The sequence below is a fragment of the Felis catus genome, chromosome E3 (assembly GCF_018350175.1).
Source record: "Felis catus isolate Fca126 chromosome E3, F.catus_Fca126_mat1.0, whole genome shotgun sequence".
NCBI classification, from domain to species: domain Eukaryota; kingdom Metazoa; phylum Chordata; class Mammalia; order Carnivora; family Felidae; genus Felis; species Felis catus.
The window spans coordinates 37467073-37944578 of NC_058383.1; the positions used below are offsets into that span (position 1 = coordinate 37467073).

The 477506-nt window shown below is 49.7% G+C and overlaps 8 protein-coding genes, 4 long non-coding RNA genes, 1 other non-coding gene and 1 pseudogene across 46 annotated transcripts; 8 read left to right on the forward strand and 6 right to left on the reverse strand.

Moving 5' to 3' along the window:
- Positions 1-1143: 1143 nt before the first annotated feature.
- On the reverse strand, positions 1144-31044 carry DNAJA3 (DnaJ heat shock protein family (Hsp40) member A3). 4 transcript variants are annotated; one of them, XM_006942386.5, is made up of 12 exons: positions 30799-31043; positions 24784-24917; positions 20170-20253; positions 19241-19435; positions 18035-18187; positions 15036-15183; positions 13922-13986; positions 11841-11969; positions 11187-11302; positions 9810-9907; positions 3024-3140; positions 2244-2369 (listed from the first exon to the last, which is right to left on the reverse strand). In XM_006942386.5, the coding sequence occupies exons 1-11, from the start codon at positions 31007-31009 to the stop codon at positions 3037-3039; spliced, it is 1437 nt and encodes a 478-aa protein (XP_006942448.3). In that variant the 5' UTR covers positions 31010-31043; the 3' UTR covers positions 2244-2369; positions 3024-3036. The 4 variants fall into 4 exon arrangements, 3 of the variants coding, with proteins under 3 accessions (XP_006942449.3, XP_023102131.2, XP_006942448.3); XM_006942387.5 differs by lacking the exon at positions 3024-3140 and having other exon boundaries at positions 1144-2369; positions 30799-31042; XR_002738824.2 differs by lacking the exons at positions 11187-11302; positions 11841-11969 and having other exon boundaries at positions 30799-31044.
- A 10580-nt stretch (positions 31045-41624) lies between these two features.
- LOC101093982 (coronin-7) lies at positions 41625-98440 on the forward strand. Of its 2 annotated transcripts, XM_023246553.2 has the most exons (28): positions 41625-41790; positions 44362-44458; positions 45334-45408; positions 49110-49180; positions 49623-49806; positions 52444-52520; positions 63608-63658; positions 69575-69661; positions 70109-70191; positions 90329-90383; positions 90760-90817; positions 90936-91081; positions 91164-91256; positions 91413-91544; positions 92002-92128; positions 92345-92520; positions 93033-93141; positions 93250-93336; positions 93417-93559; positions 93637-93741; positions 93821-93906; positions 94652-94793; positions 94888-94977; positions 95812-95928; positions 96438-96573; positions 96994-97085; positions 97615-97701; positions 97814-98440. In XM_023246553.2, the coding sequence occupies exons 1-28, from the start codon at positions 41731-41733 to the stop codon at positions 97817-97819; spliced, it is 2772 nt and encodes a 923-aa protein (XP_023102321.1). In that variant the 5' UTR covers positions 41625-41730; the 3' UTR covers positions 97820-98440. The 2 variants fall into 2 exon arrangements, with proteins under 2 accessions (XP_023102321.1, XP_044904113.1); XM_045048178.1 differs by lacking the exons at positions 49110-49180; positions 49623-49806.
- On the reverse strand, positions 74579-85834 carry VASN (vasorin). The gene is made up of 2 exons (XM_023246554.2): positions 85677-85834; positions 74579-77250 (listed from the first exon to the last, which is right to left on the reverse strand). The coding sequence occupies exon 2, from the start codon at positions 77238-77240 to the stop codon at positions 75207-75209; it is 2034 nt and encodes a 677-aa protein (XP_023102322.2). The 5' UTR covers positions 77241-77250; positions 85677-85834; the 3' UTR covers positions 74579-75206.
- Positions 98441-100532: 2092 nt separating the features above from the next.
- PAM16 (presequence translocase associated motor 16) lies at positions 100533-108149 on the forward strand. 2 transcript variants are annotated; one of them, XM_006942388.5, is made up of 5 exons: positions 100533-100689; positions 105991-106075; positions 106927-107063; positions 107459-107524; positions 107993-108149. In XM_006942388.5, the coding sequence occupies exons 1-5, from the start codon at positions 100687-100689 to the stop codon at positions 108077-108079; spliced, it is 378 nt and encodes a 125-aa protein (XP_006942450.3). In that variant the 5' UTR covers positions 100533-100686; the 3' UTR covers positions 108080-108149. The 2 variants fall into 2 exon arrangements, with proteins under 2 accessions (XP_006942450.3, XP_019676590.3); XM_019821031.3 differs by lacking the exon at positions 100533-100689 and adding an exon at positions 102864-102917.
- A 677-nt stretch (positions 108150-108826) lies between these two features.
- Positions 108827-129874, reverse strand: GLIS2 (GLIS family zinc finger 2). Of its 9 annotated transcripts, none has more exons than XM_023246555.2 (8): positions 129800-129874; positions 114725-114967; positions 113746-113918; positions 113035-113211; positions 112821-112954; positions 112598-112719; positions 111755-111955; positions 108827-111625 (listed from the first exon to the last, which is right to left on the reverse strand). In XM_023246555.2, the coding sequence occupies exons 2-8, from the start codon at positions 114894-114896 to the stop codon at positions 110826-110828; spliced, it is 1779 nt and encodes a 592-aa protein (XP_023102323.1). In that variant the 5' UTR covers positions 114897-114967; positions 129800-129874; the 3' UTR covers positions 108827-110825. The 9 variants fall into 9 exon arrangements, with proteins under 9 accessions (XP_023102323.1, XP_019676584.2, XP_019676587.1 ...); XM_019821025.3 differs by lacking the exon at positions 129800-129874 and adding an exon at positions 118562-118803 and having other exon boundaries at positions 111755-111952; XM_019821028.3 differs by lacking the exon at positions 129800-129874 and adding an exon at positions 118562-118803.
- Positions 117745-129869, forward strand: LOC123382650. The gene is made up of 3 exons (XR_006591326.1): positions 117745-117882; positions 121762-121890; positions 123767-129869. It is a non-coding gene; the product is annotated as an uncharacterized LOC123382650 (long non-coding RNA).
- A 604-nt stretch (positions 129875-130478) lies between the features above and the next one.
- Positions 130479-133307, forward strand: LOC102902121. Of its 3 annotated transcripts, XR_002738876.2 has the most exons (3): positions 130479-131472; positions 132142-132180; positions 132854-133307. It is a non-coding gene; the product is annotated as an uncharacterized LOC102902121 (long non-coding RNA). The 3 variants fall into 3 exon arrangements; XR_006591170.1 differs by having other exon boundaries at positions 132142-133307; XR_006591171.1 differs by lacking the exon at positions 132142-132180.
- Positions 133308-142187: 8880 nt separating this feature from the next.
- Positions 142188-169889, forward strand: TFAP4 (transcription factor AP-4). Of its 5 annotated transcripts, none has more exons than XM_019821034.3 (7): positions 142188-142430; positions 165476-165641; positions 165759-165857; positions 166274-166444; positions 167052-167192; positions 167754-167906; positions 168817-169889. In XM_019821034.3, the coding sequence occupies exons 1-7, from the start codon at positions 142336-142338 to the stop codon at positions 169009-169011; spliced, it is 1020 nt and encodes a 339-aa protein (XP_019676593.1). In that variant the 5' UTR covers positions 142188-142335; the 3' UTR covers positions 169012-169889. The 5 variants fall into 5 exon arrangements, with proteins under 5 accessions (XP_019676593.1, XP_044903618.1, XP_006942452.1 ...); XM_045047683.1 differs by lacking the exon at positions 142188-142430 and adding an exon at positions 157370-157817; XM_006942390.5 differs by lacking the exon at positions 142188-142430 and adding an exon at positions 157654-157876.
- Positions 169890-172110: 2221 nt separating this feature from the next.
- SRL (sarcalumenin) lies at positions 172111-219271 on the forward strand. Of its 6 annotated transcripts, none has more exons than XM_006942393.5 (7): positions 182099-182389; positions 206100-207170; positions 208778-208876; positions 209655-209750; positions 213697-213813; positions 214538-214771; positions 215992-219271. In XM_006942393.5, the coding sequence occupies exons 1-7, from the start codon at positions 182329-182331 to the stop codon at positions 216801-216803; spliced, it is 2490 nt and encodes an 829-aa protein (XP_006942455.3). In that variant the 5' UTR covers positions 182099-182328; the 3' UTR covers positions 216804-219271. The 6 variants fall into 6 exon arrangements, with proteins under 6 accessions (XP_019676594.1, XP_006942455.3, XP_006942454.3 ...); XM_006942392.5 differs by having other exon boundaries at positions 182100-182389; positions 208775-208876; XM_023246219.2 differs by lacking the exon at positions 182099-182389 and adding an exon at positions 204951-204969 and having other exon boundaries at positions 208775-208876.
- LOC123382509 lies at positions 210581-213697 on the reverse strand. Its single transcript, XR_006590970.1, has 3 exons — positions 212868-213697; positions 212207-212304; positions 210581-212009 (listed from the first exon to the last, which is right to left on the reverse strand). It is a non-coding gene; the product is annotated as an uncharacterized LOC123382509 (long non-coding RNA).
- A 5681-nt stretch (positions 219272-224952) lies between the features above and the next one.
- ADCY9 (adenylate cyclase 9) lies at positions 224953-395994 on the forward strand. 10 transcript variants are annotated; one of them, XM_045047979.1, is made up of 18 exons: positions 224963-225238; positions 226660-226900; positions 227848-228145; positions 232598-232735; positions 248693-248770; positions 250978-251121; positions 253832-253910; positions 261244-262064; positions 273504-275239; positions 359425-359615; positions 370942-371046; positions 371963-372180; positions 376678-376780; positions 377706-377914; positions 381737-381896; positions 382798-382946; positions 386475-386516; positions 391553-395994. In XM_045047979.1, exons 9-18 carry the CDS (start codon positions 273547-273549, stop codon positions 392739-392741), a joined length of 4059 nt encoding a protein of 1352 aa, XP_044903914.1. In that variant the 5' UTR covers positions 224963-225238; positions 226660-226900; positions 227848-228145; positions 232598-232735; positions 248693-248770; positions 250978-251121; positions 253832-253910; positions 261244-262064; positions 273504-273546; the 3' UTR covers positions 392742-395994. The 10 variants fall into 10 exon arrangements, with proteins under 10 accessions (XP_044903909.1, XP_044903914.1, XP_044903911.1 ...); XM_045047974.1 differs by lacking the exon at positions 248693-248770 and having other exon boundaries at positions 224953-225238; XM_045047976.1 differs by lacking the exon at positions 248693-248770 and having other exon boundaries at positions 226643-226900.
- LOC111558296 lies at positions 277639-277802 on the forward strand. Its single transcript, XR_002739022.1, has one exon. It is a non-coding gene; the product is annotated as a U1 spliceosomal RNA (small nuclear RNA).
- Positions 395995-396206: 212 nt separating the features above from the next.
- LOC109495323 lies at positions 396207-410837 on the reverse strand. The gene is made up of 2 exons (XR_002150710.2): positions 410452-410837; positions 396207-397023 (listed from the first exon to the last, which is right to left on the reverse strand). It is a non-coding gene; the product is annotated as an uncharacterized LOC109495323 (long non-coding RNA).
- An 18564-nt stretch (positions 410838-429401) lies between these two features.
- LOC109495044 lies at positions 429402-429920 on the reverse strand (annotated as a pseudogene).
- Between the last annotated feature and the right edge of the window lie 47586 nt (positions 429921-477506).

Sequence of the window (477506 nt, forward strand, 5' to 3'; positions counted from 1 at the left end):
CACACGTGACCGTGCCTTCCCCCATCCTCCCTACCCACCTACCTTTCCACTCCTCTCAATCCCCAAAGGCTCAGGGGCAGAGTTACTTTTTCATATTTTTGAGGGCCTCATCTCACGTTCCAGCCTCAACTCAGAGGCTGCAAAGTCTGGAGACCAACGCCTCGAGACCCTCCTGTGGGAAGAAGCCCAATCTGAGTCTTGAGTGGGACTTGATTGGGCAGGCGTTGCACTGCCCCCTTCCGGCCAGCAGGGGAAGGACGGCCTGGTGCAGCAGGGATGGTGTCTGGCCAGCAAGAAAACCACCTTTCTCTTTCAAAGTCTCCCTCCAGACTTGTGCTTTCAAAAGACAGGGCATGAATGGGATTTGGCTAGACTTCTCCAGGAAGAAAACTTAAGCTGTCATGAGGCACTGCCCAGGTCCCACCGCTGGACCTGGGATCTAGGACCGTGCCGGGCCCATTCTGGTGAAGGGAGAAGCATCTGATGCTGGCACGAAGTCACCGTGCAGCCTCTTTGTGCCCACAAGGTCTTCCCCAACGTCTTCACCCGGCCCAGCAAGTGCTCTCACACCTCATGTGCACAGCCTGGAACCCTGGGATGGGTCTGAGCTATGTGCTCAGGGTCACTGCAGCTGTGCAGCCATCAGGGCTTCTGTGGGACAGCCTCTGCTGGGAGCCCAAACCAGTTAAACTACAATCAGCAAAAACTTCAATGCAAAACAACAACAACAACAACAACAACATTCCTCTGAAAATAATGGAGGAGAAAAAAAAAATCTAGTGAGGAAGACAGTGACATGCAGGGCCCCAAGTAGGCCAACACTGCACATCTTCTCGTGGCCCCCAAAGAAAGTTACACGCCGAGAATTCCAGAACATTCAATCAAATAAGCATAGTCTCATGGAAAGCCCCCCCCCCCCCCCCCCGCACTGGGATCTTGGAGGGTCAGCGTTTGTCAGAGCACCATGTGGCCATCATGGCGCGTGTGCTCTTGGGCTGGAGTGACTCAGTGGATGGGAGCGGCCCCAGGAAGGCCAGAGGTAACGCGGGATGGCCCCCATGTGTAGACGAACATCAGCAACCCCACTGCTGAGCCCCCTGTGAAAAGCAGTTTGAACTCTTTCAAATAAGAATATGACCACAATTTAGGCTTTAAATAACTTTTTGCAGTAATCTTATTTACATGGATACAGAATCATTTTACATTCTTAGATCACAGTAATAGATGCTTTATTTTGTAAATTATGAAGGAAAACAAAAAGGAAACTATTTGTAAGCCTTCTCCATTAGCCTGTCTTACCAGTGGGAGGATCTGGAAGCATGTGGAGCCCGCACACCCTACAAGCTGAGACTGGGGACAGTGTGTTTTGCTCTGGCTGGACGGTGAAACCTTCAACCTCTCAGACTGTGCTTTCCTTTTCTGAACAAACATATTTATAGAGACAACAGCAGTTCTCAGCACTGAGTAGTTTACACACACTTCTAAAAACCGATGTCAGCAATGTGAGTGGTGAGAACCAAGCCACTGGCAGGCAGAGGGGCAGGCCTCTGGGGTGACAGGCTGTTAGTCGGCCCTGGGCTGTAGCTGTGACCATCTGGGGTTGAGCAGAAGGGCAAGAGTCCCCCTTAACGCCTGCCCCAGGACAACAGAACTCAACAGTCAGGGATGAGAAGCCACCCCACACAGGGTGGAAGGAAGGACTATCCGTCCTGATAAAGATCTCGGCCCATATGGTCAGGAATGACATCTTTGGGGACCCCCTTGGTACGTGCGTCCCCAGGCCCCAAGGCGCCTACTTCCAGCTGTTTGGGATCTTTGGGACATAAACTCCGACAAGAGCACAGGGTGTCCTGGCTGAGGGGTGGAGGACACTGTGGGGCGTGCAAGCTCCAGGTTCCTCAAAAAGACAATCTGGCAGAAAAGACTCATTCCAGAAGCTCCCGGAGGTTTGCTGAGAGGGAAATTAATCACTTCATGACTCAGTGCAGCTTAAGGCTTCATTTTTAAGCTGTAAGCATGGCCTTTAATTCTTTAACTAATATCTCCACCACTTTTGATTCCAAATTAGAGTTTTAGCTCTGCAAGAAATGTCCAGTTGTTTTACTCTGCCTGAGCTAGAAGAGGCCAAGTTACCTACCCATGGACAGGAAACTTCCACCATCCCTTATGGGTGCCACGCCCTACTGCCCAGGGGCTGTCCCCTATGACTAGTCCGTGGAGAGGTGTGTTGTCACATGGTTTTGCTGTCGCCAAGGTGGTCCAGGGCCTCTGCAGGCAAGGGCGCAGTGTTGCTGTTCCGGAATCCTTCCAGGGCCCTGGCCACACGGAGGGGCTGCTGCTCCCGGCCTAGTTCCCAGTGGACCGTTTTCCTGAGCCAAGACACAAATGGTCACAGTTCACTAGCACTGCAGGAAGAAGACGCCCTGCGGGTGAGCTTCTGTCATCCTTGGGAAGGAGCTGCACGAGGAGTCCCAGGCACCAGGGACCAGAACAAGAGAAGAGTGAGTCCCGAGACACCACAGTGAGCGAGCACAACTTGTGGCAGCCCCCTGAGGTTTACACGGCCCTGCGGCTCCCAGGCAGGGAACATGACTCCACAGGAGGCCGGGGGGTGAGGGGGGTCTGAGTTCTAGGCCTGGCTCTGCTGTGACTTGCCCTCTGTGACTGTGGGCAGCCTGGTTCCCACCAGTGTGGTACGCGGCCCCCCTGGAAGCTGGTGGAAGGAGGACTGTGAGGCAGCCCCCCGTGCAACCTCTGCAGAAGTGGACATGGCAGAAGGCCGGCCGCTGCAGTCTGGTTCCACCCAGCACCGCCGGCCAACGCCACCACCCTGCCCTGATTCAGGCCTCTCCACGGGCCGGGAGGCCTGGCTCTGAGTGAAGCCAGATACGCCACACTTACACTGGCAACCCTTCCAAGCCTGGGAGCAGGGAGACGGGGGTATGATATTGGTTAAGGTGAAGGAAAACAGAGTTAGTGCACAGAGGGAAACAAAGGGGGAAGAAACCTCGGGGTTTTCCTACCTCGGCTGGGATATCAGGAGGTAAACATTTTCTTAAGTTTGGAAAGGAATCCCTCCTTGTCCTCCCCAGCCTCAGGCCTAGCCTTGCCTCCTGCGGAGCTATCCATGGTCCTGCCACCTGGGCACAAACAGCAGAAAGAACTGGGGTCAAGGGAGCCACCTCCAGGAGTCCCATCCCTGGCCCCGCCTACCCACACTGGCCACCCAGGGGCTTGCCACTCAAGAAGCCAACAAGCACCACCCCGAGAGGGGAGGGGGTGGCTCCCAGGTCAGCCAACGTGGCCTCGCCTGTTAGATGACTGAAGCAGAAGGGCCGCTCAGTGCTTTATTTAGTGTATCCCAACTGCTCCTCAAGTCACTGACCCACAACAGGGAAACAAGACAGAGAGAAGGACAGTGACCAGCTAACTCCACCTGAACAACTGTAACAACTGCCAAGTGCCACATGCCTTCCAGGTCAGGCCACGCAGATCCCACAGTAGCTCACTCAATCCTTTACACACAAATTTCACACATTAAAAAACAAAACAACAACAACAGAAACCACAAAAGCACAGAGAGAGTTATATTAGATAGTTTGCCCAAGGTCTCAGAGCCGGTAGGTGGTGGGGAGAATGGAGTTCAAACACAAGCAGCGAGGGCCAGAGCCCAAAATCCTAACAACCAAGTCACTGACTCCAAGCAGGTGAAGAACACGTACCAAGACCAAATGACCAGCTTCCACGCTCCGTACGTGTGCACCTGGGGTCTCTGGGACACCCAGGGAAGGGACTCGCTGCCTTGTGGAATCCCACGACACGTGCACTTCTTCCCTGTAACAACAGCAGTTGGGCACCCTATGCGTCCCTGGGCAAACTCCCCGTCAAGGGCATGTGACCCTACATGCCCTAGAAACAGGGAAGCTACTTGCATTTTTTCAGGGCCCAAGCTGAGATTATGGAGATCAACTCTGCTACATAAATCTGTCCTTTTCAAGATCTGCCAACCACTAGGCAGGCAGGACAAGCTTCTGCCATGAGCTCCTGTACTCAGCACAGGGCACGTTTCTAACATGCTAGGTTGTATATGCCAAGTACAGTGCATAGCGCAGTAAAAAAGGATCACGGTTCCCAAGATCTCAGTCTAAAATGCCATCATTAGTGAGGGGCGCCTGGGTGGCTCAGTCAGTTAAGCGTCCAACTTCAGCTCAAGTCATGATCTCACGGTCTGTGGATTCAAGCCCCACATCGGGCTCTGTGCTGACAGCTCAGAACCTAGAACCTGCTTGGGATTGTGTGTCTCCCTCTCTTTCTGCTCCTCTCCCCCCCGCACTCTCTCTCAAAAATAAATAAACATTTTTTTTTTTAATTGAAAAAAGAAAAAAGATGCCTTCATCAGTAAGAGGCCCAAAGCTCTGGGCACCAGGCTCCAAGCAGGGGTGGGTGGAGTCGCCCCTGGGTACAGCACCCTGGGCAGTCTCGTGGACCTGGCATGCTCTCAGAGCTCAGAAACGTCTTCAGAGAGAGCAATAGCCCCAAACAAGGATATGCTAACCAAGGTGTGAGCTATCACCAAAGTCAAGGTGGCTGAGTGATCCCCGACTCCCAGGGTTCCCCAGCAGAGGACCCCAGGCACTGCAGAGTCACCAGAGCAGATCCCCGTGAGAGGTACCCACCGCCACAGGTTGCAAGGCCATGTGTGCCTTCCCTTAGTCCCTCACATCCCCCGTTCTGACGTGATGGCTTAAGTAACAAAGAGCCTCCTCATACAAAGCAACCCGCAAACCAGAAATTTCCCATCACTCCTGGGCCTCCCTGGACACAGGAGAGGAGAGCACGGACTGATTTTATCGTGCCCTTGCTCTGGGAATGGCAGACCTTTGTGCGTGCGCATGCGTCACTATGAGTTAGAGCTGACGGAGCTTTTAACGTGTGCCACGTACTGTGTCAAATGCTTTACCTACGTGATCTCATTTAATCACGTAAGAACCCTATGAAATACAGGCTGCTATCATTTCCAACTTACAGATGGTAAAGCTGAGGCCTGGAGAGCTGAAGTAATTTTCCCAAGCCTTTACAGATGATAAGGGCAGGGGCGCCTGAGTGGCGCAGTCGGTTAAGCGTCCGACTTCGGCCAGGTCACGATCTCGCGGTCTGTGGGTTCGAGCCCCGCGTCGGGCTCTGGGCTGATGGCTCAGAGCCTGGAGCCTGTTTCCGATTCTGTGTCTCCCTCTCTCTCTGCCCCTCCCCTGTTCACGCTTTGTCTCTCTCTGTCCCAAAAATAAATAAATGTTGAAAAAAAAAAAAAAAAAAAAACAGATGATAAGGGCAGAGTGGGGCCTTGCCTCGTCCGTTGCCAAGCTGTTAACTACGAGTCACACAGGGCACAGAAACTCAGACTGCCGTCACCCTCCTCCCCACAACTCTGCTGTCATCATCATCCAGAAGGTGGGAAACGGTGATGCCCCCATGGCTACAGGTATGTGAGCCACAGTGGCCAAAGGCCCCAGAATAAGCAACCAGTTAACAGGTTAATGATTCACAACAACAAAAATAAAACAACAAAATGCAAACATGCCAGATCACCCCCTACCACCAGGAACTCAGGTCTTATCTCTATTTTAAATCTGGATAAAAGGACTCCTTCAGGAATAAGGTTTACTGGCAGGGACATCAAAGGCTATAAGCGCTAAATTTAAAATTCTGAACCAAATGTCAGGATAAACTACACACATAGATGACAAAGTCTATATACACACTGTTTTTCTAACCTAGGACAGGAGGAGGGATGTGTCCTTACGGATGTCGCGGACACTCAGATGCCTTCTGGTCTCAGGACAGGATACAAACAAAGGCACTGTGCTTCTAAAGCTTCTTTAAATACAGCCAGCATGTCACTTGTGCCTTTAGAATAAAGAGGAAATGCCCACTCCAGCTGAATGGGCACTACATGACCATTTCTAGTCTACACCTTCAGAAGGTGACCACACCCAGAGGGGCTGCTCAGCCAACACAGAGGTCCAGCCTGAGGCCACAGGTCTCTTCTCTCCTGGGGAAGAGCTTGTACTCCCATCTCTCAGAGTATCTCCCAGCGACATGAGAAAAACGAATTCAAATAAACTCAGTCAACATTTCCTGTGAACCAGCCCCGTGCCAGGTGCCATGGCAAGTGTTGGGGGATTCAAAGAAGAAACACGCCAACTTATTAGGCAGGGATTGCAAGTTAGAGCTGCCTGAGAGCTGTTTATACTGTGATCCCAGGGGAAGAGTAACAATCATCCCAGGAATATGGGCCACCTTTTTGGGCCAAAATGTTTTTTTCCATCGGCACAAGCTTCTCTTAAGAGAAGGGTTCAGCACGTATCTGGGACTCAATGCTTGCTGTCTTCTCCCGTTATCTATAAGCTGGATGACGGCACGGACTCTGTCTCTCTGTGTGTCATCTCTTAGCACGTAACAAATGCTAAAGGAACGTATGTTTGAAGAAACAGAGACCGAGAGGACTCCAGGACCTGACTTCTGGGGACCGGGGCCGCCCTGCAGGTGGAGGTGCAAGTCTATACACACAGCCTGACTCCCTGAGCCGCTACACACACAGGCTGAGCCAGCAAAGTACCTCTCGTTCTACTAAAATTTTGTCTTTTCCTTCATCTTCCTCCTGCCAGCACCCTGTGTGAAGGTCAACGCTGCCAACTCTGTCGGAGAGGAGAAACGGCAGGTGGGATTCCCAGACAGTGAGCTCTGGAACTGCTTTCTACATCTCCAGGTAAATGTATGTGTACTGTCACCAAGAGTTAACGAGGACCAAGAAGCACAAACCCTGAGCCACACTGTTTCTAACTCAGTCTTGCAATAATAGACTTTGCCAACTCCCTGTGTCTTCTATGCTCAGCCCTGAGTACTGAGAGTCCCTGAGTGCACGGTGTCTTTCTGGACTTTCTGATTCACAGAATGGGGAAGAAGCAAGGGTCAGCTGTTAAGGTTTTCACCAGCTGTACTAGGGACCAAAAATAAGCAAGGGATATTAAATTCCCCAAACCTTTTGGGTCAGTTTCCTATGTAATTATATCTACTCCAAATGCCCTTCAGGTGCCCTTTTCCCTAATGAAAGTATAGACGCCCAGAAATCAGTTTGTACCTGACAGCTCCTATCAGGTTCTGAGGGCTCCCTGACTCACGTGTATTTGGAGGCTACTAAAAAAGTGATCTGAGGGGCTCCTGGGTGGCTCAGTCGGTGAGCGTCCGACTTCGGCTCAGGTCATGATCTCATGGTCCGTGAGTTCGAGCCCCGTATCGGGCTCTGTGCTGACAGCTCAGAGCCTGGAGCCTGCTTCAGATTCTGTGTCTCCCTCTCTCTCTGCCCCTCCCCTGCTCATAGTCTGTCTCTGTCTCAAAAAAAAAAAAAAAAAAAGTGATCTGAGTAACACTTTATTCCACGAAGCAATGATACCTGAACATAACTGTTTCTTTTTTTTATTAAAAATTTTTTTTAACGTTTATTTATTTTTGAGACAGAGAGAGACAGAGCATGAACGGGGGAGGGTCAGAGAGAGAGGGAGACACAGAATGTGAAACAGGCTCCAGGCTCCAAGCTGTCAGCACAGAGCCTGACGCGGGGCTTGAACTCACGGACCGTGAGATCATGACCTGAGCCGAAGTCGGCCGCTTAACCGACTGAGCCACCCAGGCGCCCCTGAACATAACTGTTTCTAACATAACTTCAGTTTAAGTTTTGTTAAATGCTTGAAATAAGAGATTCAGACTCTACTTAAATAAATATGACCCACTGTTAGTGAGGTTGTCAGGAAATGAGAATTATAAGTACAGTCATATTTTCACACGCAGGTTGCAAAAATAACTGTCGTCACAGTATAATGAAATTTAACCATGTCTGGGCAGCATTCTTTGAAGCCAATTCTAAGATTCTTAAATGCTATTTAAAAAATTATGTCCAGGGCCCCTGGGCGGCTCAGTGGGTTAAGTGTCTGACTTCGGCTCAGGTCATGATCTTGCAGTTTGTGAGTTTGAGATCTTGCAGTTTGTGAGTTGGGCTCTGTGCTGACGGCTTAGAGCCTAGAGCCTGCTTCAGATTCTGTGTCTCCTCCTCTCTCTGCTCCTCCCCCACCTACACTCGGCCTCTCTCTCTCTCTCTCTCTCTCTCTCAAAAATAAACATTAAAAAAAAAATTACATCTGGGAGCCAAATTTCCCATGAGAACACAGCTCTGAAATGACAATGAAAGTGAGTAGGGAAAAAATAATTTGGCGTACTACGTCACTTTACAACAACTTTTCAGAAATGCGCTCAATTCATGCATCAAAGTTAAACTATGCTCAACAAAATTATGTCAATAAAAATTTAAAGGGAAGAAGTGACAAAGTGTCTGGCACACCAGAGGTTCCCAATAAATCCAGGCTGAATGAGGGCGGGGAACTAGCTATGAGGACAAGGAACCACAGAAGTCACGAGGGTTCAAAGGATACCCATAAGCTGACTGTATGATCCACTCTCAAGTTAAACTACCAGAAAAGAGTTTAACAAAAACACCAATGTTCTAATCTAGTGAACAAGGCCCGCGTCACGACTCACAGGGCCGACCTCAAGTTCTCCCGTGGTTGGGAGAGGAGGAAAATCTCCCCTGCCAGGTGACTAGGAACATTTGCAATTCAGGAAGCACAACTACAATTACGTGGAACGGCTCTTTCCACTTTTCAGTACAAGGGCTGTAACAAGAGTGTAAGAAATCCTGGTACCAAACCTTTCCATGTTTGGTCAGGCTCCCGACAGGCTTTGTGGTGGCTGCTTTGTCACAGACGACTTGGCCCCCTGGACTCCACAGAAGCCCAGCAAGTCCATGCAAAGGCAGTTGCTGCTGGGACCTCCAGCCCTAGGCTCCAAGACCAGCCCTCCCTCCCTGGAAACCCACCCCTGGCTGCCATCACCTGCTCTGAGGGACCACACACTCTCCAGTGCCGTTCGGGCTCTGAGGACACGGGGGACATCCACCGCCTGCCCCGAGTGACCACACACTCCCTAGTGCCATTCAGGCTCTGAGGACAAGGGAGGGGCATCCAGGACCCACACAAGCAGAATGATATAAGGGGGGAACACCTGTGCAGCTGAGGCCAGTTCACCATGCAGCTCGCCCCATCCCGGGCCGAGTCCCCACCAGCGGAGGACCATCATCTCCTCCGCAGGGCCCCCACCTCCCACGGGAAGAGGCGCTGCAACAGAGGCGGCCATCACCACAGCCTGTGCCTGCCAGCATTTTGGTATCAAATAGCTAGTATTTAAAAACACTCTATAGATACAGCCTGACATCCGAGCTCAGGGTAAACGCAGCATTTGTTCGCTGCTGGACGAACTCAAAGTTAGACCTGCTGTGCACAGGCAGGTTTGCGCTCAGTCGACTGGCTTTTTTACGGGTTTGGTAGCTGTCACTTACAACACACTCTGAAATCTTGGGGAGGCATTCTGGGTCAGGGTTGCATAAAGCCTTCCAATCTGTCTCCTCCTTAAGCTGTTACAAGGAATCTCATGTGGGGATGTGCCCAAGGTCACAGGGCAAGCGGCAGAACCACGGATAGAACTCAGAACAGCTCTCGTAGACACACAGCTGCCCTCCAGCAGGAGGCGAGCTGACACTCTCTGACCTCTGCACACACGGGGCAAGTTAGAGTGGCCAGCAGGAGGCTGTTCCTGGCTCCCAGCGACCCTCTGTCATGCTCCCCGCAAGGGCAGACCCCAACGTGTTTCTGAACCATGCACCCTCCAAGGACTGAGAGGCCTTCCACGTGTTGCCACCTTACCCGTGCTTGTATTGGTGACACCATTCACCGTCCCCTCCACGTCGGTCTCGTCCTCGGCGTAGCTCAGGATCAGGCTCTGCTGCCGGCTTGTGAGTCTCCTGTGGAGCAAATTGAGTGTTTCCTCTGGGCAACCCTTTAAATGATGGGCTGGGCCGGTTTCCACGTAAGCATGTGGAAAATGTGGGGACACAATAAGGCAGAGGCACACACCCCAAACCTAAGAGCCACCCCCTCAAAGCTTCAATAAAGAAAACCTGAATTACACTGATCATGGTGAGCACTGCATAACATATCAAACTGTTGAATCTTTATGTTGTACAGAATACAACATATGTTGTACACCTGAAACTAATATAACACTGTAAGTCGATTATACTTTGATAATAAAAATGTTTAATTCTTTGTTTATTTAGTTTGAGAGAGAGCACACATGTGCATGCATGTACAAAAGGACAGAGAGAGAGGGAAAGAGAGAGCCCTGACAAGGACCTTGATCTCATGAACTGTGAGATCATGACGTGAGTCAAAATCAAGAGTTGGATAGTTAACTGACTGAGCTACCCAAGCACCGTGATAAAAAAAAAAAACAAAAAAACAAAAAAACAAAAATCTCTTAAAATACCTTAAGTTGAGGGAGGAGGGGCTCCTATAAGTGTCGTATGTAGAAAGTTAACTAATTAAAAGGAGCACCAGGGGGCACCTAGGTGGTTCAGTAGATTAAGCGTCTGACTTCCGTTCAGGTCATAATCTCATGGTTCATGGGTTCGAGCCCCACGTTGGGCTCTCTGCTGTCTGCGCGAGCCCACTTCAGATCCTCTGTCCCCTTCTCTCTGCCACTCCCCTGCTCATTCTCTCTCTCTCTCTCTCTCTCAAAATAAAAAAAAACTTTTAATTAAAAAAAAAGTAGTGCCAGAAATTTCGCTCACCCTCCCCAACAGGGTGAGCCATGCCTATCCTGGATGCCACAGCACTCGACTCAAACCTTTCTCCCAAAGAACGGAGACGTCATGTGCTATGATCCAGTTACAGATTCGTGTCTCCCACGAGACCCCCAGTGCCCTGAGAGCAATAATGATAAAACCAACAACAGCAGCCATGGCTAAGTGTTCCTTAGGTATTATTCAGTTTTCCAGCAACTAATGAGGGTGGCCTTATTATGCCCACTTTGCAGATGGAGAACCTGGGCAGGACACATCTGACTGTAAGGTAGAAATAACTGGCACAAGCCTCAGTGCTTACGGCAGCGGACCCACAACGGGCCGGGCGGTCTGGCTCGGAATAAGGCCTGGCAGGTAAAAAGCCCTCAAAACCGGGTCCTGCTGGGTGGGGAAAATGCAGAGATTGGGCGGACCTCACCATGGTTACGTGGGCACGCACTTTGGAACTCTTATCTTGATGTGAATGTAGTGATCTCCATAGCCGTAGCTGTTAATCCGGGGGATACCTTTCCCACTCATCCGAATCTTCTGGTCTGTCTGAATCCCAGGGGGAATCTATAAAGCAAAGAAATCTGTGGTTTTCCTTGGTCTACAGTTGCTCAAATGGAAACATTTCACTACACTAAGACTCACTCCTTGGAAAGAACTCCCATTCAGGTTTCCAGACATCCACATGGAAGCTGGCTAAACCGGGGTCCACCTGGAGCAGAGCCCAAAACAAGCATGTGGGGGCAGGCAGTTCGGGAAGCTGAGCCCACAGCAGGAGTGAGGGAGCACAGAGCGTGTGACCTGGGAGGGGGCAAAGCCAACACAGGGTCACAGTGCGGGGGCTGCTCCCTGGTGCCAGCAGAGGCGTGGATGTGACCCAGGACCTGCCTTCACTGGTGATTCCTTCATCAGGGTCTACAGTCTGTGATTCACACCCAAGGAATGGCCTAACATTCCTCTACTTCCCCCAGACCCCATCACTGAGTCTCCAACAGGCTGCTCGGCCACAGGTTCTAGCCACTTCTCAGCCGGTTCACAGAGGGGGAAAAAAAAAAAAAAATAGCAACGAAGGACAAGAGTGGCCAACACGTTCTCGGCCTCTTACCGTCACGTTAATTGTCTCGTACAGGCCTTGCGCTCTGGCTGTCCCCCCAAGAAGAGCCTGAGCTATGGAAATAAAGAGGTCGGAGTGGATGTCTGCACCGTCCCTCCGGAACACGGGGCTTTTCTGCACCTACGGTCCAAGCAGGAGAGATGTGGTCATGCGTGCAGAAGTCCTTCTCGAGACTGGACAACAGCCCATCTCAGCAGCCTGGGCACAGAGTCTGGCGTGCGCTACGCTGCTTCTTTGCTGAAGAGCACAATATCAAGGGAGAGGATGTACTTTCGCCAAAGCAGAACATGACCCCAGGCTCCGGGAGTTACAGGTCAGATTCATTTCTACATAGCGACACAAGAGTGTCGGTCTCAGATCAAGCCGTCCCAATGGGGCAAATTAAAAAAAGTAAAATTGGCTTATTAAACATTAAAAAAAAAAAAAAAAAAGCTTACTCCACTGGCAGGTATAAGGAAACAGAGATTAGTACATCTACAAAGGCACAGTTTATTTTCCAGACAGTCATCTGGTACAAACCACCTTCAAGACAGACAGGCAGCAGTGGAATGATTCTGATGCACAAGCACTACTTTTGGGGCCTCAAAGACACTTCTTGCCTTGCAGTGATTTCCCCTCTCTCTGTTCTTGTCTATTATCAGGTGGGAGCAGGGTCTGAAACCCCCACCAAGCCCACTGGAGAGCCTGGCTGACAGCTGGCTGCCTTTGTCTTTGATTCCTCGTCTAGCACTTCACGCTTTACAGTATTTTTATCTGTGTTTTAAATTACAAAATATTTCACACACGCATGAACAGGAAAAGTAGGGGCGCCTAGATGGCTCAGTAGGTTAAGCGTCAGACTTTAGCTCAGGTCATGATCTTGCAGTTCGTGGGTTTGAGACCCGTGTCGGGCTCTGTGCTGACAGCTCAGAGCCTGGAGCCTGCCTGGGATTCTGTGTCTCACGATGGACACATCCTCTCTCTGCCCCTCCCCCACTGGTATTCTGTCCCTCTCTCAAAAATAAATAAAACACTAAGAAAAAATTTTTTGAACAGGCAAAGTAAATTACATCACACACGCAGAACGCCCACAACCCAGTGGAGGTAATAAAACATCGCGATGCAGTGAAGCCCCTGGCTCCTCCCCCTCCAGAGTGGCCCCATGCTGAATGTAGCAGTCTCATTCCCACATACGTACATGTCCCCAAATAATATGTAGCACCCTCTCACGTGCTTTAAAAGTGTTTATAGACAGTCTCCCTCCCTGCATCCTCTCGCAATCTGCTTTCTTTCCCTCAAAGTAACTGAGAAGTCTCAGTTGTGCTGAATGTATGGCTCTGGTTTCTTCCCGTGGCTGCTCTGAGGCACTCTGGCCACAGCACGGTTCTCTCATTCACTCTCTTATCCGAGGGCAGCAGACTGTCGTCAGTGTCTTGCTATTATGAGTGAGGGTGTCTTGCACACAGCCTGTGCCTTCCCCTGCTGCACTCACATGGCTTTCCTGGGGCACCCGGCAGAAATGTGGGGACAAGAACTGTATCTCCTTTACCATCTCCTGTCTCAGAAACCAGGTCTGTCTCTGCACACAGTAGGTAAAACTGCACCTTTGGCCCTTACCACCCCCACGAACAATTTGATACATAAATTTAAAATCACAAGGAGGGGGGGTCTGGGTGGCTCAGTCAGTTGAGCATCCAACTCTTGGTTTCGGCTCAGGTCATGATCTCATGGCTTCGTGGGATCAAGCCCCGCATCAGGCGCCCTGTGCTGGCAGTGCAAAGCCTGCTTGGGATTCTCTCTCCCTGTCTCTCTGCCCCTCTCCCACTTGTGTGGTCTCTGTCTCTCTCAAAATAAGTAAATTTTTAAAACAATCACAAAGAGATGCATTCTATATTTTTATGTGTCCTATGTTTTCCGACTTACAAAAATCTTGAGGAAACCGTTCTGTCCAAACGTAGCACAAAGGCTTGACATGATACATGTTTCATAACCCCACCGAGGTGGCCACTGTTTCCCTTAGACACGCCCCCATGAGCGCCCACCTCCCTGCAAAAGGGCAAGGGCCCAAGAAGCTGTGCGAGCAGAGCACCCACCCTGAATGTGATGAAAATTTCTCTTTTTCCGACAGGCATCCGCACCGTCTGGCCATCTTCGACTCCTGTAAGAACAAAAGTTCAAAAGGGAACATTTATTTGGGGACCTCCCATGGAGGTTCCTGTCCTAAATCCATTTACAAACCACTGACTTCCTTACCCATTCCTATTAATGAGGAACAACACAACTATCCACAGTACCTCCAATGGGTGTAACTTCTCAAAGGAGCAAGTACAGCAAGTGATACCCAAACAAGAGCGCCTTCTATTCGTTTATACAAGTTCCCTGGACACCTACTTGCTCCTACCAGGTCCGTGTAGCACGTCGGTGAGTTTAGAATTTAGTAGGGGAGACAGCTATCGCCCAAATAACAACACTAACAAGTGCATCATTACAAATAGAAATGTGTTCGTAGAAGCAAGGACAAAGGACATCTAAGGAACAGGGAGAGTTCCAGAAGCTGCTCTAGGGAGGCAACACTCAAGCTAGCAGCTCTGGGAGAAGAGTTAACCCGCTGAGAAAAGAAGGTGCAAAGTGAGCTTCAGACACAGGGAGTGACATATGGCAAGGCTCTGTCTAGAGGCATTATGGCCCGTTCGAAGAGCTGGCATGAACATCAGGAAGGCCGCAGGGCAGGCAACAAGAGGAGAGACTGCAGAGGCCAGAAGGGGCTGAGACAGGTAGCATTTCTCACCCCAGGAGTCACTGCACAGGCTTCAGGACAAGTGACACGATCAGACTGCCCTGCAGAAAGTCCATCCTGGGAACAAGACCCAGCTGGCGAGAGCAGTCACAGGCGGCCCCTGGGGGCTAGGAGGAAGGGGTAGTGGTGCAGACAGGGCTGGCCACAGTGACAATGCTGGCCTCATTGAACGAAGGTAGAGGAGCTCCACAGGGGAGTAGAGCGGGTGTGTCAGGTACCTTCTGCCCACGCGGCATGCAAGGGTAGATTTTAAGGACAACTAGTACAGAGAGGAAAACGCAAGGAGATTCCAGTTCCCCCTCCAATCTGGGCTCCAGATCCTTCACCACAGCTTTTACAACAGCCCAATCACAGGGAAACAAAGGCCCCAGCTGTCCCAGCCCCGGTACGTGGAGGAGCCCAGGACCCACCGGCAGGCACAGGGATCACCACTTTCTTCTTCTGCTTGGCCTGTCCGGCTCCTCTGCATATGACACAGGGAGTCGTGATGATGGAGCCTCGGCCACCACACCTCCGACACGTGGAGCGCATCACAAAGGGGCCTGTATTTATGGTTTCCTGATAAAGAGACGAAAAGGACGGAACCCTTAAGTACACAGGTAAACTCTAATGGCCAAGCCTCTGGGAACACAATGCACGGCAGAGAAATGTTTCATCAAAGACTCGTGTTCTGTGTGAACACGCACTAAAACATACTGCCTAAGAACACAGGGACCCAGACCTTTCTCCCAAAGGATGCAGACGTCATGCAAGATGATGCAGTCACAGACTTGTGGAAAACACTCTGGCAGCTATGAGAACTGTGTGTGCATCTGTGGGGCTGTGCCCTACAGACCACACTCGTGCAACAGCGTACGTCCCTTGCAGCCTGGGTGGCCACCAGGAGTGAGCTGCCTGAAAAATCATGGTGTAACCACATTAACAGAACACTGCACATGGGTGAGAAATGCTTTCTGAGATCAGAGTTGTAAAAACCGAAGCAAACGCTGCAGCACCATGTACAGAGTGCTACCTTGGGTTACTGGAACCTCCATACAGATGGCTTGAAATGTGCGTGTCCGTCTAAAGCAGGATACACAAGAAGGTCACTAGAGCTGTGCCTCTAAGGAGGATGCCTGGAACAATTAGGGGGTGGGGCTTGGGGAGGAACACTTAACTTTTCACTGTACTTTCGTTTTTTCCTTCAGAATTCTGTACCGTGTGCAAATACAAACACGTACATTTTTAAACATGATAAATTTTAAATTAGAGACATTTTAAATGTAAGGATTATTTGTCCCAGCAATTCCACCTTTGGAGGTCTGTGTCACAGAAAGTAGAGGCATCAGATGGAAGGCCATATGTGTAGAGGGTTTTCCTGTAGCACTGAAACCTAAGTATTAAGTTGGAAAATGCGATCTGCATGCATCAGCCTGGAGGAATGGGCATGATACATCAAAGACCAAAGCAAGTTGCACAACAAAGAGTATGTGTAATATACTCTCATTAGAAAGTTTTTGCTTTAAAAAGAAATTTTTTTGTATGGAGACAGAGACTGAGTTGTGGAAAGAACACCTCAAGTTATGAACTTGGGAGTCCAGGCAAGGGGCGATTACTGACGTTTTCTTTATGTATTCCTCCGACTGTTGTGTCAGAACAAGTACTTTTCGATAATTTACAAAACAGGCAGGGGGACGCCTAGGTGGCTCAGTCAAGTGAATATCTGACTTGATTTTGGCTCAGGTCATGATCCCAGGGTCGTCCTATGGAGCCCTTGTTGGGCTCTGTGCTGAGTATGGAGCCTGCTTGGGATTCTCTCTCTCCCTCTGTCCATCTGCCCACTCGTGCACGCACTCTCCCGCCCTCTCTCCCCCTTCCCACTTTCTAAAAAAAACAAAACAAAATGAACAAACAGTGCAAAGAAGTTAGGTTAAACAAAAAAAGTAACCACTTTCTACCCAGTGAGGAGCTGGGGGTAGTGGCCACAGACCACAAGGCCCCGCCAGCTGTGGGAGGGGCTGGGGGCCAAGAGGCCCCTGAAGGATGGGGGTACGCAGGGAGGATGGGGGAGAGGACACTCGGTGGGGGGGGGGGGGACAGAATGAGCAGGACCACACCAGCAACAGGGGCTGCCTGCCTCCTTACTCCTGGGGCACCAGTGGTGGAGGCCGGGGGAAGATAGGGAGAACCCAGCCCCCCTCTTTCTTCCCACATGGCCCTCAGGAACAGGGCAGTAGTGGCCTCAGGGACCAGACTAGCTGCTCTGGGTGGTCAGGTTTCTCTTTTGTTTTCTCAGCAATCGCTGTTGTAATCAGAGGGGCACTGTTCTCTTTAAAAGGTAACTGCTCAGCTCCCAGAGGTTTCAGGAACGCTTATAGAGAGGCAGTACACCCCATTTTTCAGTCTCCTACAATCAATGCGGTGATCTGGAGTTCAGAAGTCAGTACGTGCCTCACCACAACTTCCTCATTAACCTCAAAGGGAAAATTAACAACTTTACAGTGAAGAATCCTGGTGGGCACTATCTTAACTAACTACTCATGATCCAATGTCACGTCATCACTAATGGGACAAACTGACACCTCACGACTCCTGACGTGATCCACTGTCAAGGGCACTACCCCTCTGTGGCGTTTCACCAAAAATGTGTGATCTGAATCTGGTCATGAGAAAATATCAGATGAACCCCAAATAAAGGGCATTCTACAAAACAGCTGGCCTGTAATCCTAAAAAATGTCAAGGTCATAAAGAAAAAGAAAGGCCGAGAAACCGTTCCCAGATTAAAGGAGACAAAAGATATGACAACCAAACACTATGCAAAATCCCAGCATGGATCCTGGATCAGGAAAAAAAGGACATTGTAAGGACAAGTGAATACATGAGAATGAGTACAGAAAATGGTATTCTAGCAACATTAAATTTCCTGATAGTGACAACTGTGCTGTGGTTGCATAAAAGAACATTCTTGTTCCTTGAAAATACACAACAGATATGACAGTGCAAGTGGGACAGAATGTTAACAACTGGTGAATCTGGGTAAGGAATAAGGGAGTGGCTCTTTATACTGTTCTGTATGTTTGTATTATATAAAAACTTACCAAAAGAAAAAAATGATTACACTTCAAGCAAAATTTAAACCCCCCGCCCCCCAGCAACGGTTTCAAATTACCAAAATTTTCAGGGAAGTGTATTTTCAGGGAAGACAGCACAGGATCACTGACCAAGACAGAGTACTCTTGGGAAAAGAAAGATCTAGATAAAACAGTCCCACCTAGTCACGGACACTCAAAAGCACCAAGCACTGCCAGATAACTCTCCAAGGCTATCCACAGGAGCGTAGAAAAAGAGCCAGCAAGGGGTGTGGGGGGGGCCAGAGGCGAGGGATCCCAGGCCGGGGCGGGGGGGGGGGGGGCTCTGCCACACTCTCACCATGCCGGAGCCGCCGCAGTAATGGCAGTTCTGCATCTTGGTGCCAGGCTCGTTCCCCTTGCCGTCACACCGCTCGCAGGTATCAGTGATGTTCACGGTGAACTCCTTGTTGACCCCCTTGGCAGCCTGATTAAACGTCAGCTCCATGATGTACTAAAGAAGTCAGAGGGCAGCCTGTCATCTTTGGTTAATTACCAAAGTGATCCTCCACTTTGAAAGTAAAGGAGGGCAATGGTCAGCGGTTTTCATTCACGTTACCTCTTCTTTTAAACTGGGCTTTATTCTTTACGATGGTTTTACACGTTTATAAAATTGAGAGGGAGGTATCAGGATCTCCCCCTGCCCCCACACATGCACAGCCCCCACCAGGGTCAGCATCTGTCCCCGGGACGTCCATTTTTTATCAAGGATGAACCCACATGGACACATCAGAGTCCCCCAAAGCTCGTCTTCCACTTTAGGGCCCACCCTTGGTGGTGTATTTCCTAAGGGCCCGAACAAATGTATGACACGGGTGTGTCGTTACAAAATCATAAAGGACTTTCACTAAATGTGAAATTTCACCAAAAATCCTCCATGCCCCACCTGTTCATCTCTTCACCCAGCTACTTATTTTTTAACTCACCTGTCCTCTAACAAGTAGGAATGGATGGGACTCGACTGACTCTGCCCTACATCTCAGGATTTTCAAGAGGGAATGCTTGTTTGAAGTGAAAATGTACTTTTCAACAAACTGTTCACAGATAATATTTGTACATAGTCCTTATAGACAGCTCGAATGATCCCCAAACATAATTTAAGTCATAAAACATGCTCCCTCTCTCAGCTCTGATAACATCTTATTAGGAATAAATATGCAAGAGGTAGAATTGGTGTTGTGTCTCCGTTCCGGCACCGAGCTCTTCTACAATAATGCAGCAAGCTCCAGACAAAATGCACCCGAATCATGGACCCTCAAAGCCTTCGCCTCAGGCTGCCTGATTAAGCAATCATACAGCTAAAAAGGATTACCTACATGGTTTTTCTTAAATATGGGAATTATTTCCTACCAAAATGGCTGCCTCCAGATCATTCCATTGAAGATGCTTTGGGGTTTTTTTGTGTTTTTTCTGTTGTTGTTTTTTTTTTTGAGAAAAAGACACATAAAATGTTTGCCTCACAATGAGCGGCTAAAATGTGAATGATTCTTTAAAACAAGGAGCCTACCTCCTGAGGCTGACTGAACACACTCTGGAAATCCCCAAAAGAAGAGGATGAGAATTCCCCGAAGATCTTCCTGAAGAGCTCCTCGGGGTCGACAGTGGGGCCCCCTTTCCAGTAGCTCTGTCCGGAGGCGCCGGCGTCCGAGCCCGCAGAGCCGTAGGTGTCATACTGTCTCCTCTTCACTTCGTCACTCAGCACCTACCGGAAAAGGCCCAGCGGTCAGGCGCCACCAGGTCTCCCGAGCCCCAGGACACGGCACAAGTTCACACCGTGTGTACAGGTAAGGGTGCTGGATCAGCATTACATTTCCTGCTTTTGACAAGTGTACTGTGGTTAACGTAAAAGAATGTTCTTGGTCTTAGAAAATTCACACTCGAGTACTGAAGAATAAAGAGATACGGCGTCTGTGACGTACTCTCAGATGGCTGGGGGATGTGCACACTCATACAGCAGGTACACGATACTCTACGTATCGTGAGTCCCTACAGACCCTCTAAGTCTGGGAAGGTCGCTCTGGAACGGCTCAGCAGCCCGCCACAGTGTGCACTTCATCCCTCTGACTACATTTCAAGTTCCTCACGGGCGGCCTCCTACTTTTACAATACGCACCATCCCACTAGACAGAGATGCCCTAAGGAGGGGGGTCAACAAATAAGTGTGGAATTAATTAATCCAACCAGGAGCTCCCAGACCCGGCTATAAATCAGATGACCTGGGAGCTCTGTTAATACAGATTATCAGACCGTTTCCTACTGAGATTCCAAGTGAGATCTAGCAGGAGACCTGGGAATCTTTTCTTCAAGGAGGTAATCTGGTATGGGGACAGTCTTCACAACAGACCTTATGACATGTCAGGTTACCCTGGGCAGCACACTGTGATGTACCCACACAGCTGAATGACAGTAACTGCACACACAGGTACGTCGCATTACCTCATAGGCTTCTGCCAGCTGGGAGAACTTCTCCTTGGCTTTGGGATCATCCTTGTTTGTGTCTGGGTGGTATTTCTTGGCCAGCTAAGGGAGAAAACCATAAATTACAATGGACACATGATGATTACTAACACTGGACCTCAAATAACAGTCATAATCTCACCTCCCTTACAGCATTGGTCTGTTTTGAGATTTTGCAACCAACAGCAATTTTTTTTTTAACGTATGTTTGTTTGTTTATTTTTTGAGAGACAGAAAAAGACAGCGTGCAAGGGTGGGGTGGGGAAGGGCAGAGAGAGAGGGAGACACAGAATCTGAAGCAGGCTCGAGGCTCTGAGCTGTCAGCACAGAGCCTGACGTGGGGCTTGAACTCACGAACTGTGAGATCATGACCTGAGCCAAAGTCAGACGCTTAACCGACTGAGCCACCCAGGAGCCCCATCAACCAACAGCAATTCTTAAAACAAGGCCTAAGACTTTAAAATAAACCATCTCTTGCAGCAACTGGGTTACTCAGTCAGTTAAGTGTCTGACCAACTCTTGGTTTTGGCTCAGGTCATGATCTCACGCTCTGTGAGATCGAGTCCTGCATCGGGCTCTGCGTTGGCAGCATGGGACGTGCTTGGGATCCTCTCTCCTCTCTCTCTGTCCCTCCCCCCAACCACATTCGCTCATGCTCGCTCCCTGTCAAAATAAATAAATAAATATTTAAAAAATGTCTTTAAAAAATAAAATAAATAAAAGTAAAATAAAATAAACCGTCTCTTCAAATCTGACACATATACACATTTTTTAACCACAACAAATCTCTGCCAAAAAGAACAAATGCTTTAGAACTTGGGCACCTTTGTGAAAGCAGTGGAAAACAGTGTGTCTGATGTACCATCAACTATGTAAAAAGAGAAGAAAATAACTGGATACGTAGATGTATCTGCTGTACAAGTTATTTCGGAAAACATATAGCAAGCCAGTAACATTGGTTGCAAAAGGAGGGATGTAAGAGAACAGGAGGGAGACTTTCTACCGAATATACTCTTTTGTATTTGCTTAATTCTGAACAAAGGAAACGTACTGCCTCTTCACAACACTAGTTTAAATATTAAAAAAGAGTAAAATCTCACTAGGCTGTCCGCAGCTGAGCCGAGCCACTCTAAAACTACGGTTACCCTCCAGGCACTCTGAGCAGTGCTGTGCTTTGCAGGTGGCTCACTGTTGGCTCACTGTTTGCTGCGGCTGCTGACCCCTTCCAAGTCTGGGTCACTACAGGTCCCTCACGTGAGGGAAGGAGGCACACGGAATCCAACCGCGGACCGGAGAAGCCATGTGGCTCGGACGCCACGCCACCAGCAGCTGGCTGCGGTTAGGGTGCAGGAAGTTAAGTGCACAGCCTCCGGGTCAGAGAGTCCGGATCCACTGTCTGTAGCCCTGAGACCCCAGACAGAATGTCACTAAGCACAACTTCCTCGTCTGTCAAATGACGATAACGGTACCTACTCCACAGGGTTGTGGCTGGGATGAGATGAGACACCACATATTCTAAAATGAACACAGGGCACGGCCCACGGCGACATCAGCCATTATTAGGACACAGAAGGGAGCAGAGGATGTAGTCAGGAGGTGGGGGCATCTGGCAGGAATTTCAAATTTTCAACGACAAGCCAAAAAATCACTGATACTGAGTAACAGTATACCCCAAATCACCAGGATGACCACCGGAAAATACAGCACTGAGGCAGAGAGCCTCAGAGCTTACACACGAGATACCACGTCCATGGCTTAGGTGAAAAGAAAGAAAGGAGATGTCACATGCAAATAGTGCATTTGAGCCAAGACAAGATGAAACGGTGTCATGGCTCATAATGCCAAACGAGGATGCAAAGGAGTTCAAATTCAGAAAAGTACAAGGAGACATCACAGGGCTGTATGGGCCAGGCCGACTCCCAAAGACCCATGCTGGAGACACAAGTACAATGACCACAACATGGAACAGTCGGATTTTAGACAAACATGATCACATGAGATTAATATGGCTTGAAAGGGAGTTGAGCATATTTTAACACAATTTTTAAACATCCATCACAATTAAGAAAAGAAAAAAAAAAAAAAAAAGGAGGGGTGTCAGGACATTACCCACATCTGAGAAACATGATGGGATTATTTTCTGTGATGGGGAACTCACTTCTACCCAAGGTGGGTTGTATCATGATGGACAGCCTTCACTGTTAGAAAGCTCTTCATCAGAATAAGCCTAACCACCCCTGCTTTTGGTTACATGGGTGACTTTAATCCTCTTCAACAAAACAGCCCAGCAAATAACTGAGGCTGGATATCATGATCCCAGAGAGTCCTTTCTTTATGCTAAGAGCCAGACAAACAGCTCTCGATCTTCCACAGGAGCAAAAGAAGAAATACGCCAAGCCTGCAAAAGAAAGCCTGCAAAGAAAAGAACTGCAAAGAAAGAACTGGTCATGTGCCATGCAACTCTGGTTTCCGGGAGGAATGAGGATGGTGGCAGGTGGCCAGAAACATCCACCCACTCCCCAAAGGCAGGCCGACAGAAGGAAGGCAGCGCCAGCCATCAAGAATGAAAAGAGCCATCAGCGGAAAGGCAGAGTACGGCTCCCCTGGCATCTCTGAGCTCAGTCCTGCTTCCGGAGACGCTGGTCCTCACAGCAGCTCGTGGGAGCACACCAGAGGCTGCGTGCTAAGCCCCGGATCAGGGTCTCAGGGCACAGCCAGGACATCACGGTGGGCCACAAAGGCTGGTCCCAAAAGCCACGGCAAGAAACAATGGTGTACTCATGAGATTAGCTTAAGGAAAAGAGAGGCCTTTTTGCAGTATTTTAGTCTCATGTGTGACACATAGTGACTTACGGGGCCTTGGGCGTAGGTCACAACCTCTCCAAGCCTCTGCCATGAGGATGAAATGACGCAATACACACAAAGCTTTCATCAAGTCCTGACCCCAGAAATTGCGTTGTAAAGACTACTTTAAAAATGTCGTTTTAAATTGCACAGTTTTACCTCATCTTTTTACTTCCACACCTAAAAACTTGAATGGCTCCCTACTCTCTTAAATTAAGTTTCTAGGGGCGCCTGGGTGGTGCAGTCGGTTAAGCGTCCAACTTCAGCCAGGTCACGATCTCGCGGTCCGTGAGTTCGAGCCCCGCGTCAGGCTCTGGGCTGACGGCTCAGAGCCTGGAGCCTGTTTCCGATTCTGTGTCTCCCTCTCTCTCTGCCCCTCCCCCGTTCATGCTCTGTCTCTCTCTGTCCCAAAAATAAATAAACGTTGAAAAAAAAATTTTTTTTTAATTAAGTTTCTAGGGGCGCCTGGGTGGCTCAGTCAACTAAGTGTCCAACTTCAGCTCAGGTCACGATCTCGCAGTTTGTGGGTTCAAGCCCCGCGTCGGGCTCTGTGCTGACAGCTCAGAGCCTGGAGCCTGTTTCGGATTCTGTGTCTCCCTCTCTCTGACCCTCCCCTGTTCATGCTCTCTCTGTCTCAAAAATAAATAAACGTTAAAAAAAAATTTTTTTTTTTAAATTAAGTTTCTAGTGCTTGCAGAGGGACTCACGTGTTCCCTTGTGGTCCCGGCCTCCATCTTTTCACTGCTCTCCCACCCTTACGTCAGGTACCTTACCTTCCAGTTCAAAGAGGAGAGACATGATATTCACTGTTCCCAAGCCAGGGTCTCTGTTTCCTAACCCCGTGCCTTTGCTCATTCCATTACAACATAAGTCTACTCAAAACCTATACCTGGGGTTCACAGCAGCACTACTCATAACAGCCAAAAAAAAAAAAGTGGAAACGATCCAAATGTCCAAATGGATAAATAAAAATGTAGCCTATCCACTCATTACTCAACCACTGAAAGGAATGAAGAACCGATACATGCCACAGCGTTGATGAAGCTTCTTTCCAGAGTGAAAGAGGCCATCACAAAAGTTCACACGATGTACGGCTTCACTTCTATGAAATGCCCAGAACAGGCAAATCCACAGAAACAGAAAACAGGTTAGTAATTGCAAAGGCAGAGGAAAGAGGAAACTGGGGAGTGAATGCTGATGGTATGGGGTTTTTTAAGCAGTTGAAAATGTACTGATTGTGGGGATGGTTGTAAAGCCTCTATGAATACATTAAAAACCAGTGAATTGTACGCTTTGAAAAAACATAAGGGAAGGGATTAGCTATCCAAGCCATGGCTGTTAGGTCTGGTCTTGATCAGTATCAGTTCACAAATATTAGGTTCAAAGTTTTTGCTGTCCTCCCCCGCCCCCACACACAAAGGAAAACAAAATTAAAAAAAAAAATCAAGAATCTTGTAGTGAATTTTCATACAAGTTACAAGGCACAGAGTAATTTTAAATACGAAAACAGCTTTGGAAAAAGATTTTTAAAGATTTTTAAAAATTTTGGGTTCTGCCTCTTTTTCTGAAGTGTTAACCAGCGGGACACTATGCACCTGAGGGACAGTCCAGCAAAGCCCATCACCTCATTCTACACTGTGAGCCACATGTCACCTACACGTATGGGCATACACGCTGCACTGGTGAGCAGACTAGACTGACAGCATCCCTTCTACAGTCTTGTTCCTAAAATCTGGCTTCCATACAGACCTGGTAATACGCTTTCTTGATCTCCTTCTGGCTGGCATTTCGGGGCACTCCTAGTATCTGGTAATAATCCTCTTTGGCCAAAGGGGAGCTCGTGTGGAAGGATGCAGTACGAACAAAAGGGTAACTTTTTACTCCTAAAAAAGAAAAAAAAAGGAAAGACAATCATTCTGGGAATGTGCTCAACAAAAGGAAGCTGTGAGTAAACACCCAGCCAGGTTACACCTGTGAAGGAACAGAGGTCACAGCTTAGGGTCAGCTTTCCCCCCAAGCCTGTTGGAGACCAAACTCACTGCACTTCAAAGATGGCCAAGGCCACTGTGTACAATGAACATAAAATGAAGAGTACTGGGCAGGGCTAATTCTGCTGGATCACGACACAATGAGGTCGTACCCTCATGTCTGCACCCCGGATGGGGGCTACACCGGGGGGGATGACTAGAAAGGGACCTAGCCCCACTGTCACACTACCTGAGCACCTGCCATGTGCCACGTACCTTCATATGCTGTCTTCCTTAATGCTTAACAATTCTCCAGGTTCTTTGCCTCCACCATACAACCTTGGGGATGTGGTTCTGGGGTGGTTCTCAGAGTGTGGTCCCTGGACCAGCAGCATCATCAGCTTGTTGGAACTATCCATTTTCGGGCCCCATCCCTGACCTGAATCAGAGACTCTGGAGGTGTGGTCCAGCAGGCTGTGTTTAATAAGCCCTCCAGGTGACAATTCTGCCACATGCTCAATGTGAGAACCAAAGAACTAAAGAAACGGCACTCAGGGTGCTGGGTGGCTCAGTCGGTTGAGCAGCCGACTTTTTTTTTTAATTAAAAAAAATTTTTTTTTCTTTCAACGTTTATTTATTTTTGAGACAGAGCATGAGACAAAGCTCTGAGCTGAGCTGTCAGCACAGAGCCAGACATGGGGCTCGACCCGCGAACCACAAGATCATGACCTGAGCCGAAGTTGGATGCTTACCCCCTGAGCCACCCAGGTGCCCTATTTTTTTTTAACGTTTATTTATTTTTGAGAAAGAGAGACAGAGTGTGAATGGGGGAGGGACAGACAGAGGGAGACAAAGAATCTGAAGCAGGATCCAGGTCTGAGCTGTCAGCACAGAACCTGATGTGGGGCTCGAACTCACGAACCACGAGATCATGACCTGAGCCGAAGTCGGACGCTTAACTGACTGAGACACCCTGAGAGGCTGACTCTTTATTTTGGCTGGGGTCATCATCCCAGAGTCATGGGATCAAGCTCTACATCGGCTCTGTGATGAGTGTAGAGCTGGCTTGGGATTCTCTTTCTCCCTCTGCCCCTCTTCCCCACTCGCACTCTCTCTCTGAAAGAAAAGAAAAGAAAAGAAAAGAAAAGAAAAGAAAAGAAAAGAAAAGAAAAGAAAAGAAAAGAAAAGAAAAGAAAAGAAAAGAAAAGAAAAGAAAGAAAGAAAGAAAGAAAGAAAGAAAGAAAGAAAGAAGAAAAATGGTTCTCAGTGTTTAAGGACACAGATCTAAGAGAATCTGATAAAAGTGCTGCCCCTCTCCTAAAAAAAAAAAAAAAAAAAGAAATACACCTAAATAGACACACGGGGTTAAAAGGCCCTATGCCTGAAACTAACTAACAGCTAACTGGGGTCAAGGCCCAAGGCAGAGAGCCACATGCCCTGCCCCCCTTCATGCCTCTGGCATCAGCAGTAGGAGGAACGTCCACTGGCGGACACATCCACTCAACTGCCCTCTGTGCACAGAGCAGAGAACTAACTTGGACTGGTCTGTCACCAAGTGAAGCAGGGGGAGCTGCCCCACAACTTGAGCCCTGCCTAACCTCCAACCAATTCCGTGACAACTGAAGACACGGGGCTGGGAGTGGAAGGGAGCCAAGTAAGAAAGAGCATGAAGATCACGACAGCTCCAGGTTTCTAAGACGAACTTCAGCCTACAGAGAAGGTTCTGGATGCACCATTCATTCATTCATTCAGTAAACACTCACTGAACATGTACTACTTGCCAGGCACTGTAGTTCTGTGCTGGGAATAGGCAGCAGACCATTCAGACACCGCCTTCCTAGAGCTTACATTATTCAATATATTAATACTGTAGTGGCAGGGAGGATACAATGTGAAGACAAGACCAAAGCCAGCGCCCTCAAGGAGCTTACAGTCCACATGGGAGCGTGGGAGACAGTGTACAAAGAAACAGTACACAAGGACATGCACAGTGAGAACACACATAGGGTCACCTAACCAGGGTTTCTCAACCTCACAATGTTGAGGATGGTATTGGATTCCTCTTGGTGAAGGGGCTTTCCTATTGTTATGGGCTATGTCTCTTAATTCATACATTGAGGCTCTAATCCCCAGTGCCTCAGAATGTGACTGTTATTTCGAGGTAGGATCCTAATTTTAAGTTTTCATTTATTTAAGTAATCTCTACACCCAACGTGGGGCTAGAACTCACAATCCTGAGATCAAGAGTCTCATGCTCTTCTGACTGAGCCAGCCAGGTGCCCCTGGAGGTAGGATGTGTAACAACTCTGCCAAAACATTGATCTTGGACTTCTAGTCTCTAGAAATGTGAGGATAAATGTGGTTCTCTCTTATGGCATCCCTGGCAAACTAAACTACTTATATGTCAAAGGATGTTCAGCAGCACCAACAACTTATAAGTAGTACACTCTACTGCCCCTCTACCCCTGTCACAAGAGAGCAACTCAATGTCTCCAGATATTGCCAAATGTCCTTTGCAGGGGAAAATCATCCCCAGTTGAGAAGCACTGACAACCCAACTGAAAAAGTTCAGGAAAGGCCTTTTAAGGCAGCTGCTGTTAAACTGTAGAAATTAGCTAGGCTAAGGAAAGGTTTGAATCTGCCCAGAATTACACCTGTAGTCCTTATGTCATTTGCAACAGATTCCCCTTATATTTTCAAAAGTGCCTCATTTGGCTGCTAAGTCATAGATCATCTTTGGTTCACATGAAAGTTCACATGCACCTAATAACTGCATGATGTAACTTGTATACATTTTATACAAGTAGAGATGTGGTTAGAGATAATGATGCTGATTAATGAGGCCTAGGAATATGGCAAAGGGCCTTTGAGCTATCCTAAGGAGTCAAGGTTTTATCCTGAGGGCAACAGGGAGTCACTGCAAGTGTTAAACAGGGAAGGGAACGCCTTTGCATGAGAAAGAGCTCTCAAAAACAACCCACAACTGGAGGACTGGGAGACTACTTAAAATTAATCTGAGCACAAAACACAACCAGGAGTGTTGAGGGATATCCAGGAAAGGGGCCAAGGTAACCAGACAGGAGGACGAGTAGGAAAGAGTCAGAATGATGAGAAATCAGAAGCAGCAAGTCAATCTCGACCTTCAGTATCCCCATACTGTTTCCTGTCCCGCACCCTAGACCCCCCAGAACACAAGGAGCAGACAGCGTGGAATCAGTGGGAGTTAGGCGACCACAGAGGTCTTTCTTTGGTCAGATTTGAGAGAAACAGAGCTAGCGGCCTAGTGCTCCTATACTCAGTCCCTCTTCACTCAGGAGTGAGGGGCTGCCCTGGTCCTGTCAGCCCCCACCACCCCCAGGCTCCTTCCAATCCAGGAAGAGACTGGTAGTGGCAGCTCCAAGAACGTGAGCAGAGACCTTGGACTCAAGAAACACTGGGATGTAACAACGTAACGTGCAAAAACTGCATGCAAATAAAGACACATCACATTTAACTATTACAAATTTGATGACTTTTGACATTATCCAAAAAGCACCAATGGTTAACAATAATTAAAGTTCATTTGGGGCGCCTGGGTGGCTCAGTCGGTTGAACAGCCGACTTCGGCTCAGGTCACGATCTCGCGGTTTGTGAGTTCGAGCCCCGCGTCGGGCTCTGTGCTGACAGCTTGGAGACTGGAGCCTGCTTCGGATTCTGTGTCTCCCTCCCTCTCTGCCCCTACCCCACTCACACTCTGTCTCTCTCTCCTTCAAAAATAAATAAACATTTAAAAAATTAAAAAAAATAATTAAAGTCCATTTAATGGACAAACTTTCCCCCAAGAACAATGTCTTGCCCTTTTTAGAACCCAGAATAGGATCAGCCTCCAAGTCACTCCAAGAATGACTAACCCAGAGTCAAATAACTACATTTTTTTCTGCCCTGGGAGAAAAGTTGTAATTAAAGTGTTGTTTTATGCCCTCTAATTGTATTACTAGATTTGAGAGAAGATCAAAGACCCATGTTTGGGAGCTGAGTTGATGACTTTAGATGTAATAACAAGAGTGTGTCTTGAAGGATGTCATCTCTCAAAAATATTCATCATGTGATACAAAACATGCCCATTCTGGGCTATGTGCTGATTGCGGTTCCTTAGTAAGGGTCCCCCAAAGGCTCAGTACTCGGTGTCTGCCTATCTCTCTCATATATACACAATCAACAAAAATGCTCCCCAAACTTGTACAAATGTACTATGAACAGAAATAGCTTAATAATTACCTAAGGAATAAATGAACAAAAAGATGCAGCCAAATTCTATTTAAAACAACACTGACATTAGAAAAAGTTAGCAAAACTTGAAACTTACCACTTTTGCTCATACTGAGAAATACAACATGACATCGCTCCGAATAACCCTGAAGAAACCTGAACAGACTACTGCTCTATCCGTGAGGAAATATTGGTGGCAAGAGCAGAATTAAAAAATGGGATCACTTGACCAAAACCTCATCCAATCTCTCTGTTCTCTGCTGTATCCCCAGTAACTAGAATAGTGGCCAGCATATGGCAGACTCTCGATAAATACCTGAGTCAATGAACAAATTTTCACAGTTAAGGAAACAGGGGTTCAAAAAGATTAAATAACTCACCCAGGTCCCCCCCCCACACACACACACACACACTGGTAGAGGTGAGTTTGTTCACTTTACAAAAGAATAACGATTACTGATGCTTTAATGACTCCCTTATTACACAAGCATTACAAAATTGCACCCCAACAGGCAATTTATCTTGTGTGGGTTATCTTGTCAGGGCCTGTTAATTAATTACCTTTGTAAATATATAGATAAATATCACTTGCACAAATTGTAGGGAACACAACCAATAAGACAATTCAGACACATGGTTGGTTATTCAGTGTTTCCTCCTTCCTCCTAACAGAAGTCATCCAACACAGAGCAGAAGAACCATCACAGACAAGCACCTAAAGGCTTAATACATATCACTTCTGTATCGCCTCCATCAATTAAGAAAGCTGGTTTTGAATGAGGGCTCTACCATCTTTTCACTTTGTCACTTTCTACAAGTCGTTTAATATCTAGACTTAAGCTTCTTTGTCTATAAAATGTAATAGCATCTATCACATGGAAATGACCCATGCCGGGTACACAGAAAAGCGCTCGATAAATGTTAGTTTGTATTTTTATTACAGTTGCCAATTTAAGAACTTATAAAAGACTACTAAGTGTATCCTTCAATTAAAACCACGTGACGGAAAGAGCGTAAGCTATTAAAGGACAACTCTACTCTTTTAGCTTTATGACCTTGGGCGGGTCAATTCTTCTTGCTAGAACCTCAGTTTCTCGTTCTTTAAAATGGGGATGACGACTCCATTCTTGCAGGGTTGTTACCACCAAGTGAGATGGGGCACAAAGTACCTAGCACCATAACAGGTGCTCACCGAATGGCCGTTACCTCCTCCTTTCCGGCTATAAGGTGAAAGGAGGAGACGGGATCGGAATAGGGTAAGGGAGCAGTGGCAGGCTGGAAAGAGGCTTCTAGAAATGTTGATAAAGAAGAGAAGACTGTAGGCCTACGGAACATTTCACTACTGCCGCCGAGGGCTCCATGCAACTCTCCCTGGTTTACCATTTCTCGGTAGCCATCTGGGCCTCTCTGCCTCCTGTTCGCCGGTCTCTCCAACCAATTCTGCATACAGGTCAGAAGATACCGTCCACCCCGCTACCCCCGTAGCCGAATCGAGTCAGTCCCTTCTGGGCCTTAGAGCCCCTACTCGGGCGCTGAAGCCTGCCCTCACCTTTGAAGCTGACACCAGTTCTCAATGTCAGCAGCGCCCCGGAGCCTCGAGCTCTCAGGGAAGGCGAGAATGCAGTGACGTTCAGCTTGTGGCCCAGTGAAGCCCCCACCACGTCCCCCCTGGGCGGCCGGGCTCCTCTCCCCGCTGTAGCCGGCAGCCGCGGGGACCCCACAGCCGCCAGCAACCAGCGCATGGGGCACCGCGCCGCCATCTTGGCCCAGGGACACTGCGCCTGCGCCACCCGGCTCAAGGCGGTGTCGCGAAGACAGCTCGCCGGCGCTGCGATGGCGCTTCCGGAGGCGGGGCCCGCGCGTGCGCACACGCACAAGCGCAATCGTTGCGCATGCGCAGCAGCACCCAATGCGATTTTTCTGGCGGCCAACACCGAAATGAGGCTTCCTCTGAGGAGTGCAACTAGGTATGCGTGCCGTGAAGGACCTCGTCATTCTGTGATGGATGGCCAATATTGTACCTTATCTATGTAGAGACGTGGTTGAGTGTGTTCGGGTATAACTGGTCTCAGGATCCCCGCGAAGGCCCGGACTACATATCCCGGCGTGCAATGCAGCCGTCAGTCGCGCAGTCCCAGCATGCAGTGCGCGGTCTTTTTCCCCCTGACCTGATGCTGTAAGTGTTGCGTGAGTGTTGCTCACTTTGTGTCAGCGTTAGCTCGTGGGGGCCTCTGCCCTACTTCCAAAGCGTAGCCTCAAGCTCACTTTCTCTCTAGCTGATTCTCCTCGGGGCTGACTTTGATCACTCGGTTCTGTCCTGAGCGTGTTAAGGCTCCTGCAAACCTGTGATGAACTTGCCAGTCGCCAAGGGAGAGCCGAGCCCCGCACAAACGAATTTAATAAACGTGGTGAGCACCTACTGTGTTTCACGCACGTTGTAGAGTACTGGGGATACAACGGTGAATGACATGCCATCCCTGCTCCGGGGGAGCAAACTCTGAATCGAGAGAGACCGGCTCCTTAGCAACTGACATAACGTGATCAGTGCTGTTGTAGATATAAACCGTGTTAGAGACACGGAAGTGAGGGGTTTCTGGAACAAGTTGCGGAGACTAGAGTGTAAGGGAAGACATCTGAGAGGTAACATTCCAGTTGGACTTTGATGAAAAGTGCGTCAGATAGAGGTGGAGGGGAGAAGTATTCCAAGCAGCAGACACTTCAAAAGCAGATGTCTCAGAGGTGTGAAAGTGATTGCCCTGTTTGCCTAAACCCTAAATTTAGGGTGTGTGACTGGAGATGAGGCTGGAATCTGGCCCAGTAAGCGTTACTAAGGAGTTTCAGCTTACACACCCCCGACCACCACCCCAAACAATAAGAAGGAAACCTGAGGATTCACTGATGCGTTTAAGATGAAGTGTGCTCTGGGGCGCCTGGGTGGCTCAGTCGGTTAAGCGTCCGACATCGCTCAGGTCATGATCTCGCGGTCTGTGGGTTCGAGCCCCGCGTCGGGATCTGTGCTGACAGCTCAGAGCCTGGAGCCCATTTCGGATTCTGTGTCTCCCTCTTTCGGCCCCTCCCCTGTTCATGCTCTGTCTCTCTCTGTCTCAAAAATAAATAAACATTAAAAAAATTAAAAAAAAAAAAAGATGAAGTGTGCTCTTTGCCACTTCTACCCATTGTACCCAAATTTTTGTGGATGTGGATGTTAATCTGCATAGATAGCCATAGCTTTCATTGATCAAATTCTCCACAGGCTCTGAGATTCAAAAAGGTTTAAAAACCACTGGTGTAGTGAAAAAGTTACAAGGCTATTGTAAAATATAAGGAGAAGTTGAGAGTTTGGGCTAGGGAAGCTAGCAGTGAGGCCTTTTAGAGAAGGCAAAGCTTGTCATGAAGTGAGAAGTGGAGAAACGAGTTCATTGAATATATTCAATCGATACTTAAATATTTTCAGCATAGTGATTAAGAATATGGGCCTTGGGGGTGCCCTGCATGTGGCACTTGATCTCTGGGTCGTGAGTTCGAACCACACATTGGGTGTAGAGTTTGCTTAAATAAACTTCTAAAAAAAAAAAAAAAGAGGGGTGCCTGGGTGGTGCAGTTGGTTAAACGTCTGACTCTCAGTCTTGTCTCAGGTTATGATCTCACGGTTCATGAGTTCAAGCTCTGCATTGGGCTCTGCGCTGATGGTACAGAGCCTTCTTGGGATTCTGTCTCTCCTTTCTGCCCCTACCTCCCTTGTGTGCACGCACTCGCTCATGTGCTCTCTTCTCTCTCTCTCTCTCTCTCTCTCTCTCAAAATAAGTAAATGAACTTAAATTTTAAAATTAAAAAAAAAAAAAAAGATTATGGGCCCTGGAGTCAGATTGCCAGGGACTGAATCCCAGCCCTGCCACTTACTGGCTGTGTATCGTTGGACAACTTAGTTTACCTCTCTGTGTCTCAGTTGCCTTTCGGTAAAATGGGGACATATTGGTAACTACCTCAAAGGACCATCTGAGGAATGAGTTGAGATAGTCCTTGTGAAGGCTTCATACAGTATTCGGCATATAGTAAGTACTCAGTACATGTTAGTTGTATGTACTAGGCTCTGTGGTAAGCACTGAGAATACCAAGCAGGATTCAGGCACTTTTACTTACCAACAGGGAGCCCAAAACCTAGGGGGAAAGAGTGGGGGAGGGTTTTGGTTGAGAAGTACAACTTTCAGGAATAAAGTTCCTGACAGCAAGAGGCAAAGAGACTTGCATTTACCACGTCAGAGGGAGTTAGGAACCAGAGAAGAGCTCACTAATATGAAAGCTTTTGTCAGCTTTGTAACTTCCTCATATCTTTGGTATTTTAGTTTTCCCCCCATCTATTTCCGCATATTTCTGATTGCTGGGGAGCCCACATGCCCTCTCAGGAAGCGGAGAACCCCAAGGAAATGGAGTGGGTGCTGGTGGCTACCCAAGGAGAGGAAGACAGGTTTTTGGGAGGCCTCCAGAAAGACTCCCTGATGAGAGCAGCCTAGGTCTGTACGAGGTCCCCTTCACTGCTAGTCACTATAGAGAAGCCGGAGATGATACAGTTAGTAAACATGGGTAAGTTACAAGCCTCTGGAAATCTTCACAACAGAGGTCCTTGGTCCATGGTACCTGGATCACCTTGATTTGATAGTTGTTGGGGGCCAGTGAATAAGCAAGCGTCTTTATGTTCCCCCACCGCTAAGCTGAAAAACCCAGGAAAGAAGCTGGTTTGGGGAGAAAGATGGTGAGTCACTGTTGTTTGGACGTGTCATGTTTGAAATGTCTGTGGGACCGATTTCAGGTACTTGGTGGCTATGGAGAGATCTGAAAACTTCAGCTGTGTTAAGAACATTCTCTTTCCAGGGGTGCCTGGGTGGCTCAGTCGGTTAAGCGTCTGACTTCGGCTCAGGTCGTGATCCCACAGTTTGTGAATTTGAGCCCCGCATTGGGCTCTGTGCTGTTAGTTCAGAGCCTGGAGCTTGCTTTGGATTCTGTGTCTCCCTCTCTCTCTGCCCCTACCCACTCATGCTCTGTCTCTCAAAAAATGAATAAACCTGAAAAACAATTTTTTTAAGAACATTCTCTTTTCAGTTCACAAAGAACTTTGTCATATTTTCTATTTTGATCACAATCCTTTGAGGTAAGGCAAAGACTAATATTCCCACGTTTAGATATGGACTCCTCCCCCACCCCCGCATCTCTGCGCAACCCCGCCCCCCAGCCCTGCCCAAACAAAAACATCCACACACAACAAAACAAACTCTGAAAGATGAGGAACTCATCCAAGGTCACAGAGCCAGTGTATAGGTGAGCCAAGATCTACACTCAGGCCCCTAACAAAACCTGGAGCTCTTCCCTTTAAACAATGCACCTTCTTGTCACTGTGATCAATAACTCTGGTTGAAAAGCCCTTACTACACCTGGTTGGCTCAGTCGGTTGAGTGGCCGACTTCGGCTCAGGTCACGATCTCGCACTCTGTGAGTTCGAGCCCCGTGTGGGGCTCTGTGCTGACGGCTCGGAGCCTGGAGCCTGTTATGGATTCTGTGTCTCCTTCTCTCTCTGACCCTCCCCCGTTCATGCTCTGTCTCTCCCTGTCTCAAAAATAAATAAACGTTAAAAAAAATTTTTTTTTTTAAAGAAAAGCCCTTACTAGTTTACAATGTACTTTCTCATGCTGAATCTCCTCTGCTTCTCACAACAAAAGCGGGGCAGGGGGAGTATTTATTACCACCCCACCTACAGAATGTTTCACTGCCTTCCAAGGACTTCAGCTGTTAAAGGACACAAAATGACCCATCCTAGGCTTGTTGCCAAAAACTAGAATGAGCACACGGGCGGGCCACGCCTCCCCATGGCCCCCAGGCAGAGTGTGTCATGTGTCCATCACCCACCCACCCCCCTTCTCCAGTCTAAAGCCAAAGCCATAGCTTTGAGGAGAAACAAATGCTACTTGCAAAAGGCGCACAAGACTCACTCCCCCTCTGCACTTGTCGCTACACTGTCCCACTGGGCTCTTTGCCACTCTCCTGAGGCAGTGAGATCAGTGAGAGCTAGTAGGGAGTTTGAAGTATGGTCTAGTCGGTGATTTCCTGCAGACTCTGACTATCCAAACCACAATGGGACTAGAGTGCATGGCTACCCCATGAGCTGGCTGCTCTCCTCCCCTGGTGAGTGAGGGTCCCTTCCAGGGAAGACAGAAGGGCCTGAGCCAGTCTCTTAGGAGGCAACAAGAGGCAGCTGTTTCTCTAGTTGTAGCATTTCCTTTCCTCTCCAAGAGGATACGGGACAATTCCAAGGAGGTGTGGAATGTGTAACCCAGATGTGTAACCCTGCATGAATGACATCCGTGTGGGTGCAGTTTCCTTACAGAGCAACAAAATAATCGAGGTGCAGTGTCACACTGGGATGGGGGATGGGGCGTCCTCGCCTTGATCACCTGGGTGTTCCCCAGTGGGACCTCCATGCCGATAATTTCCTAAACGACCTTTTAAATAAACCGCAGGTGTCTGTGGCTCGCAGCTAAATATTATTCTGCCCAAATGAGGCTTAAACTTAATGTTTCATAAACCTGAAAAGTGAAAGGGGCCCTTTTAATGTTTGTTTATTTTTGAGAGAGAGAGAGAGAGTGGGAGCAGGGGAGGGGCAAAAAGAGACAGAGACACAGAATCCAAAGCAGACTCCAGACACTTAAGCTGTCAGCACAGAGCCCGTTGTGGGGCTTGAAGACAGGAGCCACGAGATCATGATGTGAGCCGAAGTCGGTTCCTTAATGGACTGAGCCACCTCCGTGCTCCTGAAAGGGACTCTTTTAAAGGAAACAAACAAACAAAGATCACAGACACGGAGAATATAGCTCCAGATCCTCTGGCAATCAGTGGACTCCAATGTGAAAAACATCACCTTAGCAAATGACAGTCTTTTCTATGAAAATGCCCTTTGGTTGTAAATTATCACCACAAAAGTCAAATTTTGTGTCTGTCAAAATATTTCACATGTCGCTGTAAAAAATCAGATCACTAGGTATAGTAAAACTTCAGAGCTCCAAGAATACATGGGTGCACCTCCATTTGAGACACAACGAAATAATAATGCAGGTTGCGCTGTCTCTCTGGGATGGGATATGGAGTGTTTTTCCCAATTTTTGTGATGTATTTTGCACATTGAAAACATTTCAATGCGCTCACACTGTCTCCCTCTCTCTCAAAAGTAAATAAACATTTTTTTAAATTAAAAAATAAATAAGAAAATAAAAACATTTTTTGGGAGGGTGGGGGGGCACCTGGGTGGCTCAGTTAAGTGTCCGATTCAGCTCAGGTCATGATCTCACAGTTCGTGAGTTTGAGCCCCACATCGGGCTCTGCACTAACAGCTTAGAGCCTGGAACCTGCTTCAGATTCTGTGTCTCCCTCTTTCTCTGCTCCTCCCCCACTCGCTAGCTTTCTCTCTCTCTCTCTCTCTCTCTCTCTCTCTCTCTCTCTCTCTCCCTCTCTCTCCCTCTCCCTCTCAAAAATAAATAGACATTTAAAAATTTTTTCTTGTTTTTCTGAAGTTTTATTTATTTAAGTAATCTCTAAATCCCAGGTGGGGCTCGAACTCATGACTCCAAGATCAAGTGTCACACACTCTTTCAACTGAGCTGGTCAGGTACCCCCAACATGCATCTTAATAAACAGTCATTTCAGGGGCAGATAACTAGATCTAAGAATTTGTTTGCACTGAATCTGGCCTCATCTATCCTCTTGCAAAAATTTTGATTTTTAATTCAAAATTTTGATTTTGATTCACCACCATCCATTGAAACTCTACACTCATAAACAACAAACTCCCCATTCCCTCCTCTCCCCAGGCCCCTGGCAACCACCATTCGACTTTCTGTCTCTATGATTTTATTTATTTATTTATTTATTTATTTATTTATTTATTTATTTATTTATTTATTTAAATTTTCATCCAAACTGGTTAACATATAGTGCAACAATGATTTCAGGAGTAGATTCCTTAGTGCCCCTTACCCATTTAGCCCATCCCCCCTCCCGTAACCCTCAGTTTGTTCTCCCTATTTATGAGTCTCTTCTGTTTTGTCCCCCTCCCTGTTTTTATATTATTTTTGTTTCCCTTCCCTTACGTTCATCTGTTTTGTCTCTTTTTTTTTTTTTAATTTTTTTCAACGTTTTTATTTATTTTTACAGAGAGAGACAGAGCATGAACGGGGGAGGGGCAGAGAGAGAGGGAGACACAGAATCGGAAACAGGCTCCAGGCTCTGAGCCATCAGCCCAGAGCCTGACGCGGGGCTCGAACTCCCGGACCGCGAGATCGTGACCTGGCTGAAGTCGGACGCCTAACCGACTACGCCACCCAGGCGCCCCTCTGTTTTGTCTCTTAAAGTCCTCATATGAGTGACGTCCTATGATTTTTGTCTTTCTCTGACTTATTTCACTTAGCATAATACCCTCCAGTTCCATCCACGTAGTTACAAATGGCAAGATTTCATTCTTTTTGATTGCCGAGTAATACTCCATCATATATATATATACCACATTTTCTTAAAAAAATTTTTTTTAATGTTTATTTATTTTTGAGAGAGACAGAGACAGAATGCGAGTGGGTTAGGGGCAGAGAGAGAGGGAGACACAGAATCCGAAGCAGGCTCGAGTCTCTGAGTTGTCAGCACAGAGCCCAACGCGGTGTTGAACTCATGAACTGTGAGATCATGACCTGAGCCGAAGTCGGACGCTCAACCGACTGAGCCACCCAGATGCCCCTATACCACATTTTCTTTATCCATTCATCCATCGATGGACATTTGGGCTCTTTCCATACTTTGGCTATTGTTGATAGTGCTGCTATAAACATTGGGATGCATGTGTCCCTTTGAAACAGCGCACCTATATCTTTTGGATAAATACCTAGTAGTGCAATTGCTGGGTCATAGGGCAGTTCTATTTTTAGTTTTCTGAGGAACCTCCATACTGTTTCCCAGAGTGGCTGCACCAGCTTGCATTCCCATCTGTCTCTGTGATTTTGTCTAGTCTAACTACCTCATATAAGTGGAATCATACACTATTTGTCCTTTTGTAACGGGCTTATTTCACTTAGCATAATGTTATTAAGGTTCATCCATGTTATAGCATGTGTCAGAATTTTCTTCATTTTTAAAGCTGAATAAAATTATATTATATGTATATACCACATTTTGCTTATCCATTCATGTATCAACATACACTTGGATTGCTTCCATGTTTTAGCTTTTGTGAATAATGCTGCTATGAATGTGGTTGTACAAATGTGTTTTTTCTGACCCTGCTTTCATGTATTTTGGGTATATACCCAGAGGTGGAATTGTTGGATCATACGATAATTCTATTTTTATTTTTTTGAGGAACCACCACACTCTTTTCCACAGTGGCTGTACCATTTTACATTCCCATCAACACACTGTGGATTCCCAACAGCACAAATGTTCTGATTACTCTACATCCTTGAAAACCCTTGTTATTTTCTAGGGTTTTTTGTTTGTTGGTAGTAGCATCATCCTATTGGGTGTGAAGTGGTATCTCATAGTGGTTTTGAGTCGTTTATTTATTTATTTGAGAGAGAGAGAGTGGGGGAGAGGGGGAGAAGGACAGAGAGACAGAATGCCAAGCAGGCTTCACGCTGATCCCAGGATCATGACCTGAGCTGAAAGCAAGAATCACTCAATTGACTGAGCCACCCAGGCGCCCTCATGATAGTTTTTTTTTAACTGTTTATTTTCAGAGAGAGGGAGAGAGAGTGCACAAGCAAGGAAGGGGCAGGGAGAGAGGGATAGAGGATCTGCAGTGGGCTCTGCCATGACAGCAGACCAGGACCTGAGCCAAAATTGGATGCTCAACTGACTGAGCCACCCAGGCACCCTGATAAACAGATTTTTAAATTTTTCATGATTTTTTCTTTTTTGCCTAGAGCTTTTGGTGTCATATCCAAAAAAAAACCAAAAATCATTGTCAAATCCAGTGTTGTGAAGCTTTTGCCTTGTGTTTTCCTCTAAGATTTTTATAGTTTTAGATCTATAGTTGATTTACATTTGAACTACAATGCATAATGTCTGAATGTCCCCTCCCAGGAGACTATAAAGCAAATTATGCTGATGCAAAAAGAGATTACTGCATACCATAGATTTAAACAATCTACATTAGCAGATCATATTAAGCTGTTAATAATTGTAATTCTAAAATCAATATCCGGTATGGAGGAACCTCAAAAAAATGTAAGTACTATATGATCCCACAACCTCACTTCTGGGTATATATCCCAATGAATTGAAAGCAGGGCTTTAAAGAGATATTTGCACATCTATGTTCAGCGCAGCATTATTCACTACAGCCAAGAGGAGGGAGAACGCAAATGGCTGTTGCTGGATAAACAAAATGTGGTATATTAATGATATATATTCTGTGGTAAATACAGTGGTGTAATAATCAGACTCAAAAAGAAAAATCCTAAAAAATAATAATGATTCGAAAAGGGGGGTGGGGAATTGCCTGGCTGGCTCAGTCGGTAGAGCACATGACTCTTGTGTGGGTTTTTTTTTTTTCTTTAAGTTTATATTCTTTTTTTGTTTGTTTATTTTGAGAGAGAGGAAGAGAGTGTGTGTGCACATGCATGCACAGACAGGGTAGGGGCAGAGGGAGAGGAGAGACAGAGAATTCCAAGCAGGCTCTTCAATGTAAGCACAGAGCCCAATGTGGGGTCCGATCTCATGAACCTTGAGATCATGACCAGAGCCGAAATCAGGAGTCACTCAAGAGACACTTAAGCAACTGAACTGCCCAGGTGCCAGGAGCATGTGACTCTTGATCTCATTCATGGTTGTGAGTTCATGCCTCACACTGGGTGTAGAGATTACTTAAAAATAAAAAATAATAATAATAAAAAAAAGATAAAGTCAAACTAATAGAAAGTAGAATGGTGGTTACCAGGGACTGGTGGGAAAGAAATGAAGGGCTGTTGTTTGACGGATATAGAGTCTCAGGATTGCACAATAAGGTTGTGCACAACAGTGTGAATGTCCCTAACACTACTGAACTATACAGTCAAAAATAGTAAATTTTATATGTTGTTTTTCACCACAATTTTAAGAAAAAGAAGCAATATTGGCAGTAATTGAACACCATAGCCATCCCAAGACTGCACTGCTGGTGCCTTTTCCAAAGCTGCTGCAATTCCAGAGTCTGAAGAGTAGCAGCCTTGGGAAAGCTGTACTTCAGCAGCAGCCGGACTGCTTAGAATTCCAAATTCCAGGCCTCCCTCAACTGCACTGGCATCCTATTTTTAGTATATGGAGATCAAAGTCGCTCTTTAACTTCCTTGGTAGGATACAGGGAAGTAGCCTTTTAGTCCTCATAGTTTACCTGTAAACACGGTAAAAAGGAACTTGCATTTGTGGGGTCCATTGGTGCCCTCCACCAGGCCAAACCTTCAGAATCACCCTGTAGGCCTGTAACTCCAGCTAGGCGGCTAGGCCGTTCTCTAACATGGGCTTAGGAAAGGTTATTTTCGCGGCAATCATTCACATTCCTCAGATCAAAGTCCCTTTTCCAGACACGCCTGAGCAGGTGTTCTGTCTGTTAGCAAGCAGAAAGCGTGTTCTGGAATCATGGACTCGATTTTCAAAGCGCAAACAAATGCTTGTGGAATGAATGGCCCCAGGTGGAATGAAGCTTGTTCTCTTTTCTTCCTGAATGACCCGGCGACTAAGCAAGCCGCCGGTGGGGTGCATGTGCTATTAAAGGTATTCCCCATTTCCCTCATCTTTCTCCCTTTGGGTTTATTTGTAAATCATACATTGATTTCCTTGCAGGGGTCAGTCCTGCCCCATCGCGCCCTGCAGCCAAGACGTGCCCTAACTGCTGGGACGCTGAAGGCCCCAGCCCGGCCTTCAAGTCCACCTGGCCTAGAGAGGGCCCCGCGGCTGGGATATGCCTCAGACCCGGGTTCCCGTTCCTCCCCCAACTGCCACTCGTTAGCTGTGTGACCGCGGCCAGCGCCAGCTCTGTCCTGAGCACGGTCCCAGTATCCGAAATGGAGCTGGTCCACATCTGCCCCCTCTCCGCCCCGGCCGCGCCCCGCATACCGCGGAGCCTCCCGTGACAAACCCCTGACTGCAAAACCTGGACGCAGCCCCCCGCCTGGGAGCACGCCCCGCAGAGCCGGGGACGGTCAGACCCGCACGCGGCACGTGACCTTCTCGCCCGCGCAGCTAGCCCGCCGGCATCGGGGCGTGGCCTCACAGGACAGCTCTGCGGCGATTGGTCGGGGGCGGGGCCAGGCGGGCCGGAGCGGGCTGTGATTGGCCGGGGGCGTTCCAGGGCGTGGCCGCGAGAGGGGTGGCCGCGGGCGGGGCCGGAGGCGGCGGGAGTCACGGCTGGCTGTCCGTGCACCTGAGAGCCGACGCCCGGGTCTTCGAAGCTGCGCCCGCCGCCTTCCCCGTCGCCATGAGCCGCTTCAAGGTGTCCAAGTTCCGGCACATGGAGGCCCGGCCGTCCCGACGCGAGGTGAGCCCTGCCCGCAGGACCCGCGCCCCTGCCTCTGCCCCTCCCCCTCCCCAGACCCGCGCGGGGACCCCCGAGCCCTCCTGCCCCGGGGCGCCCCCTTCAGGCCTGGGCCCGGCGTCCGGGTTGTTCCGTCGCACCCGGAGGGCAGAGTCCGGCGCTGCCTGACCCGGTCTCTCTCTCTCTCCTCTCGAGAGACCCGCGGTTCGCCTGCTCCCCCGCCTCGCCCTGGGACCCCCAACTGGTGTAACCAGCCCGACCCGGCGGAGGCCTGAGGCCTGCGAGGCTGCCTGCCTTCTCCGCTTCCGGTCGGCCTCACTGGGGAGCCGCGGCCGGGCGCTGCTGGCACCAGCTCCTCCCTGCCGCCCCGATCGGCCCTGCCCGGGGCTGGGGTGTGGAAGGGATGCCTCTCTCTCCCCTGGCCTCCGCGAGTCCGGGTGTGTCAGCTGAAGAACAGGAGCCCCTCAGACAGAGGCGCGCCCCTCCCTCGGGCTTCCGCCGGCGCTTCCTTCTCTCGTGGCTGGCGCAAGAGCAGCTCTTCTCTTACTGGGGTGATGCTGCCAGGGGCTGGGTGGGGTCTGGGGAGGCCCAAGGAGGTGGAGCCCAGAGGAAGAGCTGAACCAGGTGTTAGGGGGCGTCTCAGACCCCCGGAAGGGCAGCCGGCCTGATGAGAGGTATGCTTTAGAGATGATACCAGTCCTGGTCTGCTGCTCCCAATGTTATTTGGAAGGCTTAGGAACTGACCTCTAGTAACCCCATCAGGAGCAAAAGCACAGCAGGGTAGCCTGGGGCAGAAGCCCAGTTTTCATCCTCTGGACGATATTTCCTCTGTACTTCCCCTCTGCTCCTGAAACCACCACTGTGAACACGACCGCACTTTCCTTCCTCTGTACTGCCTACACCCCTGTGAGGGAGACAGCCAGCAAGCAGACAGGCCTTCAAGGGCTCTGCAAGTTGTAGTAAGTGCCCTGAAGAACACAGGAGCTAAATGGCCACGTGGAGGTCATTCTCAGTACAGTGGTCAGGGTCAGCTGCAGGGAGGAGGTGACATTTAAGCTGAGACCAGAAGGGTGAGAAGCAGCCAGATACAAGAAAAGTAGGGTGGAAAAGAGCCTAGCAGAGGAATGGAAGGTGAGCCCCGGGTGGATGGGGGGCAGTGTTGGGGAAGCAGGGTGTGTCACATGAGTCCAGAGCCGTCCTGCAGAGCTCAAGGACCACAGGAAGAAGTTGGATGGTTTTCTTTAAAAAAAAAAAAAAGCTTTTAAAAACGTTTATTTGTTTTTGAGAGAGGCAGAACACAGGTGGGGGAGGGGCAGAGAGAGGGAGACACAGAATCTGAAGCAGGCTTCAGGCTCTGAGCTGTCAGTCCCCAGCCTGACGCGGGGCTCGAACCCACGAACCGTGAGATCATGGCCTGAGCCAAAGTCAGATGCTTAACCGACTGAGCCACCCAGGCCCCCCCAGTTGGGTGTTTTCTGAGTGCGGTTGGGAGCCATTAAAAGGTTGAAAGTGGAGAGCATTGGGTAGAGATTGGCTCAGATTTGCATTAATACCGTCTTTCTGAGTGCCATCAGCGCTCCTTGAAAGGGTCTCGAGTATACTTGATGGGCCTTGGGGCTTGTCCCAGGTGGGCCTTAGTCCAGCAATGTAAACAGTCAAGCATGGGACCAGGGATTACAGAGAAAGCTTTAAACACTTTAGGTTAGGGAGAGGGGAGGACAGGTGATCTGTTCTCCTTTTCAGAGATATTCCCCATCACTCTGAACAGTAAACATGAATCAGGAGGAAAAAATAATGCAAGAAGGTAATGTTCTACCCACGGCAGGTGAACACTGAAATAGAAACTTGCACAATGGGCGTGGTTTCCGGCATGCTGTGGGTGGGTGGGCTGGAAAACAAGGCCGCTCGGGTGTCAGGAAGCAGGCAGGGGTGTTGTACAGTGCTCTGATACCAACAGAGAAAACATGTGGGCCTTGTTGGCCTTAGTTTCAGAAAAAGTGCTCCTCTGCCCCCCGTTTGTGGGGGTGTTAACATTATCATCTTTTCGTGGAGGTGCATTGCTCACCTTTCTATGAGACTTTGTGGAGAGGCCTTGGTTCTTCCCCTTTCTGAGCTTGAGTGTTATCTCCTGGGGCTCGTAGGAGACACCCCCTGTACTTGGTGGAGGCCTTTAGCAGTGCCCTGGAGGAAGTTGAGTCTATCTTCTGTCTTAGGTGCTCACTTCTGCTTTCTCTGCTTCTCTCTCTCCCTTTTAACAGAAACAGTCCCCTGACCACACACACTGTTCAGTTGGCTTCTTGACTTCATTTAGCCTGAGGTCACTTCTGACAGCCTTCTCACCCTTATTAGAGATTTGATTTAATAGACAAAATTGTTCCCTCCATGACTTAGGTTATTATTTCAGGAACATTTGGAGTATTCTAAGGGAGTGCGTGAATGGGGACAGGGTTGGATCTAAAGGAATGCATTTCTAGTGGTGCAGCTTTAAGGTCGAGTTCCCTGCATTATAACCCACCCCCTGCTTTAGTTACGATCAGAGGCCTGTCCATCACAATTCTTATTCTTTATTTTCAGGCCTGGATCGGTGACATTCGAGCAGGAACCACACCCTCGTGTGGGCACCATATCAAATCCAGCTGCCACTTGATTGCGTTTAACTCTGACCGTCCAGGTGGGAAGGTGGACATAGATTCATACATTGTCATCCTAATTAGGATGGGGCAGAAGGGCAGACTCATTTCAGGTTGGAGGCTTAGGGGATCCTCATGGGGCTCAGAGGTCAGCACCATGAAGGGCCTTAGACCCCTACAAACTGGTCAAGTGCAGTAATCAGATTGATTTTGATTAGGGCACGTGTGTATACTTTGTATGAACTACACTGGCTGTGGGTTTGTTTTTGTTTGTTTGTTTGTTTTCCCCCTGGCTGTGGTTTTTAAGAGATTGGCCAGGAAGACACCGAGGGGACTGTCCCCTTTGTTTTCAGCTGATCCCCATATGCAGCCCCCTCCTCATCTGGGGGCCTGAGAATGGCTCAGGTCAGTAAGAACACCAAGATTTGAAAAGCTCCCTATGTCACTCGGGACTTTTTTGTTGCTAGCGTTAACTCAGACCTCAAACTGACAAAAATCGGGTACCTCTTTAGCTCATATAAGTAAAAGGTCCAGAGGCTTCTCTAGAGTCTCACATATGCCATTGGCCGTGACCTGTGTCCTGTCTTTCGGCCCCGGTGCCCTTGAGTGATAGCTTCTTTCTCAGGTAAAGCTGGGAAAAGGGGCAACCGGTGGCCCAAAGCTGGCCTCGTATGACCCACAATGCTAAAAAGACCACCTTTTCCCCAGTGTCTTCTGTACATCTGATGTCACAGAAGGTTCTTGTAGGGGGTAAGAACCTAACTTTGGACTGTGTCCAGAGGGTTATGATCTTATGATTGGGGGAGGCTCTGGGAAGGTCTAAGGCTGAGCTTTGGGTCTCATGTCCTCTGGGAGCCCTGGGCAGCAGACAGTTCCCATCAGGCCTGATGTCGGATCCTCCATGTGTGTTTGACAGGTGTGCTGGGTATTGTGCCTCTGGATGGCCAAGGAGAGGACAAGAGACAGGTGGCCCACCTGGGCTGCCATTCAGGTGAGTGGAAACTGGACCCAGGAGGTCTGGAACTTGCTCCTCCCTCCCTGGGTGCAGGGACTCCTACGGTCCCATGGGTTCCCAGTCCCTCTTGCTGTCTTCACTGTGCATTTGTGCAGAGGGTGTCCATATTGGAAGGCTGGGTCCTGGCTGGGAATTCCACTTGGGTGGAGAGAAGGGAAGCTGAGTGCTGCAGGTGGTTAAGCTGAGAAAGGGGGTTATGCACTGGCCAGCCCAGGCTCCAGGCTGATGCTGGCTCCCAGTCACTGTAGAGGACTCAACCCTGTGGAGTTCTTAGCCCCTTGTGCTCTCCTGGAACCCAGGAGGCCACCCCTCACCACCAGCCATCCTCCCCAGCAGGGCTGCTTGGGGCCCTTCAGGGAGGGGTCTGGCTGGGCTTCAGGGCTGCAGACAGGCCCTCACAAAGAGAGCTTTTGTCTGCTGCAGCTGCTTCTGGGGGCGCCCGGCAGCCCGCCTGGCAGTCCGCCCACTCCAAGAGAACGGCTTGCTCTCCCCGGACTGCGGCAGCCCTGGCCCAGCTGCCTCCTCTGTCCCTCTGCAGCTGCGGCGGAGGCTGTGGGCCAGTCCCTCTGGCTTGCTGGCGTTCCTGGCCGCCTGGCCGGTGACCTCGGCTGACAGAATGGGGCTGACCCTGGCTCCCCAGTCTGAGTGTGCAGCTCAGCATAGGGGTCCAGACGATGATGACAGCAGCTAACAGAGTGACGGTGGCCAAGATGGGTCAGGAGCCGTCTGTGCACTAAGAACCTCGTCCATGTTTTCTCATCTAATTCTTTCTTAAAGCTCTTTACAACTTTACTGAGGTATCATTTATATTCCATTGATATTACTTGTTTTCAGTTAATAGTGTGATTACTTTTATTAAAGTTACAGAGGTAGGGGCGCCTGGGTGGCTTGGTCAGTTAAGCGTCCGACTTCGGCTCAGGTCATGATCTCACGGTCCGTGAGTTCAAGCCCCGCGTCGGGCTCTGTGCTGACAGCTCAGAGCCTGGAGCCTGTTTCAGATTCTGTGTCTACCTCTCTCTCTCTACTCCTCCCCTGTTCATGTTCTATCTCTCTGTCTCAAAAATAAATAAACATTAAAAAATAATAATAAAAAAATAAAGTTACAGAGGTAGGTATCTGTAACCCAGTGTTAGGACGTTTCCGCAAAGGGTCCTCGTGCCCCTTTGCAGTTACTTCATTTCCACCTCTGGTGCCAGTGGATCCTCTTCCTGCCCCTGCTGCCAGGGTCTTGGAGCTCCCTCCGCTGCCCAGCCAGCTGCTGTCTTTGTAAATAGTCTTGTGAGGACGTGGTCACGCCTCTTCATTGACATTCAGCCTGTGACTGCTTTCTCCCAGCAACTACACAATTGAGTAGTTGTGACAGAGACCGTCTGGCCCTCAAACCCTGAGATAGTTACTGCCTCCCCCTTTGCAGAAGACGTTTGCCAGCTTTTGCTCTACAGCGCAGCCTTTTCTGGACACTTGACATAAATGGAATTACACCACACGTAGTCTTTAAAATCTGGCCTCTTTCACTGAGTTTCGTGATTTGAGGTTCGTCTGTGTTGTAACACGTGGAAGAAGTCTGCTTTCTCATCCACTCTTATACCTTTTTGAAGTAGATTTTTAACCGTTTTTTAGCTAAGAAAACTGAGGCTTGAAGAGATCGGGAACCTGCCAACACCGGCACCGCGGTTGGCTGAGCCAGACTCGGAACCGGGTCTTGTGAGACCCCTGTGTGCTTGGTGCACTTGACCCATGGGGAGCTGCTGGTGTCTGTAGGTTGTAAGGCCCCGTTACTGGGAGGGCTTTGAGGAGAAGCTGGACCAAGCCTCTTCTGAGGGCTGGTAGCCTCACCACGGCCTCAGCTGTTGACCTTGCTGGCACACTGCTCCCGGGATAACTTTGGCTCCTGAGAACCTGCTTTGGAGACAGTGGCACACTCTGTCCTCTTAGGTGCGGTGGTGGGGGGCAGTGCGGTGGGCTGGCCTCTGGCTGCCTCCCTGCCTTTGGGGGTGCCTTCTGCCTCCTGGCTCAAGGCCAAGCGGCCTTCCAGCCCAGCTGCCCAGGAGAGCAGACGGTTGGGAAGCGCTGAGAGAATAGTCCTGCGTTCTGGGCCTTGGGGCGGCCGGGTGCTTGCTCCGATTTGGGAGAGGCAGTGCGGTGGTATGCTGAGGATGTAGGTTCTGAAACCAAACTGCCCGCACAACCACCAGCCTGGCCCTTTCTTAGCTGTGTAATTCTGGGCTGGTTACTTAACCTTTCTGTCCCCATGCTCCGCTTGGGGATGATGCCACAGTGCCATCCCGAGGGGTGGTTGTGAGGATTCGGTGAGGTAAATGCACGTACGGAACACTGGCCTGTCAGCTCAGCTGTGCACTCAGGTCGACCCGGTCGCTGCTTCTCGTCCCCTTGGGAATGCCAGGTGGCTCTCGCTGGCCACTGCCCTGTCCAGTGTGGAGCCCACAAGCAGGGTGGCAGTGTTCCAGGAGTCTGGGCCAGGGCTGTCCCACGGGGTTCCTGTCTTCACTGCTCCTTGTCTTTGTCTCTTTCGGCCGGGGTGCCCGGAGTCTGGCTCTGGCCTGAGAGGAAAGCATACCTGCTTGACCCCACTGGGGCGGCAGGCAGCAGGGAAAGTCACCATGCGCCTTGCTCTGGTGATGCAAGCCTGGCCATCATGCTCACACCCCCTGCTGGTTTCGGGAACTGTGGGTTTCCTCTCTGCGCTGTGGCTCACTCTGCGTGCCCCTATCTCCCTCTCCTGGCCTTCCGGAGCTGAGCAGTTCAGGTTCTTAGATTGCAAAGAACTGAGGCCAGCTCCAACTTGTTTTAGCCAAAAAGGGATTTGGAGGAAAGCTTCCAGAACTGAAAGCCTGGGGAGCTTCCAGAGCTGAAGGAGCAGCTGGATGTACAGGCCTTAGGAGGGTCCTGGCTAGGACCTGACGGCTCCTTCCCAGCTGGCTGCCCTCCCCCCAAGGCTAGTCCCTGAGGCACCCTGTCACCAGACCTCACTTCCTGGTTTAATTGCCTTATGAGAGCAGCTGGCTGCTCAGGCTCGGGTCAGGTGCCCTCAAGCCAAGTGTCAGCCCCGGTGGGACCTGAGGAGCAGAGAGCTCCTAGCCTAGGCCCGTCATCCAGGCCCCGCCTCCCAGATGTTCTAACCTGTTCTGGTCCTTCATATTCCCCAGGGCTCCCCGTGCCTCCTCCACGAAGCTGTCCTGACCCCCGACCTTGGGGTCCCCCTGCGTGCTCAGTCCATGTTTTGCCACGTCTGCAGAGACGTGTGAGGTGGTGAGGGTGTCCTAGGGCTGGGTGGCAACTGTCTGGTTTGTGAATACCTCGTGGGCCCAGAGCAGGGCTGGTACTCGCATTCGTTCACACGTTGATGTGTTGAACCCCGCATTGCATTCTGGGTTTTGAGCAAAGGCAGGTGCTCAGTAGTTTGAGGAGCTTTGTGTCTGTCATCCTGCTAGCTTCCTGACGCAGGGCTTTGCCCGTTCTGGGGCATGTATATCACAGGCAGGGGGTTCCAGAAGTGCCTTTCCTTGTGGGCTTTCAGCCCGCCACCGTGTGGGCAGAGGTGTCCCCTGTGAAACCCTAGGCTGCGGTTCTCTGCCTTGGGGAGACATCACATCGGGCTGGAAACAAAGTTCTGGTGAGTTCTCATGAGGCCCATGTCAGTCGTTGCTCTCCCACAGACCTGGTCACGGACTTGGATTTCTCTCCCTTTGACGACTTTCTTCTGGCCACGGGTTCAGCCGACAGGACGGTGAGTGGAGCTGCTGGACAAGTTGCTCAATGCGCCTCCCCCTCCCCTCAAGGGCCCTCAGACCCTCCACAGGCCTCCAGGGCTGGGCTAGCCCAAATTCTCAGTTCCTTGATCTACACCAGCTCCCGTGAGCTTCTGTGTGCTTGCTGGGAGCTGTGGCCCTGACTTGCCATTCCGCTGCTTGGCTGCCTAAGGAGAGCAGGGCTGGGGTGGTGTGGGACATTGAGGAGACAGAGCAGAGCCCCACTCCGTGGCTCCTGTCTCCCCCACCCCCGCCTCTAATTACACCCTATGATCCTGGGCTGGATTACCCTGGCTTTCCTAACACAGGATACACAGCCTCTATGTCCAGGTACAACCCCTGGGGTTGGGGGCAGCCCTGGGCAAGACCAGCTGGAGGCTCTCCCCAGCTCTGGGCTCACCGACCTGCTGTTTCCCGTAGGTGAAGCTGTGGCGACTACCGGCCCCTGGCCAGGCGCTGCCCTCGGTGCCGGGGCTCGTGCTGGGCCCTGAGGGCGTCCAGGTGGAGGTACTGCAGTTCCACCCCACCGTGGACGGTGTCCTGGTGAGTGCGGCGGGCACCGCCGTGAAGGTCTGGGATGTAACCAAGCAGCAGGCCCTCACAGGTACGGGCCGCGCTGGCCTTGCCCACCCTGGGCGGCTCCCTGGCTGGACGGCACTCCGTTGCTTTATGTTTTTGCTAACGTGAATTTTAAAATCTGTGTTAAAGTTTCATGTGTACGTGGTTTGAAAGGTGGTAAGATTCCGGCAGACGTATTACACATGCTCCATCCGTCCCCACTTCCTGTAGGCATCTGTTTTCATTTCATGTAGCTGTTTTTCTTCCATATGTCTAAATAACTTCCTCATACTGTTATTTCTCGAACTGTATGTCACTTCGATTTTGAAAACAAACGTCTGGCTGCTTCTCTGCCAGGCGGGGATTTTGCTCTCTTACAGCCCCTTCCCCCACGCTTCTCTCGATTTCACGACCTAGCCTGTCTTAGTCCATCCCGAGTCCAGCTGCTCTAACACACCACCACAGCCGGGGTGCTCATTTCTCGTGGTTCTGGAGGCTGGACGTCCAAGATCTGGGTGCCGGCAGGTTCCGTGTTTGGTGAGAACCCACTTCCTGGGTCACAGATGGTCGTCCTGGTGGTGTGTCCTCACGTGGTGGAAGGGACGAGGACACTCTCAGGGCCCCTTTCTTAGGGGTACTAATCCGGTTTGGGAGGCTTCACCCTTGTGACCTAATCACCTCTTTCAAGCCCTGCCTCCAAACACAGCGGGAGTTAGGCTTCAACTCGTAGGGCGATACAAACATTCAGACTACGCGTAGATGATGACAGTCTAGAGCCCGATTGCTCAGTGAATGGTTATGACCCTGCACTGTGACCCCCACGGAGCCCTGGCATTCTCTGGTGATGCCACTGAGTCGTTTCTGCCGAGGCCCTGACACGCTCATCTCCTTTTTAGGGAAAAGATGCGAGGCTCAATGAGTTAAAGGACAGCCTTGCCTTCTAGAACTGTGCAGGGTGACCAGGGCGGGACACCAAGGTGGTGTCCCCATCTCTGGGGCTGGGACCCAGGGGCCAACCAAGGGCCACCAGTAGCATAAACTACTCACAGAGAGCTCCTGGTACAGTCAAGGAGACCAGCTTAACCTTTGGAGCAGAGGTGAAGGTTACCAGGCAGGATGTCACTAGGGGGTCACCCAGCTGTAACTGCTGCGTCTCAGGTCCTCTCGTGCTGCCACTGTGCTGAGGGCCTTGCATGTTGCAGATGAGGTTAAACAACTTGACCAAGAACAAGGAGCAAGTGGGTGGCAGGGCTGGGATTGATCTCGGGGCAGTAAGCCCTGGCATAGTGGTCCTCTGCTGCTGCAGAACAAGTGATCACAAAACCTAGGGGGTTAAAACAATTAGGAGCATCTGTTTATGTCACAGTTTCTGAGGGTCCAAGATTTGAGAGCTGCTTAGCCGGGTGGTTCTGGCTAAGGGTCTCTTACGAGGCTACAGTTGAGACACTGGCTTCATCATCTGAAGATGTGACTGGGGCAGGAGACTCAGCTTCTCAGAGGGTTCATGGACATGGTGCTGGCTATGAGCAGGTTGCCTCAGTCCTTGCCATGGGGTCTGTCCCCGGGCCGCCTGAGTGCCCCCACAGCATGGCGGCTGGCTGCCCCTGGTGGACGGTCTGGGTCTCTCTCCTTGCGTCCATAGCCTCAGGTGTCCCTTGGCTTGTACGTGGCGTCTTCTCCGTGTCTTCGCATCGTCTTTCCTCTGTGCACAACCAATTCTGTGTCCACATTTCCCTTTTCATGAGGACCAGTCATACAGGACTAGGGTCCACCGTAATGATACCAGCTTAACTTGATCTGCAAAGACCCCGTTTGCAGATAAAGTTATAGCGCAGGTGTTGAGGGTTAGGATGTCAGCATCCTTGTTTTTTTTTTAAGTTTATTTTTAAGTAACGTCTGCACCCCACAGGGGCTTGAACTCATGACTCCCAAGATCCAGAGTCACATGCTCTTTCAATATTGCCAGCCAGACGTCCCAGCATCTTTTCGTGAGGGAGACAATTCAACCTATAATAGGAGGAGCATCAAAAAATTTGTGGATGTATTTCAAAAAAAATTTTTTAACGTTTATTTATTTTTGAGAGAGAGGGAGAGGGTGGAGGAGGGGCAGAGAGGTAGACACAGAATCTGAAGCAGGCTTCGGGTTCTGAGCTGTCAGCACAGAGCCTAATGTGGGGCTCGAACTCATGAACCGCAAGATCATGGCCTGAGCCGAAGTTGGATGCTTAACTGACTGAGCCCCTATGCCTATGTGGACATATTTCAAAACTGTCACACTGGGGAAGGAGCAGGGGTGGCCCAAGCAGAGTCCAAGGTGGGAATGTGGCTCAGCCACAGGGTGGTGTCACTTAGGTGGGGTGTGTTGGTGAGTGACTGAAAGTAACCCTGGGTGGGAAGTGAGAGCCCATCTGAGGAGCAGGGAGCCTCAGAAGGTTTTTGAGTGCAAGCGTGGCCTGCTGAGGGCAGGGCTAAAGGGAGAAGTCCCGGGTGCAGTGCAGCGTGTCTGGGAGGACATGCACCTCGTGCTCTTCCCGCAGGAGAGGGGCCCTTGCAGCTCCGGCCTGCGCCCTGGGAAGTTATCCCCAGCCAGGTCCTCCTGCACCCGCTTCCCTGGTGCTCCCATTGCCCAGGGCAGGGTGGGGAGACACTAGATGCCCTCCTGACCTTGGCTGCTTCTCTACAGAGCTGGCGGCCCATGGGGACCTGGTGCAGGGTGCTGTCTGGAGCCGGGATGGAGCCCTGGTGGGCACGACGTGCAAGGTAAGCAGCTGGACAGTGAGACTTGGCTCCGTGGGGGGGCCGGGGGGACCAAGGGCTTCTCTGAAAGAGAAAATGTGGGGTCTGCATACCTGGGAGATCCTCTTTCCAAAATTCTTTTCTCTGCCTTCTTGGAAGACGCATTTTCCAGGTGGGTTTTTGTTTTTGTTTTTGTTTTTTTGGTGTCAAGTTTTATTTCCCATTTGGTTCATTAGACAGTAAGTTCCAGGTGTTGGCCTGTGCTCTGCAGTCATCGGGGCGCTAGCCCCCAAGCAGCCCCTGCTGGAGGGCAAGGTGGTTGTGCAGCAGGGCGTGGTTCGCTTGCTCCGTCTCCGCTGGTGCACGCCCCTTCCCAGGGACAGTGAGGTGGGGCCTCCCTCGCTGAGGAGGAGGGGACAGGCGTTCCAGGCAGAAGCACCAGCTGGACAGGGTTCTGGATTGGAGCTGTGACCTCCCCCTGCAATGAGAAGCCCTCTCTGCCCTGATTTGCATGCCCTTAGCTCTTCACAGAGTGAGGTCGAGAGGGAGGGAAGGAGGAGAGTGGCAGGAGATAGTCACCACCGGGAGTTTTTACTTTATGGTTACCAGAGGAGCGTAGTTTGTGCCTGTTTTACAAATTTGGGACAGGAGTGGAAAAGTAAAAAAAAATCACCTGTAATCCTCCCCCCCCAGGAGCGATGTCTGTCACCATCTTGACATCTTTCTCTCTGAACTTTTCTGAGGCATGTTTTCCTGTATGTGTTGAGATCGCACTCTCCACGTTACTCTACCCTGTGTTTTACGTTCTGTGTAATATGTATGTTTTCCAGTTCATCAGTAATTGAATGAACATCGCAGAAAATATTCTATCATTCAGATTTACGAGTTCACTTGAGTTATGCTATTACAAGTTGTAACATCTGAATATATTTGTATACAGATCTTTTGGGGAGTTTTGTTTTTTGTTTGCAATGTGACTTTCTTAAAAAAAAATTTTAAGATTATTTATTCATTTTGAGAGACTGTGTGCACACACATTAGGGAAGGGCAGAGAGATGGAATAAGAGAGAATCCAAAGTAGGCTCTGCACTGTTAACACAGAGCCCAACGTGGGGCTCGAACCCACGATCCGTGAGATCATGACCTGAGCCGAAACCAAGAGTTGGACGCCTAGCCGACTGAGCCATCCAGGTGCCCCTCAACATAACTTTAAAAAAATTTTTTTTAACGTCTATTTATTTTTGAGAAAGAGAGAGAGAGAGAGAGAGATAGTGTGCGCGCATGAACCAGGAAGAGGCAGAGAGAGAGAGAGAGAGGGAGACACAGAATCCAAGGCAGGCTCCGGGCTCTGAGCTATCAGCACAGAGCCTGATACGGGGCTTGAACTCACGAACCGTGAGAGCCAAAGTCAGACGCTTAACCAACTGAGCCACCCAGGCGCCCCTCCATGTGACTTTCTTAGCTTAGAAAGCTTAGGGGCCGGCAAACTTCTGTAAAGGACCAGATAGTACATACTTTGGGTTTTGCAGGCCACACTGTCTCTGTCGGTGCCATTTTGTAACAAGGAAGCGGCTACAGACAAATGTAAATGGTGGGCATGTCCACGTTCTAGTAAAACTGTATCTGCAGAATCAGATCTCGGGTTGTGGGTTGGATTTGGCTGACTTGGCCTGAGGGCCTTAGCTCCCTCTCCCCCCACCCGCCACCCCGGGTCTAGATTTTTACCAGGGACATTGCTGGCTTGGAGGTTGTGAAGGTTTGTCAGCTGGTTGGTAGATTTTCCCTAGTTGTCTTCCAGAGGAGTAATGCCAGCCTCCTGGGGCTGTGTGTGGAGGTTGTGGTTCCAGCCTGGGCTTTGGGAGGGGACTTGGGTGTCTGTTCTGCCCTCTGAACCTGCTGCTCTGCCGCTTCTCATCCGAAACGTGGGGCAGCAGGAGCCCCGGTCCCGCAGGCGGAAGCCCTGCCGCTGGGCCCCTGCCCTTCTCTGGCCTTAGAGCTCCTCCAGTGGGTGCCTGAAGGGCTCAGATCTGCAGCTGTGACAGAGGATAGTGGGAAGGTGCCTTGGCTTCCCCAGTAGCAGAGCGGCCCTGAGCGGATGAGGGCAGCATCCTCACGGGAGGTGCAGGTGTGGTCTCCGCCAGTATGAATGTTCTGATGTTAACGGCCCTCGCCCGGACCGGCCTGCCTGGGGTATGGCTGTGGGGCTCAGGGCAAGCCGGGGCCACCTCTCTTAGGGCTCTCTCTGGCCACAAGGCTGGATGGCTTCCTGGTGAGGGGTTCCCGCCAGTGTCCACCCATGGCCTGCAGGTGTGACTTGGATGGTCCTTCACTTAAGAGCTGCGGCCCACAAGGCCAGTCCAGGCTGCAGCCTGGAGGGAGGTGGCTTCTCTCGGTCTTGCATCCACTGCCCCGTGTCAGCTCCAGGCCCCCAGCCCAGTTGCAGGTAGGATGTCTGAGCTTCAGGTGTCTAGAGGCTTGACATGGGTCACTTCCTGTGGAGCAGTCAGAGAGACCCCCCTCCTCTCCACAGAGCTCACAGCCCAGCACGGTGGTTTCTGGTTTCTGTGAGGCTACAAAGAGTTGGGTTAGGATGCAGGCTTGTCTCCCAGGGCACCTGCCGTGTGAGGAGGCAGCCAGGTGAGGAGTGCCAGCAAAAGGAGCTGCGGGCGACCGCCGGCGAAGGGAGGCCGGTGGGGCGAGGGCGAGTATGAGGCCAGCTGAACTGGGGATGGGACTGGGTGACCGAGGGCAGGGAGGAGGGCCTAGAGCGTGGGAAGGAGCGTGTCAGCTCTGGGGAGTTAGCAGAGGGTTTACTGAGGAAGTGTGCAGCTGTCCAGGCACTCCTCCCCAGGGGTCTGAGCCCCATTTGCCTTCCAGTTTGAATGGTGGGGTGGGGGGGGTGAAAAGTGACCCGGTCGCAGAATGCCCCTCTGTGTCCTGCCACCTCTTGTCGGCGTGATGAGTCAGCTTCCTATAGGCTGTTGTCTCCTGAGGATGAGTGAGTGTGATGAGGCCACAGCTCGGTCCGATGGAACTCTCCTGCGCCTCTCGACCCAGGAGCCTGAGATTGTGGAGTAGGAACCACTGGTTCCCCACATGGGTGGCTGGAGTAGAGCCCTCCCCCACGCCCACCTCTGCTTTCCTGGACCTGGGTGCTCTACCTGTGGGGACACAGCACCTGACATTGTCGCGTCTGGGTGCAGCATCCTGGAGGGGACGCTGTCCTACAGGGTGTGATCTCCACTCCGAGCTGTCAGTGGTGGCTGGAGGCCACCGCGGTCCTGAGTTTGCTGCTGCCCTCTCCTGTCAAGGGGTACCCTCAGGATCCTGGTCGGGGGTCTGAAATGCCAAAACCTTTGGGAAATGGTCCTGGGGAGGGGCCACCCCCATGACTGAAGGTCAGGAGGAGGTGTCCGTGGGTTGGTCCTGAGCATGTGGGGGAGCCAGTGAGGGGCCCGCCCTCCGCAGGAGGGAGCTCTGCTCAGACAGGGGTTGCAGGCTGGGCTCTAGGTTTATGCACAGGACTGCCTGATTTGGGTACAGCGTGGGGGACACTCTGCTTCCTCTCGGGGCTTCCCCCTCTCCACACCATCTCCTGCTGGCTGTCTGGTTCTGCCTCCCAGGACCCCTGATTTTACCGCAGAAGCCCCTTCCTGTTCTCTTCCCAGCTCCTCCAGCTGAGGGAAATGCAGCCAACCACTAGGGGGCGTGTCGGCCTCACGGATGGGCAGGCAAGCTGCTATCCCGCTCCACGTGGTCCAGTTGTGTCTGTGAGCCCAGTGAGGACATACACCTTGGCCACCCAGGGCCACCCCCTCTGCCGTGGCCCAGCAGGCCAGGCCAGCCTCCAGTGCCCAGTCTGACCCCTGGTGTGGATCCAGTGTTGAACCCCCTGCATTTGGTGGCCCAGCTGCCTTTGGGGAGCACCCATGCGGCAAGAATTGGGACTCTGACCTGTGAGACGTGTTGCTATCACTTGTCCTCGTCCTACCCGGGGCTTAGGGGTTTGCCCAGGTCACAGAGCCCGTAAGTGCTGGAGTTGGCATCCAAACCCAGGCCATCTGTCTCTCCACATGGCTCCTGGTGGGAGTGGCCCCTGTTGCCAGGAGACTTTCTCTCTCTCTCTCTTTTTGAAGTTTATTTATTGGAGTGCCTGGGTGGCTCAGTCTGATGGGCATCTGACTTCAGCTCAAGTCGTGATCTCATGGTCACAAGGCTCATGCGTTCAAGTCCTGTGTCAGGCGCACTGCTGTCAGCAGAGAGCCTGCCTCTGATCCTCTGTTCCCTTCTCTCTCTCTGCCCCTCCCTGGCTCACGATCTCTGTCTCTGTCTCAAAAATAAATAAACATTTAAAAGTAAATAAATAAAATTTATTTACTCATTCTGAGAGAGACAGAGAATACAAGAGGGGGAAGGGCAGAGAGAGAGAATCCCAAGCAGGCTCCTCACTGTCAGCCCAGAGCCCAACGCGGGGCTCAAACCCACCATCCATGAGATCACGACCTGAGTCATGAGTCAAGAGTTGGACACTTAAATGCCTGAGCCAGCCAGGCTCCCCAAAGAGGCATTCTCTCTTGCCCATAGTCTCTCAAGATCCTCTGTCTCTCGCTGTCTCTCCCTGTCGTCTGTCTCTCGCTGCCCTGTTTCTCCTCGACCTCTGGTTGTCCTCTGTCCCTCTGTCTCTCTGTCTCTCTCTGTTCTCTCCCTGTTCTCTGTCTCTGTCAGTCTGTGCCTCTCTCCATCTGTCTCCATCGTTCGCTCTTCTCTCGGCCTGTTTCTGTCCTGTGCACCTCTAGACAGCGTCCTCCTGAACTCAAGGCTGTGGGTGGTGCCGCACAGCACGGCTGATCCTGGGGCCGGGCCTGGTTCCCGCATGGCACGTAGCAAGTGCTCTGTGAACTGCGGCTGGGAAGACTTTGACAGGAGTGACCCAAGGACCCTGGGACCCTGCCAGCATGTCAGGAAGTCCTGGGCCTGGCCCTCTCTGTTGTTCACTTGTCCACTTGTCCAGCACTCACCCGCTGCCCCCTCCATTCCCACCGTCTGGTCTCCTGGCATGACCTTGTCTTCCCCTTCATGTCACGTGTCAGCAGGTTCCTGTTTCCACATTTTTGTTCATGCATTTCCACCTCCTTTGAATACCTTTCCCTTCCCAGTGCAAGCTCTGCCTGTCCTTCAAGGTTCATCTCAGCACCCAAGTGGGAACCAGGCAGAAACTGAGCAGCTAGTACGTGGTACCTGGGGTTCTCATGTCCCTCCTCCCTGTCTGGTCTCGCGTTGGTTGGGGTGGTGCATTTGCTGTAGGTAAACCGCTGTTGCTGCATGAACTGAAGGTCACAGTTTACACGAGGGCTCACTCTGGATGATGCATTGTAGGGGTCTTGACGAACGCACGACATCACGTGCCCACCGTGACAGCATTGTGCAGAATAGCTTCGCCACCCTAAAGTGCCCTGTGCTTCACCCATTCACCATCCCCCTCCAAACTGATGGCAACCACTGATTCTTTTGCTGTCTCTCAAATGTTATTTGCCTTTTCGCGGATGTCATGTAGTTGAAATCATACAACACACAGCCTTTCCAGATTGGCTTCTTTCCCTTAGTCAGGTGCACTCGTGGGCCCTCCATGGCTTTTTGTGGACCAAGAGCTACTTCATTATGGTGGTAAAAAACACATCATAAAATTTGCCATCTTAACCATTAAAAAATTTGTTAACACTTACTTTTGAGAGAGAGAGCACACGTGTACATGAACACGTGTAAGTTGGGGAAAGGCAGAGAGAGGGAGACAGAGGATCCGAGGCAGGCTCCATGCTGTCAATGCAGAACCCACCGTGGGGCTCAAACCCACGAACCGTGAGATCATAACCTAAGCTGAAATCAAGAGTTGGCCACTTAGCCGACGAGCCACCTAGGCGTCCCTTGAGCATTTTTTAAATATTCGGTAATGTTAAGTTTATTTACATTGTTATGAAACAGGTCTCCTGAACCAAAACTCTATACCCATTAAACAACAACGTCCCTTTGCCCCCTCTCCCCGCTAGCCCTCAGTAACCGCCATTCTGTTCCCCGTGTGTGATTTGAGCTACCTTAAATACCTCGTGTAAGTGAATCATAGACGATTTGTCCTTTTGTGGCTGGCCTACTTCATTTACCCTAATGTCCTGGAAGTTCATCTGTGTTGTGCTATGTGACAGGATGTCCTTCTTCAGGCTGAATACCATCCCATCGTATGTGGGGACCACATTGTGTTTATCCGCTCATCTGTCAGTGGGCTCTTGGGCTGCCTCCACCTCTTGGCTGTTGTGAATAATGCTGCAGTGAGTGCTGTGAATAATAATGTGAATAACGAACATGGCACCCTCTTGGTGACCCTCTTCCCGGTTCTCTCAGTATACGCTAAGAAGTGGAATTGTTGGATCATAAGGTAATTCTGTTTTTACTTTTTTGAGGAGCTGCAGCTCTCTTTTCCACAGCGGCCACACTGTCTTATGTTCCCACCGACAGTGCACAAGGCTCCCAGCTTTTGCACTTCCTCCCCGGCCCTGGGTCTTTGATAGTAGCCATCCTAATGGATGTGAGGTGGTGTGTGGTTTTAGTCCTCATTTCCCTGATGATTAGTGATGGTGAACATCTTTTCATATATTTGTTTGCCATTTGTGTATCTTCGAAGAAATATCTGTTCAAATCCTTTGCCCCTTTTTTACACCATGTTTACTTTTGAGAGAGGGAGAGAGAGAGAGAGCAAGCGCACATGCGGGAGGGGCAGAGAGAGAGGGGGACAGAAGTGTCCGAAGCAGGCTCCGCAGCAAGCCCGAGGCGAGGCTCCAACTCACGAACTGTGAGATCATGACCTGAGTCAAAGTCAGATGCTCACCTGACTGAGCCACCCAGGTGCCTTTGCCCATTTTTTGCATACAGGTATTTGATTTTGTTGTTGTTGTAGGAGTTCTTCATGTATATTTTTTTAAGTTTATTTAGTTATTTATTTTGAGAGAGAGGGAGTGCGAGTGGGGGAGGATTAGAAAAAGGGGGAGAACCTCAAGCAGGCTTCGCGCTATCGGCACAGAGCCCATGTGGGGCTCGAACTCGTGAAACCGTGAGGTCATGAACTGAGCGGAAACCAAGAGTCAGACAGGCGCCCCTTCAATATATTATTTTTTTTAAATTTTTTTTTAACGTTTATTTATTTTTGAGACAGAGAGAGACAGAGCATGAACAGGGGAGGGGCAGAGAGAGAGGGAGACCCTGAATCTGAAACGGGCTCCAGGCTCTGAGCTGTCAGCACAGAGCCCGACACGGGGCTCAAACTCACAGACTGTGAGATCATGACCTGAGCCGAAGTCGGACGCTCAACCGACTGAGCCACCCAGGCACCCCAATATATTCTTGATATTAACCCCTTACCAGATCTGTGATTTGCAAACATTTTCTCCCATCCCTTAGGGCAACCTGTCTTTTGACTCTGTTGGTTGTGTCCTTTGAAGAACAGAAGTTTGATGCAGTCCTGTTTGTCTGCTGTTGGCTTTGGTTCCCTGTGCTTTTAGTGTCCTATGCAAAGAGTCATTACCAAATCCGATGTCATGAAGCTTTTCCCCTACGTTTGCTTCTGGGAGTTTTATGGTTTGGCTTCTTCCTTCTTTTCTTTATCACGGAATAGTATTCCATTGTACAAATGTGCCGCAGTTCATCTGTTCACCTGTTGAGGGACCTGTTGATTGCTTCCATTTTTTTTTGCAACTTTTAAAAGTGCCGTGAACGTTTATACCAGCATACATTCGGATAAATTCTTAGGAGTGTAATCGCCGGATCATACAGTTAAGAGTTATCTGTAGCTTTGTAAGAAACTACCAGACTGCCTTCTAAAGTGGCTATTACGTTTGCATTCCCATCAGCAATGAGTAAGAGTTTCTGTTGCTCCCTAATCTCTCCAGCATTTGGTGTTGTCATTTTGTAAAAAAAAATTTGGCCATTCTAATAGGTGTGTGGTGGTAACTTGTTTTAGTTTGTAATTCCCTAATGAGACATGATGTGAAACAGGTTTTCCTGTATTCATTGTTCATCGTGTGTATCTTTTCTGATGAGGTGTTTGTTTAGGTCTTTTGCCCATTTGTTCCTTTGGGTTATTTTCTTATTTTTAAATAGAATCTTACTTTTTTTAATTTTTCTAATGTTTTAAGTGTTGTGTATTTGGGATACAAGTCCTCTCTCAGATAGGTGCTTTGCAGGTAGTTTCAGCCTGTGGCTTGTCTTTCCTTTTTCTTTTTCTTTTTTTTTTTTTTTTAATTTTTTTTTTCAACGTTTTTATTTATTTTTGGGACAGAGAGAGACAGAGCATGAACGGGGGAGGGGCAGAGAGAGAGGGAGACACAGAATCGGAAACAGGCTCCAGGCTCTGAGCCATCAGCCCAGAGCCCGACGCAGGGCTCGAACTCACGGACCGCGAGATCGTGACCTGGCTGAAGTCGGACGCTTAACCGACTGCACCACCCAGGCGCCCCATTGTCTTTCCTTTTTCTCATCAGTGTCTCTATAGACCAGAAGTTTATGATTTTAATGAAACCCAGTTTTTTATTTTTTTGGTCACGTTGTATAGATGCAACACCGACACTTTTGATATTGTATCTAAAACTTCATTGCCAAATCCAAAGTCACCTAGATTTTTCTCCTGTGTTATCTTCTAGAGCTTTTGTAAGTTTGCATTTCACATGTAGGTCTGTGATCCATTTTGAGTTGGTTTTTGTAAAAGATGTAAAGTCTGTGTCTAGATTCACCTTTTCACATGTGAATGTGCACTTGTCCCAGTGCTGTTTGTTGAAAAGACTGTCTTTTCTCAATTGTGTTGCCTTCAGTCCTTTGTCAGAAATCAGTTGACTGTATTTGTGTGTGTTTGGCTTTTGGCTTTGTCCAGCAAAGCCGAGGATGACAGCAGAAAGGATTACTCAAGACTCCGAGCAAGAGGTGAGAGGGAGGCTAGGGGAAGTCTTCCTGCACCCCTCCCAACTCCCCGGCTCCCACATTTATCAGGCATAACCATAGGGAAAACATTGTGCAGTATGCCAGTGGCTGCGGGCAAAAAAAACAAAAACAAAAAAACAAAAACAAGAAGAAACAAGACAACAAAAAAACAAGAAAGCAGGCAAAAAAACAACAACATGGCATTCCAAAGACTACAAAAGAGCAGATGCTGAAAGCAAGGTGGAGAATAAGATAAGATACCCCGTTGATAACAGGGTCTAGGGAATTCCCGAGCCCAGGCAGGACCCACCCCCTGTATACAGATTAACTAGATACATGTCTGCTGTTTTCAGCAAGGCCAGAAAGTACTGTTCTGCTTTGCAATGCATTCCCTTTAATCTCCTTAACCAGGACATAGCTATTTGATTCCCCACATTTGTGGGGGTCTGTTTCTGGGCCTTCCATTCTGTTCCTTTGATCTATTTGTCTATCCTTCTGCCAGTACCACATTGTCTGATTAATGTAGCTTTAAAGTTGGGTACTATTGGTCCTACTCACTTGGTCTCCTTCAGTATTGCCTGGGCCATTCTGAATCTTATGCCTGTTCATATAAACTGTAGAATCAGTTTGTCGATAAGCACAACATAAGTTGCTGGAATTTTTACTGGGATTTCATTGAATCTGTAGATCAAGTTGGGAAGAGCTGACGTCTTGACGGTATTGAGTCTTCCTGTCCATGAATGTGGAATATTTTTCCGTTTATTTAATTCTTTGATTCCTTTCATTAGAGTTTTGTAGTATCCTTCCCATAAATCTGGTGTGTATTTTGTTAGACGTATAGCTATGTGTCTCATATTTTTTGATGCTGATGTGAATGGTATTATGTTTTTAATTACAAATTCCAGTTTATTGCTGCTTCATTGTTTTTCAAAATATGAAAATATGAATCCATGCTGATTGAAACAAAGTGAAACTGTGCTAAGATGGAAAAAAAAGTAAAAGCTACTTACCCTCCGCCTTCCCCCTCCCCAGCACCCAGCCTTAATGCACAGCCCACACTGTTTAAGACCTTTCTCCTTGCTTAGCCAGCTCGCAAAAGTTACAGGAATGTGGTCAGATATGGATTTTTGTTTATTTTTACCACAGCAGAATCACACCACGTATGTTATTCTGCACCTTCTTTGTAATGCTTAATAGTTTGTCATGGCCAAGGCGTTAAGTAGGCAGGGAATGCAGGTTCTACTCCTTCTCTTCTCCGGTTCTTTATGCATGGATGTTTGTGGGCTTTTAAAGGGTTTTTTAATGTTTAGTTATTTATTTTGAGAGAGAGAGCGTGCACACGTGCACACGTGGTACACAGAGGGAGGAGCAGAGAGAGAGGGAGACAGAATTCCAAGCAGGCTCTAAAGTCAGTGCAGGGCCTGATGCGGGGCTTGATCTCATGACTGTGAGGTCATGACCCGAGCCGAAATCAAGAGTTGGACACTTAACTGACTGAGCCACCCAGGTGCCCCGCTATGCACGTACCTTTGTACACACAGATCAATTATTCTACAGGAATAAAGTCCTTATTATAAGGGTATGGTACTTTATTACAATACACATACATATCTTTTGATCTACTCCCATCTCCACCCTTAGGTAACCTGAGTCAGTAACTGGATGCTGAGTGATGGTTAGGATGTGTCAGCTCACTGTCCTGGTTAGACACCAAGTTCTTTAAGTGTAGAAATGACATCATCTTTTACACCTCTCTGGGCTGGGCTGGGTACAGGGCAAAACATTTGCCAGCTGGTAGCCTAGAATTTGGTTTAGTTTCTTTATGAGGGGGTCGTGGTGATAGGACTGTTTCATAAGATGTTTGGAAGCACGGAGAGAGATCATGTGTGTTAGCGGGCCTGGTACATACTAGGTGCTCAGGAAATGTGAATTCTCACTGAGTTCCCTATTGTGGGTGACTGGGGCAGGAAAGGGGACCTGCCCCCTGCAGTGAGAAGAAGGAACCAGGCTGGGGAGGTCTCCCCTGGTGCGTGATGCCAGCTCTGTGTACTAGGGTGTGGGACCATGACAGCCTGTGGGTGGAGGGGACATCCGGCCCCTGAGGACGCTGCCTGTCCTAAGTGTGCTCTATTTACTCCTCTCTGCTTTCCCAGGACAAGCAGCTGAGGATCTTCGACCCTAGAGCGAAGCCCGGGGCCTCCCAGGTGAGTTGTGGGGGCAGGGGGCTGGGTTGAGGCCCTAGTGGCTCCAACAGGTGCCGCCGGGACAGGCTCTGCCTCTTGGCAGAGATTCTGCCACACCCCACGCCCCTGGCCAAGGCCTTGTGAGTGTGAAGGGGTCACCTGGGAGGTGGGCTCCTGCTGCTGGCAGCTCTTTCCGGGAGGCATGTTCTGAGTCCTGGGAATACCTGGCTTTGATCACAGGGTGCGGTGCAGCCAGGCCGTCCACAGGCATTCAGTGGAGGCATCCTGTGGCTTTAGGAAGCTAATTTCAGAATCCAGCTTCCTCTCCTCCTTTGAGACCCCCATCCCCCCTACCTTTCCTGGCACAGTTGGCAGAAGCCAGCCTCAGAGGAGCCAGAAAGACACAGCTGCCCACCTCGTACCTGTCCAGTCTCACAGCCAGTGGACTCTCACTCTGCTCCTTTGGGTCTGTGGGATCTAGGCACTGAGCATGTTTGGTTTGTGTTTGTGATGGTGCTTGGGGTGCATGTGGCCCTTTGAGTGCTGAGCGGGGGTCTGGGTTCTGGGTTCATGCTATAGCCAGTGAGCCACTGGGGAATCATTCATTCATTCGTACATTCATTCATTTGACATTGGCTCAGTGTCGGGCACGTGATGAAGGGGGCCTGTCACCTGGGCTATGGGAAGCCATTCGAGTTTTAAGCCGAAAGTGAGGTGAGCAGATTTACATTTTAAAAAAATATTTACTTATTTTTGAGACAGAGCATGCGCACACACAGGGGAGGGACAGAGAGGGGGAGACGGAGGATCTGAAGCAGGCTCCACGCTGACAGCAGAGAGCCCCATGTGGGGTTCGAGCCTACGAACTGTGAGATCATGACCTGAGCCAAAGTCAGACGCTCAACTGACTGAGTGCACCCAGGTGCCCTGCTCAGATTTACATTAAAAAAATTTTTTTCTAGGGGCTCCTGGCTGGCTCAGTCGGTTGAGCGTCTGACCTTGGCTCAGGTCATGATTTCACGGTTCGTGGGTTAGAGTCCCACATCAGGCTCACTGCTGTCAGCCTGCCAGCTCAGAGCCCGTTTCGGATCCTCTTTCCCTCTCTCTCTGGCCCTCCCCCGCCTTGCACTCTCCCCCAAATAAATAAATATTGAAAAAGAAAAAGTATTTTTTAGAAGTTGAAGAGGCTTCTTTCCTGAGGAAGGTAAAGATCAGGGCCCTGCTGACAGCTCAGGGGAAGAGCTCCGCAGCAAAGCCCCAGGCCCATCACAGATACCCTTTCCCCATCCCTAGGACTTGTTCCCTACCAGGGGTAGAGGGCACTTTGTCAGCCTACACCTGACCAGCAGTAGCCAGGGATGACAGGGCTTTCCTCCCCCACCCCCACCCTGCACCCGTAGCACGTGTGTGTGCACGCGCACACACGGAATCCCCTTCAGGTAGGCCATAGCAGCTTTTGGCCCCAGACGGCCCAGTCTGTTCCATTTCTGACTGGCTGAAGACCGGACGGAGGTCCCGTCCTGACAGGTGAGCCAAGCCAGGCAGGAGTGGTTTTAGCCCACTCCCCACTCCACTCCCCAGCGGCCCTGCTTCCCAGGGAAGTTGGCTTATGGTTTGTGGCCCTGTGGCTGGCAGGGCAGCAGAGTCTCAGAGCAGTGCAGGTATGATCAGGGGGCTTCGCTGGAGCTTTCTGTGCTCAGAAAGGGGGGTCCCAGGGCACTGTGCGTAGTACCCCCGTTCCTGCCCTGACTGGGCATTGAAGGGCCAGCTCCCCCAGCCTGAACATTTTCTTCCTTCCCTGCCTCCTCCGCCAGCAAAGGGGGGTGGGGGACCATGATGGTGCCGAGGTGGAGACAGAGTGGCTGCCGTCCAAAGGGCTCCAAGTTCCTAGAAGAGGGGGGAGAGGATCTCGTTCTGGAGGAAGCCCCCCTGAATGGGGCTTCGGGGCCAGGGAGACCTGGGAAGAGCGTGGGTGGCTCCTGCCCCCTCGCAGCTGCTGGGCTGGTGCCTGTGCTCCGCCGCTGGTGCGCTGGTGCGGGGGCAGTAGGGCCTGGAACGCTGCCCTCCTCATGGCCCTGCCCCCCACTTCCGCCCAGGGCATCTGGCCCACACCTGGCTTCTATTAGGAAAACCGCTGCTGGCGGCCAGGGTCGGTGTGAGCTGAGGGGCCAGCTCAGGGGAGAGGCCTTTGGGGAGCTCCTTCTTTGGAGATCCTCCTTCCCCACTAGAAGGGGGGCTTTGTTGGGGGAGTCACGGGAGGATGCGCTGCCCTCCCTGCCCCGTTGGCTGTCACCGTAGCATGGAGGCTGGTGGGGAGCCCTGGGGGGGTCCACCTCCTGCTGCCTCTTTGGGCCCTGTGTGACCTGAGTTTGAGTCAGGGGATGCTTGGGCAGCTGTCTCCTGTTCACATCCCCTACTTCATTTCTAGATTCCATTTATCATACTCCGGGCCCTTGGCACACACAGTCTTTTTTCACCCTCATGATTGCCCTGTAAAGTTGGCCCATTGGTCATTTCTGTCCCAGGGTCACAGCTGGGTGGCCCAGGCAGGCTCCGTCTGACACCAAAGCCTGTTCACGGTGCCAGAGCCCAGTGTGGGGGGGGGGGGGGTGGAGGGGTGGGAGGGCAGGCCCTGAAGCCATGGGCATGCCAGGGAAGTAGCTTGCAGCAAAGCGAGTGTCCAGGGAGTTGTGAGGCTTTAGCACCCTCACCAGGGTTAGGACTGGCCTGGAGTGAGCCCTCTGACCTCTGGCGTGGCCTGGTGGCCCTGTGCCTTTTGTGTGCATCAGGCAGGTCCTGGGGCCAGCATCTGGAACCCAGGACTGAGCCTGGCCGGGAGGGAGAATAGGTGGGTGGTGGGGGTCTTACACCAGTGAAGGTCCCCTGGCCCTGAGGAAGGACCCCAGGAGCCCAGGGCTGCTCCTCCAGCTGCCCTGCCCCACACAGGAAGTGTTGCCATGGTGACAGAGAGGTGGGATTTGGCCGTATGGCGGCTGGAATGCTGCTATGTGCCTGTTCCTGGTGCCCCTGTGCTGGCCAGTCAGCCCCTCCTGTTCTCTCCTTGGGGCCAGGTGTGGGGGAAACACGAGGGGACTGTGGGGCTTCTCCCTAAGCAGGATGCCCTGCTGCCTCATCCCCTGTGGCTTGCAGGCTGGGAATTACCTCCTGCGGTTCCCCTCAGAGCCTCCTGGGACAGTGCTGGGGCTGCAGGGCTCGCAGGCTGCCTGGGGTCCAGCTACAGCCTCCCCCCTGCCCCAGAGAATGACAGTCTGGGGATCTGAGAGAGGGCTCCTCCTCCCTGGTCCCACTGAGGTCAGGGAAGAAGAACTTGCCATTTGTGAAAATAAAAATTACTGTAGTAATCTGGAGATAGGGATGGAGGGGTGGGTGGCCACCCTTCTCCCGCCCATGGGGCTTCCTGTGGCCCCTGGGCACACAGAGCCAGGTGTGCCCACAGTGGGCACACTGGGCTCTGTCTAAGCTCTTACCTGGTCTCCGCTTCCTTGGTGCCTTCAGTGTTCTCAGAGACCAGTGCCCTGCTCAGAGACCGTCACCACCCCGTGGACATCCTGAGTCCCTTCTGGTCCCCGCTCTGCCTTCCAGCTGCTCAATTCTTCTCACCGCAGGTCCCTCTCACGCAGACCTAGAATAGTAACCTGGCCCACGGGGGGCAGGAGGCTCAGGTAGCTGACAGCTGTCTTGCTGGGTGACTGGATGCAGGTGGCTGCTTCTCCCTGAGCCTCTGGTTTCTCCATGTGTGAAATAGGAAGGTGGGAGACGGGCCAAGTTATGTTCCATCCCCAGCCTGTGCCTCTGACGTGCACGCCCTGCAGGCTCAAGGGCGCCCCTCTCTCCCTCGCCCTGTACCCCCTGCATCTTCACTGGCCTCTGCCCTCCCTGGCCCAGACTCTTCACAGGTGCCAGTTCCCCTGCCTGGTTCACGCCTTCTGATCCTTCCCGTCTTATCTCCTATGTTACTTTAAAATCTTTTTTGTTTTTAAGTTTATTTATTTTGAGAGAGTGCGAGAGTATGTGCGCGAGCAGGGGAGGGGCAGAGAGAGAGGGAGAGAAAGAATCCCAAGCAGGCTCCGCACCACCAGTGCGGAGCCTGACGCAGGGCTCAAACCCATGAACTATGAGATCACGATCTGAGCCAAGATCAAGAGTCGGACGCTCAACCAACTGAGCCACCCAGGCGCCCCATCTGTTACCATGTTTTTAAAAAACATGCCTATTGGATGTGTATCAGACACAGCCCTGAGTGTTCGCCAGTGTTGACACTTCCCACAACAGCCCTCCAAAGGAGGACCCAATACAGTGCTCAGTACTCTTTCTACAGTTGAGGAAACAGGCACAGAGACGTTGGGTAACTCATGCTGGGAAGACATGCTTAGTGTGGCCGGGCAGGTTTTCACCCAGGCAGTGACTCCAAAGTTTGTGCCCACAGCCTTCCCTTTGCTCCTTCCTGGCACTTACAACAACGTGTAGTGACATAGGTATTTCTGTTTGGTTCGCCTCTATCTCCCGACTTGTATATTCTGTGAGTTTGGGGACCCTTTCTGTTTTGACCGTGTCCCCAGCGCCCAGTGGAGTATGCAGTTTGAACACTCCACTCGTATTATGAAAGAACAAATGAATGAGCAGCCTGGTCTCCTCCATGTGACCATCCACCTGAGAACCAGCCAGCTCCTTGCATGGTACTTGGCCTGGGGAGGCCTCGAATGTCTGTCGAATGAATGAATGAATGATGCATGATGCTTTGCTGGCCATCTGTTTTGCTGCTTACACGGGATATTTGTACACTAATGAGAGGGAGGGCCCATGTGACACTTCTCACCGACTCTGGGGTGTGAGGGCAAGGCTGATCTTGCCCTGGCCCCACAGCCCCCTCGTGTGGAGAGGGGTGTGGGGCCCTGGTTCTCAGGCACCAGCCCCGACTTCCTGTGCTGGCTGCTGGGTGGGAAGGGAGCAGTGAGAAAAGCCCCTTAAACAACACGGGCGTTCCAGGGTCTCCCACGCTGGGGTCCGCCTCCGCAGGCTGGGGAGGGGGCACTGGGCCAGCTCCTCCCAGGCCACCTCCCTTCTCTCATTCATTCCCAAGGAGATCGTGGGAAGCTTGGAGGAAGCTGGCCACAGTTTGGGGTGAGCTATTTTTGGTAACAGGGTCTTTGGTCTCAGGCTCCAGGGGCCGAGGTGACTGGGAGGGAGCTGTTTGCATTTCCTCTGGCCCCTTCTGCTCCTCCCTGCCTGGGCCCAGGAGACAGGGCTGCCTGGGGTGTGAACTTGCCTCTCCTCCCTGGGCCCAGGAAGCCTTCCTGCTGGCAGCTCCAGCACCGCGGGAGGGCGAGGAGGAGCACTTCTGTGCGTTCTCCGCTCTCCGGGGACCATTCCCTAGAGCCTGGCATCAGGCCCTCTCCCCAGCCCCTGGCACTCAGGAGGCAGCTCGGATGCTTGCTATCCCTTGATCTGTAGTAGGCCGGCTCTTGCATGTAGTGTCATTTGGTGCTCAGACAGCCCTGGGAAGTAGGCAGCCCAGGCAACACGCCCCATTCACAAGTGAGAAAAATGAGGTTCTGAGAGAGCACAGGGCTCCCCAGAGGCTGGGGTTGGTGACCGGCAACTGAGTGCCTCCCAGTCTAGGAACCTGCAAGGACAAGGATGTGCCTGGCACCGTCACTGTGGCAGGACAGCCCAACAGTCCCCTTTGGAGGAGGGAGACTGAGCCCAAGCTTGGTGACCGGGTGGCCCTCTGGGTGCAGAGCTTTCCTCAGCCAAGGTGAGGCTGGGGTCCATCCTGTAGTGATACAGTCTTCCCTGTCCCCAGCTAGCCTCTTGGGGTCACCATCCTGGCCCTTCATGCCCTCTGTAGGGCTCTCCAGCAGGTGTCCCCCCTGCAGGAGGACCTGGTGGCTCAGCACCATCTTTTGTGTCCTCCAGAGCACAGAGGCCCACAAGAACAGCAAGGATGGCTGGCTGGTGTGGACGGGCACCCGGGAGCACCTTGTGTCCAGTGGATTCAACCAGGTAGGGCTTCTCCCAGATGGGCGGGGTACCCACACCAAGAGGGTAGGAGTGAAGCCCAGGGGGAGGTGGGGGACGGCTAGCCAGCTCTAGGCTTGTCCATATACGGCCCTGTGTGCAGCTGGGTCTCAGAGCCCCAGGGGACCTCCAGCTGCTGAAAACTGGCAGATTCCATTTGCAATAGCTAAGCCTGACCCTGGGAACCGTGGCAGCCCCCCCCAAGGGACCACAGTCCGTGGAGGGAACCGCCCCTTGTCCCTTGTCACCTAAGGGTTCTTAAAGGGGCCGGACATGCAAACCCAAACCCTCCCTCCCTGCCATGACTCACCCCCCACCGCCACCCTCCAAGCTCTGCTCTGGGGCAGGTGCCCTGGTGTCAAGGCTGTTTCCTCAGGCATTGGGTTCCCGGGGATGGGCCCCTCTGAGCCCCTCTTGGCTCCCTCCCTGCAGATGCGTGAGCGTGAAGTGAAGCTCTGGGACACCCGGCACTTCTCCAGCGCCCTCACCTCCATCACCCTGGACACCTCACCCGGGTAGGAGCAGCTGGCATGTTGGGATGGATTGGTGGGGAGGGTCAAGGGCTAGATGGTGTCTTAAGTCCAGGTCTGTAATGGACACCATTGGGGAGGGTTCCAAATGTGCCCTGGCAAGGCCCCCTGCGGAGTGGAGGGGCCCAGTCCAGCTGGAACAGGCCTCACCTGGTTCAGGTCTTGTCAGTGAGGGGCTGAGCACCAAAGCGGTCACGGTGCCTGAGCTGGGCTGTGGGGTCGCCTGTTGACCCCATCTCACGTGGACCCTAGCCACAGAGTGGGCCCTTGGCCGTGCAGGCCTCAGCCTGAGGGCTCATGTTGGCGTGTTTTGGCATTTGGGGGAAGGACTGTGACCCGGCAGACACATGGGTGGGAGACATGGACATGCCCTTGATTTTGCTATGGCTGTTTTGGTGATGCCGAGGGTCGAAGAGACCAAAGCTTTGATAGGGTGGACGTGGTGGGGAGGTGGGGGGGACATTCGGGCTGCAGGCTTGCAGGCTTTGTGGAAGCTCCTTAGCCCGGGCCACACGCCTGTCTCTGGTGGTTTTGGGGGGTGAGTGAGGGGGTGGGTGCGCCTGGGTGGCTTGGGACTGCAAGTGCGCCTCATCTTTCCATCCTCATGGCAGTGTGTGCAGGTTTGTGGGGTGCCGTGGGTCCAGGCCAAGCCAGTTCCATGCACGGGGGCCTAGGCTCACTGTGGCTTAGGCACAGGAGGCTCTCAGATATGATTGCCTGTCACAGTGAGGAAACAAGGCGTAGGAGAGTGGGGGACCAGTCTGGCTGGGGTAGGAGGAGGCAGGGGCCCGGTTCCCTTTCAGAAGCCTCAGCCCTGCTCTCCCATGACTCTTGGAGGGGCTTGCTGCTCCCCAGGCAGAGATCTGTGAAGGTCATAGCCAGGAGAAGGTCTTGGTCCCTTGGCTATCTATCCAGCCCCTTCCTCTTCCACTCATGACTGGGGAGACTGAGTCACAGAAGGGGGTGGTGACCTGTCCAAGCTCCAGGTGTGGCATGGACGTGTTTGGGAGTGGGGAAGTCTGATGCCATAAGAACTCTTGCCAAGTCACCCCCCACCTGAGAGCTCCCAGGGAAGGGGTAACAGCGGCAGTGACCCTCCACTCCCACCCCCCTCTTAAAACCCAGGAAGAGGCTGGGGAGCTGGTGAGGCCCATTTTGCAGATGGGGAAGGCAAGGCTGAGTGAGATCCAGTGCCTTGGAACCACACAGTGCAAGGCCTCTTCCTACTCTGGGCCCTGGGGTCCTGGTGACTGCCCCCCTGCGCTGGAAGAATAAGAGCACCCAGGCCCTGAGGCTGCATTGGTGTCTTAGCCCCCATGCCTCCCCGGGCCAGATATCTCCTTCCCTACAGGGCTCCCCAGCAGGAGGGAGCTGGACCAGCCAGGAAAAGGGACCCAGCACTAGCCATCACGTCCTCCTCCACCCACCACTTCCTGCCTTCTAGGCTCCACCCCTGGCTCCTGATGGGTCCCCCTCCCCCGCAGAGCAGCCCCCGCCCCTCCCCAGCATTGCCCCTGGAGGAGTTAACGATGCCCAGACCCCACGGTGCCACTGGCCAAGGCTGACCCTGTAATTACAGCGGTTAAGAATAGCTTCGCAGGGCCAGCAAGGCCTGGAATTTCTCAAATCACTCCCAGATGGGTGGCCAGGCCAGTGTCCCGCCCCCTCCTTCCCCCCACTCCTGGCCCCTGCCCTGCCAGGCCACACCCTTGGCAGAGGAGTGGGGACTCTCCGGCCCTCCGTGAAGCTGGTGGACCAGGGTAGTGGTAGCACATGCCCTGCCCCCTCAGGCTCCCTGGAGGGTTAGGCCTGCTGAGTGACTGGGACTGAAGATGTCCAGGGTGTCAAATGTGGGGATAGCCGTGGATTTCCAGTATACCCGCCCTCCTCTCTCCCACTCTCAGTTTCTTTTACAGCTTTTCCATCTCAATCTGAGCAACGCAGTGTGTGTTCTTATAGGAGCTAGAGGGGGCCAGGGCTCAGGCACTCACCTCTCCCGGTCATCTCTTAGGAAGAGCCCAGGGTCCCCCCGCCTCCCAGGGGCCCCTGTCACAGCCCCCACCATCACGTGTGGAGCATACCTCATCAAGAGTAGGGGAAGAGCAGGACATCAGGGGCCTATGTGTGAAGCCAGGCTCAAGCAGCAGGTCCCTCAGATGTGCCAGGGGCTGTGTTCAGTGCAGGGTGAAGGTGGGAAGGTAGGCAGCAGGGCCTGGCACTGAAGGAGCAGCTCACATTGTAGACTGGGAGATGTAAAAATGCCGCCTGCCTCAGTCCAGTGCTTCTGGATGGCGGAGTGGTCAGCTGTACCCATCGTCAGCCACAGGCAGGTGGGGATGTCTCTCCTCCGGTTACTTCAGAGGCAGCGGAGGCCAGAGAAGTCGATCCTCTGTTGAGAACACCCCAGCAGCCAGGCTGTCCAGGGTGGAGGCTGGGGTTCAGTTTCTGCTGCTTCCCACTGCGGAGCTTCTGCTGTTCACAGTGGCCCTGCCCCTCTCCTGGACGCCCACGTGGCTGGCCACCCCATCCTGGGCCAGGGAGCCCGTGGTGGGATCCTATCCCCGCCTGCGGTGAGCAAGCTGCCAGCTCACCTCTCCCAGGCTGTGGTTCTCTTCTGGAGAGGATTTGCTGGGCATTAGTGGGAGCGTGTGTAGCCCGTATGGCACAGGGCCTGTGGCAGCAAAAACCCAGCAGTCAGAATTGGCGTTTCCCTTCATCTGTCCCTGGACCCTGCCCCAGAGCCGTGGGCATTGTCCTGGGTAAGGGTTGTATCTTGGCTTGGTCTCCCACTCTGCCCCTGCCCCACCCCTTCATCCCCTAGCTCCTGATCTGCTGGGATACCCCAAATCCCTTTTTTGGGAGGGCTGGAGTAAGCGTTAAGCCCCTTTCTTTAGGTCCCGCCTCCCCCCCTCCCCCCCCGGCTCCCCCCCCCCCCCCCGCCATCCCACTAGGCCAGGTTTGGCTTTGCAGTGAAAACATTTATTCAGCAGCCACGCTGTGTTCAGCAGCGGCCCGTGGGCCCACAATGGCCCCTTTGACAGGGCTGCCGAGGGGGAGGGCAGGCCTTGCCATACTGCTCCCCTAATGGGACCCAGGCTCACAGGAAATCCACCTGGGCTGCCGCCGCTGCCTCAGGAAGAAGGGGCCCCACCCAGGCTCACTGCCACCATCCTCTGCTGCCCGACACGACCCACCGCCCACCTCCTCCCTTCCCATGCCAGAACCCTCAGCAGCCACTAATTGAATCCAGAGCCTCGCGTGGCTGGGCCTGACTCGGCGCTGACATCAACGCCCTGAGCCACAGGGCCTGCTCCCCAGACCTGACTGGGCTGCCTCCTTCCAGCCAGGGTGAGGCTGGTGAGGCCCAGGGGCCATGACCCACAGAGGAGACACAGGCACGGGGCTTCGGGGAGGCTCGCTCAGCAGTCACAGCACCTCTCTGAGGCCTCAGGGCCCACTTTGCCTCCTGTCCCACGGTCATGAGAGAAGGTGCTATGTATCTGTCCCTGTTCCCAAGCTTCCAGCACCCAGTCTGGGCCAGAACTGCACTCTACATCCTTGGCCCTGCCCCCACACAGCCTGCGGCTTTCCTGGAAAACACTCCCACTTCCGGGGTTTCTGGAAAGCCTGGGCACATCCCAAATGCAGAGAGTAAAGGGGCATCACAGGGCTACCAGGCCTTCACAAGCCAGGCTCAGACCTTTTGTCCTGTCCCTGGGCCACCTGCCCCAAACAGCCCTGGCTGGGTCCCTTCACAATCACCAGAGGATTCCTGCCTTTCAGGATCCATGCTGCCCCTCCAAGGTGCCTTTCTGCAGCTGGAACAGGAGGCCGGGAGCAAGCTTTCCCAGCCCGAGCCCATGCGGAAGGGCATCAGGACTGCAGGCAGGGCTGGGCTGTGTGTTGTGCCAGGCCCCGGACACAGGCTCCTGCTGCAGTAGGCACACTCCCTCCGCAGAGGAAGGTAGGCGGTGAACTTCCTGTCAGGCCCTTCCCTGAGGAGGAGCCCTTGCAGACCCTCTCGGTCTTTCGGTCTTTATCTGCTACGAGCCCTCCCCAGCTTCACAGGGGCAGTACAGTTCCTGCTGGCTGACCACTGGGCCTGGGCAAGGTAAGGCTGCCCTCATGTTCCTCTTCTTCAAGGTTAGGAGCTGCCCAGCTCCTGTCTGGCTCCGGCCTGCATCCCAGTCTCAACAAGAGACTGAATCAGGCACCCCAGCTGAGGCTGGGCAGACACAGCCCAGGGCAGGATCCCGGGAGGGCAGGCCACCCTGGCATAGTCCTCAGCGGCAGCCCTCCCACCCTGGGGGTTCTGGCCTCCCGCTTACTTCCACACCCACCCAGGTACCCTGGGCCATGCCAGAGAAACACACTCATTTCATCTTTTATTTTTCTTACAAAAGGCCTTCATATCATTGTTTGTCTTACAAAAACCAAAGTCCTTGTCTCTGAGTTTGAAAAACATTTTCCCAGAATAAGTGGGAAAGAATCTCTTATAAATATATTTTTAAAAACCAAAGCAAAACATGTTCCTAAGCGTCTGTCTTTCCAGTTTCTTTTGTTCCTTTGCTCCTTGGGGCCGAGGCTGGGCCACATGCCCCATCCCCAGCCTTTCTCTCCCTCTGCTGTCTTTCTGGGGGCTTCCTTCACTGGCCCCCAGGATCTCCTGGGAGGGGGGCCTGGCAGCCCTGGGCCTGTGTTACCAGCACACGGCAGGGCCCGCCGCACCCTTCCCCAGGGAAGGTGCACGTTGCAGAGAACCGGGCAGATGCCGTCCTCGTAGGCACTCAGGCATAGCGCCACCTTAGAGGTGGTCACCTGCGTCCCAGGATCTCACAGATGAGGAGACTGAGGGGCAGGATCTTGCTGTGGTCACACAGCCCTCACCTTGATGTGTCCTCTTTGTAGGGATCCGAGAACTTCCTTGGTCTGGCAGCAGGAGGGTGCTGGCGGGTCCAGCAGGGCTGAGAGCCTGGCCTGGCAGCCTGTCGCTTCCGGGCTTAGATGTAGGGCTTAGTGGGGAGGGGCCCCTGGGGGCTGGCCCCCGGGTAGCCCATGAGAGGCACCTCACACTCTGGCCCACTGGGTGGAGCTTCCCCACCGCCCTCAGTCGCCTTGGGGCCTGGCTCCAAGGGGGCCTTCACCCCCTCCAGCTCCAGGGGCCCAGTCCCTGGCCCCACCTGTCCTTTGCCGTGAGTGGCAGCCGCTGCCGTCCGTCCCCGCCGCACACAGTAGGCTGCCCCCACGGCAGCCAGTGCGGCTAGGAGCACTGCAGCCAGGGCGGGAGCGATGAGGAGCGGCAGGTTGCCCTCCCGGGCCTGGGTGACAGGGGCATGGTTGGAGCGGACGGCTGGGGGTGTGCGGGCCTCCCCACAGGCCTCTTCGCCCTCGGGCACCCGCCCGGCCCCCAGAAGCCTGACGCAGATGGAGTAGGTGGCGTTGGGCCGCAGCTGGGTGACTGTGTACTCAGCAAGCGAAGCAGGCAGCCGCAGCGTCACCGGCCGCTTGTCGGGGCCTGACAGGTTACGGTAAGTGAGGCGGAGGCTCCTGAGCTGCGCGGTGCTGCCCTGCAGGTAGCGCTGCAGCCCCACACGCAGGGAGGTGGGGCTCGCTGGCTCGATGCCAAGGGGCAGGGGCTGCGGCGGCTCCGGCGTGGCCGGGGCGGGGCTGGGCTGGGGCCCCTGCCTCACCCGGCTCTCGCAGTAGAGGCCTGTGAAGAGCTCAGGGCACAGGCACTCCAGGTGGCCGTGCACTCCCAGGTGACAGGTGCCCCCGTTGAGGCAGATGGACGCTGGGCAGTCCTGGGGCCTCGGGGGAGCTCCCAGAGTGGGTGGGGCGGCAGGCGGCAGGCTGGGGGCCTCCGTGGCAGGCTGTGTGGGGCTGAGCCAGGTGGGAGCTGGACTGGAAGGTGAGAGAGTTGGCCCCCAAGCCATGGGCTTTGTGGTGGGTGCCGTGGCCGTGGTGGTGGTGGCTGGGCAGCCAAAGTCAGCATATTCAAGGTCTAGGAGCAGCCGGCCAGCGTTCTTGGGTGGGAAGTGGCAGCGTGTCTCCTCCGGGCTGGCCAGTGCCACGCGGCTCTCCCGCACCCAAGGGCCAAACCAGCTCAGGGGACACACGCAGTTGAAGGGGTTGCGGGCGGCCGCCAGGAGCCGCAGGCGGGGGAAGAGGGTAGAGAGCTCGTGTGGGAGCGCCTGCAGGCTCAGGTTGCTCAGGTCCAGCTCTTGCAGGGCCACCAGGCCGGCCAGGCTCTCGGGCCGCAGCTGGGCAATGCGGGTGTTACCGGCCAGCCGCAGGCGCGTCAGCCCCCGGAGGCCCCGGACGGCCGGCGGGACTCGCTCCAGCTGGTTGTCGGACACATCCAGGTCGTGGAGGTTGCGTAAGCGGCCAAAGAGCCCCTCGTCCAGCCGCCGCAGTCCCAGGCCGGCCAGCCTCAGTGCCTCCACGTTGACAGTGTCCAAGGTGCCAGGCTCCAGGGCCGGGAGGCTGTTGTGACTGAGGTCGAGCAGCAGCAGGCGCGGCAGGTGCAGCGGGGGCAGGGCCCGCAGCTCGTTGTCCTGCAGCTTGAGCTCCAGGAGGCTGTCTAGTGTGTCAAAGGCTCCGGGCTGGATGTGGCGGATGCGGTTCTTGCCCAGGTAGAGGCGCTCTAGGCGCCGCAGGCCGCGGAAGGTCTCGTTGGTGATCTCGCGCAGCCTGTTGGCAGTCAGGTCCAGGTTGCTGAGGTTGGCGAGTGGTTGGAAGACCCCGCCGGGCAGGCTGGCGAGCTGGTTCTGTGACAGGTCTAGGAGCTGCAGCCCTGGCAGGCTGGCAAAGCTGCCTGCATCGAGTGTGGTGATGCCGTTCTCGAAGACGTAAAGGCTTGCCGTGTCAGGGGGCACGTCCCGGGGCACTGTGGTTCCCTGGCGGGCGGCACAGAAGACCGTCTGCGGCTGGTTGCACTGGCAGCCTGTCGGGCAGCACTGCACTCTGGGGACTGGGGCCAGCAGCAGCAGCAGCAGTGGCGGCAGCATTGGGGGCAGAGGGATTCTGGGGTACATCTTCTGGGTCCTGGGAGCAGAGAAGTGGTAGAGACAGGAGACCATGAGTCAGGGACCCAGGGGACAGCCACGCCAGGAAGGACCAAGAAGGGAATTCCCAGCCCCCTTCGTCACTCCCTGCCCCCAAATCTGACAGCACACAGTAGTTATGAGTCAGGTCCCCAGTGCCCCGGCCTCGTTCCTGCCCCGGCCCCATCAGTCTCTCACTGAGTGACTTTGAGCAGTCACATGACTTCGTTAGGCTATCAGTTGCTACTTCCTGCGCTGTCACCAGGGTTTAGTGGGCTGATGTGTGCACAGGGAGGCTGGCCCCCAAACACTCAGTGATCATGAAAATCCCCTTCTCCTTAACCCCAGCCCTCTTGCCTCTGCGGCTCAGGGAGAACACGTGGTCAGAAAGCATCAGGCTCTGTGCCCTCCCTGCAGTTCCAGCCCCACCCCTCCTCCCCCCCTCGCCTCTGCTGAGGTGGACAGGCCAGGAGGGAGCGTGGTGGGTCCTAGAGCGGCAGCCCCTCCCCACAGCGTCTGGGAGAGAAGGGGCGGGCAGCCAGCGCGTAAGCAGAGAAGCTGACTGCCCCGCGCCGCTGGCCCCTGCCGCCACGCTCTGTGTCCTCCAAGTGAGAGAGACTGCGGCGGGAAGACTTCACACGGAAACTATGGGATCGGTGTTTTTCCACTTATGAAGTCAGACCTGCCCCATATGGGAGCTGAGGGCCCGCCAGGACTTGGCCAGGGTGGGGGACGCTCCTTGGGGAGGGGGCAGAGGAGGGCCTAAGCCCTTGGCAGGTGTCCCCTGGTCTTCAGATCTCTCATCTCTGAGGTGTGATGACAGATCTAGAGGTGGGGGTCCTGGCCTCCCCAGACTGACCCGGGGCAGGTGGAGGGACACTGGTTGCGGGGTGGCCCCAGAAGCAGGGCTGGGCCTAGAAACATTCTGCAGATTGGTTTGTCTGCTGTTTCTTGGGGTGTGCTCTGGCCAGAGCACTGAGAATGAGGAGCGGCAGGCAGCTCTTCCCCTTGTTGGCACACTGAGCATTTATGGTCCCCTCGCGTGGCACCCCCAGCAGCCACAGCAGGTGGAAACTACTCTCATTGCTCCCAGATGGCAGGAGAGAGGGAGGCTCCAGGAGGTGCAGTGATTTGCCGTCCCACTGCCGGGAAATCTGAGCCGGAGCCCAGGTCCTTAACCACGTCCAGGTGCAGCTAGGCCTGCAGTCCGTGATGGTCCTGCCCTCCTGATGTGGGGCCCAGTCCTGCCCGGGGAGGGGTGGGGGGGGGTGCTCCCTCTGCTGTTCTGGGCCCCAGCTCGTAGTTGGAACTGCTCAAGACAGAATGGGGCCACAGCACGGGCCCCCCTTCACTCAGGCTCCTGTGAGGAGCCCAGGGGCCACCCTAGCAGCAGTCCCCACTCTCTGGGCCCCTAGAGTCCCTGAGAGGCCAGCACTCCTCCCCTCCAGGCGCCTTCTGCTCACACAAGGGCCTTTTGTGCTGGGCCTCAGCCTCCCCTTCCCCCATGCCTGCCAGCCATCAGGCCATGGCAGGTAACGTGCCCCCCACCCCAATCCAGCCTGTGTTCTGCCCCGCTGCCCTCCGTCGGGCTCCTCCCCCAGGAACATGGGCTCCAGCAATGTGAGGCAGAAGAGGGGGGGCAGGTGGTCCCAGGACAGACTAGACAAGTCACTGGGGAGACCAGCTCTAGGTAAAGGCCTGTTACCCAGGTTGGGCCCGCCCAGGCCCGGCCTGCCTGCAGGGTCCCCTGTGCCAGGGAAGAGGGGCCATCGGCCTCTGCCCCCCTAGTTAACACCGATGACCACCTTTCACAGGCCAGCCAGGGAGGCCTTCCTCGACCTCCAGCTGGTGCCCCTTCCCTGGCTATCTAAGGTCCTGGCTCTACCATCCCCACCCCGAGGGGAGACCCTGCCTGCTCCCGTGTGTCCCAGAGCATGCCTAGCTCACCTTTGCCAAGTAAGTGCTGGGGCAGGGCCTTGTGCTGAACCTCAGATGACGCTTGGACCAGAACCTGGAAGGCTTTGTGCCCCTGCTGGCCCTGCCGGCACCGTCCCGAGGGGGCTGCGTGCACCGCACCCAGCCTCCTCCCCGGAGTGGACCCGTTCCACCCTCACTGACTCAGAAGGCAGTGGGTGTGGCCTGGCCTCCAGATGTGGGCTGTGTGCGACCCCCACCCCCCACATCCACGTGTGGGGTGAGCCGCTTCCCCCTGAATCAGCCCTCCCCGTGGGGCCGGCAGGGTCAGGAAGGGAGCAGCCAGGCTCCAGGATGGGAGGGGACCCTACACGTGGCCACCCCTGTGGCTTCAGCTCCCTCTGGGTTTTGTATAAGGTCGTAGTTAAGAGCTCATGCTCCAGTCAGGCAACCTGGGCCAGGGGCATCCCAGCCATGAGGCCATAGACTGCGTTTTTCTCTCAGAGCCTCTGTTTCTCCGCTGTCTGCCCAGGCGTTTCAGGCAGCACCTCCTACGACTGGAAGCGCTTAAACACAGAGCAGCCGGGCGTGGCCCCTGGGGGCCTGGGGTGCATGCTGGAGGGTGTTCCCCAGTCTACACAGAGGAGGCATCAGCCTGGGCTCTGGGCTTCACTCCAGAGTCTGTTGGCCCTTTAATCAATAAAGTCATCACGGGGGAGGGAGGCAGAGACGCTCGCTGTAGGTCCGTCTAGCCATAGAGCGGCAATCTGGCCGAGTTGGTGGGGAGCAGGGGCTGGGTCACAAGAGCAATTGGCATCTTGGGCTGGGAAGACCCCAGCAGGCAGCAGCTAGGATGTAGAGCCCTGCTCCACCTGCCCAGTGAGGAGTCAGCATGGGGGCTTTGGGAAATGGGAAGGTGGGTGCTGGCGGCTCTGGGGGCTCCGCCGTGGGCTGTCCTGGCACCAAGAGGAGACCACAGAGTCCCCAGAAGGGACCCAGAAGGTGAAGACTGACCATGGAGGGGGTGGGCAGTAGAGCTACAGGAGATAGAGACCTGAGTGTAGGCCCAAGTTCAGCCCCTAAGTAGCTTCCCAAGTCCCTGTTCACTTCTGGGCCTCATTTTCACCCCAGCCCTGCCTCACTCTCTGGAGTTGTTCTGAGCACCCAGAGTTGTAGTTGTGTGTTGTTCTGTTTGTTTTTAAATGGGGAAGTTCTTTTAACAAGTTCTGGGAGTGATTCTGCCTGTCTGGGCTCGTTCTGGTGTGTGTGTGCTTTGGGGGTGGGGTCTCTCATGGGAGGTCACGGCTTTCCTGGCCATTACAATTCCTGCAGCTCTGAAGGACCAGGGGCCTGGGCTTTGATATCTGATCTGCTGACCCAAGGCAGGGAGGTAGGACCTTTCCCTCTGCAGAGGGTGAGGGGAGACTTTTGGAGGCAGCCCTGAGGCTTTGGGGGGTGGGGTGGGAGGAGGGCAAAGGGTCCAGGTCTCTTCTCTTAAACCTGGACTCTGCAGACTTGCCTTGACCTGGCCCCACCGTGGTGTGATGGGAAGAGGCAGGAAACAGAGGCCCAGGCTCTTGCTGCTGGCCTTGCTGCCCTCCAGGGGACAGTTGCTGGGATGGGGCTTTAAGGTCCCACTGTCCGCAGTCCCAGCCTGGCTGTATGAGAGCCTGGCCATGGCCCTTTACTTCCCTTCCCATCTGTGAAGGCGGGGAGTTGGGAGGGGTCCTGGTTATAGCGCCTCATTGTCAGGGCTGTTTAGTTTGTTCTTGGAGCGCATGCTAAGTGCTCAGTAAACATTTGTTACTGAAGGTGTTACCCATAAAACCTGAGCCCTGCCTTCTGCACATACAGGGTGAGGATGCCATGGTGTGAGGGGGGTTTTGTGCCACTTTCAGCACAGACAGGAGGTCCCTTGGGTCCAGGGGAGGCTTCCATGCAGAGGCTGCCCTCTGTCCTCCACCCTTGGGTGTGGGAGAGTAGGAATTGGAGAAAGCCGACTGATGAGAGGGGTGTATTTAGTTCTGGCAGTGGGTGGGGGAATGAGCTGACCTTTGGCCAGCCCCCCTTCAGCCTATGACCTGGAGGTGGGGAAAGGGAGCAGAGGGAGGAGCTCTCAAGGGGATCCTGGTGCCCCCACCCACCTGTGAGTGTAGGGGACACCTGGAGGCACCCACTCACACACAGGCACTGGGTCAGGCAGGGACTGGTGAGTGGGTGGAACCCAGGCATTTGTGTGACCACATCAGACCTTAGGCTGCTCATCTCACTGCTCCTGGGGAAGGCCACAAGGCTGGTGAGGGAATAGGGTTGGACAGATGAACAGATGAGGCCAGCACAGCCCCTTCCTGTGCCAGACACTGCAGAGTGGGCGCAGGGGTCAGGTGCTGCAGGTCTGACCCTGAGACCCTGAGACTCTGGGCCTCTGGCTCCCAGTGCTTCCCGCCCCCCCCCCCCCAGGCTAAGTACTGCTGGCCAGGCTTGGCAGCAGCCCAGCCCAGGAGTCTGCCAACCCCCCAGGCAGGCGGGGACCATGCCGGCGGCCAGGACGGCTGGCTCCGGTTTCGCTGACGTGTCTGAGGAGGCTCAGAGCCTGGGCTGGGTCCGCCTATCTCCCCATCCCTGGGGCACAGCAAAGCCGAGAGGTCAGAATCTCTGTCCTAGGCCCTCAGGGGAAGGGGCTGAGGTGGGGCTGGGGGCCTCAGTCAGACCCTGTGATGAAGCTGGGAGTCCGTACTAGTCTCCGTCTCTCTGCCTTACTCTGTGTACCTCCCCAGCCAGCTCTGCTCATTCTACAGATGAGGCCCAGACACCACTTCATGACCCCATCCAGTTTCCTTCCCTTTCTGGGTTTCTGTTTCCCACCTATAACCCAGAGGTTTCTCAACCCCAGCTGCACATGAGAATCATCTGGGAAGCTTTGGAAAGTTCCTGATGCCCTCTGCCACCACCACTACCACCCCTACCCCTAACCTGGGGCAATTAAATGAGAACTTCTGGGATAAGGCCCCAGCAGAGTTGTGTAGGAGAGGCTCCTTGGGTGAGTCGCCCCTACAGACATTGGGGCAGAAGGTTGCAAAGGGGGACAGTCTGGGTGTCAGTCTTCTCTCCCTGTCTGGGGAGGGGTGTGGATCCCCAACAAATGTGGCAGGTGTGGCTGGCTGGCAGCGCTAGAAGAGCAGGAGCTGGGCCCTCCTCCCCACTGCCCCCACTCCTCCAGGGCAGGAGCTGCCTGGCCCCAAGTGGCTGCCTTCTTCGGCACCATGGATGACTTGGCAGCTACCAGACCTGTCAGCCCAGGGCTGGGAGACCAGTGACTAAAGCCATTCTGCTCAAGTGGGCCCTCAGGGCGGCGAGATATGTCATTTCAGTCAGGAGAGGTGCCACTCTGTTGGGAGAGGACACCTGCTGCCCCAGAAGCTATTTGGTGGCTGCAGCCCAACTAGAAATGGGCCAGTCCAGATGCTACCATCCGCACACGCAGGTGTGATGCCATGGGGGCTGGGCCCAGTCAGATGCAGGGCTGCCTTGCTGCCCTGTCCCCACCCAGGGCCAAGCATTCATCAAGGAAGGCCCTAACCCTGCAATTAACCCTGAATTTGCCAGAGGAAGACCTTAGTCACCAAGGGAGGTCACCAGCCCAAGCCAGCTGGGCCCAGGTTGTCTGGGGCCTAGGCAGGGACTGAGAAGTAAGTGGCCCTAGAGGGGTCTTGCCCTTCTCATTTGCCGTGCCCAGGGTACTCAGTTTCCCTGTGGCAGAAATGGCCTTTTCTGGGGTCCACGAGTGGCTCAGGGGAGCCACAACCCGGTCCCCTGTGCCTGGGTCTCTCAATTCTTACTGCTGCCCGTCCAGGCCCAGGGCCAGTAGGGGCCCCAGTGACTGCCCCAGCCCCAGCCCCTTCTCAATGCAAGCCAGTTCTCTCCTCCCTCTTTAATTAAATCTCTCAGGCAGCCGCGGAGGAATGTCAGAGCCTTATTGCATTCCCCTGGAGGAGACTGGTTGGGGGACCATCCCCAACCTGGAGAACTGGCCCCTTGCCTGCCTCTACCCTCCAAAACCAAGGTGGCTCAAGGAAGCCTGCTTCAGCCTCCTCATACCCAGAGAGGCTGGAATGAGGAAAAGTGGGGGAGGCTCAAGGGCCTGGCCGGCCAGGCGGACCAGCCAGCTGAGGGAAAGCAATCCGGCTGACTCTGGAATGTGGAAACCGATAAAAGGAAGAAGGCTGAGCCCCTGTCCGCCTGTGGTGCACTCAGACTCCCGCAGCACCCTTGCCCGCCCCCAAACACAGCCCTGTTCAGTCACGCGCGCGCAGACACATGCCCACGCCAGACACACGCCCATTGGGCTGTGCTCTGACACACACACACGCGCGCGCGCGCGCGCACACACACACACACACACACACACACACACACCCTCCCCCTTCTCCAAGAAATCTTGCAAATTCCACAGCAGTGAGGGGAGCTGGTTTTCTTGGCAGTGCAGAGCCTTGGGCTCCCTGGCTCAGGGAGGGACTCTTAAGGGGAGCTGAGGGGGGCTTATAGGAGGGGTCACTAACCGGGTTAGGTGGCACTGTTGCCCTTTCCAAGAGCTCAGAGCCTGCCAATGGTCAGGGATGCTTCTGTGGGACAGACTCACCCTAGCCTTCTCTCTGGTCCCAAAGGGGCTGGCTGGCTGGCCTGCTGAGGTGGGAGCTGCCTCCTGGGCCCACCTGAGACACCATTTTCCTTTTCCCAGGAGCTACCCAGCTCAGGGATGGGGTTCACTTATAAGACCCCATGGGGACTCAACTATCTTTACGTGGGACTTGTTCCAGCCCCCCCCCCCCAAGGCATTAGTAGGGGTGTCAGGAATGGGAGTCAAGAGACTGTGGACCCGTCTTCTGCCCAGGGCATCTCCATGCCTGCCGGAGGAGGCTTCCTAAGGAGAGCACGGGTCTGGCTTTTTGTGTTCAGTCCCTCCTCCCCCATTTCCAGAGTGTGGAGAAAGCAAATGCCCTGGGACAGCAACCCCCCACTGACCCCATCTGACCCTCTGGACCCACAGGTCCCAGGGTAGCTGTTTCAGTCTGCAACTGGGGGAGGTGGGCACAGGCAGTGCCCAGGCCCCCAGCCTGGCACGTGTGTGCTCATCCCCCCTCCCTGGGCCAGATAATGGTCTGGAGGGAATCCAGCTGGGCTGCTCATTACCAGAGCCCTCTTCCTGCCTCTGACACTCTGTTTACAGAAGCTCTGGGGGCTGAGTCCCCTGGGAGAAGACAGCCAGCCCAGGGGACTGCTCTCCCATCCCCCCACCCGCCTGCTTTATCCCTTTTGGGCCTTGCCAACAGCTGGGCCCATGCTGGACTTCGCTACCCTCTGAGTCAGTTCAAATGGACCGCACTTGGAGGGCACCCACCTAGCTACCCTTCTATGCTCCCAACACTCAAAGTCCAGCTGACTGGGAAGGAGCCTTTAAATTTTAGTACAGTTACCCAGCCCCAGAAGCTTTAGACCTGGAGAAGAGGGCTCTGCGTCCTGGTGCCTCTTCCAGAACCTCACCTGCCCTTGCCAAAAGGCAAGCGGGGGGGACACTGGGACCCTCAGGGCCATTTCCTCCTTCCCACCTTTCAGACTCCACCCCTGGGCCCCAGCAGGAGAGGCAGTCAGTGACCCTGGTGTGGTAATCTTTAACGAATGGGGGCAAGGCAGAATGGTTGGCACCAATTGCCTGGCCTGCCAGTGACCACAGGGGACCTCAGCAGCCCTCAGGCCCCAGAGCTGCCAGCCCAGGGACACAAAGGACTAAGCTGGCTCCAGGCCATTGGGTTCATAGCCCAAGCAGAGCCCTGTCCATGGCAGAGGCAGAGACAGAACACCCTAATATCTGGAAAATGAAGGGCCTGAGCCAGCCAAGGTCTGTCCCTCGTGCCCCATGGGGCGTCAAATACCTCGTAGCCACCCCCGACTCCTCCTCAGGGTTGCATGCCTATTGGCCCCCTGCTCTGCCCTGGGTGACAAGGGTCCTCAATACCCAGGCGGCCGATCTGCCCAGATCTGCACAGGGGCACGGAGGGCTCCAGGCCCAGAACCAGAGTGTCCCACTCCAGGAGGTAAAAGTAACCCAAGACTATGGCTTGGCTATCCCCTCAAAGGGGTTTGATTCATAAAACTGGTCATGCCGGAGGGCCCAGCCGTGGGAGGAGGAAGCGAGGGAGGGGGTGTTTATTTTGTCTGCTCGCAGCCCTGCCGGCTACTGGCCCGTGAGCCTGGTGCGCGCGCGCGGGTGCGCGCGCGGCCGTGGGGTTGTCCGGGACTACAGGAGGAGGGGTCGACTCGGGCGCGGGCAGGGGGTGCACGGGGCCCGCCCGCCCTGCGCCCGGGTGATCGTGCCGGGCTGGGGTCCAGGTGTCGGTCCTGAGTGCGTGTGCGCGCGATAGGGGGGGTTCGCGCGCGTGATCGGCGCGTTGCACAGCCCGCCCCCTAGCGCCCCCCCGTCTCCGCCCGCAGCGCCCCAGCCCGGCAGACACTCACCGGGCGGCGGCGGCAGCGGGAGCCGGGCGGGGTGGGCCGGCCGGCCTGGAAGCGTCCTCGGTTCCAGGGTCCCGAGGCAGCAGCGTCGGTGTCTCCCCGCCCGGGGTTTGGGCTGCGGAGTCGGCTGGCTAGGAGGCGGGTCGCTCTTTAAGGGCCGGGGGCGGGGCCGCTCCCCATGGGGCGGGGCGAGGCGGGGCCGACAGAGACCCGCCTCCTCTCTCCGCTGAAGGGGTCGTTCCGCCGAGCAACCTTATACTCCACCTCCTGACCGAGGGAATCAGGAGTCCCGCGCTCCAGTCTGGTCTGCCACTAGTTCGCCATACAACCCTGGGCGGGCCCCTGTTTTTCGTGTGAAAAAAGAAGAGAATATCGAGGCCAAGAGTCCCAAACCTGGATGCCTGTGACACAACAGGCAGGTGATATAAGGGTAATACAAACTTGAGGAGCTGACCCCAGAGTTTGTGGGGACCTGGAGAGGCCGGAGTGGGTGGGTGAGGGTTGGTGTAAGGGCTCAACCCCTATGACCTGCCCCAGTCTGTGAGAGTTGCAGGTTTTTCAAGAGAAACTGGGAATCTGTTTTTTGGTTTTTTTCTTGGTTGTTTTTTTTTTTTTTTTTTTTTTTTTGAGGTGAAATCTGTCAATGTGTTATTGTTGGTAGCTAATCCCAATTTCAAAAACTTTTGGGCAGGCCACAGAGAGCCCTCTGAGAGCCTCTTAAATACAATCTCTAATGCCAAATCTGAGTTCGGGGGTGCTTTTAGCCATGAGGGCTTTCAGGGAGGGGTGAGCATCCCTGGACCACATTCTCCACATTTTAGATGAAGGGACTGAGACACAGGAAGGGAAGTGACCGTCTGCCAAGGCCCCACTTTTACCATTGTGCTGGACGGGGTGGGATGAACTGGGAGGTTGGGCCTCACACTCAGTGAGTGGGGCCTGGGTGCAGCTGATGGTGGCCCTTGACAGGCAGGAGGGGTGGGTGCCAGGGACTGGACTAGTCCAGAAAAACTCCCTGCCTTGGAGTATTCCAGGAAAATTCTCTGCCCTCTTGCTCCATGTTTGTGGTCCGAATCATGCCTCAGAGCCTTTGGGGACCAGCTCAGCTGCCAGCTTCCAGAACGCCTTGGGGTACCCGCCATCCCCTCCAGCCTGGCCTGTATTGCATGCTTGTCTTGGTATGGAGATGTGGGGCATGACTTGTGAACCTCTGCTCCTGGGCCAGTGCTGGATCTCTGGTGTGTTTCATTTGGCTCGTTTGGAACTTTTTAAAACTTTGAAGCCATTGCCAACATTGAAAAATCCGGTGGTTTCACATCAAAACGGGACTTCCCAGCTTGCCCTTCAGTAGGAACTCTGGGCCAGGGCCGAGGAGTAGCTGCCCCCTCTGATGGAAGCCGAGGCTCACTGGCCACCCCCGTCCCCACAACTCCCAGGTGTCTTCCACCAGGAGCACTCCACCCGCTCACATTCCTGAAGCATTTGAGTTTGCAGTGGGTACTGTGTGGCTTCAGTGAGATGGCCCTGTGTTCCCTAGAGCCCTCAGGAGGGTCCACAGATGCCCCTGGGGGGTGGTGCTGCAACCTAACCCTCCCTAAGGAACAGGACTTTGTGACAGGCCCCCAAGCTTCTCACCTCCCTGTCCGGTTGTTGCTGATGGAGAGAGCCCACACACCTGCCTAAAGGGTGCATCCCTTACCCCAGTGCTGGGCCTGGGCTTACACATGCCATGCGACTACTCATGCAGAGGTTCACAGGCAGCTTCCAGGAGACCCCCTCCCCAGTTTTTCCATTCTCCCTTCATATGGCATCAAGGTACCCCTCCCCTTGCCCCGCTTAGAACCTGGTTCTAAGGGAGTGTGGGGCTAGGCTTGGTCCAAGGGGGTCTCGGCTGCCCAGCCTGGGTGACACGGGCAGATCCAGGAGATCTGGACTACTTTGGACCAGTGGTGATGCCAGGATATCTAGGTTGGTGGGTCTGAAGGGGAGAGATGCGCTGCCAGGGAGAGCCGGAGAACTCTTAAAGCAGCTTTTCCTGGCAGGCAGTACTTCCTGTGCTAATTGCGGGAATATTAGGAAAGCTGATGAGATTATCAGGCACCAACCTCTCCCTCATGTGACCTGGTATCTGCATCTTCTGGGACTTGGGCCTGGAAGTAGGGGCCCACTCTAGGCTGTAGACCTTCTATGACTTTGGGTCTGGGGCAGACCCCTGGACCTGGGCCAGAGCCCTTTCCAGTGGCCAGCCCAGATGCCAGCCCTGCCCCATACCGTGACAGCGGGAGAGGTGCCAGCTCTTACCACCTTTGGTGGCCCTCTGCCAGGCCGGAACTATGTTCTGCATTCCAGACCCAGACCTGGCTTGGATCTCTTCACAAGGCCAGGGGTCAGGCCCGTGCCAGCTGTTGGCCAACCCTTGGGGCTGGGTGCCATGACCCCATTTCCTGCCCTGTGCCCGTGGACGGCTCTGCCTGAGGCAAGGAAGACTGGCCTGACCTGTTGGGGGAGCCAGCCCTGCCCTCCTTGACTTCCTGCCCCCGCGCCCCCCAGCACCTGAGTCAGTGGGCCGGCCCGTTGGGGCTGACGGGGTGAGGGTGCAGGGAGGCCAGATGGAGCATCTCGAGGAGGTCGGTGTGGAGCACGGATGAGCCGTCTGTGCCACTCACAGGCCCGTTCCCCAGTTCCTGCTAAGGTGACAGGGGCGGGGTGCCTCAGGAGTCCCTCCGTCCCAATTGCTCTCTGACGGTGCCTGGAGCCCATCATTCTCATTTCTGCCCTCTCCTGTCCATCTCCACGTGGTGGTCTCTGTCCTGTCCCCCTTCGCTTGAGACATGCCATCAGCTTCTTGTTGCTTGTCCATTGGAGGGAGGCAAGATTCCCCTCCTCAGGTACCAGGCCGCGTTCTGTCTGGCCCCAACCCACCCCATCCTGAGGCTCAGCCCCTCACCATCACTGCCCAAGCCACCAGCCACATCGTCCTTTGCCCTGTTCCTCACACCGTGAAGACCGTGCATCTGCCTACCACACCTGCAGGGCCTTTGCACATGCTGCTCTTTCTACTTGGAACCCTCCCCACTTGGTTGATTCCTCCTTACCCTTTGGGGCATAAGGAACACCCCCCTCCCCTGTGGCCAGGGTCTGGTATCCCGGCTCCCTGCTGGCTGTCCTCAGGGAACTTTGCCTTCACATGTTTTGTGTGTTGGGGGGGAGAGGGAGCTGCATCTGCCTCTCAGGCCAAGCTATGAGCAACTTGAGGACAGAGGTGGGGTCTTTTGCACTCACTTCTGGTCACACCTGCAGGCTGAGCCAAGGGCTGGGCATGGATAATTTGACAAGGGAATGAATGGGAATGGATGAGTGAGTGAATGAATGAAAGTCTTGCTGGGGCTGCTGAAGGGACTTGCTTCCATCCCCACTGGAGCCAGCATCAGCATGGAGGGCCATCCTAGGTCACACACCCACCTTGTCCCCCTGCCCACCTGCTCCCCCACAGAGAAGGCAATAGACCAGGTCAAGAAAGACAGTTCTGAGCCCGGCTCACCCTACCGGCTCAAGGTAATTAGAGCCCTTGTTACTCACAGGTGGCCAGCCCAGAGCACTCCAGGAAGCCGTGGAGACACCCACGGCCCCACCCAGTTTCCCAGCCCACTCTGTGGGTCCCAGCAGGGTGGGGAGGGGGGGTGGGCAGCTGGCCAGAAGGGGACAGACGGGTGGGGTGGGAGAGCTTTGTTGCCTGGGTGAGGGTTGGATGCAGCTGCCACAGCTGGTGACCTCTGACCACTGGAACCGTGATGAGGAAGGGGCTCTGTCTGAGGGTGAGTGGCAGCATTGGAGTGAGAGTCCAGGCCTTCGGGTCCAGGGACATGAAACTAAAACCAAGAGAAGAAACAAATGGATGAAGGCACCTGTCAGAGTTCTCTTGGACAGTGACAGCCCATTGCCACAAAGTGGCAGGGACGCTGGGGTGTATATTCCCAGCCACTGCCCCCCGAAGCAGAGCCCCACCTCAGGAACAGAGTGGGGACAGCAGGGATGCACTGTGGTGAAGGAGGCCCTGCTCCCAGCCCCTGGCTTAGGCTTGGGCACAGGGGCTCGAAGTCATGCCAAGGGAGGTTCTGAGTCTCTAAGATGTCATCAGGAGCCTGGGATAACTGAGGAGGTGGCCCCCAAACCTTTGTGCAGGCCTGGTGCGCCCAGGCCAACTGCACTGGGCAGGGTGTAGGTAGTCCCCGGTTCTAGCACGCCTACTCCTTTTCCCTGGGAACTCTGGCCTGATGCCCAGGTTGGCCAAGGTGGGACCAGAGACAGAACGTATGTGGTGAGCCAGGGATGGAGCTTGGGACTGAGGTGTGGAAAGAGGGGCCTGCTCTCTTATGCCCAGGGTCCATACAAGTCCTGGGATGAAAAGGGTGGGCAGATGGAGGGTGGGCAGGGCAGGAAGGTCTTGGACATGGGGATGTGCTTGGCCTGTAGTCAGCACAAGGAGAGAAGAGTAGCCGGGACAGGCTAGATGCAGCTAGAGGGACCGTCTCAATCCTAGCCAGTGGGGTGTGTGGCCTGAGCCCCTGTCTGGGGTCATGAGGGCCCCCCCCCCCGCCAGCCGCCCCTCAGGCACAGTGGCTGGCCGCATCCTGCCTACCAGCCCTCTCTCTTAGGTCTCTGATGCCCCTCCTGGACCCAGACACCGGGCTCCTGGTCCTGGCAGGAAAGGTAAGTGAGAAGCTGGAGTGCCCACCCACATCAGCCCCCAGGGCGGCCAGGCCAGGCCCCAACCTTCGACCTAGCTGGCCTGCTGGGAGATAGCAGGATGCCCTCCACCTCTGCCAGGCTGAGTGGCCTTCAGGTTGGCGTGACCGTAATTCCCAAGAATGTCAGCTTTGTGGACAAGGCCAACAATCAAGCAGTGTTAGCTCACAGCGGGCGTTCTGTAAGCCCCGAAGCCGCCCTGTTCTTACTCCGTGTGCAGTGAAGTCTACCGAGGAACTCAGCCCAGAGCGCGGGGGTGGGAGCCGGTGTCTGATCTGGAGCACATGCGAGGCCACCAGGGTGCGGGTGGTGAGTGGCGCTCAGTCTGGGCTCCTTTCAGGGTGATAGTCAGTTGTATTGCTACGAGGTGACCCCGCAGCAGCCAGCGCTGAGCCCAGGTAAGCCCTGTTCCCTCCTCCCCGTCCCCCTGCCTTCCCTCCCCCACCTCCCTGACTCTCTTCCCATGCTCCCCACCCCCGCATCTCCCCACCTGTCTTCCCATGCTGTCCCCCACAGTGACGCAGTGCCTCCTTGAGAGTGTGCTGAGGGGCGCGGCTCTTGTGCCCCGGCGGGCGCTGGCTGTCATGGGCTGTGAGGTGCTCCGTGTCCTGCAGCTGAGCGACACGGCCATCGTGCCTGTCAGCTACCACGTGCCTCGCAAGGTGAGGGGGACCTGGGTGAGGGGCTGGGAAGGTCTAGGGGGCCTAGACCTGACTGGCCACGTACGTCCCCATCTGCCAACAGGCTGTGGAGTTCCATGAGGACCTGTTCCCGGACACCGCAGGCTGCATCCCTGCCTCCGACCCCCATGCCTGGTGGGTGGGGAGCAACCAGCAGGTAGGGGCCCTCACCCTTGCCCTCCAGCTTGGCTGGCCACTCCCAGCCTCCACCTGCCCCACGCATGACCCCACAGTCCAGCTGTATGAACTCAGCTGCCCTGTGTCTCCCTCCTTGTCCCTATCCCCTGCCTGGGACACCACGTTCTTCTCTCAGGTGCAGAAGGTTAGCCTCCACCCAGCTCGGCGGCCCCACCTCAGCTTCACTTCCTGCCTGGTGCCCCCTGCGGAGCCCTCCCCGGACCAGGCCCAGCCTGCAGACACTCCTGCGGGTGATGCGGATCCCAGCGTGAGTGCCAGGGCGGTCTTCCTTTCCTCTCCATCCTGCCACCATCCTGGTGCCTAAGTCAAAGCTGCCAAGTGTGTTCGCCTGCCTGAGGGTCTCTGAGCCTTTTGTAGTCATCATCAAGCATAACAGAGACAGAAACATGTGAAGCACAAACAAAGAACTTCATGCTGTTCTCCAAATTGAGCAAACCCTTAAAAAGCCAGACTTTCACAGAAAAATCTAGGTTTCTGGTTTCTCTTGAAGTACTGGCAGATGTTAACCATACGGGGCCTGCCTGTTCTCCTACCAAGCCAGGAGTTGGCAGCTGCCACCCACTGTCCCCACCGTCTGAAGTTTAGCTTGCCCTGCATGTCCCATAGCTTGGGAGGTGGGGCCCAGAGTGATGACCCCAGTGCCCCTTTCTCTCTGGCCAAGAAACTGGGGGCCTGCTGGCTGACCCAGGGTGTTTCTCCCCCAGGAGGGCTTCTCTTCCCCTCTCAGCTCGCTGACCTCCCCCTCCACACCCTCCAGCCTGGGGCCCTCGCTCTCTAGCACCAGTGGTATCGGCACCAGCCCCAGCCAGAGATCCCTACAGAGCCTGCTGGGTAAGTGCATCAGGGCAGGAGCTAACCCAGTCTACATCTGCTCCCCTCCTGGTGGGGTCACCTGTCCTTGTGGGATGGAGTAAGTCTGCAGTAAGAGGGCAGCCTCGATGTTCTCTGGAGGCCTGGGCACAGGTCATGCACCCTCCTGCTGTGATGTGAACAGGCAGGCCGGTGGGCAGGGCATTCTCATGTGGCTCCATCCCTGCCGCCTGCCAGGCCCCAGTTCCAAGTTCCGCCATGCTCAGGGCACCGTCCTGCACCGAGACAGCCACATCACCAACCTCAAGGGGCTCAACCTCACCACGCCTGGCGAGAGCGATGGGTTCTGTGCCAACCGGCTTCGTGTGGCTGTGCCCTTGCTCAGCAGTGGCGGGCAGGTGGCTGTGCTCGAGGTGAGAGACCCCACTCACATGGTGCCCTCCCAGGGCCCTGCAAGAAGTTAAGGGCCTTGGGTACCCACACCAGCTCATACTCTCTGAGCACACACTATGTGCCAAGCACCTGCCAGCATCCCCTTTGATCTTCCCAGCTGTCCTGCGGGGATACCACTCTTATCCCCATTTTACAGATGGATGAAAGCAGTGAGGCACAGAGAGGCTTAGTGACCTGTCAGGTCACACAGCTGTGTAAGTGGTGGAGCTGGGATTCGAACCCAGGCTGCCTGAGCCCCAAGCCTGAGCTCTTTCCACCACTCCACGCTGTCCCCCTCGCTTTCCGGGACACAAAGTTGGCGCTTGGGGCTCAGAGCACAAGGCGGCTGAGGCAGAGAGCTTGGGCCACCCGGCAGTGGGGCATCAGCTGCAGAAGGTGGGGGGCCCAGGCGTGCTGCTTGCCCTGCAGACCCTGGGGACCGAGCTCTCCTGCCTGTTACTGATGGGCCTGCGGGTGGGGTTATCTCCCACAGCTGCGGAAGCCTGGCCGCCTGCCCGACACAGCACTGCCCACTATGCAGAATGGCGCAGCTGTGACTGATCTGGCCTGGGACCCCTTTGACCCCTACCGCCTCGCTGTGGGTAAGGAGGCTCGTCGCTAGGCTCAAGGGAGGGCCCAGGGGTGTGAATGAGGGTAGGGGGAGCCCAGAGGTCTTGGGCACAGCAGTGATGAGCCAGCACTCTCTTCAGGTGGGGAGGATGCCAGGATCCGACTGTGGCGGGTGCCCCCAGAGGGCCTGGAGGAGGTGCTCACGACACCTGAGGCCGTGCTCACAGGTCAGGTGGGCCAGGGTGGGGGCTGGGAGACAGGCAGTGGCTCCTGAGGAACTCAGCATTACTCCCTGCCTCACCCCCAGGCCACACAGAGAAGATCTACTCTCTGCGCTTCCACCCGCTGGCAGCCGATGTGCTGGCCTCCTCTTCCTATGACCTGACCATTCGGATCTGGGACCTTAAGGCCAGAGCTGAGCGGCTGAGGCTGCAGGGCCATCGGGACCAGGTAGGACATCTGTGGGAGCAGGCGCCCAGCCACAGGCTGAGAGGCCGCCTCTCACATCCATCCACATCTGCCTCCAGATCTTCGGCCTGGCCTGGAGTCCCGACGGACAGCATCTGGCCACTGTCTGCAAGGATGGGCACCTGCGGGTCTATGAGCCCCGGGGTGGCCCTGAGCCCCTGCAGGTGAGCAAGAGGCAATGAGGGCAGCCTTCAGACCTGACTGAGGGTCCGCTGCTGGCCCTCATGTGCTGTATCCCAACAGGAAGGCCCAGGGCCTGAGGGGGCCCGTGGAGCCCGCATTGTCTGGGTGTGTGACGGTCACTGTCTGCTGGTGTCCGGCTTTGACAGGTGAGGACTCAGGACTACCATCCCCACCCCCAGACTTAAGCAGCTAATTGTGTCCTTTTTCCCCAGACACACATACACATGTTAGGCATCAGAAGCTGTTCCTGCTACTCACTTATTGGGTGCATGGATGGATGGATGGGTTGGTGGGTAGGTTAGTGGATGGATGGGAGGGAGGGAGACCCAGAGGGATGAGAGCCATACCTACTGCCTGGAGCCCATGCCTGGCATGGACCGGGTGAAAAGCATGAAACAACCAAGCCTAGTGGAGAGGCCCGAGGGAGAGTATTTGGCACATTGGAGGAGGGATCAGGGAGGGCCTCCTAAGGTAGATGTCATCTGAACTGAGTCACAAAGGAGCTAGTAGCCAGAAATCCAGAGGAGAGGGCATTCAAGTGTGGGTGGAAAGGCTAGGAGGCTGACCAGCCTGGCTGGAGCAGAGAATGACAAGCAGAATATGGGGAGAGAAGTACAGACAGCAGGCCACAGTGGCCATGAGACCCATGCTGGTGGAGGATCGGAGAACAGCAGAGGGAGCATTAGTAGGGGACGAGGCCAGCAGGTTAGGCCACTGTTGCGGGAGACCGGAGACAGTAGTTCTGAGACCTGGGTCAGGAAAGAGAAGGGACAGAGGCACTCCTCAGGTGTCGAAGCCTGACAGGATCAGGGTCCTTGCTAGAGTCCTTTCCCTGACTCAGGTCCCTGCAGCTCTAAGGACCTGCTTCTGCTCCTGGGGTCTCCCTTGCAGCCGAAGTGAGCGCCAGCTACTCCTGTACCCCGCCAAGGCTGTGGCCGGTGGCCCTTTGGCAGTGCTGGGGCTGGATGTGGCTCCCTCAACCCTGCTTCCCAGCTATGACCCGGACACCAGCCTGGTGCTACTCACGGGCAAGGTGGGCTGGAGCGTGCAGGCGGGGGTGGTGGGCAGGTGAAAGGTGGGGAGAAAGGCAGCTTTAGCTGGCTGCCTCACTCTTGCCACCCACCCAGGGCGACACCCGTGTGTTCCTATACGAGCTGCTCCCAGAGGCTCCTTTCTTCCTGGAGTGCAATAGCTTCACATCGCCTGACCCCCACAAGGTGAGCCTGTGCGCCCTCCCTGGTCCTCCTGGTGGGTGCGACACGGGGCTCCCCTGCCCTCTCCTGGCCAGATGGGGAAGTGCAGGGGCCTGTCGGGTCAGCAGGTCACTGGGCCAGGGTGTGCCCAGCAGCTGTCAGGAGCTGGTTGTTAAACTCCACCATTATTAGAAATTAAACTATAAAACCTTAAGTTAAATGAACCTACAAGTAAATTACATTGAAAACCTAGGCAGTAAACATTCAATGTATCACTTCTTAATTATTTTACCTGATTTTATGGTTTTTTTGTGCCGTCGAGGCTACTTACACCTGTGGGCTCTGCCAGTGGATAGACTAGATGCTGCTACCACACATGTGTTCCCCATTCTGCATTCAACAAGTCATGTTGGTGGTGAGAAATCACCATGGTGGGTTCTTACAACATGGAAATAGGCTAGTCAGAGCTACAAAACGGCATTTTTCCTCCAGAGAGCTACTTGTTAAAGATTTTTTAAAAATGTTTTTTATTTATTTTGAAAGAGAGAGAGAGTGTGTGTGTGTGTGTGTGTGAGTGGGAGAGGGGCAGAGAGAGAATCCTAAGCAGGCCCCGCACTGTGTGCTCAGAGCCCGATACCAGGGCTCGAACCAATGAACTGTGAGATTGTGACCTGAGCCGAGATCAAGAGTTGGAAGCTTACTGACTGAGCCCCCCAGGCGCCCCTCCAGAGAGCTAGTTGTTAAGCATCTGCTAGCATGCTCCCATTCAGGGATGGGCCTTGGTTCTGGTGGTCCTAAGTAGGGGTGTTGGCAGTCTCTGGGGGTGCAGGTGTCCACTCAGATCCCCCTGCTCTCCAGGGTTTCGTCCTCTTGCCCAAGACAGAGTGTGACGTCCAGGAAGTAGAGTTTGCCCGATGCCTGCGGCTTCGCCAGACCTCCCTGGAGCCCGTTGCCTTCCGTCTACCCCGAGTCAGGGTGAGGTTGGGGGCCTGACACCCCAACACCTAGTCCTCCTTCCCAGTACCTGTAATTTTTCTTTTAATCTTTGTATACATCTATTTATTTTTGGAGAGAGAGAGAATACGTGAGCAGGGGAGGGACAGAGAGAGAGAGAGTCACAGAATTCAAAGCAGGCTCCAGGCTCTAAGCTGTCAGCACAGAGTCCAACGCAGGGCTTGAACTCACGAACCGTGAGATCATGACCGGAGCTGAAGTCAGACACTTAACTGACTGAGCCACCCAGGCGCCTCCCCACCCCCACCAGTCCCCATAAAAGGGGCTTTGGGGCCCGACTGGCCCTGTCACCAAACTATCCCACTCACTGCTCTTTGGGGTGCCGGTTCCCTTATTCTGCTGAGATTCTGAAACTGGCAGAAACCCCAGAGTGGGCCCCGGATCTTACCTTACCCCCTTCCGAAGGGATGCTGATGCACCTTGGGCCTCTGGTAGGTGCCCCAGGGTAGCCCCTTTGTTCTTCCCTACAGAAAGAGTTCTTCCAGGATGATGTGTTCCCAGACACGGCCATGAGCTGGGAGCCGGTGCTCAGTGCGAAGGCCTGGCTGGGAGGTGCTAATGGGCAGCCCCGGCTGATCAGCCTACAGCCCCCTGGCATGACCCCAGGTAGGCTGAGGAGCTGGGGGGGTGGCAAGTAGGAAGCAGGGAAGTGAGTGGTGGCGGGGGGAGGGCTGGAGAAGGGATCGAAAGGTCAAGTCCAAAATTCCTCCCCCCCCATCTCCCTGTCACACAGAAACCTCTGATGTTTCCAAGGATGGGGTGTTTGCATTTCCAGGCTCATACTCTGAGCCTTTCGAGGGCAGGGCCCAGGGTTTGTGTTTCCATCACAGTTCCCACCCCTGATGTGCGCACATACGCTACATGGTGCCCACGGCAGCCTTGTGAGCAGAGGGTGGGGCAGCTGTTATTACCCTCTCTGGGGTCTCCGCCACAGGATTCCCTAGGGAATGGTACCAAAGGGTTGGGCAAGGAGTCCTCACCGAGGGGATTCTCTGATGTCTGATGCCTGTCCCTGCCCTACCCCAGTGAGCCAGGCACCCCGTGAAGCCCCTGCCCGTCGGGCCCCGTCCTCAGCACTGTACCTGGAAGAGAAGTCAGATGAGCAAAAGAAGGAAGAGGTAGGTAGGCATGGGAGGGGGTTGACCAGTATGGCGCACACAGAGTCCTGGCCGTACCTAATGACTGCCCTTCGGTTGTCTGTCCAACCCAGGCTGGGACAGGAGCCAGGGTCACACACCTCTCTCGATTGGGCAGCTTACTGGGGGAGACCTTCCAGAGCCCTGAAGTGGACCCATGGGGCACGGGACTCAGGAATCCAGGGAAGGGCAGAAGGAGGCCCCCCTCTGGCCTGGCCCATCCTAAACAGAGCCAAGGGTTTGGGACCCAAGTGCATTTGGGGCCCTGGTGCACATCTGAGCATCTGAGGCAGTGTGCAGACTCCAGTGCTGCGTGGCACAGAGTCTGTCTCTGGCTCCCTAATATTGGTCGAAGTGTATTTTTTTGTGAAAACCATCCCCTTTGTCAGGGCTCTGATGAACATGGCTCTTTCACACCCTTGACCGGGTTCAAACTGTGAAGTCCTGTGTTCCTGGGCTTAGCGGTCCTATTCTATTCCCTTGCCACCTCTTCTTCTGTCCACTCTTCTAGCTGCTCAGTGCCATGGTGGCAAAGCTGGGGAACCGCGAGGACCCGCTCCCTCAGGACTCCTTTGAAGGTGTGGACGAGGATGAGTGGGTGAGTAGATGAGAGGGCCCTGGCATCCCCTCCGTCCGTCCCTCACCCTGCAGCCTGCGACACCCCCCTTCTCAGACCTCTCAACTCCCTCCGACTTGGTTTATCTCCCCAGGACTAGACTGCCCACCAGCCACCTCTGGCCTCACCTGCTGCCGCCACCTCCCAGAACCACCTGATGCGCCCGCTGCGCACCTCCGGTCTCCCCCTCAAACTGGAAGATGCCTCGTGGCCCTGGCACACCTCCTCCCCAAAGCCCTGACTTCCTTTGGGCCTTGGGCACTTCCAAGGCCTCTAGGTCCCGCTGCAACTCCCATGGATTGTCTGCACCTCTGCTTTCCCTGGGACTGGCTGCTTCTCCTCAGCTGCCTGCTAGCATGTGGAGCCAGGGGCATGGGAGCGCGGTGGGCTGGGAGTGCTGAGGGGTTAGTAGACGTCCCTGGGCTGGTCCCAGCCTGGGCTGGCTTTGCCCAGCACCTTCACTTAGCGCGGGCAACATCCCATCTTGCCTGCTGCCCCCACTTCCAGGTAAGAGCCTTGGGGGCTGGCCCCCTGCCAGGCCGTTTGGCACAGCACCAGCCTCATGGGCCAGGGACCAGTTGCCCTCCTCCCCAGGTTTGAAACCAGGAGAAGGGGGACATCACGGAGCTGATGGCCCAGTTAAGGGCGGGGTGTGAGCCCCTCAGGGACTGGCCTGAATATACCCTGGATGTTTTCAGCAATTAAACTTTTCTGAGCTGGCTACCTCTTGTGCTGCTGTGGTCTCTTGCTGACTGCGAGAGTTCGGGGACAGGAGTATGGGTGAAGGCGGTTTGGCCCTGGGTTCCCCCTTGTTCCAGGCCTCACTTTGCTCCTCAGGCCTTTTCAGCTGCTATGAGTTGGTTCATTCACCCAACACATAGATACCCAACAGTGGTCTGGATGGTAGATACGGTAAGGGACAGGAGAAACCAGGCCTCTCAAGGCACATGTCATTGTCCTCCTGTGCAGGGGAGCCAGACTGTGTGCAAGTAAGCAAACTGTGAAGAGAGACATAAAGAAGACAAATTAGAGGCACCTGGCTGGTGTAGTTGGTAAAGTGTGCGACTCCTAACCTCGGGGTTGCGTGTTTGAGCCCCACGTTGCGCATAGAGATTACTTAACCACAAATATATACATAAGGAAGACAAATTATGTGAAGCAGAGCAGCAGAGATACAGACGAAGCAGGGTGTTCAGTCTGAGAGGTGACCTTTATGCTGAGAGCTGAGACCTGAAGGTCAGTGAGCCACAGAGCCATGAGTATGTTTCAGACGAAAGTCAGGTGGCCACAGCACTGAGGGAAGAAAGAATTTGAAGAGTTGGAGGAAAGGAAAGGGCAGTGGTCCGGGACATAGCACAAGGCAGTCTGACTTAACGTTCATTGAACAACCATGTGTTGGGTACCTTCCATGTGCCAGCCACCCTTCTGGGTGCTGAAGTTCAAGAGTGGGGAAAAGAGAAAAGTCCTGCCCACCAGGGATACACATTCTAGTTGCAGGTACAAGTTATAAACAATAAACATAAAGTACATGAATTATGCCTGGGTGGCTCAATTGGTTAACCGGCTAACTTCAGCTCAGGTTGTGATCTCACAGTTGCTGAGTTCAAGCCTCAAGGCCAGCTCTGTGCTGCCAGCTCAGAGCCTGAAGCCTGCTTGGGATTCTGTGTCTCCCTCTCTGCCCCTCTCCCACTCCTGTTCTCTCTCTCTCTCTCTCTCTCTCTCTCTCTCTCTCTCCCTCTCTCAAAAATTAAAAAAAACAATTTTTTTTTTAAAGATGATTAAGAACTTCCGGGAAAAAAAATAGAGGGGACCAAGAATGGTACTTTAAGTCAGACACAAAAAGCCACATATAGTTGGATTGTCTTTCCAGGAGATGTTCAGAACAGACAAATCCATAGGGACGGAACAAAGATTAGTGGTGGCCAGGCGCAGGGGGATGGGGCAGGGGCATTGGTTACTAATGCGCAGGAATTTTTTTGAGGGGTTGATGAAAATGTTGTGGTGTCCTTGTGGTGATGGTTGCACAACTCTGTGACTATACTAAAAAGCACTGAATTGTGCACTTTAAAATGGTGAATTGGATGGTGTGTGGATTTTATTTCAATAAAGCTGTTATTGGGGCGCCTGGGTGGCGCAGTCGGTTAAGCGTCCGACTTCAGCCAGGTCACGATCTCGCGGTCCATGAGTTCGAGCCCCGCGTCGGGCTCTGGGCTGATGGCTCAGAGCCTGGAGCCTGCTTCCGATTCTGTGTCTCCCTCTCTCTCTGCCCCTCCCCCGTTCATGCTCTGTCTCTCTCGGTCCCAAAAATAAATAAACGTTGAAAAAAAAAATTAAAAAAAAAAAAAGCTGTTACTATAAAATAATGCAGGACAAGGTTCAGCGTTGGTAGGGGATCGGGGTGTGCCTTGTTGAGAAGATGACACTTGAGCAAGAACTTGAAGGAGGGGGCAGTGAGAGGTCCTTCCCAGAGTAGAGGGACCCTAGCATGAAACTTATTTTGAAGTTTCCTGTTTTCTTATATATTTGTGAGACTTTGGCATCCAACTCCTTATGTTCGTGGGGTGTCGTATGTTTATTGCATATCTTTTAGTACCAAATATTTTGGCAAAATCAAGGGAAGAAATTGCTCCGCATTTGACAGATGTATTTATTCTGTGGCATCTGGCACAGCGGGTAAGGGCGAAGGGCCGGGGCGAGGGCCAGGGTGAGTCCTGGGACCGCCCATCGCCCGCCCATCGCCCGTCCCCGGTAGTCTTGCGAACCGGAGCTCGGGGCCGACTCCGCCTCTGGTTCCGCCTACGGATTACGTCAAGGCACACCCCGCCTTCCGGAGGGCACAGTACGCATGCTTTGTGCGGCGTCACGCACGCGCTCTCTCCCTTGACCTGTGACCCGCCGGCCGCCCTTGAGCTGGGGGCCGCGGGGCCAGGAAGCAGCAGCTCACGACCCCGAGTCAGAGCGGCCACCATGGTGAGGCCCGAGATGGGCGCTGCCCGGGGGCGGGGGGGCCGTCTCGGAGCCGGGTCAGGGGCGGCGAGCTGCGGCCGGGCTGCGGGAGCCGCGCGCCGCCTCGTGCCGGACGGGAAGCGGGGTCCGGGGGCGTCGTACCGGGAGGACCGCTACGGGCGCTGGCGGCCTCCGGGCGACGGAGAGTCGTTTGGCCGGAAAGCAGGGAGGGCCTGGCCGGCCGCAAAATGCCCAGCAAGTGCGGTCGTGGGCTCCAGCCCATGAGCGCACAGCCCCAGCGGGAGGCTAGGGCCGACCCGGGAGCCCCGTCTTGGCCCCGCAGGTAGTTGGTGGTGTCGCCCTATTATTGTTCCCCTTTCGCAGCTGACCAACGCTCTCCGAGACTTTGCCAAGGAAGTGGCAGAGCTAGGGCTTGAACCAGGCCCCTCGACACCGAAAACTGAGCGTTTCTGCGGTACCATTGGCACTTGGAGCCAATCCACAGACCTGGGCCACACTGGCTGCGACGGGTGCACCTGGAGACCCTATAAAAATGCATGGTCCTGAGCTCTGCCCTCGGAGGTTCTGTCAGTTCCCCAAGGGATTGAGGCAGTCAGTTTGGGGAACCATTTCTTACTATTAAGGATAAGGAAGCGGCTTGCAAGTGCCAGGCCCTGAGCTGAGGCTTTACGTGGGTTCTCTCGTGTAATGCTTATGAAGTTCGTACTGTCATTGTCCGCATTTCACAGCTAAGGAACCTGAATTTCAGAGTTTGATTCGTCTAGGGTCATTCATGCAGCAGTGTCTGGTTTTGAGCCCGGTTACTGCCATTTTTTGAGGACCCACAACGAACGGTTGAACTGGGTCCTTCTCATTTGTGCGTGTAACTTTGAGCCACCCTCAAGAGCAAAGTAAAAGGTTGCTCTGGGGGAGTTTGTATCCTAAAGGAGGAATCAGGCAGGTCTGTGAACTAGAACAGCATATTAGTAGGAAAAGATCGTGCTGTGGGAGGACAGACATGGTAGGAGCCTGGGAAGGTTTCACTTGGGGGGATGGGGGCAACGTGTTTAGTGTTTTATTTATTTTGAGAGAGAGGAGACAGAGCATATGAGTGGGGGGGGGTGCAGAGAATCTCAAGCAGGCTCCACACTGCCAACACAAAGCCCCGCATGGGGCTCGAACCCACGAACCATGAGATCATGACCTGAGCCAGAGTCCAGAGCCAGACGCTTAACCAGCTGAGCCACCCAGCGCCCCAGGCTGTGTTAAGTTTTGCAGGATGTTGGGTTTTGACTATCACGGCAATAGGATATTCAAAGTTAATGGCTCTCTTTTTTGGGGAGGGGTGGTGAAAATGTTCTGGAACTAGTAGTAGTCGTCCATGCATTTTAGTGTATTTACAGAGCTACACGAATACTCTAAAAAGCACTGAACACTTGACAAGAGTGATTTGTATGGTGTGTGAATTGCGAGCTGCAGACATTGGGGTAAAGAAGTCAGAGAGCTTGATCTCGAAGTAGGTGCGGAGAGAGGTGAGGGGAGAGAAGACCAGAGAAGTTGTCTGTAGCCAAAGCTGAGAACGCCTGACTGAAAAGTGGACTGGATTTGCCGGCAGTGGCAATGGCAGAATTGTGTGTGTCTTGGGGGATAGCTGAAGCCCTCCAGCAGAGGAAGTGGTAGGCGTTTGGAAACCCCGTCTGGGGGCATGGCATTGTTGCCGAAGGTGACCTGTTTAAGTGCCACGTTGATTCACATACCAGTGGGCTGCTGTGCCGGCCATAGGCGGGGACCCCAGGCGTAGATGTTCCTGACTGCCCTCCTGCTTAGTTGTGATGCCAGCAGCTGTTTGCGGGGGCTCTGGGTGAACAGAGCCCCCCTCCTATCTCAGTGGATCCTTGAGAAGGGAGTGAGTCTCAGTGAAAGTCTCTGCCCGCCAGCCCAAGAACCTGGAACTGGGCTTTGAAGGGAACATTGCACATCGGTCTGTCTGAAAGCCAGGTCCCTCCTTGATGCACTTAACATGAGATAAGCCACATTCCCGAGTGTCCCCAGATGCTTTCCTGTGGCCTTCTGCCCCACCTGCAGAGCTTTGGTCCTTCACTGGGCTGTGTTCCTCAGATGAGAAAATGTATGTGTCCTCCACAGTGGGTTCCAGGCTTGGCGACCTGTGGCTCTGATCTCTGCAGCTTACCCTGAAGTTTGGCCTCAGTCGGATGCCATGGCAGCTGGTTGGTCTTCAGGCCCAAGTGTCAGTGAGTGGACTCTGGGATGTTTTAGGACTTTCTAGAAGAAACCTCACCCAGTGGCAGTCTTCTCCACCTCTTGTAGCTGGCAGAACTGTGAGCACATCTGACCCACAGCTGGCACTGGGTACTGAATAGGTGGATGAGAAACTTGGCTGTACTGCCTGGTCTCTAGACCACTGAGCACCAAGCAGGGTCTGGTCCAGAAGCAAGGTAGCTGCTGGGCTGCTGTGAACCTGCCACTGACTGTCCGCTTGGTTTTATGTGGATTGCCTCCTGAGGACCTTGCAGCCCCCCTATAAGGAGGGTATTGTTCTCCCCATGTTGCAGATAAGAGAATTGAGGTTCAGAGAGGTTGAGTAATTGGCCCAGGACCACACAGCTAGCAAGAAGACAAGCTGGGAGCCAGATTAGAGCTGCAAAGCAGCCCTCTCTCTCTTCTTCCATGCTGCTTTCCAGCTCCTTAGGAGTGTAGGCTGGCTTTTTGCAGCCTTTTCCTGTGAGGAATTAGTGGATCTATCAAATGAGTTGCCTTTTTGGGAAAAGCTTTGTTACTCCATAATGTCTGACCATTGTCAGGTTTTGTGAAACAGTGTATAATAAATGGAAACCAACATTTATTGAGTACCTATTGTATCAACAGGCTCCGTGCCAGGCAATTTACAAGCATTATCTCATTAAATCCCTGTGACAGCCCTATTTTGTCCCCATTTTACAGGTGAGAAAACTGAGGCTAAGGGGACCTGAGAACACGTTAGGAGCACACAGCTGGGGTTTGTACACGGGTGATCCCAAAGCTTGCCTGTATGAGCGCACATCATCCCCTGGAGATGCCCCCCACACGAACCTTGGTAGCCTCAGTGGACCAACCAGGCAGCTCCCTTGGTCAGTCAGGGTACCCTCTGAAACTAGAGGCTATCCCCACCTTTGCTGCAGCCATGGAGCTCTGGCAGCAGGAACGACAGGGACACCATGCCACTGTGGTTTGAAGCCTGCAGGGGTGGCTAGGGGGGCTGCCCAGTTACACTCTGAGTTTCTAAGGTTCGTTATTGAGCAACAGCCACCATCCCCGGCAGAGAAGTAAGTTGAAGGGTAGTGATGGGTGGAGCAGTGGCCTTGCCCCTAGGCGTGTGGCAGCAGGTGAAGGTGTGGTCTGAGGCCGAAGGGTGTGTAAGCCGTCACCTACTGGCCTGTCAGCCTCACTGTACCTCAGACAGGGCCAGCCGTCTATCTGGGAACCTCCAGTCCCACTTGGGAAGGGCTTTGGGCCTGGACGGAGAAGTTGGGAGGCTTCCCTCCCTCCAGTGCACACAGTATTGGTCTCGACTCCTCCTTGCACGCAGCCCCGCCCCTCCCTTTGATCCCTGGACAGAGCCTTCACTGAGCTTTGCTTTCTGGTGTGAAATAACAGGGCTTATGAAATTTCCATTTATGTGTGAAATCCAAACCCACTTCCATTTTTTAATTCCTGCTAATGTCCCAGAACCAACATCCCGCCCTGCCCATAAGGGCAAGTCCACTGGAAGCCGCACAAAGCCAATTCTGGAATCCAGATTCCCCTGGCATCTCACAAGCCCCTCTTTGGCCTCTGGGTTGAGTCCTTGGTCCTTGTCAGGTTGCTGAGTTGCCCTCCCTGCAGGATCCTCTGTGAGGTGGGCAGCCTGAGGATGCCATGGCAGAGAGTACCAATGTCAGGGTTTCCTGCCCACGTTCCCCTTGAGTACTAGCCGTGTCCTTGGGCTCGTCATTAAACCCTGCTGTGCCTTGGTGGCTTGAGGTCTTGGGTTAAATGGCACAGTGCCTGGCACCCAGGCTCAGTTGATACTTGCCGACTGATAGAACATCTAACTACCGACAAGTGCAAGAAAGAGTAAGGGAAACCACGGGCATGTGCCCCCTGAGCAGTGTCGGCCTGCAGTGAGCCCTGTCTGGGCCCTCTGCCCGCCCTCATTTGTACCATCGCACACACCGGTCATTTCCGGTGTGCTGTCTGTATCGTCTTTTCTCCATAAGGGCTGTACGTTTTCCCATCCCGGCCACCTTCTTAGTCTTCTCTCCAATGACCTTACAAGTCCCCTATGCTCTTGGCTGCTCCCGGGACGGCCTTTACACTTTTCTCCTGGTGGGCTCGCCCTGGTTCCTCTGCCTAGAAAGCCCCAGTATTCCCATTGTGATCCTCCCTGCCCTCGAAATCCAGCCCAGTAGAAATCTCATCTTTTTCCAGTGTCTCCATCTCATTCCTGAGGTTTCCTTCCATTGCCTTTCTATACTTCTGGTCATGCTTAATGAGGCTCTGTGTGCCCCTGTGGTGTGTTGAATCACGCGGTCTGGGAGTACAAAACCACCATGCTGTGCCCTGTAGAGGCTCCCCCTGCCAGGCCAGGCCAGGCCAGGCCAGGCGGTGTACGGGAACTCTGAGGGCACCGCAGGGTTCCGTGTGTCCTTGTGCTAAGCCAAGCTTAGCCGACTGTGCTGGTGTTTGAACCAGTGGAGGAACCGGTGACCAGTCCTGTTTTCCCTCACCAGTTAGTAGTCTTAAATGCCTCCCTAGTGGGCTTTTTGCTGCTGAAAGGTGGAGCCTCTTTTTCTCTTTTGTTGTGTTGATTGCAACCTTCGTGAATAGTCTTGGGAGAATTGGGGTGGCTCCAGGCTCCCTGAGTTTCCTGCTGGTAGAACAAAGGTTGGGACCTCCAGTCTCAGAAGCACTGGGTGAGTTAGTGGCAGTGGCTGGTCTGGGACCAGCCCCTGGTTCTGGCTCCAGGCCATAGTGTTCCTTTGGAAGCTTCTGTGCCCTGCAGCCCCTTTGTTTTAGCTGTTCTGTCCTCGGGTCTGAAGGCCAAGGGAGGGTCCCACTTGCCTCTGGGAACACCGGCAGGTCCACCCCAGCCAGCTCTCCAAAGAGCATCTGAAGCCACCCAAAGCAGAAGCCTTTTATCAAGGTAATTTGGATTAAGTTGCCTGAGGCTGCTGCCCTGGACTTCATTACCTCAGATCTCCAGAAGCCTTGCCACTCAGCAGCCATTTCCAGGGTCCCATCTCTGGAAAATGCAACCTGCTAACCAGGTACCTGCTTTGCCCACAGGCTAAATACCTGGCCCAGATCATTGTGATGGGGGTGCAGGTGGTGGGCAGGGCCTTTGCCCGAGCCCTGCGGCAGGAGTTTGCAGGTAAGTTTGAGCCCCAGTCTTCCCCTTGGGCTGGGAGCTCCTGCCCAGGTGAGATTTTCCTCTTGTGTATGGCCCCTCACCGTGGGTCCATTGTGATGCAAGGACCCTCTTCTGGCTGAGGTTCTGGCCGTCTGGGGCATTTCGTGGGGGTGGGGGTGGGGGTATTCTTGGACTTCCCGACATTCTCGTGAGAGGGAAAGCTGGTTGACTTGAACATTAAGGCAGGAATGGGCAAACTGGTTCACCTGACCACCTGTTTTTATAAGTAAAGTTTTATTGGAACACAGCCATACCCTCTGGCTACTTTCAAGATTCGAGCAGTTGCAAACCCAGATTTTAATTGGTGCGCAGAGCCTAAAATATTTATTCTTTGATCCTTTAAGAAAAAGTTTAGTGGACCCTGATTCTAGGGTCATTGAAAGGGAAGAGGTCACCTGAGCCACCTGCTTTGCTGGCCTAGGTAACTGATGGGCAGCCAAGTCTCAACTGAGCTATTCCTGCCTCTTCATACCTGTGTGGCTTCGCTCTGCTTCCCACTGTAGCCTAAAGCTCCCTAACTTGCTGTGCACTGGGGATGACAGGGCAGGGGAGAGGAGAGGAATAGAACCATCTTGTGGTCTAGGTTGGGGACCAGACCCTGCCCCTGTCCTTCAGTGGAGTAAATCTGTCCTCACTTCACCGTCCCCCACCGCCCACCCCCCAAAAAAAGCCATTCCTGGAGAAGAGATGTACCCTGTCCCTTGTGTGTGTCTTCTCCCGTGCCACCTGGCAGGCTGAGCTGCCCACTCGGAAGGCCCAAGGGGAACCTCTGGGCTGCTGAGGGCTGAGCACTCACCCATGTGTCTACATAGCCAGCCGGGCAGCAGCTGACGCTCGGGGACGTGCTGGACACCAGTCTGCAGCTGCCTCCAACCTGTCCGGCCTCAGCCTCCAGGAGGCACAGCAGATTCTCAATGTCTCCAAGCTGAGCCCCGAGGAGATCCAGAAGGTGAGGCCACTAGGCTGGCTCTGAGACAGGTCTTGCCTCAGAAGACCAGAAAGGGGGGGATCGGGCGGGAGGAGTCAGGCTACAAGGGTCTTCCAGAGTGAATGTGGCCTGGTAGAAAGGAGCAGGTGCTTGGACCCCTGAGTTACGGCAGCCGCTGTCACTCATTTGTTTTTAGGCCCAAAGCAGGCAGTGGCCGGGACAGAGCAGTTGGTGGTGGTAGACAAGCCCCTTCCCTCTGTGGGCACCTGTCCACCTCTCTGTCCCCCAGCAGTCACATGGGCATGCGGGGCGGCAGGGTTGAACCCTTTGGCTTTCCTTCTTTGTCATTTCCTAGCTCCCCCTGCCTCTGTAACCCAGAGCCTGCACACCCTCTCACCGTCTCCCCTCCCCTGCAGAACTACGAACACCTATTCAAGGTGAACGACAAATCCGTGGGTGGCTCCTTCTACCTGCAGTCCAAGGTGAGTGCTCTTTGATGCTGGGAGGGGACAAGTCCAGGGCCCTTCTCACTGGGGGGGGGTCCCTCATTCTCAGGCCCTTCAGAGCTTGGCAGGCAGGCAGGTGTGCCGGGCAGTCCCTGGTGTCCCAGCCTCAGGGAGGCCTCCCCTAGGCTGCCACTCCCTCTGGCTGCCTCAGCTCCCTGGGGCCCAGCCAGTTGGGCTGAAATGTCTGGGCCCTGTGTCACTCTGACAGTGGCCCTCCCAGCAGCCATGGCTGTGAGGGAACAGGACCACTGGCTGGTGAAGAGCAGGGTGTGCCCGGGCCCTGTCCCCCTGGGAATGCTGGGCACCCGTAAAGGAGGCACTTGTGTTTCCCAGGCTGTTGGCTCAGACATGCCCAGGGCTCTGCAGGGACTCGAAGCTGGAAGGACTGCGAAGGGCAGAGGCCCATCCCACTCACTGCCCTGCCTGATTCTAACTCCCTTCCAGGTGGTCCGAGCCAGGGAGCGCCTGCAGGAGGAGCTCAGAATCCAGGCCCAGGAGGACAGAGAGAAGGAGCAGATGCCCAAAACGTGACCACTTAGCCCCTCCTGCACCCTGCCCACCACCTCTAATTTATAGCTCGGTAATAAATGTCTTTTCCGCATTTCTCAGTGCACACATCCACATTCCAGAAGGCAGACTGCTCTTCCTGCCAGCAGGGAGGGGGGAAGCCAGTAGTACCGCATCCCTGTTAACATGACTTTGACACCCCACAGGGCTGGGGTGGGTGAGGTTGGCAAGAAGCCAGCCCAGCCCTGCCCTGCCTGCTGAGCTGTCACGTACTGGACAGGGCCACTCCTGCCCTCACAGCTCCAGTGCCAGGCCCCTCCTGCGATGAGCATCCCCACCCTCAGGCCTGCCCTTGCCCTTCCCACCGGGTCCAGAGCCCCAGGCCCACGGCTCAGTCACAGGCAACCTCTCCCTGAGCTGGGTTTGACTCTAGCATCTCTGGAATCTGGGTGGAATGCTCCAGTACAGGGAGAGAGAGAAGCCTTTGCCATACTCTCAATGGACGAGTTGTGTCTTCCCAGAACTAAGGCTCTTATCAGGGTCACAGCAGGTGGTGGTAGGACCAGGCCCTGTGTCATCTAGAATCTTCCATGTCTGCTCCCTCAGCACCTGCCCCCTCTGGCTGCTCCCTCCCCGAGGCACCCACAGGGTGGGAAGGAAGCCCCAGAACAGGGCTTCTGGGTGCTGCGTTCTGGGGGTGGGTGACCCAAACCAGGCACAGGATGGTTCCCAGGCAGGGTGGCTCAGCTCGTGGCACGCCAAAACAGAAACTGTCTTTGCAACTCAATTTTATTGTTTCTTTATAAACTTCCTCTCACATGGAGGAATATATTGTTATAGTCATTAGCTTATCTCTTTTTTTTTTTTTAAACTCTATGCTAACAGCAATGGAGCCAAGAGGAGGAAAAACATAAGCTACGATAGAAAGGCACTTAGAACCTGTTAAAATACTGATATCCTGGAATGTGCAACAACAAACCCACAACAACAACACGTACACCAGCCCTTTCGAGCCTGGTCTGTCACCGAGTCACATGCTGAGCTAATGTCACCTTCCAGTGCCCTGTTCCTCTGCTCCCTGGGCTTGAGTCTCAAACCCCTCACCCCCAACTGGGGATTTAAGGCCTGGGTCCTGGGTGGGGCCCGAAGAAAGGAGACCAGCTCCCTCCTGCTTTGCTCACAGCCCCTTCAAGGGGCAGAGCCAGCACTGCGAGGCCCTGTCAGGGCAGGCCGGGTCAGGGTGACCCCTCTAGGACAGAAGGGCAGTCCAGGAAAGGGTGGGGTCTGCAGGCTTGCTAACCACCCCGCTGCTGGCCTGCAGCTCCCAGTCCTACAGCAGGGGAATGGAGTGCTTGGTCATGTGGCCAAGGACCGGGCAGGCCTTGGAGCCAGAAGTCCTGACTGCCAGGCCAGCACCTCCCAGGTGGCACCAGGCCACCTCCAGGGAGGAACAGCAGGGGCTCAGGGTGGGGAAAGCATATGTGCTGCGGCCCCAAGGCCTGCTAGGGTCGGGCTGTGGGCTGTAGCGTATGGAGCACCAGCATCCTTAGCTTATTCTGGCCCATGCCAGTGAAAGTGGGGGGCGGGGGGGTACCTCTAGGACAGAGGCTCAGTTGGGAGGAGCCAAAGCCAAAGGAAACAATCATGTTTTAAATCCAGGCACCTTCCTCCAGCTTCCCCTCCCCAGGCACAGAGTTGGGGCCCTCCCATGGCCATCCCGGTTCGCTTTACCACCCCCAAGCCCGGGGCTTTCTGTCCATGGCCTCTGGAAAGGTCCCATGCCCAGCACTGGCCTGGAGCCCTACCCCTCCTGTGTGCTGGCTGTGACTTGGCACCCCCAGAATTGGGGCTGTGTCCTAGCCTGGGGTTGTCCCCAGCCAGCCTCCCATCTCCTGACACCCTGCAAGCTTCCATGGTCCCTTGTGCGGAGTGGCACTGCCCTGGGCCAATCCTGGTCCCACTTGCCCCCTGAGCCAAGCAAGGGCCCAAGGTCCTGGCATCTCTCTTCCTCGCTTAGGGCTTTGCTCCCCACATCCCCAGTGCTCCCTGAAAGGAGAGGGAGAAGGCCCAGTAGTGAAGGGGCAGGTGAGTGGTCAATGGGCCCCTCACTTGGGAGAGTGTCCAGCCTGGACAAGGGGCTGACCCTCCATGCTGGCTCTTTTCTGGACAGGCTAGTGGTGAGGGGCAGCTGGCAGAGCGGGCCTCCCTCTCGGAGTTTGGAGGCGCCTTGTCATAGGTTTAAGGTGGCTTTTTCCTGTGGCTTTGCCTGCGTCTGTCTTGCTCTCCCTCTGGAGGGTGGGCCAGAGGGAAAGGGGTCCAAGAAGCCCCCAGAGCAGGGGCCCAGAGAGGCTAGGCAGGATGGGAACATGGCTGGCGGGTGGTCATGGCAGGGAGGGGGCAGGTGACCTACCCAGGCTGGTGACTGGATGAGAGAGGTCCTGGATGAGGGAGGATGGTGGAGGGCCAGGGCATCTGAGGACTAGGTGAAGGAGAGGGCTGGAGGTAAGCGAGGCCTCAGCACCCAGGAGCACAGCTCTCCCTGGCTAGCAGGACAAGCTTCCCCTCCGGAGCCTGGGACACCACCAGTTACCTTCTAGCACCATCCTTGCTGCCCAGCTTGTCTGGGGCTGGGTCTGCCTGGGGGACACAGCCAACCAGGCCCCAGGGGCAGGAGGACATTATTGCTATTTCGCAGAAGAGTTTCCGTTCGTCGGGGGCAGGGGGCTGGGAGCTCCTAGCTGGGCCGCAGGTAGCTGTCCACCAGGCGGGTTCAGTTCACCACAGCCGGCTTGAGCAGCACGGAGCCTGGAGGGATGACCACCCAGCCCGGAGCGAGTGCCTCTGGGCTGCTGGCCGCCGAGCTGACGCCCGTGGACAGGTCCAGCACGGTGCCCGGCAGCAGGGGGAGTCCGTCAGGGCTCGGCCGGGAGCGGCTGTTCTCAGTCCTCTCGAGGGGTGTCTTGCGGCCCTCCACGCCCAGAGACCTGGCTGGCCCTGCCACGCGCCCCTTCTCCCCCTCGGCCTTGCCGCCAGCGGAGCCAGCGAGGAGGGAGACCACAGGCAGGCCCAGTCCACCAGCCCCAAAGGGTGAGGGCAGCAGCGGGTTCTTGGCCAGATTGAGGGGCAAGACGGGGCCCGGCAGCCCGGGGCCCATGCCCCCTGCACCCCCACCACCCCCGCTATTGCCACACGCCAGGGCGCTGAGGTCAAGGGGGCCGGGGGCCAGGGGCAGGGGCAGGCCAGGCAGGCCGGGGCCTCCAAAAAGGGCAGCAGGGTTGGGGATGATGATCTGGGCTCCGCTGACATAGGGGCCGCCATCGGGGGTGGGCAGCGGTGGCTTGGGGGGCGGGCGCAGTTGCAGGAGCTCTTGCTGCTCATGAGACACGAAGTGGCCGTGGGCCTTGATGTGCTTGCGCAGCGAGCTGGGGTCCGTGTAGCGCTTGTGGCAGCCGGGCATCTTGCAGTAGTAGGGCTTGTCCACGTAGTGGGTGCGCGTATGCTTGAAGCGGTCGCTCGAGTTGGAGTAGCGCTTGTTGCAGCCCTCGTAGGGACACACGTAGGGCTTCTCACCTGCAGGGCAGTGCCGGCATGAGGGGCCTCTCCCCAGCCCAGCCTCCGCACTCCCCCCCCCTCCCCCCGGCCCCAGAGAGCTCCCGGAGAGTGGGGACTCTCTGACGTGGGCGGTGGCGTCCCTGGCACCTGGCACGAGATCTCTTCCCAGCTGGGGGCAGCAGGGCACAGGCGCTGAGCAGCCGGCCTGGTCCCTGGTCACACCCCAGCCCTGCCTGTGGCCTGGTGGTGTGCCCTCGGCCTCGGTCCCGTGCTTCAAATTGTGGGTGACAGCGACCACCTCCACCGGCAGGACCACACATTTGCTTCCACACTTCCAGGAAGACCCTGCTGGGACGTGGCCCACCGTGAGCGCTGCAGGAAAGCTCACCGGGCTGTGTTCCGGCTCTGGCTCCGGAAAACGCCTCCACATTTACTAAACGTCGGTCGGGGAGCCACTTCTAGGCTCTGAGCCCTTGCAGTGTGGCCGGCCCCAACCAAGCTGTGCTGTGAGCGTAAAACACACGGGGTTGGGGGGGAGGGAATACACACCAGATTGTGATTCCACAGACTTCGTGCAAAATCTAATGTCTCATTGACAGTCTTTTAATATATCGGGTTTGAGAAAATACGTCATTGCAATTCATTTCTTTCCTTTGTACTTTGTGTAATGCGGCAATGAGGATGGGTTTTTTTGGTGGTTGGGAAATTTAAAGTGAGGTATGTGGGCGTGTCACCAGGCTGGCCCCACCGTGTGCTTGGGCAGAGCCAGGAGGAGGCACGCGCCGCCTCACAAAGCCTCACAAACATCGGTGCTGAGTGCCTCTGAGTGCGGCGCCTGGAGATGTGTCTGTGCCCCAAGGGCGGATGCAGAGGGGACCCGCGGGAGAGGCTTCGCCCAGGAGTGGCACTCGCAAAGCGACAACTGCACAGTGAGATGCGTCCCTCCCCCCTGGACTGCCCCGGGGCCGGCCCTCCAGCCCAGCCGCTCACCCGTGTGCGACCGGTTGTGGATCTTCAGGTTCTCCAGGCGCGAGAAGCTCTTGCTGCAGGTGGGGCAGCGGTGCGGCTTCTCGTTGGTGTGCGTGCGGATGTGGATGAGCATCTTGTACCTGCTCCAGGGAGGGCACGGTGCGGGGGGGGAGGGGGGAACCTCGACTCAGTTCGCGGGACTCCGGAGCCCCTCTCCCCCGGCCCCCCTCTCGCCCTCCCTCACCTGGCGTTGAAGCCGCGGCCGTGGCGGGCACAGCCCTCCCAGTGACAGCAGTACCCTGCGTCCTTCTCGGGCTTGACGTGGTAGTCGTTGACGTGATCCACCAGGTCCTGCAGGAGCTCGAAGAGCTGGTTACACTGCGGGGCCGGGGAAGGTTCTGAGTCTACGCGGGGCTGTGCACACTGACCCCGGTCTTCCTGGCCACCCCCCCACTCACCTTGGCCCAGCGACACACCAGCTGCTTGGGCAGGGGCAGCTCTGGTGAGAGGCACTTGTCCTTGGGGGCGGTGAGGAAGGAGGAAGCAGGCAGGTGCAGGGCCCCCCCGGAGCCCAGAGGCAGGAAGAACTGGAACGAACTGGGGACGCCATCCAGATAGCGCAGCGGCTGGAAGTCCTAGGGGGAGAGGGGAGAGACAGAGCTGGTCAGCGCGCCCTGCTGGGCCAGCAGGTCCCCACCACCCCTGTCTCCTGTGGCGGGTTGTGTCCCCCGTGAGGACATGTCCCAGTCCCAACCCCCTGTACCTTGGGTGTGACCTTAGTTGGAAATAGGGTCTTTGCAGATGCAGTCAAGGTCATACTGGATTGGGGGGCACTAAATCCAGTGACTGACGTCTTCATAAGAGAAAGGGGGATTTGAACACAGAGACACAACAGAGGGAAGAAGGCAAGGTGACACCAGAGGCAGAGATTGGAGTGACACAGCTACAAGGCAGGGAACGCCGGGAGCCAAGAGAAGCTGGAAAGAAGCGAGGAAGGATTCTTGCCAGAGCCTTGGGAGAGAGCACAGCCCTGTCGAGATCTCGATTTCAGACTTTAGTTTCCACAACTGTGACAGAATAATACATTTACGTTGTTCTAAACCACCCAGTTTGTGGTCCCTTCCAGGAAACCAATACACCTCTTTCCAGAGCCCTTATGCCCTCCTCACCGGGGCGGTGGGCACTGCAGGCAGGTCCCCATTGCCCTGGCGCTCAGGGGACAGCGAGCTGCTGCCATTGGGGGAATCCAGCCCAGATGGCGGTGACAAGCTGAGGTCCACCAGAGGGGCAGCCGAAAACCGTCCCTCTACCTTCTCGGGGAACTTGGGGTTCAGCAGGAAGCCTAAGAGAGAAACACTGTTCAGAGGTGCTGGGGCTGAGGGTCCTGTGAGTCTCCCACCACGACCCTGGAAGCAGATCCACCCTCACACCCCTGGACCACCCTGGGACCCCACGCATCTAGCAGCAGGCTGCGCACCTGACCAATGTGGCCCGCGTCACCATGAGAGTTCAGACATCGGTCAAGATAAAGAGTGGAAAGTACCCATTGAACAGGAACTTGAGGCCAGACCCCTGACTTCCTGTCATACTGGTAGGTAGGGACCTTTCGGACTTTTCCTGGGCCCCTTCCTGATTCACTGCTCCCTTCTGGAACACCAGGCATTGGGGCCAGGATGCCTCCAGAGCCTTACAGCTCACATGTGTAGGTCGGGTTTTCAGGGTTCAGTGGAGGCAGAGTGGGAGTCCTGAGCCCCAAGCACCCCCAGAGAAGATCTTGCTGGGCTCGGTCTCCAATCTCTACTGACCTGACCTCAGAGCCCAGGAGTTGGGTCACAGGGCCTTGTCACTACTTGTGAATCCCCTGCCCCCTGCCCCCCCACCCCCCTTACCGGCCCCTCTGTGTCCTCCCGGAGGCCTAGTTTGAATCCTGGCTCTGCTGTGCCAGCTTCATGAACTGGGCAGGTCATTTGCCTCCCCCTGGGGACAATGTCACTTCCAGAGACAAACTGCTAAGGATAAATGGACAGAGCTCTAGGCTGAAAGCTGCTAGGGGCTGTGGACATCCTGGTGGGCACACCCTAGATATTCTTCCCACTGCCACGGCTTCACTGGGACCCGAGACCTCCCTGCCTACCGGGGGTGCTGTACCTGAGGGCGGGGAGCCTGGAGAGCCTGGGGTGGGGCTGTCGTCCACCAGGCCGAGCTCCCTGTGCAGAGCTCGGTGCCGGACTGCACTCAGCGCCCTCTCACGCTTTTCTCTCGCCGCCCGGAGCTTGGTGATGCTCAGCTTCAGGTCGAGCGGCTCGTCCAAGGAGTGCATGGTGATGGGGGGCTGGGTAGGAGATGGCTGCAGGCAGCGGGGGGATCCCAAGCTGGTTTTCAGGCAGGAACCTGGGAGAGGACAGGAGCTGTGTTGTGAGACTGTGACCTCAGGCTTCTCCTCGGGCTGCACCCGTTGAAGCCCACAGGGGACGGAGCATGGATGTCCCGCAGTGTGAAGGCCATCTCCCTGGGAAGGGAGGCCCTCTGAGTGGCTCTGGTCCAGGCAGAAGGAGAGCCAACCACCTACGGACAGCTTCCATGTCCGCTGCCCTCAGGTCTTTTCTGGAGGCAAAGCTCAGAGAGTCCATTCAGCCATGAAACTGAGTTTTAGAGACACTGCCTCAGGTCACAGAGCTAGAAAGTGGCAGAACTACCAGGTTCCAGGCCAGATCTCCCTGGAAACGGCCAGCCATGTCCCAAAGGTTATTTCTGACCGAGGGAAAAGTGCTCGGGATCACATGACCGGTTTGAGCCTGAAGACCCAGAACCAGACCAGAAGAGCAACAAGTATCTTCCAAGGCAGCCGGGAGTGGTCCCTTAGCTACCAGTTGCCAAGGGCCCGCTGTGCTGGGCCCAGGCAGCTGTGACCACCTGCAAGGGAAGGAGGCTGAGAGTGTGTCTCGGGCAAGCTGCAAAACCTGGCCCAAAGGATGGGGGTGCAGACAGGTGGCCTTGCCTCCCAGGTGAGGTCCAGAGAGGTGCCCATGGGCCTGGGACCCAGAGGGCTCTGGGCCGCCACCAGGGGGCAGCTGGGGACTGTGATCCAGGCAGGCTAGCCAGGGACAGGGTTTGGAGGGAAGTGGACCAGCGCTGGTGATTAATAATAATAATTATTATTAATATTATTAATTATTATATTATTATATTATTTTATATATTATTATATTATATATTATATTATTAATATTATTATTAATTATTATATATACATACACACACACATATACGCACACACACACTTTTTCAGTGGCGATGATATTCTTTTATTGTAAGTTCTCATGCTGTTATTTTCACTACTTCCTTACAAATTCTCAATGGTGTCATTTTCTTCACGTACAAATGACAGGAGAGCAAGATCAACTCTCTATTCCAAACTCAACCTTTTTCCAGGGGCAACCTTTCGCATGTGGTCAAAAGTGTTTCCTTGCATTTGTTCATTGAGAGGATCACACCCTGAAAATCTATCTGCTGAACAAGCTAACACTGTGAGACACTCTACATCATTCACCAAATCCACGTTTGCATAATTCAACACAGGACATCCCTGTAACCACCACATGGTAAATGACCGTATATTTCAGTGTCTGTCAGTCTCTGCCTGGGAATCGGAGTGGCCCACACATGTGCAGACCTGCTTGATGCAGCAGGAAGGAGGAGGGCAGCCCCCACGTCCCCACTCATCCTTTTTCCAGGCCAGGCACCTCAGCAACTTAAAACAGTTTTCTCTGTTTTCATGTGTCTGCACTGACATGCTCCACGTCTGCCAAGACCCTCCAAACACACAGGGAACAAGGCAGCCCCCTCCCTCGATTAGGACCCTCTGCTTCTAGGACATCCCAAGACCCCACCAGCACATGGCTGATAGCAGAGCTCACGGAAGGGCAGCTGCACTTGGTGGTGGGGCCCCAACTGTGACTTGACTTGTCCCAGTTAAACTGCATCAGGTGGGAGCAGTCAGATCTGTCTGGATTTGCCCCCCAGGCCATGTAGGGCCAGGGACTCCCAGTGATGCAAGCAGGGCTGGCATCAGGCTGCCACCCTGTCCTTTAGGAGTCCCAGACCCAAAGTGGGCAGGTGGGTGAGTGACAGTGATGGATGGATCTGGGCCCCTTCCACTCTCCCTCTGGCTGGACAGGGAGCTGCCCTCTGCCTGACCCCCCTCCCCCAGTTATGTCTGTCTGTGTGTCTGCCTGTCCCTCCACCTGTTTATTTTTAGACACAGGCCCAGTCCAACCTCCCTGAAGCTCCTCTGTGCTGGGAGCCTGGAAGGGGAGGAAGGAAGTAAATATTTATGCTGATTAAGAATTCAGGAGCCAGGAAGGGCTGGTGGCCTGGTCCTTCAGCTGGCCTAGGGCCACAGGCCTCCCCACAGCCTCTGTCTCCATCCCCCACCACCAACTGGACCTTCTGGAGAAGGGGACCATGAGGGCAGGATGGTTTGGAAACTGGGAACTCAAACTGACACTTCCATTGGTAACCCTGCCCAGGTAACATCCTTTGGCACCTGCCCTACTGGCTTCTGCCCCAGGCCAGAAGGGGTCCAGGGAGGGTCCCTAACCTGTGGGTCCCGCAGTGACCTGCGGGAGTCACTGCCTCAACCTAGAACTGGGGAGGGCCCTTAGAGGAGCCTGTTTCCCACAGCCGGGCAAGCACAGCACCCAAGATGGGAGTGGGGACTCCAGCAGCCCCCTTAATCAGCAGGCTCAGTCCCCAGAGAACCACCTCCTGCGTGCACGCGCACGCGCGCGCGCGCACACACACACACACACACACACACACACACACACACACACACACACTTCCTGCCACTGGGTTCTGCCCCCGGAGGCAGGGGTTCATCTGGATGGAAGCCAGAACCCAGCCCAGAAGCCCAGCCCCCCACTCCTGGGGAAGGAGCGAAAAGCCACCCCACAAGCCCACACTTCCCAGCACACCCAGCCCCAGGCTGGCCCCACCCAGAATTTTCCTCCGAAAGGTGGTCCCACACCAAGGGGAAGACCCCCATGAACGGTCTTCCGTCCTGACCTTGATCAGCCTCAAGGTGTCCCCTGCCACTTCCCACCCCCAGCTTGCAGGGGCCATTTCTGAACTGGGGCTCTGCTCTTTGTTCCGGGGCTGCGTGGAGTGGGGAAGGTGAGAGCCAGGGTGGCACGCTCCCGGGATTCTGAGGCGGTCGGCATGGCCTGGAACCCTGGGGGCTGGCGCTGTGATCACCTCCGGAGGCCAGCCACGCCAGCACCCGATTCGACGCTCTGGACAACCAGGTGGGCTGGGGAAGCGGGCCCCCGACCCGTTTCCCAGAGGCGGCCAGGGACGCTCCGAGGGGTGACGTGCCCGGCTCGGAGGGAGCAGGCGAGTTGCGGAACCAGTGGCGGAGCCCGGAGCCCGCAACAGCGGGGCAGCGACGCGGCGTCCGGGCTGCCGGGAGCGACCCCCTCCCCGCGGGCGGGCGGGCAGAGAGGCGGCGCCGAGGTGGTCGCGCTGCCGGGCGCCGCGCCGCTGCTCCAGCTGCGCAAGGAACTAATTAGAGCCCAGGGAGCTGGAGGAAGCGGGGCGGCGCGGGGACCACCGGGGCGGCGGGGCGGGCGCGGGACCCCGGCCGGCCTCCCCGCGGGGCGGGGGTCACCCCGAGGGTGGGCCGCGCGGGACCCCCCGGGGCCCGGGCCCCGCCCGCCGCGCCCGCCCCGCCTGCCCGGCCCAGACAATGGCCGCTATTGTGCGCCCGCCGGCCGCCGCGCGCAGACGGCCCCCAGCTGCAGCGCCAGGCGAGCGCCCCCGCCCGGCCCGGCCTACCTGGCGGCCGAGCCCACCCGCGGCGGGCGGGGCGAGCGCGGGGCGCGGGGTGGGGGGGGTGGGAAACGGACTCCACCAGGGAGCTGTGGCCTGGGGTGGGACGCACGCTGGTTGGGAGTGGGGGGCGGTCAACATCCGTCCAACACCTACCATGTGTCAGGCACCGGCTGTCCATGGATTCTTGGAACCCTCTAAAACCCCTACTGGGAGTAGATGCCCACGACGACCATGGGGAAACTGAGGCTCGAGCTCACCAGGCTCGGGAGTGGGCTGGACTCTGCTGTGGATAAAGCCCCTCCTTCCCTCCTTGGAGGAGGGCGGCTGGTTGGCCGGGAGCTTGGAGGGGTGCCTGTGTGGGTGGAGGGGATAGCTAGGCATACCCACCCTGAGAAGCTCTCAGGGGCTCCTTGCCGAAGCGAGAGAGAGAGAGAGAGAGAGAGAGAGAGAGAGAGAGAGAGAGAGAGAGAGAGAGAGAGAGGTCAGAACTCTCTGTACGATGGGGGCTCTCCCTGCCCACGCCACAGCAGCCTGGGGCCATGTAAGAGTTACCCCTTATTCCCAAGGCAGTCCTGAAACTGCCCTTTGGTCAACCATGCCCATCTAGCTAGAGTTTAGGGACAAGGGTCCAAGATGCACCTCTCAAAAGTCCAGTGGCTTTCTTGATATCTCATGTAAAGGGGAAGTAAGTCCCTCCCCCCCCCCCCCCACCACCACTTGCTCCATGGGTTCCCTGGTGTTCAGTGACTGGGTCATCACTATCAACATGCTGTTCATATAAATGGGGAAACTGAGGGCTGGAGGGGGAAGCGAGCCCACTGCAAGCCATGAGCGAATATTACATTACAACAGGACCAACAGCCAGCTGTTGGTGGTGAGGCAAAAAGCCAGCACCTGTTAAAGCAGGTGCTGGTCATCTCTATTTTACGGATGCAAAACCTGAAACTCAGATTAAGTGACCTGTCCAAGGTCACACAGCTTGTCGGTGGAAGGACTGGCTTTCTAGCCCAGGTGAGTCCAGAAGCCCATGTTCACTACTGGCCCCTCCTGTGCTCACTGGGGGAAGGGAGGCGGGGGAAGGCAAAGGTGCTCCAGCTGGGCACACCCTCCCTGCCCAGGGGTTTGTGGGAGCTAGGTACAGAGCCTAGGAGGGGCAGCAGCAGTGGGTGGGCGTTGGAGGGGCCAACTCTGGTGGGGGGGTGGTGCACAGGGAGGCTTGGAGAGCTGAGGGCAGATATGCTGCCAAACCAAACGCCCCACATTCCTGGGAACTGCTCCGGCTCCCTCCCTGCTCTGGCCAAGAGCTCCACCCTCCTGGCAGCCCGGCAGCAGGGGCTGGGGGCAGGGGCAGAGCCCATGTCTCAGCACCCCCCCTTCCTGACCAGGCAGCAGAGCACGCTCCAAGTACGGGTCAGACCACCTGGGTCTCCAACTTGGCTCTGCTACTTCCTGCCCATGTGTCTTAGGGCAAGTCACTTCCCCATCTGAGCTTCATTGTCCCCACCTCTGAAATGGGATGACAGTAATAGTAATAAGACACCCCTCACTGGGTTTTGGGTAATGATGCACACATCCTATAATTTCTTAATGTCTCCCATTATTATGTAATAATCATCAGTTAAAACAGTGCTGGGCACATAGTAGGTACTTGATCAGACTTGTTGAATGAACTGTCACCATCGCTGAAACCTCCAAGCTTTGGCTGGTCTGGAGCTGTGAGGACAGCTGAGTGGGGATCATGATCATCTCCGCTGTACCCAGAGACACCAGAGTCTCACTCTCACCTGGGCCCACATGGCCTTCATTTTACGGTGCAACTAAACAAGCTTGTGCCTCTCAGAAAGCTTCAGGCCTCTGCTGTCCTGTGGAGTGGCCACAGCTGACCCTAGCCACCTTCCAGAGCCTGACTGCATCAGAGACAGAGGGAGGCCCTGGAGAGGCAGTGTGCGGTCCAGGAAGGAGCAGGCCTCCTCCCGGGACCCAGGGGAGGGGCTTATCCTGAGGCCTCTAGCAGCAGGCCCCAGGAGAGGGGCCAGGGCAGGCAGTACTTCCTGGAAGAGCAAGGGGGTTGCCCTCCCTGGGAACCTCACTCAGCAGGCAGGCCCCTACCCCACCCAAGGTGGGCCCTCAGCCAGCCCCCTCCATCACCCCCCCCCAGACTCCCCTGGGTGGGCAGACCCCACCCAGGTGGGAGTGCAAGTGCCCCAAGTGACCCCGCCAGGGATGAGGTCTCTGCCCTCAGCTCTGGGGGCCTCAAGAAAGCCCTCAGCTGGGCAGCACCTGAACAGGAGTGTGTGCCAGGATCCTCACTCCGGCATGTTTAGATAGTGCTACCCAGAGCCAGGCTAGCTGGTCCCAGTCCCCTGAGCTCCCACCCCTGCTGTGGGGCCTCAGATGTGTCCCTGCTGCCCCCTCTGAGCCTTGGGTGGAAACATAGGTACAGTATAAGGTGCCCAGCTCACTAGGGAAGGTGGGGACTCGGGACGCCCCGCAGGGAGAGCCTGGCCCAGCACTTGGTACACGGGAGGTGCCAGCAACCAGTAGCCCTGAAGATTCTTGTTCCTGGCTCTGGGCTGGGGGTGCCCCATGCAATCATTTGGCCTGCCAAGCTCACCCAGATAGTTCAGGCAGTGCTGAAGCTGGAAGGCTCACAGCTGGCTCCCCCACCCGCAACGCCCCTCACCAGTCCTGGCTTCCCAGAAGATGCACTTCCTTCCCCAGTGCCACCAGGCTGGGGGGTTAAGGAGGAGCAACTCCCACACGGGCCCGGCCCACATGTGCACACTCACACAGATGTGCTGGCCTGCCCAGCTGCGAGAGCCAGCCTGGCACACAGGCCCCCCAGGCCTAGTGGCTTCTAGGCCCCCATCTCACAGCCTCCACCCCCTACTGCCCGCCCGCCTGCAGCCACCTTTGCACAACTATGTCTGGTATTTTCCTGTCTGCCCAGCTTGCGGGGTAAGGGGGGGGGGGTGCCTGGGGCTATGAGCACTGCCTGCACCTGGGCCTCAGCCAGGGGCGAGCCCGCCAAGCAGCCCCCACACCAGCCTCCGGGGTTGGGAAGGGAAGGGCTGGGCCCAGGCTGCCCAAATCCCTGGGAGGGGCTGGCATGGGGCTGGGGGAGCCAGACAGGGACACACACCCTTTGAGGCCTAGGCAGGAGGAGGCCAGGCCCTGCTAGGCAGCACTGCCACTCATGGTGGACAGGCAGGGCTGGGCACCCCGCCAGAACCCTCTGGGGCCAGGAAAGGCAACGGCCAGTGTCCCATAGGACATGGACGGGCACCCAGTGCACCCGGACATACAGGCATATGCATGCGTGTCACACCTGTGCTCTAACACCGTACACACAGGACATAGCACGGGACCGGCGTCAGGGGCTGGGACCCAGGAGTGAGGAGGAGCAGCGGGGATGAGGCCCAGTCCCCAAAGGGAAGGAAACCCTGCACTTCCCCAACTGAGTCTGGCTGCAAGACAACCCAGTGAGTACCTCCCGAGTCTGGGGGGCGGGGGGTGGGGGTGGGGTTCCTGCCCACGGCCCATCCCTCCCGCTACCCTGGGATGAGCACCAGGTCCACTGAACAGCACCTGCCAGCTGCGGGCAGAGGCGGGCAAGGCGGGCAAGGCGGGCAAGGCGAGCTGGACTTTGGCCCTTCCCTCCCTCCGCCTCATTTACCCCATCGCTCAGTTACGCATTCCAACACCAGGCCCTCCACCCAACTCAGTTCTGGGGCCCACAGGTGAGCGAGGATGAAGGGCGCCCCGACCTCAGTGGGGGCAGGCTTGGGGTGGGCTGCTCCCGAGAAGAGGGGATGTGGGGCGAAGTGCTGGGGCAGACGGAGCGTCACATCCTAACTTGTTTTGTTTTTAAGTTTATTCATTTATTTCTGAGAGAGAGAGTGCGAGTGAACACAAGCAGGGTAGCGACAGAGAGAGAGAGAGAGAAAGAAAGAGAGCGCCACAGAATCCAAAGCAGGCTTCAGGCTCTGAGCTGTCAGCAGAGCCCGACACAGGGCTCAATCTCATGAACCATGAGATCACGCCCCGGGCCAAAGTTGGGCGCCCAACAAACGGAGCCACCCAGGGGCTCTCTAACTTGTTCTGAGAGCCAGACAGGCCAGTCTGCCGCCCGCTCACCATCTCCATACACCCTCCCGGCCCTGCAATTTGGCTGTTACCCTTCCCATTTCCCAGAGAGGGAGGTGGAGGCTTTGAGAGCTTCAGTCATCTGCTGAGGTCACAGAGCTTATAAGGAGCACATCTTGGGGTTCACTTACAGGCCCCAAAGCCCACACGCTTTCTGGGCCCCATGCTGCAGAGGCCTGGGGGGTGGCACTGGCTGACCTTCAGCAAACCTGCCTCACCCAGAAGAGGGGGCCCAAGAGGGAGGCTGGGCCAGGACCTGGAGGGCACCGGGGAGCCACAGAGTGTTCCACACAGAAAGTGCCCTCTTTCTTTCCAGCCCAGAGGCTCCTGTCCCCAGGCTCTTCCCTGCAGCACCTCCTTCTTCAGGATTCCCTTTCTCCCACGAGCTCGATGCTTGCTCACCTCTTGGGTGCCAGGTTCTGGTGACAACCTTCCACATTCGCATATTCTCCTCCAGCTACCCGCCCCCTCCTGCCCCTTCCTGCAGCAAGTCTTTCCTGATTCACCGTGGCCAACCTCAGACTCTTGCAGCTGTACATGGGCTGTTCTTCCAGGTGCCGGACAGCTGAGCAGAGGACCTACTTCTGTCCCCAGGCTGCTGAGGGAAATGTTCCAGCCCTGTAGCGGCCCTGTGCTGCCTGCCACATTCATCTGGGGTCCAAGTCCTCACTAATGCCACAATGTCACCAGCTTTTTTTTTTTTTTTAAGTTTATTTTTTTTTGAGAGAGAGAGAAAGGGAGCGTGAGTTAGGGAAGGGGCAGAGAAAGAGGGAGAGAGAGAATCCCAAGCAGGCTCCTCACTGATAGAGGGGGCTTGAACTTACGAACCACGAGAACATGACCTGTGCTGAAGTCGGATGCTCAACTGACTGAGCCACTCAGACGCCCCAGTGTGAACGGTACTTGAGCACACCTTGGGTGCCTGGCCCACACACAGAGTGTCATATGCGCTGCCCCCGACCTTTGGCCCCAGGCACTTACCCCTGCACCTGTCATTCAGAGCCTCATTCCAAGAAGGGAGTCCTAGAGCAGGTGACGGCCTCATGGAACAGACAGACCACTGTACTTCTTCCCACGGCCCCCACACCGAGCTCACTCCTTCCACCATCGGGAACGGGGCAGGGATACAAAGTGCTGGGGGTGCAGAGCCAGAAAACAGGCCTGCCCCACTCTGATGTGGGCAAGGCTCTGAGCCTCAGTTTCCCCACCCAGGAAGGGAGAGGGCTGGCCTAAGTGAACTGGAGCCCCAGCACCCTAAGCACTCCCTGAACAGCACCAACACACCTGCCCTCTGCTTTTCCTGAACACCTGGCACTCAGTGACCGTCTCCTGAGTGAATGACTCCATTTGTGGTGCCCACCAGCCAGGTGAGGTGGGTACGTATGGAGGGGCTGAGGCTCAAAGCAGGAAGTGGCTGGCCCAAGGTCAAGGTGAGGGGCAGGGCCTGGGCCTTGACACAGAAGGTTCCTTCTCCCTGTCCAGGGCAAAGGACCCGGGAGCAGACCTGGACAAGGACGGGGTACCAGCAGTGCCCTGGTTCGGCTGGGATGACTGGAAGGGCCTAGCTCCCCCAGCTTCTCTGCTGCCACTTCCACCCGGTGCCCGCATAGAACCCACCCCAGAGCTGCCTTCGAGCAGGCCCAGCAGGGGCCCTGCGCTGAACTCTGGACTCCTCCCCACTCCTTCCTCCCTGCCACCGCTGCCCCCGCCCCTCCCCACTTGTTCACTCTGGGCAGCCGAGCAAGTCCAGAAGCTGGGGGGTCTTCAAACCCAAAGGGAAACATCCACTGAGTAGGGGCCTCCCGGGCCTGGCCTCCTTTGAGCCCATGTCCGCTCCTAGGACCATGCAGGGTGACCACTAGGTATCCTGAGGTGGTGCTGCGGGCCTGGCCTGAAAGAGGGTGGGGCTGGCAGGCAGACAGAACTGGGGGTGGGGGGGACTTTAGAACAGACAGGACAATGGAGGGCCCCACAGCCTAGGGGGAGGAGGACATCACAGCTCAGGGGCAGTCAGCCCGCAAGTGTGGGGATGGGGGTTGGGGGGCTCTGGATGCAGGAGGCAGTAGCCCAGGGGAGAAATGGCTCAGGCAGGCTGGGACTTGCCAGCCAGACCCAGATGGACGATGGGGAGAAGGGAGGGAAGAGGCTTCCTCCGGACGCAGCTGCCCCCACGTCATGCCCTCATGCCCCTGCAGGGGATGGGGGTGGGGGTGGACAGGAGTGGAGCTGAGGGGATTCCCTGGTTGAACCGGCATGTCAGGGGCCAGGGCCTGACGGTCTTAGGCTCTAGTCCCCCTCTGTCCCTCCCTGACCCCAAGTGACCCCAGGCCAAGCCCTCAAATCTCTGAGTTTCAGTCCCCCCCACACACACATCCAGCCCCCACTGGCAGCCTCCTCACTCCCAGGGTCCCAGCGGGGCACTAGCCTGTGAGTGCATTTGTGCAAAGGAGACAAGACCCTCCTGTCAGCTGGGCAGGATTGTTTTCCCAGGGCTGACTCAGGCAGCTCAGCAGTCTCCTGGGGCCTCTGTAGCCTCCCACCCGCCCTTGGCCATGACTGGAGGAGGGGGCCAGGGGCCGGGTCAGTCCCCTCCCCAGACAGCCATCTGCCAAGGCGGGAGTACGTGTACACACACATGTCACATGCTCCATAGTGGGGCCCTCCCTGTGGCGAGTACTACCTGGCTTCCCAGGCATTGAAGACAAAGGGCCTGAGGAAGCCCCTGCCTCTCCCCTCACCCCCACTGGAAGATTCTCAGGCCATCAGCCCATCCCCCACCAGGGGCATCTGGAGCAGATGGGAAGTCCTCCCCCCACCCCAACACTGGAATCACTTCACATCCCTGTGCCCCCCAGGCTCCTCCCAGCCTGACCACCAGTTAACCAGAACCTTCCATCCCATCTGGGAGGGGGGAGAAGGAGCAGAAGGCCAGAGCTCCCGCCCCTCAAGATGCCCAGAGCCAAAGCTTCCGCCCTGCCTAGCCTGAGGGAGCTTAGAGAGAAGCATCCTAGCCAGCATGGGAGGTCAGGCCTCCAAGGCTCCCCCAGGACCAGCTGTTTGGAGGACCCCACCCCGGGAGGGTCCCATAGCACCAGAGCTGGAATGGGAAGAAGGGCCGGGGACCCCTATGGACCTGGGCCAGACCTCACCTGCCCCGTAGAGCGGTCTGCAGCTAAGGCCAGAAGGGTGCCCGGGAAAGGGTGGAGTCTTGGGGCCCATTGTCCACAGCTGCTGGGGCCAGCTTCGGCTCCCCTCGAGAGCAGGGTCCCCTCTCATCTCAGGCTGGGAAACCGGCCACAAGATAGCCCTCCCCCAGCCATGGCAGACCTGGGAACTCGGGCCCAGAGGCCCACTGGCCCTTGTCCATCCTCAGCTCAGTCCCTTCATTTGTGAAATAGTGAGCACAGGATCCTCCTCACAAGATTAATGCAACTTCAGGTGACAGACGTCAACACCTGCAAAGTTCGCTGGGCCACTGGAGGCACTGTGCTGATTTTTTCAGGGAGTTGCTCCCCCTGTGAAGTTCTATCCCCCATCCACTTCACCAATCCCACCCCCACCTCCCCAGGGACCGAAGCTGGCATATTTTTATTAGTTGCAGTGACAGCAGGGGTTTCGAGGGCGGAGTTGGAACCCAGAGAGAAACCTGGGACTTTTCTAGGCTGAGGCCTTACATAGGAACCCCTAGCAGCACATCCTTTCCTGCTCTGGCATCAAAGCTTCAACCACAGCCAGTCAGCAGAGCACTAGAGATCCTAGGAGACGTTGAAAATGCTGAGTCCCTGCCCCTATCTCCACCTGAATCAGAATTCACCAGGGTGATGCTGGAGCCACTGGGGCAGATGTGTCCCAAGGGCCTTGCAAAAGCTGTGGTCCCCCACACCCAGGCTAGGTGGCAGGCTGGGGAAAGGCTATGTGTCCCATCTCAGAGAGGTGAAATCCAGACATATGTCCGGGCCGCCCATTTCTATGACCCTTTCACAAGGGAAGCAACCAGGCACGTAGGATCTGCATCTTTCTGGCTGGCCCTTAGGTGCCCCCTCAGCCGCCAGGAACACTCCCCACCTCTGGGTTAAGGTGGGGGGACCACCTGGCACCTTCCACGGGTCACCCTCTGGCCTCAGTCATCTGTGTGAAATATAAAATGACAATAATAACCCTGAATGGAGGAAGGGGTTGAACAATAATCCTGAATAGAGGGAGGCTTCTCAGCAGCCTCGGAAAAAGCAGGGCCCCTATTCCACCCGGCCCAGGGCCTCTCCACTGCAAGCCCAGTTCCCCACTCGGGTGAGGGGCCTCCACAGTCTCCCCCTGGGACACAACCTGGAGAGGCATCCGGTGCGGCAGAGGAGAGGCGAGGGCAGCCATCTTGTCCCCTCAAACCCCAATGTGCCTCCCAGCACCAGGGCCCCACCCCAAATGCCTCCCAAAGAGCTTAACTGCAGGCCCCAGCCCCAACATCTGGTCCCCCAGCCACAGCTGTCGCCACCCTCCCTCATCCTGGGATTGCCCCAAACTCTGCCCGGCACCCCGTCCCCACCCCCTCGCCCAAGTGGGAAATTCGGATTCCAGGCAAGTCAGGGTAGCTGAAAATGCACATGGGAAAATGTCGTCAGGAAAACACATTCTTCCTTCTATACCGCGGTTCAGACCCTGGGAGGATTAGGTGGCAGAAGACACTCCCACCGCCTGGGGCCAAGGCCAGGCCAGGGAAGGAGGGGAGAGAGTGGGGGCCGCAAGGTGTGGCTGAGAGGGGTCTAGGCTCCCCAACAGGCCCTGAGGAGGGGCCCTGGCAGAGCTCTGTCTTCCTGCAGGCCAGTGTGCCCTCCAAGGGCACTCCCAGCAAGGGGAGCCCAGGCTGAAAGCATTGCTGTGGCTACCCGTTTGCAGCTGGCTTTTGAGAAACAACAAAAGCTTTGGGGGGACGCGGTTCACACGATTGTTTGAAATGAGGTTTTTGGATGTCTGTGGCATCCAGTTATTCATACTGGCTCCACCCACGGATAATTGAGAGTTGGCTTTTGTTGGCCTGACCCCCCTTCTCAGTCCCCGCCCCCCCCACCAAGTCTTCTCAGGGACTCCAGCTCGGGAAGCTCACCTTGTCTGACCTCTTTCTTGGTTTTGCAGATGAGGAAACTGAGACCCAGAAAGGGGAGGAGCAGGCCCAAGGACCCCAGGGAGTTGGTGGCCTGGCCAAAACTCAAATCCAGGACATCAGATTCCCAGGCCAGGGGCTTTTCCCACTCATCCTCCAGGCTGTGGCCTGGCTCCAGCGAATCCCCCAAAGCCACTGACTCCAAAAGCAGTGGTGCCTGGAAGTGGGGTGACTCACTGTCTGGCTTTCTGGGGCACCCCCTCCCCATCAGTGAGGGAGGGACTGGCAGGTGTCCCTGTTTAGAGAGCCAGAAGCAGGGAGAGGCCCCCCCAGGGGACCTGGGCCAGGGTCACCCAGGGGCCGAAGAGCCCCAGCTGGAGGGATTTAACACCAAAGGTCAAAGGTCACAGACAGGGAAGGGCGGGCAGGCACTAAGGGTCAGAGGGTCAGCGCTAATGGCAGCTCCGGAAAGGAGGGGGAGGGTAAGGAGCTAAGGAAAACAGGGCTGCTTCCAAGGGGTCCCCAACCCCCATAAACTGTGCCCCAACCCCCTGGCATCTGCCTCTGCTTGGCTGGTTGCAGAGAGGGCCAAAGACAGCTCTGGTGGGGGGTTGTAAAATGGGCTGGGCTGGAGCTTGGAGAGGGGTGTCCTGGGAAGGGCTCCCCAGGTGCAGCCCCTCCCCCAGAGTGGGCCAGGGCCAGCTGGGAGGCCCAGCCCAGACCCAGAGGGGAGAAGGAGGAGCAGAGGGGGAAGGCTCCGAGGTCACGGGGAGGGATGGAGGGATGTGTGGGTTGGGCTGGAACAGCTGTGGCACTGTGGCACAGGGAGTAGGGCTGGGTGGGTGGGCAGACTTGAGGGGCCAGTCTCCCCTTCCCTGCGTTTGGGAGCTGAGGAAGGCCGGGGGGGGGGGGGAGCACAGAATGTCTCCTAGCTGCTTTCTAGCTTCAGCGAAGCCCCACCTTTCCTCCAGGATGCCAGGACCAGGCGTGTGAGACCCTCAGGATGGCTGCCTCTAAAGACCACAGCTCAGCCCCTGTCCCTGGACTAAACCAAGAGCCACGATGAGAGCCCAGGCCTTGGCCAGGTCCTGGGCTTCCCTGGCTGCCCCCTTGGTGTCAAGCGTTCCCTTCAGAGCCAAGATCCCAGGCTGTGATGGCCGGGGGCCCAGGGCTCCTCCCAGGATCTCTTCCCGCTTCCCAAGCCCCAGGGCAGGGCCAGGATCCCTGCAACCATCACCGCCTGGGGGTGGCCAGGCCAGGCGGGCCCTCCTGGCCCCGGGGACAGGCGGCGTGCTGCCCTGCTGTGGCCTGAGTACCCGACTGGCCAGGGCAGAGTGCCAGGGGCTCCAGGTGCCAGCTTGGATTCCAGCCCCACTCCAGGGGGCCTGCGGGGAAGCAGGGTGCCGGCATCTCCCTCCCTCGGGATGCACCTGCCTCACCCCTCCCCCACTCCCTTCAGACCCTCCTTCAGGCCGGCTGGATACCCCTGCCCTCATCACTTTGCCAGGCTCTTCTGCTTCCCCCTGGGCGGCGGTGGATGAAAAAGTGCCATACAGGACTGCAGTGTCCCAGTCCTGACGCGGCAGTACCCCCTGTCCTGACCCCCAGGGACGCCTTCCTTCCCCTGCCCCCCCAGGAAGGGCCGGGGCTGGCCAGGGGCAGCAGGGGGGAGACTTTCCGGGACAAGGGAGGAGACACCTTTCAAACCCCGTCCTAGAAACAGCCCCAGCGCAGCCGTGGGAAGGGGCGGCTGCCCGGCTGCCCCAGACAACTTCGTGCCCAGGCTCCGGGGGCCCCCTCTCACCCCGCAGCGCGCCCCCACCGCGGCCGCCCAACTTCCCCGCCGAAGTTTGCTCCCGCCCCGGGCCCGGCCGAGGCTCGGCCCGGCCTCCGGACGGAGGGAGGGAGGGAGGGAGGAGAAAGACGGAGAGACGGAGGGACGGGGCCGGGGAGCCGGCGAGGGAGGGAGCGCGCGAGCGAGGGAGCGAGCGCAGGGGCCCCGGCGAGGGCTCACAATGGCCCGGGGCGAGGCGCCGACGCGGGAGGAGGAGGCGACCCTCGGGTCCCGCAGCCCCCCGCAGCCCCCGCGCGACAGCCCAGCCCCCCCGCCCAGTCCCATCCCCACCGCGCGACGCCGCGGGGCTTCCTACCTCGGCGGCGGGGGCGGTCGGGCTCCCGGCTGCGGGCTCCGGCGGTCTGGGGGCGGCGGGGGAGCGAGCGGGGGAGGGGCCGGGGCGGGCGGGGGCCGGGGCGCGAGGCTCACGCGGCGCGGGCTCCCCTGGCACGGCCGCCCGGCGCCCGGCCGCTCCGCCACATCTGCAGCTCGGGCAGGGAAGGTGGCCGCGGCGGCCGGGCCGTGCGGGGATGTCTTAGAGAGGGAGGGAGGAGGGAGGAGGGAGGCGGCGGGGAGGAGGGCCCGGCGAGCCGCGGAGGAGGGGGGAGGAGGAGGGGCGCGGGGGGCGGCCTCGCTCCCTCCTCCCTCCCCCGCTGGTTCCCTCGCGCCCGCCCTCCCAGCAAACCCCTTTCGCCGCCGCGGCCCCAGGCCCGGGGCGCCAGCTGCCAGGCGGGGCGTGCGCGTCTGGGGGAGGGGGCGGACGGGAGCCGGCGCTGGGCCGGGGGAGGGGAGGTAGGGCGGCGGGGCCGCGGGGAGCGGGCACCGGGAGGGAGGGGGCGGCGGGCCGCGGCCGAGCGACGCGCGTCCTCCTCGGCCCCATCCCCGAGTCACCCCCCCCCGCAGCCCCGCCCCCGGCCCGAGGGCAGCGCTGGGACACGGCCCGGAGGTGGCCTGGGGGTGGCGCGGGGCGGGGGGGTGGGGGTGGGAGGGATGTCCCGCCCTCGGGGAAGCCCGGGGAGGGGGCGGGCGCGCTGATGACCGGAGGGAGGGCGTGCGGGCCCAGAGGAAAAGCCCCGAAGACCGGGAAGATGGAGGAGGTCGCTGCGGCCGAGGGGGCGGGGGCCCCTAGCCTCCCTCCCGCGGGGTCACCTTGGCCCAGGCCCCCCGCGGCCACGGGCGGCGGGGAGGGCGGCAGGAATGCCTCTCCGCAGGCCCTGATTTCTCCGCCCAGCCCAGTTCCAGGAACGCGCGGGCAGCGCCCGGCAGGCAGAGGCCCCGGCTTCGGATTCGGGGAGGCGCAAGCCAGGGTTCGAGGCCGGGATGAGCCCCTCCCTCCCGTCCCTCGTCGGGCTGGTCCCCGCCTTGCCCTCGGCCTCAGTTTCCCACCCGGTAGAATTAGGACGAGGTCGGGCCGGGAACAGTCCTGGCTTCCGCTCGGCCCCAGTCTTGGTCCCAGCATTTGGGACAACCTGCATCCCCAGCCTGAGCGCCGCGGGGGGTCCTTGCTCGCTCTGGGACCTGCCGCGTCCAGCGCGGCGCCCGCGGTTAGGACGCGCGGTGGGAGTGGATGCCGGCGAGTGCGAAAGCCCGGCACCCGCACCCGCCTAAGCTGTTTCTCCCTCCTGATGTTGAACCCAGGCTCTGAGTTCCTGAATGTGTCTTGTTTGGGCCAATCTGGAGCCCCCGCCCAGTTATCTTCCTGCTGCTCTACTGTCAGGTGGCAAATCTTGGTTCAAAAACAGTCCTCCTGCTATTGGCCAGCCTTACCGCTTCACAGTTGGCCTTGAGGAGCCCAAGAGACGAAAAGCATCCTCTATAGGTGAGGCATCTAACTCCGGGTGTCATTACGCCTTCGTTCGTGTATTTGATGCTGCTGTCTCCTGCCACAGCCCGAGTCCGGTGGGTCTTGATCACGCAACATCCTCAGCTCTTGGTACAGAGCTTGGCACCTAGTAGGTGCTCAAGACGTGTTGCACGGATGGTCATAGGGTAGGTGCTCATTATATATTAAGCGAATGTACATATAGTAGGTGCTCATGACTGTTGCGTAAAGGGACACAGCTGGTGCTCTTAAACTTTTGCATGGACACATGGTAGATGCTTATTATATTTTAGGCAAATGGATACACAGTTGATGCTTATGACGGTTGCATAAATGGACACATAATAGGTACTCACGATTTATGTAGATAGACACAGAGTAGGTGCTCATGAACTGTTGGGTAATACATGAAAGGCCGAAGAGTGGCGATTTAGAGGTGACCTCCTCTGCCCCCACCCCACCCCACCCCACCCCGATTTCCCTCGTGTGGATAATGTGGAGCGAGACCGGGTTAAACATTAGCTGGCAGATGGGCCTGGGGGCAGGCCAGCTTTGGGACCTAGCACCTTTCAGGAGGGGGCTGTTAAGGGCCGACTCTCGCGGTCCGCGGATCAGCGGGTGCGTGGAGAGGGGTGGAGGCTGAGGGCCACAGAGCGCCCCCTCCCGGCGCGCCGGGGATCGCGACTATGCCGCCCGCAGGGCGGCCTTGCATCCCGGGGCAAAGTGTTGTTCGACCTCGAAGGGAGGGGGAGGATGCGGGGGGGGGGGGGGGGGGGGGCGGGGGGCGGGGCGAGAGTGAAGACAAGAGTGACCACCTCAGCTGTCCTTGCCCTCAGGGGTCTTACAATCCAGTAGGACCTGAATCCAATGACCAGGTAAGTCCGATGACCTCTGCACCTTGAGGGGCACTTGACCGTAAGAAACCTTCACCCTGGGAGGGCCTTTCTCAATGTTTTTCTACACACACTAGTTTTCATGGACAAGCAGGTTGCTCGCAGTTGGAACTCTGAGCTGGGATTTCCCACCTTGCTCCTTTCTAAGGTTGTTTTGGAGATTAAATGAGGTACATTCTTAACACATATTAGCCATCACTACCTAGTGTCCACAATTGCAGGACCCAGATGGAGTCCCTTTAGCTGCCAATAACCCCCTAAATTTGGCTTTTGCAAATCCCACAAGAGTGAAGAACTATATAATATGGGTGGGGCTGAACCGACCCAGAAACCCCCAGTTCTCAGCCAGAAGAGTTTTTTTCTCTGTACTGGATGGCTCACTTTTATTATATTCACTGTAACCCTGGGGGTGTGTCCTATTATTATTCCCATTTTATAGAGAAGGAAACTGAGGCACAGAGAAGTAACTGGGCCAAGGTCTTAGAAGCATGTGAGAGACATGGTCCAGATTGCAGTCTCAGCTGAGCTGATTCCAAAGCTTGTGTTATAACACACTATCTCCCTGGGGCATCAGAAAAGTTATGGGGTGGGGGTGCAGGACATCTGAGAGGGCCAGGCTCTGGAAGGATTTTTTGTGGGGGTTGTGCTTTTCCAGGAGGCAGCGCCTGCTATAGCAGTCACACCAAGCTTGGCTTCCTCCTTCTTAGTGAAAGGTGGGTAAGAGGGGATGTCCTCCCCCCCTCCTATCACCCTGGGCTTCCTCCCTCTAAGAGTCCTTGTTCTGAGCAACCATCCTTTGCTACCTGTTCCCCTCTCCTGTGTTATGGACCGTCACCCCTGCTAGTACTAAACCAGAAGTTCCCCAACTTACAGCAAGAAGGCAGCCATCTGCAAGCCAGGAAGAGTGTCCTCACCAGGAACTGAATCTGCCAGCACTTTGATCTTGGACTTCAGCCTCCAGAACTGTTGGAAATAATGTGTGTTGTTTAAGCTACTCCATCTATGTTATTTTGTTATAGTAGTCTGAGCTAGGATAATTGCTGAAAGATATATTTGGGGGGCTGAATCTGGTCCCTTAAACTTTCAACAATAAACATTTATTGAACATCTCCGAGGTTCCCATTCATTCAACAGATGCTTATTAAGCTCCTATTATGTGTTTATTCGTCCACATTTACTGAGGGCCTACATTGTGCATTGGGCTAGGTATGCCTATCCATGTCTTCAAGGAAATCTCTCAGTCTGGTGGGGACCCCTTACCTATCAGTATCCAGAGGGGACACAGCTCACTCATTCACACACATGCACACTGCAAGAAGGGTGTCCTGCACAACATAGGTGCTTAAATGACCTCAATGAAAACACATGCTAGATTCAGCGTTTTACACCACTGTGCTTATGCACAGTTCCTGTCTTTCCAGAGCCTGTAATTTATTCAAGGAGCTGAAAGTAAATAATACAAGACAACAACATAAAGAAGTGAGCCCTATGACCTACGCTGTAGCTGGAGGAGAGACCACAGGAACCAGGATGGATGAATGGCAGCAAACCCCAAACTCCGGCCCTTGACCTTAGGTTAGCCAAGCTGGATCTCTCTGAACCTTAGTTTCCCTATCTGTGAAATTGGTGATCCTCATGCCTATTATGGGACAGCGTGAGCCTCAGTGCAGAGGGCACTGCTTGGTGGGATGAAAAGAGTGCAACAAATAGCTACCATTGTTATCAATGAAGCCTGCAACCACTGTGAGTGGGGGCCCAGGCGAAGGATAGAGTGATGGAGGGGGTGAGATCAGGGTGACTTATTAACCTTGAGCTGGGGCCTGGTGAGCTCTCTCCCGTTGGCGCTGGCTTGCTGCGCCTGCAGGGCTGGGGCTGACTGTGGGTGGGGTGTTTATTCTGGGAAGCAGCCCGGGCTGCTCCTCACACCCTGCTCCAGCAAGAAAAGAGGGCTTCGAGTCAGAACTGAGTCCTGTGCTGGGCCTGGCATGTATGAGCCAGCCCACCTGTCCAGATGGCCCAGGGCTGAGAATGTCCAGGAGGCCCAGCCTCAAGGGCCAGCTGGGTGTTTCAGATTTAGGACACACTGTCCCCACAGGACTCACCAGACCCCCACGAATCCAGTTCTAGATGGCCTGAAATGCTCAGCTTTTGGCGTTCTGGAGGCTGAGCCCTGGATGCCAGTGTGGAAGTGAGGGTCCTGGGCTGGGGTGTAAGGGTGAGTGAGGTGGCATTGGAGGTGGGCGGTGGGGGTATCCCTGCTGGCTTCTCAGCCCCTAGAAGAGCTGCTGAGCTACTTCATCATGCAGGTTCATGGACATTCACCTATGCAGTCCTGGTACTCAGCAGGGTCCATGTTTGGCTGAATATTCTGCCATCACCCTCTTGAAGTTCTTAATCATTTTGGAGTACAGGGCCTGGAATTTTCATTTTGCACTGGGTCTGGCAAATTGTGTAGCCTGTCCTGGCTTCATGCTTTGGTTTCCTCCAGTAGTAGCTTCTCCCTCAAACGGGGCATTCAGGTGCACCCCTCAGCCACCCCCAGCCAGCCATGAGTGCTTTAGGTAAACCCAGTTCCTAAAAAGTGGTGGGGGACAAGCTTCTGCCCCTCGAACCCAACAGTACGAACCTTTCCGAAAAAGCTCAAGGCCAGCAGTGTGATAGTGGGTAAGTCACTCTTTTCCGAGCTTTTGGGCATGATAATATAAAAAGCACAGTGCCTGCAACAAAACGAGCACTCAATAAAGTATAACTATTATTTTGTTTTAAAAATGAGGATTATTACAAGAGCTAAATTGGAGGAAGGGAGAAAGGGAAGGGTCAGCCCATCCCTATGGACCTGCCCCAGGAAGGAGGAGCCGCCCCTCCCCTGGCCCCGCCCTCCTTGCTTTCCGAGGGTGGAGACCCCCCGCCCAGGGCAAAGACGAGGGGGCGGAGGAGCGGGAGCGACACATTTTTGAGTTGTGACCAAGTGGAAACTCCCTCCCGGAGGCGGAAGCCGGGGGCGCCCCACTGGGGCCGGAGCCTCCGCCGGGGAGGGATCGGCGGCCCGGGGGCGGGGCGCCGCTGGGACACGGGACACGCCCCTCGCCTGTCTTTATGAATATGAATGAGCCGGCTCGGGCGAGCGGAAGTGCGAGGCGGCTCCGGTCCAGTGGCCCCGCCCCCGCCGTGGCCCCGCGCCCTGGGGGCGTGGTCTGCCCAATGACGCCCCGCCCTCCGCCCCGCGCGGGGCCTCCTTCCGGCCGGCGCGCCCGGGATGTGACCTCGCGGGCGCGCGCCGGAGCCACCTTGGGGGAGGTGCCCGCGCGCCCCCCGCAAAGGTAGGGCCACCCTTTGTCCTCCGCGCCGCCCCCGGGAGCCCGCGTTCCGCAGCCAGCTGAGGCCGGCGGCCCCCCGGGCGCTGCTCCTCTGGCCTGGGCTGGGCTTGACTGCCCCCCAGGGCGGGGTCGGCCCCAGGGCTAGGCTCCCTGGGTAGGACTCCTTCATTCACTCCTGGCGCTCGCCCCCTGGGTGGGCCGTACTGCGAAAGCCCTGCCCTCAGAGGGCTTACGTTCCAGGGCGAGAGAGGCCAGCGGGGTGACTCAGTAGGATGTCCAGTATGTCCGAGAGAGTGTTAAGGCGAGGATGAACAACGAACAACGTGGGGGGGGGACCGCGTCAACCAGACGACTAGGCAGGAGAAGCTAGGGAACAAACCTATGCCAGGGGTTTTGAGGAGCCCCAGGGCACTGAGGCCTGTGTGGCTGGAGTGGAGAGAAGGGAGAACAAAAAGGGTGGAAGAATGATAAAATAGCTCAGGTGTGGAACGGGTAGCGGGCAAAGCGCTAGGTGCTTTATGCATATAATTTCCTTCATTCCTCGGGACAACCGGGACCTGGACAGTACTATTATGTGAGAGGAAATGAGGTTTAGGAAGGTTAAATAACTTGCCCAAGGTCACACAGCATTGGAGCCCAAGGAAATTTAGGTCATTGCCTGAAACACACCCAGGAGACCCAGGGTGGGGTGACCTTGCCCAACACAGGTCCTCTATGCCGGACCTCAGTTTCCTCCCAGAGTCCTAAACGGAAATGGGGATGACTGACCTGGAATGAAGGATGGGCAGGCAGGGCCGGCTTTGCCAGCAGTTGGCCCTAAAAGCCAGCCTGCTGTAATGTATACCCAGCAATTGGGGCTCTGAAACCCAGCCTCAAATCAGTGCACAGGACAAGGGTGTAGTGGGCGCCTCCGAGCACATCTGGGAAGCACTTATCACCCCTACAGGCTCTGGAGCAGGTACAAGTGGCTTCAGAGAGGGAGGGTGGAAGGCTGAGAGCCTGGGGTGGGGGGGTGGGGGGGGCGGGAAGGGGGCAGTATGGCCCAGTGCTCCGATCAGTAACAAAGGCAGTGCCTGCGGTGCCAGGCAGGCAGGCCAAGTGTATTCACCAGCGACTGCAGACCACCAGAATCACTCAAACCTCCCTGTGAGCCTGCAGCAATGAAAACGTACGCATGAAACCCACCCAAGTCTGCCCTGGCAAGCGGATTCCCTGACCACTGCCCGTGGCGGGGAGGGTGGGGGGAGGGCCTCAGGGTTGCCAATCTGAGTTCTCTACGAACTGCTTTCTCTGCTGTGGGAAGGGGGGGAAATGTGGAAAAAGGAGGTAGGTCTGCCTGTGCCTCTGATTCCAGGAAGGCATGTGGGTTTCTACTGGGGGCAGGGATGGCGAATCATGCAATTTACTCCTTCGGCTGGACACACCTTCCAGTCTTGGCCCTGGGGCTGTGGCGTGAAATGTAGGCCTGAGGTTAGGAGTGGGTCCCAACCCTCTGTGTCCAAGCCTCGGGTCACCAGTCAGTCAGAAGTCCTGATGGTATGGGTCCACAGGGGGACTTACTCTTAGGTGCATTTCGTAGAGGAGAAAGAGGCTCCGAGAGGTTAAGTGATTTGCCTGAGAGTGCACAGCTATAAAGTAGCCAAAGATGGGACTGTTGGACTCCCGAATCCTGTGCCTCAGGGAGCCGATTCATCCCCACAGAGGGGATATACTTTACTTTTGGCTTGGAGAACACCCCCCCCCCCCCGCCACACACACACACACACACACACATATTCTGTGGGGATCGTGACCAAAGGGGACAGAGACGCTTTGAGCTCTTCTTTCCTCTCTGCTCTGCAGTCCTTCGGCCTTGTCCCCAGGCCTTTGTGTCTAGGCCGGATGAGTCGGTCCTTTCTCAGGAGGGACTGGTGTAGGTGCGGCCAGAGACACCTTAGCGGACGCCTGGCAGGGCCATCCAGCTGGGGCTTCCTCCCCGTCAAGTCTGGGGCTTTGGTTTTGGAGCTGGGCCTATCAGGCGCATGAGTCCACCTGGGCACCTGGGACCCATCTGCGTGCCCTGGCCTTGAACTAAGGGGGCAGCTGGAGTTACGGCCACTGACCAGGTGGGCTGCAAGTGTGAGGGTGCCCAGGTGGAGGGAGATAGGTCTGAGACTCATGGTGATAGCATGCCAGGACATGTGAGCAGGTCCCCTCAAGTAACCCCCAGGGACAGGGGCTCCCTGTGCGTTGTTTCCTATTGAGCTGGTCCTCCCCTCCCTGCGGACTGTGCTTCTCTGCAGTATTCTGAGTCTTAGAGCCCCAGCAGGTTCCCAAACTTAACCAGCTGACCCACTAAGTCTGAGGCAGAGCCCAGGGGTCTGCATGTTTAACAGGCTCCCAAATGGTTGTGATGCATGTGGTCCTCTAACTTGGCCTGGACCTCCCAGCCGGGCAGCCATGAGAAACCCCTTCCCTTCCAGCGCTTTCTAGCAGAGCGGAGCCTGGTGTGGGCTGGATTCCATGACTGGATTTAAACGCATCCTAGTCTCCGTTGGAGCGCTGTCATCAGCACAGCTTCTCCCCTGTTTACAATAAATGATGGCTTCTCAAGCGATAGCCCTGTCTCCAGCCCTCCCCTGCCAAGTTTCCCCGAAGAGCCGAGCCGTCCGCCCTACGTCACCCACTTTCTTCTGAGCTCCCTGTCCTGAGCTTCCCTCAGGCAGTTCTTTGCACAGAGACCTCTGAGCTGCTTCTCTACCAGCCCCAGGTTGTGCCTACCTCCTCAGCCCTCTGGGCTCTATACTGGCTTCCAGTCTGCCTGTGGTATTCCCTAAGCTTCCGTCCTTGGACCTCCTTTGCTAGACGTGTGTCAAAGAGGCATAGCCAGGGGAACACCCGTCTCTATTCAGGACAATCCCCAGTGTTTCTACTCAGTCTCTGGGGTGTGCCAGGCTGATTTTTCTATGGACTGACCTGAGGTTTCCCCTAGGCTAGCCCACTGAGCTTTTCCAAATAGACTCTGATTTGAGGGGAATCTGGCCACACCTTCATCCTAAGGTGGTCTGGCTGGTGTGGGTTCTACATGGCTCCTTCCCAAAGCAGCACACCCTAATAGGGGAAAAACTACCTGCCGTTTTAAAAAAAAAAAATATTTGTTTATTAATTTTTGAGAGAGAGAGGGAGGGAGGGGGGCAGGCAGAGAAAGAGGGAGACAGACAATCCCAAGCAGGCTCCACGCTGTCAGTGCAGAGCCTGATGCGGGCTTGAGGCCACACACCGTGAGATCATGAGCTGAGCTGAAATCAAGAATCAGAATCGGACACTTAACCACCTGAGCCACCCAGGTGCCCCAGCACCTGCCTTTTTATTTTTTTTTGCCATCAAAAAAAAAATGTTTATTTTTGAGAGAGAAAGAGAGCATCAGCGAAGGAGGGCAGAGAGAGAGGGGGCAGAGGATCTGAAGCAATCTCGGAGCTGACTGCAGAGAGCCCGATGTGTGGCTCCAACTCACGAACTCAAGATCATGACCTGAGACACCCAAGCGCCCTAGCACCTGCCATTTTTAAGGGAGCCATCCAGTAGCCAGGCTTTCCTGCTGGGAACTTCTGACTTCTGTATGCTTTTCATGATAAAAGGATTAGTACCCTCTCATCTTCCTGACCATGCCATCTACCTGGTACCCCAGGCACTGGTCTCTTTGCACCTCTGTCTCCCATGTCTACTTTTTTTAAAAGTTTTTTTTCTTAACATTTATTTATTTTTGAGAGGCAGAGAGAGACAGAGCATGAGCAGGTGAGGGGCAGAGAGAGAGGGAGATGCAGAATCCGAAGCAGGCTCCAGTCTCGGAGCTGTCAGCACAGAGCCCGACACAGGGCTCGAACTCAGGAACCTCGAGATCATGACCTGAGCCGAAGTTGGACACTTAACCGACTGAGCCACCCAGGTGCCCCTCTAACTACTTTTTAAAACTATTTTATTTACTTATTCTTCCTTCTTCCTTCCTTCCTTCCTTCCTTCCTTCCTTCCTTCCTTCCTTCCTTCCTTCCTTCCTTCCTTTTCTTTCTAAATGTTTATTTTTGAGAGAAACAGAGGATGAGCAGGGGCAGAGAGAGAGGAAGATACAGAATCCAAAGCAGGCTCCAGGCTCTGAGCTGTCAGCACAGAGCCCAATGCAGGAGAGCTCAGATTTTAGTGAGGTACAGATAGATGTGTAGGGCCTCCTGTCAGAACTTGCCTGAGGACCGCTTTCCTCCCTGTCTGCCCTGGGGGCACACACCGGGACCCCCCTCTCTCCTCTCCCCTGTTTCTTGTACTTGAAACCTCAAGTGGTAGACGTTGGCTGAACTGGGCTGGCTATAGGTTTGACCCTTACGAGAAGGGAGGTGGATCAAACAGGACCTGATGTAGGGTTTGAAGGGACTGGGTTACTCAGGGGTTGGGGCAGCATGAGTATGGAAGGAAAGGGAGAGCTCAGGGCACCGCAGGGCAGGTTTTAGGGAACTGTAAGTCAAACCTACAGCGAGATACCACTTTCCACCCCCCAGGATGGCTATAACAAAAGAGGAACGATAGTTAAGTATTGGGGAGGATAGGGAGGAATCGGAGCCCTCACACACTGCTGGTGGCAATGTCAAATGGTGCAGCCACTTTAAAACAGTTTGGCAGCAGGGAGCCTGGGTGATTCAGTCAGCTAAGCATCCAACTTCAGCTCAGGTCGTGATCTCAGGGTTCAGTTCGTTAGTTCCAGCCCCACATCAGGCTCTGTGATGTCAGTGCGGAGCCTGCTGGGGATTCTCTCTTCCTTTCTCTCTGCCTCACCCCACTTGTGCTCTCTCTCCCTCTCAAAATAAATAAATAAACTTAAAAAAAAAAAAGTCTGGCAGCAACTCAACATAGAGATACCACTTGACCCAGAAATTGCACTCCTAAGTATCTACCCAAGAGCAATGAAAACATATGTCCATGCAAAAACGTGTAGAGGTATTCACAGCAGCATTACAACAGCCAAAAGTGGAAACAACCCAAATGTCCATCAACTGATGAATGGGTAAATAAAACATGGTCCGGCGCATCTGGGTGGCTCAGTTCAGCGTCTGACTTCAGCTCAGGTCATGATCTCGTGGTTCCTGGGTTTGTGCCTCACATTCGGCCCTCTGCTATCAGTGCAGAGCCTGCTTCACACTCTCTGTTCCCCTCTCTCTGTCTCTCTGCCCCTCCCCCGTTACCGCACGAGTGCTCTCTCAAAAAAAAAAGTAAATAAATAAACATTAAAAAAAAACCAACCACGTGGTCCATCCATACAGTAGAGTATTATCAGCCATAAAAAGAACAGAAGCACTGGCACCTGTTCCATCACCGATGAACCTTGAAAGCATAAGTGCAAGAAGCCAGACACAAAGGGCCACATACTGTGATTCTGTTGACAGGAAACACCCAGCATAGGCAAATCCACAGAGGCAGAAAGCACACTAGCAGGTGCTGGGGACTGGGGGTGTGGTGATGGACAGTAAATGCTAGTGGGTGCCAGGTGTCTTTTTGGGGTGTTCTAAATTGTTTGTTCTAAATTGATTGTGCACAACTGGAAGCCGTTGACTTGTATACTTAAATTTTTTTTTAACATTTATTTTTGAGAGACAGAGCATGAATGGGGGAGGGACAGAGAGAGAGAGGGAGACATAGAATCAGAAGCAGGATCCAGGCTCTGAGCTGTTAGCACAGAGCCGGAAAAGGGGCTCGAACCCACGAATACTTGTATACTTTATACTTTGTATACTTTAAAACGGTAAATTGCATGATATGTGAATGCTATCTCAACAAAGCTCTAATTAAAGCAATAGAGGCGGACCTCCCCATATTCATTCTGATAGAAACCTGAGGAAGCGACCTCAAGAGCTTGGTGAGTGGGGGCACCTGGGTGGCTCAGTCAGTTAAGCGCCTGGCTCTTGGTTTTGGCTCAGGCCATGATCTCATGGTGCTTGAGTTCGAGCCCCGCTTCAGGTAACACAGTTGGCAATGTGGAGTCTTCTTGGGACTCACTCTCTCCCTCTCTTTCTCTGTCCCTTCCTTGCTCTTGTATGGTCTCTCTCTCAAAATAAATAAAATAAACAAAAAGAACTTGCCGAGTGCTAGGAGTTCTCTGGTCCACAATGCTGTAGTTCTCGTGAAACGATCACTGAGAAGTGCTTTGGAGAGGACGTTTCAGACCTCTGCTTATGAGTCACCCCTGAGAGAGGCCCCCACCCCAATACCCTCCCTCTGTCACTTGTCATCTTTTGCAGCCCTTCTGTCTTTCCTTTATAGTTCTTCCCACCCTTGGAATTGTTTTCTGTATGTGGACCCGATTTTGTCTGACTCGGGCTGAGTTCCACGACACCAGGGGCTTGTCCACATCTTGTTCATTCCCATAGTAGGTGCTCAGATACTTGCCGAATGGATGAAGCCATGACTGCCGCTAACAGCTGGGGGAGGTCTGGGCTGGTCAGTGCTCGCTGCAGGAGAGAGAGTCAGCAGAGCAGATCAGGGTGTCTCCCAGCCCCAGTGGCTTTCTTTTTCTCTCTGTTGCAGTTCCAGGAGAATGTCTCTGGAAAGGAAGCCCAAGGCCTGGTCTGGCTGGGAAGAGGCGAAAGGGGAGGGGAGCAGGAGTGGGGGCCGGGCGGGCGGGCGGGCCTGGGGAGGAAGTCTGCAGCCCCAGGCTGCTGAGGGTGTGGCGTCTGTGTTTGCACCTTTGGAATGCAGCTGATTCACTCTGGGGGGAGCCTTGTGCAGCCACTGCTGCCGCCTTGGAGCTGACATCTGGCGGCTGAATTCCAGGAGGAGAGAGACAGATTCCTACAAGCAGATGCCAACTCTGAAGGTCAAACTAAGCTATGGAGCTGCTTTAGGAGGAGGCCCAGAGAGTCCAACACGGCCCCACCCCAGGATTCTGGGAGAGAGGTGAGGCCCCATCCCCAGCTGAGACCCGGGCCCTGAACTACCAGATCCTCTGTGGAACAGCCTGGGGCAGGGAAGCCTGAGGTCTGCAGTCAGAGCTGGGTTCAAAGACCAGTTACTTAACAGCTCGTATAACTGCAGAAGCCAAGGGCCTTAGCTGGTCCAGTGCTCAGCAACAGCACCGGGACACTGGCTCGCCTCCCCTGGCCCAGTGTCCTCTGTGTTGCTCTGCTTTCCGGCCAGTGCTTCCTGAAGCCTGAGAACTCCCAGCCTGCCTCTCCCTGGGGCTCCTGCAAAGTCTGGAGACTCCGGGTCGCAGCTCACCCCAGATGCTGATTGGACAAGCCTGGCTCAGGAGCTTGCCCCGGGATAGGGCCAACACCCCTAGAATCACATGGAGAAAGTGGGAGTGAGGGGTCCCCCAAAGGAGCCAATGCCAGGCGCTGGGCAGAAACTGCACACACGCCCACCCTGCTAAGCTCCCTCTATAGGACCGGCTTCTGGGGCACTGTGCTCAGCTTTCTGTCTTTTACCTACTGGGTGTCTCCCTGGCTAGGTTCCTTAGGCTCTCAGAAGCTCATTTTTTTCGTCTTTGAAATCTCATAGGATTCTTTTAAAGATTGAAGGAGACAGTGCGTGCAAATCCCTTGACACCTTCCTGGCCCAGAGGAGGGGCCGAGGCTAACTGGTTCCCTTTATCTTCCCTGTGTGTCGGTTCTCTGTGATTCCATCTAGATCTCTGTGGTCTGAAAGGGTAGTGTGTGTGTGTATGTGTGTGTATGCACGTGTGTGTGCATGTGCGCACAGTAGGCCTGGCCTTTTCTCTTCTCCAAGGCGTTTGTATTGTTTGGCTTCTCCCCAGAGAGGGTTGGAGACTACACAAGGACAGAGGATGGAGGCAAGAGGGACTGGAGAGGGGTGGCAGGAGGAAGGGAGAAGCCTGTGGGCTGAGACCTGCGTCTGGAGTCCCCTCTGCATGCCCTCAGCTCTGGCTGTGGCTGGAGGAAGGGCCCAGTCTCTAAGGAGTAGCTGCCTTCGTCCCTCCTGTGCCACATTATCAGTGTGTCTGGTCATTTGACACTGGGCGTGAGGGGTCCTGCCCTGAACTAGAGTTGCTGATCTTGTATGGTCTCTCTCCTGCAACCCTGGAACCTGGGGCCAAGTGTCTGACTTGGTCTCAGCTCATGATCTCACGGCTTGTGTGTTTGAGCCCCATGTTGGGCTCTGTGCTGATGGCTCAGAGCCTGGAGCCTGCTTCGGATTCCGTGTCTCCCTCTCTCTCTCTCTCTCTGCCCCTTCCCCACTCGTGCTCTGTCCCTCTGTGTCTCTCCAGAGTGAATAAACATTAAAAAAAATTAAAAAAAAAAAAAAAAAAAGAGAGAGAAGAGGAAGCCTCGTGCCCAGAGTAGTTCAAGCCTCTTGGACACTTGAGGAGAAATCTGGAGCTTCTGGGAGGGCACAGAACAGACCTCCTGTAAACTCTGCACCTGCTTGTGACCTGAAGTAAAGCACTTCCCATCACCTGCATGGGGCGTGCAGAGTACTAGAAGGGCTGTGTCCCCCTAAGCTTGGCACCCTCCACCCCTGCGAGCCCTCCTCAGTGTCACACCTCTGAGCCTGCACAAGTCCACGTGTGCCCTTGTCCCCACTGAACAACTCAAGTCCTCCAAGTTGTGGCCTGTTTACTTCCTCTTAGGGAAGAAGCGTTTCCTGCCAGCCTCGTGCCCGTGGGTTATTCTCATTTTCACAGCCACGTGTTCAGGGCCTCTGCGTAGAGCTGACATGGCAGTCGGTGGCTGCTACCACTGGTGACTCGTCCATGACCCGTGCGCCCTAAATCTGCTGAGAGCATTCTGCCCAGTTCCCTGCTGGGTGTTGAGCATTTAAAAATATGTTCATCCTGTCTCTTTCATTATGGGACAGACTCTCAGAATTTGAAGGACAAAGTAACGAGAACTGCATTTTCTGAGCTCTTACCAAGTGCTTTAAAAAAAATTGGGATGTAATTCACATACCATAAAAGTCACCTTTTTATTTTTTCATTTTTCCCTTTTTTTTTTAACACTTATTATTTTTGAGAGGCAAACAGGGCATGAGTGGAGGAAGGGCAGAGAGAGAGGGAGACACAGAATCTGAAGCAGGCTCCAGGCTCCGAGCTGTCAGCACAGAGCCCCAAAGCAGGGCTCGAACCCACCAACCGTGAGATTATGACCTGAGCCGAAGTCAGACGCTTAACCGACTGAGCCATCCAGGTGCCCCAAAACTCACCCTTTCAAAGTGTATAATTCAGTGGATTTTAGTATGTTCACAGAGTTGTGAACATCAGCACAATCTAATTCCAGAAAATTTTCATCATCCCCAGAAGAAACCCCTGTAGGTTCACCAGTTGCAACAAGCAGACCGCTCATGTGGACCGCTCATGTGGGTGTTGAGGATAGGGGAGGCTGTGCATGTGTGGGGGCAGCGGGTGTGTGGGAAATCTCTGTACCTTCTGCTCAGTATGGTTTATGAGCTTAAACCTGCCATAAAAAAAAAAAATAGAATAGAACAAAACAAAGCCAAAAGGAAACCCTGAGTCCACTAGCAGGGCCTCTGCCTCCTCCCTCCCCCCACCCCTGGCGACCACCAGCCTGCTTTCGGTCTCTGTTCTGGGCATCTCCTGTAAATGGAAGCATACCATCATGACCTTTGGTGTCTGGCTTCTGCCACTGAGCGCCACGTCTTTGAGGTTCATCCACATTGTAGCAGGTGTCTCTATCCCATTCCTTTTTATGGCCAAATAATATTCCATTGTGCAGCTGGATCAGAAGTTGTTTATCCCTTCCTCCATCCGTGGACACTTGGGTTGTTTCTACCTTTTGTGAACAATCCCGCAATGCTTTTGTGAAGGAGAAGGCTTTCAAACTAAGTGCTTTTTGAGGAACACCTCATTTAATCCTCATAGAAACCCTGAATGTCAGTGCTGGTATGTTCCGCCTCCGGATGAGGCTGCCAAGGTTCCGAGAGGTGAGTCAAGGTCACACAGCTGGAAGCCCTGGGATTCTCCCGCTCCTGGTCAGCAGGATCCCGTGATGCCTGCGAGGTGTTTCTGTTCAGTTTTAGCGGAGCCTTGCTGAGGACTGCCCCTCAGTAAATGCTGCTGACTCTTCAGGGGCCCTGCAAACCTCAAGCCGCACAGCACTCTGTGATCTGTTCACCTGCTCTGGGGACGCACCCGGGGGTTATGGGAGGTCCCGACTCCCCCAGATTCATCCATAGATCTGGGACCAGGCATTTCCCCTGCCTCCTCTGGATGCTGCTCTCAGCATCAGTCCTTGCTTTCCTGGGGGTCCCGGGGCTGCCTTTCTTGGATTTAGCACATAGGCCCGTGTTCACCTGCTGGTGAACTTTGCTTTTCCCACCTTCCCCTGTGGCACGGAGGTAAGTGTGCCAGTCAGGCAAGCCCAGGTTCAAGTCTGCTCTGGCATTCTGACTGTGTGGCTTTGGGCAACTTTCTTTTTTTTTTTTTTAAATGTTTATTTGTTTTTGAGAGAGAGAGAGTGTGAGTGGGGAAGTGGGGGAGGGACAGAGAGAGAGAGGGAGACACAGAATCCGAAGCAGGCTCCAGGCTCTGAGCTGCCAGCACAGAGCCCGACGTGGGGCTCGAACCCACAAACTGCAAAATTACGGCCTGAGCCAAAGCTAGACGCTTAACTGACTGAGCCACCCCGGGCACCCCTTTGGGCAACTTTCTTCACTTGTCTGAGCCTGTGCTCGTTGGTAGTGGTGGATACTACCCATGGACTTAGTGATACGGTGGATGAGGACTGACCAAGGGAAGGGAGATGAGGCACTCCCTCTGTAGCCAGCACCTCACACACTCGTGGGAAGGGACAGTCTCCTCTTGGTCCTCACTGCACAGGCAGGCTGGCAGCCAGCCCAGGGAGTGGACAGGGAGCTTTGTGTGTCTCCTTGCCCCTGGAGCTGTGGGAGGCTCCTGTGACTGAGTTCTGCTCAAGGAGGGGGATGTCAAGGCCGGGCCTCCGAGGTCAGGACCCCGCCGAACCTTCCCGTTTGCCCGTCTGCCCTCTGCCCGGCTCCCCGCCCGCTGCTCTGGCAAAAGCTGCACCGCAGGGCCCAGTGCGTTCTCTGCTGGTTGCCTGGGTACGGTCCTCAGCCCCTTCCCCAGAGCTGCAGCACAGACCTGCTGCCCCCTGGCCCGAGGGCTTGGATACCGGCCATGACTGTGGACCACCCTAAGTGGTGGCCCACGGCATGAGGCAGGAAGGGCAACGTACTGAGGGGATGTGCGCCAAGGACGAGAGGACATCCTCTGGCCTGGCCGCAAGAGTGGAGCCTCAGGGTCCTGCCAGGGAAACCCTCTCTTCTCACTGCTGTTGTGGCTCAGCCTTTCAGCCTTTCCTGGCCCTGCCCCTCTCCTCCTGCTTCTCACATAGCAGCTTCTGAGTTACTGGCACCACCCTGTGCTGCTGCTTTTGCTGCTGCTGAGGCCACTGCACCAGACGGAAGTTAACCCCAGGTGTGCTGGTGCTGGCAGCCACGGCCAGCGATGAACAGCAGGGGCTCACTGGCCGGAGGTGCTGGAGGAGGAGACCAGCTGCTTTGCTCCAGCCTGGTTCCCCTTCTGGAGTGTTCATCTCTTCTCCTTCCTCTCTGTCTGCCCAAATTTGAATCCAAAGCCTGTCCTGACCCCTGGGAGTTGTTTCTTCCTTTGGCTGTCTGGGCAGTGACAGTCGATCACAGAAGGTGGCTTCTTTCTCACCGTGTACTTGACCTTGTCATTTGACGCAGATCACGTTTTCTCCCTCGCAGCCCCATATCCTTCACCACACCCAGGTAGGCTCCTCTCTTGCACCTGGCCTTATCTGGCCAGGTGAGCTCTCGAGTCCTGAGGCCACTGGGAAAAACCATCCTTGAGGCTGGAGCATGGGCGGTCGTGAGGGGTCTGAGGGAGCCAGGCGCTGGGTCTGACCATCTGGGATGATCCTGGGCAAGTTCCTAGGCTATCACGGGACTTCAGGTGCCATAGTGAGGACCAGACAGAATGGGGGTAAAGCCGCCAGAGCAGCAGCTGCCACAGGGGCACCGGCCACTGATGCACACATACACACACGTGTGCCTCTCCACACGCTGGGCTCTGAGCCCACCCTTCCCCGGGGAGAGCTGCTCCTGCAGCCCACCCAGGTCTGCCTTGTCACCAGAGCAGGCCTCTGTCCATCCCCTGGCTTGGCCCAGCCCAGCCCATCCTTTTCTATCCTCACATGGGACTTGAAATCCTGCTTTCTGTCCCCCACCTCTGTCCACTCCTTCGGATGAGAGCTGGCTGCCCAGAGGGATGCTGGATACACTCCCCGAGCTCAACAGCATCCTCATTTGTCCACTTCCTGTGCCCTATGCTGTGTACCTTTTCCTTGAACCCCAAATACTCCTTCCTGGATTTTTGTGTGCCTCTGCTCAGCCTTTCCCCTCTTGGTTGACTTGCTCTCCTTTTAATGTTGTCCAGAGGCCCCGAGGGCCCCGTCCCCATTTCCCCCTGAACTCCCCAGTGGGAAGGGCCCAGGCTAGGTGTAAGGTCCCACATTTCCCAGGGGGAGGGGAGGAGTCCCTAACAGAGTGGGGGTGGGGGGTGGGTGTGAAATTTCCCCATGTAGTGTGAGGGAATGAGCTGGGTGCTGACCGGGTCCAGGACAGGGCGCACTGATGGAGGGAGAGCGGGGGTGAGGGCAGGAGCCCGCTCCAGTGCGCTGAAGTGTCAGGCCTCGAGACACCAGGAACCAGACCGGAGGTGGGGATAGGGGTGCATGCCAGAGATGGGCTTCGGCCCCAGCCCCCTTCAAGGGCTTGCTTATGAATCAGATTTAGCTGGAGAAAGAAAGCAGGCATTGGGAGGCCAGGGCCTCAAGGCACATAGACAAGCCTGGAGCCCCCTGGGTCTGCAGAGCCTTGGGGGTGTGGGGAGGCCGGTAGTCTGCCCCTCCCCCCCAGTACCTACCTTGTATTCCGCCAGGCTTGCACACAAAGAGTCGTGTGGGCCGGGCGCCCCCTAGTGGTTGGGGGACTCTAGCCTCGTTGACCTGGAGATCTCCCTGTCTAGGCTAGTAAAGGAGACCAGGGCATTGGGGAGATACTGGGCTTTGCTCCAAACCCCAGGAGGGCCGTCTGACTCTTACTCGGCCTTCCTGGGAGCATTCAGGATCTTCTCTGTGGCAGGGGCATTTTGCTTCTAAGGAGCCCATCCCTGCTTTCAACAGCTGGCATCTACCCCCCACCTCCTCGCCCAGCACGCCAGGGCTCAAAAGGCCATCTGGTGCATTCCCCAGCTCCTGGGCGTATTTGTGTAGAGGAAGAAGCCTCGAATTAGGGTTGGGACCTTAGGTTTCTGTTTGAGTTCATCTGCAGTTCTCTAGATATCCTTAGACAAGTCCCTCAACATTCTCGGAGCACCTCGCTGGTGTTCCCCACTCTGTGGTAGCAGACCCCCAGGGACATTTGCCCTTGGACCCTCCCCTCCCATTGAGCGTGGGCGGAGCCTGTGCTGACGGTGTAACTCCCATGATTAGCTCATGTTGTATGGCACTGTTGACCCTGAGATAGATTAGTCACGAACCCCTTATTATTTTTATTACAAAAGTCTTTTTTTATGTTTATTTTTGAGAGAGAGAGAGTGATGGAGGGTGAGCAGGGGAGGGGCGGAGAGCAAGGGCAATACAGAATCCAAAGCAGGCCCCAGGCTCGGATCAGGAGCCCTTTAAAAGCAGAGATTTTGGGGCGCCTGGGTGGCTCAGTCGGTTGAGCTTCCGACTTTAGCTCAGGTCATGATCTCCAGGTTGGTGAGCTCATTCCCCCCGTCGTGCTCCCTGCTGTCAGCACAGAGCTCGCTTCTGATCCTCTGTCCTCGTGTCCCCTGCTTGTGCTCTCTCTCTCAAAAATAAATACATAAAACATTTCATTTTTTTTTTTTAGTATTTATTTATTTTTGAGAGAGAGAGAGTCAGAGACAGTATGAGTGGGGGAGGGGCAGAGAGAGAGAGAGGGAGACACAGAATCTGAAGCAGGCTCCAGGCTCTGAGCTGCCAGCACCGAGCCTGACGTGGGGATTGATCTCACGTTTCCTGAGATCATTACCTGAGCTGAAGTCGGTTGCTTAACTGACTGAGCCACCCAGGCACCTCAAATAAATAAAACATTTAAAAGCAGAGACTTTTCTCTCCGCTGCCTGTAGAAGACAAAATTAGAGATTCAAAGTGAGAGACGGGTCGTCATGAGAGACAGCTTCTGTTGCTCAGCCATCTGAGCTGAGGGGCCACAGGGCAAGACCTGAAGGGATGGCTTCTAGGAGCTGAGGCCGGTCACCAGCCAACAGCCAGCAAGACATCGGGGACTTCAGTCCTATAGCTGAGAGAAATGGAATTGCACCAACAGCCGGTGAGCCTGGAGGAGGACCAGAGCCCCAGATGAGATCGTAGCCTCATATCACCTGCATTTCAGCTGGTGAGACCCTAAGCTGAGAGCCCAGTCATGCCTTACCTGGCCATCTGACCTCTTGAACTGAGCGATGATAAGTGGGTGCTCTTTAAGCCAATACGTTTGTGGAAGCTTGTTACACAGCAGAAGGAAACGAACACATCCTCGGTCCAAAGAGAAGAGGAGAATTCCAGACACAGGCAGGATAAAAATTTAAAAATGAGAAAAATCTGGGGCGCCTGGGTGGCTCATTCAGTTAACAGTCTGATTCTTGGTTGCAGCTCAGGTCATGATCTCACGGTTCGGGATTTCAAGCCCGAGTCAGGCTCCAGCTGGCAGCCTGGAGCCTGCTTGGGATTCTCTCTCTCCCCTCCTCTCTCTCTGCCCCTCCCCCGCTCACTTTCTCTGTCTCTCAAAATAAATAAATAAACTTAAAAAAAAAAAGGCAAAAATCTATCATACCCCCCCGCCCCCGCCCACAGGTGCTATGTGGGGTTCAAACCTGCAACAGCCGTCCTGCTGGCTGCGGTGCACATCCCACATCCCTCACGCAAGCTTCCAGCCAGCCTGGGATGAGAGGAGACAGAGCAGTGTTTGCTGTGACCAGGGCTATGCTGGTGGCACTGTCAGCAGCCAGATCCCGCTGTGGCTGAAGAAAGGCACTCTGAAAACCCACCGCGGGGGCGGAGGCGGGGGCGGGGTGTGATTTCTGGAACTCCCTGGACTTGTGGGCATCTTTAGGGTCTGTCTGAATAACAGCTGTATTAGATAGAATTCACATACCATATAGTCCACCCATCTCAAGTGTACGATGGGGTGGTTTTTAGTGTATTCACGGAATTGTGCAACCATGACCGCGATCAGTTTTAGAGCATTTTCATTACCCCGAAAGGAAATCCCCCTGTACCCTTTAGCAGTCACTCCCCCTTTCCCCCTGACTCCCCCTTATTCCTTGTCTCTTGTCTCTTTTCTGTCTCTATGGATTTGCCTGTCCTAGGCATTACATACAAACGGAATCCTATGCTCTGGAGCCTTTTGTTTCTGCTTCTTTCAACTCCGCATGATGTCAAGATTCATCCATGCTGTAGTATGTATCTGTACTTCACTCCTTTTGTTTGTTACCTTTATTGAGATATAATTCACATACCCTACAACTCACCCATTTAAAGTGTACAGTTCAGGGGCATCTGGGTGGCTCTGTTGGTCGAGTGTCCACCTTTGGCTCAGGGCGTGATCTCACAGTTCATGAGTTTGAGCCCCGCATCGGGTTTTCTGCTGTCAGCGTGGAGCCTGCTTCGGATCCTCTGTCTCCCTCTCTCGCTGCCCCTCCCCCCCTCAAAAGTGAATAAACAGTAAAAAAATACAGTGTACAATTCAGTGGTGAGCACACTATAACATATAGAGTTGTCCAGTCACTATGTTGTGTACCTGAAACTAATGTAACATTGTGTGTCAACTATACTTCAGTAAAAAATAAGTGTACAATACACTGGTTTCTAGTGTAGTCAAAGAATTTGTGCAACCATCTAGAATGTTCCATTCTAGAACATTTCATCTTCCCCAAAAGAAATCCTGTTAACTATTAGCAGGCATTCCCCATTTCCTCCTCCTCCCAGCCCCTGGCAACCTTTCATCTACCTGCTGTTTCTGTGGATTTGCCTATCCTGGATGTTTCACTTAATGGAATCATACACTCTGTGTCCTTTTGTGACAGCTTTCTCTCACTGAGCATCATGTTTTCAAGGTTCATCCATGTGGTACCACGTATTGGTACTTCATTCCTTTTCATGGCTGACTAATACTCTTCTGGATGGACAGACCACACTTTTTGTATTCTGTTGCTGACTCATTCACCCCTTCCACCTGGAATTTGGGGGTGGGGCTGGGGGAAGGGGAGCAGTGGGAGAGGGAGGGAGCTCGGTGGGCTCATGTTTGATAACATAGAAGGAGGGCCAGTGTTCTGAGTTGTCCTAGGCCATACTGCACTCACGGCTCTTTGCTCCAGGTCAAGCGGGCCCCCTCCCCATGCCTGCTTTCCAGAGCACTATGTGCCCAGGGTCTGCAGCCAGAGTTCGGCTGCAGGTGGGACAGCTGTCTGTGAGCTCTGCAGATGATGGTCTGCATTTCTAACACAAATCATCCACTAAGCAGTTATTTGATTCCAGTCTTTACAGAGACCCCCCCCTTAAATTTTTTTTTAATGTTTATTTTTGAGAGAGAGAGAGAGAGAGAGAGAGAGAGCGCATGAGCAGGGAAGGGGCAGAGAGAGAGGGAGACACAAAATCTGAAGCAGTCTCCAGGCTCTGAGCTGTCAGCACAGAGCCTGACGCGGGGCTGGAGCTGGTGAACCATGAGATCCTGATGGGAGCGGGAGCCGAAGTTGGATGCTTAACCAACTGAGCCACCCAGGCGCCCTGACACCCCGCCCCTTTTAAAGGGCAAGTGGTCTGCAGGCTGATGGTCATACCACCTGATCCTATGTGAAGGCATCTACTGTAAAGCACAGCAAAGAACCTTCCAATACACTTGTTCCTTTTCACCTGTGGCAGATTTTAGCAGGAAGGGAGAAAGAGCTCGAGGTCCTCTGTCCCTCCCCTGCACGTCACCACCAAACCTGGTCATTCTCACAGGTCCAGCTCAGATGCCTCTGGCTACTGCTGCCCGTGGCAACCTGGCATCAGTGATAACGGCAACTACCACTTATTAATGCTACGACGTGCCGTGTGTATCCCAGACTTCTTGCAATAGCCTGTAAGCTAGGTGCTGTTACAGCCTCTTTTACAGATGAGTAGAACGCAGATTCTGAACCACACCATACGGCTTCTGGCCCTTTCTGGAATCCTATCATCCAAAAAGCAGGGAGTGTGGGTAGACAGAGAAGGGGTCCAAGGACTTTGGCTGTGGGGGTGTCCCAGCTGCCAAGCAAAAAAGAACTTCACGAAGGTCACATACAATGAAGACAGAAAACAGCTCCTGGGAGGGGGCACCAGTGACTTCAGCAAGAGTGGTTTTTCCAGACAGAGTAAGGAGAGAAGGGGAGAGGGAACGGAACGGAACACCCACTTCAGGGAGTTTTGCTGTAAAGAACAGCAGGGAGAGAGCGGTAGCCTGGTAGGGGTGGAGGGTTGTGGGTGTTTTGTTTTGCTTTGTTTTTTAAATGGGAATCACACAGCTTGTTCTCAGTGATGGAAACGGTCCAATAGAGGGCACACGGTGAGGACTGTAGGAGAGCTGCGGGGGAGACGTCTGCAAAGCATCCTCCTGGAGGGGTTCTCCATGCACGGACGGGGCGCGGACCTTCTTCCAGACAGGGGCCGGGGACCGGATGGCAGGTTACAGGTGCAGATAGGAAGGCAGAAGCAGCAATAGGAGCGTGTGGGGCTTCTCTTCAAGTCGGATCCTTGTTCTCAGAGCAACAGGACCTGAAGTCCTGAAGCTGAGCGAGAGGAGGTGGGGAGGTGATGACGGTCTTGAAAGAGAAGGTGGGGGGAAGAAGAGACCTGGGTGATAGAAGGCTCCACTGGGGGGTTTGAAAATAAGATCAGTCAGCTAGGTTGTGGGATTTCCTTTTCTCAAGGGTGTTTGGCTGAAGCGAAGGGGGTGGGGTGGGGAGCAGGGCAGGCGGGTTAGGCGCGCAAGGGAAGGAATGGATTAAGGGGCTGTGAATTCTAAACTGGATAAGGAGGGAAGTGAGACCATAAAGGGGCAACGCATCGGCAGGGTCTATGGGTCAAGCAAACTATAGCCCACGGGTCAAATCTAGCCCACTGACCATTTTTCTCTTTTATTTTTAAAATTATTTTTTAAATGTTTACTTATTTTGAGAGAGAGAGAGAGAGAGAGAGAGAGAGCGAGAGCACAAGCAGGGGAGAGGCAGAGAGAGAATCCCAAGCAGGCTCTGCACTGTCAGCATGAAGTCCGATGTGAGGCTCGATCTCACAAACTGTGAGATCATGACCTGAGCAGAAACCAAGAGTCAGAAATTTAACCAACTGAGCCACCCAGGTGTCCCCATTTTCTCTTTTATTATGGTAAAAGGTATATAGTATAAAGTTGGCCATTTCCACTGTTTTCTTTTTTATTATTTTTTGTAAAATCTTAATTCCTATTAAGAGCCTCTATTCTCTTTTGTTTCTTTTTAAATATTTATTTATTTATTGGGGTGGGGGAGCCCATGGGGGAGGACAGAGAAAGAGGAGACAGAGAATCCAAAACGGGCTCAGAGCTCACAGCAGAGAACCTGATATGGGGCTCGAATTCAGGAACCATGAGATCATGACTTGAACCAAAGTCAGATGCTCAACCAACTGAGCCACCCGTATGCCTCCCCCTGCCACCATTTTAAAGTGTACAATTCAGTGGCAACAATTATGTTCCCAGTGTTGTGCAACTATCAATACCATTTCCAAAATTTTCCATCACCCCAAACAGAAACATACTCCTTGAGCAAGAACTCCCCCATTTCCTCCCCACCCCCAGCCACCTCACAACCCCCCTCAGGAACCTCTGATCCACTTTTTGTCTCTGTGAATTTACCTATCCTAGGTACTTCATGGTAGTGTAATCATACAATATGTGATCTCTTGTATTCTGGCTTAAAAGAAAAAACATTTATTTTTATTTATTTATTTTGAGAGTGAGAGAGAGCGAAAGCAGGAGGGGCAGAGAGAGGGAGGGAGAGAATCCCAAGCAGGCTCTGCACTGTCAGTGCAGAGCCCGATGCGGGGCTCGAACCCTTCAACTGTGAGATCATGACCTGAGCCGAAATCAAGAGTCAGACGCTTAACTGAATGAGCCACCCAGGCACCCCTGGCTTATATTTTTTTAAGTTTATTTATTTATTTTGAGAGAGAGAGAGAGAGAGAGACAGAGAGCACGAGTAGAGGAGAGGCAGAGAGAGAATCCCAGGCCGGATTTGCACTGTCAATGCAGAATCCAACTCGGGGTCCGAATCCAGGAACCATGAGATCATGACCTGAGCCGAAGTTGGACACTTAACCGGCTGAACCACCCAGTCACCCCAATCCTGGCTTATTTTACTTTTCAAGGTTCATCGATGCTGTAGTACATTTCAGCACTTCATTCCTTTTTAACGCTAAATAATATGCCATTGTACAGATAGACCACATTTGCTTATGGTCTCTCGTCAGTTGCGGGACCACAGGGGGTGTTCATCTTTAGTTACTGTGAATAACGCTGCTGTGAACACTTGTATGTGATTACCTGTTTGAGTCCCTGTTTTCATTCTTTTGGGTACATAACTGGGAGTGGAAATGCTGGGCCATATCACAACCTCTGCCAGGGTTTGTATGGCCCCTGAACTAAGAATGGTATGGTCCCCCCCAAGATGTTCACATCCTAAGCGGTGGAAGCTGTGAATAAGTTACCTTACGTGGCCAAAGGGGCCTTGAAGAAGATACAACTGAGGTAAGGATCTTGAGATGGGGAAATTGTTCTAGACTATCTGGGTGGGCTCAAGGTCATCATAAAGGTCAGAGTCTGAGAAGGAAATGTAATAGAAACGAAGGTTGCAGTGACCTCCTGGTGGGGGGGGGGGGGCTCCACCAGCCAAGAAACGTGGGCAACTTCTAGAAGCTGGAAAAGATAAGGAAAGGAGTCTCCCCTAGAACTTTCAGAAGGAAGGAGCCTTGTTGACGCCATGATTTTAGCCAAATATAACCCGTTTGGACTACTGACCTCCAGAGAATAAATTTGTTTCGGTTTAAGCCCCAAACTCTGTGTTAATTTGTTACAGTAGCCATGGGAAACCATTACAAATAACTTTTAAATGCCCTTTACAGAAGAAGTTTGCCCACCTGGAGACTCAGGTAGAGGCTCTAAGGAATTTTGTAGAGGGCACAGGGGACCCCGTTTGGGAGTCCTGGGAATGGGGGACAGCCTGGAGTTTGAGGGCTTGTGTCACTTCGGAAAAGAGGGCTAAGTGTTGGGAGGGAGTTAGAGTGGGGTGGTGGGGGCAGCAGATGAGCCCCCAGCAGGCAGTTTTGGCACCTTTGGCAGAAATGGCCAGGCCAGTCTGAGTGACAGCTACCAGGCTCCACCAAGGCAGTTCTGTAAGAGAGGGGCAAGGGGTAAACAAACACACTTCTCCCAGCTCTCATTCATTCATTCATTCATTCATCCACTGAGGCAGCACAGACTGCTCCGTGTGTAGTTATGTGGCCCTGTATCCTATGTTGCCTCCCAGGAAGTCATCATTTCCTGAGCACATTTCCTGTCCCCACAGGCTTTCCAGGGACTGTGATGTTAAGTGGTCTGGGATCTGTACTTAGAGAAACTGCCCAACAGGTTGCTGCAAGGATCAGAAAACATGCAAGCAAAAATCTACAAGGTGCTCGTGAAATCTAATAATAATAATAATAATAATAATAATAATTCCCAAAATAACTGTAACTTATTATTAGTAGCAATATTTTAATTAGGAGGCGCGATTTGGGCGGAACCTTGAAGGCGGATGGGATTGGGAAAGGCGGTGGGCAGGAGGGAGGACATTCCAAGGCAGGCGTGGTCTTCCTGAGCCCGGGGCCAACCCTCCAGGAGCCAGGGCAGGGGACTTGGGAGGGGGGGGGGCGGAAGCAGGCCACCACCGCGTCCCTCCCTCCCCGCCCTGGGCCATCACCCGTAGTAAGAGCGCACCCTGGCGGAGGAGCAGGTCCCGTACTAATTTAGCCATGAATGAGAGGCGGCAGCCCTCCATCTGCGTCTGTCCAGCCTCCCCGCGGAGGGGGAAAGGGGGTGGGGTGGAGTGGGTAATAGGGGGATACCCGGCAGCAGCCACCAGACCTCCGGGCCGCGCTGGCAGCCTGCTCCCGTGGCCGCTGCCGTCCTGGCCCGCCTCCACCCTTCTTTCCCCACCGGGGCCCCCGTTTCGTAAGGCAGCCTCAGGATCTGAGGCGCCCGACGCGCCCCCCTTTGCTCTCTCCACCCCGGCTCCGGGATTCCCAGGCTCCAGAGCCCGGGCTAGGCGGCCAACTGGGCAGGCAGGGAGGGAGGGGGCTGGCCGGCCTCCGAAGTCGGCCCCAAGTTACATGTGGGAAGAGGTGGCTGTGACGCAAGTTTCCAGGGGGCCCTGGGCTCTGAGGGAGCGCGCCAGAGCGGCTCCTCTCCGTGCAGCTGCAACCGTGAAAAAGAAAAAGCCCCGAGCAGCACCCCAAGCCGCCTTGCCACGGCGCGCGGGGTCCAGCTGCGCGCCCTCTGCCCCCCCAGGGCCACCGAGCGCCGAGACCCTGCATCGGCCAGTCCCCGCCGGACCCCTGGCGCACGGGCTAGGCTCCCTCGCGGTGGCTGGCCCCTTTTTCTTCTTTCTTTTTTTTTTTTTTTTTTGCAACGCTTGCCAACCTGTCAGCTGATGGACCTCATCACCCATAGTGGCGCATGTAGCTCGGCCGCAGCTCGCTCCATTCACGCCGCGCCCCCCCCAGCCGGCCCCCGGCCCCCGGCTACCGGTGCCGGGGGGTAGGCTCGCAGACTTTGGCCGCAACCAGCCCCCGGGGGCCCGCGCCCCTCTCGCCCGGGCCTCGCGCCGCCCGGGGGGCGCTGCAAATAGTCCTTTGTTTACATGCAATTCCTTACTCCGCGGAAGGAGGCCGGGGGAGTGCTGAGTTTTCACCAGCTGTTTCCCGCCTTGAAACAGACATCTGATCAGCTGCAAACACACACACACATACACACGCCCGGGGAGGCAGGCCGGAGAGACCTCCCTCCCGCCCCTCCCGCCCGCCTCCCTCCCCTCGCCGCCGCCGCCGCCGCCGCCGCCAGCATCTGGGACCGGCCGTTTCTGCACCTCCGTCCGGCGCTGCCCTTTGATTCGGATTTCCATCTTGCATTCTCCGGCGGACCGCGGGACCCGGCTCGTGCAGAGGAGGGGGGCCGATCGCTATGGAGTATTTCATGGTGCCCACTCAGAAGGTGCCCTCTTTGCAACATTTCAGGAAAACAGAGAAAGAAGTGATAGGAGGGCTCTGTAGGTGTGTACTCCTCCTCCCCCCCACCCCCTTCCCATGATTGCAGCCCCTGGCCAGCCCGCCTGGGCTGGCGCGCGTGTGCGCACGCATGGCCCGCGCTGCCGACCCCGCTCGCCTTTCTTAGCCTCCGGGGCGGCTACAGCCCCGCGAGCTGGGCTTGCGCCGCCGGGGGACCCTCGTCCCCGGGAACGTGGGGGCCCCGAGCGGCCCTGGTCACTTTTGTCCGCTGCAGGCGGGCGAGTCGCGACGTTTGTAAATTGCAAACAGACCCACGTGGTTCTGCAGCAGTCCCGGCCATGCTTGGTGCTGGTGGCTTTTCCCCCCGCGCTTCCTCCTCCCCCCTCCCGCGGCGGCTTCCTTCCTCTCCCTCCTTCTTCGCTGTCTCTGGGTGCCTCCCTCCAAGGGGGCTTGGGGTGCGCGGGCCGCGCGTGGGGCTGCTGCGCGGTCTGCTACAATGCAGCCACGCCGTGGCTCTGGGAGCGGCGGGGGGGGGGGGATCGGGGAGCCGGGTGGTGTGTTTGCTGGGAGCAGGGCTGCGGCGGGGTCGGGGGGCGTGCTCGAGTAGGGGCGCGGGGATGGGTGGGACCCTAGAGGCCGGCGCTGCCGGCCGGGGGCGCCGCGGACTCGGGCACGTTAGCGGCCGCTCGCTCGCTTGCCGCCCGCGCCCGGGCGCTGTTTACTAGCGAGGCCTGGACGTGACTCTGCAGCCCTCTTGGAGTAGGCGGACCTCGGCGCGCCGCCTCGCGGGAGCTGTAGTTCCCCGAGCCCCGCCGGCGCGGCATTGTGGGAGATGTAGGCGCGCCGGGGCCACGCTTTCCTCGCACAAAGCTCGGCTCCCGCGAGCTGGATGGGCCCGGCAGGCCCGGTGGAGGCGCCTTTTGAGGAGGGGGCATCAGAGGCTGACCTTGGCCTCACAAGGCTGCTGCCTTCCATCCGCCGATCTCGGCTGCAAACTTTCCCATCCACACCCCTTTCCCCCCCACACCCCCACCCCTAGTCAGAAACCGAAACCGTTCAGTCTCCCAGCCGTGTGGGTGTGTGATTCCAGGTCCTCGGCCCTCCCCAGGAGCCACTTCCCAAGTTTGGTCCGGGTTGTTCCAGGTCCACCCTTTACCAAAGGGTGATGGGTGCGTGTGCCACTCGCATTCCATTTCCCTGGACACTGGTTAAAATGCACATGTCCGGAACTCTGATGGCCAGGAGAAGGGCTTGGGCGTCTGCACTGAGCACTGCCTGCGGGACACGGCAGTACAGCGGCTGGGGCTCTCCTGTGTGCCCAAGTGTGGGACCTGCAGCCCCTGTATGGCCTTGCTGCTCCGGGAGCGAAATGGCTCCCTAGGGCTGGGGCCACGTGCTTTGCCGCCCTGGGCAGGCTGGGCGGGGATTGAGGGAGGAGGAGCCGAGGGCGGTGTGGCCCAGGCTGGTGGACACCAGGGGCTGCAGAAATGAGGTTGGGGACGGTTGCTGCTCATGTATACACGCACCCCACCCGCCTCAGGGTTTCTACCTTAACAATTCTCAAGTTCAGGGTGGTGGGCAGCCAGAGGGGTGGCCCTTCCAGAAGGTCTACCTGGAGGACCTAGCTGTAATAATAAGAAAAAAAAAATTCTGCTGCTCTTAATATGTTCTAGGGATTCGTTTTGCTGGATTTTTCTCATTGGATTTTCACAATCTTCCTCCTGAGTTTGGCAGCCTTGTGATTGCTGTGTGGCATGAGGACACAAGCTTGAGAAGCAAACAGTTACAGCAAGTGGTGGGGCTGGAACTTGAACCCTGATCCCGGAGACCCGTTCTGACCGGGAAGGGCTGGGCACTGGGGAGGTGGGGTTGAGCTGCTCCAGATGCTGTTTGGGCCTTAGTTGAATCCTCTCTTGGCCTCCTAGGACTCTGGTTTCACTCTGTCCCTGTCCCAAGCCCCCCTTTAGGGGAGTCCAGCAGTCCCCAGGGGCCAAGTGCCATGAGCCTGCCTATCTGTGAGACGGTTGTAAGCCCATGTGCTGGGTGTGGAGTTGGGGCCTCTGGGTTTGTTCGTTTTCAGAAGGAGCTGTGGGGTGAGGTGGGATCAAGTGTGTGGGTGGGGCGGGACCTTTTGGTTGTGTGGACTGGCTTCTCAAGCTGGTGGACTTTGTTCCATTCCTCGGTGCCTGAAGGGCCCCCTGTCTCTCGCATCCTTCTCCCAGATCTACTGGAGGGGGCCGTACTGCACAGTGAGTCCCCGTGTCTCCCCCATCCCCGCATCCCCTTCATATCTGCTCCTGCCCAAACTGTGTGGTCTTGGACTTGTGTCGTCTCAATGCTCTCTGCTTCTTTAAAATAGAGCACCTGTAAAGGTTAGTTGTGTGTGTGGAAAACACCTGGTATGTGTTCAGATGACACTCACACTCTTGGAAGCAGAAGCATTGTGGTCTTAGAGTGTTCACCTACTGCCCTTGGTGGGGGTGGTGGGGGTGGGAGACCAGTTCCCAGAAGGAGTTAGAGAGCAGCTAGGGGCTTTGGAGTGTGTGCTGGGTCCTTGATCCGTTTTTTGTTTTGTTTTGTTTTATGTTTATTTTTGAGAGAGAGTGCACGGTAGGGGCAGAGAGAGAGGGGGACAAAAGATAGGCAGCAGACAGCCTGATGCGGGGCTCGAACTCATACCGTGAGATCATGACCTGAATCAAAGTCGGAAGCTTAACTAACCGAGCCACCCAGGTGCCCCCTTGATCTGGTTTTTATGAGGTACTTACTCCGTGCTAGGAACCAAAACTGGCCCTGTCCTAAGAGCTCAGTCTCCTAGTGCTAAAGAGTTGTATCAGTCCCCTAAGAGAGAGCTTGGGTTCTCCTGGAGTCCTGGGTACAAACTTCGGAAAAACAAATCATCCTCTTTTTCTCAGTATCTCTCTTTTTTCTTCCTCCCTCCCTCTCTCTTTTAATAACCTAAGCTTGTTTGCTTATTTATTTATTTACTTACTTACTTACTTACTTACTTACTTATTTATTTATTTTAGTAATCCCTGCTGGGCTGGAACTCACGACCCCCAAGATTAAGAGTCACACGCTCTACCTGTGTCTTTAATTTAAATTAATTTAATTTACTTAATTAAATTTAAGTTAATTTAATTAACTAATTAAATTAATCTTTAATTTTTTAAATTAAATTATTTATTTACTTAGAGAGAGAGAGAGAGAGCAGGGGAGGGGCAGAGAGAGAGAGGGAGACAGAGAATCCCAAGGAGGCTCTGTGCAGAACCTGCTGCAGGGCTCGATCCCTTGAACTGAGATCATGACCTGGGCCAAAATCCAGCGGATGCTCAATAGACTGAGCCACTCAGGTGCCCCTTGTCTGTGTCTTTAGATTTCACCCTGATCCTGTGAAGTGAGGCAATGTTTCCCCATTTCACAGGTGGGGAAACTGAGGCTTTGAAAGATGAAGTAGCTAAGCATGGGGTTCCACAGCTAGTAAGTGGCAGGGGTGGTTTGTACTTGAACACAGTTCAGGGAGCTCCGTCTGAGGAGGGGAGGTGAGGGATGAGGTGTTTCTGATGGGAACAGCCTAGACAGGGTTTGTTCTGGGACCAAGGGTAGGGGTGGCAGGCTGGTCAGAGTGTGGTGTATGGATTCAAGCAGCGGGGCTAGGTGAAGGCCCTGGGTTGCTTCAGTACCTGCTGCAGAGGACAAGTGACTTGGACATCCTTGCTGAGGGTCACCTTCTTTCCTGCCTTCCTTTTGGGGTATGGGAGAAATCCCGCGTGGGCTTTCCCACCTCACACTGTAGTCACTGAGTGGCAGGCGTGTGAGTGACTTTGGGCAGTGTAAAATGAGAGTTCTCAGTGGCTAATCTGAGGCTGGAGGCCAGGCATGGGGGCATAGGGGGATGGGAGCTACATGCTTTTGGGCTGGGCAGAAAGGACAGGTACAGGTCAGGATCCTGTCTTGAAGAGTAGCTCCCCGGATGCCCGGTGGCTCATTCGGTCGGTGTCCGATTTTGGCTCAGGTCATGATCTCGCAGTTCACAAGTGCAAGCCCGGTGTCAGGCTCTGTGCTGACAGCCTGGAGCCTGCTGCGTATTCTGTGGCTCCTTCTCTCTCTGCTCCTCCCTAGCTCACGTTCTGTCTCTCTCAAATAAATAAAAACATAAAAAAAAAAAAAAAAAGTGTGCTCCCTTCCCCATAACTTCTGATTGGTATGCTGGTGTTATTCCCAGGGGGCTGTTTGAGGGTACTCTGGTACCGTGGTGGCAATCTTGGCACCCAGGGCTGGTACCCAAACTTTTCTTGGCCATTGGCTGCCCAGCTCCAGGAGACTGGCTGTCAGAGGGCAGTCTGGGAGGGCGAGAAGCAAGAGAACCTGGGTGTCAGTGGACAAGGCTAACTTCACTGCTCACCTCGGAGTCTGAAGTTGATGTGGAGGGGACAGAGGACCTTACAATTCCTGTAAATCATGTTTACGTGTGCAAAACTTAGAAAGAAATGTGAGAAACTTTCAGGCATTTGCAGAAAAGCCCACTTTATCTAGTACAGTATCTGTGGGATTAGCCGTCCATTATTGGAATCGCTGGTTGGTCAGCAGTCAGGACCCCTGGTTGGCCAGCACTCCCACCAGTCAGAACTCCGGGTTTGCCATGATTCCACCAATCAGAATCCCGGATTAGTCAACATTCCACCAATCAGAAACCCTGGTTAGTCCACGTTCTATTAAAGAAACTGTCAGCTGATACTTCTGGGGCTATTTAGGTGAGTTACCCGGGAGGGTCTTGGTGGCAACCCAAGTCCTCACAAAAAACTGCAGCTTTGGGGTGAAATCTGTTTTCTGGGACTTAAGGGTGTGCTAGGTTAGCCAGCAGCTGGTTCCTGAACCAGGAAGCTGGGCTGATGGACTGGGCAAAAGGGAAAGAATGGATAGAACATTGGGAAGAACCAGGATGAACAAGCCTCTGCTCCCTGCCTGGGTCCTTCATTCTCCTTTGGTCTCCCCGGCTCCTGGGCATCCTGGGGAGAAGGAAGGAGCTGAGGGTCTGCTCCCCAGGGCAGAGGTTTTCATGGGCAGATGAGCTGACTGGTTGGGGAAGGTGGGGCTGAACTCTGGTTTCTGGGGGGATTGGGAGGACAGTTGATGGGACCTGGCTGGGAGGCAGTGGGGGCTGGAAAGTGCAGCTGCACCCTGCTCTGCCTGATCTTTCATGGGCAGGTCACTTCTGTGCCTGTCCCACTGTTTGTCAGGAGGGTCAGGGGCACACTATCTGCTGAGGCTATACACAGGGCTCTGGTAAGCAGTGGGGCCATTTGTGAGCCATCAGTAGTAGAGGGTGCCATCAGCAGGTGAGGGGAGCCGAGCTTTGGCTTGGCATCCGCAGGTGCCTGTTAAGCCCTGGTCTGGCTGTCTGACCTTGGGCTCTTCCCTTCCTCAGACCTTGGACTCCTCATTGCAACACAGTTACCCAGCTGGGTGTCTATGGGAGTCAGATGGGAATAATGTAAATGTTCTGCATGATGGTTGTGCATACCCCATGCTTTGTCCTTTCTACAGGGTCAACTGTCATCTGTCTGGGTGTCTGGCTTTGTGGGACGGTGCAGAGCCCACTCTGTCCTGTGGGTAAGAGCAGGGCTCTGGGATCAGGGTTCAAGTCCCAGCCCCACCACTTGCTGGAACTGTTCCCTTCCCAAGTCTATGTCCTCAACCCACACAGGAATCATAAGGCCACTGGACTCAGGAAGATTGTGACAACTCAATGAGAAAATTCCAGCAAATTGAGTCAGCATAGAACTCAAGACTTTTTTTTTTTTTTTTTTAAAGTAAGCTGTATGTCTAACATGGGGCTCAAACTCACAACCCCAAGAGTCACATGTTCTACCGAGCCAGCCAGGCTCCCCATTCCACCTCTGTAATCCACCCACTACAGAGGGTCTCGAGGACACTTCCAGACCAGGGGAGCCTGGACTGGGTTCTAACACCCCCAAGGGACAGGCAAGCCACTGCATATCAGGTCTCTGACCTGTATCCTCTCCATTGCTGTCTCCAGCCACCCCGTCCACCTGTCCACTTCCACTGTAGGGGCAGGGAAACTGGGAGAAGTGAGGTGCCCCTGGCCCAGAAGTCAGGACCCAGATGACTGGCAGTCTTACTCTAAAACTCTGTCCCATCTCACTCTGCGTCCTAAGTCTCATCTGTAAAGAAAGGGTTGTGGACCCCTTTCCCAGCATCGATATTCCATAGGCCCTGTGAGGAAGCTGCACCCTGAAGGAGGGGGCCCAGGGAGGCCTTGAGGGTGCTGGTGGAGGAGAGGGCTTGTCTGTGGGCCCCCAGCTGCAACTGATGTGGAGCCTGCTCTTAGCCCACCCTCCATGGACTACCCTCTCTGTCAGGAGAGGAGGCCAAGGCCCAGGATGGGGCAAAGACAAGTCCAGGGTCCTGCAGGCCTGCAGTGGGACAGCTGAGGTGGGCCAGGGGCGGGCAGGAAAAGCCTTGCCTCCCTCCAGCTGTTGCAGACTCGTTCTCCTGGCTTTCTGAGTAAATTTCTTTCTGTCTGGGAGTGGGCATGGGGGCTTGGGCACCTCTTGGAGCTCAGGGTTCCCATCAATGGAACAAGGCTGCCTGCGGTTCTTTCCCCATTCCTCCAGAACCAGGGGGGTGAGCTCTCTTGGCCCAGGCCTGGACCAGGTCACCCCAGGAGGGCCCCTCAGGAAGAAGCCAGGGCTGTGGCTTTGGGTGGGGCCGGTGGCCTCTGCTGGGAGCCCAGCATCTGGAAGCCATCAGGCCAGGGGCTGGGGGAGTTTCAGAAGAGGGCCGGGAAAGGGGGGAATGCCTCCTCCAGGCCACACACAGGCCCACCCCTCGGGAGCAGTGGCGTTGGGCCCACAGGCCCCGCTGCCGTCTTTGCCTCCTGCCAATGCCTCTGGGCCCATAGCCTCTCCCCCTTCCGCTGGCTGCCTTCTCTCTCACCCCACTGGCTGCTGCTCCTGTAAGATGCAATCACATAATATGCAATAACATTGCCCACTGCGTGCTGGGAGCCTTGCTCCTCTGGCACAGGGCCTGCCTCTTGGGGTGGGTGGGTTTGGGGGAGAAGTGTCTCCAGGGGTGGTGGGCCTGGCGTCCCCTTCTTGGAGTGAGTGGTTCCTGTCTCAGTTTTGAAGTCTTAGCGTGGGGTGTCTGGGGCCGGGCTGGGGACTGGCAGATGAGTGTGTGGCTGGAAATATGACTGTGGGGATGGGGAACCATCTTCCTCAGTCCTCAAGCCTGCAGTGCTGCAGGAGGGGGTCCAGGTGCACAGTAAGACACTCAGAGGTGGCCCAGGGACAGGTGTCTCCAACTGCTCTTGGGACCACCTGCATCAGAATCACAGAGATTCTTGTTAACCATTCAGGCTTCCGGGCCGCACCCACAGCTGCCACACACGGGGCCGGGACCTGGGGCTGAGTGCGTCCCAGGACGTACAACTCCATCACCCTCCTGATCGGCTGGGGGCAGAGGCATCTGACAGATCTGGCGTCTTCTGCAGTGGAGGGATGAAAGTTACACTGGAGTTACACTGGGCCCTCTGGAGATGAATTGTGAAGACAGGGTCCCCTGGGGGCAGGGCACGGAGGGCACCCGGCCTGAGCACGTCTGTGTCCTTCCCTGCAGCCTTGCCAACATTCCACTGACCCCTGAGACGCAGCGGGACCAGGAGCGGCGGATTCGGCGGGAGATCGCCAACAGCAACGAGCGGAGGCGCATGCAGAGCATCAACGCGGGCTTCCAGTCCCTCAAGACCCTCATCCCCCACACAGACGGAGAGAAGCTCAGCAAGGTGGGCTGGGGCCCGGAAGGCTTCCTGGAGGAAGTGGTTGGCTCAGGCGGGGAGAAGAAAGCGAGCTCTGGCAGACGTTGCCTGCCGGGGTCCCTGACTTGTCCCTCCCACCCTCAGGCAGCCATTCTCCAGCAGACGGCGGAGTACATCTTCTCCCTGGAGCAGGAGAAGACCAGGCTCCTGCAGCAGAACACACAGCTCAAGCGCTTTATCCAGGTAGCGCCCCGCGGAGGCCGCCTGCTACCTCAGTGCCCTGCCCCCCTCCTGACTCCGTTTCCCTGGTGTGGGCGCGTCCCGGCTCAGCGGTGGCTTGGGACTCCCATGTGGCTGCGGGTCGACTCTTCCCCACCGACCTGCCTACTTGAGGCATTTGCCTTGCTGCCTGGGCCTCAGTTTACCCATCGGTCAAGTGCAGTGGGCTGGGCTCTGGAAGGAACCAGGTGATTTCTAGAATCACCTTTCTGGCCTTTGTTGGATTTGCAGAATGGGGTTCCCTGGGGCCGGCGTAAGCGCCCCTGGGCTTGACAGCCTTGGGGGGCTGTGAAGGAGCCCCCTGACTCCCCTGTTGGTGGTGGTGGTGTCAGTAGTATGTGGGTGTCACGGCGCACTCACTGGCCCCTTGGGGTCTCCAGGAGCTGAGCGGCTCATCCCCCAAGCGGCGGCGGGCAGAGGACAAGGATGAGGGCATCGGCTCGCCGGACATCTGGGAAGACGAGAAGGCAGAGGATCTGCGTCGGGAGATGATCGAGCTCCGGCAGCAGCTGGACAAGGAGCGCTCGGTGCGCATGATGCTGGAGGAGCAGGTGAGGCTCTTGGGTGGACCCGGCTTCGCATGGGGGGCTCAGTGGGAAGCAAAGCAGACAGGTCCCTGCCCTCGGGGGGGGGGGGGTCACTGTCTGCATGGGGTTGAGGGACATGCGTCAGAGGCTCTCACGGGGCTGGAATAAAACACGGCTGCAGTAAAGGCCGCGTGCCAACGATGGGCACCAGGGAGGGGGATTGGGCCGGTTCCAGAGAGGCTGCTTCACGGCTTCTCCGTGCAAGTGACTGGAGCCAAGGTGGGGAGGTCGAGTCTCACAGTTAACCACGCAGAGAGAGGAGAAGGGTGCACCACGCAGCACAGCAGGGGCCGGGGCCTCGAGGTGGGAGGGATCAGGGCATGAGGGAGGCCATGGCTGGAGAGGAGATGAGTCACGGCGGGTCTGGCAGGCTGTGCTAAGGACTTTGGTCTCTACCCCGAGGGTGGACCAGCTTCATGTGAAGGTTTGCAGCGGGAGCGAACGGCCTCTTGGCGAAGGGCAGAGCTTGGGGAGGCTGACCGCAGCAGTCCCACGGGCCCTGCACAGAGGCTGGGGGGCGCTGGGAGTGTGGTCTGGGACCCGTCCCCCCAGCCTGTTGCTCTGCCCCCAGGTGCGCTCGCTGGAGGCCCACATGTACCCAGAAAAGCTCAAGGTGATTGCACAGCAGGTGCAGCTGCAGCAGCAGCAGGAGCAGGTGCGGCTGCTGCACCAGGAGAAACTGGAGCGGGAACAGCAGCACCTGCGGACCCAGGTGAGCAGGCGGCATCTGCGAGGGGCTCTGCGCCTCAGTGGGACATCAGTGCCTCTGGGGCCCCGCCTCCCTGGGTGCCCAGTGTCCTGCACACATTATTGCATTGAGTCCTCCTAGCAGCCCTTCGAGGCCTGAGCTTTTATTCTCCCCGCTTTACTGATGGCAAAACTGAGGCACAGAAAGGTTAAATTCCATGCCCACTCACGACCCTCAATGACGTGGCTCTCTGAACGCAGAGTCCACGCTCCTGCCCACCACTGTCCTTGTTAGATGTTGACGTGCTTGCCTGGCGCTGAAGAGGGAAGGGGCCACAGGATCTCAGATGACCGGAAGCCCCTCTCTGCACTGCCTTTTCCTCATTTCTTAAAATAAGAGGGGTGGGCCACACACTGGCTGGCCCCTTGGGAGTGAAGGAGTTCAGAGGTGGTGGCGGTTGGCAGAGGCTGTGTCTAGGCAGCGGGCAGAGTGTTTGGGGGCCTTCCCGTGCTCTCCGTGAGGGTCCTCAGGGAAAGGGCAGTTCCTGGAACCTTTGGAAAAAGACTGAGGGCCTCTGTCTTGCAGCTGCTGCCCCCCCCGGCCCCTACCCACCACCCCACAGTGATCGTGCCGGCACCACCCCCTCCCTCCCACCACATCAACGTCGTCACCATGGGCCCCTCCTCGGTCATCAACTCTGTTTCCACGTCCCGGCAAAATCTGGACACCATCGTGCAGGTACCTGGGCTTAAGGGGGAGGCAACATGTCGGGGGAGCGGGGGTGGGGGCGCGAGATGTGTGAGAGCCACAGGCTGTAGGGGATCGAGACGGGGCTTGAATACAGCAGGAAGAAGGGTTGGCAGCTGAATGTCTCCATTCCCTAGTTTCCCTTTCTGTGTCTGCCGTGGGAGGTGGCTCTGGAGAAGGTTTGGGGCAGAGAGGGGGACAACATGGCCTGGAAGACCCTGTCTCTTCCTCCTTGGGGTTTGCTGAAAGGGTTCTTTGCTCCCGAGCCCCCTAGTGTCAAGTTCCTGCATCTAGGTCTTGGTTGGCTCCAGAGTCTCCTCTCAGCTCCGTCTGCCAGGACGTGGGATAGGATGCAGGTGGCAGTGGCTGGGTGGGGGACACTTACGCCTCCTGCACAGATGATTGGCACTGTGGGTCAGGCCTGAAGTCTCTGCTGTGCCCCACTCAGGGTGGCATCCCTTGGGAGAACCCAACAGCATCCCAAAGAAAGAAAAACAATGAAACAAACAAACAAAAAAGCCCAAATGAAAAAAAAGCGCATCAACCCCTGCAACTTTACTTGCACATAAATGCAGCAAATTGAAGAATAAAGTTAATAACAGAGACCTCCCATAAGTGAACAGGCAGACTTTGAAATGTATAAATGAGAGATGCATGTGACTTCCAGGCGGTCCTGAACTGTGATCTCCAAGGCGTTTTGCAGCTCAGCAGAGGAGTTCCAAATGTTTGTTTCCCCCGTATTCTGGCAGGCCGGCCACTGTCTTGCCAGGCTTATTTCTGGATATTTCTGTGTGTGTGTGTGTATGTATGTGTGTGTGTGTGTGGGGGAGGGGGGCATAGTGGCTGTCCCAGTGTCCCCAGCCACCCTCATCGCAGCCTGCCACCTCCCCCCGCCCACCAGGCGATCCAGCACATCGAGGGCACCCAGGAAAGGCAGGAGCAGGAGGAGGAACAGCGACGAGCCGTCATCGTGAAGCCAGGCCGCAGCTGCCCGGAGGCCCACGCCTCTGACACTGCCTCCGATTCGGAGGCCTCGGACAGCGACGCCATGGACCAGAGCCGGGAGGAGCCAGCAGGGAATGGGGGGCTTCCCTGACCACCCCCCAGCCCTCCTCTCCCCTCTTGGAGCTGGAGGGGGCCGGGGGGCAGCTACAGGGAGCAAACGCAGGTGAACGAGTGAGGAATTTTTACAAAATTACAACGTCATTTGGGTCTCTTTTATGACCTCTTTTTCAATACTGTAAATCGACCTTTGAGTGAAGCCACCCGACCTGAGGTCCCCGGGGGCTGGGGTGGCAGGGGCATGTTGAGCACCGGGACACCTGGGGCTGGGCCTCGCCCCGGAGGCTGGGGGAAGCTGACACAGGTGCCTGGCCTCTCTCCGCCAAAAAGCATTTTTTCATTTAAACATGTTTTTAAGAACAGGGAAAAATCAAACAAAACCCCAAGGTATGCTGCCCTCCCCAGAGCCAGCCCTAGACCGGCAGTTTCTGACTCCTTCCCTCCTCTTTTTGTTTTTTTCCTTTCTCCTTTAAGCACTTACATGGGTTGGGGGTCTGGCTGGGTCGGAGCTCTCTGGGGACCCCGGGGGTCTACGTTGCTTCTCGGTTGGGGTTTGCTGCTGCCCTTCTCCCCTCCCCTCCCGGCCTCGGCTCAGCTCGAGGATTTCCCCACCACCACCCAGCCCCACCCCTCCCTCCAGGTTTCCCATCTTCCACCCCAAAAATGTCTTTGTCTCTCTCTTTTTGTTGTTTGTTGTTGGTTCCTTTTGGTTTTGGTTTTTTATCTTTTTGTTTTGTTTTTGTTTTGTTTTTGTTTTGTTTTTTTTATTTTTGTTTTTTTTTTTTTAAACAATTTTGAGGTCTTTGTGTTCAAGGAGAAGCTATTATATTTTGTTAAGAAAGTGGGGGGAAAAACCAAGAGGCCACCGTGCCTTTATAAAGAAACAAAATAAAGTTTGTACTTTGTTTTTTAGATTCTGTGTCTGTGGGGTGTGTGCTGTCCTGAGGAGCCAGGAAAGGCTTCCCAGACTAGAGTATGGGGTGCTCTGGGGGCCCACAAGAGGGGCCTGGATGTGGCTGAGCAGTGACTTTCCCCAGCTGGAGTGTGGTGTTGTAATGAGATATCAGGGCCCCCAGACTCCCTGGAATGATTCCTGGGATTGTCCAAAGATGGGAGATGATGTTGGGAGTGGGAGGGGTGGCTCCTGGCTCCTTGGTGGGGGGCAAGGAGAGAAGGAACCACCAAGCCACAGCTTCCTATCTCTTAGAGAAAGGACACAGGATGTTCAGGGGTCCTGGTAGTCCCTGGGCTTTGCCACTTCCTCATCTTGCGTAACCTCCCTGAACCTCAGTCTCTCCACCTATAGAAAGGAAGTCAGTTCCCCCTTGGGCGAGCTAGTTGATCTTTGGGCATCAGGTTCTTCATCTGAAGTTGGAAATTAACTGGCACAGGGGCATTTCGTCTTATTGGATAGGGAGGTAGACTTTTAACTTTTTTTTTTTTTTTTTAAATCTTGTGAGAGAGAGATCAAGAGCAGGGAAAGGACAGAAAGAGGGGGAGGGAGAGAGAGAGAGAGAGAGAGAATCCCAAGCAGGCTTTGCACCATCTTTGCAGAGCCTGACACGGGGCTTGACCTCACAAACCCTGACCTGAGCCGAAGCTAAGAGTTGGACACTTAACCTTCTGAGCCGCCTAGGTGCCCTGGACCTATAACTCTCTTAATCCTCTGTGGCCAGAGCCAGCTTTACAAAGTGTCCCTCTTGGCTTGCTTTTCTTCATGCGCATATTGTGACAGGTATGTGGGCACTGAGGCCAGAGCAGAATAGTGAGTTCACATCCTCGTCCCCACAGTGAATGCTTCTAGACATTGAATAGAAGGTAGGCAGGAGGCTGAATTTTTTTTTTTTTAGAAATTGTAATTTTTTGTTGAAATTCACATAACTTAAAATTAAGTATTTTAAAGTGAACAATTCAGAGGCATTTAGTATATTCACATTGTTGTACAACCGCCACCTCTGTTCACTTCCAAAACATTTCTATCACTCCGAAATGAATTCCTTATCCCCTAATGGGTCTCTCCCCATTCCTCCCTCCTCTCATCCCTTGGCAAACACCAATCATCTGCTTTCTGTTTTTAGTGTTAAAAAAAAATTTTTTTTTAACATTTATTTTTGAGAGAGAGAGACAGAGCGTGAGCAGGAGGGGAGGGGCAGAGAGAGAGGGTGACTCGGAATCCGAAGCAGGCTCCAGGCTCTGAGCTGTCAGCACAGTGCCTAGCCCCGGGCTCCAACCCGCAAAGTGTGAGATCATGACCTGAACCAAGTCAGATGCTTAACCAACCGATCCACCCAGGCGCCCCTCTGTTTTTAGTGTTTTAAAAAATGAAGGTGTAATTTCCATTTGGTGAAATTCACTTTTTAGTTTTTGGTTGTGTGAGTTTTGATAAATACATACAGTTGTGGAACCATCACCCCAATCAAGGTATTAGTTTCCTCCTCACTGTTCCCCATTGTCCCTTTGTGTAGTCCAGACCCCGGCAACCACATTGATCTGTTCCTATGTATGGTTTTGCCTTTTCTAAAATGTCATATAATTGGGATCATACAACGTTTAGCCTTTTGAATCCAGCTTCCTTCAGTTAGCATTCTAACTGTAATTTTCTCTTTGGGGGTCTATCTGGCTTAATTCACAAAGTTATATTAAAATGCGTGTCTGAAGGGAGGGGCTTAGCTAGGATCTGAGTGGGGACGGCCCTTTTCCAAGGCCAGTCGAGCTACCCTTTTCTCTGCCAGGTGCAAAGCGCGCTGGACGGGTTCCGTCCTGCTCCTAAGACGATCAATAGAGGGCGCCGTGGGCCCAGAACGCGAGGCCCAGCGAGGGCGGAGGCTCCGCCTCTTTCCGGTGCCCGCGGGTCTGCTCAGCTCCTATAGGCCAGAGGAGGCACTTGGGGGCGGGGCCGGAAAGTCCCCTCGTCTGACCCGCAGTGGCGCGCCCCTAGACTCCAGGCGAGCTCCCCAGCAGGCGGCGGAAGTCAGGGGCGCGGACGCGGCCCCGCCCCTTCCCGGACTAGTCCCCCGCCCCCACCCCGGCGCGCATGCTCTTTGGCGCTTCAGTTGGCCTTGCGCGGGCTCCGGCCCGCCTGTTCCTCTGGTCCCGCCTCTGATCCCGCCCCCGCGCGCTCTCACGCACGCCTCGTACGCAAACGCCGCAAACGTGCGGCTTCCGCGTGTTCCCCGCTCGGAGGCGCTCGCCCACTTAATCCTGCGCCCGCCTGCGCCGAGGACGCGCCCTGCGGAAGAGGCCGCAGTGAAAAGAACAGGTGACGTTTATTTTAAGCCACAGTATCCGCAACATTGTGATTTCAGGTGATGAATGTAAGAAGCTACGCACAAAATACCTCAATCTTTTCTTCCTGCCATGTTTGGAAACCTTGTATGCATCCTGCCCTGACCGCATCTACGTAGGGATGGCCATGGTCCCGAGGCTAGCAGCCACGCATGGGGCAGCTACAGGGCCCAGGGCCAGCAGCCACGCGTAGGGAAACGACAGGGTCCAGGGTCAGCAACTACATGTAGGGTGGCTCTGGTCCAGGGTAAGCAGCCACGTGTGGTTTAGAAACAGGGTCCAGGGTCAGCAGCCACGTGTTGTGTGGCTCCGGTCCAGGTGGCCACCCACCTGCGGGCCAGGCCTGGTGGTCTGGAAGGGCATGGTGTCCTGCAGGCTTTGTGCATACTGGCCTGGGAGGAGGGATAAGCGAATATGTGGCAATGGGTTGGTGTAGGACTTCCAAGTCCTGCTAAGAAGCTTGGATTTTATTTCTTGTGAGGGGTTGGGCATCTAGGAAGGACATGATCAAGGCCATGTTCAACAAAACCTCTTTTTTTTTTTTTAAAGTTTATTTATTTATTTATTTTTGAGAAGAGCACAAGCAGGAGAGGGGTAGAGTGAGAGGGAATAAAACAGAATCTGAAGTAGGTCCCAGGCTCTGAGCTGTCAGTAGACAGCTCTGATGCAGGGCTCGAACCCACAAACGGTGAGATCATACCTGAGCCGAAGTGGGTTGCTTAACCGACTGAGCCACCCAGGCTCCCCAACAGAACCTCTTTACTGAAATATTGCATGATACATACTCAGAAGTGTAGCTTACGTGTTTAGCTCCGTGAATTTTCACAAACTCAATATATATCCATGTACCCAGCACCCCACCCAAGCTCTCAAGTGGTTTATTTTTTCTAAACTTTCAAAACAATTGTGGAAATAATTAGAGGTACAGGGAGGTGGTACTGTGTACCCTTCCCTGGACCTCCACCAGTGGTAACATCTTGGATTCCTTAAGTACAACACCAAAACCAGGTAATTGTGATTGGTGCAGTGCACTAGGCTTACTCGGATTTTACTGGTTTTACGTGCTTACGTTTATGTACGTGTGTATGTAGTTACGCATCATTTTGCACCAGCCATGTGTGAGTTGCTCTTCATCCTTACCAGCAATCGATATTGTCAGAACATTATGACGTATGGGGCATCTGGGTGGCTCAATTGGTGAAGCATCTGACTCTTGATTTAGACTCAGGTCATGATCTCATGGTTCACGAGTTCAGTCCCTAGGTTGGGCTCTGTGCTGACAGCTTGGAGCTGTCTTGGGATTCTCTCTCTCCCTCTTGCTCTGCCTCTCCCCTGTATGCAAGCATGTGCACTGGTTCTCAAAATAAACAAACCTAAAAAACATAATGACACATATTCAGCCATTCTGGTAGGTGTAGAGTGAAACCTCCACTGTTGTAATTTCTATCACTATGGACTAGTTTTGCCTATTAATTTAATTTATTTATTAAAAAAGTTTTTTTAATGTTTATTTTTGAGAGAGAGAGAGAGCATGAATGAGGGAGGGGCAGAGAGAGAGGGAGACACAGAATCCGAAGCAGGCTCCCGGCTCTGAGCTGTCAGCACAGAGCCCGATGGGGGGCTCGAACCCACAAGACTGCGAGATCACGACCTACACCGAGGTCGGATGCTCTGAGCCACCCAGGTACCCCTAATTTTTTTTCATGTTTATTTATTTATTTTGCGAGGGAGAACGGGGGAGGGGCAGAGAGCATGGGGGAGAGGCAGAGAGCATGGGGGAGAGGCAGAGAGCTTGGGGGAGAGAGGATCCTAAGCAGGCTCTGTGCTGAAAGCCCAACACAGGGCTCCATCTCATCCAGGAGATCATGACCTGAGCCTTAATCAAGAGTCGGATGCTTAACCGACTGAGGCACCCAGGTGCCCCTAGTTTTGCCTATTTTAGATCTTCATGAAAATCATATAGTACTTATGCTCTTCTTATCTGGCTTTTTCTGCTCAACACAGTGTCTCTAAGGTTCATTTATGTTTTTGTGTGTATCAGCAGTTTATTGACTTTTATGGCCAACTGTATTCCCTGGTGTGAATATACCACAGTTGATTTAGGCATTTGCCCAGCAGCAGACTTACAGGTTGTTTCCAGCCTACAGCTATCATGAATATGTTTTAGAATATACTGTCCTCCAAAATAGATTGTGCCAATTTCCCCTTCTCCTCTATGAGTGGGAGCTGGGAAAGTGGCAGTGGAGGAGAAAATACATCCTGAGCACGTACCATTGACCCTCTGTGGTGGTGGCTTCTTCGGGAAGGGACTGGGCATTCTTGGTTCCTGGTGGCCTCCCCTGGCCTATTTTAAGCGTTTCTGTTGGGAAAAACCTCATGGAAACGCTTGTCTGCTCTGATGTACTCAAGGATCAGTGCATTTTACGGCATCCTTCTTAAGAAAACCCTCGGAAGAAATTCCTGTGGAGGCTCAGTAGCAGAAATAACTTCATTTCTCCTGAGCCATTGGTTTGTTCTTATTTTAAGGACACCGTGAATTGGCAACTGATCAAGTTACACACATGCGAGGTCCTTACATATCAAGTGCCATTTGCTTTTGTATCAGCCTTAAGAATCGCTCCATTTTGCGCGCTGGCCTCTGTGTAGTTTTCAGTCCTTGCTTTCCTGTTATACTTTATGAATACCTGGGAGCCACGTTTATGCTTTTCTGTCGCGGGTGGGGTGTAATGAATCAGTCACTTAACGCCATGACTCGGGGGCATCTTTGGCAGAGGAGCAGTTGCCCTGGCTCTGGGTGGTGTTGGAAGGGTTGTCTAGCAGAAGTGGGAGCCTTCCTGTGACCTCAGCCTCCTTGGCTGTTGATGAACTGGCCTCATACTGGCTTCAGACAAGCATGTAAAGCACCAGCAAACCCTCCAGCTGCCTCTGAAGCTGGCTGCCGTGTCATCCTTTGCCCCAGATTTTGTTGGCTCTGGCTCCACCTTGTCCCACCCGAGCCCTTCCCAATGTCCCTTCTTACCCCGCTGCCTGTGTGCTTTCTTGGATGCTGCTGACCTTGTCGTGTCTGTCGTTTTCATTCTCTCTTGAGTTTTGCTCCCTGTCCCCTTGCCCTACAAGTCCTTGGCTGGGAGTAGAGTTAGTATCACCCCTGCCTTGGTCCCCTCTCTTCTCTGGCCCTGCCATATTCCAAGTTTCTTGTGTTGATGGACAGGAGCGTGTGCTGACCAGGAGGAGGGGGTAGGACCGGGGGCTGCGGCTCCTAAATGCAGCAGCTGTAGAAAGGAATGTGCTCCCCAAACCCACTCTCCCCCTGCCACACCCTGGGTGCTGTAAAGGAGCTGGGAGTGACAGCTGCAGAGCTTCCTTGAGTTAGGGGGCCTAAGTCACAGGTTCCCCCGCGGGGCCGCCTGTTTTAGCGGATAGCTTCAGGATCAGATTAAGGAGGAGGCAGGAAAGTGACTGGAAGAAGGCTGCAGGTGCTGCACACGTCTCAGAGATCAGCTCTCTCATTGCGTCTCGCCCTGTGGCAGATAAAGAGGATGTTCCGAAAATCCCAAGAGAGAATTGATGAAAATCTCCTGTGCTCCTATTGAGAGAAGAATGTATTGGTAGGGCTGGGCAGGCACTGAAGGTCAATGGGGGGCTGCTGGTTTGAGATCAGGGGAGAGGCATTCTCCATTCTCCAGGGAATCCTCATGGTGCCTGTCCCTGGCCTTCAGCAGGAAGGTGGGGTGGCAGGTGTGGTGACCTGGAGCACTCTGGCTGGTTCTGGGCCTCACATCGTATTCAAAAGAGCGGAACTAGCACTCTCTGGTAGTGAGTTCCCTGTACCTGGAGGTGTTCAGTCGGAGGCTGGATAGAGTTTTTTGTGGAGGGGATTCCTGTAATGGATGGGAATTTGGGTCCTTCTAAGGATAAATGGGAAAATATGGTGCAGGTTGCTTTCTGCACTGTGTTAGCACTGAGTATGGAGCAGATCCAGATGCAGAGGCCTGCCTGGTAGGGTCCGACCCCGTTTTCTCAGTCCCTCAAGGAACTGTTGAGGTACGGATTGACCTAGGAAAAAAATCAGTGGCCAAAGAGGGACCAAACTGCAGGGACTATGTGAGGCTGAGGACCCTTAGGCAGAGGCTCTGGCAGCTTCTGTCCAAAGAACGAGCTGGGGAGAGGGCCAGGCCTTGCTCTGTGCAGACAGCGGCAGCCCCGGAGGGTGGGTGATGTGGGGTGAAGCCGGTGTGGAGCTCTTACAGGGCAAAGTGAGGTCTCTTTAAGAATTATGACCTGGTATGGGAATGCAAGCTGGTGCAGCTACTTTGGAAAACAGTGTGGAGGTTCCTCAAAAACCTAAAAATAGTACTACCCTATGACCCAGCAATTGCACTACTAGGCATTTATCCATGAGATACAGGTGTGCTGTTTCGAAGGGACACATGCACCCCCATGTTTATGGCAGCACTGTCAACAACCAAAGTATGGAAAGAGCCCAAATGTACATCGATGGATGAATGGATAGAAAAGATGTGGTATATTTATACGATGGAGTATTACTCGGCAATCAAAAAGAGTGGTATCTTGCCATTTGCAACTACGTGGATGGAACTGGAGGGTATTATGCTAAGTGAAATTAGAGAAAGACAAAAATCATATGACTTCACTCCTATGAGGACTTTAAGAGACAAAACAGATGAACATAAGGGAAGGGAAACAAAAATAATATCAAAACCGGGAGGGGGACAAAACAGAAGAGACTCATAAATATGGAGAACAAACATAGGGTTACTGGAGGGGTTGTGGGAGGGGGGATGGGCTAAATGGGTAAGGGGCATCAAGGAATCTTCTCCTGAAATCATTGTTGCACTATATGCTAATTTGGATATAAATTTTTAAAAATAAAAAATAAAATAATAAAAAAAAGAATTATGACCTGGGAGGGGCACCTGGGTGGCTTAGTGGTTTAAGTCCGACTTTGGCTCAGGTCATGATCTCGCGGTTTGTGTTTCGTGGTTCGAGCTCTGCATTGAGCTCTGTGTTGATAGCTCAGAGTCTGGATCCAGATTCGGATTCTGAGACTCTGTGTCTCCCCCTCTCTGCCCCTCCTCCACTTGCGCTCTGTCTCTGTCTGTCTCTCAAAAATAAATAAACATTAAAAAAGTTAAAAAAAAAAAAAGAATTATGACCTGGGAGTTTCTCTTCAATTGAGTCTACCCTCCTTTTTAATCTCTCACTTTCCAAACAGGGTGCCTTTTACTTTGATGTTTAAAAATTGTGGTTAAAATTTACCATTTTAATCCTTTTTGATTTTTAATTCAGTGGTATGAAGCACATTCACAGTGTGGTGCAACCATCAGCACTGTTCTTCTCCAGGATGTTTTCATTATTCTAAATAGAAACTCTGTATCCATTAAACTCTAACACCCCCCCCCCCATGCTCCCTTCCCTCCACCCCTGGCACCCACCATCTACTTTGACTTTTTTTTTTTTTTTAGTCTTTTTGACTTTTCTAGATGCCTCATATAAGTGCATTCATGCAATATCTATCTCTTATGAACTGACTTGTGTCCCCCCAAAATTCATGTTGAATTCCTAACTCCTAGTATCTCAGAATGTGACTGTACTTGGACACAGGGTCTTTACAGAGGTGATTACGGTAAAATGAGGTCACACGGGTGCGCCCTGGTCCAAGGTGATTGGTGTCCATACAAGAAGAGGAGATTAGGACACAGATGACACAGACCAAGAGATGACCATATGAGAAGGACACAGTGAGGAGACGCAGTGGCTCCACAAAGCCAAGGAGAGAGGCCTCAGAAGAAATCATACCTGCCGGCACCTTGATCTTGGACTTCCAGCCTCCAGAACTATGAGAAATAAATTTCTGCTGTTTAAGCTGCCCGGTCTGCAGCGTTTTGTTATGATGGCCTCAGCAAACAAATACATTGCCCTTTTGTGACTGGCTTATTTCATTTAGCATTAGCATTTCGGACGCTCATCCGTGTTGTCGCGTGTATTAGAATTCTTTTTTTTTATAAATTTTTTTTAACCTTTATTTTTGAGACAGAGAGACAGAGCATGAACGGGGGAGGGGCAGAGAGAGAGGGAGACACAGAATCGGAAGCAGGCTCCTGGCTCCGAGTGATCAGCCCAGAGCCCGACGCGGGGCTCGAACTCACGGACCGCGAGATCGTGACCTGAGCTGAAGTTGGACGCTTAACCGACTGAGCCATCCAGGCGCCCCTAGAATTTCATTTTTTATGGCTGAATAATATCCCACTGTAGGGATAGACCACATTTGGTTCATGTGTTCATCTGCTGATGGACGCTTGGGTTGTTTATTGTGCTGCTGTGAACATGTCTCTGCAAGGATCTGTTGGAGTCCAAATGGGGTGTCCTTAAATCACATGCAGTGAGCCCTTTATACAGTGCGTGGCTCACATTTTCCCTTCCAGCCTGGTCTGGAGTCTGGCCCTTCAGCCTGTGTCTCCCTGTTCTCCCCCACAACCCTCCACCACCTTTCACCAACACACCAATTCCTCTCTTCCCCTGATGGCATTCACTCCGATCGATGGGAGAAGTTGTGGCTCTGTGAGTCAGGCACGTCCGGGTTCACATTCAGTCCACTCCGCTCTTAGGAGGTGATGTTGAACAAGTTACTGCAGCAGTCTGAGCCTCAGCCTTCTCATTGTGGCATGGTGGTGGCATACCCACTTCTCGTGACAGGTGAAGCGCCTGGCCCAGAGCAGGGGCATCATTGACTTTGACTTCCTTTTCTCTCCCAGGTCCCAGTACTGCCCCCTCCCTTCACGGTTGACCGAAGGCTCAGTGCTGGTGTGTTAGTCAGGGTTCTCCCAAGAAACAGAGCCAGTAGGATGTATGTGTATAGAGAGAGGTCGAGGGGACCGGAAGGTCGGAAATCCACAGGGATACCTGGTGGCTGGAAATTCTCGCAAGAGTGAATGTTGCAGTCTTGGGTCAGAAAGCAGTCAGAGGCAGCATTCCTTACTGTTCCAGGGTGGGGAGCTGAGTCTTTTCTCTTAAGGCCTTCCACTGATTGGATGAGGCCCATCACATTATGGAGGGTGATCTGCTTGACTCAGAGTCTACAGATTTTAATATTAAGTGCATTTAAAAAATACCTGCACAGCAACATTCAGACTGATACTTTTCAACTAGGCACCATAACCTAGCCTAGTTAACGCATAAAATTGACCATTGCAGTTGGTACCTTGTCAGTTTTCTTTAGATTGGCCTAAAGATTCAGTGTAATCCCTATTAAAATCCGAGAAGGCCTTTAAATAGCAATTTGCAGGCTGATTGCAAAATTCATACAGATGTGTAAAGGAACTACAATAGCTAAAGCAACTTTTAAAAGATCTAAGTTGAGGGAGTCACACTACCGCATTTCATGACTGATTTGGAAGCCACAGTGGAAGGACAGACACGTAGATCAGCAGGACAGAATATAGTTCAGAAATGGCTTTAAACACATACCGTCAACTGATTTTCAACATGAGGTGCGAAGGCAGTTGAGTGGGGGAAGGGTGGTCTCTTGCAGTGCTGCTGGAACCGCTGGATGTCCACATGTGAAAATCCTAACTTCAGTTTTTACCTGGCAACCTATTGAAAATTACACAAAGTGGATCACAGGTCTAAATGTAAAACCCAAAATTGTTACATTTCTAGGAGAAAACAGGAAAACAGCTTGGGGACCTTGGGTTAGGCAGAGTTCTTTGAATTTGATGAAAATTAGGAATTTCTGCTTTTTGAAAGATACCTCAGTGCATGAAAAGACAAGATGCCAATGGAGACAATTCTTACAGATTACGTATCGGATGAAGGGCTTGTATTCAGCGTATGTATATAAAAAAAAAAACCATCAAAGCTCAATAGAAGGAAACAACCCGTCAAAAATAGTTGAAAGTTTTGAACAGGCTCTGCACCAAAAACACACAAAAGAAGTGGATCACAAAAACACACATGGAAACGTGCTTAGTATCATCAGTCATGGGCACCTGGGTGGCTCAGTCGGTTAAGCATCCCACTTTGGTTTAGGTTATGATCTCCCGGCTCGTGAGTTTGAGCCCCACATCGGGCACTGTGCTGACAGCTTAGAGCCTGGAGCCTGCTTCAAATTCTGTGTCTCCCCCTCTTTCAGTCCCTCCCCAACTCACCCCTGCCTCTCCCTCTCGCTCTCAAAAAATAAACATTAAAAAATTAAATATCAGGGGCGCCTGGGTGGCGCAGTCGGTTAAGCGTCCGACTTCAGCCAGGTCACGATCTCGCGGTCCGGGAGTTCGAGCCCCGCGTCGGGCTCTGGGCTGATGGCTCGGAGCCTGGAGCCTGTTTCCGATTCTGTGTCTCCCTCTCTCTCTGCCTCTCCCCCGTTCATGCTCTGTCTCTCTCTGTCCCAAAAATAAATAAACGTTGAAAAAAAAATTTTAAAAAAAAATAAAATAAAAAAAATTAAATATCAGTCATTAGGAAAATGCAAATTGAAACTACAATAAGATATCACTGCACACCTACAAGAATGACTAAAATGTGAAAGACTGACCCTACCCAGGATCAGCAAGGATGTGGAGGAACTGGTGGCAGAAATGTAAAATGGCACAGTCACCTTAGGAAAAAGTTAAACGGACCCCCCACCATGTGATCCAGCCACTCCCCTTCTGGGTATTTACTGGAGAGAAACGAAAGTGAACGTTGGTAAGTGGAATTGTATACAGATGTTCCCGGCAGCTCGATCAGTAATAGCACAAACTTGGGGACGACCCAGTGTCTGTCACGAGGAGAATGGATAGCAAATTGTGGCCAGTGCATACAGTGAAGTACTGTCCGGAATACAAAGGAATGAACTATCGATACACAACTGCAACGTGAGCACATCTCAAAGTAAGTATGCTGAGGGAAAGAAGCCGGATAAAAAACACATACGATGTGGTTCCATTTACATCCACAAATACAAACTAATGTATAGTGAAGAGAGCAGCTCAGGAGCTGCTGGGGAGGGGGCTGGAGGGGGGAGGCATGAAGAAAATTGGGCAGTGAGGAATCTGGTCACTATTTTGATTGTGGTGATACACATATGTCAAAATGGATCAGATTTGAATAGCATTCTGTGCTGCAGGTGGATTAGACCCCAGCGAAGCTGTGTTAAATGTAAAGCCCATAGAAGAATGGCCAGTTGACTTCAGTTCCTCTCCTCCGTGACCGACTGCCATCCTCACAGTGACACCCTCCCTCCAGCCTGACAAGCCAGTGTCTGCATTCCCTCAGCTTCAGAGAACTGGTTCTTAGGGGCTGTCATGTGCCATTAGGAAAACTGCGTCAAACATCACATTGCAGACACGACAGAAGGTTCTGGAACCCCCATGTTACTGGAAATGGATCTCTGTTCACTGTGTTACATCATAGCACGGGACATGTCTCCTAGCTTCCCCTTTGTCCTTCCGAGGCATCAGCGTTCTGTGTTTTCCAGAAGCCTGAGAAGGTTAAGCTTCTAGCCATCTACCTCAAAGGTCAGACGTCACAGGTTTCCTTAAGCAGCTATTGTGGCTTCACCCTCCTGACCGACCTGTGGGGGCGGGGGTGGGGGTGGGTGGGGGTGGGAACGGCCGAAATGTCTGTCAGTGGCTGTCAAATAGAATCTCTCTCGCTTTGCCCTGTGGCTCCTTCATTCAGAAAACTGAGGCAGGTCAAGGTCAGTGACTTGGCCCAGACTTTAGATCAAGTTAGCACAGATGCTGAAAAGGCTCGGGTTCCTAACCCCTAGACCTAACCCAAGGGATGCCCCACTTTTTCTCTACCACCCCTGCCCTGTGACCCATGTCACGTGACCCCAGGGCCGCTGGGGGGAGAGAATCCGGTCCGGGCTCTGCCTTCCGGGGCCTGACAGCAGGCACAGCAGTGGTGGAGCCAGCCTCTGCATGGCCTGTCAGGGTCTGCGCGGCTTCCCCATCACGTCCACCCAGTTGCCCTAGTGACTGTGTGACCCTTTCTCCCCCACCCGGCGCTGCCACCAGCCCTATAAATAGAGGCGAGGAGCAGCTGGGCTCTCTTGGCAGTCACCATGAGGGCGCTGGTCCTGCTCTGCTGCTTTGTGGCATCGCTCCTGCTCCCAGGACAAACAGGTATGACCCTTACCCCTGTCAGCCAGGCCAGATCACGACCCCCATGTGCCCTGAGGTCTTATGTTTACTGAAGGGGGGAGGGGGGAGAGGCTCGAGCGGTAGATGGTGAGGCCTCAGTGGTTCCTGGGGTTGATGGCAAACATGGACTCCTGGCATCGTCTCCATTCCTTTCTCCCTGGGGCCCAGGAGGAAATGGTACAGAGAACCTGAGAGACGTCGGGGGCTCCATGGGAGGCCAGAGAAAGTGGGAGCAGTGAACTGAGAGGTGCAGGCAGGCATGAGGCCTGAGCCAAGGGCTGGGAGCCAGAGGACAGGTCTGGCCAGTAGATGTTGGGGAAGAGGACCCCAAAAGTCAAGACTAGAGGACTCTTCTAGATGGGCGAAAAGAACCCGGTCTTGGAGCTGGAGGGGCCCCTGGAGGTCTGAGTTGGCTTGACCCTCCCCCCCCCGGTGGGGATTGGGCAGGGGCTGGCTTTGCATGACTGAACATCGGGCACAGTGCACAGAGTTGGGGGTTGTCTGGGGAACAGCAGGGTAGAAAGGGGGTTGGTTGGGAACAGGTTGGAGATGGAGTTGGGGATTGGAGCCAGAGTTTGGGAGAGGAGCAGGACCCCCTGCAGGGTATCCCTGGCCTGGGCTGGGGGCTCCACTGGAAGGGGGCTGGGGCATGTGTGCACGGTCTCCCTTTGATATCTCAGCACTTTGTGTGGCAGAGGCGGTGGCTCAGGTTACAGCGTGGGGGTTATTTCTAGGCAAGGAGGGACACCAGATCATTTGTCACCTCTCTCTTCCTGAGACTTCTGCGGCTGGGTCTCGCTTGGTGGTGCTTTGGGGGTGATCTGGGGACCCCCTGGCGTCTGGGTCTCCTGCTTTGTCTTTTCATGAGTGGCCTTCTTCATCTGCACCGGGGACCACAGGGCCAGAGCCCCAGCCGCTCGGGTCTTTGAGATTCTGTGTGTCGAGGTCCTCGACCCAGCCAGGAGGGCAGGTAGCAGGCAGGAGCAGAAGCTGTTCCCTCAGGGGGTTAGGGACCTAGGTGGGGGGATTCAGCCTTGCGAACGCACCGCTGGGCCCTGCCCTTGTCTGCCCTTGAGTTAATTTGGGCCTTGCAGCGCTGCTGTGGCTGGAGCGGTGAGGATTCCAAGCGGCTGTCAGGTGGCTAAGTATGGAAACAGCCGTGTAATTGGATCCTGAGCCCCAAGCCACTGCTGCCCTCTCCCCTTCACAGCCCCTGCCCTGCTCCGCCCAGCCCCAGCTGCCGCCTTGCTTCCACACAGCAGGCCCGGGGACTCTTAGCCTTTTAGGGACATCCTTCATCTTTCCTCCCAACAAGGGAACTGGACATCTAGAACGTTCCATAAGGCCTGCCTGGGGATCTTGCTGTGGGGGAAAGGAGGCAGGCAGGCATTTTGTGCGAAGATCCTCTCTGTGCATGCTCCTTCCTTCCTGGACTCTGCAGTGTGGTCCAGTCCTGGCTTCCAGGGAGGGTTTGTCCACCATGTGCAGGGTCCCCTTTCTCCTCACTCCTGCTCACCACTTGGGCTGTGGGCTCTTCTCCTGGGGGGTGAATTTTATCACTCTACCAGCTGTAGATTACCGCAAAGGCAGCTGTCTCCTGTACCCGCTAGGAGGTTCCAGCCGTAAGGGTGGCTTCTCCCTGCCACCATGATGACAGTCCTTCCTACTGGTTGATTTCCCACTGGAATTGTGCCACGAAGTAAATGCCACCTTGCCCAAAGGCAGCAGCTTTGCTCCTGAACTTCCCACCCTATTACTGGACCCTCATTTCCATCCCGCTGCTGGCTGGATGGCAGGCTGACCTTCTGTCTAATCCAGCTTCCTGCTCCCCGGGGATGGAGGGGGCCCTACAGAGCCGTGCTTTCGTCTCTTGTTCCCATGTTGCCCCTGTGGTCCTCTGGACCGAGGCAGCCTCTTCTTGTTCCCTAGCAAGGGACCAAGTACCTCTCCTGATGCTAGGACGCAGCCAGAACTGCCGTGGCCCCATCACCAGACACCTTGTAAGTCTCCACCCCCTGACCCATGGCCTCTAGGCATTTTGACCATTGGGGTCCTCCTCTTTGTCTTGGGGACTTGGCCTGGTCACAGGCCTGCTCAAGGACAGGGGAAAGCAGCCTCGAGTATTGTTGAGGTAAGAGAGCGAAAGCTGGAGGAACCAGAGATGTGTACAAGGTCAGGCAGTGAATTAGGGACAGACAGTCTCACCCCCTCCTCCAAGAGTGGGGTGGTGGGGGGTGGCCAGTGCTGAGAGAGCATTTGGGTTCAAGCTGCTGGCGTCTGTTAGGCTGGGTTTGGGACTTATTTGCTTCCTGCTGCCTGCATGATGCAGAGGTTGGGGTAGATGGGGATTCTGAGTCCGTTCCTTCCTCCAGCCTAGCCCTGGTTTGGCCTGCTTGCGGCCTGCTCTGGCCTCCACCCTGCTGTCCCAATAATGAGAAGTTGGTGCACGCTGGGGCTGACCCACCCCTCTGTGAGAGATGAGGGTCTGTCAGGAACCCCTTTGTGGCCCCTCCTCACCCACCCTAGGCTGGCTATTTCCAGAAAGAGGCTGTGTTCATGTTCCCTCAACAGGGCAGCCCAGCTGCTGCGATCTGCACCTTGGGGAGGGGTCATGAGCTCAGGGGTTTTGGGGAGAGGACAGAAGCCTTTGCAGTGCCCCCCGCAAGGTGTGATTCGTGGCTCGGCGCAGCCAGACGAGCCCACAGGGAGAAACTAGTCTGCCCCTTCCCACATCGAGTCTCCAAAGCACTCACTGGGATTTGCTAATGGTTGTGCACACCTTGCTTAGTGGCCTGTGGAACTAGAGTTTGGGAAATGCTGTTTTTGACCCTCGCCTGGGTGTGGCAATAAAAGAGAGCTGGTTCAAGGCAGGTCTGAGCTGGAGTTCAGGTGTCCTTGCTCCCCCGGAAGGGGGTCCAGATGAGGCCAGCTGCATCCATCTGGCAGTTTGGTGCTCACTTAAGTGTGGTGGGTTGGGAAGGAGCCTAATCCCTACAGACACAGGAGGAAGATGGCTGTTGCTCTCTGACAGGGTCCCAGGGCCAAGGACAGGGTCTAGGTGCTGTGGCTCCTGGTCTGGAACGAGGGTACAGCCGGGAGAGTGGGCAGGGGTGGGGTCTGCTACTGTGGGGTGCTGGGCTTAGCTCTCTCCAGGACACCTTTCCTGCTCCAAATCCCAATCCAGACCCACTCACAGCACAACCCCTTATGTTTAAATGCTGCCTGGGTGCAAAGCCTTTTCATTCAAACACCTCACCACATCTCACTGTGTACTAATCATCCCAGATTTATCAGGTACCTCCTGTTGTTTAGGTATGGTACTGGGGGAGTTCACATGGGCGTTTTGTCCTTGGCATGCTTACAATCCGGTACAGGAGATAGGGTGTCTTCTGCCTTGTGGCCACAGACACATACACACACACACACATGCGCGTGTGTGGGCCACACGTGAGTGTCATGAGGGAGGCACAGGTAAAGTGAGGTAGGGTGGAAGTGCCTGGGGAGATAGTTTTTAACTGAGTGGGTCAGGAACTGTTTACAGATGAGGGAATGTTTGAGATGCGCCTGGAAGAAAGTAGCATCGAGATGTGGAGTGACGGAAGGAAGAAGATTCTACTTTAAGGGAGCAGGATAAGCAAACTCATGCTGTCAGGAGAGGTCGGGGCTCTGGGGAGAACTGGGCAAGGATAAGGGCAGGCAGAGCAAAGTGGGGGTCACGGGGAAGGTCCTTGGAAGCCTGGATGGGGCCTCTGAAGGGCCATGTGTGGTCGGCTGATGAGGAGGGGTTTGCTCTGCAGATGGTGGGTAACCTTTGAGGGCTTTGGAAGCATCCGTCCAGCAGGTGTTTGGAGGGAGGGGGAGGACGAGGGAGGCTGACTAGAGGACCTTGTCAGAAATGCCAGTTGGAGTGGGTGTGAGCTCCGCAAGGCAGTTTGGGGGGGTGGGCAGAGAGGAGGGCCAGACCCAGCAGGTAGCTGCGGTGAAGTCCACTGGACCCCAGCGAGTCAGGGCCAGAAGGAGGCTTTGAGGGTCTAGTGTGGGTCACTGGTGGTGTGATCTTGCCAGAAAAATGAATGAATGAATGAATGAATGAATGAATGACCAGGAACATTAAAGAACAGATTTTAAAGGCTCAGTTTGGGTCATTATGAATTTGAGGTGCCAGGGAGACATCTGGGTGGAGATCCTGGATGTTGGAGGATCGGAAGTCAGGTCTAGAGGTCCGGACATGAGATTCTTTTGGGTGAAGATGAGGCTGTTGCAGAGAGAGAAAAAGAAAAGATACGGGGATGGTCGTTGGGCAGTGCCACATTTGGGCAGTGAGTGGATTTCAGGAAAAGGGGAAGAGACCTGGGAAGAGGCAGTGACCTGGATGGAAGCCAAGGGAAGGGAACATTCTGTGGTTTTTGTTTTTTGTCTTTTTAAATTTTTTAACATTCATTTTTGAGAGACAGAGACAGAGCACAAGCAAGGGTGGGGCAGAGTGAGAGGGAGGCACAGAATCCGAAGCAGGCTCCAGGCTCTGAGCTGGCAGCACAAAGCCTGATGCGGGGCTCGAACCCATGAACTGTTAGATCATGACCTGAGCAGAAGTTGGACGCTCAACCGACTGAACCACCCAGGCACCCTGGGAAGGGCGCATTCTAGAAAGGCGGTCGGAGGGATGAAATGCCAAAGAGATGCCGGGGAAGATGAGGCGTTAGCTTTGATACCCTGAGGTCACAGGCAGAGCACGAGGGCCTTACGTGCATCTAGTGAAGGCGCAGAGGCAACACATTTGGACAGTGGGCTCAGGAGGGATAGAGACGTGAGAGTAAGTGGGCAGGGGGTTTATGGATGTAGCAAATTTCCTTTTCAACGCTAGGAAGACGAAGTGTGTTTATGGGCCAATGGCAAGGGTCCTAGGAGAGACAAGGACTGACAGACACAAGGTGAAGAGGAAGTGACCAAGCTGCCAGACGTGCAGGAAGGGTGGGATAGGTCTTAGGAGACACGCCATAGCACTGTGGAGACCTCAGAGGGACACTGCACATTCCAGGCAAACTCAGGAGCCAGCCAGGGAGCTAATATAGGGTGTAGGGATCCTGGCCTACACTACGATTGCCATGGAGGGCCTGGAGGGTCACCGGGTCGGGGGAAGGAACCAGACAGATGTTCCAAGAACCCATGAGGTGGAAAGGGAGGCCCATTGCCCCAAGTTGCATGGGATGGAACAGCAGGGCCGAAACCAGAGCCTGGTCCGTGGTGCTGAAGGAACACCCACCAGGCAGAGCCCGGAGACGAAATCAGTGACCCAACCTTTTTGTGTCAGTGAAAGTTGGTGAACGAGCCCCCTCAAGCCAGATGCTGTGGAGAATAGGGCAGAGTCTGATCCCCAGCTCCACCATGTAAGGTGTACATTCAGCAAATGTCCCCTGGGCCTGCAATGGGAAAAGCTCTGTATTTGGATTCCATCAGGATCTGTGACTTAGCGGGAGCTGGCTGGGAGGCACGCGGTGAGTTCCTCGGATGTCGGCCTCGGTTCTCATTCTTCTTGTGGAACAGAGACAGTCCCAGGCTCAGGTTTCCTCTGGGGTTTTTTCCTGGCTGGGAGGACTTGGCCGCGCCCATTGGCGGGGCTCATCTTGGGATCGGGGAAGTCCTGTCCCATTTGGTTTCAGCCCCATCCTTCTGCAGCCCTGAAGGTGGTTTTGTTCAGAGTCAAGGTCCCAGGCAGAGACATGCCTGCACTTGTCAGTTCCCTATCCTCCCTCACAGAGGGCTCCACGGCCGCCTTTCCTGAGCTGCCTGGTCTTAGGAGGGGGGGCTTGGGCTGCAGAAGCAGTCCCTGCTGTTAGGACGTCAGCCGTTCACTCCCCCCTAGCCAGGGCCTGCAGCAGCCAGCTGTACAGAGAGCAGGCCACCCTTCCCAGCCGCTCTGGGGTGGGTGTGCCCAGGGGCCTGATCCTGAAGAATCACCACCATGAGACTGTGGTTCCGGCAGCCAGCTCCTGCCTGGCACCACCCCAGAGGCCTGTTTTCCCTGGGACTACCTCATCAGAACCACACGAAGACATAGTCTCCATGGCTCTGTCCGCTCCGAATCCTGGTCCCCAGAAGGATTTCGAGTAGAACGCTGGCTTAGCTGGGGCGGGCTCCCTGGCTTCACTGCAAGAATGTTATGCAGTGAGAAAAGGCTTTTCTCCTTCGACACTTTGGGGGACCCTCCCCCCAGGGGTCCTTGTCCTTCACCACCTTGGCAGGACCCTCTTGTCCTCTGTCACTCAGAGCGCTAAAGGGCAAAGAGCAGGTGTGGGTTGTGTGGCCAGCTCTGGGGAAGAGAAGGGCCCGGCGCAGAGTCAGAAAGGGGAGACGGGCCTTCCCTGGGGAGCCCGCCCTGTGTTGGGAACAGAATGGATTCATGATTAGGGGCAAGGAGCAGTGTATGGTCAGCAAGTGATGTAAGAATGCAACTGCCTTATAATCTGGGTACTTGCCCAGAGAATACAAAGTGTGCTAATTCAAAGGGATACGTGCACCCCTGTGTTTATAGCAGCACTGTTAATACGATAGCCAAATTATGGCAGCAGCCCGAGTGTCCCTTGATAGATGGATAAAGACGATGTGGTACACACACGCACACGCACACGCACACACACAGTGGAATGTCAGTCATAAAAAAGAATGAAATCTTGCCATTTGCAACCACACAGATAGATCTAGAGAGTATAACGCTAAGCGAAACAAGTCAGAGAAAGACAAATACCATGTGATCTCGCTCATATATGGAATTTAAGAAACAAACAAGCAAAGGGAAAAGATAGAGACAAAGCAAGAAACACACTCTTCACTACAGAGAAAACACTGATGGACACTAGAGGCAGGGGATAAGGGGATGGGGGAAATACAGGGTAGGGATTAAACCGTGCGGTTGTGATGGGCACTGGGTGTTGTATGGAAGTGTGGAATCACTCTCTTCTGCACCTGAATCTAATATTACACTGTCTGTTAACTAACTGGAATTAAAATTAAAAAATTAAAACAAAACAGAAAACAGAGGTGCCTGGGTGGCTTAGTTGGTTAAGTGTCCAACTCTTAGTTTCTGCTCAGGTCGTGATCTCTTGGTTCATGGATTTGAGACTCAAGTCGGCTCCAAGCTGCCAGTCAGGAGCCTACTTAGGATTAGCGCGCGCTCTCTCTCTCTCTCCCTCTCTCCCTCTCTCCCTCTCTCCCTGTCTCTCTCTCTCTCTCTCTCTCTCTCTCTCTCTCTCTCTCTCTCCCCACCCCTCCCCCACTCTCTCTTACTTTCTCATTCTTTGTCTCTTTTGAAATAAACGAACATAAAAAAGACAGGCGAGATATGAGGTGCAACACAGATCCGGACACGGCGGCAACCGAGAGGGGGCAGGACTGGAGAGAGGCAGGAAAGGGGGTGATGATGGGGACCCCTCTCTGAAAAACCAGCTTTCTGGCCCCAACGCCAGGCTGTGTTCACCACGAGGTCCTGGTCAGCCACACTGCTCGGACAGGAACAGGCTGTGTCTCTGCCCCAGGAGCTGACTTCTATTTGGGGAGATGACACACACCGAGAGAAAATGTAACTAACACCCGGGCAGCTGTAGTTGGAGTTCAGAAGAGGGCTGGAAGGTCGGCCTCACGGAGAGGCAGGGTTTCAGCTGCACTGGGAGGAAGGGGGACAGTCGCTGGACTGTCAGCTCCAAGAGGGCACGGGCTTCATGTTTGGTTAATTTGTTCACCGCTGAGTCACCAGTGCCTAGCCTGGCGCTTGGTTCACAGAAAGCCCTTAATGTCTGATGAATGAGGGGGTGGTTTGTGCAGGCAGAGGAGGAAGAGCATCTGGAGGTGGTGATCAGAACCAGGAATGGAGATGCTGGGGGCATTGTACTGGCAGGGGTAGCGATGAGCCCAGCTCTGGCTCGGGTGTGGGGCTCCTATTGGTGGGATCAGACCCCCCTGATGGGCGAAGGGCCTGGAACACTGAGCCAGGTGGCTCTCCCTGGGCCCTTGGCATACTGCAGCCCCTCTCCTTCTCCTTCTCAGATATTTTTGGATCCTTCTAGAGCAGGGACTGCATTCTGAGCTCAAACAGGTGCAGGCAAAGTCTGGCCTGGAGTTCTGAGCCCGCAGGAAGTGGGTTGTGTTGGGAGCTCAGGCCAGGGGAGAGCCCTGGGGTTTGGGAGCCCCCTCCCCCCCGCCTTTCCACCAGCTCACCGCCAAAACTGCGGCCCCTGGTCCTCCTCCAAGTGGCCATTTGGTTAGGACTCGGCCAGCCCAGTTGTTTCCCATAGAAGTTTCCCTAGGTGGCAATAGTTAAAGACTTGACAAAGCCATTGCCTTGAAAATGACCTCTCTGTCCTACGGTTCCCCAACTGCCTGTTCTGTGCACCTGCACCTTCCAGAGAGGCTTCTGGCCACTTCGTTGGTCTTTTTTTTTTTTTTGCCCTCCCACCCCCGCCCCCGTGTTCCCTCCTACCCTTTATTTCAAGTGTCAGGTAGTAGAAGATCATTTATTTCTCTAGCTTATTTCAGGGGGTCAGGACACCAGGAAGGGGTCTGGAAAAATTGGAGAAGGGTCACAGCACTTGCTGTGGCCTGGGGAGCCCCTCCTGGCCTCAGGAATGAGCCTGGGTACAGGCTGTGAGGGGAGTTGAAGCCCGGTGGCAAATCTACCTTTCTCCTGTCTTCTGCCTCAGTTTCCCTCCTGAATTGGTAGTTAGACCAGCAGCCTCTTCACCGGGAGCCCTGTCACCTGAGGCTGCCCACATTGCGAGCAGAGCAGCCTGCCGGGGGTGGGGCACACAGCGACCATAGGGCCGAGCAAACACTGGCTTTGTCACAAATTTGCCACCAAGCCCCTTACCATTTTGCACCTGTTTGCCCATAAAACAAGATAATTATACTTGCCCTATTTACAGCATGGGGTTGTGATGTGACTAAAATTAAAAAAAGGCTATCAGATGCTTAAAATGTTTTTTTGATATTAGATACTTTTTAAGGTTAAAAGGACTGTGACAGTAATTACAGGCTATCGCTGCTGTCCCTGGTCCTCTGGCTTGACACCTGCCACCGGTTTCCTCAAATATCACGAAACATGAACACTCAAGGGAATCCGTCAGCATCCCTGCCCCTTCTCAGGGCTGTTAACATCCTTTGGATCCTCTGTCCTCAAAGAGCTTACAAACCAGGCTGTGGGGGGAGGCAGCCCCCATTCATGACCGGCTGAGGGAACCGTATAAGGCACATGTCACAGGGTCTAAAAATAAGTAGCCTGAGTGTTCAGAGAAGGGGAGTGGGTGGGAGAGGGCCGTGGGGCTGGTGAGAGCACCACCGCTTAGTGTGAGGGGGGGTCAGGAAGACCTCGTGGGGCCGGGCCTCAGCGCTGTTCCTGTGTTCCCCTCCTGGGGCCATCGGAACCAGTGACCGTAAACCTCACGCCTTCCAACAACAGAAACTTAACCTCTCGCAGTCTGGAGGCCAGAAGTCAGAAACCAAGATGTTGGCAGGCTTCACAGGAGGATCCTTCCCACCTCTTCTAGCTTCTGGTGGATCCTTGGCCTTCCTTGGCTTGTAGACGCGTCTCCGATCTCTGCCTCTGTCCTCACGTGGCCCCTCCTCTATGAGTCTCTGTGTGTCCTCTGCTTTTCTTCTAAGGACATCAGTCATCGGCCTTCAGGCCCACCCTAATGCAGTATGGCCACCGCTTAACTACTTATATCTGTACAGGCCCTATTTCCAAGTAACGTCACATTCTGAGGTTCTGGAGGGATGGGAATTTGGGGGTGGAGGGCACCCTTCAACCCCTCGGGCTCCATAGCCTTGGACCCAACGACTGAGTGGTTGCTGGCTCTGAACATATAGTTCCCGTCTCTCTCCTGGGTGGTAGCCCTCTACTGGGCACAGATGGCACCTGTTTCCTCCGTCCTCTCTCTGGCCCCACCGCCCACGCTATTGCCGTAGCAGCTAATTTGGAGCTCTGCTGACACACCCAGTACAAACGTGTTGAACGAATGGACCGACAGCTGGCCGGGGGCAGGCGATCCCAGGAGGCCGCCTAGCCTTGTGGTGGTGCTGGGGAGGATGGCGGGGGGCATGTTCCAGCTCCTTGTTGGGTGTGCTCAGGTATGGAGCGAGATAGAGTGGGCCTGTCCTGGGGACAGGAGGCTCTGTTTCTGGGCTGGTGTGTGGTGGAGAAGAGTCGCAGGCCAAGTACCCAGAGACTGAGGCCCAGCAGCGTTAGGCCTGGCTCTCCCTCTCCGGGTGGGTGCCCGGCCCCTTGGAGTCTCCCGCCCCGAGTGCAGCAGGAGAGTAAGCGGGGCATGGAGTCACCTCCTAACATTCTGCAGGAGGTCCTTGGAGAGCCAACTTCCAGATGAAGGTTTGCATCCTGCTATCTCTGCCTTTCTGCCCCCTCCTTGCCAGCAGCAGGAACGCCCAGCTGTAAGGACGGACGTGTGGGTGTCCTCGTGGCAGACTTAGGGGGTCCCTGACCCCGAGTCTGGGGTGTCAGGGCAGCTCTGGAAACTGGTGGATGTGGCTCTACTGCCCTGTGTCTGCTTTGTCCTGGTTCTGGAGGAAAGCAGGGTTGGGGACAGGTCTCCACTGTCTGCTAGCCTTTCTAGAAAAGCTGACCGCACCCACCCTGGCATTTCTTGCTCTCCTCTGTCTGGCTTGTCCCTCCAGTTAGATGCTGTGTGCTTAAGGGGAGGGTCTTAAATTCAGGAATGAAGTTCATGGTTATCACAGTAACCTTTTGAGCTGATAAGGCAACTACTCCTAGGACCCTTTGATCACAAAAAGAAAGAAAAAAAAATACAAAAGAAAAAAATAGGCCTGGGCTGCTTAAATGACTTAACCCATGGGTACTTCTGTGGTTATGAATCCCAGTCTCAAATCTCCTCTCTTCTGGAACTCTCTGCCACTGAGTTGAGGGAAGGCCTTATATTTTGCTACCATCATCCATCCATCCATCCATCCATCCATCCATCCATCCATCCATCATCCACCTGTCCATCCATCTATCCATCCATCCATCCATCCATCCATCCATCCATCCACCCATCCAAAGTCTGTTCAAGGCACTGGGAAACAAAATCTCTGACGAGGAAACCAAATAAGTAAGTTGTTTAGTTTATTGGACAATTATAGGTGCAGTGGAGAAAAAGATTAGGTTGGGGAGAGGGGAAGACTAGTTGGGAGACAGTGTCACCAGGGTGGTAGGAGAAGGCCTTGCAGAAATAGTGACAAGGAGCCAAGATGTAGGCGAGGAGAGTGGAGAGCTGGGCAGCTGTGTGGGGAGGGCATTCCCAGCAGAGAGCACGGAGGCCCGGTGTGCTTGCTCATAGAAAGCAAGCCTGTGTGGAGGAGGGGGCCGCCGGAGCATGTGCAGAGAGGGAGCGCGTGTGGGGAACAGAGGGCCTGGCGCTCAGGGAGGAGCAGTTTCACAACCCAGGTGAGAGATGTCAAGCTAGGGGTGGGAGAAATGGTTAGGCCGAGGATAGATTTGGAAGGTAGACAACAGGTTTTTTAAAAAAAAGATAGCTTTATTGAGACATAATTCAAATACATATAATGTGTCCATTTAAAGTGTGCAACTCAGTAGTTTTTAGTGTTTTCACAGATATGTGCAACCGTATCTTGAGCAGGGAAGGAGCAGAGAGAGAGGGAGCCACAGAATTTGAAGCAGGTTCCAGGGTCTGAGCTATCAGCACAGAGCCGGATGCAGGGCTCGAACTCACAAGGTGTGAGATTATGACCTGAGCCGATATCAGATGCTTAACCTACTGAGCCACCCAGGCGCCCCAATGTTTATTTTTGAGAGAGAGAGATACACAGAGTACGAGCAGGGAGGTGCAGAGAGAGAGGGAGGCACAGAATCTGAAGTGGGCTCCAGACCCTGAGCTGTCAGCACAGAGCCAGACGTGGGGCTCAAACTCATAGGCCGAGAGATCATGACCTGAGCTGAAGTCGGCCGCTTAACCGACTAAGCCACCCAGGCGCCCCTTTTCCGTTTTATTATTGATGAAACAGGCACAGAGGAGTTGAGACAGAGGCTCACGTTTCCACTGCTGATTAGGAGAGCAAATTTGGCCCCTAACTCTGTCCTTCTCTCTTTCTCTTCCTCCCTGAGGGTCCCAGGGGTCCCAGGGCTGCTCCCTGAGCTGGGCAGCTGTTTTCAACCACCAGGCTTCCATTCCTCAGGCAGGTTCTGTGAGAGCCTCCCATCACCAGCCACATCTGCTTCTTTGTGCTCTTCTCCTGGGAATATCCCCTGGCAGGGTAGCAAGGCCAGCTAGACCCCAGACCCGTAATATCCCCACAGCTGATAAGCATCAGCCTTGCAACCCCCCCCCCCCCCCCATCGCTGAGTGCAATTCAGTGGCTTTGAGGAATGGCCCAGGAATGGAACTTTTTTTAAAATTTTTATATGTTTTATTCATTTTTGAGAGACAGAGACAGAGCACAAGCTGGGGTGTGGCCGAGAGAGAGGGAGACACAGAATCAGAAGCAGGCTCCAGGTTGTCAGCACAGAGCCTAACGCAGGGCTCAAACCCATGAACCTCGAGATCGTGACCTGAGCCGAAGCCGGACGTTTAACCAACTGAGCCACCCAGGCACCCAGAATGGAACTTCTAACTAAGCTCTTCTCTCATCCTTTTTGCAAATGGCCTTGAGCCACGCCTTGAGAAGGGCTGACCCAGGAAAGAGGCTCACTACTCTCTGGTGCTCTCAGGGCATCCAACAGACATTTGCTGTGCTGCCAGGCCCCGTGCTGGACCCCTGCGATCCCACTGGGGAAACACTGCAGGCCTTGGCCTCAGGGAACTTCTCTTCCATGGGGACACGAGTTAAAGGCTGCCACAGGGAGTGCTATGGGAACACAGAGCAGAAGCATCTCAGTACTGGGAGGCCCCAGGAGGCCTCCCAGGGATGGGCTTCAAAGCTGAGGTCTCATGTGTGAGCTGGAATTAGCTAGGTCCAGGCAGTGGGGAGTGGGCGACAGTGAGTCTGGCAGGGAGGATACTGGTTGGAAATGCACGAGGGCTGAATGCGGTTTCTTAGAGAATTCTGCAGGTGTTCATTGTTTGAGTCCTGGAGCTCATGGCTTTCTTAGGCACTGTGGGGACACGAAGAGGCTTTGGGGCCACAGGTGCACCAGCCAGAGTCAGTGACAGCCTAAGAGGGAAGATTGGACACACGCACCCCTGCCCCCCCGAAGGTCACAGCCACATGGGACAGAGTTGCATCACGTGGCTCAGTATGGACAGTCATGGACACTGAGTCAGCTGAGGTCAGTGAGGGGACCACCCAGGTGGCTTGGAGAGGTGAGAACTGGAAGACGTCATAGAGGCAGTGGGATGTAGGCTGGCAAGAGGGAACAGGTGAGGCCGGACCTGCTGAGGTAGTGTGACCTCTTATGGGTTGGTTCTCAAAGGGTATGTTGAAATCCTAACCCCCTCCCCATACCCCCCCCCCCCCGCCATGCCTCCAAATGTGGCCTTATTTGGAAATCGGTTCCTTGCAGATGTGGTTAGTTAGCCTGACTGGGTGCCCTTTGAAGTGGAGGAGGAGAGATGCAGAGTAGAGACACAGGGAGAAGGCCATGGGCCACCGAGGTAGACATGGGAGACACATGTGGATAGGCCAGGGGCTGCCGGGAACCAGCAGAAGCAGAAGAGGCAGGAAGGAGCCTCCCTGAGCACCTTTGGTAGGAGCACGGCCCTGCGGACACCCTGAGTTTGGACTTCTGGCCTCCAGAATGGAGAGATAATAATACATTTACGTCTCTCTCTTTCCCTCCCTCCCTTCCTCCCTTCCTTCTTTCCTTCCAGTGTTTTATTAGTTTCAGGTATACAACATAGTGATTCGAAAGGCTTCCCTGACCAGGAATCGAAACATTCCTGCTGCTTTAAGCTGCCCAGGTTGTGGTGCTTTGTTATAGCAGCCGTGGGAAATGATACCAGAGCAGGCTCAGGCTTTGGGGCAGGGACGGGCGTTGGGGGGGGGGGGGGCTTATTGTGTGTGGCCGGCCGGCAGGCAGGCCACTGGCTGAGCTCCTCGATGTGGCCTGGCAGAGGCTGCGTGGGGCCCTTGGTGTTGATCAGGAAGGGTCATCCCAGGGACAGTGAGTGCGGAATGTTCGCTTGCTCTTGCCCCGCCCTCCGGCCTGCCCTTGGCTTTAACCTTCCTCTCCCCAGGGGAGCCCCGTGGGAACCAGAAGAGTGCTCACCCTGACCTGCCTGGTCACCAGGCTGCCGAAGGAAAAGAAAGGTCTGGGTAGCAAGAGCCTCATTTGCTCTCAGTGTTTGAAGAGACGAGAACCCAGACCCTTGGCGACACTAACTCCAGCAAGAAGCTTCCTTGGGGGTTTAACTGCCTAAAAGGATTTCTCCCTAGGGGTGGGGATTTCCAGAGAGGGGGGCCCTTTGGGAGGGAGAGAGCCACCTCTCACCGGGAGAATGTGGCCCACGTGTCTGAGGGTCAGTGGGCTAGGACACTTAGGGATACAAACCGGCAAGCCTGCTCCCAGGGGAGACATAGGATTTCTAGAACATCCTACCATAGATCGGCCTGGATATTCTTTGCCTGTGGCATTCCAAGCTCTGAAGTCCTAACAGGGTAATGGATGGGTTTGCTCTAGAGGCTTTGGGAGTTTGTACCATTCACGGAGCGGGGAGAAGTCTTCTTCCTTTTCCCTTGTGACCCAGACTCTGGAAGCCTCTTCTCGTTGGGGTTGTTTGGCCTCTGCAGTCCTGAACTCAGAAACTAAGAGTTGATCTCATGTAACTTTCGTGGAACCAGCTGACCTTTGTCCCCCGATGATGGGGACAGTGAATCCCTCCCTGCATCCCCTACCCCCACCCTACCATGATACCAGAGCACCCAGAGTGATGGGAAACACAGGGCTGGGCTGGGTGCAGATGGCCTCCAGGAGCTTGAACCTTACCCCAGTCCTTCCCAAGGTCTCCATCGAGATCTGTGCTCTGGGACCCAGCCTGACGTCAGAGTCCTCAGCTGGTACTCACTGGGAGGCCATGCCTTATAGGAGCAATGAGGGGGAATGAATGAGCGATCCCAGGAATGCTGGGTCTCAGGGCAAGGGCAAGACATGGGCATAATGCATTAGAAACGTCAAGGAGAGAAGAAAGTCGTAGCTGGGTGGAACCCCACGTGAAAGACCAGGGCGAGGGGTACAGAGACCTTGGTTTAAGTCCAGCTTTTGCTCATTAGGCGGCTTCCAGCTGGCTCTTTTAGCTCTCTGTGCCTCAGTCACCTCTGCTGTGAAATGGATGGATTGGGCTAGTTAATTTCCAAGGTTTCTTCAGCACTGCAAATCTCTAACGTGAAAATAATCAAAACAAGAATGAGGTTTGGCGCCACCAACGTAAGGACCCAGGAGTGGAGCGCATGTGCTGTGAACTTGGTAAAGTCCTCTGGGAGAGAAGCTGGAGAGATCTGGCATCTTGTCTGGATAGCGGTTTTGCGGGAAGGGTCTATGGGCCGGAGTATGCAGGGCAACTCACGGGGCACAATATTCGTTATTGCTGCTCTAGCTTCTGCCCTTGGTTTGACCTTCCTCCATAACCTTCCCTGAGCAGACTTGGGGGGAAACAGCTTCTCGGTCTTCTGGTGGCTGGAGGTAAGATCTGCTCAGGACACCCAACCGCCAAGCAGGTGTGGGGCAGGCCTGGCTCTGTCATTGGGGCCGCCTGTGGTCGTGCAGACCCTTGAAAGCTGTGAAAACATTAGCTCTGATTTCAGCTGAGCGGGACAAGCCGAGTGCCATTCTCTCTCTCTGTCTCTGTGGTGCAGTCAAAGCTAGTTTCTCAAGGCCTGAGTCATTTCTAAAGGGCTTATCGCCCTGTGCTCGCTTATTCCAAGGACGAAGAGGGCGGTCTGTCACGGTGGTGGCCTCTCTGGTTGTGTTGCCGCTTCTGAGAACTGAGAAGGAAGGGCCCTTAGTTGCTCCTCCTGCAGACAGCACCTCTCACCCGTCCTCACACCCAGCACACAGAGTGGGCTTCGGCACCCCCTGAGCGTGCATTTGTGCTGGGGGCGACGTGTGGGGTCACTCCTTCAGTGGTGGGACAAAGGGATCTGGGAGGCAGGGGAGAGAGAGGAAGCTATGCATTCCTTCAGAAGTTTCTGGGTGAGGGGCGCCAGGGTGGCTCAGTCAGTTAAGTGTCTGACTTCGGCTCAGGTCATGATCTTACAGTTCATGAGTTTCGGGGCACCTGGGTGGCGCAGTCGGTTAAGCGTCCGACTTCAGCCAGGTCATGATCTCGCGGTCCGTGAGTTCGAGCCCCGCGTCGGGCTCTGGGCTGATGGCTCAGAGCCTGGAGCCTGTTTCCGATTCTGTGTCTCCCTCTCTCTCTCTGCCCCTCCCCCATTCATGCTCTGTCTCTCTCTGTCCCAAAAATAAATAAACGTTGAAAAAAAAAAAAAAAAAAACAGTTCATGAGTTTCGGCTCCGCGTCGGGCTCTGTGCTGACAGCTCAGCCTGCTTCCGATTCTGTGTCTGCCTCTCTCTCTCTGCCCCTCCCTCCCTCCCTCCCACTCTGTCTCTCTCTCAAAAATAAATAAACATTAGAAAAAAGAAAGAAGTTTCTGGGTGAGTCAGGGCTGACTGGAAGTGGAGGTCGGTCATCACAGGAGTCAACGTGGGGCTCAGCAGGGCGAGATCTGGACTCCAGGAGTGTTGACAGCTGAGGCCCATTCCTGTCCCCGGGCCAGCTGGAACCTTATGGAAAGAGTCAGGCTACCCCCAACACGCCCGCAACTCCTTGTCCAGGCTGCTTCTGGCTGCATAAAGGGGATAAAGAGCCCCGGCAGAAAGACCACTGACCTACCCCCCACCCCCCCACCAAAACAGCGGGTAGGAAGGATTAGAGTGAAGGTGAGCCAGCTTGGCTCCTGTCCAAAGCTTGTTCTGTTTTGGCCCACTCATTGAACTTGGGATTTGGCCTGGCATCTTTATTCTTCTAGGAAATGAGCTTTATTATATCTAACATTGTAGAATGCTTTTAAACGTTATCTGATGCTTAAAATACTTTGAAAGGGTTGGCAAAGGAGGTAGTATTACCTGCATTTTATAGACCAGTGGAGTTGGTGTGGGGGCGGGGGGGAGGTGTTGAGGAGCAAGGTCACACTGCTGGTTAGTGAGACACTGAAGAGCTGTCCTGACTTCTGACCACATCCAGAGACCAGTCTGGCTCTGGGTCTCCTGGCAAAGGGAAGCCCCGAGATGTTCTGGTCCAGGCTGGGAAGGCATCACGTCCATTTTCCAAGCTTGAGAATTAAGCAGACTTCCCCTCACTTCCCCCCCGCCTTGGGATAGAGGTGGGTCTGATGTCATTGTTACCCCCGCATCCAAGCCTCTGGTGGTTCTAATCTGATCTCAAGGCATCCGTCTGACTGTGACCTCGGGGAGCCACATTGCTTTGGCTCTTAGCGGGTGTCTCCATGCCTGGTGACCAGAAGTCCAGCCATAGCCCTCCCAGAGGCCAGCCTCCGGATTGCAGGGGGATTCCATGTCATTGGGTGGGGAGGTGGGGGGGTGGAGGAAGCCAGCCATCTGTCTCAGGATCCAGCCTCCATCTCTCCCTCCTTCCTTCCCTCTCCTGCCCAGCTCAGTCCCTCTGAATGGAGGAAGTATAGTCCAGTGACTCCTACAAGGATTTCTGTTCACTTCAGGAAGGGCTGATCTCTGGGAAAACTGGATTTTCCACAGGGTTTCCTGTTGGTAATTAAGTCACACTGAAGGGTTAGGACTTTGATGGTTTACTTCTTCCAAACTCATTTGCCTTTCAAATGTGAGTGCTCATCCACTTCCATGAATCCTCTGGGCATCAGCAACAAGAATGGTTGTGGGATTGTGGGTGATTTCTCTCTGTACCCCCTGAAGCAAGAATTCCTAGGAATTAAGGATGGGGAAAGGGGATGGAGTGCTTCTGTCAATTCTCTGGACTTTGTGGGTTAAAAGCAATGGTCTTGAAGTCTTAATCCTTTTTAAAGGGAGAAGGAAGAGGGTACAGTGAACAGTTGCTTATCCTGAGGCTGGCTCACCCCCTGTCCTTTCTGGGAGTTGGTGTCCTGGTGCTGGGAAAGCCCATGGACTCAGAGTTGGTGGAGTTCTGGCTTCTAGAACCAGCCCACTGCTAATTGGTTTAACCAGACCCGTGACCTTGGAGCAGTCACTCCTCAGAGTTTCAGGCTCTGGATCACAGTGAAATCAAATGGCTTGGTCTGTGAGGGGGTCCCTTTGGACTCCCAGTCCCATGGTGTCCTTGTCATTGTGTCCTGTCTCCTGGGTGAATCATTTTGGGGCCAGAGTCCAGCCAGGGACTAGCTGTCCTGGTGGGATTAACCTTGACTTCAGGAGCTTGGCCAGGAGGCCAAAGAAACCTTCCAAAGATGGCTGCCTCACTCACTGCACCCTGGTCCCCTTGTCCGGGGTAGAAGAGGTAAAGGCTAACAGAATGGCGAGAGAGAAGGCCTCAGGGTTCTGGGAGGATGTGGACACTTTCTTCTAGGGTCCTTCTCAGTGTTGGCATCTGCAAGGCTGTCTGAAGACTCATCCAAGAAGCGAAGGAACAAAGGGCCCTGAGTGGTGAGCGTTTGCTCTGTAAATAAGGTCAAGAAAAAAATGTCTAATCCTAAAAGACACCAAAAGAGGCTGCCGACCATTGGCCCGTCCAGGAGCGTTCAGAGACAAGACCTAGGACACAGAAGGGGTCGGTGTGCTGCTCTGACTCCGTTTCTGAAGGGTGCACTTGAGGCACGGCCGATGAGCTGTCTGAGTGTTGGGGCGAAGGACAGCCTGGTGAAAGACGTGGGACCGTCTGGACGCAAGACTGGTATTCCTGACTCCTGGGTACAGATGTGTCTAGGATTAGAACTGGAAAGTGATTGTCCCCCTGGGGCTTTATTACTGATGACTCATCTGCATAATTGTGTATGAGTGACAGTCAAAGGTATTTTACCTGTGTGTGACTTTGGACTCAATAGTTTCAGTTGGATGAGAAGACGTGGAGGATAACCTTGGCCAGTCCTTAGAAATGTGTGCTGAGGAGTCTTGGACAGGTGGGATTGAGTTTACCTTCTATTCCGTGGAGGCACTGAATAAATTCAGCACCTCGAGGTGGGTTCAAAACAGGTCAACTAAGCAGCATCTCGGGTTCTGACCTGCCGATCTCCGGCTTCAGCTTCAACACAGACTCCCTGATGCCTGGCACGGAGGGTTGTCACACATTAGTGCTTGTTAGAATCACCTTCTGAAACACGCAGATTCATGCTGACCCAAACCTCAGAGGTTGGGCTTCTGTGCTTGGAAAGCCCTGCAGCTCTTGGATACCACCCGCATGTGGCCCGGGAGCTCTGCTTTGTTTCTTGGCCCAAGTTCTAGCCCATCCCTGGAATGCTTGTTGGGCAAACAACTGGACTTTCCTGTGTCTGCTTTAAGAACATGAAACTCCTTTGGGAAGCGTGAAGTTCTGCGTGAAGGAAAGACACCACCCAGCTCCGTGCTGGGCACACGATGGTCAGCAAAGTCAGCAGATGCCACAGTGGGGGATCCTTGGGCTGTTGGGGAAAATGATCAAGAGGAGGCTAGTGGAGATTTTAGGGACAAGGCGAGAGAGGCAGAAGCAGTGGCTGTCACCCCCCCCCCTCCTTAGGCAGTGGGACTGAATAGCTCCCAAAAGGAGCTGCTGGCAGGAAGTAAAGGGGTGGCTGAACCCCAGTTCCTTTATCTTCCTGCACCCCCTAACCAAGTCCGTGGAACTCTAGCTTTCATGGGACATGGTTTGTAAACTACATGGGAGCAGAACAAACTCTAGACTGAGGGCCATGAACCTGGGCTCTGTCCCAATCCTACCTTTGACCTTGGGAAAGTCTCTAAAGCTCCCTGGCCAGAGCTTCCCCCTCTGCAGTTGGACGCAGCAAGGCCCTTGGTGACTCCACAGTTTTGAGTCCATGTGGAAAGTGCTTTGGAAAGGGTTAGGAACTGGGAACAATCAAGTGTTTGGTTGGTAGTAGAAAGAGGAATTGAGCCTGAGGTCCCTGCTGGGACTGTGGAGGGGGCGAGCCACCGAAAGGCTGACCACAAAGATGGCAGAGGTGGTGTCGGGAGAGAAAGCAGAACCGGTTTATGCCATGCTCTGCCCGGAGTGTGAGTGGGGCTAAGGCCTCAGGCTGTCCAGCACGCGGGCCTTCCCGTGATCTCTGGGGTGGAGCTGGGGGCTTGCTATTCATGTACTCTGACGTAAGCACCCGGGCCTGTCCAGGGGCAGGGCGGCTGCCTTGGCAGCCGCACCTACAGTACAGTACTGTGTGTCCTGGGGTAGACCAAGACTCATCTTACCAGGCTCTCAACTCATTCAGGGTATCCTGGGGCCTCTGTGCCCTCCCCCACCTCCTCCAGGGGCCCTTGGGGGCTCCAGCTAGATGCTGGAGAGATCAGGGAGGAAGGGAAGACACTGGATTTGATTTCATGGAATTACACTGAATTTAATCAGAGGCTCTTGAAGCCTTTGACTGCCTCCCAGAGGAGAGATCAGGCCCAATGGCACAGCTGCTTCCTGGGGATTGGGCTCTGGGGGCCCGATGGCATAGCTTGTTTCACGGAGGGACTTTCTGTCAGAGATGTTATTTTTAGCCTGGAAAAGAAGGTCACAGGGCATGAAGGCATCACCCTTGGTCTCTTTTGCTCCAAATTGCTTAGCAGGTCAGTGACGGCTTGGCATTAAATCATAAAACCCAGGAAGGGTGTGGATATAAATGTGTATACACACACGCACATACTTGAATTCCTGTCCGGGTCCCAGGAGTGGAGTGAAGTTCGTGGTAAGCCCCAAAGTCTGGGGTCCTCATTTCCCTTGGGATTACGTAACCGTTTTACTCTTACCAGGGACAGAAGGTGTTTTATTAGAAATTAGAAACTTATTAGAAATTTATTAGAGAATATTAGAAACACCTCAAGTGGTCAGACCCAGAGTATATTCCACCCACCATCCCCACCATCACCATTATCTCCACCATCACCATCATCACTGTCACCACCATCATCATCATCACCAACACCATCCCCGCCATCACCATCCCCACCATCATCATCACCAACACCATCACCACCATCATCATCATCAACAGTAGAAGGCAAAAGGGACCTGTGGAAAGGGCTGGAATCACCAGAGGAGGAGCCTGGATTGCTGCTGTTCCAAAGGCACATGCCAGGCCTTGGGTGACTCATCCAAATTGAAAGCCCCCCGTGGGCACACGAGTCAGGAGGGCCAGGAGCAGAAGCCTTGGGTTTAGGATTATTTGGTTTATCAGTGGTTTGCAGCTTTGGCTGCACGTTAGAATTACCAAGAAATTTTTTTATTAAAGTTCTGATGCTGGGGATACATCCTAATTCAGTCAGAACTTCTGAGGAGAGAGGAGGAGTGGTGCAAGAACTGGGTGAGTCCAATGTCCAGCCAGTGTCCAGAACCACCGGTTCAGACGCAGTTTTATCAGGTGGTGTAGACTAGTGCTTCTGGAAACCAATTGCCTGGGCATCTTGTGAAAATGCAGATTCTGATTCAGTGGGTCTGGGCCAGGGTCCCAGAGCCTGCATGTCTCCCTAGCTCCCAGGTGATGCCGGTGTTGCAGGTGCCTGGACCACACTCCGAGGCGCGGTACCCTGCTCCAGGGCCAGGCAGTCTCCTCTGAAGGTCTGTGGTTAAACGGCCTCAGCCAGTTACCAGCTGCGTGTTGGGCAAAGCATTCAGTGTCTCAGATTTCAGTCCTCTCAGCTGTAACACGGGGATAAGCGTAAGACTTGTCTTACAGAAGCAAGTGACATTAAGTACATTGAGTAAGATCAGTTCATGTTTTATTTATATAAAGTGCTTAAGCATTGCCTGGCGCCCTGAATAATTGTGCACATGTATCTCATATGAAATATATTACATGTGCCTTGCTGCTGAGAAGGACTGTCAGTCTCTTTGGGTTAAACCAAGTTCCCACCATAGATTTCTCTCCAGGGAGTCGAGGGGTCGGAGATGCAGCAAAGAATCAGGACATATAGGTATTCTGGAGGCAATGAAGGAAAATTTTAGTGACTAACCTCCAGTTCTCCCTCTCTGAGGGACCAGAAATTCTTATTGTACCCGGATGTCACCACAGACCTCTCCATAGCACTTTCTGTGGGCCAGACAGTGTCCCAGGCTTGGGGAACACAGGGAGGATTAAGCCTTGGCTCCCATAGTTCAGGAGCGGAGAGAAGGCATGTGCAGGGAGGGGTGCGAAGCGATTCTCCTGTGCACCCCTAAACATAGTTGGCGTGGAAGGCCTGGATGAGGAGTAGGTAATTCTGGGTTCCAGTCACCCAGATGGTAATCGAGGAGGTCGGCTGAGGTCATGAACGTCAAAGTGTCCTATCAGTGTAAGTGGTTCCTTTATAATTAAAGGCGTCTGAATTTCCTTCTTCTGAATTTGATAACAGGTTGCCACTGTGGGGATTAATGCGAAAATATTTGTTCCTCGACCCTGGAGACTGCCCCAGCTTTCAGGAAACAGGATGGGTGGGTACTCAGAGGCGAAAGGGGGACCCCAAGAAGTGGCTTTTCTTTGTGGGATGTAGAGATGGTAGTACTAGGCTGTCCCCAGCAGAGGTGGGATGCTGCTTCCTTCAGAAAGCATCTCTGTGAGTCAAGGGAGCCCTGGGGCTGTCTCAGCTACCCCAAGGCAAGGGGCCAGTGGCCCTTCATCTCTCTATGCCTGCAGAGTCCCCCTTCTTACACAGGTCCTGACCTGAGCGGGAGGGGTCAGAAGGGATAGGCCCAGTCCTTTCTTCTGACCCCATTTTGCACATGAATCACACTTTACTCCTGAGAGAGGTCTCCCACACTTAGAAGGCCCCTACCTCCCACTCTCCTGCTGCCTCTGTGCCCTCAGCTCTCCTGGTAAAGCCATCAGTCCTTAGAAGGGGATCCCCTCGGGAAGGGGTTGGCTAAGGCTGCTGGGAAGCTCTTGGCCCTGCCTGTTTTGGATATCTCCTCCTCCTCCTCGGGCCACGTCCCCTGTAATCTAAGGTAGCAAGGCCAGCAAATGCCTGCCCTGAAGGGGACAGAGTTGGATGTGTGACTTAATAAGGCTGAGAGCCACAAGTAATCCCCTAAGTACTTGCCGTGTAACCTGAGATGATCTGGCCCACATACACCTGTTTTCACTCCTTTGCTGATAGCAGTATAAAAAGCATGCTGGTTAATGACTCTAGGAACTGACAGGGGCAGAATGTCCATGCATCTGTCCTATCTTGGAAAGGTCTCCTGGTGAGCCTGGCTGCACGTGCCTGCTGCAAGGTTGAGGAAGGCCTGGAAGGGATCTGAGTTTCCCTCCCTGAAGCCATCGGGGACCCAGCGGAGGCTCGAAGAGTCAGGGCCAGGGTGGGGCCCTCAGGGTGGCTCAGCCATTCACTCCTCCAGGGGTGGACAGTGGTGAGAGCTGCCTTCCACGTCTTGGGAGGGAGGCAGAGAAACACTCACTCTGCTCGCCTCCAAGGGCAGTTACGAAGACCAGGAAGGTGCGTCGCCGCACGCCCCGGTCCCTGCCTTACTCCTGGAGGACAGGAGCTAGGTTGTGTTAGAGTCTTTAGAGAAGCAGAGTCAGTGCCAACCCCGTGAAACTGACCAATGGTGTTCTAATCATTTAGAACTGCAAGTTTCTGCCTCGGGTGGCACAGAAGATGTTGGCAATTTGTTGGAGAATCATTTCTCTGCTGGAGATGCAAGTCTAGAGGAGAAGGAAAGGGCGCTTTATGCGGAGGCCGCCCCTCGAGAGAAGACCCTGCTCCTTCACTCCCCGGATGGCAGGGAGGCTGAGGGCTCGGAGCAGACAGCCGCCGGGGCCCCCGCTGCTGCTGCTGCTGCTGCCGCCACCGGCCCGGGCTCTGGTCCCGAAGCCAGCCTCTCCAATGCCTCAGCCTCAAAGTCAGCTGCCCCCGGGGACCCTGCGGGGCCTGGGCAGGAAGAAGCAGGCCCACCAGGAGGGGAGGATGGGCCTGAGGAAGAGCTGGGTTTGGGAGAGGGCCCAGGACAGGAGGGGGTTCCTGGGGAGGCCGAAGGACAGACTGGGAGTAGCATGGTCCCTGAAGAGGCCAAAGAAGTCGTAGGCGACCACGCCGAGCAGGGGACAGCAGTAGGGACCGCACAGCTTGAAGGCTCGGGGGGCATAGAGGTCAAGGAGGCCCATGCCCCAGAGACACAGCAGGACGACAGTCCAGGGCCTGATCAGGAGCCAAAGGTGCCAGACGGAACCTTGGACCTGGACACAGAAACTGAGGAGGGGGCCGAGGACCACGGGGAGCCCACCCTCACCCTGGCCTCGGAGACCGGCAGTGCACCGAGCTTTGAGGCGGAGGGCACCCAGGAGGCACAGCACCCTGAGGCCCAGGCACCAGGGCTAACTGAGGAGGGCCTGGATGTCTCCTCTGAAGAGGAGAGTGGTGACCACAGCGGAGATGAGGAAGGAGAAGGCGCTGTGTCCGAAGAATCCGAGGAGGACAGTGGTGACGGGGCTAGTTCAGAAGAAGAAGAGGAAGAAAAAGAAGAAGAACAAGAACAAGAAGAACAAGAAGAAGGGGGCACCCTGGAGGAAGCCGGGGAACCCCAGGAAGCAGCAGCAACCGCAAGCCCTGGGGACGAGGGGACCCAACTGATCTCAGAGGAATCAAATACAGGGCCTGAGGGGGACGAGACAGAGGAACCCGACGAGGGGCCTCAGGGTAGGGGGTTCCCGGAATTGGCAGACATATGTGTGGTGGGACAGGGCGCGGCAGGGGAACCCCCCAGTCAGCTCCAGGTTTGCTGGATGGAGGCTTGGCCCACCGGGTACCTACGGGCTGCTCCTTAGCCACTAAGCCCTGTTCAGAGGGACCAGTGGGAGGCCGCACAGTGGAGGGGCCAAAGGAACCTGGTCACTTGGGAGTTGGGCCCTCAGGAGCCTCCCTGCACTTAAACGGGGACCAGTGCAGGTCCCCTGAAGGACAGGTGATGTAGTGGCAGGATTTGAGGCCCTGTCACAGCAAGCTGGTGGAGACAGGTGCAGGTAGGGTGTGGTTGGGAGCCCCCTGGGGTCTCCCCTTGAAGGCTAGGCCAGGTCCGGTGGGGTGAACGGAGACCAGGGTCAGGATGGTGATAAGAAATCTCAGGCTGGGGGTGACACTGATGTCGTGCAGATGCTCACCTGGAAAAGCAGCAGCCTCCCCACTCATAATGGGGAGTGGGGAGCAGGGGAAGGAGGCATAGCACAGCCCACAAGTCGCATGGAAAGATGCTGGCCTGGACGAGAGCCCAGCTGGCTTTCAGGGTGGAGGTGTGGGGCCCGGCCCTCGCTTTCCAGCATGGCTTCCCCACAGTTTGCCCTGTGGGATTTAGTTTCCGCGCTGCTTGTCAGGTGCTCGCGCACTCCCTAAGCCAGCAGGCGCCACCCCACCCCCACCCCCCACTGCTTTTCCCACCTCCCCTCTGTGCTGCCCAGGCTGATCCCTGCGGAGAATCCCACTCCCGAGCTGCTGCGTGAGGCACATGGATGCTTCTCTGCTCCCTTCCCTTGTGGAACCGGTCTCCCTGTGCCCCTCACGCCCATGTCCATCCCACCCAGCACAAAGGCTGTGATATCAGAGGCCCACGGCATGGGCATCCCTCCCTGGGAGCCTGCAGGCAGTCACGGGCATCTCCCGCTTGGGCAAGAAGCAACGGTGCCCCCTACCCACCCCCGCCCCCAGAACTCCCAGGCAGAGCTGCTCCTGCCCATGCCCCACCGAAGCCTGTGTGAGGCTGATAAAATTCTCATTTCATCAGGGCAGTTATTCGCTTAGAGCCCAGCCCTGACTTCCAGTGCTCTTAGGGTGACAGGCAGACTCCTATAAACCACTCCTGTCTCCTGTCCTCGTCTTCACCCAATTCAGTCCTCACAGTGGGCTCTTGGGGAGGTTTTCCAATGCCCCCTCTGAGACCTCATAGGCACCCTTCTTAGCCCCTCACAGCTTCTGGGCTCTTTCCTGCCGTAGCCACATCACAGACTATAATTATTACCTTAGCTTTCGAGAGGATTTCTCCCTGTGTCTCCATCGGACCGCAGGAAAACTCCCCTAGGGCAGGGGCTTTGTTTTGGGCACCACCGCATCCCCAGCATGAAGCTCAGTGCCTGACCCTTGGTTGGTGCTCAGTCAGTATTTGTGGAAAGTCCCTCCTAGAGCCAGAACCCTGTTCAGTTGAACTTGGCGAGCCTTCCCGCAGCACTTCCTTATGCCCTTTCAAGTCTTCCAGGGGCTTAGAGCCCTGCTCCTAGCTTCGCCCTAACTCTGCTCTCTGCTTCTCTCCCCAGAAGAGGTGGAGGATGTGAGTGAAGAAGTCCCGATGAGGGACCGCTCCCACATCGAGAAAACTCTGATGCTGAATGAGGACAAGCCTGTTGATGATTACTCTGGTAACCAGAGGAAGGATCTGGACCTGGGGCTGGGCAGCTACATAACCAGTGGCCAGGCAGAGCCTCAGGGGCTGGGCTCCGAGGCCAGCGGCTACCCAGGCCTGAGAGCCCTGGACATGGGGGGGCTTCATGGAAGATGCTCTGAGAGCAGCATCCAAGGCTGGGGTGGGGGCTGTGGATTGGCAGGGAGGAGAAAAGGCGATCCACACAGAGGGGCCACTGCAAGGGTAGGGGACCGATCCCAGTGTTGTCATCTGGTACCCTGTGCCAGTCTTCATGCTGTGGCCGGGGAGGCTTGTGATTTTTACAGTTTTTGAGGCTCTTTTATTTCTGGGATTTCATCCTCATAGTAACCCAAGACTTTCAGTGGGGCTTACTGCCTCCTACTAACTGATGAGCTAGCTGGGGCTCAGAGCAGCCACGGTTTGCACAGGGCACATGGTTGGACGGGAGCAGAGGGAGGGGAGGGTCAGGTTTTCTAGACCTAGCTTCTCCTTCTGTGCCTCACATCATGTGGGCTCCCAGTTTTGCCCTGGAGGGAGAAGAAGATTAGGTTAAAACAATTCCAGGAGGTTCTGAGGGTGGGAAGCGCATGCCTTTTGGTTAAAGATTTCTGAGGGTTGGGATGTGGACCAGGTTCCTCCAGGGATGCTAATAGATGGCATGGTGAGGCTGCCAGTGGGGTCCCTGCTCCCCACCAGCCTGGGGAGGAGCTGCCCTGGGGAGTGAGCCGAACCCTCTCCCTTCTCCCTCTCCCTTCACCCTTCTCTGCTCCCAGTGGTGCTGCAGCGGCTTCGGAAGATCTACCATTCGTCCATCAAGCCCTTGGAGCAGTCTTACAAATACAACGAGCTTCGGCAGCACGAGATCACAGGTACCCCTCGTGTCTGATGTCCATCCACACTCCCCACGCCCTCTGGAGCTGTGTGAGTGGTGGGCGTGAGGACACGGGGAGTTGAACTCTGCTGAATTCTCTGATGCCCTGGCCACAAGATCATCCTTCCCCTGCAAGATCGCCCCAACCTGCACAGGGTTTTGTGGAGATCACTCCTTTTGCAAGCGTTCACGCTTCAGTGGCACGGATGTGGTTTCCAAGGACAGTGATGCCCATTTCCATCCCTCCCTTGCCGAAGGGCCCACGACAGCTCCCTGACTGCTAAGGGATCATGTATTAAGCCCCCTAATTGGCCTGCAATCCTTCCCTTCTCCTTATGGCTCCTTCAGTTGGTTTTCCTTGTGTCTAGATTCTTAAAAAAAATTTTTTTTAACATTTATTTATTTTTGAGAGACAGAGATAGAGCATGAGTGGGGGAAGGGCAGAGAGAGAGGGAGACAGAATCCACAGCAGGCTCCAAGCTCTGAGCTGACAGTACAGAGCCCGACACGGGGCATGAACCCACGAACTGTGAGGTCATGACCTGAGCTGAAGTCGGTCGCTTAACTGACTGAGCCACCCAGGCACCCCTAGATTCTTTTAAACATCGATTTTCAGAACAATAAACACAAGGTATACTTGTCCCCGTAAAAAATGAATAACCAAATAGTGAAAAACAAGTACAAATGGAAAAATAAAAATCTCTGGGGCGCCCGGGTGTCTTAGTCGGTTAAGTGTCCCACTTGAGCTCAGATCATCATCTCACAGTTTGTGAGCTCGAGCCCCGCATCACGCTGTCTGCTGTCAGCACAGAGCCTGCTTGGGATCCTCTGTCTCTCTCTCTCTGCTCCTCCCCCCTCTCAAAAATAAATAAATAAATAAATATGAAAAAGAAAAATCCCTTTCTTTATTTCTAGTTTCTCCACTTCACTTGCAGACACTCCCACTGTTACAGTTTCCTACAGATACTTCCAGACCAGACATTTGCTCTGTGCACGAGCACATACAAGTGTGTCCTTCTCTGTTAGTTTGACACGATGGTATCACATCACACAGTCGTGTGTGTGCAGCCCCACTTTTCTCTTGAGCCTCTGCACGCACCACACAAGATGGGCACTGTTCTACTGATGGACCACGGGGTGTTTGCCATGTTCCATTTTTATTGTTTTTAATTATTACTTTTTAATTTCTTTTTTGAGGGTGAGAGAATGTGAGCAGGGCGTACAGAGGGAGGAAGAAGGAAAGAGAATTTCAAGCGGGCTCCATGTCTAGTGCGGAGCTCTACGCGGGGCTCGATCTCACAACCCTGAGATCATGACCTGAGCCGAAATCGAGCCAGACGCTCAATAGACTGAACCGTCCAGGTGCCCCGCCATTTTTAAAAACGTTACAAACACTACTATGATCGTTACATATTCCACGCAAATGTATCTGTGGAAAATATTTTAAAAAGTGGGACGTGAGTTAAGCATTCCCTAAGAGTTGTCCCTAAGTTGCCTTAGGTGGTGCCAGGCTGAGGCCACAGTAAGGTGTATGAGAGCTCTCGTCCTCCTGCAGCCACGCCCTTTTGGGGAGTCAATCCTCTGAAAGTTTTCACAGTGGTGTTGCCATATCATCTCATGTGATGTGCCTGATGGCTATAAAGTGGGTTGGGTATTTAGGATGTACATTATTCCTGCTTCAGGAACAGGAATAATGGGACCTGGTGCCCAGAGAGATGCTGGGTACCCAGGATCACACGGCTGGAACCAGGAGCCCGGACTGTCTACTTCTTCTCCGAGAGAAGGCTGTTTCGTGACTCCCCGACTGCCTCTTGCAAGCCTAAGAGCAGACCATCCTCTCGGGCTTCACAGGGGCTGTGTGAGGTGGCAGTCTCCTGTGGCTCTCCTGTCCTCTGCGCTTGACTTCTCCCGCAGCCCCAGACCCAGCGGCTTGGCCCAGGAGGCTGCTGGGCGGCAGGGGAAGGGCGCTCTGCAGGGAGGGCGTTCCGGGCTCCGGATGCCACTTTCTGGGCTTGGCTTCTCTCTCCTCACCTCCCCCAGTGCTGGGGACTCCACCGCAGTGCCTTGGGGCCGCCTCTGAGTCTCACCTGTGGCCTCCTGCAGATGCCAGTAACGCCCCCTGCTGCAGACAGCCGAAACAGCAGCCCCCGGAGAGCCTGCTGCTTGGTCTCCTGGGCCTGGGTCTCCTGGGCCTGCTTGGTCTCCTGGGCTCTCGGCCAGGCGCTGGAAGGTCCAGTTCCCTTTCTGACTCCTGGGCCTGGGCAAAAGACACTTCGTGTAGGATCTCTGTGGCTATAACTGGGGACTCCTGCCACCCCTCAGCCTGCCTCTCCCTCCCTGTCCTCAAGCCAGGGGTTGACACCCAGAGACGTGAACATGTATTTGCAGGCACGGAGGAATGGGGCAGGGCCATGGTATCAATTTCAGGCAATTATACGTGTGCCTGCCACTTACGAGATGCCGTCGTGGTCTTCTGGGACTTAGTTTCACCTTACAGAAAGAAAACCAGCACAGTAAGAAGCGAGGTGCTGAACAAGAGGAATACTGTACTCCTGTTTGTATATAAAAAAAGAGGAATGTGATATCTGCTAATATTGCTTCTTCCGTATGCATTAAAATACCTGAAAGGTGGGGCACCAGGGTGGCTCAGTCCGTTAGTGTCTGACTTCAACTCAGGTCATGATCTCACGGTTCGTGGGTTCAGACCCCACATCGGGGTCTGTGCTGACAGTTCAGAGCCTGGAGCCTGCTTCAGATTCTGTGTCTCCCTCTCTCTCTGCCCTCTCTGCCAGGTGTCATGGCCTAGGCAGATTGGGGACAGGTATACTTCTGATTTTTTTTTTTTTAATTAAAAAAATTTTTTTTAGAGAGAGAGAGAGTATGTGTGTGTGAGTAGGGGAGAGGGGCAGAGGGAGAGAGAGAATCCCAAGCAGTCTCCACGCTCAGTGCAGAGCTCAATGCCGGGATCACGACCTGAGCCAAAATCTAGAGTTGGATGCCCAACCAGTTGAGCCACCCAGGCGCCCCTATACTTCTGATTTTTGAAGCAAGAAATTAAATACTGTACATCAAAACAGAAAAAAAAAATAAATGAAAAAAAAAAAAGAGTTCCTACCGTTTGGGGCCTCTGTGCCAGGCTCAGGGAGACAAAGAGGTCTGGAGAATTTGAGGTATAAACTAGGCAGGGCTGGCCCTCCGTGCCGTGGCTCAGAGACGAGCTGCAAGAGTGGAGAGCTGCAAGGGAGTGGCCAGTGACCACATCCCTTCTGCCCCCCCGGTTTTGGAAGGTCTGGAGGAATCTGCCTTCTCTTCCTAGGGACCCCAACTGGCAGGGCCCAGGCAGTGTGTGCTTCCCCACACTGCCGAGAACCCAAGAATTGCCTACTCAGTGCTTGGTCTTGGGACCTGGCAAATATTTCGTGGTCTCTAGAGGCTAATTTGAGACTGGTCTTGAGCCCAGTGTTGGGCCGAGCCTGAGGTAGGATGTCAGGGGGCCCCCATCCAGGCTGTCTAAGATCGTGTGAGTCTCTTTCCTGTCTCTCTGTTTTTTCTGTTACCAATCCAGATAGCAGAGTTTTAACCCCTCGCCGTGGGGTAGCTCTTTTCTCCCCTTCTTAGGAAGGGGATGTAAATCCAGATGTAAATCAGGAGGCCTCACCCAGAGTGAGCTCTGAGTCAGTATCTGTTGATGTCACTTAGCTCCTGCTTCTGGTGCCGCTGTGCAAAGGATCTGTGTAAGGCCAGCATCGTGTCTTCTGGTTTTAACTGGGTGATCGCACTTACATAGCGAGAGGCGAGCCGCCGATTGCCACCCCCTGTCTTGTCCAATGTGGAAATCTGTAACTCATTCAGATGGACCGTGTGATGCTGTGTGACGCCCTGTGTCACTCCCGTAGGAAGAAACTTCATTAGTCACTTCCATTTCTAATTCCTGCTGCCTACAGATGGGGAGATTACTTCCAAGCCAATGGTGCTGTTCCTGGGACCGTGGAGCGTTGGCAAATCCACCATGATAAACTACCTCCTTGGGTTGGAAAACACTCGCTACCAGCTCTATACAGGTAATAGTGAGAGACTTTTTTGTGTGTTTGTTGGTATCTCAATGTCCTGTGTAAAAGCACTAGGAAACATTCATATGTGTCTTCAATATAATTATGAAAATTACACCCAAGAACCCAGCAGCTACAGTCCATGTTCACAGCAGCATTTTTCACAATGGCCAAGAGGTGGAAACAACCCACCTCTTGCGATGGATGAATGCATAAACAAAAGGGCTATCCATATAATGGAGTTTGGAGTATTATTCAGTCTTAAGAAGGAATGCATTTCTGGAACATGCTACAAGATGCATGAATCTTGAGGACACTATATATTAAGTGAAATAAGCCAGACACAAAAGGACAAATATCCTATGATTCCACTTATGAGATGCCTTGAGTCCTCAATTCATAGAGACAGGGTAGAGTAGAGGTTACCAGGGGCTGGGAGAGGGGAACGAATGGGGACACTTTCAGTTTGGGAGATGGATGGTGATGAGGGCTGCACAACACCATGAATGTATTTCACGCCTCTGAACTGTCCACCTGAAAATGGTTCACATGGTAAATTGTGTTATGTATATTTTGCCACAATTGGAAAAAGAAATAGGATCCTGCTTAGCAAATGTAGTATCCAGTTCTCATGGCAAACCCTCCCTGGAACCCCTTGCTTACCCACTTACTTTGTAGTAGGGTCTCTTTCCCAGAGAGGACGGCCTTCCTACTAACCTCATGCCCATGCTTGCAGGTGCTGAGCCCACCACCTCTGAGTTCACGGTCCTCATGCACGGGCCCAAGCTGAAAACCATCGAGGGTATTGTCATGGCTGCTGATAGTGCCCGGTCCTTCTCCCCCCTTGAGAAATTTGGCCAGAATTTCCTGGAGAAGCTGATTGGCATCGAGGTTCCCCACAAACTTCTGGAGCGGGTCACTTTTGTGGATACACCAGGCATCATCGAGAACCGCAAGCAGCAAGAAAGAGGTAATTAGGCACTTGTGTTTGAACAGTGCGAACTTTGTCTTAGAAAGCTGTTGGGCAGTGGGTGGTAGGCAGACAGGGGAGAGGAAGCGTGGCCAGCATTGTCCAACACTAAGGGGTGTAGTCTTTGCTGCCAGTCCCTTCTGGTTGTCACCATGGTTCCACTTAGGTGTGGAGTACCATGTTCTTTTACCTCCCCGAGGGCTGATTAGTTTGGAGGCAATCCATATTTTCCCAAAGGGTGGGCTGGTCACCTCTGTAAGTAGCTCCTTGAGGTCCATGCTGGGGCTGAGCTGTCTTGGGGAGGCTCAGACTTTCCCGAGGGATCAAGGGCCTGGATTACTTGGATCCCAGTCCAGGTGTACTTGACCTCTGGCTAACTTGGGTCTGGTTTGAACCTGACCTTAAACTCTTCCTGGTCCAGTGTTGCTTTACAGGCCTGCTTCACATAAGCCTGTGTCAGACCTCCCAAGTTCTACCTGCCTTCCAGTGGGAGGGGAGTGCCACTTGGGGCCCAGCAGGCGCTGGGTTACAACACAGGCCACCGAGGATCGCCATGACACAGGGCTGAGTCATATGAGATGAGTCATAGCAGGGCATTTGTAGGACTGTATGACCAGAGGGTGGATCTCAGTTTATAACTCTCATTTTGGTTTTATTGCTGTTTTATTACTAGTAATAATATTATCACTAATCATTATAATAGTAAATTAACCTTTATTCTATTATGCATCAGATAATTTTATGCATTATTGGCTGATTGTTGTAGAAAAATTAAAAGACAGGTATTCCTGGTCTCCCCATTTTGGAAAGAAGAAGTTGAAGGAATTAAAATATATCAAGCACCTCCTATGACATAGGCAGTTTTAGTTAGGTGCTTTGCTTTATTTGTAACATGATAATCTTTATATCAACTTAGGTATTCTTATTCTTCTTTTCATTTTGTAGCTAAAATGCTAAAGCCTAGAAGCATTTGTTACCCTGGTCTGGCTAGTGGCAGAGCTCAAATTCCAGTCCTGGTCTTAGGCTGTCCTTGGTTGAGGGTTGACAAGGCCCAGGAGATACGTAATTAATTCTTTCAGTCTTCGGAGACCTAGAATATCCCTAGTGCCGTGACTTCCTTCAACCCAGGCAATGCTTTGGTTCTGGAAGGGGGGGGGGGCGTGGGGTGGGGGGGTTAGGGTGAGCCTGCTCTGCTTGACTTCTTGCTCCCCCCTCCCAAGGTTACCCCTTCAACGACGTGTGCCAGTGGTTCATCGACAGGGCAGACCTCATCTTTGTTGTCTTTGACCCAACCAAGCTGGATGTGGGTCTGGAGCTGGAGATGCTCTTTCGCCAACTGAAGGGGCGCGAATCCCAGATAAGGATCATCCTGAACAAGGCCGACAACCTGGCCACACAGATGCTCATGCGGGTCTATGGGGCCCTCTTCTGGAGCTTGGCCCCGCTCATCAACGTCACAGAGCCCCCTCGGGTTTACGTCAGCTCCTTCTGGCCACAAGACTACAAGCCCGACACCTACCGGGACCTGTTCCTCAAGGAAGAGATCTCACTCCTGGAAGACCTGAACCAGGTGATCGAGAACAGGTTGGAGAACAAGATCGCCTTCATCCGCCAGCATGCCATCCGGGTCCGCATTCATGCCCTCCTGGTGGACCGCTATCTGCAGACTTACAAGGACAAAATGACCTTCTTCAGTGACGGAGAACTGGTCTTTAAGGACATTGTGGAAGACCCTGACAAATTCTACATCTTCAAGACCATCCTGGCAAAGACCAATGTCAGCAAGTTTGACCTTCCCAACCGCGAGGCCTATAAGGACTTCTTTGGTATCAACCCCATCTCCAGTTTCAAGCTGTTGTCTCAGCAGTGCTCCTACATGGGGGGCTGTTTTCTGGAGAAGATTGAGCGGGCCATCACACAGGAGCTCCCCAGCCTCCTGGGAAGCCTGGGGCTGGGGAAGAATCCCAGTGCTCTCAACTGTGACAAAACAGGGTGTGGCGAGACCCCAAAGAATCGCTATAAGAAACACTAGGTCGCCGTGTTGCCATTCTTGGGTTCCTGTTGGTGGCTGAGCTTGTGTCCTAACTGTCTGAGAAGTCCTGGTTAATTAACCCTTTGAGCCACACTGATGAGAATCACTACGTGTTGGAGATTTGGGAGTTCGTTGAGGCCAGTGGTGGGGGAGGGTGTGGGTCGAGGGAGGAGAGGAAACTGTGAATTATAGTGTCTTGTTGCTTCAGTGAGGGGCCTGAGTGAGGCCCCGCCGGCTTTTCCTGGGTCTTATCGCAGAGGACAGAGAGCAGCTATTCTAGTGTATACTGAGGTGATGAGTGTCAAGCTAAACTCAGCTGAAATTCCTTTTTCCCCTATAAGCTGGGAAAAGAGAGAAGACTTGGTTTCTGTAGGGCTCAGGTCCCTTGTAGCTTCCTTCCACACAGTCTCCTGCTTGTCCTCCAACCCCCGTCTGCCTTCTCAACTTGGGTTGACTTCAACAGGGGACAGTCTTTGGGTCTGAATCCACCTGGGTGTTGAGCCTCCACCATCCCCCCCACCCCACCCCCATCCCCAGGCCCTCTTCCCTGTTTCCTCGAGGGGTGGGAGGGAATGGTTTAGGATACCAGAATGCTGAGAGAGAACAGGAGTCCCCAGGCTGGAAGAAGGTTCTGCCTCCCCCATGCCATTTCTCCCAAGCAGTCTTCTAGGCCAGCTGGGAATCTCGGTTCCTTTATCAGCCCCGACAGGAGGCCGAGTGTTCCATGGATTCAGGTCATTTACTTCTTGGAAGTGACTTCAGTAAAAATACTGGAAGGGCTCAGAGGGTTAATCGGTTTGCAGTGTGTCTTTGTCTATTGCATGTCTTGGAAAACTCAGACCCCAAAGGCGTTGGGTTTCAGAGGGGACGATGGAGACCTTGCTCCTTTTCATCAGGGTCTTCTCTGGGCAGCCCATCTCCGCCCCCCAAATGTAGGAGGAGGCAGTTTCCACAACTTCTCTGCAGAAGAGTCGTTCCCTCTTGATTTTCATGCCATGGTTTTTCCTTCTCCCTCTTCTCCACGCCCTGATGCACAACATTCAAAACTCCGAGCGATTTCCACGAGTTCAGAACTGGCGCCAGCCACTCCGTGTCGGCGGCAATCAAGGCTTGACGTGCGGTTTTCCACCTGAACTTGATACTGATACCCACGCGCCACAGGGAAGCCAGGGCCTTCAAGAACCGATGAGTGTGAATATGTGTGTACCGCATTGTGCAAGAGAGATTCTGAGATCGCAGACGCCAGAGGCCGTGGAGAAGGAATGTGTCGTGAGGGTCCTGCCTGGCTGGTGTGCCACCTCGGCCATCTCGGAGGGCGGCAGGGGATGGAGGGAAGGAGCCTTTTGACAAAAAGCAGGTGGCTGACCAGTTTGCACAAATCCAGGAGACCCTGCCCAGGGCTGCCCGGAGGGGCTCCTTCTGCCCTAGTGAGCCAGCGTCCCCTGGGAGCGAGTTATCCGGGGGACTTCCCCAGGAGGCCTGGGTCAGGGCCCCCCTGACCAGGAAGTCACCTTGGACCAGAAGGAAAGCGAGTGAAGATGAAGGCAGAGAGGAAGCACTCTGGGGGCGAGGCAGTGGAAACACATGGGTGATTAGACTAGGTCCGTGTGGAGAATTCGGAATCCCTGCTTAGGATTATTAACGCTCTGATGCATGCTGCAGCGGACGCTGCTTCTCTGGCTTTGTGCAGGACCTGGAACCTTCCACAGGACAACGGAGGCCCCCCAAACCTCCAGGACATTGTTTCCAAGGACAGAGCCAAGCAGAGAAACAGGGCCCTGCCGGGGCATCCAAGGAGCCTGGTGAGCAGGGCCTGAAAAGCTGCATTTCTTCTCATTACAAATCACCACTCGCCTTATCTCGCTGTCATGTACCCTCCCCACAGTCCGCCTTCCCCTCTTGCTCCTGATGCCCCTGATGCCCTTGAGCTGCTCTCGGCGTATCTGTCTTTCTCAGTGCAGTTGAGGACGTGAACAGGGCAGAAGTGTACAGGCATTGTCACGGCGGCTGATGTCACCATTGCTTTGGGGAAGCAGGTGGAAGGAGGCTGATACATTCATATGGCATCTGTATTTTGCGGGGGGGGGACATGATTGGTGTGATCTTCTCTCTTTTCGTCCCATCCATTTTCCTTTTCTTACCCCCATTCCCCTGCTCACTCATTGACCCACCTTTTCTCATGCAGCCTGCAGGCTGGTCAGTTGGTCCCCCTGGGCTGTCAGGGCTGTTTGGTCCCCACTCTGTGGATGTGGATTTCAAGCAGGATTCTGACTGTCTTTTGGGGTGGGGAGGAAGGGTTGGGAACTGGGGGTAAATTTAGGATCCAGAGATTCCCCTAAGAGGAGTATCTGTTAAGTATTTGTGCCTGAACAGTTGCTGTCTCTCTCCAAAGTGGAACCTTTCCAGGGTTCTTTCCATTCTGATTTAATCAGGGAGGAAGTCTCAATAAAGTTCCAATCTCTCTGTAACACCGTGTGCTTTCTGATCGCCTCCGACCAGCTTGCTCTCTTTATCTCTCTCTTATCTAGTAGTGGATCGGGTTCGTATTAAGACTTCATTGTTTTTCAGGCAGTTTCAGGTTCACAGCAAAACTGAGAGGAGGGTAGGGATACACCCTCCGCCCCCACCCCGTCCCGGGGCCTCCACCCACGCACAGCCTCCCCCATTAGCAACCCCCACCCCCAGAGTGGGACATTTGTCCAACCTAGTCACCCAGAGTCCACAGTTGACATTAGGCTTCGCTCCTGGTGGTGTGCATTGCTTGTGTTTGGACAAATGTATCATGACATGTGTCCGTTGTTGTAGAAGGAAATGAAACGCAGAGTATTTTCACTGCCCTAAAGATCCTCTGTGCTCCACCTGTTCCTCCCTCCCGTCTCTTCCCAAACCTGGGTACTAATTGGTAAGTTTCTTTTTTTTTAATGTTTATTTCTTTTTGAGAGAGAAAGAGAGAAAGACAGAGACATTGAGCATGGGAGGGGCAGAGAGAGAGGGGGACAGAGGATCCGAAACAGCCTATGTGTTGACAGCAGGGCTCGAACCCATGAACTGTGAGATCATGACCTGAGCCAAAGTTGGATGCTAAACTGACTAAGCCACCCAGGCGCCCTCATTTTTAAGTTTCTTAGGGATAAACTGACAATCCATGAATTGCCCACTCTTGTTTTAGACGTCCCCGGTGCCTTCTTCCCTAGATCCCTCCTGCTTCCAGCCCCCAGTGTCAAAGATGACTTTGAAACCGAGGTTTCCTGTTGTAGGATTGAAAATTAAGAAATAGGGGCATGACCCCAGGCCTCCTCCTGTGCCTATTTGTTTCTTTATTTTTATTTATTTATTGAGAGAGAGCACAAGCAGGGGAGGGACAGAGGGAGAGGGAGAGAGAATTCCAAGCAGGTTCTGAGCTCAGCATAGAGCCTGATGCGGGCTTGATCCCATGACCCTTGGATCATGACCTGAGTTGAAATCAAGAGTCTGAGGCTCAACCCACTAAGCCACCGAGGCATCCCCACCCCCTTCCCCCCATACCGTACCTGTTTTTAAAGAAACCCTACCTTGTCCTTGGCTCCCCGAGCCTTTGTCCTTCAGATCAGAACTCCTTTACTTTGAAATATTACCTCTGGGGTCCTCTTGAAGACTTCACACCCCCAGTTGAGAGTGTGTTTGAAAAGGAAGAAGCTGGGGAGTCACTGGGAGGTTGGCAGTAGAAGGGGGGAGTGTGAGAGTGACAACATGCTATTGTGATGGCGTCACCTCAGAGAAGATGCAGAATTCAGTGCTGGGGCCAGCTGCCCTGGGTTTTCCTAAGTCGGGAGGTGCTGATCTCAGGGAGGAATGAGGAGGCAGTTTGGCTCACTGCCTCCCTCTCCCTTGCTTTCCTCCTGATTCGAGGGTCCACAGTCCACAGTCAGTGACTGATAAGACTGACCTAACTAAGGCCACCACTGCCCTCCCCCAGGTCAGCTCTCCCACCCAGGACGGCAGCCAGTGTTTTCCCAGGACTGGGAGAAATATGGAGCTTTGCCAGGGAAAGGGAGGGAGGTGATGTCTGTTTTGAAGATAAACATAACACACCAGAACCTGCCAGCACGTCCAAAATTGTGCTGTTTCACAAGCCTCGTCCCCTACCATCTTTACATCGTCTGCCGTTGAGAAAGCAAAATGCCATGGAGGAAAGCAAAATCCAAGACCATTCTAAATATAGTCAGGGGATATAAGGGGCATGAATGGAGAGAATGTCTCCACAGGTATATGTATGTATCTGAGTATGTGGGGGTTACCTGTGGTTACACGTGAAAGGACGTGCAAATACCTACATGTAGAATCTGTGTGTGCAGAAACCAAAGTGTATGTGAGTGTCTGTGACCAAATGATCTCTGAGTATGTAGCACAGTGCCCAGCACACAGGACCCATCACCTGTGTGCCATCACAGTGAATGGCAGAGTGAGCGGGTTTGGGAGGAGTAAAGAAGGTGTCTGTGCACCGAATGTTGTGTGCGGAGGGTCCTGGGGAAAAAAGTATGTCTGGGGTGAGCAGGTGAGTGTGGCTACGGAGAGGTAATTTTATGCATGATGCGTGGATTACAGGTCGCGGGAGCTTATGTGTAGCAGGTGTGTGCATGCGGTGAACCGGATGCCCGACCCAGGGTGGAGACCCGGGAAGACCCAGCCATAGGAGGACACCTACCTGGCCCTGGCTTTGTGGTTGCGTCCCACCCCCGTGAACCAAGGGGAAAAGTCTGAGCCTTGAAAAACTCACAAGCACTGGCAACATTTCACGCCAATTCCTCCATCTGTGACATTAGGCTCAAGCTTTTCCCAATCCAGGGAAACCTTAATTTTTCTTTAGAAGACCATAGAGGCAGTAAAAAGGAAACGTACGCAAAACAAAATGGAGTAGGGGCGCCTGGGTGGCGCAGTCGGTTAAGCGTCTGACTTCAGCCAGGTCACGATCTCACGGTCCGTGAGTTCGAGCCCCGCGTCAGGCTCTGGGCTGATGGTTCGGAGCCTGGAGCCTGTTTCCGATTCTGCGTCTCCCTCTCTCTCTGCCCCTCCCCCGTTCATGCTCTGTCTCTCTCTGTCCCAAAAATAAATAAAAACATTGAAAAAAATTAAAAAAAAAATGGAGTAGAGGCATGAATTTGCCTGTACCAAAGGTGTATTCCACAGGTTCTGAGGGATTCCCTATACTGACTTCTTATCCAAAGGATAAAAAAAATAACATGCACAGATAGGCATTTTCTGTGTCTGCTTGCACTGTGGAACCTTTAATGTTTTTTCAAAATTTCAGTGGGGAAGAGAACCAACTTCTAGAGTATTCTTCTTGCCAGGAACCGGGCTATAGACCTATAGACATTCCTACACTTATACCTTGACATAATGAGGTAATTCTAGCAGCCACAAACCCAAGGAATAGGCCAGGTGTTTTTCATGTATTATTTCATGGGATCCTCACACAGCCCCTCAGGGAGGGAGCCACCTCGCACGGAAGAGTAGAGACTCTGGAGTCAGATTGCTTGGGCTTCGTCCTGGGCCCCACCACTTAACAAGCTGGGCCACCCTAGCTAGGCAAATGACATAATTTTGTGCTTTAGTTTCCTCACCCATAAAATGGAGACACTAATAGCCCCTCTCTCTGTGGGGTTGTTGCCAGGATTAAATTAAAACACGCAACATGCTTGAAACGGTACACAGCCCACAGAAAGCGTTCTGTAAATGTTATGATTATTACTCATATTTTACTGATGAGGAGACTGATGGCCAGAGAGGTTGAGCTGCCGGAAGTAGGAGGGCCAGAATTCCATCTAGCCCCTGACTCTTGTGAGGGCCCGCTAGGCTACTTGACCAGGCTTACCTTTGGTGACACTGTTCTTGCTGATCCCAAGACCTTTCCCTCCTCTTCAGAAACTGGCAAAAATTTAGAATTGCTGGATTTTTCTAATGGCCGGTCAGCACTTTGACATGTGTTAGTAACAAAATTTCAAACATTTAAACGTCATTTGCTTTAGACTATTTATTTTAATCCTTATTTATTTTTGAGAGAAAGACAGCATGTGAGAAGGGGAAGAGCAGAGAGAGAGGGAGACACAGAATCCAAAACAGGCTCCAGGCTCTGAGCTGTTAGGACAGAGCCCGACGTAGGGCTTGAACTCATGAACTGTGAGATCATGACCTGAGCCGAAGTCGGACGCTCAACCGAATGAGCCACCCAGGTGCCCCTGCTTTAGACAATTTATTAAGGTCGGGGTTGGGGGGAGCCTGGTTGGCTCAGTCCGTGGAGCATGTGACTCTTGATCTCAGGGTTGTAAGTTTGAGCCCCATGTTGGATGTAGAGATTCCTTAAAAAAATAAAATCTTAAAAAAAATTTATTAAGGATTATTTCCTGAACAACAAAATACCTTAAAAACAAACAAACCCAGAAACCCTTAACTCCATTTCACATTTGACCCTCACTCTGCTCATGTAGATGGAGAAGGCATATTTATTATCCCTAAAAACAAATCCAGCATGAGGAAGCTGCATCCCCAGAGAGGTTAAGCCCCAGTTCACCCAGCTAAAACATGACAAACCAAAGGGCCAATTTTCTACCCATCCAACTATCCCTTCTACTACATTCAATCACATTGATTTGTGTTAGTCTGGAGCCTAGACCGATTGTGACAGTACATTTTTCTGACACACTGAAAAGAGTGATTTCGTATTTGTGAAGAATGCAAACACATTTGTTGGTTATATTTCCATTTTCTCCAAACTTCTGAATTTTGTCCTACCAAAATTTCAAAAGATTTAGAATTTACACATATTTGTGCAGGCATAATCTCTGCTCTGGAGGAGTGAATGATCCAGTTAGGGACCCAAGACATGGAACTGGAGTGACTGGGTAAATCCTGGGGGATAAAGTAGCCATATGCCCCTATCATAACCCAGGTCACATGGGGGGAGGGTGGCAAACGATTTTCTTTCTCACTTGTAATTATTTGAGAAGTTAAACCCAAGCACTGCAGACTTTTTATTTAAACAGTTAACAGATTACCTTTATGGAGGAGAATCCGTTTACATAACATCAGGACTCCCCTGGGAATACTGAGACACCCAGGGGGTTCTGAGCTTAGGGAGTGGAATTCTAGCTCCACTCTGAAGGCTGGACAGGTTTGGAACGGCAGAGACCAGGGGGTCGGATCCTGGGGGAAGATCAAGGGCCCAGACTCTGAAAGGGAGGGAGCCATTTGTGTGTGGCCAGTGAGGAGTCAAGGTGAGTTGAGGTGGGTTAGGGAAACCCTTAGATGGAAGGTCAAGAAGTCTGGGCTTGAGGCCACTGCAAGTTTCTAGACAGAGAGGGCCATGAACAAGCAGGGAGGGTCAGGCGGGCAGCAGCACTGGGGCTCACCGAGGGGCGAGAGCCTGGCATCAAATCAAGCAGTCGATTTTGGCAACCCAGACAGCGTCCCTCGGACCGTGCCCCTCAAACCCGCGGTCCATGGGTTGCCAGCTGGAGGGCTCAGGGTCTGCGTCCCCCCCCAGACGCCGCCCCACTGCTAGGAGCTGGGGGCCAATACGGGAGCCCCGTAAGGAGGCGGCGGAGGAAGCCCACCTCAGCAGTCTGGCCCTACTTAGGACCCCCGTTGGGCCCTGGACCCCAGCTGCTCCTGGCCCCGCGACTCGGGTGCAGATTATCCGGCGGGACCGGGTCCCGGAGGGGGCGCATCTTCCGGGCTCGGGCGTCCTCACCGCCGACGGGTCCGCTTTTCCCGCTGCACCCCCTCGCCTTCGAGGGGAAACTGAGGCCCCTAAAGCAGGGCGGTTTGGAACAGGAACGAAAGGGTGGGAGAACCGAGCGCCTGGCCAAGCTTGGCGTGGTCTCGAAAGCCCGCTTCTCAGCGCAAAACGCTACCGCTGAGCGAGGCTCGACACCGCGACCCCCAGCACCCACCGCCGGGGGAGCTGCTGAGCTGAGTCCCAGCCGAACCCCGCCCGCGGGAGCCCGCCCCGCGCATGCGGCCGTGGTCCCTCCCCCGCCCCCTCCAGGGCCGCGCGCTCCCGAGTCACGTGCCAAGACTCGCGCAGGCGCAGGCGCACGGCGTTGCTTCCTGCGGACACAGGCGCTTCGAGGCGGCCAGGGCGGCGGCTCAGCGCTGGGGTTCGTCCCCTCCCCGCCCGGCCCGCGGGCTTCGCCGCCTGGGTCTTCCCTGGGCCCCAGCCGTCCCGTGCGCGGTCTGGCCGCTGGAAGCCCAGAGGCTCTCGGAAGTTTTGATTTGGAACCAGGAAAGGGTTTGAACTCTCTCAGAGTTGTGGGGAGAGGCCACGGTTTCCGGAAGTGAAGAACGTCGAAGAAATTGTTGTTGGCGGTTATTAGGTTGTGGTTTTCACATGCGGCCAGCCCAGGAGCTGAGATTTTAAGAGATTATCCCTCCTCCCTTACCCCGCCAGAGACTTAGAAGTTGGTATCCAAAGTGCCCTCTCCTGCTGTCCTTAAGGATTAAAAACCCAGCCTTATGCTGGCACTTGGCCCTACCTCTGGGTGAGGGGAGATGGGAAAGCGCTTGGGGCAGGTGAAACTCCAGATGGGGGTAGGGGGCGCTAGGGAGGGTAATCTCATTGGAATGTCTCTCTTGGCTCCTGGGGTTCCCTGAGTCGCTAATTTAGGAGCTAAAAAGAACTCCAGAGATTCTGTACTATCCCATGAAATGGTCCTCAGCCTCTCTTTGAAACGTGTCCAGTGACAGACCTCAAGTGTAGGTTTTCTGACAGGATGTTGATTTGGGTGGCTCCCTCTGCCCTGGATACCCACCAGTTGTGAGAGGGCATCATATCCCTTTGCAGCCCTGTGGAGAATGCCTGGGTGGGAGTGTGCACCTGCCTCTTGGCCACACCACACCACACCACACCTTGGCCCGCTGTGCATAACAGAAGCTGGGAAGGGGCCTGTATGGCTAAATCGAGGTTGGCTGGTTGGTTACTGAAAGGAGAGAATTTACTTGTAATTTCCTGGGTTTCCTTGGCTGTTATGTTTGGAGTGGAGATCATTTGGTCCCCGGGGAATCTGGGAGGAAAAGGGAAGTCCTTGGAAAGGAGTTAGGTGCCCTCCCTGGGTAAGAATGAATTGGCTAACCTGCCCTCTGCACTAGGAAGCCTTATTCCCTGATACGCATCCCTTTTCTGGGTTTAACTTCACGGAACACCCAGCAGTGGTGGGGAATTGTAATACAAAAAAAGAGCTATGTGGTCCCACCTGTTCTTTTTACAGATGAGGACGTTGACACCTAGTAAAAGAGTGTTCAGGGTCACAGAACCAGCTGGTGGCAGAGGTGGGACTCAGGTCTCCTGATTCCCAGGCCTGTTCTCTCTCTCCTACCCCGTATATAATAGGGGCCAGCACGAAACAGATGGCACATTATGAATGGGTAATTTGAGGCAGGGTGTAGGGAAAGAACCGTGGATAGTGAAATGTTCTGGGGCTTGTAACAGAGGGATCTTACCATCTCTACGCCTCGAGGCAGAGAGGCTGTGTGGAGGGTCATTTTGCTAGAGCTAGGACTTCAGGTCAAGGGGTTCAGGAAGGCAGTTGGGAGGAAATAAAACCCCTATGATTTGTCAAGGCTCTCCATGTACTAAACCCCATGGGAAGTCAGAGGGCAAAGGAGACTTGATTAGTCCATGCAGGAAAATTCCAGAACACAGTACAGATAGAAAAGGATGCAGAAAGTACCTAGAGGAGCAATGAAAGGTATCCAATATAACATGTGACCTTACTTCTGCTCGTTTGTTAATAGTTTACACTTCTTGAGCACTTACTCTGCATTGTGTGTGTCCATTATCTCATTGCATTTTCCCATAAACCCAGTTTTCTCCATTTGACAGATAAGGGAACTGACAAGTGAAACAACTTGAGGAATGGAGATGTGAACAGCCAACGGGACACCTGCCTCTCCGGGATCTTATCTTGGGTATAGTAGTTCCTTCGTGGATGTTTGTGCAGTGGATGACGGAGTGAATGAATGCACAAATGAACAAGGAGCAAACACACGTAGGATTAGGTGGCAAATCTCCCTGAAGACCCTTAGTGTGCCTTCCTCCATGAGACTGGAGGCTCTCTGCAGAGGTGAGTCCTGTGCCTGGCGGTATCTCTGTTGCTGGCTTGTAATGAGCCAGGTATTCAGGTTAAAAGATCAGGTGTCTAGATGTGCAAAAAACCTTGGACTTCTGGGCTTTCCTAGTGGAAGTTTTTGGAATTAAGCAGTTTTCTCTCTCGGTGCCATCTTGATCCAGTCCTGATTTCTGATGCCCCCACAATCTGGGCAGGGGTCCAGCGTGCTGCCTCATCTCTGCTCGGCTCCTACCCATCGCTCCACCTACAAGCTCAGTTCTGCTCCTTGCATCACTGGTGTCGATCCTGGAACACGGTGTTCTTCAGGGAGAAACCACCTACCAGCGTGGTGGGGAGTTTTAGCAGCATCCCTACGGTGGCCTGCCCTGGAGCAGAAAGCTCAGTGTGGAGGCTTTGTTTCCTTTCTCCGCAGTCCCTCTTTCCTCACCATCTCCTCGCTTTAGAATCCCCTTGTATTGGCCTCTTCCTTCCTCGAGGGCCCCACACAGTCTTTCACTTGTTCACTGTCCAGGCTCCTCAAGCCAGGAAGAAGAGCCTCACATAGACTGATCACTTGCCCTGCCTGCCACCGTGCCTCATGTGTCCTCTCCATCATCTCATTTCATTTCTTAGTGACACACTAGGTAGGAAGTGTCAGGGAGCGGCCTTGCAGACGGGAAGACCTAGACTTCGGTTGGGTAACTTGTTCAAGATCACACAGCTTTTGAGGGTAGAGCTGGCCTTTGACCTCTGGCCGGATTCCAAGGCCATCCTGGCCCACTTCTCGCCCAGAATAAGTCCTGCTGCTGCAGTATTTACGTTCATGTTGACCTTTGCTGTTCGGAGCATTTTCCCTGTGCCTTGGCCTGTGCCCCTGGGGCTTGGGCCTGTCGGATGTGCTGTTTCAGCCTGCCCTGGTGGGTTTCCACACGGAGCTGCCTGACATTTGATTCCACCCACAGGCCTTTGCTGACAACACCTCCTCCATATGGAAGGCCATTTGACGTGCTTCAGAGTGGCAATATCCAACCCGTTCTCTAAAGCCCAACTTCTGTGCCATCTCCCGAACGATGTCCCTCTAAACTCATTCGCCTCCAGATTCCCAGACTCACTTTGTGAACCTCCTCTGAAGGATTTAGCACGTTATTTCCTGCATGTACAGTAACTCGCATATGCAACTTGCTTACGTGGTTGAGGGCAGGGACTGTACTGCAGTGGTGTTCGTATCGCTCCAGCTCCTAACAGAGGAACTTACACATGGTAAGTAAGCCCCCAGTGAGTGAAGGCCTTGGGGGAGCTCATGGTGGTGAAAAGAGTTTGTAAAATGAAGATGTATCCCTCAACTTTACATGCTGACTTTGCTTAAAACAAAATTCAACTGCAGTATAGATGTCCTGGTTGAGTCTGGGGGATGGGTGGTGGAGGACACCTTGTGTTTCTCTTGAGGAGCTTTGAGTTTAGGGAAATGAAGTGACATGGGTGAGGGCTGGCGGTGGAGACAGGCTGTGTGGGTGCAAGGGGCCCAGATGGGGCCCCAAGAGCGGCGAGCTGCGTCCCTTGGCCATTACCACGGCTGCAGCTTCTCTGAGGCCATCCCCTGTGCTCTCTGAGTCCCTTTATGTTTGCTGTCATAGATAAAGGCCACCACTCCTGCTTCATCACCATGGGTGAAGGGTCCTTGGCCATAACATCAGCATCCCCCTCCCTGGGACCCGAGTCAGCTCAGAGTACCCATTTCCCATATGACCACAGACACACAGACGCTGGGGCCCTTCAGTAGAGAACGGGTGTGGGCTGGGATGACTCACCTGCTCTGTCGCCGCCTACAGCTCGGTTTAAAGCCTTTTCGAATCAAATCTCTTCCCCGGGAGAGACACAGGAGTCTCTCTTTACAGTTAGCAGCTTGGTGCTAACTTGGGACGGTTGGTGCCCGTCACTGTCCCAGTGTCTGAAAGTCCAGGTTAGTAAGGAGCCATCCAGGTGCGTGTTCACGAAAAACTGGTAGAAGCAGCCTAGAAAGCAGTGCCTTGACCTGGGCATCAGACAACCTCGACCTTAACTGGGCCCCACCAGGAACTCACTGTGCGGCTATAAAGGAAAGGGGTTTGGGACACCTGGCTGGCTCAGTCCGTAGAGCAAGCTACTTTCAGTCTCGGAGTTGTGAGTTTGAGTCCCACACTGGCTGTAGAGATTACTTAAAAGTGAAAACTAAAAAAAAAAAAAAGGAAAGGTTTCTTCTTTCAGTAAACATGTTTTGACCACCTACTCCTGCCGTGCGAAGTAAGGACAAGGTGAGCAATGAGAAGGCAAAACCAATCCCTATTCCTGGTGGCCTCTCAGTCTCTGTAAAATCAGTTCGAGTCAGGGTGATAAATGCTCTACGGAGGTGTTTTGGGAGCATGGAAGAGAAAGTAAACACATCTTTCCTGGGGGAATGAATGAGCACAGGGAGATTTAACTGAACAGGACACATTTGAGCTGGACCTTGGAATTGGGATTCTCCTGGCAGACAGGAGTAAGTCTTACAACTTTGGAGAGTGTTGTGCAGGACGTTGTTGGGGGGAATGACGTCAGTGGGGTGTAGAGAGGAGATAAGACTCCAAACCCTGTCTGGATCTAGCAGAGAAGGCCTTACTGGGTCACGCTGACTTCAGACCTTCTGAATGTGGAGGGGAGACACTGAACTGATCTGTGTTGTGGAAAGATCAGTCTGACAGCAATATGGAGGATGAAGTGGAAGGTCAAAGACGCAGAGAGACACTGAGTAGAACAGGGTTAGACTACCACAGGAAGTAACTTTTTGTTTTTGGTGTGGATTTCTTAATGTTTATTTTTATTTATTTATTTATTTATTTATTTATTTATTTATTTATTTATTTATTTATTTATTTATTCAACGTTTATTTATTTTTGGGACAGAGAGAGAGCATGAACGGGGCAGGGGCAGAGAGATAGGGAGACACAGAATCGGAAACAGGCTCCAGGCTCTGAGCCATCAGCCCAGAGCCTGACACGGGGCTCGAACTCACAGACCGTGAGATTGTGACCTGGCTGAAGTCGGACGCTTAACCAACTGTGCCACCCAGGCGCCCCTAATGTTTATTTTTGAGACAGAGAAAGAGAGAGAGAGAGAGCGCGCGCGCGCAGGGGAGGGGCAGAGAGAGAGGGAGACACGGAATCTGAAGCCAGCTTCAGGCTCTGAGATGTGAGCACAGAGCCCAACACAGGCTCAAATTACTGAGCCGTGAGATCATGACCTGAGCCGAAGTCGGGTGCTTAACCAACTGAGCCACCCAGGTGCCCCAGGAAAGAACTTTTTGAGGACCCCATCTGTGGGATTAAAGAGGGTTGGATTAGAAAAATCCCTAAAACTAAAATTCTCTGCCTCTGAACCCACCTGGGCATTTGGTTCTTTTCACCTACCCCATCCCCCAACTCCTAGCTGATGATGTTCATTGCTTGCCCATGCTCCATTCTGGGTGTGCTGTGACCTGTTTGGGTTTTGACCCTATCCAGTTTCCCTGTTTGTAAAGTCTGTCCACCCAGCACTTCAGCTGAGACTTTGGCTCCTTGGAGACCAACCGGTAGGAGGCTGTACTGTGCCCTGGGGTCCTCGCCACCCCCACCTCTTGCCCTGACTCTGCTCTCACCTCTGGCATCGTCCTCCAGTCTCTAGACTGGAAATGGCAACTATGCCAGCCTTTCTGTAACTCTTTTCAAGAGGAACTATGAGACATTATGTTTCACTGGAAGATGTTTACAAGCAGGAACTAGAAAAATGGATTAAGGAGACCTTGGGACATTGGTCTAAGAGAGAACAGAATGTGAAATACAGGGCAGTCCCCCCAGAGTGACCCCGCAAGTCTAAGCCCCTTGATTTAAATTTAGATCAGTTCTATAAAATGTAACCTTAAAGCCAGAAATACTGTGTCTTCTGCTAACCCCTTCCCTGTAATCCCAGGCTAGGGTTACAAGTACTGCCCCTTCTTGTCTACCTGTTTGTACAGTTGTGATTCTTGGGCCTATAGACTTCGGCAGCCAGTCAACAAACAGGTTGTTGGGCCTACTGTGTGCCCACCTCATGCTGGCTGGGATGGGATATAGGCATGCCTTGCTATGTTCTCAAGGAATCAGGAGACCAGTATTTTAGTCTAGTTGGGAATGCAAGACACATGTGAGAACCAACTAGAGAGCGGAAGAGATGAGTTGTGAAGAGGGCAGTTAACATTTGGTGGGTGGGGCTGCAAGTCCACAGAACCTGGAGGACGGAGCAAGTGGCCCCAGTCTCCTGGGTTCCCTTGGGATGGAGGCAGGATCCAGCCTAGATCTAGCTGGGGGTCTAAGCTGGATCCCAGCCAGCCTCAGTGGGAGATCGGGGGCCAAGTGGACTTCATGCTGCCCTCGCAAGGGACTATATCCTTAGTTCCCAAATGTTAATGCTGTTTTTACAGCCTGCATCTTCCTACTTGTCAAGATTCTCCAGTCATCCTTCCGCTTAAACACCTCTTTTTTCTTTTACTTTTTAAGTTTTTTTTATTTATTTTGAGAAAGAGAGAGAAAGAGCAGAGGACAGGCAGAGAGAGAGCTAGACAGAGGATCGGAGAGCTGGCTCTGCACTGATGGCAGAGAGCCTGATGTGGGGCTCGAACTCACAAACTGTGAGATCGTGACCTGAGCCGAAGTTGGAAGCTCAACTGGCTGAGCCACCCAGGCGCCAACGCCTCTTTTTTTCATAAAGACTCTTCCTTCCCACCAGCCAGCATGATGCTGATCTGCATGCAGCCCTTTGCTTATAACTGTGTTGTGACATTTGTTCCATCTTGTCATGTACTAGTGAATGTCGTGTACCTTGTCATGTACGTGTTTGTGTTTTCGCCAGTTCCACTAGATCAAGATCGTGAGCTTCTATTAGGGAATATGCCTGAGGTATTTCTCAAACTCCCAGTGAGTAGCCTAGAGTGATACCCTGCTCAGAAAATGTGTGTTCAGCGGGTGAGCAATAGTCTAGCAGATTCCATTCCCCCTGGTGTATCGGTTACATAAGATTAGTTTTGTGGGGCGCCTGGGGGGCTCAGTCAGTTAAGCGTCCAGCTCTTGGTTTCAGCTCAAGTCGTGATCTCACAGTTTGTGAGTTCGAGCCCCACATCAGGCTCCATGCTGACAGTGTGGTGCCTGCTTGGGATTCTTTCCCCCCCCTCCCTACCCCTCCCCCATGCGTGTGTGCACTCGCACGCTGTCTCTCTGTCTCTGACAAGAAATAAACTTAAAAAAACATTGGTTCTGTGAAAGCAGTCCTAAAACCAGAAGGGGGAGGGGCCTGCATTCTGGGCCCAGTTTCTGGCAGGGGATCACATAGGGAAATGAAAGGTCACTAAGTTGGACCTGTGTGGCCACACAAGAGAAGGGTATCCAGTGGTCTCTTGGTCTTGACCCTTCAGGGTCAAAGGGACGAAAGGAGGGTCTCATTGGCAAGAATGCTGTCCCTTATCTTATAGAAAGAGTCTTGGAATCAGAAAAGTTGGGGACTAGTTCTGATCCAAGTTTTGATGACAATATACTTGTCTTGTTGACCTTATGGGATTGTTCTGTGAACCAAATGAGACGAGAAATATGTGAGTTCTTTGAAAAAGATGAAATATTACTAGAATATGAGGCACCATTGTACTTTCTTTTTGTTCCTGATTCCCAGCCTCTCCTTCACTCTTTCTATAGAGAAACTCTCAAGGCACCAGCTGTGAAGGCCAGCTGGGGAGAGCCTAGCCTGTCTGTGCTGAGTTCCCATTTAGGCTCAAAGACTAGATCCAACGTGGAAGAACACGGTTTTTTGGCTTCCAAACCAGGTAACTCTGGGTAAGTCACTTCAGCTCCCTGAGCCTCAGTTTCCTCATCGGTAATTGGGCGATGATAATCTACTCCTCCTACCTCTTAGGGCTCCTGGGAGGATCAAATGAGACAATTAATATGACAGTGGCTTGTAAACTGTAAAGGTCTGTCCAAATGCTATGGATTTACTTTTTAATCTGTGCTTGAGGGCTTTGGATAAAATTGGCCAAGACTGTTGCACATCTAGACAGTGACATCATATGCGTGTTATTGGAGTCCAGGGTGGGGCACAGAAGGCGTCCCCAGAGTCCCTGGAGCAGGACAGAATGCAGAAGGGAACCCCACCCATTGCCTGCCTGTAGGAGACCTGATTCTGAGGTCCGACCTGAAGAAATCCAACCTCCTAGTTTCCAAAGTGTCAAAGACTCTGCTATGACCTCTGTGCTCAGGGGATACTTGGATGACAGCCCAAGAGTAGGGGCTATTGTGATTTAGCTCTCTGTTTTTGGGGTCTCACCATGCTGTCTGGACTTGGCAGGCATTCAGGGTAAGGTTGTTGTGGAACAAAACACAGGTAGCACATTTTGTGGGACCTCATGTCATCCTATTCTTACTTCCTCTGTGTTGGCAAATTTCAGTTGTAGAAAAACATTAAAAAAAAAAAAACTTCAGAGAAATGGTAGCCCAACTCATGCTGGAAAATGTGACTGGCCAGTGTTAATGAAAAGTCAGGCTTCAGAAATGGGGTATCACCATCTCGGTGCTTTGTTACTCTCGGGTGGTGGTGAAGCCAGTCTTAGGGGAAAGGCTCTCCATGTGCCTGTGGCCACATCAGGTTTGAATGCCTTCATTGGCCTTGCTGGTCACTGGAACTGAAAGGAAATGGCTTAGTGAACAAGAATTTGTGGGCTAGTTTATAGTGTGCTTGGCCCTGTACTGGGAGCTTTGGGAAAGATGAAAAAGGTCAAGTTGTGGCTTCTGTGTTGGAAGTCCTTAGACCAGATTTGAGAAAGCGAGATGACTGGGGATTCCGGCTGGCAGGCCCTTGTGCGCAGGGCCAAGGGAGTGGCAGATAATTACCGACAGAGGAAGACAGAGGCGAGGATCCGCAAAGGCTCTCGGGAGGGTGGCGGGGGAGGCTTTCTAGAGGAAGTGGAAATATGTGAAAAAGACAAAGTCAATCACTGAGAGTCATCTCTGCTCCCTAAAATGTCTTCTTTCCCTTTCTGGCCCCAATTAGGAGATCCAATCAGTCTTCTATTGCTTTCCAACAAATGATCCAACTTAGCGGGTTAACACGACTCATTATCTCCCACCTCTGCTGGCCGTGCTGGTCATGCGTCCAGGCAGAACATGGTAGCTGTCAGCTAGGTGTTGCCCCCAGCTCATGGAGGCCACTCTTAGTCTTTCCCATGTGTCCTCTCCATCTTCAGTACAGCAGTGGGGCCTCAGATCCCCCCTTGGTTTGAATCTCTGACTTCCTCTTCTGTTATCAGCAGGAGAGAACCCTTTGCTTTTTTTGTTTTTTGTTTTTTTTTAATTTTAGAGAGAGAGAAAGTGCCAGTAGAGGAGAGGGGCAAAGGGAGAGAGAGGGAATCCCAAGCAGGCTCTGCCCTGTGAGTGTAGAGCCCAACACGGGGCTCGATCCCAGGACCTGGGATCAAGACCTGAGCTGAAATGAAGAGTCAGATGCTCGACTGACTGAGCCACCCAGGTGCCCCCAAAACCCTTTGCTTTTATTTTTATTTTTTTATTTTTTTATTTTTTAAACGTTTATTTATTTTTGGGACAGAGAGAGACAGAGCATGAACGGGGGAGGGGCAGAGAGAGAGGGAGACACAGAATCGGAAACAGGCTCCAGGCTCTGAGCCATCAGCCCAGAGCCTGACGCGGGGCTCGAACTCACGGACTGTGAGATCGTGACCTGGCTGAAGTTGGACGCTTAACCGACTGTGCCACCCACGCGCCCCACCCTTTGCTTTTAAAGACTTAAGTGTGATTAGGTGAGGCCCACCTGGATAGTCTCCTTTTGATTAGCATAAAGTCAACTGATAGGTAGCCGTAAGTACCATCCTGACCATTTTTTTGAGTGTACAGCTCAGGGGCATTAAGTACATTCATATTCCCGTGCAGCCATCACCACCACCATCTCCAGAATTCTTTTCCTTTTGGAAAACCGAAACTCTGTATCTATAAAACACTGACTCCCCATCCCCCATCCCCTGGCAACCACCGCTGTACTTTCTGTCTATGAATTTTACTATTCTAGGTACCTCATGTAAGTGGAATCATACAGTATATTTGTCTTTTTGTGAGTGTCTTCTTTCAGTGAGCACAGTGGCTCCGAGGTTTCTGCATGATGTGGCACGTGTCAGAATTTTCCTTTTTAAGGAGGAGTAGTATCCATTGTATGTGTATACCACATTTGTTTATCCACTCATCAGTTGTTGGACCCTTGAGTTGCTTTCGTCTTTTAGCTATGGAGAATAATTCTGTGTATATAATAATTATATGAACATGAGTGTGCAAATGTCTCTCTAAGATCCTGCTTTTTAAAAATGTTTGTTTATTTGGGGTGCCTGGGTGGCTCAGTGAGTTGAGTGTCCGACTTCAGCTCAGGTCATGATCTCACGGTTCATGAGTTCAAGCCCCACATCGGGCTAAGTGCTAACAGCTCAGAACCTGGAGCCTGCTTTGGATTCTGTGTCTCCCTCTCTCTCTCACCCTCCCCCACTTGCAATCTGTCTCTCTCTCAAAAATAAATAAACATTAAAAAAAAATTTTAAGTTTTTTTATTTTTGAGAGAGAGAGAGAGCATGTGTGAGTGGGAGAGGGGCAGAGAGGGGAGAGAGAATCCCAAGCAGACTCCACACGGCCAGCATATAAGCCCTATGTGGGGCTCAAACTCAAGAACCATGAGACCATGACCTGAGCCAAAACCAAGAGTCAGACGCTTAACCAACTGAGCCACCCAGGGGCCCCACTAAGATCCTGCTTTTAATTATTTTGGGTATATACCCAGAAGTGCAATTTCCGGGTTATATGGTAATTCTAATTTTAGTTTTTGAGGGAACCAACATACTGTTTTCCACGGTGGCTGCACCATTCTGCATTCCCGCCAACAGTGCACAGGTGTTCCAATTTCTCCACATCCTCACCAGCACTTGTTATTTTCTGTTTTTTGGACAATAGCCATCCTGAATGGGTGTGAGGTGGTATCTCGTTGTTGCTCTGATTTGCATTCCCCTAATGATCTGTGATGTTGAATGTCTTTTCTTGTGCTTGTTGGCCATTTGTTTGTGGGTCATGAGATCTTGATTGAGACACCCCTGTCATCTGCTGCATCGCATACCCTCACGGTAGGGAAAGTGCGTGTCAGGGTAAAATGCTCTGCAGATTACTGTTTGCCCAGAGCCGGTGGGTCCGGGGAACGGCAGGGGCCCTGAGTGCTCCTGGGTATGGGCTTTCTTTTCAGGGGTAATGAAATGTTCTAAACTTAGTGGTGATGGTTTCACAACTCTGCACACATACTAAAAGCCATTGAATTGTGCAGTTTAAATGGGCAAATTTTATACCATGTGAAGTATCTCTCAACAACTCTCTTCAAATGCTGCCTTTTGAACGTAGAAGTAAACCAGTACCCACGATAAGAGCGAATGTTACTGTTTCATTAGCCAGCTCTGCGGAGCAGGAGTGAACCTCACCCAATTGTGGTGAATCTGCATTCCTACCCAGAGTTCCAGTCACCCCGTCTCCCTCCGGTTTCCCTAATCCAGTTTTATTCCTTCAGTCTGATTCTGTCTTAAGTTCTTCTAACCCGGGGGGACCTCCTTACTGCATCTGTGGGGATGAGCAAACCTCTGTATTTGGCAGAAGTGGAAAGTGGCAGAATCCACCAGCCTGGGGCGTCTCTGGGCCTCACGCCCTCACCCCGGATTTGCAGGGGCTTACGGGAGGGAGAACATCAAGGTTGGCGGATGCCACCAGGAAAGAGGCAAGCGGTTGCCTGAGCTGTATTACGTAGGGCCCTAAAAGTGCCCCTCCGCCATTCCCACACCTGTTCTGCGTCTGGTCACAGCAGTCTGAGCGGAGCAGGGTTTTGAGGGCATAAAAATCGAGGTTTTTTTCAAGGGTTGGGGAAGAGGAGCCTGAAGGGGTTCTAGGCCATGCAGCCCTGGGCATGTTACTGTGGCATGAAGCCAGCCCCGAGCCGGCCAGGAAACCTCACCAAGACCTTGTGCTTTCTCAGGCTGAGAGCCTTTGAAAGGCTCCAGTCATAGAATTGCAGGTGTATGGAGGAGAGCTTTGCTGAGGCTTCGGTCTGCATGATTCTGACCCAGCCCATCTGTCCCGGATAAATCTGGAGGAGGGGGCCCCTTGCAAGCTTCCTGGCCCAGTAAGAAAGGTCAGCGGCCAAGGAAGCTACAGGGAAAACAGCAAATACCTGAAGGTTAGAAGTGCTAGAAACATATTTGGTCAGGATCGGGGGCAGAGGTTTGTCAAGCCCCTCTCGTCCAGCAGTGGTGCTTCTGTAGGTCCCAGACATTCCCAGAAAGAGTGTCAGCCCGCCACACACCATCCTTTGCAAAATAAGGTAGCGGATCCAAGAGAGGAGGCGGCTGGTCCAGGGCTGCGGGCCGATTCGTGATAATAGAGCCAGAGTTCCCAGTTCCCCGGCCCGCCTGGCCCACAGCCTCTGGTTCTGGAGCCTTCATGGCAAAGGAGCAGCCAGGACGGTGGACACCAGGGCGCCTCTGTGCACCTGAGCTGAATCGTTGGCCTTTCCCCACAGTGCTCCTGTCCCTTTGTTCCGAGTGGGCTTCTCTCCTGGTTTGCTTTCTCTCCTGCCTGCTCAGCCCTCGCAGCTTCCACGCCCGCACCATCTGGAGTGGAAACTGTCCCGAGGAGCTCCGTAACTTTGCCCACCCCCCTCCGCCACGTTCTGCCGAGCGTGGGCCCACACCAACGCAGGTTTCCCGAGTACAGTGAGTTCTCCTTTTTTAAAAATTTCTGAGGGCTCAGAGAGAATGAAATGTTGCTTCTCAGACTTGAGAGTCTTCGCACTTAAGCAGTGACAATTCAAAAAAAACTATTTGCAAAATCTTCCCCTTGGTATTTAACACAGTTCCTCACGTTCCTCTGCTCTGATTTGCATGACGGGTGAGGTGTGTGGCCTCACTGGGTTAGAGGCCCGACTGTGTCCCTGTGGCTTCACAGCCTGCAATGCTGCTGTGGCACAGATCTTGTCCCCTGAGGTCGGGGGTCCTAGAAAGCTCTCTGTCTGGGACAGCGTGAACTGCATCCCTTGTGCAAGGGCAGGTGTCCACTTTTCCGGCTGTCCACCTCTGTCCCCGTTGCCCCCTCTCTTCTCCTCCTTCCCTCTGTGCTTCCCTTCTGTTCTTCTTTGCATCACTCCCATCTCCACGTTTCCTCATCCTTGTGACCAAATGTCATCTGGCCACGCCCACATGCAGTAGTGTTTCAGCGCTGTCGCCATTGTTGGCTCGTTCCTTGTCATGGGTGATACCAGCCATCTGGGGATGGCTCAGGTCAGGAGCCAGGCTGTTCCCAGGGTGGGAATCACCTCCTCCTTAGGTTGCTCATGAAAGTAAGCAATGGGAAGACTGTGTTGTCTCTTGATGCCAGGGGCAACAGGGACGCAGGGCACCCCGAAGTCTGCATGTAGTGGCAATGTCACCTGCAGTGCGATGAATCGAAGGACGAGGTGTCACATGGGGCGGACAGGGTCAGAGTGCTTAGCCGGGTGGTCTTCCCTACCTGGAGTGTCTCCTTTGGGTGCTGTGCTGTCTCTTGGAGCTTGAAGGCTCATGTTGTGTTTGCACCAGGGCTGCCCCTCGAGCCCTCACCCATCTCTGCCGCGAATCTTCCTGCAGCTCCTGGCCTTTTAATCTCACCGAGGCAGGGCTGAGAAGGTGACCATGAAGCAGTTGTTTCCACCTTGTAATCAGGAAGCACCTGTCCCAGCCTCTGGTCCCTGTTTTGGCCACGCTCACATCACCTGCCGTTCCCCCAGACCAGCCGTATCTCCTGCCACCTCCGTTCTGCTAAATGCAGTTCCATTTGCCTGCCTTCCCCCTCGTCCTGCCTCGTTGCGCAGCCAAGACTCCCTGTGTTGGACCATTCCATTCTCGGGAAGCCACACCAGCTGGCTCTCCCCTGTGCTGCCGTGTTCCCCTCTTCCTATCTCCATTAAGGGTTTGTCACCTTGTGTGGTGACTGGCTGTTGACACGTCTGCACCCCCCACTGGATTCTGAGCTCGCTGGGGGCAGGGATGTCAGTATGGATCACAGACCTCGCTCTGTTCCTGTCATTTGCTAAGTGATGAACAAACAAAGTAGCAGATAATGTAACCACATTTGTTAACCATGCTTCTGCATTCCGACTCTTTTTGATGGCATGAAATCTCCGGAGGGAAGTAAATGTATCTGTTGGGGCTGGGAAGAGGGGATATGTAGGGGCTATGTGTAAGTTGCATTCCCACTGATTCTGCAGTGTGTGTTTCCTGTTATTACTGTAACAAGTTACCACACTGAGTGGCTCTAAACAACACAATTATGTTATCCTGCAGTTCTGGGGTCTGAAGTCTGAGATGAGTCTCACATGTTGGAAACCAAGGTGTCTGCCAGTCTGTGTTCCTTCTGGAGGCTTGCATTTCCTTGCCTCTTAGAGTCTGAAGTCAGCCTGCATTCCTTGGCTTGCGGCCCCTCCCTCCTGTCACCCCAGCCTCTGACTCCTGTGGTCTCCTCTACTCTGTACTCCGACCTCTTGTGTCCCTCTTACGAGGACCCTTGTGTTTATATTGGGCCCAGTGAGTAATGCAGGATAATCTCTCCTTCTCAAGACCCTTAACTTTATCACATAAACAGAGCCCCCTTTTACATGTTAGGTGACATATCCACAGGTTTGGGGGGATTAGGAGGTAGGCCTCTTTTGGGGGGCATTGTTCACCCTAACCCTGTGCAGGACCCCCACCCAGAGACCCAGCTTCTGCTGTGTGTTCCTGTTTGCATGGCTTGCTTCTTCCCATCGTTCAGGGCCTTGTGCTGGCTGGCTCTTCCAAGAAGTCTTCCCCAAGCCCCCTCTCCCTCCAGCCTGATGCTCCTCAGCCTTCGTTCCTGTAGCTGCGCCGACCGTGAGCATGTCTCTGGTCAAACCGAGACCTTCCTTGGTCTGTGCATCTTTCCGCTTCTGTGCAGATACTGGGAGGGCCTTTCTTTCTCCTGTCTGGAATGCCCCCAGTTTGACCTCACCTGTCTCCCCTCTCCCACTGTGCTGCCCCCACTGTCAGCCAGAAGCTCCAGATTGGCAGAACTCAGACGCCCCGTCACTCTAATGACGACCATGGTGCTTTCCAATTCTGGGTTTGCAAGTTAGTCTGCACCCCTGGACCACGAGGGAGCATCTTGGAGCATGGGGCCACCCCTGATCAATCCTGGCTTCCCGGGCCCCGACACTTAGCATGTGGTGACAGATTGGCATGAAGTGGCTTCTCTGCTGTTTGAGCTTTCACGGTGTGATCTGTAGCTCGCACTGGTACGGCACTTGGCATCCGCCACCTCAGATTATTTATTATCACTTATTTTTTTCTGCATGTGCCCTGCTGCCCACCCCCACCCCAAACACAATTAGAACAGAGGGTCGCCAGCCCCTCACAGAATCTTACAACCAGTGGATGGCCTAAGGGTTGAGCGGAATGAAAATGCCTGCTGTTTGACCATCTTTAACCTGCAGAATACTAGGTGTCTTTTGACCAGGAGACAGAGTATTCATTGGCCAGGGTGTCTCGATGCAGTGGTGGCCAAGTCCTCAGGCCTCCTTCCCTGCCGGCTGCCGCCTCCTTCCTCCCAGTGCGGGAGCTTCTCCTTCCTCCCTAGGGACTGAATGGCAAGCCAGCCGTGAGTGTATCGATTTACATCAAGAGCTAGAACTGCCATGCCCACCAGCTGCATGGCAGGCAAAAGGGAGTGTGCTCAGACTCGGGCCCACGTGGGGGTGGGCCAGCCCAAAGCAGACGCCCTGCAGCCCAGCTGAGTGCCTCCTCCAGCAAGCTGGCAGCACAAGGCGGGTTCTCCGCAGGAGGGAATGTGCCCTGCGAGCAGCATGCTCTGATTTTCTCAGGGTCACGGGATGATACTGGCACAGCCCAACGCTTACTAGGAGCAGTTGCTACAGCCCACAGGAAACCAGGGCTGTTGGCCTGGGTGATTTCCCCTCCCTCCTGGCCCGGCCGGCCTGCCTGCCTGCCTCTCTCTCTCCCTCCCTCCCTCCCTCCCTCCCTCCCTCCCTTCCTTCCTTCCATTCTCCCTCCTTTCTTCCCTCATTTCCTCCCTCCCTCCCTCCCTCCCTCCCTCCCTCCCTCCCTCCCTGTCTCCCTCCCTTCCTCCCTGGATTCTCTCTTTCTTTATTCTTTTCTTTCTTGGGCTCCTTTTTTTGAATTATAGTTTCCATTGCTAAAATAAAATGCACGTATCTTAAGTCCTCAGTTCAATAACTTTGACTAATACATACACTCATGTAACTGCTATGTTAATTACCCCAGAAAGTTTGTTCCCTTGTACCTTTTCCAGTTAAGCACCTCTCCAAATGTCCATCAACTGAAATGATCAATGAATGGGTGAACAGAATGTAGTCTATCCATACAACCCGATGTTGCTCAGCAGTAGGAAGGAAGCTCTCGTACCCACTACAGTGTGGATGAACCTTGAAAACATGATGCTGAGTGAAAGAAGCCAGATGCAAAAGGCCTCCGAGTGTGTGAGTCCACTTATGCACAGTGTCCAGAATAGGCAAATCTGTTGTGGCAGAAAGCAGATGGATGGTTGACAGAATGGTGTGAGGGGGCCTCTCTAGGGCTGGGCAGGGCGGTGGGGGGGGGGATTGGTTGGGACTGAGCTAGTGGGTATCTGGTTTCCTCTGCAACTAGACAGTGGTGATAGTTGCATAGCTCTGTGAATATACCAAAACCCACAGCATTGTACCCATTAAAGAGGTGAGCGCCATGGTGTTTGACATATTATTTCCATGAAACTGTTATTTTAAAACAAAGACCTGGAACATTCCCGGCACCCCAGAAAGTGCTTCCATGCCCCTTCCCAGTCCTACTCGACCCCCAGAGGCAGCCACAGTGGTGTCTTTTTCCAATCATGTCTGTTCAAGAACTTCCTATAATTGGAATCACATATTAGGTACTCATTTGTGTAAGGCTTCTTTCACCAAGCATAAGGTTTTTGAGATTTGCTCATATTGTTATGTGTTTTTTTTTTCTTTTCTCCTGAGTAGAATGACTTTACCATAGTTTCTTATAGATGGAGAGCTGGGCTGTTTCCAAGTTATAGATATTATGCATAAAACTGGTATGGCTATTCTTTTTTTTAATGTTCATTTGAGAAAGAGAGAGATTGCAAATGGGTGGGGGCAGAAAGAGAGGGAGACAGAGAATCCCAAGCAGGCTCCAGGTTGTCAGTGCAGAGCATGACGTGGGGCTCAGACTCACAGACCGTGAGATCATGACCTGAGTCAAAATCAAGAGTCAGACACTTAACCCACTGAGCCACCCAGGCGCCCCAAAACTGGTGTGGGTATTCTTGTAAAAGTATACCAGGGGACATATGTTTACTTTTTTTTTTACCTAGAAATGGAATTGTTCGGTGTACAGTTGTATTTTTAGTTTTATGACAAACTGATAGACTTTTTTCCCAGATTAGTTATATCGTTTCACACTCCCGTCAACACTATATGAGAGTTTTGGTTGCTCCATGTCTTCACTAACATTTGGTGTTGTCAGTCTGGTTTTTTTTATTTTTATTTTTTTAGTGTTTTTAAAATTTATTTTTGAGAGAGAGAAAGACAGAGTGCGAATGGGGGAGGAGGAGAGGGAGAGGGAGACACAGAATCCGAAGCAGGCTCCAGGCTCTGAGCTGTCAACAACAGCCCAACACGAGGCTCGAACTCATGAGCTGTGAGATCATGACCTGAGCTGAAGTTGGACACTTAACCAACTGAGCCATCCAGGTGCCTCGGTGTTGTCAGTCTGTTTAATTGTAGCTATTAGGGTTGGGGTGTTGAAAATTTTAAATTTTTTTTAATGAATTTTAGTTATAAATTTTTTTTTAATGGTTAATGCTTTTAGTGTTTTGCCTAAGCAGTGTTTGCCTACTTCAAGGTCATGGAGATATTTTCAATTAAAAAAATTTTTTTTAACGTTTATTTATTATTGAGAGACAGAGCATGAGCATGGGAGGGGCAGAGAGAGGGGGAGACACAGAATCCGAAGCAGGCTCCAGGCTCTGAGCTGTCAGCACAGAGCCTGATGTGGGGCTCAAACTCACAAACTATAAGATCATAACCTGAGCTGAAGTCGGATGCTTAACTGACTGAGCCACCCAGAAGCCCCGATATTTTCTATTTTTTTTTAAGATGCTGTATTTCCTTTATGTCTAGGATCCAGCTTAAGTTTTCCACGTGATACATGGAGTTGTGGTTCATTTTTTCCCTTTTGGGTAGATAATTATTTCATCCCATTTGTTGAAGATATTTGTCTTTCCCCATTGAATTATCTTGCTTTCTTTGTTGAACATCAATTGATCATATATGTGTAGTTCTATTTCTGGATGATGTTTCCTGTTCCATTGGTGTCTTTGTGTACCCTCATGCTAATACCAAATTGTCTCGATTATTATTGTTTGTAGTAAATCTTAAAAGCAGCTACTATAAGCCCTTCAACTTTATTCTTTATTAAGACTATTTTGGCTATTCTAGTCCTACAGAATTGACTACTTAAATTTTTACCTAATTGGCTGCTAGTCAATTTCTAGAAAAATTCCTTCTGGAATTTTTATTGGGATTACATTGAATCTATAGATCAATCTGGAGGGAATTGACATTTTAACAATATTGAGTCCTACAATCCATGAACATGGTACATCTGTACATTTATTTGGGTCTTTTATTTTCCTCAATAACATTTGGTGGTCTTTAGCAAAGAAGTCTTGTACATCTTTGGTTAAATTTATTTCTAAGTGGCATTTGTATTGTAATAGAGGAAACTGGACACCACAGAGGGATGAAAAGGTGGTAGATGGGTAGACACTGGGGCTGCTGTTTTGGGTTCATCACCAACAAAAAGCAGCTGGTCACATGGGATGTTTCTTAGTGAGTCCCCACCATCTGGATTTCAGAATTAAGCCTATTCTCTGAGGACATAACAGCCAAGAGTCTGTGTTCTCTTATTCCCTCCACGAACTGAGATGAACACCTTTTTAGTCGTCCCTTCTGGGCACCAGCTGTACTATGAAGGTCAGGCACGGGCTGGTCCTGCTCACTCTCTCCCCATCCCCCTCCCTACCTAGAGAAACTGCAGTGCCTCCAGCTCTTGATGAGCCTCCGTTGGCTGTTACCTGAGCAGCAGTGGCCAGTGACCTCTGCAGGGTCCTGGCTAGGAGAGCTGTATCTTAGTGAACTGGGAACTTCGGCAGAATCAACCACATACTTGGAAGAGGAGAAGAGAAGAGATGGATGGGAAGAAGCAGAGTCTGAGAGGAGAACTCTGACTGATTCTGATGGCAGAGCGCTGGAGCAGGGTCTGTGAAGGCCTGCTGCTTGGGGGTCTACCAGATGGCCTGGTTTCCACAGCTGCCTTGGATTTCCAGTAGAAGCCTCACTTTCTTGGGATTCCTGATCTCATAAAATTCAGGTTTGATTTTTCCAAGCGGTCCTTGAGGGCTGGCCCTATGGCTAAGGCTCCTCTGTTCCATATTTCCACAAGTAGTCTAACATATTGCCCGCCCACTTGCATGAGCTGACTGGAGAGAACTGCTACTTCTTACATCCAGGAACACCCAGCTAACACATCTGAGTCTCCCTTTGGGTCTGTTGTGTTACCTCAGTTTGGAGCCTTTTGCTTTTCCCTCCCTTACTAGGGTGTGTGTGTGTGTGTGTGTGTGTGTACACAAATAGCATACACAGGCAGAAGTCTTACTGATAATTTGGAGTGGGCCCATCAGAGGCATCCTGGAAGTTGGGGTGGGGGGATGTGCATTGAACGTCCTGCCACAAGCATGACTGAGAGAATTGGAGTCCTCAGGAGATGCTCAAGGGCTTGCTAGACAGCCTTGAAGATGGACCTTTGTCCCCAGTGCCATATGGGGAGGGGGAAAAGCTATGGGAAAATATTTTGGCTTAATATAAAGAACTTTACAGGAGCTGTATATCCATGGAACAGCCTTCCTTCCCTGATTATGCTTTTCACATCCCTGGAATATACAAGCAGACACTCAGAGACTCCTGCACTGAGGAGGATAATGTGACCTTCAAGATCCATTTAATTCTGTGCCTGACACTTTACCAGGAGGTGATGAATGTTCTCCTCCCAAGAAGACTTCTCCTGGGGAAAGGAGCCCAAAGAAAGACTTTTTTATGTAATACCAACACTTTGAACAGTCGACACTTCTTCCAATATGTACAGCCACTTCTGATATTTATCAAGTTTCCATATTTGAATGGGTTTTAAGTTCTCTAGTCAGTTCATTGGTCCATTGTCAACCCCTGTGCTATTAGAACCACATTGTCCTTGGTAATGCAAGTTAGTGCAGTCACTTTGGAAAACTGTATGGAGGTTCCTCAAAAAACTAAAAATAGACTACCCTATGACCTAGCAATTGCACTACTAGGTATTTATCCACGGGATACAGGTGTGCTGTTTCAAAGGGACACATGTACCCCAATGTTTACAGCAGCACTATCAACAATAGCCAAAGTATGGAAAGAGCCCAAATGCTCATCGACGGATGAATGGATAAAGAAGATGAGGTATATATATATACGATGGAGTATTACTTGGCAATCAAAAAGAATGAAATCTTGCCATTTGCAACTATGTGGATGGAACTGGAGGGTATTATCTTAAGTGAAATTAGTCAGAGAAAGACAAAAATCATATGACTTCACTCATATGAGGACTTTAAGAGACAAACATGAACATAAGGGAAGGGAAACAAAAATAATATAAAAACAGGGAGGAGGACAAAACATGAGACTCATAAATGTGGAGAACAAATAGAGGGTTACTGGAAGGGGTGTAGGAGGGGGGATGGGCTAACTGGGTAAGGGGCATCAAGGAATCTTCTCCTGAAATAATTGTTGCACTATATGTTAACTAATTTGGAGATAAGTTAAAAAAAATAAATTTAATAAATTATATAAACATTAAAATTACACTGCATGAAAGAAACTTGTCATAAAAGACTAAATACTGTATAATCTTATTTAAATAAAATTCCCAAACATAAACTCACATACAGTCATGGGAGTGTGAGAGTAGTGGCTTTTAAGGTGAGGGAGATGAGAGAACAGAAAAAGAGACACAGAAGGACTTTCTAATATGATGAAATACTTGTATATGTTGTTTTCTGTGATCACAGCAGTGTAAACAATTGTCACAACTCTTTTATCACCTAAGATCTCTGCATTTTTTGTATAAAAAATATTATACTCGGATTTTTAAGTATCAATTAAAACATGTATTAGCAGAATACCATGTCTCAAAAGTTTTTAATGTTTTTGAAATTTTATGTAAATCAATATGCTTAGTAGCATAACAAAATTCTATATTCTTTGTCCTAAGAATTATTTGAAATAGGAATATTTTTGCAATTATATTTAGAATCCTATAACTTTCTTCAGGAGAGACAATTCTTGATATTTTCTTTTCAGGTACCCTAAAATATTCTTGTGATAGGGAATAACTGAATAAAGGATTCTCAATGCTAAAAGAAAAAAAAAGAAACACACTGCCTTAATCGTTATAGTGCTACAATAATTTCTGATACCAGGAATATAAAGTCTTCCCACTTGGTTCTTCTTCACATTTTCTTAGACATTCTTTAGTCAGTGATCTTCCGTATGAATCTAAGGTGAATTATGTCAAGTCCCATGGAAAAACAATGCTGGGATTTTGATTGGGATAACAGTGAATTTGTGATAGTTATAAGGCTGATAACTTTATGAGAAAGACTTTTTTTTTAATTTTTAAAAAATGTTTATTTATTTTTGAGCGAGAGAGAGAGAGAGAGCGAGCGAGCTGGGGAGGGGCAGAGAGGGAGACAGAATCTGAAGCAGACTCCAGGCTTTGAGCTGTCAGCCCAGAGCCCGATGTGGGGCTTGAACACATGAACCGTGAGATCATGACCTGAGCGGAAGTCGGATGCTTAACCGACTGAGCCACCCAGGTGCCCCAAGAAAGACATATTTAAAGGTGAAATCTCAGGAGTATTGACATCCATGGGGATAGGTTTTTCTGTCAGAGTTGCTGTTGCCCCTCACATTATACTGTGGCTTGTATCCAAGAGCAGCCACGCTCCATTTCGCCATGTGGAAATGCCTTTCCAGCCCAAACCCTCACCAATCATTTGGTTGGCCAAAGCGAGTTCTCCCAAGCCTGTTGGGATAGGCCGCCTGCTTTTTTGCAGCCTTTACCCACAAGAAAGTGCCAGAAGGTGTGGCATCAGGATTGGAGGAGAGAGTGGGGGATACGGCTGCAGGAGACGCCTACTCAGGCACTTCACAGAGGGCACCTTTCTCTGAGAATCAGCTTGGAGCCAACTTTTCTTTCTTTCTTCTTATGACTCAACCATCATTAATTAGGAAAGCTGCCTGAGCATTCTTCATTTGAGTCAGAAGCCCTGCCCGTGCTTATGCTGTCAATGCTGTAGGAATTTGCTCCTTTGTCATTTAAGGGCTCATAGAAGTCTTGTCCTTTCCAGATAGTCCTCTTTGGAGGGACTCCCCAGCCCCCTTTATGGTTCCTGTGGGGTGGAGGGTGACACATTTCCTTGTGCTTTTCGCTGGTCCTATCATTGGTGTCTTTCTCAAGATGTACCTCTGGGGTCTTCGGTGGGGGAGCAGGGGGCGGGGCTGGAGATGAGGAAGGCATCACTCCCCATCATGGAAGGAGAGGCATCATGGGTGAACGAAAACAGCTTTGAGGTTGACAAGCTCGAATTTGTTTGCTAATTCTGATACTAATTAGCTGTGTGTCCTTGGGTGGTCTGTCTAGTGGCTCATCTGAGCCTCAAGTTTCTGCATTTGTGAACATGAGGTGATGGCATCTCTTGTCCTTGATCGTTGAGATTATTATTCATTGAGATACTATGTGTGGAAGCACCTACCGTGGTACTTGGCTTCGAGTAGAAGTTCAATAATAAATGCCACCTCCCTGACTCTACTTCCCACCACTGTGGAGCTCAGACCCGCATCCCATCCAGGGTCTTCTAAGTGGCCACCCAGCAGGCACAGTAGTGGTGGTGGGTGGCGAAGGGGAAGTCTTACTGTATGGAGAGTCTTGGCACCTTTTAGAATTTCCTGGGAGAGCAGTAGACTAAGTGGCCACTTCATGCTGTTCCAGAGCGTGACCCAAGGAGTGGACAGAAGACTTGTATCTGTTGTTTAGTCATAGCCCCAGTGTGGCCTGAAACTTCTCCCATTAGCCAATTTCATTTGTAAACTTTATTCTAGAATTGCTAGATTCACCTGGAAAATAGTATGCAGTCTGCAGGCTGGAGTGTAGAAAGCCATCTTCAAGGGTGATGAGGAAGGCCAGCTGTGTTGGTGGTCTCTCATTTAGTAGCACATCGGACCCTTTCATATGGAGATTCGTAGATTCCGCGTTGGAGCAGCGACTGTCATTTACCTTTGTTCACTTTTAGCTGGAACCCTGCGCACAATAGGAGGTCATCAAAAAGTTGATGTCTTTAAAAATTGTGTGATTCTGGGGCTCCTGGGTGGCTCATTCAGTTAAACGACCGACTCTTGATTCCGACTCTTGATTTTGGCTCACGGTAATGATGTCACGGTTCGTGAGTTTGGGCTCCACACTGACTATGTGGAGCCTGCGTGGGATTCTCTCTCTCTCTTTCTCTCTGTCTCTGCCCTTCCCCCGGGAAATTTTGCTCTCTCTCTCAAAACAGATAAGTGAACAAACAAAAAAAAATGTGATTCTGACACGTGCTACAACATGAATGAACCTTGAAGACGTGCTAAGTGAGGTAAGTCAGACATGGAAAGACAAATACTGAATGATTTCCCTAGAGCAGTCAAGTTCATGGACACGATGTAGGAAGGTGGCTGCCAGGGACTGGGGGAGGGGAAACGAGGAGTTTGTGTTTAATGGAGGTGGAGTTATGCTTTGGAAGGTGAAAAAGTTCTGCAGGTGGATGGTGGTGAGAGTTGTATGACATTGTGAATGTGCTTCATGCCATAGAACTGGTACTCAAAAATGGTTAAAATGGTAAATTTTACCTGTATTTTACTACAGTAAAAAATAGGTGCCTGTCATACAGTCAGTGTCCTGATTTTTTTAAGTTTATTTATTTAGGGAGAGAGAGAGTGAGAGCGAGAAAGCAAGCATAAGCAGGAGAGGGGCATGGGAGGGCTAGAGAGAGAATCCCAAGCAGGCTCCGTGCTGTCAGCGTGGAGCCTGATGTGGGGCTCAAACTCACAAACCATGAGATCATGACCTGAGCCGAAAACCAAGTTGGCCACTTAACTGACTGAGCCCCCCCTCCAGGTGTCCCCCAGTGTCCTAATTTTCAAACTTAGAGCATAATCAGTGAGTACCCAAAGGCAATTAGCATTTGTGAGATGTAAAAATGTCACTGGATTTGCTCGTTTATTCAGCCAACACTTCTCGGCTGCTGGCTGCATCCAAACTTCCGAGCCAGGCCGGAGGAGTCAGATTCAATCCCGTGCATGCGCGTGTGCTTCCAGGGCTGGACGCTGAGGGTGAGGACGCAGAGGCCCCTGGCTCAATGAGCGCGGCCTACACATGGGAAGGGAAGACAGGGAGAGCTGCTTAGTTCCCTGGTGTTGAAGGGCAGGATCCTTGGGGGGAGCTGGAGCCTGTGGGGGGAGGAGGGTCTCAGATGGAGGGGGTGCTGGGTGCTGTGCTGGTGGGGGATGTGGCACCAGCCTCACCTTAGTCCCCTGGCAGCTGGCCACCTTAGCTAAGTTTTAAAAAGTCTCTGTAGGGGCACCCGGATGGCTCAGTCATTTGAACGTCTGACTCTTGGTTTTGGCTCAGTTCATTATCCCAGTGTTGTGGGATCAAGTTCCATGTTGGGCTGAGCGCAGAACCTGCTTGCTTAAGATTCTCTCTCTCCTTCCCTCTGCCCCTCTTCCCTGCTCTCTCTTGCTCTCTCTCAAATAAAAAAAATACAAATCAGAAAACATGTGCAATGTGTTACACTGAGATCGTGTCTGTATATCTATTATCCATATATCTATAGCTGTCTTTACAGATCATCTGTCTCTTTGGTGTCTGTACACACACACACACACACACACACACACACACACACTCACGCAATGGATGGGTCAGGGCGGGAGAACTCTGAAGTTCTGGAAACAAGTTTTGATTATTTGCAGGTTTCACTTCTCTGTTTTGGAGCAGGGTGTTTTGGCTCTGGGGAGTGGTGAGAACATCCTGGGTGTGTCCAGCACCCTAGGTCCCCCCAGCCCAGCCTTTAGGTCAGAGGGAGCAAGGGGTCCGGGGTGGAGGATGTGGGTGGAGCCTGAGGGTGCCTCCGGGGTGGGTGTTGATGCTGGGAGAGCCCGAGGGCTCTGTCCTTAGTTACTGTGTTGGGGTCCAAGCCAGAAGTCCAGTCCCTCAGGTGGGCTGGTTTGCTTTGCTGCCGTGCAGACCACACTGTCTCCCCAGGGACCCATCCTCCTCCTTCCTGGAGAAACAGTTTGGGAGGCAGCAAGGTCATTTTCCTTGATGAAAGTTGATGCGTTCACATACCCACGTAGCGGTGAGTTCAGATGACTTCGATGTGATAGAGCCTGAAGCAATGATTCGTCCAAGAACAGGCAGCAGAGGGAAGGGGAAGGAGGGGACATGCTGAGGCTCCATTAGCCACTGATCACTCAGTTTGAGTCAGTTTACAGGACCTTAGCTTGTCATCTGTGAGGACAGCAGAAGGCTGCATGGGGCTTAGCCAAGTATTGGGGCCTTGGAGAGGAGGGAAGGAAGTCAACAGGGAAACCACAACGGATGGCTTTTGAATTTTCTAACACGTCTACTGGCATTTGCAAATAACTGTAGTCGCCAACATTTATTGAGCACTTACTGTATGCCAGGAACTGCACAAAGTGTCTTATATCTTTATGAGGTTATTTTGGATGGGAAAAATTACATCTTTGTTTTTATTAGCTCCTAATGGATATTTCATACTTCCTTCAATTGTGAATACAGGCATCAGACCACAATCTTCTTATCAGACCACAACATTAGTATTTGCCACCTTGGACATCACAGGTACAGAGTCAAAGAGGACCAGCACCGCAAATCCGTTGAAAAGGCCTGGACTGTTGTTACTGAGTTGGTATTGCAAACTTGGTGGGTGCAAACGGTGAGGTGTATTTTTTCTTTTTCTTTTTTTCATTGCTTTATGAGCCAGGTCAACATAAGCACCGAGGAGAGATGCCTGGATTGCTCCCAAAGAGGAGGCGATATGGGCATAATTTTCAAGTTATCCCTGATGGAAATTTCCATGAATGTGTCTTTGGATTGAGGGGTCAGTTGATTGGATTCATATGGAAGTCTGCAAAGGGCTCTGAGTAACCAGTCTCCTTCACTTTTTTGTTTATGTTTTTCCTCTTCATTCACTCTTTCTTACTGAGATACAATTCACATTCCATGAAACCCTTTTAAAGTGTGCGATTTGGTGGCAGTTATCATATTCACAAACTTGTACAGCCCTCATCACCATCTTTCCAGAACATTTTCATCACCTCTGAAAGAGGTGATGAAACTCCCCACCCACTTCAAGCCCCCACCCTGGGAACCACTAATCTACTCTCTGGTTTACAATGTTTTGTAATTTTCGTGGTACGAGTCTTGCACTGCTTTTGTTGTATTCATTTACTTTTTTTTTTAATGATTATTTATTTTAGAGAGAGAGAGAGCATGAGTGAGGGAGGGGCAGAGAGAGGGACAGAGGATCCAAGCAGACTCCATGCTGACAGCAGACAGCCTGATGTGGGGCTCGATCCCACGAACCATGAGATCATAACCTGAGCTGAAGTCGGATGCTTAACCAACTGAGCCACCCAGGCACCTGTCAGGTTTTTTCTACTTCTCTGTTCCTCTGTCCTTTGCGGAGACCTTCATTCTCAAGCCTCTTGTCTCATGATTGCAAAGTGGCTGCTGCACTGCCAGGCCTCACACTTCCATTCCAGGCAGGAAGGAAGGAGGAAGGGTGAGAGGATGCAGAGCTTTCATTTAGCAAGTCCTTATCTTCTTATTTAGGAGGCGACACCCTCCCTCAAGCTTGGGAAAGCCAAGTGTCTTCTTTTATTAACTGTCTTATTTAATCCCTATTTTAATAGTCTCAAGTAGGTAATATTTTCCCTGCTTTACAGATGTGGAAGCATAGAGAACTTAGTAACTTTCCCAAGGTCACACTGTCCGGGGCCGAGCTAAGACTAACAGTAATAACACACTACATCTTTCCAGCCTGTGTTCTGCTATTGCATACAAAGCACTTCCCCATTTGTTTCTCCATTTGGGTCTCGCAAAACTCTGAGATGGGCAAGGAAGGTATTGGAATAGCCTCATTTCACAGGAGAGGAATTTGAGTCGCAGAGAACTAAACAGTGACTTACCCAAGGCACCCAGCCAGCAACTTTCATTCAACTGGGTTAATCTCAGGTCTAGTGTCCTGTCTTCTGGACCCCCTTGAGAGGTCAAGGAGCACTTTCAATGAGGGAGACAGACACACAGAAAAGGTGCAAATGGATTTCATGTGCTTCAGGTTTGCATAGGCTCAGCTTTTGGGGGGCTTTTCTGCTGATTCTCTGCTTCCTTTTTTCCTGTAGTTTCCATCCCTGTCATATATTTATTTTCCAACAGGAAATTTGTATCTCTTCATCCCCTTTGCCATTTCACCCATCCCCACCCCCACCCCAGGCCCCTCTGGCAGTCACTAGTTTGTTCTCTGTATGAGTCCACTCATGTTTTGTTTTGCTTCTTTTTGGATTCCATATGTAAGCAAAATCGTATAGTATTTGTCGTTTTCTGACTTATTTTACATAGCAGAATGCTCTCTAGGTCTATCCATATTGTTGGGAATCACAAGATCACATTCTTTTTTATGGCAGAGTAATATTGCATTGTGTGTGTATGTGTGTGTGTGTGTGTGTGTGTGTGTGTGTGCGCACGCACGCGCGCGTGCATACACACATATCTTCTTAACTGTTCATCTATCCATGGACACTTAGGTTGCTTCCATATCTGGGCTATTGTAAATAATGCTGTAATAAACATAGAGGTGCATATATCTTTTTGAATTAGTGCTTCATTTTCTTTGGGGAAATACTCAGAAGGGAATTACTGGTTTATATGGTACTTCTATTTTTAATTCTTTGAGAAACCTCCTTACTGTTTTCCGTGGCAGCTGTGCCAATTTACAATCCCACCAACAACGCATGAGGGTTCTCTTTTCCCCACATCCTCACCAACACTTGTTATTTCTTTTGTTCGTTTGTTTTTCATGTTTATTTATTTTAAGAGAGAAAGAGAGGGAGAGAGAGAATCCCAAGCAGGCTCTGCGCTGACAGCCCCAACGTGGGGCTGGATCCCACGAACTGTGAGGTGATGACCTGAGCCTCGATGATGACCGAGGCTTCATGGACCGAGCCACCCAGGCGCCCCTCAACACTTGTTATTTCTTATGTTTTTGATTTTAGCCATCCTGACTTGCGTGAAGTGACGTCTCACTGTGGTTTTGATTTGTGTTTCCCTGATGATGAGTGATGATGAGCATCTCTTCGTGTGGACCCTGGCTCTGCCGTTCCCGCAGGGATGGCGGTGGGGGTGGGGGTGGTGTGTGTGTCTGGGACCAGCAGGAGAGGCACCAAGACTTTGTCTTAGAATAGACTTGGCATGCAGAGGGGGTCTGCATCACCTTTCTCAACCAGTGGGTTTCACTCTTTGCGTATGTGTTTTCCAGCTTCACTTCCTGAGGCATCTGCTGCTGGAAGGGGGGTTTCCTAGACTGAAAAGGCAGACTCCATCTTAAATACTACCTTCCTCTTCTTGAACACAGGTAACACAGAGGAGTGGATGTTTCCTGACAACCTAGTTTGATTACATGGTGAAAGGACAGAAGAGAAGACCAAGTCCAGGTGAGTTTTCTGCTGGCCTTGATAGAATTAAATGTGGTTGAAAAACAAAACAAAATAACACTCCCAGCTCATCCACTTTTTTCGAGCCTGTGTGTATCATGACAAATGTGACACCTAGCTCTGACCTAGGTGCCTGGGTCATGGGTCTTTGAGAAAAACCTGTTAGTGGTTTATAGAAGAGCAGACATGAAAGCTCCCAACTACAGAGAATAGATGAATTCAATGGATTGCTGTGTTTGGATATAAATATGCCCATTTTAAAATACAAGTATGATATTTTGATAGTGTTAAGTAAGAAAATGATGGTAATCACACAGTGAACAGACTGGTATTATTATGGCCTTACCATGGTTCTCAGTATGGAGGCACATAGTAGGTACTCAATAAAATATTCATTGACTAACTTTTGGAGCTAAGCCAACTTAATGACTTGATCACTGGAATTTGGACACCACAAAGAGTTAATAATTGTAAAGTATCCTGTGTATTCTGTGGTTATTCCATGACCTCAAATCATCTCTCAGATAAGCTATTGTCAAATCATTGTTGCAAATTACAGGACAAAAGTCTGAACTTAACTCCACTTTCACGGAGGGAACCTCACGTGCTAATCATTTCTTTCCCACCTTTGCTAGTGGTCTGAAATGCGTGCCGCACTGGCTGCTGACATAAGCAAGCACACTGCCTGCTGGTTCAAGGGGCTGCCCCGGGAGCTAATTACAGACACGAGGCCGTGTGGCCGACAGACCGCGGCTGGATGTGATTAGAGGGTTTTGGAGTGTTGCCATCTGCTCACTTTCATGGACACAGGGGAAGCAGCCAGGGTAATGTCCCCCTTTAGGCCTGTCTGCCCCATCCTCCAACCTTCCAGCTGCTCCGGCTGATGGCCTTGGAGGCGTCTTGACTCTTGTTTCACATTCTTCATCAGATCCACGAGCAGACCGGCTGGCCCTGCTTTGAGCATGTATGTGTCATCTCACCAATGTTACTTGCCTCTGCTGGAGCTGTGCTGGACCAGGCTCCCATCATTTCACAACTGGGGCTACAGAAGCAGCCTCCTGGCTGGTTTTCTTGCTTCTGCTCTAAGTTTTTTGTTTTTCAAATTTTTAAATATTTATTTATTTTTGAGAGAGAAAGAGAGAGAGAGCACAAGCGGAAGAGGGGCAGAGAGAGAGGGAGACACAGCATCTGAAGCAGGCTCCAGGCTCAGAGCTGTCAGCACAGAGCCCGACGTGGGGCTTGAGCCCACGAACCATGAGATCATGACCTGAGCTGAAGTTGGACCTTCAGCTGACTGAGCTACCCAGGCGCCCCTGCTCTGTCTTCTTATGCTTGGCATTCAACACAGTGGGTAGGGAGATCCTTTTTACAGATTTAAGACATCATGGAACCGCCCTCAATTCTTCTCTGAATTCTCCAGATCCTCATCCTGCTCAGAGGAAAACCTCAAGTCTGTCCAGGGGCTTGTCACCCCCATGGTTCTTTGAATTGATCTGCCACTCTCCCTGGATTTCTGGACTTAGGCCACACTGGCCTCCTTCCTGTTGCTGGAGCACGTCAGGCAGGCTTCGGTCTCCACACCATTCCTGCTGCCCTGATGGCTCCCTCTGCCTATGACGTGGTTCCCCAGATAACCACATGGTCCCCTCTCTCACCTCCTTCAAATCTCTGTGCAAATGTTTCCTTCTCAGTGAGACCTGATCACCCTATTTAAAACTGCAGCTAGGCCTGAAGCCAAGACTACATTGTGTATTAACTGACTTGAATATAAATAAAAAGAAAAAAAAAACAACAGAGAAGGCGGCAAATCATAAGAAACTCTTAAATAGAGACAACAAGCTGAGGGTTGATGGAGGGGAGGTGGGTGGGGGGAATGGGCTACATGGGTGATGGGCATTAAGGAGGACACTTGTTGGGATGAGCGCTGGGTGTTATATGGAAGTGATGAATCACTAAATTCTACTCCTAAAACCAACACTACACTATATGCTAACTATCTTGAATTTAAATAATAAAAAAAGATTGGAAAAAAATAAATAAAAGATAAAATGCATGGAAAAGAAATAAAGCTACAGCTATGTATTTAGAACTATGTGTTAGTTTTGCTATAGGTTTTTGTTTTTTTTGTAGATTTAATAAAACCTTGGTTTGTGAGCATAATTCGTTCCAGAAACAAGCTTGTAATCCAAAGCACTCACATATCAAAGTGAATTTCAAGAACCATCGGCTCAATTGTGATCATGTGACATTCGGTGTCACACATTACTCATATTGCAAGACATCACTCATTTATTAAGTTAAAATTTATTAGAAATGTAGGAAATAATAAACTAAAAGGCAACCGACAGAATGGGAGAAGATATTTGCAAATGACATATCAGATAAAGGGTTAGTATCCAAAATCTATAAAGAACTTATCAAACTCAACACCCAAAAAACAAATAATCCAGTGAAGAAATGGGCAAAAGACATGAATAGACAATTCTCCAAAGAAGACATCCAGATGGCCAACTGACACATGAAAAAATGCTCAATATCACTAATCAGGGAAATACAAATCAAAACCATAATGAAATACCACCTCACACCCGTCAGAATGGCTCACATTAACAACTCAGGCAACAACAGATGTTGGCGAGGATGCAGGGACAGAGGACGTCTTTTGCACTGCTGGTGAGAATGCAAACTGATGAAGCCACCCTGGAAAACAGTATGGAAGTAACTAAAAAAATTAAAAATAAAACAACCCTATGACCCAGCAATTGCACTACTAGGTATTTATCCAAGGGATACAGGTGTGCTGTTTTGAAGGGACACACACATCCCAATGTTTACAGCAGCACTATCAACAATAGCCAAAGTATGGAAAGAGTCCAAATGTCCATTGATGGATGAATGGGTAAAGATGTGGTATATATATATTCAATGGAGTATTACTCAGCAATCAAAAATAATGAAATCTTGCCATTTGCAGCTACGTGGATGGAACTAGAGGGTATTGTGCTAAGTGAAATTAGTCAGAGAAAGACAAATATAGTATGACTTCACTTGTATGAGGACTTTAAGACACAGAACAGATGAACACAAGGGAAGGGAAGCAAAAATAATATAAAAACAGGGAGGGTGACAAAACATAAGAGACTCTTAAATATGGAGAACAAACAGAGGTTCCTGGAGGGGTTGTAGTAGGGGGGATGGGCTCAATGGGTAAGGGTCATTAAGGAATTGACTCCTGAAATCATTGTTGCACTATATGCTAACTAACTTGGATGTAAATTAAAAAAAAATAAAATTAATAAAAAAAATTTATTAGAAATGTTTGCTCGTCTTGAGGAACACTCACACAACAAGTTACAAGCAATCCAAGGTTTTACTGTATTTTCTTTTTAAAATATTTATTTATTTATTTATTTATTTATTTATTTATGAGAGAGAGAGGGCATGAGCACGATTGGGGGAGGGGCAGAGAGAGAGAGAGAGGGAGAGAGAATCTAAGCAGGATCCATGCTGTCAACACAGAGCCTGATGCGGGGCTTGAACTCATGAACTGTGAGATCATGACCTGAGCCGAAGTCAAATGCTTAACTGACTGAGCCACCCGGGCACCCATGTAGGTACTTTTTTGTTAGGTTAAGGAAGTTTCTGTTCCTAGTTTGCTGAAGCTTAAAAATTATTGAGTTATTGAATTTCATTGATGTTACTGATTTTTCTTCTTCTGTACTGAGGTTGTCATGTCCTCGTTTACTAGGTTACTGTGGTTAACTGTATTAGTTTATTTCCTGATATTAAGCCAGCCTGCATTTCTGGAATACCCGAGGGGCCCATTAGGGAGACCACAAGCAGAGCATGGCAATCTTGCCAAGTTGAGGAAACAGACATAGGCATGTGGAGAGTCTGAAGCAGCTGGAATTTGCAGAACAGAGTCCCAGAGAAGAGAATCCTATGCAGAGAAAGAGTTCTAAAAATCTGGAGACTATTCCCGAATACTAATGCTACACATGCACAGAGTGAAACTCCACAAAGCAGGTCAAGGGACGACTGCAGAGCTGTAAACTGAACCACGCCTGGGAAATACTCCAGGTCCGACCAGACGAAGTGGAGAGTCCTCACTGAATACATGGGCATTTACAGAGACCCCAGAAGGGTCAGCCTCACTAGTTGAACTGAATTGTTTCTACAGTAAAGACTATTCAAGACATGTCCAAACAAAGCCTAAAAATACTCTGTGAGAGAACTAACCTCATCTGTAAATAACATAGCTTCCTATCAGAATAAAGCCTGATACTCTCGAAAATATGGCAACAAATCCCATGACTCAACAATGTACAATTGATAATGTCCATCATCCAATAAAAAGTTATTTGACATGAGAACAGGCAATCAAATGTGATCCATAATCTGGAACAAAAACAGTGAATGGAAATAGACTCAGAAATTGTAGAGGTGATACAATTAATAGACAAGGACTTTAAAACACTTATTGTAGGGGTGCCTGGGTGGCTCAGTCAGTTAAGTGTCCAAATTCGGCTCAGGTCATGATCTCGCAGTCCGTGAGTTCAAGACCCGCGTCGGGCTCTGTGCTGACAGCTCAGAGCCTGGAGCGTGTTTCAGATCCTGTGTCTCCCTCTCTGTCTGACCCTTCCCCGTTCATGCTCTGTCTCTCTCTGTCTCAAAAGTAAATAAACGTTAAAAAAAAATTTAAAACACCTATTGTAAATATGCTCAAAGACTTCAAGGAAATTATGTAGTGTGGAGAAGAGTATAAGATATAAAAAAAAAAAATCCTAAGTGGTCCTTGTGGCACTGAAAATGTTATCAGATGGGATTAACAACAGATTAGACTCTGCAGAAGAGTAGATCAGTGAACTTGTAAACACAGTAATGGATTGTATGCACACTAAAGCATAGGGGAAAAAAAAAAAAAAAAGAAGCAAACCCCACCAGATCCTCTCGGACCTGTGGGATATTGTTGAGCAGGATGTATATGTGTGATCGTGTGTAACAGAAGTCCCAGAAAGAGGAAGGTCAGGAAAGAAATAGATTTGAAGAGATAATGGCCAAAGTGTCTTCTTCATTTGATGAAAACTATAAAGAGAGTTATAGACAGATCTAAGACACTTAAAGAATCCCATGTGGAATAAACATAAAACCAAAGCAAGACACATCATAACCAAATTGCTGAAAACCAGTGATAATAAAAAAAATTTTAATTTTTGAGATAAAAAGATATAAAATACAGAACAAAGGTTAGAATTACTCCAGATTTCTTGTCATATACGACGGAAGCCAGAAGACATCAGAACAACACCTTTAAAGCACCAAAAGAAACAATGATCCATCTAGAATTCTATATCCAGTGTGGTAAAATTATTTTTCAAAAAACATTTTCAAATACACAAAAGCTGAGAGTTTTTTCTTGTAGATAATGTACTATCAAATATTAGAGAATGTTCTTCGGGCAGAAGAAAGTGATACCAGACAGAAAATTAGATGTATATATAGAAACGAAGACCACTGGAGCAGGGGAAATAGAAACGTTTCTCATTTAAAAATTTTCTTTAAAAGATAATTGACTATGGCAGGGGTGCCTGAGTGATTCATTCAGTTGAGCGTCTGACTTTGGTTCAGGTCATGATCTCAGTTTGTGAGTTCAAGCACCACGTTGGGCTCTGTGCTGACAGCGTGGAGCTTAGAGCCCGCTTCCAGTTCTGTGTCTCCGTCTCTCTCTGCCCCTCCTCTCCTCATGCTCCATCTCTCTCTCAAAAACAAATAAACATTAAAAAAAAAAAAAGATAATTGACTATGGCAAAGAAATCTTGTGGTGTGGAGTTTATAACATATGTAGACGTAAAGCGAGTGGCAGCAATAGCATGCAGATTTGGAGAGGACAAACAACAAAACATTCCCTCAACCCTTCTGTAATTTGGCCATACGACTGTTCTGATCAGTGTGATATGAGCATAAGTGCTGTGTGCCTGCCTTTCTTCTCTCCTTCCTCCTTCTTCCTGTCTAGAGTTCCAGAAACTGTCTTAGACAAAAGGGTGACCTTCAGATATTGGACATTGACTTTTCTTTCGTTGGACAATGAAAGAGCGACAGGATCTAGGGAGCCTGGCTCCCCGTCTGGATTGCCAGGCCAGTCCCTGAATGAGCCTTCTGCTCATATCACATTGAGAAATGTGGGAAGCTGCTGTAATTTGGAGGTTTTCTCTAACCTGGAGCTGAACCCAATTCTAGCTAATATGATTAGATATTTGAAAGAGTAGCAGTTGGTAAATCTCTGACGAGACAATCTAGAAAAAAAGATGACACACATAAATTATATGAAGATTTCATTTCTTTTTCTTTTTTTAATGTTTATTTATTTTTGAGGGGAGAGAGAGAGGGAGAGAGTAGGAGGGGTAGCGAGAGAGGGAGACACAGAATCCGAAGCAGGCTCCAGGTTCTGAGCTGTCAGCAAAGATCCCAATGAGGGGCTAGAACTCATTATGTGAGATAATGACCTGAGCCGAAGTTGGACACTTCACCAACTGAGCCACCCAGGCACCCCAATAATATGAAACATTTAAAGAAGGATATAACCATAAATGCAGCAGAGGTCACAGGGATAATAGACTATGAAAAAGCCTATTGATAATTTTCACATGCAAAAAAAAAAATTCTAGAAGAAAATCACTAAAATGAAGTCAAGAAAAAGCAGAAACTCTGATGTTCGTAGCAGCATTATTCACAAAAGTAAAAGGGTGGAAACAATCCAAATGTCCATTGATGAGTGATTGTGGGACATACGTACAGTGGAGTACCTTCAACCTTGAAAAGCGATGAAATTGTAACACATTCTACAATATAGATGTACCTTGAGAACATTATGCTAAGTGAAATAAGCCAGACCCATAAGGATAAATAGTGCATGATTCCTCTTATATGAGGCACTAGAATGGTCAGATTCGTAGAGACAGAGAGTAGGACAGATGTTACCAGGGACTGGGGGCAGACAGAAACTAGAAATGAGTGCTTCATGGGGACAGAGATTCAGTGTGGGAAGATGTAAAGTTCTGGAGTTGGTGGTGGTGATGGTTGCACAACAATATGAATATACCTAAAAAAAAAAAAAAAACCAAACAACCTTTATTTGTTTTGAGGGAGAGCGTGGGGGAAGGGCAGAGAGAAGAGAGAGAGAGAAACCCATGCAGGCTCTGTGCTGTCAGTACAGAGCCCAATATGGGGCTCAATCTCACAAACCATGAGATCATGACCTGAGCAGAGATCAAGAGTCAGAAGCTTAACCAACTGACCCACCCAGGTGCCCCACAATTTTTTTTTTTCTTTTTAGGTATTGTGGAACAGGAGGATTTTTCAGTGTATCCAGGCCTCCATGCTGTTACAAAGGGAACAGGGGCCGTGACATTTCTCAAGCTTCTAGCCTAATGACCTCTGCTCTGTGCATATCCTTTCTTGGCATTTACATAACTGGAAGAATGGGTGCATATATATAACATTATAGTCACAGTTATTAGAGATCTTTTATTATTTTTTAAGTAATCTCTACACCCAACATGGGGCTTGAACTCACAGCCCCAAGATGAAGAGTTGCATGTCCTACCGACTGAGCCAGCCAGGGGCCCAGGTAACCGGCCATTAGAAAGAACAGACCTCGCTTCGTGACCAGCGGGAAGCCCTCTTCTGAATGACAGCCCCTTGTCCCCAGGCCTTTTCGTCATGGGGATTGGCAAGCGAAGTCTGCTTGGCCTCCCTGTGTGATCCAGGCTTACGAGCCAGGGGCCACTTTTAGAGCCGCCGGTGGGGATGACATCCGTTTGTCACCCGGCTGTGAGCTGTTGGGTGAAACCAGCTCCCGCTGCCCGCCTGTCAGAGCCTGCGTGAGAAGGATGCCGTTCTTTCCTGACAGCGTCTACCTTCACAATCACCTTAGCCTCAAAAATGCACCAGGAATTCACGCGGCAGCGGCACATTCCAAATCCCTGCGTAGGGTGGCCGCGCCCAGATTCCACAAGAGAGCCTCGGCAGACCTGGCTTCCCCCGCCTGCCTTCCCCACCTCCTCAAGTGTCTCTGCCTCGTGACTTTGAGCCGTGGTGCCATCAGGCAGGGACGTGTCTGCGTTTTTGAATGACATCATTGGTCCCAGATGAGAGGTAGGTTTCTTCTTCACCCCAAGCACATTTCTGCAGCCCTCCTGGTTCCACCTTCGTAGGCAGATACAGCTGGATGGGGAGAGGTCTGCTGAGCTGCTTTGTGCCGAGCCTTCTCTGCAGGGGCACCCCAGGTACCCGCGCTCTGCCTCACGAATCCTCCAAAGGCTTCTGAGACTCTTGTCCACATGGTCCCACCCTGCCCATGCTGCTTGCTTGGCTCATGTCCCCTCTGCGCTGCAGTCCAGCTGGCCTGCCCGACCTTCCCAGCACAGCCCGCACCTTCAGAGTCCCCCGGAGGCTCCTTCCCTCCCAGGGCCCTCCCGGGACTTGCAGGGCTTCGAGGCATTTTCTCTCCCCACCCGTGTCTTATCCCCCTTCCGTGCTTGCTGGGAGCAGACAGTGGGGCTGTTGAATATAATGGCAGTCCAGAATTGCATGTGGCCAGTTGTGTCTCTGAGCTCCACCTGGAGCCAGTGAGGAAGGAGACCTGCCAGGTCGCTGCCGTGTCCCTGTGTCTGCAGCCAGGGCGCTCCTGCATGGCCACCGTCTCTGGCCGGGCACTGATGGGGTCACACCTCCTGTAGACAGTACTGTGGCCACAGCCTCAGTGGATAAGGACTCAAAGGAAGCCCAGCTCGGGGCTGAGTTGTCAAATGAGGTTAGCCCCTCCCCCTGCCCACCCTGGAAGGGCACTGTGGCCTGGCTGCAGCAGAGACAATTAATACTAACTCCATCTTCTCGGGATACTTAAGCGGCCCAGGAATGCGAGTTTAGGCTGTCCTGGCAATGCTGCCCGGGCTCTTTAGGATTTTCTTTCCCCCCTCTCCCTGAATCTTAGGGAGTGCTGACTGTGCCCTGCCTGGCCCTGGGCTGTGTATGCTTGCTGCCCTGGGAACAAGCACACCGGCCCTGTCCACCTGTTGTTGGATGATGGGTCCCACTGCCTGCTTATCCAGTATGTACTTGTCCCAAGGTTGTAGCAGGGGCAGCTACCACCACCCTCCTGCCCCCACTGAAAAACAAACAGGGTGACACTGCAGGTCTAAACCTGCCTCGTACGTACCAGGAACCCAGTACAAAGGAGCTGGATGGAACAGGAGAAAATTGAACGCAGCTGAGTTAGAAGGGGGCATTCAGGGACACTCCTGAGTTCAAATCCCCCTAAACCTTGGTTTCTTCAAAGGGTGATTGAGGATGGGGGCGCCTGGCTGGCTCAGTCAGTTAAGTGTCCGACTTCGTCTCAGGTCATGATCTCTCAGTTTGTGGGCTCGAGCCCCGAATAGGGCTCCGCATTGATAGTGTGGAGCCTGCTTGGGATTCTCTCTCTCTGCCCCTTCCCCACATGTGTGGGCTCTCTCAGAGTGGATAAATAAACTTTAAAAAAAAAAAAAAAGGGTGGTTGAGGAAGGAATAAGACAGTAAATGGAAATGCCAGACACAGAGCAAGCGACCACAGTGGTAATTATTGTTCTCAGGGTGGGACAGAGACAATAGTGAGCTAGACCCACTTCTGTTGGGGAATGGCTCTGTGGCGGTGGGGGCCACCCCAGCTTGGGTGCCTGCCTCTGTCCTGGGGGCATTTGCATTGTCCCCTGACCTCCCAGCACTGTTCTGAGGATCAAAGGAAGGAGCACGGGGGCAAGCCTCTTGCAAACCATAAAGTATTTCATAAACCCCAGACGTTTGTATTACGATGGACACGGTGATTATCTGTGTCCCAATGTACTTCTACCCCAGTGTCTTTGAATGTGCCTTTAAGTAACTCAAGGTGCGGGGGAAAGGTGGTTTCCTAGTTTTGGATGTTGCCAGGATTTGAAACGTGCTTAAAGTTGGCTCCCAGACAGGCTGAAATTAAACTGTGAACACACGTTCCCTGTCCAGCGGCCTGGGATTTTGCAGCTGGATTGCTGCTTCTCATAGCTTTCTGTCTATCCTCCTGTGATTGCCAACCAGCTTCTATCGGCAGGTGCAGGGAGTCGGGGACAGGTTAGACGGGGGCTTCTAGACCCTGCAGCCCGGCTGCCCCAGTACCAGACCTTTCTGTGCCCCATCTCTGCCTCCCAGGGGTAGAGAGCCTTCGAAGAGCTATCCACGCATCTGATTTTTATCTTATTAAAATTTTTTTTAATGTTTATTTATTTTTGAGAGAGATAGAGTGTGAGCAGGGGAGGGGCAGAGAGAGAGGGAGACACAGAATCCAAAGCAGGCTCCAGGTTCCAAGCTGTCGGCACAGAGCCCGACGGGGATCTTGAACTCATGAACGGTGAGATCATGACGTGAGCCAAAGTCAGACGCTTAGCTGACTGAGCCACCCAGGTGCCCCCCATGCATCTGATTTTAAGTTGCAGTATGGTTGATAGCACAAGCATGTCCACGTTGCTAGGGAAGCACACAGAGGGTCAACTTCTCAGTCTTGAGGAAGGGGGCGGAAGTTCACAGCTTTCCTTGAGGCTGCTCCTGCAGTAAATCCCACCTCCAGCACCCAATATTCCTGTCCCTGAATATCCTTGGCTGGAGAGACACAAAAAGGGCAATTGCGCAGGGTGTGTGTGTGGACGGGGTGGAGCCACAAAAAACGATTGGACGGAGGCAGTGGAAAATTTAAAATAGATTTGTTGTTTTATTCCGCTTGTATATTGATAGGCTTATGAACGATCATTATTATTATTATTCATTGTGGTGGAATACATCTAAAAAACTTACCATCTGTATTAGTTGGCTAGGGCTGCCGTAACAAAGTACCACAGACCGGGCAGCTTAAACAATAGAAATTTATTTTCTTCCCATTCTGGAGGCTGGGAACCCAAGATCAAGGTGTTGGGGGCATTGGTTTCTTCTGAAGCCCCTCTCCTGGGCTTGTGGACGGCTGTCCTCTCGTGTCCCTTCAGATCATCTTTCTCTGTACATGTAAGTGTCCAGATTTCTTCTGCTGATGAGGACGCCAGTCATCCTGGGTTAGGGCCCGCCCTTATGACCTCATTTTAACTTAATCACCTCTTCCAGGAGCTTATTTCCAATGCAGTCATATTCTAAGAAACTGGAGGTTTGGACTTCAACATATGAATTTGGGGGAGGGCATGATTTGGCCTGGAACACTACAAATTGCCCGCCATACCTAACCACTCTCCCAGGGAGCGGGCAGGGCAGCAGAGACACCAAAGTGGGGACCACTGGCTCTTCTTTCCAGGCTCCCCGTCTCACAGTTGCATCTAAGAGAGGATGTGGATGTTGCCCCAAATTATAACACTATTCTTAGAAATCATGAGCCCCAAGACCCTTTAAAAAAAAAAATTTAATGTTTATTTTTTGAGAGAGACAGAGTGTGAGTGGGGGAGGGGCAGAGAGAGAGGGAGGCACAGAATCCAAAGCTGGCTCCGGGCTCAGAGCTGTCAGCACAGAGCCTGATGGGGGGCTCAGACTCACGGACCGCGAGATCATGACCTGAGCCGAAGTCAGACGCTTAACTGACAGCCACCCAGGCTCCCCAAGCAACAAGACTCTTTTTTTTTTTTTTTTTAATTTTTTTTTTCAACGTTTATTTATTTTTTTTTTTAATTTTTTTTTAACCTTTATTTATTTTTGAGATAGAGAGAGAGACAGAGCATGAATGGGGGAGGGTCAGAGAGAGGGAGACACAGAATCCGAAACAGGCTCCAGGCTCTGAGCTGTCAGCACAGAGCCTGACGCGGGGCTCGAACTCACAAACCGCGAGATCATGACCTGGGCCGAAGTCGGCCGCCCAACCGACTGAGCCACCCAGGCGCCCCTCAACGTTTATTTATTTTTGGGACAGAGACAGAGCATGAACGGGGGAGAGGCAGAGAGAGAGGGAGACACAGAATGGGAAACAGGCTCCAGGCTCTGAGCCATCAGCCCAGAGCCCGACGCGGGGCTCGAACTCACAGACCGCGAGATCGTGACCTGGCTGAAGTCGGACGCTTAACCGACTGCGCCACCCAGGCACCCCAGCAACAAGACTCTTCAAACCAAAGGCGTCTTATGTGTTAGAGTTGTAGTCAAGAGCGCTCTTTGGAAAGATGGCAGAATCTTCTTCAGGCTGTGCTGCTCACTGTACGTGAGAAAGGCTCGTCTCTCTCAAACAGGCCTGGTGGGTTTTTATCATGACTTGTGTGAGGACCTTGTTGTGAAGCATTGAAACATGAAGCATAAATGACAACAGCACAGAGATCCCAGAGATTCCTCCTCCAGGAAACACTGTGCTGGTTGCATGCAGCCTGGACTCAACAGCATGGAGCTTCTCACATACTGAGAACTGTAGATGGCACTGGGCACTTCCTCCTGGAATGGTTTGTGTTGGAAAACAATCGTTATTTATTGGCATTGTGGTAACACTTGTCTGGCTCACAACTTTTCTTTCTGAGTAGTGTCAGTAAGAATCTGATAGGATCGTGTGCCTAAATATACCCGAGTATACGGGGATCCACCAGGATAGATACGGATGGATGAAGCTAACAGTTTGCGGGTTCATCATGCACATGACTGTCCTAGCAAGGCTCCTGAGTAAAAGCCAGCAGCTGTCCAACAGCTCAGAACCATCCTGAATAGTGTTTTGCTAAGGGAAGGTTTAGATACTGAATCCTCAGTTTTCCTGCCGTTGTTGCTTCTCAGCTGAGTGGAAGCCAGGCTTAAAGAGCCTTCTCTGGAAAATCTGACTAATCCAGGGAAGGGCACTTGGAAGTGCTGACATGGGAGGGGGTCCCCCACAAAATGTCCCAACTACAACATTCTAAGGCAGGAAATGATCATAAGAATCACCTGGGGAGGGGGCGCCTGGGTGGCTCAGTCGGTTAATCGTCTGACTCTTGGTTTCGGCCCAGATCATGACCCCGAGATTCATGAGTTCAAGCCCTGCATCAGGCTCCACGCTGACAGTGCGGAATTTGCTTGCAATTCTGTTTCTCTTTCTCTCTCTCTTGCTTTCTCTCTCTCAAAATAAATAAATAAACTTAAAAAATTAAATAATAAAAGAAGAATCACCTGGGGAGGGGGTGCCTGGGTGGCTCAGTGGGTTGAGCACCGGACTCTTGATTTTGGTTCAGGTCATGATCTCACGATTTGTGGATTGGGACTCTCTCTCCCTCTCTTTCTCTGCCCCTCCCCACTCATGTGCACTGTCTCTCTGTCTGTCTCAAAAATAAATAAATAAAACTTAAAAAAAAAAAAAAAGAATCGCCTGGGGAGGTTTGAAATGCCCTCCTATACTCCTTCCTATCCCCAAATGGTTACATCAGAATTTATGAGGCTGGGGTCAGGTCATTAGTGTTCAAAGCATCCCAGTGGTTGTAGCAAGTGGCTGGGCTGAGAAGCACAGTGCAAAAGGGAAGCTTGTTCTTGGCAAGTCCTACCACCTGCCCTGAGTTTCTGGTCAGTTTTTTTTTTTTTTTTAATGTTTTTATTTATTTTTGAGAGAGAGACAGAGCATGAGCAGGGGAGGGGCAGAGAGAGAGGGAGACACAGAATCAAAAGCAGACTCCAGGCTCTGAGTGGTCAGAGCTCCAGGCTCTGACTCCAGGCCCTGAGAGCCTGACTCAGGGCTCCAACCCACAAGCTGTGTGGTCACGACCTGAGTCGAAGTCAGACGCTTAACCCACTGAGCCCTCCAGGCGCTCCTAGAGACTCTCTAAACAGAAGTGACTGGATTCCTCCTCTTTCTTACCTCACTGGTCAGGGCTGACCTCCACCCCCCGTGTGGCCTCGGGGTCTCCTGCAGCACTGCAGCTCTCAAGATGTTAGAGGTTTGCTCTAGTCTGCTGTGAAGCAGGCAGAGTCCCTCCTGCCGTTCATCTTCTGTGTCTGCACTGTCAGAGGGGTCACCTGGAGTGCCCATTGCACCCTCACTTGCAGAAGGTGATGAAACACTTTGTAGGAGTTTCCTGGGACTGCCACGACAAACTTGGTGGTTTCAAACACCAGCATTGTATTTGCTCACAGTTCTGGAGGCCAGAAGTCAGAACTCAATGTATGAGCAGGGTCAGCTCTCTCTGAAGGCGCTCAGGGAGGCTCCTTCCTGTCTCTTCCAGCTTCTGTGGCTCCTGGAAACACTTGGGTTTCCCTGGCTTGTGGACGCATATCTCCAATCTCTGCCTCCGTCTTCCCCATGGCTTTCTTCTCCCTGTGTGTCTCTGTGTCCTGGGCACCAGTCACGGGATTTAGGGCCCATCTGAATCCAGTAGCACCTCATCTTAACTAATTCCATCTGCTAAAACCTATTTCCAAATATAAGGTCATAGTCTGAGATTCTGGATGGACACGAATGGGGCGGGGGTGCTCTTCAATCCACTGCACAGCTCCCAGGCAGTCTTTCTTACACCTACTCCATGTCTCCTTAGCGTTGCCCATGAAATGGGATGGAAGTGACAGTCCAGCAGGAGCTGGGCCAGGCTGCAAATCTGAGTGACACTCACCAGGTTTTACCCAGAATTCCCCATCCTCTCTTCATCAACCTTGTTGGGTCAGCCAACCAGCTCCCTACTAGAAAATGTGATTGCCCCTGGGCTGGTTCTCCCTGGCCCCATGGGGTCATAAATATGCCCATCACATATTTCAGCTTTAGGTTCCAGGCAGAGCCTCTACTCTAAGATGTAGGTGGAGAGAGCTCTAAACTCACAAGCATTGCATCAAATATTACTTATTTTGGTTATTAAAAGCAACCAAGAGCTTAACTATTTCACACACATCCTCTCTTACAATTCCCATGTGCATTCATTCCATAAGCTTTTTTTTAAGTTTATTTATTTATTTTAAGAGAGAGAGAGAGAGAGAGAGAGAGAGAGAGAGAGAGAAAGAGAAAGAGAGAGAATCCCAAGCAGGCTCCACACTAACACTGAGGAGCCTGATGCGGGGCTCGAACCCATGAACCATGAGGCCATGACCCGAGCCAAAATCAAGAGTCAGATGCCCAACTGACTGAACCATCCATGCACCCCTCAGTAGGCATTATTGAGCTATGCACCAGGCAGGGCAGGATTTGGAATTGATATAGATGGTTAGATTGAAGACTCCTGGGTTATAGTAGAGCCTGCCAGAGATTTTGGTGATCTTCCCTAATCAGCCTTCTTTTACTTTGCCTGGACATGTGACGTTCTGCCCGTGAGGAGGCCAGCCAGTGGGCTGGAGGGAGAAAATGTGGGTCTGTTCCTACACACTCATCCTTACCACGGGAGAGAAAAAGTACTCAAAGCTTGTTAACTATGGCTTGGGACGCTTGACTGGGTGAGAGCAACAAATCCCACCTTCCAGTGGGTGGTTCTCCGAGATGATTGCCCACCCGATAACCGGAAATAACCTGGGCACTGCTCAGGCCTCAGGGACCACCATGACTAGAATGGCCAGAGCTCCGTCCGTGTGCTGTTTATTTCGAAGCCAGGCATGTTGTCACCCTGTGCAGCTTGAGATAGTTTGGAGCCGACGCCCTCGAAGGTCAGGTGAACATGTGTATGAGGGAGGGCGAGGGTGATATGATGAGGCTGGCAACACTTGCCGAAAGCTCGGGTAGAGTTTGTGTGGACACGGTCTGATTCACAGTGCATCTGGGTGGAAGTTCTCTGCGCATCACAGAGAGAAAACCCTACAGCTCTGGCAGCAAGTTGGTTGGACGGTTTGAGAAAGCTGTTGCATCTGTCCTGTATCTGCTGAGTATTAAGCAGCATTCTGCTGTCTGGGGGTCGAGGAGAAGGGGCCCAGGGCTCTCTGGTGATTCTCTCTCTCTCTCTCTTTTAAAACATTTATTTACTTTTGAAAGACACTAGTGGGGGAGGGGCAGAGAGAGAGGGAGACACACATCTGAAGCAGGCTCCAGGCTCCGAGCTGTCAGCACAGAGCTCGACCGGGGCCTGAACCCATGAACCGTGAGATCATGACCTGAGCCGAAGTCGGATGCTTAATTGTCTGAGCTACCCGGGCACCCCTCTCCAGCGATTCTAGTGCAGGTTTTAGGAGAGCATGATTAACCTTTTTTCTAGTGTTCTCCCTCACATAAAATGATTCCATTTTCTTAACCCATAGCCTTTCCCAGTTTCTTTCCCAGCTACTATAAGCCCATTGAAGACACAGATAGTGTATCTTTGGACACCCAGGGCCTAATGCATTGTGTCGGGAACATTATCCCCAATCCCAAGGGCTTAAGGAATGACTCACACCCTAACCTAGAGATCAAGGAGGCTCTGGCAGTATACAGGCTTCAACAACAGAGAATGCTCTCCAAATGCTCCCAGAAGACATACGGGAGAGAAGGAGGAAGGTGGGCATGATCTAAAATCATGCCCGCATCTAAAAATCTGACATGACTAATTAATTTACAAATGCCAAAGTCACCACAAATGGTGGGTGGACTGAGATGATTAGGGGAAGGGAGGAAAATCACACAGATCTTTCACATTATTGAGGAGTGCAGGGTTGCATTAAATGGGGGAAATGTAAACCTTCAGCACTGTCTCCAAGGGCTTCCTGTCCAGCTTGGTGTGTTGGTGTGGGAGATGGTGGGGCAGGTAAAGGGCCACCATGAGGCTTGCAGAGGGTGGTGCCAGGGCTACTGAGAGCACCATGGCCTCTGGGGTCAGACCCGGTTTTGAGTCTGAGCTCTGTCCCTAGACTGTGTGACTGTGGGCACATCACTCGTCAGTCCCCAGTTTCACATCTCTGAAATAGGGAAATAACATCTACCTCATAGGGTTGCGGTAAGGACCAAATAGGTCACAAGTGAAAGCATCCAGTGGTTTCTAGCCCTTACGACATGTTCAGTCAGGGTAAGGTTACTATTATTATCTTACTTCACTGGCTTGTGCAACGCACTCTTCTGAATCTGTTTCTTCATCTGTAAAAATGGAATACATCGGAGTTGTCTGGCACACTGTTGATGCTCAAGAAAGGTTTTATTTTTAACTTTTTCTTACTTTTTGTTTTGAATCAGTTTTAAAGTTGCAAAAATACTAGAGAGTTCCCCTTTACTCTTCAGCAGGCTTCCCCTAATGTAAACGCTGTAAGCAATCAGAGTACACTGATCAAACCCAGGAAATTAACATGGGCATGATGCAATGACATTCACAATACCAGGACCCCATGTTCCATTTAGTCCAATTTGGGACAGTTCCTCACCTTTTGACTTTCATGACCTTGACACTTTTGATGATTACTGGTCAATTACTTGGAAGAAATATTTCTCAACGTGGGTTTGCCTGATGTTTTCTGGTGGTTAGATCAAGGTTATGTCCTTTTGGCAGGAATATCACAGTCATGATGTTGTGTTACTTTTGTTATTCTTTTATCTTTATCATGGTAAAATACATGAAACATAATATTTACCAAACTATTTTAAAGCGTACAATTCAGGAGCATTTAGTACCTTGACAGTGTTGTGTACCCACCACCTCCATCTAGTTCCAGAACATTTCTATCACCCTCAAAAGCAACCCCTTCCCTATTAGCAGGCAAGCCCCATTCCCATCACCACCAGCTCCTGACAATCACCTACCTACCTGCTTTCTGCCTATGGATTCGCCTATTCTGGGCATTTCATGGAAATGCTATTATGCAATATGCGGTCTTTCCTGACTGGTTTTTCTTCACTTAGTATCATGTTTTCAAATTTCATCCAGGTTGCTGCATGGATCAGTACTTCATTCTTTTTTATGGATGAGTAATATTCCATTATGTGAACAGACCACATTTTATTTTCTAAATCAACTGTGAAACCTGGCGTGGGCCCTGGGCTGGACCTGGAAAGTGAGGGAAGGAAGGAGGAGAAACCCTTGTGATTGACAGCAGGTACTAAGTGTGGGGGGCGGGCAGGACTGGTGCACTAGGGAGTACAGGACTGTATTTACACCTTGCCGGTAATATTCATGGAGGCCACCATAGTTCTGCGCTTTGGGTAGCTAGCTGACTCCTTTGAAAGTTTCATTTGTGGGAGGGTAAAAGCAGTTGTTGCTGAGGATGGGGAGAGGACCCAAGCAGGGGAAAGGAAAGTCTCTGGGGCTGGAAGAGCGAGCCGTTGGTGGCCCCCCCTTGAGGCCGGAAACCCCCTTCCCCCAGCACCAGAGCCTGGGGTTCAGACTGCAGTGGTTGCGGGAAAGCAAGATAAAGGAGGGGCTAGTGCCCCCGGGGCCCGTGCTTATTGCTTAGAGAGGAAGGGGTACCTCCTTTTCGGCAAATGCAATAGTTGCGAACTTGCGTTTATACAAAAGGGTGTGCTGACGGAGAGGCGAACATTTTGATTTCCTAAACGTCGCACCCCGGCCGTTCCTTAACTAGCAGGAGCCCCTGGTTTTCGTCCAGCGGACCTGGGGTCCCAAGCCGGGAGGAAAACGGGTGCAGCAGAACCCCGTCGCCTCCCAGGCCCCGCACGTCCCGCAGCCCTGGAGAGCCCGCGGACACGGCGTCGTCCCCGGGGCGGAGGGCGGAGGACTTGGAGGGCGGAGCCTCAGCGCGCCCGCCCCGCCCCCGCCTTGTAAGCCCCGCCGGCCAGGCGCGCGCACCGTGCGCGTGCCCTGAGCCCGGCGGCGGCGGCGGCGTGCGAGGGCCGCGCGTGCGCGCTGCGGCGGGGCGAGGGGCGGCGCGGGCGCGAGTCTGTCAGTGACAGCGGGACGGGGAGGGGGAGGGGGCCGGAGATGGTGGCGGCCGCGGCGGAGGCGGCGGCGGCTGTGGCTGTGGCGGCTCTTCCGACATGAGGCAGCGGCAGCGCGGGGCACGGCGGCGGCCGCGGCCGCGGCGGCGTCGCTAGTTCGGGAGGCCGCCCCGGGCGTGGGCGGGCGGGCGTCCCGGCTCGGCGTCGCAGGAGCGGGCTCTGCCGCAGCGCCGCGCAGGGCGGCCGGCTGAGGGGCCCGCGCCCGCCGCGCCCTGCGCTCGGCGCCCGGCGTCTCTGGGGCGCTGGGCATCCCCGCCCGCTGGGCCGGCCCCGGAGGCCGGGAGCAGGCCCCGCTAGACGGGCCGCGCCGACGGGGGACGGCCGCAGCGCCGCGGGCTCGCAGCCGGCCCGCAGCCTCCCGCGGGGCCGCCGGCCTTTGACGCAGGGGAGGCGCCGCGCCGCGCGGCATGAGGGGCCCGCCGCCGCCGCCGCCGGCGGGAGAGCGGCGCGGGCGAGAGCGGCCGGCGGCGTGAGAGGGCTCGGCAGGACTTGCGTCCGGGGCCGCGGCGGTCGGAGCAGGCGAGTGCGCGGGGCGGGCGGCGCGGGAGGCTCGGGGGGCGCCTCCGCCCCGCCGGCCCGGGGCTGCCGGGTCCTCCCCGAGTGTTGCGGGCGGCCTCGGGGCGGGACGGTGCGAGCCCCGGTTAGACGTTAGCCGCAGTTTTTGTGAGCATATGGTGCCTCTCCGAGGAGACCGCCGGGGCCACCACCGAGCACTCTGGCAGAGCTCGTGGCCTTCAGGGGAGTGTGCGCCTGTGTAGGGATAAATGCCGGTGTAACTCTGGTCGTCTCGCCGACAGGTACCAGTGACCCCGGCCGGGAAGGTCCTGAGCGCTCGGCAACATGGCTTCCCCGCCCCACCAGCAGCTGCTGCAGCACCACAGCACGGAGGTGAGCTGTGACTCCAGCGGAGACAGCAACAGCGTGAGGGTCAAAATCAACCCCAAGCAGCTGTCCTCCAACAGCCACCCCAAGCACTGCAAGTACAGCATCTCCTCCAGCTGTAGCAGCTCTGGGGACTCGGCGGGCGTCCCCCGGAGAGTGGGCGCTGGAGGCCGCCTGCGCAGGCAGAAGAAGCTGCCCCAGCTGTTCGAGAGGGCCTCCAGCCGGTGGTGGGACCCCAAGTTCGACTCGGTGAACCTGGAGGAGGCTTGCATGGAGCGCTGCTTCCCGCAGACCCAGCGCCGCTTCCGGTATGCGCTCTTCTACATCGGCTTCGCCTGCCTTCTGTGGAGCATCTATTTTGGGGTCCACATGCGGTCCCGACTGATTGTCATGGTAGCCCCTGCTCTGTGCTTCCTCGTCGTGTGTGGGGGCTTTTTTCTGTTTACCTTCACCAAGGTGTATGCCCGGCATTACGTGTGGACCTCTCTGGTTCTCACCCTCCTGGTGTTTGCCCTGACCCTGGCTGCCCAGTTTCAGGTTCTGACGCCTCTCTCAGGACGTGTTGACAGCTCCAATCACACCCTCGCCACCAAGCCCACAGACACTTGTTTGTCTCAAGTGGGGAGCTTTTCCATGTGCATCGAAGTGCTCTTTTTGCTCTACACCGTCATGCACTTACCTTTGTACTTGAGCTTGTGTTTGGGAGTGGCCTATTCTGTTCTCTTTGAGACCTTTGGCTATCACTTCCGAGACAAAGACTGCTTTCCCCCACCCGAAGCAGGGGCCCCACACTGGGAGCTGCTGAGCAGAGCCCTGCTCCACGTCTGCATTCACGCCATTGGGATCCACCTCTTTATCATGTCCCAGGTGAGATCCAGGAGCACCTTTCTCAAGGTGGGACAGTCAATTATGCACGGAAAGGATCTGGAAGTGGAAAAAGCCCTGAAAGAGAGGATGATTCATTCTGTGATGCCAAGAATCATAGCTGATGACTTGATGAAACAGGGGGATGAGGAGAGCGAGAATTCTGTCAAAAGGCACGCCACCTCCAGCCCCAAGAACAGGAAGAAAAAGTCTTCCATACAGAAAGCCCCTATAGCGTTCCGCCCTTTTAAAATGCAGCAGATCGATGAAGTCAGTATTTTATTTGCAGATATCGTGGGCTTCACCAAGATGAGTGCCAATAAGTCCGCTCACGCCCTGGTGGGTCTCCTCAACGATCTGTTCGGTCGCTTTGACCGGTTGTGTGAAGAGACCAAGTGTGAGAAAATCAGCACCCTGGGAGACTGCTACTATTGCGTGGCAGGGTGTCCAGAGCCCCGGGCTGACCATGCCTACTGCTGCATTGAGATGGGCTTGGGCATGATCAGAGCCATCGAGCAGTTCTGCCAGGAGAAGAAAGAGATGGTGAACATGCGTGTCGGGGTTCACACGGGGACCGTCTTGTGTGGCATTTTGGGCATGAGGAGGTTCAAATTCGATGTGTGGTCCAATGATGTGAACTTGGCCAATCTCATGGAGCAGCTGGGAGTTGCTGGCAAGGTTCACATTTCTGAGGCCACTGCAAAATACCTAGATGATCGGTACGAAATGGAAGACGGGAGAGTGACTGAACGGCTTGGCCAGAGCGTTGTTGCTGATCAGTTGAAAGGTATGTGCATTTCTTTCCCTTGTCCTCTTCCTCCCCGGTCCTGTTTGTGTTGGGGAAAATAAAAACCAAACAATCTTTTTCTAGTGTCAGTATCTGGGAGGCAGATCAGTTGTCTCAGGACACCTCACCATGGGGGCATCTCAGGGCTGGTGAGACTTTTCCTCTGGTGAGTCAAATATCATAGATCTGTTCACACTGTGGCAGTGCTGACCTAGATGAGACCTTTAGGAGGAAGGACAACTTTGGAAATGGGTATCCTGCCAGTCAGCTGTTACTGTTTCTGAAATTGTGTGGGCAGGTCCTGTGAGTGTAAGAGGCTCTCGGAGCCCTTCAGCAGACCGAACTTGGAAGTACTTTAATAGATTGTCTATGTTCATTGATTGCCTCCCAGTCCCTTCAAAACGTGTAAGATGTGAAGAATAAAACCTTTCTCGCCTTGAGGCCTCACTTTGCTGGAATAAGGAAGTTGGCCTAGCCCTGCATGACTCTTGAGAATTAGATAGAATTATATACCCCCCCCAAGTGCACACTGCTTTTGCCTTAGTCTCATTTTAAAAAATGTATTTTCAGCCTTCAACTTTCATTTTGATCATGGTGTTTGTCTTACCATATAGACCACAGCATTTTAGAAATACGCCCAGAGCAGTGTTTAGAACCCTGCCATCCCCAACCCCTCCCGATTTGTACCTGGTCCCTGTCTCTGTCTGAAGCTTGTACTGTTATTCTTGTTATTTTCAATGGGCTTTTTAATTTTTATTATCTTCACATAGGACAAAAATTTTGTTTACACCTGGGAAGTGATTTATAAGCAAGTGGGACCGAAAGTGAGGATTCGAAACACCTAACTCCCACATCCACTTCCCTTATTTATTTTATTTTATTTTATTTTATTTTATTTTATTTTTTAATTTAATTTTATTAAAAAAAATTTTTTTAACGTTTATTTATTTTTGAGACAGAGAGAGACAGAGCATGAACGGGGGAGGGTCAGAGAGAGAGGGAGACACAGAATCCGAAACAGGCTCCAGGCTCTGAGTGGTCAGCACAGAGCCTGACACGGGGCTCGAACTCACGGACCGCGAGATGGTGACCTGAGCTGAAGTCGGACGCTTAGCCGACTGAGCCACCCAGGCGCCCCCACCTCCCTTTTTTAAACAGTCTTTATGTTTTAGTAAGATATCTGGGCTGTGGAGAACCTGTATTTTGGAAGTATGTGGAGAAAATAACATTGATTTTTTTAAAAGCCGAAATGTGTAAAGCTTCTTGTGTTGTGATGCCCACACGTTGCGTGATCATGCAGTAAAAAGCTCCAGGAAAGAGTCCTTGGGAGATGTAACAGCTCAAGTCAGAGATGGGAGAAGCAATAGTGTCAGTCAGAGACAGTAGGTGGTTTTCTTTCTCTGCTTGTGATTAGAGTTCTCCATGTCATTCCCTTGTAAACTGGCAAGAGTGCTTTATCCTTCTGACTTTTCTTTATTCTGTTAATTTTGTAGGAGTTGAAGAATTTATCGGTATATTAGAGAAATATTTTCACCTGATGATTCCCTCTTGTCTAGAGAGCTCTCAATGCTACCTACACTGATGAGATTAGACCCTACTTTTCACAGTTTACCTGAGAGATTCTGCCATGGCAGTTGTCTTTCCCTGTAGGAGAGGGATTCCTGCTCTCAGAGTCTAAAGATGCCGGTGGAGTGCGGTGTGGATGTAATCCCTGCTCGACGCTTGGACATCTTTTAGGGTCTGAGTGTTGCAGGCTCTGTCCTCAGGGGCTGTGGGACAGATTCCAGGGAATGGAGTTGTGCTGTACAACATTATGAAAACGATAGCAGTTTTGTAAGTGGTAGTTTGAACAGTGTTATTACTTAAATATCAAAAATAAAAACAGATGTCATCATTAAGTATGTCTGGAAGCCGCCAAGTCTTTGACTTTTTGGCAGTACTCATTTTTGTTAATTTACGGGTAATTTTATTTTCAATTTATAAGTCAAGGGTCTCAAAAAATGGTAGAATGGGTTTCTTGAATTTTTTTAACTTCAAATAGTGTAAATTTGGTAAATTAATTTTTTTCTTTCAATTTCTGTACACTGATAGGGAAAAGTTTTACTCCTGGATGGGAGGTAGGGAAAGATGGAAGGCTTAGTTAAAACAGTGATATTTTCATAAGGTATTCCCTCCTCTAACTGTTTCCCTGAGACCATGATTTTTGTTTTATTCAGCTCATTTTGGAAACCTTTGTGGACAGGACTCCAGTAATATAGGATGTCTACACAACTTCCTGTCTGTTTTTGAAGCTGCAGTGTTCTCCTGTCATTGTACAAATGTGCTAAATTGAGAAGATAGCACAGTTTGTAGAAAACCTTTTTTATATATGAGGTTAAAGTTATATATTTAAAATTTCTATACTTAGCTGACAGGGGAGATACCATGATCATGAAGTTGGTTTTTCCAGGATGAGATTTACCCATTGCACTCCGGATGTGCTGACCCCTTCGATTTCCGCAAATGTGGGAAACTTGACTGCATAATTTGTGGTAGTGGGGGACTGCGTTCATGCTCTCCTCTATTTTTAAACAAAATAAAATAAATAAAATACAATTTCTTTTTTATTTATTTATTTTTTTTACTTTTATTTAATTTTGAGAGACAGAGAGAGACATAGAGCATGAATGGGGGAGGAGCAGAGAGAGGGGGAGACACAGCACTTGAAGCAGGCTCCAGGCTCTGAGCTGTCAGCACAGAGCCCGAGGTGGGACTTGAACCCGTGAGCTGAGAGATCATGACCTGAGCGAAAGTCAGACGCTTAACCGACTGAACCATCCAGGCACCCCAAATACAGTTTCTTTTAGCCTGTCTTGTAGTTTGTGGCAGATATTTTCTCTACAATGTTGGGCATTAACCTTTATCTCTGCTCCCCTGTTTTTATAATGGGGTTAAAAATACCCAGTAGAGGACTCTGTAGAAATGAACATCAGTGAATGGGACACTCCAAAACTAGCAGTGTGAAAAGTAGCTACTGGTCTGTAATTTATCTGAAAGGGTTTGTGGAAGGGTGGACTTTGATTATTTCTGCATATCCACTCCTTGAAACTCTTTGTGCTCTTATGTCCCATGCTGTGGATGCACAGATGGAGTCACGATAGTTCCTGACCTCAGGAAGCTTACAGTTCTAAATATAGAGTGTGCACTACGTGGAGGTGTACCTACTGAGGTGGGGCTTAAGACCAAGCGGTGGCTCTCCAGGTGGATAAAAGAACATTTGGTGGAGTGGGATTGGCATGGGCAAAGGCTTAGGATTGTGTTTCTTGGTGGGTTGAGCATTTGTAAGTACAGTAGTGCGTTAGGACAAGGAAGGCTTTGGGTCACATGGGAAGGAGTGTGTATAAGATCCTGTAGGTCAAGGGGAGCCACTGATAGGCTTTAGGTAGGAGGTTTAGGTGATCTAATTTGCAAGTTTAGAAAGCTTACTCCTTCAGTTCTAGGGAATGTAGGTTGGAAGGTATGAGATGGGAGATTAGGGCCTTGTTTCAGTAAGTCCCAGGCAGGGTGGATAGTAGCCTTAACCAAGGTAGCGGACAGTGGCAGTGGAGGTGGTGAACAGATATGTTCAGTAATAGGATGAACTTGGTAGAACATTTTAAACAGACAATTTAAGAGATGAGAGTCTGGATTATTTGAATGGGAAGTGGCCTTTCAGGTTTTTGGAGTTGACCTGGGGACTGTTTGGAGTCAGAAATGAGTGAGACCTTTGAAGTTTCTGTGGAATGAATGGAGAATGAAAAATTGAGTTGTAGAATATGAAACAGGCCAGGAATCCCTGGCGTGTTCTTTCATTCAACAAATAAGTTATTTTGTGCTGGGCACAGTTCTAGGTGCTGGGGATACAGCAGTGAACAAAACAGACAAAAATTCCTGCCTTCCTGGTGCTTCTGTTCTAACGGGGCAGTCAGACAGTAAGCAAATAAGTAAAACATTTCTTTCGTGTTAAGTTTTAAGGAAAACACATAAAGCGAAAAGGAGGATATGGGGTGTGTGTGTGTGTGTGTGTGTGTGTGTGTGTGTGTGTGTACTTTTAGGGTGGCCAGTCACTGAGAGAGAAGGTTGAAAGATAGGATTTTGGAAATGATCCAAAAAGTGAGAGACAGTTATTATTAAAGACAAGATGAAATAGTGTGGTACAAAGTGACAGGAAGATGCATCCTTTCACACCATCTGGGACAAACCACTGGGCCCAAAGGGGTGCTGGCTGTTGTGTTCTGCCGAGGGCCACGAGCCAAAAGAATGAGGAGGATTGATTATCTGGAACTGCTGTTTTTTCCTGTCATAGAGAATCACAAATACAGAAGGTGAAACTGTCAGAAGATGTCTACAATGTCTAATTTTCCCTTCTTAAATATTAGGAAGATAAAACAGGGCGCTCAGTCCTCTAGATTGACAGATCATGTTTTTACAAAGGGAGTGTCCGGTAGCTTTCACGTTGTTAGATGCAGAAATAAAACAAGACTTTCCTCCCAAGCCAACTTTTGAGGCTCATGGAGCAGCTGGGGGAGAGATCTGTTGATGAGCATTCAAGCAGATAATTCCCCACTGGCGCCAGTGACCAAGACCTTCCCCAAGTGCTAATAGGTAGCACTTCGAAGAGTTCTTGTCTGGCCTCCTGCTGGGGCCATTCCTCAAATTGATGGGGGAGGGGTGGCGCTGAGGCACTCTGCTTTTAGCCTTTGCCCACGGCTAGCCCAAACTGGCAGTCTGGGCCCCTAGCTCCCTGCCCACTGGCATGTAAGAGCCAGGTGCCAGTTTTAGGTGCAGTTTGCTTGCTCAGGTGCACTGCTTGTTTTGCCTGACAGCTTGGACAGCTTGTTCCCACCTCAGCTCGCACCCTTGCCACTTGTAGAGCTAGCCTGGAGCTGACAGCTCAGTGCCTACTCTTAAGTCATGTCCACAAGAAAGCCTGTGCTCACCTGCACCCTAGAGCGGGCTGTCTTGTGCGCGTTGAACCATAGGCTCTTGGATAGCAAGTGGCAGAGATAAGATGGAGCAGAAAATTTGGCTTGACATCCAGGATTGGAGGCAACCAACACCTGTGGAGTTGATGCTCAGGCAGCCCCCGGTGACAATTTATTTCAGGCTCCTTCAGGCCAAATTTTGTGCATTCCAGCAAAGAGCACACAGCTGTTAATTCTGAGGACCAGCTTTTGAACAGAATTAGCCTTTGGCAAAGAAAGTTAAGGATATGGTTTGGTGAATGGTAGGTGGAATGAAGAAGGAAGGAGGGTAATCTTTTCAGATAGAATTAACTAAGGGGAAAATTAAAAACAAGCAAATAGCATAAGTGAAGAAACTTCAGAGTTCTCTACTAGCCAGCCTGGTTCAAATAATGATTGTGTTTCTACTTACTGGTCAAGGTCACCTGTGTATTTTTCTGTGGAAGAATAATTACAGCAGTGAAAGAAAACAGTGAATTTCCTATCATGTGTGCATGTGCCTAAATTTTCCTCTTTTGGTTGGTGAATTCAATATCAGTATTTCTGTTGGGATTTTTATAAGACAGTGATCATTAATCATTAGAATTCCACAGGTCCCCTCTCCTGGTGGTGATAAGAGTCTGCTGACCATGAAAAGAGCCAGACTGAGAGGCTCCTCATCCATGTGACTCATGGCATCATTTGTACTTTGCGTATGAGACACTTAAAGACCTTTCTTCCCCAGCAGGAACTAGCATCCTTGGAGGGAATTTTATAAGGAGGTGAGAATTTTTCAAAAAGGAAGGGCACTGCCACGTGAGTTCTAGACTGGCCAGGCTAAGATGTTAATGCAGGAGGTGAGGGAACCGAGTGCCTCCCAGATTCACTGGGACTACCACAGACAGAGGAATGGGCCAAGGGCAAGGGTGGTCTTCCCCTAGGAAGGCTGGATAAGGCCATGACATTCTTTAGTCTTATTCATGCCCTGGTAGACTGTACCAGCCAAGCCAACCTGTGGCCAACCTTGGGTCAGCTTTAGCGAAATTGTACTTTGTAAAACTTGGTTGGTCTTGTAAATCAGGTTTTTGTTGTTTTCTCCAACATTTGCTGTATTAATGCTCATAAGAGTATGCCCCACATGCTCTGCTGAGGTAAGGAGAGAGCTTATGTCCTTAGAATAGGCTGGAAGGTCAGTCCCCCAAAGACTGGTGCTGATAGTGGCAGTAGCAGAACCTGAAAGGGAGCGAGGGACAGGAGCAGCTTTGCTAGGGGGGTGGGTTCTGGGACTGCGATGAGCAGGATCTGCTGTAACCACCTTATGAGCCTCTCTGTCAGCCCATCGTTTGGTTGCAGAACCCCTCTACACCCCTAAAAATTACTGTAGAAACTAAAGAGGGCTTGTTTATGTGCCTTATTGATATTTATCATATTAGAAATTGAAACAAACTGAGATGTTTAAGAGAATCTTCCCTTAATTCAAAACAATAATCCATTATACCCATCGTATGTTAATATAAATAACATTTTTATAAAACCAGTTGTAGTTCAGGTCTCCTGGGTGGCTCAGTCGGTTAAGTGTTCGGCTCTTGATTGTGGTTTACGTTGTGTTCTCATGGTTTTGCGAGTTTGAGCCACATGTTGGGCTCTGTGCACTGAATGCGGGAAACCTGCTTGGGATTCTCCCTTTGTCCTCTCTCTGCCCCCTGAGCAATTCAAGGAAAGGACTTGTTAGCATAGTGCATAGTGACTCTCATCCTACTCTGTCTCTCTCTAAATAAGTAAACTTAAAAAAAAATTACATGTTCAAAAATAGAACTATTAACAAATTTTATTTTAAATTTCAGTATAGTTCACGTACCGTGTTTTTTTACTTTGGGACATACATTATAGTGATCCAACAATTTAACTATATTTTCAAAGTCAGAGAAATTTGGTGAGAAGAGTGGTAGTTTTACATTTTTGCCATTAAGAAATGTCTAGGTTAGGGGTGCCTGGGTAGGCTCAGTCTGTTAAGCATCCGACTTTGGTTCGGGCCATGGTCTTACGGTCCATGAGTTCAAGCCCCACGTCAGGCTCTGTGCTGACAGCTCGGAGCCTGGAGCCTGCTTCAGATTCTGTGTCTCCCTCTCTATCTGCCCCTCCCCTGTTCATGGTCTGTCTCTGTCTCAAAAATAAATAAACATTAAAAAAAATTAAAAAAAAGAAATGTCCAGGTTAATAAGAAACTGCTGACGTAAAAAAAAACTGTTAAAATACACATTAAAAATTTACCAGTTTAACCATTTTTAAGTGCATCAGCTGGATTTTCTTAACTACTTTAGCATTGGTTTGCAGTAAGTTGAAGAAAGTGTAGAAAGTCTGACTTCACGGAGATACCTATTTGGGTAACAGAGGAAGATTTTAATAGCCTTTTTAGGTAATTGTAGATATTTTTCTTTGACTCTGCACCAACACCCAATAAGTGGTTGTATCTTAAAGGTTAGTTACAAAATGGAATCTGAAATCCTATTGGTCAGGTTTTTGGTGTGCTCTTAAAACCTCATTTTTTTTCTTTTATTTATTTATTTATTTATTTATTTATTTATTTATTTTTACATTTATTTATTTTTGAGACAGAGAGAGACAGAGCATGAACGGGGGAGGGTCAGAGAGAGAGGGAGACACAGAATCGGAAGCAGGCTCCAGGCTCCAAGCCATCAGCCCAGAGCCCGACCCGGGGCTCGAACTCACGGACCGCGAGATCGTGACCTGAGCTGAAGTCGGACGCTCAACCGACTGAGCCACCCAGGCGCCCCCTTTTTTTTCTTTTTTAAGTAGGCTCTACACCCAACGTGGGGCTTGACCTCACGACCCTGAGATTGAGAGTCACACGTTCTACTGACTGAGCTAGCCAGGTGCCCCGAGACCCCACTTATTTTGGAATGAATATTTACCCAGGTATGATTTTGTAACATAATGCATTGGTCATTTGGAAAATATTGGTTTCTTGAGTTACTCAGGTCTTCCAAATGTTGGCCTAGGCAAAGTCTTTAAATACGGGAAGGTGCTGACTTCCCAGTGTCAGAGAGGAGCTTTCTAGTCCTCGTTTTCACTTGAAAGTTTGAATTTTGTCACCAGCAGCAAATACTGTCAGCTGTTTTCCTTGAAGCGACAGACTCATTTTGTTCATTTTTCAGGAACAGTCTGCTAGATACGCTAGTCTGAGTGACCACAGTTTGTAGGTCAAGTAGAAATGATGTTCCATCCAAAAAGCAGCCCAGGCAGCTGCAGGGTGGTGCCCTTCTTGACGCCGTTGCACTTGTGTGTGCCGCTGTGTGCGGTGCTGTGGCCGTGCGTCCCGTTTTGTCAGTCCTGCAAGGTTGAGATTTAACACAATTCTGTATTTTTACTGCATCATCAAAGGATCTTCTTAGGTGAAACCGAGTGTTTTTCCCCCCTTGTTCGAGTGCGTGGTAGTAAAGAACACACTGGCACCATGCACGGTCTGGAACAGCTGCCTTGAGTCCCCACGGTTTCACCCACAATTGCTTTTGTGCCATCGGTGCCAGTGCCAACACTGAAAAAGGCAAATGAAGTACTGGTTTTGTGATGGGAATAGTTGATCCCACAGGTGCCCTGCAAAGGTTTCAGAGACCTCTGGGGGTGTGCAGAAACACTTTGGGAACTGCTTCCCTAAGCTGTAAGATAGGAAACCTGAGGATTTTGTACGTGCTACCCAAACACGTGTTCTCATGCGTGTGCAACCACTCAGACTGGAATTGTGGTAAACGTGGCACGTTTATTGTGAGAGGACCAAATGACTTTAGTTCATACCTTGATGTTTTTCTCAAAAAAATCCTCTGTGACTCTGACACATTTTTGTTGCTGGTATTTTAGGGCTCACGATGAAGACCATCGACTTTGTTTTTGGTCTTTCAGCTTTTTTTGTGGGGCTTCCTTACCCTTTCGCAGTATAGTGTACTGGGTGACTGTGTAGATTTTGGTTTCTGACCTTTTTGCATTCAGTTCTCAGTTTTGTGATTTCTGAACTGAGGAACCTTGGGCAAGCTATGTAGGGACTCCCAATTTGCAGGAATGCTGCTACCTCTGTCGGAGGGTTATTGGGAGAATCAAAGGAGCTGATTCAAGGAAAGCACTTGTTAGCACAGTGACTCTCACACAATCACAACAACCGTTCAGGAAATAATAACCAACTCCTCTGCCTGCGTGAGTCACATTTTATACTGTACTCAAGGGTGTTTCTTTTTTCCTACACTCTGTTTGGTGCACATCTTGTATAATTTGGTACTGAAACCCAAAACACACGAGGGACTGGGATTGTGTCGGTTTCTTGAATTCAAAAGGGCAAGTGTCCAAAATACAAAACACTGATAGCTTGCCCTCGTTAAACTGTAGCTGCCAAGTTTGGCAACTTCGCTACTGAAAACCCCAGGGCGTTCAGGCAGTGTTGTTCTTGGGCTGCTTCTGGTCCCCAGAGTTTAGGGGTACTTAAGATGATGTGGCCCTTGATAGTTGAGGAAATATGGGGAAATCTTCAGCTGTGTGACTCTGGAGATACTGGCTGAAGTTTGAACTGGAGTTTATTCAGGTCTCCCATATTCTACTATAAACTCATGTAGTTATTCAGTAAATATCACTTGAGTTCCTGGACCAGGTTCTGCAGATAGAGCCCTCTGCTCTCTCCGGGCACACAGCCTAAAAGGGAAAGTAGACGTTAATCAAATTATCACCTGAGCAGATATACACTGGACTTACTTATCGAGTTACGAATGGGGCTGAGAAGTCCGGACACTTACATTTCCGTTGTGTGGGTGAGGGAGCCGAAGCACAGAGAGATGAAGTAATGTGGGGTAGCCACACAGCTAGAACGAGCTGCTAAGTGGTGGAGCCGGTGTTGTGACCCAAAGGGCTGTATTGAAAAACACTAGTGCCCACTTGGTAGGGTTGTGGTGAGCAGTGACAGAGACAATGATGTTGAAAAAAGTATTTGGCACCTGGTGACGCTCAGCAGAGATTACATACGTTAGCTGGTGAAAGTGGGGGCAATTTTCTTAGCGTGAGCAACGGCAGAAAAACAACTGTACCTTTGTGTGGCCCTTCCCAGTTCCCAGTGTTCCCATGTACGTTGTTATCTTAACTGCCACGAAATCGTCATATCATGGGAACTGCGTATGTTTACTGGTTTATATTTTATTTGCTTCCTTCTTTCCCATGATGGAGTTTTCAGACTGAGTTGGTTTCTTAACATCTTCCAAAGGTGACTGACCAATGGCTTATTTCAAGAATCCCTATACATTTTTAGGTTGTCGCTTTTTTGATATATTTCACTCTGTTGTAGAGATCATGATTTTTGATGCTCAAATTGTCCCATCTTGGGCCCATGGGAGCCCCTTCAAGTTGCCTCTGAGTCCTTTTCATACGACCCAGTAGTCTTTGATAGCTTTCTTACACATTTAGTAACATTTTTAAGGAGTAGAGAAATTATAGGTGCTGAAATCTCATTAATTCGTGTGTCTTACAGGTTTATTCTGACAGACTGAGCTAACGTTTTCCCTCTCCTTTTTTGAAAAGAAAATTAATAGTATATATGTGTTTATATGAAGAAACAGCCCTGAAGAAGAAATGGTTCGTGCTGCCTCAAGCTCTTTGGAAGCTTTAATTTGCATTCTCACAATTGAGAATTATACACCAATGCAGCATTTCTTTGTACTATATCCTCCCACTAAATGCTTGTCGAGGATCAGGTGCCTGTGAATGTGGATAAGTAGAGATAAAGGAATCCTAAACCAAAAGGTAGACTGTTTGCAAACTGAAGAGTGCCCCCAGCCCAGCAAGCTCCAGCCCCCAGCACATCTGTGGAAGGTTCCAGAAGGCCCAACTCGAGGCATTCCCTTCATGGGAACCTTGTTCTTTTAAAAAACGTTTTTTAAAATGTTTATTTATTTTTGACAGAAAGAGAGCACAAGTAGGGGAGGGCAGAGAGAGAGGGAGACACAGAATCCAAAGCGGGTTCTGGGCTCTGAGCTGTCCACACAGAGCCTGATGAGGGGCTTGAACTCATGAACCATGAGCTCATGACCTGAGTCAAAGTCCGACACTTAACCAACTGAGCCACCCAGGCGCCCCGGAACCTTGTTCTGAATAGTGCTTCCTGGAATTACTGCCCTGCCATTCCCCTATCTTGCATTATGTGTATTTGACTGACTGACTGACTGACTGACTCACTCACTCACTCACTCACTCACTCATTTATTTATTTATTTATTTATTTATGATCTGTTTTCATCCCACTAGAATGTGTTGAGAGCAGGATTTTCCCCATGTTTTATTTTTTTTTCTTTAAAAAATTTTTTTTCTAAATGTTTATTTATTTTTGAGAGACAGAGAGAGAGTGTGAGGGGATGGTGCAGAAAGAGAGGGAGACACAGAATCTGAAGCAAGCTCCAGGCTCTGAGCTGTCAGCACAGAGCCTGACGCGGGGGTCGAACTCATGAACCGTGAGATGTTTTATTTTCTGCTGTATTCCTAGCCCTGGGAACATAGCCTGGCGTATAGTAGATGCTCAATAATATTTGTTATTGACTGACAATGAATGAATGAATGAATGAATGAATGAATGAATGAATGAAAACTATAACTACTTACGCTCTGCATGTGGGCACTCTCTTGTGTGCGAAACCCCAGACATCCACACAGAACAGACCAGAATGTAGAGGGAAGGCAGTGACTGCTTTTTAAGGAATGGTTGAGTGGTTTATGAAATAGAGGCACAGGTAGAGTCTTGAAAGGACCTAGGCAAGGAGACAGAGGGAGAGCTGCCCATGCACAGGGCAGGGCCTGGGAATGTGACCCAGGGTGCTGGGAGAGCAGACAGCCTCAGGACTGAGGGCTCCAGGGTGCTGGCAGCAAGGCTGCTGGGTAGGGCAGCTGGGCCGTAGGGCAGGAACTCAGGTCACTGAAACCCCAGTGTTTATTTAGGGCTCAGGAAATGTGGGGTTGAATGGCTTAGTTTAAGCAATCATTTTTAAGCTTTTTAAAATGGAGATTTCAAGAAGTGTATTTATCTTTAATAATACTGTAGCTGTTTATAATTCTTATTTGATTATCATGTATGCACATGAAAAACCACCATATCCTTCTTTTGGCAAAGCTCCAGGACAGTCTTTGTGCATAATTTCCAGGATTTTTATGTAATGCTATTAAATTCATTTTTTTTCCTTCCACAGAAAAATGTGCTACTGAAAGCAGCTTTTGAATCATTTTATATTCATGTTTGAATTGTTTGGGAAATATTAACTTCAGCTTTTTGCCATTTAGTTTGTAGAGAGGAAGAAAACCCATATGCATGTGATTTATTTTCTTGTATATGGATATTAAAATACAATAAACCATTAAGGCTTTGACATTTTAAGTAAGATAGTCTATTGCTCATTGGTTCAGTGAGTTTTACCCTATTGAGTGTTAACATTCAAAGTGTGGATTGCATTGTATTCTGTAATTTCATACTAAGTTCTTTTCCCCATGAGAAAATGCTTCTTATGGTCATTAATGTTAATTTTTGTTTTGTGAATGAGCTGTCTAAAATTGGGGGGAATTAACTTTTCATCTTAAGATATTTTTCTCCACTAACTAAATACTTTCTTGTTCTGTTTCCTCATATTTGTCAAACATGAAGTTTGAACTAGAACCCCACCATTCGCTCAGAGAACCTCAGCTTCTCACATGATTGGGAAATAGTACTCATTCTTAATTCGAAGACGTTTCTTCTTCATCCATTCGTTGAAACTATGAGCCCTCATTTAGACAAATCTAGCATATGGAAACTCAGATTTACAGAACTGCTAAATTGCAGGGCAGGTGTGAGAGTCTTCATTTTCTAGAGGATTCTTTACTTGCTTTACATATAAAGTTGAGTTACAGGAGTATAATTTACATGTGGTTTTTTTGAATCACATTACTTATATAACAAACAGAAAGCAGAATATCATCATTAGAGGAACCCCACTTGATTGTGAAAATTTGAGAAACCCTTTTGAAATGGCTTGGAGAAAATGTGAAGTTATTAAATTTTTTAAAAATATGCTTTAATTCCTGTTTGAACATTATTCTGGAGAGAGATTGGAAGGTTAGTTGCCAATAAAATTAACTTCAGTGTTTTGGTAAGTTTTTCCACTAGTAGAACAGCGCAAATATTGAATTTAATAATGTTCTTACTGATTATTCCATTAATAAAAGACTCACTTGCTCCTGATGGTGAGTTCCTTGACCTGCTGACTGTTTATTTAGTGCACCAGAATCCTATATATTTACTGCTTGTATAGCATGAGTCTAGTAGTCCAAAAATTAATGTACCTGGAAAATGTCTACCTTAGACCTTGTAATTAGAAATTAGAAGCCACCAGTGATAAAAGAAAACCCCTAGATTTAATTATAAGGGATTTATAAAAGATTTTGAATGGTTTTCTTATCCTTTCTTAAGAATAGCAAAGCAGCTCATGGAAAGTAATATAATATTTGCTGTGATGTCTGTGGCTGGTGAAACAAACTGGAAAAGGAAAAACACTCTACTTTGTCCTGACAGTGTTGTCCTTGGGTACATATGTCATCCGACCTGAGAGAGAATTTCACCCCAACAAAGACCCACCTTGTGAAACTGTAGCTTCTCTTAGAGAAAGTGTTATTCACAGCCTGTTGGAGTCACATGTTTTCTAGGACTGAAGTGACTGACTCAGTGTGTAAGTAACTGCAGAAGGTCAGAACTCTTACAACGACCATACAAACAGAAAATTTCTTTTTTTTTGTCTCTGACATACATTTCACGGCCGGAATAACTTCATTAACTCTGTGTTCTGTCTGGCTCTTCAAAGAAAACTGATCATGAGCACTTTCAGAGCCGATGATTCTAAGATACCAACTTTGCCCCTCTGCCATTTGAAGTTCACATGGAAATGTTTGCTTTAATGGCCCCAGTCATGATGTTACTTTATTTAGTTGCTATTAAATTTCCAATTCCATATACTCCCCTGGAGGTATTCCAGTTTGCACTAAGGTTTCTGTTTCTTTCGGCAGCATTGCAGTGGTGTGTGGAACTTTCCTGAACGAGGAATGTGAACCAGAGTGGATGATTTTAAGTTTTTCTTTTCTTTTTTTAATAACAGCTTTTTTTTTTCTTGAGATATAATTCACATACCATACAATGTATTCGTTTAAAGCCTATAATTCGGTGATCCTTAGTATATTCACAGATCTATGCATTAATACAATCAATTTTAAAACATTTTTATCACCCTGAAAAGAAACGCTATGCTCTTCAGCATTCACTCCCCACTTCCACTAAACCCCACTGGCCCCTGGCAGCCAGTCTTCTCCCTCCTGTGTCTGTAGATTGGCTCATTGTGTGCATACCGTATGAATGAATCCTACAATATGCAGCCCTGTAGCAGGTGTTAGTGTTTGTCAGCATTTTCATGGTCCTGGAATATTCTACCATGTGGATAGACCATATTGTATTTGTCCATTCATCAGTTGATAGAAAAACTCTTCTGTTTTGAAACTGATAGGCTGATTGTTTGAAAATGAGTTGAGAGGATTAAAAAAAAATCTCTTATTATTTAATAACATACCTTGACCAAATTAAGTCTTTCTATTTTCACAGATGTTTATAAGTTTTCCTGGAAGGCATAATTAGATGAGATTGGATGCTGAATTGTAATTTAATATAAATGTTTCACACAGTTTTGTTTTAAAACAGCTATCCTCCTTTCTAAGCTTGATCCAGGCTGATAAAATATTAAATTCTCTGATCCTTTCCTTTCCTCCTATCCAGATCCCTAGCAGACAGCTTTACGGGAAGCATATGGTTGAATATGAAACCAGCCTTGTTGGGCATGTTGTTAGATATAGGTATCAGAGCAAGTCTTTCTGGATGGTCGGGTTTTTCCAAAGAGCTGAGGATTTTCCCCTTTGGTCAATCAGACTTCTCCTCTTTAAACCTGATTGAACATTTGGTTTTACATTTCTGAAATGTATAAAGATACTTTCTTACCTTGATAAAATGAAATATGTCAAATAAAACTTAATTTTCTTGATGATGTATTTTTATTACCTGTTATTCAGCTTTTAGTGATATAGCAATTTCCCTATAAAAATAGGGATTTTTGCTTTATTTTAGATAAACTGAGATTGCTCTATTTTTCTAGTTCTTATGTTTTAAAATAATTTTTTTGCTTGCTTCCTTACTGTCAGTTTATGTAGCCATTAGTGTAGTATGCCTTTCGGTAACAGCTTTGCTTCTGTTTTTTACTTTATTACATAAACCCAAATAACCAAGCTTATTAACCCCACAGATACAGTTTGATTAAAAGGACTAAGAATTAGGTCTCTGTGAAATTTTTTGGTTGTCAGCTATATATTCTGAATAAGTTGCTAGGTACTGAATTCAGGATAAGTAAGATGTTATGACAGTTATTTTTAGCACATTTCTTAAAGGGGAGGAGAAAGGGAGATTTGAATCAAATTTGCGTCTTTGTAAACAGAGCATGTTTTCCACAAGACCCAAGTATTTCTTTTGAGCATGTGGAAATAGAAAATGGGAATTATGGTAAGAGTGACTGTATAGAGATTTTTGTGTGTTTTTTAATATACCTGCCAAGGAAGAATAGGCTACATTTCTTCATCTTTTGTTTAAGCTGAAGGCATGCATAGATTTTCATCTCAGGAACTTTAGTAGTCTGGCACTGAGCAATGCTAGCTACTTGTTGTTGTTTATTCTGGGGAGATTTGTTCTTCCTGAAGGGGCTGGCCAGGTGCCACACTGCCCAGTGGGTACTCAGCCGGGTCTGTGCTCTGCTCCCCACTGCACAGGTTATGTGGACACATCTGCCAACTCATTGGCCTTGCAGTTTGGTAAGGCTGTTCTTTTAGATTAAAAATTAAAGTGGTTTCGTTTCTTAGGAATATGTATTGTCAGCTCTTAATTTAAAAAAAATTTTTTTTAATGTTTATTTTTGAGAGAGAGTGAGAGAGACAGAGTGTGAGCAGGGGAGGGGCAGAGAGAGAGGGAGACACAGAATTCGAAGCAGGCTCCAGGCTCTGAGCTGTCAGCACAGAGCCTGATGCGGGGCTTGAACCCGCGAACCGCGAGATCATGACCTGAGCTGAAGTCTGACGCTTAACTGAGTCACCCGGGTGCCCCTGATTTTTAAAGTAATTAATATGTAGTTACTTAATAAATGGCAGCCTGAGTATTGGTTTTCTCTTGGGGGGATCAAGTTGCCTAATCTGAAGGGTTTCAGTTAAATGAGGGGATTAAATGAGATAATGTATGTAAGAGCACTTGGCACATGGTAGGTATTTAGCAGATGTTGGCTTTTGCCCTACTTCCTCCCAAACATGTTGTTATTACTTTTTTTTTGAGAGAGAGAATGCGTGAGAGAGAACAAGTGGGGGAGGGGCACAGAGAGAGGGGGAAGGAGGATCTCCTGTGGGCTGTCTGCTGTCAGCACAGAGCCCCAGTGCAGGCTCAAACTCACGAACAATGAGATCACTACCTGAGCCGAAGTTGGATGCTTAACTGAGCCACCCAGGCACCTCCCAAATGTGTCTTCATCAGCACTGAAACCCATGTAATCAGTGTTCTCCCATAATCAGGTGTGAGAAGTGGGAGCACAGTGGGAGCACGAGCCCTGTAATGACGAAACTGCATACCTAGCATGTGCTAGCAGCAGGAGCTCAGCGGCCCCCACTGTGATTCCAGGAAGAAGTCAGATGCAGACTTCCCTCATATCTAGAGAGAACTCATTTTTGGCACTCACCTGTGCTTTATATGTATTTCTTGGAGCCCCGATCTTAGCCTCTCCCAGGCCATGGGTGTGAAGCACAGTGTGATCACAGTAAGGGAGACCATAAAAATGAGTAGACAAGAAGCCGGACGGTGTCCTGTAGTGGTGGGGCAGCGCAGAAAAGTAAAGTGAGGTGAGGATATGGCCACTGATACTGGTGATTTTGTATTGAGGGGCAAAGGTGCATTCATCTTTCTGAGTAGATGTTGAGAGATTCAAGACCATGAATGCAATACTTGAATTCCCTCTTTCCACCTTTTGTTGATAAAGGAAAATGTTTTTTCACACGTCAGGTATTCAGTTCACTGGGGAATCAGGAGCTGCTAGTCCAGTGCCTGGACTCTGGGGGCGGGGCCACATTTCTTATGTTAGTCTTTGTCAGATTGTCTGAAAAATCCTTGGGTGGGGGACTTGGGATTTATCTAAACCTAACCTGCCTCCCAGTCTAAACTGCAGGCCTGGTAGTGCTGTCTTGATTGATTTCATAAACTTCCTCTGACACTGGCCTACGATGGGCTTCTTGTGCCGTATCTAGAACTTTGTAAAGTCTCACCCCTCCCCTTGCTTTTATCTTACAGTTTCCTGATGCTCTGTTCACTTTTTAAAATTGATGTGAAATTTATATAACATAAAATTAACAAAATTAACCATCTTAAAGTTAATAATTCAATGGCATTTAGTACATTCACAGTGATGCACAACCATCACATTTTTAGCACCCAAAAAGAAAGCCCTGTGTCCATGAGCAGTCATTGACCATCCCTGCCTCCTCCCAGCACCTGACAATCACTAATCTCTCTGTCTCTATGCATTGGCCTGTGCTGGGTATCTTATATGAATGATTCATACAATGTGTGACCTTTTGTATCTGGCTTCTTTCCCTTAGTATGTTTTCAGGTTTCCTCCATGTTGCAGCATATATTGGAGCTTCATTCTTTTATGGCTGAAAAAGATTCTGTTGTATGGATAGACCACATTTTGTTTATCTGTTCATCGGGTGATAGACATTTGGGCCGTTTCCACCTTTCGACTCTTGAGAGTCATGCTACTGTGAACATTCATGTGCACATTTTTTTTTTTTACTACGTTTTTAATTCTTTTGGGCATTTGTCTAGGAGTGGAGTTGGTGGGCCATGTGATAACTATGTGTTTAACTTTTTGACAAAACCTGTACCACTTTTTAAAATGAGAAACTCCTCAGAAGGACCCTGTAAAAAGTTACATCTACCAGTCAGATGTTTCCAAAAGCATTTTCCAAGTTCTGAAAGGCTCTCTTCATAGAGTCAAGCTGGTAATAGGTAATACTATGCATTATAAATCTTGCTTGAAATAATGACTTTGTTCACTGTAACTTACAATGGTATTGTGATCAAGATAAAATTATAATGTAGATAGGACATGTTTAGAGACCTTTTCTTTCTGATAAACATATGGATTTTGGCTGTCCCCTTCAGGCTGGTGTTGGATTTGGCAACTTTGGAATTGTGTGTTAGATAAATAGTTGGTATCTAGGGCAAGTTTAAAAAAAATTTTTACTATTTAAATATTGACAAAAAAAAACACAAAAAAAACCCACAACCCCAAACAGCTCTAGGAACTTTCTTGTTCAAATAAATTTCAAACTGTCTAAATACAGCATGGTAAAATTAGTCTTCCCCTCTGGTTTCTATGGGGTCGAGTGAGCCCATGAGCCCCTTGTGCCCGTCTGGGACACACTCCGCTTGTTAGCTATCCTTAGAACACAGGGATGTGGGATAGTGTCCACAGCCAGTAGTGTTCCCACAATGTGTCCTTAATATAGAACATTTTTCTAAAAAAACATTGGCCACTGAAAGAGCTCAACTCCCAAACATGGCCATCGGTTCATAGTTCATTTTTATTTGTTTTTATGTAGTTAAAACAAGAAAGAGTATGTAAACTTGTCAGTGTCACCAAGCGTCAGTACTTTTTAGGGAAGAAGAGGAGAAAAGTGAGTTTCTAGTCAGAAAAACAGTATTCCTCCTTTAGGGCAAAGGAAGTGGTCCAACCACAGAGGGACATGAGGGAAGAAGAGGAGAAAAGTGAATTTTTGAGTACCTACTGAAGATCAAGGATATGAGGATAAACAAACTGTAATCTTGTCTCCAAAACCTCCCAGACTACCCCTGTGTGCTGGTGGGAATTTTGAGTGACTACAGGCTGCGGGAAAGAGCTTGGTGACTCCTTTAAACATTAAACACAAAGTTCCCAGGTGACCTAGCAGTCCCCTTCCAGGTGTACACCCAGAAGAATGGAAAACATAGGTCTACACAAAAACCTGTGCGTGAGTGTTCATAGCAGCGTTACTCGTAATGGCCAAAAGGTGGAGACGACCCAAATGTCCATCCTGTGCTGAACAGATCAACAGATCAAAATGTGGTCTCTCCATACAGAGGAATATTGTTGAGCCTTAGAAAGGAAGGAAGTACTGATTCATGCCACAACCTGGGTGAACCTTGAAAACTTAATGCTAAGCGCAAGAAGCCAGCCACAAAAGTCCACATGTTAAATGATTCCGTGTCAAGTGTCCAGAACAGGTAAATTCATAGCAACAGAAAGTAAATGAGTGGTTGTCTAGGGCTGGGGAGATGGAGAGAAAATGGAGAGTGAATGCTAATGGATGTGGGGTTTCTTATTTGAGGCAATGAAAATGCTCTGAAATTGATTGTGGTGATGTTGCACAACTCTGTGTATTTCCTAGGAAATCACTGAATTGTATACTATAAATGGATGAATTTATGGTATGTGAGTTGTAGCTCAGTGTGCTTTGGTATGTATTTGGAGGATTGATTCGTGCTAATTATGGGACTGATGTATAAACTAGGTGCCAGTGTGTCAGTTTACTTTTGGGGAGATGGTGTGCTTTTCCAGCGGCCAGAATATTCATATCTACTGCCTGGGGCACTTCCTCCATGATATCAAAATATCTGGGAGGGCCTAATTAATAGTTACAAGATTGCCTAAGTGGAAGAGTATTGGAGCACAGGATCTTAGTGTGTGGTCTTTTATTTAGCCATGGGGAAATCACAGAGAGTACATCTTACCAGGGACTGGAGCACTTAGGTCCTCCAGATTGAGTGCCTTCCCTGAATTGTGTGAGTACTGCCAGAGCTCTTACCGTGTGCTTTCCTTGAAGAAGGTGAGTTGTTACCAGACAAGTAAGTATACAAAAGAAAACCTCAGCATAAAATAGAAAACTCCCTGTTTTACAAGGGATGCAAATATATGTAGAAATGCTTACAAATAAAGTCAAGATGGTTTCAGAGTAAGAGTGTGAGAATTAATGAAGACCAAAGAAACAAAGAAATTTATTATCTCGACAAGAAGTATTGCAGTTCCAAGGGTGGTTAAGTCAGTATTTTGATGATATTTTCAAGGACCCCAGTGCTTTCTGTCTTTGTTCTCTGCCATTCATGCTATGTGGGGGATGTCTTCCCTCACGGCATAAGGTGGCTGCTGCCGTTCCAGGTTACACAGTGACGTCTGGTGAAGAAGAGGGCATTTTCCTCTTATGCGTCTTATTTTATGTGCCATGTCCTCACCAGTCTCTGGCAAGGGGAGTGAGGTCCCATCGGCCTGGACTTACCCAGCTCCATCCACTGGGACCATGCGCATGGCAAGGGGGTTTCGTTCCTAAATAGGTGGAAGGAGGATTCCCCCGGAGAGAATCAGGTTCTGCTACAGAAAGGATGGGTGGTGGGGGCATGGGCGTGAAGAAGGGAAATGGTATTAGGGATGCAAAGCATTAAAACTGTGACTTTAGTTAAAACATGCAGTATTTTTTAAGTGAAAATTTAGGTGCTTGTTCTTAAGGGGAAACTTGTGAAAATGGATCTTGCAACCCAGTCAACCTTTGTATTTCTCTTCCCAGTTCTCTAAGATGGACCCAGTCCCTTATACCTTGCATAGCAGTTCTTTCCCCCTAGAATCCACACGCCAACCAGTTGAGTTTGCTCAGCAGTGATTCTCTGCAGCCCTTCCCTCTCCTTAGCCTCCAGAGTGAAATGACTCGTGCCCCTTCCACTGTTCCATTAGCTCTTACCTACCTACCCCTGCAGACACAGCTGATCTCCTCCCCCACTGGACTGGGGGCTCACTGCAGGTGCTCTCATGTCGACCTCATGGGTGTGAACACACAAAAGGGAGACATTTAGACTTGATGTGTTGGGAGGTAAAGCACTCTTGAGGGTTTTTGAGTGGTGCTCTGAATGTCAAGATGAATATGGTTTTAACAGGTTTTGAAGATTTATTTCTTAATATCACCTGTTAAGTGTCTTAGATTTTACTTCTGTGTCTTTTTAAAAACACTTACATTAAACATATTTCTTAAACTTAGGTCTGGAGCTCTGAAAAGTGTTGGCTGTCCTGCAGGGATGATGATTGTCTAGAGCAAAAGCCACTCTTCCGGAGCTGGGGAGTGTCCCCGGTTCTATGGACAGCTGGAGGTGGGGGCAGAGATGGTTTCATGGTCTGGTGTGTGCCGTTTACAACATTTTCTTTAATGTTAAATGAATAGAGCCCTCAAAAATACTCTATAATTATTGGTCCTAATTTGTATTCCATGAGAGAAAATATGCGAAGTGCCAGTGGTTCCTGGAATATAAACATGCAGTGAAAGTATTTTCTCTTCTCGAGTCTCCTGCCCCTACCCTAGGCTGTTCCATCGACATACATTAGCGCGCCTGTCTTCCTTCTCCATAAAGCACAGGCCTATAAATATTTCTCAGTTTAAAAATAACATTTTCCCTACCATGAGTCAAGGTTCATTTCTCGTCTATCTAATTTTAGTTCCTTGTTTTTATGCACTTGAAATGTTTTCCTTAACCAGAAAATAGAGAAGAGCACACACACAGAGATGAACGAAACTTTTTACTGCATTTCCCTGTAGTATAGACATTTCTCCCCCCGCCCCTTTTTTTTTTTTGGTAGAACAGTTTTATTGAAAAACAAAATTGTAAACAGGAGTTTAGAGAGGATAGGAGGGGAACAGAGTGCTTTCTGTGGGCCATTTGTTTCTACGTGGAATGTTTTTGGGCAGTAATGTTAGAGACCTATAGAATGCTGAGTGGTTCTGGAAAGTGGTGTTTTTTTTTTTTATCACCTCTGTTAAACTAATTTTATATGAAAAAGTAATGAAAAGGTAAACGTGAGTAATTAAGGCTGATGCCTTAATTGACCTTCTTTTTAGGACTGTAATTTCATATTCCTAGGGACAGACAGTAATTTTTTCTTGGTTAGAACTGATGTCAGTCAAGTTGTGTTTTCATGTTCTGTTGCTGTTTTCTGTTGATTTTCTGTGCATCCATATATTTCACATATTTTTATCTGTATGGAGAATGTAATACTTCTTGGAGTGAATGACAATACTTTGTTTAACCATTTCCTGTCTGAGCTTTCAGACTGTTTCGGGATTCCCTTCCCTTGTAAATATTGCAGTCTTAAGGAATGTGTGCCTTTAGAAGACTTACATTTAGACAGCTGACAAGATGGGTAGACACCTTATTTTTATTTTTTATTACAAGAGTGAAATATGTTTGTGATCTCACCTTCAGAAAAGATAGGCCAGCAAAAAGAAGATAAAAAAACCTCTTTCCACCCAGAGATAGCCACTGGGACATTTAGATTCAAGGCTGTTAGACTTTTTCAATGCACACATATAGATCAGTAATGATCTCTTAACAGAATGGTGTCCCATTAAACATACCGTTTTACAATCTCCTTTTTCACCTAATAGATCATGAACATATATATATCTGTATATACATCTATATCATCATTTTAAATGATTGTAATATTTTGTTATTGGGGTATACTATAACTTATTTGGGACATGTCCCTTGTTGGAAACTATGAAATTTCCAGTTTTGTATTACTATATATCATGATACTGAGATGTACATTTTCCAGACACCCCTCATATTGGGATGCATCAGACAATTTAAGGTCATAGTTTCATTGGCAGTACTTTCTTTCATTTTCTGATAGAACAAAAAGTAGTGATGCTTCTTACAAGTAGCATCTCAGATTTGATGAAATATAGTACTGTAAATTATGACGATGTGATAGACATTCTTATTGGTAACTGTCTTTGCTCACATGAATTACTAGTGAGGCCAAACCCTGTTTTCATATGTGTATTGTCATTGTTTCTTCTTTTAGTAGTTACCTGTGAATGGAGCTATTTGTCTTTTCCTTATTAATTTGAAAAGTTAAATTTTGTCTTTCTGTTTTTATACATTTATTTTTCCAGACCAAAGTTTGACTTGCTGTTTTCTCACAAATGCCCTTAGGCATTTTGATTCAGTTTCTTTTAGGTTACAGATTACTTTGACATCTGTACAGTTTTGGGTCTTCTCATCCAGCAAGCTGGTAGATCTTCATTTATACAGGTCCCTCTTCTGTAGCTCAGTAAAGTTTTGTAGACATTTCATGAGGCCTTACATATTTCTTAAATTTATTCTTAAGTTTTACTGGTTTTCATTGCTACTCTGAAGGGGATCTTCTCTCATCTTATTTGTAGCAGTTACTGTTGGTGTGTGGGAAAGTTGCCCATTTTTATGATTTGCATGATGATGGAACCCCACCCATTTTAAGAGCGTGCTTCAGTGAATTTAACAGATGTTTGCAATCGCCTGATCACTACCACCCTTGACAGATGGTGCACTGTCATCACTCCAGAGGTTCCCTCGCACCCCAGTGCAGACAGTCCCGTTCCCATTCCCAGCTTGTGCTGACCACTGATTTACGTACTGCCCTTTTCAGAATGTCCTAGAGATCACACAGCATGTGGTCTTTTTGGTGGCTTGTTTCTTTTGCTTAGAATTAATGCTTTTGAGACGCATCCATGTTGTTGTACCTGTCAGTGGCCTGTTCGTTTATTGCTAAATAGAATAGTATTATTCCTTTGTGTGGACATCTCACCGTAAAAAAAAAAAAAAAAAAAAATCCTCTCATCAGGCAGTGGATGTTTGGGTTGTTTCCAGTTCTTGACTATTATGAATACAGCTGCTATGAACATTCACAAAGTCTTTTGTGGACATATATTTTCATTTCTCCTGGTAAAATACAGAGGAGTTGAATTACTGGGTGTATGGTGTGTTTAACTTTATATGAAATTAGAAAGCTGAAAATGTTCTTTTTCTGTGTGACTGGCCACTTTATTGAATGTTTTTTGGTTCTGATTTTTAAGTCAGCTAGTCTTAGATTTTTTTGGGATAGAAAATCATATAAATTTAAAATCCTTTCCTTTTCAAAAGTCTTTTTAAAAAAAGTTTATTTAGAGCAGGGGAGGGGGAGAGAGAGAAAGAGAGAGAGAGAGAGAGAGAGAGAGAGAGAGAGAGAGAGAGAAAGAGAAAGAAAATCCCAAGCAGGCTCCACACTGACAGTGTGGAGTCTGATGTGAGGGTCAGACCCATGAACAATGAGATCATGACCTGAGCAGAAACCAAGAACCGGATGCCTAACCGACTGAGCCACGCAGGCGCCCCTCCTTTTTCAGTTTTTGTATCTCATTTCTCATTAAACTGAAATGTAAAGGCCAAAAATAGCATTACAGTAACTATGATTGTGGGGTGTGTGTATTTTCTCTCCCTAAGAAAAGAAAGGTGATAAAGTGCAGGAAATAATCATAATGAAGGAAATGATGTCCTATTTCTTAAGTGCTCATTGCTGCTAAACGGGTCATTTAATTCCTAAAGGAGTGTGGGGAAGGTGTTTGATCTCTCCTAAGCCAAAAGACCTCATAAGCAGACCAGAGACAAAAGCTACCCTTGAGAATGTTTTCTCCCCTGTACTCAGGTGGCATTAGGAATTGTGTTTGGTGCTGTTTTTCTAGAACAGAATGAGTCTGTGTTACTCTGTTCATTTGTGATCTTGGGCCATTTCCGATATGAGTGAGTTTGAACAAAACTGTAACTCCCCTGAATAAGTTGTAACTTTTGGCCCCATTTTATACCCCGTAATCCAATTGAAATCCAGTTGTCCGTGTGTTGGCCATGGAAAGCATATATAGAAAGCAGACTGATTTTTTAAAATACATTTTTAACGTTTATTTATTTTTGAGAGAGAGAAAAACAGAGTGCGAGTGGGAGAGGGGGAGAGAGAGGGCTTCAAGAATCTGAAGCAGGCTCCAGGTTCTGAGCTGTCATCACAGAGCCCGATGTGGGACTCGAACTCACAAACCATGAGATCTTGACCTGAGCTGAAATCGGAGACTTAACCGACTGGGCCACCCACGTGCCTTGAAAGCAGACTGGTTCTTAATTGTCGCTGTCCTTTGGATCTTTTTGGGGTATTCCTGCCAGATGTCTCCTTGGTTTGTCAGTGCGTCTATAGCAATCACGTGAATCGAGGGCCCGTGGCGACTGTGGCTGCTGACTGGGTGCGCCTCTCATTGTTTGGTAACCAATACGGGTGTTTTCTTCTTAAATCCCAGGGTGCCTCACCTCTTGCCAGTTATCATAATACCACTTGAGCCCCAAAGGTGAAAGCTGGAATATTTCTCATCTGTGGGAGGTGTCACTCACCCTCTGTGTGACCCGACAGATGATGTCAGCCAACAGAATGGGAGGTGGACGGTGGGAGCTCTTGTCCTTTGAACAGAGAAGATGCAAAGTCTACATCTCTTGTTCCATTGAATTTTTAAGTGGAAGGGTTTATAGATTTGCCACCATAAATCGTGGGTTTGACTTCTCAGTTTCTCTTTGTGGCTCTGATTAGCTTTTCTAGCAGAGATATTATAGATGAACAACCAAGCATGAACCTAAGGGACTGGGCTCTGATTCCATTGTACATTTGATTTGTCATCAATTACTGCTTTTCTGCCTTCTTTTTCTCCTCACTGAGTATCTGTCACTTAAATGCATTTCAAAATGACGGGACTGAGCCAACCTTTCCAGACTCTAGAGTTGGTTACTTGCTCTAAAAACCCTGACTACATTTCTCCTGAATAGGGCAGGCTCTCATATTTGCCACGTATTTATGTGCACTGAGCCCCTGCTCACCTTCTAAGAACCAGCTCTAGTATCTTCTCCTTTGTGAAACCTTTTCTCAGCCCCCAGACAGAGTGCAGGATTCCTACCTCTGTGTTTGCACAGAATGAATTCTAAACCTTATTCAGGTCCTGTTGCCTGGTCTTTCCTCTTAACTGGACTGTAAGCTACGGGGACACAGTTGACGATGTTTTAGTGTCACCAGCATATGGTGCTCAGCAGGTACTCAGCACTTAGGTGTTCCTGGAGTTGATACTTCTGGCAGAATAAATTGTAAGTACATCCAGTTTTCCCTTATCACTTCTATCATATATTGATAATCCTCAGGGGCTTAAAATATTAATTTAGTGATTAAAAGAAGGGGGTAAAAAGTATTAACAGTACTCAAAATATTATCACTTTTTGGTTTTTTTTTGAAGTACATAAATAATAAGTGCCTATGTTACATGCTTCTCAGTATTGGCAGTGAGATCTCTAGCCCATTTTGTCAATATACTACATAGAGTAGCTTTTTTTTTTTTTTTTTTTTTTTTTAAATTTTAGAGAGAGAGACGTAAGCGGGGGAGAGGGGTAGAGGGAGAGGGATAAAATCTGAAGCAGGCTCCACACTGAGCACAGAGCCTGACACAGGCCTCAATCCCATGACGCTGGAATCATGACCTGAGCCGAAATCAAGAGTCAGATGCTCAACTGACTGAGCTACCCAAGTGCCCCATAAAGTAACTTTTAAAAATAATAGTTTTGTTTAATTTTTGTTAGTTTCAAAAAAGAAACCTTTTAGAGTTTTCATACAAAGAAATATTTCATTTCTCTTTCCTCTGTCATTTTTAAACCTTCGTCTTTATAGACAGTCTGTTGCTACATTTTCTTCTCGTGCTGGACAAGAGGGAGGATGCCGGAGGCTGGCGATCAGTGTCCACTCCTGGTGGGGAGGGCACTTTCCTCCGTGTCTGGGACATGAGTTGTCCAGCAACCAGTGAAGAAGGTCTGACGACAATTACCCACGTGTGCCTGCATTGACTGGTCTCTTCCTAATCTTATGTCTTGTTTGTTCAGCTGACAGCTGGGCACCCCATTAGGATGACCAGTGCACCAGACGCATTGTGTTTGGCAAAGTGCTAACCACACAGACATTACTGACGCCAATATCAGGGCAAAGAATCATGTAAGACCCCTATCCTGTTTTAGCAAGAGCTGGTTCTTAAAGTGCATTTGCGACTCAGTTCATAAACTCTTCAAGTACAAAAACCTGTTGGCTTTAGTTGAGTGGATATAGGGTGGACTTTGGGGTTAGACGAATCTGAGCTTAAATTGAATAAGCTCTACTGCTTATAAACTGTGATCACCAGCGTAGACACCTGTATTTGCACATTTCATGGCGTTTTGCTGTCTGTGAGGCAGCCCAGTGCTTTCCAAATGCAAAATAATTCTGTATATATAGTGAAACAGTATGAAGTCTTCTACCTGGGTTGTGGTGCCAAAATTCATTTGTCAAGGCAAAAACTTCCTTGGTTATTTTTTTCTCTGATTTACAATAAAACTGATCGAGCCCTGTGTCAGGCTCTGTGCTGACAGCATGGTTCTCTCTCTCCCTCACTGCGCCCCCCCCTTCTCTCTCAAAATAAATAAACATTTAAAAAGATAAAACTGGTTTAGTGAGGCATAATTTATATACACCAAAGTTTTGCGTTTTTAGCTATATAGTCTGGCTGTTGGGAATGGGTATTATTGCCTGTCCCTGTGTGTTGTTTCTTTTCCTTTTCTTTTTTTTAGATTGAGGTTTTTTTTTTTTTTATGATTCTATTTTTGTGTCCTCTAGTAATTTAGTAGTTGTATCTCCTTTTCTAACCTACTTTAGTGATTTCCCAAAGCTTACAATATATAGCTTTAGCTTATCTCAGTCTGCATTCAAATATTCTTTTCTATCTCTTGTAAAAGAACCTTGTAGGAATTTTTTTTTTTAATTTTTTTTTTCAACGTTTATTTATTTTTGGGACAGAGAGAGACAGAGCATGAACGGGGGAGGGGCAGAGAGAGAGGGAGACACAGAATCAGAAACAGGCTCCAGGCTCTGAGCCATCAGCCCAGAGCCCGACGCGGGGCTCGAACTCACGGACCGCGAGATCGTGACCTGGCTGAAGTCGGACGCTCAACCGACTGCACCACCCAGGCGCCCCAGTAGGAATTTTTAATGCTATTGTCATAATACTGATTTTACATGTTATAAACCCTATAATGCATTGTTATTATTTTTGCTTTGTACACCAAATTACCTTATACAGGGTGTTGTCCAGTTGGACTTCATGCAGCCTCAGAAATATTTGTATCTGTGATGTACAGTGTGGTAGCTACCAGCCACATGTGATTCTTGAGTATCTGAAAAGTGGCTGGTTGTAACTAATCAACTGAGTTTTTAAATTTATTTTAATTTATTTTGTACTTTTTTCTTTTAAAACTATTTTGGGAACTCTTAGTTTCTTGCGTAGATCTAGGTTTATTTCTCACATTATCTTTTTTCTTTCCTTCTCTTTTATCTATATGAGATGAGGGATGTGAACCAAGCTTCTTTTTTTTTTTTTAATATTTATTTATTTATTTATTTATTTATTTATGTATGTATGTATGTATGTATGTATGTATTTATTTATTTATTTATTTATTTATTTATTTATTTATTTTTTTGAACCAAGCTTCTTGTGGTCACTATTTCACAATATACGTAAGTCAAGTCATTGTGCTCTACACCTTAAACTTTCGCAGTGTTGAATGTCAATTCGGTTTCAATAAAACTGGAAAAAAATAGAATTCCCGTATGATCTAGTAAATTCACATCTAGGTATATACCAAAAAAACAGAAAGCCAGGTTTCAGATATTTGCACACCCACGGGCATAGCAGCACTGTTCACAGTAGCCAAAAGGTTTGGAAGCAACCCATGTGTCCCTGATGGATGAATGGATAATCTAGATGTGGCATATCCATGCAGTGGACTATCATTTAGCCTTTAAAAGGAAGAAAATCCTGCCACCTGCCACAGCATGGATGAACCTCATAGGGACCGTAATGGAGAACATTATGCTCAGTGAAATAAGCCACTCGCCACAAGACAAATGCTGATTTGTCTCTTTATAGGAGGTACCTGCAGTAGTCAAGTTACAGACAGAAAGCACAAAGTAGGGGCTGGGGGAGGAAGAAATGGGGAGTTGTTATTTAATTGGGAGAGAGTTTCAGTTTTGCAAGACAAAGTTGTGGAGGTGAATGGTGATGACAGCTGCACGGCAGTGTGAAAGTACTAGTGCCACTGAGCTGTACCCTGGATGCTCACGTCTACCGTGGGGGTCCAGTTCATACCTGGGGCTGAAAACTGGGGGCTGATATGGGCCGCCGGCCCCAGAGACACTGTCTCCACCATCAGCAGCACACGGAACAAACTCAGCACCCAGTGCACATTCAGCTGTGCTCCGGCCATCAGACCCCCGGGGCCTGGCCCTTACTCTCTGCTTCCCCTTTTGCAGTGTTTCACTTGCAAGCAGCTGGTAGCTCCAGGGGCCTGTTAGCTTTTCCTCTTGTCTGTTGTTTTTTGGAACTTCACTTGGCACCGGTTTAGATCTGGACATTCCAGGTTTCCAGTTCAGTCACAGCCATGTATGAACTGTGTGGCCTTGGAGAGAGAGGTCACTGCACCTCTCTGAGCTTCTGATTCTGCATCTCAAGCTAGTCCTTGGACCTGCAAACCCTGAACCTTGACTCCAGGGGGCCTCGTGGCCTTCCTGTCCCCTCCTGGCACGTGCTGCCTGACCTTCTACCTACCACCCCCCACTGCTGTCCAGGGTGCTTCCCCTATTCTCTCACATTGTCTTTGGACTGAAGAACTTCCCCTAACATTTCTTATGGTGTGGGTCTTCTGGGAATGAATCCTCTCACCTCTTGTTTGAAAAAATCTTAATTTCATGTTCATTTTTTTTTTAATTTTAATTTTTAAATTAATTTTTAAATTTACATCCAAGTTAGTTAGCATATAGTGCAACAATGATTTCAGGAGTAGATTCCTTAATGCCCCTTACCCATTTAGCCCATCCCCCCTCCCACAACCCCTTCAGTAACCCTCTGTTTGTTCTCCATATTTAAGTTTTGTCCCCCTCCCTGTTTTTACATTATTTTTGCTTCCCTTCCCTTGTGTTCATCTTTTGTATCTTAAATTCCTCATACGAGTGAAGTCTTCACATTCATTTTTAAAAAAACATTTTTTCAGGACATAGACTTATGTGTTGAATCTTTTTCTTTCGGTATTTAAAAGATGTTGCACCATTGTCTTCTAGCTTGCGTTGTTTCTGATGGTTCCCCTCTTTGTTCCTGTGAATGTAACATGTGTCTGTAGTTCCTTCCCCTGCCCCAGCATCTTCTAAGGGTTTCTCTTCAGTTTTCAGCAATTTAGACGTGATATGATTTTGGTATTTATTGCATTTGGGGTACTCTATACCTCTTGAGTCTATAGTTTGATGTCTTTAATTATGTTTGAAAAATCCCTGGCCATTAAGTATCAGATATTTTTTCCTTTACATTCTTTCTTTCTTCTGAGATTCTCTTAGCTATTTTCACCTTTATTCCTTCTCACATGAACTTTGTGAGTCAGTCTCTAGTAATATCTTTGATACTGTGTTTTTTTATTACTGTCATTTCCATTTGATTCTTTCTTACTGTTTTCTTATCTGGTCCATCTTTCAGTCTGTTCATCCATGTTGTCCACATGCTCCTCTAGGTGCCATTTGTACTCTAAGCATGTCTTTCTTGTGGGCTCTGCCATGATATGTGGAGACACCCTTGTGCCTCTTCTCTTCTCATGTGGGCGTTATCTAGGACTTCAGGCTACTTGGTTGCCTTTGTGGCCTTAGTTCTTTGCCGCGTTCAGGAAGAGTTGTGATTTTGTAGCTTTTCTTGGTTTAAATTTTTATGAAGATGGGGTGATGTTCTTTCTAGCTTCCTTAAAATAATTTCTTGGTTATTTTTGAGAAATTTGGTTAAGCTCAGAAATTATATGAGACTTATCAGATAATATTATTTTAAACTTTTATTCATATCTTATTTTCCACTGGTAGAAAAAAAGTCACATATAAGAAGTATGCATGTGTTTGTTTATAAATATATAATACTCAGTTTTTCAGTGACTGCTTGTAAAAGAAGTTGGTTGTCTTGGTTTATGATTTGGAGAAACACATATGCATGAAAATTATATTTGATAATGCTTATTTTCCAAACTATAAGTAGTGAATAATATGGAAAATGTATATTCTTGCTAGTAGTTTTAAAGTACAAATGAGAATGTTTTGAAGTACCATTATTTACTTTTTATTTTTTATTTTTATTATATTTATTTATTTATTTTAATTTTCAAGTTAGAAAAAAACCTTAAAGTTTGATAGGTGCATATTGTTGCTAGTTGTTTTTTTTTCCCTCAAGAATAAAAGGAAGAATTGTAACACTTTTCAAATCCTGGGAGAATAGCCTTAGAAAATGGTCCTAGAGAAACCAAAGAGCACTTTCCTCAAAGAATGCAGGGCAGCTGATAACAGTAAATACTGAACAGTGTTCAAATTCTCAGCATTGGTGGTTGCTGAGATAATCCTGGGAAATCTGCCTGATAGAATGTTATATTTACCCGTTCTTCAACAAATCTTTGTTGAATTCCTACTGTTTGCCAGGCTCTGTGCTGAGAGTCCTAGCTGCATTATCTCATGAGATCTTCACAGTTCCCCCAGGAGGTAGACTTTACTCTTATCTCCATTTTACAATCAAGGAAGCTGAGTCGTGGATAGATTTCATACCTTCCCAGGGTCACACATCTGGTAACATGGAAAGCTAAATGCACAACCTCCCTAATAACTAAAAGAACAGATTGAAATAAGCATGATAAGTCTTAATCTCTTTCATTTGCAAAGATGACAAAGATTGGTTGTAGTTGTGAGAGGCCAGGAAAACCAGGTGCTCTGAAACACTTTCAGTGTTTGGGAGTCTCAGTTGTAAAACCCTATTTGGAAGACATTTTACATGATACACTATTTGACAAAGCCATTCTACTTTTAGGACTTTATGAAAATACTTGCAGATGTGTGCAAAGAGGTATTTAGGAGGATCTCAGTTACCTTCTTACTTATAATAATAGGAAACTGGAAATCTTTTGAATATCCATCAAGTGTAAATTACAGTTGGTCTGTCCATGTAGAAGAATACTTGTCAATATTTGTAAGAAAGGGGTAGATCTGTATATATCAATATGGGCAAAATAGCCATCATTAATTGTTAATTGGAAAAAGCAAGTGATTGTGTCCTATACGTGAAACATGATTTCATTTTCCATCACAAGATGTGTTTAAGAATATGTGTACAGGGACGCCTGGGTGGCTCAGTCGGTTAAGCGTCCTCCTTTGGCTCAGGTCATGATCTGGCAGTTCGTGAGTTCAAGCCCCATCGGGCTCTCTGTTGTCAGCACGGAGCCCACTTCAGATTCTTTGCCTTCCCCTCTGTCTACCTCTCCCTCTCCTTCTTTCTCTCTCTCCTAAAAATAAATAAAGATTAAAAAAAAAGTACATGTATGTAAAGCTGATGATAAATGCGTTAAAGGATATACATAAATCTACAGATAGTGGTTGTCATTAGGGTGTGGTTAGAGGAACTTATAGTTTTATATTAAAAAAAATTTTTTTTTATAATTTAACTTTAGGGGCGCCTGGGTGGCGCAGTCGGTTAAGCGTCCGACTTCAGCCAGGTCACAATCTCGCGGTCCGTGAGTTCGAGCCCCGCGTCAGGCTCTGGGCTGATGGCTGTTTCCAATTCTGTGTCTCCCTCTCTCTCTGCCCCTCCCCCGTTCATGCTCTCTCTCTGTCCCAAAAATAAATAAACGTTAAAAAAAAAATTTATAATTTAACTTTATTTTTTAAAATTTACATCCAAATTAGTTAGTATATGGTGAAGCATTGATTTCAGGAGTAGATTCCTTAATGCCCCTTACCCATTTAGCCCATCCCCCCTACCACAACCCCTCCAGCAACCCTCAGTTTGTTCTCCATATTTATGAGTCTCTTTTGTTTTGTCCCCGTCCTGTTTTTATATTTATATTATTTTTGTTTCCCTTCCCTCATGTCATCTGTTTTGTCTCTTGAAGTCCTCATATGAGTGAAGTCATATGATTTTTGTCTTTCTCTGACTAATTTCACTTAGCATAATATCCTCCAGTTCCATCCACGTAGTTGCAAATGGCAAGATTTCATTATTTTTGATTGCCGAGTAATACTTCATTGCATGTATATGTATACCACATTTTATTTATCCATTCATCCATCAACGAACATTTGGGCTCTTTCCATACTTTGGCTATTGCTGATAGTGCAGCTATAAACATGGGGGTGCATGTGTCCCTTCGAAACAGCACACCTGTATCCCTTGGATAAATGCCTAGTAGTGCAATTGCTGGGCTGTAGGGTAGTTCTATTTTTAGTTTTTTGAGGAAATTCCGTACTGTTTTCCAGAGTGGCTACACCCGCTTGCATTCCCACCAACAGTGCAAAAGAGATCCTCTTTCTCTGCATCCTCACCAACATCTGTTGTTGCCTGATTGTTAATGTGAGCCATTCTGACAGGTGTAAGGTGGTATCTCATTGTGGTTTTGATTTGTATTTCCCTGATGATGAGTGATGTGGAGCATTTTTTCATGTGTCCGTTGGCCATCTGGATGTCATCTTTGGAGAAGTGTCTATTCATGTCTTTTGCCCATTTCTTCACTGGATTATTTGTTTTTTGGGTGTTGATTTTGATAAGTTATTTGTAGATTTTGGATATTAACCCTTTATCTGATATGTCATTTGCAAATATCTTCTCCCATTCTGTCGGTTGCCTTTTAGTTTTGCTGATTGTTTCCTTCACTGTGCAGAAGCTTTTTATTTTGATGAGGTCCCAGTAGTTCATTTTTGCATTTGTTTCCCTTGCCTCTAGAGACGTGTTGAGTAAGAAATCGCTGCGGACAAGATCAAAGAGGTTTTTGCCTGCTTTCTCCTCAAGAATTTTGATGGCTTCCTGTCTTACATTGAGGTCTTTCATCCACTTTGAATTTATTTTTGTGTCTGGTGTAAGAAAGTGGTCCAGGTTTATTCTTCTGCATGTGGCTGTCCAGTTTTCCCAGCACCACTTGCTGAAGAGAGTGTCTTTATTCCATTGGATATTCTTTACCGCTTTGTCAAAGATTAGTTGGCCATACATTTGTGGGTCCATTTCTGGGTTCTCTATTCTATCCCATTGATCTGAGTGTCTGTTCTTGTGCCAGTACCATACTGTCTTGATGATTACAGCTTTGTAGTATAGCTTGAAGTCTGGGATTGTGATGTTTCCCGCTTTGATTTTCTTTTTCAAGATTGCTTTGGCTATTCTGGGTCTTTTCTGGTTCCATACAATTTTTAGGATTATTTGTTCTAGCTCTATGAAGAATGCTGGTGTTACTTTGATAGAGATCACGTTGAATATGTAGATTGCTTTGGGTAGTATCAACATTTTCACAATATTTGTTCTCCCTATCCAGGAGCATGGAATGTTTTTCCATTTCTTTGTGTCTTCTTCAATTTCTTTCATAAGCTTTCTGTAGTTTTCAGTGTATAGATTTTTCACCTCTTTGGTTAGATTTATTCCTAGGTATTTTATGGTTTTTGGTGCAACTGTAAATGGTATTGATTCCTTGATTTCTCTTTCTGTCGCTTCATTGTTGGTGTATGGGAATGCAACTGATTTCTGTGCATTGATTTTATATCCTGCAATTTTGCTGAATTCATGAATCATTTCTAGCAGTTTTTGGTGGAATCTTTTGGGTTTTCCATATAGAGTATCATGTCATCTGCGAAGAGTGAAAGTTTGACCTCCTCCTGGCCAATTTGGATGCCTTTTATTTTTTTGTGTTGTCTGATTGCAGAGACTAAGACTTCCAATACTATGTTGAATAACAGTGGTGAGAATGGTCATCCCTGTCTTGTTCCTGATCTTAGGGGGAAAGCTCTCAGTTGTTTTCCATTGAGGATGATATTAGTGTTGGGTCGCTTGCATATGGCTTTTATCATCTTGAGGTATGATCCTTCTATCCCTACTTTCTTGAGGGTTTTTATCAAGAAAGGATGCTGTATTTTGTCAAATGCTTTCTCTACATCTGTTGAGAGGATCATGTGGTTCTTGTACTTTATTGATGTGATGAATCCCGTTAATTGTTTTGCAGATATTGAACCAGTCCTGCATCCCAGGTATAAATCCCACTTGGTTGAGGTGAATACTTTTTTATTGTTTTGTTAGATCTGGTTGGCTAATATCTTGAGGATTTTTGCATCCGTGTTCATCAGAGAAATTGGTCTATAGTTCTCCTTTTTTTTAAATTTTAATTTTTAAAAAAATTTTTTTTAACATTTATTTATTTTTGGGACAGAGACAGAGCATGAACAGGGGAGGAGCAGAGAGAGAGGGAGACACAGAATCTGAAACAGGCTCCAGGCTCTGAGCTGTCAGCACAGAGCCCGATGCGGGGCTCGAACTCACAGACCGTGAGATCATGACCTGAGCTGAAGTCGGACGCTTAACCGACCAAGCCACCCAGGCGCCCCTATTTTAATTTTTTTAATGTTTATTTATTTTTGACAGAGAGAGAGAGAGAGAGAGAGAGAGAGAGAGAGAGCGAGCATGAGCGGGAGAGGGGCAAAGAGAGAGGGAGACACAGAATCCGAAGCAGGCTCCAGGCTCTGAGCTGTCAGCACAGAGCCCGACTCGGGGCTCGAACACACAGACCACGAGATCATGACCTGAGCCGAAGTCGGATATTCAACCGACTGAGCCACCCAGGCGCCCCTATAGTTCTCCATTTTAGTGGGGTCTCTGTCTGGTTTTGGAATCAGGGTAATGCTGGCTTCATAGAAAGAGTTTGGAAGTTTTCCTTCCATTTTTATTTTTTGGAACAGTTTCAAGAGAATAGGTGTTAACTCTTCCTTAAATGTTTGGTAGAATTCCCCTGGAAAGCCATCTGGCCCTGTGCTCTTGTTTTTTGGCATATTTTTTATTACTAATTCGATTTCCTTACTGGTTATGGGTCTGTTCAAATTTTCTGTTTCTTCCTGTTTCAGTTTTGGTAGTGTATATGTTTCTAGGAATTTGTCCATTTCTTCCAGATTGCCCATTTTATTGGCATATAATTGCTCATAATACTCTCATTATTGTTTTTATTTCTGTTATGTTGGTTGTGATTTCTCCTCTTTCATTCTTGATTTTACTTATTTGGGTCCTTTCCTTTTTCTTCTTGATCAAACTGGCTATGGTTGATCAATTTTGGTAATTCTTTCAAAGAACCAGCTTCTGGTTTCATTGATCTGTTCTACTGTTTTTTGTTGTTGTTTCGATAGCATTAATTTCTGCTCTAATCTTTATTATTTCCTGCCTTCTGCTGGTTTTTGGCTTTATTTGCTGTTCTTTTTCCAGCTCCTTAAGGTGTAAGTTTAGGTTGTGTATCTGAGATCTTTCTTCCTTCTTTAGGAGGGCCTGGATTGCTATATACTTTCCTCTTATGACCGCCTTTGCTGTGTCCCAGAGGTTTTGGGTTGTGGTGCTATCATTTTCATTGACTTCCATATACTTCTAAATTTCTTCTTTAACTGCTTGGTTAGTCCATTCATTCTTTAGTAGGATGTTCTTCAGTCTCCAAGTATCTGTTGCCTTTTCAAATTGTTTCTTGTGGTTGATTTCGAGTTTCATAGCATTGTGGTCTGAAAATATGCATGGAATGATCTCGATCTTTTTGTACTTACTAAGGGCTGATTTGTGTCCCAGTATATGGTCTATTCTGGAGAACATTCCATGTGCACTGGAGAAGAATGTATATTGTGCTGCTCTAGGATGAAATGTTCTGAATATATCTGTTAAGTCCATCTGGTCCAGTGTGTCATTCAAAGCCATTGTTTCCTTGTTGATTTTTTGATTAGATGATCTGTCCATTGCTGTGAGTGGGGTGTTGAAGTCTCCTACTATTATGGTATTACTATCCATGAGTTTCTTTATGTTGGTGGTTAATTGATCTGTATATTTGGGTGCTCCTACTTTTGGCGCATAAATGTTTACAGTTGTTAGGTCTTCTTTGTGGATAGACCCCTTGATTATGATATAATGCCTTTCTGCATCTCTTGATACAGTCTTTATTTTAAAGTCTAGATTGTGTGATATAAGTATGGCTACTCCGGTGTTCTTTTGTTGACCATTAGCATGATAGATGGTTCTCCATCCCCTTATTTTCAATCTGAAGGTGTCTTTAGGTCTAAAGTGGGTCTCTTGTAAACAGCATATAGATGGATCTTGTTTTCTGATGCATTCTATTACCCTTTGTCTTTTGATTCGAGCATTGAGTCCATTGACGTTTAGAGTGAGTATTGAAAGATACGAATTTATTGCCATTATGATGCTTGTAGAGTTGGAGTTTCTGGTGGTCGTTTCTGGTCCTTTCTAATCTTTTGTTGCTTTTGAGGTGTGTGTGTGTGTGTGTGTGTGTGTGTGTGTGTGTGTGTGTGTGTATGTGTATATATATTTAATTTTTAAATAATTTATTATTTATTAATATATATTTATATAATATATATTTATAAATATATATATATATATATATAAATCTTTTCTCCCCTCAGAGAGTCCCCCTTAAAACTTCTAGCTTTATATTACAAATTAAAAAAAAATTTTTTTTTTCAACGTTTATTTATTTTTGGGACAGAGAGAGACAGAGCATGAATGGGGGAGGGGCAGAGAGAGAAGGAGACACAGAATTGGAAACAGGCTCCAGGCTCCGAGCCATCAGCCCAGAGCCCGACGCGGGGCTTGAACTCACGGACCGCGAGATCGTGACCTGGCTGAAGTCGGACGCTTAACCGACTGCGCCACCCAGGCGCTACAAATTTTAAATATAAAAATTTTCTGTCAGCGCAGAGCTGATGGGGTCTCAAACCCACGAACCAAGAGATCATAACCTGAGCTGAAGTCAGACGCCTAACTGACTCAGCCACCCAGGCGCCCCTAGTTTTATATACTTTTTGTTTGTTTTTTTTTTTACACCAAACAGGTGTTACTTTTATTAGCAAAAAGGAACTATTAATTTTTAAAAAAGCATTATATGAGTTATCCTAATTGGTGGGAATGTGTGTTAAAGACATGAAAGTGAGGAAAGATGAAGGCAGATTAACTCTGATGATATACTGGGTGTGGATCGGATGTAAACTTGTCTTGATGTGAGAGTATCACATTCTATACATTTTTCATTTATTTTTAAAAATTTTTTTATTAAAAAAATTTTTTTTAATGTTTGTTTATTTTTTATTTTTATTTATTTATTTTTAATGTTTATTTTTTTACACATAACTGAAATGCATTTTATTTTTTTATTATTTTTTTTATATATGAAATTTATTGACAAATTGGTTTCCATACAACACCTAGTGCTCATCCCAAAGGGTGCCCTCCTCAATACCCATCACCCACCCTCTCCTCCCTCCCACCCCCCATCAACCCTCAGTTTGTTCTCAGTTTTTAACAGTCTCTTATGCTTTGGCTCTCTCCCACTCTAACCTCTTTTTTTTTTTTTTTTCCTTCCCCTCCCCCATGGGTTCCTGTTAAGTTTCTCAGGATCCACATAAGAGTGAAACCATATGGTATCTGTCTTTCTCTGTATGGCTTATTTCACTTAGCATCACACTCTCCAGTTCCATCCACGTTGCTACAAAAGGCCATATTTCATTTTTTCTCATTGCCACGTAGTACTCCATTGTGTATATAAACCACAATTTCTTTATCCATTCATCAGTTGATGGACATTTAGGCTCTTTCCATAATTTGGCTATTGTTGAGAGTGCTGCTATGAACATTGGGGTACAAGTGGCCCTATGCATCAGTACTCCTGTATCCCTTGGATAAATTCCTAGCAGTGCTATTGCTGGGTCATAGGGTAGGTCTATTTTTAATTTTCTGAGGAACCTCCACACTGCTTTCCAGAGCGGCTGCACCAATTTGCATTCCCACCAACAGTGCAAGAGGGTTCCCGTTTCTCCACATCCTCTCCAGCATCTATAGTCTCCTGATTTGTTCATTTTGGCCACTCTGACTGGCGTGAGGTGATACCTGAGTGTGGTTTTGATTTGTATTTCCCTGATAAGGAGCGACGCTGAACATCTTTTCATGTGCCTGTTGGCCATCCGGATGTCTTCTTTAGAGAAGTGTCTATTCATGTTTTCTGCCCATTTCTTCACTGGGTTATTTGTTTTTCGGGTGTGGAGTTTGGTGAGCTCTTTATAGATTTTGGATACTAGTCCTTTGTCCGATATGTCATTTGCGAATATCTTTTCCCATTCCGTTGGTTGCCTTTTAGTTTTGTTGGTTGTTTCCTTTGCTGTGCAGAAGCTTTTTATCTTCATAAGGTCCCAGTAATTCACTTTTGCTTTTAATTCCCTTGCCTTTGGGGATGTGTCGAGCAAGAGATTGCTACGGCTGAGGTCAGAGAGGTCTTTTCCTGCTTTCTCCTCTAAGGTTTTGATGGTTTCCTGTCTCACATTTAGGTCCTTTATCCATTTTGAGTTTATTTTTGTGAATGGTGTGAGAAAGTGGTCTAGTTTCAACCTTCTGCATGTTGCTGTCCAGTTCTCCCAGCACCATTTGTTAAAGAGGCTGTCTTTTTTCCATTGGATGTTCTTTCCTGCTTTGTCAAAGATGAGTTGGCCATACGTTTGTGGGTCTAGTTCTGGGGTTTCTATTCTATTCCATTGGTCTATGTGTTTGTTTTTGTGCCAATGTTTATTTATTTTTGAGACAGAGAGAGCATGAACGGGGGAGGGTCAGAGAGAGAGGGAGACACAGAATCTGAAGCAGTCTCCAGGCTCTGAGCTGTCAGCACAGAGCCTGACGTGGGGCTCGAACTCACGGACCGTGAGATCATGACCCGAGCCGAAGTCGGACACTTAACCGACTGAGCCACCCAGGTGCTCCTAATGTTTGTTTATTTTTGAGAGAGAGAGGGACAGGGCATGAGCGGGGGGGGGGGGGGGGGTGCAGAGAGGGAGAAACAGAATTCGAAGGAGGCTCCAGGCTCTGAGCTGTCAGCACAGAGCCCGACGCAGGGCTCAAACTTAGGAACTGCGAGATTATGACCTCAGCTGAAGTTGGATGCTTAACCGACTGACCTACCTAGGCGCCCCCATACATTTTTCATTTCTTAAACTGCTTAAATTATAAATTGTAGTATTCAAAGATTTGTTTTCCCCACAAACAGAAAAACTCTGACAGACCTTCAAATCCCAAAAGTGAAAGAAGAAAAAATGTTTACCTCCCCACCTCCCCGCCAGCCTATTTAACTGAAGAAAGAATCCATTTTTCACCAAAAGTGTGAGTGTAGAGTTAGTTCAGCCACCAGAAGAAACAGGTTCAGAGATGTGATTCTGCTGACTCAGTGATGATAAACAAATTTACGAAGTAAATGTTTGCATACATTAGTTCACAGTGGGGGAGTATGTCTAGGGAGATGACCTCTCACCTGCTGATGATAGACATCCCATCCTCTTGGTCAGGTCTGGCCGCAACTTAACCTGCTCTTGAAGGTCACCTGGAAGCTGTGTGGATTTTTGGACTCCTCTGGGCGTCCAGTTCTATTTAGAAGAGAGCATAAAATGCAGCTGTCCAGGATGCACAGGGTTACTCCAGAGCAGGCATTTAACCTTGAAATGGACTCAGCTGCCTGTGTAGGATGACTCAGTTGAGCCAGAACTATCTTAATTTGATAACTATTCTAATATGAACCAGAAGTCTTGAGTTTGACCCAGAACCATCTTGGTCTGCAGTGGAGTTGTGTGTATAACGCTGTCAGAATATGTTCATTGTTAGAAGCCTGGAGAGAGGAAGTGACTTGCTTGGCCAACACAAAAATAGCCGTAGTACAAGAAGGATTTTAAAAATTAGCATTTTACCATACTTGTGCAATAATGTTGGTTATGAATATTATTTCAATCTGTTTCATAAATTCGTTAAAAAGAAAAAACCCTACACTCAGAGCAGGAGCTCGTGTTTCTAACTTGGAATGCATTTTTTTCTCATCCCCTCCCTGCTGTCCATTAGTCTAATGGTTTTAAAGTTGTCATTTCAGTTCTTAAAACTCTTTTTCCTTAGAGCTGAGCATCAGAAAGTTGTCTAATTCTGTCTCAGATGATGATTTCCAGTTTAATTGTATAAAAGATAAGGAAATTGAATAGTGAAATTGCATTTGCTTTGATATAATAAAGAATCTTTCCTGCATCCAAAGAAAATTGAAATGTCTGGAAAAGTAAATCCTTTCTTTGATTTACATGTAAATGAGAAAGTTGGCATGGACAAGGTTATGTTTCACTAGGCATTTTTGAAATTCTGATTGCTCTTACAAGTGCGAGTCTTTTGTTTTTCACTTTAGAGAGAAAGTGGACTCACTTTAAAGGACTCACTTTAGAGTTCTATTCCAAGAGCATGAGCACAAGCAGGGGAGGGGCAGAGAGAGAAGGAGAGAGAGAATCCCAAGCTGGCTCCATGCTGTCGGCATAGAACCCAACTTGGGGCTTGATTTCATGACAATGAGATCATGACTTGGGCTGAAATCAAAAGTCAGACACTGAGCCACCCAGGTGCCCCAAGTGGGAGTCTTTTAAAGCTAAGTGTTTTGATACGAATTATTTATTCTAAAGAGTGATACTCACCTTTTTCATGGTTCTCATGGAAGTGTTAATGGACATATGACCTGTATCATTAAAAGATAAAACTATTGCTCTAGACTAGGGAGAAGAGAGAAAATTAAACATAGTCAAGGAGTAGAAGGACATTTGTAGTCGTAGATCACAATGAGAAAACCAAGTGTGCTTTTTTTCAGACAAAATATTTATGGGGTATTATATGTTAGAACTATTTAGTGCTATTTAAAACTTCAGGATGTCTTTATAAGTTTTTTAAAACTTCAGGATGTCCTATGTCTTTATAAGTTTTTTGGGGGGATTCCATGGTAAGTTGCCTATCACAGACCATTCAGGTGCATTCTTACCCATTCCTAGATCAGGGATCCTTATCTGTTTTGGGAAGTTTCCCCTGTGCTTTGAGAGGCAGCAGCAGGAAGTGGAAAGTACATCCCACTTGTTAATGGTCATGGGCTGGAGGGCTGGATGCTGCCATGTGACATTGGACTTCTGCCATACTTTGCACTTAACGCCTGCCCTACCTGTGTTGTGGTGGTTTAGTAAGGGTCTTAAGAGGAGATGAATGATACTTTATAAATGTAAAGTATTATTCCATTAGGGAAGGTAGGAGTAAAATTGGAAAGCACCAAATATTTGGAAGGAAACTAAAATAGGTCTGCTTTCCCTTTTGGCCAGGGCTTTATAGTGTGCACTTGGGAATAGAAAGTGAAAGGAATGTGCAGGTGTTCCTGACAGGATGGGGTAGGGCAGTGAAGATGGCAACTTTGAAGATCTGGATGCTTTGATCTTAGAGTACCACTAATTTGTACTTAGCCCACATCCCAGTAAATTACTGTGCAATTGTCATAACAATAGAGGAGCATTTTGTAACGGTTCTCTAGTAGCTTCCAGTCTGGCACGTGGTTCATTAGAGACTGACATGTGCAGTTGTGGAGTTGCTATAAGCTGCCAAACATTTTAAGCCTGGTGATGAATTAGACCACACGAACGGCTGTAGCAAATGCATGTGATCTTTCGCTTATGTTCCCTTTGTCAGTCTGTTTGGTCTCTTAGTTTTCCCTCCTCACCTGACCTTTGCACCGGCCACGTGCACACAGAGTGGACTCAGCAAGAATTAACCTATAGGTCAGTGATACAGGCTGAGGATGAAGAGTGAGGAGTATTAAGGCAGCGCCTGAAATTAATTGCTTCTCCTTAGTTGTTAATTTTTTTTCTTTCTTCCAGCACTTTTTTTTTTTTTTTTTTTTAGCAAACAAAAAAACCCCACTATCCATTATTGTGGATCATTTCAAACATACAAAAGTGAAGAGAATGTTATAATGAACTGTCAGATGCCCATAACCCAGCTTCAAACAATTATCTACTTATTGGCCGTTCTTGTCAGTTTCTATAAAAAAACTTCCTGGATTGGTGTTGAATCTGCAGCTCTGTTTGGGGAGAATTACCATCTTAACAACACTGAGTCCTCCAATCCAAGAGCACAGTATCTATCTCCTTCTACTTATTTAGATATTATTTAATAGCTCAGTATTTTTCAATACATTTCAGTATTTTTCAGTACTTTTCAGTGTACAGTTTTGCACTTCTTTCATTAGATTTATTTCTAAATATTTATTACTTTTGATGCTGTTGTAAATGGAATTGTTTCTTAATTTCCTTTTTGGATTGTTCATTGCCTGTATATAAAAATACAGTTGGTTTTTGGATATTGATTTTATATACTGTGAACTTGCCTAACTTATTTATTATACTAGATTTTTACGGGGTAGACTCCTTAGGATTTTCTGTATATAGGATCTGTGAGTACTCACTTCTGTGACTAAAGAAGTTTTACTTCTTCCTTTCCAATCTGTGCATTTAAAATTTTCTTTTCTTAAATCTTCTATTCTTTTCTTTTCTTTCATATTATAGTGGCTAGGAACTCCAGTATAGAATTGACTAGAAGTGATACGAGTGGACATCCTTGCCTTGTTCCTGATCAGAGAATGAACTTTGGTCTTAATCAATTTTATTTTTTTCTAATTCATTAATATCTACTCTAGTATTTATTATTGCCTTCTTCTGCTTGTTTTGCATTTAGTGTATTCTTCTTTTTCTAGTTTCATAAGGTGGAAGTTCATATTATTGACTTGAGATTTTTCTTTTTCTCCTACAGGCTTTTAAAGTTATAAATTTCCCTCTCAGCACTTTCCAAAGGTGTATTTTGTAATTTTGATCTGCTGTGTTTTTATTTCCATTGAGTTTGAAGTAGTTTCTAAGTTCCCTTGTGATTTCAATCTCTTTGACTCTTGACTTATTTAGGAGTGTTTCCTATTCCAAGTATTTGAGGATCCCCAAATTTCTTTGTATTCTTGATTTCCAGTTTACTTCCATTGTGGTAGAGAATATGCTTTAAGTTATTTTGCTCCTTTTAAATGTATTGACACTTGTTTTTTGGCCTAGCCTATCGTTTGTCCTGGAAAATGTTACGTGTATTCTGCCGTTGCTGCTGGAAGTGTTCTCAAGATGTCAGTTAGGTCACATGGTTGACAGTGTTGTTCAAGCCTTGTGTATCCTTGGTGATTTTCTCCTTGTTGTTCCATCATACTGATACTGGGGTATTAAAGTCTCCAAATACTATTTTGAATTGTCTGTTTCTCCCTTCGGTTCTGTCGGTTTTTGCCTTGTGTATTTTGGTATTGTGTTAAGTGCTTATGTGTATGTAATTGTCATATTTTCCTGATGAATTATAATTATAAAACTTTTCTCTTTTTCTCTGGTAACTTTTTTATCTTAAAGTTTATTTTGTCTGGTATCAGTAGAGCTATTGTAATTTTCTTATGGCTTATGTTCACATAGTACATCTTTTTCTTATTTGTGTCTTGTATACACAGCATATGGTTGGATATTGTTCTTATTTGTTATCTAGTTTGATAGTCTTTGCCCTTTATTGGAGTGTTTAATCCACTTAAATTATTGTTACAGTTGTATTCCATCTACTATTTTGCTCTTTATTTTCTCTGACTCATGTCTTCTTTGGTTCCTTGTTGCTCTCTGTTGCTCCTGTCTTTTGTGTTAAATAGGTATTTTCTAGCGTTCTATTTTAATTCATTTGTTGAGTTTTTACATTCTTTCTTGAATTCTATTTTTAGTGGTTAGAGATTATAGTATGTATCTCATGATGGTCTACTTTAGATTAATACTGGCTCATTTCCAATAAAATATAGAAACTTTTCTCCATTAAATGTCTTGGTTCATTCAGTGCACAGTAATATTAAATACAAAGATGCCATTTTGTGTTATAACCACATTTTAACCAATAGAGTGTACTTTTCCAGAAATTGGGTATATTCTGTTTTGATTCTGTCAACCCCCAGCTAGCAGTCTCTCTTCTGAAGCATTATTATTGATGCTCTTTTGAAGTCAAGGTTAGCAGCTTTAGGACTTAAAAAAAAAAAGACCTCATCTATTTTGAGTAAATATCTTCCTTACCTGCTTGGAAAATGTCTTTCTTTATTTCTTTTAGATAAGTAGCTTATATATGTAGAGAGAGAATCAGATGTGAAAAATCTTCCCACTTTACAGATATTGTAGACAGGTGAACTCCCTCCTGGCTTTCCTAGGATCAGAGTATTTTGAAGAGCCAGAACACCGCATCAAAGACCAAAAAAAGGTCTCTCTTTCCTCCCTCCTTTGTGGTGTTATTATTATATATATTCCACTTCATATCTTATGAGTCCCAAAATGAAGGTCTAGAGTTACTGTTTTATGTAGTTTTAAATCAGTTACCTGTGGAAGAGAGAAAAGTATTTATAACTCTCTTTTATATTTACCTATATGATTACTGTTACTAGTGCTCTTAATTTTTTTGGTGGATTCAGGTTACCATCTGGTGTCCTCTCCTGTTAGCCTGAAGGGCTTCTTTTCGTATTTCTGGTAAAGCAGCTCCACTAGCAACAGATGATGTCAGTCTCTTTATCTGGGAATGTCTATCTCTACTTACCTTTTGTCCTGGCCATCCTTCCTTCAAGGCTTTTTTTTTTTTTTTTTTTTTAATGTTTGTTTATTTTTTTTTATTAAATTTTTTTTTTTCAACGTTTATTTATTTTTGGGACAGAGAGAGACAGAGCATGAACGGGGGAGGGGCAGAGAGAGAGGGAGACACAGAATCGGAAACAGGCTCCAGGCTCTGAGCCATCAGCCCAGAGCCTGACGCGGGGCTCGAACTCACGGACCGCGAGATCGTGACCTGGCTGAAGTCGGACGCTTAACCGACTGCGCCACCCAGGCGCCCCTAATGTTTGTTTATTTTTGAGAGAGAGAAAGAGAGACAGCACAAGTGGGGGAGGGGTAGAGACAGAGGGAGACACAGAATCCGAAGCAGGCTCCAGGCTCCGAGCTGTCAGCACAGAGCCCAACACGGGGCTTGAACTTATGAATGGTGAGATCATGACCTGAGCCAAAGTCACATGCTTAACTAGCTGAGCCACCCAGGCGCTCCTCTACTTACCTTTTGAAATATAGTTTTGTTGGATATAGACTTCTTGGTTAACCATTTTTTTCTTTCAGCACTTTGAACATGTCCTGTCACTGCCTTCTGGTTTTTATCATTTCAGATGTGAAGTCAACTGCTAATCTTATTGTGGTTCCCCTTTATATGATGAGTCACTTTTCTCCTGATTCATTTGAGATTATCTCTTTGTGCTTGGCTTTCAACAGTTTGACTGTGAGGAATCCAGCAGTTATCTATGTTAATCTTCCTTAGAGTTTGTTGAACTTATTTCGAGTTTGTTGGATGTGAAGATTAATTTTTTAATTTTTTTAATGTTTATTTTTGAGAGAGAGGCGCACACACACCACACACACACACACACACACACACACACACACACACACAAACACAGTGCGAGTGGGGGAGGGAGGGGCAGAGAGAGGGGAGACACAGAATCCAAAGCTGGCTCCAGGCCCTAAGCTGTCAGCACAGAGCCTGATGCGGGGCTCGAACCCACGAACCATGAGAGCACGGCCTGAGCCGAAGTTGGATGCCCAACTGAGCCACCCAGGTGCCCCGAGATTAATTTTTTAAAATTGAATATGGGAAGTTTGGACCATTGTGTTTTTTTTTTTCAAATACTTTTCTGCTTCTTTTTCTCTTCTTTTGACTTCCTTTATTCCTGATGGTATCCTTCATGTCTCTGAGATCTGTGTATTTTTCTTTATTCTTTTTTATTTCTTCATCAGATTGGGTAATTTCAAGTTTGCAGATTCTTCGGCCATCTCAGGTCTGCTGTTGTGCCCCTATACTGAATTTTTCATTAGTTTCTGTAGTTTTGAACTCTAGAATGTCTATTCAGTTTTATACTTTTAATCTATTGACATTCTCTATTCGGTATGTCATTGTCATCATGCTTTCCATTTATTCTTTAAGCATGGATTCTTTCAGTTCCTTGACCATATTTATAATAGCTATTTTTCGTCTTTGTGAATCCAGCACCTGGGCCCCTGTAGAGTTTGTATTGCTCTTTTTCCTGAGTCTAGTTCCCAATACTTTTTTGTTTCTTTGTGTGTTTCACATTTTATTTTTTAAACTGGATATTATAGTTCATATGCTGTAGCAGCTCTGTATTCTGACCACCCTTGGCAAAATCCAGGTTTGTTGTTGTTCCTTTTTGTTTATGCCTTGTCTGGATTAGTTCTGCAGAGTCAGCCTTCCCAGCGGTGTGCAGCTGATCCTGCTCAGTTTTTCTCTTGTTTTTATATTTAAGCCCAGTATCCTAAGGGTCACCCCTGCACGAATAGAGCTTACTGATTCACTAGTGATTGGTTAGGGGTCTCCTTAAACAACTCAGGCCATGAGAGCTTTACCATTTCGCAAGGATCTGTGTTTAGGTTGAGGAACACATTCAGAGTTCAGGTTATTTACAGGGCTGTCTTGGCTTACTCTCTGCCAGACCTTCTTATGTCTCCTCTGTGCACGTGCTGGGTCTCACTTCAGCCAGGTTGAATGGAGAACCAGGGCCCTCTCCAGTCTCTCCTGCAGTTGTGCACCCTTCCAGGATTCCAGGGACATGTGGCAGCTCATCACTATCGTTCTCTTAATCTTTGCATCTACCTGTCAGGTTTTTTTTACTTGTCTGCTGGTTTGTTGCTTGCCTCAGCCAGTATTACAACCTAAAGCTAGCTAAGGGGTTGGTCTATAATTGCCCACGGTCACTGATGTTTACAGCAATGCCCTTGGGTTTGTCTGTCTGCTTCTCATCAAGTCAGCCCGTCTCGCGGAGGAGCCACCAGTTGTCAAGGCTTGTCCTGCCCTGGTGGATCTACCACCACAATAAGGGGGCAAGCTGGGCTGAGGGGCGAGAGCACCCCAGGCTGGCATCCTGCATACTGCCATTGTTTTATGCAGTTCTTCTTCAATAAATACTTCTCAATATGTTGTGTGGCTCTGGTTGATTTCCAGCCCTGAAATGGTTGTTTTGACAAATTTGTCCATTTTTAACATTGCTTTTTGAGGGAAGTTTTGTGAAGCTTCTCACTATTCCAGAAAGTCTGCATCTTCCCTCAAGGCTTCATTTATGTGGGTTTTTTTAAAACTTTCTAAGTAGTGTAAATAAGCTTGTTGTAGAAATTTACCAGTATCAAATAGAGAATGTGGAAATGAAAAGCACTTACATCCCTTAGAGATAACCTCTGCTAATAGCTTAGTGAATTGCTTGAAAGCCTTAAGTTTAATCATTGCATTTTTGGTTGTGTCCTCTCCCCACACAATTCCCTTACCCCTCACTACACGGTTTCTAATTCAGAGACTTCTTTTAGCTCCCTGATTCAAGAAGACAAACTTAATTGGCAATAATTCATTTGACTGAAGCCCAGGGCCCCTCTCCTGGTGAGGCTAGAACACTAAGGCTGGTGTGAGTCTTACCCTTGAAGGAGACCCAGGTTTGGCCACACCTGTCACAGCATCATGCCTGTCTAGTCTCCTCTGTGCAGCGTTCTCGTTCCCTGGCTCTTTATCCTACTCATACCACATCCTTTCCCAGGCTCTGCAGGCAAGTGCCTCATCTGTCGTTTGCCCCCATGATGTCACTTTGGCTCGACTGCATTTTAGAGAGTTCTCTGAAGGGAGAGGCAGTGCAGTATTGGGCTAATGGCATGAGCTTGGCATCACATTGTTTGGGGTTCGAATTTTAGGTCTCTTTGTTCTAAACCCTTGGGACCTTGGTTCTGGTGGGCCTTGGTTTTTTCATCTCTACAGTGGGGCTGGTAGTAGTCCTTCCTGTACTGGTTTGCAATAATGATGTGATGGGACACCCTGTGTAATGTACAGAACAGTGGTTGGTACTCTGGAGCACACGGTAAATGCTTTCCTCTGTTGTTATTGTCCTCGTGATGTCAATTACATCATCATTATTACCCTTAGCAGTGACATTTCACATGGGAGAGAAAATTTTGAATGGGACCTCTTCTGTGCTCACAGAAGCTTTGATATTATTAACTCCACTGAGTGGAGTCAGGACTTTTCTACTGGGCTGGGGTGGCGCTAGCTGGGAGATGGTGGATTGGGAAGAGGGGCTGGTGTTTGGAAGAAAACAGAACAGGGCAGCTGCTGGGCAGACCCAGAAGAAGACAAGCTGATATGACGGAGTGACCACTGAAGGATGCAGAGTATCTTTTTGGGATGTTGGAAATGTAAATCGATTGTACCAGTGGTAGCACACCTCCTTAAATATACTGAAAGTCACTGGATTGTGCACTTCCAGTGGGCATGTTGTATGGTATGTGACGTCCATCTCAGTAGAGGTCTCATTAAAAAAAATTGTGGAGGGGTGCCTGGGTGGCGCAGTCGGTTAAGCGTCCGACTTCAGCCAGGTCACGATCTCGCGGCATGTGAGTTCGAGCCCCGCGTCAGGCTCTGGGCTGATGGCTCAGAGCCTGGAGCCTGTTTCCGATTCTGTGTCTCCCTCTCTCTCTGCCCCTCCCCCGTTCATGCTCTGTCTCTCTCTGTCCCAAAAATAAATAAAGGTTGAAAAAAAAAATTGTGGAAAGGAAATGAAGAGGGGTTGATCTTTCTGGCTGCACTTACTGATCATCATTATTTTTTTTTATTACACTACACTTTTGGCTCTTTCAGCCTTTCCAGCAAAATATATATATGTGTGTGTGTGTGTGTGTGTGTGTGTGTGTGTGTGTGTTGCCTTTGAAACGAGAAAGTAAGCATCAGTTTTGTTTTTTTTTTAAAAAAAAAAAGGACGGGCGCCTAGCTGGCTCAATCTGGAGTATGTGACTTTTGATCTAGGGATCCTGAGTTTGAGCCCCATGTGGGGTGTAAAAATTACTTAAATAAGAAAAATTAATAATAAAAAAATTGGGCTCTGTGCTCACAGCTCAGAGCCTGGAGCCTGCTTCCGATTCTGTGTCTCCCTCTCTCTCTGACCCTCCCCCTGTTCATGCTGTCTCTCTCTGTCTCAAAAATAAATAAACGTTAAAAAAAAAATTTTAAAAAAAAAGGATGTTATTGTGGCCGTCAAAACCTACTATGGACACAAAATAGTAGCAGAATGAGCCTGAGGTAGGTTTCCTGGGTGCGGGTTTCCTGGAAGAACCGAGTGCCTGGGCAGAGCTCTGCGGGGATAGCCACGTGTCGGCACCAGGCGTGGCCTTCGGAGGAGAGCTTTGGCGGTTTGCACTGGTCGGTTTGCACTGGTGGGGCCCAGGGCCTGCACTGGGAGGTGGGTGCCATGGTGAGGCGGCTTTAGAGATTGCAGCAGGAGGGCATGGGTGCGGTGAGTGTGACCAGCCTGTCTGGGAGCCGATGCTGAAAACGCATACTGAGAAACCTGCATGTCTCTGGCCTTCATCACACTCACATTCCTGGCGGAGCGTGAATCAGACACTGATGTGGAGATGAGTTGGACTCTGGGTCTGCCTCTGCAGGTCATAGGCTGCCTCTTGGTGCCCCCAGAGAGCCCCAGTTTGAGGTCAGAACTGCTTTTTACAGTGAGGGCTGGTTTTGACTCAGGGGAGGACTAATGCCCCTTTCAATTTTGCTTTGTAGCCACAGAACTTTTGTGCAGGTAGGAAAACGGCTGTGCCTGAAGCGGCTATTCTGTAAACGTTTTGGGATCTAACGATGAGGAAATTATTCAGGAATGCTCGGATTCTTTCCGAAGATGACCTCCGAGGGGCAAATACATAAGTTAGGCAGTCAGTCCGTCTCTGGTGGAACTTGACCTGCTCCCTCTTAGCTGAAGACTGTCGCGTTCCCAAGCCCTGACTGGGAGCTCCCTGTTTCAAGCACTGCTTGCTGTCAGTTAGGAAGGTGGCTTCAAAACCATTTGCTCCAGGTCCTCAGTAAACCAGTCGTGGCCATTGTAGGTGCGGAGCTTTGTTGCTCCTCAGGCATCTTTGACGAAGAGGAAATGACAACTTTATTCTGCTAGCGAATTGCTCCTTCCCAAAAGCATTTCTAAAGGCTTCTTCACCTGTGAATTCTGAATAGAACCAGCTTTCTGAGTGTGGCTGACCCTTGTATGGAAGAAAGGCTTTGCAGAATTTGCCAGAACAGCCCTTGATCCTGATCCCAGTTGGTCTCCTGTCCCTCTCTGCCCTGTGTCCCTCCTCTCCTTCCTTTGGGGCTCTGCTCTGTGCCTCTTTCTGACCTTCTAGAGTTTCTGGGTAGGGGGTGTACTGGGAGTTTTATTTACCTAAAATAGATTTTCATGATACGCTCTTGTAAAACCCTGAAAAAAACTAAAACCTTGAGAGTTGTTGTACACAGTACTGTATTGTTTTGTGTGACATGATAGTTTTTAGCTACACCTTTAATTAGGGCCACACTTCATTAGCTCAGGGGCTTTGCATGTCCAGCATCTTTAGCAGGAAGGTTTGTCGGATGGACGCACTGTGATCTAAGAGCTCCAGAGACACGCTTTGAGTGAGTATTATTTCAGAATTGAACCCTGTGAGGTCCTAGTCTTTGCATCCTACCACAGTTTGAGAAAATCGGATATTTTAAAAGTCTGTTTCTCTTTTTGCATGCATAAATGTATGAACAAAACCCGCATGTTTGTGTGTGGTTGGGGGAAGAGGGTGGCATCGAATTCTGGAATCTAATATCAGACATCAGTATCCCCATGTGTTTCCTGCTACCATTGTCTCTGCTATTTAAATTCGGTAATTTCCCAAGTATGCACTCTGTAAATATTATGTGCCAGGCAGGAGTCTCAGGTCTATAGATCCATCAGAGAACACAACAGACACGAAGCCCTCCTTTTCTGAACCATGTATAATAGAAGGAGGTAGTTGAAAATCGACACATATATTAGAAAAATATGTAGGGTGTCAGTGGTAAGTGCTTTGAGAAAATTCAGGGATGGGCAGGGGCTTTGGGGTGGTGTGAGGGCAGCAAAGAGGTCTGACGGTCGTGGTTACAATTGTAAATAAGGTGGTCAGGGAATCCTTGTTCCCTTAGGTATTCCCTATGAGGAGATCTCTGCAAACTTACAGAATGGGGTTTTATTACTGGGAAGGAGGAGTTGGTGAGCTCTCTGAAGCAAATAACTTTTGAAGTTGGCATTGGCAGGATGTTGTGCAATTGGGCTGTTGGCTGAGCCCCAGACCGCCGCATCTGAAGTGAACCACAACTTTGCAATCATTCCCCGTGCCATCCAAAAATATTTTGTGACCTTGCTGGTTGGCAGTTTTTTTAAATGTTATTTTAAATCTCAAAAAAAGGGAAACATCAAAGTGCAGGCTGTCCATGGCGGCCCTTCTTGAGGCACTCACACAGCTGCATAGTACAATCAACTATTGTAGTGACATGTGCCCGGCTGTTATAAATAGATGCGAGGCTTGAACATGAAATGCTCCATTCGAAGGGCAAGTGTTCTCTTGATGAATGCAAACTGCTGTTCCCTTCTCAGACATCAATATTATTTTTTGTTTCACTGACTAAATTAAAAAAACAACAACTGTGTTTTCTGCAGAAGTGCTGCATAATTTAACTGTTTCCGATATTGTAATCCAAATGTATTTCACTCTTTACTATCAATCACAGATTTATCTTGCCTACTTCACTACATTTTAAAATTTCCTGTGGTCAAATTTTAAATGATGGATTTGTATATAACTGTTGTATATGTGGAATGATTCATGGCTGGAAATGCATGACCCTTTTTTTTTTTTTAATATATTTTTGAGAGAGAGAGAGAGTGAGAGCAGGGGAGGGGCAGAGAGAGGGAGAGAGAGAATCCCATGCAGGCTTTGCGCCGTCAGCACAGAGCCCAACACGGGCTTCAACCCATGAACTGTGAGATCATGACCTGAGCCAAAATCAAGAGTTGGACCCTTAACTGAATGAGCCACCCAGGTGCCCTGCATGCCTCTTAAATATCCTGTTCTTTCCTGGATTTTTAGCCCCTATTCCAAGAAATTTTTACTGTAGTTTATTTGTAACGTGTCAGAACATCTGAAGCTGTGCCATTTATATAGTAGGTTGTCTATAATTTAAAAATCAGGGGCACCTGGGTGGCTCAGTGGGTTAAGCGTCTGACTTCAGCTCAGATCATGATCTCGCGGTTCGTAAGAGCCCCGCATCAGCCTCTGTGCTGACAGCTTGCTTCGGATTCTGTGTCCCCCTCTCTCTCTGCCCCTTCCCACTCTCTCTGTCTCTGTCTCTGTCTCTGTCTCTCTCAAAAATAAACACATCTTTAAAAAAATAATAAACTGTTAAAAAAATCAGTTTGTCTCTTAAAAAAAAATACAGTGTGCACCTCGCTAGTCTCTGACATTCTCCACTGTTTGAGTGCTGATCAAGAGCAGCTTAATGTTGTAAAGAAACTATACTTATGCAGTGTGTGGTTTAAGGTGCTAAGTCAGATTCATTTAGCTGAAATACGAACCCATTAAAGTGATTTTACCGTAATGAAGTTAACATGTTAAGTGAGGTTTTACTGTAGTTGAAAAAGCCACTTTAAATATTCTGTGAGTAGTGTATTCATTTCGTAGGGAGCGGTAAAAAAAAGTACCACAAACTGGGTGGCTGCAAACAACAGGAATTCATGCTCTCACAGATCTGGGGGCCACAAGTTGAAGATCAAGGTGTTGGCAGGGCTGGTTCCTTCTGGAGGCTCTGACAGGGAGTCGGTCCCCTGCCTCTCCCCTGGCTTCTGGTGTCTGTGGGCAATCCCTGCTAGTTTCTTGGGTTGTTGACTCATCACTGTAGTCTCTGCCTCTGCCTTTTACTTTGCCTTCTTGTGTGTCTCTGTCCTTTTTTCTGTCTCTTGTAAGGATTTATGGCCCACCTAATCCAGTATGATCTCACATTGATCCTTAACTAATTACATCTGTAAAGACCTTCTTTCCAGATAAAGCCACATTCTCAGGCTCTGGGTGAACATGAATTTCGGAGGAGACATTATTCATCCTACAATAAGTAGCTTGCATTCAACATGTATCTGTTGAGCGCCTGCTATTTGAGAATTTACAAGGCACTAAGTGTGGCTTGGGGGTAGGATCCAGAGACGGTTGACATAGCCTTTTCCTCGGGAGTTTATGGTGCCCGGTTCCTCACCTTGACATTGGTGATCCAACACCATTTAGTATTTAAGGTAGCCCAAGTAGATTATTTGAAGGGCTGTGTGTGGTAGGTGTAACCACAACTATGTAATTGGGGTGCCTGGAGGTACCCACCGACCCTGTGCTGACCCTTCAGCCACATTCCCTAAATTGTTAACATCCTAGCAGACTTGTCTCTTTCTCCACACGTAAACTCACACACTTCCCCCCCCCCACCGCCCCCAGAACCATTTGAGAATAGATTGCAGACAGTGTCCCTGAATACTTTGTGTGTCTTTCTTAAAAATAAGGATGCCTTCCTGCGTAGCCACCACATACTGTCAGGAAATGAACGTCTCCATCATACACCTCCTAATCCATTGGTCCCCTTTACATTTTGCCACTTGTCCCAGTAGTGTCCTTTATGAACCCAGGAGCCCAGCCAGGATTGCGTGGTACATGAATTGTCTCCTTCAGTCTAGAATAGGTCCTTAGTATTTGTGTTTCCTGACCTTGACATTTTTGAAGAGAAGAGGCTGGTTACTTTGTAGAATGTCCCACGGCCGGGCTCGTCTGGTGCCCCCCCACGATTAGATTCTGGTGTTTTTTGGCAGGACGGCTCAGTTTTGATTTGCCCCATTTCTGGAGGTGCTAACTTTTGTCATTGGTTGAGTAGATGTCTACCAGATTTCTTCACTGCAGAATTAATGAATGAGCATTTTGTAGCTATTAAGTATTTTGTGGAGAAGTATTTTGAGATTATGTAAATACCCTCTCATGAAACTTTGACCCACTACTTTTAGCATTCTTTGATGATTCTGACCTGAATCAATTAGCGTGATGGCTGCCAAATGATTTTCTGATTGCCTCATTTATTTTACTTATTAGTTGGTCACCTACTGTTTCTTTCCTCTTTCCTCCCTCCCTTCTCTCCTAGCAGTAGACTCACAGGTTCCTATCTTATTCGTTGGGCTGTAATCCATTACTATCATTATCTACTTTGATGCTCAGATTATCCCATATTTGGCCCGTGGTAGCCATTCAGTCTGGCTCTTGTGTACTTTTGATATGTCTGCATCATCTTTTGAGTACTTGCTTCCTTTTTGGCCCAACACATGCAGATTTATTTTGAACCTTCCTTGCCCCAGCCCTGGAACCAGCCATTTTTCCAATAAGCCCCAGTTTCTTTGAGTGAAGAATGGTTTTTAGAAACCAACATGGGGGCAGTAGGTGTGTTCACTGCCACTGGGGCATCGTGGCTACTAAGCCTCCTTGGTGGATTTCGTTAGAAAACTAAATATATGTCCATGCTCCCCTCCACACACAAGTATGTACGTATATGCACGTGTGCACACATTTATAATTCTCCATCCACCCACATAGCTGTAAGAGCTGTGATGTGTCCACTTACAGTTCATATCCCCTGGTTTGTGTTAGCCCTTCCCCCTTCCCTGCTCCTACCTGTCTTCTGCAGTGATAAGAGTAACAGGTGGCTTCCATCATCTGCAGTATCTTCATTTATCTGATCAGCCCCTTGTCTCCAACCAGTCTTCTCACACATAGGCCATCTAGACCTTGGCACTTACCCTCTGGCCCCAAGAGTGCCCCCTCCTACCTGTGCCCCCATCAGTGTGCAGGCTCCCGGGGCCTGTGCCAGCAAACACTACATGCACTTTTAAATCTACACATTTGCCTTAAAATTAAAAGGCATCCCATCAGTCCAGGGGCAGGTTTTTAAAATTTTTATTTTATTTTTTATGTTTATTTCTGAGGGAGAGACAGACAGAGTGTGAGCTAGGGAAGGGCAGAGAGAGAGGGAGACACGAAATCTGAAGTAGGCTCCACGCTCTGAGCTCTCAGCACAGAGCCTGATGCGGGGCTCAAACTCATGAACTGCAAGATCGTGACCAGAGCCGAAGGTGGACGTTTAACCAGCTGAGACACCCAGACGCCCCCAGGGGTAGGTAGTTCTTTACAGCAACAGCTGCAGCGGAACAACATATCCAACATAAGAGGATAAAAAGGCCTTCCTTCTCAATGCTGATTTCTAACCCCGGTCGAAAGGTGTTGGCACTTGGAAGAATCAGCTGGCTCTGTTGGTGTCAGGCCCACGGAGGCAAAAGTGCTTTGGAAGAGCTGGATTGGAGGTATGAGGTGAGTTCACCAGAGGGTCTTGAAGGCAAATCTGTGTGCACCGAGATTGGGTCAGAAGTGACCCAATCTACTTAGAGAGTAGATTGCAGAGATTCAAGTTGACGTTTCAGTGACTGTTTTTGAGGATCATCTGGCAGAAAAGTGTCCAGTATCTTGTTAGCCGATGTCCTTGGGTCTGATGGGGTCAGGAACACCATGGAGGGTGTCCAGCATCGGTGGGATGCCACTGCCAACCCCCATTTGTTCCTTCGTCTCTGGAAGACCCTGGGGCTGTATTTCCCCGGCCCTTTCATTTGTGGCTCCAGGTCAGGTTCTGTTCAACTGTGAGAGGCAGAGGAAACATTGCTGTGTTGTCTGTGGCCCTTGAAGCAGACATGTGGCAGGTGGCACATGTGAGGCTCTCTGAAGCCCTCTGCTTCCCTGTATTTAAAACCTATCTGATCTGGGGTTACTGTTTCCTTATTGGAGTCGTGACTGATAGAGGACCTTGGTCATATCAAGTCCTGATGGCCCCAGGGACTTTTTGTTTGTTTTCTTGGGCTTTGAGTCATGATCTGGAGACCTGAGGTTTCATTTGATGGGGACATTATTGGGTTTTCTCCAGGGAGGTCCTGCCCAGGTGGCTCCTTGGGAACCCCAGGGTTATGAGTAGTCTGGGGAGTGGAGCAGCCTTGCTAGAGGGTCGTCAGTGGAAACACTCAGCGATGCTGGGAATGAAGCATTTCCCAACATTACTGAACTCTTGCTTGGTGCAAGATACTGCGTCAAGGTCTGTGGAAAACAGAGTGGTGAATAATGACACGTGTTCCTAACTTCAAGGCATTTGCACTTCATCTAGAAAGGGCTGAAGCAGGCAACTCTTAGGAAGGTAGGGAGTTGGATGTGGCCCTCTTCTCTGTTGTTTACCATCTTGGTTGTCCTCGGTGGGTAGAATGAGGTGCCAGTCTAAGTGGTTCTCGACAGTGCGCCCGTGTTTCTTCTCACCTCACCCATAACCTTTTGAAACTAGCAGAGTTATAGCATGTGTTATTCTTAGGTTGGTTTTTAATGGATCCATTTTCATCTTGACATTGTACCACCATTTGTTAAACAAGGAGAAGTTACATAAACCACAGAAGGGAGAAGCGTGGAGAGGGGACAGCCTGCTGTGTTTCGTGGTCAGTGTGTGCAACAAGCTGAGGATGATTTTTCAGCGTCAAAGAAGCAACTGAGATTTGAGCAATATGTAGTCGCTCGCTTTAAACTTCATTGAAGTGAGACTTCAGTTCAGTGTTGTTAGTGTTCTCTGCTTTTAAAATGGCAGTGCAAACACAACTTGAAAATAGTCTTTATTATTAATTAGATCTCTTTTACACCTGCCTGACAACTTCTGATTGTTAAGTATTTCCTTTTCCTTGCAGAATGACAGGGAACAGCAACCATTAAAACATCTCTGTCTGGCGCCCTTCCCAGCTTCAGACCTGTTTCCATCTAGGATGAGCACACTGGAGAAATGGGTCCCCTCGTGGGCCTGAGGGGAGGATGGCATTACAAGTCCAAGCGGGCCAGGGTAGGGGCCCTGGCGAGAACAGAAGCATAGCTTGAGAGCCAGTGTCACCAAGAGGCCTCATTGCTCCTGAATAAGAAAGGTTATGGGGATACCTGCAATTTAAACAACAGTGCAAATTTTTGAGGGGATGTTTCATACCAAAACAAAGATCTTTTTCTCTTGCATTCTTGGAATATACTGTGCAGTTTTCAGAAACCGTAAGCAAGGTCTGTGGGTAACCTTGGATCCAACTTCCACCATACTGTTCAGGAAAACGTGCTGCCTGCCGGTCCTTGAACCTGCTGTGTGTGCAGAGCTGGAAGCAAGAAATGAAAGGTGTCCAAAATGCTATTTATTTTTTTAAAAAGTGTGTGTTGGAGGGGGTGGAACTGTTGCAGTGAAACGGTTCAACCAAAAGCAGCTTTCTGATGACCTGCATGCAAGGTTTTAAAGATCCATTGTAGGCCTCCGCATCATGTTGCTTTCCATCCGGAATGAGCACCAGTATGCAACTCAGCTTCCACAGAAAGAAAGGGGCTGGTTGTAAAGGAAGCTTCCTAGTCAGTCCAGTTGTGCCCCCTTAAAAGAACTAAATTTTAGGGGGGCTCCTGGGTGGCTCAGGCGGTTGAGCGTCTGACTCTTGGTATCAGCTCAGGTCACTGTCTCATGGTTGAGTTCATGAGATTGAGCCCCGCATCAGGCTCTGTGTTGAGCATGGAGCCTGCTTGGCATTTTTGTCTCTCCCTCTCTCTCTGCCCCTTCCCTGCTCATGCTCTCTCTTTCAAAATGAATAATGAATGAATGAATGAATGAATGAATGAATAAACAGACTTTAAAAAAAGAAAGAAAGAAAAGAAGACATATATCAATGATAAGCATAGCATTTTTGGAGAGTCTTATTTTCTTTAGGGCTCTACTAGAGAGGCACACCTACTAGATTTAAATGAAAGGACAGAAGAACAGACTCAGTGCTTTTCCATCAAGTGTGACATTTAACGCTGCCTTGGAAGTAGCTACTAGTCTCCTCCTTTAGAATTAATGATTCCTTCTGGATGAGTGGAAACGTTGTTGGTTTCTTCACTTCTGTCATTAGGGATCAAAACATGCAAACCAGGCACACTTACACAAGCAACAAAGTTTGCTGGCCAGTATCCTTTTTTCCTTACTTTACAAAGCTAATAAGAGAATTGTAGCTGTGTTCATGCGTGAATGTGCACAAAGTATGTTGATTGCTGGAAGTTTGGGAAATAGGAGAAAATGCCTGTGTTGTTGAAGCTAAGCCTGTCACTTGTTACTTAAGTGACCGTGGACAGAGATTTCAAGCTTAGGTTCATTCTTATCATTAAGAATGAATTCATAATTCATAAAGATGTTCAAAGCTAGTTACTCCTTGAGATCTTTTTCCTCTCTTTTTTTAAATTTTTAAAAAATGTTTATTTATTTTTGAGAGACAGAGTAAGAGAGAGAAAGAGAGAGAGAGGGAGACACAGAATCGGAAGCAGGCTCCAGGCTCTGAGCTGTCAGCACAGAGCCTGATGCGGGGCTCGAACTCACAAACCGTGAGATCATGACCTGAGCCAAAGCTGGACGCTCAACCTACTGAGCCACCCAGGTGCCCCATATCTTTTTCCTGTCTTAAATGAATCGAGAAAATTGGGAAATGAACTTTTTTGGCTCTTTCGTAATTAAAACAGAGTTCAGACTGCTTATTCTTACCGGGTTTCACTTTTTTTTTTTTTTTTTCTCAGTAGCCACTTTATTTTGGTCTTATTTTCATCCTCAGATCCCCTCAAATATCATCAAAAGATCTAAAAATGAAACTTGGATTCACTTCAAGACTTCGTACGAAGAGTCACTTACAACACATTTGTAATCTGTACTTAGACCCATAAGTTAAGAAGGTTATATTAATTTATATGAGTTTACCTTAACAAATATTTATCACATACTTGCTTCACAACATGCAGAGCCAGCACGGCCTCAATTTACAGTCAGGCAGGGGAGCCGGGGACCAGTCACTGTAATGCTGGGAGGTGGTAGTTTGGGGAAAGATTTATTATTCCAGGGGCAGCAGAAGCGGGATGGAGAGAGTTCATCTGCCTGTCCAGAGTGCTGGAGTGGCCTCCAAACGAGGGCCTGGAAAATTCATGGGATTTACATGCAGGCTCTCAATCTGGAGACATCACTTAAATGTATGAAGGCTTTGCTACTGCTTTGTCTTTTCAGAGTTGTATGCTGTCGCAATCAAATGCTCCTCGAGTTTGACGCTCAATCTGAGACTTTTGGAAGAGTCTAGCCTTTTAGAAGGAAAAAGTAAAGGTAGAAACAGAGAATTATGAGTGGGGGCCAGTTCCCTTACTGAGAGTGAGTTTCTACCCAGACTTTGTTCTAGAACTTCCTGTTCTGTAGGAAGTCTTACAGCACTGCTGATCTTTAATGCTCTATGATTTTCCTCTCTCGGCTTTGCTTTTCTGCCTTTATCTTGTGTGATCTTTTCCATCCTGAAGTTTTGGATGAATATTTGCCTCCAGCTGAAAACCAGAACCCTGTGGCTCAGCACTGCCGCTGGTCTTGCGCACCCCCTTTGCCGTTTGAAGGCAGAATCATTTCACCCGTCTCACCGGAAGATGGGATGACGTAACGGAGATGCAGAGTGCCACACAAGTACAGTGATCAAAGACAGTTCAGTCAGCGGGAGAAATGACTTGTAATGGTGTATTTAACTTGGAATCAATATCTTACACTTAGTAGACACTCCTTAAATGTTTGTTTTGTTGCGTCATTTGAATGAGCAATTGCTGTTTAAATAAGGAAGAAACCAGGAGATATGCTAGTGCTCAGCACCTTTGCTAAATGTTTGTAGTGATACCCAGCATGAAGAAGAGTCCCAGAGAGTATTACTTGGTAACTTCCTTGCTCCTACAGAAGCTTTCTTGATGAAATAAAAATGCAAAAAGAGAGGAAAAATATGCCCTTCACGGCGACACAAAAACCATTGTAGTTTGAGTTCATTGTATAGCTTGGTGTCCTTAAAACCAAGATCCTTCAGACACTTTCAGATTCAGGAGCTCTGACTATCTGTCTTGGAGCACAAATGACTGTCTAATTATTAGTAAAATGCTACGTTCACAGAAATGAAAATTTTAGACTAGATTAAGGCCATCATTGGAGTTATTTGTGTGAAAGAACATGTAAACGTAGAATTTCCATTTTCAAGAGTGAAGTCCTGCACTCAAAGCAATTTTTACGTGTAATTGGAACACTTAAAAAGACAAGAATTGGAACATTAGCAGAACTCCTAAAAAGGCAAGCAGGGAGACCGCACCAAGGCTGTGACAATGTGACAGCATGTGGGGTGCTTGGCAGATAGCACTGTGAGTACGTGGGGAAGAGGCGAAGATGTTGGTGATTATACTCTATCCTGTTGTCAGTAATTTGTAATAGCACCTACTTGAGAGGAGGGTTCAGTGCCATGATCATGCATGTTAAGTGCTCACCACAGTGTTTGACACACAGTAAGTGTTCTTTAAATGTTAGTTACAGTAGTAGTTCTTGCTATTACTATTCTTATAAGAGCACACCTCTCCGGGGGTTTAGAGCAAGGTCTGTTGGGTGACAGTGTAGGCAATGAGCTCGGAAGAGCAGAAACTGGAAGACGGTGCACTGGTGAGGAAGCTGTTGGCTGGTGATGTGTGAAGTTCAGGCAGTGGGCATGGAGAGAAGGCGATGGGCTCTGCAGGCAGACTGGGCAGGGCATGATGGGAAGGGAGAGGACAGAGAACAGGGTTACATGGAGCTGGCTGGTTGGGATGACTGGGGAATGGCAACCCCTAGGGAAAGAGAGACAGGTTTGTGGGGATAGGACCCAACTGTTCTGCTCATCCTTTCCCAAACAGTGCTATGCAGACTACATGCTATAAGGGTTGTACAGTTACAATGCACAAGACTTGGGAGGGAGTGTGGCACATTGGTGAGATCTTAAGCTGGAGATGACCAGACTTTGTGTTTGACAAAGACAAGATGGCCTGGGGTCCCTTGGAATGTTTAATTCCCCCAGGAAGTAGGAAACCTGGCGATATAATCATGAAATGAAGTCAGAGGAGAGCCAGAAGAGGTGAGTGTCTGCTGGAGAAGGAAGGAGGAAGTGAGGGTTCCAGGTGACAGGGAAGTTGCTCAGTATTCCTTTCTTTCCCTTTGGCATGCATACAGGCTTACAGGGAACCGGAGAATGTGTGCGTAAGTGTTTTGTGGGTTTGTCTGCAATGCATGAATGTGGCTAACTTTTGAGTGAGTGTACATAATCACTGAGTATGTCCAATACACCCGTGTCAATGTACTCATCAATTTCAGAACAATTACTAATACATAATATTTAATACATTATTGAATATTATATATTAAGTAATTATTAAGATCTAACAACCTCTTCTGTGGTTTTTCCCAATTCACTCTGGCAGAATTCTGACATTTGTTCCCTGGAGTCAGAGCTGTCACAGTGTGAAAGGCCAGGTGGAAGCCTCTAGAACTGCTCTGCCCATTAAAATAGTTCGCCAAAAGCAGCATCATGTTCCTGGCAGGGTGGCAGAGATTAGTGCCACCATCAGGACTCGAAAGATGTGAGGGTGATGATTCCTGCCACATCTCCAGCCCACCTGCATGGCTGGTGCCATTGGACAATGGCAGTGGATGATCATGAACTTAACCATGTGGTGGCTCTGGTTGCAGCTGCAGTGCCAGACGTGGTTTTGTTGCTGGAACAGGTTGACACAGTTCTGGCGGATGGTGTGCTGGTGAAAGCTTTTTTCTTCTCTACCTGGCAGGGTCCGCCGTGCTCCTTCACATTTAACCCTCAGGATTCTAGCTCTTCATTCCGGAGGATATAGATCAAAGGGGGAGCAAGTCCTCTAGAAGAGATGTGAACTGTAAAGGGACTTGGGAGCCTCTTTTGGAGAGAGGGTTACCATGTTGTTTTGCTGCAAGAGGGATAGTTATGTTCTATTAGGCAGAAGCCTGATTTTACGTTATTTGCCAGTTAAGTATGGTTAAAAGAGGTGTGTATATGTTTATGGATCTCAAGTTGACAAGGGGTGATCTGCAGTGGGTTTATATTGAGTCAGCTTGGCTAAATCGGAAATGTGCGTGTAGCTTGGGCCACAGGAGACAGTTGTCACCACATCTGCTCACACTCAAAAAGTCCACTTGGCGGCAGAGGGAACTACTGCAGCTCGAGCATGTCGGCTTACCTTCTTGGCACGGGGCGGGTGTGAGGCCTACGACTCCTCCAGCACCCACGAGCTTTTGTTTATTCCTCCCATCCGCATATGTGGTAAACAGCTTTCCTTGGTCTTCATCCAAGCTATTGACCAATCGACAGTATGATTTTCTGGCCACAATCAGATACATGCGCTATTTATTGTATGGGGCAGCACAGCACAGTTATGCTGCAGACACTTACTGAGTGCTCACTGAGGGCCAGGCACCGTTGCAAGCATCTCTCACGTGTCATTTACTTCTTCTGCCAGCCCTGTGAGCTGGGGACTCCCGTTGCTCCAGCTTTACAAACAAGTAAATGGGGCACAGGGAGACTTAGAGAGTAGCTAGTTCTAAGGTGGTAACATTGGTGCTGAGAGCGAGACAGCTTGAGACCAGAGACTGCGTTCTTCAGTTCTAGGGTCGTGCTTCTATCTGGAGCCCTCTCTTTTTAAGTTGCCTTTGATGCTTTCAACCACCTTCTCTGGGTGTGGTGTGGAGCCCGCTTATTTCCCTCATTTATTTCAATTCTGGCTTTGAAGAGACACTGATACAATACTTATATGTGCCAGGACCTTCTGAACACATACCAGGAAGTCCTCATAACAAGCCTGTGAAGTAGGTGATGTATCATGCCCTCTCAGATTAAAAACCGGAGGCCCAAAGATGGTGACGGATCTGTATGAGTTACAGGGGCTCCATGTAGCAGGATTGGGGTGTGAATGCAGGCAGGGCAGTTCTGGAGTCCACAAGCTGAAATACAGCACGGACAATTGTTAGCTTGTCAAGAATGACCTCAGCAAGAGGGGTACTTAGGTGGCTCAGTCGGTTGAACATCTGACTTTGGCACAGATCACGATTTCACAGTTTGTGTGTTCGAGCCCTGCATCAGGCTCTCTGCTGTCAGCCCAGAGCCCACCTTGGATTTTCTGTCCTCCTCTCTATCTGTCCCTCCCTTGCTCGTGCTCTCTCTCCTTCAAAATGAATAAATAAACTTAAAAAAAAAAAAAAAAAGAATGACCTCAATGAGAGACTGTCAAGGGTGTCTCCATCCTGTGTCTGGAGAGAATTTGTCCTCAACATGGGATCTTGCATATTTAGTCCTGCAATAAATGAGTCTACTGACCAGTGCATTTGGAACTAAATTCCAAGCAGCTGTAAACAATAAATATTTTGTTTCTGTTATCTTTGTAGCAATAGCAGGAGAAAGGAATTAAGGACCAAAACTCTGGGAGTTTTAAATATTTTTGGTAAGTGTTTATACGTGATTTATGGGAAAATAACTTCCTGGAAAAAAAAAAATGACCCATCTTACAACACCTTTAATAAATCAGTCTGCAGTAGAAGTTAGGTGTGTTTTCATAGCAACCGAATTGTGAGAACATTTGGCAGCTAAGATCCAGCCGTGCTGTTATGATCGTGTAACCACACCAGAAGCTACACTGTGTGGTTGGCAAAAGCCACGGCAGCTTGGAGCTGCGTGGCTGAGCCACCGTCCCCCTCCGTATCCGACCGTGACTGCCCCTCATACACCATACATGCAGCTCTGCCTTGTTCAGTGTCGTCTTTAGGAAAACCACAATTTTATAAATACAGTGAGATATGAGCAGAGGCAGAATACCGCATCATACTAAAGTACAGCCTGATTGCTGTAAAGTGAACACCCTTATGTCTACTAGTAGCCAGGCTGAAGAAGAGGACACTGCCAGCCACCCAGATGCCCCCTCCTGTCGCCTCCCTGCCAAAGGCAACCTCTTCCCTCTCCTCTCTGTGGTTTTCTTACCCAAGTGTGTGTCCTTAAATACTTGTCTTAGGTTATTTGGTTTTGCCAGATTTGGGGTTTGCTTTTGCTTCTTTCCACACTTTTTGTTTTGAAGAATTTCGCATTTGCAGAAAAGTTGTTTGGTATGATGAACACTAATATGCCCTTTATCTAGATTCACCAGTTGTTAGCATTTTGCCAAATTTGCTTTCTTGTCTGTCTAAGTGTACATGTGTATATATTTACACATACACACATATGTACGTATGTATATCTTTTCTATACACGTGCCTGTATATGCGTGTCCTGTGTGTATGTGTTTCCTGTCTCTTTCCTGAGCCATTAGAAAGTTGCAAACATCATGGCCCTGCACCCTTAAATTCTTCAACATGTATCTCCTCAGAACAAGGATGTTCTCCTTTGTAGACAAAATAAATGATCACACTCAAGAAATTTAATGTTAGCAAAATCCTCTTATCAAATATATAGTTCATATACAAACATCCCCAGTTGTCCAGTAGTATCCTTTAGAACTTTTCTTATTTTCTTTTATAAATTTTTAATTTTATGTGTGTGTATTTATTCTTGAGAGGGAGAGAGAGATAGGGAGAGAGAGAGAGACAGACAGACAGACAGACACCATGAGCGGGGGAGGGAGACACAGAATCCGAACCAGGCTCCAGGCTCTGAGTTGTCAGCCCAGAGCCCGACGCGGGGCTCAAACTCACGAACCATGAGATCATAACCTGAGCCGAATTCGGATGCTTAACTGACTGAGCCACTCAGGTGCCCCTAAAGTTTTATTATATAGTTTACACACCATAAAATAACCTCTTAAAAGTATATAGCTCACTCTCACTTACTTGTAGAAAATTTGCAGAATTGTGTAAGTGTCACCATGATCTGCTTTTAGAACATTTCTATCACCTACAGGCTCACCATGCTCATTTGCAGGTGGTACCTGCTTTCAGACCCAGTAACCGAGAATCTACTTCCTGTCCTTATAGACTTGCTTTTTCTAGACATTTCACATCATTGAAATTAGGCAGTTTGTGGGTTTTTTTTTAATCTGGCTCCTTTCATGTAGCACATCGTTTGAAGTTCATCTGTATTGTAGCATGGATCAGTATTCAGTTTCTTTTTACTGGTCAGTCAAGTTTCATTGACTAGATATACCATTGCCTGTCCATTCACCGGCTGTCTACATCTTGCCTCTAATAAGTAAGGCTACTCTGGACATTTGTGTATAAGTCTTAGTATGGATAGGTGTCTTAATTTCTCATGAGTAGAGACTTGGATTAGAATTGTAAGGTTCTGTGGTGTTCCTTTTTGTATAATTTTATTTTTTAAATTGTCATTGTGCATTGATTGACCTTCTTCTTTTGGTGTACAGTTCTATGAATTTTAACACATGCATAGATTTTGTAGCCACCGGTACAATCAAGATACAGAATAATTCCACCCCCAATCTTTTTTCTTGTGTTGACCCTTTAGAGACCCCCTCCCCCCCCAACCCTCTCTGTCCCCTCAGCAACAACTAATCTGTTATCTGTCTCTAGTTTTGCCTTTGGGAGCATGTCATTAAAATGCCTGGGTGGCTCAGTTGTTGAAGCATCCGACTTTGGCTCAGAGCATGATCTCACAGTTTGTGAATTCGAGCCCTGCCTCCAGCTCTGTGCTGACGGCTCAGAATCTGGAGCCTACTTCTGATTCTGTGTCTCCCTGTCTCTCTGCCCCTCCCCTGCTCACTCTCTGTCTCTGTCTCTTTGTCTTGAAAATAAATAAACATTAAAAAAAAAATTAAAAATGGAACCATAGAGTATATAAACTGTTAAGACTGGTTCTCTTCATGTAACTGATTGAAAGATTGAGATTCGTCCTAGTTATTGCATGTATCTGTAGTTCATTCCATCCTGTGGATGCACCCACTGAAGGACATTTAGATTGTTTCCAGGTTTTGGCGGCTGTAAAGAGAGTTCGTGTCAAAATGTGTGCACAGCATTTTGTATGAACAGAACGTTTAATTTCTCTAGGGTAAATATCTAGGCTTGGAGTTGTTGGGGCATTTCATCAGTGTGTGTTTGTTTAGCTTTATGACTAACTGCTGCGGATATGTGCAGAGTGGTTGTACTATTTTGTGTTGCTGCCGGCAGCGTGTGAACCTTCCTGGTGTTCCTCGTCTCATCAGTGCTTGGTATCGACAGAACTTTTCGTTTTAGCCGTTAATAACAGATGTATGGTGACATTTCCTATTTTTAATTCGTGTTTCCTAAATAGCTAGTGGTGTTAATATTTTTTCATGTGCATACTCACCAGCCCAGGGCCTTGGGGGTGGCTGTAAAGGAAGCGACAGATATCCACCCCGAACTGAGCACTATTTTTGAAAAGGCCGTCCTTTTCCCATGCTCTGTAGTGTCGCTTTTGTCATAAATTATGTCCATATGTGTGAGAATTTGTTTCTCAGCTTTTAGCTGTTTCATCCGTTTGCCTACCCTTCTGTCAGTATCTCCTGCCTTAACCACTGTAGCTTCGTAAGAGCTGTTAGAGTCTGCAGAACAGGTCTCCCCCTTGGTTTTCTTCAAGCCCTTTCATAATGATGCAGTCATGCAGTACGTGACGTTTTCAAGGTTCGTCCACGTTGTGGCATCAATCAAAACCTCACTCCTTTTTGTGGCTGAACACTTGTTTCATTGTATGGATACACCATTCACTTCATAGAACTCTCGGTGGTTTTTACCTTCTGGCAGTTAGGAGTAATGCCGCTGTAAACACTCATGTACAGGTTTTTGTGGGGACCTGTATTTTCATTTCTCTTCGGCATGTACTGAAGAGGAGAATTGCTGGTAACACATAGGGTGACTCTGTTTAGCATTCTAAAACAATGTTTTGGACAGAGAGTGAGCATGAGCTGGGGAGAGAGGCAGAGGAATAGAGAGAGAATCTTAAGCAGGCTCCACCTCCGCCCGGAGCCCAACACAGGGGCTCAATCCTATGGCCCTGGCATCATGACCTGAGCCGCAATCAAGAGTCAGACGCTCAACCGGCTGAGCCACCCAGCGCCCCTGTGTTTATCATTTTGAAGAGTTGCCGGAGTGTTTTCTATGGCGGCTGAACCATTTTACGTTCCCGGCAGCAGTGTATGGAGACTGCACTTTCTCTTCATCCTCATCAACACTTGACTTTGTCTTTTTAATTGTAGCCATCCTCGTGGATGTGGTTTTGATGTGTGTTTCCCTAATGGCTAATGACGTTGAGCATTTTCTCATGTGCTTGTTGGCCATTTGAGTATTTTCTGTGGAGAAATGTTTACTTGGATGCTTTGCCTTTTAACAAAATGGGATGTCCTGTTATTGTTGTAAGAGTTCTTTGTGCACTCCACCTTCAGGTGTCCCAGCACATCACACCACCGCACTCTCCTGCCTCCTCTGCCTCTGTTTTCTTCACACGCTTTAATTTGTGAGTTGATTTCTTGGTGCATCAACTCATTCATCCAGTCAATATTTATTTATTCGACAGATGTGTAAGCGCCTTAGTTGTGTCTTTGCTATTTCTTCACCTTCTCGGTGCTGTTCTAGAAGAGCTAGTTCCCACTGTCATTTAGCTGGTAGCACTATCATCTTGAAGGTTCTAGATAACTACCCACGAGAGCATCTGTGCAGATCTGAACCTCACGTCACCTGAGGTGACATCCTTTCAGCCACAGCTATACGTCACGTTCTACTATCCTGGCCCCATTCCCACCAAACCAAGTGCACCGACACCCTCCTTGAAAATCTACCAATAGTGTGTCTTTTTTTTTTTTTTTTTTCTTGGAGAAGTTTGATTCCTTCTGGTAATGCCCAGTCCTTTCTTTGAATTATGGGTTCTACCTTCTCCCCTTTTCAGCAACTTTGCTTTTTAGCTGCCTTCCTTTTCCCGCATCTGTAATCTCTCCCCTCTCCTGGACTATTCCGTCAGCCCACAACAGTTTCCAGCACCTTCGCTCTGCATGGATCCTCGCAGGATGCCACATCGCCTACCTCTCCGCCTTACTTTGTGGCCAGACTTCTCTATAGGATTGAGCACACAGCCTTCTCCACTTCTCATGTCACCACTATCCTGCCCTGCCCCAGGCCTGGCCTGTGTTCTCCATCACTCAGCTGTGTCTCTGCATGTCACGGTATCAGCAGTCTTCCTACTGCCAAAAGCAGGATCACTTTTCTAGCCACGTCATACTCGATGTAGTGGCCCATTCCTTCTCCTCGAGACACTCTCCTGTCTTGACTTTCTTAGGTCTTGTTTGTCTTACTGTCCTCTGACCCCACTTGTCCCCCTTCAGACTTTGTTGCTGGATCCCCCACACCACACTGTCTCTCGACCTGGAAGGTCTCTAGACTTAACTTCCTGGCCCTTTCTTCCTTTTCATCCTCTCCAGCATGGTAGTAGAGACATCTCCTCTCTAGCCCAGATCTTCCCTCTGATTGGGATGATTTGGCTGCCCCCTTGACATCTTCATATGGCCATTTCATAGGCATTTTAAACTTAAGGGGCCCAAAACTGAGCCTCTGAACTTGTCCCTAAAACCTTTACCTGCTTCGTGAGCAGGGGAGGGCCGGAGAGAGAGACACACACAGAATCTGAAGCAGCTCCAGGCTCTGAGCTGTCCACACAGAGCCCGATGTGGGGCTTGAACGTGTGAACCGTGAGATCATGACCTGGGCTGAAGTCGGATGCTCAGCTGCCCCCCAGACGCCCCTACCTGCTTCGTCTTAACCCAGTAAATATATTTTCACCCATTTACTTTGGGCAGAACCCAGGGAGTCATCCTTGTTCTCTTTCTCCGCCCCCCCCCCCCCCCCCCCCATCTAGTCTGTTGGTACAGACTTACCTGTTCTGCCTGGATGTTACATTTTGAGTCTGTCTGCTTCATCCTGCTGTCCTCGAGGCCAGGCCCCACTGCTAACCCTTTGCCTGGGCCACACCAACAACCTGGGAATGAGTCCCTGGTACTACTCTTTTTAATTTTTATTTTTCCTGCTACTGCTCTTGATACCTCCCAAGCCAATCATTTATCGCCTATAGCAGAGTGGTTTTTAAAAAAGGCAGTCCAGGCTTGTGGGATCCTGGAACAGAAATCAGACCAAAAATTGTTCAAATTTGAATAGTCTGTAGTCTAGTTAATAATATTGTACCGATGTTAATTTCCTATTCTTGATTACTGTTCTGTGCTTGACGTAGTACAGTAAGGTTAGGACAAGTGGAGTGAGGAATATGAGGGAACTCCTTGTACTATATCTGGAACTTTTTTGTATGTATACGTTAGTTCAAATTACAAAGTTTTTTTAAATATTTTTTTTTAGTGTTTATTTATTTAAAAAAAATTTTTTTTCAACGTTTTATTTTTTATTTTTGGGACAGAGAGAGACAGAGCATGAACAGGGGAGGGGCAGAGAGAGAGGGAGACACAGAATCGGAAACAGGCTCCAGGCTCTGAGCCATCAGCCCAGAGCCTGACGCGGGGCTCGAACTCACGGACCGCGAGATCGTGACCTGGCTGAAGTCGGACGCTTAACCGACTGCGCCACCCAGGCGCCCCTTAGTGTTTATTTTTGAGAGAGAGACAGAGAGAGTGCAAGTGGGGAGGGATAGAGAGAGAGAGGGAGACACAGAATTTGAAGCAGGCTCTGGGCTCCGAGATGTCAGCACAGAGCCTGACACGGGGCTTGAACTCACAGACCGCAAGCCTGAGCTGAAGTCAGACGCTTAACCGACTGAGCCACCCAGGGCCCCCAAATTACAAAGTTTTTGAAAATTAAAATGCAAAAAAAGAAAGAAAATCGGATTGTGCACCTGTAAGCTTACAAATCTGCCGAAGCCTTCCACATGCCTAGCACCTGACTCAGAAGGTTCTCAGCGGCTCCAGGGCCCTGCCCGCCCCTCCAGCTTCCTGTCTGTGACCCTCTTTCAGCCAGGAAAAGATACGATGATCTTTTCTATACCGGTCCCCCCTCGAGTGTGGCCTCCCCAGGCCCACACCGTGACCTGCTCCTTCTCATCACTGACATCTGCACTCCCCCCACCTTCTCTTCATGGAAATATCTCCAGTATCCATACTAGCCCTCCTGTTCACTTGCTGCTATCAGTGGCAGGAACCCTTTGTTTCCTTCACGTCCTTATTCACAGCTGGTGATTTGAGCACCCGTTCACCCTTCCCGCTGCTGGTTCCTTGGCGTCAGGGCTGGTGTATACTAGGCTCGCAGTTTTATCATCAGTGTCTAGGCTGGCATGTAGTGGGTGAGCAGGTAGAATCAACAGACAAGTAACTTCCTGTTCCTCATTGTGTAAGGAAAGTTACTCTGTAATTCAACCTCCAGAGAAGTTACAGGACTTTCAGAATTTTATTCTGCCCTTCCTTGATGTTCCTACTGTTTGCACATGGACCACTGCTTTACAGAAGTGATTCAGTTCTTCACGTACCTGAATGTCCTTTGTGTTAGAGCTTCAGCTAGGCACTGTAGGTGCCGAGATCAGTAAGGCATAGTCAAATGTAAGGTATTGTTATCATTTGTAATAGGACTCTCCACATTCTTGGCAGATCTCAGGAGCACTTTATTTGTTGAAAGAAGGAGTAGGATAAGTTAAGAAATAGTTTCCTTTTTAAATTAAGGCAGATACGTTCATACATACTCATGCGTTATATATACAATCATGTAGCAGATACACGCATACAGGATTGTGGAATTTTTAGCCTTCAAGCTGGTTCTCTCTTGGCAGGGGCGGGTTTGGGAAGAGAGCCACAGGACGGGGGCTCTGCTGCTGCCCTGCCTTTGCCAGGCACCCACTGCTGCATTCTAGGGTGGCTTGAAGCAAGGCTGCACAGGGAGGTGTTTGGGAAATTGTTAGAGGTGTTTTTTTTTTTTTTTTTTTTAGCGGTCTCTGTGATTAAGGGTTATATACTGTCCATAAATTTAATTTTATTTAGGATGGTAAAGAGGACATTACAAATGAAGTATGTAATAAAAATGTAATAAAAAGGAGCCATTGGGTCTGATCGGGTTGAGAACCTATGGTTTCAGGAACATGTTATTATGGGTTCTCAAGGAATTTGAAATCTTTCAAAGAACCCAACAGGAGCATCATGATTTGTGATGATCCCAGGTGAAACAGAGTTTTGTGCTGGAGCCTGCCACTTTGGCGGGAGGCAACATCATGTGATACAAGAATATCTGGGATATGACTGGGCACTAGATGTTGTCACCTGCGTGCAGGTCAGGAAGGCATAATATGCAAATAAGTCATGTGACACCGGGGCTTGTGGAAGCAGAGGGCAGGAGTCCCTGGTCTCAGCTTGAGTGATTTCACGGTGCTCACAAGACCCTTGATCATGCCTGGCTGCTTGGTGAGCGCTCACCCAGTACATAGGCTGGAAGGAGAGGCATCTGGAGGCAGTGGGATCCTGGAGAGGCAGAAAGAAAGGGGAGGTCGGCCAAGGTGGCCAGAGTTTGTTTACCTGCTTTACTAGTTTGCCCGGGGCTGAAGCCTCAGCAGAAGGGTCAGTGACTCCTGAAACCTTGGCCTGGCCTGGCTCAGCAGTGTGTGCCAAATCCTGTTAGCACTGTGGCTGTGTGCCTAGTTAAACATTCAAGCCCCGTGGAGTCAGAGAGAACCCCCACGAAATGGCAATGTGTTCAGCGGTGTGTTTTACTACATGTGTTGCTTTTAATGGGTGTGAGAGATCAGAGAGGTCCCATGTTCGTTTCACAGACTGCTTTTAGGAATCATGTAGTAAAAGGTGAAGTGTATAAAATGTGGAAAATACAGCACATCTTCTAAATAGGCACGTGAAAAACATTTTTTAAGGGATAATATATGTCAAGGAAGGTTGAGCTATGTACGATGGGGTCTGAATTAGATGTTTGAACTACCTTTTCAATCCATTTTCATCTTTTTGGAATATATTCAGTGCTTGTCTCCTCTTTTCCTAGAGATGATCCTACCATTTTGTTTGATACAGTATCCATTCCTATCCCATTTCCAGTCTGCTCCCCTGCTGTTAGTGTACAGCGTGATTTCTCCCCTGCACTTGCTGCTAAATGTCGTCTGTAACAGATAAAAGTCAGTACTTAACTGGTTTCACATGCAGTTGTCCTCTTTATTCCACCCATTTTTCTTTAGGTCGTTCTTACACCTCTTCTCTATTTAACAAAGTTAAGAAAGAGCTTTCTGTTGCCAGTCCGTCCCTTCTCTCTAGTAAGGAAGGATGTCGATCTTCACCATTCAGTACAGTAGCAGCTGGGCACATGTAGCTCTTGAAAATTTAAGTTACAATGAAAAAAACATTGGAAATTCATCTCTCCAACTCACACTAGCCACATTTTGAGTGCTCAGCAGCCACTTGTGGCTGGTGACTCCCCCGCGACAGCCGTAGAACATTTCCATCATCGTGGGCTGTTCTTTTGGACAGCTGGGTCTAGATCCCTGTAATACACTCTAGTAACTAACTTCCCATAGTATCTCATCACTTTCAGTTGCTTTCAGGGCTTTGATGCAAGCCTCTTTGGTTTTCTGGAACCATCCAGAACTTTCTCCTCTGGTTCCACCTCTCATATCTATCTCTAAGTCCAGCTGTGCGTGGACGAAATATCAGGCCGAGCCGTATTGCCGAGCCCATAACCTGACTGGGCCTCCTCTGTCTGCCTCTAACCTGGCTGTGAGTCAGCCCGGTCCTGGTTTATTCCCCGGGGCCCTCTGTCCCTTTGTTAATTGGGGTAAGTGGCAGGCATATCGGCCTAGATCTGCAGTGGTCATGAGGACTTTCTTGACCAGGGACAATGGAGTTGTTAACTCTCAGCCTTGTTAACTTGCAGTTTGAAGAGCTCTGTATTCCTTTTATTTCATTTCTCTCTCTCTCTCTCTTTCTCTCTCTCTCTCTCTCTCTTTTTTTTTTTTTTTTTCCATTTCAGTGTGATTTTGTGGAGCCTGGCCCTGCCACCCTGAGCTTGATTTTGTGGACTTGTTTCCAGCAACTTTTCTCTCAGCCTTGATCTCTTCCCCTGATTTTTTTTTTAAAAACCTGTCCACACAAGTCCCATTTCTTTATTACATTTATATTTATGATGTATTCTTTGATCAGTGGTATTTTTGTGTTAAGTGTATCTTTGCCCTGTTTATCGTATTTCTTTATTTTTAACAGAACACAGTTTGTAGTGTTAATTTAATACTTTCAGTTTTTCTTTTTTAAGTTGTTGTATATTTATTCAGTGGGAAACTTCATGGTATCGAAAATAAATGAATGCAATTCATTCAGTTCCGTAAGGATGAATCTCAAACACGATGCTCAGCTAGAAAAAGCAACTTTCACAAGAAAACTTGTAAAATGTCATTTATTCAAATAAAAAAAAAAACCCTGTAATGCTGCATATTGTTTAGCATTACACAGCATAGCAACTTGGGATTCAGAATAGTTATGTGCTCTGTCGGGGAGAAGGGTTTGCAGTGGAGGAAAGTCCACAGGGAGCCTTAACAGGGCAGATGACATTTTATTTCTTAACTGGTGGGACCCTGATGCTTAGCCTATTTTTCCTTACATGTCTCTATGTCTAAGATATTTTGTAAAAAATTCAAATATTCACACTTATTTTAAAGATAAATAACAAAAATACCTAATTTATAAAATGAGTATTTCCCATTATCCATTTTCCTCTTAATATTTTAGTATATTTCTGTGTTTCTTGTAATTAATTTTTTCAGCTTCATTGCGGTATAATTGACCAATATTGTAAGATCTTAAAGTGTGCATTATGATTCTTTATCACGTGTGTGTGTATAAGAAAATTAAGTTCTACTCCCTCAGCACATTTCAGTTAGACAGTACAAAGTTGAGACTGTGGCCACCACATTTTACGTGAGGTCCTCAGTGTGTGTTTCTGTGTTTTGAGTCTAGTGTTGCTCAGAATAATTCTTTCTTCTCCTGAGGGGTTATCTGCTGCTCTTCATGTATTCCTTCCCCAAGCACCCGGCTGTGTGGTTTGGGGCTGGCACTTCCGGGCAGGGAGCGACTTGCTGCCCTGTCCAGAACCTTCCTTCCCCGGGGAATCTGAACGCACTTCTGTCTGTCCTTCAGGTTCTATAGCAGACCTCCACTTGCCAGTCCAGGACAGGCGACTGCTGAAGACTTCTCCACCTGCTTTGGTGGATGAGGGGCTGTTGATTGTCACCCCAGCTCTGTGTGTCGATGTGCCCTGTCCCCTGTCCTCTTCTCTCACGTGGGCACTCTCTCCCCACTGCTTAGTTTTGCTTTCAGTTTTGCTTTTTCAGGAGTGTACAACATAGTTGTGATGTTCTGGAGGCACAGATTGTGGCGGGAGTCTGGCCTGGGAGAGCTAGTCACCCGGCCTGTGGCTTCCCCAGTGGCAGTGTGGCCCCACTCTGGCTTCTCACCTCACACCCAGCAGCACTTGTAAGATTATTAAAGACAGACCTCACAAGCACAGCTTTGGATCTTCTGGGGAAGGTCTAGAAAGGGGAGACTGCCTCCGGTGCTGAAATGAAATGAGAGAAATCAGAGATGCCAGAGAAGATACAGCTTCTTGATCAGAAAATAGGGGTTTTGGGTTTTTCCGTTGTCGTGGCTTGAGCGAGTGTGCCATGTGCTCTGGGGAACAAGGAGATGCAGTTGGGAAGCTCTTTTGGTCCCTGTTCCGGCCGGCATGCAAAACGCTCCTCAAAAGAGAGAGGATGACGTTCAACCTTGATGTGAATTGAGAACTGACTTGAAAAGTGAGGAAATTCACAGCAAGCACGTGGTGGTACTGCAGATGGGATTTGGAGTCCAGCTGGAAGGCCGGATCAGCATTTCTATGCAGAAACAGGTGATGAAGGCACAGGTGTGGCCACTCCCAGGGAAGTCTAAGCAGGAATTTTAAGAATTGCATGTTTTTCTTTGCATGGTGGGACCCTTCCAGGTGCGGGTAAGGTGAGGCCGGCTATGTTGCCCTTTTCCCAGCTGAAGATGCTCACAGGAAGTGTCTCTGCGGGTAGCCTGACCCTGTGGCTGAAGGAAATGCCTTTGCAAATGAATCTAGTCTGGCTGAAAAGTGAACAACAACGGTGTTGAAGGCAGCCAGGGAAGCCAGGCAGCCAGGGAAGCCAGGCAGCCAGGGAAGCTGAGCCGAGCCTTCCCTCTGTCGCTGTGAGCGAGCCTCGGGCTCTGTGCCGCGCATGGAGTGGAGGCAGAGGTCGGTAGTCACAGCAGACAGTGGGCCCGGGTGTCGCCTGGCTCCCTGGGATTACACTGCAGCTGTCAAGAGTGCAAATCTGATGATCCTGGGAGGTAGCTCGTGAAGGTCACACTTGTGTTTTGTTTTCTTTAATCTCTTCCAGACTTCTGAGCTCTTGCCATGTCAAGTTTTTGGTTATTCAGGGTGATTCAGCCTGTTTCTTATACATATATGTTTTCCTACCCTAACTTTGGCCTCTTAGCTACTTCCCAGTCTTTCTGTTTTTCTTTTACCTGCCACCGCCCACTCCTTTACCTTGAATTCCCATGGATAGTGTGTGTATTCTGTACTGGCCTTACCTCTTCTCTGTATCTCAGAACGGTTGCATCTTGAAATTCACATAACTTTCTTTAAAAAAAAAAAACCAAACCACCTACCCTGAGGTATGATTCACACGCCATACAATGTACCACTCCAGCACACACTATTCGCTGGTTTTTCGTACATTTGCAGAGTTGTGCAGCCATCTCTGCTAACTGTAGAACATTTTCATCACCCCAGAAGGAAACCCTGTTCCCCCCTCCCCCTGCCCCTGGCAACCAGTCAGTCATCTGCTTCCCGTCTCCATGGATGCAACTCTTCTGAACATTTCATAGAAGTGGAGTCACACGCTTCATGGCCTTTGGGGACTGGCGTCTCTCTCTGAGCATCAGTCACATGGCTTTATTTCTATTTTCAACGTATTCTTTTGTTTGGCTTTCTTTTTCAGGTACTGGCTGCCACTATCCTCAGATCATAAATTGAGTCTTTCGTTCCTAGAATCTCTTTTTCATCATCTATGTTCTGTACTTAAATCTGCAACTCTTAAGTTATTAGTTTAACTATTAACTATTGAAATCAACTGTGATTTCTCAGTTCTCTGGGGGAAAGAAAGAGGAGTCTGTGACTCCTCTTGTGCCTGCTTCAGACTTAAGCTGACATGCTCCCTTATGTCTGGTGTTGCTCCATGTTACCCTCTGGTGAATTACCATCTACTGTTGCTCTCTTTCTTCTCCTGACACGTTTCCTTTTAGCCCTCTTGTTTCACGGCCTCTTCTGATTATTTACATTATGTTATATTACAGTATTCCAAGATAGTTATCATAGACCTTCATATTTTTGGTTAGTTTTCTAAAACTCACTGTTAGAAAGCCTTTGTCACGTGTGAACATCCCATCAGCACACAGACCTGAATGCACGTAATTCTCTCTTCTTGTAGATGTGTGTAATCACTTACTCATTGTCCTCACACTCACTGACATCCTTCCATGCCCCAGTTGAATTTTTTGTGAACATCACTTCCCGCCTTTCCTCAGTTTACTCCTCAGTTGCTGCTGAAGATGCTCTAAGGAAGAGCACTGTCTCTCCCTTTTTATGTGTGTCAACTCATTTAATGCTCACAAGAGCTCTGTGAGACACTATTACTGTTGTGTTCCTAGTGTTTCCATGTTACAGATGAGGGAACTGGAGTCAAGTGTTTAAGTCACGCTTTTCAACCCACGCTCAGTCTCTAAAACCAGAGTGTTCTTTTTCCCGTCTGCATTCCCTTGAATACTACTGTCTAGTTCCTAATCCTCAGTAAGTACTCAATAAATAGTCAGTTTGTTGGGTAAGTGAACTGAGCACATGATGAATGAGATAGTACCTGGTGGGCTCTTTATGGGTATGTCAAATGTTTTCCTTCAAAGAACTTACTTCTGTAGCCTTTGTGAAGGCCTGTGGCATGAAACTATAATTCAAGAGGGTTTTAGAGGTGGGAGGAATGGATCTCTGAAGTTTTCACCACTGGACTCTGCAGTGTTTATACTCGGCAACATAGCATATAGCAGAATAGCATTTAGTAAGGCCAAATTTGAAAGTGAAGAAGACAGTACATGGGAACACGGTCACTAAGTGCCTGGTCATCACATTTGGCTGGGATGGCAGCATATTTACTTATTACCAGTAGAGAGAGGGAAACTGGGTGCAGAAAGCACTTGTTCCCAGAGCAGGATGTAGAGCGTGTGTGTGCGTGTGTGTGTGTGTGTGTGTGTGTGTTCAAAAGTTTGTTTTATTAGCCTAAAGTTTTAGTCAAAACCAAGTTAAACAGGCATGGTGCCCAACCTTTGTTTCTTTCACCTGCTTGAGTGGCTGTTTCATATTTTATTATGTGGGACTTCATTTTTTAAAAAGAGGTTAAGTTTTACCAACACCCATTCACCATAGGAACTTGTGATTTATTGTCAAGTGTTGCGGGAACCAGGATGAATCAGTCCTTGTGATTAGTGGTTTTACGTAGGAGCAGAAAGGACAGAGACCCATCCAGAGTGTTTTAATGTTAACAGGGTGAAAAATGTTTTGTTTTCCACACCAAAACTTCTGGTCTTCTTAAGCAGAAGCAACAGACAGTTATGAAATATTGTATCTATAGTTTTATAGGACCTGGTTATTTGACAGATTAGGTACCCTTTTAATCTTTATTTTCCTTATTGACTGACTGTATTTTAGTTTAAATAATCCTCATGCTACTCGGCCATTGCAGACCTAGTTATGAAGAAAAATAGAATACAAAGTGGAATAACTTTTCAGAATGTTTATGAACTAGGCCAAACCGATTGCCTCTCTTAGGTTTATTGTTTCAAGTCATGAGTGATGCAGGTGCCTAGGCCTTTGTTATGCTGCTGACTCCCAGGGTTGTGTCTCAAAACATCCCTTCCTTCCTGATCATTCTCCTCTTTCTGCTAAACTGACATTCAGGTCCTTGATTCTGGGTAATAGAGCCTGTCTCATTCCAAAGCAAGGTCCCCGCAGGAAAAGACCATGATAAAGAAAGAAGGCCTCAGTAGTCTTTCTTTTCCAAAGTGGATTTTGGCATACACTCAAATTACACTACGATCACCAAAACTAAGCACTGATTTTGTGCACGTGACAATTTTCATCCTCAAAGAATTGATGATGTGCTTAAGAACGTTAACCACATCAGTCTCCTTCATGCACGCAGCCACAGACCAGCCCCTCCTCTAGGTAGAAGCATGGTAGGAAACATGTCCCCCCTTCTCTAGCCTCTGCAAACCCACGCTGATGAAAAAAGGCATCAATGCTGGTTAGGTTTAAAATCAACTACCGAGAAGGAATATAAGAAATCTTATTAATCTCCTGTTTATACTTAACAAAATAAATCATTTAGCTGCCTTATTTTGACCTTCTGCTCCAAGAGAGCCGTTCTTTTGAACTTGGACCCCAGAGTCCATGTGTATTGTGGTTACTCATTAAATCCTTCTCTCATAAACTCTTTTCACTAAAGACTTTGATGACACTGGGGCTCAGTTGTCCAGTCCTGATTCGTTGCTGGGATAGTTCACACCAGGCTGCCCTTACTTTATCGGGCCGGTTTCGCTCTAGTTTTGGCAAAAAGTTTTACTTTCAATTTGGTTTTCCACATTGAAGTATGGACACTTAATGGGTTTACCCATTTTGCCTGTTGTGGACACATACACACATCAGATCTTTGAAACACTAGCAGCATTGTGGGTCATCAGGGGCTCTCCCTAAAGAAAAATTTGCGTAGGAAACAAAGAGCAACTGTTGACTTAACAGTTCCTCAAATGTTTTTATACATTGAAAGAACATGGAGAAGACTCCCAGTGATAAGCATGTCAAACATGCACGTTGAGAATAATAGCCGGTGTTACTGTTTTACTGTGCGTCAGGCACTGTTGTAAAGGCTTCGTGCGTGTGACTCAGTCTTTGCGTCAGCCCTAGGGAGCAAGTCCTCTTCCCAGCCTCACTATGATGAGGTGTCTTCTCTTGCTCCAGGTCACCAGGTGGAGCGGTGGCAGGCCCGAGCCTGAGGGCCCCTCTGCAGAATGCACGTGCTCACCCATCTCTGTGTGGCCTGTTGTAGAAGTGTTGCTACCACCACTACGCTTTGGGGAAGGTGGGTTCCTGTCCCCACCACTACTCCCTGACTGCCGTGTCCCCTAACTCCCTTATCACCCACTGCGGCTGGCGTTTCCACAGCTCCTTGGCCTCTCCTCAGCCTCATGCTCCCGTTACCATCTCCCCCTACACGCCTCGTGGCCCCCAGCCTGAAGACTCCCGGAGCTGGTCTATGTAGTGCCCTGCACGGGCCCCTGCTCCTCCCCGGCCGCTCTCCCACATGTATTCTCTGTTCCAGCCATACTAAATTCATTTCCATCTCTCAGCTCTGCCTGCCGAAGGCTCCCTTTCTGCAGGGCTTGTTTACAACCCCTTACAGCAACACCCACGGCCTGATGGCAGCTGCCCCAGGCCCTGGCCTGTTGGCTTTCACTCTGCATCTTTCAACCCTCAGCTTGGAGGGCCCTTCCTCCAGAGGCTTCCCTAACCACCCCCTGGTCTGCAAGGCGCCACCCTCCTATGCTTCCCAGGGCACCCTCACTTCCTTGTCCTAGGACTTTGTACTCACACATGCCCGCTATCTAGATCCCGGCTCAGGTGACAGCTGCATTCAGGTAGGGGTCATGGCTGACGTGTTCACACCTGTTGCGTGAACACACTTATCACAGCGTATGGTGGACACCTTGGTGAGTGATGAACGAGCAACGACTAGGTAGTCACAGGTGGGAGGAGCGGCAGCGAGCCTCGGGGATGCGCACCCCCTGTGGCGTCAGAGCTTGTGATGCGGGGCTGGGCCGTGTTGCTCACGTCCCCTGGTGAGGGGCACGCTCGACTTTCAAGTGTGGCTTCAGCTTCATGCGTGTATCTGTGCGGCAGAGTCTGTAGCTCTTGTCGGCTGGCTCGGCCTCGTGTCTGCCTTAGTCGTCACACCTCCCGGGAAGTCCTCCCTTACTAGCTCTTGCAGGTCTGGGGCTGCGTGGTGGGGGTGGGCAGTTACCTTACTGGGGACTCTTCCTGGGTTTGAAAGAACCGAGGGCAGCGGTAGCTCCTCACACCCTACCTTCCTCCCCCCTCCTCCCTCCTTCCACCCCTGCCCTGGTGGCTTTCTGCAGCAGCACCGCGTGCTGTCCCGGGTCTTCCCTGCCTGCTGCCCCACTGCCTGTCGTGCAGTCAGGGGAGAGCCCATGAGAGCAGTTCCGGGGAACGGGCCTTTCCACGGAGTTGTAAGCTCTTCCAGCATGGAGCCTCCATAACAGGTCAGAAGTAGAACTTTTCTCTGGCTAGCTCACAGAGGTGGTGTTTTTGTTTTTATTTTGTTCTGTTTTAATTTTTTTTTGTTGTTTATTCATTTATTTTGAAAGAGAGAGAGCAAGTGGGAGAGGGCAGAGAGAGAGGGAGAGAGAGAAGTCCCATGCAGGCTCTGAACTGTCAGCACGGAGCCCAATGTAGGGCCTGAACCTACAAACTGTGAGACGATGACCTGAGCAGAAACCGAGTCGGACGCTTAACCGACTAGCCACCCATGTGCCCTTGTTTTCGTTTTAAATTTTATTTATTTATTTTGAGAGAGAGAGTATGAGCAGGGAAGGGACAGAGAGAGAGAGGGAGGGAGAGAATCCCAAGCAGGCTTTGTGCTGTCAGCGAGGAGCCAAGCCAGACATGGGGCTTCATCCCATGAACCGTGAGATCACAACCTGAGCCAAAATGAAGAGTGATGCTTCACCATCGGAGCCACCCAGACACCCCAGAGATTTCATTTTTTGACCCTCCCAAGGCAAAATGACAAGTAAGCTCGGTGTCATCTATGATGCAGTCGGAGGAATTCATACAAAAGTACTTTTACTCCTCTGTCAAATTCCAATTGATGCTTCCATTTCTTTCTCTTTCTTTTTCTTTTTTTCTTTTTCTTTTTCTTTTTCTTTTTCTTTTTCTTTTTCTTCTTTTTCTTTTTCTTTTTCTTTCTTTCTTTTCTTCTTAAGTTCATGCTTCCATTTAAAGGTTATACACATATTTCGTTATGAATGTGATTGATCCTGGACATTGTGTGTTTTTGTTGAAGAAAAAAAAAAACATCCAGAAGTTTAGGACCTTAGTTAAAAGTGAGCATTTTAGGGTCTCCTTTGGGGTCAGCAGCTGAAGTTACTTATCTCAGTCTTTGGATTTCCACCTGTGACCTGGATGTGCACTGGGATTTCTCTGGGTGTTTCCAGGGCTCCTGTCAAATTCTCAGTCTCAGAACAGGTGACTTGAAAACACCATGTAGTATTTTTATGAGGAGTTAGGTAGATGACAACTGACTGAATGATGAAATGGTGTCCTAACCATAAAATGAAGAAAGACAATTGATTCAGGATCTTTAGGTTGTTTAATTTTTTTTTTCTTTTTTTTTTTTTTTTTAAATTTTTTTTTTCAACGTTTATTTATTTTTGGGACAGAGAGAGACAGAGCATGAACGGGGGAGGGGCAGAGAGAGAGGGAGACACAGAATCGGAAACAGGCTCCAGGCTCCGAGCCATCAGCCCAGAGCCCGACGCGGGGCTCGAACTCACGGACCGCGAGATCGTGACCTGGCTGAAGTCGGACGCTTAACCGACTGCGCCACCCAGGCGCCCCAGGTTGTTTAATTTTTTTAAAGTATTTTATTTATTTATTTACGTACTTCCTTACTTTCTTATTTATTTTAGAGAGTAAGAGAGAGTGCAAGCCAGGGAGAGGGGCAGAGGGAGAGAATCTCAAGCAGGCCCCATGCTTGGTCGGGAGCCCAGTGCAGGGCTCGATTCCATAACTCTGGGATCAGGACGTGAGCCAAAATCAAGAGTCAGATGCTCAACCAACTGAACCACCCAGGTGCCCCAACTAATTATTTTTATTTTTATTTTTTTAATGTTTATTTATTTTTGAGAGAGAGACAGACAGAGCATGAGCAGGGAGGGGCAGAGTGAAAGGGAGACACAGAATCCAAAGCAGGCTCCAGACACAAAATCCAAAGCAGGCTCCAGGCTCTGAGCTGGCAGCACAGAGCCCGACACAGGACTCACACTGACGTGTGAGCCAAAGTCAGACGCTTAACTGAGCTACCCAGGCACCGCCCAGCTAACTTTTTTAAAGTAATCTCTACCCTCATTGCGGGGCTTGAACTCACAACCCCGAGATCAAGAGTCACATGCTCTACAGACTAAGCCAGCCAGATGTTGCCCCCGCTTTCTTTAAGTAATTAGGTAATTAATTTTAAAGCATTTATTAAAATGTACTGAATATAAGTACCTGTATGGGTTTTGGAGTGTAGATACCTCACCTCTTGATCAAATCTTTGTGTGATGCTTTTCCATTACCACCTTCTGCTGGAGCTTATAACTCTCCAGGACAGGGAACTATTGTGTTCTTGATTTTATTCTCTAGGAACAACATACCCTAGTCCTACGATAAATGTTTTTTAAACAAATTACATACATTCCCACTCCCCTTAACAAATTTGCAGTCTTGTCAAATTTCAGTAAGGACTAACAATGGATTCATTTAAATAAGGTTTGCTTCATTTTCAGAAATGCCTTGAGTTCTGTCTGAAAAAGCTGCTCCTTAGTATTTTCTCAGCAGATAGTTCTTCTGAATACCCACAGCAGGGAGCTACCTGCCCATTAGAGCTACTTTATGGTGTGGCATATGTTTCTGTTATTTCAGCCTGTAACGAGAATTGTAAAGATGTCAGTTAATTGTCCATTTAACTAACTTTTTTTTTTTTAATGAGGGTTTTGTGAGCGAATTAAATTCTTACGGAGTACAGGTTGACAGAATCCATGTTCTAGATCCACCAGAAGACCCGTACTTAATAATCTGAATCAAGGGAGGTTTTAGTTACCCCTGTTGGTGCACATTATGGTCTCGTTTTTCGTGGCAGTTTTGCAATCCTGACATGGTAAAGTGGTCCGTATTCTAGATCACCCTTACATAGAGACTGACCAAACAAGTGTCTAGGGTGGGCTATCATTCCGCTCGGCTGCTGTCACAGAGCGGTCATGTGACCCTTTCATGGAGGAAGTTTTTAATGCTCGTTTCAGCCCTCAAGGGAAAATGTGCAGCCAAAATTCAAAGAAAACATGATATAAGAAAATGGTGTGTTCTGGAGGCAAACATTCTCCCCGAGTCAGCACGTCTCTGAAAAGATCACGGAAATCAGTAGTAAAATATGACATTCATATTTTCACTTTACTCTCCACTTTTCAGGAGCATGTCCTGCATAGAGAGCAAGATCGAGCTGCATTTCAACCAACGGTGGTTTCCATCTGTGCTGATTGTAATTTTTATCCATAGGTTTGAAGACATACCTGATAGCGGGTCAGAGAGCGAAGGAGTCTCGTTGCAGCTGTTCAGAGGCCTTGCTTTCTGGCTATGAGGTCATTGACGGCTCACGGGTGTCCTCAGGCCCTAGGGGACAGGGGACAGCATCGCCAGGGAGTGTCAGTGACTTGGCGCAGACTGTCAAAACCTTTGATAACCTTAAGGTTAGTTTTTTTTTTTTTTTTCCTACTTCTTAAACTTTGTATTAATTCTGCAGTAGCACATGTGAAATGATAAGCGGCCTTTGGGTCTGTGGCAGACGACTTGGAACGCCCTGCAATTTGGTTTTTGCAGTTTTTAAATTTAGTCTGAAGTCACCAGCATTTTGCCTTTTTTAATACCTTTGCTTTTTTGACATATATGCACCTCCATTTTCTTTCTATGCTGCATCAATTTGCTTCTTACTCGAGTTGTTATTTTCTTTTTCTGATACCTACCCTGTCTTTTGGGATTTTTGAAAGCTAATGATAAACGACAGTAAAGGGGATTCTTCTCGCATCTTGCTTGTAGAGCTAGTTCGTATCCTACTGCAGACACCATTTTCTCAAGTGCTCCTAACGTCTCTTGAAATCCAATGTCGTACGATTATTTTAACTTTGTTGGTGTGGATGAATCTTGTGGCGTAGCTCACTTTAAGAGTGCATTCTTGCCAGGAATGTTATAATATTTCATTGTTGGAACAGAGACCTCCTGGCGACTGTCTAGAAGTGCCCATTTCTGTTATAATAAACTACCATGGGATTAACATGGCAGACGGACCGTGGGCATTTGAAACCACTCCAGTTTATGAGCTGCTCCTTGGCTTCCACATTTGATTTCATTTTCCCTACTGGTATCTCTGGTTTATTTTTACGGTTGAAATATTTGAGGTTTCCATTTAATAAAAAAAAAAAAATGAAGGGGAGAGAGAGAGAGAGGCACTGCTGACAGTTCCACTTCACTGTGTTGTTGTGTCCTCAAACAGGTCAGGACGATGGCCTGGTGTTATGACTTTAATCCAGTGTGTTCCTGCTTGTCCACATTCACTCAGCGCTTTGAGAGCTAGCTCAGAGGGGACCACAATGTGGGTGTCCAGGTCCTTTCCCTCTGCCAGAATCCATAGTCCCTGCCGTCCAGTTATTTTGTGTAATTGTGCTCAGTTTTATTAACAGCACTCTGGTATCATTTTTATCGTGTGCTTTGTTAAGTTAGTGTGGGATTTGCCACCCTCAGCACTAGGAACGTTTCGGGCCAGGTAACTCTTCGTGGTGGGGGCCATCCTGTGCCCGGTGGGACATTGAGCACCATCCGTGGCCTTCACCATCACGTGCCAGGAGCGCCCCCTCCCCCCATTATGGTGACCAAGAATGTCAGACAGTGTCCAGTAACCCCTGAGACTCCTGAGGGGTGAAGGAGGGTGAAACCCCCTCTGGTTGAGGACCCACGGGGTAGGGTGCTAGACCGCCTCTTCCCCATATGCTCTGGCACGTGCATGACAGCTAAGGTATCTGATACTTCCTTAATGCCTGCACACTTTGAAGACAGCCTCTTCGCGTGGGGCAGTGACTTGCAGCGGTCAGAACGCGGAGCTCCAGGCTCACGGGCTGTCCCTGCACACAAACAGGGGAGAATTGTCGGGGGGTGAGACGTTAAAAACACCGTTTTCCAAGTACAGTTTCATTATTTGGAGAGAAATTATTTCCTCCAGGCTTCAGACTGAATTGCATTTAAATAGAAAAATAGAGCTCAAATCCAAAAATGAATGATTTGTTGTGTTTGCCTGATATGTTAGATTACGTGTATGTGTGTTTCTATCCGTAGCACATACCTTCCGATTTTAGTGACAGCGATTCACTGCTAAATTACCCTAAAAAGGTTTTCTCTTATCCCAAAAGAACATTTCTTGTTCTAGTTATATGTATATAGCTATAGTTATAGATATAAATGTCTTTATTTTTTAAATCTGGACAAAAACTATTTAGCGTATTCTGTTGCTGTGTATAAATTTTCCAAATAATCATTGAAAGTTTTCTGAAAATCTTGTGATCTATTAAGTTAACTGTGTCTGACAAAAGGAATTTGGGGTGGTGGGAGATCTTTGTGCCCCTTTCAGGAGGGAAGATCTTGAAGTGTAACTTCGGGACATTTTGATGGTGCAGGGAGGGTAATGGCATCTGAGTCTGGGGCCGCCCCGCGCTTGGAGTGGAGAGGTGGACGGTGCGGTCTCCACTCCAGGCCTTGCTGATCTAGGGCAGCGGGGCACAGGCTCGCCCCTCTGCTTCGGTTTCTGCGGGATCAGGTGAGAGCAGGCCTCTGTGAAAGCCTTGCAAATAGGAAGCACTGGGTGACTTAGGGAGTCCTTAGAGCTATTGTCCTGAGCTGGAAGGACAGAAAACTGAGGTCTGCTTGAAGGGTTATATACACTCTAATGTACGTGTAAGGCCTTCCTTCGAGTAAGTTTTTGCACAACAGAAAAAATACTGGCTGCCTGCTCATAGGTTCTTAGGGCGGGTTTAACCCAAACACCTGTCAGCACCTCACACGAGCCATTGGTTTGTTGCCTTACGTGGTCTGTACTCCGGTCAGTTTTTCTAGTTAGCTGGAAGCACTGACTGCTTCCTCCTTCTCCTTCGTCAGGGTCCGTCGACTCTCCCTGGGAACGCACTTCTTCCCTTCGTGGCTGCTGCTGCCTCCTCCAGTGAGCGCAGCTCTCATGTAGATTTGTGTGACCATCCTCGCATCTCCCCACCCACTGTGGGAAGCCCCGGCTCGTTGGAAGGGCCTGTGCCAGGCACTGTGTCCTTTGAAAGTACCTTCCCTTGAGCAGTGGTTTCTCAGGCCGGAAATAGGCATCAAGTACGGAAAAGTGTTGTGTGGTCACGTAAACCTGCGCAGTCTGGGCTGCGTGCAAGAGAAAGGGTCTCTCTTCTCCAGGGCTGCTCAGAGCCTCTAGCATGCTGACAGCCACGTTGGGGCCTCCAGAGAGGGATGCGGAGGCCGTGCTCTCAGGCCTTGGTGACCACAGACTTCTTTTTTCAAGCAGCACCTTTCGGAGGAATGACTGTCTAGTGGAAGGAGTTTCTGGCAGGAACCAAGAAACTGGGGAAAGGTGTTGAGTGAATATTCCTCAAGGGAGAACATGCGTGTCTTGGTCCTCCCGTCGCTCCTATCACCCGTGGTGCTCCTCACGTCCCTTCTCTCTGGGCTTCTCTTCCTCGCCCTGTGCGGCGGAACTGCAGCTTCCTGTGTGTGACCCCTCTGGCTAACTGTGCTGTCTCCCCATCTCCAAATCCAAGGTCAATTCAGCTGTAACCTACCCGTTTGCTTGTTTCTTGGGCAGCTTCCTGTGAGCTCTTTGAATGCGAGAGGGCCCCAAGTGTTAAATAACGTATGCTTTTCCCAAGTGTGCACTCTGGCATGTGGTAGATAATTATAATTTTTTTTGACTTACGTTTTTAATTCTTTTTTAAAGTTTATTTATTTGAGAGAGAGCACATGAGCAGCGAAGTGGCAGAGAGAGAGAGAGAGGGGGGAGGGAGGAAGGGAGGGAGAGAGAGAATTCTAAACAGGCTCCTTGCTGTCAGCACAGAGCCTGACGCGGGGCTCAAATTCATAAACTGTGAGATCATGACCTGAGCTGAAATCAAGAAGTCGGTCGCTTAAATGACAGCCACCCAGGCACCCCAGGTTTTTAATTCTTGAATCAGACACAGAGAGCTGTAGCTCTGCAGAGTTAGGCCACACGTAGGACCGCACTCAGAAGCCTGAGCAGGACTGAATAGGAGCAGGTAATGTCAACACAGTATTCTTGTCTACCCCCTCGACGCATGTCCCATGCAGGTTGTCTCCCAGTTCAAAGCTGGGGTAGTTTTACATAATGTTTCATAAATTCGTCTGTGATGGCCTATCAAGAAAAAATAGTGACGTCAAAGGATAAAGGGTTTGGCCCTGATGTCATAGATCAGAGGGAGTGCTTCCCACGCCCAAGTCTTGGCTTCTTGAGTGGGGCAGTGAGGGTTTCTCATCAGGAAGGCCCTGCCATAGCCTGTTGCGGGACGGGTTCGACCAACACCACAGAGCCCAGCTGTCTGAGCCTGAGCTTGCAAAGAAAGCTCTAAGGTTTGGAGTAGAGGAAGGAGGAATCAAGAGGGCAGCCAGGGAAGGAGACAAGGACTCTAAATCTCAGTGTCATGGAAGGGAGCTTTAGTACCACGGAAAGAGCCAGAACTTAAAATCAAAGAGCCCTCCCAAAGCCTTGTCACTCCGTTTCTCTGTCCACAGTGAAATAGTGGATGGCGAGCTCCCAGGGCTGCCGTGAAGAGTAGCCGAAGTCATGCCCATGAATGCTAGGTTTGGAGGCTCACTTACTACCGGACATGTGTTTGTTCACTCCATGTGGAGAAGTGGACGCTGACCACGGTTGGGGGGGGGGGTCAAGAAGGACAAGAGGAGACAGATCTCTGCTTTGATTTGCCCACAAGGAGTCACTGACTCTCTCAGGAAGGTCTTGCCTTCTCTGCGTGTTCCGACTCCAGGGAGGTTCTTCAGATTTTGCTGTAGGGGACGTGACCATGTCATAAATGTGATATTGGAGCAGGAGCACCTGGGCCTGTGCAGTGTGACCTGAGCTCTGCAGTAGATGTCTACTGCTCCTTCTCCATGAATGCTGTGGATGATGGATGGATTGAGACTACACATGCCAGTAAAAATAGCTGGTCTGACGTCTCTGCGAAGAGCAAAAAAACGAAAACTGAAATGTGGATGGTTTTTTATCACATCAGTCTTAACCAGTGAACTGCGTGTGTGAGCTGTGAGAGCATCTTGGTTTATCTGTGAAGGACCTCATTGGCAAGACACCTGCTTGCCCAGTCTCTGTGAATTTAACCTTAATCTATTATTCAGAACCCTGGGGCTGCATGCACACAGGGAGTTTCTACATGTTTACAGTCAGTAATGAGGCTAACGGTGTGGATTTGCCTACATGGGGGCAATTCATGGAGGATCTGTCCTGTTATCAAAAGGGCAATACTTTCCCTTTGAGGTCACTAGCTCCGGGGACCATCCTTCTGTGGCGTCACTGAGACTTTTTTCATGACTCTAAATAAATGGTCACTCTTTTATGTCCTTGTTATTTTTACTCAAAATTATTATAAGGAGGCTCCGTGGGCTCAGTCTGAGGAAGCGGCCATCCTTCTAGTTCATTACAGAAACGGGAAAGGTAGTATCTGTCTGTAGTTTAGACACTACGTATTTATTATAACTGGTGGTTTAATTGGTAGTGGTGATGGTTGCACAATTCTGTGAATATACTAAAATTCACTGAATTATATACACTTTAGATGGGTAAATTGCTTGGTACGTAAACTCTATGTTAATAAAATTCTTACAAAATAAATAGTCTGATTCCAAAATGTGAATATGAAGTAAGTTTAAAAAAACAAAACAAAACAAAACTCCAGGTTGTATCTCCATTTCCAGTCCCGTGTTTTTCCTTCTGTCAGAGGAAGCCTGTCCCATGGAGGTCGACAGTTACCCTCACAGAAGAGTTCCAGCTGAGGGAGGGAGAGAGCCATCACTGGGACACCACCATGGTATTTGCTGCAGGCAGGGTTCCTCAGTGAGTTCTGAAATTAGTAGGTAGAAGTTTAAGGAGAAGCAGGATATTTGCACAGCCTCCAAACACCCCCACCCCCCAATATTTATTGATTGCAAAGAGAAGAATAGTAACTCCACGGTGGAAAACCTGGTGGGCCCTGCCTCACTGGGTGATGAAGGCTGGCATGTCTATTAATAAGGCTCTCAGTGTCACGTGCATGCCCCCGCACCCTGCCGTGTGATGTATTGACAAGGACACGTCACCTCTGTGGGGTTCTTCTCCCAACTCCTAAACCTTGGCTGACTTGTGAGATCACACTGGACAAGTGCAGATTTGAGGCCAGTCTGCAGAACACATGACACCTGACCATGACACCGAAGGAGTGACAAGTCACCAAAGACGAAAGACAGAGGACCTGCCACTGGCTGGAGGAGACAAGGAGATGCTAAATGCAGCGTGGGATCCCGGAACAGAAACCGGACACTCAGGGGAAAGCTGGGAAATCTGAGCCTGTAGCGCAGTTTAGTAGTTCTGTGCAGTGTTAATTACTTAGTCTTGATGAGCGCGCTGTGGTTGCTGTGAGGTGCAGACGTCTGCGGAAGCGGGGACTGACACGTGGTGGGGACGGTTGGGGACGACACGTGGCCTGCAGCTCTCTGGACTCTTTCCCACTCTGCGTAAGTCTGTTGTCTCACGATGTAAACGTCTAATGTATGTGTACTAACTTTTTACTGTAGTTGTGCTATTCTAATCATACTATGTAATATAAATATACCATGTTGACTGTATTTCTGTGATATATCACATGTGAATTGAACTGGAAGATGTGTCCAGCGTCATTTAACTGGTATTATCAGGCAGTAAAGTACTGCACGTAAATGAAATTTCCCCAAATAACCACACATTTTCTTCTTTTGACTTCCTGATGGAATATTTCCACAGCACAGTAATGATCTGCTTGCCTTATCAGCCTCCCTTAATAAACCCAGTGGTCGTTTAGGGCCCAGGAATCTGAGTAGGGTTCTATGTCTCTGTGCTCCACGACTTTGAGATCTTACATCTGATTTTTACAGGTTTTTGTTTTATTTTGTTGTTGTTTTGCCTCCCGTACTCTCAGACTGTGCATTTTCTGTTCTTAAAGCTTCTAAGTTGCCTTACTTCTTCTGTAACAATTTCTGCTTCTATTTTCCTCTAGTATTTTGTTTGCAGAAATCATCTACTTGGAAGTGTTCATGCTTCTGCTAACCCACTAGCTTCCACGATGCTGCACTGGCCCGCCAAGGATAGGGGAAGGCAGGTGACTTACTCCTGCTCCCTCAGAGAGGCCACATGCTCGGATAGGGTCCAGGGTGCTGCCACCTGGGCTTCAGCTCCCCTCTGTCATTTTCTAACTGCATAACTCTGGGCAAGTCCTTTCTCTTCTCTGCCTCATGTGTAGAAGGGAGCTGATCACAGTGTCTGCTTCCCGTTGCTTCTGAGGACTACCGGCAGAGAATGCAGAGCCCTGCGTGGGCCTCAGGAAGTCTGTCTGTCTTTACCGTTGCACATTGCACGTTCCTGTCTGCCACGCTCAGCCTGGGTTTCAAGTTTGGGAGCACGCGCTGCCTTTCTGGGTCCCAGGACAGCTCACTGATGTCACACTCAGCAGGCCAAACGGGTGAAGCCAGGCCTTTCTGATATTTCCTCTTCGATTCTCAGAAAAGAGGTCTCCCTGCTCCCTTCCTTGACAGTTATGAAAAAGGACAGCTGTTGGCTTGGAAGTGATGTATCTCGTGAAGAGAGAGAGCCTTGAAGAAAAACCTGTATTTTACCTCTATGACATGTATTCTGAACAGAATGGAGCATGTGTACATTGAAATGGGTTTAAAACAAATGCATTTATGCTCTAGTGTGTTGGAGAGGTATTTATAATCTCCGCTCCAAAGCTGACGTCCATGCTGGGGCAGGAGCAGACATCATCTGGGAGAATGCAGAGTGTGTTCTTGGGTGTTCTCCAAGGGATCTCGGGTTTCCGAGGCAGCAGCCAGCACACTCCTTCGCCCCTACAGCTCTGTTTTGGGGACCCTGCCTGGTCTTAGTAAAGCTTCCCTTGGTGCCAGTTGCCAGCAGTGCCACTTAACCAGGAGGTGGTCATCTGCTTGGGTTACTTCAGGGGAGTGAGGCACAGGAGATCACAGTGCCAGAGTCATTCCTGGGTCCTCCCTGTGTTAGGAACGGAGGCCAGAGAACGGCTCTATGGTGGTCAGCGACCACGAACCTGCAGTCTGACTCCCCCTGTTGATGAAGCTTTGTGTCCCCAGAGCGGCCGCATGGTCTTTTACGAGGAGTAATTGTCAGGCATTTGGGACCCCAGACACTGTGCGGATAAGGACCTGGTTTTTGTGCCTTGCTGTGCCCTCAGCACATCGGGATTCTCAATCCCGTATCGTCGTATCGGGCTGTTGGACACCTTGCCTCCCAGGTGGTAAGGTACCCCAGAGAGTTCCCTGAAGTCCGAAATGCTCTTCCTAGTGAGGACTTCTCCGTAGGAGGAGAGCCGGGTGTTTAACGGGTGGGGAAACACCTCAGAGGTGTCTTGTGTGCTTCGCAAAAATCAGTTTAAGAGATGTTTTCACCCAGATGAACACGAAGCTGGAAAATAGTTAAAGAATCTGTGGGTGGTGGAGAGGGAGACAAGCCCACCTTCTGTGGCCTGCGGGGGGCTCCCTGGCGCAGAGGGGATCCTCACCACACAGCAGAAGGGAGTGTTCGGTTGTGAGGAAGTCTCCATCAGTGCACAGACTTCACTAAGGTTTTTTGTTTCATTTGTTTTAAAGATTTAATCAGTAAAATTGTCCCCCAAAAGCAAAGTAGATGAGGAAGAAATAGAAGGACAAAGAGCCACATTTTCAAAGCACAGTGAAAGGATCCTCTGGATCCATGCACTGCAAGTTCCTGGGGCTGCTGGTTCTGCCGCCCCCTCCTAGGGCCTACACTGCCTGCACGAAGCTGCTGGGGGGATGCAGAGGGACTAGTGAGCACTATTCAGGCCACTGGGAGTCCCGACCACAGGGCCTGCTCTCTGCTGCTTGACGTGTGACTCTGACAAGCCCCCGAACCTCCCAGAGCACAGTCGCTAGAGCATGATGACCATTATGTCTGCACCTTTGCTCCCAGAGGTTCTTTTGTGGGCCGGCCACCTGACCTAACCTTTGTATTAGAACATTTTATTACGGGAGGGAACAGGCCCCGTGGCCTCTCTCTGTCACAGAGATGTAGACTTGGGTTGCCCAGTTGTCCCAGGCTCCTGAGATCAGCCAGTCCCCCTGGACACTCCTGGTCTCCACGGGCTTCTTCCAGCCCCTTCGCAGTCACCCTTCAGAGAGAGGGTGTGTGCCTGCGAAGCGTATCCAGGGACTCCTTCACAGAGGGTGTGTGCCCTCTGGTGTCCAGTAGGTTTGATAGCCACTGTTGCATATTTGTGGCTCTGAGTGCTTAAAACATCTTTCATGTGTGACGCCAGGGTGCCATGGGCAATGTCTGAGAAGCACAGGGCCTGTTTTTAAAGTACATGTTCTGTGCTTGAGGAGAGAAAAGTACTCAGGAACAAACGATGCCAAGAGATAATGAGGTTGGCTGCTCTGTCTGTGACAAGGACATTAAAGGACCAGATGTGCTGTCTTTAGAACCCGAGGTTTTACTGTTAAGGACCAGCATTTGCTGAGTGCTTACTGACGCTGCAGGCACAGCCCAGTGTGGTGAGCACATGTGCGCTCCTGCTCGCTCGTGCACAGTCCTCCCACGGGGCCAGGACGGGGCTCCCTCGTCCTGCTCAACTGTATTCTGGGAGGTCAGTAGCGGGAGACACAGTCCTGTTTCAGAAAGGAGGAAACAGGCCAGGGAGTCTCGTACCTATTACATGTTAGAACCAGGATTTGGTCCATGATACGGCCTCTGATCACTGTGTTACACACCAGTAATCACTCTAGTAACTTCTAGAAGCTAGCTAGAACTATTGTTATGCTACTTCTCTAGCCTTGAAGTTTAAAAAGTGGCCAGAGAGGTAGCTGTTACTCTTTCATTGTGTCTTCAAGAGGTTGGGGAAAGCCCCAGACCCTCAGGGTATGACCCAGCTTAGAGTCTCTCTGACCGTCCCCTGCACCGGATTGTACCCCCCTCTCCCCCTAGGCTGCCAGTTGGCCTTTGCGAAACCAGTGTGGCCCTAAAGGAGCAGCCACCACTGCCGCTACCAGAGCCACTTACTCCCACCCTCGCCCCACCACAGGACACCCTCGGGAATCCTGCTGGGCCTGTCGGAGGCCTGCTGCTTTGGTGTATATATCGCCACTTTGCAAATGAATGTGAGTGTTCATACTTGTACATTGCATCAGATTCCCAGATGACACAACTCTTTAGAATCTTTATTTCTTTTATTTAATATAGTAGAGGCCTGAAATCTAACTTCAGATGTGATGTAAGTCATATCCTTGCCCTTGGACCCTAAATGATACTTATTTATTTAGTTAGTTTAGTTTAGTTATTCTGAGAGGGAGGGAGGGAGGGAGGGGGAGAGAGAGAGAGAGAGAGAGAGTGTGCAGAGAGAGAGAATCACAAGCAGTCTCCGTGCTGTCAACACGTGAACCATGAGATCATGATCTCAGTAGGATGCTTAACCGCCTGAGCCACCCAGGTGCCCCTAAATGATACTTATTTTAATTTTCTAAAATAACATCTAGCCTTCTATAATGTATTCCAGTGTTTAACGGTGCTTAGTATGCTAGAAATTGTTCTAGAGTCCTGCTAGATCTGTCCTGCTGCCATTCGTCTTCTCCACCCGCAGCCGTTAGTCGCTGTCTTGGTGGCGGCTGCCGGCACGCAGGATCACGTCCATAGTAAGAGTAAGTCGGTGCAGCATGCACTGAGCGCCGGGAGCAAGGCCACGAGTCGCCATCTTCCTCGCTTAGTTCTTCCCACACGTCTGCAGCAGCCATCCCCACTCCTGTGTGTAGGGGAGAGGACTGAGGTCCGCAGTCTGAACAGGGAGCTCCACGCCCTGGCTGTGAGAGGCAAAGCCTGCCCTTTCTACTCCGCCTGTCCCTGCTGAGCCTCCGCCTGTCTTTTCTGGGTCAGCTAATTGCTCAAGCTTCGGAGAATTCCTGCATCTGTAAACATGTCCCTCTGACTTTTCAGCCTGTTGTATACAAACAGCTCACCGTCACACACAGCCTGAGAAACTTGTGTAGGCTAGTGGCCGGTTTGTTGGCTTAATAACAGATCTATCGAGATCTAATTTACACTCACACAAAATGTACCCTTTTAAAGTAGACAATTTGGTGGGTTTCAGTATACTTGCAGGATTGTACAGCCGTCACCACAGTCCATTTTAGAACATTTTCATCACCTCCCAAAAGAAACTCCACATCCTTTAGCTCTCTCCCCATTCCTTCATCCCCTCATCCACTGATCTCCTTACTATCTCTATGAACTTGCCTTCTCTGGATATTGTATATACATGGAATCATGTAATAATGTTGTCCTTTGTGTCCGGCCTGTGTCACCTATCAGTGTTTTGAAGGCTCATCCATGTTGTAGCACGTGTCAGGGTTTCATTCCTTTTGATGGCTGAATACTCTTCCATCCTGTGGATGTTCCACACTTTGCTGATCCTTTCATCCATTGATGGACATTTGAGTTGTTTCTTTCTGGCTGTTACGGATAGCGCTGCCCTGAGTGTTCATGTACCAGTCTGTGTGGTCGTGTTTCCGTTTTTCACTTGGCCGGTTTGTTTTTAATTCATGCTCAGGTGGCTCAGTAAGCCTTCCACTTGGTTAAAACCATTCGGCGCCACAACCAATTGCACCTGATAGACTTGATTAGATTGCAGGTTGTGGCTGTGCTTTCTGGGTGTGTTCCTACGGCATGTGTTTTTCTTGTAGACCTGCCCTTCGTGCGGAATCACGTTCGCCCCCAAATCGGAAGCTGGTGCAGAAGGAGGAGCGGTCCAAAACGGCTGTCAAGAGGAGCATAAAAACAGCACCAAGGTAACAAGCTCATGGCTGTTCTTTCCGTCAGCTCCTCTCCCGGTGCATCCACCCTTGGTGACATTCCTGTCTTGTCGGCTTCTCACTTCTGAGAAGAATTCCCCGTGGGCGACACCATTCCATACCTTCTCGTCCTTTGGGTTTTGACTAGACCAGTGAGATCGGGTTGGAGAGTCAGGACTCACCCTTGTGAAGTGGAGTAATCACGTGCCTGCCTTCGCAGGCACTCAGAGCTTCAAGATGCGGACTGCTGTAGCCAGGGAAGGTCTGTGGGGCCAGAGCACGGGGCAGAACATGCACATGCAGGGACACGAGGGGGCTCTGCAGGAGCAGAGATGTGTCGTGAAGAGAGGCTTGGGGTCAGGGCTGGCAGCGAGGACACTGCCACTGAAGTCTCACCCAGAGACAGAGTCAGAACCGCAGAGGAAGGGAGGACAAGCACCAAACCGGGAGCCCTTTGAATACAGCTTATAAAGGCTGACTCTCCCGGGAGGCCTGCGTCTGTTATCCTCCGCCCTCCCTCTGATCGATCCCCGTACCGTATCCACCGCCCCAGGCCCCCCCACCCCCCGCCCCCGCCGCTTCCCCCACAGCCCTCTGCAATGCCGATTCTGTGGTTGGCAAGCTCCGAGAGCCTCAACTCTTCCTTGGCCTTCTCTCCACCTCCTTACTGGTCCTTCCCACGATGTCACCTTCCTGGCTGCCTCGACTCCTGGAGGTGCAATTTGACAAGATAGCGGGGGTGGGGAGAAGCGGGTGGGTGGAGAGGTCGAGAGTCGGATCAGAACAGAGGTGTGAGGGTGCTGGTCAGTCGTGCGGCAGGGCTGGTGTGGTGGAGGCCGGGATGGAATAACACTGTGACATGCCTGCACTTCAGCCTCTGTGTCTGCCTCCCACTCCCCTTGTCTTGAGGCAGGCTCCTGGAGCTCCTAATTCCAAAACTCAAAATGGACTTCTGAGTCCTCCCCACGAAGAGAAGCTCACCAACAGTCAGACCTCCCTGTGTGAGATCTTACAGGAAAAGGGAAGGTGGGCAGGAGTGAGCTTGGACCAGTCAGCTCTCCTTCCACTGAGATTCAAGAACATCCGGGAGAAAACAGACGCCCATTTTGTTGATGTTATCAAAGAAGACAGGTAAGCATCAGCCATTCCCAGTGAAAGTGAAGGTTTGCAGGTTTGTAGGTGGAGGTCTCTCCCTTTTTCTGAATTTGCTGATCCCCATGTGTTTGCCCTCCACTGTCAGTAATTTACTTTATTTTGAAGTAATTTGAAACTTGCAGAAAAGTTGCATGGATAATACAAAGAATTCTCGTTCTACTCTTTGCCCAACTTACCAACTTGTAACATTTTACTATGTTTGTTTTATTCTCTCTCTCCTTTTTTATCTCTCTATGAAATTTATGTTTTATTTTTTTTTTGGAACCATTTGATAGTAAGTTGGATACATCATGCCCTTTGCCCCTAAATTGTGTATTTCCTAAATACAAAGTTGTTCTTTTACATAACCATGGTTCCTAAATTCAGGAAATTTAGCACAGATGGAATATTTTATCTAATCTACAGTTCATATTCCAGTTTGACCAGAAATTTTGGCCACAGAAATGATGTGTCCGTCTCAGGTTCCCTATCCAGAGGCACACGGCGTCCTTTGTCTTCCATCAATGGTAGGGATTCTGAGTACCCAGGCCAGTGCTGTTGACTTCTCCAGTCTGTAGTTATTGCCTCCTCGAGACTAATAAGTGGGACTTGAAGACCACACACGTACTCCATTCCTCATCAGACTGCCCTAGATTTCATCTCCTTTGATGGTTCTTGCCTGGAACGGTCTTTGCTCTGGTGGTGCAAAGTGTCCGTTTTCCTACCTCGGCACCGACTGCACACTTCTCATTAGGCCTTTGGCCTACCGCAGGGAAGAAGAGCCCCTCCTTACTTACTACTTTTTGCGTCCATCTGTTGCCAGCCTGGACTCAGGGAGTCCTCTTGGATTTCATAGGATGCAGTCTCACCACTGGCCTTATTATGTGTGACGCTCCAGTTGTCCTGAATCTGCCAGGCAGAGCGCCCCTCGGGCTGGGCCCCATGTCCTTTTGACACCCCCCTATCCTTTGTTTTTCAAAGTTTCTGGCACCCTTTTCTAGCACAACAGGATATTCCAGGCCCATTTTATATCTCCTCTGACCCTGCTCAAGAATCGGCTATTTCTCCAAAGAGCGTTGCCTCCTTTCAGTGAAGAATGGTATTCAGATATGTTAGTTGTTAATGTCTGATTAATGTCATTGTAGCCAAAGATGTACTCTATGTGATTTCGGTCCTTTTACATTTATTGATACTTGTTTTATGGTCTCACATGGGTCTCTTTTGGTGAATATACCATGTGCACTTGAAAAGAATATGTTCTGCATTTTTAGGATGTTATGACCCATAAACACAAGTAGGTCCCAGAGGTTGGCAGTATTAGATCATCTGTGTTTTACTTTTTGTCTATTATTCTATCATCGTGAAGAGAGGGATTTTTAAATCTGTCACCGTGACTGGAATTGTTGGTGTCTGTTTTTAGTCCTGACAGTATATGTTTCAAGTATTTTCAAGCTCTTTTTGTTTTAGGTATATACACGTGTATGAGTGTTATAAATTCCTGGTGAATTGGTCCTTTTGTCATTTTGAAGTGTCCCTCTTTATCCCTGGTAATACTGTGTCTTAAAAACCGCTTTATCTGATACTAATGTAGTAACTCTAGCCTTCTTGTTCTTACTGTTTGCCTGGTATATCAGTTTCCATAAAAAAATTTCAACCTGTCTTTATATTTGAAGTGTGTCTCTTGTGGGTCTTACTTTTTTTAAATCATTCTAAAAATCTCTGCCCCTTAATTCCATTTTAATATATTTACTGGCTTTTTAGCCATACTTCTTTGCATTATTTTATTTTACTTTTTGGTGGTTGCCTTAGAACTTACAGATAAGCATCCTTGAATTTTTATAGTCTTCTTATGGTTAATGTTGTATCATTTCACTTCATGTTTTTTTTTAAGTTTACTTATTTATGTAACTAATCTCTATACCCAGTGTGGATGGACCCCAAACTCATGACCCCAAGATCAAGATTCACATGCTCTTCCAAGTGAGCCAGCCAGGTTCTGCTGTATCATTTCACTTAACATGTAGACATCCTATAGCTGTATAGATTTATTCTTCTCTTCCAACCCCTTATGCTGTAGTTTTTACATGTGTTACATTTACATGCATTATAATCCCAGCCTCTAATGCCAGTCTCTTGGTAATCTCACATTGGTCTCCACTGATGACTTTTCTGTTGAGTTGGATCATATTTTCCTGTTTCTTTGCATGTTGTGTAATTTTAGATTGTGTTGTGCTTAGAAAATCTGGATTCTGTTGTATTACTCTGAAGAGTCTCAATTTCTTTCTTTCTTTCTTTCTTTCTTTCTTTCTTTCTTTCTTTCTTTCTTTCTTTCTTTCTTTCTTCTCTTCCCTCCCCTTCCCTCTCCTTCCTCCCTCCCTCCCTCCCTTTCTTCCTCCCTTCCCTCCCTCTCTTCCTTCCTTCCCTCCCTCTCTTCCTTCCTTCCCTCCCTTCCTCCCTCCCTCCCTTCCTTCCTTCCCTTCCTCCCTCCCTCCCTTCCTCCTTCCCTCCCTTCCTTTTTCCCTCCCTCCCTTCCTTCCTTCCTCCCTCCTTTCTTCCCTCACTTCCTCCCTCCCTTCCTTCCTTCCTCCCTCCCTCTCTCTCTCCCTTCCTCCTTCACTCCCTTCCTTTTTCCCTCCCTCCCTTCCTTCCTTCCTTCCTTCCTTCCTTCCTCCCTTCTTTCTTCCCTCACTTCCTCCCTCCCTCCCTTCCTCCTTCCCTCTCTCCCTCCTTCCCTCCCTTCTTCCCTCCGTCTGTTCTTCCCTTCCTTCCTCCCTCCCTCCCTTCCTTCCTTCTTTCCTCCCTTCTTTCTTCCCTCACTTCCTCCCTCCCTTCCCCCCTCTCTCTCTTCCCCCCTCCCTCCCTCACTTCCTTCTTTCCTTCCTCAGGCAGTTCACTTCCCTAAACTCAGACACCAAACGTTGCCTCCCCTGGGGTAGGCAGCTGCTCTTTTTTTTTTCCAGCCTGAATCAGGCTGCTCAGAGTCTGTTGTGCATGTGCACACCTCAAGCGTCAGCCAGAGACTTGAGCAGAGCTTATATGGTGATTGTGGGGGTGCCCCTTCTCTATTTTTTTTCCTCTGGGATTTTCAACCTCATTTTCTCAACCATAAGCCCCCAAACATTGTTTCCTGATTTTCCAAGACAGCGAGATTGTGGCTTTTCTATCTGAGTTTTAGCCATCCTGCATGTGTTGCTGACTAATGGCGGTCTTCAGGCCAAAAAAAAAAAAAAAAAGGGAAATTAAGCTGGTGCTGTTCCCTTCTTCCAAGTCTGACTCTCCTCCATCTTCTGTCTGCTTTGGTTAGTCTGTACTGCCTTCCAGGAGTCATTTTTATAATCTTGTCCAGGGTTTATTGTTATCTGAGAGGGGATTGGTCCAAAAGGAGCTAATCTCTGTTCCCAGAAATGGAACTTCTCAGTATTAATTTCAGAGGAACAGCACGGCTTCTGGCTGTGTGGATCCTGTCCCTTGACTCCTAACTGTGGCCGTTGCACATCGTCCTTATAGCCGCTGTGTTGATTTTCCTCTGTCTACACTTCCTGAGTGGAAGGGATGACGAGGGTCAACATTTGGGGATGGAATTTTCTCTCTTCTGAGTGTACGAGTCTAGTGAGGTCCTGAGCACCTGTCACAGAAGGAGAGAGTCCACTGTGCTTCAGGGACAGGAGGGAGCATGCCTATGTGAACCCCACTGTGTGTCAGGCACATGGGAGGGACTGTATCTGTTTTATCTGATTTAATTGCAGAAGTTATTGTCTGAGGGAAAGAGACTACACTCCCTGGTTGTATTTGCCTTCTGAAAACATGTCAACACTCTCTTAAATTTATAGTAATTTTCTGCAGAATAAAAAGGATTTTAGTATTTGCTAGCAACCCACAAAAGAATGAGAGTCACGTAAAGCAGGTTTGATTTCTCTGCTATTAAAATCCTTGAGTGTTATTTTTCAGGTTTCACACGCAATCTGCATATGTGACAATAGCACCCCAGTTACACTAACTCTGTAAACAGTTTTGTGATAACAGCCTGTCTGCTGTGACAGCGGTACTGACTGTCAGAGCTCTGAATGGCAGGTCAGCAACTCCGAGTGAGGTTTTCATCAGAAGCCTTGGAATCAGCCTAAGTCTTCTCAGTACAGGATGTCTGCCTCTCCAGAAGCAGTTGTTTTCTAGCACAATAGAGCTGCCTTCTTCCTCAAACACTGAGAGATGTTTCCAGAAGCAGGGTTCTCACGATGTATGCTGTAATGACAGTGGGCAGCCATTGTTTTTTTGGAGAGTAAACACAACATGTGTTTTAGAAATACAAAGCACTTTCCAGACTTGTGTGTGTCCTAAGGGAGTGGTCTGGCAGGGTCTATCACATAGTGACCCTCAGACACTGTTTTTGTGACATGCTTGGGGAACGGTGTTGGGGCAGCAAATTGCGGTCTTCTGATAAAGTCAGCACAATGACTGTGCGCACTGTTGATCAAATGCATTTTTCGTTTCTTCTAGCCTGATGAAGGATTATTTTTTCAAGCCACCCATCAATCAGTTCAGCTTGAACTTCCTGGATCAGGAGCTTGAGCGATCCTATCGGACCAGCTATCAAGAAGAGGTGCGTTTCCCCTCATACTTCTATGAAAGAAATTTATTGTTTGTGCTGGACAGTTTGCTATCAGCCTTGTGCTTTGGCAGACTTTTTTTTTTTTTTTCGCCTTGAGTGACAGGACACTGAAGGCTACTCCTGATTGCTCACAGTCTGTAAGCCCCAAGCTGCGTCTGCATGTGAATTTATCCACACAGGGAAAACAACCCCGATCTTTCTGTGCTCCATCATTTAGCATCGCAGGCATGTCTTTTCTGGGCCCCCTGCTCATTGCTGGCTGGCATTGCCCTCATTTTCTCCCTCCTTCCCTGGGACTCCCTAACACTACATGCGTGTCACTTTGTTATGTTTACCACAGCACCCTGACGTTTCAGATCCTGTCTGTCCCCACCATTAGGTTGTGAGCTCCCAGCGCCTGCACAGGGCCAGGCCCCGAACGGGCTCTTGACTGAAGGCATGAGCATCTTACTATCTGTTGATGTGCCCATGCTTTCATCTGCTGCAGCTTCAGTCCCTGCCTCTTACTGCTGACATGAAGCCAGCTGTCACACACCCTGAACCTGGGACCCAGCATTCAGTGGAAGCTTCCAGAAAATGGCTTCTGTTACACGGCTTCACAGACACAGAGTCGTTGCCTTTGCCAGTCCATAACCCATCTTTCAGGCTCAGTATGTAACGTGCTTGTGAGAACTTACTGGTTTGTAATTGCTTGCTGTGTGACCTGGGGCAAGTTTCTTAACTGCTCTGTGCCTTAGTGTCCTCGTTAAAAGCGATAGTAGAGATGGCCTGCCTTAAAGAACTTACACCTGTACTTGGTCCAGGGTGGGCAAGTACTCAACAAACGTTGGCTCTGTCTTTCATCTAAATCCTACTCTGTGGCCATCTGCCGCAGCTCTGGTTCACGCCTCCTGCCTCCCCTCCTTCCCACACACAGGTTATAAAGAATTCTCCCGTGAAGACTTTTGCCAGCGCCACCTTCAGCTCCCTCCTGGATGTGTTTCTGTCGACGACAGTGTTTCTGATTCTGTCCATCACCTGCTTCCTGAAGTACGGGGCTGCTTCCATGCCTCCCCCGCCCGCCGCCCTGGCCGTCTTCGGTGCCGCCCTGCTGCTGGAGGTGCTGTCCCTCGTGGTCTCCGTCAGGTAAAGGCCCACCTGCAGGGCTCTTTCCGGCCTTTAGCCTGTAGCTCCCTCTGCTGGCTCCATAGTTTATGGCTGTGTAGTTGGCTTGCGGCTCCGCTGACCCGCCTCCTGCCAGAGGCCCCTGCAAGCTCTCCTTCTGGGCGACTGGTCCTGTCCCCTCCCCTCCTCCAGCTCCACTGCACAGCATCCTCTCCGCAGACCACGGCCCTCAGCAGAGGTGAGCATCTTCCTTACCAGAGGGGGTCCATGTCTTCTGCAGCCCCACAGCTGCCAGTCAGCCCCTGGGTCTCCCAGCTCAGAGACTTAAAGAGAGCAAGTGGAAAGACAGGGAATTAGAAAGGGAAGAGAAACAGGACAGAAGCGTACAGGGCTCACGTAGTGGGTGGCCACTGGCAAATCAGTGGGTGCCTCTTCTAGATGTGAGAGCAAAACTTCCAAAATGTTAGTAGGAATCATAGGCTTCCATCTCCACCAGCTTGGGTCAGGCAGTGCTTTCTTAGGACACGGAAAGCATGAGTGGCCAGAGGAAGAAGACATAAGTTAGGCCTCATCAAAATTTAAAGCCTCTGTGTTCCAGAGAACACCTGTTGTTTCTCGGGTCTGAGTGAAAGGAGCCTGCAGGCGGGAGAGTATTTGCCAACCGCAGCTGTGGTGAGGGTCTGCCATCTAGAATGTAAGCTCAGTAATGAAAAGACAAGCAACCCATTTAGAAATGGACAGGAGGTCTGAATGGATAGCAGGGACCCCTCAGGGAAGGTAGGCCCTCAAGACCCATTCAGCCCGATGTTGGGGTTCAGCCCAGCACCTGGGGACGCTCACAGCCGCTCTGCATAGTTCCAACTAGATGCAAATGCACAGGGTACTCTGTTCACACGCACGCCCTCTGCTCTCCCCCATCTGCCTCCTGGGCACCGAGACCACGTCCTCTGTCCAGTCCTGTCAGTCTCACCTGGCAGTCCCTTTGCTAATTGCCCCCAGAAGCTAGATGTAAAACAGAAACAGGGAGAAGGGCCCTGACCTCGAGTGTCTGCTCTGCTTCCCCAACACCCCAGGACAGGAAACGGCAGCCTCGGGCCTAGCCCTCAGGCTTCTGAACACTAGGCCCCTGCCGCTCCGCTTTGGAGTATATGGTCTGGATCGCTCTCCCCATCCCCATGCTCACCATCCCCTTATTCCCCCTCCCCGGCCCCTACCCCTGGGGCTCTCTGCTGAGGGCCTTCTCTGGCTGCCGGAGGCCTCACACTTGACCTTCATGTCTCCTCCAGGTTGAGGTAACTGCAGGGTGCATCTGCGCTCTCCACCCAGATTCCCCACCAGGACTGAGCCGCACCGCGCTGCGCTGAGCCAGGGATTCCTCCCTACGGGCCCCTGCAGGGCGGCTCTGCACCCCTTACTGAGCTGCCTGGGAACTACTCCCAGATCAGCTCTGCTTCTGGGATCCCAAACCAAGGCATCTTCAGGCCTCTGGTTTGTCTTTTCCTTTTTAATCACGTACTAGAAATTCACTCGTGTAAGTGTACAATTTAGTGATTCCTGGTAAACCTACAGAGTTGTGCAAATATCACCAGATAATTTTAGAACATTTCTGCCACCCCAAAGAAAACCTGGTATCCACCTGCAGTGGGTCTCCTCGCGCTCCCTGCCCTGGGCCCGGGTTTTTGTGTGACACAGGTCCTGGCAGCTAGAGAAGGCTCCTGCTCGCTCAGAGGCCAGCATTGTCTCCATGCCTTTTTAAAAAGCCCTTTACACCACTGTTCCCTGTTCCACTGGAGCTAGTTCTACAGGGTCTGGGCTAACCTGGAGACTGCCAAGGGCTGTAGGCCACAAAGATGCCAGGCCTGGCTGCACCCCGGTGGGCTCTGGGCCTGGCACACCCACGTGCTCTGCAAGCACCTTCAAATGAGGCGGCCACTCCTCCTGAATGACCACTGATGTGACCTTAAAAGTCCACTTCGCCCGTATCATCAAAGCTTGGGAGGGGTCGGGAACTTGATGGAGCTCCTCTCGCCATGCAGAGGGCATTTTTAGGATCCCAGGTCAACAGGAGCCCTGTGCTGCAGAATATGTGGGTGCCCCAGGGAGGCCAGTTCTGCAGCTGCTCTGGTGGCTGGCCTAACCCTCCTCCACAAGCCTTCCTGCATCGCAGTCACAGCCCATCCTTGCGCTCCCTTCATTTTGTGCTGAGCCCAGGCGGGCATGAGCACAGTGAGTCTCATCCTCAGAGCTCTGCCATCCTGGGGACCTTCATGAAGGGCCTGTCGGTCCTGCCTTCTCCCTCTTGGAACTTGGCTCCCTCTGCCTCCTCATGGGGCTTATGTATTCTGCCTTTGCGCATATTTGTGGTTAGTCTTGGAAATATTCCCAGGACTCCATTATCCATTTGAGTGTCAGGAGGCCAGACCCATCCAGGCCCTAAAAGGGTCAGACAGGGCCTGTCTGGCTCCATGTGGAAAATGGCCAAGATTTGCGGTTTCCTGGTGGAGGTCAAGCGTACGTGCCCGTGGCTGCTGCGCTGAGGTGTCCGTGACAGAAGGCACGGGCACCTGGCTGTGTGGCAAAGGTCTTGGAGGGGGAACTTTCGGTGTCAAAGCTGAGCAACAGTGCCTGCACCACCACCACCCACCCACCCACCCCCGCCCCCCCCCCGCCAGAGGTGAGGATAGTGGGTCTGTCCCTTCTCCTCCTCGCTAGGGCCAGGCTTCAGAGAGAGGGTCTATGTGTGTGGGTCTCCCTCCCAAGCTGAACCCCGGTGGCCCTCCTCCATCTCCCCCTGCTGGCATCCAAGTACTGGCCCCTCACCCCAAACTGTTCTTCCTCTAGAACAGCGGTTCTGCACCCCACATACTTGCTCTCCTTTCTTTATGAAGATTCTTTTTGTGATGTCCACATCACCATCCTGAAATACAGCCTACCTACCCATACACACAGTTTCAGAAGGGCCCATGAAATGCCCTCACTCTGACACGAAGGAGAAAAGTCAAGAAAGCCATTAAAAATAAAATACATCAAGTACATAGTGCTTCACCTTGTATTTGCCAGGGCGGCACCACCGGGGAGGTCATAACAGAGTCATCAGCTGTGTCCTCAGGTGTGCGATCGCCACAAAGGGACCCCTAGAGGTGTGCGGGTTTGGTGGCATGGTGCTGTGAGCTGGGTTGCAGCCTCTGACCTGATTTCTGAACTGCTGAGTGAGCCTTGCTGAGGCCCCAAACAAAGCCAAGGGCACTTCACACAGTAGTCCATTCCTGGAAGATAACTGCGATAGTACCACCCAGAAACCACTTTCTGTTTAAAAACGAGATATAACTAGGCTCTAGGCTGAGGTCAGCAGCAGCAGGTTTTTCGCCTCTGTGGGTGTCCAGGGGGCAGGTGGCCGTTGTGCGGAACGCAGGGTAGAGCCTCCCCTCCCTGGCTCCTGCGCACTAGATGCCAGCAGCACCCCTCAGTCCCCGTGGCAACCAGAAAGGCCCTGCCAAATCCCCAAACACCTCCAAAGTGCCCAGCCCCCGGACCCCTACCCTGGCAGGCTGGGACAGCAGGTGGGGCCTGTTCATGTTCCTGTGCCTGGTTCTTCTATGCTCCTTTGAGACCCACAGAAGCTTATGCTTGGCTTTCTACAAACACGTGTTATCAAGAGGCAACAAATGACCTTCGAATAAGGTCTGATGAGCTGAGCAAGTCGAGTTCCCTTGGTATCTTCCAGAGGTGAGGGGCCAGGGCTCTGCGGCCCCCACATCCACGGCAGCAGCCTGTGGGTCTCCTGCCCTCATCTTCCCCGGCAGGCTGACCTGCCCGCAGACACCCCTTTTCTCCTTGTCCCAGGATGGTGTTTTTCCTGGAGGATGTGATGGCTTGTACCAAGCGCCTGCTGGAGCGGATAGCTGGCTGGCTCCCGCGCCATTTCATTGGGGCCATCCTGGTGTCACTCCCTGCTCTCGCCGTCTATTCACATGTCACCTCTGAATTTGACACCGACATACACGTAAGTAAAGGCCTGGTGCCTGTTTCTGGGCTCTTTCGCACAACTTCGTGGTTTTTTTTTGTTTGTTTTTTTTGTTTTTTTTTTTAAATAAGTCTGATGACTTGGAACAGCAGTTTAAATATAGGCCTCTAAAGAGGGACAAACTCTTTGTCACCACCTTGTGCTTGTCTTCTGAAAAGACTTGCCTGAAGCAGTCAGGGAGGTGAGCACGTGGCCTGTCACTGACCACAGTCAACAGGGCTGGGTACGCGGCTGCCCTGCCCGGTTGACATGTGCCCTCTCCAACCTCACCTGCTCTTTGCCAAGCTCCAGATGAGCTGTTTGCTTACATGTTTCACCAAGCAGCATCAGCCCCACGTTTCCAGACAAGTACAAGATAACATGCTCGTCTGTAGGACCAGCACAGCTGTGTGACTGGCCCCTGGATCGGCTGCTGTTGATCAGGGAGGAGCTTCCTGGTTAGACCCCAGAAGGAATGAATTAATGCCCTTGTGGAAGGTCATGTTTTTGGTGAAAGCCAATGTGACCCGAGCTGGGTGGGCTGACTGCATTTGATACCCCAAATTACATTTCTGCTGGCACCTAGCGGGATGCCTGAAGGAAGGCTTCTTAAAGGTAACCACTTACACGGCGGTGGTTTTCAGACTGGTGGCCTGCCTTCCCTTTCCTCTGGCGTGACTCATGCCGTTCCCACACATCTGGAGAACTTTGGTGCTAGTGCAGACTTGCAGCCTAAAGCTCTGGGCGATTAACGCGACAGAGTGCCATCCGTCCCTGAAACTGCCAGACATTAAGCGATTTTTATTTTGAAAGAAAGATAAGTGAGTGAATCCTTTGATGGCAGAACGGGAGTGAGGCCAAGGCGGGGCGGGTCACTGACCACGCTGGCCCCTTGTTACAGTTCACCGTGTTCGCGGGCTCCGCCATCCTGACCGCTGTCGTGCACTACTGTAACTTCTGCCAGCTCAGCTCCTGGATGAGGTCCTCCTTAGCCACCGTCGTCGGGGCTGGGCCACTGCTCCTGCTCTACGTCTCCCTTTGCCCGGACAGGTACGTCCACCACCACGGTCTGAGTCCGGCACCCTCGCCGGCTGGGACCCCTTTCCCGACCTCACCTGTGTCTTTCGCGTCTGAGGCGATGCCCTCTCCCTCTGCTCTAACAGGTACTATCACAGCACGGCAGCTCTCACCAGACACGACATACCCCAAGACTAATATGCAAGAGAAAGAAAAGATAATTTTTGGCAATGTAGTACGTATTTACATATAGACATGCTTGGGTGACTACCCCTGCCCCAGAGGACAGAATGCATTAAGCTTGTGCTTGAACTTCCTTACACTGGAGAAGTAGGACCAGAGGCTGTTGCATACGAGCCCCTCAAGAAAGTGAAGGAATCAAGGAATAGGTAGACCAAGAATGCAAAGAGGAAGCCGGTTCCAACTTTGTTTGAGTAGGGGTAATGTACCCAGACAGACTGCAGGCTGCTGAAGGAGAGGGAGTGAGGGGGTATGGTGCTGTTGCCGGCGACCTGGGCCTTATTTATAAATATTGACTCCCTGTCGTGACACACATCATGACATGAAACAGAGTACTGACCAGTCACTGGAAATATATCTTTTGTCTTGAAATCCTCCCACATTTGAAGAATACTTTTCATTCCCAGGTATTCAAATGGCCTTCAAAACCCTATCACTGGTAGGCTCCAAGAAATAGATTGGATGGTGTGGGAAAAGAAAGAGGAACTGTGTGGAAGACCCCAAGGGATGGGACCAGTTCTTGCCGTTATGCTATGAAAAACTAACAAATAGAAATATAGAGGATGGCAGTGATTTGTGCTGTATTTAAAACATTCTATGTTAATGAAATCCCGTAAGATCCCTGTCTTTATTTTGTCCTACTAACCAAATAATGTTTGATTCTTAGTGTGTTAAAAACAAGTCTCCTGTTGATCACTGCGCATTTGCAACTGGTTTTGTGGCTATTAGCCTTTTTCAGCTAGCTGTGTAGTTGGAAAAACAGTGTTACCTTAGATAGCAGAATGCTCACAGTGATTAACTTAGAAATTTCCGATAATGTCCTTAAGCCATTAAGCATTAAACTTCTCCTAAATATTGGACTTTTTTTGGTAACTGCGTATAAAAACATTTTACTGTTAGCACATATTAAAGAACCACCTTTTATAATTACAGTGGGTTTAGGCCAGTAGACTATCTCAAAGTTATACAGGGCGTTCCTTCATTGTGCTTTGCAGGACATTTAACATCCCTGGTTCCTCAAATTACTGGGACAACCAGAGGGAACCCCAACAGTTTAGAAATGCCCCTAGGAGGGGCGCCTGGGTGGCGCAGTCGGTTGAGCGTCCAACTTCAGCCAGGTCACGATCTCGCGGTCCGTGAGTTCGAGCCCCGCGTCAGGCTCTGGGCTGATGGCTCAGAGCCTGGAGCCTGTTTCCGATTCTGTGTCTCCCTCTCTCTCTGCCCCTCCCCCGTTCATGCTGTGTCTCTCTCTGTCCCAAAAATAAATAAACGTTGAAAAAAAAATTTTTTTTAAAAAGAAATGCCCCTAGGAATGGCATTATTGTTGCTGAGAACCATTGCTGTAATAAGTTCAGAAGTAGACAATGATCTAGTTTGTTGCAATAGCAGATGAAACCGCCATCGTGTACCTGTGGACTTGACCAGAGCAGTGGTTGGTAACGGACAGAGTAAGCACCCTTCTCCTCAGTTTATTTCACATAATAATGACGACATGAAAGATGCTCTCAAGTTCTCTGCAAATTAAGATCAAAAGGGAATTTTAAGTAAAGCTGTCCTTCAGCATCTGAAAGGAAACCTTAATAAATAGTTAAATTATTTTAAGCAGAACGCAGTGTACATTTTCCTTTCTGAAGGTATGGCCGTCTGGAATCAGGGTCATTATAAAACTCTCTCCCAAGAGCACGGGATTCGTCATGCCTTTTAACCTTTTAAGAGAACCACCACAGATCCCCCATCAGCCGTTCACAATGTCCTTCAGTCACTGGTGCCGGGCTTTTCCACTGGGACCAGAGTGATCAGGGACTACTTCCATCACCTTTGTCCAGAATTCAAAGAGCAGATGTTGGGGTGCGGCTGGCATCCTGAGTCTCCCCTGCACCCGGTAGTCCTCCCTACTTGCAAAATCCTTTGAGCCCATCGACCCTGTCGGCCCCACTGAGCCTTGCAGGGTCACAGGGTAGGAAGCTGCCGGAGTGATGAACAAGCCCCCTGTGTAGGGGAGGGGACTTCCAAGAACCGCTCCAGCCTTGGGGGGATGCAGATGTGAAAGAAGGGCTGTGCACACGTGGAAAACCAGTGTCACCGCCATGTCTGGGCAAGGAGAGGACATTCAGACTCAGAGCAGTGTCTCTGCTGTCGCTCTTTCTCTCCTTCCCTGTGACATCATCTAATACCTCCTGTGATGGTGAAAGTCGCTCTGAGCTGTCCCCTGGCCTCTGCTGCCCAGGGGAGCTGCTGGCAGAGGCTGTGTAAGGTCCCCCTTCATGGTGAGCAGGGCAGGTGGATCTAGAGGACCAGGAAATGTGGGGGCACGAGGCTGATTTGCTGGCCTGGGGGAAGGCTGGGTGCAACAGGACCCCAGAAGAGGCTATGAGGGATGTGGAGAGGATCCTGCAGGTCATGGGTCCTGCTCCAACACTGAGAGGGAGTTCTTTATAGTCTGTGGTTTCTGTGCCCCAAACTGGGACTTGATTGCTTTGGGACCACCAGCTTCTCAGGTAGCCAGCATCTCCTGAATTCCTCTCTAACAGATTTTTTTTTTTTTTTGGTTTATTTATTTTGAGAGAGACAGAGAGAGCACAATTAGGGGGAGGGGCAGAGAGAATGAGAGACACCATCCCAAGCAGGCTTCACATCATCAGCACAGAGCCTGATCCAGGGTTCGAACTCATGAACTGTGAGATCATGACCTGAGCCAAGATATGAAGTCAGATGCTTAACTGACTGAGCCACCCAGGCGCCCCTCCTGAGCTCCTTTCTAAATCGGTCCTTTGTGAACAGGCATTGCTGTTCATCATGACTGGTGTCTAGCCTTTGGGAACCCGTAGGTGAGTCCTAACAGTCACATGAACGCCTTGGAGACTCCTTGTTAGATGTCACTCTTTGGTGACGGTGCGTCTGTTCCACACCTTACATGAAGGCCTATTAGCTATGTCACTGACTTTGCCTGTTGTGATTTTTTTTTAATTTTTAAATATGTATTTATTTTTGAGAGAGAGAGAGAGAGAGAGCGCGAGCGCATGAGCGGGGGAGGGGCAGAGAGAGAGGTAGACACAGAATCTGAAGCAGGCTCCAGGCTCTGAGCTGTCAGCACAGAAGTCAGACGCTTAACCGACTAAGCCAGCCAGGTGCCCTGTGCCTGTTGTGATTTTTAGTTAACACCCAGCATCAAATTATAATAAAGAATTAACTATACTTAGTTATCTAACTTGATCTCCATATTTGAAAAAGGAAAATTGTTTATTTAAACTCTTCTCAGATCACTTTATGTAATGCCTTCTTTGCTTTTTATAATAATATTTTTCTGCATTTTAATTTCAGTTCCGTAGTAATTTCACACCTGGATGTGGGACAGAATTTCAGGTAAGCTGTTAACATCATGCTTGTATCTGAACAAACGAGAGTAACTTCCAAAAAAGCAGTTGTATCTTGAAGAAAAAGAACCATATGTAATTCTTAAAAGAATAAGTGGAAAGTATGTACTTGTTGAAATAACAGATCATAGTTACAGTATCTTACTGGAAAAAACGAAATGATTGTTAAGAACATACTAGATTTGGCTCAGTTTTACATAAGATTTCAGCATGTTATGAAGGAAACCTGTGAAGTCTAGGACAGTACTTATTTTAATTCCCTAAAATATTTTGAAATTGCTAACTAGAAATTTGAAATAATAAATGTTAGACCTTTGTTTTACTATAGACATCAAAGTAAGATCTAAATAAACTGAAGAGTTAGAAATAAGCATTAAATTATATAAGACTATATAAAAGTCTAGAAAAAATAACATTAGTTTGCAGGCCTCTAAAACAGATAACTTTCCAGTCTTACAAATAATAAAGCCACACACGCACAAAAATAAAAGGCTGACTGACACACCAATGGGGTGTGGGCACACAGATAGCTGTGGGCCGTCACCTAAGGAGCTGGTTAGGGCCTGCATAAATAAAGGACAAAAAAACAAAAAAATTCACGGGGGGAAATGTAGGTAGAGGCCAAATAGGTTACTCCCGAAGTCGTCGGACGTTTAAATAACTACACACCTCCTTTTGGTCTTTTAAATTGGACGTTCACAAAGTTACAGTGTGCATACCCAGTGCGGGTGGAGGTGTGGCGCGTTCCTACCCTGCCACTGTTTATTTTGTTAAGCTACCAGGCACTTAAAATACATGGCTTATTTAATTCTCACAGTAGCCTGACACATCAGGCGGCTTTGTCCCCGTTTTCCAGATGAGGACGCTGAAGTTGAGAGAAGTTAAGGAGCCTGTCTGTGGTCACACAGCTAGTCACTGGAAGTGTGTGAACCCTGGCGTCCCACACTAGTGGGCCCCCCTCTTTCTGCCATGCCTCATCACTCCTCAGAATGGTACATAGTTTTGGAAAGTAATTTGGCGATCGGTCTACAAAAGTGTTTATAGCCTTTGACGTAATAATTCTATTTTTGTTTATCCACTGAGGAGACAATCCAGAACTTCAGTTGCCAATAAAAAGAAATGAATTATGATACATGTACTCAAATATTGCCACTGCTAAAATGCACCAATAAGAAAAACACTTATGTGGAATTGGAAACAGCCTGTCAGATTTCATTATACATATGAAAAAAATGTAAGATATGCAATAGTTATGATCTGGTAATGAGTGATGAATGATTTTTTTTCTGTTTCTACAATTAAAATATTGAATCTCTGGACCTATGGACACTGGGAAGGAGATTTAAAGTATGGAACAAAGGCCCAGTGCACATGTGTTTCTGTTACCATCACAACTATAGTATTTATTTGGAAACAAAACACTTAGCACCTTTTTTTAAGTAAACTTTTTATTGATGAATATATAACATGTGCACTGAAAAGTACCCAGATCATAAGAATACAGCTCATTGACTTTTCATAACTGAGCACACCCACTAAACTGCCGCTCGGACCAAGAAATGAAACATTCCCAGTGCCCAGAAGTACCCCCGTGCCACTGCTCAGTCACTCCCCCAGCCTCCCATCTCTAGGCATAGATTTTAAATGGCACCGAATACACCAGAATGTTAACAGATCCCATGTTAAGCTGGTTAGGACCATGAGTGATCTTTTTTTTTTTTTTTTTTTTTTTTTTTTTTTTCCGTTTTTCTTGACGTTTTAACCCCTTTTCTCTGTGATCATGGATATACTGCATTTTTCTCAACTTCCAATTATGACTTAATGTCCCACCGTTAAGTCATAGATTGACTCTTGCATTGAGTCACGTAGAATTCCTCTTTTTGGAACTGACCCTTGCTGTTCGAATGTAGGAATAAGACCACCATCATGGCTCCTTCTGTGGCGGAATGAGAAATACTGGTTATGGATGGGAAGTAATTCCTTCACCTACCCGTCACACATCTCTTCTGCTGCACATCAGCCCCTCGGGCACTAAATGTAGATCTGTGGATTGGGGCTCTCCTTTCAAACAAAGGAGAAAGCACATGTCACAGTCTGGTGCCCTTCTCCCTCATGCTGGCCTACGTTCCAGTCTTCCCCTCCTCTGTGCAGAGGGACTGGCCTGTGCCCCTCTCCGGAGTCAGGCCACACTGCTGGCTTTGGCCACAGCACAGTGAGAAAAGCATCGAGAGCAATAGCCTGCTTGAGGAGACCCGGGCACATCACCCATGTCTGCCCCAGGGCTACAAAGCCCGACTGGACTGAAGATGGTGGTGAGCCTCGGTGACATGTACTTATAAAGGGGACTGTTCCTTAATGTCACCACTTTGGAGAAACAGAAAGAAAAGTTCCCTCCTCACCCACCGAGATGGGCCCACACAAGAGAAGGCCTTCTGCCTCCTGGGGCAGATTCTCTCTCTATTCTCAAGCTCGTTAGAGGGCTTGCAAGGCTGAACACAAATCTGTTTCGGTCATTTCAGTTAATTGTTCAGTACTTGAGATTCATAATCTGTGTTGCCATTTGATTAAATGACCATTGGAAGAATAAGTAAGTGTGGTGTGTCTTACCACAGAGGTCTTTTTTGGTTGCCGGCTCACAGGGAACTTATGGCAGGGATCCCCAAAAGCACCCCCAGAACCAGCAATTTGCTAGGAGGATTTAGGACTCAGCACATAGTTGTACTGTGATTTATTACAATGAGAGGACACAAAGCAAAATCAGCAGAGAGAAAAGGTACATGAGATAGAGTCCAGAGGAAACTAAGTGCCACCTTTCAAGAGTGCTGTCCCTACCACATAGTCCGGGACGTTCTTAATTCCTCCAGCAATGAGCTGTGACACAACAGGTAAAACGTTGTCCACCAGGGAAGCCCATCAGAGACTCTGTACCCAGGGTTTCTATTAGAGGCTAGTCAGATAGGCATCTCTGCCTGGCATCAATCAAAACTCCGGACTCTCGGAAGGAAGGCAGGTCCTCAGCATAAACCACCTTGTTTACACAAGCAGTGTAGACGCGGTGAGCACCTTTTATCAAGGGGGGCAGGAACCTCCCCAAATCCGAGATCCTGATGCCAGCCTAGGGCAGTGCTGCCAGTAGGCCTTTCTGTGGCTAGCAGCCTCAGGCCTGCTCTGTTAACTCCTTTTGCATAGAACCTGAGGCCAGGAGGGACTTAACAATACTCCAGCCCATCTTCAGTTTACATGTGAGGAAATTGAAAGCTAGAAATCTTGCCCAGGGTTCCAGAACTCCGCAGTAGTCAGCTGGGACAGAGTCTGGGGATTCTTATTCCAAGGTCAGGGCTTCTGTGACTGTGTTTCATGGAGGACCATTATGGCCAGATTGGTCAATTTCGTTATTTTTTATAATATCCTTAAGTCACAGGTAACAGTAAAACTTCTTAAACATTCTGATTACAGGATTGAGTTTTCTGTGCCATGGAGCTATCTAAACTGAGGACCTATCCATTTTATATAGAATCATATTTATAGTGACTCAGCCCATTGCTACATAAGATCTAGAAGACCACTCTGTGTGCTGTAGAAGCACATGAGAGCCCAGAATTGACATGAACAGAGCACTCACAGCTCTGTAAACAAACAGAAGACAGGCAAGGAAATGCCATGCTCATTAACAGTGATTGCCTCTGCGTGGTCCATGATGGCCAAATCTTTTCTTTCTGCGTTTTCCCCTCCATTTGTTCTCATGAGTATGTAGTACTTTTAAATGGAAAAGCTGTATCTAAAAAAGGAACTTGCAAAGAGACCGTGCTCCTGGCACTAATCTTCAGTCACACCTGTTGCTGGTCAGCACCGTCCAACTGCAGAGCAGTCCCCCCCCCCCCCCGAGAGCCCCCCGCCTCGAGAGCACGCTGTCATCGGAGGGAACAGAAGTGAGAAAGGCAATTGGAAAATTTCTGCTGGAATTGTAAATGTGCAGTAGTTGAAGTGACTCCGTGGTTCCGGCTCCAGTTTTGTCCCACAGACAGACTCCCTCCTGTGCACAGGAGCGTCCCTGCGGTGTTCGCCAGTAGTAAGCAGTGGACGCAGCCCCAAAGGCCCAGGGTTGGGGTCTGGTTGTTACAGTACATCCATGTATTAGAATTTCTTGCAACCACAAGAAAATCAATACTTCTCTGAAGGAAAGACATTTGTTTTTTACCACTATTTATGCTCTCTGAGTTTCACACAATGTGCTACTCTTAAAAGTATACATACTATTTTTTAAAATGTTAACATTGTCTTAAATGACTTTGGCAAAATAGAACTAACCCAGAAGGGGCTAATGGTACATTGGTGGACTTTTATACACGTAGACAGTAGAGAACTTACCAAAATCCTTTGTAAAAGTACACATCTTTCAGAACTAACATTGGATGAGAAATCTAAAAAGGGAGTGCGTCAGAGAATGTTAAATTTCTTGGGTATGATGATGGTAGTGTGGTTACGTTGGGAGACATCCTTATTCTTAGAAGATAGGGACTGAAGTATTCAGGATCCAAGTGTCATGATGTCTGCAGTTTACATTCAGAATGTTCAGTGGGAGAGGCGTGTGTGCATGAGTGTGTGTTGACAGGGAAAGAGCAAAGCAGGGAAACATCAGCAATTGTTGAATCCAGGAGAGGAGCGTATGAATGTTTTAAGTAGCCTCTTAACTTTCCTGTAAGGTTGACAATTTTCAAAATAGAAAGTTGGGGGTAAGGAAAAGATGTTAAAAGTCCAGGAGCTGAAGGCTCCTGAAGAACCACAGTCACCAAGTGCTTACTCAGAAGCCAGTGACAAAGGTCAGCCTTTATTTCTGCACCACTCCAGCCAGCCAGCTAAACGGGAGCGGGGCGCTTGGCGGCTGCGTGCTGTCGATGCCCCAGAATTTGGTGCCGAGTGCTAGTTAGCTGGGCTGTTTCAGAACCCGCAAGTCCTGAGCAGCAACCTCTCCCTTAAAAGGTGCATTTAAGAAGGTACATCGGTTCTCTTCTCTTTACTCTCCAGTTCCAAGGGGAATCCGTGCAACAGTTCCTTGCCGCGTGACGGCAGAGCAGCCAGCCTGATTGGCCAGGAGGGGGTTCTTGTCTTCTTTCTCCTGCTCTTGTTGGTCTGGTTCCTGAATCGAGAATTCGAGGTCAGCTACCGCCTGCACTACCACGGGGACGTGGAGGCGGACCTCCACCGCACCAAGATCCAGAGCATGAGGGACCAAGCTGACTGGCTGCTGAGAAACATCATCCCCTACCACGTGGCTGAGCAGCTGAAGGTGTCCCAGACCTACTCCAAGAACCACGACAGCGGGGGCGTCATCTTTGCCAGCATCGTCAACTTCAGCGAGTTCTACGAGGAGAACTACGAGGGGGGCAAGGAGTGCTACCGCGTCCTCAACGAGCTCATCGGGGACTTCGACGAGCTCCTGAGCAGGCCGGGCTACGGCAGCATCGAGAAGATCAAGACCATCGGAGCCACGTACATGGCTGCGTCAGGTCTGAACGGCGCGCAGTGCCGGGACGGCAGCCACCCGCAGGAGCACCTGCAGGTCCTGTTTGAGTTCGCCAAGGAGATGATGCGCGTGGTCGACGACTTCAACAGCAACATGCTGTGGTTCAACTTCAAGCTCAGGGTGGGCTTCAACCACGGGCCGCTCACGGCGGGGGTCATCGGCACCACCAAGCTGCTCTACGACATCTGGGGCGACACCGTCAACATCGCCAGCAGGATGGACAGCACGGGGGTGGAGTGCCGGATCCAGGTGAGCGAGGAGAGCTACCGCGTCCTGAGCAAGATGGGCTATGACTTCGACTACCGAGGGACGGTGAACGTCAAGGGCAAGGGCCAGATGAAGACCTACCTGTACCCAAAGTGCACGGACAGCGGGGCCGTGCCGCAGCACCAGCTGTCCATCTCCCCGGACATCCGAGTCCAGGTGGACGGCAGCATCGGGCGGTCTCCCACGGACGAGATCGCCAACCTGGTGCCTTCTGTCCAGAGCGCGGACAAGACGCCTCCGGGTTCCGAAAACAACGTGCAGGCCAGGGATGGTCACCTGTCCTCTAAGAGGCCCTGGAAGGAGCCTGTCAAAGCCGAAGAAAGGTGTCGATTTGGCAAAGCCATAGAGAAAAGCGACTGTGAAGAAGCGGGCGCTGAAGAAGCCAGCGAGCTCACCAGGCTCAACGTTTCTGAGAGCGTGTGACGCAGCGCCCGTCGCTGCCGCGGTGCTCTGCTCCTTGAAACCCAGTCACGTTTGTACTTGCCTGTTGTGCGTCCCGAGCACCACAGCCTCTGTCCCTGGACGTGGTGTCATGTGGTCGTGGCAGCCCTGACGTCTGTGCGGACCACAGCTATTCAGGGGTCGTTTCCATCCGTCTCGTTCCTTTTCTTCCCCGGAGCCCTATCCCCTGGGTGTGACCGTCCAGCAGCGTGGAGAACAAGTGCCTTCGGGGGCTGCCCGCGGCGTCTAGTCTGGGGACAGAGACCGCCGGTGGAGATCATGGCATTGGGTATTGCTGGACTTTTTAAACAGAAGCTGTGGTTAAGATAGCGTTCTTACTGCTTTTCCTCACAAGACACTTTGGGTTTTTGTTTTGTCGTCGTTTGTGTTTTTGTTTTGTTTTGTTTTGTTTTGTTTTTGCTAATACAATGTTTTTGCGGTTTATTTTTTTCTGTGTACGTAATAGTGTTTCCCAGTGCCCTGATCTTTCTATGTAAACATGTACACGCACACACACTTTCATTTATGAATCTGAGATCAAGTGCCAGTAACTCACTGTGAGGGGTGGTGGGGGGGCGTGGGGTGCGAGCAGCCGCCAGCCTGGACGGCCCGTGCCCTCCCCACCTGCGCCTTCCAGAGCTCCTGGGCCCTCGGGGCTGAGGGGGCACCGCTCCCCGGCCAGGCGGCGTTAGGGCTTCTTCCACGTGCAGGCCCAAATTCCAGATGCTAACCAGGGATGAGCTCGTGAACCCAGGCCTCAGGTATTTAAGAGCCGTGTTTCATTCTGCCCCGGAAACCAAGGGGTCTTCCAGCTGGGAGCGAAGGGGTTTGTCTTTGAAGCTGAATCCTCTGAGAGGGAAACTCGAAATAAACGTCTGAGGGTTGCATTTATTTATTTATTTATTTATCAGGAAGTGCGTGTTTCGGCGGGGGGGCTGCCAGGACATTGTGGTGAAGGGAGATAGGCTGGGTCGGGGAAAGGGGGTCTGCAGAGCACACAGCAGGGCGAGAAGATGCCCACTAGTGCTTTGGCCACTTTGGGCCACGTCCCCACACAGGGGCTGAGCAGGACCTGGACAGACGTGGCCAGAGCACTCTGGGCCAGAGATGCTCCCAGCCACGGTTTTCAGCCTAACTAACGCAGCCGCTTCTGCCCTGCGAGCTGCAGATCAGTGCCCACGGGGCCTGCCTGCTACAGGGGTCGAGTCAGAGCCCTGCTCTGTATGAGGCAGGAGGCCTGGGCAGAGCACAAGGGTGGGCAGGCAGTGCCGGCAGGGGCTTGGCTCCCACACAGCCCAGAAGTTTCTCATCCTTTCCCGTTCTTGGCTTGCGCTGGGCCTCTGTGCGGCAGGATTGAACCTAGTGAGTGAATCTGAGCCCCCTTTAGGTGGAGTTCTTACACTGTGCGTAGAGACAGAATCGTCCACGTGCAGATGAGGTGTTAAACCAGGGCAAGTGTAGAAAACCTAAGGAAAATCACTTCTGGGCCCTTTGTTGCTAATCCTGCCTGTGATGACGTTTTGCCATGTTGAGTCTGGAGCGTACGTGGTGTTGAACTCAAGCTAGAGTTGCCTTGTCGTGGTCATTTTCCAGGTGACACTGGCATACAGTTCACAGGATAATTTGAGGACTAGCTCCTTCTCTGTTGAAGGTCTTTACCGGCATGCCCTGTGCATTTTCTTTTCGCTGCTAAAATCTCTGTGTAACTGTCACATCTACATCAGGTCCCATTATCAACCCCGCCCCCCAAATTCATACGCAATCTGCCATTTCCGGTATCAGGAAATACTGATTCTGATCGGCCAGCTCTCCTTGGGGACATGCATGGGTCCCAGCAGTATGGCCACAGCCAGGGTCTTGATGTCCAAGCGAGTCAGGAGCGCTCTCAGTAACCAAGATCTTCCTTCAGGTTTTACTGTCAGTTTGTTGGTCTTCCGATGCCGGAGAAAGGATGGTGTGACAATACCTCTTGCTTCTAAAGAATGTATTCTTACAAGATCCTGCAGAATTTTTATTTTTATTTTTGTTTTAAAACACTACCCGATGCTGTCCTTGCCCATAGGGAAGGTGGGTGTTAGGGGCTTCTATCAGTGTTAAGGCGTGTATCTGAGTGTGGTCCTGTCCCTTTGCCTTCTTTCCCCAGGCTCCATAGCTCTGGCAGCAGCTAAGGGGCTGGGCAGTTGCTGACTCGTCAGCTGTGTCTCTGCTGTTCCACTCGGAGCACGCCCTCCAAGGTTCATCTCTGCACATGCGTCCTCCCCAGCACATTCTCTTATTCCTTCCCCTGCTGCAAGGATGTTTGTGATTCCTGACCCTGGGAAGCTGCAGACGGCAGGGAGAGGGTCTTAACATCTGGCGATCTGGTCCAGCAGTGTGCAAGTTGGAGCCTTTGATGGATGGCTCTCCCAGAGTTTTAAAATTGTCTTTTAAAAAAACACCCTGAGCCTTCCTAAATAACCAGTACAGATGTTCTCTCTGGGCCACTAGGCGACATGGGTCCTTCCCGGTTCCCTGCCCTGAAGCATACCTCAACGCAGGACCACAGAATCTCTGCAGCGGGAATGCCATGCGCCCAGCTCTGTTGACGTTGAACAAATAGTCACTGAAGACAGGTCCCTAAGAAGCAGTTCAAGCGCTACCAGCACGATGGATGTATTCTTCACAGTGGCAATACCTCTTACGAACTTAGGTCAGGAAGCAATACTTCAGAACTGAATGTGTGTAAATAGTTGCTTTGAGTTGCAACTGCTGTTTTCTTCTTGGCCCCAAGTCAGATCGAATTATACACACATACATATATATATGTATATACATATATATATATATATATATAAACAAGCACACACAGAGTTTTATCCAGTGCAAACAAACGTAGAGCATCAGTTATGAAGCCCTTAAGTAGCTTGAAGAGTCACACAGATTATGCAACACCTGCACATTTGCACTTGACACTGAGAGCCAGAGGGCCGCGTGCTTCCCGCGACGTGGACTGTAATAATTTGTAGTTTCCAAAGATCTGTCTGCGTTTGCATTTCTAGATTTTTGAGATAAGCATTTTTTGGTTGATTGTTTCAGAAAATCACATCATGCCTAGAACCTAAAGTTAAATTAGCAAGAACCAACTGTTTGCATTTTTCCCTCGTTCCTTCACTCTGCTCTTTTTAAATTGTTAATTCTAATTATTTGAAAATGCATCCACTGAAGAAATGGATATTAAAATATTCTAAAATCTAAATCCTTGATGCCTGGTATTTCCTCATTGAAAAGATAGACGTGTAGCACTTCAGAAACTGGGGCACTCCTGGTTTCCTGCAATTTGTGGCTGAACTAAGAAGATCTGCTTTTCTTTCACATCATGACTCTGAAAACAAGGCAACTAAAAAAAAAAAAACCCTATTTATGTATGTGGTTTCTTTTTTTTTAATGGACGTACTTGCTACAGTTAACTTAGGTTGAAAAACATTTATTTTTACATGGAACTTAAAAAAGGATAAAAGGCAGGTTGCAGTGCAAGTTTCGCTAGCAGCTATCCCTGTTTCATTAGGCCCTCTCAACAGTTTCTCCTGCAAAATGTGAAGAGAAGGAATTGGCTGAGAAAATGAAGTAGGTTTTCTGAAAAAATGTGCCCACATAGCCTCTCCTTGCAGAGTTCTGGGGTGTCCGTATCAAGGGAAGTCACAAACCCATTTCAGAATCAGTTTAAAGTCACAGAGCCTCTCCCCAAGACACGTACATGCCCTTGGTACGTATCTCGGGGGTTCACAACACCTCCTCTGGAGCCAGACTGCGGATCTGCTCAAGTGTAGAGGCTTTTCCCCTAAAAAAGTTTTTCCTGGTGAGTGCAGTATTTATGAACACCTTCAGAGCACAGGATCCTCTTGTAGGCTCTGTGAAGCGAAGTGAAGATGCGGCCCCCCAGTCCCTGCTCATTGCTTCACGGGGATCAAGCTTCTAGTTGGTTCTCTGCTAGAACCTGGTACCAGTGAGGGCACTATTCGTTGACGTGGGCGTCCTTTCCTCCTGAGCCATAGGGACCTTTCAGGAGGTTAGGCAGTGATGGTCTGTGCTGCACTGAAGGTCTTGTGGGAACATGGGTCTCTTTTCTAGAAAAGGCACCTGGGGGTCTTGGGAAGACTTCTCAGTGAAGAAACATGGCCCCGAATTTTTGCAGTAGGACTTAGCCTTTGTGTCTGCTCCTCTCCAGTGTGGAGGACCTCCTTGTGGCACCTGGAATGGATCCCGAGTGCCAGGAAAAGGAAGCTAACTGGGGAAGAGATAAGAAAGAGGAAGCGATTAAGAAAAGCACACAGTTGCACAGCATCTATGTGTAGATTAAAAATCCCCCCAAGTGTCTATTTTTATACAGTTCCTTTATAAAAATTGTTGTTGTTGTTTTTTTTTTTTAATTACATGACTCCAAAGAGTTGTCACTGTAAACTAGACTAATGTAAGCTTGGGGAATTCTGTTCCTGCTGGGCCCGGACGCCGGAAGGAGAAGTGAATTAAGCTGTCATGTATCGAGCAAGCCGAGTGCCTCCTTAAGTCTCAGTCATGGAAAGCAGTGATCTTAACCTTTCTTGGCTCACAAAGCCTTTGATAATTTGATGACAGTTGTGGCTCTTTTCTCCAGCAAACAAACAAGCAAACACAGAAAACACACGCATACACACACACACACACACACACACACAAACAAACCCTCTTAATGTTGCGTACAATTTCAGGAGTCCCTAGATCCAAATAAAGTACCCGCGATCTGCAGTAACTAGAGGGATGATTTTTTATTAGAACTCTCTGCAGGTGAGGTTTCCAAGCATTTCCGGACGCCATTGGAAATTCGGTTCGCCACGTCAGTGCTGCTTGTTTGTACGTGGATTCCCAAGCAAATGATATGTTAGTGTTTGATGCCTGAGTTATTTGATTATATTCAAAGAGCCACTCAAAGAACTTTACAGTTTTACAAAGTCAGATTCTTCCCAACAGATAAGGAACATTCAGCCAGTAACTACTGAGTACCTACTACACGCCCAGTAATTACAAACCTCCCTTTATGTGCGTTGTTGATGTTGCCACAAGGCTTGAGAATATTTGAGCGGCCGCTGTGGTTACAGACTCTGCTTTTCCTGTTGCTTTCACACTACAAATTCGAGGACAGTTGGAGGGATCTGGGTTCGCGTAGCGACATCTTCTCCTTACTGACGTTTTTAAACAGTGGCTTCTCAGTGTCCTCTGTAGCCCATGAGATGATCTTTGTGTTCATGGTCTTAAGGAGTATTCAGTCTCCCAAGAGAGAGCGACAGACAGAGAAGTGTTCAGAGAAACAGCTGCACCCGTATCGGGTCGGTCCCTCACGGAGGGGTGAGGCCACTCCACATGCAACCCATAAAATCATATGCTCTATTTTTAAAACCATCCTCTCCAGATGGCAGTTGGGGCCCCAGCACAAGGGTGTCAGAACAAGGCACTGGCTTGGACTGATTGGGCTGGTGGGAGCCTTTCAGGAACACCGCTACCCAGTAAAGTGTCTCCCTGCCCTCTCCAGGAGGAGGGGGTCCAGATGTCTCTGACCTTCTCGTCTCTGCCCTGTGCCCTGTCGAGAGGTGGGCCGAGGCAGCTGGCAATCTTATAAACGAATTGCTCTTCTAAACGTCTTCCTCTGACTTTCTTGATCTTCTCAGCAAATAAAATTCTTGCCACGTAGATTGGGAGGGCAATGGATGGCGTCAGAAAGGAGGAATTGTTTGGACTTGTCCGTGTGATCCCAGGAAAAGGAAGTGCTGAACACCTGCACACTTGCAGCAGCCCCTTGTGACATCCCTGGGCCCAAGGCCGACCTCACAGCTCGCTGCGCCCGTCCTTGGGAAGACCTCCACTCACATTCTCCCTGGCTTCCAGCCTCTCAGCTCTCCAGAACTGGCTGCTGGGGAGACCTCCTCCCACCGAAGACCAGCCAGCCCCAGCTCAGGGACAGCCATTTCTCTCCAAGGACACATGTGCCTCCATCCATTCCACTGCTGCCCCAGCCCCTTGCACCGGTAGTGTTAACCTCCCAAGTAAGGTTTCATTTCATGCCATCCTCACTGTCTGACTTCGGGAATATGGACAAACCTGCAATGACACGGTGAGCAGCCAGTTTATTGACTTAAAGAAAAGAACCCTTTCGCTGCTAAATCCAGTTCTCACATATGCAAACATGCCCCTCCACATAAAGCAGATTCCCCTTACAGCTTTATACCAAGGAACTCAAGACACAGGGAACCCCTTTTGTCTTCACGACGCCTCGCCAAAGGAGGTAGGCAGAGAGCTTTTTTCCCTCTGCGACAGATTGAGAGCTGAGCGTAGCTGAGTGGCTTGCCCCCCGGTTCAGCTGGTGGCTGCCCCTCGTTCCCAGCCACACAGCCAGAACACAGAGCATGCTGCCAAATCCAAATAACTAGATGTCTGGACCTCCACCTCCCTTTGCCGGGAAAGAGCAAAGAATCCAGGTAGTGGAGTGCGTCATCACGCATTTAAATGGTGAAATCAGACAGCAGGTCAGCAAGTGACCGACAAGGTAGAATACGTCTTCTCTCCTCTCCCTCTCCCCTTCTTTTTGTGAGACTGGATGCATGACTTAAATGTAGGATGTTTATTAGCTAGCATATGCTTAAAATGGAGTTTAGAATTATTCCAATGTCCATATACTAACCAAGACTCTCATCAGAAATGAGGCAAAGTTTGCAACATGTCAGTGCCTTCAGCAAGATCAGCATAAAGCACAGGTTGTTATGTTGCTGTCCTATACTTCCTGCCAACAGAACAAATAGATTGCATACTTTTAACATAAAATCAGGGTTTTTTTCCCCCTCTAACTGTTGATTACACAATAAATTCTTTATTATATATACTGTTAGGTCATTTTTGAAACACCTGTATCAGATATCTGCATACCTCTGGTATTTCAGGGAAGTATTAGAGGGGAAGAGAAATAAGTACAACTTGGCTAATGTAACTTGAAGTAACATAGAATGTCATTTGCATTGTCCACCAATGTGGGGCTTTGGGGTAAAAAATGGACTTTGTTGACTATTCACAAAGGACTGAGGAAGCCAGTAGTTTACCTTTTAGCGGCCAGTCATGTAGCATGGTGGGTTGGTGGAACTTTTCGTTGGTAATTTTGGTTTGCCAGAATGATGCCTCTTCCTCCTCAAGAGTAAAGATTTTTGATGGCATCACAGATACGTTTGGAATGTTCATGTAGCACAGAAGAATATGGTTGAACATGATCCCTGATCTCCTGTTATTAGTTGCATGATGAGTTGCACTTTCCCAAAATTTCATTCAGGGACTTCTGTCGACTTCCAAAGATCCTAACCTACCATGATACCCAGAGAGCGTTTGGATTTGTTTCTTTGTTTTTAATATTTAAAAAATGCAATTTACATGAACTTTCAGGAAATTAGTTCAATTAAAACCTAAGAAGATAAGGTAAAACTATTTGGAGGCGGAAAAAATTTGAAGCAGTCATCCAGACAAATTAGGATAAAAGCATCTTTTTTCCTAAAGTATTTCTAATGAGACAGAGTGAACATACTGCACAAATCACATAACAATCCAAATTCTTCCATTCGCGCTTCTTACGCAGCCAATATGATGGGCCACTTCGATCTTTTCAGGATCTCATTTCCAAATTTCCTCCTCTCCTTCTTCAACTGCCCGTTTTGTTGGCAGAATGACAGTAGGCTCAGACCTGTGTGCTTAGAGAGAACACCCAGTGTGTTCTAATGAACTAGCTGTTCGTTAGTGCCTGGACCTCCCAAGAGTTTGCCTGCATTCCCAACCGGTGGCTCCTGTCCCCGCCTGAAACAGAAGACCTCTGTCACTAGTGCCCATAGCAGCAGCCCCTTCGATGACTTCTAGCAGGAGCACAGCCACTGCCACAGCATGAACGTCCCGCGTGCCCTGCGACAGCCGGGCCCCACCCTCCTCCAGTCCTCCTGAAGCGCAAGAAGGCGATGTACGAGCACTACAATGGCACCAACCCTCCTGCGGCCTCTCCGTCTTCCTGGAGAATTCCGGTGTCTTTCCTGTTCCACTTGTCACACTCTTCCCCGTCCACCCCTCACACACTGGCCCAGTTTCAGACGCCCTAAGCCCCTCGCCATGAACTGCCACCAGGGCCCAGTCAAGCCTGTGGTATCCACCGCCCTTCAGGAAATAATCTGCAAGACCCTTCTGGTTTTAACCCCAAGGAGCTGCCAGAGTCACAAGCTGGGAGTTGGAGCCTGGCTCACAAAGAGGATCGTCATCTCTCCGCTCCTGGGCCAACCCTGGGCAGCAGTGAGCCGGACCCTCAGAGACCCCCCACCAGTCCCCAGTATCCTGGGATTCCCCAAAGCTATCCTTGGACTTGGGGGAGGTCAGGGGAAGAGCAGAGGACCACCTGGGGATGCCCAGAGAAGTGGCTGTCCACAGAGAGCAGTTCACCAGTGTTCAGTGACCTAGCACAGCAGGTCTTGGATCCCCAGCAGCCCTTTGCCACCCCTGCGGCCCTCAGATGTCACAGCAGCAGGTGTGCCAGGCAGGGCCTCCAGGTCCCCCTCTTCGCGCTACAGCATTAAACCAGAGCACCGAGAACCGCACACTGATGAGCGTCCTGTGAAAAACCCAAAGCCTTAACATCCTCGTGGAAATCCTCTGTCGATGTCACAATCCATCACAGACGGCGTTTTCGGATTAGCCGTCCCTGAGACGATCCAGAAACTACAATCAACTTCCAGTGTCTCAATCCATGCACCTATCCTTCCAAAACCAATTCTGTGAGGCACGCGAGTCCTAATGTAACACGACACGCCAGCGTGGCCCTGTCCAGCTTTGTCCTGACAGTTGCCAGGGCGTGTGTCCTTGCTTGTGGTGGTGAATCACCGTGGAAGGGTTCCTTCAAGCAGCCTTTGACTTGTGGACGGTCGTATGTCCTACCCTGAAACCAGCATTCCTTCACACACGCTGACAGAGGCTGCCTATGCATGGGCTTTGCTTCTTGCTACCCATGAAACACAGAAAGAAATCACGGATTATAAATAGGCTTCCCCTTCCGAAAGCATGGATAGTTTTATTTTTAGATCCTATTTTCTAGAAACTGCTTGTGGTTCTTTCTTTCATCCCCTCCAAACACGTTCCCCTATTCTCTCTTCTGACAGAAGCTGAGACGGGGACTCGAAGTTTGCTTTCAGTTCAAGGGAAGGGGCCTAAGTGTAAATAAAAGTAAATAGAAGAGTAAAAGTAAAGTAAGAAAGAAACTGCTTACGTTTTGCCAACAACCAAAACCAAGAAGAACTGTATCTATGAAATACTAAACGACATCTGTATATAGATAAAAGCACGTTATCTGTAAGTCATTACTACAGACCTTGTCATCTGTCGTGTACTCAGATGTTTCACTGTATTAGAGAAAACTTCACACTATCTATCGAGGAAAGCTGGGGAAAGAATTCAAAATACAGTATCATTGACTCAAATTTTGTTGTTTATTTATTCTGGGCTTGGCACAATTTCAAATAGGAAATGCGCTGAATGTAAATTATGGATCAGAAAATGAATTTATCTGCAGGGATTCTGAAACCTCTCTTTAACACAAGACCAATTCATACGGGTTAGCCCTGTGGGTATGCAGTCCACTGGTGGGGGTTGGGGGTCAAAAGCAGGTGGGTGCATTTTAATACCAAATGCAGGCACTTCCGGGAGAAGGGGGTGGGGGTGCTGCCATCAGCTCTCCCTAGCTTGAATCGAAGTGTCCCGAACACATAGCGTGACTGCAAGTTTCCGGGCCTCAGGTGCAACTCTCGGGTTGGAAGGTTCATTTAGCCCCTCTCCTCAAGCAGGAACGTGTGCAGACAGGCAGATAGAGAGCGAGGAAGCACTCCCTCCCTGGGAGTCTCTCTCCCCACCTCTGAAGGAGAGCAGGTGAAGCCTCTGGGAACTGTGGGTAGGACACACTCCTGCATGTCTGGCGCAAGCTTTCTCTGAATTCTCGGGAGTTTGTTGGACCGTGAGCTGAGCTCGCAGACGGGAGCGAACCAAAACTTGTTTTCTTTGGACTGCTTCAAGCAAAAATGGAAGAAAGGGGCTCATTTTTTCCAGTGACTTTCTTTTTTTAATCAATAGTACAGATCCAAAGTAAGCATTTATTCACTGGCCCAGCTTCCTAATCTTTTCACTTAGAAGCGTGACTGCCGATCCCCTGAGTTGTAAGAATATACTGAAAAACGAGTCGACAGGCTTCGGAGCCTGGGAATCGGGAATCGTAGAAAGCTCTCCCCTCTTTTGGTTGGGTCAGCTTCCCTAGGGAAGACCGTTAGGTGTGTACTTCCCAGTACTTTTTCAGGTGCCTTTGGGCAGACAGGTGTGTGAAGCTGGTTCGCAAACACAATACCAAGAGGAGTTTGGTAGCCTCCTTGGGAGGAGACCCGGCTTGCTTTCATTTTTGTTTTAAAATGCAGCCCAACTATCTAGAAAGAGAAAAGACTTGCTTTCAAATGTCCTGGTGGCATTTTTTTTTTCTGTCCGTGAAGGAAATGTCCACCTTCTTTTTTTTTTCCAGTTATCAAGCGCATTTGAAAATAAGAAAGCATCTATTGACATAGAATCATGCCCCAGCAGGGACTCCTTTCCAGCCCAGTGGCTTTCCTGAGATTGAAACAGTCCTCCCAGGTGGCCCTTCAGACCTTCCCCGTGAGGTCAGAGACCAAGAGTTCCTCGTCCAAGAGACCCTTCACTTGACTCAGCCAGCAAACCAAGGCTGTAACCTTCTTTTAAAAAACAAGAAAGTACCTTGTATAACGAATTCTTCCAGCCACAGGGACGTGGGAGCAAAGGTTAACACTTGAGGATATCACTCTCGGTTTTGAAGCGGTGTCAGTTTTAGTTTTAATTTATCAGTTTTTCTGGAAGGGTTTTGTTTTGCTTTTCAATCAAATTAGTCACTCTGGTACTGTGGTGAGGCAGTAACTTTAATTTCAAGGTTTTCATAAGTTTACAGGAACATAAAAATTTGATGCCGGTGAAATTGATTAGAATTCTCCATTATCTTGTGGATCTAGTACCCATCTGTCTCGCATATGGATGTTTCCAGGGATGGCTGACAAGGGTCCTCGCCATATACTGGTCCCACGCCTCCTTATTCTGCACACATGGAAACAGCAATGCATCGAGACCGGAGGATACCGGTTGTAAAATGAGGCCGGCTCTGAGTTGCATTCAAAGCCCCCACAGAGGAGAGTGCCCCCCCGAAGAGTGTACATACACTGGTGTGCTCTCGAGAATAGATTTAGAAACAATCCCACCCGCTCAGCAAATGTCATTTTGTTTCTGTCTGCTCACCCTTCCAGTTTGCAATAACCTGACAAAAAGTGCCAGAATGAAATCAGGAATGTTCGTATTTGACGGAGACGTTGGCAGGCAGCCACGGACTCAAAGGGCGAAAACGAATTCTGCTTTTGCTTTTCTGTCAGTAACTCCACACGCTCTGCCCACGCAGGGCCCGAGGGGGGATTCTGATGGGTCAGCCGCGTGCCGACCACCGAGAGCCCTCAGCGGAGAAGGTGATGTGTGATAGTGAAGTGAACCCCCCACCCTGCTCCTGGACGAAGTGTGTGCCCCCTCGTCCCCCCTCCTAGTGCGCGGAGGTGGGATGATCCCACCACCCAGGGGGGCGGTCAGCTCACCGAGCCCAGCCGCCACCCAGAGAACATGGGCCTAATGCCTCAGACCAACCCAGTGAAGTCCATTTGAGTCTGGTTTACCCGACCTTCCTCCCCAGTCGGAGAGACCTTCCACTTGACCGAGGGAGGGAGGGAGGGAGGAGAGAGAAAAGGAAGGAAAAAGAGAAGGCAGGAAGAGAGCGAAGGAGAGAGAGAGAGAGAGGAGGCAGGCAAATGCCTTCACTACTTTTAAAATGGATTTGATTTTTCAAATCCGTTTCTAGATCGTGTCTTCAGAACGCCTCTCCTGCAGTCAGGTCGAAGGGGAGGAGGCTCCCCTGTGGAGTTTTAAGCTGAACAATGGAGAGCACTGGGCTTCAGTTTGTTTCCGCCACCCCTGGAAAGGTGGGCAGCCAGCCACCCTTCCGATTCGAGGTGGGGGTGGAAGCATCCTGGTTTTCCAAAATAAGGAACAAGATGAATTTGGGGCCAAACAGGGCTTGGAGACAAGATTCAAGGCTCTCGAAGGATGCTCACCAGAAGAAGGGGTGGGGGTGAGGGGCGAGAGTTTAGCCCCTTCCCAAGCTGTCCTGGAGGGGGTTGGCCTCAGAAATGGGAACCCCCACGGGATGGGGCAGGCAGGGCACAGCCAGCTCTCCAGAAGGCCTGCGCCAGCCGCAGGAGGGGCATGATGGATAGAGGCTGAGCAGCCTCTTTAGCCAGAAGGCCCACAAGATCCTGAAGAGGAGAGATCAGGACCACCGTCAAGCTTCCCAGGAAGGGACTCCATCCTCCTCCTGAGGCTCCAGGTGGGTGTTACTTCCCCTAGAGAGAGAGGGCAAGGCTGCTGAGTGCCCAGGACCTTCCTGGGGCCTGGCCTCAGAGTCTGATGAGAAATAAACTCTCCCCACATCGTCCTTTCCTAAAGTTAAGGAATTGGCTCTGCAGAAGAGACCCCTCACCATAGCAACATGTAGTCTAGCAGTAGGACCTGGAATGTTCCAGAAACCTTAAAGCCTGGGGTGGGTGGGGAGAGAGGGCCCAGGAGCAGGGTCAATGGCAGGAGAAAGGAGCCCTTGCGTGAGGCTCTTTTCATGCAGAGCCCCAGGGCTAAAAATAACCAGGCAGCTGTTCAACAGCTGGTGCAGAGAATGGTCTAGCATGGGCAGGGTGCACGCCTGTCCCAGAGCACCTAAAGGACCCCTCCCCCTGCTAAACACCCCCTCCTTACACCTGGAAACCACAGCTGGCTCAAGATGAACAAAAGAGACACAGGGTCTGCCTTCTGACTCTTTGTAGCTAAGGAGATCGCCCTCTACCATGGCCATGTGGTTAGCACAGCAGTGTTGGCTTTTTTTTTTTTTTTTAACCTTTTTGCTTTTTATGGAGATCTAACTTATACCAATGAAGCACACGTAGCTCAGTGAGTTTTTATGTATTATTCACCTACGTAACAATCGTCCAGATCAAAGTGTAGGGCGCTTTGAGCACCTGGTCGTGGGGAGCAGGGTGGGAGTGAACTCTTTCGAGCCTGAGTGGCCAGCACCCCTCAATCCAAGGCTAACTGCTGTTTGGATCTCAGAGATTCTTCTTCCCTTAGCTTGATGACTGAGCATCTCACAGGAGTCCTTTAGTAAGTATGGTTTTGTGTCTGGCTTCTTTTACTACTTGACACGCCTGTGAGATTCCTCTGTGTGGTGGGTGGCAGAACTTTGGTTCTTTTTCATTGCTTTGTAGTGTTCCATGGTATGATGAGATCATGCTGTGTCTATCCACTCTTGTGTTGAGGGGCACTGGGTTCTTTCCAGTTTGGAGGTATTATGACGAATGCCATAATGAACGTTCTTGTCGGTGTTGGCACATTTCACGGTAGATTTGAAAATAAATTCTAGAGACATCTAAACTGATACACCCTCAATGGAGGGCAATTTGACAATATCTGTCAAAAAACCACACACACTTCTGGGAATTTATTCTATAGATCTGTTCAAACATGCCAATTATCTTATGTACAGGGTTCTTCAGTACAGCGTTGATTTATAAACACTAGAGTTTTGTCTTTTCGTTGTTAAGCTGTAAGTGTTCTTTATATATTCTAGATACTAGACTCTTATCAGATATATAATTTACAAATATTTTCTCCTATTCTGTAGGTTGTCTTTTCATTTTCTTGATGATGTCCCTTGATACACAGTGTTTTAAATTTTGATGAGAACCAATTTATCTATTTTTTCTTCTGTTGCCTGTGCCTTTAGTGTCATATCTAAGATTTCCATTGCCAAAACCAAGGTCACAGAGATTTACCCCTAGATTTCTCCTAAGAGTTTTACAAAATACATGGAACATAATCCCTACAGTGGGATAAAACTTATGATGTGGGCTGCACACCGTGACTTCTCCCCAAAGGGCACAGTATGGGAGCAGGAAGGAAAGGAGTGACTTTACACAAACACACCTCAGCCAGGTAGCCAAGGTCAACATCAATAGTGATAAGTCATGTCAATAGCATGGACCCTGGATAGGATGAAAATGACACTTCTTTGGGCCAAATTATGACCCCCCCCTCCCTACAAGTTTATATGTTGAGGTCCTAATTCCCAGCACCTCAGAATGTGACCATATTTGGGGAGATGATCTTTTTTTTTTTTAATTTTTAAAAATTTTTTTTTCAACGTTTTTTATTTATTTTTGGGACAGAGAGAGACAGAGCATGAATGGGGGAGGGGCAGAGAGAGAGGGAGACACAGAATCGGAAGCAGGCTCCAGGCTCCGAGCCATCAGCCTAGAGCCCGACGCGAGGCTCGAACTCACGGACCGTGAGATGGTGACCTGGCTGAAGTCGGATGCTTAACCGACTGCGCCACCCAGGCACCCCGGGGAGATGATCTTTAAAGAGGTAAACAATGTTAAATGAGATCCCTGGGGTGAGCCCTGATTCAATGGAACTGGTGTCCTCATAAGAAGAGGAGATTAGGACGTGGAGCAAGGACCATGTGAAGACACAGGGAGAAGATGGTCCTCTGTAAACTAAGGAGAGAGAGGCCTCAGAAGAAGCCAGCTCTCTTGGCACCTTGATCTTGGACTCTGAGCCTCCAGAACTGAGCAAGAAGAAATTTCTGTTGGTGAAGCTGCCTGGTCTGTGGTATTTGTACGGCAGCCTGAGCCAATCTAATACAAACACTTTACCTCTGAAGGCCTCCCCGCAAAAACCCATAACTCCATTTTAATCATGAGAAAAACATCAGACAAGGCCCAGTTAAGGGACATTCCAGAAAATACCTGACCAGTCCTCCTCAAAACTAATAAGATTATCAAAGGTTAAGGTATAAAAATAATAATAATAAAAGTCTGAAGAACTGTCATGGTCAAGGGGAGCCTGAGGAGACATGACAACTAAATGTAATGTGTTGTCCTGGGTGAGACCCTGGAACAGGAAAAAGGCATTAGGTAAAGACCGAACAGGAAATCAGAACCAGGTATGGACTTTAGTTAATTGTGACAAACGTACCCCACTCGTGTCAGATGGTAACAACAGGAGGGACTAGGTATGAGGGATGTGAAGGGTATCTACTCCCTCCACAATCTTCCTGTAAATCTATAATAAAGTAAAAAAGTTTGTTTTAAAAATCGGACAAGGGCATCTGGGGGCTCAGTTGGTTAAGTGTCCGACTCTTGGTTTCGGCTCAAGTCATGATCTCACGGTTCGTGAGTCTGAGCCCCGCATCGGGCTGCACGCTGACCGTGCAGAGCCTGCTTTGGATTCTCTCTCTCTCTCTCTCTCTCTCTCTCTGCTTCTCCCCTGCTCATGCTCTCTGTTCTCTCTCTCAAAATAAACTTTTTAAAAAATAAAAATAAGAATTGGACAAAAGGGTTGAATGGACATTTCCACAAAGATATACAAATGGCCAATAAGCACATGAAAAGATGCTCAACATTATCATCCATTAGGAAAATGCAAGTTAAAACTATAATTAGATGCCACTTTACACCCACCAGAAGGGCTAAAATCAAAAAGAAATAACAAGTGTTGGCACGGATGCAGAGAAACTGGAATCCTTCTACATTGCCGACAGGAATTTAAAGTGGTATGGCCACGTCGGGAAAACAAAGGTTTGGCACAAGAATCTTCATATGTTTCACTTATCATCATACCCAGTAATTCCACTCTTAGATCCCTACCAAAGAGACAGGAAAACACAATGACTGGAATGGGAACATTCAACAGCATGTTATTGACAATAGCCAAAAGGCAGAAATAACCCACATGTGCCACCAAGTAATAATGGATAAATAAACATGGTCTCTTCACACAGTGGAATATCATTTAGCAGTAAAAAGGAACGAAGCTCTGATTTGTGTCTCAACACAGATGAATCTTGAAAACGTGATGCTCAGTGAGAGAAGCCAGATGCAAAACGCTACATATTCTATATTTCCCCTCTATGCAATGTCCAGAAAAAGCAAACCAATAGAGATATATTAGTGGTTGCCCACATCTAGGGATGAGAGCAAGAATGACCTGCAAATAGTCACAATCAAAATTTTGGTGATCGGGGCACCTGCGGGGCTCAGTCGGTTAAGCGCTCGAATTCGGCTCAGGTCATGACCTCACAGTTTGTGGGTTTGAGTCCCGCGTCGGGCTCTGTGCTGACAGCTCAGAGCCTGGAGCCTGTTTTGGATTTTGTGTCTCCCTCTCTCTCTGCCCTTCCCCCACTCACACTCTGTCTCTCTCTCTCTCTCTCTCTCTCTCTCTCTCTCAAGAATAAATAAACATTTAAAAAATGTTTTAAAACTTTTGGTGATAGTAGAAATACTCTAAAATTGCTTTGGGATGATGGTCGCACAACCATATATATATTTATTTATATAAACTTACTAAAATCATTTAGTTGTACATTTTCGGTGGGTGAATCTTATGGCGTGTGAGGCATAGATGAAACAAGATTGGCGATACGTTGATAGTTTTGTAAGCTGGCTGACAGGTAGACAGGATTCACTTGACCATTTGTTTTACTTTTGTTTATATTGGAAAATTTTTGTAATACGAGGTTTTAAAAGTAATGAATTGCTCCTTTGTGCTTGCCCTAAACACACGTTTCCATAAAATATCCCAGTGTCAGCATCATTTACATACCTTCCTTTCTCCCTGTCAGATGGGGGCAGTTCCTAGGGGTAGGGATGGTTTCCTATTATTTATTGGAGGGCTTTTTTTTGAGGAGGGGGATTTTTGGAACTTAAAAAAATTTTTTTTTAATGTTTATTAATTTTTGAGGTGGGGGGAGGGGCAGAGAGAGAGGGAGACACAGGATCTGAAGCAGGCTCCAGGCTCTGAGCTGTCAGCACAGAACCTGACACGGGGCTTAAACTCACGAGCTCAGGTGAGATCATGACCTGAGCTGAAATCGGACATTCAACCGACTGAGCCACATAGGTGCCCCTGGAACTTTTTTTTTTTTTTTTTTAATCCAGAGACTGGCAAATAAATGTTAGTTGAAGAAATTGTTTTAAATAAAATGGGGAGGGAGAAAAAGAAATAACCGGTAACGCAGGAAACACCATTTTGTGAATGCTAACTCAAGCTTCTCAAAGGGAAGTATTTTAAGTACTCAGAACTGCAAGGTGACATCTTGCTTCAAAATGCTTTTTGGCTGTTGGGTTTCTGAGACAGTCTGTGTTAGGGAGGGCCACCATTAGTACCTTAGTGATGGGTCTTTGGTTCTAAAATTGTTATAAAATACTGAAAGCATTTGACGTGAAAATAACGCAGAACAAAACCAGATCCTTTCAGAGTGGGGACTTTACAAAGAGTCTCAGGGTGCTGGATGTGACTCCCCTCTCCCATCCCATCAGTGTAGAAAATGCGTTCTTTGTTGTGATAAATTTCCTGTTTTTAAAATAGGTGATTTTCTTGCCAATGGACAGTCCTCTAAGGCATGCACTGAGGTGGAAACCTTTGAAGAACCTTCCAGATGTGCTACCAGAGATGAGCAACTCACCTGAGAACACAGACCTACCTAGTGAGAGAAGGCCAGAGGCAGGGAGGTAACGTGGACTCCTTCGTCTCCAGGGGCTAGGCAAGGGCTAGGTCTTGAGAGGTTATTGCCCGTAATCCGCCCCCACCGCCCTGCGAAAGAGGCGAGAAAACAGGGGCACTCGAGGCTCGAGGCTCTGAGGCCCAGCAGCTGACCGGACCCGGGGACCACAGGACCCGCCCGGACCCCGGGACTCCCTGGAGCAGGGCAGGCCTGGTTCTCGGGCGCCACCTAGCGTTGGCCACGCGCGGAGCCGCCTCTCCGTCCACAATCTGAGCACCTGAGTCCCGTCCCGGACAAAGCAAAGCAGGAGGGACCCCTGGATTTCGCGGCCAGCCGGGGCGGGTGGCGTCCCTCAAGGGGTTGAGGCGAGCTCTACTCGGGGCTTCTGGTGTCGGGGTGCCTGGGAACGGCCAGGACGCCGGACTGGGAGCGGGGACAGGACCCTGTCGCCTCTCTATTGTCCCCGGGCATTCGTGTGTGTAGCAGCAGGCGGGAGTGGCTCTGAGCCCATCCGGGGGCGCTTCCAGCTCTGAAAGTTTAATCCAAGAGCACAGACTCCCGCATCCCCTAGTCCATCCTGGAAACCAACGGACGCTCCTGCAGGCCCTGACCCTTCCTGGGTCACTGGAATCACAGGAGACCGTCTTAAAGGACAAGTATGTGGACCCCACCCCAGACCAATTGAACTAGGGAGGAGGAGTCTGGATGTCAGTGTTTTCCACTTTTGCTGGACGGTTCTAAGACTAAGGGTTGAGAACACAGCCTCACACCTGGAGTGAGCCAGCTTGCACCCCCCTCCCCTTCGCTTCTGGAGCCCACCCTCATTTACTGCTTTTTGCCCAAATATCACCTCTTTGAGTTCACTTCCCCTGGATGACATACGCTGGCATGTAACAGTGCTGGTGTCCCCTCCTGTGCTCTCCTGTCCCCCTGGACGCTGGTGTGGCAGGAGTGAGGGCAGAGAAGCAGTAACCTGCCTTTGTGCAGCCCGAACCAGGGCAGAATCAGGACTAGAGGGTGAAGGGCAGACAAGACAGTGGTGTCTCTCTCTCTCTCTCTCTCTCTCTCTCTCTCTCTCTCTCTCTCTCTCCCAGAAATTAAAATGCCCGGGCACCAGGCAGGAGCAGGGAGGGGGAACCAGGCTGAGCTGGGGCGCCAGGGCATGAGGGCTCTGGTGGCAGAGGACCCATCCCAGGGAGGCAGAGCAGTGGTGGGAGGTGAAATGACCAAGAAGCAGAAGCTCTGAGCCCCCAGGACCCGAGGTAGTGTGCTCTTGCCTGCACAACGTGAGGTCACAGATAAAATTATGAGGAACTTGAAGCTGTCGGCAGCAGAGCTTTGAACCAAACGTGGGCTCTCTTGAGCACACAGCCCTGTGCACCAGCACAGACCACAGGCCCCTAAAGCCGGTCCTGCCTGAGACCCCGGGTAAACATGTGGATTCCTGGTCCTGCTCCAGACCTGGGGAATCAGAACCTCCAGGAAAGGCATTCAGGAATCTCTATATTTAATTTTTTTTAATGTTTATTTATTTTTGAGATAGAGACAGACAGATAGACAATGCAAGTGGGGAACAGGCTGAGAGAGAAGGAGACACAGAATCTGAAGCAGGCTCCAGGGTCCGAGCTGTCAGCACAGAGCCCGACGTGGGGCTCGGACCCACGAACTGTGAGATCATGACCTGAGTGGCTGCTTAACCAACTGAGCCACCCAGAGGCCCCAGGAATCTCTGCATTTAAAGAGTTCCTTCAGGGAAGTTTTTATCAGGGAGGTGGGAACCACTGCTCTGGGTTTCCAAACCCGGCTGATAATGGTATTCTTGGGCCTCTTTCCCTACAGACTCAAACTGAAAATTCCTAGATTCTGTTCTCCTGCCTCCCCTCGCCTCATGGAATTCTCTTTGGAATTCCTCATGATTTCATCTTTGGAACCACTCTGCTTGGGTTCCACGGTCCACCAGCTGCGTGATCAGGAACAAAGTTCACTTTTCTCATCTGTAAAATGGGGCAGCTGTGCCGATTCAGCGAGTTCATATACTCAAAGTGCTTCAAGTATTGTCTGCAACAGAGTCTGGACAAAATAATAGTTCTTATTGTTACCAGTGGCTCTCAGCCCTGGGCTGCATATGAGAAAAACCTTTGTTTGCTTTTAGTTAATTTCTTTTCAAATACCAGTGCCTGGGTCTCACTCCAGAACAGTTCAGGGAGAGTCCACAGCGATTCTGATGCAGGAGAGCTGAGGCCCACCGATGCGGCAACGGGATTTGCTTCAGTCATTCCATTGTATATCACGGAGCTTCTTCTTTACGTGCAGATAGACGCAGATATCTGCGTGTCTTCTCTGTCATTCCTTTCTAACTTTCTATTTTGAGATAATTACCCTATCATTTTAACAGCTGTGTGTTGGTCCATGGCCCAGACACGGCCTGATCTAGTTCATCCCATGTTAATGGTGTCCGTCCCTTCTGCTCCCAACAGCCCTATGAAATAAGACGGTCTCCCCTTTCAGACGTGGGGGTAAGGCTGCCAAGTTCAGAGACTTGTAAGTGCATCAGTTATGCAGCTAGAAGATGGCAAAATAGCTAACTGATCTTTCTGGTTGATCGTTCTGAGCTGCCTCTCAACTAGTCAAGGATAAAGGCCCTGTTCTTAGACGTTCCTGTCCAAGATGGGTCAAATGTGGATTCATCCCCTGTGATGGGCTGAACTGTATTCTCCCCGACTCCCCATTCGTAAGCTGAAGTCCTAACCCTCAATACCTCACAATGTGACTGCATTTAGAGAGGGGATCTTACACGTTAATTCAGGGGCACCTGGCTGGCTCAGTCATACAACACGTGACTCTTGATCTCAGAGTAGTGAGTTCAAGCCCCATGTTGGGCATGGAGCCTACTTAAAAAAAAAAAAAGAATGAAAGAGACGTTAATTCAAAATGAAGCTGTTAGGTGGGTCCTAATGCAATTTGACTGGGGTCCTTACAAGATAAGAAGAGCAAGAGACACAGGGATACACATGCAATGAGGAAAGGGGATATGAGGAAACAGTGAGAAGGTGCCTCTGAAGCCAAGCGGAGAGGCCCCGGGAGAAATCAAACCTACCAGCACCGTGACCTTGGACTTCCAGCTTCCCGAACTGTGAGAAATAAATTTCTGTGGTTTAAGGAACCCAATCTGTGGTAATTTGTCAAGGCAGCCCTAGCCAACTAATACCTCCCCGCCCCAGCCCACCCCGACCGAGTTGAGAGTTGATGGGTGAAAAGGAGCCAGGACCCAGCATGCACTTTTCTTCCCATCCACTCAGTTGCGCTTCTGTGTAGACTGCTCTGCAGAGCGCCTGGTGCATGGTAAGCACAGGGCCGTGCTTAATACACACATAACACCTAGCCACGGCCAGAAGTGTTCCTCTGCCCGCATCGGGATGGCATGCCCATTCTCCAGATGAGGAAGCTGAGTCTGAGAAAGGATGTGCAGCTTTTCCAGGGTCACACGGCTTTTAACTCGGGAGCTGGGACAAAACAGTCAAATCCGGGTAGTTTGTTTCTGGATCCCATACCCTCTCTCTCTTTTTTTTTTAATTTAATTTTTTTAAGTTTATTTAGTTATTTTGAGAGAAAGAAAGAGAGGGAGCACAAGCGAGGGGAGGGCCAGAAAGAGAGGAAAGAGAGAATCCCAAGCAGGCTCTGCATATTCAGCACAGAGCCCAACTCAGGGCTCGAACTCACGAACTGTGAGATCATGACCTGAGCTGCATTTGAGTCAGATGCTTAACCAACGGAGCCACCCAGGCATACCCCCATGCTATTTTTAATTTATTTAGTCAAACTTACTGAGGTGTAATATATATAGTCATAATATATAATTTATAATATATAGATATATTGTAATTAGTAATATATATAATAAAACTATAATTAAAATGCATAGGTTTTAAGTCTACATTCTGATAAATTTTGAATTTTGACAGATGTATACATCCACCCTCACAACTGAAATATCCATTTTCCTTCCAGAAGGTTCCCTTATTCTTCTTTAGAGCTAGTTCCCCAACCCCAACCCCCACTTCAGGCAATTACTGATCTGATTTCTGTTGCTTATTCCAGAACCCTGTGTAACTACAACCATGGCAGGTGTACTGTTTTCTTTTGATCAACCTAATGTCTGAGATCCAAGCCTGTTTCTGGTCTCTCCTATCACCTGTCCTTTCCTCTTTATCGCTGCGTAGAATTCTGTCGAGCAGATATATCCCAGTATGCGTATGCATTCCTCAGTAGACGAACATTGGGGCTGTTTCTACTTTTCAGCAATTATGAAGAATGCTGCTGTGAACATTTGCATACAAATCTTTTCGTGGAATATGTTTTCATATCGTCTGTGCAAATACCTAGCAGTGGACTTGCTGGTCACAGACAAGTGAATGTTTAATATTATGAGAAACAGTCCGGCCTTTTCCAAAGTGCTTGCACCGCTTTACATACACTCTTACTGGTGGTGTCGGAGGGTTCCAGGGACCCCACAGCTTCCTCAACACTTGGTGTTGGAAGTTAAAAAACCATTTGAGTCATTCCAGTGGGTGTGGCAAGGTACTCATTGTGGTTGTCATTGGCATGTCCCCAGCATTAATGATTAGTGCTCTGAAGCATCTTATAAAAAGATGAAATATGAAATTCATACTGTCTATTCACAGATCTTTTGTTCCGAGGGGTCTGTTCAAGTCTTTTGCCCATTTTGAGAGCTGAGATACACTTCACACAACAAAACTCACCATTTTAAAGGGTGCCCTTCAGTGGCTTTTACTGTGCTCACTGTGTTGTACAACCATTACCACTAATTCCAAAACGTTTCTGTCACTCCAAAAAGAAACCCTGTACCTGTTTTTTAAAAATTTCTTTAATGTTTATTTATTTTTGAGAGAGAGAGAGAGAGAAAGAGAGAGCATAAGAGCGTGTGAGCAGGGGAGGGGCAGAGACAGGGAGACACAGAATTCGAAGCAGTCTTCAGGCTCCGAGCTGCCAGCACAAAGTCCGATGCAGAGCTTGAACTCCCGAACCACAAGATCATGACCTGAGGCAAAGTCAGATGCTTAACCGACTGAGCCACCCAGGTGCCCCGATCATTTTCATTTTCTTTTTTCTTTTTTTATTTTTATTTTATTTTTTTTTCAACGTTTATTTATTTTTGGGACAGAGAGAGACAGAGCATGAACGGGGGAGGGGCAGAGAGAGAGGGAGACACAGAATCGGAAACAGGCTCCAGGCTCTGAGCCATCAGCCCAGAGCCCGACGCGGGGCTCGAACCCACGGACCGCGAGATCGTGACCTGGCTGAAGTCGGACGCCTAACCGACTGCGCCACCCAGGCGCCCCCATTTTCTTAATGGTATCTTTGAAGAGCAGAAGATGAAATTTTTGATTAAGTCCATTTGACTTTTTCCTCTCTTTTACAGTGACTTCTAAGAAGTCTTTATATCCTAAGAAATTTTTATTAGCACCAAGATATTTCTCCTGGCAGTTTTATAGCTTAGCTGTTATGTTTAGGACTATGATCCATTTTGAATTAACCTTTTTTTTTTTTTAGGTTTATTTATTTGGAGAGAGAGAGGGGAGGGGCAGAGAGAGAGGGTGAGAGAGAATCCCAAGCAGGCTCCACGCTGTCAGCATGGAGACTGATGTGGGGCTCGATCTCACGAGTCATGAGATCATGATCTGAGCCAAAAGCAAGAGTCAAACACTTAACGCTTAACCGACTGAGCCACCCAGAAGCCTCATTGGTTTTGATGTTATGGAAGATGCCACCACTGGGGGAAACTGAAAGGACATATGGAACCTGTCATTAGCTTTGCGATTTTCTTCCTGTCTAGTCTGAATTGATTCTGTTTCTTTTTTGTGCCTTGTTAGGGTGCCTAGGGCCCTCAGTACAGTGTTGACTAGAAATGGTGAAAGTGAACATCCTTGTCCTGTTGCCAACTTTACGAGGAAAAGATTCAGTGTTCTCACCGCTAAGTTTGTTGTCCATTGTAGGTTTTTATAGATGCCCTTTATCATTTTGAGAAAGTGCTCTTCTATTCTTAGTTTGTAGAGAGTTTTTCTCAAGAATGCCTGATGAATTTTGTCAAGTGCTTTTTTCTGCACTTATTGAGATGATTGTGTGATTTTCCCATTTATTCTATTGTAGGGGATTGCCTTGGTTGATTTTCAAATGTTAAACTAACTTTATATTCTTGAGATAAACCCTACAAGGTCATGATCCTTTAAGTATATTGCTGGATTTTCTTTGCTATCATTCTGTTGAGGAATTTTATGCCTGTGTTCATGAGGTATATTGGTCCTATATATATATATATATATATATGTATATATATATATATATATATATATATATATCTCACACATATATATACACATGTATATAGTGTTTTTATTACAGAGCTTTACTTCCTCCTTAAATAAAATGTGAGGGCTGGGGAAGTCTTCCCCATAGAGATTATTTCCAAGCCCAAGATTCTCCCCAGGTAGGACCCTGTTCCCAGGTATGCCCTGAGTAATAACCAGCCGGTGTGGATGAGATGAGATGAATTAAGCAGACCTAGAGTTCCTCCTGGGTCTCTTAGTATGTCCATTTGATAGGAAAAGCTGGGACCAAGGACTGAGCATACAGTATCCAGGTTCAAGAAGTCAATGTTATCAGATTACCCAAGAGTGACAATTTCCTAGGTAACTGCATCATACTATAGGAACCCATAGAGGTGAAACAGTTGGTTCAGAATGTCATTTTATTTATTTATTTATTTATTTATTTATTTATTTATTTATTTATTTATTATTTCTTTTAATGTTTATTTATTTTTGAGACAGAGAAAGACAGAGCCTGAACGGGGGAGGATCAGAGAGAGGGAGACACAGGATCCGAAGCAGACTCCAGGCTCCAAGCTGTCAGCACCGAGCCTGATGCAGGGCTCGAACCCACAGACTGTGAGATCATGACCCAAGCCAAAGTCGGATACTTAACCGACTGAGCCACCCAGGCGCCCCTGGAATGTCATTTTATTAACTAATAATCGAAGTAGACCTTTCCTGAAATCTGAAAATTCATACCTTTTATTCAAGGAACGCTCTCCCTGTTTTGGTCTCTAGATACGGAAGAAAACAAATCAGCCAAGTGGAGGCTTCTTAGCACACAGAGCACAGGAGGCCGGGCCCTGGTGTTTATTCTGCCTGGGCTGAGGTGGGATGACACAGAGTCATCCTTGTCCCTGGCCGGTGACCTGGTGCCAGTCAGCGTGTCCATCTCCTGTTGTTGGTACAGAATAAAAACCAGCAAATGCTTCGCCTTAGGCAGTATTTTTCCCCCCGAGACTCAGTCCAGGCCACTTTTGTGGCCAGTCTTCTCTTGTGGCCTTTGCCATGTTTTCGTCCAGTCACCAGCTGTGTTTTACGTGTGCTTTCATTTTGTCTCCCTGATGGAGACTCAAGACGCCCTGATTCTGAAGTGCGGGAAACAAATACCCTACGGCTTTCAAACAGCATCATGAAATAGGCACCCATACAGAAAAGTGCACTAAATGAAACAAAAAAATGGGCAACCGGTGGTTAAGCATAAAGCAAATACTTGTACAACCACTACCCAAGTCAAAACCCAAACACTGCCCGCACCTCAGAACCCACTATACGCCCTTTCCTGTCACAAATCTTCTCTACTTGCTTTCTCGTTTTTATTTAATCACTTCCTTGTGCTTATCTCTAAGTTCCCATCAAAACATGCATTCCTAAATCCTATGGCTGTGTGTGTGTGTGTGTGTGTGTGTGTGTGTGTGTGTGTGTGTGTCTGGCTTCTTCTTGACAGTCACGCATGTTATTGTACATCGTTAATTCATTGTCGTTCCATCCTCTGAATATACCACAATTTATTTATCCTTTCTACTGTTGGTAGACTTTGGTAGACTTCAGAATGGTCTCATTTTTTGGAATCAGTTTGAAAAGTTTTATTTTTTAAAAACCTTTGAGATTTTGAGTAGGATCGACCTTCAGATCAGTTTGAGAACTGACATACTTACATTATTGCATCTTGTTATCCGTGAATGTATTATGTCTCTCCATTGATTGAGGAGGTCTTTTTAAGTTTCTGGCAGTAATTTTGGGGTTTTTTTAGTGTTCTAAGTAGTTTTCCATTCAGAAATCTTTGCATATCTTTGTCTAGTTTTTTTGTTTCTTTTTTTTTTCTTTGGGCATTGGTTGTTGTTGTTGTTGTTGTTGTTTTAAGTCATGGTAGATACTACCTTTTAAATTTATTTTTCTGTTGACTGCTGGAACACTCTTGATTTTTCTATATTGACTCTATACCCAGTAACTGTGTTAAAATCCTTTATTATTTCTAATATGTATCATTAGAGTCTTTTGCATTTGCTTTATGTTTGATAAACATAAATGTTTGATAAACATTCTAATGTTTATCAGAGAATAATGGCTGTCTTAGATTTTTTCCCTTCCTGGACTTTAAAACTTTTATTTTTTTTTCTTACTCCTCTGGCTAAAGCCTCTAGTACAATGCTGAATAGAAATGATGGTAGTGAGCTTTCTTACCTCAAACAGAAAAGGTTCAACTTTTTACCAAGCATGATGTTTGCTGTCGGTTTTTTATTGATGTCCTTTATCAGAGGCAGGAAGTTTCACTCTTTCCCATGAGTTTTTATTGTATATGGATTCCAAGTTTTAGCAAACGTTTCTCCTGCAAGACCTGAGATGACCATGAATGTTCCCTTTTAATCTATGAGTGTGGTAAATTCCATTAATTGATTTCCCAGCATTAAATTGATGTTAAATCTAGGGTAAGTCCAATTTGATCATGATGTATTATCCTTTTATATAATCCCTGATCCTGCTTTACTATTTTTTCACCTGTATTCACAAATGTAATTGGCCTGTGCCGTCACTCTAGGACTGTTCTTGCTGAGTGTTAGTAGAAAGTTACTAGCCTCCCTAAATTAGTTGGTGAATCTTTTTCTACTTTCCAACAGAGGTAGATGAGTAAACATTTTTTCTTTCTGCAATGTTCAGTAGGATTCCCCAGTGAAGCCATTTGGGTCTTGAAATTTCATCATCAGATATACTTTTCTATTATAGATTTAATTTATTTGATAGTTATATAGGACTAAGATTTTCGATTTTGTGTGTATCAGATTGCAATTTTATGTGAATTTGTCCATCTCATCTAAATTTCCTTATTTATCAGCATAAAGTTGATCATAATATCCTCTTATTTGTGTGGTGAAGTCTCTTTTTCATTTCTTACACTTGCTATTTGTACCTTCTCTCTTCTGATTGATCATTCTCACCAGGGGTTTATCAGTTTCGTTAGTCTTTTCAATTTTGGCTTTGCTCATTCTCTCTGTTGTGTTTTCTTTTACATTTGTTTAGACTTTTAAATGATTTCCTTCCATCTACTTTTGTTGGGTTTATTTTCTTTTCTTTTTCTAACCTCTTGAAATATTCAAGATACTCAGCTCATATTTCAGACTCTTTCTTCCCTAAAATATGCAGTCAAGGCTATGAATTTCCCTCCAAGCATTGCATTAGCTTTATTCTACAAATTTTGTTGTGTCATTTTTTCCCCATTATATGTAATTTGGTTCAAAATAATTTCAAATTTTCATTTTAATTTCTTTGTTTAGAAGGGTACTTTGGGACATATTATTCAAAAGTGTAGTTTTCAATGATACAGAGTTTTTCCCAATTATATCCTTGTTATTGATTCTTAACCTATTTACAGTGTGGTTAGAGAACATTATTTGTTTTGTATCCATTCTTTGAAATTTGTTAGAACTTGCATTTTGGCCCAGCACAGAGTCAAAATTTTTAATGAATTATATCTTCTTGAAAATAATGTATTCTGCCTTTGTTGGGTGCACTGTTCTATATGTGTCTATGAAGTCAAGTTTATTCATTACATTATTTCAGATCTTCCACAGAGTTATTTCTTTTCTGCTTGTCCCATTAATTAATGGAAAAAGTACATTATAATATCCCACTGTGGATGTGCACTTGTCTAACTCTCCATATAATTCTGTGCACGTTTGCTCTATATATCATGTTATTAAGTTCATACAAATTTAGAATGATCTTTTATTATTATAGAGTAACCCTTAATTCTAATTATGTTTTTTACCTTAAAGTATGTTTGTTTGGTATTAAACTCTCTACACCAACTGTCTACCAGTATTTCAGTGGTATGTAACTTTTCATCTGTTTCCTTTCAGTTTTTCTTTTTCCTGATGTTTTAGATGTGTCTCTTGTACTTGGCTTGTACAGGATTTTGTTTCTATCTACTGTGATCATCTTCTAGCTGGAGTGGTTGACCCTCTTATCATTAATGTAATTATCGACCTTCCAATCATCATCTCACTTCAGATAGATTTTCTGTTCATCTCACGTGCTCTTTGTTCCTTTATCTTGGTTTCGTTTGGTTGAGTTTTTCATATCTCCTTTTGTTCCTCTGTTAGTTTTGTAGTTATTCAGGCTTTTACCATTGTTTTTACTGATGTTCTAGAAATTACAGTATGCAACCTTGACTTATCATCATCACATAGGAACCTCTCCTAGTAAAATCAAGGAATTTAGAACATTTACATTTCTCTCACATTAGATGCTTTTATTGTTTTGAACTTTCATTCTCTCTATATCATAAACCCAATAAGACATTATAAAGTCAGTGTTCATTGGATTTACCCTCACATTTGGCATTTCGTTTTTTACGTCTATCCCCAACTCCCCTCTGGGACAATTTCTTTTTTTTCCCTGTTTGAAGTACAGCCTAGAATTCCCTTTGGTGAAGGATCTTTTTTTCTTTTTTTACTGGGTAGAAGTCTAGGTTGGCAAGTTTTGTTTGGTTTGGTTTTCCTTCCAACATATTGAAGTTATAATTCTACTACTCTGGCTTCTAGTTTTGCTGCTGAAAAGTTAGCAAAGCTTGTACTTTTGAAAGTCATGTTTTTCTTTGGCTACTTTTAAAATTCTTTGTTTTTGGAGTTTCTGTACTAGGTATGGATTTCCCTTTATTTATCCTGCTTGAGATGTATTTAGCTCCTTGAATTTGTAGATTGCTATGTTTCATCAATTATGGAAAATCCTCAGCGTATTCATTCAAATATTGCTTCTTCCTCATTCTTTTTCTCCTTCCTTCCTAAAACTCCAATTAAACGTTAGATATTCCTTCCATATAATTTATATCTTATTTTACTATATTTTCTGTTCTTTTGTCTCTTCATAATCCACTCTAGATTGTTTTCTTCCAAGTGTTAACTCAGGATTAGGCATAAAAACATAAATTTAGTATGTACAAAGAGAAGCTACTGATTACAGACAGACAGACAGACAGACACACACACACACACACACACACACACACACACACACACACCCTTCACCCAAGCAGGGAACAAGTCAGTGGGAGGCAGACAAGGTAATAGGCAGGCAAACGTGACCTTATTGGCATTGTTCAGTCCTTCTCCTTCAATCACTGCTGACTCTCAAATGGGGCATCCGTGACCTCTGCTAGTAATATTTCTTTCTTCAAACCATAAGTTTGAGTCTCCTCTCTCTTGGTCTGTGTTCTGTGACCTGCAAAACAACCCAGTTCAGAGTTCTCCAGAGAGGTGCAGGGAGATTACCGCTTAGTGCCCAGTGGTATTAGAGTGGGCCATGATTTTATGCTAAAATTTCTATTAGGAGGTTAGAGGTTATATCAACCAGGAGTATTAGTGTAGGTTTGTTGTTTTATTTTTTGTTTTTTTGTTGCCTCTTGAGGCTTTCTTTCAAATGCAAACTGCTTTTTTACATTAATTTTTTTCATGTATAAACATATTTTCCTTTATTTATTTTTTTTTTATTTTTTTTTAACATTTTATTTATTTTTGAGACAGGGAGAGACAGAGCATGAACGGGGGAGGGTCAGAGAGAGAGGGAGACACAGACTGAAACAGGCTCCAGGCTTTGAGCTGTCAGCACAGAGCCCGACGCGGGGCTCGAACTCACGGACCGTGAGATCATGACCTGAGCCGAAGTCGGACGCTTAACCGACTGAGCCACCCAGGCACTTCTATTTTCCTTTATTAAAAAGAGCACCATCTTCAAAACAAGTTTCACATAAACATATTTATGACATTTTTTTTTTAAAGAACAAGGTATTTACCTTTACAAAGTGATGGATGAAAACACCAGCAAAAGTTCACTTTTTAAAATTTTTTAAATTTTACTTTTCAGGAGGTGGTGCCTGGGTAGCTCAGTCAGTTAAGGTCCAACTTTGGCTCAGGTCATGATCTCATGGTTCATAAGTTGAAGCCCCATGTCAGGCTCTGTGCTGACAGCTCGGAGCCTGGAATCTACTTCGGATTCTGTGTCTCCCTCTCTCTCTGCCCTTCCCCTGCTCACACTCTGTCTCTCTCTCTCTCTCTCAAAAATAAATATTAACAGTGTTTTTATTTTTTAATGTTTATTTATTTTTGAGAGAGAGAGAGAGAGAGAGAGAGAGAGAGAGAGAGAGAGAGAACATGTACGCAGGTAAGGAGGGGGCAGAGGGAGAGGGAGAGAGAATTTTAAGTAGGCTCCACACCAAGCATGGAATCTAATGTGGGACTCAATCCCACGAACAGTGAGATCATGACCTGAGCTGAGATCAAGGGTTGGATGCTCAGTTGACTGAGCCACCCAGGCGCTCCAAAAGAAGTTCACTTTTGCAGGAAAATGAAACAACCTTTACAAAATTCTTGTACTAATCATATACAGCACTCAGAACTTTCGTTTTATTAATTCTCTCTTTAGCTGTGTCTAATTTTCTGTTATATCCTTCCACTGAGTTTTTAATTCTGATCATCATATATTATTTTAGTTCTAAAACACATATTGGATTCTTTTTCAAAACTTTCACGGCTCTTCAAAATGCAATTTCCACTTCCCTGCCGAAATTTTCAAGCTTGGTTTTTGTCTTCTTGAATATAGCAAGCAGAATTATTTTATACTCAATGTTTTATCATAGTATCTGGGAGCCCCCATGGAGCTATTTCTGTGGTTCCTATTATTTACTATCAAGCTGCCCCATGAGCCTGATTATCTCTGTGCTGGATTTATACTTGTAACATAATCTGAGACCTGGGATGATGGTATCTTGCTCCAGTAAGGATTTATTTTTCTTTTGCCAGGTGCTTGGAGACACTAGCAATGTGGGACATCTGTAATCCTATTTCAGGGCTGGGTATTTTCTGGGGTTCCTGATGCTATGCAGCTGGACTATGGTCATACAGCAGCTGCATTACTCCTGGGTCACCCTTTCTTCTAATGTACTACTCTTTGAAATCAGAAACTCAACCAGGGGGTGGTTCCCAGAGCCTCTACCGATAGTAATTTTTCCCCATAGCCCCACAAAGTTGGAACACATGCAGCTTAGCTTCTCAGCTGTCCCTTCAGATCTGCAAGTAGCCCCTGGATGAGAGCAGCCCTGATGCCAGGCTCACCTCTTGAGATCTCTGCCCCACCTAGATGTTGGCCTAGTGATTCTCATGATCATGCTCACTCTTCACTGTTTTCTATATTTTCCCAGCCTTTTTAGTTGTTGCCATTGGGCAGGTTGGACCAGTTACCTAGACTACCATTATCGCAAGTAGAGGTACGCACCATGTGTTTTTTTAAAGCAAATATTTATTGTGTGCCTACGGTGTACAAGTTAGTATTTTAGAGACATCAAGTGTTCAAAGAAAAATAAACAAGAGATTTCTGTCCTAAAGGAGCTTAGAACCTCCAAGGGAAGATACCTTGTATTCAGTTTATCCACAAGCCAGAGACTGGGACGTGTGGCGATGCTGTGATGAGCACTTGGGGAACACAGGAGCCTAGAAGGGCTCCTCCAGCATACAGCACACTTGGCAGAGCCTTGCAAAACAAGCCCCTGCTCTTACTAAAGATTGCTGCAGTTATGTATTGGTCCGTGTTAGTTCTTCATCTTCCTGGTGCCATTTTCTTTTCGAATCCTCACATTCTATGGTTGCCTTGGGCTGGAATCTGTACCCCTTATCTTACACGTTTATTATAATAAGAGCATTCTTTATTGCTGGCCCTGCCTGACTCTGGTCTGTCATTTCACAAACCCAGTGGTGACTTGAGGGATTATGGGACATTCCCCTGACAGCCTGAGAAGAGACTCCTTGGCCCATCAGGACCCTTTTCCCTTAAATGGCTTTACTGAGTTATCATTCATACCATATAGTTCACCCACATTTATAGTGTACAGTTCAGTGGCTTTTCTTGTATTTACAGAGTTGTGATTATCACCATCATCCATGTTAGGACACCATCTCAAAAGGAAATCCCTCACCCCTTCGTCATCATCTCCCTAACCCTCACACTGCCCACCCCTAGCCTCCAACAAGCACTCATCTGCTTCCTGTCTTCATTGATCTGCCTCTTCTGGACATTTTGTAGAAATGGAATCACACAATATATGGTCCTTTGTGTCTGGCTTCTCTTAGTGAGTGTTGGGTCTTCAAGGTTCATCCACATTGTAGTGGGTGTCAGTGCTTCCTTCTTGTTTTAAGGCTGAATAACGTTCCCTTCATGGATGGATCACATTGTGTTTCTCCTCCCAGCAGCCTATGGACGTTTTTTTCCACTTTGGGCTATCATGAATAGTGTGTCTCCATTTGTGTACAAGGTTTTGCATGTGTGCAAAGTTTTCATTTCTCTCGGGTAGATACCTAGGGGTGGAATTGGTGGGTCAGAGGGCGACTCTATGTTTCACCCTCTGAGGAGCTGCCAGACTGTTTTCCAAAGTGGCTGCACCATTTTATATTCCCACCAGCAGTGAGGGCGCCAACGTCTCCACATCCTTGTCAACACCTGCTGTTCCCAACATGTTTGACTAGAGCCATCCCCCATTCCTGTGGGTATGAAGTGGTCTCTCACTGCAGCTGTGATTTGCACTTCAATCACTCGCCATCAGTCTTGACCCGCCCGGAAGAGCGGTATTGTCTTTGGTTTTCCCTCTGTTTCTGTGAACTTCCCTACAGCACCTGGATCCACCCAGATGGAGGCGAACAGACGGGCAAATGCCTAATTCCATCTTTGTTAGACTTTTCCCTCCTTGGCAGGTTTTTCAGGTTGTCCTTTAACACTTAGAGTCCCTCATCTGGTCTCCTCTTTCTGTCCCCATTAAACAAGTGCATCTTACCCAATCTATATGCAGTTTAAAAAATCTTCCTGCCAGAGAGATAGGGGACCATTCAAGCTTGGCAGAGACCATGGAGGGCCTGCACTGATGTCTCCCCATTCAGCTCGGGAGCGTGGCTTCCTGCCACACAGCCTTCCCCACACCAGAACAGGTTTTTCCAGTTCTGCGACACTTCCTCCCAGCCCTCTTCCAGCCAGTCCCAGGCTCTGGAGCTGCTTCCCGGGCATGAATGCAGGGGGTCTGGCCAGCAAGAGGACTTCCCATGAGCTGATCGTCAGCGTGTGGACTCAGTGGCTCTGCCTAGGGCTCTGCCCCCGACCCCCACCCAACACGAGCAGGTGAGGATCAACCCCACTACTGTCTGTTCGAGGGAGTGCACAAAATTGCACTCCGCTCCTGCTCCTGCGCCCTGGGAAACATCCGGCAGAACCCTTCCCAGTTCAGACAACTGAAGAAGAATCGTATGGCAGAAAACCAGCCACCCACCTCTTGCTCACCCATTACCCTTAGTATAGTGCCAAGGAAAGTATGAAATATGACAGCTTCTTTTTTTGAGAGAGAGACAGGGAGAGAGAGTCCCAACCAGGCTCCGTGCTGTCAGCGCAGAGCCCCTGATTCAGGACTCGGACTCACAAACCACGAGATCAAGCCCTGAGCCCATATCAGGAATCAGATGCACAACCCACTGAGATGGCCTTTTTATTTAGCCCGTGCCCTTTAATTAAACTCCTTTTTGCCACTTTTTGTTTGTTTTACCACCTTTCCAGCCAGTCAAGAAAGATTACGTATTTCGAGAGGTGGGGAAAAAAATCCTGGCAGAATAGTCACACAGAATGGAGACAGCAGTCAAGTAGCGGGTTGTTTGTTTGGTCCACGGCAATGCCAACGATGTTTGAAACACATGGATCTCATCTATGTGTTTGAGATGGGTGCCAAGAGAGGACATGCCTGTGCTGACAAGGTCCCATCAGCATGGCAGTGTGCATCCTGGGTAACCTTCCACTGCACTCGGTTCAGACTTCAAAGGTCTGGTCCCTGGGAATTGCAACTTTGCCCTCATAGTCTCTGGGGGGATCTAGCGTCACTTGCAGCCAGCCCATATGGGCTCTCTTTGCTACAACAGTCCCAGCATACTTACAGAACCCACATTTTCCTGTCCACAGCAATGGTAGCCCCTACCTGCAGACATAGCCAGGGAAGGGGTGACGGGATCTGCAAGAGGGTGGGCAATTTCAACCCATTCGTTCAATTGCTCATCCATTCAGCAAATATTTAATGAGATGTCGATAGACATCTGTTCTACCCTGAGCCTCTGGGCTGAGTTTAGCGGGAAACTCTCATCTCTTTGGAATCACAGCCTGAAATCCATGCCAGCAGTCAGGCTCTGGGAAGGCTGAGTGTTTGGTGGGGACCATGGAACCTAGACCAGCCTTGGGCTCAGGAAAACCTCCATGAGGATAGGACAGCTGAGCTGAACTTGGAAGGATGAGGTGGGGATTGGGGGGTCATGAAAATTCGAGCGAGAGCAAAGACCAGACACCAAAGCTCCAGGGAACACAGTGTCCCCAGGGGTTGGTGGAAATCTGGGTGGCTCGACATGGAAAAGGCATGTGGCCAGTCAGGAGACAAGGCCAGACCTGCTGAGTCTGACTTCAGCTGGCACTTACCAGCACAGCTGCCCCGGGCATTAAGATCTGAATGTTTCTATGGCCTCCCTGCCATCCAATTCTGGCCCTCTCCCCGGGGACCCCGGGCCTCCTTGAATCCAACAAGTAAGGCGGTGCGTGGCCAAGGGGGAGCCTCCGGAACAGTGAGGTCCCTTCTGGCTGGTCCTGCCCACCTCTTACCTGCTCTGGTCCCTCCTGCTCTCTTGGGTACAAGTGTGGCTGATCCCAAGTGTCCTAAACTCCTTGGACTGGCCCCAAATCTCTCCAGGGTCAGTGACCTCATGCCTCTTAGCGGAAGCTGCTGTTCTTACCCAGGCTCCTCACACAGAAGGGGGACACGCAGGATGCTCTGTGCTCAGCTGCATGGATCCAAGCAGCTTCCCTTGGTCACTTTCCCTGGGCACCTATTGGGTCGCAGCACTTTCTCCTGACCTTCAGTGTTTCCATTGTTGGGTATTCCAGCTCCTCTACTTCTCCTGGGCTAAGATCTCCTTCCCCATCTATCACATCCTTCCCAGACCTCACACTCTCTGGGCAAAGGACAGGAGGCAGGGCCAGGTCTCAGCCTGGCACCATGTCCTGGGCTTCCCCAGATGGCCCATCCCTTCCAGAAGGGACACACTGGACACAACCTGCCCTGTCAGCATCTCTGCACACATCTGCCCACCAGGAGACACAGCCAGGCTGTAGCTGTGTCATCACCCAGCTCTCCAGACCCAACCATCATTTTCATTGCATTTCCAGCAATGCCTCCTTGACTGCAGAGCTTCCTAGTCTTTCTTTTACTCAGTAGGTATGTTCTCAACATCTGCTGAGTGCCAGGAAATCCCCACACTGTCCCCTTGGGGCACAGTGGCGGGTAGGACAGGCAAGTCCCTGCTTTCATGGGACTGTTGCAGCGAGGGAGATGGGCACTAACCAAGGACGCTCATCAGAGCTGAAAGCGTGGCAGTGCTGTGCCCCCAGAGGACAGTGAAGGGGATGGGACCAGACTGGTCTGGGTGGTCTCTCTCAGGAGATGGCATGGTGGAACAGTCTTGCAGGTCAGGGAACATAGAAGGCCAAGGTTGGGAACAGAGTGTGTGTGGTGAACGGGGGTTTTGGAGGAGGTGAGTGGGCAGATCTGAGTGGAGATTCTGTGTAGAGATGGGTCTGTCTTGAGAATAGGAGAAGTACCTCAAGCAGAACACTGATGCTACCTTATCTGTAGAAGACGACTCCGTTGGTGTTCAAGTGCCAAGAGAAGCAAGGAGGCCAGTTGGCATTGAGGTTCTCCGGGAGCCTGCATAGCTCCCCAGGTCCTGCAAGAAGGAACAAGCAAAGCAGAGTCCTAGGTGGTTGGCCCTGGAAGCCACAGCCCTGAGTGCTGGACAACAGCTGAGGAGGAGTCATTCGTTCTGAGAGCCCCCTGCCATGTCCTGCTTCCTCCTTTCTCTCTTCCCTCTTCTAACCTCCAGGACCTCAGAACATTCTGGCTTCTTCATGTTCCCCTTGCTCATCCCAGCCCTCCTGGTGGGTGGGAAGACGTTTACACGGTAGGGCCATGTGGACCTCAGAAGTCTGCTCTCCACAGAGGGACAGCTGCCCAGAGAGACCCCATGATTTGTCTACCCTCAGAACACCAGTTTGCTTCAAAATCCCCAATAAGACCCTTCCTGGGTTAAAGTGATCATGACACAGGTATGACCTGCTGTTAGAAAGTCTGAAGGTACTTTGTTCTTTTTATGGAAGGATTTTCCAGAGTGTTCTCTATGAAAAAAAGTTGCCTCCAAAGCTTTCAAAAGGGAATTTCATTGATGTTCAAAAAGCCGCTTGACCCACAGACATTCAAGTGTCTCTTGGATGTGGGTACCATTCTAGCCCTGGAGAGAACACAGCAAATCTCTGCACTCCAGAGTGACCTTCAGGCAAATAACAAGCCAATGGGTCATTTTAGCTGGTGATAAAAAGGAAAAAATAGGACAATGTGGTGGTGAGGACCTGTGTAGGGCTGGGTGTCCAAAGAAGTGACACAGACAGGAAGGAGGCAGCCTTGGGAAGGTCTGGGGGGAGAATGCTTCACGTGGAAGAGACAAAGTGTGGAGGCTTCACATAGTTGAGGGCCATAAGGAAGAGGAGCTTAGACTGTAATAAGAGCATAGAGTAGGGGTAGGGCATGTCATGAGTCTTATGGCCACAGTATGAGTTGGGATTGTGTGTGTGTGTGTGTGTGTGTGTGTGTGTGTGTGTTTTACTGTTACAAAAGTTTATTTAAAAAAAAAGTTCAGTATGAAAATACATAACCTGATTTTTATATTGTAATAAAACAGGTGCTATGGAGAGGGGACATATGGAAGCAGTTGGTTTCTTCCAGTGAACACACCCATTGTAGATACTTGTTCCAAGGCTTCTAACATGATGATAGTATTTTCTCAAATTACCACCATTCCGGTATTGTTCTGTTGCCCACTAGTTGCCATCTCCACATATTTGTCTATCACAAGATTCATGAAGGGATTGAGCCCCCTTGGACATGTCTTCACCATTTAAGTTCACTGATAATTTCTTGTCCATAATTTTTTTCAATTCTGAGGGTGGGCTTTGCTCATGGTGTCTATTCAGCGAACTTAAAGATGCCCCCTGGAGGTTTTTAAGCAAGAAATGGTGTGAACTGATTTACAGTTTGGACATTCCGACTGTGCTGTGTAGAAGGTGAGCCTGGGAAGAGAGCTTGATACAGAAGGTTACCACAGGATTTGGATTAAACTGGTTGCCAATGGATTTCTTTGACCCTTTGTGTAAAAGAAGAGAGTGGTCCACTACACCCCCCCGCCCCATCCCCGTGTGACACTGTCTCTGGACAAGGCCAGGAGGCACACTGGGGGAAATGAGAAGGAAGCCAGGAACCTGGCTGGAGGGCTGGCTCCTGAGTGAGCAGAACCCACAGTCCAAGCCTTAGCCCCTGGGATGGGAGCATGGAAACCCCAGAGAGGGAAGGAGCCATCAGACTGAGTGTGTGGGGTATCCAACCCTTCCAATGTGTCTTCTCAGCAAATCCTGACAAGTACCTTGAGATGGGCTTGTGTATCTGTTATTTAGTGCCGTATAACACATGATCCCCCCAGATACACTGGCTTAAAACAGAAAGCGTTTCTTATTGTCCCAGTTTCCATGGGTCAGGAATTCAGGAGCAGCGTAACCGGGAGATTATCCTTAAAGGTTTCTCATGAGGTCGGGGTTGTGTGGGGCTGGAGGATCCATTCCAAGATGGTGCCCTCACACAGCTGTTGGCTGGAGGCCTCGGTTCTTCACAGGCGGGCCTCTCTTCATGATGTGGCAGCTGGCTTCTTCAGAGCAAGTGGTCCAAGGACAAGAGAAGGGACAGGCAGGAAACCACAATGCCCCTTACAACCAAGTCTCTGAGGCTGCACACTGTCACTTCTGTTTATTCTGTTAGTTGCGAGCAAGTCACTAAGTCTGGCCCATGCTCAAGAAGGGGGGTGGGTACTGGGCCCCACCTCCTGAAGAGAGGGGTATTAGAATTTGTGGATTTTTTTTTTTGGAATCACCCATCCCAGGTTGAGAGTCTTTAATTAATCTCCCCGAGGCATACTACAAGGAAGTGGCCAAAGTGAGACTAGAACCCCGGGTCTCCAGAGCCTGAGTCCTTCCTTTGGTGCCAGGCTGCTGAGGAAAGTGCTCAAAGCCCAGCCAGCTGCCACACTAGTGGAGACCACAGGCCTAATCACGGTCCCCGAGAAGACATCCATGTCAGTGAGGATGCTCCGATAGTTGGGCCGCAGTGGCTTCTTCAGGCCTCGTCTGCTCTCTCTGGGCATGGCGGCTGCTCTAACCGTCAGGGCCGTGCCTGTTTTATAGGGTCGACCGGCTCCATTTGTTTGTATTTACAGCACACATATCCCTCTGTCTCCCCCAGCTCTCTGTGAACCACACGTGATTCTCCTGGCTGCCAGGCCGTCCACACAGCTGCCTGTCACAGGGTCCACTGCTGGGCCTGGCTCCTCCCTTCCTCAGGTGAGTTATCTTCCAGAACTTCCTTGGCCTCTACAGCTAGCTTCTGGTGTGTCTGGACCCCTCAGCTTAAACTTAGGTTTCCAGAAATGTGTGAGTCCAGCCATGGGCCCAGCCTAAGCCCTGCTGGGGAACGGAGATAGTACAGCAGGGGCTGGGGGGACTGTGTGCCAGGGCTGTGCAGGGCAGATGCTCCCAGATGGTGTGCTGCTGGCTCAGGCCTGGGGCAAAGCTGGAGAGGTCAACCTACTGGGTGGGTCTCAGGGCACTCAGCAGGACGAAGCTGGGACCAGTGCCTCCTGGCCTCCTCGCTCCTCCTCTGCCTGCCCTCCATCCATCACCAGGAGGTATTTGGGAGTCTTCCAAGAGCTGGAGGGGACCTCGGTGATGGCATGTGATAGAACTTGTTTGATCACTCCCAACTAGGCAATTAATGGCAGATTCACGCTCGCTCTGCAGAAGGGGACCAAACGCTCCGACTTCCAGGTCAGCCGGGCCTGTCCTTGAATAAGCTTCTGAACTTTGGGCGATCTGTTTATAAAATGGAGATAATAATAATAATAGTGTTCACGTCCCACAACTGTTGAGAGGATTGGACAAGAGAGTGTGCGGAAGGTGCCTGCCTCCTAGTAAGTGCTTGGCATGCGGTAAGTGCTCCGTGGGCCTCGGCTGCATTCATTGTGACCGTTCACAGGGTGGCCCCATTTCGTACACTTGGTGTCACCATGTTGGCCATAGGAACGTTTTTACAGGCTGATCTTCTCTCCATCTGTGCTGTGGCCAATCAAGGGACGCTGTGACGTCATCAGTAGTGACTTCTAGTTTGCACACTGCGAGTCAGACTCCTGAGCAGGTGTAGACAGGGGGCGGTGGGGCAGGGCCCTTGCTGGGGGCAGGACAGGAGCCTCCATGGGTCACGAGACAGTGGGGCCCACCCGTGCCCAGAGAGAGCGGATGAGGCCTGGTCCACCTACGTCTCGATGGCTGGCCGCTTGTGTTTGCCCTGGACTGGCCCATGCGCGCCACAGAGCATCTCACCATCTAAGCAGGTGAGGTCTACTGTTGCCCGTGGAAGTTTGTGTAGGTCATGGTTCGCCCGTGGGCTAGTTTCGAGTGTTAAGAGTAGTAGCGGCAGGACAAACCCACCCTAGGGTGGTGGCCACACATGTGCTGGAACACGTGGAGGGGGTAAAGAGAAGTGGCAGGAGGAACAGAAGGACGTAAGGGGAAGAAGAGGCCGCCAGGTAGCAGAAGAGCACGCCTGAGGGCTCTTGCCTGGATCCTTGCCCTGGCCCCACCTCCTACAGAGAATCAACCCCCCAGAACCTCTGATTCCCTGAGCGAGAAGGAGGGGCTCAGCCCTGCTCCTGGATCCTTGCAACCAACCTCACACCCACCTACTCCTTTGCTTTGTGCTGCTAAGCGTTTCCTATGTACTCAAAGATGGGACCGTCAGGCGGGCCGTGCCTCCGTGCATGAATGTGTGAACGCTCAAAACCACGTGTGTGGCGTTTTGAGGGCTTCTCTGTGCCCTGATTCATGTGCACCAAGCGTGCTGCACCCTAATTTAGAACCCCGCGGTAGACAGGACTCGGCAGCTTGAGCTGGGGCGAGCCCGAGGCGAGTCATTACACTTCCGTGTGCCTCAGAGTGAGTTAAACCATAAACACACAGTGAGGTGATGATCAAGGCATCCCTCGTGGGTTCCTGGCCCCCCGGGGCACCCTGTATCCTAGGGCCACCATCCCATGACACGAAGACTCCCATGGAGTCCTCCTGGACCACTGAGTGGCCAGCGTCCCCCAGGGAGGGAAAGAGTTCTCAGGTGGAGCCATCACTGCGGGCCGGGCACCAGCTAATTCTTGCCCAGACTCCCACTCGGTGATGCTCCTCTGATGCTCCCCATGCCCAACATCACCCAGCTTCACCCAGCCCAGCCCTGTCTGAGCCCAGAGCTCAGCTTCTTGCTGCTGCGCCTCCAACCCTGACTCCGTCCCCTCAGCTGGGCCCCAAGACAACCCGAGGAGGGATGGGAAGCATGGCTTCACCCAATAGGCCAGGAGCTGCAAGTCCCAGGCTGAACTCAGACTCCCCACATGGTCCCTCCAGGCCCCTGAAACCTGCGAGCACACCTCACTCTCTGCGATCGTCTTTTGTTCTCTCTGAAGGGGCTTGTCCCCCTCAGGTGCTGCCTCTTGAGATCCCATATCTCCCCTCCCGTGGCTGTTGACCCCAGGCCACATCCTTTGGCTTCCCGGAAGGAACGGGGTCCAGAGGCCTCTGGTATCATCTCCCATCTCAGCTCCATGTTGCCTTCTGAGCATCCCAGGCTCCCTGGACCGGAGCAGAAGGGCCAGAATCCAAACCAGGACTTGCCCAAAGTAGGTCCCAGTTTGGAAGTCAAGGTACAGGTGGACAAAAAAAGCACGTCCCTGGATGTGCTTGACAGTTGAAGTAGCACATTCCCCACTCTATGGAAAGTAGAGCCTGGTGTCTCCCAGCTGGAACTCTCAGGGCCATGTTACCGGGGAGGGTCCCTGTGGCCGGCCTGGACCCCACCAAAGCCTCTTCAGCTTTGATCCTGACACCTCCCCTGGAAAAATGGGTATTCTTCCCTTATTCTCAGTGGAAGTTTCAGAAGATGTTCAAGGTGTGTCACATCTGCTCCCTCTCTGACTACTGGTGACGTCCCCCGGCTCACCTGTCCTGGAGTGGTCTGACAGATCAGGAGCTGCAGCTCTGGGGGTGCCGGCGGGGGATGGGCTGCCTCTCCCCACGCTCTGTGTTGCTCACAGTGCCCCCTCTACGGGGCAGGGCCTGATGCCGTGTTCACGACGTCTCCCCTTCTGAGGGGACTCTGGAGGCCGCAACAAATGCGACAGAGACCCTGCCCTCCCGGGAGCTCACACGTTGCCTTTACTGTTGCCATAGAAGTGGAAGCCTGCACTGATGCAGTACGTGCCAACGTGGCCCCCAAACTATGTGTCCGCTCGGAATCTAAGAATATGACCGTATCTCCAGTGAGCTTCTCTGCAGACGTCATTACAATAAGGATCGCAAGATGAGGTCCTCCTGCATTATCTGAGTGGGTCCTAAATCCGAGGATGAGTGTCCTTATAAGAGCGGAGAGGGACAGTTTGAGACACACAGGGGGAGGCCAGGTGAAGACGTGGCTGAGGCCAGCATTAGGGTGACCTGGATGCGGACTGAGGAACATCTGGATCCACCAGGAGCTGGACAAGGTGAGGAAGGATCCTCCCCTCGAGCCTCCGGAGGCTGCAGGGCCCCACTTCCCCGATTTCAGGCTCTGGCCTCCAGACTGAGAGTAAATTTGTTGTTTTAAGCTGCCTGGTTTGTGGTCACTTGGCAGGGCAGCTCCAGGAAACTCACACAAGTGCTATGTGGAAGTCTGGGCTGCCGGGAAGCAGCTTCTGAGATGGAGGTGAGCATGTGGGAGGCTGGTTGGGGGCCTTGTGTGGACGGTAAGAAGGCAGCACGGGGAGGAGTCAGGCTGCAATGTCAAGGTGGCCTCTGAGAGTGGGGTTGGGTGGGTGGCTGAGCCTTCTACCCCCGAAGCTACCATGTTGGAGTCAGGCCTCCAGGAAGAGGCCATGACCTTGGATGAGGCTAGCCTTCTCAGTGAGGGGCAATCCCCAGAGCATCCTCAGCAGCCGGGGGACCACGTTCTTCAGTCCTGAAGGGCATGAGCGTGGAAAGACTCATTGAAGCATTTCTGCAATCCCGATCGCCTTTAGGCCAACAACGGGCGGGCGATTTCCCCACTTCAGGGGAAGAGGGTTGCCCCGCCCTGATCCAAGTGTGACCTAGACCCAAGCATTCTCCTTGAGCCTGCCTCACTGTGTGAGGACAGGCCTGACAGTCAGCATGGGGCTCAGGGGGTCACCTGCACGGGTCTCCCTGGGTTATAGTCACAGGGACTCACGAGGGCCCTCCACCCAAATCGCTGGTCTCTACAGCTGATCCCTCCCCACGGCTGACCATGGAAATGCTTGGTCGACATGGCAACAATATCGCCGACTGCACGTGTTTGCCACGGATGCCCGACACACAGCGTGTATCACAGCAAGGATCGTGCGTGGCCCAAAGGCTGCATCCAGAGAATCTTGTTGCAGATGTGTCTGCTCACAGCTCTACTGCCCTACTGCTGGGTCTCTGTCATGTGCGGTGTGGTCATCTGCTCTCAACGTCAGCTGAGGAAAAGCACTGTCCCCTGGGCTTCTGCCGCTGGCTCCACGGACCCTCTGGAGTCCCAGTGGTGGTTGAACAGAGCTCAGCCCCGTCATGGCCTCTTTAATCAACCCACTCAGGCCTCCCCGACGCATGAGTCTCAGGAGGTGTCTGGAGACTCCTGCGGCCCCTCCTTAATGCTGCTGATGTTCTTTGATACGTTTTAATCCTCGACAGACGATGGTTTCGTTGGTCGTTGAGTTTTTCTCACGATTTTGAAAAACCTTCCTTTTCTAAAATTATGCAACATGAATATATTTGTTGCTAGTCTTTTCCCCCCTCTATTTTTTGACCCAGGCGCAGAAGATTAAGTGACTCATGCTCCTTGGCTCATGGTCCCTTCTCAGCATTGGTCTCTGCAAGGTCCCTCTTTGATTGTGTAAAGACGTAGCTGGCACGCAGCCTGTGGGCAGAGAGCAGTGCTGTCCACCTCGGCAGATATGGTTTCCACTCTCCCCACAGCAGAAACCCACGTGTGGGCGGCCGCCAAGATGGCAACACTGGCCCGGCATGCCGCCATGACACTGAGATCCTGGGGTGGAGGCCAAACCTGGGCCTGGTGCTGGGAATCAGAAATTCCCAGGCCACCTGTCCTATCCAGAGACTCTGACTTGATTGAATCTCTGGCTTTTGTGGATCTAGCCTGTGGAAAAGGCAGAAGCAAGGAGGTAGAATGCTGACCCCCGCCTTCAGGGTCTCTGTCGCCAGAAAAACCCCAAATCTGGCAAAGGAAAGTGGGTGATTACTCATACTGTATGCTCTCTCTCATGCCAATAAGCGGTGGGCTGTTGAAGTCAAGCAGCCTCCAGAAGGGATATTCTCCCCAGTACCCAGCTCAGATGTTTCCACGACAGACCTCCCAACCGGGGGTCTGAGAGAAGAACAAAGGCTGTGGCTGATCCTCGCACAGAGCAGAATGGGGGGGCTGGGGCCCGACCGACCGGCCAGGGGCTTGGACTACTGTCAGGGCAAGGGCTTCTTGCTATTCTGGATGTGAGAACGTACGTGCCCTGGACCGGCGACCACTCTTTCCCGCTCTCCCCTCTCCAGGTGAGAGTTATGTGGGGTTATTTACAGATCTCTTGCTAAAATGCCCTGTTCCTTTGTGTGCTGGAGCTGGTCAAATTCATCATTCAGCCATCTGAAGTCAGACCGTGAGGACCTGCACCCCACATCTCACAGAAAGGACAGCACATCCCCTAGAGAGATTACAGCCTTTTCCCTGGTACAACTTGGAGTTGTCTCCCCTGGGGGAGATGGTAAACACGTTTTCTGTGTATAGGCAGATGCTTCTTTTTAGGAAAGAGCTAGCATAAGAAGAGAGGGCGGGTGTGGCCACCGGGCATCCAGGAAGGGGTACGTGAGAACCGTGTTACTAACTTAAGCCTCTTGCTCTTCTGATCCCTGTGGCCTGATTTCCCCTCCCCCACTCTCAGTGCAGGTGGGGCTGAGTAAACAGACCTGGATGAAGCCCATCTGGGCACCACGTCTCCCGACAGGAGTGGCGGGTTCAGGAAGGACAGGAAGCCCTTTTGCTGGGGCTTCCGGGAAGGAGCCTCCAGATCCTAGTGTTGGAGCCGCCGCCACTGTCCTGCCACCGCATGAAACCTGAGACCACAGGGGGCGCAGGAGGGCCAGGCTGAGAGGCAGACAGAAGCCAAGTTTTGATTGTGTGATTTGAAATCCTGAAGCCTCAGGTGGTGTCTGAAGCCGGATCTACTCATGGACTCAGGCCTGGCTACATCACTTGTGGGGCCCCTAGTTCCATATGCAGGAGCAGAGTGCTGTTAAAGGTGCTAAAATAGAAAGCTTTTTTTCTGTCTTCTCTGGCCTCTGTCCACTTCTCGTGGCATTTTTTAATTTGCTATTTAATGACATTCCAAGTCAAGAGAAAGTAAAATTGTAAATTACTTGTCTGAATTTCGCTGCCCACCTTTACACGTGCAGTGACAGTTTTCAATTCAAATGTGAGGGCATTTAACTTACGTATGTGGAATTATCGAGTTCCACAATTTGCGTTGCGCGGCACGGCACGTGTGTGTATGTTTTATTCTTCCCAGAACAACAGAAAGGTGCACAAAGTTAATTCCACTGTCTCTATTTCACTTCTTGATAGGAGCACACTCTACCGACCCTCCACCTTCAGCTTAGTGCTGTGTGAGGTAGGACCAGAAGCAAGGGCACCTTGAGGCACTGTTTCCTTCCACATGGGTTTTGTCAGTGTCATTGGGACAGACGCGGGGATGTACCACGCAGTGAGAAAGGTAGGGCTGCGGTTCCTTGGTTGTTCTGTTTCTTAGAGCACCACTGCCTTCCTCTGCGTTTGAAGCAAGTTCTGGTTCTCTTGGGGTGTTAGACCCACAGTTAGTCAGTCATACACGTAAAAGGCGTACCTTCTGCTGACTTTGAGTCTTGCTGAACTCCTCGACATTGTGGGTCCCCAGAATTCTGTGCTCATGGAGGGGGTCTCCACTCTTTACCTGCACAAGTGTCGAGGAACGGCAGGTGCGTTTACACATGCCTCCTCTACCCTCATGCATGCTTTGTTGCCCCACCAGACTTCACTTATAAAACACAAGTTCAAAGACATTGCTGGGGTGCCTGGGTGGCTCAGTCAGTTAAGCATCCGCCTTCGGCTCAGGTCATGATCTCGAGGTCATAAGTTCGAGCCCCACATCAGGCTCTGTGCTGACAGCTCAGAGCCTGGAGCCTGCTTCAGATTCCATGCCTCCTTCTTTCTCTGTCTCTGTCTCTGTCTCTGTCTCTCTCTCTCTCTCTCTCAAAAACAAGTAAACATTAAAAAAAAATTCAAAGATGTTATTAAAAATGGCAAGACAGTGAAAGCAGGCCATTACTGCACACCCGGGGCCCTTCTGAGAGCAGGTCACAGGCCTCGGAAGCCAGATTTTCTAGCCCATAGGAGCCCACAACTTCCCTTTGGTTAAGACAGCTTGGATGAGCTTGCTTTTGTTTGCAACTAAAAGAATCCTAATGGAAAAGGTTTTCCCAAACCCAACATCTCCTTAATTCATGTTTCCAGCAAGCATTTTCTGTCAGGCGTCACGATGAGGCTGAGACAGGAGAGCGGGAGTGAGGGGGCTGTGAGCACCCCACACTGAACCAGGTTCACCCCCAGCCCTTGCAATGGAGCCCTCAGCCCCAATGCACACACTCACTATGGTCTCTGCACTTATCTGCTGCCTCATCTGATCCACTCCAGCCCACCCCATGCACCACTTCCAGAAAGATCCTTCAAACTAAAAATAACTAAATAGAAATTAGAGTTTACAAATCTTTCTGGCAAAAAAAAAAAAAAAAAAAAATCCTTCTGGCTCTTCTAATTGCCTCCAGGACAAGATCTAAAACCTAAAGCACAGAACACAGGCCCTGTCCACCTGTCTCCCGGCATTCTCGACCATCATCCCCTGGGTGTAAGCTCGGCGTCAGTCCTGACCCAACTGCCTGCAGCCCCCCATCTGCCATCTCCCCCAAACCGTGCATTCCCTCCTCTACTGCAATGCCCTCCCTCCTCCCCACGTGCCCAACAAAGTCTTGCTCTTCCTTGAAGGTTCAGGGTGACATCCGCACCTCTGTGAGGCAAACCCCTTGGGGAGAGCCAGGGGGCCTCCATGCCCTGCCTCCAGGCCACAGCCCCTCTGGTGCTCACAGCCCCCTCACTCCTGCTCTCCTGTCTCAGCATTAGAGAAATCGCCTCATTGTAGAACCTGACAGAAAATGCTTGCTGGAAACATGAATTAAGGAGATGTTGGGTTTGGGAAAACCTTTTCCATTAGGATTCTTTTAGTTGCAAACAGAGGCAAGCCCATCCCAGCTGTCTTAACCAAAGGGAAGTTGTGGGCTCCTATGGGCTAGAAAGTCTGGCTTCCGAGGCCTGTGACCTGCTCTCAGAAGGGCCCCGGGCGTGAGGTAATGGCCTGCTTTCACTGTCTTGCCATTATTAATAAAGTCTTTGAATTTTTTCTAATGTTTATTTATTTTTGAGAGAGAGAGACAGACAGAGTGCGAGTCGGGGAGGGGCAGAGAGAGAGGGAGACAGAGTCTGAAGCAGGCTCCAGGCTCCGAGCTGTCAGCACAGAGCCTGATGCAGGACTTGAACCCACGAACCATGAGATCATGACCTGAGCCGAAATTGGACACTTAACCGACTGAGCCACCCAAGTGCCCCTCTCATTCCTAGCTTTTAGAGAGTGTGAGCGTCCCACTCTCCCTCCAGCACACTTGCTCTGTCCTTAACCTCCAAAAATAGATGGGTTTTGGTCAGATCGATGCTCTGGTTTCACATTATTATGACTATGTCGCACTATTCCGACCTCTGAGCCACACAGACACCTCAGATCCCTTTTCTTTCCTGAGCGACATTTTGTCTTCTGGGAAGATGTTAATTGTCTAGTGTTTTGGCTCACTTTTCTTTAATGGTATCCAGAATACAATGCAAACCCTCTCCCAGGTATGAAAGACATCTCTCAATATGTTCAGACACTTTTTTTAATGAATTTATTTATTTATTTTGAGAAAGAGCACTAGTGGGGAAGGGGCAGGGAGAGAGGAAGAGAGAGAACCCCAAGCAGGCTCCGTGCCACCAGCACAGAGCACAACATGGGTCTTGATCCCACAAACCATGAGATCATGAACTGAAACCAAGAGTCGAATGCCTCACCGACAGAGCCACCCAGGTGCCCCCAAACACATTTTTGAAGTCAGTTCCGTCCTGAAGCCATCTCCCTGCCCTCCATCCGCTCTGGTGGCTGGGCCACCCCCTGAGGGATCTGCTGCCACTCTCCTTGTGGCCACAGGATGCTGAGAGTGACCACAGAGAGCCTGGCCCTTGTGTAACCCCCTCCCGAGTGGTAAAAGCCATGGCCATGATGAGATGTCATTCCGGTGACTATGTTATGTCACACATCAAAGGGATGTTGGCAGATGTGAATAAGGCTTCTAATCAGTTGACTTTAAAATAGGGAGATTTTGCAGGCGGGCCTCATCTAATCGCACTGACCTCGTCCATGCAGAGTGTTTTTCTTTGGCTGGTGGTAGAGAGGAAATTGGATGGACTCTGAGCGAAATGCCTCGGTGTGCTGGACTGTGAGATTGTAATATACTAAGAAATATGTATTTGGTCTTCCTCCCCAGGTCCTGGCCCAGAGCTCCTAAAATCCTTGTCATTTCCTGGGTGACAGGTGATGGGAGCATCTGTTGTTACTCTTCACAAGGTCCTTTCAACCACATCTGAGTTTATGCTAATGCACTGACTCTAGGTGGGCCCCAAGGTAGTTTCAGGGTGGGGTTGGTCACCTGGGTAATCAACCATGTGTTTTGAGGGTTGGAGCCTCAGGCTCCCATCCCATGACCTCCAGGGAGCCAGGTGGGGCTTGGGGCTGGGGATGGAGTTAATCCCCAGTGGCCTCCGTGAGAACTTCAACAATGGGATTCTGAGAGCTTCCAAGCTGGTGAATGCATCCATGAGTTGGGAGGGTGGCGCACCCCAAACTCCATGGGGACAGAAGCTCCTGTGCTCAGGGCCCTTCCAGACCTCACTCATCTGGCTGTCCATTTATATCCTTTATGATAATCTGGTAATAGTAAGCAGTTTCCCTGAGTTCAGTGAGCCATTATGGCAAATTATCTCACCCAAGGAGGGGAGTTGTGGGAACCCCAATTTGTAGCCTAGTCGAACGGAAGTGTGTGTAACCTGGGGACTTGGTATCTGTGATTGGCATCAGAGTGGGGGCAGCCTTGTAGGACTGAACCGTTGCCCTGTGGGTAGTGTCAGACTTGAGTTAAATTGGAGGACACGTAGTTGGTGTCCACAGAGAACTGGAGAATTGCTTGGTTTGGAAAACGCACTTGGTGTCAGAAGTATCGCGAGTAGAGAGTCTCCCTTTGGGGGTGTTATCTGTTGCTGAGATGGAGGGGGTCACAGGGCAAGGACCTAAAAGTGATCTCTAGGAGCTGACAACAGCCACAAAGATAGTGAGGATGTCAGTCCTACGACCACAAGGAATCTGATTCCACAGATAATCTGAGTGATCTTGGAAGTGCATCCTTCCCCAGACCCTCAAGGTGAGGCTGCGCCTCAGTCAACACCTTGATTTCAACCTTGAAAGACCCCAGGCAGAGAACCCAGCCAAGCCCCCCACCAGCTTCTGACCGGTGGGCATTTTTTCAGTTTGTGATAACTGTTATGCAGCAACAGAGAATGAGGACACCCAGTCTGGGTGCTCTTCACTTCTCTCTGAAGTGGGCCTCTCATTTTACTGGGTCCTCTGTCTCCCTCCTGGTTTACTCTCTGATTTAAGTGTGGCAAGTCCACCCGTAGCTTCCAAAGAGAGGTGCATGGGGAACAAATTTTATGTGCCTGGAATTGCCTTTATTCAATACTCACACTTAATTGAAAACTTGGCTGACTAAGACTTCTAGGTGAGAAGCCACTTCCCCCAGAATTTTGAAAGTATCATTTTCTTGTCTTCTAGTTTCTAGTATTACTGTTGAGAAGTCTGTTGTTATTCTTATAATGGTGGCTCTTTGTATGAAACCTATTCCTTCTCTCTCTCCAAGTTTTTAGAATCTTCTCTTTCTCCCAGTGTTCTGAAGTTTCACAATGATGTGCCTCGATGTGGGTATCTTTTCACCCACCAGGCAACTAAGTACCCATGCCCTGACAATGACCGAGGTACATATCTGGGATTCCTTGCCCAAATAGCCTAAAGCCCACTTCCAGGACCCATGCAGGCATCTTTCCTACATTGGCCCTGAGGATAGACCACTGTTGTTTGTATCCCTACTCTTATGGAGTGGCCAGGGGACAGCTCTTAGTGGGAGACAGGGATGGAGCTTGGAATGTCCATGTGCATGCACTTGAGGCTTCTCATGGTGTGGGACAGATCCAGGAGTTAGAAGAGAAAGGAAGTGGGTGAGGGATGTCAGCAGGGACCAGCTCTCTCCACACCTCCATATTCTGGAGCAGAACTACAAAAACCTGAGTATTCTGTATCAGCACCTGAACTTCCAGGTAGTTCTGCAGGTATATTTGTCAAGGTAGGAGGATAGAGCATATTTCATTTATTGGTTTGTTAACTTTGTTTACAACTTTAAAAATTTAGACATATGGCATATTGGCCTCCATATATACTCCTGCCCCAGACCCTGCAAGTGTTAGGAACGCTCTTGGCACTAGGCAGTGGTGGGTGTCCTCCCATCTGATAATTCATGTCTATGCATTCTGGGAAATTTTCTTGAGTTATTTCTTGGATGATTTTCTCTCTGCCACTTTCTGCGTTCTTTCCTTCTGAAGCTCTGATTAGATGTATGTTGGACCTCCTCTGTAAGTTCTCTAATTTTCTTAGATTTTTCTCTCTTCTTTTCTTGCTTTCCATCTTTCCTTCCATCCTTCTTTCCTTCCTTCTTTCTTGCCTTCCTTCTTTCCTTCCTTCCTTTCCTTTCCTTTCCTTTCCTTTCCTTTCCTTTCCTTTCCTTTCTTTCTTTCTCTCTCTCTGTCTCTCTCTCTTCCTTCCTTCCTTCTTCTCCCTCTCTTCCTTTCTTTCTCCTTCTCTCTGTCTTCCTCCCTCTCTTCCTTCCTTCTGTTTTTTCCTTCAACTTTTCCACTCAAAATTGTTCGTTTGTGTTCTTTGAGTGTTCCTTTTTAAAATGAAACCTCTTCTTTTCAGTTAGCATGCTGTTTTTCCTTCTCTCTGTATGGTCCTCCATATTCTCTCCAAGTTATTCTCTTTGTTTGCTTTGCTTGCTTTGTTTTCTTGTGGCAGTGGTGCGATTAAAAGATGGTTTTCTCAAATGTCTGATTATCCTTAATCACCCACTGTGGTTTGGGAGTGAGCTGCAAAAAAGGCAGACTGGAAATTCTGTGTGTGTGGGAGGGCTTTGTCACATTCATTGTTACTGAACTGGCTGGAGCTATTGCAAGCAGAACCCAGCTGTGAACATCTTTAGGTCTGTTATCTTGGGCTAGTCAGATTCCCCAGAGAACACTTTCCCATCTTCTGCCTGGAGGGTCTAAGCCCAACTGCCACCGTCATGGTATTTGAGTTGGTGGAGAAGTCTGGGTGTCTCCTCATTAGTTTGTGACCTTTCACTCAATCTCTCTGTTTTCAATATCAGAGCTTTGCCCTTCCTGTGTTTGGTGTTTTCTCATCCAGAGACCCTCTATTTGACCCTATCCAGCGTCTGGCTTCTTTAACCTATGATGATATTTTTGAGTTTTATTCATGTCATGGCATGTATCAATAGGTTCATTCTGTTTTATTGTATTGCCGTATAGTATTCCATTGTATGGATACAACCCATTTTGTCCAGCTGATGGATCTTTAAGTAGTTTTCAGTTGGGGATTCTTATGAATAATGTTGCTCACTGATTGCATGCAAGTCTATGTGTAGATACATGTTTTCGTTTCACAACTATTCATCTCTAGAACTTTTTCATCATCCCAATCTGCATTTCTGTACCGATTAAACAATAATCCCCATCTCCCTCCCCACAGCCTGGTGACCACTATTCTACTTTCTATATCTATGAATTTGATCTTCTAGGTAACTCATATAAGTATAATATCACGTCTGTCCTGTTGTGTCTGGCTTATCTTAGCGTAATGTTCAGGGTCCACCCGTGTTGTAGCAATCGTCAGAATTTACTTCCTTTTAAAGAATTAATAATATCCCATTGTATGTATATGCCATTTTTCGCTTGTCCATTCATCTGTCGATGGACTCTTAGGTTGCTTCCACATTTTAGCTATTGTAAATAATGCTGCCATGAACATGGGTGTACAAATATCTGTTTGAGTCTTGCTTTGGCTTCTTTTTGTGTATATACACAGAAGTGGAATGTTTGAATTTTTGGAAGAAACACCATACTGATTTTCACAGTGGCTGCTCAATTTTACATTCTTACCAGCAAGATTGAACAAAATTTCCAATTTCTCCACATTCTCAACCAACATTTATTATTCTGAGTGTGTGTGTGTGTGTGTGTGTGTGTGTGTGTGCGTGCCATCCTAAGGTGTGTGAAATGGTATCTCATTGTGGTTTTGATTTGCATTTGCTAATTCCTAGTGACACTGACCATATTTTCATGTGTTTATTGTTTCTTTATGCATCTCCTTTGGAGAAATGTCTATTCAGACCCTTTGCCCATTTCTTAACTGGGTTGTTTCTTTTCTTGTTGTTGAGTTTCGGGATTTCTTTCTATATTCTGGATGTTAATCACTTATTAGATAAATGATTTTCAAATATTTTCTCCCAATCTGTAGGTTGCCTTTCACCTACATACACCTGCCTTTCATATTGATAATATGCACAACAGTTTTCAGTTTTGATGACCTCCAGTTTATCTATTTTTTTCTTTTTGTTGATTGTGCTTCTTTCTTTTTTAATTAATGAAGTATTTATTTATTTTAAGTAGGCTCCATGCTCAATGTGGGGCTTGAACTCATGACCCTGAGATCAAGAGTCCCATGCTCTACTGACTGAGCCAGCCAAGTGCCCCTTGTTGTTGTACTTCTGATGTCATACCTAAGAGTATGTTTAACTTTTTATGAAATGGCCAAACTGTTTTTCCAAAGTGGCTCCCTCATTGTACATTCCCACCAGCAAAGCTTGCATCCTGTTTCTCCACATTTCTTGCCAACAATTGTTATTTTCTGTCTTTTGTTGTTGTTCTTTGTTTTTTACTGTAGCCATTCTAGTGTGTATGAATTATTATCTTTTTGTGGCTTTAATTTGCATTTCCATGATTAACGATTTTGAGTATCTTTTCATGTGCTCATTTGCTACTCGCATATTTTGTTTAGTGAGATGTCTAATTAAATCTTTTTCCCATTTTTTTAATTAGATTGTTTCTCTCCCTATTTAGTTGTAAAAATTCTTGGTGTATTCTGGATACAAGTCCTTTAACAGATATGTATTCTGGAAATATTTTCTTCCAGTGTGGACTTGCCTTTCTATTTTCTTTCTTTTTATTTTTTATTCCTAATTGTTGTTTTTGTTTATTTTTTTATTTTTAATTTGTTTTTAATTTTTTTAACTTTAATTTTATTTTTAAGAGCAAGAGAGACAGCACAAGCAGGGGAGGGCAGAGAGATAGGGAGACACAGAATTCGAAGCAGGCTCCAGTCTCTGAGTTTGTCTGCCCAGAGCCCGACACGGGGCTCGAATCCACGAACCTCAAGATCATGACCTGAGCTGAAGCTGGATGCTTAACCGACTGAGCCACCCCTTTAATTTTTTTAATGTTTATTTTTGAGAGAGAGAGAGACAGACACAGAGTGAGTGAGTAGGGGAGGGGCAGAGAGAGAAGGAGACACAGAATCCAAAGTAGGCTCTAGGCTCTGAGCTGTCAGTGCAGAACCTGATGCGGGGCTCAAGCCCAAGAACCATGAGATCATGAAGTTGGACCCGAGCCCAAGTTAGATGCCTAACCAACTGAGCCACCCAAGCCCCCCTTTTTAAAAAATTTTTAAAGTGTTTATTTGTTTGTTTTGAAGTAGGCTTCATGCCCAGTGCAGAGCCCGACGCAGGGCTTGAACTCATGACCCTGAGATCATGACTGATCCAAAATCAAGAGTCAGATGCTTAACTGAGCCACGCAGGTGCCCCAATAAGTATATGTTTTTACTATCGTTTTAGTAGTGCGTTTTGAGGAAATGGAGCTAAATGCATCTTCATATGGAAGTCTTGAATGAATATACACACATTTATCATTGTATGTCTTCCTGATGAGTTGACTCTTTATTGTTTTTTTTTTTTAACATTTATTTATTTTTGAGACAGAGAGAGACAGAGCATGAACGGGGGAGGGGCAGAGAGAGGGAGACACAGAATTGGAAGCAGGCTCCAGGCTCTGAGCCATCGGCCCAGAGCCCGACGCGGGCTCGAACTTACGGACCGTGAGATCGTGACCTGAGCTGAAGTCCGACGCTTAACCGACTGAGCCAGCCAGGTGCCCCGAGTTGACTCTTTAATCATGAAATGCCCCTCCTTTTTTTCTTCTGGTTATAGTTTGTGTCTTGAAATTAATTTTATCTGCATTAATATAACCACTGCAGCCGTATGTCTACTGCTTGTATGATGTATCTTTCCATCCATTTATAACCTACATCTTTTTATATAAAGTCAATCTTTCATAAACAGCATGTCATTGGATTTTGCTTTTTTGAAAAAAAAATCCATGTTGACCATTTTGCCTTTTAATTGGAGTGTTTAGTTCACATATAATGTAATTATTTCCATGGTTGGATTTAGATTTACCATTTTACCATTTGATCTGTTTGTCTACTTTAGTCCCAGTGTTTCCTCTTTCCGGACTCCTTTCACATTAATTGAATATTTTTAGCAATATCTCTATGTAACATTTCTTTAGTAATTGCTCTAAGGATAGCAACGTACATCCTTAATTTTTTCCCAGTCTACTTAGAGATAATGTTACACTACTGTGCTTGAAATGTAGAAACCTTGCATAGGTCCATGTACTCCCTGCCCCCCATCCTTTATTCTGTAGGTGTCATATATATTATAACCATGTCCGTGGTAAGCCTTACCATCCAATCCTTTGACTTCTGCTTTAAACATATGGATTTCAACACAATTAACAGGAAAAATATTCTTTATATTTACTGTTTGTAATACTGTTAATTTCTTCCTAAAAATTCAATTTTCCAGTGGTATAATTTCTCTTCAATCTACAGGACTTCATTTAGCTTTTCTATGGCAAAGGTTTACTGGCAATAGATACTCTTATTTTTATTTGAACATGTCTATTTTACCTTAAATATTGAAGATTTTCACTGGGTACAAAGTCCGGGGTTGGCAGATTGTGTTTTTTCCTATCAGAACTTTGGAGACGTTTTTCCATTGTTCTCCAGCCACCATTGTTTCAGGTAAGTTTGTATCATCCGGGCCCTTGTTGTCTGTATCTATCATGTAACTTTCCTTTGCTCTCAAGATTATCTCTTCATCTTCGGTTTTCAGCAGTTTGACCATGAAGTGCCTAGTTTTCTTTGTGTTTATCTGGCTTGGGCTTTTCTAAGTTTCTTGAATCTGTTAAGTCAATGTCACCAAATTTGGGGGATTCTACCCATTATTTCTTCAAATATATTTTTTCTGTCCATTCTCTTTCTCCTCTCCTTCTAGGACTCTAATTCCTTATATCCTAGACCACTTAATATTGTCCCACATGTCACTGAGGGAAAACCTAGAAAGAACAGAAACAGAGATGGAGTAATCCAGATTCTGTGCACAAACTGTCCCGATCTCTGGCTGACTCATGAACACTGTATGCATATGGTGCCAAGCTAAGGCTAAAAGAACTGACCTGAGGTTTCAGCTGCTGCCCACTATGGAGAAGACAGTCCAGCCCAGTTGAACGCCTGCTAAAAAAAATAACCAACGCTCTTTGGAGGAAGATAACAGAATTCAGAGTCTCTGCAATATATCATTCACCACTCAATCTTACCGGATGTACAAGGACACAGGGAAATGTGACCCGCTCTCAAGTGAAGACACAATCAGCGGAGTTGGTTCATTTTTTTATCTCTCTCTTTCATGCTTTTCTTCTCTCCAGGCTTAAGTTTGGGTAGTTTTATTGCCTTTTCTTCTAGCTAACCGATCTTTTCTTCTGCAGTGTCCAATCTGCTCTTAAGCCCCTTCAATAAATTTTTTATTAAAGGTATTTTTCTAGAATTTCTTTTAATTTCTATAAGTTCTTTTAATTGGTTTTTGTTTCTGTCCTCTGTTCTGAGACATCCTGTATCCTAAATACATATGTGTGTGCACATGTGTTTTTGTGTATCTATCTATATCTATATCTTTCTATATCTGTGTATCATATATCTCTATCTAGATCTATATCATATTTCTATCTATAGATATTGACCTACCTATCTATATCAATATTGATATCGATGTCTATATCTTTATGTATGTAATGTCCTTGAGAATGATTATGTTATGGACTCAACTATGTCCCCATTCATATGTTAAAGCCCTAACTCCCATGTGACTGTGTTTAGAGATGACGTCTTTAAAAAGGTAACTAAGGTTAAATGAGGCTAGAGCCTTAGGCTCTAAGGCTCCTAAGGCTAGAGCCTTAATCCCATGTGACGGGTGTCCTTACAAAAAGAGAGACGCCAGGGGTGTATGTGCACAGAGGGAAGGCCATATGAGGACACAATAAGAATATGGCCACCTGGAAATCAAAGACAGACTTCAGGAGAACCCAAGGCTGCTGTCCCCTTGATCTTGGACTTCTATCCTCCAGAATTGTGTGAAATATTTCAGTGGTTGAAGCCATCTAGTATAGGTAGCCTAGCCCTAAAAGAGACAAATACAAGTTATAATCATTGCCATAACATCCCTGTTTGCTAATTCCAGTGTCTTGTTTATCTTGAGGTCAGTCTCCGATGATTGTCTCTTCACTTGAGAGCGGGTCACATTTCCCTGTGTCCTTGTACATCCGGTAAGATGTGGTGAATCCGGTAGGATGTGGTGAATCCGGTAAGATGTGGTAAGAGTGGTGAATGATATATTGCAGAGACTCTGAATTCTGTTATCTTCCTCCAAAGAGCGTTGGTTATTTTTTTAGCAGGCGTTCAACTGGGCTGGACTGTCTTCTCCATAGTGGGCAGCAGCTGAAACCTCAGGTCAGTTCTTTTAGCCTTAGCTTGGCACCATATGCATACAGTGTTCATGAGTCAGCCAGAGATCGGGACAGTTTGTGCACAGAATCTGGATTACTCCATCTCTGTTTCTGCTCTTTCTAGGTTTTCCCTCCTCGCTTCCCACCAGCTCTGCTTGTCACAGATTGCCCTCTGGTTCTTCAAACCAATAAAGCTATGAGTTCTCCTTCGGAGTTTCAGCCATCTGGAGTGGCAGTTACCAAAGCCTTCCCTCAGGCTAGAGGCCATTGAAAATGCAAAATATCTAATGCAGTTCCATTCTTCACGTGTTGACCCCCCCTCCAGAATTCCTTTTGGTTTCTCTCTTGGGTCTTTAGCGTTGTTTTTCTTTTTTTTTTCTTCATTTCGTCCAGATTGTGTAGCTGCACTCTGCAGGAGTGTTGACCTCGTTGGAGCTTCCGGCCAATTCCTGAGCAGAAGTCCTGCATATCGCGGGGATCATCCTGAATGTGTCTACCTCCACTTCCTCTGCCTCAGTCTCAACCACCACGGCAGCCACAAGACTGCAGCAGGAACTTCCAGACCAGTTTCTCCTAATACTCTTAGCCCATCCAACTCGTTCTCCTTCCACATGCTTACAGCACTTCACCGGGTCGGCCGTGGACCCCTGTTCTTACTCTACACGCCGCCCGGGGCATTTCGCCCACTTCTGTGTTTAGCTGCCATGTCTTTGCTGAGAGCTCCTGAATGTGCACCTCCAGGTACCTCCTATGTGTGCAGCTGCCTGCTGGACGTGTCGTTTTACGTTAAAGGATCCTTTTAGTTATCACTTCCTAAACTGATGCCGTCTTTTCTCCTCTCCAAACTAGTTTTGTGTCCCCTATCATAACGAATACCCCCACCACCCACCCAGTTTCTCAAAGCAGAAGCCATTTGCGATCCATTCCTGATCCTCCCTCACCCAGACCTCAGTGCTTAAATTACAAAACTTCTCCATCCTTATCTACTTAATCTCTCTCAAACTACCTGTTTGTTTGTTTTTTTTTTTCCATCCTCACTGCCACTGTTACCCCCATGTCTAGCTTGGGTTATCAAACCATACTCTCCTAATTGGCCTTCCTACTTCTGGATTTGTTCCTCCAATCTCTTCTATGGACAGTAGCCAGAATGACCTCCTGGCACTTCCAGGTCCCTTACTCATCATATACATTCTCCATGCAGCTTGTGGGTTTCTTTAAAAAAGTTCTACTTGGGGGGTCACCTGGGTGGCTCCATTGGTTAAGCATCTGACTTCAGCTCAGGTCATGATCTCACAGTTTGTGAGTTCGAGCCCCATGTTGGGCTTTGTGCTGACAATGCGGAGCCTGGTTGGGATTCATCCTCTCTCTCTCTCTCTCTCTCAAAATAAATAAAAATGTTTTTTAAAACTTAAAAAAAAAAGTCCTTCTGGGATTTTGAATGGGGTAGCATGAAATCCATAAATTAATTTGGAGAAAAATTAACATGCTAGCAATATTGAGTCTTCTAGCTCTTTTTTTTCTAAATTTTTAATGTTTATTTTTTGAGAGAGAGAAAGGGAGTGAGAGAGAGAGAGAGAGAGAGAGAGAGAGAGAGAGAGAGCCTGAGTTGGGAAGGGGCAGAGAGAGAGGGAGACACAGAATCCCAAGCAGGCAACAGGCTTCGAGCTGTCAGCACAGAGCCCAACGCTGGGCTCAAAATCACCAACCGTGAGATCATGAACCTGAGCCAAAGTCAGACGCTTAACCGACTGAGCCACCCAGGCATCCCAAGTCTTCTAGTTCTTGAACATAATATCTGCCTCAGTCCACCTGGGCTGCTATCACAGAATACCACAGACTGGGTGGCTTATCAGCAGCAGAAGTTTGTTTCTCACAGCTCTGGAGGCGGGATGTCTGAGATCAGGATGCCAACAAGGTCGAAAAAGGCCTTCTTCCAATCACGGACTTCTCATTGTGTTCTCAAAAGAAGGGGCTAAGGAGCTCTGTGGGGGTCTCTTTTATAAGGGCACTGATCCCATTTATGAGGACTACACCTTCACGGCCTAATCACTCCCAAAGGCCCCGCCTCCAACATCATCATTGCCCCTGCTCACCAATACTGAGCATTAGGCTTTCAACATACAGATTTGGGAAGGGGGCACTCAGACCGTATTTGGGTCTTTAATTTTTCAGAAATGTTTTGTGGTTTATAGGGTATAGGTCTTGCACACCTTTTGCTAAATTTATACCTGATTATTTCACATTTTTATCCTGTTTTAAACGTTATTGTTAATTAGTATCAATGTTCAATATTCTCTTATTAGAAGTGCTACTGTAGCATTTTGTTACAGTAGAAATGCTACTGTAGTTATAGAAATGCTACTGTAGTTATAGAAATGCTACTGTAGTTATAGAAATGCTACTGTAGAAATGCTACTGTAGTTGTAGAAATGCTACTGACTTTTTAAAGTTTCTTTGTTCTTTCTTTCTTTCTTTGTATTTTGAGATAGAGTGTGCACGCATGCACATGCAATCAGGGGAGGGGCAGAGAGAGGGAGAGAGAATCTCAAGGAGGCTCTGTGCTGTCAGGGGAGCCTGAGGTGGGGCTCGAGGCCACGAACCATGTGACCTGAGCTGAAATCAAGTCTGATGCTTGACTGACTGAGCCACCCAGGTGCCCTGAAATGCCACTGGCTTTGATACACTTTTATACACTGACCTTCTATCCTGTAACCTTGATAAACTCACATATATATCAGTTCTACTTTTTTCTGAATTTCTTAGATTTTATACCAAGGCAATTATGTCATCTGTGAAAAGAGTTTTACTTCTTCCTTTTCTATTTCTATATGGCTTTTATTTCCTGTCTGTGCTTTGCTGTACTAGATAGGACAGCCTTTATGATATTAAGTAAGATGCCTGTTTTTCATCTCAGGGGGAAGGAATCCAATCTTTCGCTACTAAATGGGATGTTAGCTGTAGGTTTTCTATACATACGTCTGTTGAAGTAGTTCCTCTACCTCTGTTCTAGTTTGCCGAGAGTTCTTCTTTCCTTTTTGTGTTTTTTTTTTTTCAGTTTTTCAAAGGAAGATTTATTTAATAAATTTCGCTTGGTACAATATATCTAATGGAAATCACAATACAAGGAAATATTTAAATCAAAGCCTCAGAATCTCATACAAACAACAGGACCAAACTCCTAAAGTATTGGTATTACATCACGGGGCGCCTGGGTGGCTTGGTCGGTTAGCCGTCCGACTTCGGCTCAGGTCGTGATCTCGTGGTCCGTGAGTTCAAGCCCCGCGTCGGGCTCTGTGCTGACAGCTCAGAGCCTGGAGCCTGTTTCAGATTCTGTGTCTCCCTCTCTCTCTGCCCCTCCCCTGTTCATGCGCTGTCTCTCTCTGTCTCAAAAATAAATAAACGTTAAAAAAAAAAAAAGTATTGGTATTACATCTCAAACTTGTCCCAAATCTTGAAAAAAAAAAGTCAGGTATACACTTACCTGCCTTATAGGATATTAAACCAAACAGCTAGAATGAACAAACGGGCCGAGTATTTTCTGTCTTAACCATAGACCTAGCTCCTACATTTGAGTTTTACAGAAAAGCATACTTTTCAACACGTATCCAAAGCTTTTAGAGTATTGTGCTATAAAGCAACATTTAACATAAGTGCAACTGTTTTAACCTCCGCTTGCTGCTTGCTTGATTCTTAGGCACACTCCTGCAACATAAACTAACGAGGAAAACTAAAAATTGTGTTAACGGTGATGGTCAATACTGAATGTTGCTAGTACATCCCAGATGAATGTTTCAGTGTTCAAAATTACTGAGCTTGAAGTTCTAAAACAACCTTAACCTCCACTTCACAGTAAGCATGAATCACAAGCTTGTAATGCAAAACTGTTAAATTTAGTTTTTTTTAAGTAGGCTTCACACCCAGTGTGGATGGAGCTCAGTGCACGATCTGAACTTACAACCCTGAGATCAAGAGTCAGAGAATAAACCGACTGAGCTACCCAGGTGCGCCTAATTAAAAAAAAAAAAAAGAGTTTGTTTTTAATGTTTATTCATTTTTGAGAGAGAGAGAGAGAGAATGTGAATGGGGGAGGAGCGGAGAGAGAGGGAGACACAGAATCGGAAGGAGGCTCCAGGCTCCGAGCCATCAGCACAGAGCCCGATGCAATGCTCAAACCCTCGAACCACAAGATCATGACCTGAGCTTAAGTTGGATGCTTAACTGATTGAGGTACCCAGGTGCCCCAAAGTGCCCCTAATTTTTGTGGAAAGAAAGAAAGAAAGAAAGAAAGAAAGAAAGAAAGAAAGAAAGAAGAGAAGGAGGGGGAAGGAAGGAAGGACAGAAGGAAAGAAAGAGAGTAAGAAAAGAAAGGGAAATAAGGGAAGAAAGAAAAGAAAGAAAGATAAGAAAGGAAGAAAGGAAAGGAAGGAGGGAAGGAGGGGAGAAGGAAGGAAGGGTAGAAAGAAAGAAAGAAAGAAAGAAGAAATAAGGAAAGAAAGGAAAGGAAAGAAAAAGAAAGGAAGAAAAGGAAAGAGGGAAGTAGGGGAGAAGGAAGGACAGAACAAAAGAAAGAGAGAAAGAAAGAAAAGAAATAAGGAAAGAAAGAAAGAAAAGGAAAAGAAAAGAAAAGAAAAGGAAAGGAAAAAGAAAAGAAAAGAAAAGAAAAGAAAAGAAAAGAAAAGAAAAGAAAGAAACTGACGGAGAGTGGTCAGGATCAATGCTATTTCCCATTCACCAATCATACTGGGTATGCTAGACAAACCCCCTGTTCTACAACTGCCATAAATGCACAGCTTTTATTCCTATAGTAGTTGTTTTGTGTTCCTTCTCTACCTAAGTGAGGTTTGACCGTTAGCCACCAGAGTTTTCCTGCAGAACTTGGTCATACATACCCTGTTTTCTCTCTCTCTTTTTTTTTTTTTCATGAATTTTTGTTGGATTTTGTCAATGTTTTCTAATCAAAAGAGATGATCATAAGATTTTTCTTTTCGAGTCAGTGTATTAGTTTCCTGAGGCTGCCATAACAAATGCCCACAAAATTGGTCATTTTCAAAGAACAGAAAGTTAACCTCCTATATAGTTCTGGAGGCCAGAATCTGAAATCAAGGTTTCAGTGGGGCTGTACTCCCCCTCAAGGCTCTTGGTGAGGATCCATTCCTTGCTTCTTCCAGCTCCTAGTGACCCCAGGTGTCCCTTGGCTTGTAGCCACATCAATCAAATCTCTGCTTCTGTCTTCACAGTCTTTACGTTGCCTTCCCTTGTGTCTGTGTCTCAAATATCCCTGTGCCTTGTAGAGGGACACCGTCATCATTGGATGTAGAGTGACCCAGGACCATCTCCTCACCTCAAGTTTAATTATATCTTTTAATTATATCTTCATTTAATTATACCTTCAAAGACTCTTTCCAAATCAGGTCACCTTCACAGCTCCCAGGGATTTGACATGGGTATCCTTTGGGGAGCCATTTAGAGGCTTACCACCCTCAGCTCCTATGGTTCATTGTAACCATTGGTTTTCCGATGCTAAACAAGCCTGACATTCCTGGAATCAACCCCACCTGGTCGTGATGTATTAAATTTGCCTTCTGTGTCCACGTTCACTAGGAATATTACTCTGCAGGGTTTTGGGGTAATCTTTGTCTGATATTGGTGGAGAGGAATACAGACCTCATGAAATGAAATAATAAGTGGCCCATCCTCTTGTGTTTTCTGGAAGACCTTGTGTGGAAGTAGTTTTATTTTTTCCATTAAATGCTTGCTCAAATTCATGAATAAGGCCACCTGAGCCTGGACTAGTCTTTGTTGGAAGGTTAACAGCAAACATAATGTCTTCAACAGACATGGACATGAAATCTATCTCCTCTGGAGTGAGCTTTGGTAGACTGTGTCAGGGAACTTGTCCATTTCATCCTAGGTTTTGGAATTTTTGGCAGAAAGTTGTTCATAGGATTCTTTTCTTTTTAAATATTTATTTATTTTGAGAGGGAGAGAGTATGAGCAGGGGAGGGGCAGAGACAGGGAGAGAGAGAATCCCAGCACAGAGCTGGGCGTGGGGTTCGATCTTCTGAACCATGAGATCATGACCTGAGGCGAAATCAAGAGTCGGAAGTTTAACCAACTAAGCCACCCAGGAACCCCCATTTTTCTATTTATTCTTGCAGTTCTACTGCTTTTTGCTTCATTTGTTTTGAAGCTATGCTATCAGGCGCATATACTTTTGGTTTTATTATGTACTTTGAGTTAATCACTGTCTTCATCAGTATAAAAGATTCCTCTTTTTTCCTGGTAATAATCCTGGTGCTGAGACCTCCTTTGTCTGAAATGAAGACAGCCATGTCAGCCTCCTTTTCATTAGTGTTTCCTGATCTTTTCCCATCCTTTAGTTTGTAGTTATCTTTGTTTTCATAACTTAAGTGTAATTAGAAATTAGCAATTTAAATTTTCTTATAGATAGTGTAAAGTTGTATTTTGCTTTTTCACCCACTTTGACAATTTCCTCCTTTATTGGGGCATTCAGGCCATTTACGTTGATATTAATATGCAGCAGAGATTAATGAAATAGAAAACAAAAAACCAATAAAGTGGATCAAGAAAAGCAAAAATTGGTTTTATAAAAAGAAAAATAAAGGGGTGCCTGGGAGGCTCCGTCAGTAAAGCATCTGACTCTTGGTTTCAGGTCATGATCTCACGGTTCATGAGTTCAAGCCCAGCATTGGGCTCTACACTGACGGTGCAAAGCCTGCTTGGGATTCTCTCTCTTCCCTCTCTACCTCTCCTCCACTCTCTAAATAAATAAATAAAGTTAAAAAAAAGAAAAATAAAATAGAGAAAACCCTAATGAGACTGATGGACCCTGAAAAAAAATAGAGAAATGCATATAAACAGCATCACTACAGGCTCAGCAGTTTCTTTAAAAATCAGAGTTTTGTGGACAACTTTATACCCATACTTTTAAAAAAAGATAAAATGGACAGTTTTGAAAAATGACTTCTTAATACATGCATTAACTTATAACCATAAAAATTCTTTTTTTAAAGTTTAGTGATTTTTTTTTGAGAGGGAGGGAGAGAGAGTGTATGTGCATGCTTATGTGAGTGGGGGAGGGGCAGAGAGAGAGGAAGAGAGAGAATTGTGAGCAGGCTCCATGCTGACAGCACAGAGCCTGTCCTGGAGCTTGATCTCACAAATGGCAAGGTCATGAACTGAGCCCAAATCAGGAGTCAGACGCTCAACTCACTGAGCCACCCAGGCGCCCCTACCCGTAAAAATTATGGCTTCAGTAGTTAATATTCTATTCATAAGAGAAACACAACAAATACAACAACAGCAACAACAACAACAACACACACACACACACACACACACACACACACACACACACTTTGTCTTACAGGTGAGTTCTACTGACCATTCAAGGAATGATTATATTGTATCTCATACAGATTATTCCAGAAAAGAAAACAAAAGAAGAAAGAAGGAAAGCAACTCACCTAATTCTGTGAGACAAGGACAGGACAATTTGAATAGAGAAAATGACAAGCCAATCTGATTTATAAAACTCAATGCGAAAGTCCTAGATAAATGCTAGCAGATGAAGTCTAGCAATGTATTAAAAATGGTAACAGTTGGGAAATCAAATAAATTAAATCACATTATGATCATGTAAGGTTTGTCTCCAGAGCAGAATGAAGGTTTAACATGAGAAAATCCACTAGTGTATTTCACAGCATTCACAGATTAAAGGAAAACGTATATAGGTTCACCTCAAATTCAGAAAAACTGATGAAATTCAACATTCTTTTTGATAACTCGGTACACAAAGGTGACACAGGTGGCCTCCTTAACCTGAAGACGTGTATCCACCAGAGCCTGGTCAGAGCAACTCAGGTCGTCCAGACGCTCAGACCGAAACTTGGAGTCACGCCTGACGCCCCTCTTTTCCCCTCGCCCCATCTCCATTTCGTCAGGAAATCTGGTCGGTCCCACCTTCTAAATACATCTGGAATCTGATCACTTTTCACTGTCAGGGCTAGTCCAAGTCTCTACGACCTAACCCAACATGTTAGTCCTGGAATTCTTGTCTCCAACTTTTGACCCCACCCCATATCTATTCTCACTGCAGCAAAGACATCCTGTTTTATTTTTATTTTTATTCTTGTATTAAGTTTTTAATTTTAATTCTAGGAGAGTTGACATACGGTGTTACGTTAGTTTCAGGGGTACACTATAGTGATTCAGCAGTTCTATACATTGCTCTGTGTTCAACATAAGTGTACTCTTTTTTTTTTTAAGATTTTTTTTAAAGTGATCTCTACACCCAATGTGGGGCTCGAACTCACAACCCCAAGATCAAGAGTCACACGCTCTTCCGACTGAGCCAGTCAGGAGCCCCATGATGAGTGTACTCTTAATCCCCATCACCTATCTCACTCATGTCCCCTCTGGTAACCATCAGTTTCTTCTCTATGGTTCAGTCTGTTTCTTGGTTTGTCTTTCTCTCTCTTCTTTCCTTTGTTTTTTTTCTTTTATCAAAGACATCCTTTTTAAAAAAACAGCTTTGTTGGGGTGCCTGGGTGGCTCAGTCAGTTAAGCACCTGACTCTTGATATGGGCTCAGGTCATGATCTCATCGTCATGAGATTGAGCCCCACATTGGGCTCCACATATCCATGGAACCTGCTTAAGATTCTCTCTCTCTGACCCTCCCCTACTCATGCATACTCACTCTGAGCTCTCCCTCTCTCTCAAAAATAAATAAACATTAAAAATTTTTGAAAAATAAAAAACAGTTTTGTTGAGATATAACTCACTTACAATAGAAGTTGCAACATTTAAAGTATACAATTCAGTGGCCTCTAGGGTATTCACAGAACTGGGCTTCTGTTGCCATAATCAATTTTAAACTTTTTTTTTAAAGTTGATTTTTTTTTATTTAGAGAGAGAGAGAGAGGAAGGGAGGGATGGAGGGGCAGCGAGAGGGAGAGAGAGAGAATCCCAAGCAGGCTCGATGCAGAGTTCAAACCCACGAACCATGAGATCATGACCTGAGCCGAAACCAAGAGTCAGACACTCAAATGACTGAGCCACCCAGGCGCCCCTGCCACAATCAATTTTAGAACATTTTAATTACTCAAAAAGATACCTGCGCTCAGTGACCACCAATTCCCCCATCCCCCACAACCCTAGGAGCTAATCTACTTTCTGTCTCTATAGATTTGCCTGGACATTTCGTGTAAATAGAATCATGTAATATGTGGTCCCGTGTGACTGGCTTCTTTCACTTAGCACGTTGTTTCCACGTTGTAGCCCGTATCAGTGCTTCATTCCTTTTACTACTGAATCATATTACTGGGTACGAATACACCATGTTTCATTTATACGTGCATCAGTTGGTGGAGATTTGGGTTGTTTCCACTTTGGGGCTATTATGAATAGTGTTTCTGTGAGCATTCATGTCCAAGTGTTTGTGTAGACCTACGTTTTCGTTTCTCTTGGGGACATACCTAGGAGTGAAATTGGGGGCTCAAGTGGTAACCGTACGTTTAACATTTTCACAAACTGCCAGGCTGCTCTAAGGTGGTTGCATGATTTCGCATCTCCACCAGCAATGTCTGGGCGTTCAAGTTTCCCTACACCCTTACCAACGCTTGTTTCTTCTGTCTTTTTGATTATAGCTGTTCTGGTGGGTACGGAGGGGTATCTCATCGTGGTTGGATATGTATGTCCCTGATAACTAGTGATGCTGAGCACTTTTCACGTGTTGATTGGCCATTTGCATGTGCTCTGTGAAGCACTGTTCAGACCCTTTGCCCATATTTATCCTTTAATATGGAGCTGTTGGGGGGCGGCTGGGTGGCTCAGTCGGCTGAGCGTCCGACTTCAGCTCAGGTCATGATCTCGCGGTTCATGGGTTCGAGCCCCGCATCAGGCCGTGTGCTGACAGCTTGGAGCCTGGAGCCTGCTTCGGATTCTGTGTCTCCTTCTCTCTCTGCCCATCCCCCGCTTGTGCTCTGTCTCTCTCTGTCTCTCAAAAATAAATAAATAAATGTAAAAATTTTTTTTAAAAATATGGATCTGTCATAATTGTCATATACTCCAGTTACAAGTCACTTACCTGATATACAGTTTGCACCTAAAAGATCCTTTTGAAACAATTCCAATCACCTCATTCCTTGCTTCGGAATCTTCTGGTGGTTCCCATCTCACTCAGAGTAAAAGCCAGAGTCCTTAGACTACCCTGCACAGCCTTTCGAGTCCACCATTATGTCCGCTACCTCCTCTCCATCATCCTCTCGCTCCTTCCCAGACACTTGCTCTTTCTAGAACGCATCTTACCTGCTGCTGCCTTTGACCTTTGTTCTGTGTATTCCTACTGTCTGGGGGTCCGTCCCTCCAGGACCCCTGACAGCTGACTTCTTCTTCAGCTCTCCTCAAATACCACTTTCTCCGTCAAGTCTACCTTGACAATCTTATTTAAAATTTACCCTGTCTGGGGCGCCTGGGTGGCGCAGTCGGTTAAGCGTCCGACTTCAGCCAGGTCACGATCTCGCGGTCGGTGAGTTCGAGCCCCGCGGCAGGCTCTGGGCTGATGGCTCAGAGCCTGGAGCCTGGTTCCGATTCTGTGTCTCCCTCTCTCTCTGCCCCTCCCCCGTTCATGCTCTGTCTCTCTCTGTCCCAAAAATAAATAAAAAACGTTGAAAAAAAAAAACTTAAAAAAAAATAAAAAAAATAAAATAAAATTTACCCTGTCTGGGATACCTGGCTGGCTCAGTCATGGAGCGTGAGATTCTTGATCTTGGGGTTGTGAGTTCAAGCCCCATATTGGGCCCAGACCCTATTTTAAAATAAATAAATAAATAAATAAATAAATAAAGGAATAAATAAAGGAATAATATTAATCATTTTAATTTAATTTTAATTGAATAAAATTAATAATTTTAATTAATAATAAATGCTTGAATAAAATAAATGAATATTGAAAATTGCTTTTACCCCGGCCTCCACATTCCCAATCTTGTTTTATGCTGATCTATTTCTTTCCTCAGTGGCTATTTTCATCCTCTTATAATTCACTGCAGAATTTATTTGTTATGTTCATTATTTATCAGTCTCCCAATGCTAGACTCTCCCTATAAGAGTAGAGACTTTTTACTGATTTGTTCACTGATGTATTACAAGTTCCTAGAACAGTGCTTGGCCCATACAAAGCTCACTGTGTGTGTGTTTTAAGTAGACTTCACACCCAACATGGAGCCTAACATGGCTGAGGCCTGAGATCAAGAGTTGGACAGTTGGGGTGCCTGGGTGGCTCAGTTGGTTAAGTGTCCGACTCTTGGCTTCAGCTCAGTCATGATCTCATGGTTTTATGGGTTCGAGCCCCACATTGGCCTCCATGCTGATAGTGCAGAGTCTGCTTGGGATTCTCTGTCTCCCTCTCTCTCTGCCCCTCTCCCACTCATGCTGTCTCTGTCTCAAAATAAATAAACTTAAAAATGTTTTAAAAAGAGTCAGACACTTAACTGATTGAGACACCCAGGCACCCCCACAATAAATATTATTTAAATATGTGAATGAATGATTTAAATGAATGAGTGAATGAGTGAAAGTGGGAGGGGGTGGGCCATGGACAGTTTTTAGCAGTGGAGTGTCATGGTTTGATTTAATTTTTTTTGTTTATTTTTGAGAGAGAGACAGAGAGAGAGACAGAGACAGAGACAGAGAGAGAGAAACAGAGAGAGAATGGGGGAGGGGCAGAGAGAGAGGAAGACACAGAATCCGAAGCAGGCTTCAGGCTCTGAGCTGTCAGCACAGAGCCCAACATGGGCCTTGAAGTCATGAACCGTGAGATCATGACCTGAGCCAAAGTTGGACTCTTATCCTACTGAGCCCCCAGGTGCCCCATCATGGTTTGATTTAGATTTTCAAAATATCGTTGTGAATATTGAGTTGATTATAGTCTGTAGTGGGGTGAGGTGGAGAGATGGTGGTGAGGTAGCAGTGAAGTGACGAAAGGGGTTGGATTCTTGATATATTTCTGAGGTAGAGCCTAGAGGGTTTTTTTTTTTTTGTTTGGTTGGTTTTGGTTTTTGGTTTTTAATGAGTTGGGTGTGGGGCAAGAGAAATAGAAGAATCAGGAATGACTACGAGTTTTTTGATGTAACTGGAAAAACCGAGTTGCGGTCAACCAAGAAGGAGAAATCACTGGTGGAACAGGTATTATGGAAGGAGTATCAGGAGGTCAGTTTTGGAATACGTTCATTTTGAGATACGTGTTGGACCTGCATCTGGAGCTCAGGAGAGAGGTCTGGGATAGAGGTGTCAGTTGGGAAGTCATGGGCAACTGGGTGGTATTTAAGGCCATGAGACAAAATAAAACCGCCAACAGAATGAGTGAAGACAGAGGAGGCAAAGGAAAAGTGCTGAGCTCTGTGTGATTCCAGCATCAAGAACTCAGAAGAGGAGGTACCAACAAGGGAGAGCTAGGAGAGCTGGGCAGAAAACTGGGACGATGCCTTGTCCTGGGGGCTAAGTAAAGAAAGTTGATCACAAAAGAGGGAGTCATTGGCTGTGTCTGATGCTACTGACAGGTCAGGAAAGGTGAGAGCTGGGGACTGACAGTTGCATTCAGCCACTTTGACGTCACTGATGTCCTGGACAAGTGTAGTTTCCAGTGGAATGGTGTTTAAGAACACATGGAGAGCTTCCGCTTCCCACCATGAAGAAAGCAGTGTTTGCTGGACCAGCCCTGCAAACATAACCGATGATAAAACTAGAGAAATATACGAGGCAACTGTTGTCAGGCATTGGGCATCGGATGCAGCAAGGCTGTGATGCCCGAGCAAAGGGGAATCCATGAACGAGCCCTGCTGCTGCCCAGCGCTCTGCCTCAGGACCGTGTCCCGAGCCAGCCAGTCACAGAGTTGGACGCTGAAAGGGCAGAGCGGCCAGACTAAGACAAGGAGGCAGAAATTTGGGTTCAGCACACCTAAAGTAGCGGAGGTCCCTGGGGTGAGGCATTGGAGAGGAGGAAGCTCTGAAGTGAGGGGGGCCTGTAAGTGTTTGGGGGAAGGCCCCCATGAGTCAGCCCATGGGAGTCAGGCTGTACATGTGCAGGGTGCCCAGGCTTACCAGAGGGCAGCTGCTCTAAACATGAGGGCCAAGTGGAGCCGAAGGAAGAGGAGCATGAGCTGTATCGCAGTCCTGGCCCTGCTGGAGTACAGCGACGGCAGTGACATCTCTTGAGGACTCTTGGTGGCTAGCTGAGACCCCGGCCTTAGGAGTAAGGACCATGCGCTGGAGCAGGGGCCAGCACACTTTTTCTGAAAAAGGTCGGTCGGGTATTACACATTTTAAGCTTTGTGGTCTCTCTGATCTCTGCTGCAACTCTTCAACTCTGCTGTCACAGTGTGAGAGCAGCCACAGACATACACAGTGAACAGATGGGGTTGTGTTCTAATAAAACAAAACACGGGATGGCATGGTTTGGCCCAGGGATTGCAGTGTTCCAAACCCTGCTCCAGAATAAGGTGTGTTCTAGATTCATTCTAACAAGGTCTAACGCTAAACCATGAAAAGATCCATACCTGAAGCAGGGTTTAAAGGTTGAATCCTGTCACGTCAGAGGGGCTGGAGAAAACCCTGGGTTCCTACAGGTCTACACTAACAAGTAAGAAGACAAGCCTATAGAAGTTCAAGCTCATCAGTCAGGGCTAGAACTGTTTGCTAGAATAAAAATCAATACTTTTCAGAGGAAGATAACAGAATCTACCTCTCTATTGTGTTGACCACAATATCTGTCATTCGGTCAAAAAATCACTAAACAGAGGCGCCTGGGTGGCTCAGTTGATTAAGCGTCCGACTTTGGCTCAGGTCAGAACTCACATGTGGCTCATAAGTTCAAGCCCCACATTGGGCTCTGTGCTGACAGCTCAAAGCCTGGAGCCTGCTTTGGATTCTGTGTCTCCCTCTCTCTCTGGCCCACCTCTGCTCACACTCTGTCTCTCAAAAATGAGTGAACATTAAAAAAATTTTTTTTTATCACTAAACAAACAATGGGGCACCTGAGTGGCTCAGTCAGTTGGGCGTCTGACTTCAGCAGGTCATATCATTGATGAGAGATTCAAGCCGCACATTGGGCTCTGTGCTGACAGCTCAGAGCCTGGACCCTGCTTCAGATTCTGTGTCCTGCTGTCTCTCTGCCCTTTCCCTGCTTGTGCTCTGTCTCTGTCTCTCTCTCAAAAAATGAATGAATTCAAAATGAATTTAAAAAATGAATAAACATGTAAAAAAAATTTAAAAAGTCAGTAAACAAACAAACAAACAGGAAACCATGATCCAGAGTGAAGAAAAAAAAAGAAAAAGAAAAAGAAAGAAAGAAAGAAAAAGAGGAAAGAAGAAAGAAAGAAAACAGTCAATAAAAACTGAACAAAAGATGGCCCAAATGTTGGGCTTAGCAGATAAATATTTTAAAGCAGCTATTACAAATATATTTTAAAGGGAAATATGCTCAATAAATAAAACGAAATAGAAAATTTCAGCAGAGATATTAAAAAATGTGAAAGGAAACTAAATGGAAGTCTAGGAACCGAGGCCAAATAAAAAAGAGAAGAAAGAAAAAAGAAATCACCGGATGACCTTAACAATAGGTTGGAGACGGCAGGAGAGTCAGTAAACGTGAAGACACGTCAATAGAAATTATTCACTCCGAAGAAGAGAGAAAAGGATGAAAGAAAAATGAACAAAGCTTCAGGGACAATATCAGGCAATTGGACATCCATATAATCGGAATCCTGGAAAGAGAAGAAGGTCATATTGAGGCAGAAAAAATTTAAGAAAATTACTGCTGAAAATTTCCCAGGTTTGATGAAGAACACCAACTTACAGGGATAAACTTACATTTACCCCAAGCATGGGGTAAATGTAAGATGGGAAGAAACCCATCTAGCTCATCACGGTCGTGCTGTGAACACCAGAGATCAAGAAAAAAAAAAATCTTGAAAGTGTCCAGAGCACAAAGACACATAACGTATTTGGAAACAGCACCCCAAATGCAGGCTGAATGGTTTATTAGCAATAATGACGGCCAGCGTGCTATGCAAGGCTGTGCGAAGACATCTTTAAGGTGTTGAAAGAAAAAAACCCATCAGCCCCGATTTTATAGCCATAAAAATATCCTTCAAAATCAGGGTGGAATATATTTCATTTTCAGGCCAACAAAAGCCGGGAGAATTTGTTGCCAGCCATCCTGCCATGCTAAGAGATGCTCAAGGACATCCTTTGGGCTGGAAAAAAATGATCCTTGGTGGGAACTTGGGTCCACAGGAAGAAATAAAGAGCCCTGGAAACAGCAAATAAGATTTTGTTTTCTTCTTAGAACTTACTTAAACAGTATTGACTATTTAAGGTAATAATAACAATGTCAGAGAAGGACTATTCATGCATGTTGAAGTAAAAATATGACAATCATATGGGAAGGGCGATGGGTAAATGGAATTTTTTTTAAGTTGGAGGAAAGAAATAGGAGACCACATGTACGGACAACTCTTAAAAGGTGTTTTGCCGCGAAATGGAGCTGGGACGGGAGGAGGTAACAGACAGGATTTGGGATCAAGAGAAAGGTGGGGTTTTTGTTGTTGCTTCTTTTTATTTATTTATTTATTTATTTATTTATTTATTTATTTAATGAGGGGGAGAATACAAGCAGGCGAGGGATGGAGAGAAAGGGAGAGAGAATCCCGAGCAGGCTCCGTGCTGTCAGCGCAGAGCCTGACGTGATTCTTGGTCTCATGAACTGTGAGATCATGACCTGAGCCAAAATCAAGAGTCGGCTGGACGCTTGACTGACTGAGCCATGAGGCGCCTTTTTTTTTCTTTTAAGAGGGGAGAAGTACGAACACATTTGTGTGCTGAAGGGAATGATTCACCGGAGAGGGGGTAGGTGATCGCCTGGAGAGATTTCTGGGAGGTGAGTGCTTGGGGTCTGCTGGGGGTGGGGGGGGGGCTGTCCCAGCAGGAAGGCAAATCCTTGGGAGGGTGTGCTTTGGGGACTGGGACATGTGGAGGTTCTCTTATGGTGGGTTTGGTGGGTTCGATTGCTCAGCAGAGCAGGACGACGCCTTCAGCTGGGAGGGAGGGTGGGGACCGGGCTAGGCTGTACCGGGGTCTTGGGGACCGTGACAGCCACTGTGGAACTGCGTGATTGCCCAGCAGCAGTGAGCACCCATTCGAGGTCTGTGGTCACCAAGGGGACAGCAGTCCGTGTGGTCACCTGCTTTCTTCCCAGCCTCTGCAATTCCCGCGTGCAGAAGAAGAGCGGGCAGGGGGTTGAGTGAACCCCGTGGTGGCCTTGCCCAGCAAGGGTGACAACACTGCCAACGAGAAAAAGGGAGCCTGTGCGCAGCGTGGTGTCCACGCAGTGACCACGTAACTTAAGGTGGGTAAGAGGGGGAAGGAAGAGCCTGCAGGGGTGAGGGGCAATGAGGACAGATAGTATTCACGGCTGAAGGTCCCCAGAGGACCTAAGTTGTTGACGTCAGGATGCTATGCAGAGAGGATGAGCTTAAACAAAAAGGAGGGGGTCCAGGAACGCAGTCAGCACCTCCACAGTGGGCTCCCACCTGTCCGTTTCCTCCGTCATCTCATTCCTTCCACCTCAGCCTGTCCCAGCCACTCCAGCCTCATTTCCCCCTTTCTCCTCTGCGAAGGGCCGAGGGCATCCATGCCACCGGGCTGCAAGCGGACGGTGCCCCAAGCCCTGCAAGTTCTCACACTCACTTCTTTTCCTTCTGCAGGTCTCTGCTCCAGTATCATTTTCTCAGCAAGGCCAGACTTCATCATCTTATTTAAAATTGCTCTCTGTATTTAAAAGTCTCTTATGGTTTGTCTCCCTCTCTTTTTTTTTTTTTTATTATTTCTGCTTCCCTTCCCTCATGTTCATCCGTTTTGTATCTTAAATTCCACATATGAGTGAAATCATGTGATATTTGTTTCTCTGACTGACTTATTTCACTTAGCATAATATACTGTACATAATAATATAATACAATATATAATACATGTTGCAAATGACAATATGTCATTCTTTTTGATTGCTGTGTAATATTCCATTGCGTATATATGTGCATATAAATACCACATCTTCTTCATCTTCTTTATCCATTCATCCATCGATGGACGTTTGGGCTCTTTCCACTTTTTGGCTATTGTTGATAGTGCTGCTGTAAACATTAGGGTGCATGTGCCCCTTCGAATCAGCAGTCCTGTATCCTTTGGATGCCTAGTAGTGCAGTGATATAAAAACAGAGAGGAAGACAAACCATGAGAGACTCTTAAATACAGAGAGCAAACTGAGGGTTGCTGGCGGGGTGTTGGGTGGGTGATGGGCTAGATGGGTGATGGGCATTAAGGAGGACACTTGTTGGGATGAGCACTGGGTGTCATATGCAAGTGATGAATCACTAAATTCTATTCCTGAAACTATTATTACACTATATGTTAACTAACTTGGATTTAAATTTAAAAAGAGAGAGAGAGAGAATACAGAAAGGACTATGGAAATTCAGATAGTGGTGGGGCAGACACTTCCAGTGCAAGAAAAATAATGGGAATTTTATGAAAGAGCATAACATCTTTCCACGTGTATCCTAATAACTTAGAAGGGTTAATTAAAAAAAATAGAGTATTTTTGTTTCAAATAAAAAAAAAGTACCCTCCCCCCCCTCCCCCCCCCAGCCCTGCCTACACCACCCGTATTGACACTCTGGATATTCTTTTTATTTATTTTTTATTTTTTTTAATGTTTGTTTGTTTATTGATTTATTTATTTATTGAAAAAAATTTTAACGTTTATTATTGAGAGAGAGAGAGCGCGCACAAGCAAGGGAGGGTCAGAGAATGGAGGAGACACAGAATCCGAAGCAGGCTCCAGGCTCCGGGGCTCCGCACGGAGCCCGAAGTGAGGCTCGAACCTACAAACCATGAGATCACGACCTGAGCTGAAGTCGGTCGCTCGATCCACTGAGCCACCCAGGCACCCCATGGATATTCTTTAACGTACTCCATTTCTATTCTGCATAGTACTTGTCACCTTCTCACGTGCACTGTAGAATGTACTCATTAATAACGTTCGTCTTCTCTCTACCTACTGGAATGTGAGGTCTGTGAGGGCAGGGACCTTTGTTTTGTTTGCTTTTGCATCCCAAATACAATCTGCCTGGCTCACCAAATATTTATGCAATGAACATGTCTACAGAAAACACCGTTCTGGGGACCTGGGTGCCCCCTGAAAACACGATTCTTACTCAAGTCACTAACAAGACATACATGCATCTATCGTTTGTATTCAGCATTATTCTGGAGGTTCTAGCCAGAACCTCCAGCCATGTATATAACAAGACAAAGAAATGGAAGTTAAGAGTACTGGATAAAAGAAACAAAATCCCACTGTTTTCTTTTTTAATCTGTCAGCTAATGACTTACATAGAAAATCCAAGCGATTCTAGAGAAAAATTATCAGCGCTGTTAGAACAAATGAGAGAGTTTGCCAATTTTGTTGTATCAGCCAAAGATTTGCAGGACCTTATAGAAAAAATTATAAAACTCTGATCCAAGACAGAAGAAAAATTAAATAGATGAACTGCTATATCACGTTTGCGGATGGAAAGATTCGCTATTTCAAAATTTTAGAAACTTTGGGCGGTTTGGGGGGGGGGTGCAGGGTGCCTGGGTGGCTCAGTCGGTTAAGTTTCCATCTTTAGCTCAGGTCATGATCACAAGGTCCGTGAGTTCAAGCCCCGCATAGGGCCCTGCGCTGACAGCTCCGAGCCTGGAGCCTGCTTCAGATTCTGTGTCTGCCCCTCTCTCTGTTCCTTTCCTGCTTGCGTGCTTTCTCTCTGTATGCCTCTCAAAAATGAATAAACATTAAAAAAAATTTTAGAAACTTTTTATTATGGAAATTTCAGAATACACAAAAATATACAGAATCGTATGATGAATCTTTTTGTGCCCATCACTCAGCATCTGTAACTGTCAATATCCTCCCAGATATCATATTATCCCATCTACAAACTTTTCAGCCTATGCCTGTAAATATAAGGACTGTTTTAAAAATATATAATCACTATATCATTGCCACACATTAAAAATTACCATTAACTTCTTTTTTTTTTTTTTAATTTGCTTATTTGGGGACACCTGAGTGGGTCAGTCTATTAAGCATCAACTCTTGGTTTCAGCTCAGATCACCATCTCACGGTTTGTGAGCTCAAGCCTCACGCTGGGCTCTATGCTGACAGGACAGAGTCTGCTTGAGATTCTGTCTCTCCCTCTCTCTCTCAAAATAAGTAAATAAGCTTTAAAAATAAAATAAAATTTATTTATTTACAAGTAAGTAATCTCTACACCCAACATGGGGCTCAAACTCATGATCCCTCAAGATCAAGAGTCACATGCTTCTCTGACTAAGCAGGCCAGGTGCCCCAACATCAATTTCTTAATATCATTCCGTACCAGTCAGTATTTTAATTTCCAGTTGTTTCATCATTTTGATTTGTTGGAATCAGGGCCCATACAACATGCAATTGCTTGTTATACTGCATAAGTTTCTTAATCTGTAGGATCTCTTTTCATCTACTTTATCCTTTTTTTCTTCGAAATTTATTTGTTAAGGAAAACCAAGTTGTGTTTCCTACAAATCTTACCAGAATTTGGATTTTGCAAATTACATCCCATAGTGTTGTGTGACATGTTCCTCTGTCCTTCATTTTGCTTGCTCACTTTTTTTTTTTTTAACTTATTTGAGAGAACGTGCATGTGCTCTAACACAGAAAGGGCAGAAGGAGAGAGAGAGAGTCTTAAGCAGTCTCCATGCTCAGCGTGGAGCGCAACATGGGCCCGATACCGTGATCCTGGAATCATGACCCGAGCCAAAATCAAGAGTTGGACACTCAACTGACTAAGCCACCCAGGCGCCCCCAAGACTCACTACTATTTTTAAAATGGTGATTCTGCTCAAATTAATGTACGTATTTGATGACATTCCAATAAAAATTCTGATTTCTTTCTTTCTTTCTTTCTTTCTTTCTTTCTTTCTTTCTTTCTTTCTTTCTTTCTTTCTTGTGGAAAAACTGACCCTAAAATTTATAGTGAAGAATAAGTGGCCAGAAAGAGTCAAGACAACTTTGAAAAGGTAGAAGGGATAGGGACACTCTCCTTAACAGATATCAGTAGTTACTCTAAATTTGAAACATTTGAAACATTGTCATAGCAGTTCAGGGGAATCCAGCTAGACCAATTGAATAGAATAAAGAGGGGGTTCGAATAAGACAAGAGTTGACATTACAAATCAAAGAGAAAGGGTGGAGCGTTCAATAAATAAAACTGTTGTTCTGCAAGGAAAAAGAAGTTGATCCTTACCTCAAACCATATACAAACCTAGACATGAAAAGGCAAAGCTATAAAACTATTAGGAGAAAAACATAGGGGACTATAAAAGACACTAAACGTGCAAAGATAAGCCACAGACAGGAGAAAACATCTTCAATTTACTTTGTTTTTTTTTGGAGGATTAGCATTCAAAATTTAAAAACAAAGAAACTCCTATTAATGAATAAGGGAAAGATGAGCAACCAAACAGTAAACAAGCAAAGCACATATAAGGCAGTTCACAGCATATTAAACTCCAGACAACTAATAAGTGTATAAAAATGCTCACCCTCGTCGGTAATTAAGGAACTACATATGAAAATTATAATGAGACCCCATTTCATCCCTGAAGACCAGGGGGGAAATGGTTAAGTCTGGTAAATAGTCAATGTGGACAAAGCTGTGGGGGTACGGATCACAGCACCACGCGCAGGGCATGTAAATTGATGAAATCATTTTTGGAAAGCAAATTGCAAATTCCCACTAGAGTTGAAGACAGGTATTCCTTATGCGCCATACACCTGTCACATGCCCCTCCAGCTGCCACGCTTCAGCATTCTCTACCCAGCCCTATGCCTCCCGGGGGCTGAGCTTAACAGGCTGCGATGCCCTTGGGCTTGGGTTCACCAGCGGGCAGCCTGGCAGGAGGTCAGAAAGAAGGAGAGAGGGGCGGCCGGCTGGATCATTCTGAGGAACGCGCACCTCTTGATCTTGGGGTTGTGAGTTCGAGCCCCATGGTGGGTATAGAGATCACTTAAAAATAAAATCTTCAAAAAGAGAGAGAGAGAAAGAAGGAGAGAGTGGTCAGGGACAGCTCCAGCCTGCTGCATCCTCTGAAGATGGCCATCTCCACGCAATTTCTTTCTTTCCTGATTCTAGCAAGCCTTCCTTTCCACATTCCTTTGTCCTCAGGGTGGTAACAGCTGATCTGCTGTCAGCCCCTGAGTTGCTGCCCCGTCCCTTACGATTTCCTTGTGACCTGTCTTTCCTCTATGAAACCCTCCCCGAGATAGTCTCTTCTACAGGTGCCATCTACTTCTATCAGAGTTCTGCCTGAAACAACCCTTAAACCCAGGAAATCTGCTTCTTGGTGTTCTCCCTGGAGACACTCTTAGGTGCGGTTTCAGGTTGGGATGATGTACAAGAATATGAATTGCAGCCCTGTCTGTAATAGGAAAGAGTAGAAGCGATCTAACTGTCCTTTAGGAGGAGAACAGATAAACATGATGTGGTTTCTTCCTGGAATGGAACGCAATGTAGAAGTTAAAAGGAATGAACCAGAAGGTCCCACCTCACGTCCGTCAGGATGGCTACTATCGAGAAAACAAAAATAAAAACCAACAGAAAATGGCAGGTGTTGACAAGGCTGTGAGAAAACTGGAACCCCTGTGCACTGTTGCTGGGAATGTAAGATGGTGCAGCCACTACGGAAAAAACAGTCTAACGGTTCTTTAAAAAATTAAAAATAGAATTATCATATGGTCCAGCAATTCCACCTCTGGGTGTATATGCAAAAGAATTGACAGCAGAATCGCAGAGAGATATTTGTACACCCGTTGCTGTGGAGTGAATGTTTGGGTCCCCTCAAAATTCCTATGGGGAATTTCCTATCAAGGAAACCCGATCCCCAGGGTGATGGTATTAGGAGGTGGGGGCGTAAGAAGTGATTAGACAGCGAGGGTGGAGCCCTCATGAGTGGGATCAGTGCCCTCATGAAAGACCCGGAGAGTTGTGGCGCCTGGTTGGCTCAGTCGCTTAAGCGTCACACTCTTGATTTTGGCTCAGGTCACGATCTCATGGTCTGGGAGACTGAGCCCAATGTCGGGCTCTGTGCTGATAGCGTGGAGCCTGCTTGGGATTCTCTCTCCCTCTCTCTCTGCCCCTTCCCTGCCTGCACTCTCTCTCTCAAAATAAATAAATAAACTTTTAAAAAATACTAAAAAAAAAAAAAAAAAAAAAAAAAAAAAGACCCAGAGAGCTCCCTGACCCCTTCCACCAGGTGCACGCTGAGAAGACATCATCCAGGAGCCAAGGAGGACATCCTCACAAGACATTAAGTCTGCTGGCACCTCGCTCTTGGACTTCAGCCTCCAGAACTGTGAGAAATAAGTTTCTGTTGCTCATAAGTCGCCTAGTCTGTGGTATTTTATTAGACCAGCCTGAACCGACTGAGATAGAGCAGGGCCTCTACGACATATTTGCACACCCGCACTCACAGCGGCATGATTCACAACAGGCAAAAGGTGAAGCAACCCCAGTGTCCACCGATGGGCGAATAGTGGTGTGGGCGTACAATGGAATATTATTCAGCCTTAAAAGGGAAGGAAACTCTGGGGGCACCTGGGTGGCTCAGTCGGCATCCGACTCTTAATTTTGGCTCAGATTGTGATCCCATGGTCGTGGGATCGAGCCCCACATCGGAGCCTGCTTGGGAATCTCTCTCTCCCTCTCTCCACCCAGGGAATGTGGAGTAACTGTGTAATGAGTAGTTTCAGTTTGGCCGGGGGGGGGGGGGGATGAGAAAGTTCTGGAGCTAGATGGTGATGATGGTTGTACCACATAAAGGTTCCTGATGCCAAAGAACTAACTGTGTACTTAAAAATGGTTAAGATGGACAATCTTAGGGGAGCCTGGGTGACTCAGTAGGTTGAGTGTCCAATTTCAGCTCAGGTCAGGATCTCACAGTTCATGAGTTCGAGCCCCGCATCAGGCTGTCTGCTGTCAGCACAGAGCCCGCTTTGGATCCTCTATTCCCCCCTCTCTCTGCCCCTCCCCCAGTCTCTCAAAATAAATGAATTTAAAAAATGGTCAATTTTATGTTATATATATTTTACCCAATTGTTAAAAAACCAAATGTTGAGTGCAAAGATGAGATTTCCAAAAGGAACCCTACAATATGCCATTTATGTAAAATATCTCAATATTCAAAACAAATTTTACTGATGGTTGTGTGCATAGGTCCTATTAAATGAACCATACAAATTTGTCACGGGAGGAGTGAAAAGGGTCAAGTATGGCAATTTCAAATAGTTTACACCTAATAAAAATACACATCTTGTATGGTAACCCCAGGAGAGGGGTAGCTTTGAGAGAGGGCCAGGGGAGGGTGGCTTTAGCTCTCTGTCTGACCTGTTATTTTTATTTTTTTATTAAAAAAATTTTTTTTAACGTTTATTTTTATTTTGGGGACAGAGAGAGACAGAGCATGAACGGGGAAGGGGCAGAGAGAGAGGGAGACACAGAATCCGAAGCAGGCTCCAGGCTCTGAGCCATCAGCCCAGAGCCCGACACAGGGCTCGAACTCATGGACCGCAAGATTGTGACCTGAGCTGAAGTCGGACGCTTAACCGACTGAGCCACCCAGGCGCCCCTGACATGTTATTTTTAAAATGAATCAATAAAGATCTGAAGCCAACGTGGCAAAATGTTAGCATTGCCGACCTCAATCATGTAGATATAAGCATTTATTTATTATTTTCTATAACTTGTTTGAAATTTTTTTATGAGTAAAAATGAAAGCAATGAATGGAAGCAGCAGCAAGTCAGGTCAGTGTAGACAATTGGGTCAAGCAGCTTGGCTGGGAATGGAAGAGATAGGGACTCCCTGTAGTGGGGAGGGGGACAGGGGAGCGGAGATCAAAGGTTCAGAACAGGAGAGCCAGGAAGCTGTGTGAAATCCCACAGAAAACAGGCAGGGCCGTTCCCAGGATTGGGAGCCCGTGAGGACCAGCTGGTGTGGGGAGAAGGTTGTGCCCACCAAATGTGAGGTGTCCACCGGGGTCTGAGGCAGGAGGCAGCTTGAGCCAGTGGGGAGGTCTCTCCCTCCTCAATTTCCTCTTTTCTGTTCCATCTGTGGATGTTGGTCCCTGTTTTCTGCCTGCTGGTTCAGCCCTCAGCCCCCAGGTAGGAAATGCCAGTCACATCACTGCCCCCCCCCCCCCCCCCCGCCATCCCTGACCCTTCCTCTTGGCACCGCAAAGCAGATCCCTTTGTGTTCTCCCAACTGGACCCCTGCCTTCTTTCCTTCTGCTGGGGGTGCCTCCCTCCCTCCATCGTTCCTGGTCCGTCTTCCTTCCTTCCAAGTCAACACGTTAAAATCCAGCCGGACTGACATACAATTCCCAGGCCATACAGTTCGCCCATTCTGAGTGCGGGTTTCCATGGTTCTTAGTATGTTCAGAGTGGGGCGACCACCATCACCATCAAGTTTAAAACATTTTCATCACACCAAACAGAAACCCCATGACCTCTGGCTGCCATTCACCACCTCCTCCTCTTCCCAGCAGCCACCGATGCACTTTCCGTCTCTGCATTTGCCTTGTTCTGGACGTTTTATACAAACGGAATCAGACAATACGTGGTCTTTGATGACTGTCTTCTTCCACCGAGCGTAATATTTTCCAGGGACATCCATGCCGTGGTATGTGTCTGTGCCTCATTCCTCTCATGACTGAATAATATGCCACTGTGTGGACTAACACGTTATGTTGATCCACTCATCAGTTGATGGATTCAAAGGAACTCTTCTCCAGAAATCTTCCCTCGTTCTAGTTTTAGCCCCTCCCCACCTCGTTCTTTCAGCCCTTAAGCATTCTGGAAACAGGGATTCCATGGTCGTTTGACCTCAAACCGGAGAGGGTGAGTTTGGTGGAAAGAGCAGGCAGCTTTCGGTTTGCAAACCGGTTGAGCCCCTCTGTGGCTGGGTGACCGGCCCTCCGCTGGGCCTTATTTCTTCGCCTCTAAAACGAGGACATGGTATAGACCCTTCCAGGATTGTGGGAAGTGCCGACCTGAGTGCAGTGTGGGGCCGAGTGGTTGGCATACAGAAGGCACTTAACAGCGTTGTGTCCCTTTCATCTGCATTGACCTTGATCCCAGCTAAGAGTGTGCAGGCAGGAACCATACTTCCTTCCTTGCTATTCCCCCATCGATGTCTGAGCACAGTGTTCTTGGACCAGAGTCAGACCAAGGGGAGAAGAAATAGAAAGGAAAGAAAAAAACAGGTATCAGGAAATACCAGAGGAACTGATCAAAATTATACAAGTGAGCTAGAAAAATGGGCAGCAGAACAGGTACGTTTTAGGGGTTGAGCAGGGTGAGGCAAAAAGAGAGGAGGGTGTGCAGTTTGAAGACTTACGTTTCAGGCCTGGCCCTGACATGTCGTGGTCATTTACCCCTGGGTCGTCAGGACTGGGTGCCCTCAATTTCCCTCTCTGTAAAATAGGGCATGACCCATGCCATGGCTCCCCACTGGTGGGGTGACCGCACAAGCTCACGTGCTCACTATCATGTAAACCATTTACCGAGGGATTCAGAGGGCCGGGTGGTGTCCTGACTGACCCAAGGCAGGCCCTGGCTGAGGCCTCGTGGTGACCTGACACATTATGCCCTCCATGGAGTGGCCCGGACTGCCTCAGGTCGAGCCCATCCTTTTTAGTGGCCTGGAGGCCTCTAGGACTCAGAGGAACGTGACAGCGCTCATTCATTCATTTGTTCATTCGTTCATCCAATTTTACAAACCTCCTTCTTGCAGGGCACTGTACTATGACTAACACATGGCCCTTGCCCTCAGGGGACCCACAGACTTGTGGGAAGAGGGACGCTCATGGCACATTCAGGTACAGGATGCTGCAGCCCTGTGTTACCTTATGACTTGATACATTTCCTGCCTTACTGTGCAAACTGACTTCTTGAATACTTGCTTATGATTTTCAGGGCTTGCTATTTGGTCTTCTTGAATATATAGGAACTTCTTTATTCTTTACCCAAGAGATTAGCACAGTGGCAATGCCCTGAGGAGACTCCCAAGGGATATTTGATGGAAATAAAAACATGAATGGATGAAAAAAAAAAAAGACAGTATGCCCAGAAATGCCATGGGAGCCCTCAAGTGGGCTAGGAGGGCTTCCTAAGGGAGGTGACATTTGAAGAGGGTCCTGGAGGATGAGTTGGAGTTTGCCAGCATACATATTCTCAGCACAGGGAACGGCGTTTGCAAGAGTATGAAAAGGCCTGAGTTATGGGAACTTCCTAGTGGACGAGTGGGTACGAGGGAGTGGGTGATGGGGGCGAGGGATGGAAAGCGGAACGGACAGATGTGCGGGGGAGAGGTGAGGGTAGCTCAAAATTTTGAACAATACAAGCAAAGAAAAGAAGAAAGGTCACTCAGTCTTGACACTCGAGAACAATCCTTTTGGTATATACACATGTATATATACCGTATTCCAAACAACTGTGCATGCTTTGGTCTGCTTTACAGACCACATAGGTACAGTCTTTCTTTTCGGCTCTGTGTGTAGGAGCTATTTGCTTTAAACAGAGTTCTTTCCCCCTTTTTCCCCGAAGTTAGCTCCGGTGCTACGTGGGTTGAAATGTGGAGCGCAAGGGACACTTAGGTGCGATGCAGGACGACTCTGGGGCAGCGGGATGGGGAGGAGCAGGTAAAGGACGTGGGGAGAACGGCTGCGTGGAGAGGGAGGGAGGAGTCTGCGCTGACTCACAGGTTTCCTGGTTAGGAACCCGGGCTGCTGGTGATCCCTTTCAGATAAGGACTTGGGGATGAAGCTCGGGCAAGTTTTGAGGAGCAGATAAGGCACCGATGTGATCACCTTAGCGTTCTGTGGAACCGTCCGGCAGGGAGTGGCCCCCCGGGCCGGTGTCCCCGGGACCGCACACCTTTCCCGAGCCCCTGCGGGGTGCCAGGTGGTGGGCGGGGCGGGGGCGCTCCCCAGACGCCGAGGCTCCAAGCCCTGATGCAAGAGGCCTTCCAGGCCTGAGAGCAGGCGGAGCGCGCCCCAGCCCGGGAGGCAGCGCTCACTGCCTCCGGGGCAGAGGAGGGTGTCGCACCTGGGAGCCCCGTCGCATCAGGGAGTCTCGCATCCCCCTCACTTCACTTGGCGGGAGAGGGTTCGAGTCCCGACCCTGCCACTTCCTGCCTCAGTTTCCCCATCTGCACACACTCGCGGGCGGTCTGTAACCTGCAGGGACTCCGACGCATCGCTGGCACCCGGCGAGAGGAAGTATTCAGGCCTGGTCACTGCGGGAGAGTCGCGGGCAGGAGCCGGGACCGGGCAGAGTCGCCCGGCGGGACGGGCGGGCCCGGCCCGGCGCCGACTCCACACCCAGGGTCCCGGCTCGCGGCCAGGCCGTAGCCCAGGCCCTCGCCGCCCAGTGGCAAACAGAACAAAAGTGGCGGCCGCGCCGGGCGCCGGGAGTCCCACAGGCGCTGCAGCTCCGCCGCCCGGGCGGCCTCGCAGCTCCACTCACGCCGGCCGCGCCTTCGGCCCCTTCCGCCCGAGCGCGCTCGGCTCTTTCCGCCGCGGACGGCGCAGGTGGAGGGGGCGGGGCGGGGGCCGTGCGTGGTGACGCCGCGGGGGGGTGACGCACCGGCGTGCCCCGCCCCCTCCCCCTCCCCGTTCAGGCTCTGGAAAGAGAAGAAAAAAAACTTTCTTTTTTTTTTAATTGAGGAATCAACAGCCGCCATCTTGTCGCGGACCCGACCGGGGCTTCGAGCGCGATCTACTCGGCCCCGCCGGTCCCGGGCCCCACAACCGCCCGCGCACCCCGCTCCGCCCGGCCGGCCCGCTCCGCCCGGCCCTCGGCGCCCGCTCCGGCGGCCCCGCTCGCCTCTCGGCTCGGCCTCCCGGAGCCGCGGCGGCGGCGGCGGCGGCGGCGGCGGCAGCGGCGGCGGCGGCGGCGGAACGGGGGGTGGGGGGGCCGCGGCGGCGGCGGCGGCGGCGGCCCCGCTTCGCGCATTGTTTTTCCTCACGGCGGCGGCGGCGGCGGCGGGCCGCGGGCGGGGAGCGGAGCCCGGAGCCCCCCGGT

What these genes read in the sequence shown, in the direction of transcription:
- DNAJA3 (XM_006942386.5), bottom strand. Translation starts at nt 31,009, where the DNA reads ATGGCGGCGCGGTGCCCCATGCGCTGGTTGCTGGCGGCTGTGGGGTCC. An exon ending in AACTGGTGTCAGCTTCAAAG is followed by an intron (nt 24,918 to 30,798) that starts GTGAGGGCAGGC and finishes TTTCTTTTTTAG; the next exon opens with GAGTAAAAAGTTACCCTTTT. An exon ending in TGTTCAGTCAGCCTCAGGAG is followed by an intron (nt 18,188 to 19,240) that starts GTAGGCTCCTTG and finishes TGACTTCTTTAG; the next exon opens with TACATCATGGAGCTGACGTT.
- LOC101093982 (XM_023246553.2), top strand. Translation starts at nt 41,731, where the DNA reads ATGAGCCGCTTCAAGGTGTCCAAGTTCCGGCACATGGAGGCCCGGCCG. An exon ending in ACCCTGGACACCTCACCCGG is followed by an intron (nt 70,192 to 90,328) that starts GTAGGAGCAGCT and finishes CCTCTCTCTTAG; the next exon opens with GTCTCTGATGCCCCTCCTGG. An exon ending in GGCAGGTGGCTGTGCTCGAG is followed by an intron (nt 92,521 to 93,032) that starts GTGAGAGACCCC and finishes TATCTCCCACAG; the next exon opens with CTGCGGAAGCCTGGCCGCCT.
- VASN (XM_023246554.2), bottom strand. Translation starts at nt 77,240, where the DNA reads ATGTACCCCAGAATCCCTCTGCCCCCAATGCTGCCGCCACTGCTGCTG.
- PAM16 (XM_019821031.3), top strand. Translation starts at nt 102,879, where the DNA reads ATGCCATGGCAGCTGGTTGGTCTTCAGGCCCAAGTGTCA. An exon ending in CCTGCGGCAGGAGTTTGCAG is followed by an intron (nt 106,076 to 106,926) that starts GTAAGTTTGAGC and finishes GTGTCTACATAG; the next exon opens with CCAGCCGGGCAGCAGCTGAC. An exon ending in CCTTCTACCTGCAGTCCAAG is followed by an intron (nt 107,525 to 107,992) that starts GTGAGTGCTCTT and finishes ACTCCCTTCCAG; the next exon opens with GTGGTCCGAGCCAGGGAGCG.
- GLIS2 (XM_019821028.3), bottom strand. Translation starts at nt 118,586, where the DNA reads ATGGACAGCCGGTGCCTGACACATG. An exon ending in CAGCCGGTGCCTGACACATG is followed by an intron (nt 114,968 to 118,561) that starts GTAGGTGTTGGA and finishes GTCCTCTCCCAG; the next exon opens with GTTCCTGCCTGAAAACCAGC. An exon ending in GGGAAGAGATCTCGTGCCAG is followed by an intron (nt 111,626 to 111,754) that starts GTGCCAGGGACG and finishes ACTGCCCTGCAG; the next exon opens with GTGAGAAGCCCTACGTGTGT.
- TFAP4 (XM_045047683.1), top strand. Translation starts at nt 157,468, where the DNA reads ATGCAATTCCTTACTCCGCGGAAGGAGGCCGGGGGAGTGCTGAGTTTT. An exon ending in AGCAGCACCTGCGGACCCAG is followed by an intron (nt 167,193 to 167,753) that starts GTGAGCAGGCGG and finishes TCTGTCTTGCAG; the next exon opens with CTGCTGCCCCCCCCGGCCCC. An exon ending in ATCTGGACACCATCGTGCAG is followed by an intron (nt 167,907 to 168,816) that starts GTACCTGGGCTT and finishes CCCGCCCACCAG; the next exon opens with GCGATCCAGCACATCGAGGG.
- SRL (XM_006942392.5), top strand. Translation starts at nt 182,329, where the DNA reads ATGAGGGCGCTGGTCCTGCTCTGCTGCTTTGTGGCATCGCTCCTGCTC. An exon ending in CCTGCTCCCAGGACAAACAG is followed by an intron (nt 182,390 to 206,099) that starts GTATGACCCTTA and finishes CTAATCATTTAG; the next exon opens with AACTGCAAGTTTCTGCCTCG. An exon ending in GCCTGTTGATGATTACTCTG is followed by an intron (nt 208,877 to 209,654) that starts GTAACCAGAGGA and finishes CTCTGCTCCCAG; the next exon opens with TGGTGCTGCAGCGGCTTCGG.
- ADCY9 (XM_045047974.1), top strand. Translation starts at nt 273,547, where the DNA reads ATGGCTTCCCCGCCCCACCAGCAGCTGCTGCAGCACCACAGCACGGAG. An exon ending in GGACCAGCTATCAAGAAGAG is followed by an intron (nt 376,781 to 377,705) that starts GTGCGTTTCCCC and finishes TCCCACACACAG; the next exon opens with GTTATAAAGAATTCTCCCGT. An exon ending in GTCTCCCTTTGCCCGGACAG is followed by an intron (nt 382,947 to 386,474) that starts GTACGTCCACCA and finishes TTTTAATTTCAG; the next exon opens with TTCCGTAGTAATTTCACACC.